This window comes from Armigeres subalbatus, chromosome 2 (assembly GCF_024139115.2).
Source record: "Armigeres subalbatus isolate Guangzhou_Male chromosome 2, GZ_Asu_2, whole genome shotgun sequence".
Classification (NCBI taxonomy): domain Eukaryota; kingdom Metazoa; phylum Arthropoda; class Insecta; order Diptera; family Culicidae; genus Armigeres; species Armigeres subalbatus.
Genome location: NC_085140.1, coordinates 175,449,093 through 175,926,777, shown reverse-complemented (window position 1 = coordinate 175,926,777; position 477,685 = coordinate 175,449,093). Strand labels below are relative to the sequence as shown.

Sequence of the window (477,685 nt, the reverse complement as noted above, 5' to 3'; positions counted from 1 at the left end):
AAATGCTACCGTTCAAAACCAACTGCCATTCAGCAGTTCATGGGCGATCTACCAGCGTCTCGAGTGACGGTTGCAAGGCCATTTTCCCGGACAGGCGTGGATTTTTTTGGACCCGTCTACATCCGTCCAGCCCTACGACGACCCACAGTAAAAGCCTACGTCGCCCTCTTCATTTGCATGTGTACCAAGGCGGTGCACCTGGAGTTGGTCACAGATTTGTCCACTGAACGTTTTCTCCAAGCTCTACGTCGGTTTGTGTCAAGGAGAGGAAAATGCAGCGATATTTATTCCGACAACGGCACCAACTTTGTAGGAGCCAGAAATAAGTTGCAGGAGTTTTTTAAACTGCTGAAGGATCCAACTCACAGGATGGTATACAGTGGCTGTTTAAGCCACCCAGTGCACCACACTTTGGGGGCCTCTGGGAGGCCGCAGTTCGTTCGGCGAAGAAGCATCTCTTGAAGGTTGTCGGCGAAAATCCCGTTTCAGCTGAAGATTTTACAACACTTCTCGTACAGGTGGAAGGGTGTTTGAATTCCCGACCACTCACCCCTATGTCGGAGGATCCCGAAGACTTGGAACCGTTGACTCCCTCGCATTTCCTTGTTGGAACGTCACTTCAAGCAATACCCGAGCCCAATCTTGAAGACATTCCTCTCAATCGGCTTGATAAATACCAGCTTATGCAACGAAAGCTCCAAGACTTCTGGCGCAGATGGCGCCGGGAATATTTATGCCAACTTCAAGCAAGAACCAAGCGTTGGAAACCACCAGTTCCGGTGGAAATAGGAAGATTGGTCGTGATTCAAGACGACAATGTCCCTCCGATGCGGTGGAGAATGGGACGAATACAATCTCTTCATCCTGGCAACGACAATGTGGTTCGAGTAGTGACCGTGAAGACGTCGTCCGGCATGTTGACTCGTCCAGTAGAAAAACTATGCTTCTTGCCATTACCGGATTGCAACGAAGAACCAAAAACTCAAATCGCCTCGTCCAACATTGAAACGTAATCATCGTTCCATTCCCCTACCCTGTCGAAGAGGATATTCCTGTGTTTTTTTCTTTTCAGAAATTTACCATTTCTGGGTGGGTGAGGATGTTCGCAACAAACTAGGTCTACCCGCCCAGACTACATCCCTGGTTCAACCTCTGATATCTGCAGTGATTATATCATCACCATCGCCAAACAACAATCGATCTGCAGCCTCACGAATGTTCTACGAATCACAATCAGTAGAACATCATCACCATCCACGCACGTATTGCATAGGCACCGGCAACTGGATAGGTAACCGATAGAGGCGATAGAGAGTGAGTCCCTCGCTCTCCGGTCAGAATTTATAGGCCCTTTACAAGCCTAACCTTGACCTCGACTGAAGGATGCTCGATCAACAGTTGGATTTGGTTCCCCGACAAGAACACTGGGCAACGAGCCCATACGCAGTTTTTAATTCGTTAGTTTTTAAGTCCAAATACGTAGTTAGTGAAGTAGTAAAGTGCATGTTGTTTGTGTCTCCTCTATAAAGTGTATTTTAATAAATGTGTTAAGCTATTCCAACGATGAGATGTGCTTAATTTATTTTGGAATAACCGTGCATGTGATCCTGGTGGATGCTCCCGGATTAGAGGATTTATACCCAAGAGCTTCGGAGTTGAACTAGACTGATGCCTCAGTCTCCTCTGGATCCCCACTTCCCTCTCCATCCAACGGTCGATGTCGAACCATACTAAAGGGCTCATTCCACTCAATCGAAGATAAGGTAATCAGAAAGGTTCGCACACAAACAATGGTTACATTTGACGAATGAACTAACAGTTGACATGTAATTTACAATTAATAAATCCCCTTATCTAGTGGTGAAAACGGCAAAAGGTTGAGATAGGCAAAATTTTATCGAAATTTAAATTAGCATAACTTTGCTTAAAATAATCCGATTTTGGTAAAAACCAACTAAAAACCAGATTCATCGGACGCAGGAACTCTTCTAGTTTTCTGTCATGTCGGTGTTAGACCTTGCAAACCAGGGGTGGCATTGCAGACCTCAACGTGAAACGAGCAAACCATGCAAACTGTCATACGAAAAAGCTGTCGAGAGAAGATGCGCAATGAGGCCCCAGCTTTAAAAACAAGTAACGAATCATCGAAAAAACATCAAGACCAAAGCGATGAAAACACAGTTCATATGTAATCAAAATGAAAATCAAATCGACCATATGTGCATCAGCCGAAAATGAAAAAGGAGCCTTCTAGATATCCGGAATAAGCGCAGAGCTGACATCGCGTCTGACCATGCTTGGATTCAGCGGCGAGAGGAGAGACTCGGACGGCGATTCAACACACGCCGACTACAAGATCCAGCTGTGAAGAGATCGTTCATTGCAGGTGGCAGCGTAGAAGAGCAATGAAAATAAATACTAAGGTATGGAAATCTATATATTGTGTGCGCGCCTATCGTGTTTGGCGAAAAAGCTTTCACTACTACATTCGAACGAGCTCCCATAAGAAGCCGTGCCAATATGTACGTCACCATTTTCTGTTTACAGGGTGAACTGTGCACTCAGTGGGAGAAGTGGATTAGATATGCAACCCGGCGGAAGATTGAGGAGCGTAGAGAAGCAAAGCAGCCAAGTACAAGTCCCGTCAACGGTATTCGGCTCTAGAGAAGAAAGTTAAATGCTGCTGCAGACGGGACAGGCGAGCGTGGGTGAACTCCCTGGCCGACGAAGGGGAGAAAGCTACAAAACTGGCGATATTCGTCTCATCTATACAATATCTCACGACGCCTGAGAGGAGCAAATACGTATCCGAGGATACGGGTGAAAGACGCGAAAGGTCAGTTACTTACTGACTCACCGAGCACTTCGAATAACTTCATCAAATTTCGATGCCCGAACAACCATCAACATCTCGGCATGAGCCGCTAAAGGTGCGACGCATTATCCACGTCAATCGGAGTTCTCCATCATTGCAGGAGATTGAAGCAGGGGTGGATCGCATTTCAGCAAAGATGCTCATAGCTGACCCCATGCTATCTGGGCAACTGTTGCATCCACTATTCTGCAATATCTGGGTAACCGCGACTTTTCCGGCCGACTAGATGCTGAGCGTCTTAGTGAAAGTCCCATAAACGGGGTATCTGACTGTGTACGACAATTGACGTGGCATTATGTTACTGTGCATTGTTCTCAAAGTTCTGTGCAACGTTATCTTTAAACGGGTACAGGAGAAAATAGACATGACTCTCTGACGGCAGCAGGCAGGATTCCGCCCATAAGATCATGTGTGGATCATATTGGCACGCTCCGTCAACAAATTCCAAGAGTCTTAGTTCATTTACTACGAAATAGATTTCGATCGTCTGAACAACGAAAATCTGAGGTTCGCCCTTAGACGCAAGGGAGTTTCGGACAAAATCGTCGACCTCATCGAAGCGCAGTACCAATAAGCTTTTACGTGCAGAGTACTGCATAACGGAGCTTTGTCTAACCCCTCCGGGTAGTCGCTGGAGTGAAGCAAGGATGTATTCTATCTCCGCTACTGTTCCTCATAGTAATCGACGAGATCATGGAATATGAAATGCTATTCCCCGGAAGCTATATCTAAGATGGCAGCCCCATCCCGGTGAAAAAGTACCTTAGGCCAACAGTCTACTGCTCCCAAAATTAATAAACCGTTCGAGAAACCAACGAAGAAAGATCAGGATCTGATACAAAGGCGACGAATTTTGGCATGAAACAAAGGACACGAATTGGAACATGGAATGTTTTAACGCTTGCTCAGCATGGTAAGCTGGCATAACTCGCCACGGCGCAAGAAGCTTGGAATTCTAGGACTGAGTGAAGTCCGTTGGCCAAACTCTGTAGAACACAAACTACCGTCGGGACAGGCATTGGGCTGCTTCTTCTTCTTATTGGCATTACATCCCCACACTGGGACAGAGCCGCCTCGCAGCTTAGTGTTCATTGAGCACTTCCACAGTTATTAACTGCAAGGTTTCTAAGCCAAGTTACCATTTTTGCATTCGTATATCATGAGGCTAACACGATGATACTTTTATGCCCAGGGAAGTCGAGACAATTTCCAATCCGAAAATTGCCTAGACCGGCACCGGGAATCGAACCCAGTCACCCTGAGCATGGTCTTGCTTTGTAGCCGCGCGTTTTACCGCACGGCTAAGGAGGGCATTGGGCTGCTAAATGGTGAGTTGACATCTGGGAAGGAGCGACCTACACGGCTCTGGTCCTCACAAGTTCCAATCTCACGCTTCCACGGGTCTTCCGATGACAATCGCCCGCCAGCTAAGGGTTTTGTACTTAGCTGATAGTGCAGCCTGGGCACTGTTGTCCTTCTGACATCAGCTAGAGTGAGGGGCTGCGACTATGGGGACCATCGTCCCTAACCCCTAATCCCAAGGCGTTACGCGACGCGTGCCGAGGGGATGCATGGCCAGGTGGTGAAAAAATGAGCAAGGCCTTTAACGGAGCCAGTGGGGTACCTGGGCACCCTCCACAGCAATTGTCCCTTACCGCGTCATGTTGGGCTCTGGCGTGGTGGACCTCTTTTCCCGAGCAACTCGTGGGATCAAAATGGAAAACCAAGTCAATTCTTCAATTAGTGGTAGTAGTGTAGGCGACAACCCCTTCGCAAGAGATGGGTTGTTCAGGTCTCCTCCTAGGAGGTCAGAGGCAATAGTCGGCAGCTCGGTGCGCAGCGCCAGCGTGAGTCACTTAACCTTTTCCCCGGCAACGCCGGTACTGGTTATGGACGGCCCATGTCACAAGCGATGAACCCCAAACGCGATGGGCTTTCTGCCTTTGAGGTGGTGACGGAACAGCTGGACGCCATCATCGACTTTGCGTCATCGAAGCATAATATCAGTAAGGACCTCAAGGGGAGCTTGCTGAAACTTCGAAAGTCGATGTTGGACGCCAAGCTGGAGAGGGCGGTCGGGACGGCCAAGTGCAAACCCGTGAAATCCGTGGAGTCAAGGTCTACCCAGACTGAGGCCCAAGGATTCGCGGACTCGGGCAAGGTCGAATCGGCCGAGGGCGTGCCAGCGAAGACCAAAGTGCCAGTGGTGCCAAAGTCTACCCAGTCTGAGGCTCATGTATTTGCGGGCACGTAGGGGGTGACTGCTCCAACGGAGCAGACACAAAAACGGGGGAGACAGTCTCCAGGGGATGAGCTCCCTGGGGGCCGCTCCAAAACGCGGAGGGTTACTATCCCGAACAAGGGTAGTGGGGCTGGGAAGCTGAACCCCGGCCAGGTACCTCCAAAACCGGGGGAGAAAGGAACTGGAAAGGTCCGTCCACCCAGGAAAGACGATAGTAAGGGGTTACGGCAGGCTGAGAGCTCTCAGCCGCATCAGACCAGGAAAATAGAGGGGGATGACGCCTCCTGGACCTTGGTCAAGAGCAAGACGAAACCGAAGACGTCAAGGGCCGAAAAGAAGGGTAGCAAGAAGACTAGGGTAGGCGCCAATCGCTCCTGAAGCGATGCCCTAGTTATCCTCGAGCTGAAGCGGGGCGTCTCGCAAAATCACGCCGCATACGAGAAGTTGGCGAAGGAAGTATTAGGCGAGACGGTCAAGATGAGGGCAGTCACTACGGAGGTGAATCTAAGGATTAAAGACCTGGACGAGATCACCGAAGTCGAAGAGCTCATCACGGCACCGCGGCGACTGTGTGAAGTGAAGACGCCCACCGCAGCCGTTCGGCTACGGAAAGGTCCGGCAGGGACGCAGGTAGCATTGGTTCGGCTATCTGCATTGGACGCCTCCAAGGTAGTCAAGTAAGGGAGCGTCAAGGTGGGTTGGTCGGTGTGCCCTGTGGGCATATACGAGTAACCCGAAGTTTGCTTCAAGTGCCTGGAACCGGGGCACAAGCAATGGGACTGCAAAGGCCCTGACAGAAGCAATCTCTGCCGACGCTGCGGATTGGAGGGACATAAGGCACAATGCTGCACGAACCCTCCCAATTGTTTGATTTGTTCCAGCAAAGCTGTGAACAGCAAGAACCCCATAGGGGGTTCGAAGTGCCCGGCGTTTAAGCGTGCTGCAAAATCACAGTGCAGGTAAGATGGACACATATGTTGATACCGGAGATAGGCACGTGGGTCAAGAGACTCCATGGGGAAATCATTTTCCACCTGACAGGTCCGTACAGGCCATGGTTGCTTCAGACAGTATCTACACCGGTTCGGAGACTCGGCCTCGCCCAAGTGTCTGGTGTGGGCAGGTTTAGATGAAACGGCGGAATACGTGTTGTTCGTGTGCCCACGTTTTCGCACAATGCGTGACCACATGCTTGCCACATGTGGTCTGGACACTACCCCGGACAACCTAGCTCGGAGGATGTGTAAAGATGAAGTTAGCTGGAACGCCGTTTTATCGGCTATCGTCCAAATCGTCTCGGAGCTACACAGAAGGTGGCGCGTGGACTCGAGGAATGGCTAGTTCAGGCGCAAATAAGAGGTGGTCCAAGGGTTCGGAGTCGGCTTCATGGGTCATACCGGTGCCCTGTGGTCGAACTCGATCCTTTTATCGAACAAGTGGCCGCGCGAAGAACAACATGGTATCATCGCTTTCGCGGCGCATTACTTTCTGGTTGTACCGAAGGGACTATGGGCTTGACGGCAATGGAAATGGTTTAGCGGGTCGGGGATGTAGTCCTGCCTCCCACGTTTGCTGTTGGAGGTGGTCCCTAACCCCGCACTTCCTGGACAACCCAGGATGTCTGTTGAGCAGATTCCTCATCCATTGCTTAGGAAGATAAAAAACAGGCATTGTTATATTCCGGTATTCGAGGGAACAACGCTCTTCAGCACCGATGAGTTGTCTTCTTGCTTAGCGCTCAGGCACAGGCGGCGCTCTTCAAGTAAGATCCAATTAATGAGAGAATTGCCAGGGTCAGAACACGGGTAACACAATAATCCAGTGATATGCGGCGACCGTTGTTGTCGAGTTACAGGAAAAGAAGAATTTTCACGGACTCGCTTGCGATTCTGCATGCAGAACATTGCGCATGAGTTCTTCACGCTAAATCGCATCGTTTCGCTCATTTACCGAAAAATGATTTCACCCCAAAAAGCGTCAATACCCAATCGAAGCGTATTTTATGTCTACGCATGGATTTGTTATCCATTATTTGAGCAAAGAAAGTTATTCCGATGAATTTAACGAATAAGAGCACGTAAAAATCACGCAATGATGCAAACCGTGAGTCGAATCACGAACGATTCTCTGGGCCATGAGTCGGGTGAGGTTTGCTTCGCGCTTGATTTGAATCGTGGATGAGATTTGAGAATTTGAGTTTTTACCAACCATGGTCCCAAATCAATGTCTGTGGTAACGGATGAAAGTGATTCTACGCTCATACAATACTAAACGAATTTGTGTGAATTTTTCAATGCTAATGCTAATGGGCCAAACACAATGGATACGTTTGCTTGCGTTTTGACAGTTTTCTCGTGGGAAAACTGTCAAAACGCACGCAAACATATCCATTGTGTTTAGCCCATAATACTCCAGTTCGTTTGAATCTCGCCAAGGAATAACACAAGGCACAATGGGCGAAATCGTCGAATTTCACGACAGAACTCGATAACTCGAAAACCATCAGCGCTAGAGCCTTAACTTAACTTCTTCGGAAGAAATTCAATACCAAATTTTTAAAACGACTGATCTGCTTTTGTAAACATAGATTCAATTGTCGATTTTACGAATCTGATATGTAGAACTTCCTTGCAAACCAACACCATCAAATGGTAGCATAATCATTCACCTACGCATTGGTGATGTCGGTTTGCATGGGAGTATTATCAGCCATCTAATCGACGTTTGAATCTTTGTTTACAAAAGCAGATAAGACGTTTTGAAAATTTGGTGTTGAATTAGGGGAACTGTTCCATTTTCCATCTCACTGACTGAACATATATTCCTCTCGTGGCGAAACAAAAAAAGATACGGCTACAATTTCGTTACTTCTTTTTGTTAACATGCGTGCTCACTGCTTGACTAGTCTAACAGTAACTGTTAAAATTGGAAATACAGGAAAAACTTGTTTCTTACATCCAATTAGAATTCCGTATTTTGCGTTCCTATCACATCCCAACAAAGTTTTTTAGCTGAAATAGCTTTTTTTGCCACATAAGACCAATATCTCTCGAATACCTGATGTGTTTATTATCATCAATGACTACTATTTTGGTATTATTATGATAGATACAAATATTTTGGGCTATTATTATACCTTTGGCGAAGGTGGAAAACTCTATACAATATTCAATGGTGAAGAGCATTGACTAACTTCCTGGTATTATTAGAAATGGTTTAGAAGAAAATCGTTGGTCTAGGACGAACTGTACAAAACGACCATTCACGGACGTTCCAGATTTGCGGAAAGGCCGTCTGGTAGCACCCTGCGGCCGTTGCAGAGTAAGAACTGTGAATTAACACTAAGACCACCATCAAAAATGTCTTAGAAAAAATTGCCCTTCTCTAGGACGAACCATCCAAAATAACCGTTTTACGGGTGTTCCAAATCATTCGGAAAGCCGCCTGGTGGCCACGTGCAGTCATTAAGACTTTGAAATATCTCCAAGATCACCGTCAGAAAAGGTTTAGAAAAAATTGCGCTGCTCTAGGAAAAAACTTTCCAAAATTATCATTTCTACGATCGTTCCGGATTATCCCGAAGGCCATCTGGTGGTCACCTGCGGTCATAGCAGAGTAATGACTTAGAATTTCATCCAAAATTACCGTATTTACCAGAAGGCCACCTAGTGGCCACTGCGGTCGTAGCAGAGTAAGAGCTGTGTATTAACTCGAATTTCGCCGTCAGAAATGGTTTACAAAACATTGCGCTCTAGGATAAACTTCTCAAAATTGCCATTTTTACGGACGTTCCGGATTATCCGGAAGGCCGTTTGGTGGCCACCTACGGCCATAGGTGAGTGAGAACTGCGAATTAACTCCAAGGCTATTGTCAGAAATGGTTTAGAAAAAAATGCGACGCTCGCGGACGAACTTTCCAGATTGACCATTGTTACCGACGTTCCGGATTATAAGGAAGGCCGTCTGGTGGCCACCTACGGTCAGAGTGTAAAATAATCGATTTTTTTTGGTGAAGACCACCTTTCTTCACTTGTCAGCTCACTTTCAGGCACATTCATTTTCGGCTCTGGACTGTCAATATTCAGTTGAATATTAGTCATTGAATATTTATGCACATTCTACAAATCGATAAATTATCTGAAATCTGAACATGTTTTTATTGAGTAAAGTAATTTATCACACAGAACTGAATCCGATTTGCATCCGCGAGGCCCTTTCAACGGTAAACGTCAATATAAACAATGCTAATTTTGTTTTTTTTTCTGCACATCGTAAGCACACTCAGTGACAGTCGAATGAATGAGTTGGTGGAGCAGTCGTTTGACTTTGTCATTCTATGTTTTGAATAATCATGCGATGTTTGTCAAAATTCGGACTGAAGTTGCTTCATGAAGATGAATATTTTATGCTCTGCCTACGGTTATAGCAGAGTAAGAACTGTGGAATATCTCCAAAATCACCATCAGTAATGGTTTAAAAAAACTGCGCTGCTTTAGGACGAACTTCACAATATGACAATTTTTACGGACGTTCCGGATTTTCCGGAAAGCCGCCTGGTGGCCACCTGCGGTTATAGCAGTGTGAGAAATCTGTTTTAGCTCAAACATCCCCATCAGAAATGGTTTAGAAAAAATTGCGCTGCTCTCGGACGAACTTTCCAGAATGACCATTTTTACGGACGTTCCGGATTATAAGGAAGGCCGTCTGGTGGCCACCTACGATTATAGCAGAGTAAGAACTGTGGAATATCTCCAAAATCACCATCAGAAATGTTTTAGAAAAAAAATGCGCTGCTATAAGACGAACTTCACAATATGACCCTTTTTCCGGATTTTCCGGAAGGTGGGCACCTACGGTTAAAGCAGAGTAAGGACTGTGGAATATCTCCAAAATCACCATCCGAAATGGTTTAGAAAAAATTGCGCTGCTAAAGGACGAACTTCACAATATGACCATTTTTGCGGACGCTCCGGATTTACTGGAAGGCCGCCCGGTGGCCACCTGCGGTCATAGCAGTATGAGAAATGTGTTTTAGCTCAAACATCCCTATTGTAAAAGGTTTAGAAGAAATTGCGCTGCTCTAGGACGAACTTCACAATATGACCATTTTTACGGACGTTCCGGATTTTTCGGAAGGTGGCCACCTACGGTTATAGCAGAGTAAGAACTGTGGAATATCTCCAAAATCACCATCAGAAATGGTTTAGAAAAAATTGCGCTGCTCTAGGCAAGGATGTTATCGATCATTTAGTAATCTGCCTTCGATCATTTAGTAGTTTGTCAATAACTCATTCCAGAGGCTATATTTCAAAATGTGTTGTATGGTGGACTTCTAGTTCAAATGTTTATCTACAACTCTGCCTAACAGTTCGTTGTTTAAATTTCACTAATAACGGAGCTACAGCGCTAGTAGCAGTAACTTAGACTAAATGATTGCATATTTTGTTATTATTTAGTATAAGTATAGCAACTAGCACCGTAACTCCTTTAATAGTGGAATTCGAACATCGACCTGTTAAGGAGAGTTGTAGAAAAACCTTCGCACTAAAACTCCACTATACAGGACATTTTGAAATTAGGCCTCTGGAATGAGTTATTGACAAACTACTAAATGATCGAAGGCAGATTACTAAATGATCGATAACATCCTTGGCTCTAGGACGAACTTCACAATATGATCATTTTTACGGACGTTCCGGATTTTCCGGAAAGCCGCCCGGTGGCCACCTGCGGTCATAGCAGTATGAGAAATGTATTTTAGCTCAAACATCCCCGTCAGAAATGGTTTAGAAAAAAATTCGCTCCTCTAGGACAAACTTTCCTAAATGACCATTTTTACGAACGTTCCGGGTTTTCGGGAAGGCCGCCTGGTGGCCACCTACTTCTAAAAGCACAGCTCTCATATTTAAAACAAATTTCGGCAATACTTTTACGGAAAGTTCGATTTTCGGATTGGCTATCAGTTATGAATGATAGCGTAGACAATTTTATTTCATCGCCGACGTTTCGATCCAGGGATGGGATCTTCTTCAGGCCTCGATGGAAGTCAATTTTTTATTATCGCTGAATTCGAACGGGTGTTTATCATGAATTTGGTAGGAAATATTTCTGACCTCATTGACAAAATATAGTTCACACTCCAAAAACTTTTCTGACACTAATTTTGTCACACACTATAGGGGGTGTTTTGCAGCCGGAGAATGGGCTGTTACTCTTACGAAAAAAATGATAATTTTATTGCAAGTAAAACACGGCACATGAGAACTCAAATAGGGGAAAAAGATTTCCATTTACACTGGAGCCGGTTTTTACGCGGGAATTCATTTTATTTTTTTAGTTTGGTGCCATGCCTCACTGGCGAATAACGACACCTTTTACACGTTAGAGTTGAGTATTTAAAGTTCGGTGCCTGGATCAATGGATCTCCGTGCTCTATGTCGATCTTGGTTCTTCCGCGCCGTCCGACATTGGCTGGCTTTGAGTCTGTTAATGGTTTGGAGTTATTTATATCCTGCGATTTGGTCTTGTTGACGTAGATGAGAGGAGCGTTTGACCAAGCCATTCAGTTTTTTATTCTTTATTAAAGAGATTTTCATCCCAGGGCTGGCTCATCTCTTATTTAGCCATTAAGTTTACTGTACATGGCAGACGACTGTTAGTAGAACAGTATCGCCGTCCAGGTTGAGGTAGTTAGATTTTTGCTCTATGGTGGTGAGCTGCTAGAGCGACCCATGATTTAGTCGATTAGAATGGGCAATAGAACAGATATAGAATACATCCACCCTTGCCTAGAGTGAGGCTGGCTTCGTATTGCGCTTCGGTGAGGTCGACGCTTTTGTTTCGACCTCCCTTGCTTCTATAGACCCCCCATTGTTTTTTTGTATTATTACAGGTATTCCTCCGGTGGTTCCTCCGGAAGTTCCTTCAGCAATTTCTCAGGAAGTTCCTCCGGAAGTTCCACCATAAATTCCTCTAGAACTTCCTCCAAAAATTTCTCAGGAAGTTCCTCCAGGAATTCCTCCGGAAGTTTCTCCAGAAATTCCTCCGCAAGTTCCTCCAGAAATTCCTCCGGTAGTTCCTCCAGGAATTCCTCCGGAAGGTCCTCCAGGAATTGCTCCAGCTGTTCCTCCAAGAATTCTTCCGGTGATTCCTCCAGAAATTCATTCCAGAAGTTCCTTTAGCAGTTCCTCCGAAAGTTCCTCCAGGAATACCTCCAGAAGTCCCTCCAATAATTCCTTCGGAAGTCCCTCCCGAAATTTCTCAGGAAGTCCCTCCAGAAATACCTCCGGAGAAATTCGTGGAGGAGCTTTCGGAGCAATTCCTGGAAGAGCTTCTGAAAGAACATCCGGGAAAATTATTGGAGGAACATCCGAAGGAACTCCTGATGGAATTTCGGGAAAAATTTCCGGAGGAATTTCTGAAAGAACTTCCGAAGGAACTTCCGGAGAAATTTCTGGATGGACTTCCGGAGGTACTTCTGAAGGAACTTCCGTAGAAATTTCTGGAGGAACTTCCGGAGGAATACCTGGAAGAATAGCTGGTGGGATTCCTGGATTAGCTTCCGGAGGAATTCCTGGAGGAACTTCGGGAGGAATTCCTGGAGGAACTTCCGAAGGAATTCCTGGAGGAACTTCCGAAGGAATTCCTGGAGAAACTTCGGGAGGAATTCCTGGAGAAACTTCCGGAGGAATTCCTGGAGGAACTTCCAGAGAAATTCTTGGAAGAAATTTCGTAGGAACTCTTGGAGGAATTTCCAGATGAACTTCTGGAAAAAAAATTATGAAGGAATGCCTGAAATATTGCTCAAATACATTCTTGGAAGAATTCGCAATGGAATGCATACAAGACTTCAAGGAGGAATACCTGAAAGAATTATAAGAATTCTTTGAAGAATTTCCGTATGATTTTTTGAAGAACTATTTAAATAAATAATTAAAGGGGGAATTTTAGAACAAATTGCAATTTGAATTATCGAAGGCTCATAATATTTCCGTTTAAAACAAATTATCCTGGGATTACTGAAAAAAGTCCTAAGGGAATTTAAATATAATGCAAATGTAGACAAATATCATAGGGAATAAAAAATTCCCGTAAAACGGCTTTCGATGCGCATTCTTTATTAAATGCACAAACAGTTTCGTTTTTACTCTGGTTTGTATTTCCCTTCGGCTTGTTTATTCCACCCATATGGTATTGACAGTTGAAGTTGAAGTGCAGTTGTATTGGTGAACCTGGTGCGAAACCGTGAAACAACACAGTGCGAACCCGACAGCTTTGGGGTTGGAACTAGTGCGAACCTAGTTCCAACCTGAGCGAATAAAAAAACACTTTGACAGCACTTAGGTTGGAACTGGTTCCAACCTGGGTTGGAACTTTTTTAAAACGAATTCGACAATAGAATGACATAGTCAAACGACTGCTCCACCAACTCATTCATTCGACTGTCACTGAGTGTGCTTACGATGTGCAGAAAAAAAAACAAAATTAGCATTGTTTAGGGTAACGGTACCAATAGTGGAGGTATTAGTAGATCCACAAAAGAAAATATTTTTAAAAAATTGATAATTATGGGAAATTTACAGCTTTAATATCTTAGTCAATAGATAAACTAATAAATTTGCTAACAAAAATGAGATATATGTCATTTGACATCAACAATTACCAAATATTGCTTGCACCACTATGGGTACACTGTTCCTTTAGTGGCGGTATAAATTAATTTTGGTTCCTATAGTGGTGCTATCCATTGGTTTCTTATGAGACTCGCCACTATTGGTACAGTTGCACCACTATAGGTGCAAGGGAGTCAATTTTGTTAAGGAAAATTATTGTTTTCAATAGTTTTTCAAGCGAAATCTTAAGGTAAGTTGCATTTAACAGGATATTTAAAGCACGATGCATCAACTGAAACCATCGTAAAGTCTATAAATATGATAAATCTCATTAAAACCCCACTACCTCCACTATTGGTGCTACCTCCACTAAGGGTACGGTTACCCTATATTGACGTTTACCGTTGAAAGGGCCTCGCGGATGCAAATCGGATTCAGTTCTGTGTGATAAATTACTTTACTCAATAAAAACGTGTTCAGATTTCAGATAATTTATCGATTTGTAGAATGTGCATAAATATTCAATGACTAATATTCAACTGAATATTGACAGTCCAGAGCCGAAAATGAATGTGCCTGGAAGTGAGCTGACAAGTGAAGAAAGGTGGTCTTCACCAAAAAAATCGATTATTTTACACTCTGGATGATCATCAAACAAGAGTGGGCTAAGGTGGACAAATGAGATATGATACGCCTAAATACGATTGATTTTTTGCTATTAACTGTAGTAGAATGCTCAGAAAAATTACATTTTTACATAAACGCTTACATATATCATGCTTGAAAATGAAGTTAGCAACCATCTTATGTGCAATGTTTAAACAGATTTTTTTAATAAATAAAATTGAAGAAAGTAGCTGAAAACTATATTTTCGGGACCACAGTATCATAATTTAAAACTTGTTGTCATAAAAAAAACCTTTTTGAGATAAATTTAAATGTTTTGAGCAATAATGCTTGACATTAAATTATCAACATATTTGGATACCTGGTTAGCCTTGTGAGCAATGGCGTATGATTGCCAATCCGGAGATAACGAGTCCTAATCTCGGTCCGGTTCAGGATGTTTTTTTCGGGTGGGAAACATTCTTGATTTCCTGGGCATAGTGCATCCATTGTACTTGTAACGCAAGATACATATTCATGCAAATGGCGGACATAAACAAGTTTTAAATTAATAACTGATGAAATGCTAATAGAATACTAAGCTGAATAAGGCCAAGTTCCAGTTGGAATGTAGAGCCATATAAGAAGAAGAAGAAGACGTATTTGTTAGGGGAATGCGAAAACATACTTTTTTCTTGGCGAAACAAAACGAAACGAAATTTAAAATGTCCATATTGGTTTGAAACGAAACGAAATACAAATTATTTACATGACATCGGAAACGAATCGAAATTGAGGTCCAATTTGATTCAAAATTTGACGTACGGAACGCAATTTTTGTATTTTTTCGCGGATTATTCATCTTATTGTTTTTATTTATTATTTTATTTCAAAATTTTTATAGTCATAGAATTGTTTGCTACGAAGAGTATTTTAGTAACACATGAAACAGACTATATATTGCGCCAAACTAAAGGATCCGTATGCTATAAAAAGTACTCAAATAGATAAGTGAGCTTGCTTCTCACAAGACGTATAAAAAATTATGAAATATTTTTCTTAACATTCACGAAATCATCATTTTATTATATGTACAACTCGTGCTCTTAGTTGCACAAACTACTATTTTCCACTTTACAGCATACAAGGTTGGTGGTCTCTTGAAAAACTTTGTTCATAGTTGGCAGCAACATAAAATGTCCATAAACAAATATAAATTTTCATAAAAAATAAAGAAATCATTATTTACTGATAAGCAATGAATAAATGATAAATTTCCTTAAATAATGCAAATTTTCCACAAATAGTAAAGAATTTGTTTACACAAAATAAAAATAAACTAACAATTTTAAAAGCAAAAATAGCAATTATAAAAGGAGAACTTTTCATAAAGAAATCAAATTTTTCAATTAAAAGACACAAAATTTCCATTAATAAACCAATATTAGCAATAAACAATATACAAAATTTTGCACAAAATAAATATTTTTTTCAAAAAAAAAATAAAAACTATCCACAAGATAATCAATAAAAAGCAATAAGAAAATTTGCATAAAAAAACAAAAATGCAATATATAATAATAAGAATCGAATCTATAAATATAATGAATAAGATACCCATCTATAAAAAAAAAGTCAGTTTTATTGCTTTGTTACATTTCTTTATAAAAATTATTATTTTCATTTTGTATTGCTCTTTTTCTCTATATTAAAAACTATTCACAAAATAATCAATTTTATTTTGTGGAAAACTTGGTTCTTTTTTTATTGCTTATATTGATTCAATAATGAAAATTTTGTATGTTTTTTCAATGGAAAATTTTGATTTCTCTATGGGAAATTCTTTTTTTATAAATGCAATTTTTGCTTACAAAAGTGCTAATTAATTTTTAATGTGTGGATAATTCTTCATTGTTTATGGAAATTTTGTATTATTTAGGGAAAATTTATGACTATATATTGCTTATAATCTAATATCTTTATTGGCAATTTCCTTTTTAATGGAAAAATTTCTTATTTTTAAGGGGGAGTTTTTATGTTAGGCTTCGTGATTCCATTACTTTTGGAGATTTCTTACTTATCATGCCGTAAGATAGCTAAATCTGGAAGGCTTTCATTCTTTATTGGCGTTTATAACGACATTATTTTTGCTACGCTCGTTTAATTTTTCTACATGTCGTTTAAACTGCTAAGATTGAAACAGTCGAGATTCTATTAAGTACTAAATTTGAAAGGATACTATGTGCAGGGCATATTGCAAGAATGCCAGACAGCAAACCCTGTAAAGATAGTTCTCGCTTCAGATCCGGCTGGTACAAGACGGCGGGAAGCGCAGCGAGCTAGTAAGTGGACTAGGAACAAAACTACTTGGCAAATGCCTTGGTTGAAAGGAAAAATCTTGAAACATTAGAACCATAATGCACTTTTCAGTCATCTTCTTCTCATTGGCATTACATCCCCCATTGGGAAATTGTCGCCTCGCAGCTTAGTATTCATTGAGTACGTCCACATTTATTAACAGCGAGGTCGCTAAGACCAGTAACCATTTTTACAACAATGGTTAGATTTGTTTTTTTTTTTGGGTGTGGATATTGAGCCTGCCTTCATACTTATCTGAACAAGTGTATGAAGCCAAACTTTATGAAATTATTTGACTTTTGGCAGAAAAAATAATCACATTCAAATATATTAAAAAATATTTTTGCTACTATCGAAAACATAAAACTTACTACAAAATATTAAATAATTAAATAAACAATAATCCAAAATTGCGATGTCAAAGATACATAAAGCCGTTGCCCCTGGCAGCATTTTGCTAAAGGCCATCCAATAAGCATCCTTTCGAGAACCCTCCGAATGACATTCGTCAAAGAACAGCCATTTTCAGCATCAACAGAAAAAAAAATGCACCATGAAGCTGTGTGTCAAAGCATACTGCCAAACATCCGTTTTCCCCGGGTCAGCACCAGACTGACCACCATTACTGATAGTAGGAAGAACACAACACTCAGAAAGTAGAAGAACCAGCGGCATCGGCTGCGGAACTGTTTCTCCTTTTTCATCTTGACCCGTAGCTGCTCGGCCCGTGGTAGATCCAGCGTGAAGTCCGACTCCGGGCGGGTTGACGGCTGGAAAAGAAAGAAAAACGACGAAAGGGAAATTAGTGTGGGTTGATTTGACTGTGGTAATGATTTTTTTAAATTCTTTATTTTTGTGTTTTGCCTTTCTCGTATACAAAGTATACGTAAAGGCTATATGTTCGCTCCAAAAACGAACTTTTTATAGGAGACCCGGAGACCCATAGTGTTATATACCGATCGACTTAGCTCGACGAATTGGAGTGATGTCTGTGTGTGTGTATGTGTGTGTGTATGTGTGTGTGTATGTGTGTGTGTGCGCAAAAAGTCTAGCTCATTTTTCAGGCACTTATCCTTAACCGATTTGCTCGCGACAAGTTGCATTCGACACAGAATCCTGTTCCATTGTTTCCTATTGAAAATTGATCCGATCGGACCAGAAGTTATGGCCAAAATACTTGTTTTCATATTAAAGCACGTTAACAAGTCTAGCTCATTTTTTAGGCACTTATTCTTAACCGATTTGCTTGCAACAAGTTGCATTCGACACAGAATCCTGTCCCATTGTTTCCTATTGAAAATTGACCCAATCGGACTATGAGCTAAGAAGTTATGGCCAAAATACTTTTTTTCATATTAAAGCACGTTAAAAAGTCTAGCTCATTTTTTAGGCACTTATTCTTAATCGATTTGCTCGCAACAAGTTGCATTCGACACAGAATCCTGTCCCATTGTTTCTTATTGAAAATTGACCCGATCGGATTATGGGCTAAGAAGTTATGGCCAAAATACTTTTTTTCATATTAAAGCACGTTAAAAAGTCTAGCTCATTTTTTAGGCACTTATTCTTAGCCGATTTGCTCGCAACAAGTTGCATTCGACACAGAATCCTGTCCCATTGTTTCCTATTGAAAATTGACCCGATCGAACTATGGGCTAAGAAGTTATGGCCAAAATACTTTTTTTTATATTAAAGCACGTTAAAAAGTCTAGCTCATTTTTTAGGCACTTTTTCTCAACCGATTTGCTCGCAACAAATTGCATTCGACACAAAATCTTGTCTCATTGTTTCCTATTGAAAACTGACCCGATCGGACTATGGGCTTAGAAGTTATGCCCAAAATTTTTTTTCATATTAAAGCACGTTAAAAAGTCTAGCTCATTTTTCAGGCACTTATCCTTAACCGATTTGCTCGCAACAAGTTGCATTCGACGCAGAGTCCTGTCCCATTATTTGTTGAAAATTGACCCGATCAGACTATGGGCTTAGAAGTTATGACCAAAATTCTTTTTGCCTTTCTCGTATACAAAGTATACTTAAAGGCTATATGTTCGCTCCAAAAACGAACTTTTTATAGGACCCCCGTAGACCAATAGTGTTATATACCGATCGACTCAGCTCGACGAATTGAAGTGATGTCTGTGTGTGTATGTGTGTGCGCAAAATAATCTCTCTCACTCACTTATCCTTAACCTCTATCTAAATCTTGTCCCATTGTTTCGTATCAAAAACCGGCCCAATCGGACTATGGGCTTCGGAGTTATGGCCAGTTTTTACAAAAAAAAATCTTACTCTCTATTTAGGCACTTCAAGACAAAATTTTCAAAACGACTTATCTGCTTTTGTAAACAGAGATTCAAACGTCGATTGCACGAATCTCATAGCACTTCGACACAAACCAACGCCATCATCAGGTAGCCGAGACCTTCACCTGCCTATTGGTAGTGTTTGTTTGCGTGGGAGTGTTATCAGATTCGTCGAATCGACGTTCGAATCTTTGTTTACAAAAGCAGATAAGTCGTTTTGAAAATTTTGTCTTGACTTCTCTCGGCCGATTTGCTCGCAACATTCAACACAGAATCATGTCCCATTGTTTCCTATTAAAAATTGGCCGGATCGGACTATTGGCGCAGAAGTTATGGTCAAAATACTTTTTTTATACCAAAAGTGAGAAGAAATTACTCCCTCGCAAGAAACGAGAAAGGCACTATCACCGCTAGGTGGATTAATCTGGGTTTTTTATGTTACATTAAGTTCAACACAGGCTGTGGTAATGACATATTTTGGGCATGAGGTCTTCACGTAAAACGCATCTGAAACAAGTTTGAATTCATTTGCCATAAGAAGAGTTGATATCATCTCATTTAATTCCACCACTAGATTGTAACTTTACAAATACGTATTTCGACCTCCAAAGTACTGCCCACAATCGTATATTTTGTCCATATGAATAGGATATCCAGCAAAGATGGGACTGATATGCGATCATAGGCAGAGTAAGTCCGGCTTCAGTGTCTCGTACTTGACTTATTGCGACTAACTCGATAAGCTGCAACTGTTTTCTTCAAGTTGAATCAAAATCGAGGCACTGAAGTCAGACCGGAATATTTATCTGAAATGTTTCAACCAAATGGAGGATTTAAATGCGATAGTACAGTAGACTCTCTACATCTCGATGTTCGATAGAGTTCGCCGCCATACCAAACTGCCCAAGCAACACAACAACTGTGGTGTGACTTACTAAAGGTCTGACTTATGCACAACGCGTCGTATTTGGAACTCCTTTGTGACACAAAAAGCGCAAGAGGTGGAGCCTATTTGCAACTATAACGAAAATAAAAACACAAAAACCAACCGGGAATCGAACCATGGACCTTGAGATTTGCAACCTTCTACTATAACCATCACACCATCAATTCCATTTGGAGATTCTGCTACAAGTGCACTACATAAACAACAAAGTCATTTGTAACTTTATTGTACCTTATACGAAACATGCAGGGGACTGTCAAAAATAAAATACTGCTCAGCTGAGCTCAAAGTGTTTTGCAACATATCAGAAACATTGTCGTTACAGCAGTGAACCGAAGTGTTATTAATTCTGCAACTTATCTGTTTTGTTTCTGATATAAAACACATTGAATTTTAAACCACCCAAGAAATCAGATGGGTAGAATATTGCGACCCCACTTAAACGGAAATGGAACATTGTATTTTTCTGAAACTGGGAAATGGCTTTAATGTGACTCGACGTATTGCCAGTGTCTTCAATGCAATTTATTGGGAACAAACACCTATTTGAAAGATGTTGCGCGTGCTGCTTGGGTGACTATCTACAAAACGCTTATTACACCGGTAGTTCTATACGGACACGAGACGTGGACGATGCTCGTAGAGGACCAACACACACTGGGAGTTTTCGAAAGGAGGATTAGGCGAATGAACCACGAGTTGCATCAGCTGTTGGGAGAATCATCCATCGTTCACAGCACGAAAATCGGAAGACTGCAGTGGGCCGGGCACGTGGTCATAATGTCGGACAGTAATCCGGTGAAAATGGCAACAAGAAGGCGAGGTGCAAAGCGAGCAAGGTGGATCGATCAGGTGGAGGACGACTTGGGCACCCTCCGCAGACTGCGTGGTTGGCGACGTGATCACTTTTACGTAGTGTTTTACGGTGTAAGATCTACCAAACCGAACCATAGCTTAATCCATTTTTCAAGCTAGGGCAATAAGTTATGGTATTTCAAGGATTTATCGTATTTAGTCCTCTCTACCAATTGCAGTTTTTGAATTATAACAAAATTAACTTTACCCTGCACATGATTGAAAGACTAAAATTACTCTCGTTTGAGGCTAAATTGCATGCAGAGGAAACAGATTTTCTAGCAATTAGTTATAAAACCAGGGCCCATCGACCTAGGCTGAACTAACTGCTGGAAAAAGTTCGAGTTAGGGTTCTATAGATACTCTTCATGAACTGGTAAACAATGGTAGTTCGAGGAACACACGGAAATTCTTGATACTGAACAACTTCTCCAGATACCGGAGACGAGCCAGCCTCGGGCTGAAAGTCTCCTTAATAAAGACACAAAAAAAAAAAAAAAAAAAAAAAAACTTCTCCAGATTGAAATGGTCTTGTAGATAGAGCTAAATCCCGGGTTTGTAGCTTTACTGGTGATATTCTAGAAGCAAGGCAAGGATGTGGCTAGGGCTCCGATGCATGGCCAATTAACAGTATTTGATAAGGGGCGCGCCTTCAATGAGATTGCTCTCTGTGAAGGGTCTAAATAGCGGGACCGTGTCATGTACTCTTGGGAAAACAAAACAATAACTGTATCGAAAACGATACTTCATTGCTTCTCAATAGTAATGGAGTAATTCGACATGCACTTAAACACTAAGGATACGGGAAATGCTACAATAGATCTAATAACTGGTCGCAGTGGCACACTCGAACAGAAAAAAAAGTGGAAACGAAAGTACGTATTGAAATTACTCCTTAAACTGAAACAAACTTATCTTCGATATTGTTTTCCTAATACACATGCATGAGAAAGTAACCATTGTAGGTTAATGAATTTTAAAAAATGTGAATTTATCACACCCTTTGATTACATTATAACCAGTAAACAAGCAATGCTTATCAAGGTTTGTAACGACCTTGCCCTTCAACCCGAACATGTTTTCGCTCCGATCTGTTGTGACAGATGTTGATATTCCATTACCATAGACCCTGAATGGTATGTCACAACTCGTGTGGCATTTGCAGTCTTTTTTATCGATGGCCATAATAATCCGTTAATAAATGCGATTGCGACATACGCGACATACCTTGCACTCGAATTAAATACCAATTCGCAAGATTCCTTTGGATCACTTTATCACGCTGCTGCCCAGACTGCGTGTTGACCCTCCTCAACCACATGCCTAACACGATCTTCACAAATCGCGCCTTTTGGCCAAACCGGCCGGTTTTACGGTTTTTTTTCTGCCCCTCAAGAACTCCGTTGCATGCACTCGTTGACAGCCAAGTTTATCGTTTCAGATTTTGCACCGACCAGGTTTTATTTCAGTTGTCTCCTCCCAGCCAAGTCGCTATCTTTGGTTTTCCGTACGCTAGCTGCAACTACCCTACGTGGCTGGCTACGGTGAGATGAACTTGTTGATCAATTACAGAAGTAACAAGAAGAAACAACATTCCAGCAATGCAGTTTTTGATGTAGCTTGCTATTGACTGTTTAAACGAATCATTCAGTATGGAAAATGCTTAGATCCAGTTCATCAACCCAAGCGATGAATATCAAGTGGAAAGGCATACTTAAAATCTTTGTGTTCAATCCATTCTACATACGATTAGGTGAAAATCTTATTGTTTTAATCATGCAACTTGATATAGTCATTTAATTTACAAGCTTCGTTTGACATCAATATTACGTTCGTCGATCCTAGGGATTTGATTATGGAAGAACGATAAAGGGCGATCCTGATGACCTTGTGAATAAATTGTGTACTAGCCTATTCAGATTACTAAGTTTTTTACGGGATATCATCTTCTTCATCCTCTATTTCTATATAGATAAAAATGAATTTCTGTCTGTCTGTCCGACCCTTATAGACTCGGAAACTATTGCACCGATCGGCGTGAACTTTTGTATGAAGAGCTTTTAGGGCCGAAGAGGGTTCTTATGATGATTTGAGACCGCTACCTGCTCTGGAACAAACATAAATGTCTGCATAACTCAAGAACTTATCATGCAAATGAATCCAAATTTTTCATGTGGAGGTTTTCGAAGACAAGAAATGTTTCTATGGATGTTTGCGAATCCTCCTCCCTTTGGAGGAGGAGGGAGGTCTCCCATGTAAATGAAACAAAAAATTTTACAATACACGAGAACTAATCAAGTCGGCCGAGTCAATAGTATTAAATGAAAATAAGTTCTGTGAACTTTGACATCAAGATAATCTCTATGATTTTGAGAAGTGCATAATAGGAACAGGCCCTAAGTCCCTCTACAACACCTCAGTCTTCGTGCACAAAATATGTAATGAGTAATATTCTTATTTTCGAGTCATTTCCTCTATGTAACAAAAGTTAACGCTTTGAAAGTTATTTATTTAATCTCAAAAACAAAAATAATAACATAACGGGTTAAAATCTTTATCATGCATTGATCCACGTCAGATTCAAATGATCTTGGTACGGCTACATTCATTGAAGAAGTTTGTGAATGTACGGGCAGCAGGGACTAAGTCCAAGGGCTTGACGATTCTCCCCAGGCCATCTGCGAGTTGTGGTGCCTGCCTAGGATGTGGTAGGGTAAGGAAAGTATTTTGGACCACCAGTTCGACGGCTCATATTTTGGACCACTGAGTGCAATTCCTCTTGGTGGTCCATAATAAAAGCCCCCGTAAGGGTGGTCCAAAATACTAGGGTTTGACAGTGGGCTCTGTTAAGCTTCTATAAAAAGCTGCATGTATCCGCAAGTAGGCTCCCCCAAAGCGACCGTGTGCCGCTCAAAGCGCACAAGCCCAAGTCCTGGTGTTAGGTGGAACGCTAAACAGGCCTGACACGACGGCCCTCCGACGAGACAGGAGGTTTGCGCAGGCCCAATAAGCCGCTTTTAAAAACAACCATTACGAACGACATAGAAGATAATACGACTCGATACAATCGGCAACGACCTAGGCGACGAATAAAGGATCACGATTGGAAGCTTGGAACATGGAACTGCAAGTCGCTATGCTTCGCAGGTTGCGACAGGATAATCTACGATGAATTACATCTCCGCAACTTCGACGTCGTAGCGTTGCAGAAAATCTGCTGGACAGGACAGAAAGTGTGGACAGGGATTGAATCCTAAAGAGAATGAACAAGTCTCTCACTTATCATCTCTGTATACATATACGATATGTAACATACCGTGAGAGACTTTTTTCGCAAGCTGTCATGATAGAGAACTGATTCAGGAGTTAAGAAAATTATTTTGAGCTTTTTAGTGGAATGTCTTCACTTGTCATAAGACGAGTTAATACAATCCCATTGAATTCCACCACTTAATTGTATCTTGACAGATACGTATTTCGACCTCAACAGTAAGGCCGTCTCGAAACTCGACTCAGTAAGGCCGACTCAAGTCGAGTCAAGTACGAGACACTGAAGACGGCCTTACTGTTGAGGTCGAAATACGTATCTGTCAAGATACAATTAAGTGGTGGAATTCAATGGGATTGTATTAACTCGTTTTATGACAAGTGATTCGGGAGGCTATACACCATGATAAATTTCTTTTAGAAAGTTCCGAATGCGGGGAGCACTGGTTCTGATGATGCATTTCAACTTGTTTTACACAGCTGTGCAGTAACCAACACGAAATCAGCGAAAACAAAGCGAGAATCGCCATTTTTCTGTGGGGGCTGCCTATCCGATTTGGTTTTTTCGCACTTGTATACAAGTTTGATAAATTTGTTATTGTAGAGATGCAATGAACAAGGCACTTAGTCAAATAATTTCCTAGATCAGAAAGATACACGACATTGAAAATGTTATTGGAATACTTTGATTTGAAACTGGATGACATACACGTAAACAAATTTAATGTTGTTTATCATTAATATTTCTAATACTTTTTTGCCAAAGCAAGCGCTTAATGACATGTATAAGAAAAAACTTATACATCGCATTAGTCACATACATTCGAAACTTATACTTTTTATTAACCTATGAATGTTATTAGCTTTTTGATATGGGATCACTCATTAGGTGGCATAATGAAGAGTACACACACTTACCTCATTTCACCGTATTCGGTAAATTTTACCGAAATCTCAACAGCTGAACTGTTCGGTAATTTATTTTACAGATTTTTTGTAATTTTCTCCATTGCTCAACTGTCAAAATCACCGAAAATCAGTTAAATTATTTACCGAACAGTTCAGCTGTTGAGATTTCGGTAAAATTTTACCGAATTCGGCGATTTATTTTAAGTGTGCAGGCATACCTCGATAGTACGTACCCTCGATAGTGCGTACCCTCGATAGTACGTACCCTCGATTGTACGTACATTTTACCTCGATAGCACGTACACAAAAATAATTTTTTTTCGTTCAATTTTCTTTACGATTTTAGTAAAAATTTGAATATGCTTTGATATGGCACATGCGGGGCCCTTTTATGTTACGTAATAATTTCACAACTGATTTAAACACCATCGTGAGCTTATAATGAATTTAGTAGCAAAACTTTGAAAAAGCAACGTGTCATAAATGTTTGCCAGTCTAACGTAACACATATTATACTATCATTTTAAACAATGAATTATTGGCAGTGGCTGATTTTCTACCCGCCGCTTCCACATCCAGGCGCTATCGTATATGCGTAAATAGCCAAGAAGAGTTAACCCCCAGAAATTTGTATGGCGAAATACATCTAACGCGGATTTTCTCAAAATGAGGAACTTTCCATGAAAAACTATTTGGTACCGGTTATGAAGAATGGTGTCCGCTACTACGCCTACCAAATATTGTATCGATGAAGCTGCTTAATTTTGAGAAATCGAACCTTAGATGCCTTTCGCCATACTGATTTCAGAAAGTTAACTCCTAGTGTGCCGCTGTAAGCACGCTCAAAGCAGGCGATTCATTGAAGGAACATCTGAAACAGCTGAGCGATGCGGAGCGCGTCCAAGCCCTCATAAAGCAGAATATCAGCAAGAGGAATTCTTTTGTCTTGGACGCGTTCGCACACGCACTCGTGTGAGTATGCCATCGGCATAAGAGTGTTAGCAACAATAAATGAAATTTTATAGGTATGATTGTCTTAGAAAGCAGATTAGCTATCCACTTAATTGAACAACTATTATGTTTATGAAATATTTTATCTATCAAGGAAATTAGTTTCAGTTCTAGAACCCATCCCCATGCATTAGTTCACCTGATAGACCAGAAAATATTTCCCCGAAGAGTAAATTAATTTCATCATGGGAATGGTGATTTATAAAATAGAATTTTCGGCAAGATATTTTACTGTTTAATTAAGTTTACATTAAGTTTAGTTCAATTCTATCCACTTGTCGGTAACAATTTATATTTTCTTGAGAAACAAATTAGCAGCGTTACTAAAATGAGGAAAATTTTTGGTGGAAAATTTCCTCTGAGACGTCTTATTTAGAATTCCGAAGAAGTTTATCATAGAACAGTAGTTTCTCCCTAGGATACCCAAGTAACCATAAGCATTATAAAATTGGTTTAATACAGCATTATATTATATTATGAGGCAACCTTTTAAAGCTAGCTAGCTTTTCATGCTTTTATAATGCTAATTTAATGCCGCAAAAGGCGAAATAGCGTGCCATAATAATGCTGTAATGAAAACCTTTATGTAGCATTACTGATGCTATTATAATGCAGCTAAATAAATCTGTCACTTTTTTTAGCCAATTTATAGCATTGATAATGCCATTAAACAGCATAGCTTAAACTTTTTGTTTTTGTTTAATGATTATTAAATTAATGGTTATGTGCGATTGAACATTCAATAAATAAAAATAATGGACTAATGTGTAAAAATATGTTGGTATTTTATAATCTGTACAATGAACATCTTATTCTTGTTTTGTCAGAATTGGATTAAATTTTTCGTTATGAGAGAACCAACCTATTTGGGTCTCGAACTGAGGTGTTTTCGTTGTTCATCATTGAAGTGGTCCTTTGCTGCCTGGGCCAAACGGGATATGTATAAATCTGACGAAAAGTGACCAATTTGACTCAGCTCATTTTTAATTGCCTGAGATTAACGGTGCTGCCAGTCATAGTGATTTTTTTACACTCAATAAGTTAAATACCGGAATGAACAATTCATATATGTTTAATCAAGTGGTATTGTTATAGTTACTGGTTATAACCTAATTACGAAATTAATATATGCTTTCTACAACCTTTTCTATTATCAATTCAAATTCATTGTCAATTATCAAATATGTCATTAAATTATTTATTTTTCAAAGTTTTCCTTTTCTGCAAATCTGGCAACCTTGCTCTGCAACCACTCTGCAAAATGTCAAACGTGTGAAGCGTTTTCAAAACAAAACAGATAAATTTCCAATTTTGATCTCTTCTAAATTCATGTCTAACTATAGTTTTCAGCTAAAATAATTTAATTCTACTTCAACGACTTCAACGATTTCTTTGCTATCGGTAAGTTTATTTGCATCCCAATAACATATTTGACTAAGGTGAAATATATCCTTTATTCTAGGTGAAATCTCTGGTAAAATGATCGCAAACAGTTACACGAAAACGGTGATATTTTGCTTCATCATTTCACGGTTGGTCCGACGAATGGAAGACGAAGGCACTTGGGTGGCTACTGGCCAAAAGCTGTTTTTGGTTACCGGTACAGGAGTAGGCAAAAAGGCTAAACGAATTTAGCACAAAATGCTGAAGAACTACCGGTGTGAAAAGGTAGTTTCAGTGATGTGAATAACGACAAATGATGATCAACTTCGAAGCTCTTCAAGAAAACTAATTTAGACCAGCACCCAAGGAGCACCAGGCTTCTCCGCAGTTCGGGCAATATATTTCGAAGACCATCACGGAATAATTATTCTTATCTGGACGAGTCGTTCTTTAATATTTTTCGAAACGAAAAATTGTGTTTTAAAGTATATTATTATTTTTTAATCCCTATAATCCCTATAGTTTCCTCAAGTGCTGTTTTATCAATGCCTGATGAAATAAAAACAAACCTTTTTATTTATTTAATCAAATGTCTAAAATAAAAATAGATTATGCTTTCATTTGTCTCTAAAATTGTTTATTCTTCGATGATGTATGTAATAGAAATTATTGCCATTCATTAAAAACACAGACCATTGTATATAAAATGAATAATTATTAAGGCTTTGAACTATTGCTTAATCATCGGATTTCCTTGGTAGATTTGAAGGAGCAGGCTCGGGAGCAGTTTTCAAATCATATGCAGGATGCCATTGATTTCAACTTTCAAAGTTATTTCCACATTCATGTGGATTTGCTGCTATCAATGATAATGCCAACAATGATGTCAATGTCTATAAATAGATTCAATGTTTGCATTACTAATGCCAATGTAAAGCAAATATGCCTTTGAAATATCCGGTGCTTTATATTAAGCCGAGTATTAAGCATTAAAGGCGAATATAATGCTATTAATAATGCAACATTTTGTCTAGGCTTTAATGCATTAGCGATGCTTATAAAGAGCATGTATGCTACCATAATGCTATAAGGAAGCTTTTTAGCAACTGAAATGCCAATATAAAGCCATTAACATGCTGTGACTTAATGCTTACGGTTACTTGGGTACCTTGGTAGTTTGGTCGAAAATTCCATACATGATTTAACTTGATATTCTATTACTATGTCTGAAACTTGATTATGCATATGTACAACGTGTGATAGATTTAGTTCGGAAAAGGTATGGGAGGGTAACCGCCCCTTCGGTGGGGTTTGATCCCACGACCCCAGTTCGCATGACAGGTGCTTTCCCTACTAAGCTACGAAGGACCTCCGTCGTCCACCGCAGCTTAGCGGGTACTGATGAAACCAAATTCCCAGCACCAGGTACCAGCCGATCTCTCGCAATACATTTTCAGAACTAACTCTCTCAAATGTATTTTTGTACACAATGTCAACCAAGTAGGATGAGTATTTAATATTGTCCGGCTCCTACACACTTGCTTCATCAGCAACGGCGCTCAATGAAGTAGGGTTGTGTGAGGTTGTGCCAGTTTGGTCGTCAGATCCCAACACGACCACACAAGCGAAGAGAGATCGCCTGGTGCTGGGAATTTGGTTTCATCAGTACCCGCTAAGCTGCGGTGGACGACGGAGGTCCTTCGTAGCTTAGTAGGGAAAGCACCTGTCATGCGAACTGGGGTCGTGGGATCAAACCCCACCGAAGGGGCGGTTACCCTCCAATACCTTTTCCGAACTAAATCTATCACATGTTGTACATATGCATAATCAAGTTTCATACATAGTAATTAATTTCCACTCCGGGTGGCTTAATACCCGGCATATAGGCAATTAACTTTGAATGTATTGATATTCTACCTAGACCTGTGCGCCGATTGAAATTTTATCGACCGTGAGGCGTGATAGATCATTTTCAGCCAGTGCCAGTGGCGTGGTGGTGATTGGCAGCGGCGTGAGTCAGCGTGAATCAATTTCGTGTATTACAAGTTTTCTTGAATTTATCTGGATGTTCCTCCAAAAATTCCTCCGGAATTTTATCCGGGAATTCCTACGGGAGTTCATTTAGGAATTCTCTTATAAATTTTCACATCCCCTTTTCCAGAACTTTCACCAGAAAATCATTCAGAAATTCCCATGTAAACTCCTCCGGGCATTCTCTCTGGAGTTACTCCAGAGATTCCATCAAGATCTCTCCATTAATTACTTCGAGGTCTTTCCGGATTTTCTTCAGAAAATCACGTGGAAGCCCTTGATACTCACGCCCCAGGAATTCTTCCAGAAATTCCTCCAAGAACTCTCCCGGAAAATTGTTCCCGTTTTTTTCTTCGGGAATTCTCTTGGAAATTCCATGCAAAAATCGTCTGCAAATTCATCTGGCTACAAAAATTAAATTTCGCCAAAACCAGTGCTGGAAATACTCGCTTCACGAGTAAGAAAAAAATGTAATAGGGCCTACCAGAAATGCCATACTCGCGCGAACCTACTGCCTGCATTGCTTGCTTTGTTCGCGAGTACGGGCAGAGCAAAGATAAAAAGCAGGGCAGTATTTTTTTCGCGAGTATTTGTAGTTACTTCAAACAAAATGGATAAATTTCACTTAACATAAACACAGTAACAATGAACAAATGTGTTCTTGCTCGAACATCCATGAGAATTATGTTCCGATGTTGGTTTATGACATTTTGTAAATTAACCCGAATGACTCGCTAAGCTCCACGAACATTTTTCGGGGTTGGCTTTTCTGTTTTCTCTGCGAGTAGTAGGTAGGCAAGAAAAGGCAAAACAAGTGTTTGCGAGTATTTTGCATGGCATGGGTTTTGTTAACAAGGTTCACAGATATCCACCACTGGTCAAAACTCTTTCGGAATTACCTACAAAAATTCCTCTTGAAATTCCTCTGGAAATTATTTAAGGGATTCTCCCGGAAGATCCTGCAGTCATTCTCGAAATTTCTACGGTACTTCGCTTAAAATTTCTATAACAAATCATCCAAAATATCCTTCAGTATTTTCCAAGATTTTCTTCCAGGAATTTGCAGCAATATCTTAAAACAATAACCCCGAAAATTCTTCGAAAAACTCTCCCACTTTTTATTCCAGAAATTCCTCCATGTATTCGCCCAAAAAATCCGCCAATAATTTCCCCGGAAAAATTATCCGGGAATTCGTTTCAGAATTACCACAGAATTTACTCAAATTATTCTGCAGAAAATTTCTTCAATAACTGCTCCGGGAAGTTCCTTTTTCAGGATGAATAGGAGTATCCGAAAGGATTTCCTGAAGAATTCCTTAAAGTAATTTTTGAAAAAAAATCGCGATGTATTTCTTGGTTTGAGTTTGAGTTTCGAAAAATCTTGATGGATTCACCTATGGATTTCCTGGAGATATTCTCGAAAAAAAAACCTAGAAGAATATCGGAAACAAATCTAGGAGAAATTTGAAAATAAGAAGTTTTTGAATGAATTCCCTAAGGAATTTTCAGAGGAAAATATGTATGAATGTCAAAACAAATTTCAAATAAAGTTTTGAAATAATTTCAAACTAAAACACGAAAAAAATCTAGTAGAATTTCAGAGATTCCTTAGTTTTCTGAAGAACAAACACACATTTTCAGAAAAAAGTATCTTTATGTTTGGCCGAGAATGTATTGAATAGTGGCCATGTTGCCAAAAGTTATCCCACGTCGCACTTTTTGTTGTTATCTGTATACTCATCTTAGTGTAATGTACAATCACGAATCATAATGAAGGTTCCTTCAAATCAACGCGATGCGTTTGTTGCTATAGCTGACAGTTAGTCGCTTTGGCAAGGAAACGTCAAAAGAACCAATAAAATGGCAACAGTGACAGTGACAGCGCAGGACAACCTTAAAGCTTTTCATTTACATAAAATCTATAGGTGAAATTCATAAGATACGTCACGTAAACATGTTGTGAACAACTACTTTTTGTAGTAACATGCATAATTATGCATGATGTGTAACATATATTTAAAACGTCACGAATATCACGTAATTTATGGATGCTCCGAAGCACTAACATACAATATTTCATAAAAACAATAGCCTAACTCACATTTACAAGGATAATAAGTTTGCGCAATGCTATATGTAGGCACCATTTCAAGAAAAATCTGAGTCATGCTGATCCGTGTACTATATCAAATATAAATTTGCTTAGAATACAGAGCCTCCTATCGAAATTTTGGCTTCCGATCAGTTTTACAACATGGTGGTGTGGTGTATTCCCAAATAAATAGAAGGCAAAAATGTTTTTTGTTCGGTATTTATGCTTCGATAGTACGTACGCTTCGATAGTACGTACACTAAAATTACGGAGGTGTACGTACTATCGAGGTACATATGCCTGTATAAGTATTTTCGAATGGTTTTTTGCCATACCCGACTAGAAGGTCATATCAAAATTATATCAACCTATGTTATTATGTTATACTAAATTTTTATAACAAAATTTGTTAGAAACGTGGTGCAGGATGTTGTTAAAATATCTAAATTTCTATCAAAAATCACACTACTGGAAACAAAAAACTATCAAATTTTGTTACAATTTTATCATAAAAATAACATATTTTGTTAGAAATTTATAACAGAATCAGATACAAAAATATTGTTTCTCTGCAGTTGCACATTTTTTCAGTTCGTGATAGGTCTCCAGATTGTGATCAACAATACAAAACTTTTGTTTATGTCTGAACAAGAATATTTTTCGAGAACATGAAACTAACAACATTATAAATGAGGCAACCTTTGCAAATTATATCAGCGTTGTGATATCTATATGACTGGAAGACTTTGCTACATCTATTTTAATTGCCTACTGTTGGGCAATTCGGTGTTAAGCATTTTTAAATCATATTATGATAAAATCCTGTTACAACATTTGAAAGATAATGGCCACTAAGAACAAAATTGTATCAAAATAAGTTATAAATATCACAATATGTTAATATTGTGTTCAGTTTCTGTTATGCTCTTCTAGTCGGGTAACATATAAGGTTATTTTTTTACGTGTAGTATGAAAACAAAGACAGCACAGAAACCAATAAATAATTATGTAAAATACGGCGTTATCAAATAGTAGTCTGGATTCGAAGATCGATGCCATACTTCGAATAGCGCACAATGCTACTTCGAAATAACACGAAGCGATGTTGGCGGCTAAACTTGTTTAGGTGTGTGTGGACTCCGGGTAACGAAGTGTAGCTGCTAATTTTCGCGATTCATTCTTTCGGCTAATGTACGCAAGTGAAGACGTGTTTTTGGGAACAAAAAACCGACCAGTGGGAATAGATCCGAAATTCGGCTGGTAAAAAAAAGAATATTCGGCTGATCACGACAATGGCGCAAAGAAGACTCCCTAAGAAAATAAAGTAAGTATGAGATAGGAAGCAAAGCTGGAATAAGGACTGCTTTGCGAAAGATAAACAAAAATAAGATAAAAAAAATGATGTAGTATGAGCAAAGCTGGCGTGACTAAGGACAGCTTTGTCGATGTAGAATATATTGTTATTAACAAGGCGATCAGGCGAGAGAAAGTACTGATTGCCAAACAGACAAATCTGAAATTATTGTGTAGCAAACTGGCGCGTTTAAGGACAGTTTAGCTAAGAAAAAAACGGTCTGGCGTGAGAAGGACAGATCGAATCAAACAGGCAAAAAAGCAAGCTGGCGTGTTGAAAGGACAGCTTTGCTTGTTGTTATTTTTTACATGATAGCAATCTGGCGGTAGAAGGACAGATTTGCAGAGAACTTTCGGTGGAAAAGATAAAATGTGCATTAAAGGCGTTGCCAATAATCAATGTGAAATTAAACAAAAAATAGTCGCAAAAGTATGGACAAAAACCCAGATTAATCCACCTAGCGGTGATGGTGCCTTTCTCGTTTTTTTTTTCGAGTGAGTAATTTCTACGCACTTTTGGTATGAAAAAAAAAATATTTTGGGCATATCTACCGAGCCCATAGTCCGATCTGGCCAATTTTCAATAGGAAACAATGGGACATGTTTTTGCGTCGAATGCAACCTGTTGCGAGGAAATTGGTTGAGGTTAAGTGCTAAAAAAGTGAGCTATAAATTTTTACGCGCTTTTTTATGAGAAAAAGTATTTTGACCATAACTTCTGAGCCCATAGTCCGATCCTGCCAATTGTCAATAGGAAACAATGGGACAGGATTCTGCGTTGAATGCAACTTGTTGCGAGCAAATCGGTTAAGGGTAAGTGCCTGAAAAATGGGCTAGACTTTTCCACTTGTTGTTGCCTAAAAAAAAGTATTTTGACCATAACTTCTGAGCCCATAGTCCGATCCAGCCAATTTTCAATAGGAAACAATGGGACAGGATTCTGCGTCGAATGCAACTTGTTGCGAGCAAATCGGTTAGGGCTAAGTGCCTGAAAAGTGGGCTAGACTTTTTGCGCACATACACACACATACACACACACACACACATACACACGCACACACATACACACACAGACATCACCTCGATTCGTCGAGCTGAGTCGATTGGTATATAACATTATGGGTCTCCGAGCCTCATATAAAAAGTTTGTTTTTGTAGCGAACATATAGCCTTTACGTATACTTTGTATACGAGAAAGGCAAAAAGGAAAATCGAGCATGTTTTGTAGTAAACTATCTTGTTATTTCGATCATTGATTGCTGTTAAAATATAATGATCGCATTGTGGAGAAACGTTTCTATAATAGTGTAAACTGAAAAGTGTTTTTTCTCAAAAGTTTTTTTATTTTACAATGTTTGATGATTATATTACTAGTAAACTTATACCGACGATTATGAGACTGTAAACCGCACCCCAAGACAACATGAATGAAATCAGCAGGTTTTGTTGGAATGCAGTTAGGAAATGTAAAATTTAAAACACGAAATCTTTTATTAAATATTTTCTGATTTTGATGCTCGATGGATTTTATGAGACTGGAAACCTCAACCCAAGATAGCATACTGCTTTCCATTTATTCCAGAGTTTTTATGAGGCTATAAAATAAATGTACATATATACATTATTAATAATGAATTCAATTGAGTAAACTACGATTTGAAATTATAGTTCTAATACGAATTTAATAAAGATCGATTGGGGTTTGATTAGTTGATTTGTTGGGTTAGTATAGAGGTGAAAGGTAATGTAGAGATGCAATGAACAAGGCACTTAGTCAAATAATTTCCTAGATCAGAAAGATACACGACATTGAAAATGTTATTGGAATACTTTGATTTGAAACTGAATGACATAGTATGAAAACAAAGACAGCACAGAAACCAAAAAATAATTTTGTAAAATACGGCGTTATCAAATAGTAGTCTGGATTCGAAGATCGATGCCCTACTCGCGAGTGAAGACGTGTTTTTGGGAACAAAAACCGACCAGTCGGAATAGATCCGAAATTCGGCTGGTAAAAAAAAAGAATATTCGGCTGATCACGACAGTTATCATGGCTTGTTATGATTCGAAACGGTTTTTGCCTTTCTTTTATCGTTGTTCGTTATCTATTGAGAGCCATTTCTGCAAACCCTGAGTGTGGAAAAGCCGGCATCGAGCGGCTACCTTCTACCAAAGCTGTGGTACCACGAACGAGTTGGGAACCGGCTTCATAGTGCTGGGTAAGATGCGCCAACGCGTGATTGGGTGGCAGCCAATCAACGCAAGGATGTGCAAGCTGAGGATAAAAGGCCGTTTCTTCAACTATAGCACCATCAAAGTGCACTGCCCACACGAAGGGAGACCCGACGACGAGAAAGAAGCGTTCTTGCACAGGTGGAGCAGACATACGATGGATGCCCACTGCGGGACGTCAAAATCGTCAATGGCGACATGAACGCACAGGTAGAAAGGGAGGAAATGTATAGACCGGTCATCGGACCGGATAGTCTACATACCGCATCGAACGACCATGACCAACGATGCATAAACTTTGCAGCCTCCCGCGGAATGGTTGTCCGACGCACTTTCTTCCCTCGCAATAATATAAACAAGGCCGCATGGAAATCACCTAATCAAGATACGGAAAACCAAATCGACCACGTTCTAGTCGACGATAACTATTCTCCAACATCAAGAACGTACGCACTTACCGGAAACTCTACTTTTATAGCATGGTGCTAAATTTAAAATAAGCGGTTCAAATTCGCCTTGCTTCCCGGCGCTATGCAAACTTGGCCTGATTTTTAAAAAATGCTCTGAAAGAATAGATATTTTTTGAATAGTTGAATAGGGCTTAGATTTGAAAAGAAGCGCAATTTCTTGGCGTAGCTATTTCATCCGCTCAATTATTTCGCTAGAAGATCGGCTGGAAAGAAGAAGTACGCGATTAGAGATACTTACACGGAGAAAAAAAATAGTAAACTCAACCATTTTCTAGTTTATTTCAACCAACATATTAGGTTGATTTATGCCCAAACAAAATATTAGTTCAATTCAACCTGATGAGATGTTTGAAATAAACTAAAATGTCAGTTTGACTATTTCGTCTACTTTAGGTAAATTCAACCAATATTTGTTTGAACTTAACATATTGTTGGTAGTTTGGTTTTGACAGTTTATCAAACAACCTAAAATGTTGGTTGATTTAATCCAGAAGTTCAGTTTGGACCAAACAAATATCAATTTGAAACAATAAGCAATATTTGTTTAAAACAACCAAATTTGTATGTTGTTTTTATTAGTATAATTTCCACACCTATAGGGTTTCTTACCCCATTCCCGGCCTAAATTGCATACGACTGCATTATTTAATTGATATTTATGACAGGAAGCAACTTTTCCTGAATTTTGTGGGCTGTATAATACTGCATTGAGGTTCACTTCTGATTAAAAAATAGCTATCCGTGCTAAATATCGTTCAAAAAAGCTTTTATTTGATTTTAATTAACGAGGTGCAGCACTCATTTCAGTCATAGCGATTTAATTTCCGGCCCACCTCCAAACCAGTTCCCGGCCTTAGCAAAATTTCGCTCAATCTCTCAACTTATTACTCTCTTTCTCTCTCGGGGCGGTAGAAAATGCGACGTAAACAAAAATATGCACGTTCCACGACAACAAGATGCCAGATGGTATTATTCATAATCATTTTTATTTGGTTGAGAAGATATATTTACTCATCCAAATTTCTTCCAAATACTTAAAAACAATATTTTTTTCACCTTTTGAAATCGAGAGAATTATAAATAACATGATAGCGTCAACGTATTAGACAGTTTTCCTACTAACAATGAAGGATCATTTTCATACTCCTGGCGTTTTGGCAGCACGGTTCGGCAAGAAGTTCTTGGGCCGAGGTGATTTTTTGTTCGGTTTGAGGATACATTTTAAAATGTATTCTAATGTGTTTAAATAAGTTCTAGTGAAACGAAAAATTAGGAAGAATTGAAGCGCGTGTATTTAGAATTATGGTGTGGTGATTAACAGCTTCAAGTAATAGTTGTATCGAGCACTGTGACGATTTTCAGGTAGGTGTTTATTTGACGATACCGTTTTGTAAAAGTGGAAAGAATCACTCCGGCTCAGTGGTGTGGCATCGGAGAGCGAAATTTTGAAATATACATTTTTGTTTTCTACAATTAGATCAATTAGGAGTAAAACAAGTGATTGAAAAATATTGATTATTGTGAAAAATAAATGGGAGACTTTTTAAAAATTATCAATCATGAACCTACGGCTTTCAAACAGTATAAATCATTAGTTTTCTGTGCAGTGAGCCGGGAATCGGGTCCATAGGCCCAAGTAGTGATTTACCCTAGTTGTTCTCAAAATTCTATTAACCGCAAATAATAAATATTTATACCTACTGCATGGTTTCTGATAACTTTTTATTCGATCTCACTTATATTATTCTGTATAAACATTTCTGCCTCACGGCTTGCGCATACATAATGGCCACATTCATGCTGTTGGCTGCGAGGCCGGCTGTTCCGTGTTCGTGTTGCTGATAAAATTGCGCAGCCGACGCACACCGGTATTTTTTGCATGGTCTTTTAGGGGCTAATGAATGCCTGAAATGCAGAAATCATCCTGAATAAAAATAATGCTACGAATGTTAAGTTCAAAATGGTAAAACATACCTGTTGATATGTATGATGATAATGAACCTCTATCGAGTAACTATTCTCCAGCCATAAACGAAAAAACAGGAATGGGCGGCTTTTGATGCACTGAGATGCTTTCGTGTGTCGCAAATTTCAAAATGTCTGCATTCAGCAGGAAGTGACTGGAAGCTTCAAAATCTAGTTTGCATCAAACTAAAATTTCAGCTCACTTTCATGTAGGTTAAGAATTTAGGTAGATTCAACATAATGTCACAGGTAAGATTGTAGTATGACGTTTACTAAAGTTTTAAACAACCTATATTTTGGTAAACATAAACTAAGATCTTGTTGGAAGAAAACCAAACTTTTGTTTTAAAATAAACATATTCAAAAGTTGTTTTGAAAACGCATGTTAGGTAAAAACAACCAAAAATATGAATTTGTTGCAAGCAAAATTATTAGTTGAAAACAAACAAATTATATATTGAATCAACTAATTCATTAGTTTGAAAAACAACCAACATGTTGGTTGTTTCAAACTAGAGGGATTATTCTCCGTGTACGTTTTGATAATATCTTGTGTGATTTGAAGTGCAATTTAAGGTGTTTATACAACAAAGCCACAAATCGGTCATCTTGGAAACCACGTGCTTTTTTCAGTCGATTTCAAGAGCACGAATTGAGAGAACCATAACACACATATTGATGATACAATCGTAGAATCATTTGCTTACTTATGCTATACAATCGACTTCAGTTTCACTGCACTGCACTGTATGAAAAGTATTATGTCGTATTTTACCAAACATTTTACCAATTATTAAACAATTCAAAGGAACAGACAAAAGAAGTACAATTTCAATTTCTCAGATTTTGATTGAATGAAAAACTTTTTCAAAACAGATGCAGGATGCCTAATAGGGTGTTTCAAAAAATCGATTTTGCTCCACAGTGCTCATCTGATTCTTCACCATGTTCTGAGTGTCCTCTGAAAATTTGAGCTCATTTGGATTAAAATTGATTTAGCACAAGACGTTTCAAGTTTGCATGCAAATTAGTATGGGGAAATTTATTTTTTCATTATACTGTTAATGACGTTTCCCCATTAAGCGCAGGCCAAAAGAAAACCTACATAGCTAAAAGGGATACTCAACAGCTTTCACCCAACGAAAACCGCATGTTGATTAATCGTCCCAATAATTAGTAATCGATTTTAAGACAGGTTGCGAATCTTTAGTCATGATCGTTATACTTCTTTGAGGGCATCACTGAAATGTGCAGTGCAACATAGTAGCCTGAATTTGAGTGTGCTATCTTTCGCGCCATGAGCAGCAATGTTGCCTGTTGATGAGTTATGCAATTAGCGCCAGAAAACCATGGTATAGATTAAATTCGATTACTAATTATTGGAACGATTAATTGAGATGCGGTTTTCACTGAGTGGAAGCTGTTGAGTATTCCTTTTAGCTATGTAGGTTTTCTTTTAACATGCGCTTGACGGGGAAACATCATTAATAGTATAATGAAAAAATAAATTTCCCCGTACTAATTTGCATGCAAACTTGAAACGGCTTGTGCTAAATCAGTTTTAATCCGAATGAGCTCAAATTTTCAGAGGACACTCAGAACATAGTAAAGAATCAGATGAGCACTGTGGAGCAAAATCGATTTTTTTTGCCTAATCTATCGCAAAATTTCTAATAATTCCTTATTCTCTAATGGAATTTCTTAGCAAATGATATCCTTTTAGATTTCTACTAAGTTTGGAGTTTTGAGTGTAATTTGTTATGAATGAATTATTGGCAGTGGCTGATTTTCTACCCGCCGCTACCACATCCAGGCGCTATCGTATATGCGCAAATAGCCGGCAAGAGTTAATCGTCAGAAGTTTGTATGGCGAAAGACATCTAACGCAGGATTTCTCAACAGTAGGAACTTTTCATGAAAAACTATTTGGTACCGGTTATGTAGGAAGGTGTCCGCTACTACGCCTACCAAATATTTTTTCGATAAAGGTGCTTAATTTCGAAATATTTAACATTAGATGCCTTTCGCCATACTGATTTCCAAAAGTTAACTCCTAGTGTGCCGCTGTAAGCATGCTTAAAGCAGGCGATTCATTGAGCAAACAATCAAGCTTAACACAAAAAACAAAACTCGTGACAATCCTCAAAGGATTATCCCAAAAATTCTTTCGAAGTTGTAAAAGCCAAGAGCAGCATATCTTAAGCCATTCATGGCATTTTGAAAACAATTATTTTCTTATAAGGTTTTAGGATTTGACAGCCATTTTTAGAATTTCCAATAAACAAGTTAGGCTTTTTGAGATTCGAGAAGATTTTGAAGTTCATATATTTCTATTGCTTTGTCAAGTGGCTATGGTTTTCTAAAAGTTTCAATATTGGGAATTTTACGACATTTCAGGATTTTTTGTGGGGGCTGAGTGTCGATGGATATAATTTGTTATGTTCAAGTCGTCAATGAATGCGTTAAAATTGCTGTCTAGTAGTTTAATTTGCAGACAGTATTCGTTAGCTGGATCAAACGTCGAAGTGATTGCTCAAGTAGTGAATCGCGACTGTAAATATAGTCAACGATTTTCTTTTTCTGTTTTTCAAAGAATATTGGAAAATTAAAAAAAAAAAAGTCCCTCTAGAATTTTTCATTAGTTACGCCAATTACCAAAAGTTTTGGGCAAAAATTTCTGGATTTCCGAACGAATTCCTGAGAAAATTTCTATTTCTATTTCTATTTCTATTCCTCTAATAATTCGGAAAATCCTCCGGGAATAACTTCAAAGACAAATCCACAAATATCTATGGAAATTCTTAAAGATCTTCCTTACACATTTTTTTTTGTCTTTATTATCGAGACTTTCATCCTGAGGCCCTTATACAATTCAAAAAAGAATACTAAAAGTTCTTTTGGAATTTCCATGAGTAATTCCTTTAGAACTTCCTTTACGAGTTCTTTTAGAAATCCCTTTAGGAAATTCTTTGAAAATTTATTAAGAAATTATCCCGGAAGTTCCTTTGAAAATTTATGCGGAAATTCTTTTTCAAAATCTTTAAAGGTTTTTTCGAATACCTATTCCTTTTGAAATAAAAATAACTCTTGGAATACCGTCGGATTTTTTTTTAGGAATTACATCGGATTATTTTTAGGACTTCAGGATTTTTTTATTGTGATTACTAAAGAAATGTCTTCGGAATTTCTTCCTGAGTTCTTTCAGATTTTCCTCCAGAAGTTCTTCCGGAAGTTCGGATATTCTTCATTAACAACTCTTCCAGAAATTCCGTTAGACCTTCAGAAATTCCTTTAAGATTTCTTTTGAAAATCTTTTCAGAAATTCCTTCAAACTTTTGATGGAATTTCTGAACAACCCGAATTATGGGATGACATGGCTTCGCAAAAATAAGCGAAATCGGGGAACTTTTCACATACCTATGATACCATTTTGAATCAAATTCCGAACATAACTCATATTCCGAACACTCGCATTTAAACGGGCATTTGAATCATATTCAAGTTGATTTCTCCATAGGATCTTGCATTCTTTTGTAATCATGGTCCTCCGGTTGACAAACCGACAAATTTATTAGTTTTTGGTTGCTCAAACGCCAGTGTTCGTAATACGAATCATGTTCGGGATTTGAGCCAAAACAGTTAACAACGACACGGTGATTGGGGGATCACTCTCTCCCCATCGACCGTTTTACAAGATCATGTGGGCGTACCGTGACAGCCTTAGTGAAAATCAAATCGTCTACCGAAATTGCAAACGGAGCCTACTTTGATGTGTGGAATACAAATGAATTAAATAAAATTAATGAAAAAAAAATATAGCCAAGGTCACCCTGGCTACGATTTGGCGATGAGCTAAATAATAAGATGTCAGTAGCCTGAGTAAACACGATCACTACACTGCCGTAATCTGAGAAAGTGACGTAAGCGCCAAATTACAACAGGCATGTTTTCCATTTTTCTGTTAAAGAGCAAATGGCGTATGTGTCACTTTTGCAGATTTCACAACCCTAGACTAAGTACCCATGGGTATATTCTATAGAATAAGCATACCATTGAAAGTGAAAGTAAGTAACCCTTTTTAATCTTTTCTATATTGAGAAAGTGAAAGTTTGTTCCTTTTCCAGTCGTGTTTCTCCAGTAAGCAGATCGGCCGGTCGTCGAAATTTAGTTTTGCTTTGTGCGGAAAGCAAAACGATCCGCCGGTTATCGTAATTTTGTTCTGCTTTGCGCGGGTGAGTAAATAAACCAGAAAGTGAAAGTTTGTTTCTTGTCCAATCGTGTTTCTCCAGTAAGCGAGTTTGCAGTAGTCATCTAGCAAGTAAGTGCAGTGCGTGTTTTAAGGCTCCCCCAGACCTAAGCGATTTGGTCGCCGTGACGGCGACAACTAGTCGCCGCGATTCTATCTTTGGGTCGCTGCAGGCAATGTTCTATTTACGCATCCATACCAATGGCGACAGAATCGTTGTCGCCAAGCGATAGAATCGCGTCGCGACTGTCGCGTCGCGTGTGTTTGGGGGAACCTTAAGTCGTCGAAAGCATAATAAAATATCTATTTGGTGCTCGGTAGCTCATGCGCATGTATTGCGCTTTGCTCCGTTCAAGACAAGTGCGATCTTCAATTGTTTGCAGTAGCTATCGGGCAAGTAAGTACAGAGTACTGCACGTCCGTTCGGTCGTCCAAAACGTTTTTCCTCTGTTTTCATATGCCACCGGGCGTGCATGGTTTAACATTTTTCTCGTGGCGAGACTGCGAATTAGTGGTATTTCCCATCCCATAGCATCACTTACCGAAGTGAATCCAGATAAATAATCCTTTGTAACTAAAACGATATCCTATCCCAAGACAATCGTGGAGATGCAAAAGTATACTCGGTCTCTAGTATCAACGAGAGTTGGACTAACAATCCTTTCCTTGCTATATGACCGTTATTGACTTTAGATATTTGAGCTCCCGAAACGTGTACATTGAGAATGGGTAGCTAGTCCCAAACCCCATTTACAGGTATACCTCGATTATATGGACCCTCGATTATATGGACTTCGATTATATGGACTTTTTACCTCGATTATATGGACAATTTCTCTAGCCCAAATTTTTTTTCGTGATTTGGGTTTCTGAAAAGCTATTGAATATTCTATGTCATATTTTACATTTATTTTATATTTATTAGGGTAAATTGGGGCAGGTAAAGGCCAGTATGTTTTCGAACTTATACAGGCATACCTCGATAGTACGTACCCTCGATAGTGCGTACCCTCGATAGTACGTACCCTCGATTGTATGTACATTTTACCTCGATAGTACGTACACAAAAAAAAATATATTTTTTTGTTTAATTTTTTGCGCGATTTTAGTTAAAATTTTAAAATGTTTTGATCACAGCACATGCGTAGGGTCCTTCATATGCTACGTAATAATTTTACATGTGATTTAAACACCATCTTGAGCTTATAACGAATTTAGTTGCAAAACTTCATAAAAGCGGCGTTTCATAAATGTTTGACAGTCTAACGTAGCACACATTATTCTATTATTTTAAACAATTGATGGAACATCTGAAACAGCTGATTACATTCTCTAAAAATATTATCAGCAATGATTGAAATTGTATGAGAATGGATGCATAGATGATTTTCTAGAATAGCTATCCACTTAATTGAACGATTATTATGAATTATTTTATCTATTAAGGAAGTTAGTTCCAGTTCTAGAACCCGTCCCCATGTATTTATTCACCTAGTAGACCAAAGAATATTTCTCCGAGGAGTAAATTAAATCCATCATGGAATAGTGTTTCTTAAAATTGAATTTACGACAAATTTTCAATTGTTTAATTCAAATTACAGTAAGTTTAGTTCCAATCTATTCATTTGCCGTTGACAAAATTTTCTTGAGTAACAAATTAGCAGCGTTACTAAAATGAGGACAATTTTTTTTATTGAATAGTTATTTTTATTTTATTTATTTTGTTATGTTTTTCAGTTATTTATTTTATATAATAATTAATACCAATACCAAAAGTTCTTGAAAAAAATCATCCTTGGATTCCACTAGATCAGGAGTTCCTTTTAAGATTCATCTAAGACGTATTACTGGAATTCTAGCAGAAGTTTATCCTGGAACAGCAGTTTCTCCCAAAGGTTCTTCCATACAATTCCATACAGGATTTCACTCGATATACCTGTGCGTCGATTGAAATTATATCGGCAGAGGCGTGCCAGATCATTTTCAGCCAGCGACGGTAGCGTGGCGGCGTCATGCCACTGGTGATTTGCGGCGGCGTGAATCAATTCCGTGCATTAGTTATTTTCCGGAATTTATCCGGATGTTTCTCCAGGAATTCCTTCGAAAGTTCCTCTAAAAATTCCTCTGGAAGTTCCTCCAGGAATTCCTCCGGAAGTTTCTCCAAGATTTTCTCCGCAAGCTCCTCCAGGAATTCCTCCTTCGGAAGTACCTCCGGTAGTTCCTCCAAGAATTCCTCCGGAAGTTCCTTCAGGAATTCCTCCAGAAGTTTCTCCTCAAGCTCCTCCGCAAATTCCTTCAGGTCTTCCTCCGCAAGTTCCTTCTGAAATTCCTTCGGAAGTTCGTCCGGAAGTTCCTTCAGAAGTTCCTCCAAGAATTCCTCCGGAAGTTCCTACAAGAATTCGACTCGGACTCATAGGAATTACTTCAGGAATCTCTCCGTGAATCCTTTCAAAAATCTTTTAAAATTCCATTTTAAATTGTTGCCTTAGAAATTTCCACGTCTCCTTTCCCAGAACTTCCACCCGAAAATCATTCAGAAATTCCCACTTAAACTCCTCCTGGCATTCTCTCTGAAGTTACTCCAGAAAATCCACCAAGATCTCTTCATCAATTACTTTGAGGTCTTCCAGAAATTCCCTATGAATTTTTTCATAAACTCGCCCCGGGAATTCTTCCAAAAAATGCTTCAAGAACTGTCCCAAAAAATTGTTCATAATTTTTTTATTCAAGAATTTTGTTAAAACTCTCTATTGGAGGTACCTCCGGAAATTCCCTTGAAATTCCTCTGGAAATTATCAAAGCAATATTCCCGGAAGTACCAGCCGGAATTCTCAAAATTTCTGCTGGTACTTCCTCTAAAATGTCTACAAAAAAAAACATCCTAAAATCCCTTCATGATTTTCCGAGATTTTTTTTCCAGGAATTAGCAGCAATATCTTAAAACAATAACCACGAAAACTCTTCTAGAAACTCTCCCCAATTTTCTTTCAGAAATTCCTCCATGAATTCTCCCAAAAATTCCGTCAAGAATTTCCCCGGAAATTACTTCAAGAATTTTTCCAAGGATCCCTTTACAAGTTCCCAAGAAAATTTCTGCATAAATTCCCCGGGAATTCGTTTCGGAATCCCCACAGAAATTTCTCAAGCTATTCTGCAATTCCTTCAAGAACGGCTCCGGGAAGTTTCTTTTTTAGAAAGATTTTTTGAAGGAAATCTTGTGGTAGTTTTCGAAGAGTTTCCAAAGCATTTCCTGAAGAATTTCCTATAGTATGTTCGGGAGGAGGAGATAACAAATGGATTTTTGGATAAATTGGATAAGCCAAAAATAGTATCCCACGTCGCACTTTTTGGTCAGATACCAGCTTTCACTTTCACTTTCACATTAGAGGAGCGTGAGTATTTAGAATGTCTGGCGGCTATACACATTCTGCATCAGCAACGATTCTAAAGATGAGATTATTAAAATAAGTTAGAATGTTATGCCGTTTTTACATCTAGAATTTTTTCTTGTTGTTTTTATACTCATCTCAGTGTTAAGTACTCATATCATTACGAATCATAATGAAGGTTCCTCCAAACCAACTAGATTCGACCGTTGCTATAGCTGGCAGTTTGTCGCTTTGGTAAGGAAGCGTCGATGGAGTCAATACAGTCACAACGACAGTGATAGTCACAGTGACAGTGATGAAACTATAGGGGAAATCCATAAAATACGTCACGTAAAATGTAGCGATCTATTAACCACCCCCAATCGTCGCTTTTTGTAGTGACATGCATAATCATTTACGATGTGTAACATATCTTTGAAACATTACTCCTAAAAATGTCACGTAATTTATGGATGTTTTGAAGCATTAAAATACATTTCGTAGAAAAAGCCTTACATGTACAAAGGCGATGATTTTGCTCAATGCTACATGTAGGTACCATTTCAAGAAAAATTTGGATCCTGTTGGTCCCTTGTGTAATATATCAAATAAAAAGTATGCTTAGAGCACAGAGCCTTCTATCGAAATTTTGACTTCCGGGTGGTTTTATGAATATTCTGCTATTCCCAAATAAACAAAAAGGCAAAAAAAAATTTTTTTTTGTTCGGATTTTTTTTTGCTTCGATAGTACGTACGCTTCGATAGTACGTACACTAAAATTACGAAGGTGTACGTACTATCGAGGTATGCCTGTATATGAAATCCCACATTGAATCATATGTTCGGCTGACTGGATTAATTCACCATTTTCAGGTTGGAAATGTCGTTGAACTTGTATATTGCATTAATCAACAGCACCTCGGCCACGTCCTTACAAATCTCTGCTATATGAAAACGAGCAGTGAATTGTCAGTCTGACAGTATGAGAAGCAAGTGATGAAATAAGGCTGACGTATTTAACTGTTCGATCTTTGCTTTAAACCTTTTTCTGCTTTTGGTGCATGGAATTACGTGTAGAAGGGCAGATGACGCATTAACATCCAACAAATTCGACCCACGGATTTTGTTAGCAGTATGTCCAGGAAACTGGAAGAGTTTATTTCAATGTGGGCTATTTTTTTTTTCTGTATGAACTAGATTATGATTTGAACTGTAAAAAACTGAAAAATCTATTTAGTCTTTAGTCTTTATATTTAAATAAGTATTGTCGAATATCCCTCGGCCGCATTCATATTTGTTCACCAGAAGCTTGCGGATTATACTGATGCTTAAGGGCAGGAAAAGAAACTGAATATCCGGAAAGTGAGTGTTGCTGTTTAACCGTTCAGCAAGCGAGTGATCCTTAAACGCTCATGCAGGATCACTTGGCCAAACATACGCCCGATTTAGAATTGGAATTAGGTCAATTTTTCTTCAGTCGTTTCAGGTTTAAAAAAATATGGGTTCTGTAGGAAAGTTGACCTTCAACGAGTCAAAGAATTAAATGAGACAATAAAACGAACCACAATTTTTGACAGGAAGGGTCAATTGGCACTGGTAGATGGATAGGATCCCTTATTTACATTCATAAAAATTAATCCCCATCAAACGCAACTTGCAAGTTGCAAGCAGATCGGTTAAATATAAGTGTCAGAAAAAGAGGCTGATTCTAAGTGTTCTTGTACATATTCAATAATGTATTTTTGCCATATTTTTTGAGCCCATAGTTCCATCCAGTCAATTTTCAATAGTAGACAATGAAATAATATTCTCCATCCAAATCAGTTTGCTGCGATCAAATAGATTGAGAACAAGTGTCAGTCCTTTTATATAAAGTTTGTTTTTTTATGCGAATATATAACTTTCTCGTACACTCAGTGTTTGCTTTGTTGCTAAAACAGGTAGGCACTGTAGTTAGAATTCCTACAAAAGTATATTATTGTGTACATTTTAAGCTTGGCAAACTCTCCATCACTAACGTAATCTTAGAATGGTGTGCAAGTTTGCGACTGGAAAAAGGTTACGTTCTTACAAAAGCTCATCATCTGCTGAGTTGTCATAAATAGGTCAAAACATGCGAATTGGACTGCAGGAAAATAAATGGATATTTTTTAGTGTATTAAGACTTATTTTCATCGTATAACATAAATTTTGAGAAAAAAAAAATTTGCTTCGATTATATGGAAAATTCGATTATATGGACTTTTTTGCATCGAAAAAGTCCATATAATCGAGGTATAGCTGTATTGTGTTCTCTGTACAATTTCGCAAGTTCTAGTCAATCACGGAGTAGCAACTACGAATTGTGCGGTCATAATGCTCATGCTTTTTAATCGTTTTTTTATTTTGTTGGTGTAAGTGAAATTCCATTTTCCATTTGGGATGCTCGCTGAGTACTCAGTTGTGGTTCTACTTTATATATCGAACCCACGGTGCCCCGGTAGACCGTTATTATAAAATAAAAATGTCCATCAAAACCAAGTACAGGGCTCGATTCCTGTGGTAATTCTGCACCTCTGGACCAATTTAAAAAAAAACCCTAGTAGGAATTTCGAAAAATCTTGATTTGAAGTTTTTGGTTAAGAAATTTCAAAAGAATCCATATAAGAATCCAAAAATATCACCAAAACCCTGATTAATCCACCTAGATAGATGTCCTTCACGGGCCCTCCTTAGCCGTGCGGTAAGATGCGCGGCTACAAAGCAAGACCATGCTGAGGGTGGCTGGGTTCGATTCCCGGTGCCGGTCTAGGCAATTTTCGTATTGGAAATTGTCTCGACTTCCCTGGGCATAAAAGTATCATCGTGTTAGCCACATGATATACGAATGCAAAAATGGTAACTTGGCTTAGAAACCTCGCAGTTAATAACTGTGGAAGTGCTCAATGAACACTAAGCTGTGAGCAGTGATTCGTACAGTACATTTTTGCTGCTATTATCATGTCGCATTGTTTGTACCGGACAGAATGTTGCACAACATTCTATTGGGACAATTATAGTGTTGTAGACACATGCCATTCATGGCAATGAATGTATTACCCGCGAGCCGTTCGTATCATGTGACAATATTCGTGCCGCCTGTGAATGTATCGCTATCTATTATGATGGTAGTGCAAAATGAATGTTCCGAGCAGTCATAAAAGCAATGATGCTTATAGAAAAAGTAAAAAATAAACGATTGGTTTCGTTTGGCTGCTTTGGAGCCGTACACTTATTACATAAAGGCTTATGGCGGGTGCGGTAAGAACAAAAATTAATTTATAACGAAACAATTTTTCATAGGGGAGGGGGTTCAAGCCCCGAAGAATTCACTTTCGTACTGAGTGTATCGTCATTTTATATCCCGAGTAAGATTTCTCAAAACATGCTTAAAAATCATTTAAATAATTTAATATTTCAACTATTCGAGCCAGATTTATTTTTAACCTGTTTTTGATTATCTAATCTAAATAAAAAATGATATTTCTAGATATATTTCAAAAAAGCACTAAAAACCAATATAATAACAAAAAAATTAGGCTCGTACCTATAATTGTGTGATAAGTAATCTTATTTTCTTGGTTGAACCACATTTTTTATTTCAAAATTTTGATTTTTATTGTTGAAAACCCAGGTTGGGGAAATTGGGGTAATATGCGCCCTCGTGCTACCCATTTGCATTTTTGAATACATTTTCAGCAGTTTTTCCAGAGTATTTACTACAGCGCATGTAGTTCGGATCTCTAACTAGCGATCCAGTAGTAAACATTAATGAAAATATACCAGGAACATCGCCGAATATGCCAAAAAGTCGTTTTGCCACGGGGGTACATATTACCCCAGTTACCCCTAATTCCACTAGCGGTGATGATGTGTCCAAACAATCGATGTATTCCAACTATAATTGCCTACCTTAAGGCGTATACCGACGCTTACTTCATACATAAATAAATGATTGAATCGTTTGATGATCAAAGTTACCCCAAATTGAAGAGTCAAAAAACTCCACAAAAAAGATTTTTAAAACAAGTTTAAAATTATCAAATAATTAAGAAAAAATGCCTAATACGTTAAACATGCAGAAGTACTCGTTTTAAAAATCTGAGAAAAGCCACTTACGGAGGAAATATGTACAAAACAATTAAAAAACACCCAAACACAAACCTTCCAACCAAAACAATAAATCGTGGTAACGAATGATTGATAGAGGCATAATTCGTAACCTGATTGCAGTTTAGGATAGCGATACGTTTATTGATAATATGGTAGTCACATATGCTGAAGTCCTAGTCAACGCTACATGTTAGCTTAGAATTTTTAATGTGAGAACGAACGTCGTCAGCACAAACAGCATACTTCTTGAAAAAATATCAGAATAAACACTTTCAAGGACACATGTTATGGTCATATCTCTTGATTTTTTTCAAATGGTCCTAATTGATTTTGAAAAATATGCACGCCGAAAAAAGCTAATAAATCAATATCGATAATCCGTGAACGTGAATTTTAATATAAACGTAAGAAACGGCTTAGCGAAATCGATTTCTAGTGGTTTTCATTCGCGTGAAAGAAAAAAATATTTTGTATAAATTAGCGTAAACCGTTCATCTTTCTTAAATCTGTGTATATGTGTGCTGTGTATATGCAAATCGAATTTTCATAATATTGTAATTATTGTTCATTTCGGGTGGCCAATACCCGGAAAATAGGAAATTAAACTTATCAATCCCACAATCCGCGTAAAGAAAGCACAAAAAGCGAGCTCAGCGTATAATTAACTGTATTATATAATAAGCTCCAATCACCTTCAAAATTATATTCCATTCGATTAATTTGTGACACATATCATGTCGCAAAGAAAAATGTCACGGTAGCTCATGACTTTTTTTCTGTCATGCTACAATAATTTGTGTTACATGACCGTCACACATGCAACACGTGACCATCAACAGATTTACAGTTCAAGACAGTACATTTTAATCCACTGGCTGTCAGGCGGCTCTGTCTCAGTGTGGGGATGTAATGCCAATAAGAAGAAGAAGAAGAAGAAGAAGATGTCCTTCAATTCTTCTTCTACCTGCCGCGTCGGAAGTAACCACCAGCTTTGCAGGGTTGCTGTCCGGCATTCTTGAAATATGCCCTACCCATCGAACCCTTCCAGCTTTAGCTACCTTTTGGGTACTTGGTTTGCCGTAGAGCTGGGCGAGCTCTTGTTTCATCCTTCGCCGCCACACACCATTCTCTTGCACACGCCAAAGATGGCCCTAAGCACGCGTTGCCGTTATTAGAACCATAAATATTTCCAATTGAATTATCTTACCAAACCGACTTAACCGACGGGATTCTAGTGAACTCTATGCAATTTGTTGATGCCTCATCTGTACTTGGTTCACCCATAAATTTACTCAACATGGCGCTTCTCGAGCAACTTTAAAATCGTATTAACAATTCCGAACTAGATGTGCAGTGGCGGAGGTAAGCAAAGGTTCATTTTGTTTCTTTATTAAAGTGTTTTTAAAAGTTCAAAAATTGAATATTTTATCCGAACCGAATATTTAATCGAAAACCCAAAAGAATATACACAAAGCTTGTAAAATTCTTTCTTTCTCTTGTGCATTTTTCCTGATGTTTTCCTTGGTTCTTGAGATCTCATTCTATATGCCGAGCTCACTCTTAAAAATCGTAGCTTTTCCTTACCGCCATCTTTGGAGTCATTACCAGTCCAATGATTCTTTTGCGGGGAAATCTCAGAATTTGATAAAACTCCGTCATTTCAATTGTTACAACATCTGACAAGGATCTAACCTGTTATATAATGCTAAACAACTACACTACTTTAAACAAATCTTTAAGCTGTTGGTCTTTTCATCAATTTCTTCTGTACTCCAATCTTTACTTATGATGCTCGAATACATTTGTGAATACAATAAAAAAATGCAAACTTTAATCTGAATGGCATTCAACAAAGAATCTGCAGCATGCACGTGAATTCATGAATGATTTTGAACGAGAGGTAGCATTCTTGAAGATAGACGGCTTCAACCCATACAAAAAACATTCCTAAGTCAGTTTGGTGAGCTTAATCAGTTGTAAAAAATTATAATTGTAATAAAGGCAACAATGGGGCCCTCCTTAGCCGTGCGGTAAGATACGCGCCTACAAAGCAAGACCTTGCTGAGGGTGGCTGGGTTCGATTCCCGGTGCCGGTCTAGACAATTTTCGGATTGGAAATTGTCTCGACTTCCCTGGGCATAAAAGTATCATCGTGTTAGCCTCATGATGTACGAATGCAGAAATGATAACTTGGCTTAGAAACCTCGCAGTTAATAACTGTGGAAGTGCTTAATGCACACTAAGCTGCGAGGCGGCAGCGGGGCGTCTCGCAAAAGGGCGCCGCCTACAAGAAGTCGGCGGAGGAAGTCCTAGGCGAGACGATCTAAGTGAGAGCACTCACGACGGAGGTGAATCTAAGGGTAAAAGACCTGGACGAGATCACCGAAGTCGAAGAGCTCGTCACGGCACTGCGGCGGCAGTGTGAAGTGGAGACGCCCACTGCAGCCGTTCGGCTACGGAAAGGTTCGGTAGGGACGCAGGTAGCTTTGGTTCAGCTCTCTGCAGCGGGCGCCTCCAAGGTAGTCAAGTTAGGGAGCATCAAGGTGGGATGGTCTGTGTGCCCTGTGGGCATATGCGAGCAACTCGAAGTTTGCTTGAAGTGCCTGGAACCGGGGCACAAGCAATGGGACTGCAAAGGCCCTGACAGAAGCAATCTCTGCCGACGCTTCGGATTGGAGAGACATAACGCACAATTCTGCACGAACTCTCCCAATTGTTTGATTTGTTCCAGCAAAGTTGTGAACAGCAAGCACTCCATGGGGGGTTCGAAGTGCCCGGCGTTTAAGCGTGCTGCAAAATCACAGTGCAGGTAACGCAGCTGGATTGCTCGGCCTCGCCCGAGTGTTTGGTGTGCGCAGGTTTAGAGGAAACGGCGGAACACGTGTTGTTCGTGTGCCCAAGTTTTCGCGCAATGCGTGACCACATGCTTGCCACATGTGGTCTGGACACTACCCCGGACAACCTAGTTCGGAGGATGTGCAAAGATGAAGTTGGCTGGAACGCCGTTTTATCGGCTATCGTCCAAATCGTCTCGGAGCTACACAGAAGTTGGCGCGTGGACTCAAGGATGGCTAGTTCAGGCGCAAAAAAGAGGTGGTCCAAGGGATCGGAATCGGCCTCATGGGTCATACCGGTGGTCATGCCCTGTAGTCGAACTCGATCCTTTAGTCGAACAAGTGGCCGCGCGAAGAACAACATGGTATCGTCGCTTTCGTGGCGTCGGTCAACCGGGCGGGTTCCGAACCCGAGGACGGAAAGGGGTCCTCGTCAAGGCTGGGGCAGGCGGAGGCACCGCGTCGGCAAGTCCCTCTGTGTGTTGGCGAATAGACCCTATCGCAGAGAGGTCAATTTGGGGTGCACGCGGCATCATCATTCTTGATACCAGTCGTGCAGAGGGAAGCAGGCACGAAGTCGACCCTTCCCACCTTCCGAGGACATAGGGCGTGGTAAGGCCACCTGGAAAGTCGGCAATGCGCTGGCACGATACCATGGTGTTCTTCTAAAAAAGCGAATCACGATGTTCGGTGCTGCAAGGACACGCAGCTAACCTCGAGGGTGCGTTGTGCACTGGCCCCCCTTTGAAGCATTACTTTCTGGTTGTACCGAAGGGACTATGGGCTTGGCGGTAATGGAAACGGTTTAGCGGGTCGGGGATGTAGTCCTGCCTCCCTCGTTTGCTGTTGGTGGTGGTCCCTAACCCCGCACTTCCTGGACAACCCAGGATGTCTGTTGAGCAGATTCACCCTCCATTGCTCAGGAAGAAAAATAAAAATAGTAGAAAGTATGGACCCTCCTTAGCCGTGCGGTAAGACGCGCGGCTACAAAGCAAGACCATGCTGAGGGTGGCTGGGTTCGATTCCCGGTGCCGGTCTATGCAATTTTCAGATTGGAAATTGTCTCGAATTCCCTGGGCATAAAAGTATCATCATGTTAGCCTCATGATATACGAATGCAAAAATGGTAACCTGGCTTAGAAACCTCGCAGTTAATAACTATGGAAGTGCTTAATGAACACTAAGCAGCGAGGCGGCTCTGTCCCAGTGTGGGGATGTAATGCCAATTAGAAGTAGAAGAAGAAGAAAGTAAGAAACTATTTTTTTATTTTCGAGGTTTTAAAAACTGAGCCTCTTTCACCACGTAGTAAAAAGTGAATTCAAACATTTAGTTGCTGTAAATGTCAAGAAAGGGCAAATAAGAAAAGAACATTTTTCAACTGTTCTGGTGTTTTCTAAAATCAATTATTATCAGGAATATGCATTTCAAATCACTAACATCAAGATTCAATAAACTTGAGAATAACTTTTTAGAAATTCTATTAAAATATCTTGTCTTTATAATATAATTTAACAGAAAAGTGTATAAACAAGAAAAATGCATACAATTAATTTTCATTGCCTAAAAATTAAACTGATATCCTACGGGTCATAAGCTCAATCGAAACGCTATGATTCGCCGCATATGATACAATCGATCGGGACCAGCTATGGCAGCTAATGCACGAACACGGTTTTCCGGATAAACTGACACGGTTGATCAAAGCGACGATGGATCGGGTGGTGTGCGTAGTTCGAGTTTCAGGAGCATTCTCGAGTCCGTTCGAAACCCGCACAGGGTTACGGCAAGGTAATGGTCTCTCGTGTCTGCTATTCAACATCGCTTTGGAAGGGGTAATACGAAGAGCAGGGATTAACACGAGTGGTACAATTTTCAATAAGTCCGTCCAGCTATTTGGCTTCGCCGACGACATAGATATTATGGCACGTAATTTTGAGAAGATGGAGGAAGCCTACATCAGACTGAAGAGGGAAGCCAAGCGGATCAACACGTCGAAGACGAAGTACATGATAGGAAGAGGTTCAAGAGAAGACAATGTTAGCCACCCACCGCGAGTTTGCATCGGTGGTGACGAAATCGAGGTGGTAGAAGAATTTGTGTACTTGGGCTCTATGGTGGGGTGCAGATGGCAGACGGTACGTGGAGGAGGCGAATGAACCACGAGTTGCATCAGCTGTTGGGATAACCATCCATCGTTCACACCGCGAAAATCGGACGACTGCGGTGGGCCGGGCACGTAGCCAGAATGTCGGACAGTAACCCGGTGAAAATGGTTCTCCACAACGATCCGACGGGCACAAGAAGGCGAGGTGCGCAGCGGGCAAGGTGGATCGATCAGGTGGAAGATGACTTGCGGACCCTCCGTAGACTGCGTGGTTGACGACGTGTAGCCATGGACCGAGCCGAATGGAGAAGACTCTTATATACCGCACAGGCCACTTCGGCCTTAGTCTGAATAAATAATAAATAATAATGATTCGAGATTTCGATCCTTAAACAAAAGGATTAAAAAAATCAAAATTGTCCAGAAGTACATTAATGTGAATATTCATTATCCACTTTAGACAAGGGTTCTTTCTAAAATTACGTAACGCTAAATTTGGTGATTTTGGACCCCCACCCTCCCCCTGACCACCTCTCTCCCCCTACTGCGTTATGTTATTTGTGAAAGGCCGTTATTTGTGAGCACAGGTTAAAAGAAAACTGAGCTAGAAGGAATACTCAACAGCTTTCACCCAACGGAAACCGCATGTTGATTAATTGCACCAATAATTAGTAATCGATTTTAAGCAGGCTTCCAGAGCGCACATTGCGCATCGTGAGCCACATCAAAATTTGTTGCACGATCACAGTTAGTTCGTGTAGGTGAGATGAGATTTTTGCGGTCTCTCTGTAATTCTCTCCGTCGCATCTCACGTACATGGCATTCTGAGTGCTATGCGATTGATTTACGCATCGCATTCTACGAAGAGTGTGCATCATGCTACCGTTTCACATGCGACATATCATGAGACACAGCTCATGAGGCAGTCACATGTGCTGCCTTGAGCCGTACAACTGTCGACCAGCTTTGTTTATTCCTACCTACTCAATTCGCGTTGGAGTGAACGGAAGAGAAGTGAACGCGAGCGGTGTGGTGGTGGAATATGGTGAGTGTAGGCTATCCAACCATGTTTTGAACCAAAATGTAGGCGCTTGGCGTGTCGTTGGTTATAATTAGGGGAGGTGGAAACTAGCGGCAAAATTTTCAAAATTTTGCGGATAGCCAATTCAGAAAATCTGAAAATTCGCGGCCCTTTCGCGGTAAATTAATTTCGGTACAAAAAAATTAAAAAAGACAATGTAGATGATGTAGATTCCATATTTATTTAAATTGTTGCGTTTATTAATTTCATTTTTTTTTTCTTTGTAATACTGGTCAAAAGCACTTAGTTGGACCGCAAGTACACGCAAATCAGAGTATCGTGTGTAGCTTATATTGATTCGTGTTGTTAGTTTTGTGTGCTTCAAACTAACAGCCCAAACAGCGTTCGGTGGCAGTTTGGCGCGCACATTCCGAATAATTGTATATTTTTTGAGGCCAAATTGACTTTTCCCATCAAACATTTTTATTGGGGCAATCGATTAATTCTCTTATTTAGGATAAACTTTCCTAAAGAATCCATATTTTTTACGTCTCCAACTATTTTTAAAATTTGAAAGAAAAACAAAATTGTTCTTCAATTTAATTTTGGCTCAACGTTCGACCAACTTCGGACTTTCCACTTAAAAAACTTCGAGATGCAAAAAATGCGTTGTTTGTCGGGTTAGTATTGACTAGATCAAGAAATCGACTGAGGCAATAGAATGGAATAAAATTATTGACGGGAAAGGTTAATTTCGCGGTTTTTCGCGAAAATATCGCGGCTAATATCAAATTTCGCGGATTTCGCGAATTTCCACCACCCCTAGTTATAATTATTATAGTTATGCATAGAAACATTTTATTGCAGCAAACCTGAAAACATCTTAGAATTACTCTATTATGATTAATCTCTTTGAAAAAACCTAATAATTATATAACTTTCTTTATAAGTTCATGTATGAAATACTGTAAAAATCAATTAGGAAACTAATTTCGTTACCTGTGCATCATCTTGCATTGGATGTCAATCGCCCTAATTATCGATATGAAAATTGTTTTTTTATATTCAAAATGTTAACAAATTATTTCCGCCGGGCGCTTGCAATACGAACAATAATAGTATTTGGCGGCAATAACAAGTTCAAATCACGGTATATTTTAGTTCAACTCATGATCAGTTTTCTCCTTGCATAAAAGTTACAATTTTACTCTTTTATAAATTGTTTTTCGATTCTACGATTAGGTCAATCGATACGAGATAAAAATGGCTTTCTTCTGATTTACTGAATTCACTTCTGTGTTATTATTTCGACCATTAGGGATGATCCATTAATTACGTGACGAAAAAATGAGTATTTTCGAGCACCCATCCTCCCTATGTCACACTTTTTGTATGAAGCATCTGAAATTTTTGTATGGTTCGTCACACTTCCTTCCCCCTCCCCCATTTAAGCGCTACGTAATTTGTGGACGTTCCCTTACTAGCCTTTTGAAATGCCATTGGCGGAGGGAGACTGGGGACTGGTGCAAAATCAGTACGTGATTGATTCGCTTAACTTTACTATTTAAGCAATAAAGTTTGAGGTGATTCGGGGAGGCACTACATACCGTGTTATTTTTCCTATCTTTCGTCTCATTCTAACTTTTCACCTCGTAATTCTGGAACTGAGAATTTCGGTTTTCTGTTTTTTGATGTATGTAACTCTGTAAATGGCACTTTTGGTACGAGTGGTACTTCTTCAAAGTCATATCTGTTTAGGAAAACAGATTCACATCTATGATTAAAATGAAATGTTTAAATGAGCCTTATCGCTTCCTGTGTTTCTGAATTTGCTATTCATACTGTTTTTGGGTTATTCTCTACCAAAAAGATACTTACCAATTTTGACTGACTTAATTACTTCCACCATAGAATCTTCATGGTAGTTTCATGAACATATTTTATGGAGAAAAAATATAGATAAACTGAAATTAATATTGACAGCTAGTCTATTAGCTAAATCAGGTGTTATGAAGACGTTCATTTTTTTTGCTTCATTAACAGATAGAATAAAACATAGATGTTACATAATTACTCCACCTCTTGCGCTTTTTTCGTTCTATGGTAGTCGGATTTAAGTAGTTGACAACAATATTGTGCCTCTTTGTAAAGTTATGAATAAATTGCAGCTACTGAACAACGACAAGTTGTGTTGCTTGGGAAGTAATTTGTATGCATCTTGCTCATTTCAGGAGGAATTAAATATAAGTAAATCTATACAAACAATGCTCGCATTTTACTGCAGAAGATATAAAACTGAAATTTAAATTATTGATTATTTTTGAGCGTCTGTTTCTCAATTGATAGTAGTTTGTGCAACTAGTTGCAAAAAAAAAGTTTTTTCAGCACGGGTTGTACATTTATCCAACGAGGCTTGCCGAGTGAATATGATAAATTTGGACCAAAACGGTCCAATCTGATTTACTTCACATGGTCATTCTTGCTGAAAAATCATGTTTGCAGAAAACATTCATATCCCACGTTATCGTGCCATATTGCATAGCCCGACAAACCATAGAGAGTAAGATTACCCTGCCTTTGGAGAATTTTGATGTTATGTCCATCAAATTATTTCACTTGCTACGCGACGCATAGAATACATTATTTGAACACTCACCCAAGCTAATTGAGCAAAATGTAATCATGTAACTACTGTTGAATGAAAAAAAACTGTTGGATGTTGGCTTTCCATTATAGCACCCTAATGAGTGCTGCAATGGATATTATGTATGCAACTTATTTGGGTTGCATAATGTTCAATAAAGCAATCTTTTCATTTGTATGGAAATGTAGTTTGTATGGAAAAGTAGGCCGTCACTTAAACACAAATTGTAAACCAGGTATTATGATCAGGATTTGCAAAAAAGACTTTACATTTCTTCAATTTGCTTCCAATATTATCACTTTGTTTATAGCAACAGATACGTATTTCGTTTTCTATACTTGAAAACTTCTTCGGTGTTTTGTTATCGACTCTACTCGAAATTTAAACCCAATGTTATCACTTGGAATCCAAATTTTAACCTGAAACATGATCAGGCAAGGATGCAAATAGTTTTAGAATTCTACGGCACCCCCCAGAATTTTGTCGTTGGTTGAGAAAATCAATCTCAGAAAATTTTAGCGTAATCGGTTGTTGCATAAGGTAGCGCATTTGATTTGATTTTATATGTGGTTTTTAACCGAAAAATATAAGAAAACACACCTCTCTCACTCTTTCGTTCTGGAAACTGGCTCGGGAAGTCTAATTGAGCCTAGAGTTACAAAAAAGCTTGCATATTGAAGAACAATTCCTCAGAACATTGTACGTTAATTAAATGATCTTGATGGCATGATAGCAAAGGTGGAATAATATCATGCGGTCCGTGGTCCGCCGTGCGGCGTTGTTTTAATCTTACATGTATCAAATGATCGCTGGACGGATGCAATTTCCGGATGATGCTTCTGTTCCTATTGATGAGTTGCTTCGTGTCTCTGGCCTATACAATGAAGCTCAGTAGACCAAAAATCCTTTAATAGTTTTCGAAACATTTCCACGCTTAAAATTATCCACCGTTTACTATTTCCACAATCCTGTTCGCTTGTAAAAAAATGTACAATCTGCGCCTCAGTACTTGCCTCATGCCTCTTTCGACGGCATGTTGTAAACAACTGAACATGCTGGAGTAAAAGTGTGTGGGCGACAAGTTTCTGCATATTCTAAGGATTCGTTCACATATGAACATTTTTATCAGAAACCATTAATGTTCTCATAAATAAGTATTGATGTATTGAAGTTCCCGTTTTTTTGTGACCACCCCTTACATCAAAAATGTGCGCTTGAATTGATATGGTCAAAAAGGCGCTTGATGCGGTTTTGCGGAACCCCGTTCCCCGACGGGGTCTCATATATTAAAACGCGCGTGAAATCAAATCAATAAATTTCAAAGTGCCAACATAATCCAGCTTCAAATAAATCAGCCGAAAACTGAAAAAATGTTCATTTCATCATAGTAGGTAGGTACAATGTTCTGTGGAATTGTTTTTTAAAATACCAATTGCCAGTTTTGGAAATCAGGACTTAACCCGAACGAAAGTGCGACGGAACGAATTGTGTGTATGATTGAAGCCAGTCCAACATTCTCCCATTCATCGATGTAGTATCCTAGTAGGTAGTTCATAAAGAAGATGGCAAAGCAAAGTAGAGAAGCACATGAGATATCTCAATGCGCTGTTGCACATGAGCTTGTCTCACAGCTATCTCAAAAACAAGCACGGTGAGCAGGAGATGCGATGAGATTTGCTTCCATGTGGCACATCGTAAAACGAAGTGCATGCGACAAGGCACATTCGTATAAGTAAAATTGTGTATGCTCTGTTGTTGCGCCTCTCCAAAACAAAACAAAAATGAGCCGAGTTGTCGCATCGCTCACGGTCACATTCGTGTATGCGTGAGATTTTTGGAAGCCTGATTTTAAGATAGGATGCGAATCTTTAGTCATGATCGTTAAACTTCTTTGAGGGCATCACTGAAATCTCGCTTAACTTTTCAAAAGGTCCTAAGTAACATTTTTTTCATGAATTAATTTGAATAGCGCAATCAACAGAACAACATGAAAGCTATTGATTGCAGTATTCAAATTAATTCATGAAAAAAATGTTACTTAGGACCTTTTGAAAAGTTAAGCGAGAAATGTGCAGTGCAACATAGTAGCCTGAATTTGTGTGTGCTATCTTTCGCGCCACGAGCAGCAATGTTGCCTGTTGAGGAGTTATGCAATTAGCTCCAGAAAACCACGGTATAGATTAAATTCTATTACTAATTATTGGAAAGATTAATTAAGATGCGGTTTTCATTGGGTGAAAGCTGTTGAGTATTCCTTTTAGCTCTGTATATTTTTTTTTTACCCTGCGCCTAATGGGGAAGCGTCATTAACAGTACAATGAAAAAATAAATTTCCCATACTAATTTGCATGCAAACTTGAAACGGCTTGTGCTAAATCAGTTTTAATCCAAATGAGCTCAAATTTTCAGAGGACGCTCAGAACATGATAAAGAATCAGAAAAGCACTGTGGATCAAAATCGATTTTTTGAACCACCCTAATGTATATACCTATAGAGGGAGAATCTACTTTCATTGTTTATAGTGAGGAACATCATTCAGTCACCATTCTTTTCTCTGGAGCTAGCCTTGGAGGATAAACGAAAATCGTGCCTATTAGAATCATTTCCATTTGCTCAAATGAACACACACTACCACTTTGAATATTATGAAAAAATAATGAGTTTGTGCCTGAAAAATGCAAAAATGCAATGTGGAAAAAAAAGAGTGTGACTTAGGAGATCAAAGTGTGCGGTGGAACGAACAAGTAGCGAAAATTTGTCTGCTGCTCCATTGTCAAAATTTAAGAAAAAAAAAATTATACTTCATAAAATCAAAATCTTTAGAACTCAACATTAGTTGATTATACGTATTCATGAAGCACTACAGAATCATCATTCTCCCAACGATAATGGGCGAAAATTGATCGTTCCTGCACGAAGTGAATTGGTCCTGCACTCTTACGTAGCGGAACATGAAGAGAAACGCGGAACTGAAGTTGAACGAGATGTAATAGATGAAGCATAGGGACACGGCAGGTATTTCCGTCCATCGTCATAGGGGCTAAAACCATCGAAAGCAACATCCATTCGCTAGAGCTCCACTATAGCAGAACATATCTCCTGAGCTTAAGATTTGATACGAATGAGTTTGTCAAAAAAGTGTCTCCTTTATTGGTTTTCGAGACTATGACGAAAAGACGAAAATACCTGCCTTAACCCTACTAATAATTGACGGCTGATACTAATCCCGACGAATTTTTCGGACATATATCTGGCGCTTGCATCTAAAGATATATTCGGTGAGCTCTTTCCAATTGTATTCTCTATTCTACTTCTATAACTATATCCACTATTTAGCTAGAAAAATAAATCAAGAAGATTCCATAACATTAGCCCTTTTACTTCGATATTGAACTTTGAAGGCACTTTAAAAATCTAGGATTATAGGCTGCCTAATATTGTGTAAAATAATTATGAATAATGGATATTTGCATTGCATCTTTGATTTAGTTCAATCCGTAAATTTTTAATTTTAGTAACACTCATGAATGTGCCTCATCCTGATAACATTAAATTTCCTTTCATATTTCAATATATTCGGTCGAGACCGATACACACACCGTATTATTTTGCCTACGAAATCACCTAACGTTACTCATCGAAGATTAATAACGAAAATAACTAACATAATGGTGCGTGTAATAATAAAGCTGTATAATTAATGAATTTAGTAATTGTATTCTCATAAAAATGATTTTAGTTCATATTATAACACATCATATTCTGTTTTCATCATCATCTAATTTCAATTTTATCAGATCTCTGTACAGATAATCCACAAGTTGATGATTGGCGATTTGAAGCAAAATTGTATGACAATATCTAATTAAAATATAACAGTTTCAAATAACATCAACGATTTCCATACATAGTCATTTAAAGTAAATCACAAATTTCTGTGAGATTTCACCAAACTCTCAGCAGCGGAGCTGTTCAATAGATGGTTTCACACATTTTCGGCAGTTTTAGCAGTTGAACAAAGGAAAAAATCAAGGAAAGTCAATAACAGGGTGCTGTTGAGATTTCGGTGAAATTCACCGAAATTCACTAAAATCTGTGAAATGATTTAAGTGTGTAGTATCAGGAAAAAGCATTATCATTACTCATGTACTGCAAACGTTTGCTTATAATTTATTCAAATTTCTTCGCTTCATATTTTAATTGAATTCTTACATTTTGAATGATGTTGAAAAAAAGGAAAATATACGGGTTTGCTTCTGCTACGACAATAGAGGCTTGTTTGCAGCCGTTTGATCATTTATTCATCCACTTAGAATTCATTTGTTGATCAAAATCATTATCATATCAGGGGGAAGGGGAATTTAATTTCTTTTTGCTCTTTTTTCGTTTCAGAGAGCGAGCAAAGGCGCTTAAACCTAGGTTATTAGCCAGGGCAAGGCTAATACCTTCGCCCCATCCGAGGAAAATCATCGGCAAGGATAATGGAGTGACATAAATTTCTTAGCAAAGTCACTCCCAACGTATTTCCACAAATTTTCTATCATTTGCTTATAATGATACTCCTAAACCACATACCCTACCCACCATCCAATTCCTTGACATCTATGAGGGCGTCGGTGAGTCGCTGGCCTCTCGTTAAGTAGATGTCATATCATCATTTCCTTCCCTTTCCTAGTAACGGAGAAGATGGGCGTGGCCGGCAATGATAGCTTTCATGTTTTATCATTTTGGACCCCCAATTGGATTTCCATTGAATCACAAATGGAAATCCATAAGCAATTGGGGTAAGAAAGGTAAAGAATATACATGACAACTATCAGTATGCAATCTACGAAATACTCTGTTACAACGCAACGCAACCCTAATGTATATACCTATACATAAAATAATTTGACTAAAAGGTTTTTATTGAAACACGAGAATGCCGTTTCAAAATTTCAAGAAAAAATAATGTTCATCATCTACTTGCAAACTTTCTCTGCTTCTCACAAACAATGCGCAAAATTTTGAGTTTCCTGTACAAGCTGTTCCATATTTACCATAATTGTAATCTAACCAATTAAGGGTATAATGAGAACGGTCGTTTGTTACCTTTCAACCAGTGAAAAATATAAATCTTCTACTTATACAATGTAGTTGTTGTTGTTGCAGATGTTGCTTTTATCGAGTCACAGTATCGGCCTGTAACAAAAGGCTTGAAGCTATTTGCAAAAATATGGTACTTGACCTTGAGTATGGGCAATGTGTGCTTTCAACTGATTTATCTGAGATGGAATATGTAGAATGTTATAATTGTTTTTACTGACTGCATTTTTTTTTCGTTGCTGTTTGTGTAGTTCAGATAGGCAATGTACAAATGCAATATGCTATGAGCTTCTACCTTCCCTCGCAACGCCTACAAGCAAACAACACCCGCGGGAAAATGGAGCGCACAGAGGATAACTGTAAGAAATCGATTCACTGCTCGACGTTTCATTATACCTATATTTCTAATAAGTGGAGATGATACAAAAAGGAAAGCATCAAACGAAATCTGTTTCCCCCGCATTTTCAGGTTGCTTTATTACCGCGAGCAAAAACAAATTAGTTTTTGGTTTTGGTTTTAATTCATGCTGATGAATTCCGAAATTATATTTAGATGGTCGGGGGCATTCATGAACCTTGCGAACGATGATTGATTTTGAGAAACGACTACGACTGTCCACGCAGTGCTAGAAAGGGCTAAGATCAATTTGCCTTTTCGCGTTTTCAGATTTTTAAGAAGGAACTGTACACTTTTAAGCATTCCGTAGCAGAATAAGATTGAAAAGGAGTAGGGATAGAGGTTCGGTTGTGAGCACCCTTATTATTGTATACCAATGGAAAGCTAGACGAATAACCTTACTACTAGCGAAAAAATAGTTTGATTTCATCGGTTTGAAAAAAATAATGACAAATTTTCATATTTGGCATTTTTGGACATTTCAATTTAGTGGTTCGGTTGTGGGCACCCTTGAAAACTCAGCTAAAAAAAGAAGCATAAATAGAAACCACCCAGATTTAAAGAAAAGGAATAATTTATTCATTCTAATAGCCAGGAGGCAATAAAAAATCAGATCAATCCACCTAGCAGTGGTGGTGCGTCCATTGGTGCATTAGGGAGGATATTGAAAAAATCAGATAAGAAAAGTCTAAAATAGCACTTTAGGTAAATGGGTTTCAATTTTTCATTGATTTACGTTTTATTGATATACTTTACAGTAAAAAAAAATCCTGAATAAGCACCCTAGTGGTTATAGTGCATTTCTCGTCCATTAAAAAAAATATATTTTGGCCATAAATTTTGATCCAATAGTCCGATCTGACCAATTTTCAATAGGAAATGGAACAGGATTTCCCGTCGAATGCAACTAGTTGCAAGCAATTCAGTCAACAATTTGTTCCAAAAAGAGTGGATATAATAACTAGAACAAAAATATGAATTCAACTCATTATTTCAATAAATTATGTCCAAATAATTATAAAAAGTGCATAAAAACGTCATTTGAAATAAGTTAGGGGACAACTAAAACGATATTGAATGATTTGTCAATAAAATAAGGGTGCCCATAACCGAATATTTTAATAATTATTGAATGATAATTGGTACAAACGTTTAGTATTATGGATCATAGGATTTATTTTATCAAATTCACCTCATGGTGTATTGCTCAATTAGTAAGAAAAATGCGTATTTTTTGGTGATTTTAGTACAATCTGCTTATTATGTATTTTTCTAAGCAACAGCATAAAAGCATAAAAAACTAATGCAATAAGCCAAAAAAATGCCGAAAAGCTCCATCCAAAAGCAAACAGAATAATGACATAGAAAATTCATTTTTCATTATCATTGACATTGATTGCAGCGTTTGTGGCACCGTCATCACACGCCATCACGCTGCTACGACGTCTTTAATGCGATCATTGAACGGCCAACAATCACCCCCAACTCAACCAGCTGTAATCAAGCCACCCAACCATCCACGACCAACTGCTTCGCGTCTGCCAGCTGGCCCGCACACGATCATGGACGGGAAGCCTAGCGAAACCCATTCGAACCATCACCGACCGGCGCTGCTGTCGTGTCAATGAGGATTGAGGATGTGCGACGACAACGCCGTCAATGAATGCATTCGAGCAGCGAGCAGTACGATCTGGGTCAAGGTCAATGTTGTGTTTGTTTTCCTGTCTGAACGTTTCTTATTGGTTCAAATCGTGCATCATTCAACCACCCACGCACGAGGTTCACGATAATTGCACAATGATCGGCAGTGACAGAAATGCAGATCTAGGTATCTGGGCTTGTGGATTAGAGCGAAAATCATATCTTGAACCGATTAAGCTGTCGATTGGTGAAAACTCTTGCATTTAAAATATAAGAAATTTTTGTTGCTTGACAAACGTTGACTCTGCCGCCCGGAAGTTATGCATGTTGACGATCAACATAAATTGTGTTGATGAAATTTAGTGAGGGGTAAAGTTTAACACGAAAGAAAAGGCAAAGTACTTACTGGAGTTTTTGCACTTGAGTAAAGGTATTTACCTACTATTGGCTTTAGGTGAATTTACTTGCTATTGGCTTTTTCCACGCAAGGACCGATTTGATTGAAAGGAACCCAACCGCAACCGCGCGCTGACAGCTATCTCTCGCAAAGCCGCGTTCGCCAAAGCCAACTCCGGAGAATATACAATCCGTCTCCTCACTAAAAAGGACTGGATTCTACGCACGATGGCTAGCGTCGATCTCCCCCAGTCAGTTGCGCGATTCCACTGACATGGAGCGAGGAACTGACCTGACACTCCTCATCAGCCATTATAAATAGCTCCATAGCTTGCAACTTCCACAGGGATGACAATGCCATGGTTCTTAGAAGCTCGATAGTTGAGCTCCTTACCAGAGATTTCCGCAACCACAAATATAGATTTACAGTTGGGTCGGTTTCGGACCATGGAGTCTGCATCGGGGTCACCGTGACCGGTTTCACAGTATTTATTGATGAATATCGATGCGATCGCCGCCACCTTCCCGCCCAGAAAACCCATCCTCGTTCTGTCCTGTCTGACTCTGCCAGCGTCGTTTCCGCACGACAGAGCTACGAATCTACCCTGTAAACACTAAATCGTAAATGATGCAACATAAGATGCTAGAGTGGAGGCGATATCTTTTTCAATGGCTTTGGCAACTGGAACTTGGCCTGCTTTTTAACTTAGTATTCTATTAGCATTTTCTCAGTAAACGGGCTTGGTAGTCATATGGCTACTGCTTCTGCCTCATACGCAGGAGGTCGTGGGTTCAATCTCAGGTCCGTTCCATTCTACTACTTTGAATCTTTCTCTATATTTCTCATGTTCTAGCAATCGCTAGAACTGGAAATCGACTTCCATACCGTTTCCATTTTCTATCCTATACTTTCAACTTGACTTGACTATTCTAGAATTGGAAACGGACTAAAAAAAAGTCGTTTCCTACATCCAATTATAGAAATTCCATCAGTTGCTTTCTTCTATCTATAACATTGGCAGCTCGTTAACCAGGATGAACCTCTGCCTCTTGAACCTGACCCAAAAATTCCAATAAATTCCGTATGCAAAGCACATGCAGAGGTATCTTCGGCTTGCAGTGGGCGAGTAATTATTTCATCATTTCCTCCCTCTTGACTTGCATTCTAACGTGGCAGGCGCCAGTATTATCTAACAAATGAGATCACCAGTACTTGTCATCATTGAGAAATTTTGGAAAAGATCAGTTTACATAATTCTCGGCTTCTGTTAAAATTATACATAACTTTTTTTCTCGTAATCTAGTAACCACATTGTTGCAAAATTATCGAGTTAACTTACGTTAAATTAACGTTGAATTATCGAACTCCGATAATTACTGAGTTGATGCATCTTTATCGTAGCAACCGATAACGTTGAACACAATTAACTTTAACGGCGATAACGATAAATTAACGATTAACAACCCTGTCCCCCAACAACTGATGCAACTCGTGGTTTATTCGCCTCCTCCACGTACCGACCGCCATCTGCACCCCACCATAGATGGTACGCAGCACTTTCCTTTCGAAAACTCCCAGTGCGCGCTGGTCCTCCACGAGTATCGTCCAGGTCTCGTGTCCGTAGAGGACTACTGTTCTAATGAGCGTTTTGTAGATTGTCAGTTTGATACGGCGGCGAACTCTATTCGATCGGAGCGTCTTTCGAAGTCCAAAGTACGTACGATTTCCAGCCATTATGCGTCTCCGAATTTCTCTGCTGGTATCATTTTCGGCAGTCACTAGTGAGCCCAAGTACACACATTTTTCTACCACCTCGATTTCGTCACCACCGATGCAAACTCGCGGTGGGTGGCTCACATTGTCTTCTCTTGAACCTCTTCCTATCATGTACTTCGTTTTCGACGTGTTGATGACTAGTCCGATCCGCTTGGCTTCCCTCTTCAGTCGGATGTAGCTTCCTCCATCTTCTAAAAGTTACGTGCCATAATATCTATGTCGTCGGCGAAGCCAAATAGCTGGACGGACTTATTGAAAATTGTACCACTCGTGTTAATCCCTGCTCTTCGTATTACACCTTCCAAAGCGATGTTGAATAGCAGACACGAAAGACCATCACCTTGCCGTAACCCTCTGCGCGCTTCGAAGGGACTCGAGAATGCCCCTGAAACTTGAACTACGCACATCACCCGATCCATCGTCGCCTTGATCAACCGTGTCAGTTTATCCGGAAATCCGTGTTCGTGCACTATCTGCCATAGCTGGTCCCGAACGATTGTAGGCTTTGAAGTCGATGAATAGATGATGTGTGGGCACGTTGTATTCACGGCATTTCTGCAGTACCTGGCGAATGGTGAACACCTGGTCCGTGGTGGAGCGTTCGTTCGTTCGTTCCATAAAACCAGCCTGGTACTGCCCCACGGACTCCCTTGCAATTGGTGCTAGTCGATGGCATAAAATTTGGGAGAGTACCTTGTAGGCGGCGTTCAGCAATGTGATTGCGCGATAGTTGCTACAATCCAGCTTATCGCCCTTTTTGTAGACACCACGACACGACACCTTCCATCCACTCCTGCGGCAAAACTCCTCCTCCCAAATCTTGGTAATGACCTAGTGCAGCGCTCTAGCCATTGCCTGACCACCGTGTTTGAATAGCTCTCCTGGTAGTTGGTCAACCCCAGGGGCTTTGTTGTTCTTCAGCCGGCCAATCTCCTCCTGGATTTCCTGGAGATCCGGAGCCGGTAGAATTATTTCCTGCGCGCGTTCCCCCAGGTCCATCACCATATCGCCATCTTCGTCTGCCAAATCGCCATTCAGGTGTTCTTCGTAGTGCTGCCGCCACCTTTGGATCACCTCACGCTAGTTCGTAAGAAGGTTCCCGTTTATGTCCTTACACATATCAGGCTGTGGCATGTGGCCCTTACGGAAACGGTTCAACTTCTCATAGAACTTTCGTGTGTTATTAACGTGGTACAGTTGCTCCGTCTCTTCACGGTCTTGATCTTCCTGCTGACGCTTTTTCCTTCGGAAAATCGAATTTTATCTGTTCCGCGCCTGTTTATATCGTGCCTCGTTCACCCTCGTGCGGTGTTGCAGCAATCTCGCCCATGCTTCATTCTTCTCTTCTACTAACTGCTCACATTCGCCGTCATACCAGTCGTTTCTCTGATCCGGGGGCACCGTGCCAAGTGCAGCGGTAGCCATCTTCAAGAGACGCTGCGCCTAGCTGCTCTTCCGTTGGGAGTGCCACTTCCAGCTGCTGCGCGTATTCTTGGGCTAGTCTACCGTCTTGTAGCCGGCCAATGTTAAGCCGCGGCGTCCGACTTCGACGCGTGTTGTACACCGTCGAGAGTTTTGAGCGCAGGCATACTGCAACGAGGTAGTGGTCGGATTCAATATTCGCACTGCGGTAAGTGCGAACGTTCGTGATGTTGTTCGATTTTGACATATCTAAATCGTAAATCATACACAAAGCCTCTAAGGACTTATGCAGTTACATTATGCTGCTATTGGTTTTGTACCGAGGGATATTGACGTGGTAGACCATATGTTTCTGAGCTCCATAATGATTTGGAAAACTTAGAACATCTGATTCGCACATATTTAAATCGCAATGTACACGCATGGCCTTTAATCACATATATGTACACATTGCGGTGCTATTGGTTTTGTACCGATGGTAGTTGACGTGGTAGACCCTTTAGGTCTGAACTCCAGAACGATTTGGAGAGCTTAGAATATCCGATTTTGACATATCTATATCGTAAATCATACACAAGAACTTGAAGATTGAAAAATCACATAAATAAAGGAAGAAAGCAATTCCGATTAAGGTGTTTATTTTCGAGAAATTCAAACTTTATGCTTTCCGCCAAAAGAGGTTGTAAATTATACAGAACGATTATCGGTGTCCGGAACATCAGTTATGGTGGGGAGGTCGTTTTGTTTTGAAATCTAAATTTCTAAATAGTTTTAATAGATCTGTGCAAATAACGATGACTAGTCGATAAAAAGATTACACTCAACCCTCTTTTTACGGCAGTTTTTTTTACGTCACTTCGTTTTACGGCCTCCTTTTTACGGCACGTGACGTAAACAGAATTTGAAACATTATTGACATCCAAAAGTAAGCCTATAAGAAGGCACTCTTAGAATCCCGAAGAACAAAGTAGATGCTTTGTATACACATCATTTGCCTTCAACAATTGTTCCGTTCCAGGTCATCCAAGAATTTCCCGGAGTCTACAAGCGTAACCGAGGACCTAAGGTCTACAAGCGTAGCGAAAGAGCTGTTATCTATTGTAAAAAATGGTTTATGCCCAATTTGATATATTGAACCAAATTCCGTTCCAGAATTCCCTAGATTATAGGTCTTGAGGTCTACCCGCTATACCGAAGGGCTGTTATCTCTTTTATTAAATGGTTCATGCTCTATATGATCTATTAAACCAAACCCAATATGCCTTAAGCAGCCGTGCCTTTCCTGGTCATCCAAGAATTCCCTAGACTCCTCAGCAGTGGATTCATCCCAAATATGTCCTCCGAGTATTTGTCTTTCACTTGCGTCTCAAATGTAGGCATATGAGTTGTTCTAAGTTCTCCAAATTGCCCTTGAGTTTGAATAAAATGGTCTGCCGAATCAACCATGGCTTTCATGATGTCCCCAGCCGCGGTATCAACCCAATTATGTCCTCCGAGTATTTGTCTTTCGCATGGGTCTCAAATCCAGACATATAAGATGTAGTAATATCTCCAAATCCTCCTGGAGTTTGAATCAAATGGTCTGAAGAATCAACCAAGGCTTCCATGATGTCCATAGCTCCGGCAATAACCCAATTATGTCCTCCGAGTATTTTACTTTCACTTGCGCCTCAAATCCAGACATATGTGATGTGGTAAGATCTCCAAATCGTCCTGGAGTTTGAATCAAGTGGTCTGCCGAATCAACCGAGGCTTCCATGATGTCCTCAGCCGTGGTATCGACTCAATTATGTCCTCCGATCATTTGTCTTTCACTTGGGTCTCAAATCCAGACATATAAGATGTAGTAAGATCTCCAAATCATCCTGGAGTTTGAATCAAATGGTCTGCCGAATCCACCAAAGCTTCCATGATGTCGATAGCTACGGTATCGACCCAACTATGTCCTCCGAGTAATTTTCCTTCACTTGCGTCTCAAATCCAGACATATGAGATGTGGTAAGATCTCCAAATCGTCCTGGAGTTTGAATCAAATGGTTTGCCGAATCAACCAAGGCTTCCATGATGTCCTCAGCCGCGGTATCAACCCAATTATGTCCTCCGAGTATTTGTCTTTCACTTGGGTCTCAAATCCAGACATATAAGATGTAGTAAGATCTCCAAATCGTCCTGGAGTTTGAATCAAATGGTCTGCCAAATCAACCAAGGCTTTCATGATGTCCATAGCTGCGGTATCAACCCAATTATATCCTCCGAATAATTTTCTTTCACTTGCGTCTCAAATCCAGACATATGAGATGTAGTAAGATCTCCAAATCGTCCTGGAGTTTGAACCAAATTGTCTGCCGAATCCACCAAGGCTTCCATGATGTCCTCAGCCGCGGTATCAACCCAATAATGTCCTCCGAGCAATTTTATTTTACTTGCGTCTCAAATCCAGACATATGAGATGTGGTAAGATCTCCAAATCGTCCTGGAGTTTGAATCAAATGGTTTGCCTAATCAACCAAGGCTTCCATGATGTCCTCAGCCGCGGTATCAACCCAATAATGTCCTCCGAGCAATTTTACTTTACTTGCGTCTCAAATCCAGACATATGATATGTATTAGTATCTACAAAACGCCCTGGAGTTTGAATCAAATGGTTTGCCGAATCAACCGAGACTTCCATGATGTCCTCAGCCGCGGTATCAACCCAATTATGTCCTCCGAGTAATTTTCCTTCACTTGCGTCTCAAATCCAGACATATAAGATGTAGTAAGATCTCCAAATCGTCCTGAAGTTTAAAACAAATGGTCTGTCGAATCAACCGAGGCTTCCATGATGTTCTCAGCCGCGGTATCAACCCAATTATGTCCTCCGAGTAATTTTCCTTCACTTGCGTCTCAAATCCAGACATATAAGATGTAGTAGGATCTCCAAATCGTCCTGGAGTTTGAATCAAATGGTCTGCCGAATCCACCAAGGCTTCCATGATGTCCATAGCTGCGATATCAACCCAATTATGTCCTCCTAGTAATTTTCTCTCACTTGCGTCTCAAATCCAGACATATGAGATGTGGTAAGATCTCCAAATCGTCCTGGGGCTTGAATCAAATGGTTTGCCGAATCAACCAAGGCTTCCATGATGTCCATAGCTGCGATATCAACCCAATTATGTCCTCCTAGTAATTTTCTCTCACTTGCGTCTCAAATCCAGACATATGGAATGTAGTAAGATCTCCAAATCGTCCTGGAGTTTGAATCAAATGGTCTGCCTAATCTACCAAGGCTTTCATGATGTCCATAGCTGTGGTATCAACCCAATTATGTTCTCCGAGTAATTTTCTTTCACTTGCGTCTCAAATCCAGACATATGAGATGTGGTAAGATCTCCAAATCGTCCTGGAGTTTGAGTCAAAAGGTCTGTCGAATCACCCAAGGCTTCCATGATGTACATAGCTGCGGTATCAACCCAATTATGTCCTCCGAATAATTTTTCTTTCACTTACGTCTCAAATCCAGACATATGAAATGTTTTAAGATCTTCAAATTGTCCAGGAGTTTGAATCAAATGGTCTGCCGGATCAACCAAGGCTTCCATGATGTCCCATGCCGTAGTATAAGCACAATTATGTTTCCAGGGTATTTGTCTTTCACTTGCGTTTCAATTCCAGGCATATGAGTTGTTGTAAGATCTCCAAATTGTCCTGGAGCTTGAATCAAATGGTTTGCCGAATCAACCAAGGCCTTCATGATGTCCCCAGCAACCCCAGTAACAACCTGCGCAGCACAAGTCAGACAATCATCCCAAGGAACATTTTTAGTTCTATAACGGTCATGAAAACCATTATTTGCTCTACATGACTTCGGTAAAATCAGCATAAAACTAAAATGTTTGTAGGGATGGTTCTAGCAATTTTATTGTGACTAAATTCGGCAATTCATATGGGCCATGCCCTTTTTGATCCATAGAACTAAAGTGAATACGGCTTCAACTATTGTTCCATTGCAGATCATCCATGAATATCATCCATCCCTGAAATATAAGCTTTACGGTCAACACGCGTAACCAAAAGGCTGTTATCTCTTTAAAAAAACTTGCTCATACCCGTTTTGATCCATAGGACTAAATTGGATACCTCTTCAACTATTGTTCCATTCCAGGTAATTTAAGAAAGTCATGGAGTACTGGTCTTTAGGTCTACAGGATTATTATTTTTAAATGGTTCATCCCATTTTGATCCATAGATCCATATTAGATACGCATTCAACAATTATTCCACTCCAGGTCATCGAAGAAATATCTGAAGTCTAGACTTCATGGCCGGGGACATAATGGAAGCCTTGATTGATTCGGTAGACCATTTGATTCAATCTCTAGAACAATTGGGAGATCTTACAACATGTTACATGTCAGAATTTGAGACGCAATTCGAATTCCAGGACAACTTTGAGATCTTACAACACCTCATATGCCTTGATTTGAAACGAGTGAAAGACAAACACTCAGGGAATATAACTGAGTTGATACCGCGAGTGAAGAAATTATGGAAGCCTTGGTTGATTTGGTAGACCATTTGATTCAAACTCCAGGACAATTTGAAGATCTAACATCCTCTTAAATGCTAAAATTTGTGACTCAAAAAAAAAGACTAATACTCAGAAGACAAAATTGGGTTGACACCGCGGTTGGGGGAACCATGGAAGCCTTGGTTGATTCATTAGACCATTTGATTCAAACTCCAGGACAATTTGGAGATCTTACAACACCTCATATGTCTTGTTTTGAGATGCAAGTGAAAGAAAAATATTTACAGAACATATTGGAGTTGATACCACGGCTTAGGACATCATGAAATCTTTGATTGATTCGATAGATCATTTGATTTAAGCTCCAGAACAATTTTGAGATCTTAGAACATCTCATATACCTGTATTTGAGACGTTAGTAAAAGACCAATGCTCAGAAGACACAATTGGGTTGACACCGCGGCTGGGGACATCGTGAAAGTCTTGTTTGATTCGGCAGAACATTTGATTCAAACTCCAGAACAATTTGTAGATCTTAAAACCTATCGTATGCCTGTATTTGAGACGTAAGTGAAAGACAAATAATTGGAGGACATAACTGGTTTGATGTCGCGGCTGGGGGCACCATGAAAGCCTTGGTTGATTCATTACACCATTTTTTTCAAACTCCAGGACATTTTGGAGATCTTACAACACCTCATATGTCTTGTTTTGAGACGCAAGTAAAAGACAAATACTCAGAGAACATAATTGAGTTGATACCACGGCTTAGGACATCGTGAAGGCTTTGGTTGATTCGATAGACCATTTGATTCAAACTCCAGGACAATTTGGAGATCTTACAATATCGAATATGCCTGTATTTGAGACGTTAGTAAAAGACCAATACTCAGAAGACAAAGTTGGGTTGACATCGAGGCTGGAGACATCGTGGAAGCCTTGGTTGATTCTGTAGACCATTTGATTCTAACTCCAGGACAATTTGCAGATCTTAAAACATCTCATATACATGGACTTGAGACGTAAGTGAAAGACAAATACTCGGAGGGCATGAGTGGGATGATACCGCAGCTGAGGACATCGTGCAAGCCTCAGTAGATTCGGTAGACCATTTGATTCTATCTCCTGAACAATTTGCAGATCTTAAAAAATCTCATATGCCTGGATTTGAGACGTAAGTGAAAGACAAATAATCGGAGGACATAATTGGGTTGATACCGCGGCTGGGAGCACCATGGAAGCCTTGGTTGATTAATTAGATTTTTTGATTCAAACTCCAGGACATTTTGGAGATCTTACAACACCTCATATACCTGGACTTGAGACGTTAGTAAAAGACTAATACTCAGAAGACAAAATTGGGTTGACATCGTGGCTCTGGACATCGTGGCAGCCTTGGTTGATTATGTAGACCATTTGATTCAAACTCCAGGACAATTTGGAGATCTTACAACATCTCATATACCTGGACTTGAGACGCAAGTGAATGCCAAAAACTCGGAGGGGATGATTGGGATGATACCGCGGCTTGGGGCACCATGGAATTCTTGGTTGATTCATTACAAAATTTGATTCAAGCTCGAGGAGAATTAGTAGATCCTACAACACCTCATATGTCTTGTTTTGAGACGCAAGTGAAAGACAAATCCTCGGAGGACATAATTGAGTTGATACCACGGCTTAGGACATCATAAAGGCTTTGTTTGATTCGATAGACCATTTGATTTAAATTCCAGGACAATTTTGAGATCTTACAATATCAAATATGCCTGTATTTAAGACGTTAGTAAAAGACCAACACTCAAAAGACATAATTGGGTTGACACCGAGGCTGGGGACATCGTGGAATCCTTGTTTGATTCTGTAGACCATCTGATTCAAACTCCAGGACAATTTGCAGATCTTAAAACATCTCATATACATGGACTTGAGACGCAAGTGAAAGACAAATACTCGGAGGGCATGAGTGGGATAATACCGCAGCTGAGGACATCGTGCAAGCCTCAGTAGATTTGGTAGACCATTCGATTCTAACTCCAGAACAATTTGGAGATCTTAAAACATCTCATATACCTGGACTTGAAACGCAAGTTTAAGTCTAATACTCGGAGGGCATGATTGTGATGCCACCGTGGCTGGGGGCACCATGGAAGCCTTGGTTGATTCATTTCACCATTTGATTTAAACTCCAGGACAATTTGGAGATCTTACAATATCGAATATGCCTGTATTTGAGACGTTAGTAAAAGACCAATAATCAGAAGACGAAATTGGGTTGACACCGAGGCTGGGGAGATCGTGGAAACCTTGTTTGATTTGGTAGACCATTTGATTTAAACTCCAGGACAATTTGCAGATCTTAAAGCATCTCATATACCTGGACTTGAGACGCAGGTGAAAGACAAATACTCGGAAGGCATGATTGGGATGATACCGCGGCTGAGGACATCATGCAAGCCTCAGTAGATTCGGTAGACCATTTAATTCAAACTCCAGGACGATTTGGAGATCTTACAACTTCATACATGCAAGAATGAAGACGGATGTGAAAGACAAATAAGCGGAGGACAAAATTGGGTTGACACCGAGACTGGGGACATCATGGAAGCCTTGGTTGATTCGGTGGACCATTTGATTCAAACTTCAGGACAATTTGGAGATCTTACAACACCTCATATGTCTTGTTTTGAGACGCAAGTGAAAGACAAATCCTCGGAGGACATAATTGAGTTGATACCACGACTTGGGACATCATGAAGGCTTTGGTTGATTTGGTAGACCATTTGATTCAAACTCCTGGACGATTTGGAGATCTTACAACTTTATACATGCAAGAAATGAAAACGGATGTGAAAGACAAATAATCGGAGGACAAAATTGGATTGACACCGAGACTGGAGACGTCATGGAAGCCTTGGTTGATTTGGTGGACCATTTGATTCAAACTTCAGGACAATTTGGAGATCTTACAACACCTCATATGTCTTGTTTTGAGACGCAAGTGAAAGACAAATCCTCGGAGGACATAACTGAGTTGATACCACGACTTGAGATATCATGAAGGCTTTGGTTGATTCGGTAGACCATTTGATTCAAACTCCAGGACAATTTGGAGATCTTATAACATCTGCTGGATTCGGAGAGATCTTACAATACCTCATGTAAGACGCAAGTGAATGTATTTGAAAGTATCCTCACTATCAATAAATTAAGTGAAATACTAGAAATTTTAGCAAAAATTCTTTTTACGTCACATTCGATTTACGTCCCCCCAATAAGTGACGTAAAAAGAGGGTTGAGTGTATATTGTTCCTGTTAATCAAGCTAGAAGTAAAATTTTTGAGCAAGAGCTTGTTTACAATAGTTTGGCGAAATTCCTTTCATTGTTTATGTATTCTATGAAAGCGGGTGAGAATAAATATTGAAGCGGGCTTGGTAGTCATATGGCTACTGCTTCTGCCTCATACGCAGGAGGTCGTGGGTTCAATCCCAGGTCCGTTCCATTCTCCTACTTTGTATCTTCCTCTATATTTCTCATGTTCTAGCAATCGCTAGAACTGGAAATGGACTTTCATACCGTTTCCATTTTTATTCCTATACCTTCAACTTGAGTATTCTAACAGTAATCTGCTAGAATTGGAAATGAACTATAGAGCTCGTTTCCTACATCCAATTAGAAATTCCATCAGTTACCTTCTCCTATCTATCACATTGGCAGCTCGTTAACCAAGACGGACCTCTGCCTCTCCAACCTAACCCAAAATTCCAACAAATTCCGCATGAACTCGTGGCAAGTGCAGAGGTATATTCGGCTTGCAGTGGGCGAGTGATTGCATCATCATTTCCTCCCCTTCCCTACATTGACTTGCATTCTGACGTGGCAGGCGCCAGTATGACCTAACAAATGAGATCACCAGTACTTGTACATTGAAGATGTGTGCTAGTCCCAAGCAAACATCTGTTGGTTCCCTGTGCAAGAACAGCTGATCTGGTCATAATGGAGTAGCAACTACGAGCAGTCAATCAAGCTCAAGCTCAAGCTCAAGCTCTATGAAAGCGGGTGAGAGTAAAATGTAAATATCGCGTGACCTCTTTCAATGAAAATGAAAATCTCAGTACTGAAATAGAGGTATGGTAACAAACCTGGGGCCTGTAGCATAATCGAAATTGTACTAATAATATTAGTAGAGTAGCTTGTAACTTGTAATTTTCTGTTGCATAATAATTCTACAAGTATTAATTTACAAGTCTAATATTACAAGTAAAGCGCACTAATAATATTAGCAGAATTTACAAGTAACTGTTGCATAAAGAAAATACAAGTACAAATTATTAGCGTTGGCTTGTAGTTTCTTTTACAAGTATGAATGGTCCTGTAATTTAATTTACAAGTAGCTTTTATTTTAATATTTCAGCTGTGCAAAGTAAATATACATCGTTTTATTGTTTTAACGACTTAACAAAGAAAGAAACTTTTATTCAAAGCGGTTTACATTACCATACGGTGAAATACTATGCACTAAGAAAAAATTTCTCGTTCCAATTCAAAACTGAGAATTATGATTTTTTTTGGATAACGCTGATGGAGGAACCACAAATGCTGACATCAAGTATTCAAATGGTGCGGCTGTTTTGTGGGCTGTTTTCGCTTAAAACCGTACTTTGGCCCAATAACACAAATTTGTGTAAAAGGACTCTTCTAACACGTAATTTACCAATCCACGTAAAAACATATTACCCAAGGCAGAGTTTAGTAACTTTAGTTTACCTTAAGTTGACTTTATTTAACTCGAATGTGGGTTGTTGTACTTAACAATCTTAGAATTTGCCATGCATGTCCTATCATGGAAGGAAAAACTACTTGAATTTTAAATAAAATTGGAAGCGAATTTATCATCAGTAAGTATTTTGAACATAAATTTTGAGATGATTTATCTGTTAAGAAATCACCTGAATTCCATAATAATTTCAATTATTGGACTAAAGTCCAGTAAAACACGTAAATTGAGATCTGCTTCAGGAACACGCGTCTAACGTTCGAGTAAAGTACAAATCGCCCAAATTAAAACCCATGTCAATCCCAAAATCCCCCTATAAAAACCACATAAAAATCACTCCAGTGCGCAATACTTTTTCTTTGTAAAAAATGCCAGTACCATGAAACCGGATTTAACCACGGAATCAAGAAATTAAAGAGAGAACTATAATAAATTCGTGTTCCGTGTATACCTATCCCAGTATTCTATGCACAAACTTGCAAAAAAACATAAACAAATCATTTATCGCCGCATTGACAGTGAACTGTCGGATGAATTTTGACAGGTAAATGAACCTGACAGACTTGTAATTTCAACCTCACTAATAATACAAGTACTAATATTATTAGTTGTCGAATCACTTTTATGCAACACAAATTACAAGTACTTGTAATTTTTCGACTTGTAACTTGTAACTTGTAGCTAATATTATTAGTCTTATTATGCTACAGGGCCCTGGAAGCACGCGCGCGAGGGTAGAAGTGGATGAAAGGTGTCGTGTGTCTCATTTGCAAAAAGGGCGATATCATTCCGTGCCGATAGTTCGAACGAGCCAGACGTGTGTGCTGTGTCTCATCGCGGATTGTGTTCGGTAGTGCGAGTGCTATTGTGTGGTGCGTATCCTACCTACGGATCCAAGGCGATCACTGTCGGCGAGGGGAAGTAGCTGCTTCTGGCGACGCCAGTGAAGCAGGCTATTGTTACTGCTGCTACCTACAGCAGCAGCCGCAGATAAGTGGCAAAGATTGTTGTATTGTTCTCCCACAGAGTGGGTCTGATTAGAATAGTTTGAATTAGTTTTTTATTAGTTTTTTTTCTAATTAGTTAATAGTTATTAGTTCTTAGCTTGTAATAACTATACTTCCAACACCTTGCGAGGTGATAATGGAGGCGGAGACTGCGGAGGGCAGTGGGCCTCCCAAAGATGGTGGTCGCACACGATTCTACCCATTGGCGTAACTAATGAAAAATTCTAGGGGGGGCTAACTTTTTTTAAACTTTTCTAATTTACAACAAATAAGACAGAAAGTTTACCATTTTTGCTCGATTCAACTGATGTATATTGTTGGTCTACCAGATATCAATGGACGACTTAAATATTTCAAATGATGTTCATCGACGCTCAGCCCTGTTTCAAAAATCTAGAAATCTCGTAGGATTCAAAATTCTTTATAGGTTCAAAAAACCATAGGCGTTGCGCTCGCCGTAAACAGAATGTGAAGCACGATCCTGATTTTCAAAGGATTTTTTTATTTGCTTCGAACCTAGAATACATTATAAATTAAATATTAATAATTCAAACTCTTTTCGCCAGCTTTCAATTCAGTGGCCTGACAATTCCTACGAGCTTTCAAACGGCGATCTGACTACAACAACCCGAGCAAAGCTTGAGAGCAAATCGATAACTTGTTTTGATGTAGTGAAATCGCCGAATATGATTACTTAATTTGATATCTTTTTGGTCGTTTTAACGGTTAAAATAACAAAATATATAGCAGAAAAATCTTACTGTGACATCAAATCGAAAACTATTTCTGCTATCGATGAGAGCAAATCGAAAACTTATTTTGATATTGGTTTCGATAACAAAATAAGTACTTAGTTTGATGTCTGATCATACAATTTAGAAATCAACAGCAAAATGAGATCAAAATATGTAATCAATAATGATGATTCATATTTGAAAACAAATTATGATTTCAATTTGCTGTCACAATCAAAATATGTTTTCTACATGCTCTCATTATGTTTTCAGACTTTGCTCGGGAAACTAACCTTTCTTTTCTGTTAGAATAACTTCTAGGATGGTTTAAAAATCAGTTTTACATCCCAATACAACTTATTGGTCGTTAATTTTCAATTTAGTTAAAGAAAATTGCAACAAATTAACTTATAGGAGCATTTGATAACAGATAGGAACATTTAACACATACTTTCTCTCAGTAGGTATGTTTCACTGGTTTCATTGCTGCAGAGAGTTTAGAGAATTAAATAGTATGCAGAGTTTCTAAAATCCATCCGATAGAATACAAAGTTCTTTCTTATTCAACTTTTTGTTACCTCTACTTGAAATCTAAGAGTTTTACTGAACCTTTCTCAAGAAGCCTACAGTGATAATAATGCGCTGCAGCTTTTAGGATTGGTATTAATTAGGAAGGTTAAGATCATACGCTCGATTTAGATAACAATTACTCACAAAACCCTGGAAAAACTTGAAAATCTCAAGGAATTGTCCATTATCCATTAAGTACTTGTAATACTAATAAATAATATATTTTTTAATTCAATAGTTGATGAGGTATTTCCTTTGGTATTTCATAAGTTATAACGTGTTTTGAGGGGTCCAGATTTTGTCGTGAGCAAGCCTAACAAATGCTCGAAGTTCAAAAGCTTGAGCGAATAGATTCAACTTGGTGTAGTGTTTCGAAGAGAGAGATTGGATAATGAAGACAATCCTTTCTCTGTATTTACCCGTGTATATAATCAGTGGACTAGATATGTGATGATATTATACAAAGTAACAAATTTTCTAGGGGGGGGCTAGCCAGATCCTAGGTGGGGCTATAGCCCCCCCTAGCCCCCCTGTAGTTACGCCAATGATTCTACCATGCATCTTCTCCTGGGCCTTGGGTTGTTTACTTTCGGCAGAAAGTGAAAAGCCTAGATTTTCTCGGCATTAAGCGAGATTTGACGCGTCGTTTTCCGAAAACTGATTTCCATCAGGTAAATCGGAACAAACTACGCATAACCGCACCTACATACAAGGATGCAAACGAAATCGCTAAAGACAAGGCCTACAATGTTGAATATTTGGTTTATGTTCCCTCGCGGGAGGTCGAAATCGAAGGTGTGATCAACGCAGCGAGCCTGACTTGCAAGGATGTACTTGCGGGAAAAGGCCGCTTAAAGAATGCAATGGAGTCTACTGTGGATATTCTGGATTGCAAGGAGTTGCATTCAGCTGCCATGGTAGATGGTAAAAGAGTGTATTCTAAGTCAGGTTCGCTTCGGGTGACGTTCGCCGGTTCGATTCTCCCAAAATATGTAGATATTGAAAATATGTTATTTCCGGTGCGTCTTTTTGTGCCGAGGGTGTTCAATTGTACCAACTGCAAACAGTTGGGGCACACTGCCGAGTTTTGCGACAACAAGCCCCGTTGTGGCAAATGTTTTGAAAAGCATAGGGAGGAGTCCTGTCAACAACAAGCTACAAAGTGTGCTTATTGTGGCATGGATCCTCCCCATGGTTTGCAAGAATGCCCGGTGTACAAAAAGCGCACCCAAAAAGTGAAGCGCTCGTTGGTACAGCGCTCCAAGCAGTCGTATGCGGAAATGGTTAAGTCGCAAGACACATCCGCCACAACCACCACCACGGCTGCTATTTCAGCTGCCGTTCGAGTAAGTGATTACTACGATTCTATTGCCACTGATGAATTGGACTCCGACGTAGCTGATATGGATGATTCTTCGGAGGTACACGTGCCCGAAAAGAGGAAGCAACCGTCTTCCCCGGGATCGCGCCGTAAGAGAACAGAAGTCATCCATAAAAGCTTGCCAAAATCTGAAGGTAATGGGGGATTATTTAAAATCCCGAAGCAATCTGTCTTCACTGCTCCTTTGGATCCTAGTTGCAGCAAGACATTCCCGCCATTGTTTAAAACCGATGTTTCCAAGAAACATCCGGTTAGGAGAATCAATGAAAGAAAAATACAATTCGCACTTCCAGAAAAATATTCCGTCCAAGCGAGGATTGATCTCCTTTAAGGACCTCGTGGACCGTTTTTGAATTTGTTCAATATTCCGAATTCATTGAGGCCACTCATTGATCTTTTATACCAACAGTAGAAAGTTATCTGAAGCAATTGACTGTTTCATGGCCCTTCTTGCAGAAATTGTATCTTTCGATGGATAATACGGCCATACAAGATACAATCACTGTGCTGCAGTGGAACTGTCATAGTCTGAAAAATAAATTAGACGTGTTCAAGTTTGATTCACAATTCCGATTGCGATATATTTGCACTCTGTGAAACATGGCTTTCTTCTGAAGATGAAATCAACTTCCACGATTTTAATATTATTCGCCAAGATCGGGAAGATCATTATGGCGGCGTTCTTTTGGCGATACACCAGTGCTACTCCTTCTACAGAATTCCCATTCCGACTGTTAATGGCCTAGAGATCGTCGCTTGCCAAATAAATGTAAAGAATAAAGATCTTTGCATAGCTTCAGTGTACATTCCTCCAAATGCCTCTATTAATCGTCGACATTTTTGGAGCGCAGTCTCCCTCCTATCATCTCCAGTATTGATATTGGGTGATATGAACGCACATGGTATTGGATGGGGCGAAAGATATGACGATTATAGAGCGCCTATTTTCTATGATTTGTGTGACGATTTCAATTTGAATATTTTGAACACTGGTGAAGTAACTCGAATAGGACCAAATGGTCAACAAAGCCGTATTGATCTGTCTTTATGTTCAAATTCACTATCATTAGATTGCACGTGGAAGGTAATTCAAGATCCCCTTGGTAGTGACCATATGCCGATAGTCACCACAATTAAGAGTGGCTATCAACAATCTGAGCCAGTTAATGCTCCTTTCGATCTCACGAAGAACATTGACTGGCAAAAATTTGCATCGGCTGTAAAATTGGTATTGAATCAACTGATACTCTTCCCCTTTGGATGAATATCGATTCCTTACTGAGTTGATTCAAAAAGCGCACTAGAAGCTCAGAAACGACGCGTTCCAAGTACATCTGTCATCAGAAGACCAGCCACTCCTGGATGGGATGATGAATGTACTAAGTTGTATTCTGAGAAATCTGATGCCTTCAAGGCCTTCCGTAAACACGGAAGGTCAGAGCTTTTGAAGAGTATTTGAGGCTCGAAAGAAAACTCAAAAATCTTCTCAAGGAAAAAAACGTAGCTACTGGCGACGTTTTGTCGAGGGACTATCACGAGAAACCTCAATGACAACACTTTGGAAAACGGCTCGCAACATGCGTAACCGCATTTCCACCAATGAGAGTGAAGAATACTCCAATCGATGGATATTCAACTTCGCAAAAAGGTCTGTCCAGATTCCGTACCAGCAGAACCGCTATTTCGAGAATCAGTCACTGATCCCGGTTCTTTGGGTGGACCATTCACAATGCTGGAACTTTCTATGTCTCTTCTTTCATCGAATAACTCTGCTCCGGGATGCGATAACATCAAATTCAATCTTCTTAAAAACCTCCCAGATATCGCAAAAGACGATTACTTGACCTGTACAACTGTTTCATGGAGTACAACATTGTGCCACCTGAATGGCGACAGGTGAAAGTAATAGCTATTCAAAAGCCTGGAAAACCAGCGTCTAATCACAATTCATACCGACCGATTGCCATGCTATCATGCATGAGAAAATTATTGGAGAGAATGATCCTTTCAAGAGTCGACCATTGGGTCGAAGAAAATGCATTGCTTTCAAATACTCAGTTTGGATTTAGAAAAGGGAAAGGAACAAACGATTGTCTAGCGTTGCTTTCTTCAGATATACAACTGGCTTTTGCGCACAAGGAGCAATTGGCTTCAGTATTCTTGGACATTAAGGGCGCTTTTGATTCAGTTTCCATAGAAGTACTGTCAGACAATCTGCACAGTAATGGATTACCCGTTATTTTGAATAATTTCTTGTACAATTTGTTGTCAGAAAAACAAATGAACTTCACACTCGGCACTCTGACAACTTCCAGAAATAGTTACATGGGCCTTCCCAAGGTTCATGTTTAAGTCCCTTGCTTTATAATTTCTATGTCAAAGATATTGACAATTGTTTGGAAGGACAATGCACGCTCAGACAACTTGCAGATGATGCCGTGGTCTCTAAGAGGCCCATGTGCAGCTGTCTTGCAAGGACCATTGCAAAGTACCCTGGATAATCTGACTGTTTGGGCCAGACATTTAGGGATCGAGTTTTCACCGCAAAAAACTCAGTTGGTTGTGTTTACTAAGAAGCGGTATCCTGCTCAACTGAAACTCAAGCTGTTGAATGATGACATCAACCAATCTTTATCTTCTAAATACCTTGGGGTCGTGTTTGATTCCAAATGTACCTGGAAACTCCACATTGAGTATTTGATACAAAAATGTCGGAAAAGGATCAATTTTCTACGTTCTATCTCCGGAACATGGTGGGGTGCTCACCCGGAAGACCTCATCAAACTCTATAGAACGACTATTCTCTCTGTTTTAGAGTATGGCTCCTTCTGCTTCCTCTCAGCAGCTGATTGCCACCTGATCAAATTGGAACGAATTCAGTATCGTTGTTTGCGTATTGCCCTTGGCTGCATGCATTCAACGCATAACATGAGCCTGGAGGTGCTTGCTGGAGTCACTCCTTTAAAGCACAGTTACTGGGAGCTCTCGCTTAGAATACTCATCAAATGTGGAACAAGTAACACACTTGTTCTAGATAACTTCGATAATATGCTTGAACTAACTTGTCGTTCAAGATTCCTGAGAGTTTATCTCAACTACATATCATCAGATCTTTGTCTTCCGTGTTATAATCCTCCTCGAGTTCACTTCACCAACGACAGTTCCTCAACTGTATACGATCTGTCCATGAAACATGCTATTCAAGGAATACCAGATCATCTTCGACAAATATCTATTCCCTCACTTTTTTCTGAAAAATATGAACATGTCAATTGCAACAACAGATATTTCACTGATGGTTCTCGCATCAACGGATCCACTGGCTTCGGTGTTTTCAATGTAACTTCAACCACCTTCCAAAAACTTCAGGAACCGTGTTCGGTTTATGTTGCTGAGCTGGCAGCAATTAACTTCGCTTTGGGGATAATTTCCAATCAGCCCGTAGACCATTATTTCATCTTCTCGGATAGTCTTAGTTCTATCGAGGCACTCCGGTCGATGAAACCCGTTAAGCACGCATCTTACTTTCTTACAAACATAAGAGAGCAGATGCGTGTTTTGGTCGAAAGATCATTCAAGATTACCTTTGTTTGGGTCCCATCTCACTGCTCAATCTACGGCAATGAGAAGGCAGACTCGCTGGCAAAGGTGGGCGCACAGGAAGGTGAGGTTTATGATAGACAATTCTCGAGTAACGAGTTTTTCCCATTAGTCCGTCAGAGAACTCTTCAAAGTTGGCAAAGGAATTGGACACACAATGAACTCGGACGGTGGCTATTTTCCAAAAGTTTCTGGGCGAGCGTGGTTCAGAGGTGAGGACTTAAGTCGAGGCTTCATTCGCGTGATGTCGAGACTTATGTCCAATCACTATTCACTAAACGCACATCTGTACAGAATAAACCTTGTCGATAGCAACTTATGTAGGTGCGGAGCCGGTTATGATGACATCGATCAAGTAGTTTGGTTCTGCTCGGAAAACGACGCCTCCAGAGAGCGACTATTGGATACCCTAGTGGCCCGAGGTAAACTACCCTCCAGGGAAATTCGAGGTGTTTTGGAGGATCGTGATGCGGTCTATATGCAGGCCATTTATAGATTCATTTGTGATTCTGACATCAAAATCTAAATTTTGTTTTTTCTACTGTCAAAGTTTTTTTGTACTGTCTCTGTCTCTATGTTCCGAAGATCTCCGTTACTCAGGCCATCCGGAGGACGCCCCCAGTAGAATCAATCCTCGAGCACGACGACACGCCACATCGTCCCTTACGCCAAATGCCCGGATGAGCAGCCGAAATTCCTTGATTCCGAATCCTAAGCCTCGTCCATCCTTTAATATTGTAAACTAACCTCGAGTCACCACGAGTACGCTGGCTCCTATCCCTCTCTTACTAACTGGAAAAAATGACATTGATTGTATATATCACAAAGAAATATGGCTCCGTAAAGTGTTATACACGCCTGAGCCTACCAAATAAACGAACTTGGAAAAAAAAGGGCGATATGCTGGATTGTGGCAACTACCGCGTACACATGTCCAAGGGCTGCATACAAGGTACTCTCGCAAATGTTATGCCGTCGAATAGCACCAATTGCAAGAGAGTTCGTGAGGCAGTTCCAAGCGGGATTCATGTGCTAACGCTACACCACGGACCATGTGTTCGCCATACGCCAAATATTCCAGAAATGCCGCCAATACAACGTCAGCTATTCATTGATTCCAATGCCCCATATGGTACAATCGATCGAGATCAGATATGGCAAATAATGCACAAACGCGGATTTCCGGATAAACCGATACGGTTAGTCAACGCGACGATGGATCGGGTGATGTGCGCAGCTCGAGTTTCGAGGACATTCTCGAGTCCCTTTGAAACGCCCAGATGGTTACAGGAAGGTGATGGTTTCTCGTGCCTGCTATCAAACATATCGCTTTGGAGGGGTAATACGAAGGGCAGGGATTAACACGAGCGGTAAGGTTTTCATGAAGTCCGTTCAGCTGTTTGGTTTCGCCGTCGACATTGATATTATGTCACGTAACTTTAAGAAGATTAAGGTAACCTACATCTCACTGAATAGGAAAGCTAAGCGGATCAGACTAGTCATCAACACGTCGAAGAAGATGTACATGAAAGAAAGAGGCTCAAGAGAAGACAACGTAAAGCATCCACTACGAGTTTGTATCGGTAGTGAAGGAATCGAGGCGGTTGAAGAATTTGTGTACTTGGGCTCACTGGTGACTTCCGATAACGATACCAGCAGAGAAATTCGGAGAGTCATCATGGCAAGAAATCGTACGTACTTTAGACTCAGCAAAACGCTCCGATCGAATAACCGTGTCAAACTGACTATCAACAAAACGCTCATTAGACTGGTGGTCCACTACGGAAACGAGACCTGGTCGATGCTCGTGATGGCGGACGGTACGTGGAAGAGGCGAGTAAATCACGAGTTGCATCAGCTGTTGGGGAAACCATCCATCGTTCACACCATCCATGGCACCAGTCATTTCGGCCTTAGCCTAAATAATTTATTCTTTCAATGTATCAAACAAATGAGCTTCTGCAATCCGTTTGAATTCGCTATTGTACTATTTCGACAGTAGTTCTTATCAAAATCGTTGTGAGATAATTTGGTAGAGAGTTGATTACTTTACTCTGATTTGATAAATATGTATAACAAAGCAAGAAACAGTGATATTTAATTTGGATTGACTTTTAACGCTTACCTCATAATAATTAGAAGCAGTTCCTAATTTGTGCTACTCATCCACCATGAGAACCAGACAAAACGATGACCCAACAACTTCATTCCGGTTCATTGCCCGCCCTCTTGACAAGGGCTGCCACTCTCCTGTTGCATATTTTCATGCCGTTTATTCATATTGCGACACGATCTCGTTCGTAGAGCCCGTTTACAATCGTGACAATGCAAATCATCTCAACGAGAATGGTATGAGAAAGAAAGTGCTTTCTGTCAAAACATGACGCAAAGGCAACCCCCATCATGCAAGACAACGTTGACTTGCAACCGACAAATTGACGATCTGCAAGCAACAATAATCGTAAAAGCCTTCATTGGGGACGTGGGTCACTATGGGGGGTCATTCGGCTTACATCACAGGCATCGCAGGCATCGAGTTTGATATCGTTGATGATGACGACGGTGGTGGATGAGTCAAACGATTCCAGACGATTTACCGATCATCTGCGCTAGAGTCAGTCGGTGGTCAGAGAAATTGACTCGATTAAATGCAAACCATGAGTAGACTCCAATGACAGCCAGAAACAATGCAGGAACACGAACGTTAAATATCAAAAGCTGTAGGCTACAGCAATGTTACGTAAGTTGAGCGTAGCTTTGCAATGCGAGACCCGTCGCAAATTTTTCCGCTACGATAGACTAACGACCATCCGATGGATGCTTGATCTCTGGAGGTCAGCACTAATCTGTCGGTTATGGCTTATATTTTAACTCATCGGTTCTGCGCAAAGTGATGCCTTGAGGCGCCAATTTCAGCGTATAATCGGTAGCTTGGAGCGTCGTATGGAACTTTGTATGTGACTTTATAATACCTTTATAATACAAATCTAAAACTACTACTACGAATAATACTCTTTTATTAATAATGAAGAAAATAGAAAAGATTAATAGGTGAAAATACTATTTATGTTTTTTTCAGAACTCACAAATTGTTTACTATTTCCAGAAGAAGAAGTTACAGTGGGGAAACTCCAATTTATATGTCTTGGGCAAACATCGAAATAAGATCAGAACTAAAAGTTATACATTGTGTTCTCTTATGAAACCCATACCAAACAAAAGTCATCGAACTTTGCGATCTGAATGTGTTTAAAGATGCATCGGAAATGCATGCAAATTCAAAAAACAAGTTTGACACGTTTGGAAAGCAACTTCCCTGGTGCACTGCCGCCCCAAGCATAACTGTCCCATGTTGATCTGAATTTATATCAATATGGGGCAAGTATGCTAACGACGACAATGAAAACTACGAGAATGCCATAAAACGAGCTAGCTAATCAGTGTTTCTATGGTCGAACATCGAAACACGGTCTACTACAAAAGATAACCCATTTGCAAAGGTACAACTCAAGACAAAAACAAAAAAATCAAGGAGAAACGTCACATCAAAAAGTATTATAAATTCAATGACACGCAAAAACTGTGGAATGAAAAGAATTAATTGTAAATATAGGACTTTTTGATATAAACTTTTTAGTTAAAATTTAAAAACACTATAAATCTCTGAGCCTTCTATTAAAAGTCGGTTTTGGTGCGGCCCTATATAGGCTTTCCGTTAACTTAGTATGTATACGAAACAGGAAAAAATAACAGTATGAGTGGCGTCCCACAAGGAAATTCGATGTCCAATCAATTTTGTTTCCAAATAACTGGAATTTTAATTGAGCTTTGCCTCTTTTTCGTGTTGAAAAGAATTTAAAATAACAAAATATTCTCAGCTGTACAAAGCGACCTCGAAACGAATCAAAACAGACACAAATTCTTGTTTTAGCAAATGATATTCAGGCGACACTACAGATGTGTGCAGTCGCACGGTTCGTTCTATTCATTAGCATTTTATCACAACAGACATCATCCAGATCAGCAAGGACGTTTGGTTGAGTAAACCTAGTATGGCTATTTTTCACCATTTGACAATCGAGATACATGAATTCTAGTTTGTATATAGTTATAATAGTTGTAAATTAAATGTATTTATATGTTACAGATGCTTAAGATCTATAAAGATTTCCAATTCCTTATATACACAGATACAAATATATTGCGATTTTAAATATGTTTTAAGCACATATTTAGAGAATACAAATAAACGCAACATTTAATCGATTTAGTGTTTTTTTTAAATCAGAATAAATTTAAACTGTGCTTGCATGTAAAATTCAGTCAAAATTTTATTGAACATCGAAAGATAATCTGTTTTTGGGATCAGCTGCAATTATACACGTCCTTGAATTTACAGAACTATTTGCTGTGTAGATAATCATTAACCCTTATCCGGTATATAGGGGATCGGTGCGGCACATCATCCCATAGCTCCTATATTCATCTCATAAAAAAACAAAGCAATGAAAAGTAATTTGGTTTATTTTTGTGATTTTTTCAGCAGTGAACACGCATGTTAGCAAAAAGAAGCGACGAGATTGGCGCTGTATTTCTTTGTTCAGCGATAAGATGAATATATGTTCAGTGAGATGGAAAATGGAACAGTTCCCCTAGTACACGTCCGTCGAGAGGTGTAAAAATAAACTTTCGGCGTTTCTGAACCTGAACCTGGAAATTTTTCTCAGAAGAACCGTACATTCTGACTAGCGACTCTAATTTAGGATTGGCCTCTTGATCCCAGAGGTATTTTAGTTGTTAAAAATCCCTAATACTGTGATTAGTCAACTCTGGGATGTATACCGGACATGTTCTGTCCGTAATAGAACTTCTTCTCACCAGTCTGGAGACCCACCCTTCCGAAACCGGCTATAAGGGATCATATCCCGTGACATAACGACGACACAACATAATTATGTCATTATTTTGTGAACGTGTATTGGAAAATGACATCCGGGAATCAAAACGACCTAACCTGGCCACATTGCCATGGTCCAAGAGCATCCGGAATCCGGTTCCGGGGGAAAATTTTTGTGAAAATTCCAAATATGGCTTGCGACCAGGGTTGTGCTGTATCATTCTCATACGATAATGATTGTAATTATCGTTGTATAGCTTCTCAGGTGTGAAAAAAGGCGAGTTGTCGTTGGCGAGAACTTTTCAAACTTTAGAATCAATTGATAATAAACACAAAATTATTATTTGAATGTAAACCCTACAAAAACCAATGGAATGGCAGTAATGAAATTCAATCTGCTGTTTGGCATTGTGTGGTGGTGTTATATAGAGAAATACTTTCTGAAAGCAACGGTAAATGCTTCAAATTGAGATAAATTATCGAACGATTCTGACTCCCTAGCGAGTATCAATTTATAATTTGGATATGTTATCGCGAATATGAGAAAATTTGATATATATTTTTTTTCATCCCTGCTGGCGACACACAATTTCTCATTATTTTGCGAACAGAAGGTCGAAAGCGATTTCCGAGAATTGAAATATGTACTCCAATCTGGTCACATTGACTTGGTCTTACGGCATCCGGAATACGGCCCTGGTGGACCTCTTTTGCGAAAATTCCAAATATGACTCGCCGCACATCATTCCTCATTATTTTGCGATCAGGAGTTCGAAAGGGGGGGGGGGGCTTGAATCTATGACAAAAGGTCGAGGGACAAAAGGTCGACAGACAAAAGGTCGAAGGACAAAAGGTCGAATGGACGAAAGGTCGAAGGGACAAAAGGTCGACGGGACAAAATGTCGAAAGGACAAAAAGTCGAAGGGACAAAAGGTCGAAATTACAAAATTGGTTAAAATTGAAAAGCCATAGTATTGAGAACAAAACAAATGAAATCTATGATGTGAGTACCGTCATCGGGGGTGACACTTGGCCAAATAAGGGTCAGATTGGCTCATGTTTTCAACAAATTCAGCACAAGGAAAATGTAATATAAGACCCTTTTCGAGCGATTCAGATAGCCGACCTACAGACTCTAATTTCTACACAAAACTCTACCACTAATATGCAATATGCATAAGCACATTCATTCATTTATTTAGCTTACATCTAAACAGAAACCACTGAATCAGCAATTTGACGCCACAATACACGAGTTAATAATTCGAGAACACGGAGTTCTGTTAAAAAAAAAATTAAACGTCTCACTACCTTCACTGTACACAACCAACTGATTTATTATCCTTAACTTAACTACATTACAAGTATGCTAAGTCTGCACTGGCTCGGTAGGTACAGGTTTGATGATCGCCCTCGATATCGTTCTCCTGGTTCTGTTTATGCGCCTCGATGTTGCCAACTCCAAAATGCTGACACCGATGGGAACGTCGATGGAAATTCACAAAATCCGGTCAGCAACGACGTTAACTCACGGTTCGATACCGCATCTCTCCAGCCTCGTATGCGCCCCACGCAGGTCAAGTCGTTTTACACTTGGTCTGCCCACCTCGCTCGCTGTGCTTCATGCCGTCTCGTATCTAGTAGCGAACACCATCTTTGCAAGGTAGTTGTACGGAATTCTTGCAACATGCCCTGCCCATCGTACCCTTCCGGCTTTAGCTACCTTCTGGATACTGGGTTCGCCGTAGAGCGTGGCTTGCTCGTGGTTCATTGTTCGCCGCTACACACCGTCTTTTTGTACACCGCCAAAGATGGTCCTCAGCACCCGTTTCTCGAATACTCCGAATGCTTGCATATGCACAATCATGATTTTATCCTGAAACACTTATGCAGGATCGTTCATGCTGTGTACCATAAGAGAGATTTTTTCGTAATGTTGTACAATATACAACATCACGCATGTATGAGTGTTAAAATGATTCGAACGGTTGAATCACCGAATAATGTGCATAATGTAAACTGTTATGTACGGCTTAAGGCCAGTCTTTGTGTACATGATTCAGTGTTTATTTCTTATTTAAAACCAATAATAACGCCACGTTGAATTAAAACCAATAATATTCCCATCTAATACATGATGATGATTGGAAAATGAATTTGACACACATTTATACAAAAGACTTCTGATTCTCCATGATCGATATCGGAATGTAATGTATAGGAATGTATAGGACACTGAATCAAAGATACCTAAACCAACGTATTTCACTCAAGCAACACGTGTTACAAGAGCACGATCTAACAAGTTTTAATTTTTCAGTTCTCGTCCCGAGAACTAATCAAAATCATACAATGCTCGGCCTGGCTGTTGAATATTCACCGTAAATTGGTTAAAGAACTGCCCATGAAATAAAGAAGGAGAAATCTCTGGAAAATGTAACAAGCTAATTTTTTTTTCAGAAACATGTTTTCAAACTTGTCGTAAATTTAGTATTTTTCATGTATACAGAATTATAGATTTTTAAATTTTGTCCATTCGACTTTTTGTCCCTTCGACCTTTTGTCCCGTCGACGTTTTGTCCCCTCGACCTTTTGTCCCGTCGACCTTTTGTCCCGTCGACCTTTTGTCCTTTCGACCTTTTGTCCCTTCGACCTTTTGTCCCATCGACCTTTTGTCCCATCGACCTTTTGTCTCTTCGACCTTTTGTCCGTCGACCTTTTGTCCTTCGACCTTTTGTCTTTCGACATTCTGTCCCAAAGCCGGGGGGCTTCTTAGCTTAGCGGTAAGATGCGCGGCTATAAATCAAAACCATGCTGAGGGTGGCTGGGTGGAAGAAGAAGTTCGAAAGTGACTTCCGGGAATTGATATGATCCAATCTGGCCCCGGAGGATCACTTTTGCTTTAATTCCAAATATGGCTTGCGACACATTATATGTCATTATTGTGTGACCAGGAGTTCTAAAGCGACTTACGGGTTGTTCGAGCGATGACGAAGTACCGGGGTAATAATTACTGCACAAGAGATACTATCCAGTTCACGTTTATTTCAAGACTAAATTCATGTGTTTCTGCGTGTCCTATTTATAGTCGGCTCTACCCTATTATACATTTAAAAATCTTCTACACAGAAAAAAATTCCATGGTAAAAGTTATTATTTCGTAGACTACGCCTTGTTTTTAAAACTACTATAACATTTCAGGTTCATTAACCATGGTTTCAGACAAATTCACCACTGATTCAGTTCATGTAACAACATTCCGCATGCACCACAGTTGACCACCACAGTTAAAATCAAACGGGTTTGTTATCTGCTGAAAATCGTCGGTGCGTATTCTTAAAATAACCCTCGGAATGGTAGTTTCCACTGCAACATTTTTTTGCGTGTAGAATTCTATTCAATTCGTAAGCTTATTGTATGCAAGTTAATGCAAGTACTAAAGATTTGTATTGTGTAAAGTGTACGTATGGCTGAATGTTCTAAAACTGTCGATAACAATGAATGTAAATAAACAAATGATTCTGTGTTGAAGATCTAGAATGATCGAAGGTAAGTAATTTGAAGTAATGAGTAAATTATTTGATTAATATTATGTTTTCTTCTTTCCAGGCATGATTTTATGATGCTCCAGCTGTGGAGCTACGTATGACCAAAAGGGGTAAGTATTTAATGGAATCTAGTGGTGTTTTGAAGTGCGGCTGGCAGCATGAGGCATGCTGTATCCGCTGGTGTGGTGCTAGAATAAAACACCCCGGTGGCTTGCTGCTGGCCGCAACATTCCGCCCACCAAATTGGGGATAATTTGCAAAAGATGCGCTGGAAATAATGCATGATTACGTTCGATAATTGCACTTTTTCATAAGACTGGATATGACACTGCTCTTGGTCTTGGTTTTGATGATGACAAAATGCATATTGTTGTGATGACGTCGGAGTATCGCTTCGATGACTGAAAGTGATCAGTTGATAAAAATGTTCGTTGAGATTTTGGTTTTTGACGAAGTTTCTGCCGCCCACCTTGAGCCATCGGGTTAAATGCAGGGTTGGATGGGGATTCTTCGTAGATGACAATGCCCTTTATCCTATACTCTCCTTCGTATGATACCAACAACTTGCGCGTTGCAGCCAAAGTAGACAATCCATGCCACCCACCATAGACGAATCACTTGGTGTGAGGATATCGTGCTGAAGAGGTTTGGCTTATGATGCTGAACGATGTGATGTGGGTTCCTGATGAGCTTCATTCTACCCACCTTGAGCAATCGGCTTGACTTGTTTAGCTGGGAGGAAATACTTTGTTGATGACGGTGACTTTCCTCCCATACTCTCCTTCGGATGAAGATGAAAGCGAAGACTTGCATGTTGTAGCGAAGATGGTTGGTAACTCGTGCCGCCCACCGTGCACGAATGATATGCTGAGATGATGTGGTGTTGAAGAGAATTTGCTGAAGCTGTTTCTTGAGTGGTGGAAATTGCCGATGTGATGGAGAAAAGATGTCGATCGATTTCGGTGACCTGAAGACGGCTATGTTGGTGGATGACCCATGCAGATGAATGATTCCGTTTGCTGGTGATGAGATGCCATGTTCTGCCATGTTGGATGACTGTTTTTTCTTGCTCTGTTCTCCGTTAGCAGATAGACGTATACATGCTTCATAGTGTGTCGATGATTGTTGTCGATGGTTGATTGAGATTTCATTCAGCTTCTTGATTGAAGCTACGTTCTTGGAATGAATGGGTTTCGTTGCTTGAATTTCCGATGAATGTTGCTTGCTTGTGTGGTAAGTGATTGAATGGGATTGGGATGAAAACTGTGGCTGATCTTCACTTCCCGACGGTTGCACTGTCTTGATGACGACTTCTGGTGCAGGTTGGCCGATGATAGCTTCCTGAGAGATGGCTTCTTGTGGCGGTTGGACGAGTGATGAAATTTGAGAGTTTGCTGTGCTTGCATCCTGAAGGCAATCATTTTCAACCGATGCTGCAGTTGAAAATCGCTCCAGTGATGGATTGTGCTGGGTCAAAGTGTTGAGGTTTTGAAGACAAACGATGTCGGCTGCGTTGAGCGTTCGTATGCTTCGGCGGTGTGGATTCCAAGGTTGGCTTGGGTGGTGCGTATTGATGACGGGTTACGGTCGATCCGATAGTGTTGAACTTCGGATAACAAAGACATTATTTGCCAGTGAGTCGTTGAACGGTGGTACTGGATTTCTCTTGATTCGCCATTGAATTCTGGGCCTCTGGTGATAACCTAACTACTATGTACACTAATATTTACAATAAAAATTTGATAACCTAGATTAGAACTAGCGCCCTAATTGGAGCCTGATCCGAATGCAAGCAACGGACCCTAAACTTTTCTTTACACTCACCGAAGCGTTCATGTAAGGTTTTTATTCCGGCCAGACGGTGGACCTCTAATGTTCTTGTCCTGGGAGGGGTGTTGAGGATCATCCTCAGGAATTTGTTTTGGACCCGTTGAAGTTTGAGGTGGTGGGTTTTAGCGCAGCTCTCCCAGACCGGCATGCCGTATTCGATCAAAGGGGGGATGATTTGCTTGTAGACAGCAAGCTTATTTGTCATGGACAATGACGACCCAAAGGGTATAGTAGTTTCAACAAAACGTTACACTTTGTCACCGTTTTGTCAACATGTTGCCTGAAAATAAGCTTGCTGTCGAGGGTGTCAAGCCAAGGTAGTCGGCCTCATTGGCCCATTCCACAGTCGTGCCATTGAGGATGATTTTACAGTCCCCAGGCGGAACATGTTTAGGGGATTTGGAGTGGGGGAAAATGATGACCTGGGTCTTCGCCGCGTTAATACAGATCTTCCAGCTGGTGAGGTACTCTGTCAGGGCATCCAGGCCTCGTTGGAGTTTTGCCACTAGCGCTCTGATCACTCTACCGTTGTAGACGATGGAGGTGTCATCTGAAAAGCAGGGGCCCGAGGATACTGCCCTGGGGGACGCCTGCGACAATGTTATGCGCATTGGAACTCGCTCCGCTGATTGAGACCCGGAATGTCCTTGCCGACAGGTAATTGTTGATGATTTTAACCAGGTAGCTAAATTCATGTGTTTCTACGTGTCCTATTTATAGTCGGCTCTACCCTATTATACATTTAAGAATCTTCTAGAATTCTATTCAATTCGTAAGCTTATTGTATGCAAGTTAATGCAAGTACTAAAGATTTCTATTGTGTAAAGTGTACGTATGACTGAATGTTCAGAACTGTCAATAACAATGAATGTAAATAAACAAATGATTCTGTGTTGAAGATCTAGAATGATCGAAGGTAAGTAGTTTGAAGTAATGAGTAAATTATTTGATTAATATTATGTTTTCTTTTTTCCAGGCATGATTTTATGATGCTCCAGCTGTGGAGCTAGGTATGACCAATAGGGGTAAGTATTTAATGGAATCTAGTGGTGTTTTGAAGTGCAGCTGACAGCATGAGGCAATATCAGTGGACAGGTGCTACCGGTGCCTTGAGTCCGGGCACAAGTCTTATGACTGCAAGGGCCCAGACCGAAGCAAGATGTGTCGTCGCTGCGGCGAGGAGGGACACAAGGCGCAGGAATGCGACAAGGCACCTAGGTGCCTTATCTGCGCCAGTAAGAAGCAGGCCTGGAACCATGCTATGGGCGGGCCTGCGTGTCCCTTCGGAGAAGCCAATCGGAAAAAGCCGTGCAAGTAACACAGCTGAATCTGAATCACTGTGCACCTGCCCAGCAACTGCTGTGGCAGGCGGTCTCGGAGTCGAGGATCGATGTCGCCCTCCTGTCCGACCCGTACAACGTCCCTGCCGGCAATGGCAACTGGGTGGCGGACGGGTCTAGGTCGGCGGCAATCTGCACAACGGGAAGGTACCCCGTTCAAGAGGTTGTACACTCCTCCGCGGAGGGTGTCGCGGTCGTGTCGGTGATCAATGGGGTGTTCTATTGTAGCTGCTACGCCCCACCAAGGTGGCCAATGGAACAGTTCAACCAGATGATCGACAGGCTATCGGCCGACCTAGTAGGTCGGAGCCCGTTCGTTATAGCGGGAGACTTTAATGCTTGGGCAGTGGAATGGGGCAGCCGCTGCACCAATCAGAGGGGACAAGCGTTACTCGAGGCACTTGCAAAACTCGACGCAGTGCTTGTCAATGACGGAGCCAGTAGCACATTCCGTAGGAATGGGGCCGAGTCTTGGATAGATGTAACGTTTGTCAGCCCCAGTCTGGTCTCGGACCTGGACTGGAGGGTAGACGAGGGCTACACCCATAGTGATCACCTAGCAATTCGCTTCAAGATCAACTATGGTGTGCAGCGTCCGAGGGCGGGTGATCCCTGTCAGGTCCGTGGGTGGAAGACCAATCACTTCGACAGCGAAGTTTCCACCGCGGCCCTGGGACTGGAGGCCAACACCGACAGTCTAAGCGGGGATGCGCTGATAGCTGTCCTATCACGCGCGAGCGACGCTACTATGCCGAGGAAAGCCCTGCCAAGAAATAGTAGACGCCCGGTATAGAGTAGAGTGGGGCAAGAGTACGCACTTAGTTTTCAATCAATCATGTGGCCCTAATGAAGCAAGCTTCTGCATATCAAATCAGTGTCGATGATTCATATACTCTTCCTTTATGTTACCCAGTGGAAAAAATATTGAAATGATTGAGATTCGTTTTAGTAGAACCCTTATTGCAAGACAAGTGAAAAACGCACTCTTACCCCACCGGTGGGGTAAAAGTGCGCATCGGGTGGGGTAAAAGTACGCATTTATCCAATCATGTGCTTTAAGTATATATTAACACAAATAAGAGTTAATAACATTTAATTGATGTTTAATAAGCATATATTAGGGAATGTTTAAAGATAACGTAACTCTCAAAGGGGGAGGGGGTCCTAAAAATGTGCACTTTCATACGAAAAACCATTGCTTTTTATATAAACAAAAAACTACAGAGGTAAAAATATATATATATCAGGTTTCGCGTGGCGTATACAAAGAAATTTTCCTTAAAGAAAGTCCACCAATCACGTAACGTAAAATTTTACTATTTCATCACCCCTCCCCCCCCCCCCCCTATCTTACACTATTTGTATAAATCCTCTAAAAATTATATGGATCGTCACACATCTCGCAACCCCTCCCAGCTAAACGTTGCGTAATTTATGAATGTTTCTTTTGATTAAATGAAATTGTCATTTAGATGAAATCGTGTTTTCGTACTATGTTTAGGTGTACAACCAGTTCTAATACAATTTCATTATTTCGCTAAGTCCTTTCTAACACCGAATTACTTCAACTTATCCTAAAAACTTGTGATAATTTCGAATTCTGTCCCTTTTTTCTTAGTTGTGGATCTTAACGCTCTGGAAGAAGTCTTATTTCGGCCGGAGATACGGGTTTGACATCATAACTTGAAGATTCATATGCGTACTCTTGCCCCACCGGTTCCTGCGTACTTTTACCCCACAGTCCCAAAAAATATTCAAGTAATGGTTTTGACTTCTTGGAAAACCAACCGGATTGGTGTTCTGTACCATAAAGTACTCTATACAATAGGTTATCGAAATGGTATAATGTTCACCTGATTGAACGTGTATATGGTAATGAAATACTAGTTGCGGAAATCCAATTATTTTTAGCAAAATGACCAAAAAGTTATCTAACTCCATATCTCCTTTGTTGTTTATTCAAATCGTTTACAATTACACATGATAATGGTTGGCCAGAATATCTGTCAAACTGATGCAGTGCTGCTAGTTTATCTTTTTTTATTACTTCAAAAAATCGAAAACGTACTCTTACCCCACGCGCACTCTTACCCCACTCTACTCTACTGGTGGAGTGCCGAAATTGCAGCCCTACGATCAGCCTGCCTCAAGGCTATGCGTAGGACGCAACGAGCCCGCACTGAGGAGGAAAGAGCGGTCCGCCGGGAAGTGTTTCAAGCTGCGAGACTGGCCCTTAACAAGGCCATCAAGAGCAGCAAGAGAGCGTTCTTCGACAACCTGTGCGAGGGTGCCAATGCGAACCCGTGGGGTGTCGCCTATAGGATCGTGATGGCCAAGACCAAAGGGGGCTCTTCACCCCCCGAACGGTCACCGGACCGGTTGGCGAGGATTATCGAAGTACTCTTCCCGTCCCGAGCCACAAGTCCCTGGCCTCCTCCTGCACTGCAAGGCGCTGGGAGTGTGGCCGAAATGGTGGCTCCGGTGACGAACGAAGAGTTACTCGCAGTGGCTAACACCCTTGCGATGAACAAAGCTCCAGGCCCCGATGGAGTTCCAAACAGTGCACTCAAGGCAGCGATCATAGCGAACCCGAACATGTTCAGGCTAGCTATGCAGAGATGTCTCTGGGGCAGAAGCTAATCGGAAAAAGCCGTGCAAGGGGGCAGCAGGGACTATGTCCAAGGGCCTTACGAACCCTCCCAACGGCCTCTGCGAGTCAGGGGGCCTGTCTAGGACGTGGTGCGGTTTGGCAGTGGGCTCTGTTAAACCCCTAAGAAAAGCTACATGTGTCCGCAAGCAGGCCCTACCAAAGCGACCTTGCGCCGCTCAAAGCGCACAACAGCCCAGGGAGTGCCAATTGGCATAGGGAGTGTCCCTACTTCGGTAGGGTAGCGCGTGAGCTGCTTCGGCAGGGAGTGAGTGATCTGTTTGTGCTGAGGCAGGAGTGTCATAGCGCGTCGCCGCTATTGTCACCTCGAAGCGCAGCAGAAGTCTGAGTATGGACTGCACATGCTGAGGTAGGAATGTCGTAGCGTTGATTGGTCCCTACATACCGCTATCGACACCTCGAGGCATGGCAGTGGAGTGTTAGAGTGAGCACCCGGTTACATGGAGCGAATGGTCTTTGGAGAAGCTGCTTCGGCGGCAGGGTAGCAGTGGGTTGTACCCACACACCTACAGTTGTGCACATGTGGTGCATGGGGAGTGTCCCTGCTTCGGCAGGGTAGCGTGTGGTCTGCTTCGGCAGTGATGTGATTGATCTGCTCGTGCTGAGGCAGGAGTGTCGTAGCGTAATATCTGTTGGCCCAGGCAGTTACCGCTATTGACACCTCGAGGCATGGCAGCGGAGCGCCTGGGAGAGCATCCAAGTAAGACTCAAATGGTGTGAATGGTGTGCGAGCACCCAAGTCAGTCTCGCATGGGACGGGTGCCTGTGTGAGCGATAATGAGCGAGTACGTTTAGTACTGCCATCCCCCAGAAGTAGTACTGGGAGGTAGTTCCTGGGGGAAACGATGGTGGAGCCCAAGGGAGTTTAGTCGGTATTACCGGTATGGTCGAGTCGGACACTCCAGTACACTTCCGTGTGGTAGTTTTGGCAACTACAATGTACGTGTACTGGGTTAGTGTGTAAATGCATTCTCCCTTGTAAAAAAAAAAAAAATATGCTGAGATGCCTGGATGAGTGTTGTTTCCCTGAGAGATGGAAAAGGCAGAAGTTGGTTCTGCTGCCGAAGGCCGGGAAGCCTCCGGGTGACCCATTGGCGTACAGACCAATTTGCCTGATCGACACGACGGGTAAACTGCTCGAGAGGATCATCCTCAACAGGCTCACCCCGTACGCAGAGGGTACGGATGGCCTGTCGAGTAACCAGTTTGGTTTTCGGAAGGGTAAGTCCACGGTGGACGCTATCAATTCAGTCCTCAAGACTGCAGAGGTAGCAATCCAACGGAAAAGGCGAGGAATTCGATACTGTGCGTTGGTGACACTGGACGTGAAGAACGCATTCAACAGCGCAAGCTGGGATGCCATCGCGCTCTCGTTACACCGGCTTAGCCTGCCGGTGGGACTGTACCGGATCTTGGAAAGCTACTTCCAGAACCGTGTGCTGCTATACGAGACCAATGCCGGTCAGAAAAGTGTTCCTATTACCGCAAGAGTCCCGCAAGGGTCAATCCTGGGCCCGGTACTATGGAACCTGATGTATGACGGGGTTCTGAAGCTGAAGTTCCCTCCTGGTGTGAAGATCGTCGGCTTTGCTGACGATGTAACCCTAGAGGTCTAAGGGAGTCAATCCCCGAAGTAGAGCTAACCGCAGAACACGCGATCAGCACTATGGCGGACTGGATGAGTGCGAGAGACCTTGAGCTCGCTCAACATAAGACGGAGGTGGTTATCGTCAGCAACCGTAAGTCGGCACAACATGCAGTTGTACACGTGGGAGACGTCGCGATCACTTCAAAGCAGAGTCTGAAGATTCTTGGGGTCATCATAGACGACAAGCTTACCTTCGGTAGCCATGTCGAATATGCGTGCAAGAAGGCTTCGACTGCTGTGGCGGCATTATCGAGGATGATGTCCAACAGCTCCAAGGTGTGCGCCAGTAGACGTAGGCTACTGGCAGGCGTCGCCGCATCTATTCTTAGGTACGGCGGCCCGTCCTGGGCAAAAGCACTGGGGGTAACCAGTTACCTGCAGAAACTGGAGAGCACCTACCGCTTGATGTGTCTCAGGGTAATATCGGCCTACCGCACGGTATCGCGCGACGCATCCTGCGTGATAGCGAGTATGATGCCAGTCGGGCTGGTCATCCGGGAGGACGAGGAATGTTTTGACCTACGTGGCACCAGAGGAGCCCGCGAGCGTACCAGGGTGACTTCGGTTGCCAGATGGCAGCGCGAGTGGGATAACTCCTCGAAAGGTAGGTGGACCCACCGGCTGATTCCTAACATATCAAGCTGGGTGGGGAGACCCCATGGGGAGGTTCACTTCCATCTGACACAATTCCTGTCAGGCCATGGCTGTTTCCGACAGTACCACCACAGGTTTGGGCACGCGGAGGTCCCCGTCTGCCCTGACTGCCCAGGTGTTGACGAAACTGCAGAGCACATACTGTTCGTATGTCCTCGTTTCGACGTCGAAAGAAGAGCAATGCTAGACGTTTGCGGCCGGGACACAACTCCGGATAATCTTATCCAAAGGATGTGTCAAGCGGTGGAGAAGTGGAACGCAGTCTCGACTACAACCACTCAGATTGCCTGCAGCTTGCAGAGAATCTGGCGCGCCGAGCAACAATCGACAAGCATGACTAACTTGTGATTGGTTAGTTAGAGCGAAAGTGCCGAACGCGAAGAAGTGTGTGAATGGTCTGCCCATGCAGAGGTAATGGCGCAGCGGGTGGCAACCCAGATCGTCACCTCGAAGCATGGCACAAGTGTGAATGAATAGGTGTATGTATGGACTGCACACGCCGCGCTGGGAGTAGCGCAGGAATGTTGGTTCCTACGACTACTGATACCCCGCGGCGTGGCAGAGGAGTGTGGGTGAGCATCCAAGTCAGTCTCACATGGTACGAAAGGAATGAGTTGAGTCGAGTTGAGCTAGTCTCATATGGCATGAACGAGGTGAGTCAGACTCACATGGTATGTCAGAAGTGGGAACCTATGCGAAGCGTCCCACAAGGGATGCCAGAGGGAGTGTTAGGTCGAATGACTCGAGTAGTATGTGTCAGCGCGAACTGAATGAAAGAGGTGAGCAGTCTCACATGGTACGATAAAGATGGGCATACAAGTTAGTCCCACATGGCATGAGAAGGGTGGGCACAAAAGTTAGACCCGCACGGCATGAGAAGGGTGGGCACACAAGTCAGACCCATAGGAGCGTTAGCGTGTGTGCAAGCATGGAGTGTATAAGCATGAATCAAGGGTTTGGGTGGGCATACAAGTTAGACCCACATGGCATGAGAAGGGTGGGCACTAGGGTGTCCCAAAATTGGACAAAGTCTGGGATTTTGGGGGCTCAACCTTCAAATGAAAGCTTAGGGTAAAACAAAAGAAAAATTGTTCTACGACAACTCTGGGAAATGACGTTTAGGGGTGGCCCGACGCGTTTTATGAAAAAAGTGCATTTTTGCCTTTCTCGTATACAAAGTATACGTAAAGGCTATATGTTCGCTCCAAAAACAAACTTTTTATAGGAGTCCCGGAGACCCATAGTGTTATATACCAATCGACTCAGCTCGACGAATTGAAGTGATGTCTGTGTGTATGTGTGTGCGTATGTGTGTGTGTATGTGTGTGCGCAAAATAATCTCACTCATTTTTCAGGCACTTATCATTAACCGATTTGCTCGCAACAAGTTTCATTCAACGCAGAATCATGTCCCATTGTTTCGTATTGAAAATTGGCCCAATCGGACTATGGGCTTCGGAATTATGGCCAAAATATATTTATGTATAAGAAAAATTCTCACTCACTTTTTAGACACTTACTCTTAGCTGATTTACTCGCAACAAGTTTCATTCGACGTAGAATCTTGCCCAATTGTTTCGTATTGAAAATTGGCCCAATCGGACTATGAATTTCGAAGTTATGGCCAAAATTCATTTTTTTACATAAGAACACGTACAAAATTCTCACTCATTTTTCAGGTACTTAACTTTAACGGATTTCCTCGCAACAAGTTGCATTCGACGCGGAATCTTGTCCCATTGTTTCGTATTGAAAATTGGCGGAATCGGACTATGGCATTCGGAGTTGTGGCCAAAATATATTTTTTTATAAGAAAAATTCTCACTCACTTTTTAGGCACTTACTCTTAGCTGATCTACTCGCAACAAGTTTCATTCGACGTAGAATATTGTCCCATTGTTTCGTATTGAATATTGGCGAAATCGGACTATGGAGTTATGGCCAAAATACATTTTTCAAAATCTCACTCATTTTAGTCACATATGTACCCTCAGCCGATTTGCTCGCAAGAAGTTGCATTCGATGCAGAATCCGGTCCCATTGTGATAAGAAAATTATTTTGAGCTTTTTAGTGGAATGTCTTCACTTGTCATAAGACGAGTTTATACAATCCCATTTAGGGTGGTCTAACCGGTAGTACCGAAACCGGTAATACCGGTATTACCGGCCAATTTTGAGTACCGAAAATACCGGTTTTAGTGACGGAAAATACCGGTATTTTCGGTATTTAAAATTTGTCAATATAAAAAATCTTGAATAGTTAGAACCCAAAATGTATCAGCTAAAAACTGCAACAAACATTTACAACAATTGAATGCGCACATGAATGAAGCTTTGCACAAGTAAACATCATTGAAGACGTTCACGCTACAGCAAAATTCTGTCATCATCGTACTCTTCATTCTCTTAGGCATCTGTCAAATTGCCAATGACTTTTTTCTTCAACGAACATTGTTTACATTCAGAAAAATATATTAAGCTCTTTTAGTGGAATGTATTAAACCGTCTAAGACGAATTAAGTACTGTCCATTTAATTCCACCAGTTAATTTTCGTTATCTTTGCTGATACGTATTTCGACCACAACTGTGTGGTCGTCTTCAGTGTCTTGTACTTGACTCGACTTCGAAGTCGAGTCAAGTACAAGACACTGAAGACGACCACACAGTTGTGGTCGAAATACGTATCTGCAAAGATAACGAAAATTAACTGGTGGAATTAAATGGACAGTACTTAATTCGTCTTAGACGGTTTATTGTTTACATTGTCGAGAATAGCCGAAATTGTGAAAAAATCGGTTGGAAGATGGCTGAGTTATTGGCCCATACTTCCTGACCACTTTTCGTAACAGTCTCAAATTTAATTCTGCAGAATGACCCCTCCCTATGTTTTCCCGAAGGACGTATTCTACGTCAAAAGGTAGGTGTTGTAGCAGTTGTCTAACGTAGAACACTTGTGAAAAAGACTTGCTGCAAAAATATGTGCCTTCTGAATTCGCTGATACCAAAACAGGACAGTTCAAACAGGACAGCTCAAACAGTTCTATGTGTTGAGAGGTTCGTTGAAAACTCTGAACGATTTGAAACTTCATTCCAAATTCAACTTCACTGATGACGATGTTTTGGAGATAGCTGAAGCAATTCAAGCCCTCGAACTTGTTCAAGCTGCTGTGAAACTGTTCTGCCGTGAGTTCTGCGCTCTACCATGAAGCCGACGTGGCGCTCCAATTTATGTTGGAGCAATTTTCAAACCAAGCCACAGAAATTGCCGTCAACTGATTCTATGTTCACAAAGAACTAATCCAAGGGAGACGATGAGAATACGTCGATATTTTTGCTTTTTTGAATAATGCTGCCGTAAAGCAATTGATCAGAAACAATTTGGGCATTTTTTTTCAAGGCATCCAGAGCTACTTTGATTAAGCAAGCAGACAAGATCTTGAAGCAACTAATTATTTCTGATGCAACGTTGGAACTGAGACAACGACCATACCTGACGATAGGTACGATAAGATAAGATATCTCTATGATTGATTTTATTGGTTTATCAGTTTAAGAACAACTAGTGATAAGACAGCAGAGCAAAACACTTGCGCTGCCGGTGGCTACTCAGGATTCTTGCGAGCAATCCGTGAAGAATTCTCCTGCTATTATCAATGTTGGTAAAAACACAAATTTACAAATCTCATCCACTATTCAAATCAAGTGCGAGGCAAACCTCACCCGACTCATGGCCTAGAGAATCGTCCATGATTCGACTCGCGATTTGCATCGTTGCGTGATTTTTGCGTGTTCTTCTTCGTTAAATTCATCAGAATAACTTTCTTTGCTTAAAACAATGGATAACAAATCCATACGTAAACATAAAATACGTTTCGATTGGGTGCGATGCGATACTGCTTGAAAAACTCATGCGCGATGCTTTCCATGCAGAATCGCAAGCGAGTCAGCTCGGGCATGAGGCTTCGGTGAATAAGATTTAAGCATGATTCTACCAACACTGGCTATGATTGAGGACAAGTCTCTCGGAATTCAAAACTAAATACACTCGCGTTTTCAAGGGCAAACCATTCAAACTTATTATTACAGCTTTGCTTGACAGTTTTGTTTGGCTTCCGTCTTGAATGGGGTTCTTTTGAAAACGCGAGTGTATTTAGTTTTGGATTCCGGGAGGCTTGTCCTTAAGGGTGCTTGACAACTTCGATTAATGCGAAATGAATCACACAGTATGTTATGTCTTCTTGAATTTTCTTTTTACAAACCCAACAAGCAATGACTTTGACATTTAAAGTTTGTCAATAAATATTATTTTTCACACAAAAGTCAAAATAAAAAGTTTTTTTAACATTTCTGAAATTTTTACAAAAACCGGTATTTTACCGGTATTACCGGTATTGACTCCACCAAATACCGAAAACCGGTATTTGTCAAAAATGGCCAATACCGACCACCCTAATCCCATTGAATTCCACCACTTAATTGTATCTTGACAGATACGTATTTCGTACGAGACACTGAAGACGGCCTTACTGTTGAGGTCGAAATACGTATCTGTCAAGATACAATTAAGTGGTGGAATTCAATGGGATTGTATAAACTCGTCTTATGACAAGCGGTCCCATTGTTTCCTGTTGAGAATTGGCCGGATCGGACTATAGGCTCAGAAGTTATGGTCAAAATATTTTTTTTTACCAAAAGTGCGTAGAAATTACTCACTCGAAAGAAACGAGAAAGGCACCATCACCGCTAGGTGGATTAATCTGGGTTTTATAGGTAACATCGAAAATACCGGTATATCGGAAAGAAATTCGATGAAACCCATCCATTTTATATTTTTTACATTTAACTTCTTCAATAACTCCCATTCATAAATCCGGAAATGTGCACGACGTTCAGAACTATAGGGGAATCTCTATTCTCAGCTGCCTCGCCAAAGTTTTCGAAAGTATGATGCTGGATTTTATCTACCCAGCAGTTCAACACATCATAGTTACCGAACAACATGGATTTATTAGGAAACGGTCGACTACTACGAATCTTATGAGTTATGTGTCTATGCTAATCGATAGTATAGAAAAGCGACAACAAATCGATTCTGTATATGTGGACTTTTCGAAGGCTTTCGATCGAGTTCCTCATCAACTTGCGGTGGAGAAACTTAGAAGAATCGGCTTCCCTGACTGGTTAGACACTTGGATCGTTTCATACCTCGACAACTGTTATGTGTCTGTGAAACTCGGTACAGTTAGTTTCGGTTCCTTTCTGTATTACGTCCGGAGTGCCGCAAGGAAGCCACATTGGGCCCCTACCTTTTGTGCTTTTTGTGAACGATTTATGCAGCGAATTAAAATCTTCAAAATTAATGTATGTCGACGACTTGAAAATGTTTCGAGCCGTAACGTCGCTGGTGGATTGTAGCGCGTTGCAAGCAGATGTTGATAAGCTCTCGGACTGGTGTGACAGAAATGGAATGACGGCGAATGTAAACAAATGTAACATTATCACGTTCACACGTCTGCGCTCTCCAATAATTTTCTAATACACTATGCATGACCTAACTTTGAATCGAGTCTCGCTCGTCAAAGATCTAGGTGTTTCACTGGACAGTAAACTTCGTTTTAGTGAGCACATCTCAACCACAACAGCTAAAGCTTTTATGACTTTATGAAGGATTTATGAAGCGCAACACCCGAGATTTCAGCGATATTTACTGCCTCAGGACATTGTATACATCGCTGGTTCGCAGTATTCTGGAGTATGGCGTAGTCGTATGGGCACCGTATCACGCAACGCAAATAGCTAGAATCGAACATGTTCAGAAAGCTTTCATCAGATTTGCGCTACGAATGCTTCCTTGGCGTAATAGACGTGAGCTGCCTCCACATGAGCACCGCTGTGAACTCGTGAGTCTTCCTACATTGAGGAGTAGGAGAATGCTTCTTCAGAGGCTCTTTGTATTCGACCTTCTGCAGAACAACATCGACTGTCCTTATCTCTTGGCGAAACTCCGTTTTAATGCCCCCGAAAGAACAGTAAGGAGAGCAGACTTTTTCCGACGCCCTGCACACCGTACATTGTATGGGTAAAAAAATCCGTTTGACGTTTGTTGTGAATGTTTTAATGTTATCAGTCATTTGTATGATTTTAAATTAAGTAAACGGATGTTCAAGTCGCGTATTAGTTCATAAGTTTTTTAGTCTGTACGATGAACAACATAGTCGAAGACTGTAAATAAATAAATAAATAAATAAATAAAAAAAACTTAGGGTCTATACTTTATGGTAAAACTTTGATACCGCATGTTTAAGCTCTATATATTTTTCACTGATGCTTTAAAAGCCCAAAAATGATGAATTTTTCTTAATATTTTTTTATTAATGCATCCAAAACGGGTATCCATCATGATGCTTTATAACGAATAACGAATTTTATAACGAATATTTTGCTTTAAATAGCAACCTTCTATCTCTATCCGTTTAAAAGTTATTCACGATTTACTGCAGCTTGGAAAAAGACTTTTTGAAATTTCGGATCATAATACCTGGATCATGTTTAAGTAAAAAAAACGCCTACTTTTCCATACCAACCAAATGAGCGCTTTAATAACCAATATAGCATTCATAAAATTGATTTTTAAACTTATTTGAGTGTTATAATGGAAACCCAACGATGGACCAGCAGTAACATGACTGACTACAAATTGTTCAGTTAGTCTGGGTGAGTACTCAAATAGATTGATGAATATGGTTTCAAAACTACCCATAGGCGTTTCTTTACTTAAACATGATCCAGGTATTATGATCCGAAATTTCAAAAAGTCTTTTTCCAAGCTGTAGTAAATCGTGAGTAACTTTTAAACAGATAGAGATAGGATGTTGCTATTTCTAGCAAAATATTCGTTATAAAATTCCTCACCTTTTTAAGTATATCTAGTTTCGAAAGCATTATGATGGATACCCGTTTTGGATTAATGCATCCAAAATATTAAGAAAAATTCATCATTTTTGGGCATTTAAAGCATCAGTGAAAAATATATAGAGCTAAAACATGCGGTATCAAAGTTTTACCATAAAGTATAGACCCTAAGTTAAATGTAAAAAATATAAAATGGATGGGTTTCATCGAATTTCTTTCCGATATACCGGTATTTTCGATGTTACCTATAAAAAATGCACTTTTTTCATAAAACGCGTCGGGGCCACCCCTAAACGTCATTTCCCAGAGTTGTCGTAGAACAATTTTTCTTTTGTTATACCCTAAGCTTTCATTTGAAGGTTGAGCCCCCAGAATCCCAGACTTGGTCGGTTTTGGGACACCCTAGTGGGCACACAAGTTAGACCCGCACGGCATGACAGAGGTGCAACAGAGTATGTAGGGTGTGTTTGAGGGTGCGATAGAGCGAGCTCCCAAGTCAGTCTCGCACGGGACGGGTGCCTGTGTGAGCGAGAATGAGCGAGTACGTTTAGTACTGCCATCCCCCAGAAGTAGTACTGGGAGGTCGTTCCTGGGGGAAACGATGGTGGAGCCCAAGGGAGTTTAGTCGGTATTACCGATATGGTCGAGTCCGACACTCCAGTACACTTCCGTGTGGTAGTTTGGTAACTACAATGCACGTGTACTGGGTTAGTGTGTAAATGCATTCTCCCTTGTAAAAAAAAAAAAAAAATGCTGTATCCGCTGGTGTGGTGCTAGAAAAAAGCACCCCGGTGGCTTGCTGCTGGCCACAACACGGGTATTGATTTGAAGCAACCTGGCAATAGAGGTGTGCACCGGTACGAAAATCGTCGGCGGCGGCGTTTGTCATAATTTTGGTCGGTGGCGGCGGCGTTTTCGGCGTCACGCCTAAAATCGTTTCAGTCGACAGCAGCGGTGGCGTGACGATTTTTTTCATTGCGTTCGTTTCTTAAATATTTTTCCAGGATTTTTCTGGACATTTTCAATACATTACCGTGAGAATCTTTTGAACTTGCACAAAAAAAAGTTTTTCCAAAATATTTTTTCTGAGATTATTTTTAGATTTTTCACAGCAACTAGATTCAAGTTTTTATGAGCGTTTCTTGGAGTTTCCAAGAAAAGCTTGGAGTTTTTGGAAAATTGTTTGGCATTTTCGTGAAAAATTCTTTGAGATTTTCACAAGAACTTGTTTAGAATTTTCACGGGAAATTGTTCTTAATTTCTACATGAAATTTTTCAGATAATGGGAAATTCTAAGGAATTTTCACAGTAAATAATCCGCAATTTTCACGAGAAATTCCTTGGAATTTTCTTGGAAAATTCGACAGAATTCAAAATGTGGATTTAAAAAAAATCTGGTAAACTGAAAATTTCATTTGGCAAAAACGTTTGCCCAAACACGTCATTTGAATAAGTCATCTGGCCGAATATGCCGTATGACCGAAATGGCTATTTGCGGATAATGCCATTTGGCCGAATGAGTCCTACAGTTGTGTCGGCCCGTTTGACTAAATATAATTTTTCGTCAAATAACCTTTCTGCCAGATCAAAGGCGAGCCAACCAACTGCTGCAAGACAAAGACAAAGTGACGTCACTATTTGCGTTGCATAAGATCAGTGGGAGAGTAAAAGAGAGAACTAGTGGCACGCAGCGCTGATCTGCGCCACCTTAGTAAAGTCTAACTCCTTGGGCCAAATAATCTTCCAACACATGTAATTAAACATTATGCCACTAGGTTTTCCAATATCTTGAATAAATGTTTCAATTTTATAATTTCAACAAGTATCCTTAAGTTGTAATAGTCTTCAAATCTGGGGATCCTTGCTCGTTGGACAATTACCGACCAATATCGACGCTTTCAATCTTCAACAAAGTATTTGAGAAATTAATAATTGATAGATTACTAAACTTTTTCGGGTGGCATAATCTACTTTATAAATTCCAGTATGGTTTTCGACAGTCTTGCAGTACAGCAACGGCATTAACAGAACTAGTCGACTACCTAGTAAGCAAGATTGATTACAAAAGCTTTCGATACACTAAACCATGGCATTTTATTGGACAAACTTATCTATTGTAGTATTTATTTATTTATAATATTTAAAATCCAACTGACAGATGATGTCTCAATGAATAAAACTTAACCAGAATGGAAACGATCAGCGGTGCGGAAAAGATCCGTTGACGAAATACGTCCGAGGAAACATGAAAATCAAATAGGTTAAAAAACTTATTTAGCTGGTGGCTAATTGAACGAATGGGCTTGTGTAAAGCATAGTCCGTGCTTCGTGGGTTCAGGTACAAAAAATCGCGTTGACGGAGATGCCTCTCAGGAGTGTACAAATTTATCTGAGTTAGCAGAGCAGGACAGTCGATATCTTCCGTAAGTAGCTTCCCTGCAAAAGCGGCCTGAGCAATTGATCGTCTCACCTCAAGCGGTTCTATTTGCAGAAGACGGCAACGTTCCACGTACGGTGGCAGGTTCATCGGGTCGCGCCACCTGAGGAACCGAAGTGCATATCTAACAAACTTTTTTTGAATAGCTTCTATTCGGGCGATCCAGCTGACGTGGAATGGGCTCCATACGACAGCATTCGACTCCAAAATTGATCGTACCAGCGAACAGTAGAGGGCTTTGAGACAAAATGGATCACGGAACTCGTCTGCAATTTTGAACATAAAGCCCAATTGTCGGTTGGCTCTGGCGATTATGTCGTTGTAGTGAACTCGAAAGGATAGCCCACTGTCCAAGATAACGCCGAGATCCTTCAGGTGCTGCACTCAGGTAAGGGTTCTTTCTAAAATAAGGTAACGCTAAATTTGGTGATTTTAGACCCCCACCCTCCACCTCGTAACACTTTTTGTATGAAAGGTTTAATTTTTTTTGTATGGATCGTAACACTAGGCTGGATCTCCTGCCTCCCCCTACAGCGTTACGTAATTTGTGAAAGGCCTCTAAGACTACATTCAGAAAGACTATAGTCAAAGATGATCGACATGTTCTTGCGGTGGTACGAAATGATGTTGCATTTTTCGATACTTAGACACAACAAATTACGCGAACACCAATCTGCGAAGGTATGCACCAGATGTTGTAGCTCCAAGCAGTCCATGTCACATTTTATTATTTTGTAAATTTTCGTGTCATCTGCGTAAAATAAGCGACAGCCGGCAGCGGCAGGTAGCAACAGCGAGACATCGTTTATGAAAATCGAGAAAACCAAAAGGCCTAGATTACTGCCCTGCGAAACTCCCGAGTTGTTGCAGAATGCTTCCGACTCCGACAAACCTATCTTAACCCGTACCGAGCGGTTCATCAGGTAGGACCGGAACCAAAGTACAGAGCTTGATGAAACGCCAAGCTTCTTCAATTTGGCGAGAAGGATTTCATGGTCCATTGTATCAAATGCCGCCTTCAGGTCCATATACGCAGCGTCAGTCTGCCACCCCGAAACCATGCAGCATGCAGTATTAGGAGTGTCGCAAATAATCTAGTTGAAAGCTATTTGAAAGGACGATCACAATATGTTACTATCAACGAAACCAGAAGCTTCATAACCGATAACCGATAACAACTGGATTCCCTCAAGGTAGTAATATCGGTCCTTTGTTGTTCCTGGGGTCTATAAATGACCTAGGTGTTGTGTAAATACCCTGTCCGTCGTCTAATGCTAGATGTTAATTGTTCAGTCTGTGCGACTCCACCTTCAACAATGTTCGGTACCGACGGCCGCCTCGGTATTCCGACTGAAGCAACCTGATGTCACCACTGCATACGCGCAGCATCTCGAGGAACCGTTTCCGGTGGAGGGTGAGCTAGATGGGGCCTCTCTTGTGGACTGCTGGAGTACAGTAAATGCAGTTATTAACGACGCAGCAGAGAACAACGTCGGAAATGTGGAATGAAGCCGATGGAACGATTGGCTCTACGACGAGTGCAAACAGATTCTAGAGCTGAAGAGAAGGATTGCGCTGCAGCAAAGGACTCGGCAGAACATAGAACGCTATAGACGAAAAGGAAAGAAGCAGACTCACCTCGACTATCACCAGACTCAAACTGGGGTTGACCAACTACCAGGAGAGCTATTTAAACACGGTAGTGAGGAGGTTTAGGAGAAGGAAGTTTTGCCGCAGGAGTGGATGGAGGGTGTCGTGTGTCCCATCAACAAAAAGAGCGATAAGCTGGATTGTAGCAACTACCGCGCAATCACATTGCTGAACGCCGCCTACAAGCTACTCTCCCAAATTTTATGCCGTTGAGGGAGTTCGTGGGGCAGTACCAAGTGGATTTTATGGGCGAACGCTCCACCACGGACCAGGTGTTCGCCATTCGCCAAGTACTACAGAAGTGCCGCGAATATAACGTGCCCACACATCATCTATCCATCGACTACAAAGCCGCATATGATACAATCGATCGGGACCAGCTATGGCAGCTAATGCACGAACACGGATTTCCGGATAAACTGACACGGTTGATCAAAGCGACGATGGATCGGGTGATGTGCGTAGTTCGAGTTTCAGGGGCATTCTTGAGTCCCTTCGAAACCCGCAGAGGGTTACGGCAAGGTGATGGTCTTTCGTGTCTGCTATTCAACATCGCTTTGGAAGGGGTAATACGAAGAGCATGAGCATGAGCATGAGCATGAGCATGAGATGACCGTACAATTCGTAGTTGCTACTCCGTGATTGACAAGAACTAGCGGAATTGCACAGGGAACCAACAGATGGGACTTGGGATTATTGGAAGAGGTAATACAAAGAGCAGGGATTAACACGAGTGGTACAATTTTCAATAAGTCCGTCCTGCTATTTGGCTTCCCAAGCAGCACGCGCAACATCTTTTAAATAGGTGTTTTTTCCTAATAAATTGCATTGAAGACACTGGCAATACATCGAGTCACATTAAAGCCACTTCCCAGTTTCAGAAAATCACAATGTTTCATTTCCGTTTAAGTGGCGTCGCAATATTCTACCCATCTGACTTCTTAGGTGGTTTAAAATTCAATGTGTTTCATATCAGAAACAAAAAAGATAAATTGCAGAATTAATAACACTTCGGTTCATTGCTGTTTCGACAATGTTTCTGATATGTTGGAAAACACTTTGTGCTCAGCTGAGCAGTATTTTATTTTTGCCAGTCCCCTGCATGTTCCATATAAGGTACAATGAAGTTACAAATTACTTTGTTGTTTATGTAGTGCACTTGTAGCAGAATCTCCAAATAGAATTGTTGGTGTGATGGTTATAATAGAAGGTTGCAAATCTGAAGGTCCATGGTTCGATTCCCGGTTGGTTTTTGTGTTTTTATTTTCATTGCAGCCGCAAGATGTTGCAAATAGGCTCCACCTCTTGCGCTTTTTGTGTCACAAAGGAGTTCCAAATACGACGCGTTGTGCATAAGTCAGTACCTTTAGTAAGTCACACCACAGTTGTTGTTACTCACTGATAAACAAGAGGTGTTGCTTGGGTTCGTCGACGACATAGATATTATGGCACGTAACTTTGAGAAGATGGAGGAAGCCTACATCTGAAGAGGGAAGCCAAGCGGATCGGACTAGTCGTCAACACGTCGAAGACGAAGTACATGATAGGATGAGGTTCAAGAGAAGACAATGTGAGCCACCCACCGCGAGTTTGCATCGGTGGTGACGAAATCGAGGTGGTAGAAGAATTTGTGTACTTGGGCTCACTGGTGACTGCCGAAAATGATACCAGCAGAAAAATTAGGAGACGCATAGTGGCTGGAAATCGTACGTACTTTGGACTCCGCAATACGCTCCGATCGAATAGAGTTCGCCGCCGTACCAAACTGGCAATCTACAAAACGCTCATTAGACCGGTAGTCCTCTACGAACACGAGACCTGGACGATGCTCGTGGAGGACCAACGCGCACTTGAAGTTTTCGAAAGGAAAGTGCTGCATACCATCTATGGTGGGGTGCAGATGGCAGACGGTACGTGGAGGAGGCGAATGAACCACTAGTTGCATGAGCTGCTGGGAGAATCATCCATCGTTCAAATTATTCTCGATAACGATCCGACGGGCACAAGAAGGCGAGGTGTGCAGCGGGCAAGGTGGATCGATCAGGTGAAAGATGACTTGCGAACCCTCCGTAGACTGCGTGGTTGGCGACGTGTAGCCATGGACCGACCGAGTGTTAAGAAAATACGCACGTCCTATCATAAGTGAACACTCCAATTCGTTCGAATCCTGCCTGGGACTGCGACATGATGATGGACTTTCACGCCTGCTGTTCAATTCTTCCCTTGAAGGTTTCATACGGAGAGCCAGGTAGAACATTCGGGTCTGCTTTTCAACAGATCCAGTCAATTTGTTTGTTTCGCGGATGATATGACCAAACTTTTGAAAAGGCCAAACTTTTGAAAAGGTTGCAGAACTGTTTACCCGCATAAAACATAAGGCAACAAAAGTTGGACTGGAGTGAATGCATCGAAGACAAAGTGCATGCTAGGGGCGGAACCGACCACTACAAGGCACTATATATTGAAAAGTGGAACATTTTGCTGGGAAATCCGGATAATCTTGAAAATGCAACGGTCTGGTGTATTGTGGAGAAAACAATCATGCTCGCACTGAAGTCGATCTAGAATGCGGCGCTGCTTAGAGCTCAACTATTGACAGTTTGAACGCAAAAAATCAAACCCGAGCAAGGACGGGCGGGTTCAACTAGTAGCTGATAATAACTAATGTTAGTCGTGAAATGCGAAGGCGCGTCATCTGTGAAAATCATTCCTACTTAGGGCTCCAGAAGAAATGGCGGTCAAGAAAGATTCACACCCGCACAAATGCATCTTGTATAAAACGCTCATAAGACGGTGGTCTTCTATGAACATTAAACTTGGGCTACGCTCGAGGAGGACTTGCAAGCACAGTTTTCTAGGGCCGCGTGTTTAGGACCATTTTTGGCGGTCTTCAGGAGAACGCTGTGTGGCGGTGAAGGATGACTCAAGAGCTTGCCCTACAAAACAGAGAAATCAGTATCTAGAAGGTAATTAAAGCTAGAAGGCTACAATGAGCAGGGCATGTAGCAAGATTACCGAATAGTAACCATGCAAATATGGCATTTGCTACTCAGGAAGACTAGATTTAAACTTAACTCTTTTTAACTCTGACAACCGGATGAATCCCGGAAGTTAATTTACACCGTGCCTAAAATTATGAGCCGATTTTCTTTCTTCGTTGCAGATAGCAGCATAAGGGTAAGGGATGTATTTTGGATCACCCGTTCCAGGACTAATATTTTGAACCACCGAGTTGCATTTTGACATTTTATATACAACTAATTAAACATAGTTATATTTTGGTTTCACCTTTTAAAGAGATTGTTGCTTTTTAGGATAAAACCAAAGTATACCTTGAATTTATAAGTTTCAAGCGATAAAAATAATAAAATACAACTTAGTGGTCCAAAATATGAGCCCAGGTACGGGTAGTCCAAAATAAATCTCTTACCCTAATATTTAATTAAATCATATTGTATATTGTTCAATTTCGTCATGCACTCACTATCTCTGAAGAAAGCACTCCATGCAAGCTCATTGTATATAATTCAACACACCCAATAATCAGCTAAACAAAAATCAAAACCTATCTTGTAGGGTACCTTCCTCCTCCTATTTAGCACCTTTTCCAGTCTTCGCCACCCCACCCCGCCGATACAAGTTCAGTGAATGTCGGTGAGGAAGCTCGCATGTATCAATTAAATGCTATGCTATGCTTTTCACGGTATGGCGAAGGTATCGACCACATGACTATACGTTCCAGTTGTAACTTGGTCTGCCTTCAACTTAAGATACTGATATGCAATGTTTCTCGCCAATCATCTAAAAGGTCTTTGTGCATTTGGCGGTAACTTTATCGTTCGATTGTCTGATGCGTCAGAATGCCAATTTTATTTACATAGGGGAAGAGGCCCCAAAACGCCCCCCCGATGCAAAACGCCTTTTGTGGTTTCCGTCATATTTACCGTCATTAAGATGGCCGTAACAAAACTAGATCTAAAATTATGTAGGTTAGGCGAAAAAAGTTTCAAAATAGTGTATGGGAAGGTCGGAAAAACCAAAAATTTCCACATTTTAAAGAAACATCTAACATTTTGGCGAGGCAAAACGCCCTAGTGGCAATAACCTACAAAGTACTTGCGTCTCCACGCACTATCCATACCAGAATGCTGATTCGCCGACGCATGGTACTTTGTTCCCTAGTAGTTGCCAGCTAAAAGGCGTTTTGCCTCATGAATTTTCCGGCAACAGAATATCACCACTTTTTTGAAATGTGAATAATATCAATATGATTGAGATTTTTGACAATTTTTGAATGGCATCAACTAGCTATCTTGTTTAGCTGTTGCATAATGTAAAAATACCCATGAATATCGTTACAAATGAGACAATAAAGCAGTGTTTGCTTAGCTAGGGCATTTTGCCCCCCCTTCCCCTACCATTGTATAAATGCGCAAGGAAGCACTCTATATTCATCAAAAGATGTAGGTTCGGTGAAGCTTTAGGGACATTTTGTACATCTCACTTCCGTGGTTGGTTGGTTAGAAAGATTAGACTTTGGTCATTCAAACTAGGAACATAAATCGAAAAAATCGAATCCCCCTTCGAAAAGTCAACATCTTTACCCACAAGGCTGAGTGAAGGTCCGTTTCAACCACCTCTTGTGCCCAAATCGGGTATGAAATAGGTAGTTACAAAGTGAAATAAATGGGCGCATATTTTCAATGCCACTGCGTGTTCGGCTGATTAGCAAGTGTGCCGATCGCTGCTGGACATGTGTTTATAGGCGTGAAAATCATAATAAGTGGGTCGGTGCTGGGCATAACATTTTAAATTGCAACCATCAGCTGTATTCACCTATTCGATGGGCAAAGAAATTAGCGCATTGTTGATTAAACAAAACATTACATACTGCATGTTGACTACAGCAGGCGTGCTGACTTTATGATTGGCAATGGTTGATGGAAAAAAGTAGTTTCATTAGTTGTAATCTGTAAATAGGATCAAACATTATATTCCTCCACAAGATAAGACGACAAGGGCCGAAAATCGCGTTAACACAATACATAATAATTATTATTTTTCTCGACTCTAAATACAGGACATTGGACACAGTTTTAAACCACTTTGTCTTTACGCATTTCTGACTTAATAAAAAAATAAATGTCGTACTTATTTCAGATCTATCACAACTTTAAGGTTAATAATTACACACTCCAAAAAAATGTTGTCACAATGGACGTCTTAGCTCTTAGATCGCGTTTTTGACGACTCAAATGTCAATTAATAAAAGGAAAGGGTTAAAAACTGGTGTTTGAAATTGGATTCTAACGCGGGTCAGCTTACATCAATTTATATAAATTGATTGCTCTGTGAATAACAGATATTTTCCAGATATTTAACATTTTCCATGCTTCTTGTATTTATTTAGTTCTTATAGCGGATTTATAATAGCAATCACCATAGCTCAGTTTTATTGTCGATCTTATTGCTATCAATGAACCTCTCATAACTATGCTGAAAAAGCTTCAAGCGTCAAACGCCTATTAACCTTATGAAGTTGTGATGAAGAAAAATATATTTTAGTTTCAAGATAAAGATTGTCGCTGTCGTTGCTGTCCGGAGCTGGCGAGGATAGGACGCCAAATGTCAATGAAGGAATAACAAAACATACGATTTGACAGTTCGGTACGACACACGTTTCGGACAGCACAACAAAGGGAACCGAAGCGACAATCTTTATCTTGTAACTAAAATATCTTTTGATGGAGAACGTGATAAATCCTATTTTCAATGAGTAACCTCAATAAGAATATTTGCATTGCAAAGAGTTTATAAAGGTGTTTAATAAGAGCAAAATTTTTCTAATCGATTTATGATGGCCATATTGGAAATGGAGGAGCATTTTCAAGTCGATAAAATTTATCACTGAAATTCATGATTAGACAATGTTTTCATTGCGTAAAACACTTTTTTGCAATTCCTGATCATAATATTTGGTTTACAGTTCGCATTTGAGTGATAAAACGGCCTACTTTTCCATACCAATGGAATTGGTGCTTTAATGATCATTATGCAACCCAAATGGGTTGCTTAAAGTTCATTATAGCACTCATTTTAGTGCTATAATGGGAAACCAGTATTGGAACAATAGTTACATGACAACATTTTGCTCAATCAACTTGGGTAAGTGTTCAAATTGTGTATTATCTGTGTCACGTAATAAATGAAATAGTTTAATGGACATGACATCAAAATTCCCCAAAGACAGATTTATCTATCGCTATATGGTATGTCGAGCATTCAATATGTCACGATAACATGGAATCTGTTTGTTTTCTGCAGCAACATGATTTTTAGGTCAGATTTATCATAGAACGTAAATCAGACAGTACCATTTTGGTCCAGATTTATCATATTAAAGCCCATTTTTCGTCATTGCAAAAAATGGCGTGTGCAACTCGTTGCAAAACTCGTTTTTTTCAGCACTCGTAGTAATTATCCAACTCGGCAAGCCTCGTCGGATAAACGTACAACTCGTGCTGAAAAAATCATCTTTTTGCAACTAGTTGCACAAACTACTATTTTGGACATTGATTTGAATTACAACCCCAGCAGCACCTGAAACATCTTTCAATTTTATAAAAAAAAATCTAAGTTGCAAAATTGTTAATATTTAGTAACATAAAACATATGAATCAGAATAATGAATATATAATGAAAATAATGAATCAGACGAGCTCGGTGGTCTAGTGGCTACCGCTTCTGCCTTATAAGCAGGAGGTCGTGGGTTCAATTCCAGGCTCGTCCATTTCCTACTTTGTATTTCTATCTTAGTTCTTTCTGTGTTTCACGTTATACCAAAACGATTCCTACTGTTATAACCTTCCACACAATCCCAAAACCTCCCGTGGCACCTATGAGAGGTCGTAGAGTTCTCTGCATCTTTCTTGAGTAGGTGTCCAACAAACCATCCTTCCCCTTCCTCAGCATTCGCAAGGACGTGGCCAGGACAGATCTCGACTATTGGAGAGTACATAGCTTCCATCTAAGAGTTAGTGATTAGTCCCAAATCAATATCTGTGGTAACGGATGAAAGTGATGCTACTCTCACACAATAGTCTTGGCTTGTACCACCTACGAATTTGTGCGAACTGCTAAATGCTAATGCTAACATAAAACATATGAATCATTTGTTTGAGAAACTGCATTGTGTTTTATGTCCTGCATGTCCATTTTACACTATTTCGAGAAAACAATACAGATCAATAGTTTTTGGTGAAACTCAACACCCTGGGGCACTTGCAAAAAATGTAAGCAGTACTCCACAATTGCTCTTCAAAGTACGTGTACATATGTAGTTCTCAAACAAACGAAATTTTTTCACACATTCCTGAACAAAAAATTTTTTTTCGTATTTTTTGCCAGAATATGTATTTTTGGACGAGGATTCAGAATATATAAAAATCTAATTTTGGCCAAAAATGTTACATATGCAGTTTCTCAAACAAACGGTTCATATACTGTTACGACACAGTTTATTTTATGTAACATGAGAAGCTGAATATTTCATAATAGTTGCAACAATGCTGCACTTGAATTATTCACAACATACATTAAACACTAGTGCTGCATGCCAGTTGCAGTTTTAATAAATAAAACATATTGTATCATGGAATTGCAGTGCAATAAGATCAAATTGACGATCATTTGTTTCATTATAGTAACACAGAACAAATTAAAAGCCATTGTTTCGAGGATGTTTTAGCAAGTGTAAAGTAACATAAAGTGGTTTGTGATCGTTAGGCAACTTATAAGAATGGATACAAGTTGGTATCAAAAATGTGTAAGTTTAATGCATCGCTAAGTTATTTGTAATCATTGAGCAACTCATTAGAATTGATGCAATAAAGTTTCAAAAATGTTGGATATTACCCTGTTTATTCTGTAACTTAGAAACCTGTATTGTATCTGTATTGTAGTGCAGTATTTTTTGTCTGAATTGCAACATTAAATAGACTTCATGTTTTAATCACGTCCCAAAAACGGATTCAAAAACTGCTATTACATATAAATACAGGGGTTATGGTCGAATGGTCCGATTTTGATGAAATAGGGACCATCGGACGCGGAAACTCTTCTAGTATACTATCCCCAAGCAAAACCTGAGATAGGTCCTTGGCCACCGGAGATGTTCCGGGATTTCCTAGGGTATGTTGAAAATGCGTTTTTTTTCTTCTGCTTGTTATTTTATGTGACGTTTACAGCCATCATGTTTCATGCTATGTCCAAAAACTACACCCAAAAACAATTCTGTAAGCTTTTTATACAAATATTGTATTAAAATAATACAAATCTGTATTATTTCAATACAACAATTGTATTTAAATCTTCCGAAATTGTATACGCCCAATTATTATACAGTTTGATACGATTTGGGGCCTCGGGAGTGACGCTTAGTCCCAGAAGGAGACCAGCCTAGCCCCAAGCTGCTGGTCTAAATCCAACGGCAGCCTCCGGGGTAGGCACACAAGGCCTCTTTAGTCTACCTTGTCCCAACGCGTATTCTCAGGGTCGTATATATTTACGGATTGGTCTCTGGGAGGAATCTGCTTCCCTAACTTACCTTAAACACTCAGTAGAACTTAAAACAAGAACAAAAGGGGACTAGACAATTCGGCTCAAACAAACAATTTAGAATTATACAATACAAATTTTGAACAATAAGTTTATTTATGGACGATGATTGAACTTAACTGTCGTTGTGGCCATGATGAACGTTGGTCGACATGTGGTTTTCTCGGGACTTCACGGTGGTGGGGGCGACTAGCTGGTGGCGTTTTGGCTGCGGGTGGTGGGTAGCTTGCTCTTCACTCGATCCTTGAGTACGGGACCGGTTTACTGGGTGACACTAGGCCTGTATTAACGACTGGCCATCGAATGTTCCGCGGATCCGGGGAGTGGTACCGAGCGCGCCCTTTCTCTTGTGGTCAGGAATCCAAGCGAGTCACGACACTTTCCGTTCGCAGGCTACAGATTTGGCAAATCGTCACACGATCATCCGGGCACCGGAAAGGACCTAACCTGCCACTTCTGATCAAATTCACTTTCACTGCAGTCTTTCGCACCACACTCGCTTGGTCACTGGGTACGTTAACGAACTTAGCCGACCTAACGCGACCAGCACTTGCTATTTGGCGTGTCGTTCACTGGCCGTTGTGGTGCGGTTGAACTAAGTTCCGTTCGGAATAAACTATAATGTCCAAATATCTACGGTGACGATACCACTGTTCACTTTGGACGGATGTTGGTGGTTATAGAAAATGACCAACCACACGGAACTACCGATACCCATAATAGCGAGCGTAAACGGCAAGGTCACATATCTTCACTCCTCCGGATCGAAATACAAACTTCCTCCTCAAGGCTTTCTTCTGGCTTCTTTATACCCAGCCCCGCCATCGCATTTTGATTTTGGTTTCTTCGCTCAACCGCCATACCAAATAATTATCGCCGGTTGGCGGTTTTTTTTGGGACTGCAACCCGCATAGCACAAACATTTTAGTACAATATTTACATATGGCTGACGAGACGAACATTTAAATTCAAATCTTAACGAAAGAAAACAAGAACATAATATCACGCAGAAAAACATATTGTAGAAACAACAATATTTCGGTTTGAATTCAACAATAAATATTGTTAGCTCAGGGCTAATAATATTTTCATTTTGAAACAATCCAGAATATTGTTGTTTCTACAATCATGATTTGAGTTGCATTATTGTTGTTTCAACAATATTATTGTTGGAACAATCATCAATGTTATTTTGTTTCAATAACTCAAACATGATTGATTCAAAAATAATTATTGTTGAAATAATAAAATGTATAACCAAAATTACCTTTTTCATGCAAAACAAATAAACAACCATACGACGATTCAGTATAAATATATCAATTTTATTTAACATAATTTGTTAATATTTGAAAACCATATACAACATCGCCTAATGAACGTACTTATTGTTGTTTCCGAAATACACGTCCTCCATGGTTATGTTTATGCCGGTTTTGATCCTTTCTTCCGGTCATCTTTTTTTCCGTAAATTTTCTGTAAAACTAACGGAAGAGTTATTTAATACTACAAAATATTTGGAAAATAAATTTGATGTATTACCTGTAAAGTCCATAAACTCTGTTGTTTTTAAAATAGTGTGATGTGGCGAAGTTCCTATTACGAAAATACTTGACAGAACACTTTTTCATTTCTTGTTCATCTCACAGCAAACAGCAAACGGAACTACACTTCAAAAAATACACGCTGATAGAAATTCATGCAAGTTAAAATCAACAATAAATATTGTTGAAATGACAATTATTTTGTTGATTCAAACAAAGAATATTATAGTTTCAATAATATACATTTTTAAATTCAACAATCGACCGTTTATTGATTCAACAATGATATTCATTAGTTTAATCATACAAAATTTCGCTGCGTGATATACATTTTATTTGAACACGGAGCTTGAACATTTGTTATACATTTAGACATTTACTTACAATATGACATAAAAAAATACAATCTTCTTAGTGAGCCAAATTGACCAAGTGTTTAAGGCAATGAATTGTAACCTGGGAAAGTGACTGGTTATAAGTTTCTGTAAGGTTCTTATGCAGAACTGAACATGATGAAATAATAACAGATCGGAATAATGGGGATAACTTACTAGAAGAGTTTCCGCGTCTGATGGTCCCAATTTCATCAAAATCAGATCATTCTACGCAAAGTTATGCTGACTTGAACTTCGATAAAATTTTGCCTATGTCAACCTTTTTGTCTAGCCCCTGTATATTGATATTGGGGAGAAATATTAATAAATATTTAAGGAAGATTAAGGATATTGTAAAACGATCCTAAAAAAATATTATTTTGTAGTATTCGTCATTTTCGTTTCTCTTTTTGGCAAAGTAACATTTTTAACAGCTGCCGCGGCCAAATTCCCTTTTTTACAGGCGGTTTGAAAAAGATTTATAGTGGTTAGGCTTATAACGGGTGGCAACTAAAAAAATGGAATGACTTCAATACTTTTCTATCAGAATAAAAATGCTTCCACAGAAATATGACTTTATGTGAATGAATCCTTAGAATGATTCCTTAGAATTGTCGCACACACAATTTCCGTCAAGACAAGAAGTACTGCGGCGCGCATTGTAAATTTTTCAAGAAAACAAAGATCATGTGAAAAGTACACGGTCGAACATTTTAAGCGTGAAAATGTTCGAAAACTGTCATAGCATTATTAGTGTGTGGCCCTAAATGGCCAGAACGAAGTTATGACAGCGACTCTCCGTGGATGCGTGTGCACGCCACGGAGGTCTGACTGGAAGAGGAAAAGTCATGGCTTGCTGCTCGCCGATTGACACGCTGATGTGTGAATCTATTAACACACGCTGAAGGCATTTTACTCAAACCCCACATTCCTCTTCTTCTCTCATTAAAAACGCAAAAACAAAACTTCTGGCATATGCAATGCTTGTTTTTCTCCTGGGTTATTTAAATGAGACGAGGGTGAACATTGGTTGCAATTGAGCAACCGGTTAACTCCATTGAAAACTGCACACCAAAATAAACTTGACTAAATATCATGGTTTTAATACTAATAATTCAGAGTGTGGGTTCCGAAACCATGAGTCGCGAAAGTTAAAACGTGATTCATACTTTCGTTGAATGATTAGAGATCAACAAATTTATGAAGCCAATGGGCTTCTGTTGTTTGTCAAATACATTGACAATTTTTTCCAAAAAACTTTCCAAATCTTACCCAAATGCAATCCAAAACTAAGCGGTGTTGAACTTCATTACTACGAAGATTTAAGAACAACATAATAAAGATGAGAAAATCCATGTTAATCCAAATTAAATCTAATTCAAATCCAATCTAAATTCAATCCACTCTAATCCAATCCAAATCCAATCCAAACTCAATCAATCAATCTAATCAATCAAAATCCAATCCAAAATTTGTTCATTTAATCCAACTTTTAGTTTCGCAGTACACCATAAACCATTTGGAATCAAGTAGTACTGCTAGCCAATAACTCCAAACTAATCCTACGCATAATAAATTCGAACTTCCGAATAGCTGTAAAATCCGGCAACCATATTAATTTTTCAATTTCCAAGATATTTGCTCCTACATGTAATCCCGCTATGGCTACTAAGTTAGTACATTGCAAGATAAATTTCTAAATAATATATTTGGCTTTCCGAACAGCTTCGAACAGTACAGCATTGAATATTACGCCATTTCTCTTTGATTTCGTTATATCAAAGCTCAACTGGTAGTCTCATGTACATCGCAAAGTGGCTTCACGAAATCTAAATATGTTTTAATCAAAATCAATGCTCGCTGGACTTTGAAGTTTTCTAGATCGTAAATCATTTTCCGTTAGTCGTCCATACGCACCTTGTAGTTTCACAAACTACTAAACATTTTTTTCGGTTACCTTTCAGACACGCCTTATAGTTTTCCAAACCGCAAATCATTTCCACCGATCTTCCAGACGCGCATTGTAATTTTGCAAACCACAAACCAATTTCTTACGGTCTTCCCGGTGAGGCTTTGATGTTCTTCAAACCACAAACCATTTTCCAGCGGTCTTTCAGATGCGCCACCACAAACGCATCTTGTGATTTTGCAAGCCACAAACCATTTTCCGACGGTCTTCGAGACGCGTCTTGTGATTTAGCACACCACAAACCATTTTCCGACGGTCTTCGAGACGCGTCTTGTGATTTAGCTAATTCTCGGTGTGATGCGGCTTTATTCATACCGTGCCTACGAATGAATGGTTAGGGGGGTATAATAAGAACCTAACCGCAAACGGAGCCTGTGAAGCACCAGGGCCTCCTTCACAGTATTTTAGCCCTCGCTGCGCTAACCGGAGATATGGCGTAGTTGACTTTTTACTTCTCCGAGATAATCGGCTACTCTTGTTCAATCTCAACGTGAGGTTAAATAAGAGTGGGGTTATGGATATGTATTTTACTTAGTTTCCAACAAATTGTCACCTATATGGATTCGCATTATGCGTTTTTTACAATGTACTTTGTGTATGTTACCTATATGGATTCGCATTATGAGTTTTTCACAGTGTACTCTGTGTCTAGTCCTTGACGTTCGGGTTCGGCTACTCTTGTTCAATCTCAACGTGAGGTTCAATAAGAAGGGGGTTATGAATATGTGTTTTACTTAGTTTTCAACAATTTGCCACCTATATGGATTCGCATTATGCGATTTTCACAATGTACTTTGTGATTGTCACCGCATTATGCGTTTTTCACAGTGCACTCTGTGTTTCGTCTTTGACGTTCGTCCATTGTTACGTTATCTGTGTTTTTGTGACACCACTCTTTAGTCCCTAGCTGAATGCGTGTCAGTCTACATAATTGGCTTTCCTATAAATGGTTCCATTCTCCTTTCCAACTTCACTTCCTCTTCCTTTCCCTTTTTCACTTTTTACCTTTTCCGTCAGGTAAATAATGAGAAAGGCCAGTGAAGGCGATGGCACAAATCTCCCAAATTGAGGGGAACGTGCCTCCTGAGCCGACGTTCTGATACCTGATACCTGATACCTTCGAGACGCGTCTTGTGATTTAGCAAACCACAAACCATTTTCCGACGGACTTCAAGACGCGTCTTGTGATTTAGCAAACCACAAACCATTTTCCGATGGTCTTCGAGACGCGTCTTGTGATTTAGCAAACCACAAACCATTTTCTGACAGTCTTTGAGACGCGTCTTGTGATTTTGCAAACTGAAATATATCACTCGTCACAATTCACTTGAATTTAACTCACCTCATGAGATCAGCGACAGGGTCCAAAAAATAGACTGGCAGGATCGCCAAAATGTGTGGCCCTAAATGGCCGAAACGAAGTTATGACCGCGACTCTCCGTGGATGCGTGTGTACGCCACGGTGACCTGACCAGAAGAAGCAGAGTCATGGTTTGCTGCTCATCAATTGACACGCTGATGTGTGAATCTATTAACACACGCTGAAGGCATTTTACTCAAACCCCACAATTAGGTCTACTCAGCTCCATTGTATACAAAAGTGATTGTAATGCCAAAGACACGAAGCAACTCATAAGCAGGATCCGGAGCAGAAATCTGGAAATCGAAATGGCAGATCCGTACAGCGGTCATGTCATACCAGCAAGACTAAGCTGCGCCGCATGGCGAACCAAGGACCATATGCTAATATTCAAAGTTTGAAGACTAAGGACAGCTCTTTGTATAACATATGTCAGATTGAACTGTACTTCTTTGTATTTTCCTCCCCGAGCCATTCTTTACTTTCCAATTTTTTAGTTGCCACCCGTTAGTGGTTATCTAGAGAGGGCCACTCCCAAGTAACATTTTAAATTTTATAACGCTCTTGAAAACCATAATTTACTCTACAAGAGTATTATAAAATCAGTATAAAACCTAAACTTTGCTAGGGCTTGGCCATAATATAAAGATATTATCTTAGTGGTCATCAGAAGGTTGTCGTGTAAATTTGGGTTCTATTGTTAAATCTTATAAATTGATCTTGAAACACATTCCTAGAGCGAAATAAAACATAAAATGTTACTTGGGATTGTCGGTCGAACATTTGAAAATAAATGTTTGGCCAACAATGGCTATGTTAGGCAAAGTACACACGGTCAAGCAAGTTCGACCAACATCGACTCCACCCCACGTTTAATCAAACATCCACCATGTCAATTTATTCGACCAACAATATCAAACACGAACGGCCGAAACGCCAACTTGGACACCAACCATCAAAAAATATATGGGGGTGTGTGCGACTTCACTATAGTAAACAAACGCTCAAACATGTTCGGCGAACTTTGACTCCGCCCCGACAGGTCAAACAGACATCAAACCGCTTTGATTTTTTTCAACCAAGTTGCCAACTGTCAAATGATTGTTCGAACGACTTCACATACGGTCAAACAAAGCAGTAACCGAAGCATTTTCTTAGGGGCGGAGTTAATGTTGGTCCAACGTGTTTGAGCGAGTGTACGCTACAATATAGACAACCCTAGTAGCACAGTTCAGATCGATTTGGTTGCAGCAACTCCAATGTGACTGGATTTAGTCTCATATGAGTCACAGTTACTGATATATGACAAGTGTGCTACTCGGGAAAGCAAACTATCAAACTAAATCGTACCGCATTTGATTTAAATGAGCTGGTGCGATCACCCGAAATTATCGAGCAATTAATTTTAAACACAACACTTGCCTATGAATTTGTGTAGCTCTGTGGGCTATATTATCACCTGCCGATGTGCCATACAATAAATACCTGGTCGAGCGGTCATCAACCAAGGTGGCCTGTTAACTTCCTATGAACTCATTCACTGTGAGTAACAGACAACGGGCAATGATTTAGAATGGTGATGCCTCGAAGGTTTTATCCATGTCTCCTATCTTGTAGATGGTGCATATAAACTAGCAACCCTATAACCAAATCCGTCAGCTAAGGGTTGCATATTTAGCTGTTAGTGCATCTTGGACAGTGTTGTCCTTCTGACATCAGTTAGAATGGACGTACCGAGCGTCCGTCCACAAACAGCGTCTGCCTGGTATCCAGCGACTGATAACAAAACGCTGCATCGCGTCAGCTGTACCTAAGATGGCAACCCCACCAATACCACGAAAAATGGAGAAGGAAGAAACCGAGATAATTATTTTTGGCAACCGACCAACGAAATAAAGACAATGATTGAAAACTCGGTATCCGGAATGTGAGGAAATTAATATGGACGAGTGAGCCTTCTGCCTCATGAATTGCAGAAGTATGGAGTACATGTGACCACTATCTAAGAAGTTCGATGGCCTAGATCTGGAAGAACGACCCTGGGACTCGAGGACCAAAAAAAAGGTCTTCCGCGCCCACCCCGTTGGCTGCCGTTGGTTAGACCAGTGGCTTGGGGTTTTAATTGGATTCCCCTTCTGGGTTCCGGACTGACATCCTCGAGGGCTAACCTTCCACACTAACAGCACCAAAACCTCCCTTTTCACATATGAAAAGTCGTAGGTAGAGTTCTCTGCACATCTGTGGTAACCTCGGTGGTAACGAATGGAAGCTAATGCTAATAACAGAAATGTTACCCAAATCGTCATTTCCTACTTGTCCTACCCACGACTCGGAACGTGAATGCGCCTCTGATACAGATCAGTACATTTAGGCAAAACTCAACACCCTGGGGCACTTCCAGTTCGAAAACTTCAAGCACTACTCCATAATTGCTCTTCAAAGTGCTTGTACATATCAAGACCAACATTTGAAAATGGCGTTACAACCAAATTGATTCTTTCCGATTCCTCATCTACATACATAGCTGTAGTGTATAGACAGACAAAGAACTGGAAAAAAATATTTTGGCTGCTACGTCCTTTTCAAATGTTGGTCTGCATATGTAGCAACAAACGAAAACATTTGATACAACAGCGAAAAAAAATGTTTTTGATTACTTGTCCTAGGGACACGGCAGGTATTTCCGTCCATCGTCGTAGGGGCTAAAACCAACGAAAGCAACGTACATTTGATAGAACTCCACTATAGCAGAACGATTCTCCTGAGCTTACGATGTGGTACGTATGAGTTTTACAAAAAAGCGTCTCTTTTATTGGTTTTCGAGACTATGACGAACAGACGAAAATACCTGCCGTGTCCCTACTACAAGTTTATACTATTCCATTTAATTCCACTACTTTATTGTACCTTTGACAGATACGTATTTCAACCTCAACAGTAAGGCCATCTGTTGAAGCCGAAAAACGTATCTGTCAAAGGCCGTTTGTTGAGGTCGAAATACGTATCTGTCAGAGGTACAATAAAGTAGTGGAATTAAATGGAATAGTACAAACTCGTCTTATGACAACTAAATACATTCCACTAAAAGCCTAAAATAATTTTCGTTTTGATTTTGATTTTTTAACCTCTTTAAAATGTGTTTCAACAATAGAAAATATAGTTAAAATGCATTAAAAGTTCATTGATTTTATGATAAGTTATGATAAGTTATGATAAGTTTACAAACGCGAACTGGAACAAGAAACTACAAGTAATAAGCACTTGCAGTGATCGCAAAGCAGTTTTTTTTTACTGAAACGAACGACCCCAGCATATAGCATGTGTTGTTAGGTTACGAAGGTGCAAGTTTTGCAATGACGCGTTTCGACCTGTGTAATGAATTATGATGCAGATCTCTACGTAAAACGTCGTATGGTTTGTGTGGCTTGGTCCTGCCTCCGCATAAGTCCACCCGTTTATTGTACCTTAATAGATCGCTTGTGGTGAGGCATTGTGAGGAAAATGTTGAGTTGAGCTGAGGTGACAATACTATTGACTTGACGCAGTGACATAATCGATTATAATGCAAATGAGCCGGTTGGAGAGGACTTATTTAAAAAAAAACATATTTTCCGCTTGTTATGATGGTGCATTGGTGTTCATATTTTCATCTTCCATATCGAATGTTCACTATACTGCAACTTTATCTTGTTATGATCAATTCCATTTGATTTTCTTGTGCTGGTAAATTGTTATCATGGCGTCATACAAGTAACCTCATTGTATCAGATCACCGATAATGGTAATGTAACAGAACGGGCCCTCCTTAGTCGTGCGGTAAGACGCGCGGCTACAAAGCAAGACCATGCTGAAGGTGGCTGAGTTCGATTCCCGATGCCGGTCTAGGAAATTTTAGGATTGGAAATTGTCTCGACTGCCCTGGGCATAAAAGTATCATCGTGTTAGCCTCATGATATACAAATGCAAAAATGGTAACCTGGCTTAGAAACCTCGCAGTTAATAACTGTGGAAGTGCATAATGAACACTAAGCTGCGGGGCGGCTCTGTCCCAGTGTGGGGATGTAATGCCAATAAGAAGAAGAAGAAGAAGAAGAAGAAGAACAGAACGTATTAACGAAATATTTATTTAGTTTTTCTCTATACAGGGGAACTGTTCCGTTTTCCATCTCACTGAAAATATATTTATCTCATCGCAAAACAAAGAGATACACCACCAAACTCGTTTCTTTTTGCTAACATGCATGCTCACTGCTGAAAAAAAAATCACAAACATAAGACACCAACCAAATTCCTTTTCATTGCTCTGTTTTTGATGAGATAAATATAGGAGCCTTGGGATGAAGTGCCGAAACGTTCCCCTAATTTGTGCCGATATTTTTTTTTTCAGGGAATAAAACTTAATCTATGGCACCACGGCTTCTTCATACATACTAATTTATTAGGCATTCGCAACTGATGAATAAAACCAACTATCAAAATCTTCGTCAGGGTCGAGAATAGAATAGACTGTAATTTGCAGTTATTCAAAACGATTTTTATTGCATCCATTTGTGCAAAACATATTGTGTAAATTATAAAAAGATTCATCCATACAGCAGTGTAGGTGTCTTTCTCATACATTAGAAAAGGGGCTTTTGTTGTATGGAAGATTTAATTTATTTATATGAACCGTAGCCCCTCACTCTCTTTACAGCGTTATACAATATGTGAACAGTCCCAAAGGTAATAAGGTAGGGGAGAACGGTCCAAAATGCACCCCTGGGTAAAAATGGCCTCACTCATAAAATCACTCATATAATCTGTTGTAGTACATTTATGAACGAATATTACCATTACAATTCATAATTAGCTATCCATCATTGAGCACCATTGGAAAAATTTGGGAAAATCCCTTCATATTCACTCAAATTTAACGATTTGCTATTCTTCCACCACATCCGTAAGATTGTAGTTCAATCCATTAAGAAAAAACAAACAACCATGCGTTCACCATCATTTTACATGCAATTGAGTCATTTTAGACCACCATTCGGGCGTTTTGCCCCAGGCCTATTTTTAAAACATTTTTTAAATGCGTTAGAAAGTCATGAGTACCTTATTGTTTTGAATAGGAGATCATTGTGAAATGTAGCTAGGTTTGTAAATTTTGCACACGTTGAAATGGTTGGGTATTTTTGTTTATATGGGCGAAAACATCGAAAAAGCTTAAGGGGTGCTTTTTGGACCGTTCTCCCCTATAAAGCATAGAAAGTAAAAAATATCACTGATGATTTGTTTATTTGTTTATTTGTTTGTATACACTCAACTGACCTACATTGGTCTTATTGAATATCTTAAGACTATTATTTAAACATAAGTAACATAAACTAATCAAAACATAATCTCAAATAATACTCGAATACACGCATCAACAGAAAAATATATTAAGCTCTTTTAGTGGAATGTATTAAACCGTCTAAGACGAATTAAGTACTGTCCATTTAATTCCACTAGTTAATTTCCGTTATCTTTGCAGATACGTATTTCGACCACAACTGTGTGGTCGTCTTCAGTGTCTTGTACTCGACTCGACTTGAAGAAAACAATCGCAACTTACACTATTTATACTACGCTAGGTACCTAATCTAATCTTATTTGCCTACTTTATTTACCTATACTGTAAATTACTTTATTGTTTAGGTAGAAACTTGAAGAGCCAAGAGCTGCCATTTCCCTGATCCTTATTCAACAGCGCTGTTTGTACCTGTCGGTGGATTTCCAAACTCTCAGCCACATCGAGTTTCCATGGGGAAGAGACATTTCTTAAGATTTTAATATTTGATGCCGTAATTGGGTGATTTTCCTTATACACATGCTCTGCTACCTTAGATCTAAATTCGTAATGTAATCCCTTATCGTTTTCTCTTTTCGCCTTACTCACTTCCGCCACACGCATCAAATTAATTGGCATCTTACAATAATCTCATATCGTGGAATCAAATAACAACATTGAACATACAAGCGACGAAATCGTCTCAAAATATATAATCTACATAATAATGATTTTAATTGACAAGTCCAATCATATTCTATCACACGGGAGGTTTCCAAGTATCGTTTCTTTTATTCACGAACTCTCGAAATTTTATTTCTTTGGGCCATGTAGATGCTTTCATTGCTATCGATTTCAGACTTGAATTTAACACAGCTTTGAATGACACATAATTTAATTCGTTAATATTTCTGTATTTTGGCACCAGTTTCACTACATTACAACAGTACGGCAACGGAGCATTGAGAGAGTGTGATATCATTACGCTTATATCATTCTCAGTGGCACTTCTGTCTATATTAGTTAAATACAGCGAAAACGTTCCACAGTCGGCCTCTTGCAACGAGAAATGCGACGACGGCTCCATTGTTTCAGCATGCGGGATTGCTTCACTTGTCCCATCGAGAAGTGTGGACGCCAATATTGTGTCGCCAGCACTAAATTGTATTCCGATTTCCGATGTTTTACTTCCGAACTTACTTCCGACATCATGAACGTCAGAACAAAATTTGAATTTGCTATCAACACATTGTCGGAAGAGCGTTCGGAAGTGTGGAAATCGACTTCCGAACTTCAATTTGGTGCCAGCGACGTTGTCAGCAACAAAACAAGCTCGATTTTGTGACAGATAACACCGTGCAGTGCTGCATATTTATTTTATTTTTCCGTGTGAATCTCGTCGGAAGTGGGCCTTGTTGCCAGTTCATCAGCGTCATATAAACAATTTTGGTCTAAATCCACAATACTGGTGTTAAATGAGGATACGATACAGGAGTTTGCAAGTAACCTGGGCTAGTGTATTGATGATGTCGTTCACAGCGCATTTCAATTCTTTTATGGCATCTTCTACCGAAGCGGGTTCTAGAGTGCTTGTAGCCACATCGAAATTCGTGCGTTCTCTAACCCTACAAAACAACACCATACATCCATCACAGATCCAAATAATATTTTTTCTGGATAGAGCACACATATCAGCTTCGGTCACACCAACACAGGCAGCATGAAATGTTTTGGCACATTTGCCTTCACATACAGTGAATATGTCTGTTCTCATATTAACAGACAAAGAACACTTTTCGCAGTTTTTATCCATGATGATTGAAAGTCAATTGGAGTAAATCGCGTGAATCTTGCAAATTAACACACAGGGCAAACAAACGCGTAACGAATTGGGCTGATGATACAGTTACGTGAACTCAGATCCAAATTTTTACTTTATTCAAGCCTCGAAATAGACAATATCGGACGATTAAAACAGAGCAACAAACAACGCGGTCCCGCATAATAATGAAAAACAGCATTTTACATGATCAGAATCATTATTACGATGTAAGATATAGCTTCACAGTTTACGTTGCGGTTATCGAATACTTTTCGATCGATTAAACCATAACTGCTCGACAACATCACTAAATGTCAACATATAACATGCTGTATCCAAAATGTTCTTTATTTCCTGCATTATATGTCAACATTTTATCATACTGTTGAGCGAAAATTTTGCACGCGAAAACAGACGATTTTTTATGGTGACATAACTTAACAACCCATTCAACATATTGTTATTTGTCAAATAACCGTACCACAAACTGTTAAAACTTTAAATGAGATTGTTCATTTACAATTGTCAACAGTAAAGGATACTGTTGTCGACCGCACGGGAAAATATCCATGTACAGTTTGTAATTATGCGGGGTGTGTCAACGAGCCATTAGAGCGAACGATGGTGGTGTACATTTCAGTTCGTGATAGCAGCGTACGGACGTGCTTTTTGCTCGCGCATTTTTTCCAAGTGTTTTTCCTCGTTTGTTCGTTGTTTACGTTTTCGCTTCGTCGGGTTGGCGTTATTTTCTTCCGGACCCGTTATGGGAGACTCGGTGGCCGATTCGGTCGCAGAAAAAGTGCCTAGGCGCACTGCTCTAGGAGGCGCGGATAACCCCTCCAAGCAACTTTTGCAGAGCAACGTGTTCTCGCCGTTGCAGCTTGATGACGCCGGCAATCTGCCGAAAAAGAGCAAGAAGCAGCAATCACAGCTGTCGCAAGTGCAAACTGAGCGGATGGAGAAGTGCCTGCCTATTTTCGTTAAGGGCGATCCATCGGATTTGCGGCCGAAAATCCGCCAGCTTATTGCAAAGGGACTCAAGTGCACGTTCCGGCTTTGCAGCGAGGGAGTCAAGGTGATGCCTGCTTATCAAGATCACCACAAATCTATCGTGGAGTTCCTACATGTCCACAAGTACGAGTTTTACACTCATGGCCTCCCCAGCACGAAGCAGTGGCCTCAAACCTGTCACCGTCCACAAAATCGCTCACCACGTCAGGGCGAGAAAATACCGAGACCAGCTTTACCTGGTCCGTCTGGAGCATGGCTCCATCACCTTCAAGGATCTGAAGCTGGTCGGAGTGATTAACTACACCGTCGTCGGCTGGGAGCGATACCAGCACGTGCACCGTGACGAGACACAGTGTACCAAATGTTACAACTTCGGGCATGGCACCCGAAATCGCCACATGGCCGCGCGCTGCAACAAGTGTGGTGAACTGCATCCAACGGATGAGTTCGACAAGATGGAGGTGGCCGATCCAAAGGGCGCCAACTGTGGCGAAAAACATCGGGCCACTACGAAAGGCTGTCCAAAACGCGCGGAGTTCCTGGAAATCCGCAGGAAAGCATCCACCAAAGCCCATCCGAAGAGGAACCGAGTTCCAGTGATCGACAAGGTGAACCTTCCTGCTATCACGGCTCCCTGACGAGCGGTACCAGTACTTCCACCGTTGCAGCCGCACAAGCGACTGGCCGCTGCAGCAGCATCGATTCAAGCCCCAGCACCACCAGCTCTATCCTCCAGCGAATGGCCCGCGCTTCCTCCTCCTGGATTCCGTCGACAGCCGGAGAATCAAACTGACCCACCGGAAGAATCTGCTCCGCTCTACACTCCGGAGCAGCTGATGCCGATCTTTGTACAGCTTGCCACTCGGCTGCGCGGCTGCAAAACCCGTTTCGACCAGGTCTTCACTCTTGGCATGTTCATTATTGAAAATGGCTGCTAGGGTGAGCCTGGTCAACTGGAACGCTTGCTCGCTTAAGAGCAAAAGCATCGAACTTACTGATTTCCTCGAGGAAAAAGGGATCGACGTGGCGTTCATCACTGAAACGCACCTTAAACCGGAGGTGAGCGTCCACATCCCAAACTTCCGCATCGTGCGACTCGACCGGCCGTCCAAGGGAGGTGGTGTGGCCATCGCACTTCGATATAACATCAACTGTCGCCTGCTGTCAAGCTTCCAGCTGAGCATTATTGAGGCCATCGGTGTCGAAATGACTACTTCCGTCGCCACAATCACGCTCATCGCGGCGTACTGCTAAACTTAAGCTAAAGCCGGCGAAGGTTCATCGGCCGCCCTTCGGAAGGACATCGTCAAGCTAACGCGAAGACAAGGGCAGTACATCATTGTCGGCGACCTGAATGCCAAACAGCATGTCTGGAGCAACAGTCGCACTCGCGGCAATCGAAACGGCATCATCTGTAATAACGACATTGAAGAAGACCACTACACGATCCTGAGCCCGGATTCCCCCACTCGACTGAGTCGGTCCGGTGTCCACACAACCCTCGACCTATATATAACCTACATAAACGACCACATCTCGCAGCCGGTCGTCTACCAGGAGCTCAGCTCGGATCACTACCCGGTGGTGACGGAAGTGGGTTCCTTGGTCAATTGGCATCAGAAGTTCCAGCGAAACTACCACCGAGTCGACTGGGGCCGGTTCCAAAGGTGCGTGGACAACAACGTCGACTACGAGGCGCGGCCGGAAATGCCTGAAGCAATCGATCGGCAGCTACGTTCAATCGAGGAGGCGATCTCGGTGGCCCGGGAACAATATGTATACATATACAAGGTAAGGCAGGTAAGCAACACCCTAACAATCGATACACTCACCAAAGATTTGATTCGATTGCGAAATGTCACTCGCAGGCAGTTTCAGCGTACTGAACTGCCTGAGCTTAAGGCACGCTGCAATCGAATCACAAGAAATATCAAGGCCAGAATGGTGAACCTCAAAAATAACGATTTCTCGAATAAGATCCGCACTCTCCCAGATTATGCTAAGCCGTTCTGGAAAATGAGCAAAATACTAAAATCCAAGGTCGTCACTTCGTCAGCGCACACAATCTTGGGCATAACATCATCAGTCCACACGAAGCAGCCGTTGGAGAGCATGCTAACAACATTCATCTTATTCCCAACGACTTCTAGGAGGAGTTGGAGATCACAGCTGGCAAATTGACGGTCTATATCAAATCATCGGAAAACATGCAGGTCCCAGGCTTCGACAGCATCCTGAATCTCGAATTCAAACATATGAGTGCTCCGTTCTTCGAGCACCAATCTTTAATCAGTGTCCCCGGTTCAGCGACTTTCCATCCTTCTGGAAGTCAGCGAAAGTCATCCCTATCCGGAAGCCTGGGAAGGATCCTTCTTCCACCAAAAGTTATCATCCCATCAGCCTCCTCTCAGGAATATCCAACCTATTCGAAAAAGCTATTCATCAGCGGTTACTTGAGTCTGCCGAAAATCTCAACATCTTGCTCGAGGAACAGTTTGGTTTCCGACGCGGTTGGCCAACCGTACACCAACTGACTCGAGTTACCAACGTCCTCAGACGGAACAAGAGCAACATGTATGGCATGATGGCCTGGTGTACAAATTACAACGCTACAATCTTCCCAGCTACCTGGTGAAAATAATCAACAATTACCTGTCGGCAAGGACATTCCGGTTCTCAATCAGCGGAGCGAGTTCCAATGCGCACAACCTCGTCGCAGGCGTCCCCCAAGGTAATATCCTCGGGCCCCTGCATTTCAATCTGTTCACCTCCGATATGCCAGATCCTCCAGAAGGCGGCATTCTGTTTTCATCGTCTACAACGGTAGAGTGATCAGAGCGCAAGTGGCAAAACTCCAACGAGGCCTGGATGCCCTGACAGAGTACCTCATTAGCTGGAAGATTTGTATCAACTCTATTTCTGCGTTACGTAATAATGGATCTTCCCATCCCAGTAATATTTTCGAATGAAAATATCGAAGAAAAATCCAAATTGAGCCTTACACTGAAAAAAGTCGATTTTATTAACTGACTTGTAACTGACCCTGACCTTCTCGTCAAAAATTGCATCTCGTTTTATTGTCTCAGTCGATTCTTTCGCAAAGAACCCATATTTTTTGAAGCCTCTAACTATTTTTAAAATCGAAAACAAAAACCAAAAAAGTGCTGCACGTGTGAACCGGCCTGAAATATCCACCCGATGTTCGTTCAAAATCGGGCCAATCTTAAACAACAGCACTTTTTCGATTTTTGTTTTAAATTTTGGAAATACTTAGAGACGTCAAAAATATGGATTCTTTGAGAAACTTGACAAAAAAACGAGCTCAGTGATCTAGTGGCCATCGCTTCTGCCTTATAAGCTGTAGGTCGTGGGTTCAATTCCAGGCTCGTCCCTTTCCTACTTTGTATTTCTATCTAAATTCTTTCTGTGTTTCACGTTCTAACAAAACGTTTGCTACTGATATAACCTACAAGCTTACCGAAGGGATCCTCCAGGGATTCTGAAAGTAATCCACCAGGGCTCCCGACAGGAGTGTTTCCAGGGAGTCCGAAGGAAATGTTCCAAATCCTCCCAGGATGTCTACGGAAATCCTCCAGGGATTCTGACGGGAATGTTTCAGGAATTCCAGGAATTTGAACGGGAATGTTCCAGAAAATCCGACGGAAATGTTTCATGTTGAGAAGCAAATCGTTGAAGTATTCCAGAACAAATCGTCAAGGAATTCCGAAACAAATCTTCGAACGACTCCGGAGAAATTCCAAAGCAAATCAACAGAGAGATTCTGAAGAAAATCCTCCATGGTATCTTTCAACGATATCGAAAGGAACTCAGTGTGAATTCTTCTGCATTCCGGTTGGAATACTTCGATGATTCTAAAAGGAATTCTTTAGAGATTCCAATGAGAATCCTCCTCGAATGCTGATGAATGATGATCACTCCAGTCCGTGATGGTTGACCACATGTCTTTGACTGCTGTCAAAGCGTGGTACTTGCTAGTATTGCTTTGATTGTTATTTTGGTGGCTCTCCGTTGTTGTTCATATCAAGCTTACTTTGATTCTTTCTAATCAATGAATCGCCTGCTTTGAGCGTGCTTACAGCGGCACACTAGGAGTTAACTTTCTGAAATCAGTATGGCGAAAGGCATCTAAGGTTTGATTTCTCAAAATTAAGCACCCTAATCAAAAAAATATTTGGTAGGCGTAGTAGCGAACACCATCCTTCATAACCGGTACCAAATAGTTTTTCATGAAAAGTTCCTAATTTTGAGAAATCCCGCGTTAGATGTCTTTCGCCATACAAATTTCTGGCGGTTAACTCATGCTGGCTGTTTGCGCATATACGATAGCGCTTGGATGTGGACGCGGCGGGTAGAAAATCAGTCACTGCCAATAATTCATTAGATATTGCCGTTTCATAATTAACACCAAGTGCAATTTCACTGCCACACAGGAATCTCAGAAATGAAAAACAATCTCATTTGTCTTCCACTCATTTTATGTTAGGGTGAAATTCACCCGATGAATATGGCAGATAACTCTTTTGTCTTCAAACTTTTTTCAGTAATTTATTATGGTATATGTTGAAAATTGATATCACTGCTTACTAACTTTTCAAATCCTAAACCACCCCACCCCCCTGTTTATACCAATGTCCAAAAGACATAACTTTTACAATAAAATCGTTGACGGACATTCTTCAGTAGCAGCGTGTTTCACATTTTATCGATCAACGGATGATCGCGCGCAGTGCGCCTCAGCCATTAGTTCGGCTGAAGTTAGCGATGATGGTGAGAAAAAGAACATCGTTCATCAATGTCCATCACATTTTTACTGTGTTTGTTTTCTTAGTTTGCCACTCATAGAACATCCCCAGGAGCCATCATCTAATCGAACAAGTTGCGTTTCACTCTTCTGAAGCGATGCTGGTTGGAGTGTACATAAATTAAGAAGGTCAAGGTAAGAGTATCGAGCGCTCGCAACGGCTGCATATCCGAGATCTTCTTCATCTCGGCGACAACGCTGCGCTGCGATGTGACAGCCTTACTGACCAGTCTGTGGATACGAGTGACTCGTAAATTTTGCAGCGCTAGCGCCACGCTTTTAAGCTTCGAAGCTACCGGCGTCCTTTGCGTTGCAGTTGACAACCTTGCCCTTGAATACATGCAGCACGCAGAGCACAACGAGTTTGATGAAGATGACCTGCTTCGACGTCCGTGCCTTTGATAACAGCAAACTCTGAAACAGGTTTGAATCGCGAATAACTCGATGACAACTTGTTTGTGGTAATCATGTCGTCCATCAATCGTGAATGTGTTAATTTGATATAAAATTTCCAGAAATAGATGTGTTTAACCATGGCATTGACGGCAGTACGGATTTGACAAGTTTATTTTAGGAACAATATAGAAATTAACACGTTATTGCTTGCATGGGTGCCATTAAATTAATTTTCCGGTACTAAAATAACCAAAGCCATTCCATGGACTCACCGTTTATTTTATTTTTTAATATTCATTTCTCGTTTATTGGATTTCAAACAGCAATACCTATTTGGCCATGCAGAGGCCCCAGTAGCCTCCCATCGGCATGTTTGCTACTGGGCAGACTCGGTTTTGACTGGGCTACAAAAATGCATATTGCAGGTTCTTTGTACGAATCGCACCCAACGTGGACTCACCTTTTATATGACAGTACATATCTAGATTATCGATTCGTAAAATCACTCACCTGAAACGGGAAGCAAAAGAAAAATATTAGTTTTATTCAGACTATTTTTTTTGTGCGATTGATTAAAAATCTGTAATAATAATATGTTTATATTTTTTTTAAGAAAAGATGTTAAATGTTGATACACATTGTTAAGTTTGTTATTTTAGGGTGTTTTTATGAGATATTGCGAAAAAAAGATTCGGCTGCCGGTGGGACTTGAACCCACACTATTCCATTAAGTACACGGACGTATTACCAATTATACAACAGCTGCCCTTGCTAGAAGTTGTTCCATAACTAGCTAATAACTATGGGATATTAGTCAATTTCCCGTATCTATCGAATCTGCTTGGGAACATTTCATATATTCATAATAAATCATCAATTTTAACTCCACTTCAAAAAAACGAAGTGGAAGGTATTTTCAGATAGTTAAAACAATAAAAATGGCATGTGTCATAAGCTTCCCTGCTCCTGGATTTCATCTCATAGCTCCTAGATACATCCCATGAAAAACCAAGCAATGAATTTGATTTGTTTCCATTTTTGCTATTTTTCAGCATGTTAGCAAAAAGAAGCGACAAAATTGGGGCTGTATTTCTTTGTTCCGCGTTGAGATCAATATACGTTCAGAACGATGGGAAATGTAACAGATTCTCTATATAATGTTGTTCTTAAAAATATCAGAAAAATGTAAAAGGTGTAGATATACACTGGGTTGCTTTTTACGCGGTTTGTTTTTGCTTGTTTCTAATCTTTGGGTTAATTGAAAATATTATGTTAATGACCCATATTCTTGTTTACGTTCGAATGCTAATTCGATCTTAAGTTGATGCGCATTCTCGTTCACGCCACCAAAATCAAATGGAGAAACGGTTCGAACGAATCACATTCGTTCGAAAGTATCGTTCGTTCATAAGCAATAGACTGCCCCCCCCCCCAGCTTAGTATGGAGAAAAATGTTTTCGAATTCCATGAGGCATCGATTCGATCAATAAATCCAAAAGTACACAACCCAGCTCCTAATAAATCAGCCGAAAACTATACAAAATTTCATTTAATCATCGTTGTTCTGTTGTTCTGTAACATACCAGCTGCCCCTTTTTGCAATTCTGAGTAATCAGAACCCTAGCAGCACAGTCTAACTTGCAACTCGAATGTGACTAAATCAGGTAACATATAAGTTGCAGTAATCTATTTGGAACAAGTGTGCTACTCGGGAACCAATTTCCAGATCGAATGAGTGGAGGAGATGTATTTTCCTGTATTTTCCTATATATTTTTGCTTAAATCTTCATACAAACTTTGAATCAAATGCACCAGCTTATGCAACAAGCGATTGAGCTGAAATTTTGAGAGATTGATTATCTCACCCAAAGACACAACCCCGTGAAATTCGACAACTTTTTGTTTCCTGGGCCAGTCTAAAAAATCAGGTGGTTTTTAAAAAAATGTGGAAATTTAGGTTGGCCGAGAAATTGATAAAATCTATCTGCCTAAAAAGCGACCCCAGTGTTTGTATTTATTGTAATTGCATGCGGACGGTTTTATTTTTTGGACACATTTCAACGGTTTTCAGAGATTTTAGTAAAAACAAATTAAGTCAATCATCACCAGGGATCGTAATTCGCACTCATTTTCACGAGCAGATATTATCTATAATACTCCCGCACGCTGATTTTCACCCAGAAATCGGTTTGCTGGAAAAGGAAAAATGTCTGATGAGAGATAACTTTTTCTCCCGCACTACCAGTGCACTATGGGGATTTCTCATAAAAATGGGCGGCCAAAAATATGTTTTCAATGAAAACTGTTTCTTTGCAACATATATTATGTGGAGGAATATTTAAAAACCTTTTTTAACTTTTTAAGGCAGCGGATCTCAACCTGGGGTACATGTACCCCTAGGGGCACCCTCACTTACCCCAGGGCACATAACATATAGGCATCTTTGCCGTGAACCCGGGTAGACGAGAATAGCTCATTAACAGTAAAACGTGATATTGATAACAAAACATGATATGAACTTGTTTGAAATAAGAGTAAAAATAACAAGCAAAAATAACACAAATTTGCACCGAAATATCATAAATATATCAGGTTTTGCTAACAACAAGAACTAATCAATATCTTGAGCTATTAGTTTGTTCTTGTTAATAGCAAAACCTGATATTTTTATGATATTTCGGTGCAAATTTTTGTTATTTTCGCTTGTTATTTTAACTCTTATTTCAAACAAGTTCATATTATGTTTTGTTATCAATATCACAGCTTCTACCCGGGAAATGTGGTCCTTCCCTGATTTTGAAACGCTAGCGAACCTAGCGGTGGAAGTCAAGCTTTACTCAAGAACGAGCATAAGGCAGAGCAGCAGCGCATGCTTTTCTGTTTCTTTCTATCGCCTTAGATACGCGGGAGGGCCATTCGTCGATTGTTGATAAACAAAGAGTTCACTTTGAATTTTGCTGCTTGTTCAATGATGTCTATCTGTTTTGTGCCCAGGGGGTACTTCGGAAGAAAATGCGTAATGGCCGATGTATTACAATTCCAATCAAAAGATATTGGTAAAGATTTAATAATTGTATAATTTTTTATTCCAAGACTTTGTATTGTACATAATATGGAAATCAGTAAAACAAAACATATTGGATCATATCAGTGAGTAACAACAACTGTGGTGTGACTTATGCACAACGCGTCGTATTTGGAACTCCTTTGTGACACAAAAAGCGCAAGAGGTGGAGCCTATTTGCAACATCGTGCGGCTACAATGAAAATAAAAACACAAAAACCAACCGGGAATCGAACCATGGACCTTGAGATTTGCAACCTTCTACTAGAACCATCACACCAACAATTCTATTTGGAGATTCTGCTACAAGTGCACTACATAAACAACAAAGTCATTTGTAACTTCATTGTACCTTATACGGAACATGCAGGGGACTGTCAAAAATAAAATACTGCTCAGCTGAGCTCAAAGTGTTTTGCAACATATCAGAAACATTGTCGTAACAGTAATTAACCGAAGTGTTATTAATTCTGCAACTTATCTGTTTTGTTTCTGATATGAAACACATCGAATTTTAAACCACCCAGGAAGTCAGATGGGTAGAATATTGCGACGCCACTTAAACGGAAATGAAACATTGTATTTTTCTGAAACTGGGAAGTGGCTTTAATGTGACTCGATGTATTGCCAGTGTCTTCAATGCAATTTATTAGGAACAAACACATATTTAAAAGATGATGCGCGTGCTGCTTGGGCGACGGTTTCCCCTCCTGGAAAAATATTTTTTCAACTTTGCAATATTTTCTGCAAAAGGCAGTTTTTTTCAAATAATATTACGAAATTCATCCAAATGAAGCATCCCACGGATGTATTGAAGTCACCACTTTATGTTGATGTTGTTTTAAAACAAGAGTGCTTCCCCGATTCAGCTGGGGAATGCATTTTCTCCTCAGTGGGCGGATTTTTTCCTGGGGGGTGGTACAAGCACGTGGCTGTTTTCTTGTCAATGACTGGATTACGGTAATTTGGGCCTTAAACAAATTTGATCCGACTAATCCAGCGTCTATTCACCAAGGAGGTGCGGCTCCAACAGCGTCTATTCTGGCATCCAGCGCCTGAGTATGAAACGCTATTCCCCGGAAGCTATACCTAAGATGGAAGCCCCATCCCGGTGGATAGGGAACCTTGGGCCAACAACATACTGTTCCCAAAACATCAATTTGTTCGAGAATCCGATAATGAAAGAATACGGACTGATTTTACGGCGACGACTAATAAATTGTAGCGCGAAACAACGGACACGAATAGGAACATGGAACGTTTTAATCCTAGCCCAGCAGGGTAAATTGGTACAACTTGCCAATAAAGCACGCCGCATGAACCTTGAGATCCTGGGACTGAGTGAACTCCGTTGGCCAAACTTTGGAGAACACAGAACGCCGTCGGGACGAGTTCTGCTATACTCTGGATTACGAGGTGAACACGCTCCCCGGCATCGCGGAGTTGACTTCCTACTAAGTGCTCAGGCACACTCTGTGCTTATGAAGTGGGAACCTATAAGTGAAAGGATAATCGTTGCCAGATTTAGAACACGGGTCCGAAGCCTTACTATAATCCAATGTTATGCGCCAACCGATGCTGCCGATCTGCAAAACAAAGAGAACTTCTACAGTCAACTCAATGCCGTCGTAAATAGAATTCCGAAGGGTGATATTAAGATCTGTTTGGGAGCCTTCAATGTGAAGGTCGGATCCGACAACTAGAACCATGACCGCATTATGGGACGCAATGGTATCGAAGAAATGAGCGAAAACGGATAGCTGTTCGCAGATTTTTTGTGCTAATAGCGACATGGTGATCGGGGGATCGCTCTTCATTCATCAACCGGTTTACAAGGTCACGTGGGTCTCCCGTGACGGCTTTACAGAAAATCAAATTGACCACATCTGCATCACCCCGAAAATGGAAACGGAGCCTTCTTGATGTACGGAATAAACGTAGTGCCGATATCGCGTCTGATCATCACCTCCTCATCGGCAAAATACGCCTGCGCATTGCGCGGATTCGTCAGCAGGAGGAAAGAGCTGGACGACGATTCAACAAACGCCGACTGGCAGATGCCACAGTGAAACGGTCCTTCGTTGAAGAACTGGAGACGCGTGCTGCAGATATTCCGGAAGGTGGCAGCGTGGAAGACCAATGGACCGCCATCAATAATGCCTTCATCGCCACCAGCGAGAACAATCTGGGCGAACTGCGCACCCTGAGAAAACAATGGATCACCGATGAGACCTGAAGGAAGATAAAAATTTGAAGCTTTCAACATTCTTCACTGGTTGCCCGGCTACTGTAAAACTGGAAGGAGTCACCGTGTTTACATCCAACGATTTGGTTTTGTTGACGTTGATGACTAAACCTGCCGAAGAGGAGCGCTCGGCAAGGTCGTTGAGCTTACTCTGCATATCAGAGCACCGTTGTGCGAGGAGTGCAACGTCATCAGCCAATTCGAAGTCGTTTAGGTGCTCCATGGTTATAGGCTGCCATAACAGCCCGCGGTTTGGTTCACGGTCAATCGCATCTACCAGAATCTCGTCGATTACGATGAGGAACAGTAACGGTGATAGAATATATCCTTGCCTCACACCAGCTACGACCCGGATAGGGTCGAACAAGACCCCATTGTGCAGCACTCTACACTAGAAGGCCTCGTACTGTGCCTCGATGAGGCCGATGATTTTCTCAGGAACCCCATTACGTCTCAGGGCGCCCCACATATTCTCGTGATTGAGACGGTCGAAAGCTTTTTCGTAGTCAATGAATACCAAGTAAAGGGATTCTTGGAATTCGTTGACCTTCTGCAGAATGATGCGGAGCGCGACAATATGGTCCACACAGGATCTTCCAGCACGGAATTCTGCCTGCTGCCGCCGGAGAGTCGCATCGATCTTCTCCTGAATCCGGGCTAGGATACATTTGCATAGAACTTTGAGAACGGTACACAGCAACATAATGCCTCGTCAGTTATCGCATACAGTCAGGTCACCCTTTTTGAGAACCTTCACTAAGATACCTTGCATCCAGTCGACCTGGAAAGTTGCGGTGTCCCAGATATCACGAAATAAACGATGCAGTAGTTAAACGGATGTCATGGGGTCAGATTTGAGCATCTCGGCTGATAAGCGATCGACCCCTGGGGCTTTATTTGATTTCATGCTTTGAATGGCTGTTTGAATCTCTAGCAGTGATGGAGCTTCGGTATTGACGCGTGTTATACGTCGGATCCTAGGCAGATCATGCCGAGTTGGTGATGGCTGGCACTTGAAAAAGTTGCTCGAAGTGCTCGAACCAGCGTTTCAGCTGGTCAGTTGAGTCGATCAATAACTGATCATTCGCGTCTTTCACAAGCATCGTTGCATTAATCTTCGCCCCGCTCAAGCGTCGTGAGATATCCTAGAGGAGGCGAATGTCCCCGGTTGCGGCGGCTCTCCCTCCTTCGTCGGCCAGAGAGTCTGCCCACGCTCGCTTGTCCTGTCGACATGAGCGTTTTACTTCCTTCTCAAGAGCCGTGTATCGTTGACGGGCTAAGGCTTTGACTCCTCTGGTTTTTTGTCGCTCTATCGCGGCTTTGGCTTCTTTTCGCATAGAACTTAGAACTTCGCTTCAAATTTCTTGGTAGCCAAATGGCGTCAGACGGCAGTACCAAGATCGACATAGGCGCACGGATTAAGAAAGCAAGGGCTGCCCTTGCGAGTTTAAGAAATATCTGGAAAAACAGGCAGATAAATGAACGCACCAAAATACGAATTTTCAACTCTAACGTGAAATCTGTGCTGTTATACGCTATCGAAACATGGTGTATATCAGTGGAGAACCCTCAACGGCTGCAGGTGTTCATCAACAGATGCCTGCGGTATATAATTCGGGCCTGGTGGCCTCACAACTGGATCTCAAACAACGAACTTCATCGTCGTTGTCACCAGAGGCCGATAGCAACAGAAATTCAGGATCGGAAGTGGGGCTGGGTCAGCCACAGTCACACTTTGGGGACATTAGGCAGGACCATTTTATGGCAAAAATAATATTAATTTAAGATTTTCTTCTACAACTTTTTGATATCAATCTACGCGTGCAAAACAAATCAATCTATCGAAAAGCTTAGGTTTGAAGCTTTGAAATAGCATATAAAACCTTATGTTTGGAAGACCGCATCGTGCTTTCGTGCTGTGCGGTTCTTTCTCTCTTTGCGGAAGGAAGTTTTTAATACTACCCGAAGCTATTTTAATTTCAACGGTGCTTCTTAGCGCTATTTGTACCCACTGATCCCGTTACGATCTTTGCAAGGACCCGTGCCTTCGTTTTACGTTGGACCCGGGGACACCGTTCTGGGAAAAACCTCTTAGAAGGTCACGTCTCCACGCTCAGCAATGAGCATTAATAAAACAAGAGGAAGGGGGAGTCTCTCTGAATTCTTCCTTCAAAGAAACAAGGTTTCAAGACCATCCTGCCAAAGCGCGGAAAAAATAGAAGGAAGCTGGAGAATTCAGATATTCCTTCTAACTCTAATATCGGAAATAATTCTTCTCCAATCGAACTGAGCAATCAGTTCGATTTGATTAATGATGAAATTGAGCAAATCGAATATACTTCTAGCCCAGGTGATTCGATTCATGCGAAAAAGCAAAGGATTCCGCCAATTGTGGTATCTGTTGCCGAGTTTTCTGGCTTCCGGAATGAGATTTTGAGTAACCTTCAGGGGATCAAGGTTTCATTTCAGATTGCTAGGAAGGGTGACTGCCGCGTTTTGCCGGGATCCTTTGACGATCGCAAACGTCTTCTTCAGTATTTAACTGAGAAGCGACATAAATTCTTCACATACGACGACAAAACTGAGCGACTGTTCAAAGTCGTCTTGAAAGGTCTCCCCAGTGATGATAAATCACTGGATGAGATTAAAATTGAAATTTCTCAATTACTTGGATTTTCACCAGTCCAAGTAATTAAGATGAAAAAGAAATCCCACTCTGGTACTTCCCAGAGGGGCATTTCTCAAGAATTTTATTTAGTTCATTTTAACAAAAGTACATGGAAACATTTCCGCAGGCCTGGGGGAAATTTCCAAAACCCCACCCAGTGCCGTAAGTGCCAAAAGTGGGGTCATGGAACCAAACATTGTCACATGGATGCTAAATGCATGATTTGTGGTGGAACCTCTCACGCCAAGGACGCATGTCCTGTGAGAGAAGATTCCAATAAATTTAAATGTGCAAATTGTGGGGGCAATCATAAATCAAATTTCTGGGAATGCCCTTCACGCAAAAAAGTTTTGAATTCCCGTGCAAAATTGATGACGGGATATTCCAATCGGATCCCAGATTCGACGGGTAGAAATTTTTCAAACGCTCAAATTTCGAAACCAGTTACCGGTCGAGCAATTCATACCCACCACAATTCACAAACAAATTTTGCCGCTCGTCAACGGGTAGCAAGCACTTCAGTAAATTCCAATTTTTCCAATGTAAGTATCTACGTATGCAAACATCGCTGCTGGTAGACAAAATTTCTCTTCTCAAAATGAGGTTTATACCCATGTCCCAACGGAAAATAACGGTCATGTTGCCGATTCAGGTAGCATGACTGCTTCCGATTTTGATTTTTTAACTGAACAATTGCATCACATGATTGATGCAATGTTCAAAGCAAATACCATACCAGAAGCTGTTCAGGTTGGTATAAAGTACACACAAAAAATTGTTATCGGACTCCGTTTTAATGGATCTAAATAATTGTGTGAAAGTTCTAAATTGGAATGCTCGCTCTCTAAAGGGTAAGGAAGATGAATTATTCAACTTCCTTTCAGTTCATAATGTGCATATTGCCATTATAACTGAAACGTATTTAAAACCAGGACTCTCCATTAAAAGAGATCCAAATTATTTTATCTACAGAAATGATCGTCTTGACAGCGCCTGTGGTGGGGTCGCCATTGTCATTAATAGACGTATCAAACATAAATTATTTTCTTCTTTTGAAACCAAAGTTTTTGAAACCTTGGGAGTTTCTGTTGAAACAAATTTTGGTCAATTTTCCTTCATTGCAGCCTATTTGCCTTTTCAATGACTCGCAACAAATCAAAATTCTTCGTAATTGGTGACTTCAATGCCAAACACCGTTCATGGAATAATGCTCAAAGTAATTCCAACGGCAAAATTTTATTTGAAGATTGTTCTGCGGGATATTATACTATTCAATATCCCAATGGCCCTACTTGTTTTTCTTCCAGTCGAAATCCTTCTACAATTGATTTAGTTTTAACGGATTCTAGTCAGCTTTGTGGCCAATTGGTAACTCATGCTGACTTTGACTCTGATCACCTTCCTGTGACGTTTGAAATCTCACAAGAAGCCATTTATAATCCAATCAGCTCTACTTTTAATTATCATAGAGCTGATTGGGATTTATTTAAAACGTATATCGATAGGAATTTTGATGTTGATATTCCTCTCGATACCAAAAGTGATATTGATAATGCTCTCGTATCTTTGACAAATTTAATTGTCGAAGCCAGAGGCATTGCAATTCCGAAATGTGAAATTAAATTCAACTCCATTATTATTGACGACGATCTTCAGCTTCTGATCCGTCTTAAAAATGTGAGGCGAAGGCAATACAAAGCGATCCCGCGCTGAAAGTTATTTGGCGAGATTTGCAAAATGAAATTAAAAAACGTTTCGCTATTCTGAGAAATACCAACTTTGAGAATAATGTCTCGAAGTTGGATCCCAGTTCGAAACCCTTTTGGAAATTAACGAAAATTCTTAAAAAACCTCAAAAGCCAATTCCAGCGCTTAAAGAGGGAAATAAAATTTTATTAACAAATGGCGAAAAGGCTCAAAAACTTGCTCAGAAGTTCGAGAGTGCCCATAATTTTAGTCTAGGTCTCACTAGTCCAATTGAGGATCAGGTTACACGAAGCTTCGAAGACATTCTCAACCAAGATAATGTTTTTGACCCTTCGTTGGGAACTAATTTGGATGAGGTGAGATCTATTACTAGAAAATTTAAAAATATGAAAGCCCCGGGTGATGATGGTATTTTCTACATACTTATCAAAAAACTTCCTGAGAGCTCTTTATCCTTTTGGTTAATTTATTTAACAAATGTTTTCAATTGGCATACTTCCCAGATAAATGGAAAAACGCCAAAGTTGTTCCAATTTTGAAGCCGGACAAAAATCCAGCTGAGGCTTCTAGTTATCGCCCAATCAGTTTGCTTTCTTCAATAAGCAAACTGTTTGAAAAGATTATTTTAAATAGAATGATGGTTCATATTAATGACAATTCTATTTTTGCTGATGAGCAATTTGGTTTTCGCCATGGGCATTCAACCACTCATCAGTTATTAAGAGTTACGAATTTAATTCGGCTCAACAAATCTGAAGGATATTCCACTGGAGTTGCTCTTCTTGATATAGAGAAAGCATTTGACAGTGTTTGGCATGAAGGTTTGATTGTAAAATTGATGAATTTTAATTTTCCTCTGTACATTATTAAACTGATCCAAAATTATTTATCAGATCGCTCACTGCAGGTAAACTATCAGAATTCTAAATCTGATAGATTACCTGTTAGAGCTGGTGTTCCTCAAGGCAGCATACTGGGGCCCATTTTGTATAACATTTTTACTTCTGACTTACCTGATTTACCACCAGGGTGTCAAAAATCTTTGTTTGCAGATGACACAGGTCTCTCAGCCAAAGGGCGAAGCCTTCGTGTCATTTGTAGTAGATTATATTTTCTCCACTTACTTGCAAAAATGGAAAATTTCATCGAATGCTTCCAAAACTCAGCTTATAATTTTCCCACATAAGCCGAGAGCTTCTTATTTGAAACCTTCTAGCAGACATATTGTCACTATGAATGGGGTTCCAATTAATTGGTCTAGCGAAGCTAAATATTTAGGACTTCTGCTAGATCAAAAATTATTTTTTTAAAATCACATTGAAGGCCTTCAAGCCAAATGTAACAAATATATTAAGTGTCTATATCCACTTATAAACAGAAAATCAAAACTTTGTCTTAAGAACAAACTTTTGATTTACAAACAAATTTTTAGACCTGCTATGTTGTATGCTGTGCCAATATGGACTAGTTGCTGCAATACCAGAAAGAAGGCACTCCAGAGGATTCAAAATAAAATTTTGAAAATGATTCTGAAGTTGCCTCCGTGGCATAGTACCAATGAACTTCATAGAATTTCTAATATTGAGACATTGCAACAAATGTCCAACAAAATAATTTCCAATTTCAGACAAAAATCGTTGCAATCTTCTATTGCAACGATCAGCTCCTTGTACCCTTAGTATAAATTAGGTTAAGTTTAGTTTAAGTAGAAAACATTGTAACTCCTACATGGTTCAATTCAACCAGAGGAAAAATTCTAACTGCCAGAGGCAATTGAAATGTAATAATAATAACTACAAAAAAAAAACCTTATGTTTGGAGAAAAATTGACTTCATGACATACAAATCAAAGTAAGGAACGATTTTTTTATCAGCTTTTTTCACTTCGCCAGCCCATATCTTTAACTGAATAAACATTGCGCTCCAATATTTCCCGATTCTCTTATCTAGGGTATATACTTTCAAATGATATATAAATTAGACAAATTGGAGATAGTAAATTTTTCGATTAATGGCCATCCTTTTCCCCATAGTGCAGTGGCGCGAAAAGTTGATTTGGTCGTTTTCTCACTAATGTCTACCTTTTCGTGCCATCGCCAATTGCAAAAAGAGTAGCCTTTATGGAACAAACAACCTAATCCTTTCATACAGTCGATGGGGTGGTATGGCTATAGTGACCATTTTAGTTGATGTTCTCGGTTCGAATCCCGTAGCGGTCAAAACATTTTTGTGTAATTGCTTAGCGAAAATTTTCGCCATGCGAGCAAAGGCGTAGAATTGCTGATCTGGAGGTTGCGCGTTCGATTTTCGGTCCGGCCTAGGATGGTTCCGGGTGGACAGCACTGTGTATCCATTGCAAGTAGACAAGACATTCATGCAACTGGCAGGCACGGGACTGCTTTCAATAACTGTGGAAATGCAAATTTTGAAAGTTGAAAAACTGCCCGCTTATTTTGAATATGTTTGCTCGGTATGATGAACCCATCTGCCCGGTTTAAAGCTAAGAAAAAGGATGATGTCTAATGCTATTCTGAGAAAATTAATTCGCCTAAAAATATTTTCCGGTAAAATATTATACATTCAATACATATTGCTTAAAAAGGGATTTTATGTATTTTTCCTTATTCTGGCCAAATTTGTCTGCATCAAAATAAGAGATCACAATAATTTTTATTCTTATTCTCAAATCATTCATCTTTGCATTATTTCAAGCTATCGTCTATTTCTGAAGAAGATATCACATCTACCATTGCCTTACTTCGTGAAAATGTCTTCTTTTAAATAATGGATCACAGCCCCCATTATCTTATTTCGGGCAGATACATGTTATTAAAAAAAGAATAATAGGTAACATTAATTATCTGGGGAAACACCCATTGGAGAAGGGTCACATTTACCATTGTATTATTCCTAGCAAATGCATTCTTTTGACGTAGGACTTACGTCTCTCTTTACTATACCAAGTGTCTTTTCAAAATATTCAAATCGACCGCGTTACGCTGTGTTGAAAGATTTTAAACGTTAATAGCGTTCGTCGCAGTGGACGAATTTCTGCGGTAAGCCCCTCAATCGACAGATTTCAAGTATGCCTTTCATGTCCATGCTTGATAAGACTCGAAAAACTTGTTTCAATAGGCATGAAATTGTTTTCAATGAAAAATATTGAGATCAAGGGAACCTATAAATATGGGTACCGCATAATTCTTGCATCATTCCATTACCATGTTCTGATTGGTGCAGACACCAGCGAATGAGCAGCCGCTGGGTCTGCCGAGAAGCCATAAAATAGCGCAACGCGATTTTTTTCCTCTCATTCTGACCGGGACAAGCGAAGCAACCGCATCATCGATTGAACAGCACTCACACCATTTCGCAGGGAATGAAGTCATCGAAGCCACCATCATCAGCCGAAACCTAGCCAGTACAGCAGCAGTCCACCCTACAGACCCGACTCAGCAGCAATGCTGAGCAGATACCGGCAGCAGCAGCAGAGTCGAGCCGAGACCGGCCGGCATCGGTGATGAGCCGAGACAGGCTGAAGAAAAGCCACATGATGCAGCATGTATGTCCAAAAAACAAACGGTTCTTCAGAGAGCCAATGATAGAAATCAATATCAAAGCATTCAATTCCCTTCGGAATAGAAATTGCAGTGTTGTAACGGAGATCCTGAAATATTTTTCGCGCCAAATCCGCGCCGACTAAAATCAAATCCACGCCATTTCCGCGCGACATGAAAATCCATTCTGCGCCAAATCCGCGCGACCCAAAACTAAATTCTAAGCAAATACACGTTAAATATCAATGTTAAATATTACGCTGAACATTACAACAATTTAGTGAACGTCTTTTTTCGAGTTCGTTTTTATAATATTACTGATTTTAAGTATATGTTTTAACTTCAACGTTACACATGTTTGTACAAAATTAAAAATAGGATTAGGGAAAAAGCAGTTGATATAACAACTCATCTAGATGGTCCTTCTTGGAATTTCTGTAGAAGTCGCTCAAAAATTGTCTGCGGGTGTTTCTCCGAGAACATGTGTGGAAATTTCTCCATTCTTGCAAAAGGTTCCCCGGAAATTTATGCGGAATTTCATTTTTTCATAATTTTTTGTGAATTCCTCAAAAATAACATGCAGGAAATTTTCGGAAACTGTATGTGGACACCTCTAATTAATTCCTACAGAAATCGCTTGGGAAATTCTAACAGAAATTGGTTGGTGACTTCCTGCTGAAAAACTTCCGAAAAATCTGTTGTTAAACTTTCAGGATTTTTCACAGAAATTCTTGTGATCATAGCTAAATAAACTTCGAAGGAAATCGCAACGTGAATTCTTGCGGGAATTTCTCGGGAATCTCTGACAGAACTCTTCCAGGAAAACATTTTCAAAAAATTTCAACAATTTTTTTTCAAAATCAACATCAAAAACAATTTCTGCGGAAGCACTTAAAAGACGGGTGTTCATGTCCTTCAACAGACATGTTTTGAATGCGCCATGCTTCAGAATGGTTAAAAATGACAACAAGTGGCGCCCCTCTCCTCATAACATTTGTTTAATCAATGCTCAAGAGTGTAACCATGGAATTCAAACAGGGTTTGTTAATATCCGAAAATTGATGTTAGTAAATAACTACAAACGTTAATTTTGTTCTCGAAAACATTTGCTAACGAGAATGAAGCCCATCTAGATAGACATAAAACTAATTTTCAAATAAACGTCCTTAGATATAGAATTTCATTTGTTTAAATACTCCTAAAACTAAATCCACACAAAGTCCTAAAATCGTTATGTAAATCCGCGTCGAATCCGCGAAAACCGCAAAATCCGCGAAAATCGCGAAATCCGCTTAGTCGTAACGGTCGTAACAACCCTGAAATTGTACTTGGGTGCCAAATCCAATATTCTAGAGATAAAATTTTATGCGTGATTTTCATAAATAGCGTTAAAACTAACAGTGGATAATTTTTCTGACTTAACCGCGAAGTGGACGAAGGACTTCACTTGACCATGCCTTTAAAGATTCATAAGATGTCCAAATCTTCCACATAATCTTATTTGGATAAAAAACCACCGATAACAGCTCAAACATTAATAAAATATCAATCGATTTTTCATCAAATGTTGGATTTTTTGGCATTGATAAAAAATATGTAGAAAAACATTGTTTGATACTGACCGCACACAAAGCGAACGTGACTGAATGATCGTCCCATGTTATGAATTCTAAATCTTATCACCCGAAATCCCATGTCCGGGTGTTTCTTTCCTTCTACTACTAACAATGTTGTCTCAGAAAAGAACACGTATACTTCCCACCTGAACTGCAATTCTAAGCTCGCTTGCCCAAGCCATTGGCCTGTATCAAGCGAAAAGTCCCGTTAGGAAATAGACGCCAGCAGCGAGCAACAAGCGTAAAAAAGAAGAAGCCCTTCTCGAACGCGTTGATGATGATGAAGCTTTGGCTGACAAAGAAGCGGGATACAAGACATTAGCTGATTGGCCCACCAATTGGGAAGCAGAGAAGATTCAAAATTAAGTAGTATAAAAGAAAAGTGCATTCGCTCGCAGAGCATTCAGTCTTTTTATACCATCACTAGAAATTCGCGGTTATTTGAAAAGATCGTTTTCTTACTTTTTGCACTAAGCCGAAGCAAACAGCCTTTTCAAGGCTCTAAGAGTTAAAATAATGTTCTCCTTCAGTCGCTATCGCACGGATTAGAAGGCCCTTCAGTGGAAGGGCTGAGATACAGTCTACATCCCTTGCTGAGCCAACTTGTGGTTTATTTCAGGCAGTCCTTCATGGCCCGTTTACATATGAGCTAGTTCTAGCGGACAATGCACTATCCGACAATACTAGCGCGATATTAGCATAATGTAAACACTATTAGCAGATGACAATTTACAATTTACAAATCAATCATCTCTCCTCACCTGGACTTTTGCGCCTCCATTTTATTTCTGGCCAATGAAACACAAATATCGAGGTTACAGCGTTTGCAAAATAAAGTTATGCGCTTGATTTTGAGATGTAATAGATTCACTTCCTCCTCCTTTTTGTTGGACGCTTTACAATGGTTATCAGTGAAGCAAAGAATTGTTTATTTAACTATGGTGTTCATTTTCAAAATAATAAATGGATTGCTGCCCCGATATTTGTGTAATCGAATTGAAAGAGGAAGTGACATTCATAGATATAATACTAGAAACGCGGATGAAATAAGAACACCTTATTTTTGTATGGAGCTTCACAAAATTCATTGTTTTATAAAGGAATAAACGTATTCAATTCGATGCCTATACACAATAAGCGTGCAAGGACACTATCACAGTTCAAGAGACTTTGTATTTCACATATAAAAGCTGTTTTTTAAACAGTCATATATTTAAGTTTTTGGTATTGTGTATCTTGACGAAGTTTGTGATAACGGATATCTTTTCTTGAAACATGTAAATTATTTTTTATTTCATTAGGGCGCTTATAGACTATTTTTGTTCGCCTCGATGATGATGATGGTATTTTATTTATTGACTTGTATTTTTACATTCTTTTGTGTAGTCTACAAATGTTTGAGAATCGCGCGCGAATACAGGTATAAATGACTTTTTACGATTTTATGATCAATACTTGAAACATTTGGAACTGTTTGAAGGATACTATGAAAAGTAGTGAGCTCTCAGACAGAACGCGATTTTATCGAGACTTTTGGTATCTACGGAGAGGTAACACAAGTTTTGAATTTTTTCGAGTAAATTAAATTGATTGGTACTAGCGAGAATAGTTTGAGTACGCGGTTCTTGACGAAACTTTTGGCATCATGCGAGAGGTATCACAAGTTTTGTAACTTAATCGGGCTCGCTGTACCACTGATGATGCTTGCAAAACTCTGTGGTGGAATTCAACTGTTTCTTTTTACTAACTTATGTTTTTTGCTGTATAGCGATGTTATATTTTAATGTTATTTATATCTGTGGAAATAATCGGATCGTTTATTGTTTGCCAAATCTGATTAAAATTGATCATTATTAATTATCTTAAAGATAAAATCGTCTAGCTCAAACCTTTGTAGGGGTATGTATGTGGCGGGACCATCATCATCATCATCAATTCCTGTTTACATTATGCTAATTTCGCGCTAGTATTGTCGGATAGTGCATTGTCCGCTAGAACTAGCTCATATGTAAACGGGCCATCAGTGGGAAGGCTACCACTGTCGAGGCTAATATTTCGTGACCGGACAGATACTTCCTGAATTTTTTTTCATGATTTTTGTTTGAGGTAGATTTGATTACAGAAATCAGAGGTTTGATGAGAAGATTTTGCCAAGGAATGGTATGCAACGCCGATTATTTATCCAAAATAGTTGATGTGAGAAAATTGGACATATTATGTATCTTAAAGGCATGGTCAAGTCAAGTCCTACGTCCACTTAGCGGTTATGTCACAGACATTACCCACTGTTCGTTTTTAAAGAAGGAATCACATTCACCATTGCCTCATTCCGGCAAACGCTTCTATTTTTGTTTAAAAGGATTCATTGCCATTGCCTTATATTTCTTAAGTAGGTATACGTATACAGAACAGGAGTTTGATTTCGAAGAGAGAAAAAATATTTACCAAAACGCTAAACATAGCCCTTCCTGAGCGGACGAAAATAGCTCAATAATAACAAATCGTGATATGATAGCAAAACGAGAAATGGACAAGATTGATATAACCCTCTACAACCCAAATTTTTGTTTTCGCTCAAAATCACTAATTTGCTTTCTAAATTCGATCTAAACACTTTTTGGGTAATACAGGCATACCTCGATAGTACGTACACCTCCGTAATTTTAGTGTACGTACTATCGAAGCGTACGTACTATCGAAGCAAAAAAATACCGGACAAAAAAATTTTTTTTTTTGCCTTTCTATTTATTTGGGAGTGGTGTAATGTTTATAAAACCGCTCGGAAGCCAAAATTTCGATAGAAGGCTCTGTATTCTAAGCAAATTTTTATTTGATATAGTACACAACGGACCAGCATAACTAAGATTTTTCTTGAAATGGTGCCTACATGTAGCATTGCGCAAAATTATCGTCCTTGCAAATGTGAGGGCTTCGGAACATACATAAATTACGTGATATTCGTAACGTTATAAAAATATGTTACACATCATGCATAATTATGCATGTAACTACAAAGAGTGACGATTGGAGGTGGATCACAACATTTTTACGTGACGTATTTTATGGATTCCACCTATAGATTTTATGTAAATGAAAAGCTTTAAGCTTGTCCCTAACTGTCACTGTCGTTATGATTCTATTGGCTCCATTGACGCTTCCTCACCAAAGCGACAAACTGTTAGCTATAGCAACAAACGCATCGCATTGATTAGGAGGAATCTTCATTATGATTCGTAATTTTATACATAAATACATTACACTAAGATGAGTATAAAGATAACAAATAAACTGATTTCTAATTTCTAATTTATTTTAATTTTCTCGTACATACAGGGTGTCTGCAAATTATCCGTACAGATTTTGATAGTTTGCTTCTACAAAGCAAAAACAGACAAAAATGGACTGAAAGGCTGTAACAGATGTATATTCTGAGAACACTGAGCGTCACATCAGCTTGATGTGACGGCGAACACATCAGCTTGATGAATTGAGGTGGTGTCTGACGATAAAGTATTTAAATCTAAATTATTGGATGTTTATCTACTGAACTAGTTGAACTAGCGTGGATCTCTGGCCAAAAAGTGCTACGTGGGATAATTTTTGGCAATATAGCCACTTTTCAACACATTCTAGGCCAAACATAAAGATACTTTTTTCTGAAAATGTGGGTTTGTTCTTCAGGACACTAAGGAATTACTCCAAGAACACCCTCTGAACTTCTACTAGAGTTTTTCCGTATTTTAGTTTGAAATTATTTTAAAACTTTATTTGAAATTTATTTTGACATTCAAAAATATTTTCCTCTGAAAATTCCTTAGGAAATTCGTTCAAAAAACTTCCTATTTTCATATTTATCCTAGATTTGTTTCAGATATTCTTCTAGGATTTTTTTTCGAGAATATCTCCAGGAAATCCATAGGTAAATCCATCAAGATTTTTCGAAACTTAAACTCAAACCAAGAAATCCATCGCGATTTTTTTCAAAAATTACTTTAGGAAATTCTTCAGGAAATCCTTTCGGATACTCCTATTCTTCCTGAAAAAGGAACTTCCCAGAGCAGTTCTTGAAGGAATTTTCTGCAGAATAATTTGAGAAAATTCTGTGGGAATTCCGATACGAAATCCCGGATAATTCTTGAACTTTAAAAGAGATTTCTGAAGAAGTAATTTCCGGGGAAATTATTAACGGATTTTTTGGGAGAATACATGGAGGAATTTCTGGAATAAAAAGTGTGAGAATTCTCAAAGAATTTTCGGGGTTGTTGTTTTAAGATATTGCTGCGAATTCATGGAAAAAAATCTCGGAAAATACTCGGATGATTTTAAGCGAAGTACCGTAGAAATTTTGAGAATGGCTGCAGGATCTTCCGGGAGAATCCCTTAAATAATTTTCAGAGGAATTTCAAGGGGAATTTTTGTAGGTAATTCCGAAAGAGTTTTGACCAGTGGTGAAAATCTGTGAACCTTGTTCACAAAACAAGAATTAGGCCATGCAAAATACTCGGGAAAACTTGTTTTGCCTTTTCTTGCCTACCTATTACTCGCAGAGAAAACAGAAAAGCGAACCCCGAAAAATGTTCGTAGAGCTTCGCGAGTCATTTGGGTTAATTTGCCAAATGTCATAAACCAACCTCGGAACATGATTCTCACGGATGTTCTAGCAAGAACACATTTGTTTTTGTGTTTATGTTAAGTAAAATTTATCCATTTTATTCGAAGTAACCACAAATACTCGTGATCGTGATTTTTTCCTCGCGAAAAAATACTGTCCTGCTTTTTGTCTTTGCTCTGTCCGTACTCGCGAACAAAGCAAGCGCTTGAAAAAATGCAGGCAGTAGGTTCACGCGAATTACACTCTTTTCTTACTCGTGAAGCGAGTATTTCCAGCACTGGTTTTGACGAAATTTAATTTTTGTACCCAGATGAATTTGCAGACGAATTTTGCAAGGAATTTCCAAGAGAATTCCCGAAGAAAAAAAAAACAATTTTTCGGGAGAGTTCTTGGAGGAATGTCTGGGGCGTGAGTATCAAGGACTTCCACGTGAGTTTCTGAAGAAATTCAATGAGAATTTCCGGAAAGACCTCGAAGTAATTAATGGAGAGATCTTGATGGAATTTCTGGAGTAACTCCAGAGAGGATGCCCGGAGGAGTTTGTATGGGAATTTCTGAATGATTTTCTGGTGGAAGTTCTGGGAAAGGGGATGTGGAAATTTCTCAGATAATTCCTAAGTGAATTGCTGAAGAAATTACCGAGAAAATAATGGAACTTATAGGGTATATTTGGAAGGATTAACGGAAACAATATTTGGCTATAATTTAAAATGGATGTTCGGAGGAATTTCGTAAAAATTCGCGGAGAAATTCCTAGAGGAACTTCCGGAGGAACTTCCAGAGGAATTCCTGGAGGAACTTTCAGAGAAATATCGGAGGAATTCCTGCAGGAACATCTAGATAAATTCCGGAAAACTTATAATACACGAAATTGATTCACGCTGACTCACGCCGCCGCCAATCACCACCACGCTGAAAATGATCTATCACGCCTCACCGTCGATAAAATTTCAATCGGCGCACAGGTCTAGATAGAATATCAAGTTAAATCATGTATGGAATTTTGGACCGAACTACCAAGGTATCCCAGGAAGAACCCTTGGGAGAACTACTGTTCCAGGATAAACTTCTTCGGAAACCCAGTAAGACGTCTTTCGACCAAAAATTTTCCCCATTTTAGTAACGCTGCTAACTTGTTTCTCAAGAAAAAAACAATGTTACCGACAAGTGGATAGAATGGAACTAAACTTAATGTAAACTTAATTAAACAGTAAAGTATCTTGCCGAAAATTCAATTTTATGAATCACCATTCCCATGATGGAATTAATTTACTCCTCGGGGAAATATTTTCTGGTCTATCAGGTGAACTAATGCATGGGGAAGGGTTCTAGAACTAGAACTAATTTCCTTGATAGATAAAATAATTCACAAACATAATAACTGTTTAATTAAGTGGATAGCTAATCTGCTTTATAAGAAAATCATACCCATAAAATTTCAATTATTGCTGATAACAGTCTTATGCCGATGACATACTCACGCGAGTGCATGTGCGAATGCGTTCAAGACAAAAGAATTCTTCTTGCTGATATTCAGCTTTATGAGGGCTTGGACGCGCTCCGCATCGCTCAGCTGTTTCAGATGTTCCTTCAATTGTTTAAAATGATAGTATGGTATGTGTTATGTAAGACTGGGAAACATTTATGACACGCTGCTTTTTCAAAGTTTTGCTACTTAAATCGTTATAAGCTCACGATGGTGTTTAAATCAGTTGTCAAATTATTACGTAACATATGAAGGACACCCGCATGTGCCATGATCAATGCATATTATTTTTTTACTAAAATCGTACAGAAAATTGAACGAAAAAAAATTTTTTTTTTGTTTACGTACTATCGAGGTAAAATGTACGTACAATCGAGGGTACGTACTATCGAGGGTACGCACTATCGAGGGTACGTACTATCGAGGTATGCCTGTACAGCTTTTTAGATTTTTCAACATATTTAGAGTTTAAAAATTGATAGAGGCGAGCCAGCCTAGGACTGAAAACCTCTCAAATAAAAACAAAAAAAAGTTTGAAAATTCTCATTCAATGCTGACTTATTGCAATCTTTCAATTTTCAGAGTTATTTTTTTATTTTCTTTGTAAGAAGTAAGTAATTGTTTTAGAGTGTATCATTCGCCTCTGTAGCCCAAGGTTAGTTGTGAAAAAATACTAAACCACAAATATGTCACTCTTCAAAGGTATACGAGCGAAACACGGAGGAACAAAAAATTATTCGATGTTCAATATTTGACGAAACAAATAAATAAATAAATAAAATATATTAGAAAAATCACATCACAAAGGTCGAAAAAACTCTTTAGGGCAATAGATCACATTTTTTCGATCATTTTGCATTGATTAAAATGCATTGCCACCATTTTAGAAAAAAATTGGTTTGAAATGTTTTGCTTTTCTCGTACAACAAAGTTGTACCAGAAGGGTATAATTTCACTCCAAAAGTCAAATTTTGATAGGAGGCTCGGAGATCCATAGTGTTATATACCAATCGAAAAACTGAACGTCTGTCTGACTGTCCATGATTTTTTTGTTAAACGCGTTTCATATAGAAGGACTTGACCGATTCGAGTGCAACTTGTTGTTGGACACTTGTTTTAGTTTTTCAATAAATCAAGCAGTTTGGTTTATATTTAATTTTTTTTAATTTTTTAACTTATTTTATTTGCTAATTTATCTAATACATGCATTCATTTCTTAGACTAGGTGTTCCGTGTTTTCTTAACACTATCATCCTTTAGTTTACATCTTTAGTTATTACATCTTTAGTTATTATTAATACATTTCAATTGCCTCTGGCAGTTAGGATTTTTCCTCTGGTTGAATTAAACCATATAGGAATTACAATGTTTTCAACTTAAACTAAACTTAACTTTGATGCACATAGTTAAGTTTGCCATTTTAGGGTGTTTTTATGAGATATTGCGAAAAAAATATTCTGCTGCCGGTAGGACTTGAACCCACACTATTCCATTAAGTACTCGGACGTATTACCAATTATACAACAGCTGCCCTTGCGAGAAGTTGTTCCATAACCAGCTAATAACGATGGGATATCAGTCAATTCCCCGTGTCTATCGAATCTGCTTAGGCAACATTTCACACTTTGTCGGTTGCGTTTGAATCACAGAAGCAAACCCGCCTCAATACGACAAACAGAGGCAAAAAAAATCTGACTTTCTCACAAGTCATCAATCGAGAGAAATTAAACTTAACCTCATTTATACTAAGGGTGTTATACAATATGGGCCCCAATATGCTGCCTTGGGAAACACCAGCTTTTACAGGTAATCTATCAGATTTAGAATTGTGATAGTTTACCTGCAGTGAGCGATCTGATAAATAATTTTGAATCAGTTTAATACACTGTACAATGTACACTGTACAATTTAATGTACAGAGGAAAATAAAAATTCATCAGTTTTACAATCAAAGCATCATGACAAACACTGTCTATATCAAAAAGAGCAACTCCAGTCGAATATCCTTCAGATTTGTTGAGCCGAATTAAATTCGTAACTCTTAATAACTATTGAGTGGTTGAATGCTAATGGCGAAAACCAAATTGCTCATCGGCAAAAATAGAATCGTCATTAATATGAACCATCATTCTATTTAAAATAATCTTTTCAAACAGTTTGCTTATTGAAGCCTCAGCTGGATTTTTGTCCGGCTTCAAAATTGAAACATCTTTGGCGTTTTTCCATTTATCGGGAAGTGTGCCAATTGAAAACATTTGTTAAATAAATTAACCAAAAAGGATAAAGAGCTCTCAGGAAGTTTTTTGATAAGTATGTAGAAAATACCATCACCCTCGGCTTTCATATCTTTAAATTTTCTAGTAATAGATCTCACTTCATCCAAATTGATTCCCAACGAAGGGTCAAAAACATTCTCTTGATTGAGAATGTCTTCGAAGCTCCGTGTATCCTGATCCTCAATTGGACTTGTGAGACCTAAACCAAAATTATGGGCACTCTCGAACTGCTGAGCAAGGTTTTGAGCCTTTTCGCCATTTGTTAATAAATTTTTTTTTTCCTTCTTTAAGTGCTGGAATTGGCTTTTGAGGTTTTTTTTTAAAGAATTTTCGTTAATTTCCAAAAGGGTTGCAAATCTCGCCAAATAGCTTTCAACACGGGATCACGAGTTCTTTGGTATTGCCTTCGCCTCGCATTTTTAAGACGGATCAGTAGCTGAAGATCGTCGTCAATAATAATGGAGTTGAATTTATTTTCATGTTTAGGAATTGCAATGCCTCTGGCTTCAACAATTAAATTTTTCAAAGATACGAGAGTATTATCAATATCACTTTTGGTATCGAGAGGAATATCAACATCAAAATTCCTATCGATATACGTTTTAAATAAATCCCAATCAGCTCTATGATAATTAAAAGTAGAGCTGATTGGATTATAAATGGCCTCTTGTGAGATTTCAAACGTTACAGGAAGGTGATCAGAGTCAAAGTCAGCATGAGTTACCAATTAGCCACAAAACTGACTAGAATCCGTTAAAACTAAATCAATTGTAGAAGGATTTCGACTGGAAGAAAAACAAGTTGGTCCATTGGGATATTGAATAATATAATATCCCGCAGAACAATCTTCAAATAAAATGTTACCGTTAGGATTGCCTTGAACATTATTCTATGAACGGTGTTTAGCATTGAAGCCACCAATTATGAAAAATTTGGATTTGTTGCTAGATAGAATTTTAAGATCAGCTCTCAACAAATTCCTTTACTGCCCATTGCACTGGAAAGTCAAGTAAGCAGCAATAAAAGAGAATTGTCCAAAATTTGTTTCAACAGAAACTTCCAAGAATTTCCGTCATCTGCAGGGAAAAGTTAAGTTAGTTATTCTTCAGATACTGCTATTGGTAGCGTAATCCTTAACTTAAACAACTTATAGCCCTAGCTCGAAAAATGGATTTAGCTAGGGCTCGGTTTGGCAGATCTTACTCCGTAAGACACTACATAAAAGTGATCTATCCAACGTTACAGGAAAAGGCCTACATATAACTACAAAATAAATGAGTCTATCGACCCCTTCAAACTTTTCACAAAATCGTAAATTGTTTGTAGGGTAGAAATTAGAGATGGTCGGGTTTCGAACCCGAACCCGACGGGTACGGGTCGGGTTCGGGTTTGGAAAATTAGAACAATGTCGGGTTCGGGTCGGGTACGGGTTTGTGAGATGATAAAATGTCGGGTCTGGTACGAGCTTGAGAAATAAAGTATTGAATATTTTTTTATTCGTTTCTGGTAAATATAAGGCTTGTTCGTTGTTTGGGCCTATGCCCTTTTGTTTGTAAATAGAAATATAAAATATCCAGTTTGAGTTTTCCGCCAAAAAATTAGTTCGGGTCGGATACGGGTCGGGTTCGGGTTTGAAAAAAAAAATTATTCCGGGTTCGGGTCGGGTCCTGGTTTGAAAGAAATTTCTAAATCGGGTTCGGGTTTATAAAATGTGTAACCCGACCATCTCTAGTAGAAATGGTCATGCAATGGCCACGGAACAGGTTCCAAAAATTCAGTATTTCCAGTGAAAAGACCTACATAGAACATCTGTATAAATCAGTCTTCCGACACCTTGAACTTCTGAAAATTTCCCGAGTAATCCAAAAAATGCCAAAGTGTTCTTTTAGAGAAATACTGGCAATTTTATTGCCACGGAACAAGATTCGGAGTCCCTGGAAAGCTCATTCCGATAGCCTAACGTGGCCTTTTGTACCGGATATTCCGGGTTCCCGAAACCTATCATGAAACTATGGCGTTTTCAAAATTACTCATGAGATTCTGAGAAGTTTGAAGTGTCGGAAGACCGCTTAATTTCGTGGTTCTATGATGGCCTTTTGTACTGCTTGTTACAGGCTTCTGGAATCTATTCCGTGGTCATCACATGGCCAGTTTTACTCTACCAAAGAACTAAGACGTTTTCTGGACTTATGATATTCTGAGAAGTTTGAGGTGTCGGAAGCCAAATTTGTTATGTAGTTTTATGTTGGTCTTTTGTACCAGAAATTCCGGGTTTCCGGAACCTGTTACATAGCCACCGCATGGCCAGTTTAACCTTACTGAAAAACTACGGGGTTTTCTAAGTTACTTATGAGATTCTAAGAAGTTTGAGGTGTCGGAAGCCGAATTTGTTTTGTTGTTTTATGTTGTCTTTTTGTACCGGAAATTCCGGGTTTCCGGAACCTGTTCCGTGGCCATCAAATGGCCAGTTTTACCCTCCCAAGAAACTATGACGTTTTCTAAGTTACCTATGAGATTCTGAGAAGTTTGAGGTGTCGGAAGACCGATATATACGGTGATTCTATGCTTGTCTTTTATACCGGATATTCCGGGTTTGCGGAACCCATTCGAAGGTAATCCGGAGGTCAATTTATGTCTATTTAACCATTGTTGTCAACCATTCACATTGACCTTTATTTACTTATACTAAAACACCTGTTACGACGTTAAAAATTTCAAAATACTAAACATTTCTCAAAAAATGACTTATGCCTCACTTCAAAACTCCCCCCCTCCCCCCTCTAAAAGAGGAAGGGTCATCCATGAAGCAAGCAGACTTTTTTCGCAAGCTGACAGGATTTCGTTTAGAAAGCTCCAAATGCGGGGAACACTGGTTCTGATGATGCATTTCAACTTGTTCTACACAGCTGTGCAGTAACCAATCCGAAAGGAGCGAAAACAAAATTTTCAGAATCTCTGTCGACATGCCTCCCACAACAAAACTATCGAATCATTTCTCAATCACTCTCACTATGTGCTGCTTTTCATCAGATTTAGGTATGATAAACTCATTGCAAATTGTTATGGATGTCATCAGCATCAAAAGCACGATTATCATCTTCATACGTGTTATGCTGAGCTATTCACTCCACACACTACCCATGAGTACGCTTATTACTACGTACCTTGCCGCACGTTTCAAGTTGCATGTTATACAAGAGCGTCTTCGGCAAACGGCATGTAAGCGGAGTAAGTAACTATAATCAAGTTTTCGATGTCGAGGTCAACTCCCAGTTCGCCAATACCTCGTGGTGAGGTATCATCCATCTACGAGCTGGATGACGCTTATTAGTGTATACGAAAAAGTGTCAACGAACCAATTTGCCATCCAAACACTGGACGGATACCTTGCTCCGGACTAAACGTGAGCAGCTTTAACCCTTGCTTCTCTTAGATGCCGTTTGTTAGTCAGAGTATTTTTGCTCAATTTCAGTGCCTCTAACGTGGAACGGGATCTTATTAATACATGAATTATCATATTTGGTGGCTGTGGCATCACACAAACAATAGTTTGTGCATTACACGGGAGAGAATCAAGCTCATTTGATGAACGCGGACATGCAAGGGTTAATGTCTCAATGGTATTAAATGCACGGCTCGTAGCCCGTAAAGCAATGGAATTGTCAGATCATGCTTCGAATGCTTAATTGATGCTCGATTAAGTGTTTGCAAAGCGTATCTTCTCTATTTTTAGTTCATATAGAAGGTTGAAACGTGGCGCGTCTTTGCAGAATATTTATAATTGACGAAGTGTGTGGTACGGTGTGTAGTGTATATATTACCATGAAATTTATCGCAATCTTGACTGTAGTATTAGAGTGCTGCGAGCACAGGTTTAATTTATGTACTACAATTATGGAAGGTATCAACATGAAAAATATCATGGACTATAACAGTGATGATCTTTACGTTAATTAATTTGAACAGGCTTTACATCACGAGTTCCTCTCACCACAGATCGTAATTTTCGTTTTTTATTACACCTGAATGAGTGTTCTTGCCTGCTAAAAGTAGAGCAGTAAACTGGTTCTGCTTAATTTCAAGTATGCCTGTAGGACATGTATTTCGACAATAGTTACATAATTTGGCACATGGAATGGACGAAGGTTGGGCAATCTATATCAGTAATTTATTATACTTGATTCGAACGCAAAAACTTGACAGCTGTGGCTAACACCTCTGTCTGGGTCTTTGCAATCAAAATATTAAAAGTGTATATTCATTGCTGTATGACATGACAATTATGAATTATTGGTAATTAAATGAAAAAGATTATAGCAACATAATCAGTCATATAATTTATTTTTATATTTTAACCCATTCAGCCATTCAACCCATGAGTGGCAATAGCGCACCATAAATTAAATTACTTATGACTTTTTTCTGGTTGAACTATTGGGTGCATTAAGTTTATGCAAACATGTTGCAGCAGCTTGAATACGGAGCTGGTAGACAGGTGTTACGGAGTACGGTCGTTGAGTTGAAGGCCTTTCATTAAGTAAGTACTACATAAACACCCCCCTCCCCCTTCTCCCTAGTTATGATAAAGATGAGCGTTGCTTAAACTAGTACAGGTAATAGGTCTATTAATGGTGTTTTTGTCATATTCGTCAATTGAAATCGAGGACTACACCTTTTCTGATTTCTGATAGCTTGCTGGATAGAGATTTCAAATGATACACGAGTTTCAATAGTGTTTAATTTGCGATGTATATTGTTATGATGCTATGCTATGCATGATGCAGCAACTTTTGTAATAAAAAGCTATCATGAAGATAAGGCCTAGTATCCCTGCTCCACATTCCCCAGGAAGAGCAAGGATTAACACGAGTGGTACAATTTTCAATAAGTCCGTCCAGCTATTTGGTTTCGCCGACGACATAGATATTATGGCACGTAACTTTGAGAAGATGGAGGAAGCCTACATCAGACTGAAGAGGGAAGCTAAGCGGATCGGACTAGTCATCAACACGTCGAAGACGAAGTACATGATAGGCAGAGGTTCAAGAGAAGACAATGTGAGCCACCCACCGCGAGTTTGCATCGGTGGTGACGAAATCGAGGTGGTAGAAGAATTTGTGTACTTGGGCTCACTGGTGACTGCCGAAAATGACACCAGCAGAGAAATTCGGAGACGCATAGTGGCTGGAAATCGTACGTACTTTGGACTCTGCAAGACGCTCCGATCGAATAGAGTTCGCCGCCGTACCAAACTGACAATCTACAAAACGCAATCTACAAATTAGACCGGTAGTCCTTTACGGACACGAGACCTAGACGATGCTCGTGGACCAACGCGCACTTGGAGTTTTCGAAAGGAAAGTGCTGCGTACCATCTATGGTGGGGTGCAGATGGCGGACGGTACGTGGAGGAGGCGAATAAACCACGAATTGCATCAGCTGTTGGGAGAACCATCCATCGTTCACACCGCGAAAATCGGACGACTGCGATGGGCCGGGCACGTAGCCAGAATGTCGGACAGTAACCCGGTGAAAATGGTTCTCGACAACGATCCGACGGGCACAAGAAGGCGAGGTGCGCAGCGGGCAAGGTGGATCGATCAGGTGGAAGATGACTTGCGGACCCTCCGTAGACTGCGTGGTTGGCGACGTGTAGCCATGGACCGAGCCGAATGGAGAAGACTCTTATATACCGCACAGGCCACTTCGGCCTTAGTCTGAATAAATAATAATACATTCCCCAGGAAAGTTGAAAAGTTAGTCTATTTAGCATTACCATTATCATCCCACATTCAGGTTGATGCGTATGACCCAAGAATCAATATTCGAAGAGACACCTACAGCACGTTGTTGTCAACTGAACTTGTTACTTAACACTGTATAACCAAATATTTACTATTTTAGGGCGGTACTGAATTTCTATCACAGACACAATTAATGCTCACTTGAGCTACTCCGAAAGTTAGGAGGTTGTAGACAAATTATTAAGGTGATTTGACACTCGATTAACTTTCGTTTCCCCCAGAAGAATGATTCAATGAGTGTTTTATGCGGATGGTGTGGAGTCGTCCCAAGCACCGCACATAGCCGTGTGTGTTAAGGCTCAAGAAAACTTTGGCGATGAAAAGAGCTTTCTGAATGACCACCGGTGGTGTGTCTCTGTCTCTTTCCGTCTTTCGAAAAATTGTGATTTTGATAGTGCACCACTGAGAAATACCACAAACACTCACTCAAAACATGTGGATTTATGTAGTGGTTTGATGCCAATCTGTGTTCCCCCTTGGTAAGCAGATCGATCGTTCTGCTGCATGTTTTGGAATCAACTCTAAAGAATATTTTGTTTTGCTCTATGCAGTTTCATATCTATTGGACCAACGTCCAATAGTCACAGCAGGGCAATGTCAAACTGTCATTGTCAGTTAGCTACGTGGAAATCAAAGTATTTGTGTGACGAAGAACCGTAACACCGCTGAATTCCGTATTTTGAGCCGGGTACCAGTACAGTCACAGCTGATGTTCTAACCAGTTCTAAGCCCTCTGCAAAAAAGGGTCGTGAAAGCTTCCATGTAAACGATGTCCAGATAAATCTCCTAGTACGTAAGTGTTCAATCATATTTTCTCTTTCACTCGAGCTTTGGAGAATATGTTTCCAAATTTCCCTACATGGTCCCTAGCTTTGTCCGATGGATGCATGTTATACAGTAGACTAAATCACTTCGTTAAAAATTATACCTTGCATTCGATCGTAAGTTGTAGGGTCTCGAATATCGTTCGTAGAGAAAAGCCAAGGTCTACTAGCATAACGAAAGACTAGGCGAACTGTTTTGAATATAGTACATGTTTTTTGTGGATTGTAGAATATAATGTGTTCAAAACAGATGTTCTTAGTTATCCGATAAATCCCTGAAGTAAGGCCTTAGGGTCTACACGCGTAACCAAAGATCATCCGGACTGTTTCGAATATGGTATATGACCTTTGTGGATTACAGAAAAGAATGTGTTCACAACAGAAGTTCTTAGTCATCCGAGACCTCCCTGAAGTAAGACTACAGGGTCTACACGCGTAACCAAAGATAATTCGGACTGTTTTAAATATAGTACATGCCCTTTGTGGAACATAGTATAGAAAAGGTTCACATTAGATGTTCTTAGTCATCTAAAGAATACCTGAAGTAAGGTATTGAAGGTAGCCTCATACCTCGTGAATTTGGTCCGCCGATTTTTCCCCATGTATTTTTACATAGGCGATGTTTTCAGAATTTGGCCACGGAAAATCAAAATCCTGGCCCCATCTAAAATGCACGGGACCGACATCCGGCGGAAAATTTTCCCGAGGTGTGAGGCTATCTTAAGCTCTACCGGTATAACAAAAGGTCATTTGGACTGTTTATAATATAATACATGATCTTTGTGAATTATAGGTTAGAATGTGTTCACAACAGAAGTCATCCGAAAAATCCCTGATGTAAGGCCTTGAGCTCTACCGGCGTAACCAAAGATCATTCGGACTGTTTGAATATGACACATGCCCTTTGTGAAACATAAAATAGAATGTGGAGCATATAATAGAAATCGCTTAAAAAATTCCAGAAAAAAAACGTTTAGATCTCAAAATCCACTTAGAATAGTGTCACAGTGTGTCTACTATCACAATATGTGAAGAAATGAAAAGTATCATTAGAAAACAAAAATCAATCAATTTTGGCAAGTACAGTACAGTATTCTTTGGTTGTTTGTTTCCAAATGTTAAACACATACTGCTTTGCAATGTTAATGAAACATTGATCACAATTCGAACGTTTAGACATTAAGGCTTGACATCAGTGATTTATTGGATGACCATTCCTATATGTTCGGAACACATTCTATTATGTTTACTACAAACGGCATGTACCATATTAAAACAGGTCAGGGGGCAGCAGGGACTTTGTCCAAGGGCTTGACGACCCCTCCCCATGGCCACTGCGAGTTAGACCGGGACCACCGTCCCTAACCCCTAATCCCAAGGCGTCAAGCGACCCGTGCCGAGGGGATGTATGGCCAGGGGGTGAAATAATGAGCTAGGCCTTTAACGGAGCCTGTGGGGTACCTGATACCCTCCACAGTAATTGTCCCTTACCGCGTCATGCTGGGCTCTGGCGTGGTGGACCTCTTTTCGAGCAACTCGTGGGACCAAAATGGAAAACCAAGTCAATTCTTCAATTAGTGGTAGTAGTGTAGGCGACAACCCTTTCGCAAGAGGTGGGTTATTCAGGTCTCCGCCTAGGAGGCCAGAGAGGCAATAGTCGGCAGCTCAGTGCGCAGCGCCAGCGTGGGTCACTTAACCTTCCTCTCGGCTAAAAAAACGCCGGTAAAGGTTATTAACGGCCCATGGCTTGTGGAGGCGATGAACCGCAAACGCGATGGGCTTTCGGCCTTCAAGGTGGCGACGGACCAGCTGGACGCCATCATCGACTTTGCGTCATCGAAGCATAATATCAGTAAGGACCTCAAGAGGAGCTTGCAGAAACTTCGAAAGTCGATGCTGAACGCCAAGCTGGAGAGGGCGGTCGGGACGGCCAAGTGTAAACCCGTGAAATTCGTAGAGTCGAGGTCTACCCAGACTGAGGCCCAAGGATTCGCGAACTCGGGCAAGGTCGAATCGTGGTACCAAAGTCTACCCAAACTGAGGCTCAAGTATTTGCGGGTACGTCGGGGGTGACTTCTCCAACGGAGCAGACACAAAAACGGGGGAGACAGTCTCCAGGGGATGAGCTCCCTGGGGGCCGCTCCAAAACGCGGAGGGTTACTACCCCGAACAAGGGTAGTGGGGCTGGGAAGCTGAACCCCGGCCAGGTACCTCCAAAACCGGGGGAGGAAGGACCTGGAAAGGTCCGTCCACCCAGGAAAGACGGTGGTAAGGGGTTACGACAGGCTGAGAGCTCTCAGCCGCACCAGACCAGGGAAATAGAGGGGGATGACGCCTCCTGAACCCTGGTCAAGAACAAGAGGAAACCGAAGACGTCAAGGGCCGAAAAGAAGGCCCAGGCGAATGAGGGTAGCAAGAAGTGGAGTAGGCGAATGAACCACGAGGTGCATCAGCTGTTGGGAGAACCATCCATCGTTCACACCGCGAAAATCGGAAGACTGCGGTGGGCCGGGCACGTAGCCAGAATGTCGGACAGTAATCCGGTGAAAATGGTTCTCGACAACGATCCGACGGGAACAAGAAGGCGAGGTGCACATCGGGCAAGGTGGATCGATCAGGTGGAGGACGACTTGCGGACCCTCCGCAGACTGCGTGGTTGGGGAAGTGCAGCCATGAACCGAGCTGAATGGAGAAGTCTTTTATGTGCAGCACAGGCCACTCCGGCCTTAGTCTGATGATAAATAAAAAGAAGTCTAGGGTAGGCGCCAATCGCTCCAGGGGCGATGCCCTAGTCATTACGGCGGACGAGGCTAAGTACTCAGACGTCTTGAAGGCGATGAGGAGTGACGTTAAGCTCAGTGAACTCGGCGCCGACGTACGTCGAATAAGATGTACCCGGATGGGCGAGATGATCCTCGAGCTGAAGCGGGCCGTCTCGCAAAAAGGCGCCGCCTACAAGAAGTTGGCGGAGGAAGTCCTAGGCGAGACGGTCAAGGTGAAGGCACTCACGACGGAGGTAAATCTAAGGGTTAAAGACCTGGACGAGATCACCGAAGTCGAAGAGCTCGTCACGGCACTGCGGCGACAGTGTGAAGTGGAGACGCCCTCCGCAGCCCTTCGGCTACGGAAAGGTCCGGCAGGGACGCAGGTAGCATTGGTTCGGCTATCTGCAGCGGACGCCTCTAAGGTAGTCAAGTTAGCGTCAAGGTGGGATGGTCGGTATGCCCTGTGGGCATATACGAGCAACCCGAAGTTTGCTTCAAGTGCTTGGAACCGGGGCACAAGCAATGGGACTGCAAAGGCCCTGACAGAAGCAATCTCTGCCGACGCTGCGGATTGGAGGGACATAAGGCACAATGCTGCACGAACCCTCCCAATTGTTTGATTTGTTCCAGCAAAGCTGTGAACAGCAAGCACCCCATGGGGGGTTCGATGTGCCCGGCGTTTAAGCGTGCTGTTTAAGGCCACCTGGAAAGCCGGCAATGCGCTGGCACGATACCATGGTGTTCTTCTAAAAAAGCGAGTTACGATGTTCGGTGCTGCAAGGACACGCAGCTAACCTCGAGGGTGCGTTGTGCACTGGCCTCAGGATGTCTGTTGAGGCCTCAGGATGTATGTTACAACTCAGGATGTCTGTTGAGCAGATTCCCCCTCCATTGCTTAGGAAAAAAAAAATAAAACAGGTCTGTTGATCTCTGGTTACGCGTGTAGACCTTAAGGCCTCACTTCGAAGAATTCTTGGATGGCCATACCCACATGTCACTAACGCATTTTATTACTACAAAGGGTATGCTGCATATTTGAAACTGGTCAATAGATCTTTGTTTACGCGTATAGACCTTAAGGCCTGACTTCAGGGAATTCTTGGGTGGCCTGTGTACCACAAAGGCCATGTTTTACGTCAGGGATTTCATATTCTGTGTACCGCAAAGGGTATGCTGCATATTTGAAACTGGCCAAGAGATGTCTGGTTACGCGTGTAGACCTTAGCGCCTTACTTCAGAGAATTCTTGGATGACCATACCCAAATATAATGAACGCATTCCATTCTGTGTACCATAAAGGGCATGTTCCATAGTTGAAACTGGTCAACAGATCTCTGGTTACGGGTGTAGACCTTAAGGCCTGACTTCAGGGAACTCTTGGCTGGCCATACCCACATGTCATGAACGCATTCTAATCTGTGTACCAAAAAGAGCATGTACCATATTTTAAACTGGTAAATAGATCTATGGTTTCGCGTGTAGACCTTGAGGCACAACTTCAGGGAATTCTTGGATGACCATACCCACACGTCATGAACACATTTCATTCTGTGTACCACAAAGGGTATGCTGCATATTTGAAACTGGCCAATAGATATCTGGTTACGCGTGTAGAACTCAAGGTTTGAATTTAGGGATTTCTTGGATGACCATTTCCACATATTATGAATGCATTCTATTCTATGTACCACAAAGGGCATGTTCCACATTTGAAACTGTCTGATAGATATCTGGTTATGCGTGTAGACTAGAGTGATTCAAATTTTGACTTTTTTGCCCCCCCCCCCCCCTGCTTAAACTATTTTTGCATTTGCCTTTTTAGTAACTCGCCTAAATTTTTAGCTAATTTGGATGTAAATTGAGTGAACACGCGCGGTTTGGAGTTTGTATGCAAAGTGCTATGAAAACTGTATCTTTCATGGCTAACCGTTCCCCAACGCTTCCCTTTAAGCTCTAAAACATATGACATCGGTAACATAAGAAATTTTACAAGGAAACAGGCCGTCTTTGTTGCGAAACGATTTGATGATCACAAAAAAAGTTATTAGAGAAATACTGAATCGTGGGAAATTCAATTTAACACGTAAAAGAGTAACATCAATACCAATAATGAGCATTTTTGTTTTCTTCATAACTTTGCTTCCAAACAAGAAATCGCTTCGCAACAACAACTGCCTTTCAGCTAGAGAAGTATTCTGTGTAAGCAATGTGTTGATTATATTTAAATAGTTCATGGGCCACCTCACGAACGGTCTTCCACATAAGGGTCAGTTTTCACAGTAATTTCCATACAAACTTCAAATGACGTGTGCACAGTCGAATAACATCCAAAATCGCTAAAAATTTAGGAGGATTATTAAAATGGCAAATGCAATCGTTCAAGCATCGGGGGCAAAAAAGTCAAAATTTGAATCACTCTAGTGTAGACCTTGAGGCCTAACTTCAGGGAATTCTTGGATGACCATACCCAGATGACATAAACGCAATTTATTCAACGTAACATAAAGGGCATGCTCCATATTTATAACTAATCAATAGATCTCTTATTATGCCTGTAGACCTTAAGGCCTGACTTAAAGGGACTCTAGGATGACCATTTCCACATATCATGAACGCATTCTATTCTGTGTACCACAAAGGGCATGTTGCATAGTTGAAACTGGTCAAAAGATCTCAGGCTACGGGTGCAGACCTCAAGCCTGACTTCAGGGAGTTATTGAATGACCATACCCATATGCCATGCACGCATTTTATTCTACGTAACACAAAAACTGATTAATAGATCTCTTATTACGCGAGTAGACTTTAGAGTCTCATTTCTGGGAATTCTTGGATGACCATACCCACATATTATGAACGCATTCTATTATATGGAGCATGTTCCATATTTGAAACTGGTCAATAGATCTCTGGTTACGTGTTTAGATCTTAAGGCCTGGCTTCAGGGAATTATTGGATGGCCATGAAAATATGCCATGAACCTATTCTATACATAGAAAGTACATATCCCTTTTTTACAATCTGTTAAGCTGCATAAAAATATACTCATTTCATTTATTTAGTTTACATCTAAACAGATAACACTGAATCATCAATTTGACGCCACAATACACGGTTCGAGGCCGCATCTCTATATCCTCGGATACGCCCCACGCTCGCCAAGTCGTTTTGCACCTGGTCTGCCCATCTCGCTCGCTGCGCTCCACGCCGTTTCGTACCTGCCGGATTGGTTGCGAACACCATCTTTGCAGGGTTGCTGTCCGGCATTCTTGCAACATGTCCTGCCCATCGTATCCTTCCGACTTTAGCTACCTTCATTCTTCGCCGCCACACACCGTCTTCTTGCACACCGCCAAAGATGATCCGAAGCACCCGTATCTCGAATACTCCGAGTGCTTGCAAGTCCTCCTCGAGCATTGTCCATGTTTCATATCAGTAGAGGACTACCGTTCTTATTAGCGTCTTGTACATGACACATTTGGCGCGGTGGCGAATCTTTTTTGACCGCAGTTTCTTCTGGAGCCCGTTGCAGGCCCGACTTCCACAGATGATGCGCCTTCGTATTTCACGACTAACATTGTTATCAGCCGTTAGCAAGAATCCAAGGTAGACGAATTACTCGACCGTATCTCCGTCTATCGTAATACTGCTTCCCAGGCGGGCCCTGTCGCGCTCGGTTCCGCCCACAAGCATGTACTTTGTCTTTGACGCATTCACCACCAGTCCAACTTTTGTTGCTTCACGTTTCAGGCGGGTGTACAGTTCTGCCACCTTTGCAAATGTTCGGCCGACAATGTCCATGCCATCCGCGAAGCAAATAAATTGGCTGGATCTGTTGAAAATCGTACCCCGGCTGTTACACCCGGCTCTCCGCATGACACCTTCTAGCGCAATGTTGAACAATAGGCACGAAAGTCCATCACCTTGTCTTAGTCCCCGGCGCGATTCGAACGAACTGGAGTGTTCGCCCGAAATCTCCACACAGTTTTGCACACCATCCACCGTTGCTTTGATCAGTCTGGTAAGCTTCCCAGGGAAGCTGTTCTCGTCCATAATTTTCCATAGCTTTACGCGGTTTTTACTGTCGTATGCCGCCTTGAAATCAACGAACAGATGGTGCGTTGGGACCTGGTATTCACGGCATTTTTGAAGGATTTGCCGTGCAGTAAAGATCTGGTCCGTTGTCGAGCGGCCGTCAACGAAGCCGGCTTGATAACTTCCCACGAACTCATTCACTAATGGTGACAGACGACGGAAGATGATTTGGGATATCACTTTGAAGGCGGCATTAAGGATGGTGATCGTTCGAAAGTTCTCACACTCCAGCTTGTCGCCTTTCCTGTAGATGGGGCATATAAGCCCTTCCTTCCACTCCTGCGGTAGCTGTTCAGTTTCCCAGATTCTGACTATCAGTGTGTGCAGGCAAGTGGCTTGCTTTTCCAGGCCCATATTGATATGCTCAGCTCCCATACCATCCTTACCAGCTGCTTTGTTGGTCTTTATCTGTTGGATGGCATCTTTAACTTCCCTCAAGGTGGGGGCTGGTCGGCTTCCATCGTCCGCTGAACTGACGTAGACATCTCCTCCGCTCCCTTGACTTTCACTGCCTGTACTCTCAGCGCCATTCAAATGTTCCTCGTAGTGCTGCTTCCACCTTTCGATCACCACCCGTTCGTCCGTCAATATGCTCCCATCCTTATCCCGGCACATTTCGGCTCGCGGAACGAAGCCTTTTTTGGATGCGTTGAGCTTCTGATAGAACTTGCGTGTTTCTTGAGAACGACACAGCTGTTCTATCTCTTCGTACTCCGCTTCTTCCAGGCGGCGTTTCTACTCCTGAAAAAGGTGGGTCTGCTGTCTCCGCTTCCGTCTATAACGTTCCACGTTTCGCCGGGTACCTTGCTGTAGCGCGACCGCCCGCGTTGCGTCCTTCTCCTCCAGAATCTGTCTGCACTCTTCGTCGAACCAATCGTTCCGTCGACTACGTCCCATATACCCGACGTTGTTCTCCGCTGCGTCGTTAATGGCTGCTTTGACTGTATTCCAGCAGTCCTCAATAGGGGCTCCATCGAGCTCACCCTCTTCCGGCAAAGCTGCCTCGAGATGCTGCGCGTATGCAGTGGCGACATCAGGTTGCTTCAGTCGCTCTAGATCGTACCTCGGCAGTCGTCGGTACCGAACATTGTTGATGACGGATAGTTTTGGGCGCAGTTTAACCATCATCAGATAGTGGTCAGAGCCGATGTTAGCGCCAAGATATGTCCTGAAGTCGATAATGCCAGAGATGTGCCGTGCATCAATCAGGACGCTTTGTGATTCTGTCAGCAGTGGTGATCTCCAGGTTTACCTATACGGGAGGCTATGTTGAAAGTAGGTGCTGCGAATGACCATATTCTTGGAGGCAGCGAAATCAATTAGTCGTCGTCCGTTTTCGTTCGTCAGCCGGTGAGCGCTGAACTTCCCAATAGTCGGTCTAAACTCCTCCTCTTGACCAACCTGAGCGTTCAAATCTCCTATGATAATTTTGACGTCGTGGCTTGAGCAGCTGTCGTACTCACGTTCCAGCTGCGCGTAGAATGCGTCCTTATCATCATCAGTGCTTCCGGAGTGTGGACTATGGAAGTTGATTATGCTGACGTTGAAGAACCGGCTTTTGATCCTCAACCTGCACATTATTTCATTAATCGGCCACCACCCGATCACGCGCCTCTGCAAATCGCCCATCACTATGAAAGCTGTTCCCAGCTCTTGTGTGTTGCCGCAGCTCTGGTAGATGGTATGATTACTTCTAAACGTTCGCACCATTGACCCCTTCCAGCAAATCTCCTGCAGCGCTACGATGCCAAATCCACGGTCCTTGAGCACATCGGCTAGTATGAGTGTGCTCCCGATGAAGTTGAGAGATTTGCAGTTCCACGAACCGAGTTTCCAATCGCTAGTCCCTTTTCGTCGCAGTGGTCTTTGCCGTTGGTTCCGGTCGGTACTCTCTTGTTGATTGTTCGTTGCGTATGTTTTTTTAAAGGCTGGCTTGCATGGCCTGACACTAAACCCCCTAAATTTTCGGAGGACCTTCTTTTTCTTCTTCTTCTTATTGGCATTACATCCCCACACTGGGACAGAGCCGCCTCGCAGCTTAGTGTTAATTAAGCACTTCCACAGTTATTAACTGCGAGGTTTCTAAGCCAGGTTACCATTTTTGCATTCGTATATCATGAGGCTAGCACGATGATACTTGTATGCCCAGGGAAGTCGAGACAATTTTGAATCCGAAAGTTGCCTAGACCGGCACCGGGAATCGAACCCAGCCACCCTCAGCATGGTCTTGCTTTGTAGCCGTGCGTCTTACCGCACGGCTAAGGAGGGCCCCAGCACCATCCTTCGGAGGACCATTCTTCCTTATTCCCGGTGGACCATGGTGCACAGTTTCATTTAGAGTCCCTCGCTGGCACTCGAACGATGATTAGCCGCCCCCAACATGGAGAACATACGCTGTTGTGAGCCGATCTTGACATGGAGAACAGACGCTCAGTAAGATTTGCACCTCCGGAGAGGAGCAAGCCCCCCCCCCTTCCCTGTCAGCATACGACCATTTCGATCTTCCCTAAGGTTGCTCGTATCCCGGCCAGCACCACGGGGAGGTAGGGATAGGAGTTGCCGGGTAAGAGGCTAAGGATCACGAGATGGGGTCTATTTTATTCCATCAGGTACGCGAAGTACCAATGGTTCGCTTCACCCAGCAGTTGCCGTTTCAAAAATCGTGTAACTTCGATTAAATCGTGCAATTACAAGAAAATCGTGTTAAATAAAATTGTTTTAAAAAAAATCGTGTAAAAACAGAATTCAGTGTACTTTTGAATTTGAGAATTCATTTAACAGTTAGTTATTAGAGGTGACGGCATATATTTGTAAACATATCAATATAAATAAATTAATTGTTTTGCTTCGATTCTTCAATGCCTCGAGCTCTTAACCTTCATAGCGTATGGAGTCCATTTCGACCCAAGCACAAAACAACGCTAGAACTTTGTAACGCAACGAGCTTTGGAAACTAAGATTCCCTGAGCTGGGTCCAAAGGGACACATTGTGGTCCATTTGGAGGACCCAAGATTTCATCACGATCCCAAAAACTCTAATTTACATCGATTTTTGATCTTTAGGCACCAAACGAGCGGTAGGTTTCTGAAATAAGGCCCTGTAGTGATTTATGAAAATTAACCTCTAGTCTCCGGGGAACCTGTACTATAGAGGTACTGTTTGAGCTTCTCAATTTGGCACCTAATTTTCGAGTCTCGGGCTTACTTACTTGATGGGCTACAGCTCTTCGATGAACCTACGCCGAATGGAGTATCCTTCTCCACTGGACTCGATCCTGGGCCAATCGCTTCCAGTCGCCCTGAACATTGAGCGCCCTCAGGTCCTCTTCAACTACAAAAAGCCATCGAGTCTCGGGCTATGAAACATGAAATTGCTTGCAAACATGTGCTTGCAATAAATGCAATTTGTTTACTACGTGCAATTAATAGTAAATTCTTCTGTGGCCTCCAAATACGCCAGAAACGGTCCTCTGGAAGATCCGGAACATCCGTAAAGTGTTAAATTTCCAAAGTTTATCGCAGAGCTTCGCGATTTTTTTGTAACCTTTTCGTAATTTCCCTAATGATTGCACCCACAATTCGCCAAGATGATTGGATACGAAAAAATCGCAAAGCTCTGGGAAAAACTTTCAGAATTGGTCACGGATGTTCCATATCTTCCAGAGGGCATTCTGATAACCGCTCAATGGATGAAATTGCCATGAAATGGCGCATACAAGATAGCAGTTGGCTTCATCAGAGCCCATATTCGCAAGCAATTTTATGTTTAATTACACGAAACTCGAAAATTAATAGCCAAATTGAGCAGCTCAGTAGGGGAACAGTAGGGGAAGGTGGTCGGTTGCCGGCACTGGTAGGGTGTCGGCACCCCGACGTGACTTTTGACAGATAACAGATATGGATATTTTGACATATGTCATGCGTACACCATAGAGTAGCATGATCTTTTTGCGCTGACTAGCGATTCAAACTAAAGCCTATACTTCGTTTAACAAAGAAAACATTTTTTATCAAGTTTAGGTTGGGTTAGCAATAAATTAATCTTTTATTTTTACTTTTAACAAACATGGTTTTCCAAGGGAATATCAAGACAAATCAAAGCTAATTGCCTTATTTCAGGTAATTGGCCTCGTTGTGAGCGAAAATGACAATTTTTGAAAGCTCAATTAATTATGTATAGTATATTTTAATGTAATCAATTTCATTGCCATTTACATAAATCTTGATATTTTCAGCCAGAACGCCAACAGTTCATATTTTTCCGGTTATGATGTTTTATTTTTGGGGTTTCGCCAATCGACCACCTTTTTATAAACGGCATAAAATCAACACTCAACAAAACCATGTTTAAAGAAAAAGACAATGGGCTCTATGAAATACTGAATGTATCCGCAAGCAGGCTCCGCCAAAGCGACCGTGTGCCGCTCAAAGCGCACTAGCCCAAGTCCTGGTGCTGAATGGGACACTAAACAGGCCTGACACAAAGGCCCTCCGGCGAGACAGGTCTCAACAAACATTGGAGGTGAGCAAAGCGCTTATATAGCATAAAATAGTCTTCTTCAGCTAAAACATTAGCTTAATCAATTTAAATTGTCTGTTTTGGTGGTTTGCGCAGGCCCAATAAGCCGCCTTGAAAACCAATAAATACGAACGACATAAGAGATAATACAACTCTTTACAATCAGCAACGACCTATGTCGTTTCATAAAAGATCAAAAATAATAGTTTGAGGGGGCAACAATTAAATTTTTGGAAAATGTTGAGGTTCCGAAAAGAGAAAAAATGTTTAAGCTCTTTTAGTGAATGTCTTTCAACTGTCTAAGGCGATTTTAGTACTTTCCATCTAATTCCACTACGTTTTGTTATCTTCCTTCTACTTCTTCTTCTTCTTCGATGGCTCTACATTCCAACTGCAACTTGGCCGGCTTGTTCAACTTAGTATGCATTTTCTCAGTTATTAATTGAAAGCTTTCCTATGCCCGCCATTGCATGAATATGTATCTTGTGTGGCAAGTACAATGGATGGATGCACTATGCCCAGGGTGTCGAGATAGTTTCCAACCCGAAAACATCCTAGACCGGAACGAGAATCGAACTCACCATCTCCGAATTGGCAATTCTACGCCTTTGCTCGCAAGGCTATTGGAGACCCCTGTTTTGTTATCTTTACAGATACGTATTTCTACCTCAACTGTGTGGCCGTCTTCAGTGTCTCGTACTTGACACGACTTGAAGAAAACAATCGCAGCTTACGCTATTTATACTAATCTTATTTGATTAGTATAAATAGCGGAAGCCTTCACCTGCGCGTTGAAGGTGTTGGTTTGCGTGGGAGTGCTATCAAATTCGTCAAATCGACGTTTGAATCTTTGTTTACAAAAGCAGATAGGTCGTTTTGAAAATTTTGTATCGTAATGATCTCTTTGTTTGACCTACATAGATTTTTTCACATTGGGCAGAACTTATTTATAAACAAAGGATAAAGTAGAAATGTTGAAGGTAGGCAACATTTCTACTTTATCCTTCATTGAACCCAATAACACGGTAGATCACTTTGACGTAGTGTGTTGCGGTGTAAGAACTACCCAACAGAGCCCTAGCTTAATCCATTTTCTCAGCTAGGGCAATAAGTTGTGGTAATTAAGGATTCATCGTATTTAGTCCCCCTACCAACAGCAGTCTCAGAAATAAAACATAATTCTCGCTTAACTTTTCAAAAGGACCTAAGTAACATTTTTTTCATGAATTAATTTGAATAGCGCAATCAACAGAAGAACATGAAAGCTATTGATTGCAGTATTCAAATTAATTCATGAAAAAAATGTTACTTAGGACCTTTTGAAAAGTTAAGCGAGAATTGATGTTACCTTGCAGACAGTTGAAAGACTCGAATTCCTCTGGTTTGAGGCTAAACTGTATGCAGCGGAAACAACTTTTCAAGCAATTAGTTAAAAAACCTCGGTACCCGTCCCTAGGCTGAACTGACTGCTGGAAAAATCGAGTTTTTTAGGGGTTTAAATACGTACTAACTCTTCTTGAACTGGTGAACAATGGTAGTGAGAGGAACACACGGAAGTTCTCATTACTGAACAAATTCTCTTGCTTGAAATAGTCTTGTAGACAGAGCTAAATCCCGGGTTTTAAGAGTTTTACTGGTGATATTCTAGAAGCAAGACAAGGATGTGGCTAGGGCTCCGATGCATGGCCAAAACAGTATTACTGTTCTGTTTTCTCAAGACAGGATTGATTTCCTATTGATAAGGGGCGCGCCTCCAATGGGATTGCTCTCTGTGAAGGGTCTAAATAGCGGGACCTTGTCATGGTGCTCTTGAGAAAACAAAACAACAACTGTATCGAAACCGATACTGCATTGCTTATCAATAGTAATGGAGTAATTCGACATGCATTTAAAAACTAAGGATACGGGTAACGCTACAATAGATCTAATAACTGGTCGCAGTGGCACAACCAATAAAAACTTGAGTTGGTTGCTTCTACTGGAGAACACTTGATCGATGCCGAATTTTCTTAGTCGAGAGCGTAGCTGGTTGGTGATGTGTTGATCATATGGGACCGAAACACTTTTTAGTGGCTCGTCGAGCCGTGTCAGCGTTGTAAGTTCATTTCGTCGTACACAGATAAAAATATGTTGTGATTTTAAATGTATTTTCATGCACATGTTTTTAGCATGCAAATAAACGTAACATTCAATCGATATTCTTTTAAATCGAAATAAATTTAAACGGTGCTTTTTTTATTCTTTTAAATCGAAATAAATTTAAACGGTGCTTTTTTTTATTCGTTTACTAGCTGTATGTACCAGGCCTTGCTCGGAGTTGCCATCCCTGTACCTTTGTTAACTTCCCCTGAGGATAAAGAATGTGTGTACCAAATTTGGTTGAAATCGGCCAAGTTGTTCAGAAGTAGTTAGCGAACATACATACATAGATTGGTTTTTATATATATGTATAGATGTATAGATTTATTTATTTATTTGATAGGCACTCTGTATTCTTGACCACTACTACATATGCCGTAATGTACTGTGGTATTCTGCTGTGCAGAATCCACACAGCATCTGTTTTTAGATATCCATTATTCGTTATTGTTGTCATTGCCAGTTCATCTCACCGTGCGTGAGTCCATTGTGTCCGTTTGTCCATGTCGTCTATCCAATGATCGTTGCATTGTTTGGTTGCCATTTATCCGGGTAACGTTGGAGGAATGCCTCCGAGAATAATAAGTTGTCAGTCGTCATCAGCCAGCCCTGACGGTGAGGCGCGTTCAGAACGCCACCGTATGGGCTGCGGATCCGGCGACTGACGATGGTTTTGTGGAGGGGCTGGGAATCGAACCCATGACTATTCGCTTAAAAGGCGAACGTGCAGCCAACTACGCTACGGCACCCCCTTTGAACGGTGCTTGTTTGTAAAATTCAATCAAATTTAATTTATTATCGAATGTTAATTCGTTTGATGGGATAAGCAGCAATTCTACACGTCGTTGAATTTTCAAAACTATGCGCTGTGATCATCGCTCGTATTGTCCTCTCCTGGTATCCGTTGATCTTCGTAGTTCCTTCGTCTTTCCTTCTTCGCTCAGGAGTATCGTCTGCATCCTGTGGATCATGTGATGAAATGCTGCCATTTTATGTTGATACGAATGGTTCAATGTGTACGGGATGACACTCATGGCGTTCGTGGGCGTCCTGTAGATTTCGAGCCTCAATGTTGTATTTGCTTCTCTGATGACCAGTAGATCCAAGAAAGGTAATTTACCTTCTTTTTCCTCCTCGAAGGTAAATTTGATGTCCTTATGCACGTTGTTTATCGCTTCCAAAATCCTGGGTAGATCCCTTTGGTTGACGATGCAGACCTGGGTGGTGCGGATAGAATCGATTTGGTTGTCAAACTGAAGCCAAAGTTTTCTATTGTGCCGGAGCCAAACATTGAAGATTGTGGTTATGTTCGTTTCTGATCTAATATTGAGAAGTATTGTTATTTTTTGAGGAGAAAATAAAAATAAACTTTGTTTGAGTTTTGTATTCTTTGTAACAAATATTCCCACATTATATTTCGAGTGGAAAATTAGTAGGAATGCAACTAAAAAGCACTCGTTACGAAATTTCACGAGATTCAGCAGCTGATTAGAGCATGAATGTAGGCAAACAATCGTAAAGTCATGTAGAGTCTAGCGCCTTTGTGCGTCCTCATGCAGCGTGGCAAGAGAAATTCGAAGAGCGGGAAATGTTTGACAGCCAAGTAACTGCAAAATAATTTTGTTTATGGGAGTGATTTCAAAATATCCCTCTACTCGCTTGAGCGCAGAAAAGCGGCTCTATCCGCAGCACCCAGATGCAGACGATGTCGTCGACGTGTCTCCACCATTTCTCGGAAAGTATTCCTTGTTCCTGTAGGTTGTACTTTAAATTCGCCATGAACCGTTCGCCAAAAAACGGTAATAAAGGATTTCCCATCGGTACTCCGTTCGTCTGTTCGTAGTAGTTGCCACGAAATGTGAAGTAGTTCTCCGTCATGCTTCGCCAGATTTAGGTACATCTTCACCTTTCCTCGCCAGGTTGTTTCCATCCTTTGTGTTAGCAGCCAATCCTCTAGAAGATTTACAGCATCTTTCACTACAACGCAAGGGAACTTCCGGGTGTTGATAACTGCCCTGTTGGGAAATGGTTTCGGCATACTTTGGAACTTCTTGACTAACCATTTGGCAATGTTTTGGATAGGTGAACCCGCTCAAGTAGCACACGCAACATCTTCCTAAAAGCACCTTGTTTCTATTCAGTTTCATTTAAGGCATTGGAAAAACATCAAAGCAAGAAAAAGTTGCAAATGTCAAAAACGTTCGAATTGTTATCAATGTTTCCTTAACATTGCAATGCAGTACGCGTTTGGCATTTGGAAACAAACATCTAAAGAATACTGCGCTGCATGTTGCATACACGAAACAAATTCACTATGTTGCATATTTTTTACCATGTAACTTCAATGCGTCTTTCAAAATTGAATTGTTTGTTTGTACTGAGTTACAAACAAGTTGAGTGTATCTTCATGTTTGATTTGGCATCGTTCATAGTTTTGACAACTCACAATTTATTCCGGTGATGGTGCAATCGAGCTTCAAAACTTCATAATCTCATGGTTTTTATGGTGAGTCAACATGCAGTCCCTTCGAAGTGTTGAATGGTGCTGTGGTAGAGTGAAGGACTATCAATCACAAGATCCATAAATCGAATCCAGTTTTATATTTTTATTTTATTTTTTCCGGTGTAGTATTTTGCAATATTATTGCAATTTTATTGCAATCGGAAGATGTTTCCGTAGGCTCCACCCCTTGCGCTTTTCTGATTGCATGAGACTTATATTTGATGGTACATACGCAAAGATTGTTTCTTTCCGAATAGTTGCAACACAGTGAAATATTCAGTAGTGAAACATGCTGTACTGCTTCTCCTTCCTGGGTTTGTGGATTTTTGGAAGTCCTTTAATCCTTGGTATAGAACCTGGTTTACTCTCTTCACTCGAGCTTCTCCGATGATCGCCTTACACTCCTTTATTGATTTCTTCGTTAGTCTCATTAATCCTGGTAGCGGATCCACTCTCAAATGCCTGTAGGGTCCTCCATTGACTTTCGTCGTCATCTGTTCGTCGTAGTCATCTTTATCCATTCATAGAATTTCTGATATTGAGACATTGCAACAAATGTCCAACAAAATAATTTCCAATTTTAGACAAAAATCGTTGCAATCTTCTATTGCAACGATTAGCTCCTTGTACCCTTAGTGGTGTCAGGCCATTAGGCCGAAGGCCGTTAGGCCGAAGGTCATTAGGCCGAACGATCATTAGGCCGAATTAGCAAAAAGAAGCAAAAAGTGAAAATGAGAAGTTCTTTCTTCACCTTACCCCTTCTTCCTTCTTACATCTTCCTTCTGCTATCTGTCTTCTTCCTTCTTCTTACTTATTTCTTCCATCTTCCTTCTTACTTCTTTACTTCCTTCTTCCTTCTTACTTCTTTCCTCCTTCTCCCTTCTTCCTTCTTCATTCATCATTCTTCCCTCTTACTTCGTTATTCCTTCTTCCTTATTTCTTCTTTCTTCTTCCTTCTTTCTTCTTACTTCTTACTTATTTATTTCCTTCTATCTTCTTTCTTCTTCCTTTTTCCTCCTTCCTTCCTTCTTCTTCCTTCCTTCTTACCCCTTCCTTCTTCTTTCTTCCTTTTTCCTTCTTCCTTCTTCCTTCTTCCTCATTCCTCATTCCTTCTTCCTTCTTCCTTATTCCTTATTCCTTATTCCTTATTCCTTATTCCTTATTCCTTATTCCTTATTCCTTATTCCTTATTCCTTATTCCTTATTCCTTATTCCTTATTCCTTATTCCTTCTTCCTTCTTCCTTCTTCCTTCTTCCTTCTTCCTTCTTCCTTCTTCCTTCTTCCTTCTTCCTTCTTCCTTCTTCCTTCTTCCTTCTTCCTTCTTCCTTCCTTCTTCCTTCTTCCTTCTTCCTTCTTCCTTCTTCCTTCTTCCTTCTTCCTTCTTCCTTCTTCCTTCTTCCTTCTTCCTTCTTCCTTCTTCCTTCTTCCTTCTTCCTTCTTCCTTCTTCCTTCTTCCTTCTTCCTTCTTCCTTCTTCCTTCTTCCTTCTTCCTTCTTCCTTCTTCCTTCTTCCTTCTTCCTTCTTCCTTCTTCCTTCTTCCTTCTTCCTTCATCCTTCTTCCTTCTTCCTTCTTCCTTCTTCCTTCTTCCCTCTTCCTTCTTCCTTCTTCCCTCTTCCTTCTTCCTTCTTCCTTATTCCTTATTCCTTTTTCCTTCTACCTTCCTCCTTCTTTCATCTTCCTTCTTCCTTATTTCTACTTCCTTCTTCCTTCTTCCATCTTTCTTCTTCCTTCTTCCTTCTTCCTTCTTCCTTCTTCCTTCTTCCTTCTTCCTTCTTCCTTCTTCCTTCTTCCTTCTTCCTTCTTCCTTCTTCCTTCTTCCTTCTTCCTTCTTCCTTCTTCCTTCTTCCTTCTTTTTATTTCCTACCTCCTTCTTCCTTCATCCTTCTTCCTTGTTCCTTCTTCCTTCTTCCTTCTTCCTTCTTCCTTCTTCTTTCTTCCTTCTTCCTTCTTCCTTTTTCCTCTCATAATTTTTTCTTCCTTCTTCCTTCTTCCTCCTTCCTTCTTCATTGTTTCTTCTTCATTGTTCCTTCTTCTTTCTTCCTTCTTCTTTTTTCCTTCTTCCTTTTTCCTTCTTCCTTCTTCCTTTTTCTTTCTTACTTCTTCCTTCTACCTTCTTTCTTCTTCCTTCTTCTATCTTCATTCTTTTTTCTTCCGTCTTCCTTCGTTCTTCTTCTTTCTTTATTTCTTCTTTCTTTTTTCTTCTCTTTTCTTCCTTTTTCTTCCTTCTTCCTTCTTCCTCCTTCTTCCTTCCTTCTTCCTTCTTCTATCTTCATTCTCTTCTTCTTCTTTCTTCCTTCTTCCTTCTTACTTTTTTACTTCTTTCTTCCCTCTTTTTTCTTCATTCTTTATTCTTCCTACTTCATTCTTCATTCTTCCTACTTATTTCTTCCTTCTTACTTTTTCATTCTTCCTTCTCCCTTCTTCCTTATTACTTCTTCATTCTTCCTTCTCCCTTCTTCTTCTCCCTTCTTCCTTCTTCCTTCTTCTTTTTTCCTTCTTCCTTATTTAATTTTCCTTCTTCCTTCTTCCTTCATTCTCTTTTTTGCTTTTTGCTTCTTCCGTTATACTTCATCCTCACATCGCACTACTCATTTCTCACTCCCCAGTTCGCAAATAAAATTAGTTAAAAAAAACTTTATCCATTACCACTACTGCATTGCCTTTGTCGGCTTTTACATAGTATACTGGTGCTCCTTAAGTATCCTCCTATCATCATGATTCGTTGTCCCGTGCCGTCCTTCTTCGATGGCGTCTGCCACAATGTTCTGTATTTTGATCCTGTTACTCGATATTTCGGGAAATTGCTGTCTCGACGCTGTCCACGATGGCCTGTTCCACGTCTGATCTGTTATCGCCAGTCTCTTTGTTCGGGAGTTGCCTCACCCATTCCTGCGTACATCACTGGTAGTGTAGATATTCTCTAACAGATTTTATAAAGGGTCTCTCACATTTAAAAAATGAGGCAATTCAAATAAATTTACAACTGATGACGTCACTAGGACGATCAGCCAAGGAATAAGTTTTTATGAAATCAGTAGGCTCTCGGTAATCAGAAAAGGAAGGTTGACATGACCTACGGTCTTTAATTTATATGTGAAGGTGGGTTGAGTACAAAACAAAGCTTTGATAGTATTGGTACAGTAAAAACTTTCATATACTGTAGTAGTATTGGTGTTGTATTTATAAAAAACAAAGAATATTAGTAGGGTGGTTCAAAAAACGACCCAGCACCATCACGCTCACTCGATTCCGTCCCATGCTCCGAGTGTCCTAAAAAAACCGATTCGAACAAAAACTGGTTGAGCACAAGCCGGTTCAAGTTTGTATGAAAACTAGAATGGGAAACTAAACCTTTTATTACACTGACTACGGCGCTTTCCCTCCAAACGCTGGCGAAAAGAGAACCCACATAGCTGAAAGCAACATTCCAGAGACAGTGAACGAAAACCGCACCGCAGGAAAGATCCATTGATTACGTAACGCAAATATAGCATTTTATACTCCACTCACCCTTATTTCACACTTTTTGTATGAAGTATCTGCCCCTGGTACGATAGTGTAGACTAGACTAGACTAGAAGTATCTGCCCCTGGTGCGATATATATCACATGCAAATTCTGGGTATTTTGTTGAATTGCACGTTTCACTGATGCCTTCTGAGAAGCCTAAATATCATGCGAAAGAATCGCAACCTCGATTAAAATCGACTCCCAACTATTGGAACGACCATTCAATATGGATTGTCTATGGAGTTGAAGCTCTTAAATATTTCATCCCGTCATATGGTCTCCCCCCTCGCCATCGCCCAATGACGGAGTGCCAGAATAATGTTAAATTCAACCTCGCCATATCAACTGTCATACAAACCTGAAACGACCTGCGCACGGTAAGCCTATTCAAACCAGCCGAAACCCAATTTAAAAATCATAATCAACTGAGCGTGGCGAAGCAAAATTATTTTTTGAGCCACCCTACTTATTAGTTTGCTGCTGCCGGTGCCGGTGCACCGCGGTGTTTACATTCGCTCCGCGATCAGTTTTTAATCGTTTTTTTTTTTCGGGCAAATCCAGCAGTTTATACTAAGTTTTCGGTTCAAATAAGTGACTGATATCAAAAAGTGGTGTTTAATTTGCATTCTATCAACATTTCGGGCTGCTCATGTGCGGAGAAGTGAGTAAAAACTTGCAGTGCAGTGATGAACCCAACAAATCGCGAACGGCTATTAAATTGGCACGAAACTGCTAATTTATGCTACAATTCGAGCCGGAATACATAGGATTCATTGAAGAAACATGTTCATTATCACGGGAAGTAAGGAAATATGCTGTGAACAGGTTAGTAATTTGAATATTAAACTTTTGTTCGATGCTGTTCGATGCATTCGAATGTTGGTGGGAGAGGAGTGCGGGAGGTGTGGGGTTGGCCCGTGGAAGGTCCGCTGCCATATTGGCTGCCATTGTGGTACTCTTCCAACTATGTCCTTAAATGTAATAACTGTTTAATGTAAAAGAGTGCTGTATATGGAGTTAAGTGTAATTAAATGTTCGAGGATAAATAAACGTTTGGAATATGTGTCTCGAATAAGAATGAGTTTTGTGCAAGGAGAAGAAACCCACCAATAAAGGAAATATACCTGCAAGAAACCTCAGGAAGGCAGTGTCTCCGAATAGTGCCTATTCGATGTTGGTAAGGGTCCGGTTACCCTACACTCTTGTTGATGATAAACTGCTGCGTCGAACGGTTAAGGACGAATCCTTCGATGATCTGTACTGTGGGTTTGTCAGTACGTACTTACTCTGCTGATTTCGCTCGCAAGTTGTTTATTTTTTTACTGTGCAGTCTCCTCTTCCGGTCTTATTCGCATTCTTCTGCCCTCTTTACCTTCTTCAAAAACAAGTCGAATGATTCCGAATTCTCCTTTGCTAACTTCAAATGCATATTATAGCACTCCACTCCAAATATTAGAATCTTAAGAAATGTCTCTTTCCCGAGGAAACTTGATGTAGCTGAGAGTTACAACAACAGTTACAATTCGACAGGTACAAACAGCCCTGTTGAATAAGGATCAGGGAAACGGCAGCTCTTGGCTCTTCAAGTTTTTCTAAGCATTAAGGTAATTAGTTGAATAGGTAAACAATAGTCAAATGAGCTTAGATTAGGTACCTAGCGTAGTATAAATAGTATAAGCTACTATTGTTTTCTTAACCTTCTGTCTGTGCTCAAAAAATCTTACGTTGTCTGTGCTCTGGGGTCAAATTGACCCCAAATTGAAATTGCTATAACTTGTTTCATGTTTGGCCAATTTTGGATTTTTTGAGCTGTTTCGAAAGATAATTTAATCATCTTTCAGGTCGTTACCAAAGATTGACTATAGGTGGGCGGGTACATCGCGGGGAGGGGTTTTAGTGAACAAGGGTACAAAAACAGTGATTTTTCATGATTATTTTACTTATATCCGAAAATCCTACCCATTTTGAACTGCAACTTTTTTAAAAAGGCTATGCAGGAAGGCATGTGCTTTGGCATGTGGCGTTGATAAGTTTAGAACTCGGCCGCCAGGTGGTGGTATATTTCAATTCATTATTTTAGACTACTCAAGATATTCCGATATATAGAATTCTCCTCAGTGTAAATATTCTTATCGCACAAATTAAAAAATGGGAAGAAGTGCTCATTATATTGAGCACCGCTTTGTAGTGCTAGACATCCTGAACAATGTTGCCGAATACAACTTGGGTGTAGGTATGAAGGATCTCAAGCTAAAGCAATATTTCATATATGCAAGAATATAACAAGTACACTAGCGCCGCTTATTTGTAATTTTCCTTATTATTTATTCCGTCACATAACAGTCTATTCACACCAGACGAACTTTGTTACAGACGTCATCTTTACAAATTTCAAAATTGTGCGATAAGAATATTTACAATGAGGAAAATTCCATTTATCGGAGTTACTTGAGTAGTGTAAAATAATGAATTCAAATATACCGCTACCTAGCGACGAAGCGCTAAACTAATCAATGCCTCATGTCAAAGCAAACGCCTTCCTGCATAACCTTTTTGAAAAGGTGCAGCTCAAAATGGGTAGGATTTTCGGATATAATAAAATAAGCATGAAAAATCACTGTTTTTGTACCCTTTTTTACGAACCCCCCCCCCCCCGCGATGTACCCGCCCACCTATAGTCAATCTTTGGTAACGACCTGAAAGATTATTAAATTATCTTTCGAAACAGCCCCAAAAATCCAAAATTGGCCAAACATTAAAATAGTTATAGCAATTTCAATTTGGGGTCAATTTGACCCCAGAGCACAGACAACGTAAGTTTTTTGAAAAAAGGACACTGTAGCGCATATTTTCAAGATTTTTCAAGCGAATTTGCACCTAGGAGATAGATCTCGGTGAGTTTTACCAAACTACCAAAAATTAGGAGAATCGGTTGAAAACTAAAAAAATGGCAGCCACTCAAAGTGGCCTGGGGTCATATTGACCCCAGAGCACAGACAAAAGGTTAAAGTTGATTACTATGTCTGAAACTTGATTATGCATATGTACAAAATGTGATAGATTTAGTTCGGAAAAGGTATTGGAGGGTAACCGCCCCTTCGGTGGGGTTTGATCCCACGACCCCAGTTCGCATGACAGGTGCTTTCCCTACTAAGCTACGAAGGACCTCCGTCGTCCACCGCAGCTTAGCGGGTACTGATGAAACCAAATTCCCAGCACCAGGTACCAGCCGATCTCTCGCAATACATTTTCAGAACTAACTCTCTCAAATGTATTTTTGTACACAATGTCAACCAAGTAGGATGAGTATTTAATATTGTCCGGCTCCTACACACTTGCTTCATCAGCAACGGCGCACAATGAAGTAGGGTTGTGTGAGGTTGTGCCAGTTTGGTCGTCAGATCCCAACACGACCACACAAGCGAAGAGAGATCGCCACTCGAGATCAGTACATTCAAAGTTAATTGCCTATATGCCGGGTATTAAGCCACCCGGAGTGGAAATTAATTACTATGTCTGAAACTTGATGTCTGAAACTTGAAAGTTGATGTCGAAATACGTATCTGTGAAGATAACAAAACGTAGTGGGATCAGATGGAAAGTACTAAGGTTGTCTTAAACAGTTGAAATTCAAGAAGTTTTTTTCAACTTTTTTTCATTTTAACACTTAATGTTTATTAAATATTTTTAATGGCTCTACTATTCCGTTTAATTCCACCACGTTGTAATTTCCTTACAGTTACTTTACGGCCTTACAGTTGAGATTAAAATACGTAGGTACCTGTAAAGATTACAACGTGGTGGAGTTAAATGGGATAGTAATAAACTCAATACAAAACTCGTTTCATGTCAGATTCAAATTGTTTGTTCAAGCCAAAAAAATATTTTTTTTGTTCTTATTTCAAGTTCCACTGAATGTTCAAGGTAAGTTAGGGAAGCAAAAACCTCTCAGAAACAAATTCGATACACTATGCCCAGAGAGTCGAGTATGTTTCGCATCCAAAAACGTCCTAGACCGCAGCGAATTCGCCATCTCCGAATTAGTAGTAGTAAAATTCTTCTTTATTTACACATTTTTTTGTTTTACAATTATTTTTGACATGTACAGTGATCGGCCGGCTTGGCCCTCCAACTTCAATTTTAATTATTATTATTATTATTATTATTTTATGTTTCTACTTTATTTTTAAAATATAATGTATCATGACGGCCTTCAGGAGGCGCTAGTGTGTTTTTAAAATTTGATAACCTAACTACTATGTACACTAATATTTACAATAAAATTTGATAACCTAGATTGGAACTAGCGCCCTAAGCGCTTCTTGGTCCGAGTGCAAGCAACGGACCCTAAACTTTTCTTTACACTCACCAAAGCGTTCATGTAAGGTTTTTATTCCGGCCAGACGGTGGACCTCGGATGTTCTTGTCCTGGGAGGGTGTTGAGGATCATCCTCAGGAATTTGTTTTGGACCCGTTGAAGTTTGAGGTGGTGGGTTTTAGCGCAGCTCTCCCAGACCGGCATGCCATATTCGATCACAGGGAGGATGATTTGCTTGTAGACAGCAAGCTTATTTTTCAGGGACAATGACGACCGGCGGTTGATCAAAGGGTACAGTAGTTTCAACAAGACGTTACACTTTGTCACCGTTTTGTCAACCTGTTGCCTGAAAATAAGCTTGCTGTCGAGGGTCAAGCCAAGGTAGCCGGCCTCATTGGCCCATTCCACAGTCGTGCCATTGAGGATGATTTTACAGTCCCCAGGCGGAACAAGCTTAGGGGATTTGGAGTGGGGAAAATGATGACCTGGGTCTTCGCCGCGTTGATACAGATCTTCCAGCTGGTGAGGTACTCTGTCAGGGCATCCAGGCCTCGTTGGAGTTTTGCCACTAGCGCTCTGATCACTCTACCGTTGTAGACGATGGATGTGTCATCTGCGAACAGAGACAGAATGCCGCCTTCTGGAGGTTCTGGCATGTCGGAGGTGAACAGATTGAAAAGCAGGGCCCGAGGATACTGCCCTGGGGAACGCCTGCGACGATGTTGTGCGCAATGGAACTCGCTCCGCTGATTGAGACCCGGAATGTCCTTGCCGACAGGTAATTGTTGATGATTTTCACCAGGTAGCTGGGAAGATTGTAGCGTTGTAGTTTGTACACCAGGCCATCATGCCATACATTGTCAAATGCCTTCTCGACATCGAGTAAGGCCATGGCGGATGTTTTCGAGACAAACTTGTTCCGTCTGAGGACGTTGGTAACTCGGGTCAGTTGGTGTACAGTTGACCGACCGCGTCGGAAACCAAACTGTTCCTCGATCAAGATGTTGAGATTTTCGGCAGTAACCGATGATGAATAGCTTTTTCGAATAGCTTGGATAACCCTGAGAGAAGGCTGATGGGTCGATAACTTTTGGGGGAGGAAGGATCCTTCCCAGGCTTCCGGATGGGGATGACTTTCGCTGACTTCCAGGACGATGGGAAGTAGCCAAGCCGGAGACACTGATTAAAGATCAGCGAGAGGTGCTCAAAGAACGGAGCACTCATGTGTTTGAGCTCGAGATTCAGGATGCTGTCGAAGCCTGGGGCCTTCATGTTCTTCGACGATTTGATATAGGCCGTCAATTCGTCAGCTGAGATCTCCAACTCCTCCGAGAAGTCGTTGGGAATCAAATGGATGTTGTTAGCATGCTCGTTGACGGCTGCTTCGTGTGGACTGACGATGTTCTGCCCAAGATTGTGTGAGCTGACGAAGTGACGACCTATTTCAGCGACCTTCTCTGCAGGAGTTATCAAGCGATCCTTAGAGCCATTATTGTCTAGTGGGATCAAAGGTGGAATGGGCCGAGGCTTGGATTTTAGAATTTTGGTCATTTTCCAGAACGGCTTAGCATAGTCTGGGAGAGTGCGGATCTTATTCGAGAAGTCATTATTTTTGAGGTCCACCATTCTGGCCTTGATAATTTTTGTGATTCGATTGCAGCGTGCCTTAAGCTCAGGCAGTCCAGTACGCTGAAACTGCCTGCGAGTGACATTCCGCAATCGAATCAAATCTTTGGTGAGTGTATCGATGTTTAAGGAGTTGCTTACCTGCCGAGCCGTCGGTACGTGTTGCTCTCGGGCCGCCGTGATCGCCTCCTCGATAGCGCACAGCTGGCGGTCGATACTTTCCGGCGTCTCCGGACGCACCTCGTAGTCGACGGTGTTATCGACGCACTGCTGGAACCGCTGCCAGTTCACTCGGTGGTAGTTCCGCCGTAACTGCTGGTGCCGATTGACCGAGGAGCCCAGTTCCGCCACCACCGGATAGTGATCCGAACTGAGCTCCTGGTATACAACCGGCTGCGAGACGTGGTCACTCAGGTTTGTTACGTAGAGGTCGAGCGTTGCGTGGGCACCGGACCGACTCAGCCGAGTGGGGGAATCCGGGCTCAGGATCGTGTAGTGGCCTTCCTCCATGTCGTTGCTCCAGATGGTGCCGTTTCGATTGCCGCGACTGTTGCCCCAGGCTTGATGTTTGGCATTCAAGTCGCCGGCAATGATATACTGGCCTTGCCTCCGCGTCAGCTTGACGATGTCTCTCCGAAGGGCAGCCGATGATCCATCGCCGGCTTTGGCTTGCGTTGGACAGTACGCCGCGATGAGCGCGATTGTGCCCACCGAAGTGGTGATTTCGACACCGATGGCCTCGATGACACTGAGCTGGAAGCTTGGAAGCAGACGACAGTTGATGTTGTAGCGAAGAGCGATGGCCACACCACCTCCCCTGGTCGGCCGGTCGAGTCGCACGATGCGGAAGTCCGGGATGTTGATGTTCACCTCCGGTTTTAGGTGCGTTTCGGTGATGAACGCCACGTCTATTTCCTTCTCCTCAAGGAAATCCTTCAGCTCGATTGTTTTGCTCTTTAGCGAGCAAGCGTTCCAGCTGACCAGGCCCACCCTAGCAGCCATTTTCAATGATGAACATGCCAAGTGTGAAGACCTGGTCGAATCGGGTTTTGCAGCCGCGCAGTCGAGTGGCGAGCTGCGCGAAGATCGGCATCAGTTGCTCCGGAGTGTACAGCGGGGCAGATTCTTCCGGTGGGACGGCTTCGTTCTCCGACTGCCGACGGAACCCAGGAGGAGGAAGCGGGGCCATTCGCTGGTGGATGGTGCCGACGATGCTGGAGCTTGGACCGATGCAGCTGCCGCTGCCAGTCGCTTGTGCGGCTGTAGCGGTGGGAGTATTGGAATCACACGACGGGGAGCCGGGATAGCTGGAAAGTTCACCTCGTTGATTACAGGAACACGGTTCTTCTTCGGAATGGTCCTGGTGGAAGCCTTCTTCCGGATTTCCAGGAACTCGGCTCGCTTTGGGCAGCCCTTTGTGGTGGCCCGATGTTTGTCGCCACAGTTGGCGCACTTGGGATCGGCCACCTCCATTTTGTCGCACTCGTCCGTCGGATGGGGTTCGCCACACTTGTTGCAGCGCGGCTTCATGCGGCAGTTCCTGGTGCCGTGCCCGAAATTGAAGCAGTTGGTGCATTGCGTGACATCGCGGTGCACTGGCCGATACCGCTCCCAGTCAACGACGGTGTAATTTATAACGCCAACCAGCTTCAGGTCCTTCCAGGTAGTGGAGCCGTGCTCCAGATGGATCAGGTAAAGCTGGTCGCGATATTTCCTCGCCTTGTCGTGACGAGCGATCTTGTGCACGGCTACTGGCTTCAGTCCGCAACTTTCAAGCTCTGCTTGGAGCTCTTCCTCCTTCATGTCGTGAAGTCCTCGCAGCAAAGCCTTGAGCGGCTTCGTGCCGGGGTGGTCATGAGTGTAGTACTCATACTTGTGGACCTCGAGGAACTCCACGACGGATTGATGATGGTCCCTGTTGGCCGGCATCACTTTCACGCCCTCGCTGCAGAGCCGAAAAGTACATTTCAGCCCCTTAGCGATCAGCTGGCGAATTTTTGGGCGTAAATCCGGCGGATCGCCCTTCACAAACACGGGCGGGCACTTCTCCTTCCGCTCCGGTTGCACCTGCGGCAGCTGCGATTGCTGCTTCTTCCTCTTTTTCGGCGGATTGCCGGCGTCATCAAGCGGCAACGGCGAAAACACGTTGCTCTGCAAAAGCTGCTTGGAGGGGTTACCCGCGCCTCCAAGAGCAGTGCGCTTAGGCACTTTTCCAGCGACCGAATCGGCCACCAAGTCTCCCATGACGGGTCCGGGAGAAAATAACGCCAACGCGACAGGCGAAAACGTAAACAGCGAAAGAACGAGAAAAAACACTTCGAAAAAATGCGCGAGCAAAAAACACGTCCGTACGTGTTGCTGTCTCGAACTGGAATGCCATCTCCGAATTGGCAATCCTACGCCTTTTATCGCAACGTTAACTGCCACTCAAAGCGTACTAGTAGACCGCGTGGAGACCTTACGTACTACATTTTTATTAAATTGAGTTTACACCAAATAAAACTAATGCAATTTACAGCATTTCGCCAGGTTATGGCAATATAGCATAATCATAATAAATACAAATTGAACAATTTTCGATTCAATAATCTTAATGCAGTAGCCATAAAAGTCATACATAAATACCAACGACTGATATTCATTAGTGTTGTATATTTAGCGCAGCTGACTACTAGCATCAGTGCGCTCCCTAATGTCTAGCCATAATATCAAGAGCATGGTAATAGTTAATTTCAATCATGCACCAAACGACAAACCATTTACTTTTTTTGTACATTATCTCTACAGCATACATGCTTCCAGCTTCGTGTTTTATTTGAAAAATCCGTCTACTTTACGACAATTAATCATGAAAATTGAGCGCTGCAGTTTCAAATAAAAACTAGAATCAACAAGTCACGCTAAACCTCTTATACACAGCAAAAATATCACTTAGGCTTTCGTAGCCATTGATTTTTCACTTTCATTTCAAAATTAGTGTTACAATTATGGACGAGGTGGAAATAAAGTTATTTCGTTTGATGATTTCTGTTACTTCAAACGACACAAGGCTCTTCTTCAATTATTGAAACCGCAAACCGCACAATCTGAGAAAATTGCATAACGGATGCTGCAACGGTTGTACGACACATGAAGACTTATTGTTTTGGAAATGATAAACCACAAGTTTTTTTTTTAATTTTAGACTTGGGGGCCGTAAACATATTACGTAAGCACTTCTGGGGGGTGGGAGGTCCGTCATTTTCTTACGCACCATATAAATAAAAAATCTCTGGTTTGAAAAAAAATCTTGCATGACGGGGGGGTAAAAAAAAGCCAGGGAAAATGCTTACGTAATATGTGTACGACCCTTTGACGAATGTTTCAGTTAATTTAGAAATGCAACAAATTAAAATAGATCTTGACTTACGCGGGCTCCAGTACCGTTTAATTTGGCATTGTTTGAGTATCGCTGTTGGAAACTTACCTGCAAAAGAGAGAAAATGACTTATATTAATTTCCATGTTGCAGAGTCAACGCATAATTCATGTTGACCACATTTTACAGTCTGATGGAAGCACCGCTACACTATATATGAAACCCTTTCCGCACACTTTCCTACTTTAGTACAGGTAAGGTATCTGCCTACTCTTTCGCTCGTGCCCACTTAAAAGCTCTTAAGTACCCCTTTTGAATGGAATGGCCCATTGTGTTTCCGGTTCTCTAGACGAAGCGGGATGAATTTGTTGATGTCACCTCAGCTTCGTTTTTCTACGCTCTCGTTAACCTACGTAGGGCACTCAAGAGGAAGCATCTCACGGTCGTATCTTTTAATGGCTAAATTAGCACCCTACTGTTGAGAAGAGTTTGTTCCATAAATCATAACAGCACCCACGACAAACTGTAATGAAGAGATTGTTTTGTTTTAACAGATTACGTGTTCGCGATTTTTTATATGCTGGAAGCATGTATGCTGTAGAGATAAGTATTAAGTGTACCATAGAAGTCTATTACACTGACATTACATTACATAACTTTACGATACATTTATCTGTTTACATAGTATCAAGCATGGCATTAGTATTGTCAGGTATGGTGTTAAATTTGAACTTTACACACATTAATATCCAATGTGAAATTCAAAGTTTTATACAGACGGATGGCACACAGCTATGCTCCTGGTTCCAGCATAAACATTACGTCGTTATTTTGCTGTGGACGTAATTTTCTGATACTTACAAAAAATCTAATTTGTTTCATACCGCATCGACAGTTTTATATTGACTAACGGTCTTATTACAATGAAATTGAAAATCAAACACATTTTTTACGCTATGGAATACGTAGTACATAACGTTAAAAATAATAAGTTCATTCAGAACGCTCAACAATAATTCATTTTTCATTTATTTAGTCTACATCTAAACAGATAACACTGAATCAACAATTTGACGCCACAATACACGGTTCGAGGCCGCAGCTCTCCATCCTCGGATACGCCCCACGCTCGCCAAGTCGTTCTGCACCTGGTCTGCCCATCTCGCTCGCTGCGCTCCACGTCGTCTCGTACCTGCCGGATCGGAAGCGAACACCATCTTTGCAGGGTTGCTGTCCGGCATTCTTGCAACATGCCCTGCCCATCGTACCCGGCCGGCTTTAGCTACCTTCTGGATACTGGGTTCGCCGTAGAGCTGGCCGAGCTCATGGTTCGTTCTTCGCCGCCACACACCGTTATCTTGCACACCGCCAAAGATGGTCCTAAGCACCCGTCTCTCGAATACTCCGAGTGCTTGCAAGTCCTCCTCGAGCATTGTCCATGTTTCATGTCCGTAGAGGACAACCGGTCTTATAAGCGTCTTGTACATGACACATTTGGTGCGGTGGCGAATCTTTTTTGACCGCAGTTTCTTCTGGAGCCCGTAGTAGGCCCGACTTCCACAGATGATGCGCCTTCGTATTTCACGACTGACATTGTTATCAGCCGTTAGCAAGGATCCGAGGTAGATGAATTCCTCGACCGCCTCGAAGGTATCCCCGTCTATCGTAACACTGCTTCCCAGGCGGGCCTAGAGATGTCGTAAAATCCCGATTAATCGATTAGTAACTAATCGATAACTTTCGATTCCTGTCGATTATTGAATCGATTAATCTTTGGATAGTAATCGATTCAAAATTAATCGATTATCACAAAGATGAATCGATTAATCGAAGTAATCAATTAATTTGCAACATCCTTATGATGTCGTAAAATCCTGATTAATCGATTAGTAATTAATCGATTACTCTAGATTCCTCTCGATTATTGAATCGATTAATCGTTGGGTAATAATCGATTCAAAATTAATCGATTATCACAACGTTGAATCGATTAATCGAAGTAATCGATTAATTTGCGACATCTCTAGGTGGGCCCTGTCGCGCTCTGTTCCGCCCACAAGCATGTACTTTGTCTTTGACGCATTCACCACCAGTCCAACTTTTGTTGCTTCACGTTTCAGGCGGGTGTACAGTTCTGCCACCTTTGCAAATGTTCGGCCGACAATGTCCATGTCATCCGCGAAACAAATAAATTGACTGGATCTGTTGAAAATCGTACCCCGGCTAGACCTGTGCGCCGAAGTATTTGTGAACGGCGGCGGCGTAAGGCCATTTTTACACCGGTGGCGGCGTCACGCCGTAAGCAATGTTCGGCGGCGGCGTGAATCGGCGTGAATAATTTTGAGCTGAGAAAAAAAGTTTAACGCAGCAATCCATACGATGCTTTTGATTATTTTTTTTTTGTACAATTACTAGCTACAGTCAGACTGATGGGGTGAACATCCTAATAGGTGTAGCTTGTATGTCCACAGCAAAAGTGTACATTACATCCTCTACTAGGTCATTGCCGCATCACAGCACAGCATTGGAAAGTAATTTGGATACAAATCCAGAAATTCGTTTGGAAATTCCTCAAGATATTCCTCAGAAAATTCGAAAAAGGAATTCTAAGCCTAATTAAGATGTTCCCTAATGAATTCCTTCAGAACTTCTTCTAAGAAGGGAATGAAAATTTATTTGAGTATTTCTTCGTAAATTCGTTCCGAAATTTCTTCATAATTTCCTTTAGGAATTTCTTTGGAAATTACTTTAGGGATTGCTTCGGAAATTCCTTTACGGAGTCTTTTGGGAATTTCTTTAGAAATTCATTGGTATTTTTTTAGTAGTTCCTTTGAAAATTCCTTTAAGAATTTCTATAATCGGTAATCCCCTTTGGAAAAAAAAACCTTTGGAATCAGACTTAGGATTTTTTTTTCTTAGAAATTCCTTCAGGAATTTGTTTTTGGAATTTCTTATAAAAATTCTTCCAGCAATTCCTCAACAATTTCTTTTGAAACTCTAGGAAGATATTTTTGGTATTCTCTCGAAATTTCCCTCTGGAATTTATTTAGAACTTTCCCTAGGATTTTTTTTTCCAAATTTCCTTTAGGCATTCCTTCGGACATTCCTCCTGAAATTCCTTTAGCAACTTTTCCAGAAATTCCTGTAGATCTCCGAAAATTTCTTTTAAAATTCCTCTAAGAACTCTTTCGGGAATCTCTTCTGAAATTCTTTTGGAAAATCTTTGGTAATTTTGCTTGTAAATTCATTCAATTTTTAAAAATATTTGTTAACGAGCTATTTTTTTTAATTTAAAATAAGTTTAACACTCAAATTCCCTCAGGAGTTTCTTCGAAAATTCCTTTGAAATTCCTCCATATTATGATTCGTTCCGGAGATATTCCTGCAGAAATTTTGTATAGTTTACTGAAGGAATTTTCTAAGGACTTTCTGGAGGACGTTCCAAAGAAGTTTCGGAAAAATTAATAAAAGGCCTTTCCGGAAGGTTTTCTGACGGAACCCCTGGATCAATATCCATATAAATTCCTGTGGTTTTTCTAAAGAGATTTTCGAAGAAATTCCTGGAGGAACTTCCGACTCAATTCTTGAAGGAATGAGAACCTGGAGAGATTTTCGAACAGAATTTTAAATGAAGGATTTTTTAGTGGATGTTTCAAACAAATAGCTATTGAAATTTAAATCGAAATTCCTATATTTCTCTAAGAATTTCTTCGAAAATCTGGACAGTAGTGAAACAAGCTCAGTTTTGACTCTATAATTAAGACTACATGCCAAGAAAAACTCCCAAAATATCGAGAATGTGGATATTTAGATATGCTCATGAATTTCTTGGGAATTTACTGCAGGAGTTCCATCGAAAATTTCTACAGATTTTCTCGAAAATACCTTAAATAATTCCCTAGAAAATATATTCAGGAATTATTTCGGTAAGACATCAAGAAACTTATTCGAATATACCTTCAAAAATTCTGTCAGGAATTTCATCGGGAATTTCTTCAAAAAACGTCCACACATGAAACCAGCTTTTTCTTTGAAATTTCCCTTAGGAATTGCTTCGGAACTTCTTAGGACCTTAGGAAATATCTTAAGGAATTCTTCTGGAAATTCTTTTAAAAAATTTTCTAAGATTGATTTTGACAATTCCATCAGGAATTCCTTCAAAAATTCTTTTTTGAATTGGAAATAAAAATGTCTACCCATGTAGATGGGTAGACTCTCCACAGTTGTAATGGATTTGACGCGCCCTTCCTTAAAGAAGCTACCCCTCGAAAAGCTCAAAAAGGATTGCGAATTTATTTATTAGTCTGTTGGATTACACTGTTGAAAGGAGATCCCGCGGGCTTCGCGTAAGTGTCTCTGCTTATGGGTCTGCCACCTCCATTTTTGCCCTTCATACATACTGAAAGCAGAATGGTCTTTAAATTCGACTGTAATATTGGGTGGAGCCGTACGCAGAGCAAGACTCAAGCCAGAATGATGGATAACTGTACATACACACATACTTTTCATTAATAAAGTTAAAAAAACACAATTCCTCTGAAACTTTTCCAGGTAATCCATAAGACATTCCATTCCCCTAGAAATTCATCTAGTGATTCTTTCGGAATTTCCACCGCCATTTCCAATTTCCAAAGGAATTACCGACATCCTTAAATTCCTTCAAGATTTTTTTTTTTTGACATTCCTCCAAGAATTCCTTCTGAATTTTCTCTAGGGATTCCTTCAGAAAATCATCCAAAAATTACTACGAAGATAGATCCAGAAATTCCTCAAGACTCTAAGCAATTTCTTCAGGTTCATTCCTTCAGAACTTTCTTCAGGACTTCCTTCGGAAAATATTTCAAGAAAACCCCGAAATTTATTTGGGTATTGTTTATCAAATAAAGTATTGCGTATTTATTTATTAGTTTGTTGAATTACACTGTTGAAAGGAGATTCTCTCTATCTTCGCGTAAGTGTCTCTACTCTGCCTCGGATATTCATCTAGTATTTCTTTCGGAATTTTCTCCGCTATTTGCTTCCCAAATTCTAGGACGAAATTTCGAATATCTCCGTACGAATTCCAAGAGAACTCCTAAAGAAATTGCCGACATTCTTAAATTTATTTAAGAATTTTGTTGGACATTCCTCCAAGAATTCCTTCAAAATTTCCTCCAGACAATCATCCACGGTGATAAATCCAAAAATTCCTCAAAATTCTGAGAATTTTCTTCAATTATTCCTTCAGAACTTCCTCCAGGATGTCCTTCGGACATTATTTCAGGAAAACCAAGAAATTTCTTTGGGATTTTTTTTATAAAAATAAATTAAGCCCGTTTTTAAGAACAATTCTGGCAATTTAAGTAAAATGAGGAGTGAAGGAAATGTTCAATTTGATGGGTCACGTGTTCCATCGTGCTCCAGAAGCCAAGTTACTATTTTTGCATTCGCTTATCACGAAGCTATCACAATGATACTCCATGCTCAGGGAATTTAAAAAAATCCTACCAGACTGGGAATCCAAATTCAACTTTCAACACTATGACTTGAAGCCGCAAATATAAGCACTAGACCAATTAAGATATGTAACATTTAAATTTTTAAAAAGATGATGAACCACCCATACAGTGTTGCATTTTGAACTGAACAAGAGCTAAGAGCAACCTGTTCGTTCGTAAAAATTGATCACAATCGCAGTAATCATTGATCATCGTTCAAAATTTGAAAAAAGCTCTTGCTCTTTGCGTTCAGTTCTGAAATTTGAACGCGTTCAAAATTTTAGTTAAAATTAAATATCTGTAATTATAAATATAGTCTAGAATACAATAAAATGCTGAAACAATACTCTTACAACTATTCTATTGATCAAATGTTCTGTCTACATTTATTCATTTAGGTCAATATTTAGAGAATCAATTTGATTTATTTATTTATTTATTTATTTATTTATTTAGTAGTAATTGTCATCTGACATCTTATGTCTCAATGACTACAAGGGTAAAACTTATCACTGAATCTAACAAGCATACACATAATACATAATCATAATACACAAGAATTAATCACTACAGTAAAACAGAACTTAACAAACTACGTTTGTGTCAAACGGTGTCTCGAAAGTGTGTTGTGAAAACTCGCTGTAGATTTGCTGGCGATAGATTAAAATCAAAGAGGTGGAACACTGCGTTGAAATTGGATGACATATATCGAACTGGATCATGCTGACCATATCGACTGTTTCGAGCACCAAGCTGAATGAAGTCCCTTCTCCTCAGCGGACGCATAGGAGCGTAAAAATTCATCTTACTAAGTATTGCTGGAGAGTCAAAAGCACCATTGAGGATTTTCGCTACGAACATGGCCTGTGCCACACGGCGTCGAACATTTAAAGTATCCAGCCCAAGCAGCCGACAGCGGTTTTCATATGGAGTGAAATGTTGGCCATCACGCCAAGGAAGATTGCGCAAAGCAAAGCGCACGAACTTTTTGCACAGATTCGATCCTCGAGATCCAGGTGGCTTGATAAGGGCACCACACAGTGACAGCAAACTCCAGTGTTGATCGTACAAGCGCACAATAGAGCGATCGCAGGCAATATACGTCACGAAATCCTTTGGCGATTTTCATTATGAAGCCAAGTTGTCGGTTTGCCTTAGAAATCACGTAATCGTAGTGGAAACGGAAGGTTAGTGCGTCGTCAAGTATAACTCCAAGATCCCTGATTTGTTGCACTCGCTCAAGAGCTGTCCCAGCCAGCATGTAATTGTAAATAATAGGTTTTCGTTTTCTGCTGAACGTTATTGTCTGACATTTATGGATACTGAGTGACAAATGGTTTCGCTCGCACCACCCCTCTAAACGGGTTAAAAGCATTTGTAGTTTAATGCAGTCCTCAAGACTATTGACGACAATGTATATCTTTGCATCGTCAGCATAGAGTAGCCTCACTCCAGGTGGTAGCACCAGTGTCACATCGTTGACAAATATTGAAAACAATAATGGTCCCAGATTACTCCTTGTGGTACCCCAGATGGAGTAACGAAAGGATCCGAAAAGATGATCCGACATTCACACGCAATTTTCTATCCGTCAGGTAGGATCTAAACCAATCCACGCACGCAGAGGAAACGCCCAACTTCTCCAGTTTACTAAGTAGAATACCATGATCAACACGGTCAAAAGCAGCTTTGAGATCTATATATACAGCATCCACTTGCCGCCCGTTATCAAGAGCCTCAATGCAAGTTGTTGTGAATTCTGTCAAGTTGGTCGCGACCGATCTCTTAGGGAAAAATCCATGCTGGTCCGTTGAGATGTACTGCTTGCAGCAAGCGAAGAGCGTGTCGTTCACTATGATTTCGAAAACTTTCGAACAAGCGGAGAGTGGTTATTCCACGATAGTTGCTCACATCGCGTTTGGTCCCTTTCTTGTGTACTGGGAAAAGGTATGACGATTTCCAGCGCATGGGAAACTTTCTGGTTCGAAGCGAGAGATTGAAGATTTTTGCTAACGGTTTGATAAAAGCACTTGAACACCGGCGCAGCAAAGCAGCGGGTATCCCGTCCGGCCCAGCACGGAAAGAGAATTTCAGTTTCCGAATCGCCCGGCACACATTTTCATCACTGATGGGAAAGATGTCTAAATCCAGTACATCACGAGGAGCGTCGCGAGAAGCCTCAACGGCATGAGAGAGCGGAGCTGCGAAATCGTTGAAGGAGGTCTTGAACTGTGTAGCAAAGAGCTCGCATTTGTCAGCGGGAGTGTCAGCAGAGACACCATTCAGTTGCATTGACGTAGGAAGACCATCTTCGTTCCGTTTGGACCTAACAAATTTCCAGAATTGCTTGGGATTTAGACGCAGATTTCGTTGTGTGCGGCTGATGTATCGGGAATACAAAAACTGATTATAACTTCTGTATACACTGCTGGCACTATTGAACTGCTGCTTGTTGTACGTGGAACGATAATTGCAGTATCTACGAAGTGCAGAAGAACGGCGACGTTTAAGTATTCGTAGTCTGTGGTTGGACCACGCAGGCTTCCGTGCAGGTCCTACAATCGGAACATGAATAGCAAATGCACGAACGATACTGTCGGTGAAAAAGTCCACGGCATCGTCGACGTTATCGAAAGAATTGATGCAATCCCAATCAACTGCAAGTAGCATTTCATTCAGTGCAGAGTAATCTGCTTTTCGGAAGTTATAACTGCTCGAATCATGTCCAGACTCAAAGGTAATGGGCGGCACGTACGACACCTCCAAGGTAAGCGGAGGATGGTTGACATCTACAGGTGTCAGCGGCTCAACAGCAGGGTGTATTGTGCAACTTGGCAACACTGCATCATTAACCAGTACCAGATCAAGTACACGACCATTTGAGTTAACAATGGGATTGATCTGGGTCAATCCATGAAAGTTGAATCCGTCCAACAATACGCAACTGGATTCTGATAGACGAGAGCGTATCAAGTCTACTGATGGGTAGGAATTTTCACCCGAACACCACCGAATAGCAGATTTATTGTAGTCACCGAGAAGCAAGACCTTGTCGCTAGCTCTGAGAGTAGAAGTAACCGTTTCGATAGAATCTAGATGGCGTTGAATATCATCAAGATTGTTCATACGATCAGGTGGCAAGTACACAACCCCAATGCTGATAATGAAACCGGTCATATTGACACGAACCCACAACTGTTCAAGGGTATCACTGACGACAGCAGATTCACGAACACAATTGAACTTTGCCAAAACTGCAATGAGTACACCACCACCACGGGTTTTACGGCTATTCCGAGGATTACGATCAGTTCTGAACACCGAGTAGTGGTTTCCAAAAGCTGTGCTGAATGTATGACGTCATCCAGCCAAGTTTCGGTTAATACAACGACATCGTAATCTTCTTCGCATACCGCCAAAAGAAGTCATCGATTTTGGTACGAAGCCCGCGAACATTCTGATAGTAGATACGCAGACCACTGTTTTCGTTGCTTGATGCTCGTTGTTGGTAGGTCCCTTCACCTGCCAGACCTTCCACAAGGTTGGGGACAAATGTGCGTACCGGTGTACGATCGAGAGGATATTCTGGTGAGTGAGGCGTTGCTGCGCGTGGGCTGGAAGCAGGACTCTTTTTGGAGGATGGACCGAACGTAAAGCCTGTCCACGTTAAATTTCGGACACTGAGACAATGTCCAACTGATTTGTAGCTATTTTATCTCTTTGGACAAGAAGGAAAACCCCCCCCAGGGAAGCTGTTCTCGTCCATAATTTTCCATAGCTCTACGCGGTCTATACTGTCGTATGCCGCCTTGACATCAACGAACAGATGATGCGTTTGGACCTGGTATTCACGGCATTTTTGAAGGATTTGCCGTACAGTAAAGATCTGGTCCGTTGTCGAGCGGCCGTCAACGAAGCCGGCTTGATAACTTCCCACGAACTCATTCACTAATGGTGACCGACGACGGAAGATGATCTGGGATATCACTTTGTAGGCGGCATTAAGGATGGTGATCGCTCAAAAGTTCTCACACTCCAGCTTGTCGCCTTTCTTGTAGATGGGGCATATAACCCCTTCCTTCCACTCCACCGGTAGCTGTTCAGTTTCCCAGATTCTGACTATCAATTTGTGCAGGCAAGTGGCTAGCTTTTCCGGGCCCATCTTGATGAGCTCAGCTCCGATACCATCCTTACCAGCTGCTTTATTGGTCTTTAGCTGTTGGATGGCATCCTTAACTTCCCTCAAGGTGGGGGCTGGTTGGCTTCCATCTTCCGCTGAACTGACGTAGTCATCTCCTCCGCTGCCTTGACTTTCACTGCCTGTACTCTCAGCGCCATTCAAATGTTCCTCGTAGTGCTGCTTCCACCTTTCGATCACCACACGTTCGTCCGTCAAGATGCTCCCATCCTTATCCCGGCACATTTCGGCTCGCGGCACGAAGCTTCTGGTAGAACTTGCGTGTTTCTTGAGAACGGCACAGCTGTTCCATCTCCTCGCACTCCGCTTCTTCCAGGCGGCGTTTCTTCTCCTGAAAAAGGCGGGTCTGCTGTCTCCGCTTCCGTCTATAACGTTCCACGTTCTGCCGGGTACCTTGCTGCAGCGCGACCGCCCGCGCTGCGTCCTTCACCTCCAGAATCTGTCTGCACTCTTCGTCGAACCAATCGTTCCGTCGACTTTGTCCCATATACCCGAAGTTGTTGTCCGCTGCGTCGTTAATGGCTGCTTTAACTGTATTCCAGCAGTCCTCAAAAGGGGCCCCATCGAGCTCACCCTCTTCCGGCAACGCTGCCTCGAGATGCTGCGCGTATGCAGTGGCGACATCAGGTTGCTTCAGTCGCTCTAGGTCGTACCGCGGCGGTCGTCGATACCGAACATTGTTGATGACGGATAGTTTTGGGCGCAGTTTAACCATCACCAGATAGTGGTCAGAGTCGATGTTAGCGCCACGATATGTCCTGACGTCGATAATTTCGGAGAAGTGCCGTCCATCAATCAGAACGTGGTCGATTTGTGATTCTGTTTGCAATGGTGATCTCCAGGTGTACCGATACGGAAGGCTGTGTTGGAAGTAGGTGCTGCGAATGGCCATATTCTTGGAGGCAGCGAAATCAATTAGTCGTAGGCCGTTTTCGTTCGTCAGCCGGTGTGTGCTGAACTTCCCAATAGTCGGTATAAACTCCTCCTCTTGGCCAACCTGAGCGTTCAAATATCCTAAGATGATTTTGACGTCGTGGTTTGGGCAGCTATCGTACTCACGTTCCAGCTGCGCGTAGAATGCGTCCTTATCATCATCAGTGCTTCCGGAGTGTGGGCTATGGACGGTGATTATGCTGAAGTTGAAGAACCGGCCTTTGATCCTCAACCTGCACATTCTCTCGTTGATCGGCCACCACCCGATCACGCGCCTTTGCATATCGCCCATCACTATGAAAGCTGTTCTCAGCTCGTGTGTTGCCGCAGCTCTGGTAGATGGTATGATTACCTCTAAACGTTCGCACCATTGATCCCTTCCAACAAACCTCCTGCAGCGCTACGATGCCGAATCCACGGTCCTTGAGCACATCGGCGAGTATGCGTGTGCTTCCGATGAAGTTGAGAGATTTGCAGTTCCACGAACCGAGTTTCCAATCGCTAGTTCCTTTTCGTCGCAGTGGTCTTCGCCGATGGTTCCGGTCCGTACTCTCTTGTTAATTATTCGTTGTGTGAGTTTTTTTTGCTGGCTTGCAGGGCCTGACACCAAACCCCCTAAATTTCCGGAGGTCCATTCCTCCTTATTTACGGTGGACCATGGTGAACAGTTTCACTTAGATTCCCTCGCTGGCACTCGGACGATGATCAGCCGCCCCTAACATGGAGAACAGACGCTGTTGTAAGCCGATCCTGACATGGAGAACAGACGCTCAATAAGATTTGCACCTCCGGAGAGGAGCAAACCCCCCCTTCCCTGTCAGCATATGACCATAGTTCCCACCGGGGTTGGTTACCCGATCTTCCCTAAGGTTGCTCGTATCCCGGCCAGCACCGCGGGGAGGTAGTGATAGGAGTTGCTGGGTAAGAGGCTAAGGACCGCGAGATGGGGTCTATTTTATTCCTTCAGGTACGCGAAGTACCAATGGTACGCTTTACCCAGCATTTGCCGTGCCCTCAACAATAATTACTCCATCTAGAAAATTATTCCCTAAATGATGTTTTGTTTACAAAGCTTGAGTTGTCAGTGGGGCCCACGGCGCGCTGAACCCCAGAAATGTTAGCCACTATTCGTTCCCATTGGAGGGATAGACTACGTCAGTAGGGTGACTTAATATTTCAGGATATACAATGAACCCATGTGTAACACGCGTGTATTTGGCGTGCACCAATCGGTAGGATTGAAGTGACATCTTGAAAACTCAAATATCCATCTATTAGTTGCACTCAACAAATGTATTTTATTTGATTGTTAAACATTGTGAAAAATAAAGGAGCAGATTTTTTGCCAGCTGTGTAGGACAGATGTAAATAATGCTAATATTTAGCTACAAAATACAGATTTCCGATATATCTCCAAAATTTTGACGCAGAAATATGTCTCTGTTTTTGATACGTAGGTATATGAGGATACATTTCAGAATTTGGAAAAATGAGATCATCACAAAAAATGATACGTTTTTGAGACTAATAAGTCGGTCATTTCTTAACGAATTTCCATGATTTTGTGATCAATCGATTGCAAATTCATTATATAATTTTCAAAAGTAAACTATATTGTGCTATATTCTCAAACTCTATTTTTCCACAATCAGTCAATTATCGCATACTTTCACTCATTTCTATGTGTTTCCACCGATTTATTCGGTCGATGGGTACGGTAGAATGGTCTTTAACGTGCTTGCAGGGCAGCAAAATGGCTCAACACATAAAATTTGTCAAAAAATCGTTTTACTCATCTTATTAACGAACGCTCAGAAAATCAACAAGTTATAAAGTCACAAGGGCTTAGATGTTTCGAGTAGAGGATCAATTTGATATATAGCCAGTGTTATACATTTGAGGTTAAGTACATTCTTAGAAGTGACGGGTTCTACTTGAATCTACGTGGTCATACGTCTACAGTTTGTACAGCCGATCATATGGCTGTCCCCTTGTAGTTTTTTAAATATAAATTTCAAATGAGTTGATTGTCAATTCGAATGATACTCTCAGCTCTCCAGGACCATCAATTATGAAAAAAACATTGCTTGGAATCTGTAATAGTGATTTACTATTATAAACGTTTTTGGAAGAAAACAATGTTTTCGGCTCAATTGCGGCTAACGGCACGTGAGCCTACCAAGTAACGAAAGAAAACAGCAGTTCAAGTGAGATCTTTTAATAATCATGACATAGGTTCTCATAAATCGATCATCATAATTTCTGTATCTTCATTATCGCTCATAAATCATTACCGGCGAAATAATGCTGCCGGCAACAGCGTGAAAATAATTGAAGACGTGTGTCCATCCAACCAAAGTAGCAAATTCGGATCATACAAATCGCTTCAAGTCAAGTCGGGACTAGCTCTTATGGTGCATGCTTGTAAGCTGCCGTAGGTCATTCGTCCAGCGTTGTCCGCTTTTTCATTCAGCTATCGTCTCTTCGAGCGCGTCTTCACTTTCAATGAGCACCTCAGCTGTTGCCGGCGTTGTGGGCCAGCCAAACCGCCACGCCGTGTCGCGCACCCCAATGTGCCACTGCGCGCAGAGTAATGATGATGTTTATTAATTCGGTCAAAGTCAAACCGAGCCTCCGCCGCCAGCTGGTTTTTGTTGTTGTGGTTGGTTTAGCGCGCGGACCTGTGCCTTCAACTTTAGTATGTGTCATGCTTTCTAGAGTTTTTTCCTGCATTGTGCTGCTCGGTGGACTGCGGCACGAGACCTTAAACGTGGACACCCTGAACGTGGCTGGTAGATTGAATTTCGAGATGATTTCTCATGCTTTGTTCATGTGCAACTCGCTTGATGCTTTGATAGATGGGAGGCAAACATGCGTAGAGGAAACTGCCGTTAATTTACTACCGTTTGAGAGATCATTAACAGGTATCTCGTGAAAATTGTAGATGATCATGGTAATAAGTGAACAATGAATAAACATCAGATAAAAGTCATGTATTAATTTGGCCGGAGTAATTTTTTCGTTCGTAATTTATTTGAAATTATAAGAGAATCATCTACGTAGGGGAAACGTTCAATCTCCATGGGCTCATTTATTTTATTTTGGAGCAAAAAAATAGAGTATTCATATAATTCATCACTTTAATACTCTTGTCAATGGTCCATTTATTTCGTATATGTTTGTTTTCCTTCAATTTAGAAACCAAAGTTGCATAACCAAAACAAACAGTTACCAACTAAGCTACGAAAAACCTTCGAAAATCGGACTCATAGTCGAAGCACCCATAATCCATTTCCCAAACCAACGCTTCCACATGTGTGTAGTACACGTTCACACTAGAGTGAGCGTAAGTATTTATATTGTCTATGAATGCTTCGATTTGGGAATCTCGGGCTCATTCAGTGACCGCTAAGTTGCGAAGGCTGATGAAGGGCCTTCAAAATAAGGTGTTAAAAGTACCAGTCTAACGTACTGAGGATCATGAGTTCGAGTCCCATCAAAGGAATCACCTCCAATACATTTTTCAAATCAAAATCTTCCTCATAATGTATACATATTCACATCGGAGATTTACAGAACATTGTAAATTAATAACCATGTCGGATGGTCAAGGATTTTTAAAATGGGAGTAGAAGAAGAAGAATGGAAGTAGATAAACATGTGGTGGATTTGGAATTCAACACGGGATCAATTGTACACCCAATTCTGTTTTTACACGGATTTTTTTTACACGGCCGTGTAAAAAAAATACCATACAAATTTTTTGCAAAGTTGCTCTATTTTGCATGATTCGTCGAGATATCATAAAACTTTTTTTACACGGATTTTCGAGTTTTGAACTGAAAACTTTTTTTACACGGGACGCATCCCCCGTGTAAAAAAAGAATCGGGTGTATAATTACGTTAAGATCGAGAACGACGCACCGCCTTCTGTTGCGAACAAGCTGGTTAAGCACGTCATGTGAGCGAATCGAAGCCGTCACCAAGTACATCAGCTCCAGCTGAACACAGACGACGACGACAGATACACCAAAACGGCTCTTATCAGGACTTTGACACCAACATTGTGTGGATCAAATTATTTCAAAATTTAGCCATTATTAGGGCAAACGAGGGACTTCCAAAACCGTTACAAACCGTTATATCAGTGAGGAAAATTTGCACCCATATGGTTCACCCACATATGTTCATTGGTTTGAATTTATTGAGTTTTTTAATTTCAAATGGATTTCTTAAAAGGATTACATCTATAAAAAACCGATTGACAAATTTAGAAGTGCTTCTAATACCAGGAAGTAGAAGTAGTAGTGGTCGTATGGGTTTTGCTCATTTTTTCATGTTTTTTTTTTCTTTTAATTAGTTATAATCAAATCTAGATTTTCGGAGGTGGACGACCACTGATCAACCCACTGCAGAGATGAATTCGATTGAGTCAACTATGTGCAAAAAGTGCCTCCAAACCATCGCCAGAATCAGTCCAGAGTCCGAGTAGATACGTTGGCGATTTCGCCCACCAACCAAATTTGGGTTTTATTGACAGATTAGATTCCTTAAAACTGCCGACCAAGCCAAACCAGATTTGAATTTCTCTTGAATCGTCCGATAGCGATTCGTTAACTAGTTCCGACAGTGACTTTGATCATCGATCAACCAAACCACTTTGGATTTGGATTTAATTTTACCCAACTAGTCCAGCCTAACCAGACCCACTCCAGAGTTGAATTTTCCTTGATCCGAATTGATCCAATGGTCAACCAACCAACAACAACTTGACCTTCTATTTTTTCTGTTTTAGGTGAGATTCAACTTGTTCTCAAAATGCTTAATTTTTCGCATTGTTTTTCTTTCTTTTTTGAGAGAGAGGCGCCCACTGCGGGCTTGGTAGTCATATGGCTACTGCTTCTGCCTCATACGCAGGAGGTCGTGGGTTAAATCCCAGGTCCGTTCCATTCTCCTACTTTGTATCTTTCTCTTTATTCCTCATGTTCTAGCAATCGCTAGAACTGGAAATGGACTTCCATACCGTTTCCATTACTATTCCTATACCTCCAACTTGAGTATTCTATCAGTAATCTGCTAGAATTGGAAATGAACTATAGAGCTCGTTTCCTACATCCAATTATAAATTCCATCAGTTACCTTCTCCTATCTATCACATTGGCCTCTCCAACCTAACCCATAAATTCCAACAAATTCCGCATGAACTCGTGGAAAGTGCAGAGGTATATTCGGCTTGCAGTGGGCGAGTGATTGCATCATCATTTCCTCCCCCTTCCCTACATTGACTTGCATTCTGACGTGGCAGGCGCCAGTATGACCTAACAAATGAGATCACCAGTACTTGTACATTGAAGATGTGTGCTAGTCCCAAGCAAACATCTGTTGGTTCCCTGTGCAGGAACAGCTGATCTGGTCATAATGGAGTAGCAAATACGAGCAGTCAATCAAGCTCAAGCTCAAGCTCTTTTTTGAGAGAGAGGCGCCCACTGAAAGTTTCGCCAAGGGCGCGACAGTCCGCGCTACGACTCTTACAGACCACAAGCCAGAGATGCTAGGTGGATATTATAATAATTTGTGTGATCATAATTTGTGACACCGTTTTCGGCGGAGTACATAGTTTTAGTAATGTGTTGTTCAAATGAAATTCCTATATTACATCCTCTATTGATTCTGCAAATTAGCTTACTATATTGGATACATAAAAGTTGCTTCTACGCGTGCGCGAGCCAGTATTGGCAGTATTGGTAGTTTTCGTGACTGTAATGTGAAAGCGAAAACAATTGCATTTTCATTTTCAAGAGACCAAATGAAAATGTAGCCATATCCCGGTCACCTGTCGCATTACAAGCAGTCATGATGGGAATGTTGCATTGTTTTGAAATCTAAATTTCCAAATAGTTTTAATGGATCTGTGCAAATAACGACGACTAGTCGATAAAATTATTGCATTGTTTTTGATTTTTTAGTTAGAAGTAACATCATTGAAGAAGAAACAGCTTGTTTACAATAGTTTATGTTTTCTATGAAAGCGGGAGAGAATAAAACGTAAATATCACGTGACCTCTCTCAATGAAAATGAAAATCTCAGTACTGGCGCGAGCCATTTTGTTCAATATTCCGCAGAGAGGCTCCATCACAGCGTCGGCATCAGTTTGCTTGCTTGAAGTGATTGGGAGGGCGTAATACTTACTTGATACTTGATGGACTAAAGCAGGGGCAGGGTTTGCAGAAATCGCTCTCAATAGAAGCATATGATTTCATTATGACTATCGCGTGATATCCAAAGTTTTCTTCAATGTACCGGAAAAAGGTTTGCTGTATAGCTGCCATTGTGTTTTTACCAATTTTTTGGGAAACGACTGTGGGGTTTAATCATAGATCATTATTTAACGGCTACGCAGTCTCATATGATTAAAACGAGTTTTTATTCGTCCGACGTTTCGACACGGGATTAGTGTCTTCTTCAGGGGAAGAATGATTTGTTCGTTTTTTGTCTTATGTTTTGTCTAACTTTAACTGTCTGGTTATTATGGTGTCGTTACAAAGTCTCGGAATCACTTTTCATTTCACTAATAACTGGCAAATGGCCCTCAATAGATAACGAACAAAGATAAAACTTATTTACTTACTTAGGGGTCCTTACACCTCCAGTGGTGCAAAGGGCCGACTTGAAGGATCTCCATCCTGAGCTATGTCCAGCTATCGCTTTAACCTGTTGCCAGGTTAGATTTCGGTCGACTTCTTTTATTTCTTCAATGAGGCTTCGCCGCCATGAGCCTCTGGGTCTGCCTCTGCTGCGATGTCCCGCTGGGTTCCAATCTAATGCTTGTTTATAGATTTCGTTTCCGCCCCTGCGTAGAGTGTGGTCGACCCAGCCCCACTTCCAATCCCGAATTTCTGTTGCTATCGGCCTCTGGTGACAACGACGATGGAGCTCGTTGTTTGAGATCCAGTTGTGAGGCCACCAGGCCAGAATTATAAACCGCAGGCATCTGTTGTTGAACACCTGCAGCCGTTAAGTGTTCTCCACTGATACACACCATGGTTCGCTAGCGTATAACAGCACAGATTTCACTTTAGAGTTGAAAATTCGTATTTTGGTGCGTTCACTTATCTGCCTGTTTTTTCAGATATTTCTTAAACTCGCAATTGCAACGCTTGCTTTCTTGATCCGTGCGCATATGTCGATCTTGGTACAAGATCTTGGAAGCAAGATATTGGAAGCTTTCAACATTCTCCACTGATTGCCCGGCTACTGTGAAACTGGAAGGGGTTGCCGTGTTTATATCCAACGATTTAGTTTTGTTGACGTTGATAACTAAATCTGCCGAAGAGGAGCACTCGGCAAGGTCGTTGAACTTAATCTGCATATCAGAGCGCTGTTGAGCGAAGAGTGAAACGTCATCAGCCAATTCGAAGTCGTTTAGGTGCTTCATGGTTATAGGCTGCTATAGCAGCGGTTTGGTTCACGATCAATCGCACCTATCAGAATCTCGTCGATTACGATAGGGAACAGTAACGGTGATAGAATACATCCTTGTCCCACACCAGCTACGACCCGGATAGGGTCGGGTAAAACCCCATTGTGCAGCACTCTACACGAGAAGGCCTCGTACTGTGCCTCGATGAGGCCGATGATTTTCTCAGGAAAATTGCGTCTTAGGGCGCCCCACATATTCTCTTTAGTGAAACGATCGAAAGCTTTTTCGTAGTCAATGAATACCAAGTAAGGGGACTCTATAAGGGGACGAATTCGTTGACCTGCTCCAGTATGATACGGAGCCTGACAATATGGTCCTCACATGATCTTCCGGCACGGAATCCGGCCTGCTGCTGCGTGAGAGTCGCATAGATCTTCTCCTGTATCTGGGCTAGGATAACTTTGTATAGAACTTTGAGAACGGTATACAGCAACATAATGCCTCGCCAGTTATCGCATACAGTCTGGTCACCCTTTTGGGTACCATCACTAAGATACCTTGAATCCAGGCGACCGGGAGAGTTGCGGTGTCCCAGATATTACGAAATAAACGACGCAGTAGTTGATCGAATATCATGGGGTCAGCTTTGAGCATCTCGGCTGATATGCGATCGACCCCTGGGGCTTTATTCGATTTCATGCTTTGAATGGCTCTTTAAATCTCTAGCAGTGACGGAGCTTCGGTATTGACGCGTGTTATACGTTGGATCCTAGGCAGATCATGCCGAGGTGGTGGTGGCCTGCCTGACACTTGAAAAAGTTGTTCGAAGTGCTCGAACCAGCGTTTCAGCTGGTCAGTCGGGTCGGTCAATAACTGACCAATCGTGTCTTTCACAGGCATCGTTGCATTCATCTTCGCCCCGCTTAAGCGTCGTGAGATATCGTAGAGGAGACGAATGTCCCCGATGGCTGCGGCTCTCTCTCCTTCGTCGGCCAAAGAGTCAGCTCACGCTCGCTTGTCCCGTCGACATGAGCGTTTTACTTCCTTCTCAGTCGAGTATCGTTGACGGACTAAGACTTTGACTCCTCTGGTTTTTGATCGCTCTATCGCGGCTTTGGTTTCTCTTCGCTTCTCTATCTTCCTCCAGGTCTCATCGGTCTCATTTTCCGCCTGCCGACGAATCCTCGCCAGAGCTTAAAATATTCATCTTCATGAAGCAACTTCGGTCCGAATTTTGACAAACATCGCATGAATATTCAAAACATAGAATGACATAGTCAAACGACTACTCCACGAACTCATTCATTCGACTGTCACTGAGTGTGTTTACTATGGGCAGAAAAAAACATAATTAGCATTGTTTATGATGATGTTTACCGTTGAAAGTGCCGCGCAGATGAAAATCGGATTCAGTCCTGCGTGATAAATCACTTTACTCATTTGAAACGTGTTCAGATTTCAAATAATTTATCCATTTGTAAAATGTGCATAAATATTCAATGACTAATATTGACTGTCCAGAGCCGACTTTGAATGTGTCGGAAGTTAAATGACAAGTGAAGAAAAATGGACTTCACCAAAAATTTTCGATTATTTTACACTCTGATCCGCGCAATGCGCAGGCGTATTTCGCCGATGAGGAGGTGATGATCAGACGCGATATCGGCACTACGTTTATTCCGTACATCAAGAAGTTTTCGCTCGTTTCTCCGAGACCATGGCGTACCATAATGCGCTCATGGTTTGTGTTGTCGGATCCGATCTGCGCATTGAAGTCACCCATACAAATCTTGATATCACCCTTCGTAATTCTATCTACGACGGCATTGAGTTGGCTGTAGAAGTTCTCTTTGTTTCGTAGATCGGCAGCATCGGTTGGCGCATAACATTGGATTATTGTAAGGTTTCAGACCCGTGTTCTAAGTCTGGCAACGATTATCCTTTCACTTAAAGGTTCCCACTTCATAAGCGCAGATTTTGTCTGGGCTCTTAGTATGAAGCCAACTCCGCGATGCCGGGCAGCGTGTTCGCCTCCTAAGCCAGAGTATAGCAGAACTTGTCCCGATGGCGTTCTGTGTTCTCCAAAGTTTGGCCAACGTACTTCACTAAGTCCCAGGATCTCAAGCTTCATGCTGCGTGCCTCATTGGCAAGTTGTGCTAGGGATAAAACGTTCCTTGTTCCTATTCGTGTCCGTGGTTTAGCGACCTCAGGTTCTCATCTACTGCAAAAAGCCATCATGTACGCGAGTTTCCACGAAGCCTACGGCCTCTTCCAGGTTCTCTAATGAATTTATCCTTCGCTGTACGCTCTTCCGGCATGCGAACAACGTGTCTAACCCATCTTAGTATGCCGTGTTGTATACGCTTAACAATATCCAGCTGTTTATGCATGAGGTATGAAGCCACAAGAAGAATCAGATTAGTATACATCGCAAATTTCGTTTTCGTTAGCAGACTACGGAGCTTAAGCTGAATACAAAGTCCGCAAAGAGCCCTATTCGGAGCTACAATACGCCTTTTCATCTCGTGGGTAACATCATTATTGCACGTCACTGGAGTTGATCGTGAGTCCAATCCTCGCTGTCTCCCTCTTAAAAGTCACGATGCATCTTCCACAGTACAGCGGTCAATCACGATAATCGATATTATCGTCCGCAAAGTCCAGGAGCATAGGCGATCTTGTGATAATGGTACCGCTTTTGACGTAAACTACGTCTAAGGGGAAGACTCAGATACAGGGTGTAAAACCAAAATTTCCAAATTCGAGACCGTCACGAAATTAGGATAGATTTCAAACGCTAATAGCGTCTTTATCTTTCGATGGATTTTCGACATTTGCTTATCAATCGATTCAGAAACTCTCCAGCAATTTGCCAATTCTATTGATACTATTGATTATCAACGTTAAACTATTGAAAATGTTGTTTCTTTCCAAACCGGGTGAAAAATTCAATTCCGTTCATAAATCCCCAACACGGACATCAGATTGCAGTAAGGTACGGGCCTTTTGATTCACTGCTTCGTTTTCCTGTGTATAAAAAGCCTCGTGTTTCGCGTGCCCGCGTCATTTTCATTCTGGATGTTACGGTGAGCGGACCAGGGCGTCCAGAAGCGGTCCCAGTGACAACGGCTGTCTCAGCGGTGGTGGTGCGGATGAAATTTTTTCGGTCGGTGGTGGTGGCGGTCGTGGAAGCAGCAGCACATCATTTTCATCCGTGTCCCATCTTCGGCGGATCTGGCAATCGACGGCGTTCGCTGAGCCGAATCATCGGATGGCGGTCGCGCAGCCCAGTGGCTGCTGATAAGGCACATAAGTGGCAATTAATCTGTTCTTTTCAGGACCATCATTATATTTGGGAGGAAGTTGAAATAATTTTCCTAAAGTGCAATCGTTAGGAACTGGAAAATTCTTCGGTGAAATTTTCTAGCGTAATTCGGAGTTATATGATTTTAGTGATTGAGAATGTTGATATTAGACGAACTTTCTTCATAGAACAAAGCATAATTGTTTGGCATCGGTAGCGGAATCATAGCATTAGTGCCGGTCCGAGCATAGGCTGTCATCGGAAGATTGCTACAGCATTTTATTCACTAATGTGGCGTTTGCAACGATTTGGATGTTGTCGGCACAACATGAAATTTTTCCGCGAGACTCTAATTTTGTATTTTTCCTGTTGATGATTGAAAAAGAAATCGGTTCCGAGATGAACTTTATTCAAAGCGCAACGCTAACGTCGGTAGTTGAATCCCAAGTAAGTATCGGAAGGAGACCATGCAAACAATTGATTCGCATTATGACTGGTCGATTGGTTCGACGAAGAGTGCAGACAGATTCTGGAGGAGAAGGACGCAGCGCGGGCGGTTGCGCTGCAGCAAGGTACCCGGCAGAACGTGGAACGTTATAGACGGAAGCGGAGACAGCAGACCCGCCTTTTTCAGGAGAAGAAACGTCGCCTGGAAGAAGCGGAGTGCGAGGAGATGGAACAGCTGTGCCGTTCTCAAGATACACGCAAGTTCTATCAGAAGCTCAACGCATCCCGCAAAGGCTTCGTGCCGCGAGCCGAAATGTGCCGGGATAAGGATGGGAGCATCTTGACGGACGAACGTGTGGTGATCGAAAGGTGGAAGCAGCACTACGAGGAACATCTGAATGGCGCTGAGAGTACAGGCAGTGAAAGTCAAGGCAGCGGAGGAGATGACTACGTCAGTTCAGCGGACGATGGAAGCCAACCAGCCCCACCTTGAGGGAAGTTAAGGATGCCATTCAACAGCTAAAGACCAATAAATCAGCTGGTAAGGATGGTATCGGAGCTGAGCTCATCAAGATGGGCCCGGAAAAGCTGGCCACTTGCCTGCACAAACTGATAGTCAGAATCTGGGAAACCGAACAGCTACCGGAGGAGTGGAAGGAAGGGGTTATATGCCCCATCTACAAGAAAGGCGACAAACTGGAGTGTGAGAACTTTCGAGCGATCACCATCCTTAATGCCGCCTACAAAGTGATATCCCAGATCATCTTCCGTCGTCTGTCACCATTAGTGAACGAGTTCGTGGGAAGTTATCAAGCCGGCTTCGTTGACGGCCGCTCGACAACGGACCAGATCTTTACTGTACGGCAAATCCTTCAAAAATGCCGTGAATACCAGGTCCCAACGCACCATCTGTTCGTTGATTTCAAGGCGGCATACGACAGTATAGACCGCGTAGAGCTATGGAAAATTATGGACGAGAACAGCTTCCTGGGAAGCTTACCAGACTGATCAAAGCAAGGGTGGATGGTGTGCAAAACTGTGTGAAGATTTCGGGCGAACACTCCAGTTCGTTCGAATCGCGCCGGGGACTAAGACAAGGTGATGGACTTTCGTGCCTGTTGTTCAACATTGCGCTAGAAGGTGTCATGCGGAGATCCGGGTGTTACAGCCGGGTACGATTTTCAACAGATCCAGTCAATTTATTTGCTTCGCGGATGACATGGACATTGTCGGCCGAACATTTGCAAAGGTGGCAGAACTGTACACCCGCCTGAAACGTGAAGCAACAAAAGTTGGACTGGTGGTGAATGCGTCAAAGACAAAGTACATGCTTGTGGGCGGAACCGAGCGCGACAGGGCCCGCCTGGGAAGCAGTGTTACGATAGACGGGGATACCTTCGAGGTGGTCGAGGAATTCGTCTACCTCGGATCCTTGCTAACGGCTGACAACAACGTTAGTCGTGAAATACGAAGGCGCATCATCTGTGGAAGTCGGGCCTACTACGGGCTCCAGAAGAAACTGCGGTCGAAAAAGATTCGCCACCGCACCAAATGTGTCATGTACAAGACGTTAATAAGACCGGTAGTCCTCTACGGACATGAAACATGGACAATGCTCGAGGAGGACTTGCAAGCACTCGGAGTATTCGAGAGACGGGTGCTTAGGACCATCTTTGGCGGTGTGCAAGAAGACGGTGTGTGGCGGCGAAGAATGAACCATGAGCTCGCCCAACTCTACGGCGAACCCAGTATCCAGAAGGTGGCTATAGCCGGAAGGGTACGATGGGCAGGACATGTTGCAAGAATGCCGGACAGCAACCCTGCAAAGATGGTGTTCGCTTCCGATCCGGCAGGTACGAGACGGCGTGGAGCGCAGCGAGCGAGATGGGCAGACCAGGTGCAGAACGACTTGGCGAGCGTGGGGCGTATCCGAGGATGGAGAGATGCGGCCTCGAACCGTGCATTGTGGCGTCAAATTGTTGATTCAGTGTTATCTGTTTAGATGTTAACTAAATAAATGAAATGAAATGACTGAAAAAAAATGTATGGCGTCAGTATTGATGTTTGCTACAGATTTTTTGACGTAAACTTCGTCTAAGGGGAAGACTCAGATACATGGTTTAAAACGGAAATTTCAAAATTCGAGACTGTCACAAAAATTAGGATAGATTGCGATCTCTTTATCTTATTTTCGACATTTGCTTATCAATCGATTCGGAAAACCTTCAGCAATTTGCCAATTCTATTGATACTATTGAATATCATTAATGCTTAATTTTTTTTCTACAACAAATATGATTTTGAAAAAGTATCACCGGCGCGTGCTTACTCGCAATGTACATGCTGATACATTTACAGTTACATCAAACAACTGAAAACCGAAATACGCCACTCCAAAATTACGAGGTGACAATGTTAGAAAGAGACAAAAGATAGGAAAAATAACACGGTGTGTAGTGCCTCCCCGAGTCACCTTAATGGAAGATCCTTTAATTACGTAACGCAAAATTAGGCATTTTCAAACCCACCTCCCCCTATGTCACACTTTTGTATGAAGCATCTAAAATTATGTATGGGTCGTCACACTTCGCCCAACCCCCCCTCTCCCCTCTAAGCGTTACGTAATGTGTGGACGCTCCCAAGAGCCACTTTCATTGATGGTAGCCGATCGTTAGTACTTCATATCAAATATCATATCATATCATAGCATATCAAAGAATATTGTGGCCAAATTTCATAAAATTTGGTCAACAAAAACCCCCCTGACAATAATAGAACAAAACCTGCCAAAGCCGTCATTCCTCCTACATCATACAAGAAAATTTAAACTGAGCGCTGCTAATGTTAATGACGACGACCGCGCGACCCACACCATCGTCGGGAATAAAATTTCCGGTAGGAGCTCCGCCGATGCCGAAGGTGGTACCACGGTCTGCTCTCCGCGACATCTCGAACGAAATGGCTCGCGCGCGCGGAAGAGCTGCTTTCTTGTAATCAATAAACTTGAACCTGTAGCCACGCCCCTTTGGGGGGTGTGTGACGGTTACACAATATTTGCAGTCATACCGGACAACAAAGAGGCGGGGCTAATGAGCCATCTTTATTGACTATAAGAAAACTGCTCTCCCGCGCGTGCGTGGCATTTCAGCACATTAAAACTCATGGATGAGTTGAATCATCGTATGTTTTCTGTATGTATGTAGAATCACGAGCGCGCGTAAAACGGAGAAGCTGCAAAAATGTATTCGCATGGATGACTATCTACCAAAATTATAAGTCTTTCTCTGAATCGTGATCTCGTGATTCTACTACCGACGGAAAACAATCTGCCATCACCAAGCAATTAAGTTTTACTTTGATCAAAATTCATCTCGCCTCAAGTTGTGACATAAAAGCTACTTTCATTGATGGTAGCCAATCGTTAGTAGGGGAAATTACGGCTTTGGCAGATTTTGTTCTATTATTGACAGGGGGTTTTCTGTAACTAATTATGCCCAAATTTGGCCTAAACATTCTTTGCATATCAAAGAATATTGTGGCCAAATTTCATAAAATTTGGTCAACTACCCCCCCCCCCCTCGAAAATAATAGAACAAAACCAGCCAAAGCCGTCATTTCTCCTACATCATACAACAAAATTTAAACTGAGCACTGCTAATGTTAATTACGACGACCGCGCGACAAACACCATCGCCGGGAATAACATTTCCGGTAGGAGCTCCGCGAACGGTAGGAGCTCCGCGAACGGTAGGAGCTCCGCGAACGGTAGGAGCTCTCGAACGAAATGGCTCGCGCGCGCGAATGAGCTTACTTTACTTTTTTTTTTTGAACTTAAATTCATTTTTATTTCAGCATATTTGGTTTTAAACGTATTTTACATTTTGAGTGGTTGACCTTATGATCCTTCATCTCTAATAATGAGCTGCTTTCTTGTAATCAATAAAGTTGAACCTGTAGCCACGCCCCTTTGGTGAGTGTGTGACGGTTACACAATATTTGCAGTCATACCGGACAACAAAGAGGCGGGACTAATGGCCATCTTTATTGATTATAAGAAAACTGCTTTCCCCCGCGCGCGTGGCATTTCATTTGAAATATCGCGGAGAGCGGTCCCAGCATCGGGAGAGATGTCGCAAATTAATCGATTACTTCGATTAATCAATTATTTGTTGTGATAATCGATTACTGCCCAACGATTAATCGATTCAATAATCGACAAGAATCGAGAGTAATCGATTAATCGGGATTTCACGACAACTATTAGATTTCGATTACTTCAATTAATCGATTCATCGTTATGATAATCGATTAATTTTTATTCGATTACTACTGAACGATGAATCGATTCAATAATCGTCAAGAATCTAGAGTAATCGATTAGTTACTAATCGATTGATCGAGATTTTTCGACCATCGGCGGAGTTCCTGAGCAAATTTTATTCCAAATACATATGGGATATTGGAAAAATCGGGCGCGCGTCGGAGGGAGATGCTACAAATATGTATTCGCATGGATGGCTTCAGTGGCAGTCAAGTTTAATTCTTTTAAGATTCTTATTTGGTTTTGTTATTTCAGCCTATGGCGTGGGTCGTGTGGTCGTTAGTGATTCGAAATATGCATTATTGGGAATTAATCGATTCTTCTCATGGATACCATTTTTAACATAGGAAGATTGAGGCGAGACGAATTTGATCAAAGTACGACGTCGTAGCAGAATTACGTTGCCGTTCGTAGCAGAATAACGAGCGCGTATTGTAGAGAGCTACTGCAAATATGTATTCTTGCACTGGCACTAGATTCTTCATTTCACCAAACTGTTTTACGTAGTTTACGTTGGGCGGTCGTGTCTTGTACACAACCCTTATGATTTTTTTTTGCACACCAGCTCTCTTAATCGCTTCTTCGTATAATATATTGAACAGTAAATTCGAGAGTGCAACACTCTGCTTAAATCCATCTAAGGTTACAAATGATGTCGAAATTTCTTCCGCAACCCTTACACTTAATTTCAATCCGTTCAATGCAACACGAATCAGCCGTATTGCCGGAACACCATGTTCTACAGGGTACGGCAGAAAATAATGCGAACATGTTTAAACTTGAATATTGGGTTCATTCGAGTAGCTAGTGACTAATTTCTGTTGAAAGTATATTTGTTTATGAGGTTTCATCACCGCGAGAAACTCATTGATTGATTTTTATTGGCTTTTATCGGTGAGATCGAACTACCTAAGCTCAAAAAGGAAGGGAGCATGTTTACAAAGCACGATGAAGCACAGAATTGAAAGTTATCGCAAGCGAGCGACAAGTATGAAATTGTATAGAAGTTTAAACGTAAGCAGAGGGCCATTGAAGATCAACACGAAATTGAATTCGCTGTTATTTTACCTAACGTCCACCCAGGAACGGCTTGGCTGATAGCGTGTGAGCTATCTTACCAAGACAGGCTAAATAGCAGCGATTTCAACGTGCTCATATGTTGTTCGGCGTTCGGAGACAGTTCTAACTATAGACAGTGGAATATATAGATGAGCGAAGATAAATCCTCTGTCTCCAAACGAACTGTCAAACGTGTCTCCAAACGAGCATGACGTCACGATTTCAATGGAAATGTTAAGGGCTGTGACGTCATATGCGCGTGTGCACGGGCAAAAAAATCGACTCAGCCATGCTTTCGCTCATCTATAGATTCTACTATCTATAGTTCTAACGATCAGTGGCATTTTTCAGATATTCCTGCAAATTGGCGCTACTTATTGGAATTTTTCACGCAACAATTCACACGTTCCTACTTGGCTCAAGCGATCTAATACGAACAGTATTTGTCATTGGTTTGCCAATTGGATTCCTTGTTTATGAGGTTTCATCACCGCGAGAAACTTATTGATTGATTTTCATTGGCTTTTATCGGTGAGATCGAACTACCTAAGCTCAAAGTGGAAGGGAGTATGTTTACAAAGCGTTGATGAAACCTCATAAACAAGGAATCCAATTGAAGATATAAAATAGAGCACACATTCAGTAAATTTGTATAAAAGGGCCTTATAATGATAACTGAACTCGAATATGTTGATATTATTGCTTGGAGCAGTACAAATGGGATTTGAAAGAAATAGAGCAAATTTTTGGGTATAGTGCATCCATTGTCCTACTTGCCACACAAGATACATACTCATGCAGTGGCGGGCATAAAAAGCTTTCAATTAATAACAATTTATAATCAGTGGTCGAAATCTGTGAACCTTGCTCACAAAACGAGAAGTAGGCAATGCAAAATACTCGCGAATACTTGTTTTGCCTTTTTCTTGCCTACCTACTACTCGCAGAGAAAACAAAAAAACGAACACCGAAAAATGTTCGTGAAGCTTCGCGGGTCATTCGGGTTAATTTGCAAAATGTCCTAAAACAACTTCGGAACATGTTTATCACATGTTTATAACCTTTGGTTATAGTTATTGTGTTTATCACAAGTGAAATTCATCCATTGTATTCGAAATAACCACAAATACTCGCAACCGTGATTTTTACTCCCGAACAAAATGCTGCCTTGCTTTTCTACTTTGCTCTGCCCGTACTCGCGAACAAAGCAAGCACCAGATAAATGCAGGCAGTAGGTTCGCGCGAGTGTGGCATTTTTTGTAGGCCCAATTACACTCTTTTCTTACTCGTGAAGCGAGTATTTCCACCACTGTTAATAATGCTAATAGAATACTAAGTTGAAAAGCAAGCCAAGTTCCAGTTGGAACGTAGAGTCATAGAAGAAAAAAAAGGAGGAAATGAGTTTGGTGTGGTCATGATTAATTTGAATCTCCAATGAGTTTTGAGATTTTGAGTGTTTCCCAACACTGGAATTGTCAAAACCAGCCAAAAACCAGGTTTCTTGTTGGCATTACATTCCCACCGCTGGGACAGAGCCGCCTCGCAGCTTGGTGTTCATATTAAGCACTTCCACAGTTATTAACTGCGAGGTTTATAAGCCAGGTTACCATTTTTGCATTCGTATATCATGAGGCTAACACGATGATACTTTTATGCCCAGAGAAGTCGAGACAATTTCCAATCCGAAAATTGCCTAGACCGGCACCGGGAATCGAACCCAGCCACCCCCAGCATGGTCTTGCTTTGTAGCCGCGCGTCTTACCGCACGGCTAAGGAGGGTTTGGATCATTAGTTAGTTATAATTATTATAAGGTTACTGCTCTTAGGTGCCCGCCAGAATAAACGCGACGGAACTCACGCAAAGGAATAACAATTATTATTGTCAATGAACTATCAAATTGCATTGTCTCGTCGCATCATGCGGTCACATCTACTCTGGATTCACCCTTAAACTTCAAGTCATAGCTCTACGATCAACCTATCCAAAACTTCGAGCTACGAGATTAGTGCTGTATTTCTTTCGCTCGCTATGAGATGAATATATGTTCAGTGACATGGGAATGGGAGCAGTTCCCCTATACACCTGATAGTAAAAGGTAAACTAAATCCTTGACGTCCAAAGAGAGAGTCCATCAAATGACCTCACAGTTATGTTTTCATCGAATATTATCATTAACCCCCTTTTGTAATTGCTCGCCCCATCAGTTCCCAAAGATAAGCAGTAAGCACGCAACGAATGTGGTAAAGATTAACTGAAGGCTTTTTTCTATCACTTTCGATCCTTCACGATAGCCGTGCCCAAGCCCGTGCGGTCAAGTCAGTAAGCGAGTCATCATCTCCGTCCGTGAGGAAAGCACTGAACCAAAACAGAAAAAAATGCATACAAACATCGTGTGAACAGCAGTAATAACAGTAATCAACGAAGGCTTACCTCACACCATACGGTCGTCAGTTGGTTGGTTGGTCACTCGGTCTTCATAATCCTTGAGGGTATCATGGGTAAGATGAGCATTGCAGGAGTGGCAAAAATAATAAATGTGTCGTTGAATTGATGATTTACAAGTGACCAACAAATAGATCGTTGTTTGATAACAGAAACAAATCTCAAACTACATAAGAGAAGCTGTTGCTACTACATACATTTAATGTAAAATCATTTTTCTAGAGTAGTTTTTCTAGTCTGATCATATGCAGCCCAGCCTTCTGTATCGGCGTATCTGGTGATCGCGACAACAGAGCAGACAGAATCATAAATCGACATCGTTCTAATTGATGAACGGGACATTATTGTAGTAAGGAACTATCTGATGATTGTTAAACTGCGCGCAAAGCTATTCGTCCTAGAACAATATTTGGCATCGACGGCTAACTCATGACGAACCCAACACGACCTAGAGAGGCTGCAGCAACCGGATGCTGAAATTGTTTACGCGCAGTACCTTGAGGTCAGTATCGAAGCAATCACATTGATGAACGTCGCCTACAAGTTACTCTTACATTTTTTTTGCCGCCAACTAACACTAATCGCAACATATTCCGGGAGGGAGTACCAGGCGGGATTTATTAAGTGGAATTTCTGTAGGATTTCCTTATTGATACCTATAACGTGATGTTGAAAAATTGCGAAGAGTTTCCCGTTGAAATCTAATGAATTTCTCTTTGAAATAGATTTTTTTAACGGAAAAGGGTCGTTTGTCTCAAAGCCATTTTCCCGAAGGCCACAAGGCTGGAATTTGTTTGACCGAATATGTCGTTTGACCGAATAGACCATTTTGGAACAAACCTTAATTATTTTTGATAGCTTAATTTTATTTTGTATTTTGTTTTATTTTATAGCTTAATTTTATTTTGGCCGAAAATATCATTTGGTCGAACAGTTCCATTAGCTAAAAAAAGTGGGCCTAATAGCTCTATTGGCCGAAAATGCCCATTGGTTGTTTGGCAGAAAGTGTGACCGAAAATGTAGTTTGGCCGATAGCGACATACAGCCAAAAGGGGCATTCCGCCGAACTGGTAATTTGACCGAAAAAGTTGTTTGCCCTAACAGGTCATTTGGCTGAAAATGTCGTTTGGACGAATAGCTCTTTCGGCTGGTTTTACTACCTATCAGCCAAACTACATGTTTGGTCAAACCATTTTCGACCGAATCGGTTTAATGTAATTTGGATAGAAAACGTTTGGCTTAAAGGGCCAGTATCGACTTAAAAAGTTGAGAGGTTATGAAATTTTGTTGAAAGGTCGTTTGACATTGTGGTAGTGAAAGGGGTAATGTTGAATAAATTATAATAAGTTGTAAAATGCATTAGATAACTCTTTCCGTGCTACGGTGTGACCCTTCAGCATTGTCTTGGTAAATAATAGCGTGAACGCATTTGATTAAATTCCGTTGGAAATGCGAACTGCCACTCTCTTGGAAAGAGTGGAGAGAAAAAAGAAGAGAAATGAGTGGAATTTGACTGGGCCGCATGTAAAGCAGCAAGGAAAGTCCGTCAGTTAGTCGAACATAGTCAAGCGCAACGGACGTGTTGTGAGATTGCTGCATGGCAATTTTGGCTTGTTAACTGCACCAGCATTCGGCTGGTACAGTTACGACATGGTGCAGTCGGTAGAATTGTCGAACGAAGGTAAAAAAAAAGTGTTAAATGATTGGCAATTGAAAATTGAGAACTAAAGTGGGTAAATGCTGGTAAAGCAAAAAAAAAACAAAAAGTATGAAAAAAAATAAATGTTTGCAACTGAAAAAATAAATGACAGTTGGGAATGATCTGGCAAAAAAAAATGAATGCATGATTAAAAGTGAATTGAAGAACGCACGAAAAAAATAAATGGTGTGAAGCAACTGGGAGAAAAAAATAAATGACAGTTGGCTATGAGATTGCAAAAAAAATGAATAGCTGTAGAAAAATGCATGGCAAAAAATAAATGGAAAATGCATTACAAAAGATGGGGTAGAACTGAAAAAAAATAAATGTCAGATGAGAAACGCCAAAAAATGAACAGCACAAAAATGTATACAAATGGTGAACAAATCAACTGGAAGATAAACAAGATAAATGGCAAACAAGTTTTTAGTAAAGTTTTCATACTGGTAATTTATATTGAAATAAAATCTTGGGATATGGGAGTTATAGTTTACAATAGTGCTTTTATTATGTTGAGTTGAGTGAGTTGACTTTGATTATTTATTGAAATGGGTTTGGAGGTGACTGAAGTGTCTAATTTTCATTCTGGGATTGAATTTCAGAGACTATTTCTTGCAATTTGATAGATTGGATTAGAAATAGAAATTCATGGAAAAAATAAATGTGCGCAACTGGAGAAAAGTTAAGATCAATTAAGTTATAATTCATCGTCCCAGCAGTGCTATGTCTTCATATGGATTGCATAGGATCGTAAAACTGAAAACTAGTTTCGTTTTAGATCCATCCACTTGAAGAAAGGATTGGTTTGGGCTTCATGTATGAATTACGATTTATTACGATTGGTTTGAGAACAAGCATTGAACGTATGTTGATTAGTGAATTGAAAAGCGAGAAAGGCAAAACAACAATGATAACTAATTAACTTCTTATAGCTAGGAATTCGATTTGGAAATTTATATTCTTGCTCAGAGGTTCTGAACTATTATGTTAAACTAAAAACTGGTGTTCTTGAGCCTGGAAAACTGAACTCATAACAGCAGAATTAAAATCAGTAGTTATATTCGTGTAGCGGTAGAATATTTAAAATACAATTTGTTGCAGGATTTGTTTTGATGCTTGATTGGTGTTCTTGTGCTGGGGAAAGTAAACCCATAACAGCAAACCAAGATCAGTAGCTGCTTCCATGTGGTGATAGAATGTGAAAGATTCGATTCCTTGAAAGAGTTGTTGGACATTTTTTTTTTCTTTTGATGTTTGATTGGTGTTCTTGAGCCTGAAAAACTCAATCCATAATAGCCAAATTAACATCAGTAGTTGCTTCCGTGTAGCGATGGATTGTGGAAAATACGATTAGTTGAAGGAGTTCCTTGATATTTTTTAAAATTTTGATGCTTGATTGGTGTTCTTGAGCCTGAAAAACGCAATCCATAACAGCCAAATTAATATCTGTAGTTGCTACCGTGTAGTGATGTAACGTGGAAACACGATTAGTTGATTGGATAATTTTTAATTTTGGTGCTTGATTGGTGTTCTTGAGCTGGGCAAAGTAAACCGATAACAGCAAACCAAAATCAGTAGCTCCTTCCGTGTGGTGATAGAATGTGAAAAATTCGATTCCTTGAAAGAGTTGTTGGATAATATTATTATTTTGATGTTTGATTGGTGTCTTGAGCCTGTAAAACTCAATCCATAATAGCCAAATTAACATCAGTAGTTGCTTCCGTGTAGCGATGGATTGTGAAAAATACGATTAGTTGAAGGAGTTCCTTGATATTTTTTTTAAATTATGATGCTTGATTGGTGTTCTTGAGCCTGAAAAACTCAATCCATAACAGCCAAATTAATATCTGTAGTTGCTACCGTGTAGTGATGTAACGTGGAAACACGATAAGTTGATTGGATAATTTTTAATTTTGGTGCTTGATTGGTGTTCTTGAGCTGGGCAAAGTAAACCGATAACAGCAAACCAAGATCAGTAGCTGCTTCCGTGTGGCGATAGAATGTGGAAAATACGATTCCTTGAAAGAGTTGTTGGACTTTTTTTTTCTTTTGATGTTTGATTGGTGTTCTTGAGCCTGAAAAACTCAATCTATAACAGCCAAATTAACATCAGTATTTGCTTCCGTGAGGCGATAGAATGTGGAAAATACGGTTAGTTGAAGGAGTTGTTGGGATAATTTTTAATTTTGATGCTTGATTGGCGTTCTTGAGCCAGGAAAACTTAACCAGCGACAGCCAAATCAAGATCAGTGTTTGCTCCCGTGTGGTGGTGTGGAAGAGTTGTTGGATAATATTGTTATTTTGATGTTTGATTGGTGTCTTGAGCCTGAAAAACTCAATTCATAATAGCCAAATCAACATCAGTAGTTGCTTCCGTGTAGCGATGGATTGTGGAAAATACGATTAGTTGAAGAAGTTCCCGGATATTTTTTTTAGAATTTTGATGCTTGATTGGTGTTCTTGAGCCTGAAAAACTCAATCCATAACAGCCAAATTAATATCTGTAGTTGCTTCAGTGTAGCGATGTAACGTGGAAACACGATTAGTTGATTAGATAAATTTTAATTTTGATGCTTGATTGGTGTTCTTGAGCCTGGAGAACTCAACCCATGGCATCCGAATGAAGATCAGTATTTGCTTTCGCGGGGCGGTAAAATGTGAAAAATACGATTAATTGAAAGAATTGTGGAATAATTTTTTATGTTGTTGCTTTAATGGTGTTCTTAAATCTGGAAATCTCAACCCATGACAACCAAATCAAGATCAGTATTGTTGCCTCCGTGTAGCGCTAGAATATGGAAACTACGATGAGGTGAAGGAATTGTTGAATAATTTTTGATGTAGATGCTTTATTGGTGTTCTTAAACCTGGAAATCTCAACCCATGACAACCAAATCAAGATCAGTAATTCAGTAGTTGCTTCAGTGTGGCGAAAGAATGTGGAAAATACGATTAGTTGAAGGAAGTGCTGGATAATTATTAATTTTGATGCTTGATTGGTGTTCTTGAGCCTGGAAAACTCAACTTATGGCAGCAGAATATATATCAGTAGTTGCTTCCGTGTAGCGGTGTAAAATATGAAATACGTATAATAGAAGTCGTTGTTTTATACTTTTTGGTAATGGTGCTTGATCGGTGTTCTTGAGCGTGGTAGACCATGTAAAGTTCAAACGATTGAATGCGTTGTGGAATGTTTTTTGATTTCCAAGCTTGATTGGTGTTTTCGAGCGGGGAAAACTCAACTTATGATAGCAAAATTATGATTAGTAGTTGCTTCCGAGTAACGATTTAATATGTAAAATACGTTTGGTGGAATATTTCGAATGTGAATATTTTTTATTATTCAGTTGTTTGATTTTGGTGACACTTTTCATTTGACCATTTGAACAAGTTTACTATTGTTGAACGATTATTTACAAAACAGATTTTATATTTATTGTATATAGAGTAGAGGTGAGAGGAATTGTGGTAGTGAAAGGGGTAATGTTGAATAAATTATAATAAGTTGTAAAATGCATTAGATAACTCTTTCCGTGCTACGGTGTGACCCTTCAGCATTGTCTTGGTAAATAATAGCGTGAACGCATTTGATTAAATTCCGTTGGAAATGCGAACTGCCACTCTCTTGGAAAGAGTGGAGAAAAAAAAAGAAGAGAAATGAGTGGAATTTGACTGGGCCGCATGTAAAGCAGCAAGGAAAGTCCGTCAGTTAGTCGAACATAGTCAAGCGCAACGGACGTGTTGTGAGATTGCTGCATGGCAATTTTGGCTTGTTAACTGCACCAGCATTCGGCTGGTCCAGTTACGACAGACATGACATTTGGCCAACCGGTTGGATATTTTTAGTAGTAAAAGTGGCGCCAAATAAAAAGGTGCACCAAAAGTTTCTGCAAGCCGGGTCAATTCAAATTTCCGCCCTACCTCACACAAGACAGGGCAACCGAATTGTGGTGGCAGATTGGTCCTAAGCTGAGGGCTAATTTGACAACGAAACGGAACATAGTTAACGTCGAATGAATACATAAAACCCCATTTTGGCCCCAAAAGACTGAAAGCCAATACCTCTATCGTCACCATCTTAGTCGATACAATTAAGAAATCCTGGGAAGTTTCTCAAGTAAATTTCGAGGAATTTTCCGCTGAAATAAAAAAAATGTTTTGGTAATTCCTAAGAATTGTCGAAACTTAAATGTAGGTCAACGAAATAACTCTTGGCGACTGTGGAAAACTTAATTGAAAATCAAATCGTTTTCGGCTAAAATGACCTTCGGCCTGACGCCTAAAACGCCTCCGCCGACAAAAATTCTGACAAACGCCGCCGACGAATATCGGACCGGCGCACACCTCTAATGCCTGACACGAATGCTCCTTTCTGGTGTAAAGTGTCATTAATAAACAAACAAACAAACAAACCTCTAATGGGTGAAAGCTCCACTACGGATCATGTGTTTGCGGTACGTCAGAAATTAAAGGAATGTAATTGCCCTGAAAATGCAAAAAACAAGCGACAAAAGAGAATAGCGATAACTCTTTGTCCCCAATCTGCAGAGGATAAAGACATTGTTGCGTTCCATTTTATTTGCAAAAACATGGAGAGGTAATTGTTGTAAACTTTTCAAACTGCGATAACTTGTTTATTTTAGAAGTAAAACGCAAATCATGTCAACAGATGGTTAAGTTTATGTCTAATCTATGATAACTGATACTAATTTAACCAAAAACATCATCGGAAACCGACTACTTCTTAAAATGCGTGGCAGGCGATAATTGTCCTATTCTGTTGCAGTTTAGGACAAACGCTTATTGCAAGTTGAGTTTGTCCCAACATTTACAAGAGAGGATAATGTCGTTGTCATTGGCAATGTTGTTATTTTACATTCCTTGCAGAAATTACTACAGAAAAAAAACAATAGTGAGCAATAATGTTTTTTTTTAATTCACATAAAATAGGATATAGCAATTAACATTATAAACGCTTCTGAAGAAGGAATCGTCTATGCAAAAAATGTTCAGTTTTAATGCTTTTTATAGGGTGGGTGTACCAATTGTGGCCATACATAAGAACAACTGTTTTTAAAAAAAATAAGTAAAAGGCATGCGGGTCGACTTTATACATCAAGCGAAAGGTTTTACTTCCTGCTTCTTAGAACAGCTGTGAAAACCACAATAAAATTTATTACAATCCTCAAAATTGATTAATCCATAATAGGAACGCATGCACGTTGTGGCACTATTCTTAATTTTGGTTCCTTATTTGGCAAATCCCATTGTTTTCTTACAGGATTGGCCAAATAGGGACCACTAGTGCGACAACTGGTGCAAAGGACGTCAAAAATTAAGCAAAATCAATTTTTACAATTATGCTTTGCTTGTTTTGGAGGAGATCAAAGGTGTTATCGTATCATATGAATATGCTTTATCGATCTGAACTTGTTTTGTGGTGATTTGATTGGCCATTTCGCATATAAAGCACTAGTGCCAGGGCCGGACTGTATTCCTAACCTTAAGCACGTGATTCTTGCCACTCCAGATATGTTCAGGAGCTGCTTCCAACGTTGCCTGGACGAAGGAAACTTCCCAGATCGTTGGAAACGGCAGAAGTTGTTGCTATTGTCTGGAAAATCCCCGGGAGAGCCTTCGGCATACAGACCAATTTGCCTACTCGACACAACTGGTAAGTTGTTAGAGAGGATGATCCTGAATAGATTGACGGACTATACGGAGTGTGCTGGTGGCTAAGATAGCGCGTGGTTTAAATAGGAGAGGTATTAGGTACTGTGCATTGATTGCACTAGATGTAAAGAATGCATTTAATAACGCTAGCTGGGCAGCTATAGCTGATTCCCTGCATCGCTTGAGAGTTCCGGAGTGCAGGATTCTGAAAAGCTATTTTCAGAACAGGACATTGTTAGTCGACACCGACGCTGGTCAGCACTCGATTAAAGTGCCAGCAGGTGTTCCACAGGGATCGATCCTCGGAGCTCTGTGGAGCAAAATCGATTTTTTGAACCACCCTAAACTCAGTATTACTTTTGAACCCCTTGATCGATTTCCACCAAGTTTAGAATAAATGTTCTTTATCCTAGGAGAACGATATTATGAAATTAACAATTTATGAAACAAACAATTTCATATGATAGACGGGTGGGAATGCCATTTGAAATACGGGAGGTTTATTGTGTTAATCTCATGATATACGAATGCAAAAATGGTAATTAGAAACCTCGCAGTTAATAAGTTTGGAAGTGCTTGATGAACATTAAATTGCGAGACGGCAATGTCCCACTTGGGGGATGTAATGCCAACAAATGAGAAGAAAAGCAATTCAGTATAACTACTGAACTTTTGACCGATTTCAACCAAAATCGGAACACATATATGGAATTCTGGCAGACTATTATATAGGGAATTAGAGAAGAAGGGAAGTGGGTGGTGTAGGGTACGAGGTTATGCATAAGAATGTTAAACATATTAACGTTAGGCATAATGTACTTTTGGCATAATGGACGTTAGGTATAATTTAAGTTCCCCATTCACTAGTCCATGCGAGGCTCTTTAAGTTTGTATAATTCATCGAAAATCTATTTCCGAATGTCCCAAAATAGAAAATCTAGGAAAATAACATTTCCCCAAGAATGTCATTTCCCTGAAAACAACATTTTCCCGAGTATAACAATTCCGAAAATGACACTTCCACTTTACATTCCCCTGAAAAAGACATTTCATCGAACATGGCATTTTCCCAGAAATGACATTTCTCCGAAAATGACATTTCTCCAAATATGACATTTCCGGGAAAACAACTTTGCCCCAGAAATGTCATTTTCTAGAATACCAATTCTTGTTATATTTATTTAGCGGAATCCATGTTTATTTAGGCCCTCTTAAAAATTGATAAAGTATCGAAAACAAAACAGAATAGCCTTGGTTTAACTTTTTCGATTGTAACAGAACCGCGAACCAAACTTACAATGTCAAGCAAGGCCGGTCATTATTGTACGAGGCAAATTCGAAAGTGTTATAGTGGAAAGAATGCAATCTGCCCTAAATCACACTTTTTCCTGGTGTCAAAAGTATCAACTAGGCATAAATCCTACAAAAACTTCCATTATCCCTTTCACCAAACGGAGAAAGGTACAACTGAAACCCCTTTTCTTGAATCAAACACAATTAGTTTATTCAAGTGAAGTAAAATATCTAGGTGTCATACTCGACGCAAAGCTTAATTGGAACTCTCATCTCCAATCAGTTGTGCAGAAAGGTCTCAATACACTTTGGGTTTGTTCAAAAACCCTTGGTAAAAGATGGGGCCTAAAACCAAGTATGATCATGTGGATATATAAAACCATTGTCCGTCCCAGGACAACTTACGCTTCCCTTGTCTGGTGGCCTAAAACTAATGAGGCTGCTGCAAGGGCTAAGCTCAACAAAATCCAACGCACCGCTTGCATAGCCATCACTGGTGCAGTTCGTAGTACACCCACTTTGGCCCTAGACGCAATGCTTCACCTGCCCCGGTTAGATCAATTCATAAAGCTGGAAGCGGAAGTGCTCTAAGGTTAAAGAGAACAAAAACACTGCTGTCGGGAGACCTTACGGGTCACCTCAGCATATTAAATGAATTTGCCATAAATCCCGCAATAGGAATTTGTAGTGACTGGATGGAAACGGTAGTCAATTATGACTTACCTTACGATGTGTTCATTCCTTCCCGCCAGGAGTGGGAAGGAGATGGACCCAGCGTTCCAACAGGCTCTATAAATTTCTTCACAGATGGTTCGAAAATGAATAATCTGACAGGATCCGGAATCTATGGCCCTACAACAAAAATTTCTGTCCACTTAGGACAGTGGCCCACAGTATTTCAGGCGGAAATATATGCAATATTAGAATGCGTGTTATTATGCCTGAGGAGAAAGTATAGATTTGCAAAAATATGTATTTTCTCTGACAGCCAAGCGGCACTTAAGTCGCTTAATAACTACACTTGTAACTCAAAGCTAGTGTGGGAATGCATTCTGGCTTTGAAAAACTTATCCATACGCAATCGAGTCTACCTATATTGGATCCCAGGACATACGGGTCTAGAGGGAAATGAGATTGCTGATGAGCTAGCCAGGAATGGATCTAATGAAAGGTTCATTGGCCCTGAGCCCTTCTGCGGGATCTCAGACTGCTCTGTAAAAATGGAACTGAACAAATATATGGTCAGTCAAATCACATCAAACTGGAATGCGCTTCCCCATACGAGCCAATCCAAAAGGCTCGTAACGATTAACCCCAAGAAAACCCAACAACTATTAGGTCTCAACAAAAGGGATCTCAACATCCGAGGGGCTGTCAACTCATGTATTTACGATTCATCTGCCTGAATTGAAAATGCGTATTGAAGAATTATTTTGAATTTTCGTATTTTTTGGCGTATTGGAGTATTTTTGTGTATTTTTGTACTTTAGTGTATTAAGTTCATCATTAATTGTATTTTCCGTGTATTTTCGGCAATGCATTGTATTTTTCGCGTGTTATTGAAGGTATTTTTTTCATTTCGTGTTCGTATCTGTCAAAATTATCAAATTATTTTCAAAACAAAAAAGTGACGATAATGCAAGCGATAACGGCATATTTATTCTGAAGACTATTTTTTGGTCTGCAGTTAGCTTTGCGAATGAAGGCAAAGAATTAAATACCAATCCGGAGATGGCGAGGTCGATCATCTGTCCGGTGTAGTATATGTTGTTGAGTGGGAAACATTCTCGATTTCTTGGGCAATGTACTTGCCATATAAGATAGATACTTATGCAGTGGCGTGAATAGAAAAGTTTTCAACTAAGCACTAATAGAATGCTAAGTTGAAAGGCCATAATGCCATAGACAAAAAAAAACTTCAACTACTATTACATCGAGGTTAGTAATAAAACTGAGTGAAAGTATCAAAAATATTATGGCCACATTCGTATATCATTCGGCAACTTCTGGAAACGATTTCGAATTGAAATCAAAGCAGCCCGATATTGAAATTATTGATGTTTTCATAGTCAAAGTCGGATTCTTATTCTGTCATAACTTCATCGAGATCAAGACTTTCTGATATCTGAATCAAGCTGTCACATTTATTTCTGTCATAGTCCATAGTGTTCCAATAGGAAGCTATCGATGTCCACCTCGGTTGTGCCCATTTTTGTTGGTGCAGATACCGTAGTCGAGATTACACACGATATCACGAGTTATTTTTGCGCTACATTTTTCTTTTCAAAACAATCATTTAATAGCTGTCAAAATGGTATGGTATGGCTGATTGGTATTGATACGTATTGCCGTAGTTTTTTTGTGATTCGGCGTATTAATCGTGTATTAAACTTGTACTTTAAGTTGTATTGATGGATTGTCGGCGTATTGATGAATTATTTCGTATTGAAGTATTAAAAGGATTTTTTGTATTTCTTGGGTATTTTTAAGGTATTTTTAGATGCATGTATTTACAATTCAACTGATTTATACAGTTGATCGCCCCTCGTCAACATCTACACCGGTCTAATAACTGGACACTGCCCCTGCAGATACCATCTACAAAAGATCGGAGCAATCCAAACCTCAAATTGCCGCTTCTGTGACGAGGAGAGAGAAACATCAGAACACATCCTCTGCTATTGCAGTGCACTCACCCAACGTAGGTTCAAAGTCTCAGCAAGCCCTTTTTAGGGCCTGCTGACATACGGATCTTATCCCCCAAGGACGTGGTTGGCTTCATAAAGCTAGTCTCGCCAGAATGGGGGAGTCACATACTGTAACTCAGGATCTCTATTCATCAATAATAGATGGTCTTGAGTTCAGTCGATACCAAGGTATCTCAGTGACAAACATGTTACTGAGATAACTTGCGTATTTCACAGCAAAAGGGTATATCACAATAGTCCTAAAATCTGGACGCAGTGATCTTCACCCGACAAACGAGGAAAAAAAAAAAAAAAAGGCCGGGTACATGGAATGAGGCCGGTCAGGAATGGAATGTTATTTTCTAGCCTTCTCCAACTTCGGGGCCGATAACGAGTTTTTGTTTTCCGAATCGTTATCGGCCCGAGCTCAGAGAGAAAAATTCTCTCTCCCGAAAGGCCTTATTCCATGTTTACATTTTAAAAATGCCATAAACAAAGCATCTATGAATGACAAGCAAACACAGAGTGACTTATCAAAAAGGCCTATTCAGGAAAAAAATGGAAAATAGAATGGAATTTTCTTTAAATACCTACTTTTTAGGTAAAATTCGATAAAATACGCGGAGAGAGAAACTTAAATTTTAACTGAATTATTGCGGAACTTGCTCCAGGATTTCAAGTGGAATTTGAGAAATCGATTAATACACCGTTGAACGAAGTTCTGAAGCCTCGTCAGCCTTTTTACTTTAAATCTGAAAAAAAATCTGGAAACCTCGTTAGAGATTTTCTGCCTCATCTACGCATTCCGGAACGATCTTCGCAATTTCAGGAGAAACTAGTCGAAAAGCAGCTAGAGAAATTTTCGATGGAACTTTTCAATGAAATAAAAGATTTTTGATAAATATCAAACAAAATAGGTTAAAATTTTGAAAAAAAAAATCTGGTCCTTTAGCTCATAGAAATTTTTATATTTCAGATAAAAAACAAATTTCCCTACTCGATTTGAAACGAACGCAGCAAACTTCAACTTGTTTTGCTTTGTAGCGACACTTTTCACCTCTGCGGTATTGAAAAGCCAGGAGGCACATCACGGTATTAAAACTTATGATTCCCTAATAAAATCCCAATTCTCAAAAATTTCATCAAAAATTGAAAATTTTCATGAGAGCTCGGAAATGGAAAACTCAAATTTCACAGAAGTATAAATGTAGTCAATATCTATCTTTTTTATTCGTGGAATTTTAGTCAGAATAAAAAACTATTTATTTAATCTTATTGTTTTAGATGTCTCAACTTGTCACAAGAAGATTTATCAAATTTTTCCTCAGAGTGTTTCATGGAGCTAATAGAAACACTCTCAAAATTTCCACATAATTCCGGTAGAGAAAAACATCTAATATCAAACGTTTCATAAACCAAAAGATTTTACAAATAATGTGATGAAATTAATGCTAAACCTTAAAAAAAACACGATAATGAAGTAATTAATTACATAACTTTTCCAAATAACATTACATTTTTCTTATTTTTTTCTTGATTCTAGAGTGATTTTTTAGTGTAAGAAATTCATCACTTTCTTTTTTGTTTTTTTTTTTTCTTTTAAATTTATTAAACACTAGTCGACCCGGCAGACGTTGTCCTGCATAGTAGGCGAAAATGCCCATGCGAAATTCCCATAAGAATCTTTGTTTTAGTTTTTCACAATTTACTCAACCTTATTCATGATTTTCGGATGAGGAAATATCATATAAACCCGTCGGAAACGATAACGAACATATTTGCTGAAGAAATGAAGAAAATCCATCCAGCCGTTTTCGTGTTATGCGGATACGAACACAGACCATTTCATTTTTATTATATAGAAGAAGAAGATATTTGATTGAAAACCAACATTCAATTTCTAATGCTTACACGGTTAGATGACTTAACCCATTAATGGGTAAAGTCATCTAACCGTGTAGGGACACGGCAGGTATTTCCGTCCATCGTCGTAGGGCCTAAAACCAACGAAAGCAACGTACATTTGCTAGAACTCCACTATAGCAGAACGTTTCTTCTAAGCTTACGATTTGGTACGTATGAGTTTTACAAAAAAACGTCTCTTTTATTGGTTTTCGAGACTATGACGAACAGACGAAAATACCTGCCGTGTCCCTAGTTAAAATATAGAAATCCAGCATTCAGTTCTGATGATCAATCAGCAATCACATCTAAAGTTTCGCAAAGTTATCTTTTCACCATTTCCCTTGATGTCCATATTACCCCGTTTAAAACCTCCCATGGTCGCAGGTTTAAAATGGGCCCGGCTTCTCGAATGCGCATTGGTGAGAGTTTGAGGTTCGGCTGGCTGCGGCAATTCGGTTTTATCAATGAGTGACCGTGGCCAACCGCGTGAATAGTACAGCCATCACCATTTCCCATCGACCACCACCGCATCGTCTGGCGAACCACCATTGCACGATGGGCCACGCCGGGAAATTAGGAGGAAAAAAATATTTTCATCTTGAAGATGACAGTTTAGCAACAAAGTGTCTTCAGCAGTGTTGGTAGAATCATACTCAAATCTCAATCATCGATGTTTCATGCAAGAGCTAACTCACTTGCAATTCTGTAAGATGAGCATCACGCTTGAGTTTCTCGGACAGAATCGCATGGCTTCGCTCACTCGCTGAAATAAGATTTCGCTCTTAAAACCGTCAACACGCAATGGAGGCGAATGTTTTATTTACATATGGATTTACTGGCCATTACTTTAAGCGTTAGTTCAATGCATTCAACAATGAAGACAACGTAAAAATCATACAATGATGGAAATCGCGATTCGAGCCATGAGCAATCCTCTGAGAAATGAGTCTGATTGGAAATGACTAGCGCTTGATTTGAATCGCCCATGAGATTTGAGGATTTAGGATTTTATCAACACTGGTCTTCAGCAAAGTCAAAGCTTATTGTTTAAGCTGTATTCTAATGTTTGTTGTAAAAGAGTGGTCCCACCACATTTGGAGATAAAAATTAAATTTATTGAAGTTGTGTTTTCCACAAAGTTTTGGAGCATAAAAAACACGTTTTGGTTACAAAACCGTGTGAATGCTTTGCACGCCTATTCCTGAGTTAGTAAAGTATACGCCTTTTAATTTCTCTAAACTATACAAATTAAATAAGGAACAACTTTCTAGAGCATCGCACAATGCTGTATTTAGAAATAATAATAGTATCTCAAAATGTGGTGGGATCACCCTGTTGCAAAAGACATCAAAATAAAGATTAAATAATAAGCTAATTCCCGAAGACATTTTATTGCTAAAATATCATCTTCAAGGTGAAAATATTTTTTCCTCCTAATTTCCCGGCGTGGCCCATCGTGATGCGCGCCAAGTCATCTTCTGCAAACGTAAGCTCAGGACGCAATCAACTGAAGAGCGATTATATTGGGTTTTGCGGCGAGGAGGAAGTGTGTGTGTTGCCTAGTGTTAACAAATCACCCCACTGTAACCGGAAAGCGAATGCCTATCTTGGAGTTTTATCTAAACTGATGAAACTAATGATATAAATTTTGTTTCCGATTGAATGCGCTTGAATTAGTGTTTACATTGTAAACATTGCTAACTGAGTTTGAATAAATTCAACAGATGATCTGTGGAAAAATTTTGCAATGCCATGGTGAGCAGTGGTCAATTTGGTGTATGTGCTATGTACTATAAAAAACTTTGAGGAGGCGCTTACTTGTACTTAGTACCTACATGTGCTTCCGAAAAATGCAGAAGAAAGTATCAATGTTGGTTGGATGTGCTGATATAATTTTGGTCACATAAAAGGTTCTGCCTGTATTATCAAGACAAATAGATTCAAATTACCACCCAAAAAACTTGCTCTACATTATCCTACTCTTTTCTAACATGTTCTTAACAGAAAAATATAATCATCGTTTGACTTACGAATATCATTTATTTGGATAACTTGAGATTCCTATTTTTGCTTAAACAATCCCGTGTCAATATTTAGATGAACAGTTATAAAAATAGATTATCATAAAGGTGTCATACAAATTACAACGACCTTGCTATGAAGATTCTATTTTCATCACACAGTTCTTTATACTGGCTTGATATGGAAGAATTTTTGAAGAATGTTTTTTTACGTTTCATAGTCGCAAAAAAGGGTATCCAGTTAGCCTTGCGAGCAAAAGTGTAGGATTGTTATTTCGGAGATGGCAAGTTCGATTCTCTGTCCGGTTTAAGATATTTTCTAGTGAGAAACTTGCTCGACCCCCTGGAATTATACCCAATGTAATACACATATTCATCAAATGGCAGACATAGAAGAGCTTCTAATTAATAAACGTGTAAGTGCTAATAGATCACTAAGTTGTAAAACAGACCAAGCTCCAGTTGGAAGGTAGAGCCATCGAAGAAGAAGAAGCGCCAAAAGGTCTATTTGATCACCGAAAAACGGATTCCTTGGCTACGATTCACTTGGCAATAAATTATTGTAGAGCCTCCCTTCTAATGGTTATTTTATAGATGAACAATATATCATCCGACAATTCTGAGCCATATTGTTTTACAGTCCCGCGAAACGAAAAAAAAAAATGCTTGCCTACGCTAAAATTTCAAACCATATCAGAAAGCACAACCGCGCTCCTAGAGTGGACTTCAAAGTGCTGCCCAAAAGTGGCGTAACTGGATACGACTCGGCTCTCGTGATGACCTTTATGTGATGGGGATTTTATGTACACATAAGTAGCCGCTATAGAAAGATTGATCACATATCTGCCTGTGAGCACACCATCCACCTGTTCGAAGACACAGCGTCTGTTTTTTTTTTCCTGGACCGAGAATGGCGGTAAATCTTCGGCAATCAAATTACCATTTTAAGAGTGGAACAGCGATGGGTACGTACACGTCCATTACCTACATTATTATAGGAACTGGAAGTTCATCAAGCTGATGCAAATTGATTTAGAATGGCATGTGTTATGAAATAAAATGCATGTCTAATCGTTGGTGCGATTAGGCATTGCAAAAAATGTTCAGATGATTTTGTTTTAGTTAGAAGCTTTAAAAGCGCCATTGAAAAAATTGTAGCTTGTTTGAAATCAGTAATTTCAATGCGCTGTTTTGAGAACCGAGAATCAGAATGCGAGTGCGTAATGAAGGCTAATTGAGAAAAAAAATTGCCCTCGAGTTGACCATTTTTAATGGGTTTTGTACAATAAAACACATCGTCATGCAAATACTGTCTAAATACCGCATATAAAATAATAATGTTGGTTTCAAACTGAAACATGGAAAGCATTGGTGTAGCAGTCACTAGAGAATCACTTTGGAAGAATGGATCCAACTCATTAAATTTGAGGACGGACAACATGCATCAAGCGTTAAAATCCATAAATTTATTATTATCCAATAGCGGCCCATTCAAAAATTGCGTAACGTTTTAGGAGGTGGGAAGGGGTTTACCAAAACATTGCGATCAGTACTGGGAAAGCTCATTAGCATTGTAATCATAGTCCGTCTATAATGACGTGCAACCAATTATGTGAAGAAGTGACGACGGAAATCGTCATAACTTTTGGCTGCGTGACTATCTTCGTGGTAGGCATACGGCGCGAAGAAGCCGAATATTTTTTTTTCGCTTTCTTCATCCGACGAGCATGACTTTTGTCAGCCCAGCATTTCTATACAGAATGAGAGGGGCAGATATGTATCTATCGTGTGACATCTCTCATTGCAATTGGGAAAATTCAGTACTAGTTGCAACCTCTACAAATTTAGAACCCATACTCACAAAAGCCGATACTCTGGTGGGGATTGAAAATTGTCAATTTTTCATGGCCAATCGTGATCAAATTTAATAGCGATCCACTAGCCTTTGTCTTCTGTCAAAAGCAAAAAAAAATCCAGATTAATCGACCTAGCTGTGATGATGCCATTCTCGTGTATCGTTAAATGTATTGAAAAAATCACATGGTCAAAAAAGCACTTTAGGAGAATAGATCTGTCATTTTGCATGTTTTTGCATTATGTAATTACTATGCATTGCCATTTTTTTGTTTTGAATTTTTTCCAAGGGGGACCCTTTTTCAATAATTCCAAAATGCAATGTCCGATTGGGTCAATAGCAAACAATAGGACCACATTCCCCGTCGAATGCAACTTGTTGCGAGTAAATCGGATAATGCTAAGTTCCAAAAAGTGTGTTTACAAAATTTATACACATACACGCACACATACATACACACAAACAGACATCACCTCAGTTTGTCAAGCTGAGTCGATCGGTATATAACATTATGGGTCTCCGGGCTTTCTATCTTTTTGGAGCAATCATAGAGCCTTCCGGTACAACTTTGTTGTACGAGAAAGGTAAAAATCAGTTAAGGATTACTGAGCATGAGCATGAGCATGATTGACCGCCCACGGTGCTACTCCGTTATTGCCAGGTCAGCTGGGTAAAAATCAGTTAAGGATTACTATATAAAAAGTTAATTCATGTTTTTCTTATATTTTGTGCACGCGGGCGAACAGGCATTTGCTCAATTCGTCCAGTTTTCTAAGTCGATTGGTATATAACACTACGGGTCAACAAACCATCATTGAAAACTTTGTTTCTGGAGTGAAATGATAGCCTTCCAGTACAACTTTGTACAAGATATGTGTATATTTTTTTGTGTGATATGCGGTTCCCCCTTTCTTATGAAGCATTAGCGCATTGGTAGTGAATAGCTTTAGTACACAACGAGCATGATAAGAAGCAGCAGCCGAGAATTTGAATCCAGAGAAAAATAAAAATAAATAATTCACTTAGTAGTAGAATTCTCACAGTATATCCAAGCCATCAGTTGGCCTGGACGCAAAGCCTTTCGTTGGTGGACGGACGAAGCGCGTCGGGTAGCAAAAGCGCGAAGAGGGTGGAAGATTCGGCTCCAACAGCATGTCTTCCGTCTTAGGTATCGAAGAGAGTAAACACGCTGCCCAGCATAGAATAGCTGTACACCGTAATACAGTATCCCCCCGCTTATCCGGACCTCGCTAATCCGACGACTCGTTAGTCCGGATCTCGCTAATTCGCTAATTTTCCGGATTAAAAAGTATCAACACCCATTTAAACACATTATGCTGTCAGTTTTCAAATTTGTTCTGTGATTTTGTTTTGGTTCATTTGTATGGATTTGACAATCGGATTAACGAGAGAAACCCCGATAGTCCGGCCATACATTTGTCGGACCAGCGGGGGTATACTGTACTTCGTAGATTGGACACTAGTGATACTCATGTTTTTCTTTTGGAATCCTTATCTAGATTGCTATCAGAAATCAAGGTGGGTGTTATCCTTGATTCCAGTCTAGGATAAAAATCACAAAAGCATGAGGATTACTACTCCTGGCCACGCCCATCTTCACCGTTACTTGGGAGGGGAAGGAAGTGTTGATGTATTACTTACTTAACGAGAGGCCCCCGACTCAGCGACACCCTCATAAGTACCACGGAGTTGGATATTGGGGAAGGTATTCATTGGGTCAGGATTTGCCTGTAGCTGACAATATGACCACGGTAGATCTTACACCGTAACACACCACGCAAAGGTGTCTACCCTGCGTTACGGGGGCGAAAAGAGTATATAATGCAACATAAGATGCTGAAATGGAGGCGATATACATACATCTTAATGGCCTCCACTTTACCACCTTATGTGACATTATATACGATCTTGTGTTGACTGGGTGATTTAGTATACCTGGACACCACCAATTTTGCAGCAACTCAGCGATTGGGGATTCTCAGGAAAAATACTGGCATTTGCTCAGTATCAGTCTTTCGGAATCCACTTAGACCAACCTGTCGTCTGGGCCACCTCGATAGGATTTAGGATGACTGCTAACAAATGCGTACGCGGTCACGTATGTCGATGGAGACATCAACTGTCAGGACCGTTCACCTCTCAATATCTTGTTCCCAACCTTCTACAGCTGTGTTCGGATCACCTCCAGTCTCCTACCCTCCATACCTACCGAGACTGCCTGCTCCGAGGTAGGCATCTTACCACTTCGTCAGCGCGATCTGTCTACTATATCCCTGAAGACTGCTTCCTTCGCCACTTCTACTTCCGGAAATCACAGGATCCCTCTCCTTATTGCAGGGAATCGGATCCTGCGCGTGATGGTCAGTGTCAGTATCCCCTTAGAAGTGTTCTACTTCATGAAATCACGAGACATGTTCAATGGTGCGTCTTCCAAGGTTTCTTGGTGGGTTTGGACAGGTTCTGCGGCATTCCGGGGACCTGGTTCCCCCGGAGAAGTGGCCACTTTTTGATATGATCCGAAACCCATCTCGCGACCACTCAAACTTCATGATTTCGCGAAACGAGCTCAATAAACTCTAATTTGAGGTACCTGAGTGGTTCTGGTCAGGTTCCGTGGTATTCCGGGAACCTGCCCAGACAACCACACATCGCATAAGAATGCACGATTAATATCGTTTACCGATCCATATTTCATCAAAATCGCATTGTGGTGCGAATTTCATCAGTTCATTTATATATTTTCTCGCACAGTAGGCTATTTTACGAGTTTATTCAAGCTTCATTTGTTGACATCGCATATTCCTGCAAACAAACCCAAATGAAATCGGATTATCTGTCAAACATAGTTTGTTATCACAAACTACATCGCAATGTATAACGAACAAACTCGCCTAAAAATCGTGCACATCGCATACACTACCGTGCAACGTCGGATAAGAAATACATATATAGGGTAAGACACCCAGAAATCGTCCTCCCCCCAGTTTTCGCCCACCTATTTTAAAACCTTCATTTCTCGAAAACTAGTTGTTGGAAACAGTTAAAGTTCAGGTTTTTTCATGATTGATTGATGCTTGTATGGAAAAACCTTAACTGTAACTGTTTTCAACTACTAGTTTACGAGAAATGAAGATTTTAAAATGGGTGGACGAAAACTGGGGGGAGGGCGATTTCTGGGTGTCTTACCCTATCGCCTCCACTTTTGTACGTAAAAAGCGTTTTCGCGACTATTATGCGATGAAATTTGTGCGCAAAGGCATCGCATAACAGAAAAACAATTCAATTATGCATGCATTCTGGTTGTCTGGGTGGTTCCCCCGGGGAAGTGGCCACTTTTTGATTCGACCCGAAACCCATCTTGCAACGTCTCAAACTTCATGATTTTGCGAAACGAGCTCAATAGAGTCGAATTTAAGGTACCTGTGTGGTTCTGATCAGGTTCCGTAGCATTCCGGGGACCTGGTTCGCCCGGAAGTGTGGCCACTTTTTGATATGATCCGAAACCCATCTTGCGACCTCAGAAACTTCATGATTTCGCGAAACGAGGTCAATAGAGTCTAATTTGAGGTACCTGAGTGGTACTGGTCAGGTTCCGTGGCATTCCGGAAACCTGCCCAGACAACCACACATCGCATAAGAATGCACGATTAATATCGTTTACCGATCCATATTTCATCAAAATCGCATTGTGGTGCGAATTTCATCAGTTCAGTTATATATTTTCTCGCACAGTAGGCTATTTTACGAGTTTATTCAAGCTTCATTTGTTGACATCGCATATTCCTGCAAACAAACCCAAATGAAATCGGATTATCTGTCAAACATAGTTTGTTATCACAAACTACATCGCAATGTATAACGAACAAACTCGCCTAAAAATCGTGCACATCGCATACACTACCGTGCAACGTCGGATAAGAAATACATATATAGGTATCGCCTCCACTTTTGTACGTAAAAAGCGTTTTCGCGACTATTATGCGATGAAATTTGTGCGCAAAGGCATCGCATAACAGAAAAACAATTCAATTATGCATGCATTCTGGTTGTCTGGGTGGTTCCCCCGTGGAAGTGGCTACTTTTTGATTCGATCCGAAACCCATCTTGCAACGTCTCAAACTTCATGATTTTGCAAAACGAGCTCAATAGAGTCTAATTTGAGGTACCTGAGTGGTTCTGGTCAGATTCCGTGGCATTCCGGGGACCTGGTTCCCCCGGGGAAGTGGCCACTTTTTGATATGATCCGAAACCCATCTTGCGACCTCTCAAACTTCATGATTTCGCGAAACGAGCTCAATAAACTCTAATTTGAGGTACCTGAGTGGTTCTGGTCAGGTTCCGTGGTATTCCGAGAACCTGGTTCCCCCGTGGAAGTGGCTACTTTTTGATTCGATCCGAAACCCATCTTGCAACGTCTCAAACTTCATGATTTTGCAAAACGAGCTCAATAGAGTCTAATTTGAGGTACCTGAGTGGTTCTGGTCAGGTTTCGTTGCATCCCGGGGACCTGGTTCCCCCGGGGAAGTGACCACTTTTCCATTTGATCCTCCCGATGTCTCAAACTTCATGATTTCGCGAAACGAGCTCAACAGATTCTAATTTGAGGTACCTGAGTGTTGCTGGTCAGGTTCCGTGGCATTCCGGAAACCTGGTTCCCTCGAGGAAGTGGTCACTTTTTTTAAAAGATCTGAAAACCCATCTTGCGACGTCTCAAGCTTCATGATTTCGCGAAACGAGCTCAGTAGAGTCTGATTTAAGGTGCCTTGGTGGCGCTGGTCAAGTTAAGTGGCATTCCAGCAACCTAGTTCCCCCGGGGAAATGGCCACTTTTTTAAATGATCTGAAATCCATCTTGAGACGTCTCAAACTTCATGATGTTGCCAAACGGACTCGATAAAGTGTAATTTGAGGTACCTGAGTGCTGGTCAGGCTCCGTGGTATTCCGGGACCTGGTTCCCCCAGGGAAGTGGCCACTTTTCGATTTGATCCGAAACCCATCTTGCGACGTCTCAAACTTCATGATTTTGCGGAACAAGCTCAATAGAGTCTGATTTGAGGTACCTGAGTGGTGCAGGTCAGGTTCCGTAGCATTCCGGGGACCTGGTTCCCCCGGGGAAGTGGCCACTTTTCGATTTGATCCGAAACCCATCTTGCGACGTCTCAAACTTCATGATTTTGCGAAACGAGCTCAATAGAGTCTTATTTGAGGTACCTGAGTGGTTCTGGTCAGGTTTCGTGGAATTCCGGGGGCCCTGTTCCCCCGGGGAAGTGGTCACTTTTTAATTTGATCCGAAATCCATCTTGCGATGTATCAAACTTCATGATTTTGCGAAACGAGCTCAATGGAGTTTAATTAGAGGTACCTAAGTGGTTATGGTCAGGTTCCATGGCGTTCTGGGGACCTGGTTCCCCCGGGGAAGTGGCCACTTTTACATTTGATCCGAAACCCATCTAGCGACGTCTCAAACTTCATGAATTTCGAGCTTAAATCGAAAAGTGGCCACTTCCCCGGGGGAACCAGGTCCTCGGAATGCCACGGAACCTGACCAGAACCACTTAGGTACCTCAAATTAGACTCTATTGAACTTGTTTCGCGAAATCAGGAAGTTTGAGACGTCGCAAGATGGGTTTCGGGTCAAATTGAAAAGTGGCCACTTCCCCGGGAAAATCAGGTCCCCGGAATGCCACGGAAGCTGACCAGAACCACTCAGGTGCCTTAAATTAGAGTTTATTGAGCTCGTTTCGCAAAATCATGAAGTTTGAGACGGCGCAAGATGGGTTTTGGATCAAAAAGTGGCCACTTCTGGGGGGGAACCAGGTCTCCGGAATGCCACGGAACCTGACCAGAACCATTTAGGTACCTCAAATTAGACTCTATTGAGCTTGTTTTGCGAAATCATGAAGTTTGAGACTCGCAAGATGGGTTTCGAATCAAATCGAAAAGTGGCCACTTCCCGGGGGAACCAGGTCCCGGGAATGCCGCAGAAACTGTCCAAACCCACCAGGGAACCTTGGAAGAGGCACTATTGAACATGTCTCGTGATTTCATGAAGTAGGACACATCAAAAAATTAGTTTTAGGACTTTTAGCAAGGTCAAAAAAGGTACCCCACTCGACCCCGGAATTATTCCGGAACCAGGTGGCCAATGCCAATTCCAGGTTTGAGAACTAGAGACCTAACCGGTTCGTTAGGTAGGTGAATCGTCAAAATCGGTTGAGAATCAAAGGAGTTATTATTTTTTTAAGTCATTTTTTAGTGCCTAAAAAGTATCAAGGGAGGATAAGGGTTAAAATTATTTTGCCAAAAATCTCATTTGATCGAACAGTTCCTTAAGCAGAAAAAAAACGGTAGGCCGAATTGCTCAATTGGCTAGAATGGGCATTCGGTTGAAAGTGTCGTTCGACTGAATTGGTCATTTGGCAAAAAAGCCGTTCAGCCGAATAGGTCATTTCGTTTTGCCGAAATAGTTGTTTTGCAGAAAGGAAATTTTCGAGCCAATCGGTTTTCTGCTAACCGACTATTTCTATCAAACGGTATTTTCGACCAAATGATCTATTCGGTCAAATGACATTTTCAGCCAAACGACCTTTTGGGCCAAAATGAACTGTTACGGCAAACAAGTTTGACGGTCAAATTACCAGTTCGGCCGAATGAGCCATTAGGATGTTTATCGCTTTCGGCCAAATGTATTTTTCGGTCGAACCATACCGTTTCGGACAAACGTTCAATTCAGCCTAATGAAATTAGGCTAGGTGATTTTCGGCCTAGCGTGTTATTCAACCAAGTGATATTCGAACGAATGGCTTTTCACCGAATCACTTTCAGCTAAACGACAATTTGGGCCATTTGGCCAAACGGGTAGACAATAATAACGCACGAAAATTATATGAGAAGTTGAACCGTTCACGTGGGGGCCACGAGCCACAGCCCGATATGTATAAGGACATAAACGGGAACCTTCTAACAAACGAGAGTGAGGTGATCCAATAGTTGCGGCAACACTACGAAGAGCACCTGAATCTCCAGGTGAGGCACTGGCTATAGTGCTGCATTGGGTAATTACCACGGTTTGGGAGGATGAGGTTCTGCCGCATGAGTGAATGGAAGGTTTCGTGTGTCTCATCTACAAAAAGGGCGATAAGCTGTATTGTAGCAACTACCGCGCAATCACATTGCTGAACGCCGCCTACTCCCACAAATTTTATGCCGCCGAATAACACAAATCGCAAAAGAGTCCGCAAATAAAACGTGCCCACGCATCATCTATTTATCGACTTCAAAGCTGCATATGATACAATCGATCGAGACCAGCGGTTAAGTTTCAGGGACATTCTTGAGCCCCTTTGAAACGCGCAGATGGTTACGGCAAGGTCTTTCGTGTCTGCTATTCAACAACGGGACTAATACGAAAAGCAGGGATTGACACGAGTGGTACGATTTTCACGAAGTCCGTCCGGTTATTTGGTTTCGCCGACGACATTGTCATTATGACACGTAACTTTGAGAGGATGGAGGAATCCTACATCAGACTGAAAAGCGGAGCTGAACGGATTGGACTAGTCATCAACACGTCGAAGAGAAAGTACATGACAGGAAGAGGCTCAAGAGAGGATAACGTAAGCCACCCACCAAGAGTTTGTATTGATAGTGACAAAATCGAGGTGGTTGAAGAATTCGTGTACTTGGGTTCACTAGTGACCTCAGATAACGATACCTGCAGAGAAATTCGGAGACGCATCATGGCAGGAAATCGTACTTTGGACTCCGCAAAACGCTCCGATCAAATAGAGTTCGTCGCCGCACCAAACTGACTATCTACAAAACACTTATAAGGTCGGTAGTTCTCTACGAACATGAGACCTGGACAATGCTCGTGGAAGACCAACGCGCACTGGGAGTTTTCGAAAGGAAAGTGCTGCGTACCATCCATGGTGGAGTGCAGATGGCAGACGGTACGTGAAGGAGGTGAATGAACCACGAGTAGTATCAGCTGTTGGGAGAATCAATCATCGTTCATACCGCGAATTAGAAGACTGCGGTGGGCCGGGCATGTAGCCTGAATGTAATCCAGTAAGTGTAACAGTAATCCGGTGAAAGTGGTTCTCGACAACGATCCGACGGAAATAAGAAGGCGAGGTGCACAGCGACCAAGGTAGATCGATCAGTTGGAGCAGTGGCGTAGCCAGAAAATTGGTCTGGGGGGGGTTTTCTGAACACTTTTTTTCTCGAAAAAAATTTCTTCTAAAAATGATGTCTCTGGGGGTTTTATGCCCAAAACCACCCCTGGCTGCTACGCCACTGAGTTGGAGGATGATTTACGGACCCTCCATAGACAGCGTGGTTGGCGTCGTGTAGTGTAGCCATGGACCGTACTGAATGAAGAAGACTTCAATGCACTGTACAGGCCCATCCAGCCTTAATCAGGTAATATAAAAAAACTCATTCAATAATTAACAATAGGCCGTGGGACAAAATGACATTTTCGGGGAAATAGCCCTTTCTGTCAAACATCATTTCGACCGAACGACATATTCGGCCTTATAACCTATTCGGTCAAACGACGTGTTAGGGAAGAGTGCTTTTTCAGCAAAATTTCCAATTCGGCCGTATGTTTCTTTAACCAAATAAAACTTTTGGTCAATTTGTTTTCCGTTGCATAACCGTTTCGCTCAAACCTTGATTTCCGCCAAATGCAATTCGGCTTGATGGTTTTTGACTTAACGTATTATTCGGCCAAAATAAAATCTGTCGAAAGACTCTTCAACTTCTTTAAATTATTCGCATTGAATTTCCGAAGAATTTATTATGGACAATACGAATAATTCCCTGTAGAAATCCGAAGAAAGTCCATCTACGAAAATTTCAAACAATTTTCCGTTGCATTCAATTTTTTGTAGATTTTCACATTTTGAAGCAACTCCCCCGAAAATCTAAAGAATTTTCCGTGTAACTTTTCGTGGATTTTCCGAACACACCTCTAGGACCCACCGGTAAAGAGCAAAGCGCTAGCACTACTCCATAGCCAATATAAATTGTTGCGGCGGGGAAGACTCTTTATTGAAACTATTTTTTTGCAATTCCTGATCATAATATCTGGTTTACAGTTGGTCGGGGTTCAGCCAAATCACACTAAGTGCCAATGAAAATTTACCCATTTTCTTGCACAAATTTTCCATAAGCGGATCCAATTGATCTCAAGCCGTATCGTATATCCTTCTATCCTATAACTGAGGATACCCAACGACAAATGTACGAATGAATTGATATGATTTACTTTCGGTTTTCATTCTACGAACAAAATATAACATAGGGACGCAAGGGGCGACTAACTCTAAACTTTCGACAGTATCCAGAAATACTAACAAATACTAGCGAAAAACTACGTCGCATCTACGGTAAATTGATCGAAGAGCCCTGGTTGAGAAAGCATGAAACACAACGCCACCCAGTTGATACAGTCCACCCAGTTTTAGGCAACACATGATTTCAGTCTCCTTTAAATTTCTAAAAAATACCTGAACAACTATTTCTATTACTATTACTTTTTGAGCAATCTTCAGGGCCTACGTTTTGGTTTGATGGCATTAGAATTATAAAATGCGGTTTGAAAGTTTTCTAGAATCTGAAGAAGGTAGAAATCAGGTGTTTCCAATACGGGGGAGCACTGTGTTTCATCAACTAACTGACAAACACCATAACAACCGAACTAGCAACCGTTTCTTTGTTTGACGAAAATCATGGATACTAGAAATATCACGAAATACTATTGCGAGACAATGAGTAATATTATCGCAAAGTTTAGAGTTACTTGCCCCTTGTAGGGACGATACAAATATGACGTCCACTACTTTTTGAGATTTCTGGACCTCCCTCCCCCCTTCTGTCACGTTTTTATGTATACCTAGTATATGTACTGTCACAAAATCTTAGACCCCCTCTCCCCCTTAAAACTGTGACATCATTATTGAATGACCCCCAAGTCAGTCAGTGAGTGATAAAACGGCCTGCTTTTCCATACCAACGAAATGGGTGCTTTAATGAACTCAACTCAAATGGGTTGCATACTATTCATTAAAACACTCATTTGGGTGCTATAATGAAAAACCAACATCAGAACAGTAGTGTTGTCATGTAGTCATATACATTTTGCTGAATTAGCTTGGGTAAGTGCTCAAATAGTGTATTCTATGCGCCCGTAATAAATTAAATAGTTTGGTGGACATGACATCAAAAATTTCCAAAGGCAAGTACATCTCGGCAAGCTTCGTTGGATAAACGTACAACTCGTGCTGAAAAAATCATCTTTTTGCAACTATTTGACAGCAGCTTATTCGATAACGGCAGCTTTAAAAAAAATTATAAATCACTCCATCGTGAGACGCTTCAGGAGAGGAGACAATAAGGATGCTATTCGTAGGTAAGTTGTTGAGTTACTGAATATGGAATACAGGAATCACGAATATCGTTACAGGGGTTGGCTTAAGAGCCGCAACCCGCGCTGCTACAACATCAGGTAAAGTGACCAGACGTCCCGGATTATGCGGAACAGACCCGGATTCAGCCTACCTGTCCCGCAATGCCAGGCGTCCCGGAAAACGACCCGGACTCTATGATGAATCTGTTACGTCTCGAAAATCTATGAAATCCATAGAAAATCGGATATCTAGAAAATTTGTAACAAATACGAACAATTAGAAGAAAAAATGATCTTTAGAGGGTCTTTTGGACCTGGAGAATAAAGTTTAGATTATTTTAAAGAATCTAGCCAGTTTTCGTAATTATAAAAGAATCTAGGGATTCTAAAGGTACAACGAAAGTTAAGTTGATTTCTTAGACTCTGGATGACCGAAAAATATTAGGAAACTGAAGTATTTGATTAACCTGGGTGGTTTAGATAATGCAGAAATATTAGGAACTTAAATGATCTACGGAAACAAAAATATCTGTAGATATTCTGAAAAGTTTAAGTCATGACAATGATCTTAATCGTAAGGACTTGAGTTAGCTCCAAAAACTAGAAAATTGAATACCAGAAAATGTGTAACATTTGGAGCATCCGTATCTCTGCAAAAATCTCAGAAAAGGCAGGAGAGGCTTAAACAAACGGACAGTATCCAGTAGACCAGTGAAGAATGTTTCGTTTTTCGCTTATTTCACGACTGGAGCAGGCATCGAACCTTCTCATCATAGTTCATATTATACTATACACTGAAAGAAATTATTGATGCGATTTTCATATGACTGATCCAATGAGTGGAAAGGGTCGTTTGGCCGGAAGTCATTCAACAAAAGATATTTTAGTTACAAGATAAAGATTGTCGCTTCGGTTCCCTTTGTTCTGCTGTCCGAAACATGTGTGTTACTAAACTGTCAAATCGCATGTATTTTTCCTTCATTGACATTTAGATCCCCTATTCTCGCCAGAAAAATATGTTCCGGACAGCGACGACAGCGACAATCTTTATCTAGCAACTAAAATATCTTTTCATTCCAAAAGCCATTTGTCCAAATACCACTTATCCAACCAACCAATGCGTTTGGCTGAAAATCATCTAGCCGAGTTCCATTCGGCCGAAACGGAGATTAGGCGAAAACGGTTTGCCCTAAAATATAATTTGGCCAAAGAGAACATGCGGCCGAAAGGGAAACAACATTTTCGACTAAATGGCCATTTCTGCCGAACGACTTTTTCGGCCAAATGCGACCGAAATTTGCAAACGTCATTAACGGCCAATTGATCTGTCCGGCGAAAACGATTTTTGATGTAAATGGTTTCAACCGTAAGACTTTTGAAAAGAACAACTCTTGTCCGGCTATCCAACAAGATCGTTTTTTGAAACGTAGATTAATCATTTGCCTCTCATTTGTCATTACTCGCGTTCAGATTCCAGTTTGTCTTAAATATTATACTCTAAGCATTCTATAAGTTTGTCCTTTTGAATGCATTTTACAAAATAGATTTATGAAAATCAACACGTTTACTTATATCGAAATTTCAAAATAAAATCTTATCACAGACAAACAGACGTAACATTTCCATCAAGTTCATCGCTAATTAATTATTGTGCGCGATTCTCCCGAAAGAGGCGCTAGTAGTCGACCATTTTACGTTCTAATCGCCAAACACCCAAAGCGTCGCCTTACCTTACATAAAAGCATGGGCATCTTGGTGAGGCGCAACCAGAAAGCGAAATAAATAACAAACTCACTATTCAGTGTCATTCGCCTTCCTAAATTTATGACAGTGCAGGGCCACGAAATTAAACTTAAATTAGAATTAAAAGAATTAACTACAAGAATTAAGGATACAATCAATTACTTTGAACTACATTATATGGAGCCCACACAAGAACAGCGTATTCCAGTATACTGTGGACCAGGCCTCAGCAAAGAGTTTTCTAGTAGTATTATCCTATAATAGATCTTCAAACTCCAGAGCGTTTCGTTTTATAAATCTTAGCATTGCATACGCCGTGGTGGTTGTTGTAGTTATATACAGATTGAAGTTGAGCCTGAAATCCAGCTGAGCACTTGACTACTGGCTGCAGTCATACTATAATCGAAGACAGACGGACTTCTCAATCTACTGAACGATGGTACGCTGCATTTTGAACGTTGATTTCCATTCCATTTGGCGTGCACCAGTTTACCAATGCATAGATGTCAACTTGGAGGGCACAGCACTCTACCAAAGATGACACAACTCAAAAGAATTCAAGTTATTAGCGAACATCAATATTTCGGATTTAATTGTGCCGCAGAGATCATTTACAAAAAGCACGACTAGAATTAGTGGACTTTGAGGTGGAAGAGATAGCGAAAGACTCCTAGCGTGTTTCGATAATGTGCGCAAGGGTATGCGTATCCTCGGGCGAAGTGCCTTGTACCCAAATCAATAACTTTCGAAACCAAAGAATCAGAGCGCAAATTGTTTTGTTTCTCATTTGTATGATATTTTTCAGCAGTGAGCACGCCAGATAACAACACAAATCGACACAAATTGAGCCAAAATTGTCTGTTTTTTGCGAATGTTATTGATATAGGAGTAATAATGGAACAAATACATACCCTACATACTCCGATAGTTTTCCGCATTGTAAATGCAACTAGATTTGTACAGAGGTATGACAGCAGCCCTTTATGCGAAGAGAAGTTAGAAGATTGATGCTCCAACTAGACCTATTAGCAAATAAAAGGTTCATTAGGTTTTAAAATATTTCAAAACTGGAATCAAAATTTACGCTCTCTTATCACTTCAATTGTAAGAATCGAGGAAGAGATTTCTTTATCAAACATTTTCTTCCATTTTAAACACAAGAACAGTGCATAGAACGCGTCAATAATCAATTTATCGAATTATGATCCTTTGTTTTCAACCTCACTTTTATCTGCCGGGCATATTTTGAAATGATTTCGAAATAAATAAACATGGAAAATTGGAAATACCATTGATTTAATCAATCTCTTTTGAAGTTTCAGATATATTTATCAAATCTATGATGTACGCCCAATTTTGACAGTCATATTTTATTTCTGCACACGATACCATAACATCAAAACCCCAGTTGACAATCAGAGGCACATCGCCACCGTGGATCAATGATTTATTTAGTCAAGTTCATTGTTTGTACATAAATCGCAAATCACCACCAGCCTCCACCGTGATGGCACCAATTCCCATTCCACGATGACAACAGGCGATGTCGTCCATGAGCTTTAAAAAAGAAGCGTCGCGTTCCTATATACGGCTAAATGCAAACAGCACTACCACGCAAAATGGAAATTATATCATAAATCAGTAAGAGTGCCATTACCGCGGCCTGCGATGGACTCGCCATCTAATGGTTCTGTGTGAGCTCGCAGCCAGCAGCTGACTGGTAAACAAAGTCCAAATATCATGGACGGCGACGGCGATCCAACATGCATTGCCCATCGTTGCCGTCGCCATAAACTAAGCCAATTGCAAACTCCAGGATGAACGCAGAGATTATAAAATTGCAATTTGTCAGAATGAGTCTAGTGTCCGAATAATTACAGTGCAATGCGTGGGAGGTTTATGAAAAATGTTGACAGAACAAACCCAGCTGTTGGTTGCCGCGAGGACTCGCGAAGCACGTTTTGTATAAAGGTTACACAAATTTCGTCTATGATTAATGGCAGTTTTATTTAGGCGAAATGAGGCTTTAGTAATAACTATTGGTTTTTCACGGTTTAAAAAAATTATCTTCCTTTTACTTCCACTAAATGCAAATTAGTGGAAGTAAAAACATTTTCCCATAAGACGCTCGAAAATAATTATTAATTATTGGTTTTTACTAGATGTAAGTTTCCATTCATGATATTGTGTAGACCTTAAAAACAATTTGTGATTCCATACACAGATGGAAAAAGTTGTTTAAATTTACACGAAAAGTAATGCACATAAAGGGAATGCCAAAAAGTAGAGGGTTGTATCAAAGATACGAGATTTGATCATTAACATTTTATGCATGTTCATGCCAGATGGCTAATAGCCGAAATTTAGGCAATTTACTGTTAAAGTCCAATTTGAACATTGGCTAGCAAAATTAAATTTTTCAATAGTTAAATCCATTAAATCTATTGTTTATAATAGCTGTATAAAATCTTAGAGAGTTTACTTTTTGATTCATACAAAAATCTCCGGAATATGTTGAAAAACGGCTGAGTTATTGGCCTGTACTTCCTGACGTCCGAAATGTTGAAAAAGATTCATGTACGCCCAGAATAGAGTAATTTTCCGCGTCATTATTTCTAGACCAACATTTGAAAAGGGCGTAACAGCCAAAATTTATTCCTCCTGATTCTTTGTCTACATACATAGCTATGGTTGTATACTATTTCGCCGAAAAACACTCCGCGGAATTTTTTTTCACGGTACGACATTCCGCGGAATGTATCAACTCTCCGAAACACGTTTCGCGGAATGCACCATTTTTCCGAAAGACATTTCGCGGAATGTACCTTTTCACCGAAAATCATTCCGCGGAATGCCATTTGGCGGAATTCAGCTAGAATAATTATCATTGAAATATTTATGGATTTCAGCTTAATTACATGCAATCCGGGCTAAATTCTTTTGGATTGTGATTTAATTCAATGAAAGAAGGTAATGCCTTCTTTGAATGACCGCCTCCGGTCGTTATAACGCAAAGTGAGGGAACAATGCCTTCTTGAAATGGACACGTTTGCTCGGTATACAGAAGAGAAAGGAGGTAGTCCCTTCTATGAATTAACGCATCTGCCCGGTAAAGGGGAAAAGATAATGCCTACTTTGAATGGATGCGTCTGCCCTAGAGATGGTCGGTTTCACATTTTCCAAACCCGACCCGAACCCAATTTGTAAATATCCTTCAAATCCGGACCCGACCCGAACCCGGAATAAAAAAAATTATTAAACCCGAACCCGACCCGTACCCGAGAATTTTTGCATTCCCCGTACTCGACCCAAACCCGACACAATTTAATTATTTAAGCCCGCACTAAAGTTTTGCCCGAAAATTCAAACTAGATATTTTCGGTTTATTTTTTTAAATCGAAAAAAATGTGAGCCCAAATAACGAACTAGCCTCACAATTAACAAAACTGAATAAACTAATATTCAGTGTTTTATTTCTCAAACTCGTACCCTACCCGGACCCGATTTTTTATCTCGCAAACCCGTACCTGACCCGAACCCGATATTGTACTAATTTTCCCGAAACCGACCCGAACCCGTCGGGCTTAGGGTTTCAAAACCCGAGACCTGAACATCTCTAGGCAGCTCGGTGAAAGGCAAAGGTCTTTTTTCTGTCTGTCTTTTTCAAAAGAACGCGACTGCCCGGTATAAGGCAAAGGGAGGAGTAACGCCTTCTTTAAATGAATGCATCTGCCCGGTATAAGGCGAAAGGAGTTGATAATGCCTTCTTTAAAAGAACGCGTCTGCCCGCTATAAGGCGAAGGGAAGAGTAACGCCTTCTTAAAATGGATTCTTCTGCCCGGTATTAGGCAAAAGGAGTTGATTATTCCTCCTTTGAAAGAACGCGCCTGCCCAACATAAGGCGAAGGAAGGAGTAACGCCTTCTTTAAATGAATGCATCTTCCCGGTATAAGGCGAAAGGAGTTGATAATGCCTTATTTAAAAGAACGCGTCTGCCCGGTATAAGGCGAAGGGAAGAGTAACGCCTTCTTAAAATGGATTCTTCTGCCCGGTATAAGGCAAAGGGAGTTGATAGTTCCTTTAAAAAAAAAGCGTCTGCTCAGTATGTGGCGAAGGGAGGAGTAACGCATTCTTTGAATGGATGCATCTGCCCGGCATAAATCGAAAGGAGTTGATAATGCCTTCTAATGCGACCTTTAAATGGATGCATTTGTCCGGTATAAGGCAAAAGGAGTTGATAATTCCTTCTTTAAAAGAACACGTCTGTCAGGTATAAGGCGAAGGGAGAGGTAACGCCTTATTCATAAAATTGTCTATCTGTAACAAGGCAAAGAGAGGAGATAACGCCTTCATTATATCTGGCCCATCTGCCAGATATTATAAAGGATTTTTAAGGGGCAATTTAAATTTTGAAAACTACTTCTACATATTCTGGGAGACCGTCCTTAGCCGTGCGGGATGATGCGTGGCTGCCAAGCAAGACTATGTTGAAGGAGACTGGGTCCAACTTCTGGCCCGGTCTAGGAAATTTATCGAAAATGTTTTTTCAACCTTTTTAGGTATAACAGTTTTAACGTGTTAATCTCGTCCGAAACTTCGCACGTAATAATTATGGAGGTGTTGAATGAACATTAAACTATTACTAATATTACGCAAAATGGTACATTCCGCCAAAAGTCATTCGGCGAAAAGGTACAAACCGCCAAATGTCGTACCGTGAAAAGTTACAAACCGCCAAATGTTATTCCGCGAAATGTTCGACCGCGAAAATGAATTCCGCGAAATAGTTTTCGGTGAAATGTTATACAATCCATAGCTATATATGTAGACAAGGAATCAGAAGGAATAAATTTTGGCTGTTATGCCCTTTTTAAATGTTGGTCTAGATTTATTACGTGCTGATGAGTTTTCATTTTTTTGTGAGCTAATTGCAGATCGGGAACGTATTTATGTACAAAGGAGCGTATTCTGGTAGTCGAATTCTTACATCGTCCACAGTAGTGGTCTCCAGTGAATTGAGCGCAATTTTATGCAACACATAACTACCTATAGATAGGCTGTCGTGGTGTTTATCACCGCTACAAACAGTAGATGCAAAAGTATGATATTGATAAAGCCGTTCCTGTTCGCATGACTAACATCTAGTTTACTTTGATCTGGCAGTCAAAGTACACTACAAGTGTCATATCGATGTTGGTGATGAAACAAAACATGCACTACAACATGGTGCATAAGAAACTGCCTCAACTGAAGAACATCTTCCACCATTCAATTACGAAAATCAAGGGATATTCGGGGTTCTAACACCGAGAAGCTCTTCCAATCAGATGAGTCAACGCACTACATTTCGAATATTCTGTTCTAAAGTGAAATCTGTGTTGTTGTACGCCAGTGAGACATGGTGTGTATCAGCGCAGATCACGCAGAAACTGCAACCGATATCTACGTTTTATAATTCAGGCCTGGTGCCCTCACAACTGGATCTCGAATGCTAAACTCCATCGACGATGCCATCAAAAACCGATATCAACAGAAATTAGAGAGCGTAAATGGAAGTGAAAAAAAAGGAAATGAAAGAGCGGAGACGAAATCTGCTAGCAAACGCTGGACTGGGATTCGGCAGAGCATCGCAGCAGAGGCAGACCTAGGCACTCGTGGCTACATAAACTCAACAAAGAAATAAAGTAAGTCGACAAAAACCTGACAGCTACCCAGGATGGTGATCTTTAACGTTGACTCTATGTACACTCCCGGCAAAAAGTTTGGGTTTACCCTCGAAAAATATAGGCAAAAGTGTTTGGCCGTATTTTTGCCGTCTTATATCCGATTTCTAACAATAGCTCAGTACATAGAATATGAGTAGATCTTGCATCGTAGGGTAAAATGACCAATAGTGGACTCCCAACCAATAGTGAACCCTCCAGCCATTTTTGCATTATTACAGCACAATGCAAACATTTGGCTATGAAATTCCATCGGAAGAACCTACCTTACAGTCCTATGATTTGATTACAAGTTTTGGAATGTTTTGGGGGAAGGGGATAATAGGGAAGAAGAACGTCCCGAAACGGAACATCAAAATCAAATGAAGTGTCGACTAGAGGGAAGCAATTTCCAATCATGGATCCTCAGGGGGTCTACTATAAAGCGAATTCAGTCAGACATTGAAATGTTAATTAAATGAATAACGTCGTATATTTGAGTGTTTTATCTATGTATCGTAAAAAGGAAATGCAGAACTTGTTAATAGAGATCAAGCGGAAATAATATGAAAATTTCTACTCCTTGTGGCAGGAAGAGCGAAATTCCGCTACTAGGGGATCCACTATTGGGCGTTTTACCCTAAATGTTTGAACCGAACAATTTTTGATTTTTTAGCCACTAAAATATTACCTTAAAATACACATTTTTCTAAAATTTATGTTGTAAAAATATGTTGATTTTTCAAGAAATCGAGCCCACAAAATTTTGAAATTTAAATTGGAATGGAAGCCAATTTTAATAATCTTTGATGAAATTTCGGCGGAAAAAAATTGTTTTATTTTGAAAAATCAAAATGTTTACTCAAGTGGATGGTATGCATCGGCCAAAAGTTTGGGGTCACTCTCCTGATGTTTGTTTTAATTCAATTTTAGCCGAATTTTGTCTGAGGTACAGTTTACGACGTTTTGTTTGGAAACTCATGTTCTTCGATATGTATTTTTTTTTTAATTTACCTGTGTATGAAATGTTTACTTCAGAGATTAACCTTCCTGCAGCGCCCAAAAAAAATTTACAGTTAGGAGTTCGGGCATATCGACCCGGATTTGACCTGGCAATATTCCAGACGATTAGTTTAGAAAATTATTTTGAGCTTTTTAGTGGAATGTCTTCACTTAAGTGGTGGAACTCAATGGGATTGTACAAACTCGTCTTATGACAAGCAAATTTACATGTTTATATACCCAAAATAATCGTCAGCTCATCAATTTTTCGGAACAGATTAATGATCGTCCACACCTACACTCTGTAATCGATGAACCGACAGTATGCCATTTTTATATGGTTGAAATTGGTATTGGTATAATAACAGCGCAACAACAATTATATTTCTATTTTGTTTTATCTCGAAAACGTGATAAATCTATTCAACATGTGATGGAAAACGTGACGCAGCCAATATTCTCGCAGCTGTTCTAGGTTCTCCAAATCATTCTAGAATTAAAATTCTTCATCTACCAGTTCAATAACGCTTAGTAGAAAATTGATAGTAACCCATCATATCCATACAGGCACTTACAGGCCATGTGTACAATTTAGATATGTCCAAACTGGATGTTCTAAGTCCTCCAAATCATTCTGTATTTCAGCCCAATTGGTCTACCAGGTCAACTATGTCCAGAACAAAATCGATAGTAAGCCATCATGTCCATACAAGCTTTTTAAGGCCATGCGTATAATTTTGATTTAGAAATGACCAAATACAATGATCAAGCCTCTCATATCATTTCTAGGTCAACAAGGCTCGGTTGGAAATTTAAAACAACGCATCATGTCAATACATTCGATTTAGACATGTTCAAACACAATGAACTAAGCCTTTCACATCGTTCTGGACATTGAACTAATTGTTCTACCAGGTCAACTAAACTCGCTGTAAAATTGACAGCAACTTATCATGACCATACAGACCCTTAGAGGCCATGCGTATAACATCCGGTTTGGGCATATATAAATCGTAAATCGTACGCATGGCCTCTAATGACCTGATGGGTGTGTTTGCTATCGATTTTCTAACAGGCCTAGCTGACCTGGTAGATTAATTGGTTTTAAGTACAAAATTATTTAAAGGGCTTGGAACATCGTGTTCAGAAAAAAAGGAGATCCCGTTTGTTTGTCACATCTGGTTTGGACATATCATAATCGTAGATAATACGCAAGGCTTTTAAGAACCTGTATTGTATCGTTATAATGGGTTGTTATTGATTTTGTGCAGTATTGACATAAAATCTGAATTCAGATGATGATGCGATCATGAATCATCAGCAGGACTATTGGCTGCATAACGTTTTACATCATATGTAAAACAGTCTTAGCACATTTTCCGGAGAAAATAGTGATTAAATCGTAGCTGCGCGGTTTTATTGTGAAATTTCCGTCCATATAGAAGAGGCCAACTGTCGATACATCCACCGTCGATTACAGAGTTTAGGTGTGGCCGATCATTAATCTGAGGCCAGTTTCGTAAAATTGATGAGCTGGTGATTATGTAATCTTGATATAACGATTTGTTTATCGGCTTTATCGGTCAGTTCTACTCAAAATATGAGGGAGTAGATAATACAAGCTCTATTTGGAATAAAGGCGAATGTCGCAAGAGAGGATTCTCTTCGCCGACTTCCCCTCTTTTTAATAAAAGTGACAAGCAGTGGATTTCTTTGTGGTTTATCACCTCAGCACGATAGAAAACAATGCGAACTTGCATTCTGAGGTGATAAACTGCAAAGAAACCCTCTGCTTGTCACTTTTATATAAAAGAGGGGAAGTCGACGAAGAGAATTCTCTCTTGCGACATTCGCCCTTTTACCAGATAAAGCTTGAATTGAAGATCAACAGATTGAAAGCCGTTCGCTAGGGCGCAAACAAGTATGAAACGATAGACTGTGAAAGGGAGGAATTAGAGATAAAAAAAAATAAAAAGTGTTCGGTTCAAACACCTACGATGGAAGATCTACTCATAATCTATGTATTGAGCTAACAATACCCGAAATCGGAAGTAAGACGGCAATAATACGGCCAAAAAGTTTTGCCTATATTTAGTATGTTTGTCTGTGGTGACTAACTCGAACAAAAATCGTTGAATGAACATTGTAATTTTTGTTCCATACCATTATGTTTGGCACGTCGAAAGATGGATTTCGAGGCCTGGACGAAAAGTAGCCAGCTCCCGCAAGGGGACCATATACGACCATAAGTCCATCAATATATGTCAAACCGTTCGTCAATGTACTTGTTTTGCAATATCATGAAGCTTGACACGTCGAAAGATTGGTTTCGAAACGGATTCGGAAGGAAGAAAACCCCAGCAACGGATTCTAAAATTAACTCTATGAGACGTTCATCATTTCTTATATTGCAAAAATAATGCAATCCATTTATTTTATAAAGATTCCACAAAAAATCGAAGACAAAATCCACAAAAAATCGAAGAAAAATTGAGCGATATTCAAAATGTTATGGTTGAAAGTTGCGGTGGACCCGGAAATTGTCTAAATACATCCGCGGAAAAAGCGACCACAGTGTATTGCAGAAGAAACTCCGTCCCTAGTCTGACTAAAATATGAAATTTTTTGGCATCGGTGACGCGGATTGTTGATCAAAAACTGCAAATTCTGATGAGCGGCGCATGTTGGCGACAAAATTCTAGTTGAAAACTGGAGATTATAGTAGAACGCGTTTAGTGTAGGAGCGGAAATGGCATCTGTAATCAAATAATTGGCAAGAACCCAACAGGATATTACATAAATTGTCGATGGAATTTCAATGTTGTAAACTGTCAGTGGCATGAACTTGTATAATCTTCTGGGAACTTTTGTTTAGTAGCTAGATATCAATTCATGATCCATGGCAAACTTGTAGCACCTTAATAAGCCTATATTTTTGTCATGACAGGGGCCCTCCTTAGCCGTGCGGTAAGACGCGCAGCTACAAAGCAAGACCATGCTGAGGGTGACTGGGTTCGATTCCCGGTGCCGGTCTAGGCAATTTTCGGATTGGAAATTGTCTCAACTTCCCTGGGCATAAAAGTATCATCGTGCTAGCCTCATGATATACAAATGCAAAAATGGTAACCTGGCTTAGAAACCTCGCAGTTAATAACTGTGGAAGTGCTTAATGAACACTAAGCTGCGAGGCGGCTCTGTCCCAGTGTGGGGATGTAATGCCAATAAGAAGAAGAAGACTTTGTCATGAATTATAATCTGAGCAGAAATGGTATTCAACAGATACGTGACATTTTGGAGAAATTTTTCTTTTTGCCTCAGATGTTATATTTGAAGCATATACAGGTGGACCACACTTATATGAAAAATTTCAGAACCATTTTTTCGAGACATGTACCCTCTGAAAATAAAGTGTTTTGCTCTCAGAAGCTACTGAAGCTATTTCTGCCAGATCCGTCAAGTCTAACTGGATGCTCAACGAGTCTGCAGTTTATATGGGGAAAATCAACTGAATGTATGAGAAAAATATCCCCTTTCACTGTTTTACCTCTAAGTGGCGCTGTAGTCATTCAATGCCACTCTTTAGTAACACGTAACTTATTATAAAGAGGCTCCAGAAAACTGCGAGTGATTTCGCCAAAAAATAAAAAAAAGTTATACCTTGATGGAAAAAGTTGATATTTTCGCTGGGATGAAACGCGCCATCCAGCTATTATACTTGCAGAATAGTTTGTATCGAAGTGCTTCGATTTACTTCATTTGTCCGATACCCGTTTTTAAATTAACTAAAATTAACGAATTTGTGGCTCACTAAACATCTCCGATAGATTTTGTATGTGAACTAGTTGGATGGGCGAGGGAATTTTATTATTCCAACTTTTTTCAGCAAGGTATAACTTTTTTGTTTTTTGACTAATTCACTCGCGGCTTTCAGGAGCCCTTTCGTAAAGATTGTACGTGTTACTAATGAGTGACATTGAATGACTACAGGGTAACCTAGAGATAAAACAGTGAAAGGGGATCATTTTCCCGTACATTCAGATGATTTTTTTCATTTAAACTTCAGACTTGACGGATCTAACTGAAATTTTCATAGTAGCTTCTGGGAGCAAAAAACTTTATTTTCAGAGAGTATATGTCTAGAAAAAACGATTTTGATTTTTTTCATATAAGTGTGGTCCACCTTAATATATCTACTGCTGGACAAAATATAAGACCAATCAGACATTTTGGCTTCAAAAACAATAAAGCAAATAAGGCTTAAGACAAATGTTTTTTTTTCAAATCACATGCAGATTACGTTTGCTGACAATTAAGTGGTTACAAATTCATAGAAATCGTTATGAGCACCTACCAATATCTTTATAAAATCATGTTACATGCCTTATAGTTGGATTTTAAAACACAATTTATATATTCTTATACAACTTTTGTATAAAATCCAAACAACTTTGAATGAGTTTTATGCGATATGAATATCATAAGATATGGAGAAAAGCCTGTAAGATTCTTACATAGGATGGTAAGAAAAATCTATCAGTCACTGGTAAAGTGTAGCATTAGTGCAATGTAGTATTTATATGCTCAAAATTGGTTCTATCACATCAACTGAACATATATTACTTCAATAGCAAAAAGTATCCTTTTCAATGGCATATTACCTGGTTCTTACTTTAACCCTCCAACCTTAGATAGATATAGTAATACAATAAAGCAAATACTTACATATGACACCGATATAGCATTCTTTCCTCCGATTTTCACCTTCCGTATCAGCGTGTGGTGCGGTTTATGTTCCTCCCGATTTGCACCGTAGTACAGCTCCCAATAGCTTGGCTTATTCAGGTGGTACTCCAGCAACATCTTCTCCTTATCACCAAACAGCTTGCCATTCTTGCCCAAACTTTCCATCAGAATCACCCGTTGCAACGTGAAATCACTCACTTCCCCATTTTTGCCTACATTATTGCTATTGCTTAATTCTGACTTACGTCTAACGCGACCCTCCGCGACTTTCCCAACACCACCACCGTCCACCACCACGTGTGCACTCTTGCCAGCGTCTTCGGGGATCTCGATCGACACCTTGCTAGGCTTCCGCTCGCATACTTCGTAGCTGCAGAGAGCGTTGATCTCCGCATTACTCATGTAACGAATTGGCTGCTGTATCTGCTGCTGCTGCTGTTGTTGTTGCTGTTGGAAGTATATCGCCCGTTGATTCAGAAGCATTTGTGTTGAGCGAGCTTCCTGCGCAAACGGATTAGGAGCTGGTCGATTTAACTGGCGAACGTTGAAACCGTCTCTTACATAAACAGTTTCAAAAAGTGATGGTTGATCACTCGGATTTTGATATCTCGTGAGCGTTCGTTGCGATAGTGTAGGATGATAACATTGGTCAAATGCTTTGTGATTTTCAAGAACTTCGTAGTCATTTTCAAAGTTGACCGACGACCCACGCGATCGATGACGATGTTCAACGGCATTCTGCACGGCGACAACCTTGGCATCCTTGGACATTCCCCTGCAGAAGCGTTTGATTTCGTTTTCATTCTTCTGGTTCATAGATTGCAAGTACCCCTCCAAATCAGATTTTAGGTTAGTAATCTTTTCTTCTAATTCTACTTCTGCCTGGGAAAGACCCTGACCACTATCAGAATGTTTCTGAACCTCAGTTCTTTGCTCCAGAAGTGTGTTGAGCTTTCCACGGATTTGCTCCAAGATATTCCTCGTATTGTGAAATTCTAGGTATTCTTCATATTGGGACTGTGATTGGGATTTCTGTTTTGCTGTGTCATCTATATTTTTCTTGCTAACCGAGTACAACTCGTTGTCCGAAATCGATGATGCAGGACTTTCAAAGCCTATCAAGTTTTGCTGGCTATTGTGCCGCATTTTAAATGCCTCCAGATTGATATCAGCCAAGGAATCGTCCACATCCAGCGGCCAGATTGGACGTGGAATCGATCCATCGGGAGCTTCGGTGATGTCAGTAAGTTTTTCATTGCTAGTCGGTTTTGCGCGCATAATTGCCACGTCATTGGATACGTTTTCTAACGTTGCCGGATAGTAGTACTTCTCTAATGTTCTTCCATCCTTTTGCGCTTTGTTGGAGTCTTGTGACTTTCCGCTATTCTTCAAAATGCCTTCCTTTTTGCCAACAGTTGTTCCGGTTGGTTTGTTGGTAGTTTTCGCTGGCGGATTTCGACCGTGTTCCACGACTGGTTCGTAATAGATGTGGTCGTCCGCTACCGACCCACCGGCGAAGAAAATGTTTGTACTGTAATAACCCGATGATCCGCTTTTCTCAGTGGAATAATGTGACGTTGAGTTTATGCGCTCCCGTCCAATGGATTTCCCCACCACTACGTCAGATTCGATATCACCGGAAGTGTCCTGGCTGCTAATGGATTGACGTTTGTGGCCATTGCTGGATGCCTGCTGAGTGGATTGACCTTTTTCGCTGTTGATACTAGCGATCAAACTGAAATAAAATAAGATAAAAATTGGAGGGTAAGCTACTGGTAGTGCTAGGTGAGGTGAAATAATATTTTAGAATACATTTACGGCATGAAAACAAAATACAATTCGGTTTACATGCATTCACTAAAAAAGGATCCAAATATCCCACTTCAACTTTGTTTAATGTTTCGTAGCTGGTTTACGAAAACTGTTCCTCGGCAATCCAAACGGGGTACAAATGCTAGATACGCCAATTTTGGTTATACTTAAGTTTTCGAGTTAATTCGTTTTAAGCAGGATAATTCTTCTAAGTTTTCTGAAAAATGTTTTGGAAAACTTTTCGGCATTTCCACTTGAAATTGAAATGCCTTCCACAAAATCAAGCGTTTTTCTAAAAGTTTTTGGAATTACCAGAGGAAATTCTTAGGAATCTCCACGGGAAATTCTTCGGAATTTTCAAGAGGAATTTGTCGAAGTTTCCGCAGTGAATGCCTTTGGAGTTTCCACAGGAATTTTTTTTCAGAAAATCCGCGAGAATGTCTTCTGATTTTCCACGAGAATATTTTCCTCCGGAAATTAGTCTGAATTTATCCAAGAAATCTTTGGATATCCTTTAGAAATTCTTCGGATTTCTAATGACAATTTCTTCGGGATTGCTAATGGGTAATCTTCGGAATTTCCGAAAAGAATGTTAACAAATTTCTGCGGGATATTTGAATTTTACTACCAAAAATTCTTTGAGTTTCCATTTTTTTATTGTTCACGTTTTTCGCATTAAAGCTATCCGAAGTTTTTCTAGCGGGCTTGGTAGTCATATGGCTACTGCTTCTGCCTCATACGCAGGAGGTCGTGGGTGCAATCCCAGGTCCGTTCCATTCTCCTACTTTGTATCTTTCTCTATATTTCTCATGTTCTAGCAATCGCTAGAACTGGAAATGGATTCCATACCGTTTCCATTACTATTCCTATACCTTCAACTTGAGTATTCTAACAGTAATCTGCTTGAATTGGAAATGAACTATAGAGCTCGTTTCCTACATCCAATTAGAAATTCCATCAGTTGCTTTCTCTTATCTATAACATTGGCAGCTCGTTAACCAAGACGGACCTCTGTCTCTCGAACCTAAACCCAAAAATTCCAACAAATTCCGCATGAACTCGTGGCAAGTGCAGAGGTATATTCGGCTTGTAGTGGGCGAGTGATTGCATCATCATTTCCTCCCCCTTCCCTACATTGACTTGCATTCTGACGAGGCAGGCGCCAGTATGACCTAACAAATGAGTTCACCAGTACTTGTACATTGAAGATGTGTGCTAATCCCAAGCAAACATCTGTTGGTTCCCTGTGCAAGAACAGCTGATCTGGTCATAATAGAGTAGCAACTACGAGCAGTCAATCAAGCTCAAGCTCAAGCTTAAAGCTATCCGAAGTTTTTCTTGAGAAATTCACTGCAATTTCCAGTGGAAATTCTTCAAAACTTCCACGAAAAAATATTCGGAAATTCTTGGGAATTTCTAAAGGAAATTCTAGGTAATTGCTCAAATAGGAGATTACTCTATAATATCCATAGGAAATTATCTTAAAATACCACGAGAAACATTTCAAACATTTTATTATTTTTAACGGAAAGTTGAAATTTCTTCAAAATTTCAACGGGATATATACACAGTTGAAATCGAAATACGTATCTGGAAAGATAACAAAACGTGGTGGAATTAAATGAAAAGTACTAAGCTCGTATTAGACAGTTGAAGACATTCCACTAAAAGAGCTTGAATATTTTTTCTCAAAATACCTTTGTTACCTATTAAGCAACCCTTTATTAATTTTTTGGGGTTTTCCATCCAGTATTTCTCAAATGAACATGATTAGGCTAATTACATGTCGTATCAGCTGCAAATTGTCCGCCCAACAAACAGCAACATCAATCTTCAAATTCACTGACCAGTTCATATTTTACAACCTACTTTCGCTTTCGATGCAGAATCTAACAGGCGGTTACCACAATTCGCAATCAACACCTCGAATCAACTGGCAATCCCACAAACTTGCTTTTCATTTCATCCAACCACCTAACGCATGCATTTTCGATTTTAGCAAGGATTTTTTTCACAATCCCAACCACGCCAAACCCGTTGCAATCAGAAACCAGTCGGACAAAGAGCTGAAGGATTGGTCCAACGGTCGTAGCCCAAGTACAACTATTTGCTCTCTTCCATCCTCTGCATCGAGCAGGCAGTTAGCCTTTTGCTTGTTAGAAATGGTCTTGGTACGTCCGACGACGACGACGACGGCCGCCGCAAGCATTTCTGCGTCGTGGCCTACATTTTGACATCGTCACATTGCTTTGCAGCACCGCGCAAGCACCAGAGCAGGAGCAACTTTAGTGTTTTTTATCACTCCGTTTACCGCCCCAGTCAGCTGTATGTGCGAACGATGGAATTTGAGTGCACTCCACTGGGAAAACCGGATTGGAACAAATGCAGCCATCCAACCGGGCAGGCAATGGTGGCGGCGCGGCAAGCGGGCACCCACAGTTTTCCAGAACCTCAACTCCGAGTTTTCAAGAGTTCAGTGAAAGTCGATTTAGGGAGACACATACACAAGTACACATACAAATCACTAGACAAACCGGAGTATCGATGCTGTTGGCGATGTTGATGACTTGGAGTTCAAAGCGAAAAAAACGAGAGTGAATGTCAGACACGATCTTGGGGTCCTTCGTAAGGTTTTATTGGTGGTGTGGTTTTGAAATATGTTGTAAAGTTCGTCGTGTTCGATTCATTTTGCAGCCCTGAGTTTTAGAAGGCAGCTTTACCAGATCTGCAATAAATTAGTGGCGATTTGAAGTGATGCACTTGAAAGTGCATGGTGCAATTTTGGAGTCAATAAACTAACGAGTTCACTTTTAAGTATATGCGGTAATTATACGCCAGATTAATTCTGATTCCCGAATCGACCCTAGTAAAAAAACCCAGATTAATCCACCTAGCAGTGATGGTGCCTTTCTCGTGTGTTATAAAAATAATATTATAGTATTTTGGCAATAACTTTTAAGCCCATAATCCGATCTGACCATTTTTCAATAGCAAACAATGGAAAAGGATTTCGCGTCGATTGCAATCTGATGCGAGCAAATTGGTTAAGGATAAATGCAAAAAAAAAATAGTGTGAAAATTTTACGCGCCCGTTTTTGATATGAAAAACAAAATTTGTCCATAACTTCTGAGCCCATAGTCCGATCCGGCTGATTTTCAATAGGAAACAGACACGATTCTGCGTTGAATGCAACTTGTTTCGAGCAAATCAGATAAGTGCCTATAAAATGAGTGAGTTTTTTGCACGTGTTTTGCACACACACATACACACACAGACAGCCAGCTAAGGGTTGCGTACTTAGCTGGTAGTGCAGCCTGGACACTGTTGTCCTTCTGACATCAGCTAGAGTGAGTGGGTGCGACCAAAGGGACCAGCGTCCCTAGCCCCTAATCCCAAGGCGTTAAGCGACCCGTGTCGAGGGGATGCATGGCCAGGGGTGTGAAATAATGAGCTAGGCCTTTAACGGAGCCTGTGGGGTACCTGGGCACCCTCCACAGTAATTGTCCCTTACCGCGTCATGCTGGGCTCTGGCGTGGTGGACCTCTTTTCCCGAGCAACTCGTGGGACCAAAATGGAAAAACAAGTCAATTCTTCAATTAGTGGTAGTAGTGTAGGCGACAACCCCTTCGCAAGATGTGGGTTGTTCAGGTCTCCGCCTAGGAGGCCAGAATCAATAGTCGGCAGCTAGGTGCGTAGCGCCAGCGTGGGTCACATAACCATCTCCCAGGCTACGCTGGTAGAGGTTATAGACGGCCCATGGCTTGTGGAGGCGATGAACCACAAACGCAATGGGCTTTCGGCCTTCGAGGTGGCGACGGAACAGCTGGACGCCATCATCGACTTTGCGTCATCGAAGCATAATATCAGTAAAGACCTCAGGAGGAGCTTGCTGAAACTTCGAAAGTCGATGTTGGACGCCAAGCTGGAGAGTCGGTCGGGACGGCCAAGTGTAAACCCGTGAAATCCGTGGAGTCGAGGTCTACCCAGACTGAGGCCCAAGGATTCGCGGACTCGGGCAAGGTCAAATCGACCGAGGGCGTGCCAGCGAAGACGGTGGTGCCAAAGTCTACCCAGACTGAGGCTCAAGTATTCGCGGGCACGTCGGGGGTGACTGCTCCAACGGAGCAGACACAAAAACGGGGGAGACAGTCTCCAGGGGATGAGCTCCCTGAGGGCCGCTCCAAAACGCGGAGGGTTACTACCCCGAACAAGGGTAGTGGGGCTGGGAAGCTGAACCCCGGCCAGGTATCTCTCAAACCGGGGGAGGAAGGACCTGGAAAGGTCCGTACACCCAGGAAAGACGGTGGTAAGGGGTTACAGCAGGCTGAGAGCTCTCAGCCGCCCCAGACCAGGGAAATAGAGGGGGGGGGGGGGGGGACGTCTCCTGGACCCTGGTCAAGAACAAGAGGAAATCGAAGATGTCAAGGGCCGAAAAGAAGGCCCAGCCGAATGAGGGTAGTAAGAAGTCTAGGGTAGGCGCCAATCGCTCCAGGGGTGTGGCCTAGTCATCAAGACGGACGAGGCTAAGTACTCGGACGTCTTGAAGGCGATGAGGAGTGACATCAAGCTCGGTGAACTCGGCTCCGACGTACGTCGAATAAGACGTACCCGGATGGGCGAGATCATCCTCGATCTGAAGCGGGGCGTCTTGCAAAAGGGCGCCGCTTACAAGAAGTTGGCGGAGGAAGTCCTTGGCGAGACAGTCAAGGTGAGGGCACTCACGACGGAGGTGAATCTAAGGGTTAAAGACCTGGACGAGATCACCGAAGTCGAAGAGCTCGTCACGGCACTGCAGCGACAGTGTGAAGTGGAGACGCCCACCGCAGCCGTTCGGCTACAGAAAGGTCCGGCAGGGACACAGGTAGCATTGGTTCGGCTATCTGCAGCGGACGCCTCTAAGGTAGTCAAGTTAGGGAGCGTCAAGGTGGGATGGTCGGTATGCTCTGTGGGCTCGTATATGCCCGAAGTTTGCTTCAAGTGCCTGGAACCGGGGCACATGCAATGGGTCTGCAAAGGCCCTGACAGAAGCAATCTCTGCCGACGCTGCGGATTGGAGGGACATAAGGCACAATGCTGCACGAGCCCTCCCAATTATTTGATTTGTTCCAGCAAAGCTGTGAACAGCAAGCACCCCATGGGGGGTTCGAAGTTCCCGGCGTTTAAGCGTGCTGCAAATTCACAGTACAGGTAGCGAAGCTGGCTTGCTCGGCCTAACCTTGCCTAACCTTGCACGCAGCTAACCTCGAGGGTGCGTTGTGCACTGGCCCCCCTTTGAAGCATTACTTTCTGGTTGTACCGAAGGGACTATGGGCTTGGCGGTAATGGAAACGGTTTAGCGGGTCGGGGATGTAGTCCTGCCTCCCTCGTTTGCTGTCGGAGGTGGTCCTTAATCTCGCACTTCCTGGACAACCCAGGATGTCTGTTGAGCAGATTCCACCTCTATTGCTTAGGAAGAAAAAAAACTCACACACACATACACACAGACATCACCTCAATTCGTCGAGCTGAGTCGATCGATATATAACACTATGGGTCTCCGGGCCTTCTATAAAAAGTTTGTTTTTGGAGCGATCATATAGCCTTTACCGTATACTTAGTATACGAGAAAGGCAAAAAGTATTCAATAAAAGGACGATGAAATGTATTTATCCTAATTGATTGTCGATTTGCTATATTGAATTAAATTCGGTTATTATTTTTTTATGTTGACTGGTAATTTAACCAAAATGATAACAATTCTAGTTATCAATATAACTGGATAATAAAGTTTGTTATCAATAAGTTATCCTGCATTGCACTCTGTCCAGCCGACTGTTATTTACATAAAATAGTCGTGGCATTATGATTTGAGTATAAATAATCTTCAGTAAATGCAAGATTGTAGAAAGCGTAATGCTCATCTCTTCTGCTCCTCAAGAAAGCATGATTGGATGAGCACCAAGAAACAACGCCGTACAATCACTCGATTCAAGTTCGAACCCAGTGAATGCCAACATTTTTTTCAATGCATAACGAAGTCGGCAAAGAAGATTTAACTATTTTGGTCGATAAAACAGTGATGGCTGATAACTAAATGATAACAAAATTAGTTATTTGAGTAAATAACATTTATAACAAAATGTGTTATCAACTTGGTATCAGTGATAACTTAATTTGTTTTCATCCAGTTATTCAAGGAACAAAATTCTAGTATCATTTTTGCTATGTTGGCTGTTAATTCAGCCAAAATGATAACAAGTTCAGTTATCAAAATGTCCGATAACCGGATAATAGAATTTGTTATCAATTAATTATTCATTTTTGCTCGGGTGTATTCTAAAATTCGTTTTGAAGTGCATGTTGCCAACTTTAAAGCGTTCAAAGCTGCTTGGTTGTTGGACATCGTGTTTGTAATTCCTTCGCAAACAATATTACAGAACTCTCTAGATTTGCGTGAACTTCCGCTTGAAATGATTTAAGTGTTTCAAAGAAATGCTTGATTATTATGCCCCAGAAATCGCAAATCTATCGAAATTGTACTCGTCGTCTTCGAATTCGAAATTCTCTGCCTATGCTAGCAAAGCTAACTGGGGACCCTTCTGACATGTTTTGCTTTGTTCTAATTATCCAACGAGTCCTGTTTAAAGCTTTCATACCTGTGTAATGCCATCCATTTCTAAATAAGGTTCACTTTCATTTATTCTACACATCTAACACAGACACAGAGTAACATATTTTATCTTTATACATTTCCAACAAAATGTCCACAAACTTTAAACCCTCACCATGAACCAGAAGCCAATATGCACAGTTGTATTTAAATGTTGCACATTTTCTTAGCTGAAATAGTAACACTTGAATATGTCACAACTGAAATGAATTGCAATGCCGTTAGATGAGCGAAACAATACTTCACAATGCTTTTTTCCATTTCTATTATATTAAAACATCGCTAAATTTATTTTATGGCTAAACACCCAAACACAAATCAAACGAAATCGAAAGCGAAAACATGAATCTTCTTCAACCGACCAAACAACGGCCATTCCGAACCGCCAACGTGCCTACGACCGAGTTAAAACGCGAACTGAGCGAGCCCGTCGTTGCAGCTAACCATCGGCAAGTTCATGGTGGGCAATCATCATCGGTGCATTACTCTATCAAACTATGTGTTGCCACAATGCCAGCGTCTTCGGAGAGCTGGTGGTTCACTTTTCGGGAGAATTTTCCGATAGAAAACACACTCGTCCGACCGGCCATGGATGTCCGTCACGGCGTCCTCTTTCTTTTCGATTTTTCTTCCGTATTAGTGGTAAGTGGCACCGGTTACCGACTGAGCGAAGCCAAACCGATGTTATGCGTTGTGGTGTGGCACGTTGTTTGTTTTGCGATTTTTCTCCCTACTCAGACGGTTAATTTCTGTTTTCCACTAGTTAACGTCTTTAATTTCACACGTTGATTGAGCTATGCGCTTATTTTCGTCCGATCAAGCACTATCAATTTGAAATAGGGGGTTATTTGGATGAGCGTTGAGGTGAATGCAGAAGCTGATGTAAAATTATCTGACTGAAGTGTGTTGAAACATCAGAAAAAATAATAAATTACTATACTGTCTCCAATCCTCGTCTGACAATATCTGGGAAGCCGCAACTTTCCCGGTGTGCGACAATTGGCGAGGCTTCATGTTAGGGGCCGTATACTTATTACGTAAGCAATTTTTCTGGGTTTTTCGACCCCCCCCCCTCCCACCATGTAAGATTTTTTTCATACAAATTAATTTTTATTTACATGGAGCGTAAGATATTGAACAACTCCCCCTCCCCCCATAAGTGCTTACGTAATATGTGTACGACCCCTTACTGTGCATTGTTCTCAAAGTTCTGTGCAAAGTTATCCTAAATCGGATACTGGAGAAAATAGATTCAAATCTCCGATGGCAGCAGGTAGGAATACGCCCAGGAAGATCATGTGTGGTCAATATTGGAGCAAGTCAACAAATTTCAAGAGGTATTTATTGACTGCGAAAAAGCATTCGATCATCTGTACCACGAAAATCTGTAAGGCGCCTTTAGACGCAAGGGAGTTATGGATAAGTACGAAGCTTTTACGTGCAGAGTCCTACATAACGGAGCTTTGTCTGACCCCATCCGGATAGTCGCTGGAGTGAGGATGTAAGGATGTATTCTATCTCCGCTACTGTTCCTCATCGGTGCGATTGACCGTGTACCAAACCGTGGACTCCTCTAGCAGCCTATTACTATGGAACATCTAAACGACTTCGATTTGGCTGATGATATTGCTCTACTAGCACAACGGCGCTCTGATATGCAGAGTAAGCTGAACGACCTGGCCGAACGCTCCTCAACGGCGGGTCTCACCATCAACGTCAACAAGACCAAATCGTTGGATGTAAACACAAACAACCCCTCCAACTTTACGGTAGCCGGGAAAGCAGTGGAATCTGCAAGCAAGCGCTGTATTGGAAGCCAGCGAACATCGCAGCAGAGGCAGACCCAGGGGCTCGTGGCGTGGCCGATGCCACCGAAAAACAATCATTTTTTGCAATCAACCCTTTCTGTTCATAAAATGTCCTGAGAAGATCCTTCCCAATAACCAATAGGTTTTCCAATCTGCCTAATTTATGGAAAAGAAGAAGGCGGGTGTGAAAAATTCATTTTCAGTGCAAAACGTAAAAAAAACTCACTGGCATTCATATAGAGGGAAATACGGCTTTGGCAGGTTTTGTTCTATTATTGGCAGGGGGATTTTTGTTGACCAAATTTTATGAAATTTGGCTACAATGTTCTTTGATATGCAAAGAATGTTTAGGCCAAATTTGAGCATAGTCAGACATAAATAACCCCCCTGCCAATAATAGAACAAAACCTGCCAAAGCCGTCATTCCCCCTATTAAAATCCAAGATGGCTGAATCGTGATTTTGGCAGATGAGAACTCGTAGTAGTGTATTCACAATTAACCAAGCGTTTGTCGGACCCTTTGCGTAGAAATTTCACTTCTTGCTGTTATTATAGGGCTGCAAAATGGTGGGTTGACATCAAGGAAAGAGCGCTCAACAGAGCTCTGGTCCTATCTCACGCTTCCACTGATCGTCCGATGACAAAAGACCGCCAGCTAAGTGTTGTGTACTTAGCTGGTAGTGCAGCCTGGGCACTGTTGTCCTTCTGACATCAGCTAGAGTGAGAAGGTACGTCTCGAGCGATTGTTCACCAGGAGGTGCGGCTCAAACAGCGTTTGCCTGGTACCCAGCGGCTGATCAAAGAAATGCTGTATCGCGTCAGCTATACCTAAGGTGGCAGCCCCACTAGCGCGATGTAGGTAACGCGACCCCGGTAAGGTAGCTGACTGAAGTCTCTCAAATACCACGAAAAATGGAGATAGAAGAAAAAGAGAACGTTATTTTTGGCAACCGACCCGGCAACGAAATAAGGACTATGATTGGAAACTCGGTACCTGGAATGTCAGGACCCTAAATGAACCTGGACGAGTGAGCCTTCTGGCCCGCGAACTGCAGAAGGTTGGAGTGGCCGCTATTCAAGAAGTCCGATGGCCTAGATCTAGAGAACATAAATTCCGAACCGTGAACCCTACGACCAACACTGCATTCAAATATAACATCTATCACAGCAGCGGCGGAAAAGCAGAGCATGGAGTTGGTTTCGTAGTGATGGGCAAGCAGATGAAGCGAGTGATGCGGTGGAATCCCATTAACGAACGAATCTGTGTATTGAAGATACGGGGCAAATTCTTCAATTACAGCCTAATCAACGTTTTCGCAACGACAAACGATAAATCCGAGGACGTGAAGGACACGTTTCATGAATGTCTTGATAAAGCCTATGGAGAGTGCCCAAAGCATGACGTGAAAATTGCTATCGGAGACGAAGACGGAAGACCAGGAAATGCCTGCTAGCTGGTTGGATGGCCTCATCTGCCCTCTCTTTAAGAAAGGGCATAGACTGGAGTGCGCCAATTACCGAGGAATAACCCTCCTTAATTCGACGTACAAAATTATGTCCTGTATTCTGTTCAACAGATTGAGACCGCTTGAAGAGTCCTTCGTCGGCGAATTCCAAGCATGTTTTCGTGAGGACCGATTAACGACGGATCAAATGTTTACCCTGAGACAAATCCTTGATAAATTCCGGGAGTACAACTTGCAGACACATCATCCGTTTATTAATTCCAAGGCGGTGTACGATTCAGTGAAACGGAATGAATTGTGGCAAATTATGCTTGAACATGGTTTCCGTCGAAACTGATACGGCTGATTCGTATAACGTTGGACGGATCGAAATCAAGTGTAAAGGTTGCGGATGAAATATCGACGTCATTTGTTACCTTAGATGGATTTAAGCAGGGTGATGCACTCTCGAGAATCTACTGTTCAATATAGCGCTCGAGGGAGCGATTAGGAGAGCTGGTGTGCAAAGAAGCGGTACCATTGTCACAAAATCGGATGTGCTCCTGAGATTTGCGGACAATATCGATATTATCGGGATTGGTCGTCGTGCCGTGGAAAAGGCTTTTGTGCCTTTTAAGAGGGAGACAGCAAGGATTGGACTCACGATCAATACCAGCAAAACGAAGTATATGGTCGCTGGCAATCAACGTGGGTTCATTAGTGGTGGTGGTAGTGAAATGGTGCTGGATGGTGAAAAGTTTGAAGTGGTAGAAGAAATTGTGTATTTTGGAACATTAGTGACGTGCGATAATGATGTTACCCGCGAGGTGAAAAGGCGTATTGCAGCTGCAATTCGGGCTTATTACGGACTTCGTAACCAGCTTAAGTCCCGTACTTTGCAAACGAAAACAAATCTCGCGCCGTATACTACTCTGATTCTTCCGGTGGCTTTATACGGCCATGAAACATGGACGTTAAAGCAGTCTGATCGGAGAGCTTTCAGAGTGTTTGAGCGTAAGGTGCTGCGGACAATACTCGGTGGTAAACAGGAGAACGGTATTTGGCGGCGTCGCATGAATCACGAATTGTACCAGGTGTATAAAGGGCTGGATATTATTAGGCTTATTCAACACGGCAGACTACGGTGGGCTGGTCACGTTGTTCGTATGTTCGTATGTTCGGGAGAACGTCAAGCGAAGATAATATTTAGTAGAGAGCCATGAAGAGGCCGCAGGCTTCGTGGAAGGCCGCGTACACGATGGCTTTTTGCAGTTGAAGATGACCTGAGGGCGCTCAATGTTCAGGGCGACTGGAAGCGATTGGTACAAGATCGAGTCCAGTGAAGAAGGATACTCCATTCGGCGTAGGTTCATCGAAGAGCTGTAGCCCATCAAGTATCAAGTAAGTACAACCCAAATTTTTGTTTTCGCTCTAAATCACTATTTTGCTTTCTAAAATCGATCTAAACATGGTTTTGGCATTAAAAATTTTTAATTTGCGATTTTATCAAGTTCACACTTGGATTTTTTAGAATTTTGTTTTTCAAGTTTTTCATCTAATCAAAAAGTTTCTTGAATCTTGAATCTTGATCTTTTCAGATTTTTCAACATATTTAGAGTTTGAAAATTCCTATCCAATGCTGATTTATTGCCATTTTTAAATTTACGTTTATTTTCCGTGTAACGAGTTGGATAAATATTTTAGAGTGTAACATTCACCACTATAACCTTCTGTTGAATAAGGTTAGTTGTAGAAAAATACTAAACTACAAATATTTCACTCTTCAAAGGTATACGAGCGAAAACACGGAAGAACAAAATATTACTCAATTTTCAATATTTTTTTTATAAATGTGGGCGGTGCTGAACTCGTTGGAAGTTTAAATGGAAAAATGTATGCAGACACGTCCAAAAACAGTGATTTGCAGTTAGACGGCACAATTTACAATCAAGAACCATGATACTAATTCAGTTCTTGTATAATTAAATACAGAATGTTATGCAGAAAACCGCGAGAAGATTAGAGTTTATTACGCAAATATATTAGCATTTTACTGGAGTGCTGTAGGGGTGAATTTATTTCTTTTCAAAGGTAAAAGAAACGAAATTTTCTCAAATCCAACTTAAGAGATTTTTTTTTTTTATTTTATTTAAGACACTTTACACTATTACAGTGAATTCGTGTCAAACGCAAATGTTATCATAAAAAATAATGTATACATGTATATGGGTATGGTATTGCTTATCTGTTAGTTGCATCATTGGTTCCGCTTGTTTCTCCATAGGCTGCTCTCGTTGTATTTCTCCTGAACGCTGTTTTTAATTACACTATTACTCGATTTCTTCTTCACGTTGTTTCTTTTTTAAGTTCACTTTGAATTATTTCGTCCTTTCCTTTATCACTCAAGGTATTGCACTTTTTCAGTCTTTGTTCACTTTTTCATTAATTATTTGCATCACTTTTTTTTCTTTTCCAGCACCATTGTTGTTTTGCATACTTTTATTCATAAATGTTGAAACAGGTTCGTCTCATGTAGAAACTCCTTTTACCTTTAAAAAGAAATAACTCTAATATAAAAATAAAAATAATAAACTCTAATCTTCTCGCGGTTTTCTGCATAACATTCTGTATTAAATTCTCCAAGATCTGAATGAGTATCATAGTTCTTCATCATAAGTTGTGTAGTCCAGCTGAAATTTGCTGTTTTTGGATGTTTCTGCATACATTTTTGCATATAAACTTCCAACGAGTTAAGCACCGCCCAAACGTTGACCGATTTGGCTGAAATTTTGTCCAGAGCATCAGGGCGAATAAGATGGCGGCCCATCAAAAAAATTGAAAAAAGTTTTTCCCATACTAATTTGAGCCACCCTAGTAACCACTTTCCCTTCGATGGGACTCGAACCCATGACCCTACAGTACGCTAGACTGGTGCTTTAACCAACTAAGCTACGAAGGACCTACGTCGGCCTTCGCAACCTAGCGGCTACTAAACGAGATTCCCAAATTGGACGCATAGTCAAATCACTCGCAATCCATTTCTCAAGCCAACACTTCCACATGTGCATAGTACACGTCCACATTAGAGGAGCGTGAGTATTTAGAATGTCTGGCGGCTATTATGTAACTATTTCGTAACATTTGGGCTTATTCTACGAGTGGAGTGACGTGAGATTGCTCGAATGACGTGAGAAGAGTCGTATAGCCCCATTTGAATAACATGGTCACCTTACGTGAGAATTGCTAAAAACGACTCACGTCACTCGACTCGTAAAATAAGCCCAATTGCATTTCTCTTTTAATTTTCGAATGGTTACAAGTGCTACTTGGGTGAATGATCTGCAGCAACCACGCCGAGGACCACCACCAATGTGATGGTTTTCCGTTGAAAATGATACCAGCGCCTTCGTGCTGCTGCGCCCGCTCCGCTGCGTCCGAACAGCGTGAATTCTTGTTCGATTGAATCTAAACCCGCAAGTTGCTTGATTTTGATGTCTGTGCTTGCGATACATGTACGCGATTGGTTGGTTTACCTATTTCTAAACTTTTTACTAATTATCAATAATAAATAGTTAAAATATGTATTTGTAGAACAATCAAACGTCAACGCTTCAGACTCATCCTTGATCGAATGGTCCAAACAAATTAGAACTCCGTCGAGAAACGGCTGAGATATTAACGTTCAAAGTCTATAATTTTTCGTGACGGACTCCGATTTTCGCATTCGCAAAGTGTACCCCAATATAGAAAAGACAGACGTAGTTCTACGTCAAAAATTACTGTTGGTACTTTATTTTTGACGTTGGACAACTTCTTACCCGAAGCATATCAAATCAGAATCCAAAATTGGAGACCGTCACGAAATCATGTAAGGTTTTGAACGTTAATTGCGCCTTTATCTTTCGATGGTTTCTTGAGATTTATATATCGATCGACTCGGAAATCCTCCAGCTATTTATCAATTTCATTGAAACTTTTGATTATTTACGATAAACTATTAGAAATTTCAATTCTTGGCATAGCCATGCGAATACATTTTTGCAGTGTCTTCCTCTGACGCGCGCTTGCTACTAATGTACAACATGAAAAAAAAAGTATTTTTGGCAAAAACAAAATGATTCGTGCAATAAATGGTGGTATGCGTCATAAAAACATGATAGATGAGAAAAATATTGTTACTGTGGCTTCAATAGGGTATGGGACCAGTTTTCGGCATAGTATCGGTTTTTGTCGTATATTCTACAAAACTAACGGAAATTGGTCACCTTTGGCGACGACCACACGGCCCAGGTTTACTTTATTGATTACAAGAAAGCTGTTTTCCCGCGCGCGAGCCATTCTGTTCGAGATGCCGTGGAGAGCGGTCCTAGCATCGGCATCGGCGGTGTTGCTGCAGAAAATTTTATTCCCACCGTGGGTCAGGTGGTCGTCGTCATCAGCATCAGCAGCACTCAAGTGAAATTTTCTTGCAACATTCGGACTATCGGTTGGTTGTTTTGTTACGATGGCGTCTGTGGCGAACGTAGCAGCAGTGGTGGAACACATGTCTGCAACAGTGGCGTCTAAAGTACCATCGATTGGCATTCATCAGTGGACGCAGCTCTCAAGCCACAATTTTCTTCCAAATCCAAACTATTGAGTGGTTGCTGTTAGTGATTCGAAAGGCGCATTATTGGAAATCAATCGATTTTTTCAGGACTTCCATCCTATACAAGGAAAGGTTGAATAGAGACGAATTTTGTCTGTTGAAAGTTGTTTCAACGAAATTTATGCAAACTTTGTGTTATTAGGTAGTCCAAAAAGTCACAAATGTGTGAGTAGTCATATAAAAATATTACAGACTAGTATATTTATGGACGCAATAGCAAGTTTTTTTTTTTAATATAAACGGTTCATTAATTTATGCATTAAAAAAATCAAAATTCTCAACGTCTGTTGTCTGTGATTTTTTCATCAAATGCTGTGTCTGGTTGTCTAAGATTGTCACTGGCTTTGTTTTCTGCATCTGATAGTAGAAAAGAATTGAAGTGTCAAATATATTTTTTTTTTTTTTTGAGAATTTCCCCACGTACTGCGTCTGGTTGACTAGTCACCGGACAGACAAACAGGGCTAAAATAATAATATAGTATAACACGTAATAAAGGTGTTATCAAAAGTCGTGAAAAAATGGATTTCAACAAGTGCCTGGGCAAAACGGCCCCAACTTAGCCAACAACGATTTATATCCCTTCATTATTATTTTATCTATCCCATAATAAAATATTTACAAACCCCTCAAGTTCCGGATAAATTTAAGTAAACGAATATGCTATCGACAGGTTTTCCCGGTAGGTAATGTACTTCGACATACCGCTTCTACAGCCGTGACTACATCTTTGAGTTCAATTTCAACTAGCTGCAAAATCTCGAGTGAACACATACGATTACAGCGGAATTAAAAAAAAAACAGACAGGAACACCGTCTTCGATCAGAGGTCGTACAGACTGAACACTTAACACCTAGCACGAGACAACGGACAGGACACATAACACCCAGTGGACCAGTGGAGAATTTTTCAATCACGAAAAGTTTTCTCCTGACCAGGGCGGGAATTGAACCCACACTCCACAGCACATGCGATTATGCAATTGGCGCCGCTAACCACACGGCCACGAAGCGCACAAAACTGATTTTGGCAAAATAGCCCAAGAAACTGGTTTTGGCAAAATAATGTTTCTATCCTTGGTTTTTGAGCCTGTACCGGGGATACTAATCGTAAACCTAACTGAAATCGGTAAAAACTCTTAGCTCGTTAAAAATTTGGCTGTGGTCGCCAAAATGGTTTAATTCATATACACTGGCAATGTCTGAATTTGTCGAATCAAGTTGGATAGAAACATAATTCATGATAATTTTCATAAGAAGCCTGTACCTTTGAAGTAAATGGAAAAAAGTAATTGACTTACAGACTCTGATAAAGGTTAGCAGAGTACAAAAATGCGCACCTTTGTTGCAATGAACCATCAGCTATTGCGCTGTATATCTGATAATAAATATAACAACGCAGCAGGATAGCATTGTTCCGATCTGATCTGCGAAGGTCGGTCGGCAAGTACTCCGCGGCTCTTCATTTTATTTTTCTAGGGGAAGAGGCCCCAAAACGCAAATGCAAAACGCCTTTTGTGGTTTCCCTCATATTTACCGTCATTAATATGTCCGTAACAAAACTAGATCTAAAACTATGTAGGATAGGCGAAAAAAGTTTCAAAATAGTGCATGGGAAGGTCGAAAAAACCGAAAATTTCCACATTTTGAAGAAACATCTAACATTTTGGCGAGGCATAACGCCCTAGTGGCAATAACCTACAAAGTACTTGCGTCTCCACGGACTATCCATACTAGAATGCTGATTCGCCGACGCGTGGTACTTTGTTCCCTAGGAGCCGCCAGCTGGAAGGCGTTTTGCCTCATGAGTTTTCCGGCAACAAAATATCACCACTTTTTTGAAATGTGAATATTATCAATATGATTGAGATTTTTGACAATTTTTGAATGGCATCAACTAGCTATCCTGTTTAACTGATGCATAATGTAAAAATATCCATGAATAGCGTTACAAATAAGACAATAGAGCAGTGTTTGCTTAGCTAGGGCATATTGCCCCCCCTTCCCCTACGCCTAATTTCCTCAACAGCACATAATCACCGTTCAATTGCTTACTTTCTCTGCTTTTGCATGAGCGGTGAGAGGAACTCACAGACCCCCGTCTATGCGTCCACACTATCTTTTTACTACAAAATGGTACGTGTATGTACCGACGACGTAAACTTGGCCGTTGCATACCACTCATGAAAACACGAATACCATGCCATGTGCCGTGGTCTTAGATGCGGTTTATGGCGTTTGCAGCAAATCATTGCCCCACAGGAACAGAAACTGGTTAACCGGCCGGAGCATGATTCATGCCGGGCGGAAGTGACACAAATGGAACAAGTTATCCAAAGGTAAGCTTTCTTATAGGGAGACTTGATACACAGTTTAACTGTTGCATGTCTGCTTTGCTAATCACTGAGATGCACTGGGGATCATATCGACCGAACAACGTAGGAAAATTAATCAATCTCGTTTGTTCTTTCATATACGGCGATGGTAGGGCGACTGTGTCTATTACTTTCGCTTCAATCGGAGAAAAATGTGTCAGTTGGTTATGGACACCTTGAAAACAATTCGACTTACACTGATTCCGTTGATTTGATAACAAAGATACGATGCATGTGATTGTATAAAAATAAAAAATCGTAATTATAAAGGTATGTGTGAGGAAATTTTTCGTTTTTGCCTTTCTCGTACAACTAAGTTGTACCGAAAGGCTCTCATTTCACTCCGAAAACAAACTTTTTATAGAAGCCTCTGAGACCCATAGTATTATATACCAATCCACTCAGCTCGACGAGCTGAGCACATGTCCGTCTGTTCGTGTGTATGTATGTGTGTATGTGTGTGTGTATGTGTGTGCACAAAAGCTATAAAAAATATTAGACAACTTTTCGTATAGTAATCCTTAACCGATTTTATCGCAACAAGTTTCATTCGACAGGGGACAAAGCCTTGTTGATCACTATTGAATTTTATAACGATCGGTCATTGCGTTTAAAAGTTATGAAGAAAATTGTACATTGGACCATAAAAACCCCATATAAGGTTGGTGTCTTAACTAAATGCGAGAAAGGCACCACCAACGCTAGGTGGATTAATCTGGGTTTTACCTTAAAAATTATGAACAAAAAAATTAATGAAACCTTAGTTTCGAGAGTATATTTGCTTGGTGTTAGATGCAAGCTCTCGCCTTCTTGTTCCCGTCGGATCGTTGTCGTGAATCATTTTCATCAGATTAATGTTTGACATTCTGGATACGTGTCCGGCCCACCGCAGTCTTCCGTTTTTCGCGTTGTGAACGATGGATGGTTCACCCAACGGCTCATGCAACTCGTGGCTCATTCGCCTCCTCTACGTACCGTCCGCCATCTGCACCCTACCTATGGTGGGGTTCGAAATTTCAAGTACGTGTTGGACCTCCACGATTATCGTCCAGGTCTTGTGTCCGTAGCGAACTACCGGCCTAATGAGCATTTTGTTGATAATCAGTTTGGTACGGCGGCGAACTCTATTCTATCGAAGCGTCTGGCGGGGCCCAAAGTACGTACACTGCCGGCCATAAGTTTGGGTTCACCCTTTAAAAAAAATGTTAAAGTGTTTTATACATATTTCTTTAGTCTTATGTCCGCTGGGTGATCTTTACGGTTCAATCGAAAGATAATTAGTAGATTTTTAGCATGAGATGTTCGACAGAATACATTCTTATTGGAAAGCATGTTGAAATTTGAACCACAGTTTCACTTTTTGTCCAAAATTAACATAACTGTTCAAATCTAAATTCTTTGAAAATGTACCGACAAAATTTAAATAAATATTTTTTTTCGTAATTACTTTATTCCTTTCTTGGTTTCAATTATACTACTCAAATCAAAAGGGAGTGGATGAAAGTAATGAAGATACAGATTCGATGAACACCGCAAACGAGCGGCAATTGTGAAATGAATAGAAACTGGATATTAGCAGATGGCCATATGTGAGAAAAGCATTGTTGAAATCGCTGTTTCGATTTCGATTGCAAATCACCAGTAAGAGATTCTGGCATGGACATGCTGGTTCGCTTTCGGTTTGGTAACAAGCGTAGATGAGCTGGCGGACCAACTGATTTTAACTTTAGAACAATTTGGATAACCTAGGACATCCGCTATAGACTCATTTGAATAGTGAATTACTCGCTAGGGCTCTAATGACTATTTTGGACATGCTGGAATACTTCCTGTTTGATACCAGAAGTAGTTGATCTGATAGACTAACTGATCTCAACTCCAGAACATTTGTAGAACCTAGAACATCTTCTATAAATTTATTTGAAAGGTGAAACATTAACAAGAGCCTTAAGTACTTACATATACAGGGGTTAGACAAAAAGGTTGAGATAGGTAAAATTATGTCGAAATTCAAATCAGCATAACTTTGCGTAGAATGATCCGATTTTGACGAAACCATGACCATCAGAAGCGGACACTCTTCTAGTATACTGCCCCCTTGAAAAACCTCATATTGGCGGTGGCCAGTGTTGTCCTACACTCAGTGCAAAAAATTCTGCTCTTTGATTTTACTCCATTTAAACGATTTTATAATCCTAGCTAAGTAAGTGTAACTAATAGAGGGATATTTGGATTTTCTAATTGTTATGTCAAACTATTGAAAAATTGCACACCAGAGCCACAGGAGCGCACGCACTGAAAATACACTGGAGTGATTTCACTGGAGTGTATTTTCAGCACGGGCACTCCTGTTGCTCTGACGTGCATTTTTTTGACAATTTGATATGACATTTAGAAAATTCAAATATCCTTCTATTAGTTGCCTTTACTTAGTTAAGACTATAAAATCGTTTAGATGGAGTAAAATCAAAGAGCAGATTTTTTCGCACTGAGTGTAGGACAACACTGGCGGTGGCCACCGGAGATGTTCCGGGTTTTTCGAGGGTATGTTCAAGATGCATTTTTCCACTGCTTGTCATTTTATGTGACGTTTACTTTCGTCATGTTTTATGCTTTCTCCAAAAACTTGAACTAATATGCCGGCCGATGGTGGGTGTAGAGAGAGAATCCATCAAAACTACGCAAAGATATGGCCATTTCCGTAAAAACGCTTCCAAAAACCTGATGAAATGATAACAGATCGGCATAATGCAAATATCAGTATGTACCTTCATGGCTTTGCGAGACGATGATTAAAGAAAAATTTCCAGAGTGATAGTGTCCACTGCCACCCTTTTAGCAGGCTCCAAGGGCCATCCAGAAGGGGTCGGGTTTGGCACCATCTGGAACTATGCATAATGGGTGTCGAAATTCATATTTTCCCAAGACGATGATTATAGGATCTTCATTAAAGATACATTTTGAGGACTCTGAGACTCTCTGTCCAATTTTTAACAGGTTTCGGGTGTTCTGCAAAAGTAACATTTGTTCAGGGTGTATGACCAACCCCGTACCATTTACACGAAAGTGGCCTGGCCATATCTCTGCTAAACCTAACAAATTTTCGATCTGCAGCCAGCATTGGTCAGCAAATTAGTTCTAGTTTCTGGGGAAAGCAGAAAACATTATGGCATAAAACGTCACATAAAATGTTGAGCAGTGGAAAAAATGCGTTGGGAAAACCCGGAACATCTCCGGTGGTCAAGAGCCAATCTGAGGTTTAGCATGGAAACAGCATAAAAGAATAGTTTCCGCATCCGATGGTCCCGGTTTCATCAAAATCGGATCATTCTACGCAAAGTTATGCCGATTTGAACTTTGACAAAATTTGGCCTATCTCAACCTTTTTGTCTAACCCCTGTACATGATGGGTTGCTATAGGTTTGGTTATGAATCAAGAACAAAAGATATATGCTGCTAAGAACCTCATAGTAATTGAGGATAACAATTCCAGGTTGTTACGGAAGGCCTTCGATATTCAACAATTCATTTTTCATTTATTTAGTTAACATCTAAACAGATAACACTGAATCAACAATTTGACGCCACAATACACGGTTCGAGGCCGCATCTCTCCATCTTCGAATACGCCCCACGCTCGCCAAGTCGTTTTGCACCTGGTCTGCCCATCTCGCTTGCTGCGCTCCACGCCATCTCGTACCTGCCGGATCGAAAGCGAACACCATCTTTGCAAGTTTGCTGTCCGTCATTCTTGCAACATGTCCTGCCCATCGTACCATTCCGGCTTTAGCTACCTTCTGCACACTGGGTTCGCCGTAGAGTTGGGCGAGCTCATGGCTCATTCTTCGCCGCCACACAGCGTCTTCTTGCACACCGCCAAAGATGGTTCTAAGCACCCGTAGTAGGCCCGACTTCTACAGATGATGCGCCTTCGTATTTCACGACTAACATTGTTATTAGCCGTTAGAAAGGATCCGAGGTAGATGAATTCCTCGACCACCTCGAAGGTTTCCCCGTCTATTGTAACACTGCTTCCCAGACGGGCCCTGTCGCGCTCGGTTCCGCCCTCAAGCATGTATTTCGTCTTTGACGCATTCACCACCAGCCCAGCTTTTGTTGCTTCACGTTTCAGGCGGGTGTACAGTTCTGCCACCTTTGCAAATGTTCGGCCGACAATGTCCATGTCATCCGCGAAACAAATAAATTGACTGGATCTGTTGAAAATCGTACCCCGGCTCTCCACATGACACCTTCTAGCGCAATGTTGAACAACAGGCACGAAAGTCCATCACCTTGTCTTAGTCCCCGGCGCGATTCGAACGAACTGGAGTGTTCGCCCGAAATCTTTACACAGTTTTGCACACCATCCACCGTTGCTTTGATCAGTCTGGTAAGCTTCCCAGGGAAGCTGTTATCGTCCATAATTTTCCATAGCTCTACGCGATCTACACTGCCTCCTTGAAACCAACGAACAGATGGTGCATTGGGACCTGGTATTCACGGCATTTTTGAAGGATTTGCCGTACAGTAAAGATCTGGTCCGTTGTCGAGCGGCCGTCAACGAAGCCGGCTTGATAACTTCCCACGAACTCATTCACTAATGGTGACAGACGACAGAAGATGATTGTAGGCGGCATTAAGAATGGTGATCGCTCGAAAGTTCTCACACTACAGCTTGTCGCCTTTCTTGTTCATTCATTTATTTAGTCTACATCTATACAGATAACACTGAATCAACAATTTGACGCCACAATACACGGTTCGAGGCCGCATCTCTCCATCCTCGAATACGCCCCACGCTCGCCAAGTCGTTCTGCACCTGGTCTGCCCATCTCGCTCGCTGCGCTCCACGTCGTCTCGTACCTGCCGGATCGGAAGCGAACACCATCTTTGCAGGGTTGCTGTCCGGCATTCTTGCAACATGCCCTGCCCATCGTACCCTTCCGGCTTTAGCTACCTTCTGGATACTGGGTTCGCCGTAGAGCTGGGCGAGCTCATGGTTCATTCTTCGCCGCCACACACCGTCTTCTTGTACACCGCCAAAGATGGTCCTAAGCACCCGTCTCTCGAATACTCCGAGTGCTTGCAAGTCCTCCTCGAGCATTGTCCATGTTTCATGTCCGTAGAGGACTACCGGTCTTATTAACGTCTTGTACATGACACATTTGGTGCGGTGGCGAATCTTTTTCGACCGCAGTTTCTTCTGGAGCCCGTAGTAGGCCCGACTTCCACAGATGATGCGCCTTCGTATTTCACGACTAACGTTGTTGTCAGCCGTTAGCAAGGATCCGAGGTAGACGAATTCCTCGACCACCTCGAAGGTATCCCCGTCTATCGTAACACTGCTTCCCAGGCGGACCCTGTCGCGCTCGGTTCCACCCACAAGCATGTACTTTGTCTTTGACGCATTCACCACCAGTCCAACTTTTGTTGCTTCACGTTTCAGGCGGGTGTACAGTTCTGCCACCTTTGCAAATGTTCGGCCGACAATGTCCATGTCATCCGCGAAGCAAATAAATTGACTGGATCTGTTGAAAATCGATCCCCGGCTGTTACACCCGGCTCTCCGCATGACACCTTCTAGCGCAATGTTGAACAACAGGCACGAAAGTCCATCACCTTGTCTTAGTCCCCGGCGCGATTCGAACGAACTGGAGTGTTCGCCCGAGATCTTCACACAGTTTTGCACACCATCCACCGTTGCTTTGATCAGTCTGGTAAGCTTTCCAGGGAAGCTGTTCTCGTCCATAATTTTCCATAGCTCTACGCGGTCTATACTGTCGTATGCCGCCTTGAAATCAACGAACAGATGGTGCGTTGGGACCTGGTATTCACGGCATTTTTGAAGGATTTGCCGTACAGTAAAGATCTGGTCCGTTGTCGAGCGGCCGTCAACGAAGCCGGCTTGATAACTTCCCACGAACTCGTTCACTAATGGTGACAGACGACGGAAGATGATCTGGGATATCACTTTGTAGGCGGCATTAAGGATGGTGATCGCTCGAAAGTTCTCACACTCCAGTTTGTCACCTTTCTTGTAGATGGGGCATATAACCCCTTCCTTCCACTCCTCCGGTAGCTGTTCGTTTTCCCAGATTCTGACTATCAGTTTGTACAGGCAAGTGGCCAGCTTTTCCGGGCCCATCTTGATGAGCTCAGCTCCGATACCATCCTTACCAGCTGCTTTATTGGTCTTTAGCTGTTGAATGGCATCCTTAACTTCCCTCAAGGTGGGGGCTGGTTGGCTTCCATCGTCCGCTGTACTGACGTAGTCATCTCCTCCGCTGCCTTGACTTTCATTGCCTGTACTCTCAGCGCCATTCAGATGTTCCTCGTAGTGCTGCTTCCACCTTTCGATCACCACACGTTCGTCCGTCAAGATGCTCCCATCCTTATCCCGGCACATTTCGGCTCGCGGCACGAAGCCTTTGCGGGATGCGTTGAGCTTCTGATAGAACTTGCGTGCATCTTGAGAACGGCACAGCTGTTCCATCTCCTCGCACTCCGCTTCTTCCAGGCGGCGTTTCTTCTCCTGAAAAAGGCGGGTCTGCTGTCTCCGCTTCCGTCTATAACGTTCCACGTTCTGCCGGGTACCTTGCTGCAGCGCGACCGCCCGCGCTGCGTCCTTCTCCTCCCGAACATGTCGCCTTTCTTGTAGATGGGACATATACCCGAGTAGCACAATTTAGACTGATTTGTTTGCAGCGACTCATATATAACTTAATTTGGTTGTAAATAAGTCACAGCAACTTGTATACGACAACCCCTTCCTTCCACTCATCCGGTAGCTGTTCAGTTTCCCAGATTCCGACTATCAATTTGTGCAGGCAAGTGGATAGCCTTTCCGGGCTCATCTTGATGAGCTCAGCTCCGATACCATTCTTACCAGCTGCTTTATTGGTCTTTAGCTGTTGGATCCTTAACTTCCCTCAAGGTGGGGGCTGGTTGGCTTCCATCGTCCGATGAACTGACGTAGTCATCTCCTCCGCTGCCTTGACTTTCACTGCCTGTACTCTCATCGCCATTCAAATGTTCCTCATGGTGCTGCTTCCACCTTTCGATCACCACACGTTCGTCCGTCAAGATGCTCCCATCCTTATCCCGGCACATTTCGGCTCGCGGCTCGAAGCCTTTGCGGGATGCGTTGAGCTTCTGATAGGACTTGCGTGTTTCTTGAGAACGGCACAGCTGTTTCATCTCCTCGCACTACGCTTCTTTCATGCGGCGTTTCTACTCCTGAAAAAGGCGGGTCTGCTGTCTCCGCTTCCGTCTATAACGTTATTTTGATGGAGATCCAGTCTTTTGGATGATTCCGAAATATGACCAACTTGCCCAAAGACAATAAAATCATGAAGACTGGCATGTCATAAGCGAGGATTCGGAAACGATCGGAAATTACCATTTTGTTCAGAAGCCTACAATTCCAGAAAATTCCGAAACATGTCCAACTTGTACAAAACCACAAAAAAGCTAGCTTTGTAAAATCATGAAGTATGAGAAGTCACTAGCGAAGTTTTACACCTCATAGAAATGGCCATTTTTGTTGGAGGATCAGGGTCCCAGAAGATTTAAAGACATGTCCAACTTGTTCAAAATTCCCTAAACTCAATCCATCGAGTTTTGCAAAACCATAAAGTTTAAGATGTCGCGAACAAGGTTCTCTAAATGATCAAAAATGACCATTTTCCCTGGAAGGTTTCAGAACATGTTCAACTTAGTTGTCCAAAACTTAGTATACGAATCAATCTTGTTTTGCAGAATCATGATGTTTGAGATGTCGGAAACAAGATTTTGAAATTGATAAAAAATAGTCATTTTCCCAGGAGCATCAGGATACCTGAAGATCCCCGAACATGTCCAACTTGTACAATTTCTTCCAAAACGAGCTCCATTGATCATTGATCCACAAATCTATTAAAAATTTGTCATTTCCCTCGGGGGTACCATTCCAGAAAATTACGGAACATGTCCAACTTGTTCAGAAACCTTCAAAATGAGTTCCATTATTTTTTTTATTTTTTTTTTTTTTGTGCAAGACCATGAAGTTTGAGATATTTCAAGCAAGGTTTCGTAAATGATCAAAACTGGCAATTTTTTGGGAGGGAGGCACTGTTCCGAAAGATTCCGGAACATGTCCAACTTGTCCAGAAACCCTTAAAATTGCCTCATTGATCTTGTTTTGTAAAATCATGAAGTTTGAGATGTCGCAAACGAGGCTTTATAAATGATTAAAAAATAGCCATTTTCTTCGGGGGCCATTTGGGAAGATTCCGGAAAATGTCCAAGTTGTCCAGAAACCCTCAAAATGATCTCATTCAAAATGATCAGTCATTCACATTCCACTAAAAAGCTCAAAATAATTTTCTTAATAAAATGTCCAACTGGTCAAGAAACCCTCAAAATGAGCTCCATTGATCTGGTTTTGCAAAATCATGATGTTTAAGAGGTCGCAAGCGAGGCTTCATAAATGATGAAAAAATGGAACCTTTTCCTTGGGGGCACCATTCCAGAAGATTCTGGAACATATCCAAGATGTCCAGAAACCCTCAAAATGAGCTCTTTTGGTCTTGCAGAATCATGAAGTTTCAGATGTATCATTGATAGAAAATGACCATTTTAATCGGTGGACCAGGTTTCCGGAACATTCCCGAACATGTCCAAACACTATGAGGATGGTCTCAATTGATCTTATTTTGAAAAATAATGAAGTTTGACATGTCGCACGTTGACTTATAGAAGTGCTAAAACGTATAGAAGTGTTCCCTCTGGTGCCAAAAAAAACTTACCACAATACCCCCCGGAATTCTCCCGGAACCAATCCCGGAATAAAAAAAAAAATTCCCATTTCCAGAAACTAGAGATCAAACCGATTGTTTTGAGGGATTTATTGTCACAATCGGTTGAGAAAAGCAGTGATTATATGAAAGCGGGAATTGTACGTTCAGGCTTTGAGGGTTAAGTGAAATCAAAGCTTCTTGTTTGAAGAAATCATAACGTGTGAATTTTTGACAATTTTCCAGCTTCTGATTTTTAAGAATTTGACGGTAAATCACTTATTTACTGTTTTTTAATCCCAGAAGCTATTTTAAAAACTTCGGCCAAATTTGTCAACTCTAACTAAATGTATGGGAAAATGCATACTATCCACTCTCTTAACTCTTACTGTACATGGCACTGCAGTTATGTTGCATTTGTTTTAGATTATGTATTAATAAAGACAATATTCATTTCGTAGTCAATTTCCGGTTCGAATGGAAACCCTAATTGAAACTTGTTTCAATGTTATTAATTTAAGTGTGAACTTTAACTAAACACCATCGAACTGATCCCACGCGATAATTATAGAGCACTGGAAGCCTCCAAAATACATTGACCTTGGCTTTCAAACGTCGTCGTCGTCGTCGTTTGCATGCTCCAACCAACTGAACGTTGAATGAAAATTCTCTCTGGCTGCAAATTGAAGATACAAATACAAATTGAAGCAACACCGTCGACGTCGTTAATAGCAGGGAACAAAACGCAGCGTGTCAGTGAATGACCAACATGTCTCGTGGATGGCCAGATCGGCATCTCAGATGACCCAGATGTAAGTTTGCCGCTTTGTGGGTACCTACTACCGTGACTGAGGACGGATTCGGAGCTGCCCGTCAAATCCCCAGCAGAAGACCAGTTTACTACAAACAGTATTTTCAATTGACGAGCTGCGAAAATGTTGTACGGTACACTGTTATTATGTACGTATAAGTGGCAGTTAGACATTTCATTCAGCCAGACAGCTGAAGGTCACGATCATCGAATATCGGTATGAATTTCACTTTCGGTCTCGTTTGATTTTACGATATAAGATGACTATGCTGCCTGTTTTTCACAGTTTTTTTTGTAATTTCGTAATTTGTAATTTAATTTATTTAGTTTTACGTGATCCTGTAGGTACAGACTTTATTTTCAAGATAATTTGATACGATGTTTAATTAAATCTATTCACCCAGCTTATCTAATTTGTCTAATTTATTTAATCAACCTCACCCTGAGGGGTACCTATACTGGGGCTGCCATTTACGCGTTTCGTGTTTGGTTGATTATTGCTTTTGAATTTTATTGAACAAATTCTATGAAAAATCACAAAAAATCATAAAAAAAATCTGGTGGTAAAAAATGGGGAAATTGATGTAGATCGAGAAATTGATAAAATTAGGCGGCGTAATAGCGACCTAAGTATATAACTATCCCTTTCGGTGGGAGACAAGGATAGCTTTGCGTTCAAATTTATTTGCAACCAAATCACTAGATACCTATGTGTTGCAATATTTTTAATGGGATAAGTGAGATAGAAATATTCAAATAAAATAAAAATAATAAAACTCCTCGGATTTGTTAAAGAATGTTTTGAAAATCCTCAAAGTTTTCCGGAAATTTTATTGTTGCCCCCTTAATTTAATATTTTGGGCAACAAAAAATCCGAGGGGGAGACATAATTTATTTCTAATATTTGTATCGGCTTTACTTATGAAAAAACTCCAGAAAACATACTTTGAAGGCGACAATTTCAAAGCTAACTCGCATTCATATAAGATTACTAAGTTCTACAATTCGAAAGATTGCAATGCTGTTAGGAAACGAACCCGTCACGCTGTACGCTCGAGGTCATCCGGTGTTGTTGGCAGCTGACCACAATTTGAATGGAAATTCTATCCGCTCTTAGCATTGAAATCATCTCCTAAATAAAAGTTAGCCATTTAGTTGCAGTGAAACACGCATCGATCACTGGAAATCATCGGAGTCGCTCGTGCAGAAGAAGAGCCTTCCGTGTGCAGAACTAACAGTCGTGACGGCACGCGGCTGCAGTTGTTCGGTTGTTACGACATTTGCAAAGATCTTCCCGATATCACCGCGCACACAATGGTCATTCTTGTGAGCCTCTGGAGATTTGTTCTGTTTTTCCAAGTTCGTTTATTTGGTAGGCTCAGGCGTGTATAACACTTTACGGAGCCATGGTTCTTTGCGATATATACAATCAATATCATTTATTTTTTCAGTTAGTAATAGAGGGGTAGAAGCCAGCGTACTCGTGGTGACTCGAGGTTAGATTACAATGTTTAAGGATGGACGGGGCTAAGGATTTTGGATCAGGGAATTTCAGCTTCTCATCCGGGTATTTGGCGTCAGGGACGATGTGGCGTGTCGTCGTGCTCGAGGAATGGTTCGACTGGGAGCATCTTCCGGATGGCAAGAGCTATGGTGCTCTATGGAACAGAAAGCAGAGACTAAACACAAAAAAAAAACTTTGAAGAAAGAAAAAAAACAAACTATTAGATTTTGATATCAGAAGCACAAAGAAAACTATAAATGGCCTGCATATAGACCACATCACGATCTCCCAAAACACCTCGAACTTCTCTGAAGGGTTGTTTACCTCGGGCCACTAGGGTATCCAATAATTGCTCTCTGGAGGCGTCATTTTCCGAGCAGGACCAAACTACGTGATCGATGTCATCATAACCGGCTCCGCACCTACATAAGTTGCTATCGACAAGGTTTATTCTGTACAGATGTGCGCTTAGTGAATAGTGATTAGACATAAGTCTCGACATCACGCGAATGAAGCCTCGACTTAAGTCCTCACCTCTGAACCACGCTCGCCCAGAAACTTTTGGAACTATAGAAAATAGCCACCGTCCAAGTTCGTTGTGTGTCCAATTTCTTTGCCAACTTTGAAGAGTACTCTGACGGACTAATGGGAAAAACTCGTTACTCGAGAATTGTCCACCTTTGCCAGCGAGTCTGCCTTCTCATTGCCGTAGATTGAGCAGTGAGAAGGGACCCAAGCAAAGGTAATCTTGAATGATCTTTCGACCAAAACACGCATCTGCTCTCTTATGTTTGTAAGAAAGTAAGATGCGTGCTTAACAGGTTTCATCGACCGGAGTGCCTCGATAGAACTAAGACTATCCGAGAAGATGAAATAATGGTCTACGGGCTGATTGGAAATTATCCCCAAAGCGAAGTTAATTGCTGCCAGCTCAGCAACATAAACCGAACACGGTTCCTGAAGTTTTTGGAAGGTGGTTGAAGTTACATTGAAAACACCGAAGCCAGTGGATCCGTTGATGCGAGAACCATCAGTGAAATATCTGTTGTTGCAATTGACATGTTCATATTTTTCAGAAAAAAGTGAGGGAATGGATATTTGTCGAAGATGATCTGGTATTCCTTGAATAGCATGTTTCATGGACAGATCGTATACAATTGAGGAACTGTCGTTGGTGAAGTGAACTCGAGGGGGATTATAACACGGAAGACAAAGATCTGATGATATGTAGTTGAGATAGACTCTCAGGAATCTTGAACGGCAAGTTAGTTCAAGCATATTATCGAAGTTATCTAGAACAAGTGTGTTACTTGTTCCACATTTGATGAGTATTCTAAGCGAGAGCTCCCAGTAACGGTGCTTTAAAGGAGTGACTCCAGCAAGCACCTCCAGGCTCATGTTATGCGTTGAATGCATACAGCCAAGGGCAATACGCAAACAACGATACTGAATTCGTTTCAATTTGATCAGGTGGCAATCAGCTGCTGAGAGGAAGCAGAAAGAGCCATACTCTAAAACAGAGAGAATAGTCGTTCTATAGAGTTTGATGAGGTCTTCCGGGTGAGCACCCCACCATGTTCCGGAGATAGAACGTAGAAAATGGATCCTTTTCCGGCATTTTTGTATCAAATACTCGATGTGGAGTTTCCAGGTACATTTGGAATCAAACACGACCCCAAGGTATTTAGAAGATAAAGATTGGTTGATGTCATCATTCAACAGCTTGAGTTTCAGTTGAGCAGGATACCGCTTCTTAGTAAACACAACCAACTGAGTTTTTTGCGGTGAAAACTCGATCCCCAAATGTCTGGCCCAAACAGTCAGATTATCTAGGGTACTTGAGGCATTCCACGGGGGCATGTCAGTCGATCCTGAGCGACCATTTCGAAAATATTTGAAACTCTGCACAGTTTTTCAATTTCATCTAAATCGTCATTTTTCGATATCAAATCTTCATATTGAGTCACGACTAACTTTTCAAAAGGGTGTATGTGAAAATGGTTCAAAAATATTTAAAAGCTGCACAGCAAAACGGAATGTTCAATTGTTATGATTTTTCAGCAAAGTTAGACAACTAAATGGTGATTCTTAAGAAAATGTGCACAGTAAAAAAAAATTTTTTTGCCTTTAAAAATATCATTTTGTCACAAAAACTCAAATATCTCAAAACCCTATCTTTTTTCGAACGTAATTTTTTAGGGAAAACGGTCCATTATATTAGCTATCTACCATAAAAATTTGGTGATGGTAAACTAATAAACAAAAAGTTATGACATTTCAAACATTTCACAATTTTCACATTTAGTAAAAAAATTTTTTCTGTGTAAGTTATTTCGAGAATTGCAGTTTGATGCAGATTTTATTGTTAAGGGACGTGATTTAAACAAGTTGTTTTCATGATATTTTGATTTAATTATTCATAGCATCTATAAGAAACTTAGACACGATCCAGTGTTGTGATCAAAAGTATTGATAGTGTCATAATTTTCATTGCACGTGACTGGCGAAAAATTCTTTTAATAGTGTTGAAACCTGTTGATAATAACGTTGATAGAAACATATCAGAAATGTTATTTTTAAGACAAAAATTTTATATACACGTGTACGTCTATAGTTTACCTGCAAAAAATATACCTCTTAGAGAATAGACTTTATGATCGGGAGGAAACGGGTATCTTCAACAACAACAAATGCATGATAGGTACATACCATGACAATGTTTCACGAAAAAGCAAAAAATTACTACTACTAAGGTTGTTAAAGATCTTATAGTAATTTTTTTCTTCAGTCAAGCAAATGACACCAAACTAGTCAGTAAAAACTTAAAAGTGATTTTGTTTATTGAAATATTACGAACAACATGAGTAGCCGCTTTCTCAACTGTTGTAGGCCGTTTGATGGAAAAAGTGTTCAAAAGAGTTACGAAATCTCACCGAAAGCACCATAGATAAACTGAAAGCGACTGGTTATGCTCCAATGTCCACATTGAATACAAATTTACGCATTTGCACGTCCTGCCGTCTAAACGTTGACAAAAGAGCAATCTGTATATCATCGGTTGAGCAGAGCGCAGGAAGTTCGAAAACGACAGCAACTGAGGAATTGCCAGATGTATCGACAACAACTGAGGAATTAGCAGAAGTATTAAGTGCTGAGAGCCTTGCCACCGTACCATCAGCGAAATCTGTTTCAACAAATCAATCGGAAGATGAGTGTATCCAAAAGGTCAACATCGAACGCTTTAACGAGGGCATAGCTGGGATAAAAGTGACTCCGATTAAATGGAGTAAGATGGACTACGTTTATTACCCGGAGAAAAAATACCGTGAAATAAACGAAGCTGTACGAAGAAACCTCTTCAAATTAGGACCTGATGATGTGGAAAATACAGACTACGATGAGGTAATTATAAATATGAAGGCAAGGTTCTCGAATGCAGCCACGACAAGGAAAGAAAAATTATTGATTTTGTCGATGCTGCCAAGTTCGTGGTCTATTCAGGATGCCATTGATGAGTTCAAAACCAATAGAAATACAGTAAAAGAGGCAAAACAATTGAAGAATAACTGTCTTTCAACCGAAAATACTAGGTCTAGTACTGCATTAACAGATGAGACAAAAGAAATAGTAGTTCAATATTTTGAAGATGATGAAGTAAGTCGAGCTATGCCTGGTCAAAAAGATTATGTATCAGTAAAAAAAGATGGAAAGCGTCAAGCAATCCAAAAACGATTAATGATGACGACTTTGAAAGAAGCGTACACACGCTTCAAGGAAATTCACGATAATATTAAAATAGGTAAGAAAATTATTTTGAGCTTTTTAGTGGAATGCTATTTCACCTATAAGACGAGTTTGAACAATATTGAATTCCAAGTGTCTTGTACTCGACTCTGACCAAGTCGAGTCCGGCACAAGACACTGAAGACGGCCTTACTGTTGAGGTCGAAATACGTATCTGTCAGGATACAATTAAGTGGTGGAATTCAATGGGATTGTTAAAACTCGTCTTATGACAGGTGATTAAAATAGGTTTTTCCTCAGTTGCAAGCCTTCGGCCAAGGCAATGTAAGCTTCTTTCCAATTCAGGAACACATAATGTGTGTGTGTGCACAACCCATGAGAATATTAATCTTATTTTACATAGTTTGAAAAGAATCAATTTAACAAAGGATATTAAAATGTTAACTGGTAGTCTTTTGTGTGAAAATACAACATCAAATTGTTATCTACGATCTTGTTCGGATTGTCCAGATTCTTCATCATTGGAAAATACTTTATTCGCTGAGTTTGAAGAAAAATATATTGATCAGTTATCATTTGAGCAATGGGTGACCACGGATAGGTGTGACATAGAAACTATTGTAAAACCTGTAGATGAGTTTGTGTCATATTTTGCTTGAAATTAGAAAGTTTAATCCCTCACGATTTCATTAAAACAGAACAATCCAGCTTTTTAAAAATACGAAAAATACATTACAAAATGATGAATTTTAGTCATTTGTGATTTTTCTGAAAATTACAGCTTTGTATTGCAAGATGAAGTGCAGTCCCATCACTGGAACGTACAACAAGCTACAATTCATCCATTCGTTATTTATTTTAATGGAAGTACGCAAATTGAACACTTAAGTTTTATTATAATTTCCGAAGATTTAAGACACGATTCAGTATCCGTAAACTTGTTCATTGAAAAAATGATTAACTTTTACGCGTTGATAAGCATAAAGAAGTCAAAAGATATATTTCATGTCTGATGGAGCAGCGTCGCAGTACAAAAATCGTAAGAATTTTTCGAGCCTATGTCAATTTAAATCAATGTACGGAATTGATGCAGAATGGCATTTTTTGCTACATCACATGGCAAAGGTCCTTGTGATGCTATTGGAGGAACAATAAAGCGCATGGCCACAAGAGCAAGTTTAGCCAAAGAACGTGAGCATCCAATTAAAACTGCGAAAGAACTTTTGATTGGGCAAATCGTAGAAAAGAAAAAGATTTAACCAAATTATCATTTTGTTTTACTACTACTGAAGAGTACGAAATAAAGGCTTCAGAGCTCAGCGAGCAATTTAATAACGCGAAAACGATCCAAGGAACCCAAAAATTTCACTGTTTCATTCCATTGTCGGAAAATAAAATTAAAGCAAAACTATACTCAAACTGTGCTGATAATAATTCAAAAGTGTTCGATATTTTAAAAAATTGAATAAAAATAAATAAAAATAAGTATTAATAAACTGTTTTCATGATATCATAACCCATACCAAAATTCAAACCCAAAACTCTTAGAGTTTCTATAACAACATTGTGTAACTGCCACATTTAATTTAATACTTAGGATAATATTAATTCATTTTTATTTATTTATACATATAATATTTATACATATAATATACATAATATCGATGAATACATAAATATGGAATATCATACAAACAACTTGTTTAACTCACGCAAGGCCCTTAACAATAAAATCAGCAGAAGTCGTCGATTCTTGAAAAAAAAAAATACACGGAAATTTTTTTTTGTTTACTATATGTGAAAATTGTGAAATGTTTGAAATGTCATAACTTTTTGTTTATTAGTTTACCATCACCAAATTTTTATGGTAGATAGCTAATATAATGGACCGTTTTCCCTAAAAAATTTACGTTCGAAAAAAGATAGGGTTTTGAGATATTTGAGTTTTTGTGACAAAATGATATTTTAAAGGCAAAAAATTTTTTTTACTGTGCACATTTTCTTAAGAATCACCATTTAGTTGTCTAACTTTGCTGAAAAATCATAACAATCGAACATTCCGTTTTTGCTGTGCAGCTTTTTAAATATTTTTGAACCATTTTCACATACACCCTTTTGAAAAGTTAGTCGTGACTCAATATGAAGATTTGATATCGAAAAATGACGATTTAGATGAAATTGAAAAACTGTGCAAAGTTTCAACTCAATAGAAAATCATGAATTAAAAATTTTCTTAAATTTTGATGCTGTTGCTTGGAATCGCTCACTTTGCAATGGTCCTTGCAAGACAGCTGCACATGGACCTCTTAGAGAGACCACGGCATCATCTGCAAGTTGTCTGAGCGTGCATTGTCCTTCCAAACAATTGTCAATATCTTTGACATAGAAATTATAAAGCAAGGGACTTAAACATGATCCTTGGGGAAGGCCCATGTAACTATTTCTGGAAGTTGTCAGAGTGCCGAGTGTGAAGTTCATTTGTTTTTCTGACAACAAATTGTACAAGAAATTATTTAAAAATACAGGTAGTCCATTACTGTGCAGACTTTCTGACAGTACTTTTATGGAAACTGAATCAAAAGCGCCCTTAATATCCAAGAATACTGAAGCCAATTGCTCCTTGTGCGCAAAGGCCAGTTGTATATCTGAAGAAAGCAACGCTAGACAATCGTTTGTTCTTTTACCTTTACGAAATCCAAACTGAGTATTTGACAGTAATGCATTTTGCTCGACCCAATGGTCGATTCTTGAGAGGATCATTTTCTCCAATAATTTTCTCATGCATGATAGCATGGCAATCGGTCGGTATGAATTGTGATTAGACGCTGGTTTCCCAGGCTTTTGAATAGCTATTACTTTGACCTGTCGCCATTCAGGTGGCACAATGTTGTACTCCATGAAACAGTTGTACAGGTCAAGTAATCGTCTTTTTGCGATATCTGGGAGGTTTTTAAGAAGATAGAATTTGATGTTATCGCATCCCGGAGCAGAGTTATTCGATGAAAGAAGAGACATAGAAAGTTCCAGCATTGTGAATGGTCCACCCAAAGAACCGGGATCATTGACTGATTCTCGAAATAGCGGTTCTGCTGGTACGGAATCTGGGCAGACCTTTTTTTGCGAAGTTGAATATCCATCGATTGGAGTATTCTTCACTCTCATTGGTGGAAGTGCGGTTCCGCATGTTGCGGGCCGTTTTCCAAAGTGTTGTCATTGAGGTTTCTCGCGATAGTCCCTCGACAAAACGTCGCCAGTAGCTACGTTTTTTAGCCTTGAGAAGATTTTTGAGCTTTCTTTCAAGCCTCAAATACTCTTCGAAAAGCTCAGACCTTCAGACCTTCAGACCTCAGCTCAGACGTGTTTACGGAAGGCCTTGAAGGCATCAGATTTCTCAGAATACAACTTAGTACATTCATCATCCCATCCAGGAGTGGCTGGTCTTCTTATGACAGATGTACTTGGAACGCGTCGTTTCTGAGCTTCTAGTGCGCTTTTTTTAATTAATTCGGTAAGGAATCGATATTCATCCAGCGGTGGATTCAATACCAATATTTACCGCCGATGCAAATTTTTGCCAGTCAATGTTCTTCGTGAGGTCGAAAGGAACATTAACTGGCTCAGATTGTTGATAGCTACTATTAATTGTAGTAACTATCGGCATATGGTCACTACCGTGGGGATCTTGGATAACCTTCCACGTGCAATCTAACGATAGTGAATTTGAACATAAAGACAGATCAATACGGCTTTGTTGACCATTTGGTCCTATTCGAGTTACTTCACCAGTGTTCAAAATATTCAAATTGAAATCGTCACACAAATCATAGAAAATAGGCGCTCTATAATCGTCATACGTTTCGCCCCATCCAATACCATGTGCGTTCATATCAACCAATATCAATACTGGAGATGATAGGAGGAGACTGCGCTCCAAAAATGTCAAAGATTAATAGAGGCATTTGGAGGAATGTACACTGAAGCTATGCAAAGATCTTTATTCTTCACATTTACGTGGCATATGACGATTTCTAAGCCAGAAACAGTCGGAATGGGAATTCTGTAGAAGGAGTAGCATTTTTTGATCCCCAAAAGAACGCCACCATAATGATCATTCCGATCTTGGCGAATAATATTAAAATCGTGGAAGTTGATTTCGTCTTCGGAAGAAAGCCATGTTTCACAGAGTGCAAATATGTCGCAATCGGAATTGCGAATCAAAAACTTGAACACGTCTAATTTATTTTTAAGACTATGACAGTTCCACTGCAGCACAGTGATTGTATCTTGTGTACTAGCCGTATTACCCATCGAAAGATACAATTCCTGCAAGAAGGGGCCATGAAGCAGTCAATTGCTTCAGATAACTTTCCACTGTTGGTATAAAGAGGTCAATGATTGGCCTCAATGAATTCGGAATATTGAATAAATTCAAAAAACGGTCCACAAGGTCCTTAAAGGAGATCAATCCTCGCTTGGATGGAGTACTTTTTTGGGAAGAACGAACTGTAGTTTTTCTTTCATTGATTCTCCTAGCCGGATGTTTCTTGGAAACATCGGTTGTGGGCTATGGCGGGAATGTCTTGCTGCAAGATGGATCCAAAGGAGCAGTGAAGACAGGTTGCTTCGGGATTTTAAATAATCCCCCATTGCCTTCAGATTTGGGCAAGCTTTTATGGATGACTTTTGATTTCTTACGGCGCAATCCCGGGGAAGACGGTTGCTTCCTCTTTTCGGGCACGTGTACCTCCGTAGAATCATCCATATCAGCTGCGTCAGAGTCCAATTCGTCAATGCATATGGAATCATAATAATCACTCACTTGAAAGTTAGCTGAAATAGCAGCCTTTGCAGTGGTATTGGCGGATGTGTCTTGCGCTTTAACCATTTCCGCATAAGTCTGCTTGGAGCGCTGTACCAACGAGCGCCTCACTTTTTGGGTGCACTTTCTGTACACCGGGCAATCTTGCAAACCATGGGCAGGAGCCATACCGCAATAAGCACATTTTGTGGCTTGTTGCTGGCAGGATTCCTCCCGATGTCTTTCGAAACATTACGAGATTTGTTCTTTGTAGAAACATCCACTTTTGAGATTACTTTCAGCAATCGCGATCATACCATAGAATGGAATTTAATTACCCACCAGATTTATGTACAAAAATTGTATGCGACCTTACGATTTTGCAAGCTTTAATTACAATATTTGTTTGTGAGCAATGGACAAACATTTTTTATAAGAATCTAACAATTTTGCATATGCCCAGTTCTAATACAGGTTTTGGTAGATTCTTATACAGAATTGTTAGAAAATCTAACAGTCGCTGGTTGGGTGTGCAGACGCAAAAGGGGTTATTGGAACAGAATATGGCCACATGAAGGAATAAAAAACCAGATTAATCCACCTAGCGGTGATGGAGCCTTTCTCGTGTGTTAAAAATAGTATTTTGGTAATAACTTCTGAGCCCATAGACCGATCCGGCCAATTTCCAATAGGAAACAATAGGATTATGCGTCAAATGAAACTTGTTGCAAGCAAATCGGTTAATGATAAGTGCCTAAAAAATGGGTGAGAGTTTTATATTGTGCCTTATAAAAAAATTTTTTTGGTCATAACCTCTATCTGTACAATTTTCAATAGGAAACAATGGGACAAGATTCTGCGTCGAATGAAACTTGTTACAGGCAAATCGACTAACAGCAAGTGACCAAAAAATAAGTAAGTAAATTTTCTTGTGAAAAAACGTATTTTGGCCATAATTTTGAATCCCATAGTCCGATTTGGTCGATTTTCAATACGAAACAATGGGACAAGATTCCGCGTCGAATGTTGCGAGCAAATTGGTTAAGGATGAGTGCCTGAAATATGAGTGAGATTAGTTTGCGCACACACATACACACACATACAAACTGGGCTGGGCTGCCAAATGGTGAGTTGACATCTGGGAAGGAGCGACCTACACAGCTCTGGTCCTCACAAGTTCCAATCTCACGCTTCCACGGGTCTTCCGATGACAATTGACCGCCAGCTAAGGGTTGCGTACTTAGCTGGTAGTGCAGCCTGGGCACTGTTGTCCTTCTGACATCAGCTAGAGTGAGTGGGTGCGACCAACGGGACCATCGTCCCTAACCCCTAATCCCAAGGCGTTAAGCGACCCGTGCCGAGGGGATGCATGGCCAGGGGGTGAAATAATGAGCTAGGCCTTTAACGGAGCCTGTGGGGTACCTGGGCACCCTCCACAGTAATTGTCCCTTACCGCGTCATGCTGGGCTCTGGCGTGGTGGACCTCTTTTCCCGAGCAACTCGTGGGACCAAAATGGAAAACCAAGTCAATTCTTCAATTAGTGGTAGTAGTGTAGGCGACAACCCCTTCGCAAGAGGTGGGTTGTTCAGGTCTCCGCCTAGGAGGCCAGAGGCAATAGTCGGCAGCTCAGTGTGCAGCTCCAGTGTGAGTCACTTAACCATCTCCCAGGTTCCGCCGGTAGAGGTTATAGACGGCCCATGGCTTGTGAAGGCGATGAACCGCAAACGCGATGGGCTTTCGGCCTTCGAGGTGGCGACGGAACAGCTGGACGCCATCATCGACTTTGCGTCATCGAAGCATAATATCAGTAAGGAACTCAAGAGGAGCTTGCTGAAACTTCGAAAGTCGATGCTGGACGCCAAGCTGGAGAGGGCGGTCGGGACGGCCAAGTGTAAACCCGTGAAATCCGTGGAGTCGAGGTCTACCCAGACTGAGGCCCAAGGATTCGCGGACTCGGGCAAGGTCGAATCGACCGAGGGCGTGCCAGCGAAGACGGTGGTGCCCAGACTGAGGCTCAAGTATTTGCGGGCACGTCGGCGGTGACTGCTCCAACGGGGAGACAGTCTCCAGGGGATGAGCTCCCTGGGGGCCGCTCCAAAACGCGGAGGGTTACTGCCCCGAACAAGGGTAGTGGGGCTGGGAAGCTGAACCCCGGCCAGGTACCTCCAAAACTGGGGGAGGAAGGACCTGGAAAGGTCCGTCCACCCAGGAAAGACGGTGGTAAGGAGTTACGGCAGGCTGAGAGCTCTCAGCCGCACCAGACCAGGGAAATTGAGGGGGATGACGCCTCCTGGACCCTGGTCAAGAACAAGAGGAAACCGAAGACGTCAAGGGCCGAAAAAAAGGCCCAGGCGAATGAGGATAGTAGGAAGTCTAGGGTAGGGGCCAATCGCTCCAGGGGCGATGCCCTAGTCATCAAAACAGACGAGGCTAAGTACTCGGACGTCTTGAAGGCGATGAGAAGTGACGTCAAGCTCGGTGAACTCGGCGCCGACGTACGTCGAATAAGACGTACCCGGATGGGCAAGATGATCCTCGAGCTGAAGCGGGGCGTCTCGCAAAAGGGCGCCGCCTACAAGAAGTTGGCGGAGGAAGTCCTAGGCGAGACGGTCAAGGTGAGGGCACTCACGACGGAGGTGAATCTAAGGGTTAAGGACCTGGACGAGATCACCGAAGTCGAAGAGCTCGTCACGGCACTGCGGCGACAGTGGGAAGTGGAGACGCCCACCGCAGTCGTTCGGCTACGGAAAGGTCCGGCAGGGACGCAGGTAGCATTGGTTCGCCCTGAACGGGCGCCTCCAAGGTTGTCAAGTTAGGGAGCGTCAAGGTGGCATGGTCGATATGCCCTGTGGGCATATACGAGCAACCCGAAGTTTGCTTCAAGTGCCTGGAACCTGGGCACAAGCAATGGGACTGCAAAGGCCCTGACAGAATCAATCTCTGCCGACGCTGCGGATTGGAGGGACATAAGGCACAATGCTGCACGAACCCTCCCAATTGTTTGATTTGTTCCAGCAAAGCTGTGAACAGCAAGCACCCCATGGGGGGTTCGGTGTGCTCGGCGTTTAAGCGTGCTACAAAATCATAGTGCAGGTAACGCAGCTGGCTTGAATGTCAGATATTACCCCGGTGAAAATTGTTCTCGATTTTGATCCGATGGGCACAAGAATGTGTGTAATGCAGCGAGCAAGGAAGGTGGATCGATCAGATGGAAGAGGATTTGCAGACCCTCCAAAAACTACATGGACCGAGCTGAAAAGAAACGACTTTTATGTACTCTGTAGAGGCCTTAGTCTAAATAAATATTAAAAATACTTGTAACACAGGTTACTAAGGTTAGCCAATACGATTATAAATAGGGGGAATGACGGCTTTGGCAGGTTTTGTTCTATTATTGTCAGGGGGGTTTTTTATGACTGATTATGCTCAAATTTGGCCTAAACATTCTTTGCATATCAAAGTATATTGTGGCCAAATTTCATAAAGTTTGGTCGACAAAACCCCCCCTGACAATAATAGAACAAAACCTGCCAAAGCCGTCTTTCCCCCTAGTTGAGAACATTTAATAGACAGCAAAGAATTACTATAAAACTAAATAGACCACCTATTCAAACCAGAGGCAAAAATGCAAAATCTAGCGCCTTCAATCACAAGGCTCAATGGAGACTCCGATTACATTTTAATGAAGTTATGTAATATACTGCAAATGGGTCATCATATTTGCCACTGATGACCTTTGTCAATCTCTTTGTTGATAGCAGCGACAGCCCAGCAAAGCCCAGTACGTGATCAATGACATGCTTATAAAGCGCTGCCATAGTTTCTACTGAAACTTCATTACTTCAGACTAGTAACGTTTTAATTCCAATTGACAAATCAGACTAAAAGAATAACCTTATAGCTACTAACACAACACAATAAACTTCCCATAATTTTTAAATGGCTGAGATTAATCAGCAATTTCAATAAGCCGTTGTTTGATGTGATTGAAAACCTTTGCGCTCAGCCAGATTTGTTCTACTCGCAAGCACTCACCGGATAACGAAACGTAATCCGAAGAAGCATTGGCGCGTGTCAGGAATTGAGTAAAATTTCATTGCCAAGATATCGCTAGCCTTCACGCAAGCGAACGCATCGTGTGACTAAACGGACTAATTTCGATTTCATTTCCCGTCACATTTCAAGAAATACGATCGAAAACGTTAAAAAATGTATACGGCAACCTCTTCCCGTATGGTGCAGCATAGCTGAAAAGAATTGAATTTCGGATAGTATGCGGCACTTATCAAGAACGTGATGCGTGTAAATTAAGGTCCCATCACGACTGACTGACAATGTTTTGTCATCGGATTTCTTCGCCGTGTTCAGTGTCATTCCGGCATAATAACATTAAGACGGTCGCGATGATGTGTAAAGTACTTAGTAAATGAATCGTGATATTGTGACCTAGAAAACACCCCCAGTCCAGAAGAACGCTGTGACTGACGATAAAATTAGGAAGCATTAAGTAATAATTGGAACGCTGCTGCAGAGTAGTCACATGGCAGGCTATTCTCGTCATTTAGCAATCTTTACTGGCTTCATTAACAGCTTGAACGACCATGCATGAGCTCTTTAATTAATGAATGATCGTAATTGGCGGAAATGATCCTATCAATTTGCATAAACATCGCGGTACTTGATAATTTCAGTTTATTAGTGCTGTAATTCGAGTACCATTTAACCCGCTTGTTACTAGTTAGTGGCTGATTGATCACCGTTTAAAAAGGCATTATAAAAATGCGACTCTCATGTGAAGATAGTGCTGCTTATGAGACAATACGACGATTACTATCAGTACATCGATCCTATCAGCGATCGACGTGAAAAAGGAGTCTATCAAAACGACTACTTTGATTTCTATGTAATATATGTAGATCGATAATACACGATGATACGAAGAGTATTATGATCGTCATTATGATCAAATGGGAACGGTTGAATGTTATTATTTTGACTCTTGCCATGCATATAATAAGTCACGATCTGAGGGGGGAGGGTACATAAAAATGAATTTCTGTCTGTCCGAGTCTTATGGACTCGAAAACAACTGAACCGATCGGCGTGAAATTAGTAAATAGGGGTTTTTCGGGCCAGGGAAGGTTCTTAAGATAGTTTAAGAAGACACCTCTTTCCTCTGGAAGGGGAGAGGGTGGTCTCATACAAATGAAAAACACATTTCTGCACAACTCAAGAACTAGTCAAGCGAATGAAAGCAAATGTGGAGGTTTTTGATGACAAGAAATGTTTCTATGATGGTGCGAGACCCCTCCCCGCTCTAGAAGGGAGTGTTCCTATACAAATAAATTAAACATTTTTGCATAATTCGAGAACTAATCAAGCAAATGGAACCAAATTTGGCATGTTTTGAAGGCAAGATATGTTTCTAAGGAAATTCGAGACTCCTCCCCGTTCTGGAAGGAGTGGGGCCAATACACAAATAAAACACAGATTTCTGCATAACTGGACTAATCAAACAAATGGAACCAAATTTGGAATGTGGGAAAAAACAGTTTTGACGATTGTTCTGCGATTATGTATATTTGCCCCTTTTGAATTTTTCATCGTCTCACTCGAGAAATAGATTTTTGAAGGGCCAAATAAAAGCGAATTGCAGAGCAAAAGTCAATTAATTTTTGGGCGAGACGAAGTTCGACGGGTTGGCTGGTAGTGAATATACATCAATCGACTCAGAAAACTCCAATTTGTTAATTTCAAAAATCTAAAACAAAACTCGAAAAAGTGCTGCACGTATGAACGGGCCTGAAAAATTCGAATCTGTGTCAAAAGGTCGAAGGTCAAAAGGTCGAAGGACAAAAGGTCGAAAGGACAAAAGGTCGAAGGGTCAAAAGGTCGAAAGAACATAAGGTCAAAGGGTCAAAAGGTCGAATATCTAAAACAAAACTCGAAAAAGTGCTGCACATATGAACGGGCCTGAAAAATTCGAATCTGTGTCATAACGTCGAAGGTCAAAATCTCGAAGGACAAAAGGTCTAAAGAACAAAAAGACAAGAAATGAGATGGGAGTTGTTAGTAGTGACAAGTGAGATGCAAGATGGAAGTAGTGAGCATAGATAAATGAGAATTGAGAAGAGAAAAGTGAAAAAAGTGAGAAATGGAAGAGAAGAAATAAGAAGTAAATAGTGACAAGTGAGAAATGTGATGTGATGTGAGAAGTGAGGAACGGAGAAGTAAGAAGTGAAATGTAAATTAGAAGTGAAAAGGAAGAAAGAAGAAAAAAAGTAACATATATAGTAAGAAAGAAAAAGAACAGAAGAAGAAAAAAGAAAAAAAGAAAGAAAGAAGAAGGAAGATGGAAGAAGGGAAAAAGAAAGAAGAAAAAAGGAAAATAAAAGAAGGAAGAAAGAAGAAAATAAGGTGAAGAAGAGAAGATACAATGAAGCAAAACAAAAGAAAGAAGGACGAAGCAAGTAACAGGAAAAAAAGAAAGATGGAAGAAATGAGGAACAAAGAAAATAGAAATAAGGAAGAAAGAAGAAAACAAGAAGAAAAATAGAAGAAATAAGGAACAAAGAAGAGAGAAATAAGGAAGAAAGAAGAAGGAAAGAAGAAGGAAGGATGAAAGAAGGAAGAAAAGAAGAAGGATGAAAGAGGTGGAGGTGGTCCCTAACCCTGCACTTCCTGGACAACCCTGGATGTCTGTTGAGCAGTTTGCTTAGGAAGAAAAAAAAACACAGACACACATACACACACACATACAGACATCACCTCGATTCGTCGAACTGAGTCGATCGGTATATAATACTATGGGTCTCCGGGCCTTCTATCAAAAGTTATTTTTTAAATAAGAAAAATTATTTTGAGCTTTTTAGTGGAATGTCTTCACTTGTCATAAGACGAGTTAATACAATCCCATTGAATTCCACCACTTAATTGTATCTTGACAGATACATATTTCGATCTCAACAGTAAGGCCGTCTTCAGTGTCTCGTACTTGTCGAGTCAAGTGGAATTCAATGTGATTGTATTAACTCGTCTTATGACAAGTGTTTTTTAAAGTAGTCCTATAGCCTTTCGGTACAACTTTGTTGTACGAGAAAGGCAAAAATATATAAGAAAAGTCTAAAATAACACTAATAAGTAGATAGATCCTATTTTTCATATTTGTTTATATGTATTATACAATTTCTCGCCGAACGCAATTTGTTGCAAGCAAATCGGATGAGCATAAGTGTCAATAAAGTGATTTTGTATTGTGGTTTTGAAATTTGTATTTTGGCCATAACTTCTGATCCCATTTTTTATGTCCTCTCAGATGAGCTAATGGAGATCCTTTGCCGAAGGCGGGAGATTCAAACCGTGATATGTAAGGGTAGCGTATTAGATGGTGAAATGAAATGAACCGCATAGTTTCAACTTATAAATCAGACTGAAGTATATTTATTAATCTTCATATTGATAGCTTCTCGGCTCAGCCGAGTATATCACTGCTTATGTATATGTGAGCACAATATCAATATGCATTGCGAGTACGGGTAGAGTACACAACACCATTATGATCCGGCCAATTTTCAGTAGGAAATAATGGGACAGGATTCTCCGTCGAATGCAATCCGTTGCAAACAAATCGATGAAATCTAAGTGCAAAAAGGTGAGCTAGGCTTTTTTGCACGCTTTTTTCACAATAAATAGTATTTTGGCCATAATTTCTAAGACAAAGTCCGATCCGGCCAATTTTCAATAGGAAACAACGAGACAAGTATCCTCGTCGAATGCAACTTGTTACGATTAAATCGATTTAGGGTAGGACTGAAAAAAAAACAACTTAAAATGGTTGAGAAAGTAGAAGGAAAGAAGAAAACAAGGGTTAATATACAAAAAAATGTCGATTCTGAGGTAGACCTGTGCGCCAATTAAAAATGTATCTTCGGCGTCGTGATAGATCACTTTCAGCCAGCGACGGCGGAGTGGCGGCGTCACGCCGTTGGCAATCGGTGGCGGCGTGGGTCGGTAAGCTATATTTCAGGAAATAAAAATTTTCCGAAATTCTTCCATAAATTTCTCCGTAAAGTCCACCAGGAAGTGCTCTGAAAGCTGCTCCAGGAATTGCAGTTCCTCTAGGAAAATCCTCCACGTAGTTCCTCTAGGAAGTTCAATTTGAAATTTTCATTGAGCATTTTCAACCCCCCTCCCCCTTCCTCCTATGTCTCACTTTTTGTGTGAAACTTCTGAAAATTTTGTATGAATCGTCACCCTTCACTCAAACCCCACCCCCTCTCCCACTAAGCGATACGTAATTTGCGGACGCTACCAAATGGTATTGATTTGGGTACATGGTATGAATTCAAGGAGCAGTTCCCCTATATAACAAAAAATTTCTCTGTGGACGTTTTCAAAAAAGTATGAAACAAAATTATATCAAAATTGTTAAACATGACCTCACAGATTGCACAAGATAGGGTCTACCGCCTTGTTTATATTTACTGTTGTTGTTATATAGTTAGTATCATAATTTTATGGCAGAATTTTAGAATTTTGAAATTAAAAATCCCAGCTTAGCGCCATTTCAGCAGTTAAAAAGTACTGCTAGCATTCCGGGTATTTGGGTGACGATTTTAATGCGACACGGAGACAATTTATGTTTATATGTTTTTTTATTGGCTAAAATAAAAACATGCCTCAAAATTCGAACAGGTTTTAAATCGCGTCAATAAATCTTTATTTATTGTCTATGAATAATAATGAGTTGGGAGTTTGTTTGTCACGCTTTGTCTTACAAACTGATCAGCCGATTTGCGAGATTTTGCTTCTGTTCTATTAATCTTCGGACCACAGTGTTCGTGTAGAATGTGTAGAAAAATTCTAAAAATTGTTCTAAAAAGTAGAACGTTGAAACGCAAAAGCACAGACAAACAGACATAACACTCGTCAAACTTCCATCGTTCACTGATTTACTCAGGGCCGGATTTATGGGGGGGGCGGGGGAGCCGTGGCCCTGGGCCCTAAATCTTATGTACCAAAACCAACCTTTTTTGTACATTTTGGGGCCCCCACATACCGTCGGCCCCGGGGCCCCCTTCCGGCTAAATCCGGTCCTGGATTTACTGGTCAGTTCAAATAATCATTAGTTGGCCAATCGATCACTTGTGGCGCGCGCATCGTTTTTGCTCGATTTTGACGTTTGCTCACTACCGCCATCTGGTTAGTGATTTGCCCAACTAACTGAAATCAACAGATGTCGTTAGTGTTTGAACGACGATGAATTTGATGGGTAAATGTTCAATGTGTTATGTCTGTTTGTCTGTGGCAAAAGTTTGGTAAATTTTAACGAATTTTAACTGATGCAGTCAGCTGAGTAGTTGCAATTACAACTATGTACAATTCTCTAATGAATGTACTAACGAATGAAAATATCGATAAAGAGAAATCGAACAATGCCCCATATGCCGCATAGACTGGACACTTAACACCAATCATTAGACAATAGACGAGGCATTTACACAACACCTGGTAGACTAGCGGAGATTTTCCCAAAAGTTTCCTCATTACTAGCTTGGAAATCGAACACAAACTTGCATTATTAATTCTGTTCAATCATCGACGAGATGCCAAAAGAGATATAGTAGCTGGAATCTCCAAGCAAAAAATGAGCTGCCCTCTCCATTCTAATGTCTACAGTTCAATGTTTTTGAAAAATTCCAGCTCAACAACCACCCCTACTTCCTTTCAGCATGAGGTCGCCCTCCTAATAATGACTAATTATGAATGTTTCATGCAGATCTCGTTCCTTCGAAAACATCAGCATTCCATTCTTCCTGCGTGGCACACTAAAGCACTATAATTGTGCTACAACGCATAATCATTTCCATCCAACCTGCAGATTAACTGCAACCTTCCACTGTGAATGCTTGGCGGATAATTTCCGCTCTTCTCCCACATCTCCATGCCCAATTCAACCAAGCCAATCAAAAACCTTCCCAAGGAGGTGTGGATTAATAGCAGTCGTAACTCACCACAATTCAATTCAAACAACAACACCACCCTATAATGATGTCGAACAAGATATGTAAATACCTATCCTAATATGCTTAAGAACTGTGACTGTGTCGTCGTCCGTCAGCAGATTGATTCTGTTCGCCAGTCAACACGCGCCACCTAATCGCTCACAAAGAAGAATCCCTAGTCAAGGCCCAAGCATATTTCCAGCTCGACCTCGAAAATCAGAGTTCTTACATCCTACTCTACAAGAACGTCGAACATTCGGACGATCAACGGATATGTTGTACATCGTGCTTTGCTAAACATTGATGATCACCACCCATTACGACGCCGACCTACCTCTATCACGGTGCCAACGGACACGGCATGTAATTATAACATGTTTTCAATCAACTTACACCATGTTTCCGAATATCTTATTTTCCACATCGTTGTCGAAAGGCTGATAGATTTAAAATGATGTACCCGCACGCACTACTTGAGACACCGGCTCTCGCAGAGAAGCATTTGTTAGATTGAATTGGTGTAAATGAGCTGTTTTAGAAAACATTGCTGTCTCTCTTATTCATGATGTTAATCAAATGTGACCAGATGTCCCGAGTTTCGCAGAAGATACATTTTTCAATTTAATTTTCCGAAATTTTTCCCGAGCTTGAAAATAATATCGTACAGAAAGCAAAATATAAGGTGAAGATATGCAAAGCAATGATCTAGATCTACGAAACCATATTTTGATTTCATTCAACCTGTCTAGGATGCGCATTGAGCAAATTATCTTCATAGAGATGATGTTTCGTTCTCTATTAAATATCTCTAATATTCCGTTTTTCTGCTATTTTAATATAATATTATAAATAAAACTTTTATAATAAACAATTTCGACCAAACAAGTAGAACAAATGTGCCACCGCGATTTAGATTCAAAATAAACGAAATCCGATAAATAAACACAGAACAAAACCTTTCGCTTTCATTAAAGCGTTAATGAACTTTGCGTTGTGTTGTTATATAAAATTAATTTACGTTGAGCCATTTCGACAGCCGAAATCCGCACGACCATTGCCAACTGGTTACGCCGGTGGTGTGGTAGCGTGATGGCGCCTCGAATATGTATAACAGCTTGTATACCAACCATGAATTGATTTTTTCGAGCATAATTATATGTTCTCCTTTTTTCAATCAGTCTTAATTGATTATCCCTCAGACATGGTATTGAAAGTTATGCCTCAGTCGTTCACAGAGGAAAGCAAAAATAAACAGGGCACTATCTGTTCAGCGACCGTGACGGTTAGTTTTCAGTAGCAGGAGTTCCAGAAGCTCTTGGGGTTTTACATGATCCATATACGTCTGAAATACCTAATTGGGTAACTTCTGTATTAGTCAGCATCCATAAATTACGTATCCCTTAGATTTTTGTCCCTTCCCTATCTTTCGTAGTGCATTCTATACAATTTTCAGTTAGTTTATACATTTCTCATCACGCTTTCAAGGCTTCTTGGGTTTTATTTAAATTACCTTATCGATTTTATCACACCTTTTTTCATAATCCCAAAATAAGCTTTTAGTCTTCTACCCGTTTCACCCGATTTGCATGAAATTTGGAGAAAAGATTCATTATACCGTGCATTTTTGTGTATTGATTGTGGGTTCATAGGGACAGCTTTATCGAGGGGTCCCCTGGGTCAAATGTGGTCAAAATATGTTAACTTCCTTTTAATCGTAGATAACTAGTAGTAAATGATCCAAATAATGAAGCAATTGTTTTTATTCATCATTTTGCAATGCAGGAAAAGAAAACTGAACGTTTGGACCTCCAAAATCTTTTTGAATGGTTCTGAAGCCCAGCTTATGACATATCACACTTCATGATTTTGAAACATAACTACAATGGAAAACATTTGTAGAGCATTTGTGCACATTGGCCACTTACAAAGGTACGTCAGGTTGATGCAACCCAGGGGAATGATCATTTTTGAATGGTTCTGAAACACAGCTTGCGGCATATAAAATTTCAAAATTTTTCATAGAGTAAGGTAAAAGAAACTCTGCAATCAGACACCTGAGAAGACATCTCAGATCGTGTGGGGGTTAGGAAGCGTCCAGGCAATAATCGCCGTGCATGAGCCCAAATGACCTCCGTACGACTATACACAAAGCAAATAATTTCGGAAACTCAACGACGTGCACATCCGCGTATGATTCTTGCATGGGTGAGTTTAGCCTCCATTGCATCCTCTCTACTGGTTTTCCGAGGTCGTATCTATGACGCTAACAAGTAGAATGGCATTCCAATAATTTAGGAACGTGGGCATGCTAGTACGACGTGCTCCACCGATTCTACTTCAGACTTCATCTACATCCCCGGAAATAATTATAGCGCATTCGCTGATTTGCATACATACTTGCAATGGTCATGTTTAAGGATCAACATCTCGATTTCTAGCGATGAGATTGAGGAAATTATTGGCATCCCAGCCTAAAATGGCCTAACATTTTTATTTATATTTTTTTTATATGTATGTTTACTGAAAAGGCACGTTTCCGTTGGAAATAATTATAAAACCACTCCACTTGTATGGAGCTTCATGTAAAAGTGGTGAATTTATAATTATTTCCAGCTAAAACATGCCTTTTCAGTAAACATGCATACAAAAAAGAATCATTGATTGAAAAATGAGTTCATTTGGGACGGGACGCAATAGCAGACAACACATATGTGATTTCAAAAGTACTTACCATTCTAGCAGTACCGTTTTGGCTCAAACTCCGAACATGACTCATATCCTGAAAACTGGCGCTTTAGCGCCCTAAAACTAGACCTGTGCGCTGCCGCGCCACGCCGCCGCTGGTGGTTTTACTCGCGCCACCGACGATTTTGCGTCGGCGCGCCGCCGATCATTATTTATATCATTATTCATTATAAAACCACTTGCTGAGCATCAGCAAATCAAATATTGCTGAGCAAATATTACGAGCCTCAAGATCATCAAATCAAGACATTTATTAGATAATTCCTCCAGATATTCCTTTTTTAAACTTAGAAGATTAATTAGGAAATAGGAATTTGGATATTCCTTCGGAGATTCCTTACAAAATTTTTCCGAAAATTCCTTAAGAATTTTCATTACGGATTTCTTCAGAAAATCCTGTACGATTGCTTTCGGATTTTGTTCCACGAATTCTTACATTCTCCTTCGGAGACTCCTTGAGAAATTCCTTTGGAATTTTCTTTAGCAATTCCTGGGGAAATTTCTTAAGGAATTCCTTAAAAAATTCCATTCAATGAGGATGTCTTCGCATTTTTTTTTGAGAATTTCCTCGGAAATTTTTCCTTTTGAAATTGTTTCGGCAATTTCTAGATATCCATACGGAATCCATTCAAACTTTACCTAAGGATTTTTTTCAGAACTTCTTCCAGCAATTCCTTTAAAACATTCTTCGGGATTTTTTCCGGAACTTCCGGCAGGAAATTCTTTTAAAATGCCTTCATCTTTCCGAAAATCTTTTAGTGTTTGTTTTTATTTTATGGATTTTTTTTCGAAACTTCAATAAGTAACTACATCGCAAACAAATTCATTTTCAATAAATTTCAAAGGATTTCCTGGAAGATCTATCGAAAAAAAAAATCTGGAGAAATCTGGACTAGGCAATTTTCGGATTGGAAATTGTCTCGACTTCCCTGGGCATAAAAGTATCATCGTGCTAGCCTCATGATATACAAATGCAAAAATGGTAACCTGGCTTAGAAACCTCGCAGTTAATAACTGTGGAAGTGCTTAATGAACACTAAGCTGCGAGGCGGCTCTGTCCCAGTGTGGGGATGTAATGCCAATAAGAAGAAGAAGAAGAAGAAGAAGAAGATTTTTTTATTATTTAAGAAATGAAATTCTGGAGGAGTTCCCAGATAAATTTTTGGAGACGATTTTGAAAAAATTTGTGTTGGGTTTAGTGCAGGAATTTCCAAATAAAGTTTTGAAAGCATCCCCAAAAGAGAACCTGAATGAATTTTCGAAAATAATTCCCAAAGGAACTTCTAAAAGAGTTTTTGAAGGTAAAATACTTCCCTGGAGAATTCCTAAAGGAATTTCCAGAGGAATCCATAAAAGTATTTTGAAGGATTTTATGATAGAATTCCCGAAGGAATTCTCAAAGGAAATTACGAAGAAATTCCTAATAGAATTTCAGAGTATTTCTGATATAATTCCTAGGTTTCTTCAAGAATTCCTTTGAATTTTTTTCCAGTAATTTATTCGCAATTTCCTCCAGAGATTCCTTTGAAGATTCGTTAAGGAATTCCCTAGAAAATTGCCTCAAAAAGTTCTACAAAAACGAATTCCAGAAAGTTCTTCGGAAATTCTTTCGGATATTCCTTAAAATTTACCTCAGGAATAACGTCAGAATTTCCTCCACGTATTCCTTTGTTTAAAAAAAACCTCAAGAAATTCGTTAAGGTTCGTTCTTTTGGAAATTTCGTAAAAAAAAAGCCCGATTAATCCACCTAGCGGTGATGATGCCTTTCTCGCTCTTTATAAAATGTGTCGAGAAAATTCTTTAGAGAGGTCAAATAGAACAAATATAAAGCAATTAATGGTTTTGACTCGTGGAGAAACCATATCAAAACCGTCATAAAATCGGTTGTAGATGAAATCAGGGGCAGAAAAATTTTAACATGTTAAAAATCGAGTCATCGCTGTATCTTGTACATATTCATTCATGGGATGATGCTATGGCAGTTTCATTGCAAAGAAGAAAATAGTAGTTTGTGCAACTAGTTGCAAAAAGATATTTTTTTAGCACGAGTATGATAAATCTGTACCAAAATGGTACAATTTTATTTACTTCACATGATCAATTTCGCCAAAAAATTTTGTTGCTGCAGGAATCAAATAGATTCCATGTTATCGTGCCACATTAGGTGCTCGACAGACCATAGAGCGATAAATAAACCTGCCTTTGGAGAATTTGATGTCATGCTCACCAAATTATTTTATATATTACGTGACACAGAGAATACACTGTTTGAACACCCACCCAAGCCAATTGAGCCAAATGTGACCATGTAACTATTGTTCTAATGCTGGTTTTCCATTATAGCACCCAAATGAGTGCTATTTGGAAAACCAGCCTTTGCTATAATGGAAAATAATGGATTTTATGCAACCCATTTGAGTTGCATGATGTTCATTAAAGCACCCATACATGTCATTGGTATGGAAAAGCAGTCCGTTTCACCACTCAAATGCTAACTGTAAACCAGGTATTATGATCAGAAATTGCAAAATATTTTTTATGAAGTTAAATTGTATACAAATAATCAATCAAAAGCCTGAATGCGTCCATTTTTGAAAGAATTAAAACAAAAATAGAGAACTATTCAAATTACACATGTTCCAAGATCTGAAAAAATCGTATCTTCGAAATATTGAGAATGCAGCTAAAACCATTTTGAGAGCCTATTCCGACTACAAGCTTTATCAGGATAAAGCTATAATAAGGAGGCTCTTGATGTCAAAGTTGTCGTGTAACATCTCGTAATCTACCCAAACTATAAGCGTCACCTTTTAGAAAACCAAGAATGTTCAAACGTATGTAGCAAGGATTTTTGACAAACTACATCCTATTTACATTATTATTAGGACGTACCTTATCATTATCGGATAATAGTAAAAGAGTAAAAAATTGATTACCTGATAACTTTCCCTCAAAACCACAAACGCTCATTAATAATGAAATTTATTTGTTTAACGATAATTCAAACTACGGACAAAATAAGCTCGAATCCTATTCTCGGATGCGCATGAAATGCTTGTGGTAGATAGAAGTGAGTTACGCCGGAAACTAACTGGAAGACTTGATACTTTGAATTTCCCTGATTAAAGCAGAATTCGCCATCTCCTAACTCACAAACCAATTGAGCAGCTTACTCCGATATATGTGTAATTAGTCGTACAAAGGGTTTCAAAATTCCATCAACCGAGCTAGCGATTTTTGGATTTCAAGTTCTTAATTATATTCACGGTAATCAAATAGAACATGAGTTATAAGTATTAATCGAATGATTTAAGATAAACGCAATTGAAAAACGCTCATTTCTATGAACATCGAAGTAACTCCCTCTCTCTTTATGGAATATTTCTGTTCCAGAAACAGCGTGACTTGAGACAATTTTTAATCTGTATTTGTCGATGCCAATTCAATAGCTACGAAGTCACATACATTTTTTAATGTTCATATAAAACAAACCTGACAGCAGAATAGAACTGCTATCGACTACGCGGCTTTTTCTACTCAGATCTCTCTTTGAACGTGCTCGAAAAGTAAGTTAGTTCTTAATACCTAATATTCTGGCTAATTTTTTTATGGTCAATTTAATACAAAACAATGGGCAGAAACTTCATGAAAACATGAAACAGGATTCGCCGTCCTATACAACTTGTTGTGAGTAAGCAAGTTAAGACCAAGTGTTCCAAAGCTAAGTGAATTTTTCAAATGCATTTTACGAATAAAAATTAGTTATTGGGCTTCTTTTCAAAAGTTTATTTTTATTTTTTACTTTGTATACGAGAAAGGCAAAAAATATATTGGCTAAAACTTTCGAGCCCAGAGTCCCAATTTTCATTGGAAAACAATCGGACAGGATTCCCCGTCGAACACAATTTGTTTTTTGCTTAAAAATGTATTTTGACCATAGTTTCTGATCCCGTCTGCCCAGTTCTCAATAGAAAGCAATGGGACGGGATCCCCTGTCGAACGCTACTTTTGCGAAATAATCGGTAAAGGATAAGTGCCAAAAAAGTGAGCCAGATTTTTTCACTCGTCTTCGTCAAAAGATAAAGTATTTTGACCTTAACTTCTGAGCCCATAGTCCGACCCGGCCAATTTTCAATAGGAAACAATGGGACAAGATTCTGCGTCGAATGCAACTTGTTGCGAGTAAATCGGTTAAGGGTAAGTGCCTGAAAAATGGGCTAGACTTTTCCACTCGTTGTTGTCTAAAAAAAAGTATTTTGACCATAACTTCTGAGCCCATAGTCCGATCCTGCCAATTTTAAATAGGAAACAATGGGACAGGATTCTGCGTCGAATGCAACTTGTTGCAAGTAAATCGGTTAAGGGTAAGTGCCTGAAAAATGGGCTAGACTTTTTCACTCGTTGTTGTCTAAAAAAAAGTATTTTGACTATAACTTCTGAGCCCATAGTCCGATCCTGCCAATTTTCAATAGGAAACAATGGGACAGGATTCTGCGTCGAATGCAACTTGTTGCGAGTAAATCGGTTAAGGGTAAGTGCCTGAAAAATGGACTAGACTTTTCCACTCGTTGTTGTCTAAAAAAAAGTATTTTGACCATAACTTCTGAGCCCATAGTCCGATCCGGCCAATTTTCAATAGGAAACAATGGGATAGGATTCTGCGTCGAATGCAACTTGTTGCGAGCAAATCGGTTAAGGGTAAGTACCTGAAAAGAGGGCTAGACTTTTTGCGCACATACACACACATACACACACACATACATCACCTCGATTCGTCGAGCTGAGTCGATTGGTATATAACACTATGGGTCTCCGAGCCTTCTATAAAAAGTTTGTTTTTGGAGCGAACATATAGCCTTTACGTATACTTTGTATACGAGAAAGGCAAAAATGCTTTAGGAATTGCTTCATAAAATCCTTTTGGAATTCTTTCGTAATTCTTTTAGAAATTCTTCCGGATATACCTTCCGAAAATCATTCGCAAATTCCTTTTGAAATACCGACGAAAAATATTTTAGAATTTCTCTAAAAATTCGCTCTGAAATTCATTTACAGTTTCTTTCGGAAATATGTTTAGTCTTTTAAAGTTTGCTTAGGAATTTCTTCGGAAATTAATATGGAGGATTATTTTAGGAATTCCTCCTTTTTTTTAGAAAAAAAACATTGGATTTTTTTTTAGAAATTCCTTAGCAAGTTCTTTGACAACTTTTCCTTAAATTCCCATAGGAATTCTTTCAGAACTACCTTAAGTAATTCCTTGGGAATTTATACCGGTAGTCCTTTGAAAATTCTTTGGTAACTTAAGGAAAAAGTTCTTGGAAATTTTCCTTAGTAATTCCGTCACAATATTCTCAATTTCTTTTGATTTTTTCGGGAATCTCTTCAGAAATTCATTCAAAGAATTTTTTTCGGAAATTGCTTTTGGGAACCATTTGGAAATTCTTCTTGGAATTCCCTAGAACATGTTTACGAAATTAACTGAAAAGATTTTTTCTGATTTTTCTGCGGTAATTCATTCAGATCCCTAATGTAAACTATTTTTGAAGTCGGTGCTACCGGGCAAAATTATAAAATATCTATACACATAATAAGCAAGGCCTGCGTGCCCAAACCTTTGTTTCTTATGACGAATAAACGAAAATGCAAGCAAACAAACTAGTTTGGTTTTGTATTTCCTTGGTGTGATTTGTGGGAAGTCAGTCGTGGGATCAATAGTGAAGTTGGTCAAGCTCGGACGAAGTATTTTTACACTGTGTTTTTTCGAAAATTTCTTCAAAAATTTTGACAAAAAAGTAATTATAAACTCTTTTTGCTATTCCCTCGGAGAATCCTTTCTGAACCCCTTCGAAGATATTTTCAGCAATTTTTCCGGAAATTGTTATAGGAATTCTTTCGGAAACTATTCCATTCCCTAATAAACTTGCGAATGAAATCCTAAAAGAATATTCTATGGTTTTACCTGTGGTTTTACTAAAGGGATTTCCCAACGAGAACCTTGATGGTTTTTGAAAAAATCCCTATATGAGTTTCCACAGTTTCTATCGGGTTTTACAAAAGAATTTCTGATGAAACGTCAAAAAAAATTGTATTTTCCCCCGGAAATTCCTTCAGGAACTCCACCAAGAACTTTTTTGTCATATTTTACCAACATTTGAGGAAAATATTCAATTTGAATGGTCATCGTGCCCCAGCCTTACTCAGCCAGAGCTTATTTTAGATATGTTGATCATCTATTGAGATTTGTGCATACAAGAACGCAAGTTAGGGAGTGAATGTCCTTCCAGGATCCAAGGGTCACAGTGAACGTGAACGGTGAACGAACTGCAAATTCTCTAAATATACTAGATATGCAGCCGCTTAAATATTGCCTAGGGCCCTCCTTAGCCGTGCGGTAAGATGCTCGGCTACAAAGCAAGACCATGCTGAGGGTGGCTGGGTTCGATTCCCGGTGCCGGTCTAGACAATTTTCGGATTGGAAATTGTCTCGACTTCCCTGGGCATAAAAAGTATCATCGTGTTAGCCTCATGATATACGAATGCAGAAATGGTAACTTGGCTTAGAAATATCGCAGTTAATAACTGTGGAAGTGCTTAATGAACACTAAGCTGCGAGGCGGCTCTGTCCCAGTGAGGGATGTAATGCCAACGAATGAGAAGAAGAAAATGTATATGTAACTCAAAGAGTAGTAGCTGGAATTTTTCTGAAATTGAGATACATATAATGAGAATGGAGTTTATCAAAATCTTGAATTAGGAAAACTTTTGGAAAAAATATTAACAAATTAGTCCTTTGACACCGAAGTCTAATTCTCAATACTGCTCAAGGGCTACGAAAAGTGAAGCAGGATTCGTTTTTAAATTTTGATTCATCAAAATCAGAGAATAATAAAATAGTTTTAATTTAAATAACATTTTAAAGGTCAGGTACTTATTATTTTCGCTGGTAATTTACTATGGAACGTGCTATTTGATGATCGACAAACATAGAATACTAGCTCTGTACCCGGCCTTGCTCGGAGTTGCCAGTTTGGTTCGCAGTTTTTTTAACAATCGAAAAATAATAAACCAATTGATTAACAGGCTAATTGTGTTTACTTGTTGATACTTCATCATTTGATTAAAAGAAGGCTTTTGGAAATATTGACTGATTTTGAAGAAGGGGGTTTGAATAGCCTTATTCCGGGCAAACGTCTATTTCTAAAGAAGGGAAAACATCCACCGATGTCTTATTCCGGGCAAACGCATATTTTTAAAGAAGGGATCACACCCACCATTGCCTTATTCCGGGAAAATGCCTACTTTTAAAGGAGAAATCACATCCACCATCCAGAAGGAAACACATTATTCATTGCTTTTCACTGGGCAAACTATGATTCCGATGAAGGGTAACAATTATCATTGCTTTATACCCAGCAAATGCATGCTTTCTATGAAAGATTTTTCTGATGCTGTTCAGTATTATCCCAAATTCACTTCATGTCGAATGACCTTAGGCCAAATAGTGTTATGTTAATAGCCTGCTTCATTCAGGGATATGTCATTTTCAGGGAAATGTTATTGTCGAGGATTTGCTATTTTTGAGGAATTGTTTTCGGAGCATTGTACAATGTCAAAGAACCTCGGATGAACTAAATAAGAAGGATTTTAAATTAAGTCGTTTTCTAAACAATACCCAACCCCAACATCCTCCCGCATTTCAAAAACTCCTCCAAGCCTCTCTTAAATAGTTTCCTTTGGGTAAACAATACGTGTTTAAATATTTGGTTTGAATTCACCCATGCGATAAAAAGGTATACTAAACTGTTCGTTTAATAAATATATTCTCTCTCGTTCAGCTATGACAGTCCTACCCAGTCTGATATAGTCTTTCATAGACAGAGAATATGGGTTCCAAATTTGGTGAACATCGGAAATGGGTTCAGAAGTTATGCTGAATAGATCGCCAACTAAACAATACCTCTCTCTCACAACCTCCCCATTTTAAACGGACCTACCAATATCCACTAAAATCGTTTCCTTAGGACAGACAATATTTGATACAAATTTGGTTCAAATCGGTCATGGGGCTCAAGACTTAAATTGAGTTGATCGATTGCTAAACAATACCCCTCCCCACATACCATCTCTTATTTCCAAAGAGCATGCTTAACCTTCATATCGTCGTCTCCTTAAGATAAAGAATGTGTGTTCCAAATTGGGTTGATATCGGCTGAGGGGTTTAGAAGTTACACAGAGTTGATCGATAATTTAGCAATTGCCCTCCCTCCTTACCCTCCCCCTTTTCCAAAAAGCATCCATAACCCCCCTATCGTCGTCTCCTTAAGATAAAGAATGTGTGTCCCAAATTTGGTTGAGAACGGCCAAGGGGTTCAGAAGGTACACTGAGTTGATGGATGACTAAGCAAACCCCCCCCCACACCCTCCCCATTTTCCGAACAGCATCCATAACCCCCCTATCGTTGTCTCCTTAAGATAAAGAATGTGTGTCCCAAATTTGGTTGAAATCGGTCAAGGGGTTCAGAAGGTACACTGAGTTGTGGATGACTAAGCAATACCCCTCCCCTCACACCCTCCCCTTTTTTCGAACAGTATCCATAACCCCCCTATCGTCGTCTCCTTAAGATAAAGAATGTGTGTCCCAAATTTGGTTGAGATCGGCCAAGGGGTTCAGAAGGTACACTGAGTTGATCGATTACTAAGCAATACCTCCCCTCCCACACCCTCCCCCTTTTCCGAACAGCATCCATAACCCCCCTATCGTCGTCTCCCTAAGATAAAGAATGTGTATTCCAAATTTGGTTAAAATCGGTCAATGCGTTCCGAAGTTATGCTGGAACAGACATACAAACATACATACAAACATACAAACATTGAGTTTTATATATACACAAATTATTCCACTGAAGTCGACTTTTATACGGGCGACTCGTACCGTGTGAATCAAATTTATGTGAATTTAAAAATCCGCGTTAAAATTGTTTTTTTAGCCAATGATTTTTTTTTCATTCACGCCGGTTCACGCCGTCGCCGCCGCCGCCGATAAAAGCCAACGGCGCGCTGCCGTGACGCCGCCGGGGCAAAAGTGACCACTACGCCGCAGCCGCCGATTATATGACCGGCGCACAGGTCTACCTAAAACTAAAGTTTTCATTGGTTTTCCATACTGAGGTTCAAGATTGCAAAAGAATTCAAGCTTCTATGGAGAAAATTACATAAATAACGCCAAAATGTCTATTTAAAAGCGAGTGTTCAGGATATGAGCCATGTTCGGAATTTGAGCAAAAACGGTACTTTGAAAATATTGGTGTTATGGATTCAACCATTTAGAGTCCATCAGCAAAAACAGCACTTTTCCAAAAACAAAAAAGTTCTAATGGAACGTACACACGGTCAAGCAGTTTGACCAACATTGACTCCACCTCTCGTTTATTCAAACATCCATCAAGTTTTACCAACAGCGGCACGAACAATCAATTTATTCGACCAACAATATCACACACGAACGACCGAAGCGCCAACTTGAGCACCAACCATCAACAAATATATGGGGGTTTGTGCAACTTCACTACAAATGCTCAAACATGTTCGGCGAACCTTGACTCCACCCCCGACAACTCAAACCAAAATCAAACCGTTTTAATTTTTTCCAACCGAGCCGCCAACTGTCAAATGGTTGTTCGAACAACTTCACACACGTTCCAACAAAGCAGCAACCGAAGCTATTTCTTGGGGGTGGAGTCAATGTTCGTCAAACTGCTTGACTGGTGTGTACGTTGCATAAGGATCCGATCCGGTTGAAAGATCCGAATCATCAGAATTAATTGTGTTCAGAGCATAAGTTCTTGGTCATAAAATGAATTCCCGAAGTAAGTTCTTTTGATCAACACGCGTAACTAAAGATCTATCCGCCTGTTTCAAATATGGTACATGCTTTTTGTAGTTCACAGAATAGATGTGGTCAGGTTAAATTTGGTTAAATTCATTTTTATTCAATATCTTTTTTGTTTATAACACATTTTTGCTTACTTTTTAAGTGTTTGGCCTTATGGCCCTTCAGCTTTGTGTTTTTCCTATTACATTTATAATTATTAGTGATTGTATCGCATTTTGTCAATTGAAAAGAACAAATCCTACAGTAAAGCCTATTACGAGCATTGGTTTAAAATGGCTTAAAACTATAATTTAATAACCAAACTAGTTTGTACATTAATTATTTACAATATAAAATTTGATAACCTAGATTGGAGTTAGCCTCCTAATTGGAGCCTGATCTGAATGCAAGCAACGGACCCTAAACTTTTCTTTACACTCACCAAGGCGTTACCCCGGCCAGATGTTGACCTTCGGATGATCTTGTCCTGGGAGGGGTGTTGAGGATCATCCTCAGGAATTTGTTTTGAACTCGTTGGAGTTTCAGATGATGAGTTTTTGCGCAGCTCTCCCAGACCGGCATGCCGTATTCGATCACGGGGAGGATGATTTGCTTGTAGACAGCAAGCTTATTTTTCAGCGACAATGACGACCGACGGTTGATCAAAGGGTACAGTAGTTTCAACAAAACGTTACACTTCGTCACCGTTTTGTCAACCTGTTGCCTGAAAATAAGCTTGCTGTCGAGGGTCAAGCCAAGGTAGTCGGCCTCATTGGCCCATTACACAGTCACGCCATTGAGGATGATTTTATAGTCCGACGGAACATGTTTAGGGGATTTAGAGTGGGGGAAAATGATGACCTGAGTCTTCGCCGCGTTGATACAGATCTTCCAGCTGGTGAGGTACTCTGTCAGAGCATCCAGGTCTCGTTGGAGTTTTGCCACTAGCGTTCTGATCACACTACCGTTGTAGACGACGGAGGTGTCATCTGCGAACAGGGACAGAATGCCGCCTTCTGGAGGCCTTGGCATATCGGAGGTGATTGGTGATTGAAAAGCAGGGGCCCGATGATACTGCCCTGGGGGACGCCTGTGACGATGTTGTGCGCGTTGGAACTCGCTCCGCTCCGTTTTTGAGACAAACTTGTTCCGTCTGAGGACGTTGGTAACTCAGGTCAGTTGGTGTACGGTCGACCGACCGTGTCGGAAATCAAACTGTTCCTCGAGCAAGATATTGAGATTTTCGGCAGACTCGAGTAACCGGTAATGAATAGCTTTTTCGAATAGCTTGGATAATCCTGAGAGAAAGCTAATGGGATAATAACTTTTGGGGGAGGAAGGATCCTTCCCAGGCTTCCGGATGGGGATGACTTTTGCTGACTTCCATGACGATGGAAAGTAGCTGAGCCGGAGACACTGATTAAAAATCAGCGAAAGGTGCTTGACGACTGGAGCACTCATATGTTTGAGTTCGAGATTCAAGATGCTGTCGAAGCCTGGGGCCTTCATGTTCTTCGATGATTTGAAATAGGCCGTCAATTCGCCAGCTGAGATCTTCAACTCCTCCGAGAAGTCGTTGGGAGTCAGATGAATGTTGTTTGCATAATCGTTAACAGCTGCTTCGTGTGGACTGATGATGTTCTGTCCAAGATTTTGTGAGCTGACGACGACCTATTTCAGCGACCTTCTCTGCAGGAATTATCAAGCGATCCTTAGAGCCACTAATGTCTACTGGGATTAAAGATGGAATGGGCCAAAGCTTGGATTTTAGTATTCTGGCATTTTGCAGAACACTTTGCATAGTCTGGGAGAGTGCGGATCTTGTTCAAGAAATCGTTATTTTTGAGGTCGACCATTCGGGCCTTAATACCTGCCTTGCCATTGGAACATGTTGGTCACGGACCACCGAGATCACCTCCTCGATGAAACGCAAATGCCAATCAATTGCTTCAGGCGTTTCCGGCTGCACCTCGTAGTTGACGTTGGCATTGACGCACCTTTAGAACTGGCCCCAGTCGACTCGATGGTAATTTCGCCGGGACAGCTGATGCCGATTAACCGAGGAGCCCACTTCCGCCACCACAGGATAGTGATCCGAGCTGAGCTCCTGGTAGACGACTGGCTGCGAGATGTGGTCGTTCAGGTTGGTGATGAGCAAGTTGATTGTCGAATGAACGCCGGACCGACACAGCCGAGTGGGAGAATCCGGGCTCAGGATCGTGGCCTTCCTTCATGTCGTCGCTCCAGATTGTGCCGTTTCGATTGCCGCGACAGTTGCCCCAGGCTTGATGCTTGACATTCAGGTCTTCGGAAATGATATACTGACCTTGTCTCCGCGTTGGCTTGACGATGTCTCTCCGAAGGGTGGCCGATGAGCCATTGCCGACTTTGGCTTGAGTTGGACAATACGTAATAAGGCGATTGTGCCGACAGAAATGGTGATATCTACACCGATGGCCTAGATGACACTGAGCGACAGTTGATGTTGTAGCGAAGAGCGATGGCCACACCACCTCCCCTGATCAGCCGGTCGAGTCCCACGATGCGAAAATCCGGGATGTTGACGTTCACCTCCGGTTTAAGGTGCGTTTTGGTGACGTCTATTTCGTTCTCCTCAAGGAAATCCTTCAGCTCAATTGTTTTGCTCTTTAGCGAGCAAGCATTCCAGTTGACCAGGCTCACCCACGCAGCCATTTTCAATGATGAACATGCCAAGAGTGAAGACCTGATCGAATCAGGTTTTGCAACCACGCAGCCGAGTGGCGAGCTGGGAGAAGATTTACATCAACTGCTCCGGGGTGTAGAGCGGAGACAGTTGGATTCTCCGGCTGCCGACGGAATCCAGGAGGAGGAAGCGGGGACTATTCGCTGGAAAATGGAGCTGGTGGTACTGGAGCTTGAATCGATGCTGCTGCTGCGGTCAGTCGCTTGTGCGGCTGCATCGGTGGAAGTACTGGTACCGCTCGTCGGAGATGGCAGGAAGGTCCCCTTCGTCGATCACTGGAACACGGTTCCTCTTCGGATGGGCCTTGGTTGATGCTTTCCTTCGGATTTCCAGGAACTCCGTGCGTTTCGGACAGCCTTTCGTAGTGGCCAGATGTTTTTCGCCACCGTTGGCGCACTTTGAATCGGCCACCTCCATCTTGTCGCACTCATCCGTCGGGTGCAGTTCGCCACACTTGTTGCAGCGCGCAGTCATGTGGCAATTTCGGGTTCCATGCCCGGAATTGAAACATTTGGTGCACTGCCGACGACGGTGTAGTTTATTACTCTGATCAGCTTCAGGTCCTTGAAGGAGATGGAGCCATGCTCCAGACGGACCATGTAAAGCTGATCTCGGTACTTTCTGACCTTGTCGTGGCAAGCGATCCCAAGCATCACACTTGTCATAAAAGAGTTATTGTGACTTAAGTATGACCAAATCCAGTCATATATTAGTTGCTACAACCAGAAAGATTTGAACTTTGCTAATCGGGATTTTGTGCACGGCAATAGGCTTGAGTCCACTGCTTTCTAGCTCGGTGATAAGCTCTTCTTCCTTCATATCATGGAGCCCTCGCTGCAAAGCCTTGAGCGACTTCGTGCCGAGGTGGTCATGAGTGTAAAACTCATATTTGTGGACCTGTAGGAACTCCACGATAGATTTGTGGTTATATGGATTGGCAGGCATCACCTTGACTCCCTCACTGAAAAGCCGGAACGTGCACTTGAGGCCCTTTGCAATGAGCTGGCGAATTTTCGGCCGCAAATTTGGTGGATCGCTCAGATTGCAACTGCGGCAGCTGTGATTGTTGCTTTTTTCTCTTTCTCGACGGATTGCCAACGTCATCAAGCGGCAACGTTCTCAACACGTTCCTCTGCAAAAGCTGCTAGGAGGGGTTACCCGCGCCTCCGAGATCAGGCACTTTTCCCTGGACCTTATTAGCAACCGAGTCTCCCATGACGGTTCCGGGAGAAAATAACGCCAACGCGACGAAGCGAAAATGTAAACAGCGAACGAACGAGAATAAAAACACTTGGTAAAAATGCGCGAGCGACGAAAGCAAGTCCATACGCGCTGCTGTCACGAACTGGAATGAGATAATGTGGTCAGGTATTTAACTGCTTCTGTATAGGAAAAGGAACTAATCCCAAGTAACAATCTGCGACAATATTACAGCAGATGCTCAGTAAAAAATTATATAATCACCCACGATGTGAACAATCTCCTATGCTAGCCTCACAATTTTGACAGTTGGTCATGTTGTTTATGTTTCGGACTTAGAATTTTTTTCATCCAAATTGAATCTGCATATTTCACGATGTTGAAGACATTCTGTACATTCCGCATTGAAATATAGGTAATTATCGATTTGATAATCCAAAGAATGATAGAAGCATCTCAAAATTATAATCTAAGCGGCTGTAAACAACAGGACCAAAATCTGTCAAAAGTCGTGCGTGACGTCACTACGCAATGGAGTCTATAGCTGTATAAATTTTGGAAATAAGTTTTATGACCAATAGTGGACCCTCCACTAACGGTTTCTCGAGCAAAGCCTGACATCGTAATGAGAGCAAAAAGAAAACATATTTTGATATCGACATCAAATTAAAGTCATAATTTGTTTTCAAACTTTGATATTCATGATTGACAACTTATTTTGATATCAATTTGCTGTTGATTTCTGAATTATATGAACTGATATTAAATTGATTACTTATTTCGTTATCCAAAACCAATATCAAAATTAGTTTTCGATTTGCTCTCATCGACAGCAGAAATAGTTTTCAATTTGATGTCACAGTAAGATTTTTCTGCTGTACATTTTGTTATTTTAACCATTAAAACGACCAAAAGGATATCATCCTGAGTTATCAAAATTAGGCGATTTCACAACAACAAAATTAGTTACCGATTTGATCTCAAGCTTCTACTTTGGGTTTCTACTTCAATGTCTGGTTGGCAAAAGAAACAATTTTATTGCTAACAATAGAAATAGCATTATGGTAGCTGTTATATATAGTGAACACCAATCTTCAAGGAAGAGCATACAAATGTATACCAGTTGAGCTATACCTGTCCTTTAGTTCAAATATTAATTATTTTCAAGTTTCAATTTAGCGAAAGGCTTAGGTTGACAACAATTGGTGTTCTCTACTGCTTGGTAACTTTTTATGCCTATTTACGAGACTTCCAGCCCTAGGCAACTTGGTAACTCATTATCCTTGCTAAGACTTAAGCTTTGGAATAAACTGATCAGTAAACTGATTATTTCTATAAACACAACAATAACAATACCAACTCGCAATTCGTCTAAAATGGCAATAGAGACGATTACATATATAGTACGATATAAAGTATGAAAGATAGCATTACATACCTTTTCTGACGCTCAATAGTCCTCGTCAGTGTTGACATCCTCCGCGCGCGCAATGCTGACCCACCGCCACTTGCCGCCCCGACAATACTGCTTCCATGACGCGTTGGTTTCTCGTTTACAACTATGGTCGCTGTTGTCACTTCCGGTCCAGCACGATCGGGCGGCTTCTTTACCGGGCTCGCAATCTGTTCCACATCCACCACGGTACTATCCGCTATCTTACAATCTTGCGGAACACTTTCATCAAGCGCTCGAACCGAATAGCTTCCCGAACTGCGTAGCTTACTTCGGAACAGATCACCGATACGTCGGAGAGGGAACTTACTGGAGTTTACCGACGAATTGTTATCACTAACGGTCAGATCCGCCGATTTAAGATCGATCTCCGACAGCCCACCCTTTCCATTGTCGTCAGAATTCTGCGTCGAGGTCCGCTGGTCACTCCATTCCGACATGGTTAATTGGGTTTGTGATTTCGAGGAACGAAGCTGCACTTCAGATGAGCGAAATGAATCTGTTTTCTACGATAGAAACTCATCGAAGATTCGTGCATTGCCACCAATGGATACGATCAAAGACCGCTAAAATACTATTTTTCATATAAGCTGTGATCCTGGAATGAGATGAAGATATTTGAAATTAAAACACAACCAAACGATTTGTCATTTTACTTTTTATATGGTCTGTTCTAAGATAGATATCCTTATTCATATTGATCCTTATCTTCCGTATAAATGTTGCATGGATGCTCGAAGAGTCATTTCACTATTGCAAGTAGGTACATTTCAGATAAAAAGCCAGCATACTTTACTTTTCTTGTACACCTATTTACTTCAAAGAGGATATTGTGATAGAAGGCTCGGGGACCCATAGTGATGTCAATCGACTCAGCTCGACAAATTGAGATGATGTTTGTCTGTGTGTGTATGTATGCGCGCAAAATAAAACTCACTCATGTTTTAGACACTTACTTGCAAGTTACAAATTGGCCAGGTCGGGGCAAAAGTTATAGCCAAAATACGATTTTCATACAAAAAGCACGCTAAGAAAATCTTACATTTTTTATATATATTTAATGCACGAGAAAGACACAAACACCGCCACGTGAATCAATCAGGTTTTTTTTTAATAATTTTGTTATGATTTTCATTATGCTCCCCAGTCCTTCATGTATTCTATTTGTATATAAACTATGATGATGATGATGAACGTTTGCAATAAAAAAGCGAGCGAATAATTAAATTGAAGTTTTATTGTTCCGGACCGGGACTAGAATCCTTCACTTTGCATTCACAAATGCTAGTACCAAATGCTGTGCTAGTACTAAGCTGCGGAAGGTATCTCAGAGATGTAATGCCAAGGAGAAAAAAATCAATTCGCTTAGCTTTTCAATAAGATTAAACAACTCACAACGTCAAACCACCTTTAACTAATTAATCAAACGTCCTCGAACGACGGGCTCTCATGTGAAACATTTTGCCCCTTCGATGTAAACGGTTTGCTACCTCTAAAAGGTTCCAAAAAACCGATCTAAGCCTCCTCTAAAACAAGATTATCCAAACTTGAATTTAATGACTGTAACAAATTGAAGCAGAACAGAATTTCAAGTTCACTCACCCTACTGCAGTAGACCAACAACCACAAATTATCTAATTCGGAACCCAGGCTGTCATTAAAACTTGTTTGAACTTCACCCGCTAAAAGCTTGACGCCAGTGATGCATGAGGTATATGGAAACAGTTGATACAATAAAAACAAAATGTGGGCTAAACAAACATATATCTGCATCGGCCCCGATGACGCCGCACTGATTGTCTTTGAGTCGCTTTCATACGGTGCGAGATATTCCGGAGACCTTGCCCGAAGCTAGAAAACTACAGTAGTGCTACATCCAGACACACTCCACTCTTTACGCTTCTTAACTGTTCACTGCGCTTCGTTTAAAACCCCTATTGTGGCTGCGACATGCGGCTGGTTTTTTTTGTCAGCTCGTCGACTCAACAGCTGTAAGTCTGCGACCCAAGCGCACGCAGCACTATGCTGGGGTTTGTTGATTGCCCCTGGGGTAGACTCAATTGTAACGCTCCAAATCACTCTTCATATCGATGCATAACACAATAAACATATGAGAGGAAGAGGCAAAGTGGAAATCTGTAAGTTTGACTTCGCTGCTTTGGTGCAAATATAGGTCTTACGATAAGTGCTTTTATAGAGGTAAATTTAATTTAACGACCCAAAATGGGATCTGATTTATATTGCAACATAAGACGAGACAACAATAAAATCACTGTCTTGTCGTACCGTTTTGCTTCGAATTGCCGGACGCTTCGAAAGCCGGACACTTCAATTGTTATTTGTCTTTATTTACCATCTCAACAAGTATTTCTTGGGTTATCAATGCAGGGAACGATTCTTGGACTTGAAACCATTTTAACAAATGTAAGTAATCCGTGATTTGTGGTAAAAACTTGAAAATTATAGGTTAAAGTTGAAAGCATGTCATAATCAACGGTGAATTTCGTTTTTCTTAGAATGCAGCTTAAGACTCAACATTAGAAAAACTAAGCTCATATTTTATATATTCTATCATTTGCAAGGGGTATTAGTAATTTATTAACATAGTATGGCAGCACTCTTTGTCATGAATTAGAGACATTGCTTGGGAATTCACAGCTTTTAATTTTTATTACATTTTCTTTGTGTCCGGACTTCGAGGCAAGTTTTTACAATTGCTTCGATTTCCGGACATGGACAAGGACATGCTGAAATGATGTTAAATAACTGTTCATCATTTAAGTTAATTGAAATCAAATGATTCGTAATGAGCAATCATAGTTACAATTTCATTAGATTTGAGTTGCTACACCCCAAAAGGAACATTGCTTGCTCTCAGCTTATCGATATATACTTATACACATATTGTAAATGGTATCACTTTATTAATTGTACACAAGTAGCAAAACTTGCCTACAGTTTCTAGTAAAGGTTGTCTTCAAATGTATTTTTTTTAACCATTCACATTTTTGTAGAAAAAAACAAGTTCGTAAAACTAGCTTTTTTAACAGAATTGTATAAAAAGACACGTTGTGAACGACTCCCGTCAAATAAAAAAAAACTCAACATTTCTCGGACACGCCCGGATTTATCAATCCGCATGAATTCATTATTCCAATCGCTCTTTTCAATCCTTGATTTCTAAAAGCAAACTGAAACGGATTTCAAAAGACACATAAATACCACTAATTGCAGCTTACCCACGTTGAATTTGAGAGGTAGTATTGAAGAAAATATTTCATTACTCACAGACACGTCAAATTTCAAAAAAAGCATTCTACCTTGAAAGGGAAGAGGGAGGAAATTGTATGAAATTATTAGATTCCCAATGTTGTATTTATTTGCAGTTAAATGCTCCCGCTTGGTTTCAAATGCTGTTTTTGGTAGTCCTGGTCAATCTCGGAGCAGAAACTTCGGATGGTACACACAACCGGGGGATGCCAGATTTCCATAAATTTGTATAGAAACCTTACCTATCCTTATCGAGAAATATGAATGCTGTATCCTACACTGAGGAAAATGGACGTATGATTTTCAATCAAACGCCTTATGAAAATTTGCCACAAGGAATCGGTATGAATTTCAATATGTTGCCTTATGAATGATGATTTTCATTTTAAAAAAGCAAAGTACGGCAGACTGGGTTCGAACCATGGACGTCGGGATCGGGAGGCCGGTATGTAGACCACACGCCCATCGACGCTTGAATACTCGGGAAGGTAACTGCGCATAAGAAGCAATGTTGGTGGAATAATCAGTCGAAGATTCATAAGGTGCCAGTTATGAATTTCGATAGTCTAGTTCGCTGAGTGTAGTTATCTTTGAACGGATTGAATTGGCTATTTAAAGATCAATATAGCCAAACTCGTGTCCGGAAATTCGAAACAAAAAGTGTCCGGAATTTGAAGCATTCCTTATACTGTGTCCGGATTTCGAAGCAAGCGATGTTCAATGTTTTCGATTATATTAGCTATTTCGTGCATACAAAATGTCATTTTCAGTACACTACAGCAAATTTGATAAGTTAATCTTGAGAGTGTGTGTTATCACTCAGTGTGAAGAACTTAATTCCGTTTGTAATATTGAACTGAAAATTCAGCAGTGCTTAGGTGTCCGGACTTCGAGTCGAAACGGTATGATCTCTTTTAGTTAATCATTGTATTTTCACGCCAGATTATTGATGGTAACATGCAGTTGCAAAAAAGTTGTCCTTTATGCTCCTTGCTTTTTGATGTTATTTCATATTAATCTATATTTTCCGTTCTCATTCCGTGACAAAAAATGTGTTCAATCGTTATTTACCATGAGCGTAGCCAAATGACCTGGTCAACCAATCGACATTTTCTGCCAAACAACTATTTCGGCCAAACAGCAATTTTAGGCTAAAAAATCTGTTACGACGAAAGACTTTTTAGGCCAAATTTCCAGTTTTGCCCTATGTCCGTGTTTCGCCTTCAGATATCTTTGGTCAAACCATTTCTGAGCATCCGTTTCACTCAAATGGAATTCAACTAGTTCCATAGAGTTTGACTATGAAAGCTCCCAAGAGTCTCTCGCGGATATTCCGGCGAATTTTCTGTGCAAATTCCCATAGAAATTATTGAAAACGACTGATTTGTATTACCTGGAAGGGCTTTTCCGCTTGCAGTCTTTGCGATAAGCTGAATGATTCTAATGTAATCATCGCCAACGTTTCGGTATTTGGTTCCCAGCTCCCTCGGGAGTTGATTAAAATCGTCATTGTCGGAAATCATCTCTGACGGTGATAGTCGTTGAATAAATATACACTATTGTAACACGTAGGTTTAGTATTAGGTGTGTGAGAATAACTTTGAAATATACTCCCACAAAGTGTTAAATCGGGTTGGTGTTACACGTGGAAAATAAAAAAAAAGATGATCATTCCGGGAAAACTTTTTCTGGGGAAGTTCAATATGTTTTTCTGGTAAAGTTCTAAAAATTCTCCCGATAATGTCTTGACAATATCCCGGAAAAAATGCAAAATATTTTATAAGAAACGGACTCATGTCACCGCCGGCTCTAGCTGCCACGTTAGATATAGCTTCTGGGGTAGAGGTGTGCGCTGGTCCGAAAATCGTCGGCGGCAGCGTTTGTCGTGATTTTGACTATGAACCAAACGATTTTTTGTATCAAATAACCAGTTCGGCGAACGACATTTCCTCCTTATTTCTATTTCGGCTAAACGACATTTTCTAACAGATGGGTCTCGCCCGTATGATAAATTCAGCTAAACACCTTCCGGCCTCTGCCCAAAAGTCGTTCGGTCGAAAGCCATTCGATCGAATACCACTTAGCCGAATAACACGTTAAACCGAAACACATCTAGCCTAATTTCATTTGTTCGAAACGATTATTAGATCAAAGATAATTTGGTCGAAAATGTCATTTGGCCGAAAGAAACATATAGCCGAAAGAAACATTCGGTCAAACTGGTTATTTAGCCCAAAGAATTGTTCGCCCTAACTGGTCATTTGACTGAAAATGCAGTTTGGCCAATATGATCATTTGGCAGAAAATGTCGTTTGACCGAATAGATCATTTGGCTGACAATTCCAGTTTGATAGAAATGGTCTTTTGGCAGACAGAGTCATTTGACTCGAAAGTGTTATTTTCTGCCAAAAAAAAACATTCGACGAAAAGACCTTTTCGGACAAACGACTTTTCCGACAATATGGTCAGTTCAACCGAACTACACTTTCGGCCGATTGTCTATAACCCTTGCCCAAATAACCCTTACTGCCAAACAACCATTTCGGCCAAATCAGCTATTCGGAAAACCGACTGCTGAAAAAGTCGGGAAAAAGTGCAAAATTGGACGCGTTCGTATTAAGACGCGAAATATTCTCGAGATCCACATATGTGCATTGTGCGGTCGGAGAGTAAATAAATTGGTGCAAGATTGAACGCGATCGTCGACAGTTTACATATGCCACCATGCCTGGTGTAACTTTTTTCTCGTCGAGGGCAACGAAGAAAATTGGTAAGTGTTTGGAAGATAGTGTGCTAGTGTAGTGCATAATTTCGATCAAATTTCACCCGGGCGTGCATATTATGATTTTTTTTCTCGTCGAGGGACAGCGAAGTTAATTCATTTGCATTTATAGGTCGTGCGTCCTTCACAGTTTGCATATGACACTGGGCATGCATGATGTGGAGTACGCGTTTGATCGTGTTCATGTTCGGTTCCTAGACATTTCGTGATCAGAGTGAATCCAAATCCAACGAGTCTTACCTACTAACTGATAATCCTTCCTGTGGTTCTTGTGGAGACGCAGAGGTAAGCACGGTCTTCAAATAATAAAAAAAACACCTACTAATGTTCCTTTCCTCTTCCTACCTGACTACAAGGACATGAACGGCTATTGACCATTTGAACATGTGAGTTATTGGAACTTACACACTGTGAATGCTTGAACAATTCCAGTCAATCATTCAGTTGATTCTTTGTGCAATTTCATTGATACTGGCCAATTAGAGAATAGCAACCATATATATCTTTTTTTAGTGGAAAATTCAACCGTCTAAGACGAGTTTAGTACTCTCCATTTAATTCCACTAATTATTTTGTTATCTTTGCAGATACGTATTTCGACCACACAGTTTGTAAGGCGCGCTTTTCGAAGTTTCAACGGAAAGTTGTATAATGCTGTGGGGAGATATCAATCGGGAAGTTGTACGAGAATACCAATCAATCTTTGGAATTTCCACGGACTCAAATTTCCTGTTGATTTCTGCAATCTTGTGAACTTCTACAAATTTGAATCGTTGTGAAAATTATAGATCAGCGGCGTGACAAATTTTGAACGGCGGCGATACAACGATACAAAATTGTCGGCGGCAGTGGCATGACGCGGCGGCGCACACTCTCAATCGGTTAAGGATAAGTGCCTGAAAAATGAGTGAGAAATTCATACGTGTTTTTTATGTAAAAAAATGAATTTTGGTCATAACTTCGAAACCCATAGTCCGATCTGTCCAGTTTTCAATACGAAACAATGGAACAAGATTCTACGTGGAATGAAACTTGTTGCGAGCAAATCTGTTAAGGATAAGTGCCTAAAAAATGAGTGAAATTATTTTGCGCACACATACACACACAGACATCACTTCAATTCGTCGAGCTGAGTCGGTCGGTATATAATACTATGGGTTTCCGGGCCTCCTATAAAAAGTTCGTTTTTGGAGCGAACATATAGCCTCTACGTATACTTTGTATACGAGAAAGGCAAAAACCTTTCTCGCTCTTTATAAAATGTATCACGAAAAGCTGATTAGAGAGATCAACACAGCAATTAATGGGGATAAATCCTATTATTTCCATCATATTTGTTTGCATGCAATTATTTCACAAATATAAATCACTTAATAGCTTGGTGCTGAAAAACGTATCGACCGTACAAGTTTTTGATCATTATACATATCGAGTGCGTCGAGCTGAGTCGATTGGTATATAACAATATGGGTCTCCCGACCTTCTATCAAAAGTTTGGTTCAAGGATGTTATCGATCATTTTGTAATTTGCGTTGGTTCACTTAGTAGTTTGTCAATAACTCATTACAAAAGCTGAATTTCAAAATGTGTTGTATGGTAGACTTCTAGTGCGAAGGTTTTTCTACAACTCTGCCCAATAGTTCGTTGTTTGAATTCCACTAGTAACGGAGTTATAGCTATAGTTTCAGTAACTTAGACTAAATGATAACAAAATTCCAATCATTTAGTTCAAGTTGCTGCAACTAGCGCTATAACTCCATTGTTAGTTAATTTCTTACAATGAACCATTAGACAGAGTTGTAGAAAAACCTTCGCACTAGAAGTCCACCATACAACACATTTTGAAATTCAGCTTTTGTAATGAGTTATTGACAAACTACTTAGTGAACCAATGCAAATTATTAAATGATCGATAACATCCTTGGTTTCGTTTTGGCACGAACATAAAGTCATTACGTATACTTTGTATACGAGAAAGGCAAAAATGGCATTTTAAAAATTAGGAAAAAAGGATTCTGAATTGCGTTGTCTAACAATCAAATCTGGTTTGAGTGTATTTCATTGTATTTTCTAAACATTTTCATAATCTATGCATAGGACTTTCGATATCAGCACTTTTAAAAATGGATGTGAAATAAATTTCATAAAATTTCGTCGTTTTTAATACAAGTATCCATGGACTACCTAGCATTTATAAGAGCTACTTGGTATAATACAACTTGTATTAAATGAATAAATCGTAAATCGTAAATTTCTAATTGAATTCTCCAACAAAAATTAGATGGAATTTTAGGCCATCGAGTGTTTTCTGTGACTGTGACGATAAGACTTTCAGTTGTTGCCGAGTGTTATAAAATAATACTAGGATGCCTTTCTTAGCCCTCTTTAGCATAGCGGTAAGACACGCAGCAAGACCATGCTGAGGGTGGGTGGGTTCGATTCCCGGTGCCGGTCTAGACAATTTTCGGATTGGAAATTGTCTCAACTTTACTGGGCATAAAAGTATCATCGTGTTAGCCACATGACACACGAATGCAAAAATGGTACCTTGGCTTAGAAACCTCGCAGTTAATAACTGTGGAAGAAGAATGCCTTTCAGACATTAGATTCCGGGAGATATAGTTTCCGTTATACAAGAAAGGTTACGGATTAATATTTTGGAGATATTTTAGAGATTCGGAAGGAATTGTTAAAGCATCTAATTTAATCTAATCGAACACAAACGCAGCCAGTACAAAGAAAGCATCCTGGAAAACCATTGAGTCAGATGACGCCTAATAATTTTTCTTGTCAATATTGAGGCTCACAGCATACCATTGGTATGACATAAACTTCAAAGCGGCCAGGCCCACTGCGTTGTGTTTGCCGCAGAGATGATTCTTCGAGATGTATCGTGTTTAAGTAGTCACTTCAACATGATACATATCACGAATCTACAGGGGTTGAAGGATGCGTGGACATACCGTACCATACGCACCGCATTCTTTTTAAGTTCTTATTTAGTTGTATATAAATATGTAGTGAAATGCATAACATTATAATAAGAGATTATATCAAATTTTATAAATATTTGTAGAATATAACATCAACTAGGAGCCGAAATTAACTCGGGATGTACATCTCTTGTAGAAGAAGCTGGAAATTGTAAAGAATTTAATTATTATTTAGAATGTTTAGTATCAGATAGCAGGTCATGTGCCAGGACGTGCGTCGTCTGTATGAAGATTACATGGCAGGTTGTGTAGATTTCCTTCCTGGGATGTTTTGTAGTGGGCTATGAAAATGTTAAATCATGAAAAAATGAAGGAACATAATGCAATAATATAAATATATAAAAGCGTTAAAATATGATTTTTTTTAATATGTAAATAAGAAACATAAAAATATAATGTAATAAAACAGTGATCCCCAAAGTGCGGCCCGCGGGCCGCATGCGGCCCTCGAAGCCTTTTCCGGCGGCCCGCGAAGGGTTTCAGAATATACATTACATGTGGCCCATTGACAAACATCACATCCAGGAAAAGCTTTTTTTTTTTGTGTCTTTATTAAGGAGACTTTCAGCCCGAGGCTGGCTCGTCTCCGCCCAGGAAAAGCTTTCATCGAGTTCAGTTTTTCGTTGTACTCTGGCTGGGCATATGTCAAGTTCTCATCATTATGATGTTCAAGAAACATATAAACCAAGAATCTAACCAAGCTTTAACCAATTCTTAGGTAAAAATAATGTTGTCATACATTTTTACACCCTATAATATGAATTCTTTCATTCTTCAAACTAAGTTAAGTTGTGGCAAAATTCGATTGAAAATTGCTTGATTTATAATTCCTGAAAATGCGTCATGTTAACGTACTTCACACTAAGAAAAATGTTCTACGAAATCAAGATTTTGTCATGCTGTGATTAGTTGGGATGATGAAGAGAAGGTTTCCGGAAAATTTAATTACTTTAATAATGGAAACGCGGTAAACAGTTCATAGTTCAGATTTACTAGTAGTTCAACTGGGATAATTATTCTTATTTTCTAAATTTGTTAGTTTGAGATATTCAAACGGGTTTACATTTGCAGAGTCCGACGTTTCGACCCGTTATCGAGTCGTTTTCCTGATGAGCATTTTCCTTGAAAAAAAAAGATCAAATAAACGAGTCGACAAGTCGGGCAATGCAGGTATAATCCCGTTTGAAGCCAGGTACAATCACCTGGCTTCAAAAACACGTTTCAAACATGCTGTCGTTATTTGTAACAACATTCATTAAACAATAATCATCGAGGATAAAATCAGTTCAAACTCTTAGAATTGGTCGACAGATGTTTATTTGGTAAAATAGTTTTGCCAACTAAGCCGAGGAGATTTTGTTGCGAAAGTAAAATTTCACGCTAAGTCCGCTATCGCAGAGGTGTGTAATAATATGAACTAAAACTCAGCTACGCTGTAGAATGTAAAGCCCCTATAAGTATGTTTTTTAAACAGATTCTTTGATTACTTTGTATTATACTTCAAAATTCAATTCGAAATGATAAACAAATATTGCAAATATACCGCGGCCCACTTCAACAGTTCAAAATTGCTGTGTGGCCCTTGATAGTAATTAGGCTGGGGATCACTGTAATAAAAGATCAAAAATTCCTATATTAAAAATACTATGAAAACATGAAATTAAAAAATGAAGATACAAAAATATGAGTACAAAAATCATAAAAGCATGAAAATATTGAAAATTTGAAAATATATAGAGTGACACACCCAGTTTTTTACACGGTTTGGTTTTAGTCGTTCAAGAGCTTCAGTGTCATTGAAACAATGAGTTAACCCTACGAAAAAAAATCACAAAAAAATAAAGAAAATTCAGGGGGGGTTCAAAAAGCTGAGAAAGATCAGGTTAAACGAGAAATTAATGAATTCCAACCGCGTAGAAAAAACTGGGTATATTAAAGAATAACATTTTGAAGATATGACAATATAAAGATCTGAAAATAAGATAATATAAAAATATTAAAACACAAAAATATAAAATATGGAAATATTATACTTTCATATAAAAATTAAATAATAAAAATATAAAAATACAAAAAAAATGAAAACAGAAACATGAAAATATAGACATTAGGGTGGTTCAAAAAATCGATTTTGCTCCACAGTGCTCATCTGATTCTTTCCCATGTTCTGAGTGTCCTCCGAAAATTTGAGCTCATTTGGGTTAAAACTGATTTAGCACAAGCCGTTGCAAGTTTGCATGCAAATTAGTATGGGGGAATTTATTTTTTCATTATACTGTTAATGACGTTTCCCCATTAAGCGCAGGTTAAAAGAAAACCTACATAGCTAAACGGAATACTCAACAGCTTTCACTCAGTGAAAACCGCATCTCAATTAATCGTTCCTATAATTAGTAATCGAATTTAATCTATACCGTGGTTTTCTGGAGCTAATTGCATAATTCATCAACAGGCAACATTGCTGCTCGTGGCGCGAAAGATAGCACACACAAATTCAGGCTACTATGTTGCACTGCACATTTCAGTGATGCCCTCAAAGAAGTTTAACGATCATGACTAAAGATTCGCAACCTGTTTTAAAATCGATTACTAATTATTGGCACGATTAATCAACATGCGGTTTTCGTTGGGTGAAAGCTGTTGAGTATCCCTTTTAGCTATGTAGGTTTTCTTTTAACCTGCGCTTAATGGGGAAACGTCATTAACAGTGTAATGAAAAAATAAATTTCCCCATACTAATTTGCATGCAAACTTGAAACGGCTTAAAGTAAATCAGTTTTAATCCAAATGAGCTCAAATTTTCAGAGGACACTCAGAACATGGTAAAAAACCAGATGAGCACTGTGGAGCAAAAATCGATTTTTTGAACCACCCTAATAGACATACGTAAATATGCAAATTAAATTATAACAACATGAAAGTATAAAGATATAAGAAAGACAAAAAAATTGAAATATTGGAAATTAGAGTCAAACCTCCATGAGTCGATATTGAAGGGACCATCAACTCATGGAAATATCGTAATGTGGAATAGGAAATCTGTGGAAAGTTGTTTGAAAGGACCATCACAGTAACCCAGAAAATATTTTTTAATATGGCATAATTTGCTTCCATGAGTCGATATCGAGTCATAGAACATCGATGAAAATATGATAGCATGAAAAAAACCAACTTAATTCACCGAGTGGTGATACTACCTTTCTCGCATTTAGCCAAGACACCAACCTTATATTGCGCTTATATAGTTCGATTCCATTTTCTTAATAACTTTTGAACTCAATGGTCTATCGTTATCAAATTCAATCAACAAGGATTTGTCCCCTGTCGAATGCAACTTGTTGCGAGAAAATCGGTTGAGAATTACTATATGAAAAAGTGGCTAATGTTTTTCGGACAGACAGACATTTGTTCAGTTCGACGAGCTGAGTTGATTAGTATATACCGAAAACCTCATTAATAAAGACAATAAAAAAAAAGATTAGTATATAACATCATGGGTCTCCGAGACTTCTACAAAAAGTTCGATTTGGCTTTTCGGTACAACTTTGTTGTACGAGAAAGACAAAAATACAAATATATGAAGATATAAAAAATTAAAACAAGGAATTTGAAATTTGAAAATACAAAACTATAAAAAATATGAACTATATGTTAAAAAAATCTGAAAGCTTGAAATTATAAAAATATAAAAGCATCATAATGTGAGCATATAAAGGTATAAAAATAGGAAAAAATATAAGAATATGGAAAATATGATAATATAAAAATATTATAATATAAAAGTGTAATAACATGAAATTACATAAATATGAAAATACAAAAATATGAAATATAATAGTTTAAAAATATTAAAACATAAAATATCAAATAAGAAAGTGTAATGTTAAATTTAAAGAAATATGAAAATATGATAATATAAAAACATAATAATATAACAATTTTAAGACACAAAAATAAAAAAAACATGAAAGTGTAAGATTAGGAAAATAAAAAATGTAAAAATATAAAATTATAAAAATATGGAAACTAAACTAAATTGAAATGTAAAAATATAAAATTATAAAATTATGGAAACAAAACTAAAAATATGAAAAATAAATATAAAGAAATATGAAAAATAAGTATAATGAAATATGGAAAATAAATAAACTACTATAAATTATTTAGGGGATTGGAAACTAGTGAAACATGTTTCCTTTGAAATCTCTGTCAAGATTGCTATCAGAAATCAAGGTGGGTGTAGCCCTTAATTTCAATCTATGACAAAAGCATTAGAATAACTATTCCTGGCCACGCTTATCTGTACCGTTACTAGGGAGAGAAGGAATAAGTACGACGAAGTTGGATATTGGGAAGGTATTCGTTGGGTCAGGATGTGCCTGTAGCTGGCAATGTGACCATGGTAGAACTTACCCCGTAACACACCACGAAGAGGTATCTACCCAGCGTACGAAGGGATTGTTGAAGCATCAAATGAAAAACACGTGAGTTCCAGGGATTTCAAAGGAAATCTCTGGAATGAAGATTTGGAAATTTCTTGGAAGTTTTTGTCTGTCAGAGCTTCAAATTTATGTGACTCAGCATAGTGGAAAATCAAAGGGCTCGTGAAATGAACAAATCTTGGAATAATTTAACTACACACTTAGAAAAAGTTACCAACTTCGGTAATTCGATTAATGGTAACGGCTTCGAAACATCTGTAAATTGCCATTGAGAGGAAAGCTGTCAAATTTACTGACTGTTCGGTAATATCTACCGATAAACTGAACCAGATCTGTAAATTGCATCAGGCGGCAATCCATCGAATTTGCTGATATATCGGTACATTTTACCGAAAAAAATAGTTTGTAATCGCATTTACCGGAAAATTATTCTATGTGTTTCAAATAATGACGATATTTTATTGTATTTTGTTTTCTTTACAATTATATTTATATAATTCCGACGATTCCCATTAGTTTGTTTGTGGTTGAATAATGTTTTAACTTCTTTTGCACACGACTGTATTTAGCAACCTAGGCTGGATGCCTCTGGCCTCGTGTTTTCAAGGTTGCGTGCACGCGGGGTTAAAAGAATGCAGGTATGCATCAGGAAAAAGCGGTAACGCAGCGTAGCCGGCGCCGATGCAGTCCTGTGTTTTTTGAACGCTGCGTGCAATTGGACATCGCCCCCAATAGAACAGAAATGTATAATTAATCAAACAATATTTTTTCCAAAAACAAAATCATTTAATATTCTGGGTTTGAATCCCGCTGATTTCTATGAATGATCTGCAATAAATCTCACTACGGATCAGACGCTGTTTTGGGCCAACCATAACATGGGGAACAGACGCTCATGCAGGTTTGATTAAAGTCCCTCCACTCCAAGACAAAGCTAGTGCGCTTTGAGTGGCACACGGTCGCATTGGTTGGACCTGCTTGCGGATACATGTAGCTCTTTATAGAAATTCAATGAATAAGAACTTTTCAGCGTGTTTTGGGCATAACATAAAGTATTTTGGCCATAAACTCTGATCCCATAGTCCGATCTAACCAATTTTCAATAGCAAACATTGGGACAGGATTCCCCGTCGAATGCAACCTGTTGCAAATAATTCGGACAAAGCAAAGCTCCAAAAAGTGTGTCTATAAAATTTAACACATACACACACATACACACATACAGACATCGCCTCAGTTCGTCAAGCTGAGTCGATTGGTAGTGTTATATACGAGCCTCCTATCAAAAATTCGTTTTTGGAGTTATCATATAGCCTTTCAGTACAACTTTGTCTTTTGAGAAAATTAGTACTAATACATACTACACTCGTCATATGACAGGTGAACAAAAAAAAAATTCGGCTTCATAACGCCAAATGGCAAATTTGCCTTCCAAATAACTGCAAGATTTAAAAGCAAACAAGCGACAAATCGCTTTTGTTAAGTTTTTAGCAATCAGCAGTTTTTTGTAAAATGAAGGTATGATTGTATTTTATTTTTCTGTAGATGTAAAAGAACCTGTGATTCAAAAGGTTGTCAGATCAAAGTGAAAAAAAAATCGGTGTTACTCAAATTATTTGGTTTAGCTTAGCTTAGCTAAGACTGACTGTACATAACAATGGTTGCTACTCCATGATTAATCAGAACTGGTGCAAATTGCACTACGATCCAAGTGAATAGTGGTTGGGATTTACCATCTATTCTCGAAGTGCACGTTTCAGCAGCTCACAAATGTTGATCAATAACGGTGCTGGCCAAGTCCTTACAGTAATTTGGGAAAGGGAGGGAATAGCCACTAGCCACTAGGTTGCGGAGGTCGACGGAGGTCCTCCGTAGCTTAGTTGGTTAAAGCACCAGTATAGTGTACTGAGTCCCATCGAAGGAAAAGTGGTTACCTCCAATACATTTTTCAAAACAATATCTTCCACATAATGTACATATTCACATATGAGTTTTCAGAACATTGTAAATTAATGTCCAAGTCGGGTGGTTTAATCCCCGGAATATAGACAATCAACTTTGATTGAACCGAAGGAAGGGAATGTTAGTGTGTGGTAATTGTTGCTACTAGAGACCGAGAATACCTCCGCATCGCCACAATTACCACGGGGTTACTCAAGTTATCTGGCATTAAAAAATCGATTTTCAATTTTCCATGGGTTTCATGGATTCATTGAGCCCAAATCCATCATAGTGTCATACGGGTCACAATTAAAACTCGATGGAAGTATTTATCCCATATTTTCCTGACACCTACTACATATATATTACGATTCAGGGAATGTCAAATTAAATTCTATAATACTGCATATAGTACAGATACTCACAGTAGAATCCAGAATTTTCAAATTAAAAAGTATCAACACATTATGCTGTCAGATTTTAAATTTGTGCTGTGATTTTGTTTTGATTCATTTGTATGGATTTGACAGTCGGATTAACGAGAGAAACCTCGATAGTCCGGCCATACATTTGTCGGATCAGCGGGGGTATACTATAGTAGTTTGTGCAATTAGTTGCTAAAAGATGATTTTTTTCACACAACGAGTGCTGAAAAATCGAGTTTTGCAACGATGGGCAAAATGGGCTTTAATATGATAAATCTGTACCAAAAGGACAGAAAATGCCTCCGGAAATTGGCGGAAATTTTGTTATGAAAAGTTTTGCCTTCACGAAACATGAATCATTATATGACACATTCACTCATAAATTAAACCAAATTATAATGTTTGTAATTTAGTATAGTTTACAAAATCTTTGAGGTGACTGAAATATGGCAAAAATTAATATATCTAATAAAAAGATATTTTAGTTACTAGATAAAGATTGTCGCTGTCGTCGCTGTCCGGAACATCTTTTGCTGGCGAGGATAGGGGAGCTAAATGTCAAAGAAGGAAAATCCATACGATTTGACAGGTATGTACCACTAGGGCAGTTCACATTTCAAAAATGTTCGAAAATTCCAACTCCCATATGTCTATTAGCATCATTTTGATGATATAGGAGTCCTGGCAAAATTTCAGGCAATTCGGTGGCCATTTAGGGGTGGCGCGAAGTCAATTTATGTTTATATGGAAATTTGTATGGGAAAAACTTTAAAAAATTCAAATTCCCCTACAACTCTTAAATCGTGATGAATTCAAATAAACATCCCCAACCTCCATTTTTGGAATTTGTTAGAGCTCAACCAGTGGGTAACTCATTAATTTTGATTTATATTTCTACTAGTTACGAGGCTAGTTACACCATTTTAGCCATTTATCCCATGTTCACACTGTCAATAGAACCGTTCAATCCACTCATAACTAATGTGTTATCCGGAGGTCTCATTTATATAGGTTCCAAAAAGGGAGGTTGAGGATGTTTATTTGAATTCATCACAATTAGACAGTTGTAGGGAGACATGAATAAATTTTAAAATTTTCCCATACAAATTTCCATATAAACATAAATTGACTTCGCGCCACCCCTTAATGGTCACCGAATTGCCTGAAATTTTGCCAGGACTCCTATATCATCAAAATGATGCTAATAGACATATGGGAGTTGGAATTTTCGAACATTTTTGAAATTTGAACTGCCCTAATGTACCACACATGTTTCGGACAGCAGAACAAAGGGAACCGAAGCGACAATCTTTATCTAGTAACTAAAATATCTTTTATCTGATAGTAAAGTTACGGGAAGAGGATCTACTAACACTGATTCTGGACGATGCTCATGATATTATTTTGGCAAATTTCATTTGTAATCAACCCTTCTTAGGGGCCCTTCTTAGCCGTGCGGTAAGATGCGCGGCTTCATAGCAAGACCATGCAGAGGGTGGCTGGGTTCAATTCTCGGTGCCGGTCTAGGCAATTTTCGGTTTGGAAATTTTCTCGACTTCCCTGGGCATAAAAGTATCATTGCGTTAGCCTCATGATATACGAATGCAGAAATGGTAACTTAGCTGCGAGGCGGCAATGTCCCAGGGGGTGATGTAATTCCAATGAAGAAGAAGAAGAATCAACCCTTCTGAAGTTATTCAAAGATATCTTCTAACGCTTCACTCTTTGCGCAACTCTTTATAATTTCCTTCATTCAAAAATAGTTCTCTTTGAATCTTTAAGCATTTTTTTATAATTTATAGTTTGATAATCATTGACCTTATATTTATGTAGAAATTAAACTATGGATGATAACCCAATAAAGGGAAAATAAGCATTTGTAAATTATTAACATATTAATCACAAGGATAGATAATATTTTTACATGAATGAACTGGAGCCATTGTATCAGAACTAAACATAAATCGTTCACATTGTAATCCATTGGAGATGGAGACCAATGCATCGTGTGTAACGTAGATAGTGAAAAAAAACTATCCAAGCACGTTCCACTGGAATGCACAAATCAATACGATTACAAAGCTGAAACCAACTCAATTGATTACGATAATTGAAGCCGCTATGCGTTATGCGTTGACAGGGCTGATTAAGCATTTAACAGTACAGACTGTGAAATCACCAACCTACAAACCCTTAGGCATGCTTCATGCTACCGACTCATATGTTGTGGCGCATGATAGCCCACGGCAAGGTGACCACCCTGGACCTTTATTGTAATTTTACAACTCATGCAACTTTGATGGCAATCACAGTCATCTGCTGCAAAACACAATCAATCGTTGTTTCATTTTCGTTCAGTTTTTATGTGTATCAAATGCGCCCGAATCGAACCACATGCTCAATCTTTCGCCATTTCTCTATCTACCACCTGTGATTTAGTTCAATACCATAACATCTCGTCAAATTGGGCTCCCAAAACAAGTAGTGTGCAAAATAGGTAGGCTTGTCTTAACCTCTGAAACCTATTGCAACAGAGCTGTGCGCTGAAACCTGATCCAAGTGCTTGCGAAATTTCAGTAACCCCAAATTCATGTATGATCATCAAGAGAATGGCTCTGCGGTCTGAGCTAGCCTTATTGAATTAAGTTCGCCTCAGAATGAAAAAAAAGGTTATATGTGTAATCGGGGTGTGTTTACGACCTGCGTAGTGAAAGTGTACGCTACACGTTGATATTGACCTTAATCTAAACGGTCGAAAAATATTCGGAAAAAAAAAATCCATAGATGCCTTGTACATTCCTCCGTCTGTTCAAACATATGTTCGAGTGCTAATCGGCGGATCTAAAAATCAATTTTCATATCTTCATCTGCTCGATTCGGGTCAGAATACCCTCGGGCATCGAACAAACCGACTGCATCAAAAGATCCTACAATTAAGCATCCTACAGTTAAAGCGCGAATAGCTAAGCAAAACGAACGAAAAGCACTCTGCTTATGGTGAGTCGATTGATCAACCAATTGAACCGCGGATTGCTCGGCGCATATAATATGGGAGTTAAGGGCAAAATGAACAAGCTGATATCATTCGGAATCATTATGTAAGAAATTTCGAGAAATATAATCTGTCATTCTTCCTAAAATTACAGATAATTAATTCAATCGACATATTTATTGCTTCTACCCTGATTTATTTATTGGCAACTCTTCTGGAGGGGGTAGAGGGTGTTCTCTCACAAATGAAACTGATATCAAGCAAAAATTTGGCATGTGGAGATTTTTGAAGACAAGAAATGTTTCTATGGTTACAGTTTCAGAGTCTGTTCTCTGCTGCTCTGGATGCTCGAACAAAATTTCGATAAAAACGTATGCAAAGATTTAAATCGCACCTCAGCACCCTTCAGAGTACTGTCAAATGGAATAGAATCACAGAGCAAACCTCAAAACTTGAATAGTGAATACAAAAAAATGTTAATGCTAACTAATTGACTTTGAGCGAAACGAAGTTCGACAGGTCATCATACCTCAATTAAAGTAAAGATAACTTAGTCGGTAAATGCACGTCATTACCAAGCCTAAGATGGCGGTTTCAATTTCCGGTCCGGTCGAGGTGATGCTCCAGGTTGAACATTTTCTCGACTTCTCAGGGCGTAAAGTATCATCATTCTTTTTTTTTGTATGGGATGAACCACTGCGTCCATTACATTAAACTTTGTAGCATAATTGCATGTCTTTGTACTCCATTGCTATTGAGCAGAAATGGAACAGTCATTTTCATTCAGATACACATGTATTTCTCAAACTCAATGTGAAGACTCAATGACATGGCGCCACAACATATGTAGTAAAATATTTTTTCTTGTATGGATGATCACTTGTTCACATTATATAACAAAATCGTCATTCCCGGGAAAACCGTTCAAAAACATTTTATGATTCTTAATCCAAATTTATCCCAATTTTTGACAAAAATATATTTTTTTCATACAAACTTTTTTACAAAAATTAGAGTCCAAATTTCTGATAAATACCTACCTAACAACATTGTGCATAATTTATTTCCAATTTCAAAAATGTATATATTTTGCATTCCCCCACATCTTCCCCACCTCATAAAGTAATCGAAGGCAGCGATTAAATGGGAAGAACGATGCGGTAAAGGCGGCCAGCAGTGCAGTCGACGTTCAACCACAGAACGCGTAATTGATCAAACCAGCTGGAAAAATGAATTATGGCTTCTGTACTGTAACAGTAGTTCGCAAAAAAAGGGTGTATTGTGGGAGGATATTATTTTTCAATCCAGGGTTCATTGCATTGGTGCTTCTGATTATAAATACGATTGTTGCTGTCGACCAATGTTTTTGAGTAGCGTATAATTCTAAGGTGAGAATAAAGAGCCCTTTTTTTTGAAATTCGACTCCAGATTGAAAATGTATCGGCATATATTTAAAAATTGCGCCAGTGGAAAAGTCAAGCAAATCAAGTTGTGGAAGTTGTCAAAATTTGGGACAATAGGTCATTGCGCGCAGCAAACCTAACCTCACTATTTTGACAGGTACTGGTCCTGTTGTTTACGTTTCGGAATTTTTTTGATTCAAATTAATTCTGCATATTTCACGACAGAACATTGTTATTGAAAGCCATTCAAATTTCAATCATCGAGCCTTCACGCGCGGTTGCAATTTTAAAGGAAAGCACTGCGCTTGAATTTTTTCTCCTGCTATGATTCAAACGGATGAGTTGACTCATGCATGATTTTTGAAAGATGAGTCCGATGTTTTTCAAAGATGAGGTTCGAGAGTTTTTCGCAACACTGGCAATTGCAATTAAAAATGATCATGAAGAAAGAGATTATTCTAAAAATAGACTTTGGTGCCATGTGCTTTGGCTGGGCTTTGAAATCAATAATAGCCGCTTGACTGCGAAGCTTAGCCGGCAAAGTACCTGTGTAGCGTTCTGGGCCCTGTAGCATAATCAGACTAATAATATTAGCTACAAGTTACAAGTCAAAAAATTACAAGTACTTGTAATTTGTGTTGCATAAAAATTATTCGCCAACTCATAATATTAGTACTTGTATTATTAGTAAGATGGAAATGACAAGTCAGTCAGGTTCTTTTCCTGTTAAAATTCATCCGACAGTTAGTTATCAATGAGGACATACATTATTTGTTTATGTTTTTCTGCAAGTTTGTGCATAGAATACTGTGATAGGTATTGCTCTTTTCACAATTGTTTAGCCTTTTGTGATAATCCTTCTCACCCCGTTTTCGAACTTCGCACTGTCAAACGCTTTGAGACGTTGATGAAAACAAATTATTTTCATTGTTGACTATCGAATTTGCTGACTGTCAGATGCAAGGTCAATCAAAATAAGGTATTTCAAAATAAATATTGTATAGCATAGCATAGCATATGTGATTGTACAAATCGTGGGTGGCTATACAATGCTCAATTGAGCAATCTACTGTATATTGTCGCAAATTGGAACTTGGGATTAGTACCTTTCCCTATACAGTAGCAGTTGTATACCTGGCCACGTCCTTACAATCACGGAAGGAAGGGAAGGAATGTTAGTTCAACATCTACTAATGAAGATGCAGGGAACCATAGAACCATAGATGTCTCGGGAAGAAAAATTTGTGTTAGTGGATAAGGTGAATAATAGGGAGCTCTATTCGACAATATAGAGCGTTTGTCAATAACAGTATTTGCTGAAAAAAATAATAAAATATATTCTCCCATTTACTTACGAACCGTCCAAAGGAGGACAAAGTAACCTGGATTTTACAAATGTTTCGCGCGATCGTTCTGCCGTCCGAAACATGAGCCAACTCGCACTGAACTAATTAACTTTATTACCGGTCGCGCAATGCAAAACACAAAATTTCGGCACATCGCGCGATCATTCTGCTGTCCGAAACAACAGCACTAATTAACTTTATTATCGGCCGCGCAATGTAAAACACAAAATTTCGGCAAATTGCTCGATCGTTCTACCGTCCGAAACAAGAGCCAACACGCACTGTATTTCAAAATAAATATTGTATGGAAAAATTAGATAACCTTACTGTGCAGTAACCTTGACGCACTGCGAAATCGTGTGCGAGATTCGACTGTGATAATCATTTATTCAGGGTGAGTCTAAATAGGAGTAAATGTCGCAATATACACAGCACACAAATTTATTATCCTTCTCTCTGTTAATTTAATAATTCCACGCAGGGCTGGATTTAGCCGGAAGGAGGCCCCGGGGCCGACAGCTTGTGGGGGCCCCAAATGTACAAAAAAGGTTAGTTTTGGTACATAAGATTTGTAAGATTTTGATTTGTAAGATTTTTCAATCCGGCCCTGATTCCGCGGATTGAACCAGTTTCGAGGTATTGGAATTTTTTAGTACGTGGTATTGGAAAGTAATGCACACTGAAAACACACACGTATTTTTTAAGCGGGTTTCAATTTACTTGTATTGCGGGACTTATGCATGTTTAGATTTTGTTATTAGGGGTCATAAACATATTACGTAAACACTTATGAAGGGAGGGGGGGTCTGTCGTTTTCTTACGCTTCATATAAATAAAAAAACATTTGAATGAAAAAAATCTTACATGGGGGGGGGGGGTTGTTCAAGTTCAAAATAGTTACTGATGATAATATTGCATCATTTTTTTAAATTTAAGTACCTAGTTTTTCCTTTCTTTTCCATGATTGTTGTCGAAAATAGGGCAAGGTGTATGGCTCCACCCGAGATTGTTCAGTACAACAACCCACATTTAAGTTGAATAAAGTCAACTTTAAGTAAACTAAAGTTACTAAACTCTGCTTTGGATAATATGTTTTTACGTGGATTAGGGTAAGCTATATGGTGTCAGAAGAGTCGTACGCAAAATTGTAGTATTGAGCCAAAGTACGGTTTTAAGCGAAAACATCCCACTTTTGAGTAGTTAGCGCCTCCACCATTTGAATACTTGATGCCAGCACTTAATTTTTTTTTTGCTTTCTCCAGAGTTATTTGAAAAATTTCATAATTTTCGGTTTTGTATTGGAAAGAGAAATTTATTCTTAGTGCATAGTATTTCACTGTATGGTATTTTAAAGCACTTTGAATAATAGTTTCTTTATCTGTTAAGTCTTTAAAAACAATAAAACGATGTAATAATAAAATAAAAGCTACTTGTAAATTAAACTACAGCTTCATGCATACTTGTAAAAAAAAACTACAAGCCAACGTTAATAATTTGTACTTGTATTTTCTATGCAACAATTACTTGTAAATTCTACTAATATTATTAGTGTGCTTTATTTGTAATATTAGACTTGTAAATTGATACTTGTAGATTCATTATACAACGGAACAATACAAGTTACAAGCTGCTCTACTAATATTATTAGTAAAATTTCGATTATGTTACAGGCCCCTGGGATCATGAGTTCGATTCCCACCGAAGGATAGTGTTGGCCACAAAAAAAACTTCTTCTCCTTTTTATAGGCATTACATTCCCCACTTCTAGACGCATGTGCTATGGAGTGTGGATTCGATTCCTGCCCCGCTAAGGAGAAAACTTTTCGTTATACTGATCCACTAGGTGTTATGTGTCCTGTCTGTTGTCTCATGCTAGATGTTAAGTATTCAGTCTGTACGTCCACCAGTCTTAGGGTATCTGTACCTATATCCATCTTATTAGCATCATGAATGCAATAATTTATGATGTGTATCACACTAAGGCAAAACCAAGCGATTGAATCGAGAATGGCGTCGTCACCGCCAGGTGGATTAATCTGGGTTTTTTTTTATTCAAAAACGTTAAAATTGTTGGAATATCTACCAAAATATTGTTGAATTTCAATAGATTAGTAAATATTTATGAATTTAAAGGTTTACTAAATCTTTAATACTTCAGCCACGGTATAATATTTTTTCGATCAACGCACGAGCAAAAAATATTTTACAGACACGAGGTAAATTTCTGCGAAAATTGTCAAAAAATTCATTTAATGATATTTAATCGGTTTTAGAGGTCATATAATTGCATAATACCAACTGTACTACCATATAGAATATTCTTTCTGGTCCACAGAAAAATCAAAAAATATTTAACGATTAAAAAAGTGACTAAAATTTGCCGAACAGAGCCAACATATGACAAAGAGTGCAAAAACAGTTTTTTTTTTTCAAAAATCGTGCTTTCGGAACGTCTAAACTATTTTTTTTAATTTTGGGTTGTTCTACACAAATGTTTCAGATGCGTTTATTTTTCATATAAGGCTTGAGCACAATGACTTATCACAGTGTTTTTTTGGGATACCCTAACATATATCCACCTCAGTGTAAAATTTCCCATTGTTGTATTTACCGATTTGTTGTATTTACCGATATACATCTCAATTTTTGTTTGTACTCTACACAACCATGGTTAATGATCATTGTGTAGTAGGGTAGATGTAAGCCACCAATGTACAGTCACACTCAAAATTGAGCGTACAGTATGGATTAGTTGATTATATTCGAAAATTTCAAAGGAAATTGAATGGTTAGCTCGGTTGTTTTTAATGCATTTCAATATTCATCACTTCCTTTATAAAATTGTATATATTCCTTAATAAAATTGTTCAAATTTTTTCTCTAAAGTTCATTTATTTGAAAATAATCTCAAAATACGCCTATTAGATGTGACAAAATTGAGCGTACAGCTAATGTTTTTCTATAAAATTTCTTATTATAAACACGATTAATGTATTTTAATATTGTTTTTTCATGATTATATTTATAATAATAAACATCCGCTACTTAAACATTCAATGTTTTGAAATTAAACCATGTTTTAATCAAAATGGCGAACAAGTAAGATGTATAAACAATGCTATTTTACAATTCAATGCTGCTGGGCAAAATAGATGCTTTAAGATATGGATTTCACCGGCATCGTGTCTTATATATGATAGATAATCGAAATCGAGCGAGACATACGATAAATTTGGGAAAATTCAGTCGGTAAATGATGAAAACAGATGTAAACATACAGAGAAAACGACAAATGTTAGGAATGACATTGCCGGTGAAATCCATATCTTAAAGCATCTATTTTGCCCAGCAGCATTGTATTGTAAAATAGCATTGTTTATACATCTTACTTGTTCACCATTTTGATTAAAACATGGTTTAATTTCAAAACATTCAATGTTTAAGTAGCGGATGTTTATAATTATAAATATAATCATGAAAAAACAATATTAAAATACATTAATCGTGTTTATAATAAGATTTTTTTTAGAAAAACATTAGCTGTACGCTCAATTTTGTCACATCTAATAGGCGTATTTTGAGATTATTTTCAAATAAATGAACTTTAGAGAAAAAATGTCAACCATTTTATGTACGCATACATTGAAGGAAGGGATAAATATTGAAATGCATTAAAAACAACCGAGCCAACAATGAAATTTCCTTTGGAATTTTCGAATATATTCATCTAATCCATGCTGTACGCTCAATTTTGAGAGTGACTGTATCTAACTGAACAAATCGACTTTTATCATTTGATGATAAACCTTTTTTGCTAATTTTTTTTTTTTTTATCTTTCGTTTATTTGGAAGGCTCATTTGCCGTGAAGCGTTACGGAGCCGAAATCAAGTTTAACAATACATTTCTTGATTCTTATACATAGTGTTAGTTTTGGGGAACCGAAAGACTCGCGGTTTAGTCGAGGTTAGGGAATACAATAATACAGTAGGAAAGGAAAGGATTTTAGGGTGCTTAAGTAATTACGATGCTGATGTTCACAAAGTTGACGTTCCTCGCATTTTTACATCTGTAACGGGACAAACAAACTTTTTTTGGGAGACAACGACGAGAGGAAGACATACGGAAGGGATTAACGACAGACATGGAAATGTACAACAAGAGGAAGACATTCGATATGGGGTATGACAGACAAGGGAATGGGCAGGCAATGATTACAGTTTTACATCAGCAACTTTCAAAAATTGGTGGACCAGGGACATGTACTCGAGATCAAGGCCCGACAACACTTCCCTAATAGGCTTTGGTTGTTTTCCTCGGACCCGGAGATGTTCAGTTAGCGCAGATCTGGGGCCACGATGCTCCTCGCACGCCCACACGACGTGATCGATGTCCTGATAATCCTCGCCGCAAACACAGAGATTTCCTTCCGAGAGCCCCACTCTGAAAAGATGTGCATTTAGAGTGTAGTGATTGGACATTAGACGGCACATGGTTCGAATGAAGTCTCGTCCCATATTCAATTTTTTGAACCATGGACGCTTCGACACCTGCGGGCGAATTGAATACAGCCATCTACCCAACTCCCCATTTGTCCATTTCTGTTGCCAGCTGTTCAAGGTTTCCTGACGAACTAATGTGAAAAATTCATCGAAGGTGATTTTCCGATCGTAAATCTCACCTTCCATAGCGCCCACCTTAGCCAAAGAGTCCGCTTTCTCATTTCCCGGGATCGAGCAATGAGAAGGGACCCAAGCCATGGTGATTGTGTAAGACCGTTGTGATAAGGCACTCAAAGCTTTCCGTATCCCATTCAGAAGATACGCTGAGTGCTTAACCGGTTTCATTGACCGAACAGCCTCCAAGGAACTTAGACTGTCGGTGAAGATGAAAAAGTGGTCAGGAGGTAGGGATGCGATTTGCTCGAGTGAATAGTGTATAGCTGCTAGCTCAGCAGTATACACGGAACAAGGCTCTTTGAGCTTAAAGTAGGCGCTATGAAAACGTTGAAAACACCGAAACCAGTGGAGTCATCAATTTTTGACCCGTCTGTAAAAGCTTCTCTCCTCACTGGCGTGCCCGTATTTGCTTGCAAATAATGGAGGTATGACCTCCGCACACAGAAAGTCTGGTATTCCATGAACCTCCTGCTTCATGGACAGATCAAAAGTAACAGAGGAACTGTAAGAGTCTAAGAAGTTAGCACGATTGGTATCTACCGAAGAAGGGCTTACCTCCAGCGTCATATACCAGTGGTAAATACTCATGAATCGAGATTGAGGGTTTTGTTCGAGCAGCTTCTCGAAGTTGTCAATGACCAATGGATTGAGAACCTCACAGCGGATGAGGAACCGGAGCGATAATTCCGCGAAACGATCTGTTAGTGGCAGTACTCCCGCAAGTACTTCCAAGCTCATCGTATGTGTCGAATTCATACAACCCAACGCGATACGGAGACAGCGGTACTGAATCCGTTGAAGCTTCAGCATGTGTGTTTTAGCCGCGGACTGGAAGCAGAAACTACCGTATTCGAGGACCGACAAAATGGTTGTTCGAAACAACGTCATAAGATCTTCGGGATGCGCTCCCCACCATGTTCCGGTTATTGATCGCATGAAGTTGATCCGTTTCTGGCATTTTTGTGTCAGATACACAATGTGCTTCCCGAAGGTACATTTCGAGTCGAACCAGACCCCGAGGTATTTAGAAGACATGCTATGAGTGATTGTCTTACCCATCAGTTGGAGCGGGAACTTTGCCGGCTTATGTTTTTTTGAAAAGACAACCATCTCAGTTTTCTCCGGAGAGAATTCGATACCCAGCTTCGTAGCCCAAGTGGACAAATTGTCCAGAGTATCTTGCAACGGTCCTTGCAGATCAACCGCTGTTGGCCCCGAAACGGATACAACACAATCATCTGCAAGCTGTCTCAACGAGCAATTTGGCATGAGACATTCATCAATGTCTCTGACGTAAACGAACATGAGCCTTAGGGGAGACCCATGTAGCTAATTCGTGAAGTTGCCGAGTCACCATGAGAAAAACTCATACGCTTCTCTGAAAACAAATTGTACAAATAGTTGTTCAAAATTGGTGAAAGTCCACACTCGTGGAGTTTGTCAGATAAGACATCGACGCAAACTGAATCAAAAGCCCCTTAATGTCCAAAACACTGAGCCCATTTGCTCTTTTTAGCGAAAGTAAGCTGAATTTCTGAAGAAAGCAACGCAAGACAGTCGTTCGTTCCCTTGCCCTGCGGAAACCAAATTGTGTATCTGACAACAAACTATTCGATTCAACCCATTTGTCTAGCCGGAAGAGAATCATCTTCTCCAACAGCTTCCGAAGACATGACAGCATCGCGATGGGGCGATACGAGTTACAATCCGACGCGGGTTTTCCGGGCTTCTGGATGGCTATCACCCTCACTTCCTCCAATCATCCGGAACAATGTTGCACTCCAGTAACTGATTGAACAAGTTCAATAAGCGCCTCTTCGCGACGTCTGGGAGGTTTTTGAGCAAATTGAACCTGATTCTATCCATCCCTGGAGCGGAATTGTTACATGAAAGGAGAGCAAGTGAGAATTCAATCATCGAAAAGGGACGATCCATATCATCCCTGCCAGCAAAAGCATCACGTAGCTCTTGCCTCACCGGTACCGAATCCGGACAAACTTTCTTTGCGAAGTCAAGTATCCACCGCGACGAGCTTTCACGATCTTCGTTTACGGACGACGCGTTGCGCATTCTTCTCCCGACGGTCCACAGAGTTTTCATTGAAGTCTCGCGCGATAAACCTTCAACAAAAGTGCGCCAATATCCGCGCTTCTTCACTTTGACCAGTTTCTTGAACTGGATTTCGAGCGCAGTGTATCGTTTGTGAAGAACGATCGCCCCGTGTTTCCGAAATTCTTTGAACGCCGCGGATTTCTCGCGATAAAGTTGCGTACACTCGATGTCCCACCACGGACTGTAGGGTTTTCTACGAACCGAAGCTCCTGGCACCGGCCGACGTTGTGCCTGAAGAGCGCTTTCAAGAATCAACTGCGATAGTAACTTGTACTCTTCCCGCGGGGAAGTGCTTCTATAGACTGTATGCCATCGCTGATGGCGTCCGCATATTTGCCCCAATCGATGTGCTTCGTGAGGTCATATGATAGATCGATGGAAGCAGATTGCTTATGTCCATTGGAAATCGAAACTTCGATCGGCAAATGATCACTACCATGGGGATCTTGGACCACCTTCCAAGTACAATCCAACGATAATGAGCTCGAACAAATGGAAAGATCTAGACGGCTATCTCTTGCTGGAGGAGCCACTCGTGTAACTTCTCCTGTATTCAAAATTGACATATTGAAGTCGTCGCAGAGGTCGTATATCATTGATGAACGGTTGTCGTCGTACAGTTCCCCCAGCCTGTTCCGTGGGAGTTAATATCTCTCAAGAGCATCCGTGGCTCGGGCATAACCGAGCAGATGTGCGAGAGATCTCTACGAGATATCGCGGTGTTAGGAGGGAGATATATCGAGGCGATATTGAGGTCTTTTCCTCGAACAGTCACCTGACATGCGACAGCTTCGGTGCCAGACATCGGCGCAAGATCGACTCTGTAGAAGGAGTGCTGTTTTTGATCCCTAAAAGCACCCTCCATATCGATTTGCCCGATCGCGGCGGATTATGTTGAAATCAGGAAAATGAAGGTTCACATCTGGTGTTAGCCATGTTTCACATAAAGCAAAAAGCATCGCATTGTAATTTGTTAACTAAAATTTAAAAATATCTAATTTTGGAAGAATACTTCGACAGTTCCACTGTAGAATCGAAATCATGTTACCCTTATTGACTAAATTAGCCATCGAAGGATACAAATGACTCGAGGAGGGGCATTTTCGAAGCCAGCTGCTTCAGGAGAGGAGTCAGAATAGGAAGAACAGTTTTGACCATGCTCTTCACGGGGTCGGAAGCATCAAAGAAGTTGAGGATGAGCTCCACGATGCCAGAAAGTGTGAACATTGGAGCGCTCGGGAGTTCTTCTGCTCGCTCTGTATGCTCTCTTTCTGGCTGAGAAATCGCAAAAAATGGGGCATCTGGGATTTTAGATGTTCCCGGAAGCAGTGGAAACTCTCGATCATCCCGATGTGAAACCACAAAAGTTGAACGTTTTTGAGTATTTCCACCCGCTTTGAATTTGACCATGTTGGATTGGGGCTCACTTTGAGGCTGTTTTCTAGGCTTTTTCGAGGGTCGCTGGCTCTGTTTTATTCTCTTCCTCGTTGAGCCATTGAAAACAAAGGGAACCCCATTTCCAACCTCGGAGTCAGAGCTACCTTGATCGTCCAAAGGAAGAGACGAGTAGATGGTGTCAGAAACGAGTGGCGGAGCGGCCTTCCTCAACATTTCGGCGTAACTTCGCCGAGAACGCTGCTGGAGAGACCGCTTCTGGTGTATTCGCTGCTGTATGTACGTTGGGCAAGCTTCAAGAGCATGTGGAGGGCTTTCGTTACAATAGACACATTTCGGTGCCGTCTTGCACGCGCCCTCCACATGCTTCTCTCCGCATGATGCACAGCGAGGTTTATTGCAGCAGTACTGAGCGGTGTGGCCCAGCTGCTTGCAATTAACACAATTCATCACCTTCGGTACATACAGCCGAACAGGTAGACGAAGTTTGCCAATCACTACGTAGTCAGGCAGTGCGGACCCGGAAAAAGTGACGCAGAAAGAGTCAGACGGGGAATAACTACGCTTCTCTCCCTCCTGCGACACCGAATACATTTGTTTGCAATCCAGTATCGTAACAGGAGGCAAAGAAACGTTCTTGAAACGACCGAAACCTTGTTTCAAATCGTCGCATGTCATACTTCCCTCCGTCACCACCCCCGCGATCTCACACACTGCTGACGGTAAATACACCCTATATTCGAGAGTGAAAAGCTCACAGGTGGCAATCTCGTTGGCCTGTTTGCGATCACTGACCGTGACACGGAGTTTACTGGACCCAACCATGTCAATGGTCGTGACAGACGAAAATCGCTTTTCCAGATCTTTGCTGATCTGGCTGATATTCAAACGTTTGCCTTTGGGTCGAAAGAAAACAACATACGGCCCACTAGAGTCGTGAGGGTAGACCTTGGGACGGGGGCTCGTAGAGGAAATTTTAGCGTTGCTGGTGTCCATTTCATTTTGGTTTGGAACACCCGAATGCAACGAAACATCTGACATGGAATACGAAGTACCCCCGCCAACTTCGCCTTCGCGCATTGCGGACACGAAATGCGCCGCTGCAGCGAGGCACAATTTATTTTAAAACTAAACACTTATCACAAGGACAGAAAAAAAAACACACATACACACAAATTAATGAGAGGGGAAGACGAGTTAAAGAAAAAGGAAAAAAAAACTATTCCAATAAGATGGAGAAGAGAGGGGAACAACGAGAGGGAGCTCAAGTGAATACTTGCGTTCACACTGCTGTGTCGCCGGCTAACGGTTCTGGCAGCACACACTGACTGGATGGACAATCGCCGGGGCGGTGGTGCGGTCGAAGCGAACCACGCTGTTGTTGGTGTTCTTGCCGCAGACAACACTGCAACTGGGTGGATGGATGGTGGCAGGACGGCAGCGTCTGTGTTGGTGGAGACGCACGATGGATGATGTGATGACTGTCGGCGTGGGGCGATGATGCCTGCGCCTGCGATGGACGCCGAAGAAACTGCAAAACTTTGCGTTGTCTTGCAAAAGCAACGAAATGGCTACTTAACTGCTTCAGCTAAGCACCACTTCCACTCAAGCACTATGCTTCAAAACACTTTCGGAAAAAACCTCTACCTGTACTTCAGGAAAAAAAACCAAAAGAGAAGCAGACCGTACGCGGACTTACAACCGTCTCGCTCGGATGCTCGACGTGGAATGATTTTTTTTTTTTTTGCTAACTATATAGTAGAGTTAAGATTAACTTACTTGTCTAGTTATTCGGTGGGTTCCGAGAGGACAAAGGAGAAGGAGAAATTCCTTTCCTTGTATCCATCAAAACCATACCTAAGAAAGAAAGAATTCCCCAGTGTCGTGACCCGACCGAGATTTCTCGTCTCGACCGTTCGTCGCAACAATACTCAGCAAACTGATTGTCATTTCGCTCTCACACGATCATCCCGAAAAGTTTCTTGCTGGATGGAAACAAAATATCTTACAATCTTAGGTCGCTCGCTACACGTTTAAACAAAATATACTACAAATGAGTATAATTTAATTGGATAAGAACTAAATGCAAATAAGACATTTAAGTAAAGTGAATATTGTTTCCGACACTTTATAGACCTGATCTTATCCTACCGACTGCGCCATTGTTGCGACGAACGGTCGAGACTAGAAATCTCGGTCGGGTCACGACACATTGGTCATGTCCGTGAAGCATAGGCCTGTTTAAATAAACAAACTCGATTTTGTTTGCACATAGCGAAAGACATTTGCAATAGATTTATTCAGAATTTCCCCAAAGAGAGGAACAAGGGATGTGCGCGATGCACAGATTTGTCTATTTACCAAAAACGCATACACTCTATCAGTTCCCGTCAAGGATGTTAACGATCATTCAGTAATTTGCGTTCGATCATTTCGTAGTTTGTCAATTACACATTCCAGAGACTAAATTTTAAAATAGGTTGTATGGTGGACTTCTAGTGTGAAGGTTTTTCTACAACTTTGCCTAATGGTTCGTTATTAGAATTCAACTATTAACGGAGTTGGAGCGCTAGTTGCAGTAACTCAAACTAAATGATTGGAGTTTTGTTATCATTTAGTCGAAGTTACTGAAACTTTAGCTATAACTCCGCTACTAGTGGAATTCAAACAATGAACCATTAGGCAGAGTTGTAGAAAAACCTTTGCACTAGAAGTCGACCATACAACATATTTTGAATTTCAGCTTCTTCAGCATCGTTATTGTCAAACTACTAAATGATCGAACGCAAATTACTGAATGATCGTTAACATCCTTGGTTCCCGTAAAGGTTCCGCCAAACACACGCGACGCAACAATTGCAATGCGATTCTATCGCTTGGCGATTGCGATTCTGTCGCCGTTGGTATGAAAACGTAAATAGAATACTGCCTGCAGTGACCCAACGACAGAACCGCGGCGACTATTTGTCCACGTCGCGGTGAAGAAATTTGCTTGCAAACTTATTTTTTTGACGTAGGACTTACGTCTTTCTTTACTATACTGGGTGTCATTTAAATTTTTGGAAATCGAGAGCGCTACGCTGAAAGGGAAGATTTCGAACGATACTTGCGCCTTTATCTTTCGATGGATTTTGAAGATTTATATATCAATCGACTTCGACACTCTCCAACAGTTTGCCAATTGCAACGAAACTTAAGATTATTAACGATAAGCTATTGAAAGTTTCAATTCTTGTCAAAGCAAAAATAATCATATATCACCAATCCCGTGCATTCCTAACACGGACATCAGAATGCAGTATCCCATGGGCATTCGGGTCCACCGCAATATTTTCTTTGTGTTTATAAGAAGCTGAGCCTACCGTGTGTGAGTCATTTCAGTTTGTGACAGCAGCGCGTACTGACGTTTTTGCTCGCGCATTTTTTCTCGTTCGTTTGCTGTGTTCACACACACAACATGCAGTCGCCAGTAGGAGAATATGCTTGAAAGAAGAGGACGCATTTATCGTTGACAGTTCCCTTAAAATAGTACCTGTTTACCCAAGTCTCAAAATTAGATTTTTATTAGACTTTTATACTTAAATAGTATCACCAACAAGAAATCTATAAATCCCCTATATTTGCTTGAGTAAATAAGGGCCTGATAGTTAGAAACAAAGCAATCTATCTTTCTCGTCAATTATCTTTATTTGCTTAATCGATTCGATTAAAACAAAAACTCAAAAAAGTGCTGTTTTTCAAAATGGGCCTAACATATGCTCGATTTTGAACGAACATCGGGTGATTTTTTAAGGCTGGTACACATGTGCAGCACTTTTTCGGTTTTTATTTTTGATTTTCAAAATAGTTAGAGGCTTAAAAAAATATGGGTTCTTCGGTAAAGTTGACTTTAAATAAGCCAAAGAATCTAGTAAGACAATAAATCGAGATACAATTGTTGACGGGAAAGGTCAATTATTAGTTTTATTTCCAGAAGTTTTGAATAAACAAATTGCTAATAATTCTACACAGCATGTTGTTTCCAAAATCAATACCTATAATCAAACCCCATAAATTCAAAAGTTAAATGTAAATACGTTATGTTTATATTACGTCTACCCGCTGTTATGTATATAACATTAACCATTGTTCGTTTTTTTTAATCGAGCAAAATGTTGAACTTTTACCTATATTCGCGGAGCCGTGCCCCAACAAACATGTGTTTTGCCGATATTTCTGTCAAAGTTGCTGAAAATCAGCAAATAATTTGCCGAAAATCAGCTAACAAACGTCATTTTTGCCGAAATACCATTTTTACGGCTGTGCAGATTTTTGCTGAGCTGCGGAAATAAAAACTAAGTGTGTAGGTCTGAGGGAGCTGGCAGACTACTTTTGCGTAGTGTTTTACAATGTAAGAACCGAGCCCTAGCTTAATCAATTTTTCGAGCTAGGGCAATAGCTTAGCTTACTTAGCTTAGACTGACTGTACATATCAATGGTTGCTACTCCGTGATTGATCAGAACTGGTGCAAATTGCGCTACGATCCAAATGAATAGTGGTTGGGATTTACCATCTATTCTCGAAGTGCACGTTTCAGCAGCTCGCAAATGTTGATCAATAACGGCACCGGTCAAGTCCTTACAGTCAGTTGGGAAAGGGAGGGAATGTTAGTGTGTGGTTATTGTTGCTACTAGAGACCGAGAATACCTCTGCATCTCCACAATAACCACGGGAAGGAAGTTGTGTTAGTTGGGTGGGGTAATCAGTAACATAGATCGGGATTCACCATGGAAAGTGATGTGACCTATGCAAATCCATTTTTCGAGCTAGGGCAATTTAAGTAAAAAAGGTAATTCAGGGATTTACCGTATTTAGTCCTCTATACCAATAGCAGTTTCTGAAGTATAACAAAAATAACATTATCCTGCAGATGGCTGAAAGACTTAAATTCTTCTTGTTTGAGGTTAAACTGTATGCAGCGGAAACAACTTTTCTAGCAATTAATTTAAAAAAAAAACCTCGGAGTCATTGTCCTTGGCAGAACTAACTGCTAGAATCGAGTTAGAGGATTAAATACGTACTAACTTTTCACAAACTGGTAAGCAATGGTAGTTCGAGGTAGTTACTCAACGAATTCTCTAAATTGAAATGATTTTGTAGATGATATTCTGGAAACAAGACACGGATATGGCTAGAGCTCCGATGCATGGTCAAATAACATGTATTACTGTTTTTATTTTCCCATGAAAGGGGTTAGTTATGATTGATAAGGGGCGCCCCTTTAATCATATAATTATTGTCCTCTTCTTCTTCTTCTTCTTCTTCTTCTTCTTTTTCTTTTTCTTCTTCTTCTTCTTATTGGCATTAGTGGCATTATTGGCATAGTGTTCATTAAGCACTTCCACAGTTATTAACTGCGAGGTTTCTAAGCCAGGTTACCATTTTTGCATTCGTATATCATGAGGCTAACACGATTATACTTCTATGCCCAGGAAAGTCGAGGCAATTTCCAATCCAAAAATTGCCTAGACCGGCACCGGGAATCGAACCCAGCCACCCTCAGCATGGTCTTGCTTTGTAGCCGCGCATCTTACCGTACGGCTAAGGAGGGCATTATTGTCATAATGCTTTATTCCTTCCGAAGCTTATGAGAAAACCCAATCAAAATCTGTATCGAAACCGATACTACATTGCTCCACACTGGAATAATTCGACATGCACTTACTTATACACTAAGGATACGGGTAATGCTACAATAGATCTTATAACTGGTCGCAGTGGCACACTCGAACAGGAAAAAGTTAGTGAAAAAGTTCGACATCGATGATTATTTTTTCACTAGTATACGAGTGCACGGTAAGAATTTTATCCCTCAACCAAGTAAACTTTACTTTTTGTAAGAATTTTTTCCATTAAATTAAAGATAGTTTAGCATATTATTTGTAAAATAAATCTACGGTAAACCCCTACGTATGTGTTGTAGTAGTTATATGGAACGGTCAGTGAAAGTAACTAAGTTATCAATGGAAAAAATAAATAAAATAAAGCGTAACAAGATATTAATGCTTTGGAATCCAGAGAAATTCAATTACTGCCAACTACGACTTAGAGTTTTTTTCATCACATAGGGCAAAAGATCCGATAGTCGTGGGTGTTCCTATAGTTGCGGTAGTGTTATTTTAACAAAATCTACTAACGCAGCAACCCATATTGTCTATCAATTTGTTGACCTGTCATCACTCGAAATAAAAGAAAACAGATAAGAAAATCCCTCCAAATCGGTATAGTATCACTAAATTACCATATCTTTTTCTCGGCTTTGCACCAATAGTTGCGGTAGTGTTCCAATAGTTGCGAGTCCCATAAGAAAACAATGAGATTCGTAACTATAGGAACACAAATTAAAAAATACCGCAACTAATGGAACACTGCACCAATAATTGGAGGTATCATTTTAGGTAACAATTACGGTATCTGCAGCGTTTGGAATACTTTTCGTAAGCGACATGAAATATAGATGTGGTGTAAACGAAGAAATAGTGGTGGAACGTGCTTAGTTCCTCCACTATTGGGTCTTTTACCCTAGTACCTTTAAATACAATACAGCCAGGTTTTTTACGCGGTTAGAATTCATTAATTTCTCGGTTAACCCGAACTATCACAACTTTTAAAATACCACCTGAATTTTCTTTGATTTTTATGATTTTTTCGTGGGGTTAACTTATTGTCTCATTGAACGCTGAAGGTCTTAAACGACTAAAAGCAAACCGTGTAAAAAAGCCTGGGTGTACTGAATTGGCCACTGCTAACTTATAAGGGCATTATTCATCAACGAATTGAATATATCATGATGTACCCACTCTGAACGGAACTCTTCCTACGAACGTTGCCGTTACTTTTAATAAACATGCAAGCAATTATTCTGGCCATTACTTCACACTTTAAGTTTAACACAATCTGCATACGACAACAAACGGTAGTGCAAAATGTACGTAAGCTTGCTGAGTACCCATCGTGTTACCTACCTATCTGGTACGACGGACGCAGATGTTTCCAAATAACAAATTTTAGTCTGCACAGTTAAAATTTCGGAAAATTACACGCTATGTAAATATTTGAACCCATATGTTTGTGTTCAATAGCCTTTAATTTTACTTCCAACTTCTTCTTGCACGTAATATTGAATATAAGCTCCAAAGTAACTTCTTTATACCAAATGTTATTGAAGCAAATTGCTCCAAACTGCAACGAACTGCGATTCATTTGAGGCTTAAAATATTTTTTAACACCAGTTTTTGCTTCATCAATTGACCTTTCCCATCAAAAAAATTTATTCGCTCAATCGATTCTTTGGCTTATTTAACCTTAAGGTCAACTTTCTTTAAAAACCCCTAATTTTTTTAAGTATTTTTAAAATTTAAAAAAAAATCGAAAAAGTGCTGTTTTTTTAGATTGGCCCGATTTTGAACGAACATCGGGTGAATTTTTCAGGCCGGTTCAAACGTGCAGTACTTTTTCGGTTTTTGTTTTCGATTTTTAAAATAGTTAGAGGCTTAAAAAAATATGGGTTCTTTGGAAAAGTTGACCTTAAATAAGCCAAAGAATCGACTGAGACAAATAAAAATTTTTGACGGAAAAGGTCAATTCTATTATTTTCTATTTTTAATAATTTAAAATAAAATTATTCTAATATATTTTTTTAATTCTGATGTAATTATTGAATTAGTGAGTTATTAGTGCCATTTCGTTAACGGATGTAAGCTTGTATAACGTTTCTGAGTAATTCACTTCATCGGAGACGAGCCAGCCTAGGGCTGAAAGTCTCCTTAACAAAGACAAAAAAAAATTCACTTTATATGAATGCATACCTGCTTGAACCTTAAATCCTTGTTTAACCATTCTTTGAAAATTCATGTTTCAATTTAACAACACGCTAAAAACTACATCTTTGATTCAAACTAAGTGGCAACACATAAAGTGAGACAATATGAATAAAAGAATCAGGAGCTAGCGAGTCATCCTAAATATATGTGACCGGTTGAGTAGTAAGTACGATAAGGTGCTTTTAACTGGCGTAGTTGTTATCAAGCCATGGCTGAATTAGAAAGTATCTGCATATCTGTATAAGTTCTGGAACTGAAGAAGTTTTCGGCAAGCAACTTATGGTCGGCGTAGGTGAAATCCATCGCTGGGGACTAGACCGAGTAATCGCAACCAAACACTCCTACATTGAATTGATCAGTACAGTTGCTGATGAAGGATGTGTATAGACGCCAAACATTCTAAATACTCACGCTCCTCTAATGTGAAAGTGTACTATACACATGTGGAAGTGTTGGCTTGAGAAATGGATTACGAGTGATTTGACTATGCGTACAATTTGGGATTCTCGAGCTCTTTCAGTAGCCTCTAGGTTGCGAAGGCCGACGGAGGTCCTACGTAGCTTAGTTGGTTAAAGCACCAGTCTAGCGTACTGTAGGGTCATGGGCTCGAGTCCCATCGAAGGGAAAGTTGTTACCTCCAATACATTTTCCAAATCAATACCATCCATATAATGTACATATTCACATATAAGTTTTCACAACATTGTAAATTGAAATTACTGTTTTTCGATGTTTTATTTATTTCATTTTCCTTTATTGTGTACTTATAACAAGATATCAGTTGTTTATGGATGATCCCTTACTAAATTGAATAGATCAATTAATCAGTCATCAATTGAATGTATCGAGCCAACTTCATCTGTTAATTGTGTACATACACTAATTATTGAAACCTCCCATCCATATCCATCAAAACATGAAGGGAGTCAACCATTTAGTTTTACAAGACAGCCCGATGGTGAACCGCCAATCCAAACATAGCAGAAACCACTGATATGGTACCGAGCAAGAATAGCTCCCGCAAACGACAGTCTGCGATGATTTATTTTCCAAAGTAGCTTATTCAGAACGTGGTTGGTATCTTGGCGTGCACATTGCTCTGACACCAATCAGCTGTTAAGACGAAAAGTGAGTACATGTTCATGGGCAGTGGAAGGCAGCACCAGGCGCATTTATCGACTACACCGCTTATGAGTGAACAGCACTGCACTGTTTTGAAACTGGCCAAACTGTCGAAGAAACGAACCCTTTCGGTCGCAATTAAGTTTGTGACCGCACTTAGTCACCACCGCTGGGTTGACTCAACTAACTGCCAGACATGATTATTTTTGTTGCATGCATTGAGAACTATGCTGACTGTCGGTCGGTCGTGCCCTATACCTACTAAGTGCATCGGCGACCCAGCTCTCGACAGGTCTAAAGGTCCACCCGCCAACCACTCTACGCAGTTGAACCAACGAGTGTGAGCATTGCGAAAGAACCACTGGCTATCAGCTGGGCTGTAGAAAACAAATCTGCCGAACAGAAAACCTACCTACATGAAATTTAGAAAGAAGTTCACATTCGGTCAGTGCTTTTAAATGTATATTGATTTAAACAGTTGTTTTCCCAATGACGACGACTGGGTGTTTCTTATGATTAGGCACTCGTGACCCCAGCAAAAGCAACTGAACTGTTGCTTCGAATTCTAATGGATTGTATCTAATTAGTTTCCGTTTGGCTAATTGTTTTGCTTTAGTATATGATAATTGACTTCTATACTGCGACCTCGTGGTGTTACACTGATACAATTATGGGATATGATACCTCACCTAATCAATTTTAAAGGAAACTACGTTACCAATAAAGGGTAGAATACGGCATTGGCAGAGTACGTCTATTGATAGGAACCCTAACAAAATATGCGTAATGTAGCGAACATACACCATGTATGAACACAATTTTGATTCAAATACACAATTTAAAGTCTTCACTTTTATTTGAATAAGTTGTTTGTGGAAATTAGAAATATTTGCGGAGATATCAATCGAAACAAATGTACACCTGTGAGATCCTTGCCATTATTGCATTGCAAAAAAACAGTTACTGTTTTGGATCGACTGTTTCTTAGAAAATTATTAAGCACTCTACCCACATCACCAAAAACAGATTATCACCTGAAAAAGCAAATGTATTTAATTTTTTTCAATTTTACTGAAGTAGGGACACGGCAGGTATTTTCGTCTGTTCGTCATAGTCTCGAAAACCAATAAAAGAGACGCTTTTTTGTAAAACTCATACGTACCAAATCGTAAGCTCAGGAGAAACGTTCTGCTATAGTGGAGTTCTGGCAAATATACGTTGCTTCCGTTGAAAGAAACATGGACGTTAAAGAAGGCTGATCGGAGAGCTTTCGGAGTGTTTGAGCGTAAGGTACTGCGGACAATGCTCGGCGGTAAACAGGAAAACGGTATCTGGAGACGTCGCATGAATCACGAGTTGTACCATGGGTATAAAGGGCTGGATATTGTTTAGCGCATACAACACGACAAACTACGGTGGGCTGGATACGTTATTCATATGCCTTGTTGTTCATATGCACGATGACTTTTTGCAGTTGAAGAGGACTTGGGGGCACTCCACGTTCAGGGCGACTGGAAGTGATTGGCCCAGGATCGAGTCCAGTGGAGAAGGATACTCCATTCGGTGTAGGTTCATCGAAGAGCTGTAGCCCATCAAGTAAGTAAGTACCGTGGGGCATCGAAATCCGTACACTTAAGCACCTTCGTATATGAAAAAGTCATTAGAAAATAGGAATAGAATGTAAATAAAACGTATGTAATTGACACAGGCGCATGAAGGCTTCTACTTTTGGAATGTTTCACATTTACTCATTAGAAACCACGAAAAACTTCATAAAATAATTAATTAAATCAACTACTCCTGACTCGAAATCCGTCCACCGTGGACGGATTTCGAATCAAAGGATCAAAATCCATACAGCTATTTCTTAACTAAATATCTAAATTGAAACAGTAAATAGTTCGATATGCAGCTTGAGAAGCGATCCCGTCGATTTGTATTCCGCTTATCTTATGTAATGATTTGCAATTAGCAATTAAAACACAGTTACTTTTGGTGCAATTATGCTCTACCCTAAAACAAGATGGCGGCACAAACTCCGCGTTTGGTGGGTGGAGATTTGTTTTTGATTTTTGTGGTTTTAATTTCAAAGCCTTCTTTCCAATTCTATGCCCTGAAAGCTTACTGTCAAGTATCTGAACAGAATAAGATTAATTATTCCTACATTAATTACCTTTAACCTCTCTTAATTTATTGATATCTCATGAGGTGGACGGATTTCGGTCCCGCACGGTATCCTAGAAAATCTATCGAAAAAAAACAACTTTTTTTCAAAAACAATTGTTTAGAAATTTCACGGAAAATTATACCGTACTTCAAGGGAAAATTGTTCGGAACTCCCAAATAAAGCTTACAAATTACCAAGAATAAATCTTTGGAATTTCCAAAAGTTTTTTTTTGGTATTCGCGAGGGGGAAATTTGCTACAAGAAACCCCCAGAATTTCCACGGAAAATGTTTCTAAATTTCGAAAATTCATTTGTCATAAGACGAGTTGTACTATTCCATTTAATTGTACCTTTGACAGATACGTATTTCGACCTCAACAGTAAGGTCGTCTTCAGTGTTTCGTAGTCGAGTCAAGTACGATGATAGTACGACGTAGATAGATAGAAAGATAGATAGATATCGGTTTGGAGGGGGGACAAGGGGGTTTGGAGGGGGTAATTCAACAAATCACACAGAAGCAGACGCAGGAGCGGCGAATTCGTTTGCCAGTAGTGGGTTGGTCAGATCACCGCCACCAGTAGCAGTGCTACAAAAGCAGCAGAAGCAGGAGCAACTGCCAGGGCAGAGCGAGTTAAACAAGCCTCCACAAAAGCCGAAAATAGTGACAGCAAAGAGATTGGTGGAGGACCTCCACAATTTCGTGGATGGGAGGAACAACGTCTATAAGGAGATTGCCATATCCTGAAGGACATGCCATATCCTGAAGAGCTACTTTCAGTGCAGAGTGTTGGTGTACGACACTAACGAAGGGCGTAAGTCGATGCGGGTTACAGCGGCCGTTCCTCAAGGCTCCATTCTCGGTCCAGCTCTATGGAACGCGATGTACGATGTAGTCCTGAGTCTGCGGTTGCCTAGAAAGTTAAAATCGTGGGTTTTGCGGACGACGTGTCACTAACGGTGATGGGCGAGACACTTGAAGAAGTAGAGGTGTTGGCGACGGAGGCGATAGCAATGATCGAGAGCTGGATGAACGGAGTGAAGCTGCAAATAGCTCACCATAAGACGGAGGTGCTATTAGTCAGCAACTGTAAGGCGATTCAGCGGATGGAGATCGTCGTTAGTGATCATGCGATTGCATCGAAGCGATCACTGAAACATCTGGGAGTGATGATCGATGGCCGTTTAAATTTCAATATCCACGTCGATTACGTCTGCGAAAAGTCAGCGAAGGCTATGAACGCAATAGCAAGGATCATGACAAACGTTGGCGGTCCAAGAAGAAGCAGCAGACGTCTACTAGCTAGTGTCTCGTCATCGATACTGCGGTATGGAGTCCCCGCTTGGGGTAATGCGCTGGAAACCAAGCGGAACCGTAGAAGGCTACAAGGTGCGTTCCGGCTGCTGCCCATACGAGTCGCGAGCGCCTACAGAACGATATCGTCGGAGGCAGTATGCGTTATCGCCGGGATGGTCACGGACAATGGAAGGGGAACCCACTGACTCATTCCAAACCTGTCAACGTGGATGAACATGAACCATGGCGAAGTAAACTTTCACCTGACACAGTTCCTGTCAGGCCACGGCTGCTTCAGGAAGTATTTACATCGGATTGGGCAAGCTGGTTCGCCTGGCAAGCTGATCGGTATCGGGAGAACTTCCTTCGTCGGGGAACTCTCCGTCGGCGTAGGCTAGATTCGTCGCCGGGGACTAGACCGAGTAGCTCGCGATGAAATACAACCAGTTACGGGTCGTCAGGCCACCAGTGAACCGGACGCCCTGCTCCCCCGGAATCGTTGGACTGACCTTGCTATTCGTCTGGTTGGCGTCGGTATCGGAAGATCCTCCTTCGCCAAGGCTCTGTCGGAGTAAGTTAGATTCCCCGTTGGCACGAGACCGAGTAGATTGTGAAGAATGAGCTGCTTAAGTCGCCGAAACACCAGTCACTTCAAGATGAAGGTTGGGTACACCGGCGATGATATAAAGGAGTGGTGGTAAACAACACAACAGTACAGCATATTGGTAGTACCGGAGAAGTTTAGGTAAAGACACGAATAGGATGGAAAGATGGAAAGTTCGAATGGTAGAATCCATGAAGTTTATCTTGCGGTCCGAGGGAAAGCAAGGTAACAAAACAAGTAAAGGAGGTTTTTTCCCTCAGTCAAGAGTTTTTCCTCCCACCACGGTGGAGCTTCCATAGAAGCAATATTACCTAATTGTGGAAGGTAACTTAGCAGGCGTGATCCCCAGAGCCCAATCCACCTAGCAGGCCGCAAGGGGAGATGATGAATGTTTTCAAGCAGCTTTGCCAGGAAGTGCAGACGAAAGTGTCATAACTCAATAAAAAAAGATAAGTAGATATATAGATAGATAGATAGATAGATAGATAGATAGACAGACCTTGCAGTTCACAACTGTTGAAGTGCGTAATGAACACTAAGCAGTAAGCTGCGAGGTGGCAATGTCCCAGTGGGGGATGTAATGCCAATGAAGAAGAAGAAGAACTTTTGTTACAAAGAAAAAATAACAGGAAAATTGTGGGGGTCCGAAATCCGTCCACTTCAAGAGATATCAATAAATTATAAGAGATTTGAAGTAATTATTTTACAAATAATTTATCTTAACCTGTTCATATACTTGACAGTAAGCTTTTGGGCTACTAAGAAGGAAAATAGACTTTGAAATTAAAACAACATAAATCAAAAACAAATCGTCACCCACCAAACGCATGGTTTCTGGCGCCATTTGCATGCGTGTGAATCATAATTTTGCATCAAAATTAAGTACGGTTTAATGACAAATTGCGATTAATAAAGTAAGATAAGCGGAATACAAATCAAAGGCATCGCTTTCAAGGTTTGTATTTAACTATTTACAGTGGTAGTTTAGTCCATTAATCTGCTACAATTTATATATTTACTTAAAAAATAGCTGTTCGGATTTTGATCCTTTGATTTGATATCCATCCATGGTTGACGGGTTTCGGTTCAAGAAGTGTTGCTTTAATTCATTTTTTTTTTGTAATTTCTTATGTGTAAATGCGCAACACTTTGAAAATAGAGGCCTTTGTGCTCCTGTATCAACGATAAACGTTTCATTTGCATTCGTTTTCAATTTTCCAGAGCCTATTTCATATAGTGCCCAAGTAACAATTGCCAGTTGAATAAACATCAGTATTGTCAGATTTATTCAGCCAGCGTTGATTTAAAATTACTATCATCATGTAACAAAACAAGTAAAGGAGGTTTTTTCCCTCAGTCAAGAGTTTTTCCTCCCACCACGGTGGAGCTTCCATAGAAGCAAGATTACCTAATTGTGGAAGGTAACTTAGCAGGTGTGATCCCCAGAGCCCAATCCACCTAGCAGGCCGCAAGGGGAGATGATGAATGTTTTCAAGCAGCTTTGCCAGGAAGTGCAGACGAAAGTGTCATAACTCAATAAAAAAAGATAAGTAGATATATAGATAGATAGATAGATAGATAGATAGACAGACCTTGCAGTTCACAACTGTTGAAGTGCGTAATGAACACTAAGCAGTAAGCTGCGAGGTGGCAATGTCCCAGTGGGGATGTAATGCCAATGAAGAAGAAGAAGAACTTTTGTTACAAAGAAAAATAACAGGAAAATTGTGGGGTCCGAAATCCGTCCTCTTCAAGAGATATCAATAAATTAAAGGAAGTTTGAAGTAATTACTTTATAATTAATTTATCTTATCCTGTTCATTTACTTGACAGTAAGCTTTTGGGCTACTGAGAAGGAAAGTAGACTTTGGAATTAAAACAACATAAATCAAAAACAAATAGTCACCCACCAAACGCATAGTTTCTGGAGCCATTTTCATGCGTGTAAAACATAATTGCATCAACATTAAGTACGGTTGAATGGCAAATTGCGAATAATAAAGTAAGATAAGCGGAATACAAGTCAAAGACATCGTTTCTCAAGGTTCGTATTCAACTATTTACAGTGGTAGTTTTGTTAATTAGTATCCTACAGTTTATATATTTAGTTAAAAATAGTTGTACGGATTTTGATCCTTTGATTCGATAACCGTCCACGGTGGATTTCGGTTCAAGAGGTGTTGCTTTAATTAATAATTGGAACAGGTTTTTTGTTTTTTCTTATGTGTAAATGCGCAACACTTTGAAAATAGAAGCCTTTGTGCTCATGTATCAACGATAAACGTTTCATTTGCATACGTTTTCAATTTTCCAGACCTTTTTTCATATAGTGCCCAAGTAACAATTGCCAGTTGAATAAACATCAGTATTGTCAGATTTATTCAGCCAGCGTTGATTTAAAATTACTATCATCATGTAACAAAACAAGTAAAGGAGGTTTTTTCCCTCAGTCAAGAGTTTTTCCTCCCACCACGGTGGAGCTTCCATAGAAGCAATATTACCTAATTGTGGAAGGTAACTTAGCAGGCGTGATCCCCAGAGCCCAATCCACCTAGCAGGCCACAAGGGGAGATGATGAATGTTTTCAAGCAGCTTTGCCAGGAAGTGCAGACGAAAGTGTCATAACTCAATAAAAAAAGATAAGTAGATATATAGATAGATAGATAGATAGATAGATAGACAGACCTTGCAGTTCACAACTGTTGAAGTGCGTAATGAACACTAAGCAGTAAGCTGCGAGGTGGCAATGTCCCAGTGGGGGATGTAATGCCAATGAAGAAGAAGAAGAACTTTTGTTACAAAGAAAAAATAACAGGAAAATTGTGGGGGTCCGAAATCCGTCCACTTCAAGAGATATCAATAAATTATAAGAGATTTGAAGTAATTATTTTACAAATAATTTATCTTAACCTGTTCATATACTTGACAGTAAGCTTTTGGGCTACTAAGAAGGAAAATAGACTTTGAAATTAAAACAACATAAATCAAAAACAAATCGTCACCCACCAAACGCATGGTTTCTGGCGCCATTTGCATGCGTGTGAATCATAATTTTGCATCAAAATTAAGTACGGTTTAATGACAAATTGCGATTAATAAAGTAAGATAAGCGGAATACAAATCAAAGGCATCGCTTCTCAAGGTTTGTATTTAACTATTTACAGTGGTAGTTTAGTCAATTAATCTGCTACAATTTATATATTTAGTTAAAAAATAGCTGTACGGATTTTGATCCTTTGATTTGATATCCATCCAGCCCTGCCGTCCTGTTTAGTCACGCTTAGTCGACAACTAAGAAGCTTTCCCCTAAAGCAAAAATTTGTTTTGGTCTATTTTAGCTCATTAAAACTCAGAGTCGCCTATATAGGTCTCAGTATGATAGTTACTATCAACTGTGTGTACAAAAAATAGTAAACCAATCGGTTTTAAATGTCCCACCCCCTTCCCCCTTCCCCCTCCCATGGCTGCCTCTTGGATTCGAACCAAGAGCACCAACAAAACCGCCAGAATGATGCGTGTACGCTATCCACTCTTTTACGGTTACTGTGTAAATTACTGCTGTTATTGAATGATGCCTCTCTTGTCTGAAAAGTCAAGAAGTCGGTGAGCACTACTTCTGCGCTCTCCACCCTCATTCGTGCTATTTGTTTCGGGAAGTGAGCTACAATGGTTTAAAGAGAGCGAGTTCGCGCAAAACGATGTTGCAGTTCACAGCTCGTCACTCACGCGATGCAAAGTTTAAGTATTAAGAGCTTGTATGTACAAGCTATTTTTCTGTTCTAAAAATATAAAAATGAGTTTGCTTTCCTTTGAGGCAATATAACTCCCGAACGGATGGTCTTCTCACGTATCGGTTCGGATTGGCGATTTGGCATTGCAAGAAAAAAAAGAAGCAGAATTCGGAAAATAAGCACGGGAAATGGAAAAAAATAAAAGACTCCTCCACATTTCTAGAGGTAATTTATTTAAAAACGGTTGTCAGTACGAGGTTGGAAATATTTAATACTGTGAATAAAACGAAAAATCAAAACCAAAATTTTGAAATCTAAATTATTCGTCTATTACGCAGTGCAAGAGAATTCCAAGAACGCGCTGATAACCGTTTTTAATTAAATTACATACTTTTAGAATTTTTGAGAAGGGTTTGAAAATTTTCCTCCTATCTTTTCCCGTGCTAATTTTTTGAATGCGCGACATTCTGCTTCTTTTTTTTGTTGCAACGCCAAATCGCCAATTGAGATCTGCTGTGTTTATATCTTTGAAAAGATGTAAAATTTTGCTTGGAAAGTTAGAGGATTATTAGAATACACCCAGTTTTTTTTTTACACGGTTTGGTTTTGGTCGTTTAAGACCTTCAGCGTCAATAATGAAGCAATGAGTTATACCCACGAAAAAAAAAAAATACTAAAAATCAAAGAAATTTAATTAATTTCTCGGTTGAGAACTTAATGAAGTCCAATCGCGTAAAAAAACTGGGTGTACAACGTTTTCATGTGTTCTGGAAGAAGCCATCAAGCCTGAATTAAAATCCATCTAGAATGCGGCGCTGCAATCAACTTGCAGTTAGAAAGTTAAATCTTAGTTCTCAAATAATACATTTAATAATGTGTTCGCACCAGTGGCGTAGCCAGAAAATTGGTCTGGGGGGAGGCGTATTGTTGGCGTTCCGAGCAATAACACTCCTCCGTTCTCTACAGTTCAACAATTAGATAACGTTTTTCTTATCTTCTACATATTTTTAGCTGCTAACTTCATTATAATTCATATTATTCTTCACAAATAGATGTTCTAATAGTAATTTGTGCGACAAGTTGCAAAAAATCGAGTTTTGAAATAAGTTACACACTCTATTTTTTGCAATGACGAAAATAGTAGTTTATGCAACAAGTTGCAAAAATATGATTTTTACAGCACGAGTCGTACGTTTATCTAACGAGGCTTGCCGAGTTGGATAAATACTACGAGTGCTGAAAAAATCGAGTTTTGGAACGAGCTGCACACGCTTTTTTTCAATGACGAAAAATGGACTTTAATATGAAAAATCTGTACCAAAATTATACTTCTCGCGCTTAGTTTCATAGGGGCGTAACTGTATTGATCGATTTCTATTAATCGATTATATATTTGGTTAATAACTCAATTGTTTCAAAAGCTACAACCGTGATTATTGATTCTGGTGCAAGATATAATCATCCTTTATCACACAAAATCATTAAATTATAGGAAAACTAGCGCATTTCGGTACAATAATAAAAAGAAAACATCGATGAAGAGAAATCGATCAATACAGCTATGCCCCTATGAAACTAAGCGCGAGACTTGTACTTGTTTAATTCCTTCCAGAATTTACTACACATGAACATTCTTACCAATAAATTATGTTGCTGCAGAGATTCTATGTTGCCGTGCCACATTGCAAAATTCGATAAACCGTGAAGTGATAGATGTACTTGCTTTTGGAAATTTTGATGTCATGTCCATCAAACTATTTCATTTATTACGCGACGCTGAGAATACACTATTTGAACACTTACCTAAGCTCATTCAGCAAAATGTAGTCATGTAACTACTGTTCTGATGTTCGCTTTTCATTATAGCATCCAAATGAGTGTTATAATGAATATTATGCAACCCATTTGAGTTGCATAATGTTCATTAAAGCACCCGTTTCGTAAGTATGGAAAAGTAGGCCGTTTTATCACTCAAAGACGAACTGTAAATCAAATATGTATTATGATCAGGAATTGCAAAAAAACACTTTCCGACGTTACTGATCAATTGATCATATTATCGGGCCAAACCAGACGCGCAATTGAGCACTCGCGATGCGACGCGAGTCGCGACAATTCGAATAGTCAATAGTAGTGCACGCATGGATGCACTATCATGTGTACTAATTTTAATGAGTTGCGACGTCTCATAACTGCAGACATATTTTACAAAACAAATTCCCCATTTTTTTCCATACACAGAATATATCACTTCCACTCTGCGAAATCAATATATTCGCATTCATTTACTCCGCAGCAAAACGAAGTGCACTTATAAACTCTTATAAACTAAAGCCCCAATTCACTAAAAAAAAGCCCACCACACGACCGAAACGACCGTCACTTGCGTGTTAAATTACATCAAAAACAGTCAATATTCTGCTGATGAAACTGTTGTGTTTTGCTTTTTCTTCAAAACTATCACGAAATACAACAACGCGAACCGCACGGCACAAATAGATTCCGATAACTGACTGGGTAAACAAAAAGCCCCAGCGACGAATAACTTGAACTGTTTTTCATTCGATTTACCGGCTGCCGAGAGTAACGGTCACACGAACCGCACGAAAATTTCGGTCAGTACTTGAGTTTGCACGCTTAAGATCATTTTGAAATCTTTAAAATTATTATCACTATTGCTACTATTATGCGTAAACGATTTTTTCTAATCAACCATTTGGTTAGTTACAATCATCAGTGATTACCTGACGTGCTTATAATTTCCCCAAACACAACGCACTGTCACTATCGCTGGCCGACTGCGGCGACTATTTGTCGCGATGGTACCGAAGCGTTATTTTAACCTATAGAATGCAACGATCCAGTGATAGAATCAATGCGATAGCCGCGTAGCGTGTGTTCGGGGGAGCATTTAACCGAAATAAAATAAAACATATTTTAAAATCAATAGGGTCGATGTACAGGTAATAGCTGTATTAGTAACAGGTTCAAGTTAAGCTATACCAAAAATCTATCTTCTTCTATATCTGTATGAAGTGTTTCTAAAATTGATTTTGCTTCACCATGCTCAATCGATTCTGTCTCATATTTTCCGTGCCCTCTGAAAATTTTAGCTTATTTGGATAAAAACTGATGATTTTTTCATTACATTTTACGATGCACGACAATCATCGCCGCTAGGCGGATCAATCTGTTTTTTAATGGTGTTTGACTGAATTGCCCGCTCTTTAATGGGTAAGGATGATGAATTTTTCAACTTTCTAACAGTTCATAATGTACACATTACCTTTATAACTTAAACGTTTTTAGGACTCTCCGTTAGAATAGATCCTTATGTTATCTATATAATGATTGTCTTGACAGCGCCTGTGGTAGAGTCGCCATTGTCAATAATAGACGTATTAAATATAAATTACACAGGATTCTGTGTCTGAAGTCACACAATCAAAAATACGAGCGAAAAAAAAATCGTGTAAAAACAGAATCCTGTGTATTCACTTCATTTGAAAGTTTTTGAAACCTTATCAATGCAGTGGGCAGCAAAAATATTGAAAGCTTATTTGAACACCAAGCTGCAAGGCAGCAATGTCCCGTGTAATGCCAATGAAGAAGAAGATGAACTCATCTTATCTTCTTCTATATACATAAAAATGAATTTCTGTCTGTCTGAACCTTATAGACTCGGAAACTACTGAACCGATCGGCGTGAATTTGTATGCAGAGGTTTTTGGGACCGGGGAAGGTTCTTAAGGTGGTTCGAAACCCCTCCCTCTTCTGGAAAGGGGGGCTCCCATACAAATGAAACAGAAATTTCGAAATAACACGATCGGTTTTAGGCGAAACGAAGTTCGTCGGGTCTGCTACTGACAAATAAAGACATTCCACTAAAAACTCAAAATATTTTGTAAAACTATTTTTTTCGTAATTGATTACTTCACTGCCGAAAACCGTTCATAGGATAATGTTCAAAGCAATTCCAAGGTTAAAATTGAATTTGAAGATTGTTCTGCGGGATATTCATTCTTGAATTTAGCTTTAACACTTTAACAGATAACACTGAATCAACAATTTGACGCAACAATTCACGTTTTGAAGCCACATCTCTCCATCCTCGAATGTATTCTACCTCGCTCGCTGCGCCTTCTTGTATCAGCAGTATCGAAAGCGAACATCATATTTGCAGGGTTGCTATCCAGCATTCTTGAAACATGCCATGCTGATGATACCCGATGTTTGCCGTAGAGCTGGACGAGTTCGTGGTTCATCCATTGCCTCCACACATCGTCCTCTTGTATACTGCCAAAGATGGTCCAAAGCACCCGTCTCTCAAATACTCCGAGTGCTTGCTAGTCTTCCTCAAGCATGCATGGTCCAAGTTCCATGTCCGTAGAGGATTTCCGATCTTATGAGCGTTTTGTACATGATACATTTGATGAGGGTGTAATTTTTTTTGACTGCAGTTTCTTCTGGAGCCCGTACTAGGCCCACAGATGATGCGCCTTCGCATTTAACGACTAACTTTATTACCAGCCGTTAGCAAGGATCCAAGGTAGACGAATTCATCGACCACCTCGTCACGCTCGGTTCCGCCCACTTGCATGTACTTTGTCTTCGACGCAATGACCCGTTCCTTCCACTCCTCCGGTAGCAGTTTCCCAGATTCCGATAATGAATTATGAAAACCCAGAATTATCCACCTAGAGGTTATGGTGCCTTCCTGCGTGGTTGCCCATTCTAACCCCCACTGGCTGGCAGTGATGTCATGGAAGAAAGCTGTCTGTTTTACATATAGATTTAATCCGGGAGTTAGAAGGTGTTACCTCTACTGCAGATCCAGTGACCCATTTCAGACTGCCTAGTATTTTATGGCCAGTCCGAGGCCACTTTCACTTACTATAAGCCCGTCTGTTAATGCTACCATTATCAATTGGACAATGGATCCATAAACAAACTTCCGGATTATATAACCCAGTGCGTATCTAGTGTTATATGTGAATAGGAATCATTATAAAAGGCGGAAGTGAGATATCTTGGTAATTACAGAGGAAAATTCGTTAGAGCTTTGGCCATCGGCAATCAACCACTCGCACTATTCTATGCTATCGACATCGGCAATCAGTCATAGCGGCGACAATAGTTTGTTGAACAGTGATTCCAGATTTTTCAATTGAACCGTAATTACTAGTTCTCACTGCACTTACAGCACTTCTACCACACCTAGAGGTTATGGTGCCTTTTTCATGTATTATAAAATGTAACAAGAAAAGCAAATAAGAGAGGTCAAAATTGAACATTAGGGAGATAGATTCAGTTATTTCCACCAATTCACATTTATTTGCGTTCATTTGAATGCATTACAGCAGTTTTTAAAAACAAAAAATCGATTTTGAATTTTTTTCAACGACCTTTGGAAAAATGGAGAAAAAACGATGTTTTTCAATAACTCCGAAGCGCGATGGCTAAGGCTAAGAAGGGGCCCTTGTGAAACGTATTAGTATTAAAATCTAGATAATTTTCTAAAATTCGCCAAAAATTACACAAAGAATTTTGTTAGTCGAATTCTTCGAAATTTTTCCAATATGCGTTTATGGGCAGGAATGGTGGGTTGCAAAATGAATACTGTATGTGTAAAAGGAAAAAGAATCACAGATTACATCAGTTGTTGGGAGAACCATTCAATGTTCACACTGCACAAATCGGACGATGGTGGTAAGCCGGGCACGTAAGCCCGATCGACTTGGCAGAAGGCAATGAGGTACGCTTCATACCTCGTTTCCAGTATATCAATATCTAAAATTTTGGTTTTGCGGAGAGGTGCGGTAAGAAACATAGGTATAAGTCTTAAAATTCACAATAGTTAGCTTCATCCTCGGTTGCTTTGTTTTTAACAGGTTTGCCCATCTAGCTCGCTGCACTTTTTGCCTGTCGTATTGAAGGTCTTCGCCATCTTTCCAGGGTTGCTGTCCGGCATTCTTGCAACCCTTGCCCATCGTATTCTTTCGGCTTTTGCTATCTTATGGATACTGGGTGCGCCGTTAAGTTAGGCGAGCTCGTGGTTCATTTTTCGCCTCTACACACCGTTCTTTTGCACACCGCCACTCTTGCCCCTAAGCACGCGTGTTCAATGCGCAGTGTTATTTTAAAATAACAAACCGAAAATACGTTTAATGTTAGTGATTTAAATGGTTATAACCATTAACAATATTTTCGAAGAGCCGGCTTGATAACTTCTTACGAACTCATTCACTATTGGTGTCAGATGCCGAAAGATGATTTGGGATATCACCTCATAGGCAGCATTTAAGATCATGATTGCTTGATTGTTCTAACCCCTTCCTTCTACTCCTAGGGAAACTGTTCTTAATTCTAGATTCAGACTATCAGTCTCTGCAAATAAGTGGACATCTTTCATCTCGATGAGTTTAGTTCCGATATTATCCTTACCAGCTGCTGTATTGTGCTTTAGATGTGGGCTGGTAGGTTTCCATCGTCCACTTAAGGGGCTGTCCATATACCACGTGGACAGGTTTTGGTCAGTTCCAGATACCCCCCTCCCCCAGCGTGGACAATTGTTCATATAATATTTCAAAAATTTGTATGAGCCGTGGACATTCGTCATACTCCCCCTCCCCCCTAAAATGTCCACGTGGTATATGGACAGCCCCTAACTGATATAGTCGTTTCTTCTGCTGCATTGACCCTCACTGCTTGTGCTCTCAGCGCCATTTAATTTTTCCTGGAAGTGTTGCTTCTACCTTTCATACGCCAAAATGCTCTCATACTTAATCCTGCACAACTCGCCGCAACATGGAGCCTTTGCGGGATATGGTGAGCTTCTGATAAAACTGGTGTGTTTTTAGAAACAGCACCATCTCCTCGCACTTGACTTCTTCCAGGCGGCCTTCTTCTCTTGGAAGAGGTGGGTCTGTTGTCTCCGTTTCCGTCTATAGCGTTCCACGTTCTTCCGGGATTCTTGCTACAGCGCGACCGCCTGCGATGCGTCCTTCTTCTCCCGAATCACTCTTCGTCGAGCCATCTCTAGTAGATGGTATGATTATAAAGGACTAAACTTTCACACCATTGATTCCTTCCAACACATCCGCGAGCATCCGTGTGCTCCCGATGAAGTTGAGAGATTTGCAGTTCCACGAATCGAACTTTGAATCCCCAATCCCACGGACATCCGTAGTTTTCGAATATGCGCCCTATTAACCACCTCATTGTATCAGCGCCCCCTTAAAAATAGGCGACTAAGTAGCTCATATTTTACGACGACAGGGCTGTATCCATCCATGGTTGACGGATTTCGGTTCAAGAAGTGTTGCTTTAATTCATTTTTTTTTGTAATTTCTTATGTGTAAATGCGCAACACTTTGAAAATAGAGGCCTTTGTGCTCCTGTATCAACGATAAACGTTTCATTTGCATTCGTTTTCATTTTTCCAGACCTTTTTTCATATAGTGCCCAAGTAACAATTGCCAGTTGAATAAACATCAGTATTGTCAGATTTATTCAGCCAGCGTTGATTTAAAATTACTATCATGCATGATAGCATTTGATCCAACATTGTTCGCCCGAAAATGTAGTATTTATTCAACAACAACTAGCAATCTCTTTTCAGCCGTACTTAAATAGTCGATAATAATGTTTATTCAACAGGTTTGTTCAAAAACCAGTTATAAAGTTAGTTCAACTTGTTTGCGACTTACTGATTCAGCTTGTTTGATTTTGCGTTTCTAAATACGTTTATTTCATCACAATGCTGCACTTATTAAGGCATTGTTCAACATACTGGAGATAAAAAGAATAATAAATTGGGAGCCCTCTTGTTTACAATCGACTATATTTGGATAGTACTAAGCTAAATTATGAATATAAACCATACCTTGGTGAATAATACTGGTTGAATAGTAATGGGGTAGTTGGTCATTACTCAACAAAATTGCCAACAGTCGAGCAAAAGCGTAATGTAGTAAGTCATTTCGAAAAGTAATTTATCCGTCTTGATGTCATAGGGTGGGTGTACCAACCGTCACCATAGTTAAGAACAACTATTTGCCTTTCTTGTATACAAAGTATACGTAAAGGCTATATGTTCGCTCCAAAAACGAACTTTTTATAGGAGGTCCGGAGACCCAGAGTGTTATATACCGATCGACTCAGCTCGAAGAATTGAGGTGATGTCTGTGTGTGTATGTGTGCGCGCAAAAGGTCTCACTCATTTTCAGGCACTTATCCTTAATGAAAATTTACCATATCGGACTATGGGCTCAAAAGTTATGGCCAAAATACTGTTTTTCTAACTCACGAGAAAGGCTCCATCACCGTTAGGTGGATTGATCTGTTTTTTTTTTTATATAAATAAAAGGCACGGTGGCAAGGCAAGGTGGTGTTGATATGTCATGGGGAAGGTTTTCCTTCCAGCTCCTTAGAACAAAAGATTGTTTTAACGAGTAATTAAGTTTGTTTTGATAAACGTGGAATTGACATTCTTCGTAATGTTTCACATCTGAAAGGGGAAAAACAATTTTTTTTTCTTGGGAGACAACGATAGAAAGATCTACGGAAGGGATTAACGACAGACATTGAAATGGACAACACAAGGAAGACACGACAGACAAGCGGATGGGCAGACTATGATTACAGTCTTACATCAGCAACTTTCGAAAAATGGTGGACGAGGGACATGTACACGAGATCAAAGCCCGACAACACTTCCCTAATAGGCTTTGGTTACTTTCCTGGGACCCGGGGATGTTCAGTTAACGCAGATCTGGGACCACGATGCTCCTCGCATGCCCACACGATATGATCGATATCCTGATAATCCTCGTCGGAAATACAGAGATTTCCCTCCGAGAGTCCCACTCTGAAAACATGTGCATTTAAAGTGTGGTGATTGGACATTAGATGACAAATGAACAACTTGAACAGTGTTAGAAAATTTGCAGTGAAACTGAATTACTACTGATTTTACTCTTAATCCGCCATGATAGCTTATCCGGTGTTTACATAAATTACATAGGAATAATTATTTTATTATATTAAGAGAGAGGGTTCTATTTTCAAGTTTGGCTCCAGTCAACCCTTTAATAAAATGGTATTATTGATGCTGAAAAGTGTCATGATGGAGCCTAAATCGAACAAATAATCGGGGTGGATGATTATCCCTTTTTTGAATATATTTTGTTGTTTACCACCTAAACAGTGATATTATGCAATCGATCAGGTGAAGGCAAACTCTCCGTCAGTCACGAAATGACACACATTATTAACATAGTATCTTGCGTAGGTGCTCCATATAAGGCCTCGCAAACGCCAAGTTTGCAAAATTCCCAGCCACACTTCAAGCGCTGTCGTGCTTTCTCCCAAACATGCCTATACGAAGTTCAGTGTAAATCAGATCAAACACCGACACGTACGGAGGAAGGTGTACCAGCCGGTCCCACATTCTTGGACCCATGGCTGTTCCACACATTCGAAGAACATGCTCCCGGGTAGTCAATCGTCACCGTAAATCAGCATCATTAGGGTCCAAATACGGCGGTTAGCTAATAGTGTTGTTTTCAATGGGTTTGAACCGGGGTAGAAGTACCACCGCTGTGTACCGAGAAGATTCAATCACGACGCGACGTCGACATGGTCCACAATGCATCCAACCGCCGGAAAACCGCAATCCGTTTCTCTCTTCTTCCAAATACGATGGCATGCAGAACGCTAAATTACACTCCAAAGGAAGCGAACCTATAAACGTCTCCAACCAGACAATGCAGTCGCAATTTTGTAACACAATTTAGCATTTTAGTCAGCGAACACATGCTGATGTGTGTCCCCCTGTTCGATGGAAGATAAATTTACTGTAGACAGTGGTTGCATTGAACTAAGAAGCTTTAAAAGTGAAGCCGAATCATTTGGTCCATTTCTTTCACATTCGTTGCAACCATAAAAGAAGTAATTGATTTTTAATTGAGAGTGATTTGAAGTATCTAATTATTAATCAAGTTATCAAGTTATCAAGTAATCAAATTATCATCAAGTAGCTACACTTTATTTAATAAACTTCCCTACAAGGAGGACTAAAATCATCAAAATAAATGTTCATAGTCGAAAAACAGTTACACTGGTATAGCTAACTAGTTGAAGTATGATATGTATTCTAAAAATTCAAAATTGTTCAGTTCAATCAAAGTTAATTACTGTAGGGTCCGATACATTTTCCAAATCAATATCTTCCACGTAATGTACATATTCACATATGAGATTTCACAACATTGTAAATCAAAATTGTTGTTTCAGAAGAAATTAATTTAATCATTTCTATTAAAATTACCCATTTTAAATAATTGATGGATACTAACAACTAAGAGTATTCAACGAAAGTCATTACAATAGAAAAAGAAAAAGGGAATTATTTAATGTCAAGCAGCATCAGTTTTCATTACAAAGATTAAAAATCATTTGAACAGGGTCTGTTGTCTAACAATTTCTTACATTAAATTAAATTATGAACCCTATCAAATATCAAATTCTCCCCATTATACGGTAGCCATCACACAACGAGGCTAGCGGATATTACCCTGTGGTCACCCTTATTGACCACCAACCAATTGTTGAGAGAAGTCACTACTTCATTGAGATTCAGAAAAAATACTAGACAGCTTTAAGAAGATGACACAGACCCACAGAGGACGGCAGCAAATCTCACGTTGTACGTGGTTGTTGTACATACGACGCGACGTGTTGTTTTTTTTTCAACGGCGCGCCAGGTCCATACGATCAGAGCTTAGTACATGACTGTCGGGGAGGGTATTGAGAAGATTATGCAATATTTTCAAGAGCTGTGAGCCGGTTAATCTCCCATACAACAAAAACAAAGTCCACAATAAAGCTGTGCTGCTGCTGCTGTTTGCGGTGGTGGACCGTAAGCACGACTTGACGGCTGCACTTGAAGGTGAAAACATGCAAACCCTCACGATACCGTAGAGGTACACCTACCTACTTACCAATAAGTCAGAGATACTGTTGGCAAGAGCGCAAGTAAGATGAGAGAAGAACGTGCCAGTTAGATGGCAAGTGAGACCTTTGCGGCACATGAAAATTGATGAATTAGTGGATTAATGGAATTCAGCTCTAATCAACAGTTGTATTGTGAAAAGTTTTACAACCGTTTGAGGTCACTGTTAATCTTTTGAAGACGTCTTTAATCGGTGACACCTTTCTGGTTGTTGATAGGTCATGGATATTTTTATTGGTAACTATTGAACAGGTTTTGATCGAAAAATACAAGGTTTTCATTCCTCCAACAATTTCGAATGTTCATAAATAGACCGCATGGGAGTAATAATGGGTCTCTAGTTAGCCTTGCAAGCAAAGGCGTAGGAAAGCAAATCCGGAGATCGCGAGCTCGATTTTCGGTCCGATCGAGGATATTTTCAGGTGAGAATACTCATGCAATTGGCGGGCATACAAAAGCATTCAATTAATAACTGTGGAAATTCTATTAGAATACCAAGTAAGTAATTAAAATATCAAATAGACTAAAATGTATATAATACATGAATTTATGAACTATTTTCCTTAAATTTCAAATTGAGATAAATAGAAGATTATAACGCAGTTGAGTGAGAGCCCAAAGTGCTACTGTTGTTTTCTTCAGATTTTGATTTATCTAAGTTTGTAGAACTTGTGTACCCTTGAAAAATGTACATGATAATTGACTTTTTATTATCCATTTATTATTTTTATTCAATTATGGATCAATATCCGATTTGACCAGATAGCAACCAAACTCATATTTTGCTATACGAAATTGAAAATAAATGGTCGGGGTTCTGCCAAAACACACCAAGCGCCAACAAAAAATCACCCATTTTTCTGCCCAAACTTTTAGCGGATTTAATTGATCGCAAATCGTATCGAATATCCCCCAACCTCATAACTGAGGATATTATACGTTAAATATGCATATGAGTTGATATGAAATGATTCCCGTGTTTCTTGTGCGAACAAAATATTACAAGTCAGTCAAAAAGCCGCTTGGTGCGGTTTGGCTGAACCCTGACCAAATTGGTTTACTATTTTTTTCACTAAAACCTTGTTAGGGTTTACTTTATTTTAATCTGAAGTGACAAATGTTTGGATGGAATTGTGTTCGTACCATTTCTTAATTTTCTGTGTTTGGACCTGAAGATAGGCAATACAAATTATAACTGGAGAAATTCCCTGACACAGACTTTATATTGCTGGTGCCACATGGCACAAATTAATTGGTGGTGCGCAAATAGGATTGCAATCCTACACCAAATAGAGCTATGGATACAGCAACCAAATTGCTGTAAACAAAAAGCAATGCGCAAATCAAATACATTTGCGGGATTCGACTGATGGACAAAAATCTTTAAGGAAACCTCGTCGTATCTCGCAATGGGCAACACATTGGACGTTTCTCACGGGGCGCAGAGAGGTCGTCAGTTATTTTAATTCGTTAAATGTGTTAATTGTTTATTTTCTTTGTTTGTAAAATACATTTATGTAATAATCTTAGTTGATTAAACACCAGTCCAGCATACTGAGGGTCGGGGATTCGAATCCTATGTAAGGAAAGAGGTTACCTTCGATAAGGGCTGGCAAAAGTCGTCGTCACACCCCGAAATGCCACAGTAGCGACGAGTTGTACTTTCTGCACTGCTACTCGTCGCATCGTCGTTGATGCCGACATTAACTTGCGTCGTGCGACCAGATCGTCAAGACATCACCAAAGCACGAAAACTTAATACTATTATTATTCAAACTTTTTCTTTAAATCTTTGTGATAGTGAATTTGAATTAACGTATTGAGGTGTTATTAATGTTTTCGATACATTTATGTGACCAGAGGGCCCTCCTTAGCCGTGCGGTAAGACGCGCGGCTACAAAGCAAGACCATGCTGAGGGTGGCTGGGTTCGATTCCCGGTGCCGGTCTAGGCAATTTTCGGATTGGAAATTGTCTCGACTTCCCTGGGCATAAAAGTATCATCGTGCTAGCCTCATGATATACGAATGCAAAAATGGTAACCTGGCTTAGAAACCTCGCAGTTAATAACTGTGGAAGTGCCTAATGAACACTAAGCAGCGAGGCGGCTCTGTCCCAGTGTGGGGATGTAATGCCAATAAGAAGAAGAAGATGTGACCAGAGTACCTACTATTTGTTTATTTGAGACGCCATTCTGGCTTTAACGTGCAATCAATTATGTGAAGAATCGAAATGAAATCGTCAAGACTTTTGGGTGCGCGACTATCTTCAACCGAAGGAATTATCTACTGTAAAGTGAGAAGTGAGAAACGAAAAGTGAGAAGTAAGACGTCTCACTGAAAATGAACGGCTATTGAACGAGCTCGAGATTCCCAAATTGGACGCAAAGTCAAATCACTCGCAATCCATTTCTCAAGCCAATACTTCCACATGTGTATAGTACACGTCCACATTATAATCCTCTATAGAGGAGCGTGAGTATTTAGTATGTCTGGCGGCTGTACACATTCTTCATCAGCAACTGTACTGCTCAAGTGAGGTTGTGTAAGCTATTTGCCAGTCGGTTGTCAAGCTCAGACCCGACCGTTCAGTAGCCGCTAAGTTACGAAGGCTGTCGGAGGTCCTTCGTAGCTTAGTTGGTTAAAGCACCAGTCTAGCGTACTGTAGGGTCATGAGTTCGAGTCCCATCGAAGGGAAAGTGGTTACCTCCAATACATTTTCCAAATCAATATCTTCCACATAACGTACATATTCATTCACATATGAGTTTTCATAACATTGTAAATTAACGTCCAAGTCGGGTGGTTTAATCCCCGGAAATAGGCAATTAAATTTGATTGAACTGAAAAATTAAGAGTTACACCCAAAAAGTGATTAATAAGAAGTGAGACTTCTGAGGGGTCTCGTAGCGTAGTTGGCTACACGTTCGCCTTTCAAGCGAATGGTCATGGGTTCGATTCCCAGCCCCTCCACCAAAACCCTCGTCAGTCGCCGGATGCGCAGCCTATGCGGTGGCGTATTGGGGTGCACGCCTCACCGTCATGGCTGCCACCCAATCACGCGTTGGCGCATCTTTCCCAGCACTATGAAACCGGTTCCCAGCTCGTTGGTGGTGCCACAGCTTTGGTAGAAGGTAGCCGCTTGATGCCCGCTTTTCCACACTTTCTGTCCTGTCCAGCAGATTTCCTGCAGTGCTACGACGTCGAAGTTGCGGGGATGTAATTCATCGTAAATTATCCTGTCGCAACCTGCGAAGCCTAGCGACTTGCAATTCCATGTTCCAAGCTTCCAATCGTGATCCTTTATTCGTCGCCTAGGTCTTTGCCGATTATATCGAGTCGCATTATCTCTATTGTTCGTAATTATTGGTTTTCCATGCGGCTTATTGAGCCTGCGCAATTCTCCTGTCTCGTCAGAGGACCGGCGTGTCAGGGCTGTTTAGCGTTCCACCTAATATGGGCTTGTGCGCTTTGAGTGGCACACGTTTGCTTTGGCGGAACCTACTTGCGGATACATGCAGCTTTTTATAGAGGTTTAGAACGGCCAACTGTCAAACCCCACCACATCCTAGGCAGGCGCCACAACTCGCAGACGGCCTGGGGAGGGATTGTCGAGCCTTTGGACATAGTTTCCGATGTATCACAGCCAAAAATAAATATACATACGCGATTTCCGCACAAACTTTTAAGAAATATAATATTTAACTTTACTGATATATGACAGTCCTTGAATTATTGTTGTTATTGATGCACAATTGATTTTTTGGAGTGCTGTCAAAAATCGACTTTTAAAATATTCGGGGGAAATTGATCTCTCTCCAAGAACTTGCTTTGATAAAGTTAGAAAGGTGCCCTCAGATTTTTTAAATATTTTTCCTTTAAAATACGCGGGATTTGCGAATTGCTGTGCGTATACAATGTAAACGATAAAAAACAATGTAAACGATTTTTGTTATTGAATTCGACAGCACATGCAATATCAAAATTTGGGGAGACTTGATCCCCTTTCTACGATATCTACGCATTAAGGGTATGCGATAACACACTTTTTCCTAACGAAACGAAACGAAACGAAATTTGAAATGTCTATGTTGATTCGGATCGAAACGAAACGAAATATGAATTTACTTTCGAGTCTTCGAAACGATACGAAATCAAGGTTCGTTTATTTCGAAATTTTTCGAAACGAAACGAAATTTCAATTTTTTTCCGCGGAATTTTTCATAAATTGGTTTTACATTATGTACGTAATTCTGATTTCGCTTTTTCGAAGTCATTTTCATTTTTTCATTTATTTAGTTAACATCTAAACAGATAACACTGAATCAACAATTTGACGCCACAATGCACGGTTCGAGGCCGCATCTCTCCATCCTCGGATACGCCCCACGCTCGCCAAGTCGTTCTGCACCTGGTCTGCCCATCTCGCTCGCTGCGCTCCACGCCGTCTCGTACCTGCCGGATCGGAAGCGAACACCATCTTTGCAGGGTTGCTGTCCGGCATTCTTGCAACATGTCCTGCCCATCGTACCCTTCCGGCTTTAGCCACCTTCTGGATACTGGGTTCGCCGTAGAGTTGGGCGAGCTCATGGTTCATTCTTCGCCGCCACACACCGTCTTCTTGCACACCGCCAAAGATGGTCCTAAGCACCCGTCTCTCGAATACTCCGAGTGCTTGCAAGTCCTCCTCGAGCATTGTCCATGTTTCATGTCCGTAGAGGACTACCGGTCTTATTAACGTCTTGTACATGACACATTTGGTGCGGTGGCGAATCTTTTCGACCGCAGTTTCTTCTGGAGCCCGTAGTAGGCCCGACTTCCACAGATGATGCGCCTTCGTATTTCACGACTAACGTTGTTGTCAGCCGTTAGCAAGGATCCGAGGTAGACGAATTCCTCGACCACCTCGAAGGTATCCCCGTCTATCGTAACACTGCTTCCCAGGCGGGCCCTGTCGCGCTCGGTTCCGCCCACAAGCATGTACTTTGTCTTTGACGCATTCACCACCAGTCCAACTTTTGTTGCTTCACGTTTCAGGCGGGTGTACAGTTCTGCCACCTTTGCAAATGTTCGGCCGACAATGTCCATGTCATCCGCGAAGCAAATAAATTGACTGGATCTGTTGAAAATCGTACCCCGGCTGTTACACCCGGCTCTCCGCATGACACCTTCTAGCGCAATGTTGAACAACAGGCACGAAAGTCCATCACCTTGTCTTAGTCCCCGGCGCGATTCGAACGAACTGGAGTGTTCGCCCGAAATCTTCACACAGTTTTGCACACCATCCACCGTTGCTTTGATCAGTCTGGTAAGCTTCCCAAGGAAGCTGTTCTCGTCCATAATTTTCCATAGCTCTACGCGGTCTATACTGTCGTATGCCGCCTTGAAATCAACGAACAGATGGTGCGTTAGGACCTGGTATTCACGGCATTTTTGAAGGATTTGCCGTACAGTAAAGATCTGGTCCGTTGTCGAGCGGCCGTCAACGAAGCCGGCTTGATAACTTCCCACGAACTCGTTCACTAATGGTGACAGACGACGGAAGATGATCTGGGATATCACTTTGTAGGCGGCATTAAGGATGGTGATCGCTCGAAAGTTCTCACACTCCAGTTTGTCGCCTTTCTTGTAGATGGGGCATATAACCCCTTCCTTCCACTCCTCCGGTAGCTGTTCGGTTTCCCAGATTCTGACTATCAGTTTGTGCAGGCAAGTGGCCAGCTTTTCCGGGCCCATCTTGATGAGCTCAGCTCCGATACCATCCTTACCAGCTGATTTATTGGTCTTTAGCTGTTGAATGGCATCCTTAACTTCCCTCAAGGTGGGGCTGGTTGGCTTCCATCGTCCGCTGAACTGACGTAGTCATCTCCTCCGCTGCCTTGACTTTCACTGCCTGTACTCTCAGCGCCATTCAGATGTTCCTCGTAGTGCTGCTTCCACCTTTCGATCACCACACGTTCGTCCGTCAAGATGCTCCCATCCTTATCCCGGCACATTTCGGCTCGCGGCACGAAGCCTTTGCGGGATGCGTTGAGCTTCTGATAGAACTTGCGTGTATCTTGAGAACGGCACAGCTGTTCCATCTCCTCGCACTCCGCTTCTTCCAGGCGGCGTTTCTTCTCCTGAAAAAGGCGGGTCTGCTGTCTCCGCTTCCGTCTATAACGTTCCACGTTCTGCCGGGTACCTTGCTGCAGCGCAACCGCCCGCGCTGCGTCCTTCTCCTCCAGAATCTGTCTGCACTCTTCGTCGAACCAATCGTTCCGTCGACTTCGACCCATATACCCGACGTTGTTCTCCGCTGCGTCGTTAATGGCTGCTTTAACTGTATTCCAGCAGTCCTCAAGGGGGCCCCATCGAGCTCACCCTCTTCCGGCAACGCTGCCTCGAGATGCTGCGCGTATGCAGTGGCGACATCAGGTTGCTTCAGTCGCTCTAGATCGTACCGCGGCGGTCGTCGGTACCGAACATTGTTGATGACGGATAGTTTTGGGCGCAGTTTAACCATCACCAGATAGTGGTCAGAGTCGATGTTAGCGCCACGATATGTCCTGACGTCGATAATGTCGGAGAAGTGCCGTCCATCAATCAGAACGTGGTCGATTTGTGATTCTGTCTGCAGTGGTGATCTCCAGGTGTACCGATACGGGAGGCTGTGTTGGAAGTAGGTGCTGCGAATGGTCATATTCTTGGAGGCGGCGAAATCAATTAGTCGTAGGCCGTTTTCGTTCGTCAGCCGGTGAGCGCTGAACTTTCCAATAGTCGGTCTAAACTCCTCCTCTTGGCCAACCTGAGCGTTCAAATCTCCTATGATGATTTTGACGTCGTGTCTTGGGCAGCTGTCGTACTCACGTTCCAGCTGCGCGTAGAATGCGTCCTTATCATCATCAGTGCTTCCGGAGTGTGGGCTATGGACGTTGATTATGCTGAAGTTGAAGAACCGGCCTTTGATCCTCAACCTGCACATTCTTTCATTGATCGGCCACCACCCGATCACGCGCCTTTGCATATCGCCCATCACTATGAAAGCTGTTCCCAGCTCGTGTGTGTTGCCGCAGCTCTGGTAGATGGTATGATTACCTCTAAACGTTCGCACCATTGATCCCTTCCAACAAACCTCCTGCAGCGCTACGATGCCGAATCCACGGTCCTTGAGCACATCGGCGAGTATGCGTGTGCTCCCGATGAAGTTGAGAGATTTGCAGTTCCACGAACCGAGTTTCCAATCGCTAGTCCCTTTTCGTCGCAGTGGTCTTCGCCGATGGTTCCGGTCCGTACTCTCTTGTTGATTGTTCGTTGCTTATGATTTTTTAAAGGCTGGCTTGCAGGGCCTGACACCAAACCCCCTAAATTTCCGGAGGACCATTCCTCCTTATTTCCGGTGGACCATGGTGCACAGTTTCACTTAGAGTCCCTCGCTGGCACTCGGACGATGATCAGCCGCCCCTAACATGGAGAACAGACGCTGTTGTGAGCCGATCCTGACATGGAGAACAGACGCTCAATAAGATTTGCACCTCCGGAGAGGAGCAAACCCCCCTTCCCTGTCAGCATACGACCATAGTTCCCACCGGGGTTGGTTACCCGATCTTCCCTAAGGTTGCTCGTATCCCAGCCAGCACCGCGGGGAGGTAGGGATAGGAGTTGCTGGGTAAGAGGCTAAGGACCGCGAGATGGGGTCTATTTTATTCCTTCAGGTACGCGAAGTACCAATGGTACGCTTTACCCAGCATTTGCCGTGCCAGTCAAATCGAAGTCAAATAACTGTTATGAAAATAAGAAGACGAAAACTGTGTTTCAAACCAATCTAACGCAAGATCAATGTGCTTCGTTTAATAAGCTTTTTAGATCGGAGACGAGCCAGCCTCGGGCTGAAAGTCTCTTTAATAAAGACACAAAAAAAAAAAAAGAAAAAAAAGCTTTTTAGAGGTGTGCGCCGCCGCCACCGACAGTTTTTAACATGCCGCCGCCGCCGACATGTTTGCATCGGCACGCCGCCGGTTTTAAATTTCCCACGCCGCTGATCTATAATTTTTCACGCCGATTAAAATTTGAAGAATTCCGCAAAACTTTCTGTGCAAATTCAGAAGATTCAGTGGAAGTTCCGTTTAATTTACTGATAGATCTCAGCAACATCACGTTGAAACTCCAGAGAATTTTTCGTGAAGATGTCAATGATTTTCATGAAAATTCCATACAATTTCTTGTTAAAATTTCGGAAAGCTCTGCGTAAAAAAACTATGCTAAATATTTCGTGTAAAAATTGCGAAGAATTTCCCGCTGAAATAAAAAAACATATCAAAACATAAATTGAATTTGAAGAGTCGTGCGGCAGACAGCCATTTGGCCGAAGGCCACAAGGCTGAACGTTGTTTGGCCGAATATGTAGTTTAACCGATACGAAAAGACTATTTGGTAGAAGCAAGCTTGAGCGTAATTCGATAACTTGTTTTAATGTTGTGAAATCTTCGATTATGTTTACTTAATTTGATATCCCAAACTAATTTTGATATCGGTTTCTGATAACAAAATAAGTACACATTTTGATGTCCTACCATTCTATTTAGTTATATACAGCAAAATGAGATAAAAATATGTACTCAATCCTGATGATTCATATTTGAAAACAAATTATAAATCATTTTGTCATCATCATGTCAAAATCCAAATATGTTTTGTATATGCTCTCATTATGCTTTCAGACTTTGCTAGGGTATCTAGCATAAGGTTATTTGGTCGAACAGTTCCTTTGACTGAAAAAATAACGTCGAAAAGCTTAATAGCCCAATATGCCCTTTGGCCGAAATAGTAGTTTGGCCGAAAGGGGCCATTTGACCGAAATGGATATTCGGTCGAAAGTGTCGTTCGGCTGAATTGGTCATCTTGGATATTTTCAAGACATTAACGGGAGAATTTTTTTCACCTCAAACATTTTATGAACTTCCAGAAAATTCTAAGTTCTTCCAAAATATTTATTTGAAAATTATTTTCGGATTTTAGACATGAATTATAATTTTCGAGATCTCTTTGGAATTACCAAGAGGAGCTCCTTGGATTTACCAAGGAAAATTGTTTGAAATTTACATGAGAATCTCTTCTGAGTTTTCACGGGAAGTTGTTCCAAATTTCTACAGGAAAATATTCAGAATATCCATAGAAAGTTCCAATTGAGTTTCTGTTGAGTGATTTTTCTGATTTTTTTGCAGGGTTTAGTTCATCACTAGATGGCTAGTTTGGCCTAGTCAACTTTAAAACAACGGATAAGTTGCTTAGAATTTTAAAGGATTTTTTGGATTACTGCAGAAAATTCTTTCTATTTTCGATAAGAAATTCTTGGGCGGTAAACTGGTAATTTGGCCGAAAAGCCGTTTACCCTAACAGGTCGTCTGGCCGAAACGATCGTTGGCCGAAAATGGCGTTTAGCCGAAAAGGATTTTTGACAGAATGGGCCATTTGACTGAACGGGTAATATTGTCAAAAATAACCGCTCGTTTATCTAAATGGACCTTTTGTCAATTGACCATTGAACAAAATTCCGTAGCCTCTTTACTTTTAAGTCGATACTGGCCTTAAGAGCAAAAAACATCCAGCTAAGTACCATTTAGCAAAACTGAAAGTTTAACGGAAACTGTTATCAGGTTAATACTGGTTTGGCCAAAATCGACGTACAGCGAAAAGGAACATTTGGCCGGACTTGTAAAAAGTTGTTTGCCCTAACAGGTCATTTGGCTAAAAATGCCGTTCGACCGAAAAAGTCATTCAACCGAATAGATCATCTGATCAAAAACGTCTTTCGGTAAGAATTCCCAGAATTATTTTTCTGTTATGCGATGCCTAAGTGCACAAACTAATCATATAGGGGAAGTGCACCGGTTTTGGACAACTTAGTGCCTAATTTGGCCAACCCTGAAAAATACATATTTTTCCAAAATAATCGATCAGTTGAATGCAGCGTTGAACCATGAGGGATATATCTTTTGATGGAACTAATAAAACCCTCGCGAATTGCTTTATTTTTGGAGTTATTCGCAAAATTGGCCAAATTAGGAACATGGCCAAAACCGGTACAGTTCCCCTACCAGTCGCGAAAACGCTTTTTTCGTACAAAAGTATAGGCGATATATGTATATTTCTTATTCGACCGTGCACGGTAATGCCACGATTTTTAAGCGAGTTTGTTTGTTATACATTGCGATATAATTTGTGATAACAAGCTCTGCTTGACAGATAATCCGATTTCATTTGAGTTTGTTTGCTAGAATATGGGATGTCAACAAATGAAACTGAAATAAACTCGTAAAAAAGCCTACTGTGTCGGATATAAACTTATTATCTGTGCACCACAATGCGATTTTGATGAAATTTAGATCGGCCAACGATTTTAAACGTGCATTCTTATGCGATGTGAGGTCGTCTGGGTTGTCATTTGGCAGAAAGAGCCATTTGGCCCAAAAATGTCCTTTCTGCAACCTTCTTTGAAAAGTGCCGTGAATTTATCATTTTGCCAAAATGGCGTTTAGCTGAATAGGTTATTTGACATTAAATGCCGTTTGGAGAAAGGATAGATTTGCAGAAAGGACATTTCCGGGCCAAATGACCAATGACCATTCCTATCAAACGGCATTTTCGGTCAAATGATCTATTCGGTTAAATGATTTTTTGCCAGTCCATGTCTGTCTGTCCGTGTGTATGTATGTGGTGTGTATGTGTGTGCACAAAAGCTATAAAAACATTAGACAACATTTCGTATAGTAATCCTTAACCGATTTTCTCGCAACAAGTTTCATTCTACAGGGTACAAAGCCTTGTTGATCACAATTGAATTTTATAACGATCGGCCATTGCGTTTAAAAGTTATGAAGAAAATGGTACATCGGACCTTAAAAACCCCATATAAGGTTGGTGCTTAACTAAATGCGAGAAAGGCACCACCAACGCTAGGTGGATTAATCTGGGTTTTTCAGCTGTATGTCGCTTTCAGTCAAACCGTTTTCGACCTGATAACAGTTTGCGTCAATTCGGCTTAATGGGATTTGGTTAGATGACTTTTGGCTTAAAGGTCGGTATCGACTTAAAAAGTAGAGAGGTTACGTAATTTCGGTCATTAGGCCAAACGGATATATATATTTTTAACTAAATTACCCGTTCAGTTATTGACATTTGGCAGTATGACCTATTGGCCCAAACGATATTTTCGGCCAAATAGCCCATTCTGTCAAACGAACATTTCGACCAAACGGCATTTTCGGGCTGATGACATTTTCGGTCAAACGATCATTTCGGCCAAACAACCTGTTAGGGCAAACGACTTTTTCAGCCAAATTACCAATTCGGTCGTATGTTGCTTTCGGCCAATGGAATTTCCCAAGAATTTCTTATGGACAATACACAAGTCGCTCGATAACTGCAACATGTTTTCGTTTCAGTTAGCACAGGCCGTTCGACAACTGATTGATTGACGACATTGTCAGACGACATCAGATGCAACAGAAGTGCACCTGATTGTGCAGTGCAATGCAGCTATCATCGAATTTGAAATCGTTTTGAAGTTCAGCTGTCCGATAACTGCAAAACTGATGTAACTATCGAATTGCAGTAGCATTGCAGTTAAATGACTTCCAGTTATCGAACGTCTATTGTACAAAAAAATTCCTGTAAAGTCCAAAAAAATTGTGAACTATTTTCTGTTGAAATCCAAAGATTTTTTTTATTGAAATTTACATTTTGAGCAATCTTTCGCACAAAATTCTAAGAAGTTTCCCTTTAACGTTCCGGAGAACTTCTCGTGAATATTCTAGAGAATTTTCCTTGAAAACTTCTTAGAGTCTTAGAGTCTCTCTCTCTGTTTTATTATTGACCATGTCAAACTAGTTGTTATAATTATTCTAGACTGAGAAAGCCAACGTTACAACATCCATTCTACCAGCCTCTCCTACAATTATGAATAATTGTCTGTGTAAATTTCGAAGAATGCTCAACAGAATCTCAACAGGAACTTTCCGTGAATTTCCGAAGATTTTCCTGTAGAAGTTAAAAACAATTTCTCGTGGAAATTCTGAAGTTTCTCATGTGAATTGCGACGAATTTTATGTTGAAATTTCAAACAATTTTATTTAGGAATTCTAAAGATCTTCTCTTGGATTTCTTCTTAGATTTCTCGAAACCTCAAAGTAGTTCCCGTGGAATATTAGAAAATAATTTCCAGATTTAGGAAAAACTTATAGTATTTTATGGAGAACTTCATTAAATTGTTAATGCGAAAGATTCTTTCTTTGAAACGTAATAAAAAAATCGCCACGCCGATTCACGCCGCCGCCGTCGGCTAAAAAGGCTTTCGGCGTGACGCCGAAAACGTTGCCGCCGCCGACCAAAATTCTGACATACGCCGCCGCCGACGAATTTCGAATCGGCGCACACCTCTATTACAACACTATCGATTCCGCACTAAATAATTTTGTGCTCTTCGATGCAGACATTAGTTTAATCACTTCGCGTTCTCCAACATGTTCTCCATGATCAGCATCAACACGATCGATTGCACACTGGTTAAACAAATTTCTGCTACGCGAGTTAGGTTTTTTCACTTCGCGTTCTCCCGGACTAGCTGCCGTCCCACGATCGATTCCACATTCATATTGTGCAAATAGTAAAAAAATATCCCCAAATTTAAATTTGAATCTTGGAAACACTGAAGACGTTTTATTGAAGAAAACTACATACTTACATATATGTCGACCAAGAATGGGGTTATGTAGTAAGCGTTAATAGAAAAATTCGTATAACCTAATGTTTTGAAAGCAACTTAACGATTTTGTTCAGCGGCGCTGCCAAAATTTTTGATAATATAAAGTCTGGTTTAAGTTTAAATTTGTTTCGAAATTCCGCGGAATTCCATTAAATTTCGTTAGAAGCTAGTTTTTTCTAGCGAAATTTTAGCAATTTTACGAAACGAAACGAAATCAAGAAAACAGATTTTGCCATGCTCAAATTCCGCGAAATTCCGCGGAATTTCGTTTCGAACCACTTGAAACGAAATTTTTCGAAATACCGCATATGCTTACTACGCATTAAGTAATGTTTCCTACCAACCCTTCATCAAATCTGTCAAATTAGCATTAGCATTAGCATTAGCATTAAGCATTTCGCACAAATTCGTAGGTGGTACAAGCCAACACTATTGTACGAGAGTAGCTTCACTTTCATCCGTTACCACAGATAATGGTTTGGGACTAATCACTACCTCTTAGATGGAAGCAAGGCACTTTCCAATAGTCGAGATCTGTCCTGGCCACGTCCTTGCGAATGCTGAGGAAGGGGAAGGATGGTTAGTTGGACACCTACTTAGGAAAGATGCAGAGAACTCTACGACCTCTCATATGTGCCACGGGAGGTTTTGGGATTGTGTGGAAGGTTATAACAGTAGGAATCGTTTTGGTAGAGAACGTGAAACACAGAAAGAACTAAGATAGAAATACAAAGTAGGAAATGGACGAGCCTGGAATTGAACCCACGACCTCCTGCTTATAAGGCAGAAGCGGTAGCCACTAGACCACCGAGCTCGTTTCATCAAATCTGTCAAATATACAAAAAAATAGAAGCCTGAGAAAAGATTTAATTTTTTTTAATTTTTTCGCCAAATTTTTGTAAGGCTGACTAATGGGGGAACAAGTGTCCCCATATTGAAGAAATAACTTCAAATCCAAATATCCTAAAACTTTGATAGAATGTTGACATTCTCATCAGAACAGATCATTAAGCATATGTATAGCTTTGTGCTGTGAAAAAACGAAAGCATTTGGTCATTGTTAAGAAAAGTTGTTCAAATTTTGCATGGCCAATAAAAAAATCTTTAGGAAGGTCAAAACAAACAAACCGCCCTGCAGAATAAATAAGGTTGTCAATCCAAAAAATACCTCACCACATAAAGACCTTTTGTCTAGAGGATCTATACTAAAAAATACGCTAGAATAAAACTACTTTAATTCTCGATAAAACAGGGGGTGATCAAGTCTACCCGGAGATCAAGTCTCCCCACCTTCCCCTACCTATGTACTTACATATCAGGTTTCGATGATCAGAAAATCGTTGCCGGCGCTCGAGGTAGCATTTTTTCTTTGTAATTTTCAGGGAAAACATTCGAAATGTCGCCAGAAAACTTAAGGAATCTTCCAAAAAAAACATCAATATTTCCACAAAATATTCTTCTAAATTCCCCCGAAAAATATTATGACATTCCTAAAAGACATTCTGTTTCATTTCTTTTAAATTATGCCGAAATGTTCTTCTGCTTTTCTCAAGAAAATTGTGTAATTTTTCTCAAGGCATTCTTCTGTATTGACCCAGGAAATTCTATATAAAGATGGATCTAAAGTTTACTGAAATACTCCTCGAAATTTCTAAAGCAAAGTTTTGAATCTCTCCAAAAAACCGTTTTAAATTTTTCCTTGAAATTCTGTAGGATTCTAAAGGAAATACATCTCAATCTATATAATAAAAATGAAATGGTCTGTGTTCGTATCCGCATAGCTCGAAAACGACAGGATGGTTTTCTCCATTCCTTCGGCAAATATGTTCGTTATCATTTCCGACGGGTTTATATGATATTTCCCTAGGTATGTGAAAATCACGAGTAATGTTGAGTAAATCGTGAAAAACTAAAATTAGGAATCGTATAGAAACTTCGCATGGGCAGTTCACAACGCGCATTTTCGCCTACTATGCAGGACAACGTCTGCCGGGTCGACTAGTTCTAAAATAAATTCTTAATTTCAACCGGAAATTATTTTAAAGTTCCAACGGAAATCCTTCGTAATTTCCAAAAGATTTTTTTCTAAATTTTAGGAAATTATTTCCACAAGAATTTCTTTTGAATTTCCACGGCAAATTCTTTCAAATTTTAATTGGAATCTCTATGGAAAAAAATTACAATTCTAGACATTTTAGATAACTCATTGAAATTAAGACTGCTAAGTGAAGTGGATTTCTTCAGCAATCATGCACTACTGCAAAGGGCATTTTGAATCACTTCTGTTGTACTGTAAGAACGAGAAATTATAGATCAGCAATAGATTTGAAATAGCTGCGTGCATGATCAAAAACTGTCGGTGACGGCGACAATAAAAATTCTACAAGGTATCTGGATTGCCCCTGAGGCGCATTTATTATCGAATTAATTGGACCTAAGTGCATGGTGAGTGTATGTCAGTTTCAAGTGATGTAGGTACAAAGTTCAAATCATTTGATTGAAAGAACATGACATAAATAACGGTGACTGTAATACTTAGTGGTTGTGGGTACTAAATTAAATAGGTCTCCTCTCCTTTTTCAAATCCATTTCATTGAACATCATCATGTTTCAGTATAATTATCAAAAACTTGAAGAAGGATATTCAAGGTGAAGTACAATAACATGGTAGGATAATGTTTACAATACGTCTCAACATTTTGACCTACTCGTTTGGATTGGGAACATTTAGCAAATCCGAACATTTCAGCCACATAATTCTTAATGCGTTTCGACTGCCGTTAAAATTAAATGGAAAACAATGTGTTGCCGTTTTGACTATGATTGAAAATTATGATACAGTTGAGACACAATTTTTTCACATTTCCCATTCCACCTACCGCTAGGGGCCTAAAATTGCAAACAGAAAGATCGGTTTCCCGACAGACTTGCGCAACAAACGTAAACATGCGCATCTACAGTCGGTCGTCTGCCATTACCGCACCGGGAACTCCAGCAGCCTCGAAAAGAGATCAAGAATGATTGTTGCGTTTGGGTATCGGTTGGCCCCATTTTTTTTTTATTTCAAAGGAAATATAGCTCCGGAGATTTAAATGCTGCACAGTGGACGCTGCCAATCGAAGAATATATCGATTATCCATTATTTGACCGTACGATGGTAGCGGTTAGGCTACCTTTGCGACCCAGCTTTCTATGCACGCAATGGAAATTCATCTAATTATTATTCATTATCCTCCAGAACGATGTCTCTTTTTCTAATTAATGAAGGTTGCAACCAGTTTCAGATAATGAAAATGAAATGGTTTGAAATAGAAGCCTACGCCGAATGAGGTCACTAACAGACATGAAGGCAATCAGAAAAACCCAGATTAATCCCAGCCGTGTCTTTCTCGTGTGACAAAAGATATTAATAAAAGCACACAAATTATCGTGGGCCATTCCTATCAATTTATATTTTCAATATTTATTTTTTTAACTTTTTTGCTTTCCCTATAAAAAATAAGAGATATTTTTTTACTTTGAATAAGCCTATTGCTTTCCGAGGTTTTGTTTTTTCAAGGGGACCCCGTGTGAAAAAAAAAACATCAGGGAAAACCAATTTCAAAGGTGGGAAAAAATTGCAATTTTCCAAGTAGTAAGTTCTGTTTCATGGACATGTAACACTTCTTCTTCTTCGAGCTCGGTGGTCTAGTGGCTACCGCTTCTGCCTTATAAGCAGGAGGTCGTGGGTCCAGGCTCGTCCCTTTCCTACTTTGTATTTCTATCTTAGTTCTTTCTGTATTTCACGTTCTACCAAAACGATTCCTACTGTTATAACCTTCCACACAATCCCAAAACCTCCCGTGGCACCTATGAGAGGTCGTAGAGTTCTCTGCATCTTTCTTAAGTAGGTGTCCAACTAACCATCCTCCCCCTTCCTCAGCATTCGCAAGGACGTGGCCAGGACAGATCTCGACTATTGGAGGGTATAATGCTTTCATCTAAGAGATAGTGGTTAGTCCCAAATCAATATCTGTGGTAACGGATGAAAGTGATGCTACTCTCATACAATAGTCTTGGCTTGTACCACCTACGAATGTGTGCGAATTGCTCAATGCTAATGCTAATGCTAATGTAACACTTCTGTATGTAGTCGTTGAGCTCGTTTGACTCAATGCCTCATATAACTATAACACGATTTTCCAAATTTGTCGTCATTTTATTCAACCGTCTAAGACGAGTTAAGTACTCTCCATTCAATTCCACCAATTAGTTCGATATCTTTGCAGATACGTATCTCGACCACAACTGTGTGGTCGTCTTCAGTGTCTCGTACTTGACTCGACTTAAGTCGACTTAAGTCGTGTCAAGTACGAGACACTGAAGACGACCACACAGTTGTGGTCGAGATACGTATCAGCAAAGATATCGAAATAATTGGTGGAATTGAATGGAGAGTACTTAAACCTCGTCTTAGACGGTTGAATACATTCCACTAAAAAGAGCTTAATATATTTTTTCTGTCATTTTATTGTCACGAGTCACGATGTTTTACTAAAATTGTGATTTCCCCTTCGGATCAACATACCTTTGTTGGAACAAGTTGTAATTTTGAGGTCAAGTTAGTATCTATGTGATTTTTACGTAAATTGTTACGTAAATAACAAAACCAACAAAAAACAATCCGAGTAAAAGGAGACTCTGTATATGTACATTCTTTCGTTACACCACGTACACCATGATGTGCGAGATAGTTAAAAATCACGCATTTCTACATTATTGTAAAATGCGTTAACTTCACGCAGAAGTAAAACGCTTACTCATTAAAAAATACATTTCTTAGAAAAAAGGCAGAGTCTTCTATGGGGTCAATCTAGCAAACGAGGGCTCGATTTTACAACTTTTTGTACAAGCTTTCTTCGTTAAAACTAGCATTACACCGCAGGAATCCAAAATATCCTTGAAAGCATATCCTTGAACAAGATGCCCGTGCAACCTTACACATCGGGAATCTATTCCACGGATTTTGCTCACATGTAGTTTCAAAGTATCGGGATTGAAGTGATTTTTTAATTTTCCGGAGGAATGAGGCTACATTATCTTTCCATCCCATAAAATTTACATAAATATGTTTGGTTACCCAAGTAACAATTTTCATGCTTGTTGGATTTATTTAATTCTTATAGCGGATTTATGACAGCAGTCACTATGGCTAGTTGCTCAGATTTATTGGCGATCTTATTGCTATCAATAAACGTCAAATTCCGATTGGTCTTGTGAGCACCTCTACGGTTGTAACGAAGAGCGTAATAAGTCCTATTTTCAAAGCTTGGTCAAAGCCATAATTTTTGGTCATAATGTGGTCAAATGAACAACCCCAAAAATAATATTTACATAGCAAAGAGTTTATAACGGTGTTTAATAAAAGCAACATCTTTCTGATCGAAATCTATGATGGCCATATTGGAAATGGAGAACCAGCTTCAAGTCAGTAAAATGTATCACTGGAATTTATGATTAGACGGTATTTCGCCACGAAAGACACGTTTTTGGTAAAAGATATAAAAAACAAACATATTTGGGTGTGGGTGGAACCCAACCCATTTTTTGGCCCTTTGTATAGAAGTTTGATAAAAAAAACACTAATAACTTTTAAACAATAAACCGTTCATCAGATATAACTAGTGCCTTACTAAAACAGATGATAGATAGTTAAAGTTATTATCATCATCATCATCTAGTTAACCTTGCGAGCAGAGGCTTTGGATTGCCATTCCATTTTTACAAGTTATTATAATTTGGTTCCCTCAAATACTCACGACGCGACAATCGCGACGTGATTTTATCGCTTGGCGACTGCGGTTCTGTCGCCGTTGATATGGAAGCGTAAATGTAACATTTCCTGCAGCGACCAAACGATAGAATCGCTGCGAATAGCTGTCGCCGTCGTGGCAATGAAATCGCTTTGGGCTAGTGGAGCCTTTATAAAAACCCGTAAAACCCCGCTCATTCGACAATGATTTTTGAAGAACGAACTTACTTTTCAAGCACAAACTAAAAGAGGTTCCGTCGTCGGGGGTGACAATGGGTCAAATGGGGGTGAGAATGGGTCACTGTTTCAACTACTTAGAATGCATGTAGAATAGATTGAATGCATCTGAGGGCAAGAAGACTAAAATATAAGAGACCTTTTTGGATGATTTTGCTCTACGACCTCCAGACTGCCGATGAGAGCGATGACCCATTCTCACCCCCAGACCCATTGTCACCCCCGAAGGCGGTTATAAACTACAGGTAAAAATTTTCACTGTCGTCATCCAAAAAGAGTGTTGCTCTACCACGAGCAGTAAATCCGTGACCCATTCTGACCCGTGACCCGTGAGCCAAAAGATCCAGAACATCCGTAAACTGGTCAACTCATGTTTGTATAGTTCTCTGACCAAGTAAAAAATGTCTTACTCTCATGGACCTTAGCGGCCAATCCACGTCCTCCGAATAATCTGGAACATCCGCAAAAGTGGTCAATCCATGAGATTCTTTCTATAAGATTTTAAAGTTTGTGGATTTTTCATTCCAAGAACCAATTTTCGAACAAGAAACGAATGAATGAACTACTTGAATCTTCTTCTCTCTCTTCTCTATATAACAAAAATTAAATGGTCTGTGTTCGAATCCGCATAACTCGAAAACGTATGGGAGGATTTTCTTTATTCCTTCAGCAGATATGTTCTTCATAGTTTCCGACAGTTTCCTCATGCAAAAATCACGAGTAAGATACAGAAAATCGTGAAAATCAAAAATTAGGTTTCGTATGGGATTTTTCGCATGGAAAGATCACAACGCGCATTTTCGCCAACTGCATAATCTGCCGGGTCGACTAGTCTTGAATAGTTTACATAAGATCCTCCCGATAGCCACTCAGGTCCATGAGAGCGGGTGACGAAAAGCATGTCTTGCTCAGAGTACGATAATAAAAAAGATTTGATAAAATGCGCCATAAATGAGTTGCAAGAATTGTATGGATGTTCTGGATCTTCGGAGGGCCTTCGAGACGCCGCACACTGGGGCAGACCTTGTCCAAACATGGAAAATCCTTTCAGTCATTGAATGGACAATAGGTGTCTTAATCGAAATTTCGATATATTTCAAGGCCGACATTTTGGTCAGATCGGCCAAACAACGTTTTTAAAGTGTGATTTCTTAAGAGAAGTTTTTTGTTACTTAATTTCGATAAACCTGGCTAATGTCAAAATTCCAGAGCCTGCTGTGATGATTTATTTGTTTATTTAGAAAAGGAAAACCAAAACAGGAAATTTGATCAGTAATAGTACTTTATCACCAGTTTTCCTATTTAGTATTATTTAAAATCAAGGATAGTGACAAAATACACGATTCGTGGTGGTGATCCAATTAGAAAAAATGATTTCTGGCGCTTAATCGCGGAAAAAAGGCAATTTTATAGTATTTTTCACATATCTCGTTTATGCGAAGGGGCAGTGTCGGGAAAGTGTGTTAATCAGCAATGGACAGAAAAATTCATGCCTTCCATGAAAAAAAAAAATTCGTAGATCATGTCTTTAGAATAGTATTTGTATGGAAGGTAGGGTGGCTCAAAAAACACTTTTTCAATTTTTTTGATTTGCCGCCCTCTTATTCGGTTCTATTTGGTTCCCTGATGCTCTGGACAAAATTTCAGCCAAATCGGGTAACGTTTGGGCGGTGCTAAACTCGATGGAAGTTTATATGGAAAAATGTATGCAGAAACATCCAAAAACAGTGATTTGCAGTTGGACGGCACAATTTACCATCAAGAACTATGATACTCATTCAGTTCTTGTAGAATTAAATACAGAAAGTTATGCTGAAAACTGCGAGAACATTAGAGTTTATTAAGCAAAGATATTAGCATTTTACTGGAGTGTTGTATGGGTGATTTTATTTCTTTTCAAAGGTAAAAGAAACGAAATTTGCTCAAACCCCACTTCAGAGGAATGCTAATAACTTAGCCGGACAAACTCTAATCTTCTCGCGGTTTTCTGCATAACATTCTGTATTAAATTCTTCAAGATCTGAATGAGTATCATAGTTTTTCATCGTAAGTTGTGCCGTCCAACTGCAATTCACTGTTTTAGGATATTTCTGCATACATTTTTGCATATAAACTTCCAACGAGTTTAGCACCGCCCAAACGTTGACCGATTTGGCTGAAATTTTGTCCAGAGCATCAGGGCATCAAATAGAGCCGAATAAGATGGTGGGCCATCAAAAAAATTGAAAAAAGTTTTTACCATACTAATTTGAGCCACCCTAATGGAAGGGCATGAGTTTTTCTGTTTATTGTCGATTAAAACATCTGAGACGAGCTTGGTAGGCATAATGCTATTGCTTCTGGGTCGTGGGTTCAATCCCAGGCTCGTTCCATTCCTTCTACTTATCTTTCTCTACATTTCTCATGTTCCCGCAATCGCTAGAACAGGAAATGGACTTCCTACCGTTTCCATTTCTATCCTCTACCTTTAAATTGACTATTCTAGTAGTAACTGCTAGAACTGGAAATGAACGAAAAGCCCCAAGCCCGTTTTGCCCCAGTCCTATTTTTAGAACATTTCTCACTTAACTTTTCAAAAGGACCTAAGTAACATTTTTTTTATGATTTAATTTGAGTACTGCAATCAAAAGCTTTCATACTGGTCTGTTGATTGCGCTATTCAAATTAATTCATGAAAAAAATGTTACTTAGGACCTTTTGAAAAGTTAAGCGAGATTTTTTCAATGAATTGAATAGATTGAATAGAGTCTGTGGCGAATCTTTAATGTGATCTGTGAGGGTGAGATATATTCGGAATTGGGCAATCCACACTGATGACAGATATGCAAATATCGTAAAACGGTTTGGTTGCCAACATTGACTAGTGAATAGCAGGCCATGACTTTGCCTCTTCCCTCGTCGGACAACGAACGGAGTCACACGCGCGATAAGACAGCACACGCTGTGACATTTGGTTGTCCCTGGTTGGAAATTATTGTTTTGTAAGTATCCTGTGGGCGTGATTGGGACATTTGCTCATCGGTTTCGACTTGTTGTGTCGAAGACGCTCTGGAAGAGCATCGGATTCGCGAAGTCGAAGCAAATTCTGCTCTTCCCTCCTATGGGAAATCCCATTGCTATCTGTCAGAGTTTGAGTGAAACATGGCCGCCATCTCCTCCTCTCTGTTGCTCTACTGTAAAAATCCATAAAGAACTGTCATTGTTTGTGTGAAGAATTTTGCTTCGACTTCGCGAATTGAATGATTTGCTCATCGGTTTCGACTTGTAGTGTCGAAGACGCTCTGGTAGAGCGTCGGATTGAATGATTTGTCTCTCGGATTTGACTTGTGATGTCGAAGACGCTGTGGGAAAGCGTCGGAATGAATGATTTGCTCATCGGTTTGGACTTGTAGTGTCGAAGACGCTCTGGAAGAGCATCGGATTAAATGGTTTGCACATCGGTTTCGACTTCTGATGTCGAACGGTTTCGACTTAAAAAGTTGAAAGCGCTCTGGAAGAGCGCCAGCATAAATGATTTGTTTTCTCATCGGTTTCGACATGTCATGTCGAAGCTGCTGTGGTAGAGCGCTGCTGCATTGAATGTTTTGGCTTGTGACGTCGCAGACGCTGAAAAAAGTTATTTGTTTTCTCATTGGTTTGACTAAAACGAGTTAATGATTTGTTGTTCTTATCGGTTTCGACTAAACATGTTTTGTTTTCGGAATAAATGATTTGTTTTGTCATCGGTTTTCTGCTTGTGTTGTCGAAGGTGCTCTGGAAGAGTATCGGAATGTTGCAGCTTTTGATGGTGAAGGTTGTGTAGAAGAGGGGCAGATTGTGTGTCAAAGAAACGTTAATGCGGATCAGTAGAACGCAACTATTCGAATTTGAATTTCGAAGGTGAGAGTACCGGACTGATTGACTTGAGCTTGAAGGGCCAATACAGAGTATGTTTGGAGAGCCACCGATATTGTTTTTATTTTCCCATTGGAAGGCCATGAAATTATATTGGACATGGTCTGCCGGATCAAATTCTATTGGTTTTGGATTGCAATGCTGGAAATATTTGCAAAAAAAAAAATAAAAAGTAATACAGCTTGAGGATCATGAACCTGGAATAGTTAACATTTTCAGAAGGAAAATTAATTTGTTTAGTAAATATGCATTTGCGTATTAATATGTGGACTTTGAATTGAAATATTGAATTTGGATTGTTTTTGGTATTGGTGATGATGATAATGACACATTTGATTTTTGATAATGGGTGAGGTAACATGATTATTAGATTTGAAAATTGGAATTGGCTTGGTTGCAAATATCGAAATTAATATTATTTTAGAATCAACTTTTGGTAATAAGCTAGAGATTGTATTTGAAAGATGGACTTAGAGTTAGATTAGAATATTAGTTGTGAAAATTGGATATGAATATGAAAAAAAAACTGTTACAAAATACATAATCATACAATGGCAGATATATATAAAACTTTCTATTAATTACTGAGGAAATGCTATAGAACACTTAAATAGTAGACCAAGAACTAGTTGCAATGCAGAGCCATGGAAGATGAAAAGAATGATAAAAAAAACTTGATTGTTTTATATGAATGTTTGATTTTGGTATTCCATAATAAAAACGTTCCAACGTTGGTTTGGGATTAAAACTTTGTTCATGCAATAGGAATATTGGATTTCCTTTCCGGTTCATACATTGGATTTGAGTATCAGATTGGAAAATCGTATTGAAATATTTGTATTCCAATTTGAATTATGACGATTTTAAATATGGGAATTGAGTACGGATATTGGATACTGGATTGTAGAATTAGATTTGGCTGTAATTTAAAAAAAATGCGATGTAAATAGTTGTTTATGAAAATCCTAAGTCAACTTTTTTTTATTTAGTGGGAGAAGAAGGGGAATGTGAGGGTGAGATATATTCGGAATTGGGCAATCCACTTTTAGAGTGCATTGATGACAGATATGCAAATATCGTATAACGGTTTGGTTGCCAACACTGACTAGTGAATAGCAGGCCATGACTTTGCCTCTTTCCTCGTCGGACAACGAACGGAGTCACACGCGCGATAAGACAGCACACGCTGTGACGGATAGTTCGTTCGGCAGAACTAGGCCGCACATGATCCAACAACAGTTTTATTTTTAAAGTAATGTAGCTGCTCCAACGGACATTTTTGGCTTTAGTGAAAACCCGAAATTGGCATTATGGTGTACCTCCTACTAAGGGGGGCATGCTATGATGCAAAATAAAACGTCACCTCTGATGATTTGCTTTTTGAGCTTCAAATGTCCATGTGATTGACTGATAGCGCTGAACCCCCTTAACCGATTTCAACCAAAATTGGTACACACATTTTCTGTCCTAAGGATGTAGAAGGGTCATTGAGTAAGGAAGCGGTTATGGAGGAAGGGGTTGTCTTTAGAAAACTAGCAATTCAGTGTAACTCTCAACCCCCAGGACCAGTTCCAACCAGATTTGGTATGTTTATTGAAAATGTAGAAGGGCCAAAGAAATCTATAAAAATAGATCGCCACATGGATACAATTCGATAAGATAGATCTACCTCTGTGGGTTTTGTCACATTGGTTTTGTACTACAGCATTGGACATTTTAATTGCATAATTTAGTTTTAAGTACCGAGCAAAGCCGGGTACATATAGCTAGTTTTACATAATTGTAAGAAAATCTAATAAACGCTGGTGGCTGTACTGCCATTCTACGCATGATGGTGATGATGATGATGACGATGATGGTCCCGTCACATCCCCCTACAAAGTTCTGAGCTGGACGAGTTATCGTTAAGAAATTTAATTCAGATCAACTTAATCAGATTTACAAAAAACGATCCGATTATTTGACATATATAAATTCTTTTAAAAAATCCATTACTATACAGCAAAAAACATAATTTAAAAAATGAGCCGTTCATTTCAACTTCTAACTTTCGTTAACATCAGTAGAAATACCTACAGTCAATCAGAAATGCAAAACTTGTGATACCTCTCGCACAGATTTCAAAAGTTTCACCATGAAGCGCGCTTCATAAACTCACACTGAAAATATTCAATATGTATCTCAAAAAGTGAGGATTCTCGTGTTAAACCAATAGCATGGGCGTGTAGAATATCTTCAGTGCATAATACTGCATACTCGAGTAGACGAAAATAGCTCAATAATATCATATCTTGATTAGATAGCAAAATGTGATATGGACATGATTGACATAAGAGATAAAAGATCAGACGACAATATCAATAATTTGCACTAAAATATCATGAGGAGATCAAGTTATGCTATTTGTAAAAAGTAATCAATATCATATGCTATTTGCTCTCATCCATAAAATATCTTGATATTGAATTGATATTTCGGTGCAAATTTTCGATATTGTTGCCTGTTCTTTTATCTCTTACATCAATCAAGTCCATATCATGTTTTGTTATTCTGGTCATGGCTTCTGCCCGGGTAATAATAACTCGTAAGTATCTTTCAGAGTTAAATTTGATGTTCGACAATACAGAAGCCAAATCTTGTGTTACGTTCCGTCGAAATCAAAAAGTTTCGGACGCGAATACATGCTTGTACCAAATTAAAAAAAAAATAGAGAATTGGTATTTGAAATTGAACCCTAATTTTCATTGCTGACGTCCAACCGGTACGAGATTTACTAATAATGAGACCAGAAAGCGTCCCACGAAACACACTCAGTCTTATCGATAAAATGGGTTTCCATACAATTTGCATGGAATTTCTAAATTTTGACCATCCACAGGGTGTCTGCAAATTATCCGTACAGATTTTGATAGTTTGCTTCTACAAAGCAAAAACAAACAATAATGGACTGAATCGGTAGCTATACCCGGGCAAAAGTCATGAACAGAATAACAAAACATGATATGGACCTCTTATATGATTGATATAAGAGATAAAAGAACTGGCAACAATATAAAAAATTTGCACCGAAATATCATTTCAATATCAAGATATGCTATGGATAAGCACAAACTAATGGCACATGATATTTTAGTGCAAAAAATTGATATTATCGTCTGATCTTTTATCAATTATATCAATCATGTCCATATCTCATTTTGCTATATTATCAACAATTGATATTATTGAGCAGGGTTCATAATGCTCACTCAATCTCAGGAGCACATAATTTTCCCTCACGAAAGTTTTCGGGGAGAAATCGCTTTTCGGGAAAGAAAAACAGCCTGGAGAGTGATAACAATTTTTCGCTCACTTCGATTGCCGCTAAACGTTGGTTTGCTCTTTTTCTTTCATATTCGAGTCTTTTCGTGGCATCATCAATGCAAATGGTAGTAGCTTATGTGCAACAAATAACTTAACGCTTTCATACAGATAGCGTGGTGGTGTGGCTAAAGTAAGCGCATATCCACAGCTATTATTGTTACTATTCTGGGTTCGAATCCCGGCGCGGCCATACAATTTTGTAATTGTTCTGCGATCATTCTCGCGAAAAGTGAGTGAGAGGTGAAAGTAATGAAACGAAAAAGGATTTTCATCTAATAGGCAAGATTTTCGTTCATCTTCCAATTATAATTCTAGAGAAAAGATTGATGGGTGAAAGATGATCCTCAACATAAACAACGAAACAAGATTTTCCCTTGGCCCGAAAAACGCTTGCTTTGGTCTCATTGAAACGAAAAGTCGAAACCCTGTTATTGAGCTATTTCCGTACAATTCAGCTTGGTTTATGTAGTCCTATTATAATAACATGCAATGCATGCTGGTTCTGTAATTTATTCCAAAAATATTTAAAAACCTGTCTTGTTGTACGGATAATTTGCAGACACCCTGTATATATAACCTAACTCGATATTTCTCGATGAAATTCGAAGTCCCTTGATTCTAGCATACTGCGTTCCCTCCGTAAGTCGTAAGTCAGAAACAGTTAGATGTACGATATAGTTAGAAGTTAGAAGGGCAAAGTGATAAGGGTGAAGTGAGAAATGAGTAGTGGAAGTGAGAAATAATAAGTAAGAAGTAAGAAATGAGAAGTGACAAGTGAAAAGTTAGAAGTGAGAAATGATAAGTAAGAAGTGAGAAGTGAGTAGTGAAAAGTGAGAAATAAGTGAAAACTTGAAGCGCGAAGTGAGTAGTTAAAAGTAATAAGTCAAAAATAAAAAGTGAGAAGTAAGAAGTGAAAAAATAGATGTTAAAAGTTAGAAGTGAAAAGTGTTAAGTGAGAAATGAGAAGACAGAAGTGAAATATAAGAAGTTGTAAGTGAGAAGTGAAAAGTGAAAATGAGAAGTGTGAAGTAAGAAGTAAGAAGTAAGAAGTGAGTAGTGGGAAGTGAGAAATGAGAAGTTAGAAGTGAGAAGTTAGAAGTAGGAAGTGAGAAATGAGAAGTTAGAAGTGAGAAATCCGAAGTGTAGTAGTGAGTAGTGAAAAGTTAGAAGTTGGAAGTGAAAAGTAATTAGTGAGAAATGAGAAGTTTGAAGTGAGATGTGAGAAGTTATAAGTGAGATGGGAGAAGTGACATATGGGAAGTGTAAGTGCGAAGTATGAAGTGAGAAGTGAGTAGTGGCAAGTGAGAAATGAGAAGTGAGAAGTAAGATGTGGAAAATTCGAAGTACGACGTGAATAGTGAGAAATTAAAAGTATTAAGTGAAATATAAGAAAATGAAGGTTATAAGTTAGAAGTGGAAAGTGATAAGTGACAAAAGAGAAGTCTGAAGTGAGATATAAATATGTGGGAAGTGAAAATAAGAAGTGAGAAGTGTGAAGAGAAAAGTTGGAAGTGAAAAATCCGAAGTGCGAAGTAGTAGTATGAAGTGAAAAGTTAGAAGTTGGAAGTGAAAAGTGAGAAATGAAAAATCAGAAGTGAGATATAAGAAGTTATAAATGAGAAGTGAGAAGTGAAAACTGAAAAATAAGAAGTGAGAAATTAATAGAGAGATGTGAGAAGTGAAAAGTTAAACGTGAGAAGTAAGAAATATGAACTGTGAAGTGAAAAGTAATAAATGAGAAGTGAGACCTGCGAAGTAAGAAGTGAGTAGTGGGAAGTGAGAAATTAGAGGTGAGAATTTATAAGTGAGAAATTTGAAGTGCTAAGTATTAATGAGAAGTGAAAAGTTAAAAGTTAGAAGTGATAAGGGAGAATGAGATGAAAAAAGTGAGATATGCGAAGTTATAAGTAAGAAAGGAGAAGCGAAAAGTGAAAAAAATGGGAAGTGAGAAGTGTGGGGTGAGAAAAGAGCAGTGAGGATAGTGAGGTGAGAAGCGAGATGTGCGAAGAGGGAAGTAAGTAGATAGAAGTGAGAAATGAGGAGTGAGAAGGGAGTAGGAAGAAGTGAGAAGTGAAGACCGGGGAGCGAGAAGTAAGAAACAAGATTCTTTCTCTTTCTTTTTCCATCTTCAAAAATGTTGCGTTTTTCGAAAATATATTTCACTGGTCAATTCGCCCCAATGGTGTAGGTAGGACGGTATGCCCGGACACAAGCGCGGTGTATCCAGCAGCAGTCGCTTCCAAATGATATGGAAACTTCTTCTTCTTCTTATTGGCATTACATACATCACTGAAACATTGCCGCCTCGCAACTTGTGTTTATTCAGCACTTCCACAGTTATTCTAAGCCAAATTACCATTTTTGCATTCGTATATCATGAGGCTAACACGATGATACTTTTATGCCCAGGTAAGTCGAGACAATTTCCAATCCGAAAATTGTCTAGACCGGCAGCGGAAATCGAACCCAGCCACCATCAGCATGGTCTTGCTTTATAGCCGCGCATCTTACCGCTAGGCCAATACTATGTTCACACTAGGGCCTTGTAACATGTTATTCGGCTATCTTGATGAGCTTTCTTTTGTCGATAATTTAAATAATATGTTATTCAGGTCGTCGTGCGAACATAGTATAGGAGGGCCCCTATGATATGGAAACTATCGAAATGTAATTCAAACCTGTTCAAATGGACTTATCCAGGTTTTTTAATGACAAGGAGCTGAAACAAAAATTGGAGATTTCTTTCAAAAAAATCTTGGTTTAAAGGATTTGAAATTTAAAAGCACACACAATAGACATGATATCTTGATTTTTATATTTTTTTTTGAATGAGCAGTTAATGCTTAAGATTGTTGAATTTCTAACCCCACAAACTAAAAATTGGTTGACTAATTTTTTTTATAACGTTCTAGAGGCATTTTAATTCCCATTTTCTATAACACTCGAGACTTTTCCAGGTGGCAGCACTGATAAAGGAACCGCCCCCATGGAAATAAAAAGAAACAGCCAAATTAAAGAATTGCAGTTCGCACTCAACTCAAAAACAAAGTTGACACAAATATAATTATTCAATTATTTACATTATAATCCTACGTCATCAAGTAATCTACCAAACTTACCCGAATTTCTCCAAATTTAAAAATGGTTAGCCTAGCATAGAGTAAATTACGCACATTTATCCAAAGAGCTTTTCGCTATTATTGTAATTAAAACCATTTGCAGCGAACAACACGCCGGGAAGCTTCACAGCTTGTACAAGTTTGAAGTTCTTTTCATACACTACAACACTTAGATATTTAATATCAAAAAGCACCACTAATCTTCTATTGTTTCATCAACGTGAGCTCGGCTGCCAATAATATTATCCCAACAGATCCATTTAATCCATCCAGCCTATTTTGTTAATGTGCTGCAGCTCTTCCTTTGTGTAACTAAAACAATTTCCCACATCGCCACTATCGAAGAAGATTTGTTGCAACACCATAACCAAAAATTCATAGCTGACACAATTCACACAATGATAATACTTCAATGCGGTTTTCTTTCTATGGATAACCAATCGAACGCATCCATTGCTCACTTTTGAACGTCTTCATTTTAGCATTGCATTGTTTCCACGCTAGACCATCATAAAAGAGTTGCTCTTCAATATAGTTAATCTGCTGTGATTATGATTCAATTCGATCGATTCAACTTAACCACATGACTTAACCATCATGAACTTATTAGGCGTTACATTTATAGAAATACATTTTCTATACATTACATCTTATGAAAACTTGGCACTTACACATGGTTAACACAATTTTTTCAATTACTGTTGTAACACAATCTCAAATGTACACTTTAATTAACGATTTACAACCGGTGAACGTTTTGCACACAATTAATCAACGGCCAGCAAAAATACGAAACTAGCGAAAACCTACAAACTCCACTTAAAACTTCACGCGGCAAAGATGAGCTCAACTCCAACGAGACAAAAACAAAGATTGCAAAAATTACGAAACAGCCAACGTGCACCAGAATGGTGGCATACGGGCGCGCGCGCTTACGACTGCGTTGCTCGTCACACACACGACCGGTGTGGATTCGCGAGATTTCGTACCCCACAGAAACTCACAAAGTCTTCACGAGTTGATCCAAACCAACGCGCGCTCGCTACTTTTTGCTCCCAAACAACGTTCGATACCGAGCTACGCCAGAGAACTAACTCGTCGGATCTTACCACTGACCTGACTTGGCTCCCCCAGACAGTAATCCACAAAACGTGCGAGCTCTGCTCCGTGAGTCGGTGCCTATACCCGTCTATATCGCTGCATCCATGCCTGTACCAGCTGAGCTATGAGATTGGGTATTCCAAAAAAAACACGAAGCTCGAAATTGGCAAAAATCGATGCACACTATCAAAAAACCGCGGGAGCTCCAAGTAGCCGTCCAACAAGGTGAGCTTCAAAATAAAGCCCAGTTCAAACGGCTGCGTGGATCATATCACATATCGACAGGGGTTCCCAATTGTAGGTATACATGTATGACAAAACAAGTAAAAAAAATAAAAGTTCGGCAAATCTCTAATGGCTTGTTTTAAATTTCTTGACTAGAAATTAATTCAGGATGAATGTAGTGTAGACCAGGCTTGTAAAATGTCATCTGCATGTCATTTGACTAATTTGTTCATAACTTTCTTCAGAAGCCAAATTTATTGCATATTTTTAGATGTACTCATAACGCTTGAGTAGGGCTATATTTTTGTGCAAGGGTACATTGCTCTAAATATAGCATCTTAGGCTGGAGAGTGAAAACTCTCCAAAATGTCACGTGTCATTTGACATAATGTCATTTGAATGACATTTTGCCTCCCACGCCCCAGATTACATATTTACGGCAATGTCTTGTTAGACAAAGTTGTAGGCACATTTAAGCGCTATAAGTTCGTCATACATCATGAATTGATAGCTATCTTCTGAAAAAAGTTCTGGAAAAATTATTCAAACGAATGCAATTGACATTTTACAACACTGGTGTAGACTATTGGCATGCGCATGGCAAGAAAAGGTTTCAGCTTTGTGATCGTTGTTGCGGACGACAGTCGTATCTTTCAATTTAAAGGTAGTTTTGTTATTAAAAAGTTTAACCTACATTCTATTAATTTAACAAATTAAACTTATGTATAGGAAGACGAACTGTTAGTGCGGTCTCTTCAATGTTGGTTTGTCATATTTTCTAACAATTCCACACAGATCCGCATGTTTGCTCATCAATAGTGTGTATTAAGAATCCCATAACTATTAATACAATCATGGGTTTAAACAATATAATACCTTTTGATAATTCACGAATAAATCAAACATCTAATGAGTAAGGTAAGAGTTTAGGTTTAATTTGAAAATACAAAATAAAAACAAAAACACATGATCAATAAATTAACAGAAAAATTAAAAACTCAACTCAACTAATCAATAAATTAACAGAAACAAAAAAAACTAAACATCAAAAGCATAAACTGGATTTAAAAAAGTAGAGAACCACTTTTGTATACTATTAAATCAGGAAAAACGAGTTAGCGAGTAGCGATAGGTCGCCGTTTGGGGTCCAAGAAGCCGGCACTCTCATCATAACGGTTGAACTGAAGGCTCAACCACAACTACATCAACTATCGGCCAAAATGAAGAGAAAGAGAGAAAATGTGCCCAGGTGAGTTCGAATACCTCACCGATCTGCCGCATACGCAATGCCGGTCAACCATCGCCAAACGAAATTAAAAGTGATCCTTGAGCGATCACACCCGTGAATTACCTCATCGCTGCGATTAAGACTGTGTCATAAAGTGCCAAATTGATATTGGTGTTATGCGAAAATATGCATTCCATACTGGATGATAACAAGGCTTACGTATTCCATTAGATGAGTATTGTGTATCTAATTTTCCTTTTTCAATCTATCACCAGAGACATATTTCTGCTGCGATAACGAAAACATGCCAGCTTAGGTTCTGATTAGCATTTCAAATGCTTTTTTTTCTCTCTCGGTCTCTCTCACTTGTCTGCACTTCTCAAGAGCATAAATAAAGCTGCCCTATGAGCTTTACTCAGCTTTCGGCGATCATAATCAGCTGGTGAACTGCTCATGTTTATGTATCGGCACACATACATACATACAGGTGGCTGTTAAGGTAAAATTCGTATTTATATCATCAATCCAATCTGAGGTCTTTCAGTTGGAAAAATAAGAAAGTCCTTTCGCCTTTCACGAATTCTGAAAAGACTAGGACCACTAAAAACTGAAAACCGAACTTTTGTAGAAGCATCGGAGACCTAATTTTATTCACTAATCGACTCATCTTCACACATGTATGTGATGTCTGTAAGTGTGTATGTGTTTAAGTGTGTGGGCAGCACAGAAAAATGTTAGACATTTTTTTTTTCTACTCAGCATATTCAGATTTGGTTCCAACAGGTTGCATTCGACCCTCCTTAGCCGTGCGGTAAGATGCGCGGCTACAAAGCAAGACCATGCTGAGGGCGGCTGGGTTCGATTCCCGGTGCCGGTCTAGACAATTTTCGGATTGGAAATTGTCTCGACTTCCTTGGGCATAGAAGTATCATCGTGTTAGCCTCATGATATACGAATGCAGAAATGGTAACTTGGCTTAGAAACCTCGCAGTTAATAACTGTGGAAGTGCTAATTGAACACTAAGCTGCGAGGCGGCAATGTCCCAGTGGGGGATGTAATGCCAATGAAGAAGAAGAAGAAGGTTGCATTCGACGCAGAATGCAGTATAATTTTTCGCTATTGCAAACTGGCCCGAATAACCTTTGCGTTTCGTAGTTTTTAAATATTTCGCTTCCAAGGGTTGGAATAAAATTCAAAATCGAAATTTACTTCAAAAACTACTGCATTGCATTTGAATCTATTCTCTGAAGTTTTGATCTTTTTTATGTATTTTTCTCATAGCATTTTATAATACACGAGACAGGCACCATCACTTACTTACTTATGGATCCTGTACACCTCTGGTGGTGCAAAGGGCCGACTTGAAAGATCTCCATCCTGAGCGTTGCCCGGCTATCGCTTTAACCTGTTGCCAGGTTAGATTTCGGTCGACTTCTTTTATTTCTTTGTTGAGGCTTCGCCGCCATGAGCCTCTGGGTCTGCCTCTGCTGCGATGTTCCGCTGGGTTCCAATCTAATGCTTGTTTACAGATTTCGTTTCCGCCCCTACGTAGAGTGTGGCCGACCCAGCTCCACTTCCGATCCCGAATTTCTGTTGCTATCGGCCTCTGGTGACAACGACGATGGAGCTCGTTGTTTGAGATCCAGTTGTGAGGCCACCAGGTCCGAATTATATACCGCAGGCATCTGTTAATGAACACCTGCAGCCGTTGAGTGTTCTCCACTGATACACACCATGTTTCGCTAGCGTATAACAGCACAGATTTCACGTTAGAGTTGAAAATTCGTATTTTGGTGCGTTCACTTATCTCCCTGTTTTTCCAGATATTTCTTAAACTCACAAAGGCAGCCCTTGCTTTCTTGATCCGTGCGCCTATGTCGATCTTGGTACCGCCGTCTGACGCCATTTGGCTACCAAGATACTGGAAGCTTTCAACATTCTCCTCTGGTTGCCCGGCTACTGTGAAACTGGAAGGAGTCACCGTGTTTACATCCAACGATTTGGTTTTGTTGACGTTGATGACTAAACCTGCCGAGGAGGAGCGCTCGGCAAGGTCGTTGAGCTTACTCTGCATATCAGAGCGCCGTTGCGCGAGGAGTGCAACGTCATCAGCCAATTCGAAGTCGTTTAGGTGCTCCATGGTTACAGGCTGCCATAACAGCCCGCGGTTTGGTTCACGGTCAATCGCATCTACCAGAATCTCATCGATTACGATGAGGAACAGTAACGGTGATAGAATACATCCTTGCCTCACACCAGCTACGACCCGGATAGGGTCGGACAGGACCCCATTGTGCAGCACTCTACACGAAAAGGCCTCGTACTGATTTTCTCAGGAACCCCCTTGCGTCTCAGGGCGCCCCACATATTCTCGTGATTGAGACGGTCAAAAGCTTTTTCGTAGTCAATGAGGTCACGCTTAAGGTCACTCCTGACGGAATCCAAGTTTGAAAGTGCTCGCGTTTTCGGGGGCACACCACTCGATGCAGAAGCAACGCACAACTGTCATTTTTATTATATCACGCATGCTGCGACGCAGCAAAGCTAAATCAACAAAAACAGTTGTACGCTGCCTCTGAATCGAGTGGTGTGCCCCCGAAAACGCGAGCACTTTGGAACTTGGATTCCGTCAGGAGTGACCTTAAGCGTCGTGAGATATCGTAGAGGAGGCGAATGTCCCCGGTTGCGGCGGCGGGGCCGACTCCTTCGTCGGCCAGAGAGTCTGCCCACGCTCGCTTGTCCCGTCGACATGAGCGTTTTACTTCCTTCTCAAGAGCCGCGTATCGTTGACGGGCTAACACTTTGGCTCCTCTGGTTTTCGATCGCTCTATCGCGGCTTTGGCTTTTCTTCGCTCCTCTATCTTCCTCCAGGTCTCATCGGTGATCCATTCTTTTCTCTGGGTGCGTAGTTCGCCCAGATTGTTCTCGCTGGTGGCGATGAAGGCATTCTTGATGGCGGTCCATTGGTCTTCCACGATGCCACCTTCCGGAATATCTGCAGCACGCGTCTCCAGTTCTTCAACGAAGGACCGTTTCACCGTGGCATCTTCCAGTCGGCGTGTGTTGAATCGTCGTCCAACTCTTTCCTCCTGCCGACGAATCCGCGCAATGCGCAGGCGTATTTCGCCGATGAGGAGGTGATGATCAGACGCGATATCGGCACTACGTTTATTCCGTACATCAAGAACGCTCCGTTTCCATTCTCGGCTGATGCAGATGTGGACGATTTGATTTTCTGTAAAGCTGTCACGGGAGACCCACGTGCCCTTATGAACCGGTCGATGAGGGAAGAGCGATCCCCCGATCACCATGTCGTTATTACCACAAAATTCTGCGAACAGCTCTCCGTTTTCGCTCATTTCTCCGAGACCATGGCGTCCCATAATGCGCTCATGGTTCGAGTTGTCGGATCCGATCTTCGTATTGAAGTCGCCCAAAGAAATCTTGATATCACCCTTCGGAATTCTATCTACGACGGCATTGAGTTGACTGAAGAAGTTCTCTTTGTCTTGCAGATCGGCAGCATCGGTTGGCGCATAACATTGGATTATAGTAAAGTTTCGGACCCGTGTTCTAAATCTGGCAACGATTATCCTTTCACTTATAGGTTCCCACTTCATAAGCGCAGAGTGTGCCTGAGCGCTTAGTAGGAAGCCAACTCCGCGATGCCGGGGAGCGTGTTCACCTCGTAAACCAGAGTATAGCAGAACTTGTCCCGACGGCGTTCTGTGTTCTCCAAAGTTTGGCCAACGGACTTCACTCAGTCCCAGGATCTCAAGCTTCATGCGGCGTGCCTCATTGGCAAGTTGTGCCAATTTACCCTGCTGGGCTAGGGTTAAAACGTTCCATGTTCCTATTCGTGTCCGTTGTTTCGCGCTAAGAGTCGTCGCCGTAAAATCAGTCCGTATTCTTTCATTATCGGATTCTCGAAAAAATTGATGTTTCGGGAACAGTAGGTTGTTGGCCCAAGGTTCCCTATCCACCGGGATGGGGCTGCCATCTTAGGTATAGCTTCCGGGGAACAGCATTTCATACTCAGCCGCTGGATGCCAGAACAGACGCTGTTGGAGCCGCACCTCCTTGGTGAACAGACGCTCGATCAGTCGGGTCAAATTTGTTTAAAGTCCCACCCCACACCAGGATTAGGCTAGTGCGCTTTGAGCGGCACACGGTCGCTTTGATAGGGCCTGCTTGGGGACACATGCAGCTTTTTATAGAAGTTCAACAGAGCCCACTGTCGAACCCCACCACATCCTAGGCAGACCCCACAGGACCCCCCTCACTCTAGCTGATGTCAGAAGGACAACAGTGCCCAGGCTACACTACCAGCTAAGTACGCAACCCTTAGCTGGCGGTCAATTGTCATCGGAAGACCCGTAGAAGCGTGAGTATTGGAACTTGTGAGGACCAGAGCTATGTTAGGCGCCCCTTCCCCACTCACCATTTCGCAGCCCAGGCACCATCACTGCTAGGTAGATTATTCTGGGTTTTTAAATTTGCTGCGATGCATAAAAAAATAAATGTGAAATACCTATTAAAAATAATGGCAACTAGTTTATTAAAATGCTATTTTGATCTTGTGTTTTTGTCATTATATTTGTGTTTTTGGGTGTTTTTCTCATTATATGTATTTAATAAATCGCGAGAAAGGCACCACAGCTAGAGCTGGGAGCGATACCGGCCCGTGCACAGTGACGTAACGCAGTGCACCAAAAGTTTCAACTTCGGGCATGGCACCCGAGATTGCCACATGGCGGCGCGCTGCAACAAGTGTGGTAAACTGCACCCGACGGATGAGTGCGACAAGATGGAGGTGGCCGATCCAAAGTGCGCCAACTGTGGCGAAAAACATCGGGTCACTATGATGGGCTGCCCTAAACGCGCGGAATTTTGGAAATACGATGGAAAGCATCAACGAAGGCCCATCTAAACCGTATTCCAGTGATTGACGAGGTGAACCTTCCTGCCATCCCGGCTCCCCGACGAGCGGTACCAGTACTTCCACCGTTGCAGCCGTACAAGCGACTGGCCGCAGCAGCTCCATCGATTCAAGCCCCAGCACCACCAGCTCCATCCTCCAGCGAATGGCCCCCGCTTCCTCCTCCTGGATTCCGTCGGCAGCCGGAGAATCAAACTGTCCTGCCGGAAGAATCTGCTCCGCTCTACACCCCGGAGCAGCTGATGCCAATCTTCTCCCAGCTCGCCACTCGGCTGCGTGGTTGCAAAACCCGATTCGACCAGGTCTTCACTCTTGGCATGTTCATCATTGAAAAAGGCTGCTATGGTGGGCCTGGTCCACTGGAACGCTTGCTCGCTAAAGAGCATTGGAAATAGACCGTTCATCACCGAAACGCACCTAAAACCGGAGGTGAACGTCAACACCCCGGACATTCGTATCGTGCGACTCGACCGGCCGACCAGGGGAGGTAGTGTGGCCATCGTTCTTCGCTACAACATGATCTGTCGTCTGCTTCCAGCTCAGTGTCATCGAGGCCATCGGTGTCGAAATCACCACTTCTGTCGGCACAATCGCGCTCATCGCAGCGTACTGCCCAATCCAAGCCAAAGTCGGCTATGACTCATCGGCCGCCCTTCGGAGGGACATCGTCAAGCTAACGCGGAGACAAGGTCAGTATATCATTGCCGGAGACCTGAATGCCAAGCATCAAGCCTGGGGCAACAGTCACGGCAATTGAAACGGCACCATCTGGAGCGACGACATAGAGGAAGGTCACTACACGATCCTGAGCCCGGATTCCCCCACGCGGCAGAGTCGGTTTGGAGTCCATGCAACGATAGATCTGTACATAACCAACATGAACGACCACATCTCCCAGCCGGTCGTGTACCAGGAGCTCAGCTCGGATCACTATTCCGTGGTCGCGGAAGTGGGCTCCTCGGTTAATCGGCATCGGCTGTCCCGGAAAAACTATCATCGAGTCGACTGGGGCCGGTTCCAAAGGTGCGTGGACGACGGCATAGACTACGTGGCGTGCCGAAAAGTATCGACCGCCAGCTGTGCGCCATCGAAGAGGCAATCTCGGTGGGCATAGAACAGCATGTACCAACGGCTCGGTAGGTAATCGGTTTGATCCATTTACGAAATATCACGCGAAGGCAGTACCAACGTACTGGGCTGCCTGTCCTTAAGACACGTTGCAATCGTTTGACAAAAATTACCCAGGCCAGAATGGTAGACCTCAGAAATAGTGATTTCTCCAATAAGATCCGCGCTCTCCCAGACTGTGCTAAGCCGTTCTGGAAATTGACCAAAATTCTAAAATCCAAGCCTCGGCCCATTCCACCTTTGATCCCATTAGACAACAAGGATCGCTTGATACCTCCTGCAGAAAAGGTCGCGCCGAAATAGGTCGTCACTTCGTCAGCTCACATAATCTCGGACAGAACATCGTCAGTCCGCACGAAGCAGCCGTTAGCGAGTATGCAAACAACATTCACCTAACTCCCAACGACTTCTCGGAGGAGTTGGAGATCTCAGCTGGCGAATTGACGGCCTATATCAAATCGTCGAAAAGCATGAAGGCCCCAGGCTTCGATAATATTCTGAATCTCGAGCTCAAACACATGAGCGCACCGTTTTTTTATTCCGTACTTTATTTGGTAGGCACTCTGTGTTTCTTAACCGCTACTGTGCCGTGGTCTACAGTGGTACTCTGCTGTACAGAATCCACCCAGAATCTATTTTTAAACATTCATTATTGTTATCACTGCCGGGTCCATCTCATGGTGAGTCCATTGGGTCCATTTGTCCATCTCGTGTATTCAATTGCTCGTTGCATTGTTCGGTTTCCATTTATCCGGGTAACGTTGGAGGAATGCCTCCGAGAAGAACAATTTTTTCAGTCGTCATCGGGCAGCCGTGTCGGTGAGACGCGTACCCCAAAACGGCTCATAAGGCGAACGTGTAGCCAACTGCGCTACGGGACCCCTCTTCGAACATGTTTCGCTGAATCAGTGTCTCCGGCTCAGCTACTTTCCATCGTCCTGGAAGTCAGCCAATGTCATCCCCATGCGTAAGCCTGGAAGAATCCTTCCTCCACCAAAAGTTATCATCCCATCAGCCTAGTTGATTTTTTAATTATAAATATTCATCGTATACCAAAGAATGACTCGAACATGTTAAAAATAGTTATTTTTCAATAACAAATATCTGACGAGGATACAATGAGATACAAATGAAACCACTTGTAATAGAAAGCTTTGAAGCTTAGCTTACTTTTCGAATGTGCATTGATTTGGCTGCTACTTTTTGCTACCTTGCGAGATATTTTGATTTGAAAAATTTGTAATTTTGTTTGTAAATCTCGAATTTCATTCTAACAATTGATAATATTGTTATGATTTAGTAGTTGAATGCTGTATTTTTATGTGCTGAATAAGTTTCTTGAACATTGTTAACCTCAAAAATTCGACCATACAAAGTTATTCATGTAGGAGTCGCCTAGTTTCGACAAACTAGTCCGAATCCGGTAGGGAGACAGAGGTATAATGAAAGTGAGATAAGGGTCTGTTCACAAATTACGTAACGCAAAAATCCGAGTTTTTGACCCCCTCCCTCCCCCTCGTAACAAAAAGTAACATTGTTGGTACCCCCTCCCTCCCCCATGTAACGCGTAACTGTGAAAATTTTAAAGGCAGATTTTTTTTCTTCGCTGGAGCATTTGGGTTTTGGTATTTTTTAAACACTGTTAGGGACGGCACATGATGAAAAAACAAAGGATTTTAAGAATGCAGCTAGTAGAAACGAAAATAGAATTTGCGATCATAACCATTTACATAATTCAGCGGAACTGTGGTGTCGAGAAATACAATATTCGCTTGGTATTTTTACGCATATCAGTCCCGCTATGTCAGCATGCTTGATTTCGATAATGACTAATGTTCGATAACGATAAAAAGCAATTACTTCAATCAGTGATTTAAAAAAATGACATTCAAATAAATTTTTATTCGCGTTATGCGTAACATTTGGTGATACCCACCCCCTCCCCCAGCTTTTAGTGTAACAAAGTATAACGCAAGTTGGACCTCCCCCCTCCCCCCAAAAGCGTTACGTAATTTGTGAACAGACCCTAAGAGAAAAACTGTTCGAATGTATTCCTATAAATAGCCTATAATAAAGTGCTCAGTTGAGTTCTGATGTTAGACAGCAGTCGAAGCTTGTCAGTATTATTTACCTTCCACCGTGAGAAACCCAATTTTAAAGTGGCGACGAGGATAGTTCGGTGAACTTCTGTAAAAAAGGTGTTTGAATAGATATATTCAGCTGATTTTTACCAGTTTTTGGCGTACTGCAAATTTGTGGCATTTGTGAAGCATACGGTAAGAAATTGTGAAAGCGAGCAGCGAGTTTTGTTTTAGGCGCTATGTGAGACTACCGTTTTGTTCTTGATTGCCGCTAAAGAAGCCATCATTGTCGTTCGGCAGATTGTGTCAAAACAAAGAAGAGCAATTATATTGAAGAAGACAGTTAAGTGGAAGTGCTAATTTCGGATTTTTTTTCGTTTTCAGGCAGGCCTGGTGTGGTTAATTTACCGGGATTTTGTCTGGTGGTAATCCGTAGGAATTTTTTGGATAAGGAACGAGTCAATCCGAAGGCAGTGTAACCGGCTGGTGGTGGTGATAAGGTGGATCAATTCTTGGGCTGTTGCTGTGTTGTTGGTTGCTGTTGTTGATTTGGTGCTGCTGCTTGTGGCCTATCGAGTGGAACCGTGGTGCTAATCCCCGATCCGAACCAGGTTTTGGTCGGTAAAAGTAGCGCCTTCATAGTTTAACAGGTTTCACTCGGCGGTCGCCTGTTGTCAGCTCACCGGCAACAGTTACGTTTGGCTGAGGATTCTTGCGATCGCTCAACAACATCAATATTGGTCGATCGAGATTCTCCAGGACAGCCTGCACATCATACCATAAGCAACCAACAGTCAACACATTCAGCTAGCGACGATGAAGATTTTTACGGCTTTGCATCCGATTCTAACATCTTTGATGCGCCCGTTCGATTTTTGCCTTCGTGTTCAACGCAGAGGGCGCTTGAAAATACCTACATGTTCTGGGCGAAGAAGCAATGAGCGTCTTCAATGATTAGGCGATCGAAGCGAACAAAAAGTTACCAATACTAATAAGGATTTCGTTTATTTTTGAATTACCGATTTCGAATTCATGTTAAATAAGTTTTGAATTTTATGTTAAGGTCAACTAAAGGAAGGAGAATTGTAGGAGTCACCTAGTTTCGACAAACTAGTCCGAATCCGGTAGGGAGACAGAGGTATAATGAAAGTGAGATAAGAGAAAAACTGTTCGAATGTATTCCTATAAATAGCCTGTAATAAAGTGCTCAGTTGTGTTCTGATGTTAGACAGCAGTCGAAGCTTGTCAGTATTATTTACCTTCCACCGTGAAAAAACCAATTTTAAAATTCATTGTATACCAGTTTTTATAGGGTTAAATGACCTATTATCTAAAATTGAGTCATATTTTGTTAGTTTCAATAGATAGACCAATAGTGTCTTTGACAAAGCTTTTCTGTACATTATTTCTGACAACTTTCCCAAAGACGCCATTTTGTTTCAACGAATTTTGAAAAAAATAAAATTTCTCAAATGATACCCCTTGATGTATGCAACATACTTGCTGAAGATACTATGACATTTAAAACACGATTTCATACCGAAAAAGCTGACGCTCACGTTTTTCGGGATTTCAATTACTGTGCAGTGCACCTTGGCGCATGTTTTTGGATTAAGCCGCGTTCGTCCCTAATTGTTCGTTCCTATTGCAAATCAATACATTCAAATTCTTTACTCTTCTAATTATAAACAATGAACCGAAACATCTATATTTTCTTTCTTAAAGTCAATCATTACTACACACAAGTTTCATAAATCAAGCAATTTATTAATAATATGAATATATGTAATCTATAACTTCAAAATCTCTTAAGCGTTAAGGAGCGAACCCAGGAATTATTACAACACGCTTTTTTATTTCCTATTGAACAGTAATCATTTAAGTCTGATAAAGTTGTTTTGTTTATAGCCTGAGCCGCGAATTTGTAAATTCCTCGTGCCTCACTCTCTTAAACACAGCTTAAAACAAAACAAAATCCGAGAATCTTAACAACACGCATCATAACCGATTCAGTGCATGAAACAAGTCTGCCCAACAAAAAGGGGTTACCGTGTTGCAATAATTTCGTATTCGGCCTATGAAATGCAGAACTTTATGAGGTAATCTTAAGTTGGCCTAAACAGATTCGACAAGCAAAGCGATACCTTGTCCGCCACCGATACACGCGGAACCAACTGCACGCTTCAAGTTCTTACGTTTAAGTTCATGTACCAAATGCCCAGTAATTCTAGATCCCGATGCTCCAAGAGGATGGCCCAGAGCAATAGCTCCACCGTTCAGGTTGAATTTGTTAATATCAATTCCTAGCTCCTGAACACACGACATCACTTGTACGCCGAATGCCTCATTGATTTCGAACAGATCTACGTCGTCCTGCTTGACGCCGGATATTTTCAGCACATTCTGGATTGCCGGAACTGGCCCAATACCCATGATCTCCGGAGGAACACCCACTGTGCTATACGCAACCAAACGAGCCAATGGAGTCAAATTGTATTCCTTCACAGCTTCCTCGGAGGCCAAAATGACTGCAGCAGCGCCATCGCAGATGCCCTAGGAATTATATAACAGGATGTTCAGAAATAATGCTTCTTATCAGTTTTAACGCAAAACAAACTTACCGATGCGGTTCCAGCGGTTACGGCGCCGTTTTTCTTAAACAAAGAGGGAAGCTTGTTCAACCCCTCCAGACTGGTCTGGGGGCGTGGGTGCTCATCGACGGCAAAGTCAACCTCCTTTCCCTTCACCTTCAACTTGACTGGGGTGATTTCCGTTTTGAAGACTCCTGCATCGTTGGCTTTCTTCCACAGCTGCTGGGAACGGTACGCGAACTCGTCGACTTTTTCACGGGGAATCTTGTACTTTTCGGCTAGGTTTTCCGCCGTCAACGCCATCGGGAGCTTGCAAAACGAATCGCTCAATCCAGTCTGCAAAGAGTGAGAAATTTGTTTGGGGATACTTTTTAGTAAGTGCATTATGCGATTAAGGACTGAATTTCTGCAGAATCTAGTCGAGTAATCTTAAATAATTGACATCGATGCAAAAATCATATTTGTTTTTACTTTTATCAAGGGTTTATTGTTTCATTTGATTGATTATTATTTGCTTCATTGATTTATTGATTCATTGCTTCATTGCCTCATTGCTTCATTGCTCCATTGTTTCATTGCTTCATTACTTCGTTTCTTCATTGCTTTATTGATTCATTGTTTCATTGTTTCATTGATTCATCGTTTCATTGATTCATTGATTCATCGATTCATTGATTGTTAAAACCATTATTCATTGAACATTATATTTGTCGTCGTGGCCACTTCCTGCATGAATTCTTGTTCAGCCAAATCACGATTCATTTTAAAAAATACTGACGCTCGTAAGAGAACTGTGCCATTCACTATCTCACCGTCACAAGTTCATCTTATCTCGAAAAGAGTAATGAAAAGATTCCAACGTTGACATACTACTTGATCTCCCCGAAGTTGTATTCTAGTAAATGACAAACACATCCTTCGAAAAGTGATAGAAGATGATTCTTCAAATTCAACAGTCATTGTTGGCATTAACATTGAATTAAAATTTGGACATTGATCACTCACTCATCCAGCGATTCAATTTTTGAAATGTTCAATTACGATTTAAAAATAAAATTGAATCAAATGATGATAGTTTTCAGTACGAAATTTCACTTTAGCTTTTAGATTTTTTGAATGAAAAAATTGAATTCCGCATTCTCTGAAACATGGTCTTATGTTTAAGACCCACTAGTAATGACTTTCCTTTTGATAAGAGATCAAATTATGTAACACAAAATAATGATCAACTTTGACCCATACCCGCCACCTTACCACCACCACCACGTACACCTTTTGAATATTTGCAAAGCATAAAACACTTTTATGTTTCTCTCTCATCCCCTAGAGCGTTACGAAAATCTCTGATGGACCTTACCCTTCACAACTTACAATTATTTCAGTACAGGAGCTATTCTAGAAAATCTACAATAATTGGCAATAACGGTTCGAGCAATGATTGATCTGGATCAATCTTTCCGAGTTTCAGATAACAAATTGCTTAAGAAATCACCGCCATTACAATAGAATAACATGCTAAAGTCATATTTTTTCATATAGACGTTAAGCAAATTTGATTCATAGATACAACAAATATGTTATGTTTGTAGAAACTCGAAGCTCCAAAAAAGTCTTACTTACCCACAAAGAATCCTCCAGAGCTGGGCTGACTCCAAGCGGAGTGCCAAATCGAGTCCCACGAACGGTAAACGGCGTCTGGCTCATGTTATCGACGCCACCGGTCAACGAAACCTTCGCGGCTCCCAGCAAAATATCCTGAGCTCCATTAACAATCGACTGGAAGCCCGATCCACAAAGCCGGTTGACACCGAGGGCTGGCCGATCGATGGGGATGCCACAGTGCAGCGACACATGTCGTGGCAAGAAAGCGCCATCCGTTGACGACAGCACCAGTACGTGGCCGATGTTCACTGAATCAATCTGATCCGGCTTTAGACCGGCGGCATCAATGGCCGCTTTTGCAGCCACAGTCTGTAGCTGTGTTGCATTGGTGTTCTTGTATGCTCCTCCAAATGTACCGAAAGCTGTACGCTTAGCGGCGACGATGAATACACCTGAAAATTTTGGTTTGATAGATAAGTGTTGAGTTTGATGGGGGGCCAGTTATCAGATGTGGTGCATATATGTGCTCAATCCAAAGATCAAAGTACAATTGACTGCTCTGAGACAAAGTACACTGTTGTGCAACCCCACATAAATGAGAAGTTTTCCGTATATGAATTGATTGTTCAAATCTACAATGATAGACATAAAAATGAATGATATTTAGGTAGATTCCCTACATGAAATGAATAACAAACTATGATGCATAAATTGTTTTGACGGAATACTCTAAACATTATCGTGTACAAACTATAAACTATACTCTAGAAAGTATCAGTCTTATAATATTCAACACGAGTCACACGATTGTGTTGAATGTTAAAGTAGTGGTGTCTGTGATCGGACTTTGACCTAATCGCAACGATGACTTGACTACAAACAGCTATTTCCCGGCTTATTTAAGATGTTAAGGTCGAATTTCATTAGAATCATGAAAACCACTTATAAATTTTATAATTGTTCATTTTTATTACGTAAACCGATATGATTTGAGATTAAATTCATATAGCACATGAGTTTGAATATGGCCACCACTATGTCACTTACCTTTTGTCAATGCTGACATTTTTCCAGAAACTTATGCACCTGCACGAAATCGAAATTCAAACGAACAAAAATTAACTAAATAATAAATTATCAACTAAATTAGCTACAGTCTATCGGCAAACACAGTGTGCGACATGCACCACGGTCCAAGGAGGAATAAAGTCTGTGTAGAAAGATGTGATATACCGAAGTGATATGATGTGGATGAACACACCGAAAGCAACAGGCATAACGTAGAAACGTACAAATACTTACGCGAACGTAAAACTAGTATACCAGCTTATAAGCTACGCGAAAGTAAAGGAGGCAGAGTCGAACTTGGCTGCCTCATACCTGACTTCTTATAAAATGTTCAGTGTTCACCATATGAATTGTGTAAGATTACTAGTCGACGCTGCTCGAGTTCCAAGTTTTGAACAAAAAATCTCCGGAATGGGGGACTATCAAAGTTGGATTTTTCTCGTAATCCGTACGTTAAAACAAGCTTCGCTAGTGGCGCGCTAGTCTAGGGTAAAATGCCCAATAGTGGACACCCTAGTAGCGGAATTTTGCTCTTCCTGTCATAAGGCTTAAAAAATTTCAACCTATTAACTCTGCTTGATATCTAACAACAAGCTCTGCATCCCCTCTTCACGATACATACATAAAACACCCAAATACCCGACGCAATTCGTTAAAATTAACATTTTAAAGTCTAACTGAATTTGCCCTATAGTAGACCCCCTGGGGGTCCATAACAGGAAATTGCTTCTCTATAGTCGACACTTCATTTGATTTTCATGTCCTGTTTCGGGACGTTCTTCTTCCCTATTATGGACCCCCCAAAATATTCCTATAATGGACACTCTCGTGTTTATTTTTTATAGAATTGTAAAAAATCATCTAATTTTACTTTCCATAGCATTTCCAATGCATGTAATCAAATCATAGGACTGTAAGGTAGGTTCTCCCGATAGAATTTCATAGCAAAATGTTGGCATTGTGCAGTAATAATGCAAAAATTGCTGGAGGGTCCACTATTGGTTGGGGGTCCACTATAGGGCACTTTACCCTAATTAGTGAAAAAGTTAGACTAGCGCGCTACTAGCGAAGTTAGGTTTAACGTACGGATTGCGAGAAAAATCCAACTTCGATAGTCCCCCATTCCGGTTTTCAAGTTGACTAGCGATAACTTCATAACAGTGTAGGGTGTTATTGAGTTATATTCTCCTGCTCGGAAAGCGTCATACATTTTACGGACACTCAGAAATAAATAAATACTAAATAGATTAAAAGTCATACTAACTGGCTATTCGCCTGGTTGACCCCGCATTAGTTTAAGCGTGAACAATGCGGAGATAGTATAAATTGAATTTATTAGCGCATAGTATAACATTCCAGTAAATGGAAATAGAATAACAGTGATTTAATAATTTTGGTTTTGTTTTTGATCGGCCATAAAAAAAATAAAAAAAATTGTTTAATTTTTTTCAAATCAAATCAAATCAAATCAAATTTATTATTTAACCTATTACATTAAATAAGATCAGAAGTTTACTGACTTTATAATTTTTTAAACGGGAATAATTTATATTGATCGGCAAATACGATTATTGTGTCCACGTCTAATTCCCGAAAATTCGATGATACCAATCCCATGCTGCATCTGTTACGCAACAAAGACATTTATTAGCACAATCAGGTCTACGGCATCTATCAAACGGTCTCAATTGACTACTCCGTTAAACTTGGTTAAATCGTTTCAGATAACCAGAATCCTCGGGTCCTTCGTAGTGACACATGTTGTACACTAGGTCTACTCCACTGAGAACCATGTCCCTCGAGTACAGCGCATTATCGCCTAAAAATGTTCTCTTCTGGTCTGGCTCCAGTGCCGTCTGTTTGGGGGAAAACTCTGAGTTTCCTTTTGACCTCTGGCCGATCAGCTTAGGTTTTACGCTCCGCCGCCTGATAGCTTTCTCGGTGGATTTTGCCACTTGTTGGAACCAGGTGCTAATTTTTGATTCGGCATCACTCCGCGTCGGTCACGGAAAAAAAACTCATAGTTTTGGTTTAACCAGCCTCGAATACAATGATTCCGGGTAAAGAATTCCGATTTTGTCCTGACATCCTGTGGTGACAATTTTTGCCTAAAAGCAGCTGTAAAGGGAAATTACGCAAGTTTAATTTACTCGATCAACTCACTCACCGAGTATTATTCGCACTAGAACTATATCGTTAAACTTACGTTCGAAAATTATGATACGCTGCAGAACTTCAATTTAATTGCAGCAATGAAAAACATGTCTCTTCAAACTTTTCAGAGAAATTATAATGCAATTTTTAATAAACAAGCACAAATCAGCCTTAGTATATATTTTGATATTTGACAGTAACTTTTTATACTAGGCTATGTTTAAATGAAACATATTACTAAAATGATTAAAATCTAAACTATTCTATAGTTTATCTTCAATTCTGAGTGGATACTTCGGTTTTGTCCTCAGCTGAATCAACGACAACGAGTCTTAGCATGGAAGAAAAGGACACAAATTGGCACATGGAATGTTCAGCGTTAGTTCAGCGAGGTACTCGCCAGCGTGGCGCGACGCATGTACCACGAAATTCTGAGACTGAGTCGGACTTCACTCAAACAAACTACCAATTGGTTTAAACGGTGAGCTGTTTGCAAAGCTCTGTGGCAATAACATCAAGTAAAGATGTTCTCTCGTGAAGGACATCTTATTCTTCTTCGAAGTTTTTTTACAATATTTACAATAATCTACATTCCAACTGGAATTTTACCTGTTTTTTCAACTTTTACCGATTAACGGACGGCGATTCAACACACGATTCTGATGTGAAGAGATTTTTTGTTCAAAACTTGGAACTCGAGCAGCGTAAAACAGCAGTGAACGGCCATCAAGAATGCGCCAAATGAGCTGCGGCGCATCCAGCGAAACCGAAAAGTATGGATTATTAGGCCCCAAACGCAATTCTGTGGATGGGCTACGGAAACGGCAAGATTTGAAAGAAAATATATGGGCTGACTGACAATTCATGCCGTTTCCGTCGCAGTTTATCTGCATTTCGTATGGGACTATGCCACTATGCCGATGCGATATAGCGTAAGATTGAAGATCCCTCAAAGGAAAAATAATCACATCGGGAGCATTTTTGTAGAACAATCCAAAATTTAAAAAAGAAAATATTTCAAAGGTCCTAACAGAGCGATTTTTGAAAAAAGCTGATATGTCGATCGTTATTGTTTTTGTATTTTGCTTCAGATGAAAATTACTGGTTTAATTCCTAGAACCATTTAAATGTCATGGAAATAATATTTTCATTCGTTAATTTTTATAGAAAATCGCCTGCATTATATAAATCACTGTTCAAAAAAAATTATATAAGGAAATGTTAGTAGTTGCAGTTGGGATTTTGAAATTTTTTATATTAAATTAAAGCTTCGATCCGCATTAAGTACACTGTTTGTCTAATTGACAAATATTTGTCAAATTTCAACAAATATATTTGCTTCGTGTGTACTGACTTGTCAAATATTCGTTTATCAAATACACAGGATTCTGTTTCTGCACGATTTTTTTTTCGCTCGTATTTTTGATCGTGTGACTTCAATAAACCACCAAAATCTAAATTAATGATTTCGTGTGTGTTACTTCTACATGAAGTTAAACGATTTACAATGATATGGAAATGCTAATATCATCTTCCAAACTTGGACGTACATGTTCATGATAGCATTAGATGCGAAAGTATAGAATTGATAGTTCCGTTAGGATACGGCAGGCATGAAGAATGTTTTATAGAAGTCGATTTGAAAGCATACGGGAGCTTGGCAGAAGGAAGGTCGTGAGATATGTGCCATCACAAATATTGCCCTCCGCTCGCTTTCAAATCGACTTCTATAAAACATTCTTCATGCCTGCCGTATCCTAACGGAACTATCAATTCAATACTTTCGCCTCTAATGCTATCATGAACATGTACGTCCAAGTTTGGAAGATGATATTAGCATTTCTATATCATCACCAAAATCTTTTTATAATTAACCCTTATAAGGCAGACGAATCTAAACAATAAATTAACAAAAACAACAATAGGACTCAATGTTGACATGGCATTAAACTCAAATGTATGTTTGTAATGCGTTAAACAGTTTAGAAACATTAAAAAAGTGGTGGCAATATAGCTGCCCCTGCCCGGCAAGCGGGACAACATTGGTGGCAATACATTTGCAACTGCCTTGCAAGCGGGAAAACCGGCAACAACAATAATAAATAAAAGTAAAACCAGTCAAATCAAGGCACGTTACATTTTTTAGTAAAGAGTCCTAGTCGGAAAACGCATTATTCTTTTTCTTATTGGCATTACATCCCCTCACTGGGACAGAGCCGCCTCGCAGCTTAGTGTTCGTTAAGCGCTTCCACAGTTATCAACTGCGAGATTTCTAATCCAAGTTACCATTTTTGCATTCGTATAACATGAGGCTAACACGATGATACTTTTATGCCCAGGGAAGTCGAGACAATTTCCAATCCGAAAATTGCCTAGACCGGTACCGGGAATCGAACCCAGCCATCCTCAGCATGGTCTTGCTTTGGAGCCGCGCGTCTTACCGCACGGAAAACGCATTATAAGAGGAAAACACATTTTTTTTGTGCTTTTGTTCCCAAGGGAGGACCCTTGAAAAAAAAAAACACAATTTCGTCAAAAATCCAAAAACCAAATAGGGTAACCGTACCCTTAGTGGAGGTAGCACCAATAGTGGAGGTAGTGAGGTTTTAATGAGATTTATCATATTTACACACTTTACGATGGTTTCAGCTGATGGGTCGTGCTTTAAATATCCTGTTAAATGCAACTTATCATAAGATTTCGCTTGAAAAACTATTAAAAACAATGATTGTCCTATAAATAAACACGAGAGTGTCCATTATAGGAAAATTTTGGGGGGTCCATAATAGGGAAGAAGAACGTCCCGAACGTCGACTATAGGGAAGCAATTTCCTATTATGGACCCCCAGGGGGTCTACTATAGGGCAAATTCAGTTAGACTTTAAAATGTTAATTTTAACGAATTGCGTCTGGACTTTGGGTGTTTTAGGGATGGATCGTGGAGGGGGGATGGAGAGCATGTTGTTGGATATCAAGCGGAGTTAGTCTGTTGAAATTATTTATGACTTATGACAGGAAGAGCAAAGTTCCGCGACTAGGGGTCCACTATTGGGCATTTTACCCTATCTTTTATTAATATTTTTTGTGGATCTACTAATATCTCCACTATTGGTACCGTTACCCTATGTATACAGAAAGGCAAAGCATTTTTCACGCTAATCACGCCATAATCTAACACAGGAGATTCAAAATAATTAATACCAACGGAAAAAAATATATCTTTGTCATTTTTTTAACGAATTATAACTGAAAATCCTTCTTCCACTCGAAACTTACGATCTGTTCGTAAAAAAAACTGTTCTCAAATTCATCTGAGGTGCTACTAAGTAGCAAATATAGCCACTACATGGGAAATAATAAGTAAAGCTCTTGTTAATAAACAGAAAAACATATAATTTGTTGGTGGCAATATAGTTGCCACTGCCTTATAAAGGCTCCCCCAGACCTAAGCGATTTCATCGTCGCGACGGCGACAACTAGTCGCCACGATTCTATCGTTGGGTCGCTGCACTGCCCTTCTACGCATAGTTGTCCCATGTTAGTTTTTGTGGATTTTAACTTTTCACCATAGAGCAGTCTATTTTGATGTATATTTTTGGAAAACTCTAACAGATTTCGAACTTTATTAGGAAAATCATTGAAAACAACATCAAGTCTATTTGTCCCATTGCTTAATTTCTACGCATAATTGTCTCGCCGTGATTAAATTCATCATTGTGGCGGATTCTGTTATTTTTATGGAGCAACACACATTGAAATAGCATTTTCTGTTTAGATCTTGCAATCTTAGCCTGTTGCACTGGTTTAATGGGGGCAATTTGTACAATACTCATTCTAAGCGACATAATCACTTCAACCACGTGGCAGGTTCACTTCCATAGATAAAGCATGTGGAGACATATGTCAATCACAGAAGTCATTCACAAAATCGTGCATTGAACGTGGTTGATATGCGTATAGAAACCATAAAACAAGTCTCGCGTAATTTTTTGAAAACGTCGTAAGTCCAAAACAGAGGCTCTTTGTTTACTTTCTCTTTCGATTATTACAAAGCCATTCTAACATTTACATTGGATTTTCCAGCACCGATCTGAAGAAAATTGCTTTGTCTAGTGTGCTGAGGTGAAAATATTGCAACAAATTTTAAACTAGCCTAGATATTAGCAAAAGAGAGCGTAATGAAAGAGAGTCTCTCATTTGGACTTACGACGTTTTCAAAAATCACGCGAGAAGTGCTCTATTTCTCGGCATAACTGTCCCGCCAAACTATTTTCATGATCGTTGTCGCAAATTCTACTTTTAGGTGAAAAATAAGAATGATTTCAATGAAATGAAGTCTTCTGAATGGTTCTGTGATGTAATAATCTTATATTGCATTATGATTATACGCCAGCAATGAAAATTAGTGTTCAATTTCAAATGCCAATTTCTCATTTGTCGTTTTTTGAATTTGGTACAAGCATGCGTAGAACGGCAGTGCCGGCAGGGATGCCAGATATACAGACATGTCTGTATTTATACAGACATTTGGTCTTTCATACAGACATCATACAGATTACAGACATTATACAGACTTTTGATTCAAGTTACAGACTTTTACAGACATTCTGTTTTCGGAAACTTTGTGCTGCTAAACAGAATCTTGTTGGGCTTTCCAATCAAACCATGTTGGCTTTTCAAACAATATCGTTATGGAGATTTTGTACGGAATTCTATAAGGATTTCAATCGATATCATTTTGGAATTCCCAGTGGAGCCTTTTAGGCTTCTGAACGGGATCCCTTTTGGGTTCCAAACAAAATCCTTATAGAATTCCAAACGGAAAGATTCTTTGATTCCTTTCGGAAACCTAGAAAGATTCCATTCAGAAGTCCAAAATTAATCCATTCTGAAGCCCAAAATGACAACCCAAAAGAATTCCATCAGGGTGCACAAAAGATATCCGTTCGTACGGATTTCCGTACAGAATTATGTGAACTTCCAAACGTAATCCTTTTGACTTTACTAATGGATCTTTTCCAGTTTCTGAACGAAATTCTTTTGGGTTCTCGAAAGGAATCACTCTGGGCTTCCAAAAAAATCCTTTTGGACTTTTAAACGGAAGTCTGATGGGATTCTGAACAAAATCGTTCTCGAATTCCGAACGGAATACTTTTGTTCTTCCGGACGGAATCCTTTTAAACTTTCGAAAGAAATACTTTTGGACTTTCAAGCGTTCTGGGCTTCTGTACGGAATCTTTTTCTGCTTCTGGAGAAGGGATTACGATTAGAATACTTATGGGATTTCCTACCGAAGCCCTAAAAGGGTTTTGTTCGCTAGCGCTAAAGGAATCGTTAGGAATCGTTAGAAGAGTTACTTTCGAAAGCCAAAAAGTGCTCCGTTCAGAAAACCATACAATCTCGGTTCGTAAACCCGAAACAAGTCTTTTCTCTTGGTTTCGAAATTATTCTGGACTTTACTTTCGAACGGATTCCTTCTAGACTTTCGAAAAGAACACTTTTGGAATTCTGAGTGGATGCATGGATTTTTTTTCTGTTTCTGTACTAGGGATATCCTTTTAGGATTCCGAAGCCAAAGTCAAAAGGATTTTGTTCGAAAGCATAAAGAGACTTTTATTCGGAAAACCCAAAAAAGTTCGAAAGACCAAGGGTTCTCCATTTGTAAATCCAAAAGATGACCGTTCCGTGCTTCGGGGTTTCGAACGGATTTATTCCTTCTATGCCTCTCCTCCGAACCGAACTCATTTGGACTTTCCAACGGATTTTCAGTTAGAAAAATGCGTAAATATTATCAACAACTTATTAGACAGAAGCTGTACGACCGTGATCAGTTCAAATTTAATTTTATTGGCATATCGGTCTCGATGCTGCTCGTATAGAGGAAGGGAGCAGCGTGTGTGCGAAAGCAGATGGGAAAGAAACGGAGTCCAAATGTTATCGCTAGGCAGCGACAAGTGTGAAAATGGTTGATAGGTGTTGAAGTATGCGAGGGCCATTTGAGAATAATTAAATTATCGAAGCGTCCGTCTTTGCCGTACATCCTTTCTGGGGATGGCTCGGGCAGTGAATGAAAGTCACTGTTACCGAGACTGGCTGTCAGCCAGTCGAAATGCCCTTACACAAATTATCCACAATCCACGCAACGGGCAGCTCCAGTGTGACCAACTTTTTTAACTAACCGAAAATTAACCAGACGAATAAAGTTCAATCAATAATAACCGAATGCTGAGCTGTTCATTTGTACTTCATGATTGCAGTTCTGACTATGATTACAAAATTTTTACTATTCATTCTTTTTCAACTTTGAAATTAATGAAACAAACGTTTATTCGTGTTTATTTGTTTCTTTCGAAACTGAAGTTGAAAAATCCCCGACTACTAGCAACACCGCGAAAGTAATAACAAAGCACTCACTAGCAAAATAAAGCAACGCTGCGCTTGCCGGCGTCTGTCAAATCTCCCAATCAAAACTGGCCTTTTCTGACAGGCAATTGGTTTCAAAAAGGGATAGTGAGATGTCTTATCTCATCTCAGTGATTTATCAATAAAATGAACACTAACCGAACCAATAAAGGTGCCCACAACCGAATTTCGCAGCCTTTTTGGAACGAGAAGAAAAAAAAATTCGCGCTAAAATTTTGATGGCAATCGACACTGGGCCTCAAAATAGATTAAATTTACTGTGTAAATACGCATTAGAACTCACTTTTTGAATTAAATCCTTTAATTTATGACACTTTGAAAAAGGCCAAAAAAACTTTCCTGTTGTTTTTCTTGTACGAAAAATTTATTTGTTTCTAGTTCAAAGTAGTGATGCCCATCCGGTTTGATATTGAGCACAAAACATCATGCTATTATAGCAAACAAATGACGGTTGTCAGAATGACAGCATCTCTTATCTGTCAAAAGATACATAGGGGTGCCCATAACCGAACGGTCCCCACAACCGAACCTCCTCCCCTAGTATCCCATTTAATTCCACCAAAATACGTATTTCAACCTCAATAGCTGCTTTACTTGTTTTCAGAATCTCGTACTTGACTCGGCTTAATCTTGTACTAACCTTTTGATTATTGAAACCTATTCTACGTTGTCAAAAGTGCATGGTTTTGAATAATTTTCTAATTCCTGCACCTTCCAAACTCCATACAGACAAATACAGACATTTTGCTGAGATTGATACAGACTTATGAAAATTGTATCTGGCATCCCTGAGTGCCGGCAATGTTCTATTTACGCTTCCATACCAACGGCGACAGAATCGCTGTCGCCAAGCGATAGAATCTCGTCGCGACTGTCGCGTCACATGTGTTTGAGGGAACCTTTAAACATTCAGGACGAGTGCAAAATTGAGAAAATGAAAATAGTTTAAAAACAGTATAACACTGTGCAAAACAAATATTTGCAGAAATGACAAATCGTGTACAGTCAAAACTTCAAATATTTGATGATGTTTGCCAGAGTCTATTACCACAGACAAACAGACATAACACTCGTCAAATTTCCATCGTTCACTGATTTACTGGTCAATTCAAATAATCATTAGTTGGCCAATCGATCACTCGTGGCGCTCGCATCGGATTTGCTCTAGTTTGACGTTTACTCACTACCGCCATCTGGCTCGTGATTTGCCCAACTAACTGAAATCAACAGATGTCGTTAGTGTTTGAACGACGATGAATTTGGTGAGTGAATGTTCAATGTGTTATGTCTGTTTGTCTGTGCTATTACCGTTGACCCCCGGTAATATGACCGTTTTTAATCTGAAACCTTTTTAATTTGAACCCCATTGGTTTGAACATCGTTCAAATTAAAAATGGTTCAAACGTCATTTACCACGTGGAATCGAGAGAAGAAAAATGGTACATCGTGAAATGGAACGCAGAATCAAAACAAACCAGCAAAGAGAGCAGCCAGAAACCGGTTTATCTGATGCGTATGAGGATCCAGAAGTTCAAATTAAAAATGAACCCTGTTAATATGATGAGGTACCGTTAAAATCATCGGGGGTCTACGGTACATATATTTATTTATTCATTTATTTACATAATCTCTTTATAATCGCATAAATAACCACTTAACAGTTTTCAAAGCTTACGCAACTATGTACTATTTTCTAACATAATAAAATAAGTAATTTCATACCAAAGTACTATTGGGAATTGAAGTGAATGGTCACATTTCGTTTGAAAGAGACAAATGTCATTTCGCTTCTATGATTATACGAGGTAATTCGTTCCAAATTTTAACAGCACGGGCACGAAAAGAATCTCTCAAATTATTAGAAAGGGCTCTAGGAACAATAAGTAGTAATGCTCGAGAAGAGCGGGCAACCTTGAAGAAGTTTCGGAGGTAAATTAGGGGGTCATTTATAATTTTATATGTTTGGATGCATGTTCTTAGAGTTGCGCAAAAAATGAAGTCAAATCTACCTATTGAACTGTCAAACCAAGCCAATATAAAGCAAAGCGTATATAGTCATACTTCGTGAGTCCGTTTTGTAGATTGCAAATTTACGTACGTACGATTTCCTGTCATGATGCGTCTCCGAATTTCTCTGCTGGTATCGTTATCGGAGGTCACCAGTGAGCCCAAGTACACGAATTCTTCAACCACCTCAATTTCGTCACCTCCAATACAAACTGGTGGTGGGTGGCTTACATTGACCTCTCTTGAGCCTCTTCCTATCATGTACTTCGTCTTCGACGTGTTGATCCGATTGGCTTCGCTTTTCAGTCTGATGTAGGCTTCCTCCATCCTATCAAAGTTACGTGCCATTATATTAATGTCGTCGGCGAAACCAAGTAACTGGTCGGACTTCGTGAAAATCGTACCTCTCGTGTCAATCCCTGCCCTTCGTATTACTCCCTCCATAGCGGTGTTGAATAGCAGACACGAAAGACCATCACCTTGCCGAACCCTCTGCGAGTTTCGAAGGGACTCGAGAATGCCCCTGAAACTCGAACTACGCACATTACCCGATCCATCGTCGCTTTGATCAAACGTATCATTTTATCCGGAAATCCGTTTTGGTGCATTAGCTGCCATAGCTGGGTCCGATCGATTGTATCATATGCGGCTTTGAAGTCGATACACAGATGATGTGTGGGCACGTTGTATTCGCGGCATTTCTGCAATACCTGACGTACGGTGAACACCTGGTCTGTGGCAGAGCGTTCACCCATAACCTGCGGCAGAACCTCATCCTCCCAAACCTTGGTAATAACCCAGTGCAGCGCTCTAGCCAGTGCCTCACCGCCGTGTTCAATCAGCCCTCCTGGTAGTTGGTCAACTCCAGGATCTTTGTTGTTTTCACCCGGCCGATCTCCTCCTGGATTTCCTGGAGGTTCGGAGCCGAAAGTCGCATGTCCTGCGCACGTGTTCCTAGGTTCATTACCATACCGCCACCAGGTGCTCTTCGCTGCCGCCACCTTTGGATTACCTTACGCTCGTTTGTAAACGTGAACGGTTTAACTTCTCATAGAACTTTCGTGTGTTATTAGCGCGGTACAGTTCCTCCGTCTCTTGCTCTTCACGGTCTCGATCTTTCTGCTGGCGCTTTTTCCTCCGAAAAATCGAATTTTATCTGCTCCGCGCCCGTTTGTATCGTGCCTCGTTCGCCCTCGTGCGGTGTCACAGCAATCTCGCCCATGCTGCATTCTTCTGCTCAACTAACTGCTCACATTCGCCGTCATACCAGTCGTTTCTCTGATCCGGAGCCACCGTGCCTAGTGCAGCGGTTGCGGTGCTTCCAATTCACTAAGGTAGTCGATATTCTTGCAGTGAAACTAACCGGTTTAAAACCAGTAGTTGTAGCAGGTGATTTCAATGCGTGGGCAGTGGACACTAACGCTAGAGATCATATCCTGCTAGAGTCTCTAGCGATATTAAACGTAATCCTCCTAAACGAAGGCCAAGAGCAAACGTTTAGAGAACCGAATGGTTATCCATGTATCAATGTGACCTTCTGTAGCGCGGGATGGTCGGTGGAGCCATACTGGAAGGTTTATGAGGGACATACTACCATAAGGAAGTATGTTTTATGGTTGGTTATACTCCCAAAGGAACCACAAGGCGGATCGGTGCTACTGATCCAGGATGGCGCACCTCACAGTTTAACCCGGAACGGTTAGAGGAGGTACTACGATGGGAAAGTCGGACAACAGGACTAAGCGGCGACAACTTAACCGAAGTACTAACACGTGCCTGCAGCATAACGATGCCAAGAAGGACCAAACTTCCCGGTAATCGACATCCAGTGTACTGATGGTCGCACACGATCGCAGATCTCCGTAGAACCTGTATTAGAGTAAAAGAAGGTTGCGACGTGCTAGAACAGACGCTGGAAGGGTCGATAGACGCCAGGTATTCCAGTCAGCGAGCAGAGCTCTGAACTACGAGATAAAATGTAGCAAAAGAGCCTGCTTTGATCAGCTGTGCAGGATAGCCAATGACACTCCAAGGGGGGATGCATACAGGATAGTGATGACTAGGACTCTGAGAGATCCTCACTAATAAAACGCGACGCGAGACAAGACATAACACTTATCGTTTTTACACTCGTTCTGAGAGATCCCCAGAGATGTTAGCCAGAATAGTATAGAAGGGTTGTTTCCGAAACATGAATCATCGAACTGGCCCGCTACACCGTACGAGTCAGTCGACGGGGTAGCGCTAGTGACTAACGAGGAACTTATCGTAGCTGCAAGAAAACTTAAGCTCAATAAGGCACCAGTCCTGGATGGTATTTCCAACCTGGTCCAAACACGCCATTCTTGCTGATCCAGATATGTTTAAAAGCTGCATCCAACGATGCCTGGATGAAGGAAACTTCCCAGACCGTTGGAAACGGCAGAATCTTGTGATTTTGCCGATGCCCGGCAATCTGACGGGAGATACAGACCTACTCGACACTGCTGGGAAGTTGCTAGAGAGGGTGATCCTGAATAGATTGTCTGACTATACGGAGTGTGCTGGTGGCTTATCTAGCAACCAGTATGGTTTCCGTATAGGTCGTTCTTCCATCGAACCAATTCGCCCAAGAAACAATTTTCAATTGAAGAAATGTCTCATCAAACTACCTTAATAAGCTAAATGTTTTACAATAGCTGTATTGATGTAGATGTAAACTGCTTCACAAATACTGTTCGCCCAAAAGTGGAGACATAATTCAACAACAGATGATACGTGGTTGTTGAAGCGCTGAACGTTTGCTGTTTATTTTATGAATATACCTGTTAATACATTTTTTCACAACTTATTGCACGGCGTTGCTGACGCCTTATGAACAAACACTTAGCGAACAAAGTTGTACAGCGAGTTGCTTTTCCATTGGCATACAAATATGGAATAAGCACTTACAAACAATTGATTAATTTTCAAGTTAATAAGCCTTATTTAGATGTTTTGAAGTTCTTCTTCAACAATTAACAAACTCTTTTTAATTACTGCTGTTCTTTGATTGTAATCAAAATGTTGAATATGATTTTATAACCCATGTTATTCAATTATTGATTGTTAAATAATTGCTAAGAAACATAGCATCAACAATTATTAAAACTATCATTTACAAAAAAAGTCAATTATTTTCATAGCCTGCGTTTTTGTAACTACTTTGTAATTACTAAACTTATGAACCACTGAAGAAATTTTTCAATAACCAAATGTATCGCAATCTCCACCGATGACTAGGCTCGATCTCCAGATCCTTTGATTCACTGCTGTCTGCATGCGTCCAACACCATCCTTGATGACATCTGGTAGAAAGTTGAAAGTAGTATTTAAAGTTTCAATTTATGAGCTGAATTATTCGATGTAGCCATATTTAAAAGACATCACATCAACTGCTTTATTCAATTGTTTCTTGACTTAAGAGTTAATGGAATCACAGAGTGTTAATGTTTGAACAAATATCGAATTAAACATTTCATCAATATCAATGGTGGCGATGCTCTTACTAAATTTAACATAAGCTGAATAAGCACATCTTAAACCATCTGGTAACACTGCTTCTTTGAATCGGCGCCAAACTGTCAACTCATCTCAAAACAAAAACAATTTGTGAAGTAAATTTCGACAGTACCGGTGCAAATTTTCTATTTTCCACCTCTTTTTCCTTAAAATGAGCAAAGGTATGTATTTTTAATGTTGTAAGAATGCTCCTCCGATTGAAGAACACTGTTTGTCCTTGCAGGAGATTATTTCTTGGTGGTGCAAACCATCGAAACTGGTAAGCCAGTATTAACGGTAGTGCCACATAAATGGGTTTGCGGAAATACTCTTTTGTGGCCCAACAAGCAAGCAAACGAGCTCCGTAAAAATGCAGCATCAACACCATCGCCTTCGTGGATAAAAATGTCTTGCTCGATCAAGCGTAAATTTATCCCTACATTCTCTGAGGCTGAGCAAGAGGCTGACGATCTTTCTGGCCAATCTACGGATGCATCGGACTTTGTTGTCATGCGCAGAAAAACTGCCAAAACAGCCTCGATTAAAAAAAACCGCTTGATCTGAATCATATGATAAATGACAATCGTAAGTAAACCTAAACATTCAATCCTTCTTCGTACAATTAGTTTTCTTAGTTTTATATTAATTTGAAAAAAATATTTCCAGAAGTATTGGAGCAAGCAACACAGTCTGTCGCACAGAAACATCCTTCGAATGTTGTGTCCACTGATCCGCGTGTATCCGTTGTCGCCCAGCCAGTCGAACAGATTTACTGTCATCCGGATATGAATAATTTGCTGGAAAAAACTCAAGGACCTGGGCTGATTTCCCAATCTGCACCTATAACAGATGCGTCCAACACATTAGTGGCGCCGATGGATACAATGGTGACGGAAGGATACGTTGTAAACATTCAGCAGGTAAGATAGCATTTAATGAAGGGTGAAAATTTGTGCCACAATGCAACAGAACATAGTTTAGTATGTAGTAATACATTGTTTAACCTTCAGGGCCTTAAAATCAAAACGTATGGCATTTAATCTCAAGTTATCCCATAAGCAAAATTAGTTTGCCAGCAGCTATTTAGGTAGCACTATTTGCGCATCCGAAAGATTTTTCATAAATCCACAATTTGTAACATTTCACCCAAAACGGTATTACCTATTGTATTACCTCTCATATATTATGTTTTTCACTTTTTTCCAGCCCGATGCAGACAGAATCATCAGAGAAGTTTCGGATAAGATCGAACAGGTCTGTACAAGAGTGGCTACAGAGGCGACTAACTCAGTACTTGGCTCAATCCAAGTAATGTTGGCTAAAACATCAGCAATGTTGGAGATGAAAATAGATGCTGTTTCTCGCAGTAATACATGTTTGCATGATCAAGAGCCATCGTCGTCTTTCCAGTTTTCTCCAGTGACAACTATTGAGGGGCTGGACAATCTGGAAGAAAATCTGGAAAATGATGTGTACGCCAAACAGTTGGTAAGTGCAACTTTGACGATAGTTTGACACGCGCATCGAATTTATTTGAGTTTGTTGTTTCCTTTTATTGATACATATTCCAAGTTCTAAGTCTGTTTGTCTATGTTAAGTTCAGAAAAAAAAAATCAGTTATTATTACTTTATTCGACTCGTCACACTATATTTACGAAGCCCAATGGTAATGGTAATACAGTTAAATGATATTTTTTTCCTCACTTACAGTTTGCATACATGAAAAGGATTATTGGACATAGTGGCGATGATTGTAATGGACTCAATATTGCTTATGGTCTGGTTGATCACATCTTCGACAGGAAGTTAATGCTTGTCTGTTCTTGGACTGGAGAAAGTAAAGGAGAAACCACTAAGTATCCTTTAAAGAAATGTGTCAATATTCTTGACCTTTTCTTCAAACTAATTCGTAGCGTGAATAACACATTTTCGCGTTTACTTCTTGAGGACTTTTTCAAGAGAGTAACGAGAAACTCAAAGAAACGGAGCGAGGCAAAAGGGAAGCGGCAATCCTCAGTTCATCGTAGAGCAAAGACAAAAGCGGCTCGAAAATACCATGGAAGTAAGTATATCGTTAATCAAGCTAAAACCGAAATGGGGGACTATCAAAGTTTCGTGCAACCCGTACGTAAAACCTAATTTCGCTAGTAACGTGCTAGTCTATATTCGGGCCTAATTAGATCAGCGCACTACTACAAAGTTAGGTTTAACGTACCGGTTGCGAGAAAATCCAACTTTGATAGTACCTCATTCCGGTTTTCAATTTGACTACTATGTATCACCTTTCAAAATGTGCTTTTGTTTTCAACTGTTTCACATTCAAATTAAAAAAAAACACTACCATAGTCACAGATAATTGTATAAATAGTGTACTTTTCTATAGTCTGCCTATAGCTCAAACACACAATGTATTTTTTTACTAGTTTCGCACTAGTTTAAAATTTTCGCACTAGTTTTAAATTTAATAATATAATTCCAGGTGATAAGCATGTTCTGGATGAACATCAGCATCCTACAGCAGTTATTGAACCGGAACAAGTGCTTACAGCCAACGACATTGAAGGAGAAATGGAATCAGAATCGAACTCAGAACATGAATATGAGGAAGATTCATATGACTTCAACGATGAATAATTTGAGTGATTTGTTGATTAGTAATCTTTTGCTACTTCTGATGAGATGCGAACAACATAAGTGAATAATTTGATTTCTCTAACATGTTTTCTTAAATATATCATTTGTTTTTATTGAATACTTATAAAATTACTATTAGATAGAACCTTAATCATATTTCTGACGCTGTAAGTGTTTATCGAAATGATATTTCATTATTTCGGAAAAGTGTGTAATAGAGGAATAAAAACGTAGCTGCTCAGCTTGTAGGAGATTACTACAAATTTACATAAAATATCTTCCACTTTGAATGTTTGCGCAATTTTTGAACCAGATATTTGAGCTTTGTAAATGTGCAAAAAAGAAGATCGAATAGGTAGCTCAAAAAAGTCAGTCTGATTAGCCAACGCTTTTCCGTGTATCAAGATACTATTATCTGAATCAACTGTAGCGTCAATCATTTGAACAATTTCAAATTTTTTTGTCAAGAACCATGAATTTTTAAATACATTGTTGATTTCAAAACCTTGGCGTATTTTACACTTTACTTTATCCCTGTTTCTAGCTACTGAGGGAATGAATCCGGTGGATCTTGTGTTCACAGCTGATCGAGTTTTTTCCAGAATCCTGTTAGCCACTTGCTCGAGACAATTATTACCCTGCCTTACACATTTCTTTAGTTGAAAAAGATAATTCTCGAAGGGATATGCCGAGATTGTACTGAGAGAACCAAATCGTTCTACATCACCTACGACATGCTCAAGGTTGTGAATGTTACTTGTTACATATTCTTCGCCATATATCTCAATGAAATCTTCAATAAACTTTTCGAATAATGTTTGCGCTAGGGCTAACCATTCCTTACAATAATCTGTGGAACATATTCTAACAGCAATGAAGAGAAGAAGAAAATGGTTATACAATTTTTCATCAATTACGTCTTTGAGCACCACTATACCAACATAGTTCAGAAAAGATCGCCATTCAGTTCCCTTCCAGAAGGCAATACAATCTAAACCTCTCATTTGACGGTGTATTTCGTTTGGAAGATTGACGCTCACAACTGCTTCAGATAGTTGTTGGATTTTCGAAGCTGGTAATTTCCCTATGTATCCCAGAGTCCCATCTCTCCATCCAGTTAACAGTCTCTTCGTAACTCCTAATTCCAGTAAATGAAGAGAATCAGCGATCACGACATCCTTAACCATATCAAAACCAGGAAGTTTTAAGAGCGGCGAATCTTGTCCAGCGTGGTGCCTACCATAGTGCTTTAGACGAAATTTAAAATCCGTTCTCAGGGGACAATGTAGCTTGGGAAACACGACAGTTCGTGACACATAAGAGTACTCTCCATCTATAGTGCACTTCAAGCAGCCATTTTTCCCATTGAAGTTTACTACACCTAGAATAAGTAATGAATCATTTTGTAAATGAACTAGTTTTTTTTAACATTTTTCTCATGAAATTGTACCTTTAACGAAAGCACGTGCAGGTGAATCACAGATAAAGCAACGTATGTTAATTTTGATAATGTGGCCTTTTAAGCTTAGACCATTCTGGACCAATGGTATTACTTCATCGACGAATGGTGTAAGATATTTTTCTATATCAGTCGGCTTACTTTTCCCCAAAAGATTCCAATGGGCATAGGTTCTAATTCTGGCATTTCATGAACGTTACAAAGTATAGGCCATAGTTGAAATTTAGAACTTTTGTGGACCGGTAAACCATCTATATTTATGTTGATACTGATCATAATATCCTTTGTCAAATGCTCAAACCACTTCTCAAGACAAGATACCAATCCATAATGCCAATATTTACCACCTGGTATTTCATAGCAAAGTTTGCCAATATTTGATGGTGTTTCAAGAAGTGTTCTCGGATCATTGGGTAAACTTGTGTCGTTGTATTTATCCTTTATCAGCCCCAACAAATCTTTTACCGCATTGTGAGGTATATTGTACCGCAGTGACCACGATCTTAAAGCTTCGCGAGAGCTTTGAATGGCCTTCGGAGGATCACCAGAATCAGACGAGTATACGGACATAGTACCATCTGTTTCGTTAGCGTCATCGGTGTGAACTTGGAAAGCTGGCTCAAATTTTTGCTGAATATTCAAGTCCTGCATTGAATTTGAACATGCAGCTTCAGAAGAGCTATGGGTATGGTCCTTATTATTGTGTGATACCGAAGACTCAGGGTTAACAAAAAAGATTCTATCTGAAATATTTGTAAATTATTATAAACGAGTTTGCTCTATGAAACGAAATTACCTTCAGGGAGGTCAGAAGCGACAGGAACTGGTGCTGAAATTCTAGGCGCATTCAACTCGGTATACATTTTATTGTACATGAGAAGATATTTGTCAGTGGCTAATTTCAATTTCCGATGGTATGTACTGGTTCTCTTGTACTTTTTGAAAGCAATATTCATTTTAAAAAAATACACTCAAATATATACTCTCACGCCAACGAAATACAAAAAATAATAATATTTCCATACATTTCAAGTTGAGTGTGAATGCTTCTATTCCGCTGAAGTTAAACATTATTTTATGTTGAACAACAAATATGTACTTGTCTGATAATAGTTTAACAAAGATATTATAACTACATATTATTTGTTCTACTTTATTAGGCTATTGAAAAACTATTCAAACAGAATAAACAAAGCATTAAAACAATTAATATATTACATAGTTGTTATATAGTACTGTTGCTGTATTAAAGCATTTCTATTCAATGCTGTTGGTTTTAAGGCTTCAAAATATTGGAAATAAAATTTTATTTCATTCAGATGATAAGCAATACCTGTACAGCTGAGTAAATGTTTAACAAATGTTGATAAAACTGATTGCGCATAACTTGTTTGACAAATAAATTATTTGGTTGGGCAACGTTTGTTAAACTTTTCTTCCATTAGTCATTGAGAAAATAGCGAAATGTGGAACTATGACTTGATTTCATGCAAAAATAACATTTATATAGATCTTTTTAAATACAATATTTTATACAACTACTGTCGCTTCAATACAGCTTTTGTTCAATAGGTACGTTTATTTAGAACTTCGAATTGTTACTTGGGCGGTCGGTAACGAATACGGCAAAGGTAGCGCGTAATTTGAATATGCGAGGTATTAGGTACAGCCAGTGCAATGGCGTAGCCATTTTTTTGTGTTGTGTACAACAAACGTTTTCCTTTTGATTATTATTATTATTGAGTTTTGGCACTTCCACAGCAAGCGTGCTGGGAATTTTCACCTACCCCGGGCAATCTGAATGCCAAAGGGGATTAGGCTCTGTGGATCTCATTCGCCGGTTGACTCAAAATCCTATAATAAACGTTTGCACCAGATGTATTAGTTATGGTGGTTCAGGAACCTTCTTACAATGCTGCAAGTTCCAAGAACCACTGTCTTTTGGATGCTATGGAGGCTATGAGATAGTTCCAGCTCTCCTAAGGATCTCAGAAGAGATTTCGGGACGATTCCGGTTGCTGAGATAACAACCGGAATTATACGCACGTCCTCCAGGTGCCACATCTGCTTCAACTCCTCCGCCAAGTCGTGGTACTTCGTTATCTTGTTGGAGAATGTTGTTTGGACATTATGGTCTAGCGGTACAGCAATGTCGATGAGGGTTACCCGCTTCATCCTTTTGTCGTAGACCACAATATCGGGCCGATTGGCACGAATGAGGACATCCGTTATGATCTCGCGATCCCAGTACAGCTTCACGAAACTATTTTCCAGAACCGGGACAGGCACATATTTGTAGTAGGCGACAAACTGGTTAACCAAGTTGTGCTTTAAAGCAAGCTGTTGGTGCACAATCTTGGCTACTTCGTTATGACGACCGAGATAGGCTGAACACCCGGACACGATATGTTCGATCGTCTCTCCTACTGAATTGCACTTCCTGCAGCGGTCCTCCACGTTTTCGTGCAATATATAGTGCCGATAGTTCTTCGTCGCAATTACCCGGTCCTGGATGGCTACCATGAATCCTTCTGTTTCCGAGAAGAGTTCACCCCGCACCAGCCACGTATTCGACGCCGCTTTGTCGATATATTCCAGCTCCAGTTGATGGGGGTGCGTCCCATGTAACTCCTTCTGCTTCCACGATGCGATCATCTCGTGGACAGATTTAATGTCGCAATTCAGCTGATAGTCCTCCTGCGCCAGATGCAGGGCACTGAATCCGTGGTCAGCTTCACACACAGCGCGATAGATTTCGTGGCGGTTCTGGCTTACCACGAAGTATCTTCGCAACTGCTGGATCTGGGAAACACATAGTGTATGTATATCGGTGACGCCTCTTCCTCCTACTGTACGTTGCAGGGTGACTCCCAAGCAACCAGAAGTTCGGATAAGAAGGGCTATTTTGGCTTAATCAGCTCTCATTTTAAGTAATTTTTGTATGTAACGGAACTTTAAGTGAACTTTAAAGTTTCGTTAATGATGCTTGGAACTTGATGTGAACCATAGTGAACCAATTAGTTCGGTTAAGAGTAAATTTAAGTAAAATCTGAACTTCTGGTTGCTTGGGTCTCTTAATGGACGATTTTGGATGACGCATGCGATGCTTAGTGAACGCCACTCGTACTGCTCGTTCTAACGCCTCCAAGTCAGTCTTGGTCCACTTCACGACCCCGAAACTGTATGTCAACAAGGGCACAGCAAACGTGTTTATCGCCTTCACCTTGTTGCCGGCCGACAAGAGGCTCTTCAAAATACCGTTGACACGATGCAAGAACTTTTCCTGCAGCTCTTTCTTGATCGTCGTATGGCGAATTCCTTTCAGTTGCAGGAAACCTAGGAACTTGTACGTTTCGCCTTCAATCATGTTTCGAATCTCCTCCTGTTCGTTGACGCAGAAACTGTCGGCATCCACCATCCGGATGCCGTTACTGAATACCGTTACGAGCTGCAGTAATTGGTGCAGCTTCTCCACAGATTCCTCAAACAGCTTCAAGTCGTCCATAAATAAAGTGTATGTAACGATTGTACTCCTTTCCCCACTCTTCAAATGATAGCCATAGTTGTGTTGGTTGAGTGTTCTGCTAAGAGGTTCATGGCAAGAGGACTAAAGGTATCGCCGTGGTATGTGCCCGTCTTGATGCTGAGAGTCCTGGACCGTAACACCTTTTCTCCATCGGTAATGTGTAGGTATGTGCTCCACATCCGCATAGCGTGCTGCATTAACCTGATGACGTTACCGTCTATCTTATACAACTGCAGTACCTTAAGAAGGTCGTATGCCTTTTTATAGTCGATATACGCCACGCCATGCTTGTGGGTGGCCTGCCCAACAACGACTGCATCAATGATGACCTAATCCTTGCAGCCTCGAGTGTTGCGTCGACAACCTTTCTGTTCCTCGGTCATCAGGTTGTTGACGTCGCAATGGTTCTGCACCCTCCTCGCTATTACCGATGACAGCACTTTGTACAGACTCGAAAGACACGTTATTGGTCTGTACTTGGCTGGGTTCAAAATGCTCCGATCCTTCGGCAGAAGATAAGTGACACCCCTAGTGATGAATTCCGGTAGCTGCCCGGGGTTATCTAGTACCGTGTTGAAGCATTCCGCCATCCGCCCGTGGGCCGTTGTGAGTTTTTTATACCAGAAATTATGCACAAAATCGGGTCCTGGTGCAGCCCAATTCCTGGTATACCGGCTAGCCTCACGTATGTCTTGGGCGGTCACGTTGATAGCGGCCAATTTTACCACAATATCGCTCTTGTTCTGCCATCCACACCCCATCGTCGACCTACCGCGGGAAATCTGAATGCCAAAGGGGATTAGGCTCTGTGGATCTCATTCGCCGGTTGACTCAAAATCCTATAATAAACGTTTGCACCAGATGTATTAGTTATGGTGGTTCAGGAACCTTCTTACAATGCTGCAAGTTCCAAGAACCACTGTCTTTTGGATGCTATGGAGGCTATGAGATAGTTCCAGCTCTCCTAAGGATCTCAGAAGAGATTTCGGGACGATTCCGGTTGCTGAGATAACAACCGGAATTATACGCACGTCCTCCAGGTGCCACATCTGCTTCAACTCCTCCGCCAAGTCGTGGTACTTCGTTATCTTGTTGGAGAATGTTGTTTGGACATTATGGTCTAGCGGTACAGCAATGTCGATGAGGGTTACCCGCTTCATCCTTTTGTCGTAGACCACAATATCGGGCCGATTGGCACGAATTCATCCGTTATGATCTCGCGATCCCAGTACAGCTTCACGAAACTATTTTCCAGAACCGGGACAGGCACATATTTGTAGTAGGCGACAAACTGGTTAACCAAGTTGTGCTTTAAAGCAAGCTGTTGGTGCACAATCTTGGCTACTTCGTTATGACGACCGAGATAGGCTGAACACCCGGACACGATATGTTCGATCGTCTCTCCTACTGAATTGCACTTCCTGCAGCGGTCCTCCACGTTTTCGTGCAATATATAGTGCCGATAGTTCTTCGTCGCAATTACCCGGTCCTGGATGGCTACCATGAATCCTTCTGTTTCCGAGAAGAGTTCACCCCGCACCAGCCACGTATTCGACGCCGCTTTGTCGATATATTCCAGCTCCAGTTGATGGGGGTGCGTCCCATGTAACTCCTTCTGCTTCCACGATGCGATCATCTCGTGGACAGATTTGATGTCGCAATTCAGCTGATAGTCCTCCTGCGCCAGATGCAGGGCACTGAATCCGTGGTCAGCTTCACACACAGCGCGATAGATTTCGTGGCGGTTCTGGCTTTCCACGAAGTATCTTCGCAACTGCTGGATCTGGGAAACACATAGTGTTTGTATATCGGTGACGCCTCTTCCTCCTACTGTACGTGGCAGGGTGACTCCCCAAGCAACCAGAAGTTCGGATAAGAAGGGCTATTTTGGCTTAATCAGCTCTCATTTTAAGTAATTTTTTGTATGTAACGGAACTTTAAGTGAACTTTAAAGTTTCGTTAATGATGCTTGGAACTTGATGTGAACCATAGTGAACCAATTAGTTCGGTTAAGAGTAAATTTAAGTAAAATCTGAACTTCTGGTTGCTTGGGTCTCTTAATGGACGATTTTGGATGACGCATGCGATGCTTAGTGAACGCCACTCGTACTGCTCGTTCTAACGCCTCCAAGTCAGTCTTGGTCCACTTCACGACCCCGAAACTGTATGTCAACAAGGGCACAGCAAACGTGTTTATCGCCTTCACCTTGTTGCCGGCCGACAAGAGGCTCTTCAAAATACCGTTGACACGATGCAAGAACTTTTCCTGCAGCTCTTTCTTGATCGTCGTATGGCGAATTCCTTTCAGTTGCAGGAAACCTAGGAACTTGTACGTTTCGCCTTCAATCATGTTTCGAATCTCCTCCTGTTCGTTGACGCAGAAACTGTCGGCATCCACCACGGATGCCGTTGCTGAATACCGTTACAAGCCGCAGAAATTGGTGCAGCTTCTCCACAGATTCCGCAAACAGCTTCAAGTCGTCCATAAAGAAGGTGTGGGTAATGTTTGTACTCCTTTCCCCACTCTTCAAATGATAGCCATAGTTGTGTTGGTTGAGTGCTCTGCTAAGAGGATTCATGGCAAGGCAAAACCATAGAGGACTAAAGGTATCGCCTTGGAATATGCCCCTCCTGATGCTGAGAGTCCTGGACCGTAACACCTTTTCTCCGTCGGTAATGTGTAGGGATGTGCTCCACATCCCCATAGCGTGCTGCATTAACCTGATGACGTTACCGTCTATCTTATACAACTGCAGTACCTTAAGAAGGTCGTATGCCTTTTTATAGTCGATATACGCCACGCCATGCTTGTGGGTGGCCTGCCCAACAACGACTGCATCAATGATGACCTAATCCTTGCAGCCTCGTGTGTTGCGTCGACAACCTTTTTGTTCCTCGGTCATCAGGTTGTTGACGTCGCAATGGTTCTGCACCCTCCTCGCTATTACCGATGACAGCACTTTGTACATACTCGAAAGACACGTTATTGGTCTGTACTTGGCTGGGTTCAAAATGCTCCGATCCTTCGGCAGAAGATAAGTGACACCCTAGTGATGAATTCCGGTAGCTGCCCGGGGTTATCTAGTACCGTGTTGAAGCATTCCGCCATCCGCCCGTGGGCCGTTGTGAGTTTTTTATACCAGAAATTATGCACAAAATCGGGTCCTGGTGCAGCCCAATTCCTGGTATACCGGCTAGCCTCACGTATGTCTTGGGCGGTCACGTTGATAGCGGTCATATCTCCAATTTCACCACAATATCGCCCTTGTTCTGCCATCCACACCCCATCGTCGTTGTGTATGACGGGGTTCTCCCATGGATTGGACCAAAACTGCGTGACTTCTCCAATCTCCGGAAGGCCCTCGCCAAAGTCGGCTTTATCGTTTCGGATGTGGTTGTAGAACTCCCTTTCGTTGATGTTGAACATTCGATTTTGCTCCTTTCTCTTCGAACATTCTCCATAACGTCTCAGTCGTTTAGCAAGAGCAATCAACCGCTGTAGATGGGTGTCGAGGATCTCAGTTATGTTCGCCTCGGTGAGATTACGGAGTTCTGTGGGTTCCACAATTTCAGCAACATTCCGAACTAGCATGGTTGATCAATTACCCTGCGTGTACTGACCGCAGTGCTTTGACCGCAGTGTGGCGATGCGGGTCTTATTATTATTATTATTATTTATTTGGGACACTTCACACCGCAAGGGTGCATTCGTGTCTTTCCTTTCGATGATGTTATGTTTATAACAACGGTTAACTTTATTTTCAATAAAATAACGCTGTACGCTTGATTTGATTTTGCCTTAATAATTCTGGCAACGCCACTTGCTCCGGGACTTCTATCATAAAATCGTCTTTGGAGTGAATATATAGCCTTTTCGTTACACCTTGGTGTAGGAGAAAGGCACAAATAAGCTATAGTGAAAAATCTAGGAAGAAATACTTAGTAATTCAGAAAAGCAAAAAGGAATGAAGAAATAAGAAAGAAGGGAGAAAAGAGATAAAGAAGGAAACAAGAATGAAGAAGAAAAAATATAATAGGAGGAAGGAAAGAATAAGAGAAAACAGGAAAAAGAAGCAAAAAAATGGAAAAAATAGAAGAAACAAGAAAAGAAGTATTTACATAATACTCAAAAATATTCTGCCTAAAAAATTGCAATCGGCCAAACAGCCAAACTCCGCGCTAGAGCCCGGCAGATTCTGTGAAATTCCATGACTGATGAAAAATAAAATACTTAAAAGGTACAAAATAAAACAAACCAATTTGTTGCTTGTACTCCTGTTTTATTAACCCTTATCAAACCCGACATGTTACAGAATGAAACAAATTAAAAAATATCTTGCTCCTTCCCTCAATCATCTTCTTTACAACATAGTTTCGTTTTTGATATTGCTCATCAAGAACTTATCCGACCGAATATAAATCTGCGCACGTTAAACATTCGCTTCCTCTTGTTATCTAAATTTTTCATTTCTGCATCTGCTTCATAGGTTTTGTGTTCTTGTATTTAACTGATTATTATTAGTGTTTTATTTATTCATCAATTTTATTCTCCTTTTTTATATCTCATTTATTTTCTGCTGTTTTACAAGGTCCCACCTTAGGTTATTTGCGTAGAAAAAATAAAACTCGTCTCCCTTTTCGTCCAGTTCTGAAAACTCAAATGACTTCTAATCATTACTCATAGGAAATTCCCGATTAAGGACTTCCAGATCGCGATTATCAATCGCTTGTTGTAGATCCTGTCGCCCCATCAGCGACATAACCATACGCAATGTTGTCCAGATGGTACTAGACATCTGATTCGCCGGAGATGAAACATTAATTCCGGCGCGAGCAATCGATGACGCCTGGTGATTCAACGCCGTAAGCAAGTGTTCGGCTGCTTCTTTGTAAGCTTTCAAATTTATACATATGATGCCAACATTATAGCGCGCTCTTATAAAACCTGGTTGAATATCCAACGCCCGTTGGTATGCTTCCACTGCCTCAACGGAGCGATTGCCATTGGCCAAACTTGCACCCAAGCGATTCCATGTTTTGGAACTATTTGGGCGCACCTGGACCGCAGCACGAAAGCAATCGACAGCTTTATCATACTCGGAGCTCAGATTAAAAAGTACTCCCAATGCTTCCTGTATATCCGCATCGATCTCGCTCGGTGACTGTTGAACGGCCTTGATATACAAATCTTGAACCTCTTGCAAACTTGGTCCTCCCATCAGCGAGCTGGCCAACGGTGATTCATCGGATACCATCATCACCGGCGGTACCAAACTTTCGTACTTCGGATTGCATTTCATCCATTTAACCAACATCTTCAATGCTTGATTCTGCATACTTTCATTTGTGTAAGAAACTGCCAAAGCCATCAACACCGGCATGTTATTCGGGTTGAAAGACAAAGCTTTGTTCAAAGCAGCGATTGCATTGGGATCCTTTTCATTCTCTGCCTGGCTAAAACCAAGAAGTTCCCAAATTTCGGAATTTTCCGGATCCTGCTTAACAGCTGCTTCAAAGCACAGAACAGCACTGGGGATATCGCCTTGTGCTAAAAACGCTTTACCCTTTTCGAACGCGTTCTCGACGTTGGTCATTGGATTTTCTTCATCAAATTTATACTCCTTGTATGGATCATAAAACTCTGAAAATTCTGATAACCACGGATGTTGGTTATCGTTTTCCGACAGCGAACGCCACTCGTCCTGCAAGCGTTCCCAAAACTGCTTATTGTAGTTATCAGTCGCCTCCTGATCTCCCTTTTTGCCTTCCTCGAATGCTTTGGCCCAATCCTCTGCAATCCCTGTTTCCTCCTTGGTGGCCGACTTTGATGGACCTGCCGCCAACTGGTCGAATTGATTGGCCCACACATTTCCGGTTACCATTCCATCATCGATCTTGACCGTACCATCGCCTACGTTACCAACAAAGTTAAGAAACTGCAATGGAGAAAGATTAAAAATCGTATGTTGAATTAAGGAAATCTGAACAACAAAATATGATGATGGCTCGGAATAAGAGCTAAATTAATAAGTACCGTCAAACGGGGTGACTTGCAACAGCGGGGTGACTTGCAACACTTGGGTTTTCCTCAAGTTTAAGTTTTTTTTACAATTAAAATATATCCAAACTTCGACCTATGTCATCACGCATCCCTAGTTTACATTGTATTTGTTGTGCCTAGTTGGTATTTAGGTGTAAATATAACTCACTGTTGTTTTTTTGTATTATTTTTTGAAACTGTTTCGTTAATTGCAAGTCGAACGTCGAAAATCGTAAGTTCGTGTAGCAAATTGAAAATAATTTCACCAAAATCGATCCCCTCTCCAGTTACAGTACCTAATTAGGTATGTAATTCCGCAAAAACTATAAAATAATAAAATTGTTTGTTTTTGAAATATCAACTTTTTTGAAATATGTCCCCCGGGTGACTTGCAACAGCTGATGCACGATAATTTTATGTTTCAAAAACTGTTTATTTTTTAAACTTTTTTTTAACTAGCATTGATTTTATGTTACAGAATATCATGCCGCGAAACTACAAGAAACCTACAGGAAGTCGCATGTATTCTAATTTTTCAAAGAAAACTCTGATGAAAGCAGCGGTAGAAGTTAAAAAACAAAGGGTTTATACGGGAAGCCGCTTGGCGGTACGATTTGTCCCTAACAACAATTTTACGTTATCCTAATACAGAAAACAGTAAAACTAAGACTTACGGTGGTCAAACAGTGTTGAACCTCCAAGAAGATCCAACACATGTGTGTTTTACTGCTTGCTGCCGGAAATGCCTTTTCAAAATAATGATCTTAACATAATCGTGGTAATTTGGATGGCGGGGAAAGAAAGGAAAACTGTTTTAAAAACAACTATCCAGGGAATGATGATGGTGCACACCATTCTTAATTCGACATAAAGCACTTTCAACCCGATGACTTAAAAATATCAATCTATCCGTTGAAATCGTAAAAAAAATCGGAATGAAGGGAGGGGGATCCATCAAGTAAGCATCCCTGCATTGACAGTGGTGAAGAATGACCCAGGATGAAAAATCACTATGATTAAGTTGTTCTAAAACATGTTATGATTGCATTCTCGTTAACTTTTCAAAGGACCTAAGTAACATTTTTCATGAATTAATTTGAGTACTGCAATCAAAAGCTTTCATGTTTTTCTGTTGATTGCACTACTCGAATTATTTCATGAAAAAAATGTTACTTAGGGCCTTTTGAAAAGTTAAGCGATAATTCGATAAAGTGTTGCAAGTTACCCCGCAGAAGGGGTGGCTTGCAATACCCATCATTTTGATATTATTTTCATATTTTATTATTGTTATATGTCTGATTATATGTCTAATCACTAATATTAGGACACATTAAAAGTATCATGTACTAGTAGAATGAATAAATCCTTTTAATTCAGAATTATTGAGAGAGAAACTTGAAAAGTGTTGCAAGTCACCCCGTTTGACGGTAATAACATACCTAATGCTAATGAAAAATCAAATTTCAAAAAGCTAGATTTGCAATTAAAAACAACGTATTGGGAGCTCGTTAAACTGATCAGTTCTCATAATAGAGGTAATAAACTATAGAGGGAGATTGTCGCTGTCGTCACTGGCGAAACATCTTTTGCTGGCGAGGATAGGGCACTAATGTCAACGAAGGAAAAATCAGAACGTTTTGACAGATAGGTACCCAACATGTTTGGGGACGATAACAAAGGGAACCGCAGCGACAATCGTCCTCTATAGTTTATTACCTCTATTGTTTGTCTTCACCAGGATGCATTTATTGGGGGGTGTTCTGACTTGTCAATATCCCCAACTCAGCCATCTTGGATTTTTATATGGAATTTATGCTCGTTTGCAGTGACGGGAAATGTAAAAAAATATCGTGGCGCAATTACTAATTTGCTAATAACTTTTTACAGAAGGTGTTAACAATTCTGAATTTTTGATTAACATTTAATGCTTAAGGATCCTAGAACTTTGTCGAACATATCATTGTTCTAAATACAAAGTCTAATTCATGAGAGCGAAATTAAAAAATTGTCACGGAATGTCATGACATTAATGTCATTTGACACTAATTCGGCTCTCATGCTGCTAATATCAGATTTAGAGAAATGACCTATTAGAAGAAGTTATAGGGTCCTTTGAAGGCTACATGTTTATAGCAAAAACATAATTGTAAATAATGTGTGAAAAAAAATATTAGCAAATTAGTCCCATGACATCGAAATGACATTTCCCGTCACTGCTCGTTTGTTTACGTTTTCCACTGAAAGTTAATGTTCTCCCCCGCGCTGGTTATTTCCATCTACTGACGAAGTCGAATAACCTGTACATAAAAAAGTCTTGGTGGTCACAGTCTCGTGCGATGCCTAATTTTGTACTTAAATGACTTTTTCAAATATCAAGTTTTGTTATTGATGAGAACAATAGAGGTAATAAACTATAGAGGACGATTGTCGCTGCGGTTCCCTTTGTTATCGTCCCCAAACATGTTGGGTACCTATCTGTCAAAACGTTCTGATTTTTCCTTCGTTGACATTAGTGCCCTATCCTCGCCAGCAAAAGATGTTTCGCCAGTGACGACAGCGACAATCTCCCTCTATAGTTTATTACCTCTATTAGACAAACAGAGACGGGTAATGAAGAGTGCATAGCAGAATGGATGAAAATTTCTGTATAAGCTGTTCTGAAAACTCATATGTGAATGTGGAAGTTATGAAAATTAGTTTACACATCAGAAAAATAAATACGTATCTGCAAAGATATCGAAAATAATTGGTGGAATTAAATGGAGAGTACTTAATTCGTCTTAGACGGTTAGTTTACACATGATAGACGCTGATAGACGCATACATAGATGAATGAAGTAATTGTTTATTGTGTGCTTCAAAGTGAAGGAATCGAGGAATACATGGAATAAATGAATAAGACTACAAAAGTGGGATTCACACGACTGAGTAATTCGCGAAGTCGAAGCAAATTCTGCTCTTTCCTCCTATGGAAAATCCCATTGCTATCTGTCAGAGTTTGAGTGAAACATGGCCGCCATCTCCTCCTCTCTGTTGCTCTACTGTAAAAACCCATAAAGAACTGTCATTGTTTGTGTGAAGAATTTTGCTTCGACTTCGCGAATAGGGAAAAGGCAGGACTCATATTAATGGTAAGTGATAAATTTAATTACTCTCATATGGATATTATGCTTTATAATATTTTGAATAAACCAAGCATTAAATACGCACAGGGCATCGTTTGCTAGCTATTGCCGCGGATATTGTGGGAATCCCAGGTATCCGAGTCAAGCTTTAGTTGGCAGCGGTGGCTCTTCCCGACCTTCTACTCCCTGAGTAGTCAGTACGAATAAGGGTGTCTATGCGATGTTTTGCTGCACCTGTTACGAACCTCTAGCACATCCCAATCCCTAAACTTTATGAGGAGTCTTGCCTCTAAAGTGATCCTTTTTTTCGTGCTAGCCTTCGTAACAAAAAGGGCACCATTAAATAGCATTAGATTTGATCAAATTATTCGTAGTACTACTTGTCCAACGCCCCCGGCTGGGTGAGGGATAAAGGATGAAACACTCAAAACACACACATGAGCTTTTATCATCACCACAAATATTGCCCTATTGCCTTCTATAGAACATTCTTCATGCCTGCCGTATCCTAACAGAATTATCAAATCTAGACTTTTGCCACTAATTCTAACCAAAGGGAACCACAGCGACAATCGTCCTCTAAGGTTTATTACCTCTATTAGTGTATCCGAGGCAAAACATTTTGAGAAACAAAAAAAAATATTGTTGTAATAAAATAACAGATCAAATTTTTTCCTGGTAGGTATTTTATTTTAATTCCTCGCTAGCAGATCCGACAAACTTCGTTTCTCATTCAATTCTCCAAGGCAGGGATCCCGAACAACCACAGTTACATTTCTTGCCTTCAAATACATCCTAATGCAAAGTTTCGTTCCATTTGCTTGATATAGTGTTCGGCCGAATACCGAATATTTCAATTTTAGTTATTCGATGAAACATTCGTGAAACATTCGAATAATCTGCCCATATTCGGCCGAATAATCTGTCTTCATTCGGCCGAAAAATCACTCATGCTCAATTGATACCAATTTCAGTAGGTTTATTCTACAAGGAAATTAATATGTTTACCTCCTAAGAAATCAAACGCAGGATTTCTTTTAATAAACTACGAATTGTTTTCGAAGAGAAGAACGTCTTATTTCTAAAACATAACGATTTATATAAAATGAAAATAGGATGTGTGAACTTTGACATTAAGACATTTTTATCAAGTGTCTAAATAGGTTTTTAAAACTGCAAATCAAATGTCGGCAATTACTATATTTGGAACGCTTCACGTAATTCCAGAATATGTTTGCGACCATGCCAAAAAGTCGACAATAATTAGTATATTTGTGTTTGCCTTATCGGGAAAGCAGATTTAAATAGTAAGAGCAAAAGGATGTAGGATGATATATAGGTCTTGAAAATCCATAATCAATAAAAACGACATAAATACCAGATTCATTAACATTTTGAAGTATTTTTTTGTATACCTGAGTAGTGTTATCACCTGCTCTCGACTGAATTTCACTATGAATTTTTCATATATTTGCCAGTAGAGACCGGAAGACAAAAAAACATCATTTTTTTTTTTTGTAACCATGAAAATTTGATCCCGACATGTTCGAAGGCAGTGGTGGAAATACTCGCTTCACAAGTAAGAAAAGAGCGAAAAGAGTGTAATTGGGTTGTTTAGCAAAGAAAAATATGAGGTTTTTTATAGTTTAACATAAAGCGCATGCTTTCCTGATCTCCAACATATTTTTATTTTGTTTGTAAACCTTTTGTTTACATTTTTGTGCAGCAAACAATAAGCCATTTCAATCGATAGAATGACACTAACATTCATAGAATGACATTTGGCCCATGCAGCACAAGAACAAATTTTTAGTCCCATACAAATTTAAAATTCAAATTAAAAATAGTTCCGGGTCTCCAAAAATTCTGAAAAATTGGGGTTAGGCTCAGTTTTTTATGCAGATTCAAAATATGTAAAAACATATATACCCCTAAACCAGTGATCCCCAAAGCGCGGCCCGCGGGCCGCATGCGGCCCTCCAAGCCTTTTCCTGCGGCCCGCGAAGGTTTTCCGAGAATACACTTAATGTGGCCCATTGATAAGCTTTATATGACAGCAAAAACATTTTATCATTCCCAATATCTCGGTGTACTCCCCAACAAACAATTTTAGCTGAATAAGCTAGTTTTTCAGCTGAAAATGACTATTTTTGGTCAAAGAAGCGCATTACTGACCTTCAATGTTTGTTGAGTCGGGAACCTGTCAACTTCACATCAATATGTTGTTGAAGCACGATTTCTACTTCGTGAATAGTTATTATCATTATGATTCATTTGATTCATAAAATGCATAACTTCATACATGGATGATGTGTAGGCCGACAGCAAATATACTTCGGTGCAGTGGTGCGAATTCTCAATCTCAGTGACTGAAATTTGTTGGATATTGATACCATTCCCTCTTCACACTCACTTCCTAGCAGTGAAAACTGAAAATGGTTAGCAGCAACAATCAAAGATAAAGTAAACAAAAGACCTCTCTTATCATTGCACACGCAGCCCGCACTGACAGTCTTTTCAGTTCACTCGCTGCTGTGTGAATGCGACGGCCCTATCCAGTTTTCCGACCGCTTCGGAAGCGTTTCCCGATGAAAACAAAACCCATTTGTTCTGTGCGCGTGCAAGAGAAAGATGACTAAACGTCAGCAAGCTCTATAGGCGAAGAGGAGCAGAGAAAAATACAAAACAAAAGAATCACACTCAGCACTCACACTCGCAAGCAGATTCTGTTCAGAGCCTTCAATCGGATTCTGTTCAGAATCTCAAACAGAATGCTAAACGGGCTCTATTCGAAATTTCAAACAAATTCCGAAAGATTTCTGTCCCGAATATCGACCAAAATTCTGTTCAGACTCGCGAATGGATTCTTTTTAGAATTCCAAACGGATTCTGTTTAAAATTCTGGTCGAATTTTGTTCAGATTCCCGAACGATTTTTTTTTTCAGAATCTCATAAGGAATGTTGTGAACGATTTTTTCTTAGAATCTCGAGCAGATGCTGCTCAGAATTCCAATAGAATTTTTCTCAGAACCCCGAAAAACGGTACTATGTACCAAAAGTCAGCTACGGCGATTAAATCTGTAGAATGAAATGTCCTTACAAGTACATATTTGATTTGAAAAAAAAAAATCACGGGTTTAAAATATTTTGTCCAAATACCTATACAATATTCTGTAATATGCAATATGAACTGAAAAACAAATCTTGCAAATATACTGCGGCCCGCTTCGGCAGCTCAAAAATTCTGTACGGCCCTTGATAGTAGGCATGCTGGGGACCACTGCCCTAAACAACCCAATTGGGCCTACCAAAAATGCCACACTCGCGTGAACCTACTGCCTGCGTTTTTCTGGCGCTTGCTTTATTCGCGAGTACGGTCAGTGCAAAAACAAAAAGCAGTATTTTGTTCGGGAGTAAAAATCACTGTCGCGAGTATTTGGGATTGCTTCGAATACAATATGGATGAATTTGGCTTGAAATAAACACAATAACAATAAACAATTGTGTTCTGGCTCGAACATCAGTGAGAAACATGTTCCGATCCGATGTTGTTTTATTTATGGTAGGCAAGAAAGAAAAAAAAAAACAAATGTTCGCGAGTCTTTTGCATTGCCTACTTCTCGTTTTGTGAGTAAGGTTCGCAGATTTCCACCACTGGTTGCACCTTCGATTCGATGGTGCAACACGTTGAATCCACGTTGAAATAATTAGAAGAATTAAAAATTAATTCACAAATTATGTAGTGGAGCTGGGGTCTTATTTTTTTAAGCTTCACCCTGTGAGGGATGACATTTCAAAAATACCACAGTAGAATATTCAAACATTTGTTTCAGTAATCAGTAAACTATTTTTTAAATAAATTTTGAATTTATTTAGCATATTCGGCATTATTCGGCCGAATATCGCTGTTTAGTATTCGGTAAAACGAATATACGGCAAAATGAAAATTTTACCATTATTCGGCCCGAATATTCGGTGCATCTCTAATTCCTTCTTTCGAACCAAATAAATGTATACATTGAGAAACCATACATATTCTCCCTTGTGTGATGCGGAGCAAACATATCAATAAGTGTTTCCAAGAAATATGATATACGTCTTGGAATGTTTATGATCTTTAACAGTTTTACGCAAAATATGAATTTGTCTATCTTTGGGCTTCCTTGTTTCGCCAATTAGCAAACAAATAGAAAAAGCAAAATACTTCTTACCGTATTTATTGGACCATTTGAAGAACAGCTACGGCATTCACACGTGCCAAAACGTTGCTTTTGTAGAGAGCACACATAGAAATACAACGAAAAATATCTTCTCATTCGACTGCGCTGTCATTGAATATAAGTTTGTGTAGTAACTTCTTTCATAGGAGTGGTCTATACAATGATTTTTATATTTCTTTGAGGATATGCTCAATCAAACCTAACTCTAATAAAAATTATGAATCTCTTGTACAAGTTTTTGCATAGCAGTTCGGCGTATTTGCAGACGAACAAGTAGAAACTGTATAAAATGTATTTAGTTTGATTAATGTGTTCTTAATGTAACTCGAAGTATATCAAGTCATAATTAAGTATTAATATTTATATTCCAAAAACATAAATAATAAAAATATACATTCAATAAATCAATGCTCTTAATAATTGCGTTTCAAATCCTATGTCTGGCAATAAAAACCCTTATGTACTTACTTCGCTGTATTTCATCTTTTCCGGGTCGTGTCCGTAGGCTACTTCCACCAATTCACCCGCGGCCTTACGTATCGATAACTGCTCCTCCTCGCTCTTCGGTTCGTTAAGGTCGAAAAAATCCTTCGCATAAAGTATATTGCTAGGCCCATCGCTGATGGTTCCCTCAATTGGAGTCAAGTGCGAACTGGACCAAATCTGCGACATCAGTATTTAAACATGTAACAATAAATGGTAGAATTAGAAATGGAATCTGTCTAATAATCTCCACATTATTCGTTCAAATATAATGGAATGTGTGGTTATTTATTATACGTACGCTAGTGAGTTTGCTTTCGGCACGATGGCCGTGGTGAACTAACGCCTCTTCCGTAGAATCGACCGCAAACTCTTTAGCCCAATCCAAATCCGAACGATTAACTTCCTCAATGACCGGCGGTCCAGGTACAATCTGTTGCTGATGGAAATTTTGCGCATCAATATCCCGCATCTCTTTCAGCAGGACATCCATACGAAACGATTGCGGGGCAGGAGCTATCTGACCCATAAATTCCTTCACGAGATCGTTGTCCGAGCCGATGAAGGCCGCACGGGATCCAGAAAATCCTTCGTCTTGAAATGCGACGTCCCGAGTCACCTGGCGACCCAGGTTCATCAGCGGATTCGCTCCGCCACATTCTGGTTCGATCAAATCCTTGAAGGACATTCTGTCTTGGAAGGTATCGCACTACAACTAATGGACCCCTTCCAGTTCGAGCCGTCGTCAAAGAGATAGTTTCCACTTCTTGCAGAAGGGAGAGGTCTAAAGGTCGAATTCCAGCACTCGATCCCTAAACGCGAATCATTGTTACAGACCGTCGGAGGAGCTACTTCTCGGCGGAGTAGCTTCACGAAGTCCGCAGATATTCCGCGCTCAACCACTTTCAGGGAAAAACCCCTTCCAGTTAGATGTTTTCCGCAGATCGAACTAAACCAGAACGGTGCACAGATTTAACACCAATGATTACGATAGCAAAGCTTAAATTGATAACACGAAGAATTCCAACAACTTGACTGCTGCTGCAAAGTGAAGTTTCACTTATTTTTTATTATTGTGCGAAACTGGACGAGATGGATGGCTGTCACTTGTCAGTGTGACGCTCATGTCACAACCGTCACAACGGTCACAACAGTCGTGCAACAACAAAGGAAGGCTGATGGTGTGTTCACGAAAATGTTGCCCTAAGCGTGAAATATTTCGCTATAAGCTTGATAAATTTCATCACAACCAGATAGGCAGAGCTTGGCAGAAGGAAGGTCGTGCGATATGTGCCATCACAAATATTGCCCTCCGCTCGCTTTCAAATCGACTTCTATATTTAAAAACATTCTTCATGCCTGCCGTATCCTAACGGAACTATCAATTCTATACTTTCGCCTCTAATGCTATCATGATCATGTACGTCCAAGTTTGGAAGATGATATTAGCATTTCCATATCATTGAGATACAATTTTTTACAGGAAAGGTCAAATCCGAAAAATTAAAAATTAACAAAAAAAAAGAATAAAGACATATACTTATTCATGGGATTTCTCTTAATAATTTCTTCTCATTTGAATACGATTTCTAATTCATATATTTCTTACTTACATTTTTATTCTATCAGCATGTTTTAATGTATCGTTATTTTTCATCATAAGAGTGAACATTTCAAACATAACATTTTTCTCGAAGGAAAAGCGTAAAGAGAAAATTTTGATGTCATATATTGCATTACTAATCCTAAGAGTGAACAAGTTATTGTTTGTTGTCTCATGAGGACTGGTCGCTTTACCGGTTAGTTTTGTCTGTTGAATAATGTTTGATTTTACGTTTTCTCATTGCGTTGCTATTTAATTTTCATCTCTTCGGGAATGAAAACAACCTAAAACTATGCTTGATATAAATAACTGCGGATATAAGTAAATTATTACTGTTTTCAACTACTATGGTTACTTACACTTAAATTTGTTCATGTGATATGTGAATTAAAATGTTTTGTTATTGCTTTTCTCTTTTGAATGCTTCCGCATATTGCTCGGTTTCGTTTCTAAATTAATATGCATTTATATTGTGTCGATAGTAGAGTAGGATTAAAGGATTTCATTAGTAGACCATAATTATGATAAAAACGTTATCCTAAGTTTGAAGAGTCAAAGAACCCTAGAGTGGCAGGAAAAAATGTCTTTCACAGGTATACGGTAAACACTTAATCTGAAACTATTCACTGTACGATTGAGAATTGTTTTATTGTGGAATCAAAACTATTCAAACTTCTGGAATGGGTAATATGTATACAATCCGTTTTAAAGCAAAATGTTTGTTCTAACACTCGAAGGCATTGATACAACTGTTTTTAAAGCTTTGAATTAATTAAGTTTTTGCGCTCAAAATCTACCTATTTTTCGCGACATTTTCAAGTAACGCATTGACAACCTTAAAAACTTGATTTAATAATAATGTATTGCTTTAAAACCTCAACATGCATAAAATCGTTGCTCGAATCTGACTATCATAATGTTAATTGATTCCTCTCGTATGTGGTTCAAATATCAACTATAACATTAATATTCCACGCAAATTGTATTCATGATTATCACAAAATCTATCGCATTAGTTTGTTGTCTTGGACAAAATTGTTCGTTCCTTGAAGTAACCACCTCCTTATCTAAACATGGTGCTACATATGTTATGAACTTTCAATTTCACCTACAGTGTAGGCAACAATTTGTTAAGGTAAATACGTCATGAAAACATATTTCAATTGGTACCAACATCCTAAAAATTAAAAAAATATCCAGCTTTCCACGATCGCCATAATGGCGGATACTATAAAAAGTTTGACATTAACTGCTTCCCGACACTGAACTGGAATTTTAGTCTGAGCAAGCGTTGATTTTCTTCGTCACTAATGACATCCCAAAGTTTGTTATTTTCTATCAACAAGGACATCACTACAATTGAAACTTATTATGTTTACCATTCAAATTAGATTTGAATAAATTTAAATTAATATGATATTTTGTTTCAGATGACATGAATATAATAACTTTCCAGAAGTTGCTTCAAAAGTCATAGGTCGGGGAAACCTGCGTGAAGGTCTTTGGAACGAAGCATGGATCCAGCAGCTTTCTGATGTTTCAAATTCTGTTGCTCGATACTCCAAAATGACGCAAAAATTCACGGAGAACACGTTTAAAAAAAAACGGTGGTAGATGTAAAAAATATAAAGAATGTGTTCCGGTGTGGCTGGTTGGCTGATCCTTTTCAGGAACACATACTAGGTGTCGATCGATCGACGGCTATATTCTCAGATGACAAAAACCGAATTAGTACCGTTGAACTTCGAAAAAGCACTAATCTACGTTTTACATAGGGCCCTTGCTTAACTACATTCAAATTAACCCATATGGGGAAAATTCGTGTCTCTTTATGGCCTGAACTTCTGTTAAAGGGTTTTATATAGATAGAATACTGTTTCTCAGTTTCATAACTGACTTATTTTATAATTAATTTTCTGTTTATTGTTACAATTGTAATTCATTGACTATCCCCCAAGTTTCCATTTTCAGTATTTGCACTGAATTTTCATATCTGATTGCCATTTATTTGGGCCGTGGCCGAGGCCTTGGCCCAATCAACTAAAAAGTGGCATATGATACAATCCCAACCAGCGAATCATGACCGCATTTCCAACAAAGAACGAAAAGGTTAATCTAGTGTGATCAAAATTTACAGTTTGGATCAATTATCAGCCAAATAAATTAGCAATCAAAAATTTTCAATTCCATGATTATTTCCAAGTTTTTTTTTAGCGATTTGTATCCAGTACTGAATAAGTACCTAGAGTACTGAAGGCATAGAAGCAAACTTTCTGCAATTAAAACGATTACAGTTACAATTCTTCTGGTAGGTTTAAGCCGAATGCTCTGGAGCGTCTAACCAGAGGAACCAGTACCTTCAACCGGATGACAGATATATTTAAGATGCAAATAACTTGATATTAGGTTGATT

The 477,685-nt window shown here is 40.4% G+C and overlaps 5 protein-coding genes and 1 long non-coding RNA gene across 9 annotated transcripts in view; 3 read left to right on the top strand and 3 right to left on the bottom strand.

Annotated features, from left to right (window-relative positions):
• LOC134209389 (uncharacterized) overlaps positions 1-462 on the top strand; it is a 4,725-nt gene extending 4,263 nt beyond the window's left edge. Inside the window, exon 1 of the mRNA XM_062685372.1 lies at positions 1-462. This exon is cut by the window's left edge and continues 4,263 nt beyond it. Within this exon, the coding sequence (XP_062541356.1) occupies positions 1-462 (462 nt within the window).
• A 16,557-nt stretch (positions 463-17,019) lies between these two features.
• On the bottom strand, positions 17,020-423,265 carry LOC134211254 (uncharacterized). Of its 4 annotated transcripts, none has more exons than XM_062687963.1 (5): positions 422,787-423,242; positions 422,116-422,451; positions 335,384-335,996; positions 269,011-270,766; positions 17,020-17,463 (listed from the first exon to the last, which is right to left on the bottom strand). In XM_062687963.1, the coding sequence occupies exons 3-5, from the start codon at positions 335,836-335,838 to the stop codon at positions 17,260-17,262; spliced, it is 2,415 nt and encodes an 804-aa protein (XP_062543947.1). In that variant the 5' UTR covers positions 335,839-335,996; positions 422,116-422,451; positions 422,787-423,242; the 3' UTR covers positions 17,020-17,259. The 4 variants fall into 4 exon arrangements, with proteins under 4 accessions (XP_062543947.1, XP_062543948.1, XP_062543946.1 ...); XM_062687964.1 differs by having other exon boundaries at positions 422,116-422,275; XM_062687962.1 differs by lacking the exon at positions 422,116-422,451.
• Positions 423,266-432,820: 9,555 nt separating this feature from the next.
• LOC134215535 (uncharacterized) lies at positions 432,821-434,052 on the top strand. Its single transcript, XR_009980213.1, has 2 exons — positions 432,821-433,013; positions 433,203-434,052. It is a non-coding gene; the product is annotated as an uncharacterized LOC134215535 (long non-coding RNA).
• A 512-nt stretch (positions 434,053-434,564) lies between these two features.
• LOC134211253 (3-ketoacyl-CoA thiolase, mitochondrial) lies at positions 434,565-438,236 on the bottom strand. Its single transcript, XM_062687961.1, has 4 exons — positions 438,059-438,236; positions 437,030-437,463; positions 435,440-435,745; positions 434,565-435,371 (listed from the first exon to the last, which is right to left on the bottom strand). Exons 1-4 carry the CDS (start codon positions 438,075-438,077, stop codon positions 434,934-434,936), a joined length of 1,197 nt encoding a protein of 398 aa, XP_062543945.1. The 5' UTR covers positions 438,078-438,236; the 3' UTR covers positions 434,565-434,933.
• Positions 438,237-452,857: 14,621 nt separating this feature from the next.
• LOC134215534 (uncharacterized) lies at positions 452,858-454,960 on the top strand. Its single transcript, XM_062694698.1, has 4 exons — positions 452,858-453,102; positions 453,389-453,670; positions 453,893-454,244; positions 454,662-454,960. Exons 1-4 carry the CDS (start codon positions 452,968-452,970, stop codon positions 454,814-454,816), a joined length of 924 nt encoding a protein of 307 aa, XP_062550682.1. The 5' UTR covers positions 452,858-452,967; the 3' UTR covers positions 454,817-454,960.
• A 9,100-nt stretch (positions 454,961-464,060) lies between these two features.
• Positions 464,061-474,761, bottom strand: LOC134211252 (peroxisomal targeting signal 1 receptor). Its single transcript, XM_062687960.1, has 3 exons — positions 473,971-474,761; positions 473,655-473,849; positions 464,061-465,737 (listed from the first exon to the last, which is right to left on the bottom strand). The coding sequence occupies exons 1-3, from the start codon at positions 474,355-474,357 to the stop codon at positions 464,469-464,471; spliced, it is 1,851 nt and encodes a 616-aa protein (XP_062543944.1). The 5' UTR covers positions 474,358-474,761; the 3' UTR covers positions 464,061-464,468.
• Positions 474,762-477,685: the final 2,924 nt, after the last annotated feature.

Coding starts and splice junctions, on each gene's coding strand:
- LOC134211254 (XM_062687963.1), bottom strand. CDS start 335,838: ATGTCGGAATGGAGTGACCAGCGGACCTCGACGCAGAATTCTGACGAC. Junction 270,767..335,383: donor ACTATTGAGCGTCAGAAAAG/GTATGTAATGCT, acceptor ATTTTATTTCAG/TTTGATCGCTAGTATCAACA. Junction 17,464..269,010: donor ATGCTATATCGGTGTCATAT/GTAAGTATTTGC, acceptor TTTCTTTTCCAG/CCGTCAACCCGCCCGGAGTC.
- LOC134211253 (XM_062687961.1), bottom strand. Junction 435,746..437,029: donor CTCTGGAGGATTCTTTGTGG/GTAAGTAAGACT, acceptor CACTCTTTGCAG/ACTGGATTGAGCGATTCGTT. Junction 435,372..435,439: donor TAACCGCTGGAACCGCATCG/GTAAGTTTGTTT, acceptor TATAATTCCTAG/GGCATCTGCGATGGCGCTGC.
- LOC134215534 (XM_062694698.1), top strand. CDS start 452,968: ATGAATAATTTGCTGGAAAAAACTCAAGGACCTGGGCTGATTTCCCAA. Junction 453,671..453,892: donor ATGTGTACGCCAAACAGTTG/GTAAGTGCAACT, acceptor CCTCACTTACAG/TTTGCATACATGAAAAGGAT. Junction 454,245..454,661: donor GGCTCGAAAATACCATGGAA/GTAAGTATATCG, acceptor ATATAATTCCAG/GTGATAAGCATGTTCTGGAT.
- LOC134211252 (XM_062687960.1), bottom strand. CDS start 474,357: ATGTCCTTCAAGGATTTGATCGAACCAGAATGTGGCGGAGCGAATCCG. Junction 473,850..473,970: donor CCGAAAGCAAACTCACTAGC/GTACGTATAATA, acceptor CTGATGTCGCAG/ATTTGGTCCAGTTCGCACTT. Junction 465,738..473,654: donor AAAAGATGAAATACAGCGAA/GTAAGTACATAA, acceptor TCTCCATTGCAG/TTTCTTAACTTTGTTGGTAA.